The sequence below is a fragment of the Muscardinus avellanarius genome (assembly GCF_963383645.1).
Source record: "Muscardinus avellanarius genome assembly, chromosome: 2".
Lineage (NCBI taxonomy): Eukaryota > Metazoa > Chordata > Mammalia > Rodentia > Gliridae > Muscardinus > Muscardinus avellanarius.
Window position 1 is genome coordinate 57,477,804 of NC_137787.1, and position 502,451 is coordinate 57,980,254.

At 39.2% G+C, this 502,451-nt stretch overlaps 6 protein-coding genes across 6 annotated transcripts in view; 4 read left to right on the plus strand and 2 right to left on the minus strand.

The window, feature by feature from the left end:
* CCDC141 (coiled-coil domain containing 141) overlaps nt 1-40,932 on the plus strand; it is a gene marked incomplete at both ends in the record, with an annotated part of 200,424 nt that extends 159,492 nt beyond the window's left edge. Inside the window, 9 exons of the mRNA XM_080689625.1 lie at nt 612-791; nt 3,386-3,535; nt 11,969-12,109; nt 13,965-14,159; nt 16,191-16,374; nt 19,971-20,083; nt 24,928-25,044; nt 37,725-38,566; nt 40,665-40,932. Of these exons, the coding sequence (XP_080545751.1) occupies nt 612-791; nt 3,386-3,535; nt 11,969-12,109; nt 13,965-14,159; nt 16,191-16,374; nt 19,971-20,083; nt 24,928-25,044; nt 37,725-38,566; nt 40,665-40,932 (2,190 nt within the window). The remainder of the gene's footprint in view (nt 1-611; nt 792-3,385; nt 3,536-11,968; nt 12,110-13,964; nt 14,160-16,190; nt 16,375-19,970; nt 20,084-24,927; nt 25,045-37,724; nt 38,567-40,664) is intronic.
* A 32,441-nt stretch (nt 40,933-73,373) lies between these two features.
* TTN (titin) lies at nt 73,374-356,177 on the plus strand (the record flags this gene model as incomplete). Its single annotated transcript, XM_080689373.1, is given in 322 exon segments — nt 73,374-73,464; nt 75,763-75,966; nt 78,770-79,057; nt 79,493-79,578; nt 79,671-79,915; nt 85,258-85,588; nt 85,943-86,095; nt 86,769-86,906; nt 88,255-88,386; nt 89,549-89,683; nt 90,272-90,409; nt 90,882-91,019; nt 94,492-94,785; nt 94,891-95,013; nt 96,209-96,490; nt 96,955-97,020; nt 97,752-98,010; nt 98,227-98,290; nt 98,405-98,620; nt 99,542-99,684; nt 100,616-100,821; nt 101,380-101,613; nt 101,726-101,970; nt 103,365-103,636; nt 103,755-103,919; nt 104,023-104,191; nt 104,296-105,989; nt 106,132-106,413; nt 106,832-107,098; nt 107,193-107,465; nt 107,704-107,967; nt 108,056-108,316; nt 109,905-110,165; nt 110,687-110,950; nt 111,043-111,303; nt 111,418-111,678; nt 112,155-112,415; nt 112,830-112,971; nt 113,060-113,225; nt 114,359-114,590; nt 116,318-116,602; nt 116,822-116,947; nt 122,029-122,217; nt 127,334-127,390; nt 138,982-141,555; nt 142,321-142,599; nt 145,032-145,595; nt 146,125-146,406; nt 146,507-146,785; nt 147,197-147,475; nt 147,573-147,851; nt 147,965-148,252; nt 148,366-148,644; nt 148,739-149,020; nt 149,112-149,390; nt 149,508-149,786; nt 149,888-150,166; nt 150,290-150,577; nt 150,698-150,976; nt 151,108-151,389; nt 151,490-151,768; nt 151,886-152,164; nt 152,277-152,555; nt 152,652-152,939; nt 153,188-153,466; nt 153,660-153,941; nt 154,988-155,266; nt 155,399-155,677; nt 156,438-156,716; nt 156,832-157,119; nt 157,278-157,556; nt 157,664-157,942; nt 158,051-158,329; nt 158,439-158,726; nt 158,849-159,136; nt 159,699-159,980; nt 160,273-160,551; nt 160,671-160,952; nt 161,068-161,346; nt 161,441-161,728; nt 161,911-162,189; nt 162,285-162,563; nt 162,662-162,940; nt 163,084-163,371; nt 163,515-163,802; nt 165,575-165,856; nt 166,061-166,339; nt 167,138-167,419; nt 167,532-167,810; nt 168,318-168,605; nt 168,714-168,992; nt 169,101-169,379; nt 169,469-169,747; nt 170,556-170,843; nt 170,981-171,268; nt 171,685-171,975; nt 173,905-174,192; nt 174,954-175,046; nt 175,164-175,449; nt 176,826-177,009; nt 177,230-177,319; nt 177,412-177,679; nt 177,775-178,035; nt 179,898-180,107; nt 180,315-180,392; nt 180,494-180,520; nt 180,904-180,963; nt 181,278-181,361; nt 183,780-183,854; nt 184,750-184,803; nt 185,940-186,347; nt 187,556-187,618; nt 188,011-188,088; nt 188,253-188,330; nt 188,918-189,004; nt 189,237-189,317; nt 191,397-191,480; nt 191,869-191,955; nt 194,735-194,818; nt 195,033-195,113; nt 195,260-195,340; nt 195,512-195,595; nt 195,849-195,964; nt 196,434-196,539; nt 199,180-199,260; nt 199,450-199,527; nt 199,758-199,835; nt 199,994-200,077; nt 200,366-200,449; nt 200,636-200,719; nt 201,408-201,488; nt 201,785-202,003; nt 202,729-202,805; nt 204,939-205,014; nt 205,192-205,269; nt 205,772-205,855; nt 206,498-206,581; nt 206,784-206,867; nt 207,673-207,759; nt 215,133-215,216; nt 215,374-215,448; nt 216,933-217,016; nt 217,115-217,402; nt 217,833-217,934; nt 219,428-219,511; nt 220,275-220,349; nt 220,461-220,544; nt 220,657-220,734; nt 220,889-220,972; nt 221,300-221,392; nt 221,499-221,582; nt 221,694-221,777; nt 221,861-221,944; nt 222,143-222,229; nt 222,386-222,463; nt 222,568-222,651; nt 222,765-222,848; nt 222,963-223,043; nt 223,159-223,239; nt 223,351-223,434; nt 223,548-223,631; nt 223,745-223,828; nt 223,936-224,019; nt 224,131-224,214; nt 224,298-224,381; nt 224,923-225,006; nt 225,150-225,227; nt 225,604-225,714; nt 226,161-226,253; nt 226,524-226,601; nt 226,803-226,877; nt 228,861-228,944; nt 229,972-230,052; nt 230,458-230,571; nt 231,901-231,969; nt 234,560-234,640; nt 235,487-235,561; nt 236,185-236,271; nt 236,667-236,729; nt 237,442-237,531; nt 240,996-241,046; nt 241,544-241,945; nt 242,098-242,376; nt 242,720-242,995; nt 243,131-243,270; nt 243,540-243,666; nt 243,759-244,022; nt 244,340-244,606; nt 244,744-245,007; nt 245,095-245,234; nt 245,380-245,506; nt 245,632-245,898; nt 246,030-246,296; nt 247,359-247,625; nt 247,718-247,857; nt 248,389-248,515; nt 249,277-249,419; nt 253,339-253,462; nt 254,526-254,792; nt 256,813-256,910; nt 257,549-257,717; nt 257,816-258,082; nt 258,173-258,439; nt 258,527-258,805; nt 258,901-259,309; nt 259,422-259,546; nt 259,656-259,922; nt 260,942-261,211; nt 261,304-261,606; nt 261,703-262,005; nt 262,266-262,453; nt 262,635-262,749; nt 262,854-263,138; nt 263,250-263,401; nt 264,133-264,280; nt 264,553-264,730; nt 265,043-265,164; nt 265,484-265,771; nt 265,870-266,166; nt 266,290-266,476; nt 266,931-267,046; nt 267,132-267,431; nt 267,629-267,928; nt 268,014-268,119; nt 268,404-268,600; nt 268,688-268,993; nt 269,088-269,366; nt 269,939-270,238; nt 270,329-270,631; nt 270,745-271,110; nt 271,660-271,962; nt 272,099-272,398; nt 272,498-272,794; nt 272,903-273,187; nt 273,277-273,570; nt 275,101-275,400; nt 275,499-275,807; nt 275,902-276,092; nt 276,498-276,927; nt 278,716-279,024; nt 279,157-279,305; nt 279,389-279,421; nt 279,525-279,654; nt 279,748-280,047; nt 280,173-280,490; nt 281,408-281,704; nt 281,814-282,113; nt 282,200-282,514; nt 282,609-282,757; nt 284,457-284,607; nt 284,696-284,977; nt 286,129-286,431; nt 287,167-287,469; nt 287,563-287,844; nt 287,940-288,239; nt 288,333-288,635; nt 288,739-289,047; nt 289,156-289,437; nt 289,540-289,839; nt 289,928-290,221; nt 290,311-293,277; nt 293,588-293,908; nt 294,009-294,293; nt 294,395-294,694; nt 294,986-295,288; nt 296,151-296,426; nt 296,518-296,817; nt 296,913-297,215; nt 297,508-297,807; nt 298,834-299,121; nt 299,885-300,181; nt 300,270-300,572; nt 300,673-300,978; nt 301,845-302,132; nt 302,228-302,518; nt 302,605-302,892; nt 303,056-303,643; nt 303,735-303,839; nt 304,517-304,714; nt 304,800-305,096; nt 305,187-305,774; nt 305,866-306,168; nt 306,274-323,379; nt 323,941-324,237; nt 324,333-324,920; nt 325,016-325,318; nt 325,432-325,728; nt 326,556-326,843; nt 326,979-327,278; nt 327,513-327,815; nt 327,910-328,215; nt 328,326-330,092; nt 331,594-331,887; nt 332,582-332,869; nt 332,987-333,286; nt 333,377-335,443; nt 335,541-335,843; nt 336,151-336,456; nt 336,551-336,841; nt 336,935-337,231; nt 337,362-337,667; nt 338,860-339,165; nt 339,253-339,534; nt 339,703-340,296; nt 340,415-340,702; nt 340,796-341,095; nt 341,836-342,138; nt 342,417-342,719; nt 342,832-343,416; nt 343,545-343,850; nt 343,972-344,271; nt 344,882-345,457; nt 345,554-345,859; nt 346,637-347,230; nt 347,345-347,516; nt 347,518-352,798; nt 352,988-353,143; nt 353,269-353,425; nt 354,009-354,700; nt 354,793-354,946; nt 355,445-355,747; nt 355,879-356,177. Coding segments are annotated over 322 exon segments (103,281 nt in total).
* Nucleotides 356,178-379,220: 23,043 nt separating this feature from the next.
* Nucleotides 379,221-399,026, minus strand: PLEKHA3 (pleckstrin homology domain containing A3; the record flags this gene model as incomplete). The annotated part of the gene is made up of 8 exons (XM_080689374.1): nt 379,221-379,348; nt 382,377-382,489; nt 382,946-382,989; nt 385,706-385,870; nt 387,779-387,915; nt 391,922-392,077; nt 393,400-393,516; nt 398,987-399,026. 8 exons carry the CDS (start codon nt 399,024-399,026, stop codon nt 379,221-379,223), a joined length of 900 nt encoding a protein of 299 aa, XP_080545500.1.
* Nucleotides 399,027-401,105: 2,079 nt separating this feature from the next.
* On the plus strand, nt 401,106-414,665 carry FKBP7 (FKBP prolyl isomerase 7; the record flags this gene model as incomplete). The annotated part of the gene is made up of 4 exons (XM_080688999.1): nt 401,106-401,347; nt 402,789-402,940; nt 408,875-409,008; nt 414,504-414,665. The coding sequence occupies exons 1-4, from the start codon at nt 401,142-401,144 to the stop codon at nt 414,663-414,665; spliced, it is 654 nt and encodes a 217-aa protein (XP_080545125.1). The 5' UTR covers nt 401,106-401,141.
* A 9,843-nt stretch (nt 414,666-424,508) lies between these two features.
* PJVK (pejvakin) lies at nt 424,509-430,089 on the minus strand (the record flags this gene model as incomplete). Its single annotated transcript, XM_080690359.1, has 6 exons — nt 424,509-424,801; nt 425,024-425,122; nt 426,702-426,819; nt 428,228-428,369; nt 428,905-429,100; nt 429,879-430,089. The coding sequence occupies 6 exons, from the start codon at nt 430,087-430,089 to the stop codon at nt 424,509-424,511; spliced, it is 1,059 nt and encodes a 352-aa protein (XP_080546485.1).
* Nucleotides 430,090-434,156: 4,067 nt separating this feature from the next.
* Nucleotides 434,157-457,109, plus strand: PRKRA (protein activator of interferon induced protein kinase EIF2AK2; the record flags this gene model as incomplete). Its single annotated transcript, XM_080688992.1, has 8 exons — nt 434,157-434,221; nt 434,740-434,909; nt 438,040-438,121; nt 442,197-442,275; nt 443,727-443,844; nt 445,311-445,405; nt 453,075-453,249; nt 456,952-457,109. 8 exons carry the CDS (start codon nt 434,157-434,159, stop codon nt 457,107-457,109), a joined length of 942 nt encoding a protein of 313 aa, XP_080545118.1.
* Nucleotides 457,110-502,451: the final 45,342 nt, after the last annotated feature.

The window sequence follows — 502,451 nt, forward strand, 5'->3', positions numbered from 1 at the left end:
CTGAATTATCAGAAATCATAGAGTTCTCAGCCGGGCTTGGTGGTGCAGGTTTGTAATCCCTGCGCTTGGGAGGCGGAAACAGGAGATCGCGCGGTTCGAAGTCAGCCTCACTGGCTTAAGAGACCCTGTTTCCACATTTAAAAAAATATAAAAAATAGGTCTGGGAGTGTAGCCCAAAGGTAGAAGGGTTTCCAGGAACCCTAGTACTGCCAAAAAAAAAAAAAATCATGGACTTCTCAGTAAATATTAGTTTGGTTCCTTTTTTCATAAGAACGTCATAGTTACTAACCCCCATTAATGCAAAATGGAGGGGTATTAGTATTCCTTTAATGTAGTCTCAGAGTTTACTCAGATCATAGGCCTAGATCTGGCAAAGATTTTAGGTTAAAACCAAAATGGGTGTTTCCTTCTTGTATAGGACTGACAAAGCTAGCTGCTCAAGTTTGCCTGGTTGATTTGAAGCACTGTAACATATATTTGGACATATAACGAAGAATATTTGATAGCTTGGCATCATTTAAACAAGCTAGTAAAATTTGTTATAAAAATGGGCTTGAAAAAATCTGTCTTCATATCAATTCCAAGTTAATTGTTAATGCCCTAAATTCTAGCTGGTCCATCTTATCAAATCAAGGAAACTGGAGTTTCTGGAACAGCCTAAGGACCTGGGTGATGCTCATGAGGCCCAGATGCACCTCAGTCGCTCTCAGGAAGAGCAAGCACATGAAGAACATCTTCAGAAACTGGCCCTTTCCTTGGGTGTGGACATCATCTCATCAGTGCAGCGACCCGTAAGCATTTTAGAACACCTTCATTTCTACCTGTGTCTCTCTAGGGCTTGGGCCATAAGTTGAAGGAAACCAGGCAGATTGTTTAGTATACATTAAATTTAAAAGTACATTAAATTACTGAAGTAGTTATTTGTGAGGAGTTTTTCACCACCTGTGACAAGAGAAAAAATTTTAAGAAGAAAATCCAAATATAAAAATTTTGTTTAATATGTGTATTCTCATGTTAATTTAAAAGAGTACATTCTAAAGCTGTGTAGTCCCAGATGGCAGTTAGGTTTTCTTGCATTTGAAATGTGTTTAATACAACTAAGGAGCTAAACTTCCAATTTTATTTAATGCAAATTAATTTAAATTTAAACTTAAAAGCTAATCTGTAATATAGCTGTTGGAAAACTTTTAAGTATGTTGGGAATAACTTGGGCATGTGAATCTCCTTTTGCAACTCTTAAGTTTTATGAAATTTAAGTATAGACCAAATATTTCTGATAGAAATTTAGCAACAATTAAGATATGCTCAAAGTATGAAATGTATATGATTTCAAAGAAAATATAAAAAGGTATTACATATGTGTTATGTGTTATAGAATGAGAATATCTAGACATATTTACAAAGTAAACTATACTCTAAAAAATAATTTCACTTTTGTTTTTACTTTTGATGTGACCACTGGAAATTTTCAAATGGTTTATATAGCTCATGTTGTATTTCTACTGGACAATGGGGCTTTGGCATCTAGAATATCATTAGATCCTAAAGCTTATCTAGACTAGCACCCTCATTTTATAGAGGAAGAATTTGAGGCCCAGAGATCCTAGTTACTTTATCTGTAGAAGCCCAGAATGGAGAAGTCCAAGCCCTCTGGCTCCGGCCGGGTCTCTGGGACCAGCTGTTGGGTCTGCTTTCTTCAACTGGTCAGATTTCAACAGCAACGTCTAAGAGAAGAAGAAGTATTTCCAGATAAAAATTTCATAAATAATACACTGGTCCCTGGTGTTTATTTTTTAAACATTTTTATTAATGCATTACAGTCTCACATCATAATGGAGCTAATAGCGATAGTGATATGCATGCTCAGGGCACTGGGTGAGCTTCCTCCTGGCTCCCTTCCCGCTCCCCTCTTCTCTGTACACGATGATGAGATTGGTGCGGGTATTCTCACATAGGTATATATTATCAGTGGAAGTGTTTCCGCCATTGATTCTCCCTCTCCCCTACTTCCCTTCCCATAACCACCTCTTTCCCTCCACTGGAGTTTCTCCTTCATAATTTAAAGTCCCTTTTATAGCCCAGCTATCCCCTACCTTCCATATATGACAGAAAACATATGAGCCTTCAGTTTCTGTGACTGGCTAATCTCACTTAACATTGTTTCTCCAGGACCATCCATCTTCCTGAAAATTACATGATTTTATTGTTCTTTAGGCCTTCTTGTCCTAATGTGAGAACAAATTATGCTTATTTCATTAAAATGTGTTGCATTAAAAATCTTACTGGCCAATTTTATTTTAAAGTTTACTTAAAATAATTTACTAAATTATATGTAATGCAATGAACCAAAATTACAACTTTCTAATCTGAAAGACAGAAATATAAGTATTTATAGCTGCCAATAGACTATATTTTGGTCAAAAAAGATATCTATTTTTATTTATTTTTTTTAATTTTTATTGGTGCATTGTAGTGATCTTAATGGAGGACAAGATGGTAGAGACATACATGCACACGTCACTCATCTAGCCCTTCCCCAATTCCCACCCTAATCCCTCCCCCCTCCCTCTTTCTCATGTTTGTGAATGTACATCATATACATTAGGGAAAGATATTTCTTTGTGGGGAATTTTATTAGTACTTTTATTTTAAAAAAAGAAAGTAAGAGTCAGGCATGTTGGTGCTCGCCTATAGTCCTAGTACTTGAGAGGCTGAGACTGGTGGATTGCAGTTTTGAGGCTAGCCTCAGCTATTTAGTGAGGCCCTCCACAAATTAATTAAACCCTGTTTCAAAATAAAGAATAAAAAACAGGGTTGGAGGTGTAGCTGGTGGTAGAATGGCCCTAGGTTCAATCCTTAGTACCACAAAAAAAAAGAAAAGAAAAAAAAGGAAAAAAAAAGAAAAAAAGAAGTCTTGCTTTGCATAAATAATGTAAATTGTTCTCCAAACCTCTTCTGGCCTTGGCTCCAGCAGCTCCTTTGTGCTAAGGAGAGACTGGAGCACTTGCATAATGAACCCAAGGTTAAACTGAAGTTGACAGGAAAATTATAGTGCAGGAACGGAATTTTCTAATGCATATTTTATGTCTTTTGAAGTAAAAATTATACCTTATAATGAATGGTGTCTCTGAGGAATTGTGTGTGATGAGCAAATCTTTCAAACTTGAGATTTGGGACTGGAAATATCTTCCCGTACTGCTGAGTGTCTGGCTTCTTTCTGAAATAAAAATGTTCAAGTATGTTTAAGGTAAAGTAAATTAGGATCTTACAATCGCTTTGGGAAAAGTGCCATTCATGAGCTTCACAATGCAGGTAAATAGCACCTTCATCTAGTGGCGGTTTCATCCATTCCCTCTGTTACTTCCACCTGTTTTTGCATTTTTAGAGTTTCTCTAATGTTTCTGCAAAGAACCTGCAGCAGCAGCTGGAGGTCCTGGAGGCTGAGAGCACGAGCTGGCGTGCCAAAGCCAAGGAGCAGGAGAGGGCGCTGTGCCATGGCTTGGAGTACTGCACCGCCAGAGAGGAGATCAACGAGGTGAGGGCAGCGGGGACTCCTTCTCCTTCTCTGCTTTGAGCCCAAATCACAGGTCTCCATGTCTCCACATGTGCCCACTTCGTTCACTAACACACACACACACACACACACACACACACACACACACACACACACACAGAGTGAATCAGGAGACTTTACCCATGCCCTTTCATTCATAACAGTGCCCTGGAGCCCAGAAAGTTTGAGTAAACTTCCAAGTCCCCAAATTTGCTGGTATGAGTATGTCATCGATGCACAGAAAATCATAGAGTGCATTACTGCCCTGCACACTGCCAGGGGTTTTGGGGTCACTTTTGTCTATTTGACTTGTTTGCTTTTCTTCCCCATTCAACCCTCCAGTCATCATTTACTCAGTGGCTGCAGCTTCTTTGTAGGGCACAGAGGAGACGGTGATGCTGCCTGGTGGCAGCCAGCTCCAGCTGCCTGAGGTTCAGTGAAGTACCCTTGACTCACAGTGAAGAGGTGCTAAAGGCACCAGCAGGCTCTTGGCTCCAGAGGCCACAAAGTATTTTTATCACAGTCAAGTGGTTGGTTCTGTATTTTCTCAAACTGAGTGGCTATTCCGGCAATAAAACAAAATATACAACAACAAAAACCTAGGTGAAAAAGAAAAAAACAGATAAAATGGTCCTCTGTGTCCATGTGCCCCTTCATGCATAATTCTTCCTCTCCATCAACTGTGGCCAACCTCCAGCACCAGACACTTACTGAGCCCTTTCCCATGGCTAAGTTGTCCATTCCTGGGCTTACTCACTCTGACAAAACAAAACAGAAAACAGATCATAACAGTAAGATCCTAACTCTTGACAGGGGTTTAGTAGCAGAACACGAAGAGACTAGTAAATACCAGACTTATGTCCATTTAGAGCAAAATGTTTCTGAGCCCTTTAATCCATGAGTCCACTAGGCAAAGGGGAGGAGAAGAGGAGGTAGTTAATCTTCTTGGACTTTTGGGTTATGCCCAGTCTGCACAGCCTGGCCCAGCAAATATCAGTATGTTCAAGCAACATTAAACATGGACTCAAGTCTGAGAAACTAACATGGACAGTGTATAGCTCTGAAACGCCCCTCCTGCAGTCCACACTTTTGCAGACCACAGGCAGGTGCAGGAAGGATAGTGAGAGTGCAGCAGCCAGGAGCAGCCATGCCGATCTCTTTCAAGGGGAAGGAAGGAAGCAGGAACCAACATCTAACAGTGATTTTCATTTCAGCCGTGAGCCACAGGACTGTAGCGTCACTGCTTGGTCTGTGTTCTAGTGAGTCACTTTGGGTCAGAGCCTTGAGGTTTAACTCATTCCAAGTCAAACCCAACATGTAGCCTGCTCTGTACTGAGGAGAGTGACCTCTTCCAGCCCTTGTCCTGCAGCTTACAATCCCGTCTGGACTTGTTACAGAAGCAATCAGAGCACAGTGATCTCCTCAAGTCTGTAATATTTGGACTGTGGCCATGGAAACAAGTTTTTAACAATCTTTCCCCAAATTTATCTTTTTCCTCCTCCCATCTTCCTTCCCTCCTTGTCTCCCTTCCCCTCCTCCTGCTCTTTTCCTCATTTTTCTTCCTCCTTCTCTTTCTTACTTTGGCATATCTTTGTCTCCCTCCCAGTAGTGATAGCCTGACTACTTTCTGAGAGTACAAGTGGAGCAGGTTAGGGTATCCCCAGCCCACTCTGGCTCCGTTTCTATCTTTGTGAACAGCTGTGGCATTTATGGAGCTGGGTCTCCCTGTTCAGGCCCTTCCAGCAGGCCTTCTATTTACAGGGACTGCCTTGTGATGGACTTGCACTTGGAGCCAGCTGGCTGTGATGACAAATGACCCTTCCAGTTGTAGTGGGGACGCCCCAGGATTGTTTGTACCATATTGGGAACAAGCAACCAGATACATGTGGGTTTGATTTGGGAATCAGATATCACTTCAACATACTCTTAAATATTATGAGAGATCTCCTTCCCATTTGCTTCTGCTTCTGCTTCAAATCCGACCAATGTTTGATGTAAGTTATAGTTTCACACTTAAAGGACCTTTGTAAACCTTGGGACTTTTCACCTTTCTCCTTGCTGTGGAGACATAGTAAGGCATATCAGAGTGTAGCCACTGCAGCCTGAATTTTCCAAACACAAGCCTAAGGGAAAATAACCAGAAGGACTGTTTTCAGTGCCCTTAATAAAATAAATATATGTGTGTTCTAGTTTATATTGTGAATATTAAAGTATAAGCAAATGATGAGTCTTCACAGTGATAATATTTAACAACTAACATTATTATTATTATTTAGATTTAGATATTTAGAATAACATGCAATCACACAAAATTATGTTCTTCTTTAAAAAATAAATCCAGATATGTCACTAAGGAACTAGACTATTCATAGCATTTGATTTTTATGTTAATCTTAAAGCACATTGTTTTGCTTCCAGTGTGCTTACAGTACAACTGAAAGTTCACAAACCCTGAGTTGCAATAGATTTTGGAGAATGTCTAGTTCAATGTCTACATTTTTCAGATGAGAAAACTAAGGCATGTGTATATGATTTTCATTTTAGCAATGAGCTGGAGAACTATAGAATGTCTGCTCATTTCTGCTCCTACTATTACAGGGGGTTTACTTTGAGCCAAATGAGAGTCTCATTTGTTGGGCACTAACACATTTGTCTTTGGCAAATTCAGAATTTACTGCTTAGATAATGTTTATGTCCCATTCAACGACCACATGGTCTGATGTTAAATGTATCTTTTTTTATGCTTTTCTCTGTTATCTCTATTTTCTGGTATATCTATTATAAGAAATTTTATGATCTAAAAGCACAGTTCATTTAGTTATTTCAACAAAAAATTTCTTTCTTGTCTATGCTGTGGTAAGTTTATGTGGTCTTAACTGCACTAACAGCCCTTAAAACATGACTTGGTACTTCAAGGAAAAAATATCTAAGGTACTTTAAAAATGTTCCTTAATGACAAAACAATGATTTTGTGCTTTGCTTATCTCTGAATATTTTTTTCTAATTTTATACCAAGACATAGGAAATCATAAAACCTCATTTTCTTTGTTTTTACCAATTAGAAAACACAAGTGTCAAACTGCCAGATTTTGTGGTGTTTTTTTTTTCATTCATGTGAAAGATACATTTGTATGCATGAGTGTTGAATATCTTTCTATATTTTCTTGCCTGATTACATGAATAAGCGGTTAATATACAAAGCATAGACATATTCTCTGCTGTATTACATGACAGAGGAGTGTGAGTTACTCATTCTTTACCCATCTACACTTAAGAATGTAATAAGTTAATATATCAAGTATGTTTTCTCCTTGCAACTTTACCAAAAAAAATTACTTTTCTATTTCCACAACATTAATGGAAATTTATATCTAGAGGCTTATATCAGGGGCACAAACCACTACTTTCCTGAAAAGAATAGTAATGACAGAATTGGGTTGGTATTTGTTTTTTCAAAATAAGAATTCTACATAGAAGCTTTCAGATGATTATATTACCTCTCCCCGAAGCGTTTCCACGGTAGTAACACCTTGCCTCTAAGGAAGTCAGCACAAAAGGACTCAGCATATACATTCTGTGTGTCATGCTTCAGTGGCACAAAGTCTTTTCAATGAATTTGTCACCTGAGTTCCAAAGATTACAAGATGGATTAGAATCAGTAAATTAGGACAGAGGAAGGTGCTGCTAGAAAACCATACATGACTAATAAAATTAAAACCACTGGACATAGCCAGATGTGGTAGCACATGCTTGTAATCCCAGTACTTGGGAAGCGAAGACAGGAGGATTGTAGGTTTGAGGCCAGTGTGTGGGTAACTTAGTAAGACCGTGTTTCAAAATAAAAAAAAATAAGCTGAGTGTGGCAGCATATGTTTATAATCCCATTACTTGAGAGGCTGAGACAGAAGGATTGCAGGTTCACAGCTAGTCTTAGCAACTCTGTGAGAACTTGTTTCAAAATAAAAAAAAATAGGGTTGGGTGTGTAGCTAAGAGGTAGAGTGTCCCTGGGTTCTATGGTTCTATCCCCAGTACTTCACATACAATATACATATATACAAGGAAGGAAGGAAGGAAGGAAGGGAGGAAAAAAATAGGGATGGGAGGATAGCTCTGGGGTAGAATGCTCCTGGGTTCAATCCCCAGTACCATAAGCACACACACCCATAGATGCACATACACACACACACACACACACACACACACACACACACTACACTCCTGGCATGGTATGATGCTTTGCCACTGACAAAATGACTAAGAATAGTCACTCATTTTTGGAAAAAATACAGACTAAGTTTGTTTAGAAAGCAAAACACTCAGTGAGGTAGCTCTATGATACAGCACAGACAACAATTACTTTCTAGATTTATAATCTTATCTCATTACTTTAAAGAAGATGACATTATCTTCATTCAACAAATATCTTTAACATGGCTACTGTGTGCAAGGCCATAAGAATATAAATGTCCACAGGAAGCTGAGAGTCAAAGGAGATGAATCCCCTGAGGCCTCACAGTCACCTCCATTTGTTAACCAGGCCCCCGCGATCTAATTAGATGGTATGTGTGAGTAGATAGAGAAGACTCCAAGTTGTGCAGAATATAGCTCTCTAGTAGGGTTAAGACATTTTAAGTTGTAGTGTTTAATATATATGAAATGACTGTTGAAAATTTCCAGAAGAATATGGAGCTGATGTTGAAAATTATCATGATCAGATCCAAAAAATAAAACAACTAAAACTTAATATGAGTAAACAAAACATGAAGAGTAGATAAAATACTTGTTACTGATGACTGCTGCCACCCAGAATTTGAAGTAGATCAATTGTCTTCTCTTTCTCAGTTGCTCTACCTTCTTTTCCTACAAGACTGATCCTAAGCTCAGGAAGACCTGGTATGGTTGCTAAATGGAAAGAGGCCAAAAAAAAATCTTGTCCTGAAACTTCTCCAGTACTAAGGCTGAATATACTACCATTAATATTTGTAGCCAATCATTTGAGTTCAATATAGAGTGCTTGGGTGTCTTCATTTCAAATGCAAGTATCCTTGGATAGTGAAAATATTACAGCTTTCTGTTACTGAAAATGAGCTCAGAAAAATTTTATGTTTTTAGAATAGGCAAAATGATGGGCAAGAAATGAAGCTTGTAAGGTAGACACTAAAAGAAATGAAAATTAAGTATTCTATTTGTATTTTTGCTCCTGGCCAAATGTGTGCCATAATTTCAATGAAAGATTTTTTTAAAGGCATTTTCTTGGTTTTAAGATGTGCCATATTCCTCACACCAATTGGCCTTGGTAGCTAGATTTACAAATAATACAGTCTTGTGCCAAAGCTGCCTCAACCAGCTTAGTCTAGTCTAAGAATAGAGAGCTATGCCTGTGAGTCAGGAGCCATTTCCCTGATTCCCAAAGACACTTTCTTAATTTCTAACCCTGAAAGGGGGCTTACACCTCTCTGGGAAATTTGTGATGACACTCATTTTCCAAGTTAAAAAAATACAATTTTTAAATCTTAATAATTTTTTAACCTATTGGTAACTTAGTCTGCATATTCCATGGCAAATATGCAGGAACTGAGCAAATAAAAAATAGGAATATAAAATTATTTTCTGAAAATAAATCCTATTACCTAACTTTATAACTTTTTGAAATTTTATTAATATGAATTTTAACAACAGTTCAAAATTTCAAATAAGGGAATTTTTTTTTATCTTGTACCAAGTGTCGGTAGTTTTTTTCTGCTTATGTACACAAGTCGAGCAGTTGTCTTAGCCAACTCCACCATTCCCCATTGTTGACAAGTAACTAAAGTTAGAAACAGCTGCTTGGACAATGATACCACAGCCAAGCAACCAAGGCACTCAGTTCCTTTAAAAATATGAGCCCAAGTTATGTGGGGATTAGCTGGGAAGTTAAATTTTCATATCGGAATGTGCAGGTAAGAAAAATTAGGTATGGCTAGATAGTTTACTTGTTGGAGGTGGTTCCATACTGCCTTATACTTGTATCTGCAGTAGTCCTGAATTTGAGTTGGGAAAGGCACAAGGGTTGAGATTTTGGATGGATTCCTGTGAGACCTAAAGAGAAAAGTGCTAGCCACTTTGTCCGGAAGCTCATGTGTCAAAAAGAAGCTGATCCCATTTCGCATACCCATAGCGTCATGAACATTCTTCAGCCTTACAAATCATCCTCTGTGGAAGTGCACACATTCTGAAGCACACAGAAATAAAATCACACTCATCAGTCATTGGTCTTAAATTTCTCAATTCAAAGAAGACTTGAAATCTGACTTGAAACAGCTTAGGATAAAAAGCTCTTTTTCTCTATTATCCACAAAGTTTTCCAGTAGATGTTAAACCTTTCCACTTAAATAAACAAATAAACCCAGTTGTTCTCCAATTGAGGAAGAAGAAGGAGCCCCTCTTCCTCCAGACTAAAGTTTATAATAATGTCATGACTCAGTAAAGAATAAGATAGAAAATTTTATTTTTCAATGGATAAATGTCAGTGAGAGACCATGTTTTCCACTTCATTTTATTTTAAATTATGGTGAAGTATACATGCTATAAAACTTATCATCTAAACCATTTCGTGTGTACAGTTCAGTGGTATTTAATACATTCACACTGCTGCACTATGGTCACCACTATTGATCTGCAGAACTTTTTTTTTTATCACTTCAACCAGAAACTCTGTATTTGTTAAACAGTTACTTGCTGTTGAAGACTTGTTTTTTTTTTAAATAACAATTTCTGGTTTGCTAAGATGTGGTACTTATTATATTGATAGTTGCATATTACAACTTTGGGGGAAATAGTTTCTACCCAAGTTTTATGTGAACAACTCCGGATATAGTTCCTTTATATCTCAGGTTTATAAAAATTGAACTTATTTATCTTTTCATACTAAAATCAAGCACATTAAGACATTGAATGTCATATAATATAAATACTTTTTGGTTATTTTGTAAGTATAGCAACTGAATATGATCTTTAAAACTTTTTTTGAATTCTAATAGGGAAAATTTTTTGCTCCTTCTATATATTACTGATTTGTCAGTTAAATGGTTATGGGTTCTCTGTTCTTGATTTAGTTTGTAACTTAAAACCAATATTTAACTATTCTATTTGCTGTATAAGATAAGAAGTACTGATTAAGCATAGGTGTGTCGATGCAAAAATTGCATGAGTTTAATCATTTCTACATATGCAACTTTGCTAAGGCTTTATAGATGATTGTCTGCAAGAAATATTAAAGATAAGGCCAAGGCTTTATTTTTCACAATATGCAGAGTTTGAGACAAGCATTTTGAGATTGCATGCATTTTCCAGAGGAGATATATTTTTCTGCATTATGAATCTAAAATCTGGTATGTGCACAGATTTTATTTCCTTCCAAATAATTTGTTTGCTGTCACTTGAAAAGAATGTTAATGGTTTTCTGATATTTCTTATCATAGCTCAAATTTATCAACTATAACATTGTTCACTCTTTTTGTTAAATACCTCTGTATAATCTGAGGTTTACATTTTCTCGGTATATCTCCTTGCTGATAATACGAAGAGAGAATTGCTTGTCAGTATGCTTATCTCCTTGAATACAGAGAAGGAACAGAAAGTGGTATGTTTAATGGAACTGAACTTCTTAGAATTTCAGTGCAATGGTCAAGTTGAACTGTTTGCAAGAATTACAATCTGTGCCCTATTCTCTAAGTATGAACGTATACTCTGTTTTTATATAATCTAGCATTGCCATCCTTGGCAGTGACTCTCATTTTTTTTTTCTTGGCTATTGTTTCTGAAGTACCTCTGAAGTTGATGACTAGTAAAGCTGATCTGAAAATTTCTTATGAAAAATAACTTTTAGTTGGGCAAATAAAGCTCTTTCCCTATGACATCTCTTAATCGGTCTTCTCTCCCACACCACTAATAGCCTTAATGTTGGTCTAAATATCAACACTTCACTGACCTCCTTAATACAAAGTTCCTTGGAGCCTTAGTACATTCATATCATGACTGTGAGTGTCCAGAGATAGAAGGATCTAGGACAAATTCAATATACAGAGTGAATGGGAAAATGGCTCTAAATAACTGCAAATAAAAAATTAAAGTCACTTAAAGTCTACGTACAATAGGCTAGAAATTTTCTTGTTGAGAGGCAAAGGAACATTCTATACTTTAAAATTAGAAATAAAAAAGTATTAAAACAATTTGTAATTACTAGTATTGGGGATATATTTAAATTTGCATTATATATCCATTTAGCAGATTTGGTAGATTTCTATTGAAAATCACTCTGAATACATTTTCAGTATTATAAGTATTTTGAAGCATTTAGGTATCTTGATTTATTATAAATAAATATTGAGTTTTCACTTTAAGGCTATTGTCTATTTCTTTTTATTTAAATTCAGCTCAAGGAATCTTTCAAAGATATCAAGAAGAAGTTCAACAATTTAAAGTTTAATTACACTAAGAAAAATGAAAAAGCTCGAAATCTGAAGGCTCTTAAGTATCAAATCCAACAAGTTGATATGTATGCTGAAAAAATGCAGGTAACCAGAGTATTCTGTGTACATATATGTTCACTACCATAAATATTGAAAAATCATTTTGCATTTCAAATCTAGATGGTCAACTATTGACTTTTTGTAGCATTGATATTGAAAGGTAGTTTTGCACTTTTGTAACAACTGGGTTTCAGCTGGGCGTGGTGGCGCGCTTGTAATCCCCGCACTTGGGAGGCGGAGACAGGAGGATTGCGCAGGTTCCAAGCCAGCCCTCACTGGCTTAAGAGACCCTGTTTCAAAAAAAAAAGTATAAAATAGGTCTGAGTATAGCCCGGAGGTAGTAGGGTTTGCAGGAACCCCAGTACCACCCCCCAAAAATGGGTTTCTTGTGTAAAATAAATAATAAATTGATTTACCTTTTTTCTTTTCATATAATAACCTCATTTCCTATAGTCCAGAGTCTACTTTCTTTTTTTTTCTATTTTTGTTGTGTGGTGGTACTGGGGGCAGGACCCAGGAGCTTTCTACCTCCGGGCTATACTCCCAGACCTATTTTTTAATATTTTATTTGGAAATAGGGTCTCACTAAGTTGCTCAGAACCTCACTAAATAGCTGAGGCTGGCTTCGAACCTGTGCAATCCTCCTGTCTCAGCTTCCCAAGTGCAGGGATTACAAGTGTGCACCGCCACGCATGGCCAGAGTCTACTTTCTTATCATTGTTTTTGTTTACTTTTTTGGCATTCAGCAAGATGAAGCCAATTTTAAATGGACTAATCTCCAATTACAATTTCGTACAGTATTCTCTTAACAGATTCTACTCAGAGTACAATTTCTATCATCTGAGATCAAGTTTATCTTTTATTGCTTTTTAAATGATTGGTTCTGAGAGCTATTTTTTAAAAAAAAATTAGTTTTTTTAAATTTAAAGTTGTTTGCACTGATATATGGAACATAAAAATTATACATATTTCTAGTGGGCTACATGATATTTCAATCCACATATCCATTGTATAATGTTTAAATCAAGTTAAATATATATCTATCTCCTCAAGCATTTATCACTTTATTATGATGAAAATACTCAAAATCTTTTTTTCTAGTTTTACAAACTACGCATTACATTATCACAGTCTGTAGTTATTCTACCTGAAATACCCACTTATCGACTTTGAGATTTATCTCTTGAGGCAGCTCCAAAATGTTGCTATATACCAAAACCACGCAGACTGTCAATCTCCATTCTTCCCCACAAGACAAAGATACACAATCATACACACACACCTGCACCTCTTGTCCCTGCACCTTTGTTTGCTTTCACCATTGTATGTCAACAGCTTCCTCCATGGGTCCTAAAGCCCCTTGATTATCTAATTCTTTTAATGCCCTTAACAGGAGGCAGTAGTTTATTAAGAGCAAGTATTTAGTCAGGTATAGTGATGCATACCTGTAATCCCAGCACTTGGGAGGTGGAGACAGGAGAATCACAGGTTTGAGACTAGCCTCAGCAACCTAGCAAGAACTTGGGTCAAATTTATTTTATAAAGGGCTTGTGTGTAACTCAGAGGTGCAATGCCCCTGACTTCAATCCCCAGTAACACAAGAAAAACAAAAAAGGACAAGGTTTTGATTTTTTTAATGATCATTGTATATTTCTAATATTTGTATTAATAGCCTCAAAGTTTGGAATAGACCCTAGTATATAGTAAACTGTATACCTCTTAAATACTGAATCAGCAGAATATCTGGAATAAAACCTATTTTTCCAAAATACTTTTGTGATAATTATTTTAACATATCAAAATGGTGCAAGCTACACGTTTCTTTCAAGTTATTCTCTCACTACTTTATTATTACCGTCATAAATAAAAATTGATATTATTTTGAAACTCTTTTGCACAGGCTTTGAGAAAGAAAATGGAAAAAGTTAATAATAAAACGTGTGATTCTTTCATAAATTATCCAAGTAATAAAGTTAATGTCCTTTTGGAAGCCATGAAGGACTTGCAGAAACATATGGATGACTTTGACAAGGTTGTGACAGATTACAAGAGGAATTTGGACTTGACTGAGCATCTCCAAGAAATAATAGAAGAGGTATCTTTGTATTGAATTGGTATCCTTTTTGTATAATGTTTTTCTTTTGTTTTGTTTATGGTACTGGGGATTAACCCAGAGGCATTATACTTCTGATGTATACCCCCAGCCCTTTTTATTTTTTATTTTGAAACAGGATTTTACTATATTACTAAGAGTCTTGCTACATTGCTGAGGCTATCCTCAAACCCGTGCTCCTCCTGTCAGTCTCCCAAGTCCCAGGATTATAAGTGTGCACCACTGTTCCTTGCTGTGAGTTTTTTTTTTTAAATCATTATTATCATTATTTTGCTAGCTAGGCATGGTAGCTACTATAATCCCAGTACTTGGAAGACTGGTATAAGAGGAGTGCAGGTTCAAAACCAGCCTCAGCAACTTAGCAAGACAGTCAGCAATCTGGCGAGGTTCTATTTACAAAACACTTTTTTTTTTGCTACTTTAAAATGATGCTTCATTAACTATTATTGACATTAAGTCCCTGAATCATTACTTTTCATAAGTATTTCTTAGGATAATGTCTTTAAGTGGAATTGCTGGACCAAGGGGGATGAATGTTATGAGGTTTTGGATTATACTGTCTGAAATTGCTCTTCAGAAAGCTTTTACTAAATTATTTACTAAATTACTCGTCACAGCAACACAAGAATTCCCAGTTTTTCATAACCTCACCAACTCAAGATGTTTGAACATTGTGAAATTATGTTTACTGCTGGATAGCTATTTAAAATACTCATAATGGCTTATTTATTTCACAGAATTTGAAAATATTTAGAGAAAAAGTGATGTTGAGATTTTTCAGGTGCAATATTTTGTTATTGGTGTAATTTTCATTATTGTCAAGAGGATAAATGGTGGTCTACATAAAAGAGAAGAAATTTGACAAGCTAGTTATTATTTCACACTTCACATTGAAGAAACTACACTCAAAGTCCTTGAGTGTTCTTCATTCCCCTATATTCTGAGATAAAAAGTATCTTTCTTTACCACTAATGCAGTTGAGTTTTTAGATTTAACACCACATTAAGGGGGATCAGGATGATTCTTCTTCTCTATCTGATGGATGGGTTTGCTGCAGCTCCATAGCACTTATTTAAACCAGCTCATAACAGAGCCATGTGGTGCTATTTCTCACAGAGCTTAAGTGCCTCTGGCTTGGGTCAGACCACAGTTCCATCACAATTATTCATTTTTAGTGAGAAACTGGTTCAGTTCTCCACTGCAATTTGAAAATATGAATATCTTTTCTTTTAAGGAGTAAAAATGCTATTCTTTGGATGGTATTTTTTCCATTCTCTCTTTAAGAACGAGTGCCATTCTTAAGAGAATTACCTTGTAGAGTATCATTCAGGCAATATTTTACAGATGATTGCTAATGATAACAGGTTATTATGCTGGATATTGAGTATCTGGGCTAGTTCCTTTCTGTTTAGCTGATGTTTGGACTCTTTAATGCCAACCCCCACACACACATTGGAACTGGGGATTACACCTAGGGTATTGTAACTCTGAGTTATACCCCCAACCCTATTTTTATTTTTTATTTTGAAACAGGGTCTCAATACATTGTTGATGGCCTCAGGAAGTTGCTGAGGCTGGCCTCAAACCTGCAATCTTCCTGTCTCAGGCTTTCAAGTACTGATATACAGGTAGGTATGCACCACCACACCCAGGTATGCACCACCACACCCGGCTAGTCACTTAATGCTGCTTGCATGTGAAATATTCCCCTTAGAAGTTATTTTTTAGTCAAACCTAAGAAGTCAGGAGAATAAAAAATATTTATATATTTTTGTTTTTTAATTTTATTTATGCATATTTATTTCCATACTTATGCTTTCATATTTCTGCCATTAGCATCTAAGTGCAGAAGTATATGGCCATGTTTCATTTTTTTTAATATGACTTGGAAAATTCAAGCCCATGTGAATGCAAAGTTTGAGGAAATTAAAATTTAATGCTCCACTGGCCAAAATTAAGAACTTCAGGAGGATGACATCTCTTTAATCTGTGCTTTCACCCCTTTTAATTTAGTGTCACTTTTGGTATGAAGATGCCAGTGCCACAGTCGTAAGAGTGGGGAAATATTCCATGGAGTGCAAAACAAAGGAAGCTGTGGAAATTCTCCGCCAGCAATTCAATAAGTATCTAGCACCATCAGTACCTCCGCAAGAAGAAAGGATCCGGGAGGTCACTGAACTTGCTCAGCACTTATATGGTGAGATGTGTGTGTGTGTGTGTGTGTGTGTGTGTGTGTGTGTGTGTGTGTGTGTGTTATTGGGAATTAAACCCAGAGATGTTCTACCCCTGAGCTATACCCTCCAGGCCTATTTATTTATTTATTTATTTATTTATTTATTTATTTATGGTACAGGGAATGGAATCCAGAGTCATTCTACCTCTGAACTACACCCCTAGCCTGATTTTTTATTCTTTATTTTGAAACAGGGTCTCACTGAGTGGCAAGAGGCCTCATTAAATATGTAGCTGAGGCTGTCCGTGAACCATGACCTTCCTGTCTCACCCTTTCAAATGCTGGGATTACAAGTGTGCACCACCACGCCCGGCTCCCAGTCCTATTTTAAATTTTGAAACAGGGTCTCACTAAATTGCTAAGGGCCTCACTAAATTGCTTAGACTAGCTTTGAACCTAAAATCTATCTGTCTCAGCCTCCCAAGTACTAGAGTCACAGGCATGTGTCACCATGTCCGGCTGAGATCACTCTGCAGATGGCCAGTGATTTACCACTAACCAAATATGTATTGAGTCTAATGCAGCAGAAAAGAGAGCACAGCAAGCCTTTGGGGCCCTCACTGTCTCAACCTATTCAGAGAAATGGCTCACAGTCAGAGCCCACATCCAACAAAAGAAACCAATAGGAAACAGAGCAAGCAATTTCTTTTTCTTTTTCTTTCTTTTTTTTTCTTATTTATTTATTTATTTGTTTGTTTGTTTGTTTGTTTATTTGGTGGTACTGGGGTTCCTGAAAGCCCTTCTACCTCACTCCCAGACCTATTTTTATATTTTTATTTGGAAACAGGGTCTCTTAAGCCAGCACAGCTGGCTTCGAACCTGCACGGTCCTCCTGTCTCCACCTCCCAAGCGCAGGGATTACAAGCGTGCGCCACCATGCCCGGCTTTATTTTTGGTTTTTAATTGATAAAATTATACACCTTTATAGGGTAATAGTTATAATTTCTTTGTGATATAAACATTTACTATCCTTTCCCCTAGCTTTTTCAAATACATAGTACATTATTATCTATAGTGATCCTACTATGTAATAGAATACCAGAACATATTTCTCCTACCTAATTGTAACTATCACACATTAACCAACCCTTTTCTATCCCTCCTTCTTCTCAGCCTCTGTTAACTACTATTCTACTCTCAACTTCAATGAGATCACTTTTTCTTTTTTTTTTTTTTTTGCAGGTCTGGGGATGAAACCTAGGGGCATTCAACCTCCGAGCTACACCCCCTGCCCTACTTTTTATTCTTTATTTTGAAACCGGGTCTCACTGAGTTGTAGAGGGCCTCACTAAGTAGCTGAGGCTGTTTGCGAGCCGCGACCCTCAGGTCTCAGCCTCCCAAATGCTGGGATTACAAGCGTGCGCCACCACGCCTGGCTGAGATCACATTTTTAGATTCTATATATGGATGTCATCAGATGGTATTTGTCTTCCTGTGTCTGACTTTATTTACCACAGAGTCTTCCAGTTCCATCCAAGTTGACAATGTCGGATTTCTTCATTCTTGTGGCTAAATAGTACTCTATTATATATATGCAGTATATCTTCCTGATCCATTCTTTAGTTGATGAACATTTAGGTAGTTTCCACCTCTTTGCTGCTGTGAATAATGCTGCAGTAAACAGAGGGTTTAGGAACCTTCTCTAGTACTAATGTCATCTTCATTGGATGTATACTGTGTTAGTCAGCTTTTCATTGCTGTGACAAAATACCAGAGAAAAACAATTTAAAGGAGGAAAGATTCATTTTGGCTCTTGTTTCGGAAGTTTCGGTCTATGATTGGCTGGCTCCATTGCCTTGGGCCTGAAGTGAGGCAAAACATCATGGTAAAAGGGCACAACAGAAGAAATCTTCTCACCTTAGAGTAGTCAGGAAGCAAAGAGAGAAGACGGGGCCAGAGAGAGGAGGGGGCCGAGGATGACGGAAAGTCCCGAAGGACCCATTCCTATCAAACTCCTACAGTTTATACCATCTCCTAATGGTCTTTTCAGCTGTGAAGGCTTCAGTTAATCTGTTAATGAGGTCAGAGCCCTTACGGTTCAATCACTTTCCCAAATTCCCTCCTCTGAACATCTCTGCTTTGGAGACCCGCCTTTAATGCATGTGTCTTTAGGGGACGCTTCACAAATGAACCATAACAGATGCCCAGTAGTGGAATGACTGAATTTGGTAGTTCTATTTTCAATGCTTTGAAGAATCCATAATTTTTTGTAATAGCTGTACTTTTAACATTCCCACAAACAATGTGTAAGGGTTTTCTTTTCTATGCATGCTTGCCAGCACTCGTCATGTTTGTCTTTTTGATAGTAGCCATTCTAACTCTAGTGAAGTGATATCTCATTGCAGTTTTGATTCACATTTCCCTGAGGACTAAATATATTGGGCATTTGTTCATCTACCTATTGGTCATTTGTATATTTTCCTTTGAAAAATATATATATTGCCAAATTTTAAGTTGATTATTTGCATTTTTATTGAGCTCTTTGTATTTTCTTTTGTTTGAGCTCTTTGTATAGTCTGAATATTAATTATTTACCAGATGTAAGTAAGGCTTAACAAATATTTTCTCCCATTCTATACACTGTCTTTTCACTCTGTTGATTGTTTCCTTTGTTCTGCAGATTTTTTTTTTTTTTTGGTTAAACGTGTCCTATTTGTTTATGTTTGCTTTTGCTTCCCGTGTCTTTGGGATCTTATCCAAAAAATCCTTGTCCATTCAAATGTCCTGAAGCATTTCTGTTATTTTCCCTTCTAGTAGTTTTAAAGTTTCAGAACTTACCTGGAAGTCTTTAATTCATTTTGAGTTGATTTTTGTAACTGGTGAGAAATAAGAGTCTAATTACAATTTTTGTTTGTGGGATTTTTCATTTTTTCTTTCTTTTTTTTATTTTATTTATTTATTTATTTATTTATTTATTTATTTATTTATTTTGGTGGTACTGGGGTTCCTGGAAGCCCTTCTACCTCCGGGCTACACTCCCAGACCTATTTTTATATTTTTATTTGGAAACAGGGTCTCTTAAGCCAGCAAGGCTGGCTTCGAACCTGCACAATCCTCCTGTCTCCGCCTCCCAAGGGCGGGAATTACAAGCGTGCGCCACCACGCCCGGCTGGATGTGGGATTTTTGAGGGAAGACTTGTTGACTCAGTTTGGTCAGCGATTATGTGAGGGACTTAGAGTGACATACATTTGAGGGAAGCAGGAAGAAACCATATTCTGGAGGGTCTTAAATGCCATTCTGTGGAACTTACACTTCCCTAAGTAGTAAAAAAAAAATCACTGAATGTTCTGAACAGGAGATACTGATTATAATTGAATTTTAAGAATATGAATACAGCAACCTTATTTAAGTTTCATAAAAGTGACATGGTACAACAAACATAATACTTGGATTTTCAAAAATGCCATCAATCTTTTATTTGTTTATGTCAGCAAGTATTTAACAACATACTATTTGCCAGGTCTTACAATAGACACTTGGTAAATAAATTGATGTCTGGAATTTTTTTTCTGCTAAGAATTTGACCTTTGAAAATAGTTTTATTCCTTCTTCTTTCTAGGTTTAGAGGAAGGGCAGAAATATGCTGAGAAAATAGTGGCAAAACATAATGAGGTTCTTGAATCTGTTACTGAATTATGTGGGTCTCTCACAGAGCTTGAAGAAAAACTAAAGGTAATTTCTTCTCCACAGAATATGTATTTTCAAATGATATAAATAAAAATGTGTTGATCAAATGTCTTCTGGCGTGAAGATGTTCTAACTAAAATTCTAGAGACATAATGTGCACATTTGTTTCATAGCATCCTAACATAATTATCAGGATGATTCTGATAATTAATTCTGTTTCTTTCCCATCACTGCAGAGAAAAAAATTATGGGAATGAGGGCTAATTACAACTAAGGTGTCTCGTTTACATTTTCATGGATCATATCCTGAAGGATAAATGTGTTCCACTAAACCACAGGAAAGTCTGTGTTAAATAGCCTTACATTTGGGCTTATGAATAATTGATGTAAGAGGTTTTTTTCTCTACATTGTGGCATCAGAGAAAATAAAACTAATATTCAGGTATTATATTCATTAAATGTAACTTCATAGAAATATTCAACTAATCATTTTCACCTTTCATGGGATAAAAATATTAATGGTAATAGTATAGGGAAAATGTGTATGTATATGTATAACAAAAACCCAGTTAAAATAAAAACACGTGTCGTTTTGTCTATGCCATGTCAAAACTGGTTTGATTAATATTGTTTATAAAAAACTAACTGAAGGAATTGGCTGTTTAGAATGGTGAGAAGAGCAGGGTAACTAAGACCATAGGCTCCAGAGTAAAACACAGCTACCTTGAAATACCAACTCTTTAAATTATTGACTAAGCTGGGCATGGTGGCGCACGCTTGTAATCCCAGGACTTAGGAGGCTGAGACAGGAAGATCGCAGGTTCCCTATCAATGTCAGCTATTTAGTGAGGCCCTCTGCAACTTAATGAGACTCTGTTTCAAAATAAAGAATAAAAATTAGTAGTAGGGATGGAGCTCAGGGGCAGAGTGCCCTGGGTTCAATTCCCAGTACCACAATAACAACAACAAAAAGTAAATGAATTAATGACTAGATACTGGGTAGACTCAATGAGTCTCAGTTTCCTGATGTACTAAGTGGATCATTGGGTGCTCCAAAGGATTGAATGTGAAGATGTCCAATATTATTGTTGTGATCACTGTTGTTACTGAGGCCTGCAGTTTTGTAGAATTGTCTTTATTTTGAAGCAACCAACATTTTTCTGTATGATTTTCATGTCAAAAATTTGAGTGTCTCTTCCATTCAAATAATCTGTGAAGCCAGGCATGGTAGCACACACTTATAATCCCAGTAAGTGGCAGGCTGAGACAGGAGAATCACAGGTTCACCGCCAGCCTCAGCAACTTAGTGAGACCCTATTTCAAAATAAAAAGAATAAAATAGGGCTGGCATTGTAGCTCAGAGGTAGAATTCCTCTGGGTTCCATCCTCAGTACCACACACACACATCATTGACCATTGGGTCAATGGAAATTGAACTAGATTTTTCTACTTTTTCATCATTTAAATAGCACTACAATAAACATATTTATGTATAAAGCTTTCTTTCTTTTGTATTATCACCTACACATAAGTTCCCCAAAGCAGATTTGGGAACATGGGTATAAAATTGTTGTTTCTAACATATGTGTCAAATTGCTGTTCTGAAATGTTTTACATTTATGGTGCCACCAGTAATGAGGGAATGAGCCATATATCTTATGTTATCCTTTCCACATTAATCATTTCCTCCCACCTCTCCCTCACCCCCAAGGGTCTGTTGCTTCTTGTGTCTTCCCAAACTACTGCTTCCTCTGACTCTGCTTTCTCTCATCTATCACATCTTTTTCATTTATGATCTATACCTTCAACGTATGGAAATTGACTCTTGAAATTATAACCTATCCAGAATTTCTTCCTCCTGGCTATTCTGCCTGAAAGAGCTCTCCCCACAGCCTGCCCCACTCCTTGTTCCCCACTCCTTCCCTGCTCCCTTGTAGGCAGGTTCAGACCCTCTCTTTCGCATGCCACAACATCACTTAGATTCTTCCCTGGTCAGAAATCCCCCAAATATATACCCAGCTAGATCACCCTTCCCAAGTACACTGCATCTCATGTTACTTCACTTCACTCCGAATTATGCATTGCTTTCCATACAAAGTTGAGACATAAGGCTCCCTAGTGACCTGAGACTGATAGCCTTTCCAACTGCTGGGCTTCTACACTCATTCGGTTCCTGTCCTGCTTGTCTATGCCTCGCAGTCCTTGACTTTTCTTACTTCTAAACCTTTTTATTTCTGAGGTGGGTCTGGAGATGGAACCCAGAGACATTTGACCTTTGAGCTACACCCCCTGCCCTATTTTTTATTCTTTATTTTGAAACAAGGTCTCACTAAGTTGTGGAGGGTCTCACTAAGTAGCTGAGGCTGTCTGTGAACCATGATCCTCAGCCTCCCGAATGCTGAAATTACAAGCATGTGCCACCATGCCCAGCTACTTCTAAACCTTTTTTTATTTCAAGCACATGGCCTTATGTCTGTGCTAAGCAAAATCATACCATCTCTTAAAGCCAAATCCAAATACCACCCCTCCACAAATCCTTCTCTATGTTTTCTTCTCTTCCCAAACACGTTTGTTCTTTTCTACCTGACCTAGTCTATTCCAGCTGATAAAGTATCATAGACCATGTGGCTTAGAAACAACAGAGGTTTATTTCTCACATTTCTGGAGATTTTAAGTCCAAAATCAAGGCATTAGCAGACTTAGTGCCTAGCGAGGGCCTACTTCCTCTTGGACAGTCATCTTCTCATCCAATGGCACATGGTAGAGAGGGCAAGGAGTCTCTCTCAAGGTCCCCTTTGTGAGGGCACTAATTCTATTAATGAAAGCTCTCGCCCCTATTACCTAAGCACACTCCTAAAGGCTCTACCTCCTAATACCATCGCCTGGAGGTAAAGATGCAGCACAAAATTTTAAGGGATATAAACACTTAGGCCTAGCTGTGCCACAATCATCACATATCAATACTATTACCATCTCAACTACCCTGATTGATTATGCTTAAAAAAATCTGGCTCTGCTCAATTTAGTGTCCCATGGGATATTTAGCACTATGCTTTGCCTTTTTTTTTTTTTTTAAACATGGCCTCATTAAGTTGCTGGGGGCCTCAGGAAGTTTCTGTAGCTGGCCTTAAACCTACAGTTTGAACCTTCCAAGTACTACAATGATAAGCATGCACCACCAAGCCCCACTTATATTTTGCCTTTTAAAGCAAGATTTCAGAAAGACTTTTGTATTTGTAGTAAATATCCAAAGGACTGGTACTGAGAAGAATCATTCAGGAGCTCAAAAAGGGTTGGCTTGGGTAAATGCATACAGAATGAGGAAGGGTTTCCCTGGCAAAAGAGAGGTACATTAGCATCATTCTTGGGTGTTTCAGTCTCAACAAAAGCTGGCCAAAGAGTACTTACTAATACTTTAAAGATGCTCATATAGAAAGTATAAATGTCTAGTTTCCATATCTTTTAGTTTGATGTCACGGCTCTCTTTGTCAGAGGTATTGTTATCAAGTGAACCCAGAAATTCCTGTTAAGGCTAATTTAATCTTAAAAATAATTTCTGATTGTATAGCAATCTGAGATTTACAAGAGACTTTGAATATTATCTCTAGTTATTTACAAGTAACCTTGAGACATATATAAGGCAAATATTGCTTCCCTTGTTTTAGAAGTAAAAAGACAGGACCAGAGAAGGTACAAGTGCTTTCCTTAGGCCTCACAGTTGACATTGGTAGATCTGGAATTTGAGCTTTAATCAAAATCACAACCTTGCATTCTTTCCACAACAGCTGCCATTGTGGGATTAGATACCAAATGTGCACTAAGGCAGAGTGACTCATCCAGTAATACAAACCAGTTTAGTTTTAGGGTTAAGATGGAAAGCCAAACGCCGGGCGTGATGGCGCATGCTTGTAATCCCCACGCTTGGGAGGTGGAGACAGGAGGATCACGCAGGTTCGAAGCCAGCCTCGCTGGCTTAAGAGACACTGTTTCCAAATAAAAATAATATAAAAAATAGGTCTGGGAGTGTAGCCTGGAGGTAGAAGGGTTTCCAGGAACCCCAGTACCACCAAAAAAATAAATAAATAAATAAAGATGGAAAGCCAAATAGCAGTGTCTCCCCAAATCCTCTGAGCAGTATAGCATGTGCCCTTTGGTGAGAAAGACTCATCCAATGGCCATGATCCATGCGAAATAAAGGCTCTCTGTTGCAATATAACCATCAACCCAAGTGGGATTTGTTCTATCACTTGGGTACCAGTGGCTCCATTCACGTTATCAAAATATTCTCGGCCTTCATGTGGCTTCATAGCAGATTGCAAACTCCCAGTACCTCCATGAGTAAAACCAACAAAATGTAGGAACAAGTTATCCCCACCCACAGGAAGCATCCTGTGTTCTTCTGTGCCATTTTTCTTCGCTATATTCAGTGATAGTTCCTTTCTCTTTTGAAGAGTCTCCCAGATTACTTTTGCAGATTCTCTGGATTTCCTGCTTTTCTCTCCACCAGAGACCTTTAATCACGTCTACCTCTTCTCTGCTCCCCAGTATCTCCTAATGATTTAAACTGTCATACACAGTGATCCCAGTCTCTAGAGAATGCCTCCGCATGAGCATCCTATTGTAAAAATTTCTTCTTTTCCTACTGAGATTTTGAGCAATCGGTTTTTTTTACTGGCATTGGGCTTTATCAAAAAAGTGAGGCAGGAGGAAAACTGTGAACTTTGAGGGATAATTTTGTAAATGACATCGTGGGAGTACATTGGCCTCTTGGGGAACACATTCACTGACAGATTTCAAGTGGCTTATGTTTTTCTTCCAAGTCATTAGTGTGTGACATTGTTCCTTCAACTGTCCTGGCCCAGGGTCTCACTAACCTTTGCTTTGTATAGCAGGGAGATATTCTAAAGGTTAATTCAGATTTGGAGGACTTCCATGACAATTGTATTGACCTACTAAAGGAACCAGCAAGAAACAATCAGACAGCATTCAACGAAGAAAAGAATAAGGTAAAGAAAACTATTTAACCACAGATATTAATTACTTTTGTTTTGAAAATAGTCATCATGCATTGAAAACAAGGAAATTAAAGCCTTCCTATCTATCCAAATTTAAATTCAATCTCCTAATATTAAATTCAGTGTGAGTTTCCTTATCCCTGACATCCTGTTTGCCCCTTAACTAGGACTTCTCTCTCCTGCTATTTCCTTCTGAATCTCTCCTACTGAATACTAGAACCATAGCATTTAACAATGGCATTAGGAACAGCCAGGAAAACACAATAACATTGCCCTGGACCACGTTTTTTTCTTCCATCTCTAGCTATTGTTATTTTACATTCTCTCCTTTATCATGCTGCCAAAGGGTTTTTCAGTCTTGGTCTTTTCTTAATATACTTCTATTGGTACATGGTAATTATATATCATACTGAATATTTGTGTGACAGAAATATACATGGGCAGAGCACTCTGCATTTCCCCCCAGACTCTGCCCCACTCCCTCCTCCTCCCTGTTGATGATATTTAAATTGGTTTTGATAGCTTCACAAATATACATAGGATTGTTTTAACTGATTCCTTCATCAGATTTCCTCTCTCCCTATTACTACTCCCTCACCAAAACCCCTTTCTGCTAATCTACTGGTATTTCTATCTCTTCTCATTTATCTGAAGTCTTTTGGTTTTCTTCTTTCACATAGGAGAGAAAAACACATGACCTTCACTTTCTGGGATTGGCTCTAATCTCAGAATAATATTCTCTAGTTCCACCAATTTTTCTGAAAATTATATAATTTTGTTCTATATGGCTGAGTAAAATTTAATTTGTGTATATACCACCATTTTATAAAACATTAATCTGTTAACAGATACCTAGGCTAGTTCCATAGTTTAGTTATTGTGAATTGTGCTGCTGTAAACATTGATATGTATGTATTACTATAAGATTCTGACTTTAATTACTTCGGAAAGATATCCAGAAGTTATATAGCTAGGTCAAATGGAGGAATGATTTGTGTGTAGGGTGGGAAGAGTACTAAGGATTAAATCCAGGCGCATTCTCTATCCTAGTTACATTTGCTTTTTTCAAAACAGGGTCTTGCTAAGTTTCTGAGGGTTTCACTAAGTTGCTAAGGCTGGCCTCAAACCTGTGTTCCTTCTGTCTCAGCCTTCCAAGTACTAGGATTGCAGGCGTGTGCCCCCTGCCCCATTTGGAAGGGTTCTTCTTATATGCTTTTATTGGTGCATTATAGTCTCATATCATAATGTAAATCATGTTGACAGTGACATGTATCCACATAGCACTTGGTGTGCCCTCCCCCACTGCCTCCCTATCGCCCCCTTCCACATACAGAGGTACTGAGATTCACATTGGTGTTTTCACATATGTACACATAGCTAATAGTAGTAATTCCTTGAATGGACTTCACTCTTCCCCTTCCCCTTCCCTTAGACCACCTTGCTGGCTCCACTGAGGCTGCTCCTCCATTATCTGGATTCCCTCTGCTGTCCCCATTACTCCCTAGCTTCCACATACGACCCTTCACTTTACATGATTGGCTAATCTCACCTAATGTTCCCCAGATCCTTCCATTTTCCTACAAAAATGACATAATTTTGTTCTTTTTTATTGTGGAGTAGAATTCTGTTGTGTGGATATTCCACAATGTTGTAATCTATTCATATGTTGATGGCCACCTAGATTGGTTCCATAATTTGGCTTTTGTGAAGTGTGCTGCTATGAACATGGGTATACATATATTACTGTAGTTCTCTGGTTTCAACTCCTTTGGAAAGATGCCCAGTAGTGGCATAGTCGAATCATATGGTAGATCCATTCCAAGTTCTCTGAGGAATCTCCATACTGATTTCCATAGCAGCTGCACTAATTTGCAATCCTACCAACAGTGTAGAAGAGTTCCAATTTCCCTACACCCTCACCAACATTTATTATTTTTTGACTTATTATGATTGCCATTCTGATTGGAGTTAGATGAAATCTCAGTGAAGTTTTGTTTTGCGTCTCCCTTATTGCTAATGATGGTGAGCATTTTTTTCATGTATTTGTTGGCCATTTATATTTCTTCTTTTGTGAAATATTTATTGAATTCAATTGCCTACTTCTTGACTGGGGTTTCTTTTAGTGTAAAAGTCTTTTAAGTTATTTGTATATTCTATATATTAGTCTTCTGTTAGAGGGATAGCTGGTAAAGATCTCTTATTCTATAGGCTTTCTCTTTAGATTCTTGACAGTTTTCTTTGATGAGCAGAAACTTTTTAACTTAATACCATCTTATTTATTAGTTCTTGTCTTAATTTCCTGAACATTGGGGGTTTCTACCTGTGCCTATATGTTGGAATCTTTTTTTTTTTTTTTTTTTTTTGGTGGTACTGGGGTTCCTGGAAGCCCGTCTATCTCCGGACTACACTCCCAGACCTATTTTATTTTTGGAAACAGGGTCTCCTAAGCCAGCACGGCTGGCTTCGAACCTGCGCGATCCTCCTGTCTCTGCCTCCCAAGCGCAGGGATTACAAGCGTGCGCCACCACGCCCGGCTATATGTTGGAATCTTGGACCTGTGTCTTCTCTAGTAGCTTCAAAGTCTCTGGTCTAACTTCTAGGGTTTGTTTGTTTGTTTGTTTTATATTACTCTTTGGAAAATCTTAGTGCAGGCAATTAGATTTTATTTTGCTCCCATAGAATCAACTCTCGATGATATTTCCAGGCATTGTGCTAAAAGGTTAAAAAATTCAACTGAAATAAAAACAGTAAAGTATTTAGTAAAATGTTTAAATTATTTTAAAACCTAGACATTTATAGGTTTTAGAGTAATTTACATTTTACTAAATCATGTAGCAAAAATTACAAATACTAACAAAATGTAAATGTATTGTAGCTTTAAAAGTATTTAAATCTCAGCATCCTTATAGATTTTTGGCATTGTGCTCACTCTCTATTCATAGCTGCCAGACTATAATTAGCACTTGACTTTTTGCTTTGCAAATTTGCCTGTGCCCCATGTTTCTTTCCTGAAGGAACAGCAGATTCAGCATGCTTTTCAACAGCCCTCAAATTAATAAAATACCCTTCTAAAATGTAAAACTCAGACATACACACAAACCCACAAAACAAGCAAGAACAGCAAAGACCCTTCTCCCTTCTCGTTGCAATTACTTCATGGAAAATTCTTTGTCTTTCCTTGTACTCAGTTTAGTTTTTGCAGCTTCTCTATAGGTTCTTTCTCACAGTAAGCGAGATCAAGGTCCAGTGCAACTAAACAACCATCAGGCAGCAGGGACATTAAGCAAGGTGCCTTCCTGTGATAGAGCCTTGAGCCACTTAAACCTTGGTTCCTCATCAAGTCAGAAGAAAGCTGTCCAACCTTGCTCATCTTCTTGGACCTTAGTCTTGTATTAGGTGGTTTCTGGTTACTCTGGTCTAAATCAAGGTTTCTCAACTTTAGCTCTATTGATATGTTGGTTAGAGAATTCTCTGCTATGAGGGCTGTCCTGTGGATAGTAGAATATTTAGAATCATCTATGGCTACTGCCCAAGAATGCCAAAACCACCACTCCCCCCTCCCAAGTTGTGGCAGTAAAATAAAATGTCTATGTTTATAGACATGGCCAAATTTACCCTAGGGAGCAAAACTAAGAGCTTGAACTTTGTGTGATGACACACACCTATAATCACAGTACTTAGGCGGCTGAGACAGGAGAATCAAAAGTTTGAGGCCAGCCTCAGCAACTTAGTGAGAGTATATATATATATATATATATATATATATATATATATACACACACACACATATACATACATATACATACATATATACACGCATATATACATATATATATATAGCCTGGCGTGGTGGCGCACAGTTGTAATCCTAGAATTTGGGAAGCTGAGACAGGAGGATCGTGGTTCTCAGACAGCTTCAACTACTTTAGTGAGGCCCATTGCAACTCAGCAAGACCCTGTTTCAAAATAAATAATTAAAAAATAGGGCTGGGGTGTATCTCAGAGGTAGAATGCCCCTGGGTTCCATCCCCATACCACACACCCACACACACACACAAAAAAAATAGGGGCAGGGTGTGGCTTACAAATAGAATGCTTATGGATTCAACCCCTAGTAGCACATTCACAAATAGAATAAATGGTTGAAATAATAAAGAATTGTATTAAAGATACCACTTTGTCTTAAGAAAGTTTCTAAGAATTCTAAACCCAACATCATATTATTAATTGTATTTAATTCTGTACATTTTCCTACATTATGAATCAGGCAACAACTTAAAAACACAGAAGGTCCCGTGTGGTGGCTCACCCTTGTAATCCCAGCATTTGGGAGGCTGAGACAGGAGAATTGCAGTTGTGGACAGCCTCAGCTGCTTAGTGAGGCCCTTGGCAACTTAGTGAGACCCTGTCTAAAAATAAAAGAATTGAAAAAATTCTTTTTCAATTCTCTCCAAGGAACTTAGGGGTGTAACTCAGAGGTAGAATGTCCCTGGGTTCCATCCCCAATACTACAAACAAACAAACAAACAAAAAAAAAAAAACCTCAGAAACACAAGTTTCTGCTGTCAAAGCAAACATACTCATTTATAGTTAGTAAAAAAAAAATGCTTTTCCTTGCTTTTATTTATTTTATCAGAATAAAAAGTCTCTTTAAATAAAAAGACAAGATTTACTTTCACTGAAGAATAACTTTTATTTTAACATAAATTAAAAGACATGATTGATCATCAGTCATTTAAAATGAAAGTGAAGGTCCACAATTATGGCTGTCAAGAATTCTTGCTGGCATCATTTCATGTACACTTTCTGGTGCCATTGGTACAGACAGCATAATGAAAGGGTAGCAGTAATCTTCATTCTCAAGCAGCTCAATCACACTTACCCTCTTATTGTCTCTATTATTTATATATAGGTCAAACATAATGATTCTCCAAAACACCATGTGGGCAGATAACAAGAAACACCAAGTAAAAAGCTTGTCTGGGAATTACTACATTCAATTTTGATACTCTTAAAGGGTATTAATCTTCCTCAGGAAATTATTTGAGTCAGAAAGAACAGTTGCACTAAACTACTTAAAGAATATATTCATCACAGAAAATTTCTCCCGGAGATAGCAAAGTGATTCTCATTTTTCTGACCACAAAACACAGCAGGTAGAATTGGACAATTCAGTTGATGCAATGCAGGGAGCTCTGCTAGCAGATTAGTGATGGTGTTTTATCCCCAAGGTGGGTGCTGATGCTAAATCCACAGTAATATCTGAAAACTCCCAAGGTTAAATGGAAGCATGGATTATTAAGAGACTTGCCTGAAGTCATGGAACTATTTGATGGAAGATGAAGGCTTTCGATGCCAGCATTTAGGGTTATAGAGTTCTAGTGCTCAAAGGGATTTAACAATCATCTGATCAAATCTCATTTTACAGTTGAGGAAACTGAGGCCAAAAGAGATTAAATATCTTGCCCTCTGAAAATCACAGAAAATAGTGTCAGAACTGGGCAGGCAGCCTATTTTTTCTGACTTCTGGCCAGGTACCTTTTCCACAAGACCAGGGGAACTCTCCAAGGAACTGCTACACATAAATGAACTGCTCTGTAGATGATACTGTAGATGTCTGTGCCAAAGCTTCCCCTCTGTCTATTCATCTGTTTGTATAAGGATTAATGAAGTAATAGCATGAGAGTGCTATTTGTTATATATATACAGATACTAAGCAATTCAGTAGAATGCTCTTATCAGATTTGGAGGACAGTCCTGGCCCCTCCTTCACTGATCCTGACCACCTGGAATGTGGGGGAAGATGTCCTAGACACGCTTACCTTGGAAAAATTAGGAGGAAGCAAAGTATTTTTTCTTTTCCACCTTTTTATTTCCTTCTCTTCTACCTTGTCCCCTCCAAGTGCCCAAAAGTCTCATGTCATGTCTTGGCTGCTTAAAGCTCCTTAAAGGACCTTCTCTCCAAACCCCTTTTATTAACCACACTGTAGGATTAAGATCTTTATTTATTTTTCTATTTAGCTTTATTAAATCGTATTTATCCCAAGGTAAGACTATTTATTGTGGAGATCTGGGGGAAAGGGGAGGTCTTGTGGAATTTCTTTAAATTCACTACATTGGTTGCTCCCAACTCAATGTAATTTGAAGATTAATCCTGCCCACTTTGTTGAATAGGTAAAGGATATCCTTAGGATCTTCCTTCCAGATACTTTGCACTTGTCGATTATTGAAAACCAAGTGATTATGTCCACCAGTGGAAATACAAGTTCAGAAACCATGATGGACATAAGACCTGAGACTATGGATTTATGATTAATTAAAAGACAATTGAACCAGGCACTGTGGGCCACACCCATAATCCCAGTATTTAGGAGGCCAAAACAGGAAGGCAGCAGGTTCAAAGCCAGCCTTGGCAACTCAGTGAGACTCTGTTTCCAAATAAAAAATAAAATAGGTCTGGAGGTATAGTCCGGAAGTAGAAGGCCCTGGTTTCCATCCCCAGTACACCTCTCACACAAAGACAGTTGAACATTAGATATGAAAGTAGGCAAGGTCTTTAAGGTGAAAAATCTATAAAGATTAGAGAAAGCCAAGACCATTGGTCATTCACATTGGAATTTGGGATGCAAATCAAAACTACCCTGAGATTTCACCTTACCCCAACTAGAATGGCAACCATTCAAAACACAAACAACAAATGCTGGTGAGGATGTGGAGAAGTGGGAACTCTAAGACATTATTGGTGGGATTGCAAATTAGTGCAACTATTTTGGAAAACAGTATGGGGAATTCTCAGAAGAATGGGAACAAATTTACCATTCGATCCAGCAATACCACTTCTGGGTATCTACCCAAAAGAAAGGAAACCAAACTACCAAACTAATGCATGTGTATCTATGTTCATAGCTGCACAATTCACCATAGCCAAACTATGGTACCAGCCAAGATATTCATCAACAGATGAATGGATTACAAAACTGTGGGATATGTATACAATGGAATTTTACCCAGCCATAAAAAATCACAATTGCAGCATTTACAGGGAAATGGATGGAGCTGGAGGATATTATGCAAAGCGAGATTAGTCAGTCATAAAAAGTTAGAAATTCGATGCTTTCCCTAATATGTGAAAGGTAAGGTGAAATGGGTCATAGGAGGAATTCCAGGTTAAAAAGGAGATCCTAAAGAGGAGCAAATAAGGCAACCTAACTGTGGGAATGGGAGGGGGGAAGAAGGAAACTCTTTAAAGCACATGATGTATTTGTTCATATCATAGTCAACCAATAAGCCAAGCATGGGAGAGAGGGATGGGGAAGAAGTATGGTGGGGACTCAGTGGAAGCTGGCTGGGTGATGTGTGCATTTATGTCTACACAAGTTTTTTACCCCATTATGATGTATAAATACAATGCACCAATAAAAAAAAAAACTTTAAAAAAACAGAAAATGACAAAACCCACAAAGAACAGTGAAAGATATTTGAGAAACAAATTTAGAGCTGAATTATATTTGAGAAAATTAGATCAGAGTTTCCTGGATATTTTGCCAGAACTTATCAAGCTGATGCAAATATGTCCTGTCTATACTAACACATACAAAGTTATTTACCTCTTTCTGGAAATATACACACATGCATAGATTTTTCTAATAGCAAAGATGATGATTTTGTGGTGGGAAAATTAGAAAAAGTAGCTGGAATATATGAATGTTTAGAGACCTTTTTCATAAATAAAAATTACATAAAGCTAAGAAACTATCTGTCAGTGAGTTTTTAGCTTATTTTTTTAAGGGGTTCTTTTTTTGTGCCATAGGTACAGCTCATCATGATTTCAGAAAGTCATTTGGTAAAAAGAGTTGTGATAATACTCTTAAGATAACTGGAGAAATATAAGAGTTTGCCTGGGTAATAATTGTACCCAAAAGTATTACATAGTACATGAATGTCAGCCTAGTGAACACTCTGCCTTGGCTTTGTTCTAATCTCTTCAGATAGCTGGCTTTGTTCTAATCTCTTCAGTGTCCAACATTTTTAACAGTGGTATTAACCAACAAAGAAGATGGGAAATTTTAGTTGACTAAATATTTAGTATAACTCAATGGACCCATGTGGTTCTGATAAAATCATGAAAAGAACCAATACAATCACTTTAATAAAATACATGGATCACGGAGATGTTGATTTCACTATTACCCATCTGGAAAGTAAATAAACCCTAGAAACAAACATTTAGAGAAGAACATTAATTAATAAACTGAGATGTTTCCAGAAAAATATTTGAGAAAATTCTCACCTTCTTACTGTTAGTAGAAATTACACGGTAGCTTTATTTTCTGTGAAAAGAGCTTTCTTGCTTTAGGAATTATAAGATGTAAAATAATAATATCTTTGGATTCCCTTCCTGCATTCGGCATCTACTGAAAGTAAAAGCAGGAGTCAGGAGTAACCAGGAAAAGCTGGGTTCGAGGATGTGGACTTTCTGGCAGGTTTTCCCAAACTTCACACTTGATGCAGATAGACTTACCTACCCAGCCAGTTTGGAGCACAAGGACAACCTAAGGCTTCCTCTATAGGGCTTCTCATGCCTTCAAGCCCTCCTGAACACATCTCTTTAGGGAGAGACAATCTAAAACAGAGGACCCAAGAGGCAGAGCAGAGCACGCACAGTTCCATCTCCCCAGCACTCCATTAGGAAAGGCAGTTCCTCTCCAGTAGGGGGTGATGAGGAGTGAGGAGACTGGTTTGGACTTTTATCCAAGTTTCTCCTAAACTTGTTGTAAATTTTCAGAAAACTTTAAAGAAATTTTCCTGTATGGAAAGGCACAGGTTACCTGAAGAAGTCATTAAAAGTCATCTGCCCCTGGCCGGCTTGGTCAACAAATGTCCCTGCTCCCCTCTGAAGGAGCTGGTAGCTCATGGGAGTCAGACCAAATGATGAAATTTGTAGAAGTTGAGGCAGGAGAAGAGAATCTGGGGATTTTTAGTTTAAGAAAGAGGTTTAGAGGCTCTAGGATCAATTTTCCAAGTGGCAAAGTCCTGTTAAAATAGGAGGCAGTCGCGCTTTCTCTGGTAGCTCATGGAGACCAAGTCGGAACCACTGGTGAAACTTGCAAGAAGGCAGGTCTTTGCTAAATATGGGAAGATAGCCTTAACACAGTGTTAAGCGAATCATAGAGTTCTTAGTCAAAGCACCCTTTCAGGAAATGTGTTCTGAAAATGTCGCAATGCTGTAGAGGAGATTCTTAGATTGACTAGGCAGTTGAATCAAAGTTGGTATGAGAGAAAAATAAACATTCTATTTTTAAGAAGAGGTAAGTCTTGCTAAGCCATGGTGGGACAAACAAAATAAGGAAGGGTATTTCCTACCAGATATGGGTTTGTTTAGAAATTTGAGTATTCCATGTGTGTGTAGGGATGGGGGCTTTCTAGGGATTGAACCTAGATACATTCTACCTCTAAGCTACACCCTCAGCGCTATTTTATTTTTTATTTTGAAACAGGGTCTCACTAAGTTACAAATGGCCTTGGGAGGTTGCTGAAGCTGATCTTGAATACTCCTGTCTCAGCCTTCCAAGTACTGAGATTTGAAGCAGACCCTAGCACACTCGGCTATTTTGGTTTTTTAAAATGGGATCTCACAATGTTGCCCAGGCTGGCCTTAGACTTGTGATCCTCTCACTTGAGCCTCCCTAGTGGCTAGAATTGTAGCTGTGAGCCACACACCTGGCTGCAATGTGTGTGTGTTTGTGTGTGTGTGTGTGTGTGTGTGTGTGTGTGTGTAATGAGAAGGACATTTAGGAACTTCTGGGTATTATGAGACTGACTTGCTATTCACTGTGCTAATGAGGCTCTTAACCTCTGAGTTTTAGACCCAGAATTTAAATTTCTGATAAAAGACTAAAGGATGCCATATTGAAAAATCAGATTTCTGCTTTTCTCTGAGTTGAGCTCATCTCTGTGGGGCAGTAGAAGGAACATTGTTTTGCTTCTACTATTTAACTGAAAATAATGCATTTATTTTCTCAGAAAACACTTATAAAGTACATGTCAAAAGCAGGGCTGTATGAGAAAATGAAGAACTGCAAGTCAAGGCAAGCTATGGCTTTCTCAAGTTCATGTGCAGCTACAGGACAAAAAACATACATGCTAATGAAGTAAAAACACACCCCAAAACTGGCTGTGGTGGCGCACGCTTGTAATCCCAACAATGGGGAGGCTAAGACAGGAGAACCACGGTTCACTGACAGCCTCAGCTACTACTGAGACCCTGTTTCAAAATAAACAATAAAAAATAGGGCTGGGGGTATAGCTTGGAGGTAGAATGTCCCTGGGTTCCATCCCTAGTACCAAATAATAATAATAATAATAATAATCTTAAAAAATACCCCAAAAGCCAGGCATGGTGGCACACGCTTGTAATTCCCGCACTTGGAAGGCAGATACAGGAGTATTACGCAGGTTTGAAGCCAGCCACGCTGGCTTAAGAGAGCCTATTTTCAAATATAAAGTAGGTCTGGGAGTGTAGCCCGGAGGCACAAGGGTTCCCAGGAACCCCAGTACCACCAAAAAAAAAAAAAAACAAAAAACAAAAAACAAAAACCCAAAAGCTGAGAAATGTACAGAAAGTAGATATAAAACAATCAGGTTGGAGTAGATGAGATCACTTTCAGTTTTTGTGTACTTTGAGTCTATGACAAAAGGGGCATTTGAGCCTCTTCTTAAGCCAGAAATAGACATGGCTTAGTAGAGAGAAAGACCAGGACATTGTCCACTGGAGAAGAGCAGAGAGGGAAGTGGATGGAGTTCCCCCTGTACTTGGTGCACTCTCCTGTGAAGCCCAGAACATGTGATTGCTCCATGAATGCCACCCTTGCCCAGCAGGCTATCAAATCCACAAGAACAGAGACTGTATCTACACTTTCTCACCATATTATCCCTCGAGTGCTTAGCATGGCACATAGCATATAGTAAGTGTTCACTAGAAATTGTTTTTCAATGTAAGAATAAAACTAAAGGCTTTTAAAAAATAAAACCAGTCATTAAGGATGTTTTTTTTTTCTACCTGAGGTGCCTAGAGTAGTCAAACTCAAAGAGACAGAAAATAGAATGCTGCTTGTCAGGGGCTGAAATGAAATGTAGCAAATTTTTGTTTACTGGTATCAAGTTAGATTTGGGAAGATAAAAACATTCTGGAAATGGATAATGACGATGGTCACTTAGCAATGTGAATGCTTTTAATGCCACTAAACTGAATGCTTAAAAATGGTTAAGGTAGCCAGGCGTGGTAGCGCACGCTTGTAATCCCCATGCCTGAGAGGCTGAGACAGGAGGATCGCACAGGTTCAAAGCCAGCCTCAGATACTTAGTGAGGCTCTTAGCAACTTAGTGAGATGGCTGTTTCCAAATAAAGTATAAAATAGGTCTGGGAGTATAGCTCAGAGGTAGAAAGCCCCTGGGTTCCACCCCCAGTACTGCAAAAAAAAAAAATGGTTAAGGTAGTGAATGTTATGTTACAAATATCTTATCACACTTTAAAGATAAGAAATTACTTTCTTGAGAAAAAAAGAAGGGTTAGTCTGGGAGATTTTGATGGGTCATTTAATAAGAGGAAGTATGTTTGGGAACTATGTGTCCATGAGAAATGTTGACAAATAAGCCAGATCAAAGCAGAATTTGCTGTTTGAAGAGACTACTCGAATGATGTTGGAGAACAATGGCACATTGTAAAAAAATGTTTTTGATAACCTTTTATTGGTGCATTATAATTATACGTCATAATGCGATTCAGGGTGATAGAAACACATGCACAAAACATGGTGCATTTCCCTCTGGGTCCCACCCTTGGCATGTCTGTCTGTCTGTCTGTCTGTATATATGTATGTATGTTTTTTGCAGTACTGGGGATGGAACCCAGGGGCATTCTACCTTTCAGCTACACCTCCAGCCTCATTTTTTATTCTTTATTTTGAAACAAGGTCTCACTAAGTTGCAGAGGGCCTCACTAAGTAGCTGAGGCTGGACACGAACCTGCGATCCTCCTGTCTCAGCCTCCTACATACTAGGATTATGAGCGTTCAACACCATGCCCAGTTTATTTCTGTATCTTCTATAACGTGGATTGATGTATCTGTTATTGTGCCAAAGCATGCTGTTGTAACTAGAGCTTTTTAGTATAATTCAAAATCAGGCATTGTGATGTTTCCAGCATAGCTCTTATTGCTAAGAATTGATTTGGCTTGTTCTGGATCTTCTGATTTTCCATATGAACTTTAGGACTTTTTTTCTATCCCTGTGAAAGACACTGATATTTTATTAGGGATTGCATTGAATCCAGAGTTAGCTATTGATAATAGGGCCAACTTTGCTCAACAAACAACTGACAAACTATCCCATCTAACTCCTTCAGTGCAGATAAAACTGGACTTTCTCTCTCCTGTTTCACAAGGCCTATCACATTTCCCTTCAATTGAGGTCAGGTTGGCCACTGTTAGTCATGGGAAGGGACTGTTCCCAGGTTAGATAAATGGTTTCAAGTTCTGTATCCCAGTGCCAGCCCCTAAGTTTTAACTGTAGGCTTCCTCAAGTTGTATCTCTCAAGATAAATTTCCCTCTAATTGAAAGCTGGATAAAGACAAGCACACAACTAATGGAGTTCTGGCTTTCCTCTTTCCAAGGCGGCAGATATCTTGGCTGTTGACTTAACAGGGGAAGATGGGCTTCCACAGAACCCAAGGCAGCTGTCCTCTGCCAAAGAGAGCGAGGTCCAGGGCCTGCTCCTGCATGAAGACGTGCCATCAGAAGAATACGAGTGCATCTCGCCTGATGACATCTCCTTGCCCCCACTCCCGGGCAGCCCTGAGTCCCCCCTGACCCCGTCAGACATGGAGGTTGAAGAGTTTCCCAGCTCCTCTACCCTCCACCTTCACATCAGCAGCTGCCAAATGCAGACAGGGGCCAGCAGTCCAGGGGAGGCCCAGAAATCTGTTCTTCCACCACCTGTTGCTTTTGCTGATGCATGCAATGACAAGAGAGAAACATTTTCAAGCCACTTTGAGAGGCCTTCCCCCCGATTCCAAGCTGAGCCCCCACTAACCTCTGGAAGATGTCTGGAAGCGAGTTCTGCCTTACACAAAATCAGTGCTACGCATGCAGAGAGCATGCTAAGTGAAGTGCACGCAAGAGCTTTGCCACATCACCCTCAGGCTCAGGGAAGTTTGCTAGGAATTCAGGAGAAAATGCATGCTGATCATATTGCCACTAAAACCCCAGGTAGACTGCATGGTTCCCCTGATGCCTTCCCGGGCCTCGGCTCTCAATCGGGCGCCAGCAGGGGCTGCCAGAGGCAAACTGTCCCCCAAGAAGAGACGGAAAGCACATCAGCAAAGAACCGCGTGGTCAGCCTAGCTAGCCAGGCGCCTAATTTCTCCCGGCTCCTGTCCAATGTAACTGTCATGGAAGGTTCTCCGGTGACTTTGGAAGTTGAAGTAACAGGATTTCCAGAGCCTACACTGACATGGTGGGTAGCCTATAATGACAAGCCGTAAGTAAAAACAAGTAACCCCTGAGGGTGTCGTGTGTGTGTGAGCTAACTTAAAGCCGTAGGGCCAGCTGGCTTACTTTCTATGACCCGGCCACTCTGCATGACCCAATTGCATGTCCCACCCTCAATGCACACGTTAGTAATAGCATGGTTAGTACCCTTAAGGAAAAAAAGTAACCATCTATGATAAAAATTTATCAAATCCCCAAAGCATTATAAGTTGGTTGTGCTTGCTTTTATTTTCTTATACTCTCCTCATTTCTAAAGAGTATGTGTTGAAATAAATTACCCATTGTTTTTCTACAGCAGCATAAAATTTTCCTGATTTAAAACCCTATATGCAATTAACAAACATACGAATTTGGGTCTTCCCCTATTTCATTTACCTATCTCGTCTTTTCTTCTTTCCAGTGGTCTCACATGCCACTTCTGTAATAATTTGTTTTACTAAGATTTATTTTTGTACATTTTTTTTCAACATGTGAGGTAGAATAAGAACATTTTCTGAGTTGCTCCAGGTGACAGGTAACCAACTCATTTTTTAAAAGTGGCAAAATAACTGAGCTGTGAGCAATATGATTTCACTCTGGGGATACCATAATTTTTAGCCTGTTTGTTTTAGAAAAGGCAAACTGTGTATTAGAGGTTTTGAACCACTACTGTTGTTAATAGCAAAAACAACTCTAACATTCTCAATATGGGGGTTACCTTTAAACTTATAAAAACATTCATCCTTAAATAGATTTATTTGATGACAAAAGCAATTATGTTACAGCAAGTTTATACTTAGAAATGAGAAGATAAACTCACTTTTATTTATTAGAATATTTCAATAGACATTAAAGTAATAGTTTCAGTTATTGTGGGTACACATCTGACAGTACTTGACATGTGAACCAGATCTAAAGAACTTATAAGAAAACAAGTTTCTTGAAATCCTAAGAGAATGTGCGTTTGTGTTCAGTATAGTCATTTATGTATTTTTGCCTTATTATGTTATTTTTACATTTGCATGCTTTTTAAAAATCAAAAATTTTGTATTTTTGAATTTAAAAGATATTTAATTCATTATTAAATATCAGTTCACCCCAAAGAAAGATGTTGTCTGAAGTGATTTTTGGTTTTGTCCACATGAATAAATAGTTTAGTTAGTATATATGTCTGAAGAACCATTGATATGTATTTGTGGCCATCAGATTTAAAAATTATGTTCAGTGAACAACTGACAAGCTATCGGGAACTTGTACATTATTAGAATACTCAGAATAATTCAAAATTATCATTTAGATAATCGGAACAAAACATGATTCAGGTTTTCCATCTGTTCTTACGTGAGAGAGTATGGATATAAATAAATAAACAGTAATCTATAATATGGAAAATAGAAAAAATGTTTGCTTTATAAAAAGATCCATGTAAGTGCTTATTCTCATAGGAAACTTTCAGAAATATGTCATTAACAGTCAAAATCCAATTGCATAAATGGCTTTTATAATGACAAGTCATATTCTAATGAAATTATTTTACAAAAATTAAATGAACTCATTTTACCAGGAAATGATATGTAAGTCCCTTCCCCTAACACAACACATTTGCATTGTTCTGTGGATGTGAAGGGAAGGGCAAGTAAGACTCATTCCAATAGAGATTCCAAGATGGAGTCACAGCTGCTATTCCTCAGCTACAGAAAGAATGAAGCAGACTGAATATAAGGGTGACATTTCACACTCTCGATAATTATTGCCACGAGCAAATGGTGACCCAGTGTGACCAGATGGTCTGACTTTTTTAAGAGTAGCTGGATATCTGAGTTTTTATGTAAGTTCCAATTACTAAATGTTTCCCAAAATTTAATTTTTCAAAAACATGATCAAAGCCAACTAAAGCAACCCTCTGGTCGCCAGCTGCCAACCTCTGCTTGAAAATAAACAATCTCTCTGAAATAGCTATGTAAGCCTCTGATAATACCACAGAACAGTGCCGTGGTCATGAGGCTATTCGCGGTATTGTTAGAACTTGGAACTAACGTGAATTAACAGTGATCCTGACTTTAAAAACTGACTCTTTGCTTTAGGTACAAGAAGGGCCAGAGATTGTGTGCAGATGGGCACTTACAGGTGTTACACAAGGAGACAAAGCATTCGGTGTTCATTCCGAAGGTGTGCAAGGCAGACGAGGGCCTCTATGTGGCTCAGGCCCAAAACTCTAGTGGCATTCTTTCTTCCAATGTCATCCTCCATGTGACAGGTAACCACAGGCCACCAATCACAAGAATTAACTGGGTAATGCTTTGTGTCCTCTATGTTAGTGTGTCACTGATGTACTGGCTACTCACACAGTAGCTATGTTGTTTACAGTGATGGACATCATTCTTCTGAGCCTAAAGGACAGTACAGTTGTTTGTTTTCCAGCACCTACCATGAAGCCTCCGCCACCAAATGGACCTCCATTCTGGCCACCTTGCCTGTTTAGCTGATACCACTGCTGGGTGAAATAATTGTATCTTATTTAATATTTAATGTATTTGAGAAGCTTGGTAAACCATGTGAAGTGAATAAGGATATATTTTTAACTCTAATATGAGATGTGTTTAATATAATATGCAGCAAAAGTATACCATGCACATTTCTTGCTAATTTAAGGAATGCTAAAGAAGGCTTATATCAGCATAGAGACAGGAACTAATTTTCAAATCCAGTTGTTTGATAATTTATTTTTAATTGTACTCATAAACATCTCCTTATGGGGCACAGCAGTAGAAATACTGAAGTTATGATTTTTAGTATGCATTATTTTTTAGCTGTCCTTTAATTTTGTTTTCCATGCCTTGTTTTCACTTACCGAAATGCGTAGACTACATTCCTGGGGCCGTGTCACGATAAATAATCATCCTTCATGTTAATCTCATGGTTTTGACACTGGTGAATAGATGTGCTGTCAACTCTAAATGGAGTTGCAATCTTCCGTCAGCTCTGCGTGTCATATAGCAGGCTGAAACTGCAGGAATGGACAGACATTATACCTGTCATTCCATTGATGTACTTTGGATACCCATGCATACAAGTGGGATCAGGTCCTGCTTCTAATCTTGATTCCTATGCTCAGGTCTTTTACAGTTTGTGGCAAGGCACTTCATTGCCTCAGTTTTCACCTAGAAAATAGATTCATTGTCTACCTCTTGGACAATTGAGAATTTTTCATATTTGTGTCTAGTAAAAGTATAAAAAATAGAAAACACTCTGTAAAGGCTAAAAGTTATTATATTATTTAATGTAATTTGCCATCATGCTGGCCTTCTGTCTGCTATTTTTTTTTTCTTTCAGATGCTGGTTCTTTAGAATAATATATTAAAAGAGGGCTGTTGATATGTAACTTCAGATTATTCTCATGGGGGAAAATGGTATTTTATGAGTTGCAGCTTAAAGTCTTTTCTAATTTCTTAAGACTACATTATTTTTTAATACTTGAAATTAAACTCAGGAGGATTTATTTAGCATGTTCTAGGGGGAAGTATGTAATAGATGTTCTAAGATAAATTCTAGCCTGATTTTTTTTACAATTTTCACTATAATATTAAAGAATTTTTATGCTTTTCTGAAATACATTATTCAGAAAAGAATATAATCTTTTAATTTCCTTTGAAAACTAAGAGAGGCATTTTTATTTTATATATTTTAAATGTAATCTGTCATGCTAGTGCAAAATCTTTAGTTGAAAGAATAATTCGTTACAGATTTTTGATGAAGGGATGGAATTAATTATATTGCTGGAAGACTCCAAATAATCAAAATATTTAAGTAATATATTCAGGTTGGTATTAAAAATTACTGAATGTTATCTGAAGATGAGAAATGTCTAGTCAAGTAAAAAGTTGGCATGTTCTTTCTTGTGCTGCATATTCAAATTAATTAAAAATTAAAACTCTTAATTTCTTCCAGATTTTTAAAGAAGCCTACTAAAAGCATATTTGCATAGTATCCTAGGGATTTTATAGTTTTCTAACTCTCCTATCATTTCTGTCCAATTTTAAGTATTTTGCACGTCTTACCTCACTGGTATTGTCCATATGGGAGCTAAAGAGTAAAACTTACTCATGTCTAAAGGAGGCAAGCAGAACAAGAGGACAAGTTCTCTTCACACTTTCTGGATCTTTCTTTTTCATTTGGTGATATCTCCTTTCCAATTTCACCAACATAGTTATATTTGTGTTTGTGGATTTTTAGGGTGGGGGAATTGCTGCTTTGCTTTACCTGTTACTTTCCATTAATGTTAATCTTTTGGGGAGCAGAATGGGATATACATCCATCCATGATGTATTACTAAATAAAACATAAGAATTCCTCAATTTATACATAAGTACACATATATAAATTAAGCTCAAATATTGGTGGTAAAGTACTGTGATGATATTCAAGATATACTTCAAATAGTTTCCGTGTATCTCTGGGCCATTGATTGACTATTTATACAATTGAAGAATGATAAGCTAAAAGGTTCTTCTTCTGATTATATTTTAATTTCAAAACTTGAGAATGATTTTCCTTTATGATGGTATTTCTATCTTGATTAAATAATTCTTATGAAAGTATGTGTTCAAATTACTCATTAAAAATGTAAGACCTAGGAAGTTTAAATGATGTTTGCATTTTAAGATGTTATTTATACTCATCTACTTCTAGAGAAAACTTTGGACAAGCAGTAATATAAAAATATTTTCAACAAGAAAATTGTAATGTAAAGAAACACTTAAAGGTAACATATACTTAGCAGTTTGAATAAATGCAAAAAACAAAACAAAACACATTTCGAGCTTGTTAAAAGGCAAAATCATTGTTTCCAGTTCTGTTTTTGTAATAAAACAATGTATAAACATTTGGTGATAGTTTTTCACACTCAATTATAGGAAAAAATTTATAGTGGGAATCCTTACATTTGAGTTGCTGAATGCCTTGCAATATCTAAAATCTTTGAAGAAAAGCTGAAAATAATTTAACTATATTTTATTCAACAATGGCAGCTGTCACATATAAAACTTCAAATAGAGCACTGTGACTTTAAATTCCCTCAGGTAGTACACAAAGCCCATCACTACCTGGCCTTACTTCCCAGTCTCCGTTCCATTCCTTCCCAGCCCCTTCCTCTTATCAAAACAATATTTAACTTCAGATTTTTAACCTATTATGCTCTTCTTTTCTTCAGCCCTTCCTTCCTGGAATTCCCATACTGTAGTCTGCCCTGCCATCCTAGAACACAACTCCTACTTATCTGGTTCCATTTGAGACACACCAGGAAGCCTGCTGATCCACCAGGTGCAGTGTAGGTACTCCTGCTAGCCCATGCCACGTCTCTTAATATGCAGCACGGGAACCACATGTCTGAGCATCTGTCTAGACTAAGACATTCTTGTCAACAGGATTCTTATCAGCTCTGTTCATTATATCCCCAGTTCCTAGGACATGGCCATGCCCAACAAGTATATTTTTAGTCGATTGTTGTCAGAAGTAAACAAAAATAAACATAGTTTTAAATCTCTTTTTAGAAGTATTGGGAAGGAAGTGCAAAAAATATTCTTTCTTCTATTTTTTTTTTTTTTTTTTTTTTTTTTTTTTTTTTTTTTTTTTTTTTTTAATTAATTTATTTTTTAAATTGGTGCATTGTAGTCATATATCAATCACATTGGAGTACAAGACTTGAGAGGATATACAAGCACACATCATCCAATTAGCCCTCCTCCAGCCACCGTCCCATTCCCTCCCCCTCCCTCCATCCCACACTTCTTTGGTGATTTACTTTGATATATTTGTTTATGTACCTCCTGCATTTTAAAGAGGCTCCGTCCTCCAGTATTACATACCCTCTGATTGATCACATTAGTTGCTTCACTATAGGGCCCTTTCTATAGCTCAACCTCTTCCTGTTGCCCTTTTCCTCCTAGTTATTGCTGATTAAGAGAAGCGTCTGATTTATATTTTCTGCGATATTTCTCTGTGCATGCTGCGTTGCAAGTACCAATCCCACTCTTGATGGTCCCAGTAGTGGCCTGGCTACTCAGTGGACTGATCCAGACCTCGCTGGCTCACGCAGCGGCCTTGCCTCATGGGAGGACCCAGTTCTGGTCTCGCTGGCCCCTGAACCGGTCAAACCCCTAAGCTGGCTTTGGTCCCAACCTTGGAGGCCGCAGGAGTGAACTTGCCTCACGCCAGGCTCCGATGCTGGCCATTGGCCCCTGCACCGGTCTAACCCCTTGGCAGGATTCCAATCCCGGCCTCGGAGGCCCCAACACTGGTAATGCCTCACGGCAGGCTCCGATGCCGGCCTCACTGGCCCCAGCACCGGCCTAACCCCTTGACAGGCTCTTAAACTGGCCTCAGAGGCCCCAGTACCGGCCTTGCCTCACGGCAGGCTCCGATGCCGGCCTCGCTGGCCCCAGCAGCGGCCTAACCCCTCGGCAGGCTCCGATCCCAGCCTCGGAGGCCCCAGCACTGGTCATGCCTCAAGGCAGGCTCCGATGCCGGCCTCGCTGGCCCCAGCACCGGCCTAACCCCTTGGCAGGCTCTTATCCTGGCCTCGGAGGCCCCAGTACTGGCCTTGCCTCACGGCAGGCTCCGATGCCGGCCTCGCTGGCCCCAGCACCGGCCTAACCCCTCGGCATGCTCCGAACCCGGCCTCGGAGGCCCCAGCACTGGTCATGCCTCACGGCAGGCTCCGATGCCGGCCTCGTTGGCCCCAGCACCGGACTAACCCCTCGGCAAGCTCTTATCCTGGCCTCGGAGGCCCCAGTACCGGCCTTGCCTCAAGGCAGGCTCCGATGCCGGCCTCGCTGGCCCCAGCAGCGGCCTAACCCCTCGGCAGGCTCCGATCCCGGCCTCGGAGGCCCCAGCACTGGTCATGCCTCAAGGAAGGCTCCGATGCCGGCCTCGCTGGCCCCAGCACCGGCCTAACCCCTTGGCAGGCTCTTATCCTGGCCTCGGAGGCCCCAGTACTGGCCTTGCCTCACGGCAGGCTCCGATGCCGGCCTCGCTGGCCCCAGCACCGGCCTAACCCCTCGGCATGCTCTTGTCCTGGCCTCGGAGGCCCCAGTACCGGCCTTGCCTCAAGGCAGGCTCCGATGCCGGCCTCGCTGGCCCCAGCAGCGGCCTAACCCCTCGGCAGGCTCCGATCCCGGCCTCGGAGGCCCCAGCACTGGTCATGCCTCAAGGAAGGCTCCGATGCCGGCCTCGCTGGCCCCAGCACCGGCCTAACCCCTTGGCAGGCTCTTATCCTGGCCTCGGAGGCCCCAGTACTGGCCTTGCCTCACGGCAGGCTCCGATGCCGGCCTCGCTGGCCCCAGCACCGGCCTAGCCCCTTGGCAGGCTCTTATCCTGGCCTCGGAGGCCCCAGTACCAGCCCTGCCTCACGGCAGGCTCCGATGCCGGCCTCGCTGGCCCCAGCACCGGCCTAACCCCTCGGCATGCTCCGATCCCGGCCTCGGAGGCCCCAGCACTGGTCATGCCTCACGGCAGGCTCCGCTGCCGGCCTCGTTGGCCCCAGCACCGGCCTAACCCCTCGGCAAGCTCTTATCCTGGCCTCGGAGGCCCCAGTACCGGCCTTGCCTCACGGCAGGCTCCGATGCCGGCCTCGCTGGCCCCAGCACCGACCTAACCCCTCGGCAGGCTCTTATCCTGGCCTCGAGGCCCCAGTACCGGCCTTGCCTCAAGGCAGGCTCCAATGCCGGCCTCGCTGGCCCCAGCACCGGCCTAACCCCTTGGCAGGCTCTTATCCTGGCCTCGGAGGCCCCAGTACTGGCCTTGCCTCACGGCAGGCTCCGATGCCGGCCTCGCTGGCCCCAGCACCGGCCTAACCCCTCGGCATGCTCCGATCCCGGCCTCGGAGGCCCCAGCACTGGTCATGCCTCACGGCAGGCTCCGATGCCGGCTTCGTTGGCCCCAGCACCGGCCTAACCCCTCGGCAAGCTCTTATCCTGGCCTCGGAGGCCCCAGTACTGGCCTTGCCTCACGGCAGGCTCCGATGCCGGCCTCGCTGGCCCCAGCACCGGCCTAACCCCTCGGCAGGCTCTTGTCCTGGCCTCGGAGGCCCCAGTACCGGCCTTGCCTCACGGCAGGCTCCGATGCAGGCCTCGCTGGCCCCAGCAGCGGCCTAACCCCTCGGCAGGCTCTGATCCCGGCCTCGGAGGCCCCAGCACTGGTCATGCCTCAAGGCAGGCTCCGATGCCGGCCTCGCTGGCCCCAGCACCGGCCTAGCCCCTTGGCAGGCTCTTATCCTGGCCTCGGAGGCCCCAGTACCGGCCTTGCCTCACGGCAGGCTCCGATGCCGGCCTCGCTGGCCCCAGCACCGGCCTAACCCCTCGGCATGCTCCGATCCCGGCCTCGGAGGCCCCAGCACTGGTCATGCCTCACGGCAGGCTCCGCTGCCGGCCTCGTTGGCCCCAGCACCGGCCTAACCCCTCGGCAAGCTCTTATCCTGGCCTCGGAGGCCCCAGTACCGGCCTTGCCTCACGGCAGGCTCCGATGCCGGCCTCGCTGGCCCCAGCACCGGCCTAACCCCTCAGCAGGCTCTTATCCTGGCCTAGAGGCCCCAGTACCGGCCTTGCCTCAAGGCAGGCTCCGATGCCGGCCTCACTGGCCCCAGCACTGGCCTAACCCCTCGGCAGGCTCTTATCCAGGCCTCGGAGGCCCCAGTACCGGCCTTGCCTCACGGCAGGCTCCGATGCCGGCCTCGCTGGCCCCAGCAGCGGCCTAACCCCTCGGCAGGCTCCGATCCCAGCCTCGGAGGCCCCAGCACTGGTCATGCCTCAAGGCAGGCTCCGATGCCGGCCTCGCTGGCCCCAGCACCGGCCTAGCCCCTTGGCAGGCTCTTATCCTGGCCTCGGAGGCCCCAGTACCGGCCTTGCCTCACGGCAGGCTCCGATGCCGGCCTCGCTGGCCCCAGCACCGGCCTAACCCCTCGGCATGCTCCGATCCCGGCCTCGGAGGCCCCAGCACTGGTCATGCCTCACGGCAGGCTCTGCTGCCGGCCTCGTTGGCCCCAGCACCGGCCTAACCCCTCGGCAAGCTCTTATCCTGGCCTCGGAGGCCCCAGTACCGGCCGTGCCTCACGGCAGGCTCCGATGCCGGCCTCGCTGGCCCCAGCACCGGCCTAACCCCTCGGCAGGCTCTTATCCTGGCCTCGAGGCCCCAGTACCGGCCTTGCCTCAAGGCAGGCTCCGATGCCGGCCTCGCTGGCCCCAGCACCGGCCTAACCCCTCAGCAGGCTCTTATCCTGGCCTCGGAGGCCCCAGTACCGGCCTTGCCTCACGGCAGGCTCCGATGCCAGCCTCACTGGCCCCAGCAGCGGCCTAACCCCTCGGCAGGCTCCGATCCCGGCCTCAGAGGCCCCAGTACCGGCCTTGCCTCAAGGCAGGCTCCGATGCCGGCCTCGCTGGCCCCAGCAGCGGCCTAACCCCTCGGCAGGCTCCGATCCCGGCCTCGGAGGCCCCAGCACTGGTCATGCCTCAAGGCAGGCTCCAATGCCGGCCTCGCTGGCCCCAGCACCGGCCTAACCCCTCAGCAGGCTCTTATCCTGGCCTCGGAGGCCCCAGCACCGGCCTAACCCCTCGGCAGGCTCTTATCCTGGCCTCGGAGGCCCAAGTACCGGCCTTGCCTCATGGCAGGCTCTGATGCCAGCCTCGCTGGCCCCAGCACCGGCCTAACCCCTCAGCAGGCTCCGGTCCCATCCTCAGGGGCCCCAACACTGGCCTTGCCTCACGGCAGGCTCCGATGCCGGCCTCGCTGACCCCAGCATCGGCCTAACCCCTCAGCATGTTCCGGACCCGACCTCGGAGGCCCTAGCACAAGCCTTGCATCATGGCAGGCTCCAATGCCGGCCTCGCTGGCCCCAGCATCGGTCTAACCCCTCTGCAGGTTACTATCCCGCCACGGAGGCCTCAGTAGTGACCCTGCCTCACAGCAAGCTCCGATGTCGGTCACTGGCCCCGGCGCCCGCCTAACCCCTCAGCAGGTTCCGATCACTGTCTCTGTGGTTAGTATTTCAAAGGTTCCAGTTGTAATGTATCAGATCTCTGCCTCCCCCGAATATTGGCCACTGGCATTGCCACTGCCTCCACCGTTTCAAATCCTTCCCAGGCTTTTTTCCACTCTGAATGTTGTCCAGTGTTCCTAAGCATGCGTGATGGTAGCATTCGACATTTGGTGTAATTTCTCCAAAAAAATAAAGTTGGTAAGATCCGGTTTCTGCTTCTCCTGAATACAAGTCTCTACCACCATTGCGAAGAACTCTTTCAACACCGCATTTCTCCTTGGTCTCCGCTAAACTCTCTCCTTATATGTGATGTCTGAGATTCTTAACAATATAGAGAAATAGCAGTCCTCTTTCACGGCGAATTTTTCCATAAGTTCCAGTGCATTTAGATAAGTTTTGTCTGCATCTCCAGTGTCCTGGCATCCATAACGGCTTTCTTACCACCTCTCAGATATTTTTCTTTATCTTTTTCTGTTCTGGGCCCGGTTTCTCCAGGGGTCTGGCGTGCTACTTGCAGTTCGGCTGGGACCCAGAGTCCCGCGATCCGGGCCCCAGCTGCCATGCCCTGTGCTCGACCCCCGCCCAGAACCCAGCGTCTTACTGGGCCTTGTTTCTCCAGGGGTCTGGCGTGCTACTCGCAGTTCGGCCTGGGGCCCAGAGTCCTGCGACCCGGGCCCCATCTGGCGTGCCCAGCCCGCGACCCCTGCCCAGAACCCAGCGTCTTACTGGGCCTTGTTTCTCCAGGGGTCTGGCGTGCTACGCGCAGTTCGGCAGGGGCCCAGAGTCCCGCGACCCGGGCCCCATCTGGCGTGCCCAGCCCGCGACCCCCGCCCAGAACCCAGCGTCTTACTGGGTCCGGTTTCTCCAGGGGTCTGGCGTGCTACGCGCAGTTCGGCAGGCCTTCTTTCTTCTATTGACATAAGCAAGGGGTATTGATGAAACACTCCCACCTAATATACAAAACTGCTGTGTGAACCTTCTGGATCCTCTGGACTAGACCCTGATTGGAAATTTAAGCTTAAAAATAGCTTCTGGCTCTTGGAGTTAAAATAAGAGTAGGAAAGATGAGAAAGAATCATTTATTTCAATTGTTATGCAGATGTGATAAGGCATAAGCCATTATCAAGTGTAAGTGGGAAAGAGTAGGTGTCTCCACTCTCAGTGACTAAACCTAGACAGTCCAAGCCAGAATTTTTGTACTTCTTTAGAATACTTTGCAAATTACCATCATCTATTTTTAGCCGAGGTGGTTGTGAACATATCATATTTGAGACCAGCGTTTCATAGATACTTGTAAATATAAAAGAAGCCATATCCAGGATCTCAGAGTGTTCAAATTCTAAATGGAGGAAGGAAGAGCACTGGATCTTGGTCTGCTTTCGGTGTGTCTCTATCACAGTTCCTTACTAAAAATGACCATCTGAAGCTTTTAGCAGTCCTATTATTCATGCGGTATTTTAAGTGTGGCCACGAAACAAGTTAAAACAAAATAAAATATCTCTTCCCTGTGCACTTTAATATTGCGTGTAGATGGAAAATGCCAAAGCATAACAGACGGCTTTCCATTTATAATAAATAGAATCTCAAGCTGCATCAGGAAGCCAAAAGATTCACACTCACTAAGTGAAACAGGGTCCCGCTTAAAACAATAGCAAATCATTTTCTTTGCTTTCATCACAGGCGATGAGGTTTGAATGCTCTCTACAGTGCATGAAATCAGCCTCAAAAGAGAAAGTACAAAGCTACTAATTGGCCTTTTCCCATGACTCTCCACACCACAGTTCTTGGGCTGGTAAGAGTTTATCTAACACCATACACCACCCAAGCATCAGCAAGGAAGGCCAGATGCATGGCATTCCTCCCAGTGAATAAGTATTTATTTGGAGACCATTTGATCACCCAGCTCTTCCTTTTGTTCAGTAACAGTTGTATTTGTATAAGCCAGCTCATGGCAAATCAGATTCTTCTGACTCTCCTTTTTGTACTGTAAAATTAACCCTATCGTCTTTAAGAACAATGGAGCAGAAAATGATATGGATACGAATGTTTGCATGCATATATTTCCAGTTAGCAAAATAAAAGCTGGGTAAAATAAAAGTATTTTTTAGCCATAGAAGAAGCTGGAAAATATTGATCAAATTTGATTTTTCTTTGAGCCAGAACAATCACAATTATAAAATTTGAAGTTTTCAATTTGTATTCAGATGGCTCCCAGCTATGGCTCTTTTTCCATTTAGAACCCACTTAAATATCAATACCTGTAAAATAACAGCTCAGAGTGAGAGAATAAAATGAAATAATCTTTTTCCTTTGTCATTCAACAACTGTTCTTTTTCCAAGAACTTCATTGATCCAGACAACTACAAAACAGTGTTCTTTTATCTTATGTTAGCATGAATGATCATAAAATGAAACCTCTGAAGAAAAAAGTCAAAGGATGAAATGCAAAGGAACACACTTTATGTGCAGTCTGGAGCACATCGTATTCTAAGGTTGCTAGAGAGTCGCCATCTTTTTTTGTAACAAGTATTATGCTCACCCACACACAAACAAGTTGATGGCAAATAGGGTCAACTGGAGAGTCAGACAAGGAAGGAAGTGCTTACCTGGCAGGATAGATAGCTAACTAGCATGCCCATCTGCTCCAAAACATCATCTGTAACAGCCACTGCTCTGCTACCCTGAGGGCGGCCTTTGATTCACGCTATGCAGCTCCAGGAGGTGCCTCTTAAAATGCATATTTATTCATTTCTACTGCTTTTAAAAGAGCAATAGAATTTTTATCACATTCTGGTTATCAGATTAAATGAGTGTATTCCCTCCACCCCCCAAAAGCAACTCAGTACATTCTGCTGAGAAAGTGGGATGTACGGGAACCTAAAAGATTTGTATACATATTACACTTAGGGTGGTGGCTAGAGAAATGTAGCACAGGAAACAAGGTAAGAACACTGTCAGCCATGGGTTTTATCTTCTCTTTGGGAATGTTCTACAGATTCGGAAGTATGTGGGGAATGCCCTGGGAGGAAGTTAGAGGCCGCAATGCACCGGACCTGCATGACAATTTTGTTACCTAATTAGAGGAATGTCTAGGTTGAACAATGTCAGGATGGATCCTAAATCCAGTGACTGGTGTCCTTATAAGGAGGTTATGACAAGAACAAAGACATAAAGGAGATACGCAAAGGTAAAAGCCGTGTGATTACAGAGACAGAGACTGCTGCCACGTGGCTGCTACAAGCCCAGGAACATGAGAGAATGCAGCCATGAAGAATACTATGAAGCAAGAAGAGGACGGATTCTTCCCTAGAAACTTCTGAGAGAACTTGATTAACCTTGTACTTTTGAATTTCTAGCCTTGAGAATTATGAAAAAATAAACTTCTGTTGTTTTAAGCCACCTGGTTTGTGGTGTTTCGTTGCCGTAGCTTCAAGACATTAATTTTAAAAAAAAGACTTTGTTTAAGAAGAGTCAATATATCTTTATCTGACAATAAAATTTCCTGAGACATTCATCATTAGCCTTTCAGGCGGATGTATGTGGAAATGCCTTAGTTCTCTTCCTGATTTTTGGAGAGTCATCTTGGTCCATTTTAGTCAATCAACAGCTGTTCATTTCCTTTGCAAACATTACCCCCTATGTGCACCATGGTGCGAGGAGTTCTGGAGAAACAAAAGACCTTTAAGATATGAATTTACTTCTTGCTTGATGATGACACACATTCAGGAACAAGTAAATAAGCCAGGCGTGGTGACGCACGCTTATAATCCCCGCACTTGGGAGGCTGAGACAGGAGGATCACGCAGGTTCGAAGCCAGCCTCAGCTACTTAGTGAGGCTCTCAGCAACTTAGACCCTGTCTCCGAATAAAATATAAAATAGGTCTGGGAGTATAGCCCAGAGGTAGAAAGCCCCTGGGTTCCACCCACCCCCCCCCAGTATCACCCAAAAGAAAAAATAATATAGCTAGTATAGTGAAAGAAAATTATAAACTTAGAGTATAATCAATGATACTGAAAATTAAAAAAAAACATAGAAAATTAATGAACTCAGAAAGCTGTTTTATGAGAAGATCAAGAAAACTGATGTACTCTAGCCAGGCTAACCAAACATAGAAAACAAACAAAGAAGAGTTATCACTACTGGCCCATAGACATTAAAAAATAATGGGCCAAGCACGGTGGTGCGTGCTTGTAATCCCAGCTTTCTGGAGGAGGAGACCATAGGATCACAGTTCACAGACAGCCTCAGCTACTTAGCAAGGCCCGTTGCAACTCAATGAGACCCTGTTTCAAAAAGTAAAAAAAAAAGACTAAAAAAATAGGGCTAGGGGTGTAACTTGAAGGTACATCCCTAGTACCGCAAAAAAAAAAAAAAAAAGGGACACCACAAACAACTCTATACTCACAAATTTTGTATTTAAAATGAATAGATAGCCGGGTGTGGTAGTGAATGCTTGTAATCCCCATGCTTGGGAGGCTGAGACAGGAGGATCGCACAGGTTCAAAGCCAGCCTCAGCTGGTTTAAGAGACCCTGTTTCTAAATAAAAATATAAAATAGAAGCTGGGCATGGTGGTGCACACTTGTAATCCCCACACTTGGGAGGTGGAGACAGGAGGATCACAAAGGTTCAAAGCCAGTCTTGCTGGCTTAAGAGACACTTGTTTCCAAATAAAAATATAAAAATAGGTCTGGGAGTGTAGCCCGGAGGTAGAAGAGTTTCCAGGAACCCCAGTACCACACACACAAAAAAAATAGATAAATTCTACGAAAAACTACCAAAACTAACACAAGCAGAAATGGACAACCTGAATAGCTTTATATCTATTAGAGATGTTAAATCAATAATTAATCTCACAAAAATGAAACAAGGTCCAGATAGCTTCATTTGTAAGTCTACCAAAAATTTAAGAAAAAATTAAAACCAATTTTCCATAATCTTTTCCAGGAAAGAGAAACAGAGAAATCTTCTAAACTCATCCTATGAGGTCAAAATTATCCTACCATTAAAACCAGATAAGGTATTACAAAAAAGGAAAACTACAGACCAATATCTTTCATGAATAAAAGCGGCAATTCATCAACATAGTACTAAGAAGTCAAATCCAACAATAAATATAAAGAACTATACATAAGTGGAATTTGTTCTAGGTTTATAAAATATTCAAAAGTAAAAAAATTAAATATCAATGAGTCTACTCTATCCACACGCCAAAGAAGAAAAAAAATCACATGTTGATGTGAATTAATGCAGAAATAACATTTAACAAAATCCAATGTGTGATCATGATTTTTTAAAACTCTTAGAAAACTATTACTAGAGAAAACTTATTCAGCTTGTAAAATGCATCTATCAAAGGCCTGCAGGTAAGTTCATATTGAGCAGTGAGGGGTTGGACATCTTCCCTTAAGATTGAAAACTAAGCAAAGATATCCATCTCATCACTACTTTTTAACATCAGACTGGAAGCCTTAACTAGTGAATATGACAAGAAACAGGAGTAAGCATTGTAGATATTGGAAAAGAAAAAATAAAGCTTGACTTTAGTCACAGGAGTCATGGTTTTCTATGTAAAAATTTCTAAAGAATCTACCAAATAACCTCTTGAAACTGGTAAGTATAGCAAGGCCACCAAAAGCAGAGGGCCTGTAACACTGACTTCCAGGAGGAAGGCAGAAGCCAGGGGCTGTTGGTTAATGCATCACAGTGGATCACGCATCCTCAGAGCTCATGGCAGAACATTAAACAAGCTTGAAACTGTCCCCTTTCCATAAATCAGTTACAGGCATTAAAGATATTTGAAATCAGGTTGCAACATTTCACACTCTTTTCTCCTTGCAGCTTCTGGTGATATTTGTGGGGGCTTTGAGAGAGGTACATTATTTAAAGTAGACAAGCTTTATCAGAACAAGGGAATTCTTGATGTGAAACATAAATGAAATTTGATCATTTGCTGGCCAGACCAAGGGAGGAAAATTAGAAATTGTAATTATAGCACTATAGAAATCAGCTATCTCTAGCAATTAACAGGCTAACAAAGAAAGCATTTGGCCTCTGACTTCATTTCTGGAGTGGATGAATTGTCCATAGGTGAGTTGCAGCACCCTGGGAATGAATGGAGCTCCTGTGGGTAACTATGCTTTCCTAGCAGCAAGGATGGCCCTATGAAGCTCATTTTATTTTCAAGATTTTTTTTTTTTGTTAGAAACCTATGCTCAAATATGTTACCTATTTTATGATACTTTAAAAAGTAATGTTTCATAAAGTCAAATATTTGTCTGTTGATTACGATAGACTACAAGCTGGGTGTGGTGGTGCTTGCTTGTAATCCCAGTATTTAGGAGGCTAAGACAGGAGGATCACAGGTTCCTGACTAGCCTTAACAACTTAGTGAGACCTGTTTCAAAGTAAAAAATATATAAATAAAAAAAGCAGGGCTTAGGTTGTAGCTCATAGGTACCAGGGGAAAAAATAGACTACGAATATCTGCTTTGGTAATTAGAGTTAACGATAAAAGTCTTTTAATGAAACTTTTTGAATTATCTAAATATTAAACATAAGTACTATTTTTACTTCTGTTAAACATGTTCTTGAAGGTAGTTTTTGACAACATTTGCCCAAAGTAGGATAGCATGTATTTTACCACTTAAAAGAAAACTCACTGATAAAGTTTATTTTATCAAAGCCTTTGTAAGCACAATCATGGAAGACTGCAAATTCACCGTCAGAACTTATAAATGAATAAGCAAACAAAGTACTTATGCCAAATAAGTAAGGCTGAGGGGTGGCTCAGAGGCAGAACCCCCTAGGTTCAATTCCAACTTCCACAAAATTATATATATGTGGAAATACTATTGGTTGGCTTAATTACGATTATGTGGCAAATATGTCAGACACTATGAGTATCATTGTGAATTAATTAACTGTTTTGAACCAAGAGTTTGGGCTCTTGATGAAATATGTGTTGATGTGCCCATTTTTTAGTATGAGTACTTATCTGTGTGTATTCAGTAATACATCCAATGCCCAGATGATGTATAACGTAATCGGGTAAGAAAGACACTTCATGCGGATGGCACCAGTGCCAAGAACAACTGATGGCTAAGAGTAACTGAAGAATAGGCTTTTCTTAATTTAACAGTGCTAGCATACAGTTATTTATATGCATGCTACAGATAAAATACTCGACACCACTCTGGTTTTTTAAATAGGTGATTAAAAAACCAGTTTATTTCAAAAAGATTTCCAGACAGCTGTTGCAAGAAGAAAATTCCTTTAAGCTATGTGTCCACATACATCAACTCCAAATATAAATCCATTTAAATTCCTTATGGATAGCAATCCCAAAAGGGTTATTTCTAAATAGAACTTGGAGGTTACTTTTATTTTAATGTAATAACAACAACATAAATCTTGGTTGAGAAGCAGCTGCTGGTTTTTATTTTATCCATTGACTATTGTGTTTGAATTTTTTATAAGTACTGAGTCAAAGCCTTAATGATAGTTTTTTCCCAGGTCATTTTTCAAAGTTATTAAAGTACATATGATTACCATAGAAACAAAAGTTTTATGTGTTCTTCTTCTCTTGTTTATTGCTAATGGTTTGTATGCTAATAATAAAATGTATATAGTATCTATTAAGAACCTAGAAACAACCAGGGCCTGGTGGCGCATGTTTGTAATCCCATCATTGGGAGGCTGAGGCAGGAGGATTGCAGTTTGTGGACAGCCTCAGCTTCTTAGTGAGGCCCTTTGTAACTCAGTGAGACCCTGTTTCAAAATAAAGAATTTTAAAAAATAGGGCTGGGGAATGCTCCTGGGTTCCATTCCTAGTACAAAAATAAACAAAAAGAAAACAAAAACAGAAACAACAGATTCTTTCTTTTTTTTCTTTTAGCTTTAGAAGTTTCTTAAATGTTAAGTTTCTTAAAATGTTAAGTTTCTGTAAACTTAAAACATTAAGTTCCTGTAAAGATAATAACTCTAACCTGATTCTCTCATTCAACGTTATGCAGATGGAGATGCTTATTCTTATATGAATATTGATTCACAGACATCCTTAATAAATGTAATTGCTCCAATTCAAGAGGAAAAATCATCATGGATCATCATGGTGACTGGCATTTGCTGCTGTTAAACATCTGCAGCTGTTTTTTGCCAGGACAGTAATCAAGACATGTGAAGACAGTTTTCTGAAGTCCAGGGTATTAGCCTCTCACTGTAGTATTTTCATTCCTGTGGGCACAGGAAGAAAGGGTCCTTCTTTGATCATTCTGAAACTTTGCAGGTTGATTCAGACAGAATCTATACACAGTGCAAAATTCATATGGCTCTTTTAACACTGATGCACATATTTGAAATAAGAATATAGTTGATATTCAAGTTATATGACATTGGCTGCATACATTGTTGGAAATGTTATAACTGTGTTTTGCTTTTACTTTTATTTTCTTATGATTTATATGCCTTCACATGTCCCATGTAGAACTGCCATATAGCTATAGAGTGGTTGATGACATGGCACCTTTACTGCTGTTGCTCTGGGAAATCTGGCCACCGAAGCATCTTTTTTAATCAGGTAAACACAGGCCATTTGCTGAGGCTGTCACCTACCTGTTAACAAGTTAACTGGGTACTCGTAAATAAAACTCATCTAAATGGAACACTAATTTTACAAAATCTAATGGGCTTTTAAGCTTTTTCAATCTTGTAATTATCTAGAAAGAAGCATTTTACTTAAAGAAATGGACTATTTTAGACTTTTGAAAAATGTTACTATTTGGAAGAGCTAAAGACCTGAGTTTGACTCCTAGGTCTGCTATGGTTGAGCTCTGAGGATTTAGGCACCCAGAATCTCTGACCTCCGGGTTCCTTGCTGTGAACAGTGGTAATTAGGCCATTTCTGTGAGTGCTTCTAAGTATCATGGATCTCTCGGAACATTAAACACGTAGTGTATTCTTAGTTTTTGTCACTGGTAAAGGGTGGATGATATTTTCAAGGACTTGGTGTTTGAGCTAAAAGATCAAGAGACCAGCCAACTGTTGAATAAAATGTAATGGGAAACAGAAGGTAGTTAAGAGAACTTGCTTTCCAGAACTAGTGTACTCTTTTGAGAGGAACAATATACTCCTTGGAAGCCATATTTTTTATTCAATAGAATAAATAGAATAATAAATAGAATATATATATATATATATATATATATATATATACACACACACACACACTAGGGAACTCCAAATAGTCAGATAAAAATGCAGTTTATACAAACACAATTGGGCTCTTATTCAACCCATAAAAGTCTCAACCTCAAAACATTTTAATGTAATAATGCTGTTAACAGCCTATGATTCCACTGAATGATGAAACAACTGAGAATCTAACACATAATAGTTGATTAAAATTTATCCCTTTGTTAGAAAAGAAAAATTTAATTAGCATAGATCTTGTCATTCTCTAGAGAAATACAATTCTGCTTAAACATTCTTTTTTCATGCAATGAGTAATTATAAAAATGCACAGTGGTGTAATAGAATGCAGAACATAAAAGGTTATTTTGATGTGTTTATCATGTGGAATTCTGAAGGATTTCATAGACAGGGAGACTCTATGAGACTGTGATACTCTAAACAGAGCCATCAACATGTCCACCCACACAATACTTGCCTTAAAGAAAAGCTCAAGACCAGTTTCAGGCAATTTAAAAATCTTAATTATATTGAAATGAAGTCAAATTATTTTTCTATTATGATCTCTTTTGAAAGAAGCTTTTACACATTTCCAATGCTTTCCTCTGAATGGTCCGTATAAATTACTGCTTCTTCAAAAATATTTCTTTGATTTTCTTTTGATCTGCTTTAGATCTCTTTCTTAAGAAGAAAAATCTGTGTTTAAATAATTTTTAAAAATGGTATCTCTATTGTAACTAGAATAATGACAAATAGAACAAAGTTCATAATTTTCTTCCAAAGTTAAACTTGGATAAAAAATATTAAATGCCTAACATATCAGATATTATTGGCCATGTTTAATTTTTTTCTATAGGAAGAGATAATATGTCTAATTTAGAACACCTATCTAAAAGGAAAATCTGATTGGTTTTTAGAATCAAGACAACCCTGAAAGTGAAATAATCAGAATCTTGTGTCAGTGATCACACAAACACACACACACATACACACACACACACACACACACACACACACACTCAGACCAGTGTAGCCAAATCAAAGGAAACGAGGAGCAGGAACTCAGTCACCCAGTCCAGGGCCAAATAAGAAGGGTAAAAATAGAATCATCAGCTTTCAGAACTATCACTTCTCAAAGTGAGCCAGAGGACAGACAGAGGAATAGCTTTTAAACAGAAGCAACTGCATCCTCCCAGTCAGCTACCCTGGTATGGGACATACACTGCAGCAAAGGATGACTTAATGTCCATTTGTTTAGCAGAGGAGAATAACAAAGTGTCATTGGTGCGGTTTATTTGTAAATGGTGCTTCTTAAATGCATGCAATTGAATATTCTACTTGTGCGTAGGAGGGCCAGAGAAAAAATATTCTACATGAAAATTGTGCTTGGGCTTTGAGATGAGTGTTCTATAGGATACCTATATACTTAAAGTTAGTTAAAGCTGAGGAAATGTAGACTTCATCTTTATGTTCCTCTAAGGCAGGGTTTCTAAACCTTGGTGCTATTAGTAATGGGTCTGGACCGTCCTTGGTTGGGTGGTGGGGTATGTCCTGTGTGTTGTAGGACATGCAGAAGTATCCAGGCCTTAGGCATTCCTATCCTTAGTTGCAACAACCCCAATAATCTCCAGAGGCTACCAAATACCACCTGACAAAAAATCATCCTAGTCGAGAGCCACTATTTTAAGGACATAGGTATCACAGGCTGGTCTGGTTCCACACTGGTATTTTGCCTGATAAATATTTAGAAAATAAAATCCAGCAGTAAATGTGGCTTTCACAAAGTGATTTTACTTTCTCTTCATTATTTAGCTGCTTTCTTTGCTTCTCTACTTTTCTTCCTCTCTATGATAAATGGATTATTACTCTCCTAGATAGATTGGTTGCAGTTGAACGAATTTGTCATGATAAAATTCCTTACATAGCACCCCCCAAAAATGATAATGATGGTTTCATTTAAACATCAAAATAAAGGCAACAAAATTGTCATATTGAATCTACATTGTATTGTTTTGGAATTTGACAGAAAAAAATGTAGACAAAACCATTTTCCCCTCTCAAGAAGTGGCTCCTAAATACATATACAACAAATGGCCACTATCGTTTATCTATATTATTTCTGTTTAAATCTATGCTTATACTATGATCTCCAGGAACACATCCTTAGACTAATCCCCAACAAAGCACAGTAGCTTAAAAGATTAAGAATAAGTTCTGCTGGGTGTGGTGGTATATGGAATCTCTTAGTATTTAGGAGGCTGAGATAGGAGAATCACTGATTTGATGCCAGCCTTGACAATTTAGCAAGACCCTGTTTCAAAATAAAAAATAAGACTATGGGTATAGCTCAGAGGTAGGAAACCGTAGGTTCAATCTTCAATAACACACACACACACACACACACACACACACACACACACACACACGACAAATTCTTCTCCTATTGGGCCCTTTCTTCCTAATGTATAAGAAAATTAGAATTTAACAAAATGACAATACTTTCAAGTCTTGATATACAGTCACCTTGACATGTTTTGTTTTTTAGCCAAGATATGAGGCACTGGTAAGATTTTAGGAAAAAGAAAATTGACATTATTTAAAAATACTTCTGTAAATATATTTAAAATATTGCTTGTGTGTGTGTGTGTTATATCAGCAATTTAAAATATCTTTTGCTTATAGTACAAGGCAAAATCCCAACATTCTAAGAAAGTGTCAGGCCTGCCCACATGCAGGCTGGAAGGCCACTGCTACTGGTAGTATGTTTCAAAGATCACTTCTAAATGGTTCCTGAGATGTTAAAGGACATTCTGTGGTTTTTGCCTTTGTTGTCAGAAGGATACATCATGTGTTTTTTCTTTCTTTCTTTTTTTTTTTTTGTGGTACTGGGGTTCCTGGAAGCCCTTCTACCTCTGGGCTACACTCCCAGACCTATTTTTATTTTTGGAAACAGGGTCTCTTAAGCCAGCGCGGCTGGCTTCGAACCTGCGCGATCCTCCTGCCTCTGCCTCCCAGGCGCGGGGATTACAAGCGTGCGCCACCACACCCGGCTACATCATGTTTTCTAGAACTGCATTTGTCTATAATCGTTTTTCCTGCTGAGTATTCAGAGGGTAGGTGATACTATTCACAGAAAAAGAGCCTTCTGAATCTAGAAGCTCTGCTGTCTTGAGAGTAAAGAAGTCTGTTATACAAACAGTTCCAATTGAATTCTTCTGTTTCATACCATCTTCTTGGGTATGAGACACATGAATGAATGCTTATCCACAAAGTCCCAAGGAAAGCAAGTAGGGGCATGTTTCAGACAGGTGCCAAATACAAACAAGAGTTTTTGCCCCTAAAGCCCAAAAGTTAACGAATGTGACAGAGTAAGGACCAGTTGTCCACTTAGGTGAAAAGGCAGGGACTGAAATATATTTTAGGAGCTGACCATATTTGTACATATACATTTTCATAAGTGAAACTACCCACAGACCATATGATTACTGTGTGCCTTATAGCCTTTTTACTTTTGTAGCTATTATTCTGAAATCATAATTGCAGTGTGTGTGTGTGCGCGCACGCGCACGTGCGTGTGCGCACCTAGGTTGAATATGAAGGCATTTTATCTCTGAGCTATACCCCCAGCCCTACTTTATTTATTTATTTTGAAACATGGTCTTGCTAGGTTGCTTGAGGCTGACCTTAAAACTGCAATTCTCCTGTCTCACTAGTACCAGGACTACAGGCATGCACCATCACGCCTGGTTTAGGGGTGTGTGTGTGTGTGTGTGTGTGTGTGTTGTGTGTGTGTGTGTGTTACTGGGAATTGAAACAAGGGCCTGGGTCTTTCTACATCCAAGCTCCACTCTGAGCATTATTTTATTTTTTGTTTTCAAACAAGACCTCACTAGGCTACGGAGAGTCTCACTACATTGCTGAAGCTTTTTTGAACCTGTGATCCTCCTATCTCAGTTCTCAAATACTGGGATTACAGGCATCTGCCACCATGCCTGGCTTACATTAGACATTATTAATGTACAGATATAACATTAATGGATAACTAAAAGTTCCCACCTTCTGTTTTCTCATAGGTGCATAATTTAATCTTATCCTAGGAGGCTACTATTTACTTAGGGAATAAGTCTGGTCTGCTACTCAGGAGCCACATCGAAATTTGTTGTTGTTGTTTTTTTCTCATTCTCTCCTCATGGTGGCATATAAACTAATTATACCAAAGTAAAAAATGGCTCTGAATGCCTGCCTGCTAGAATAGCTGAAATCCACAGCACTGAATATATCAGATAACAAGAAAGATGCAGAATGATGTTCAGCCATTTTGCAAGACAGTTTGGCAGCTTCTCACAAGACTAAACATACTCCTGCCTTAGGCTCCAACAAGCACACTCCTTCTATTTGCCCAAATGAACAGAAAACTTTTGTCTACACAAAAACCTGCTGATAGCCAGGCGTGGTGGCACAGGCTTGTAATCCCCGCGCTTGGGAGAAAGAGACAGGAGTACTGCTGAGATTCGAAGCCAGCCTCACTGGCTTAAGAGACCGTTTCCAAATATAAAATGGGTCTGGGAGTGTAGCCCAGAAGTAGAAGAGTTTCCATGAACCCCAGTACCACCGGAAAAATAAAAATCCTGCTTAGAGCAGCTGTATTTATTATAATTGTCAAAGCAAAGAAGCAACCAAGAAGACCTTCAATAGGTGGATGAAAAACAAACAAGCATACGTGGAATATTAGGAATGAGCTATCAAGCCACACAAATACTTAGAGGATTCTTAAGTGCATATTGATAAGTGGAGAAAGCTAATTCAAAAAGGCTGTAGCTATAAGACTTCAACTAGATTATAATCTGAAAAATGCAAAAATATGGAGCAATTAAAAGATCATGGTTGGCAGGCATGGGAGAGAAAAAAGGGGAGACAGGTTAGTGGGCCACAGAAAATTTTAGGGCAGTGAATTTAACATGTATAAGACTCTAATGGTGGCTATCTATCTATCTATCTATCATCTATCTATCTAATCTGTCAAAACTTATAAAATGTATAACATTAAGAGTGAATCCTAATGTAAACTATGGACTTTAATGCTGTATTTATATTAGGTCACCAATTATAACAAATGCTCTACACTAATTAAATAGTTAATACTGCTGGGCGTGGTGATGCACGCTTGTAATCCCCACACTTGGGAGGCGGAGACAGGAGGATCTCGCAGGTTCGAAGCCGGCCTCACTGGCTTAAGAGACCCTGTTTCCAAATAAAAATATAAAAAATAGGTGGTCTGGGAGTGTAGCCCGGAGGTAGAAGGGTTTGGTGGTACTGGGGTTCCAGGAACCCCAGTACCACCAAAATAAATAAATAAATAATAAGTACAGTTAATACAATGATAGAGGAAACTTTATTTGAATGAGAGGAGAGGAGAGGAGAGGAAAGGAGAAGAGAGGAGAGGAGAGAAGGGGAGGGGAGTGGAGGGGAGGGGAGGAGAGGAGAGGAGAGGAGAGGAGAGGAGAGAAGAATTTCTTGGAAGAGAATCATGAGCTGCCATCCCATACCACTTCATGGAAATCGATCCCCCTAATGTGAACAGAGGCACATGTAGGAGCTCTTGGCTCCTTAGGCCCCTAAAGTGTTCGGAGTGAGTGGCCTGTCCTCAAAGAGGGGAGGCCTAGAGACAAGAGCGCTAGGATGGAAGAGCAACAATTCAAGTAAGGGAGCCAAAGGGAATGAACCCCTCAAGAACAAGGGAGTGGTGGTTTCAAGTGCAACTGCAATGTGTCCTTTAGACTCAGTGTCACTGTTCACATGGTGAGAGGTGCTCCTTCTAAATAAATATCCAATTATGTCAGCATCTTGTGAACTAAATCAGATTTTCATAAATCTACTTCTGAACTCAGTTTTCGTTTGTTTTTGTTTTTTCAGTACTGAGGATGGAACCCATGGGCATTCTACCTCCAAGCCACCCCAAGCCCTATGTTTTTAATCATTATTTTGAAACGGGGTCTCACTGAGTTGTAAAGGGCCTCACTAAGTAGCTGAGGCTGTCTGCGAATCACTAATCACGATCCTTCTGTCTCAGCCTCTAGAATGCTGGGATTACAAGCCTGCACCACCACGGCCAGGTTTAATTTGTTTTTATATTACTATGCTGATACCTAGCAGTTTGATTGCTGCCATTTTATGGTAGTTCTAGTAATATAAGTTATTATTTTTCTTTTGATACTAGGGATTGAACTCAGGAACATCCTAACTCTGAGCTATACTCAAAGCCCTTTTTAATTTTTTTTTTAAACAGTCTTACTAAGTTGCTGAGGCTGCCTCAAACCTGCAATTCTCTGTCTCAACCTCCCAAGTATTGGGATTACAGGCATACACCACCATACCCAGCTGCTATTTTTAAACAGTTTCCCCAAACTCTTTTGTTCCCATTCATAATACCTTCTATTGGTAGACATTTAGATTATTTCCCATTTAAATTTATTATCACAAATTCCTACAGCAATTTTTAAATAATTTAATGTAATTCTATGTGGTACAAGTTGAGAATAAAAGTTACACATTAATGTGTCCCCGATCCACTATAAGCTTACTTCGCAGGTAGGGGCTAGTTCCAGTACATAGCTGTATTGTAACATAATTCAAATTCATTCTTTCTCAAAATTCACTGCCAGATCTCTACATTGGTATTCACAATGTGTCAAACCCACAAATATTTCAAGTCAAGGACTCACTACATAAACAATTTGCATCCTACTGTTTTATTTTATTGACATTCAGACTTTTGACCTTTAGAACATTAAAGATCAAATGCTTTAACTAATCCCATAAATTTCTTTTATCCAATGGTAATTACTGTGCAAACTCACTGTCAAATATTACCCCCTAAAGTCTTTAAATATAAGTCTTAGAGCATTGACGCACTCTACTTGGCAAACTGGTTCTGATATGGAGGACGTGGCTTCCTTTTCAAAGACCGTTTGCACCATGAACTCTCTAAGTGCAGTGTGTAGCTGGTGGCTTCAGCCTTCTCACGGAGCAGTAGGTTCAACATGCAGGGGGACAGACTCAAACTCCATTTCCAAGGACCATTCTAATTACATGTTCTATAATCTAAGAACATAATCCTTGAACTAGAATTGAATTTCTTTTCAAAACCATAAATGACTTCCTAAGTGTAAGGTTGTGATTGTTGTTGTTAAGATCTGTGAGAAAATAAGAAAACCTTTATATTACAACAGGAAGTATAAACTTTTTTAAAAACCAAGATAATGCTCATCACATCTCAGTCAATGGCACAGAGCACCAGGATCCTAGGCAGAGTATAATCTTGGCTTTCGGTTTTCATGCCCATTAAAACAAACAAACAAACAAACAAACAAATGAAAAAAAACATAAGGGAGTCAGTAGTAACGAAAGAACATTTGTTTTTCCAAATCCTATCCATGGATCAGGAGGGAACCCCACTCCCAATCTTAATTTTCTTAACATGGAGTTTATTTCCTTAACCCTTTATTCAGATGTACTCAGTAAATTGCCATTCAGCTATACCCTTGGAGTTTTGTTAAAAACGTCTGCCAGTAATATCAACATATTGATCAGGTCACTCTGTCTGTCATACATACACTGTAACAGTCTCTGAACAATCTTCACTGTCCATTCTAAAATGTAGTACATGATATATTTTTTAAATTTAGCAGGAGAAAAATTATACTTCCTCCAAAGTTGATATGTTTTACCTTGTTTATTGAAAATTGTTCCATTTTATTCTCCTTCTAACTTCCAGAAAGCTCACTATCAAATCTGAACATCAACTCTAGAAAATCTAGTGGACTTTTTGGTTTGTGAACTTAAGTTGTCACTGACATGATTTTGGTTTTCTACTTTGTTTCTCTTTTCCCCAAAACCTTACTTTTATGTCTCTTTTATCATATTAGTAAATGCATTAGTTCTTTGAATCAAATGAAAACACCTGACCCCAGTCATCTTTTCCATGAGCTCAGCTTTTATGTCATCCTGCGCTGCTCTCCTGCGTCTCTACGTTCCTGAGCATTTGTCTCTTATCATTGTAGCTCTTACTTTTTATTTTCTCTCCCTGTGTTGTTATCCACTCTCTTGTTTTTCTAACTAACATTTAAATGAAGGACACTACATTTTCTGTGTCCTCCATAATTTTTGGTACGTGGAAGACATTTAAAAATTATAAATTAAAAAAGGTCATGCTCAACTATAGTCAGGCAGGAGGGAGTTAAAGGAATAGATATTCTAAAGTCTCTCCCACTAGCACTTCTGTTGGCTGAGCCTTATCAGAAGGCAGAGGACAAATGGGCACAGAATTAGATGGAGAGGTTGGGTAGTGAACTGGGTGGGGCAACCACGGAATATGGTAACACCTGCATTTTTCATTCAAACATTTCTATGTTTATGATTATTAGGTGAAGAGATGGGGGAAGAAGGGAGCTTCAACTAAGACCTTGAAATAAAACAGAGGTAAAAAGGCCTAAATGTTTCCCACACAGGTTCTATTACTTTTGAAGGATCCACCCCTAAGCATATCAATCATAACAACATATACTCGTCTTAAATGTGGTTGACTAGTTGACACGTCTACATCTGTAGGCATTTGATAAACGCCCATACTTTTATCTTTGCAGGTTTTTTTTTTTTTTTGCATTTTAGAGTAGAACTTATTTTTAGCTCCTAACCATTTTTAGCTCTGGAAGAGCCCTTAATCCTGGCTGCTGCTGCTTTCAGTGATTACTGGATAAAATGAGCCTGGCTGCCTCCCTTCTGCAAGTGCAAAGCCCAGTCCTTCACAGCAATATTACCTCCAATGAGCATCTGCTGGTGGTTGGATCTGGTCTGACCTATGGTTCCCTGCTCTGGGCTTCCAGAAACCCAGTTTCTATCTTACCGAAGATTCCAGTCTTTCTTGAGCTTTGCTTTAATCTACCTATAAGTGTCCTGTCACTTTCTGAGGTCCTTCAAAGGTGCACAGTGAGCTCACTTTTGGAATTTCCAAAGATTTCTCAGAAAACACGCTCCCAGGCATGCAATCAGATAGGTAGTTAATGGCCCAATCGGTATTACTAAGCATATAAATTATTTTTTTGTGCCATGATTGACAGCATCAAACAAACAAAATGCCATCAAGCCTCAGAGTCTTACTGTCCTGGCACTATCATGTTCATCTATTATTTAATCTTCCCTTGAAGTGGATATTATGATCCTCAGTAATCAACTGACAACTTTGAAACAAGCAATTTGCCTAAAACCCACTTAGGATAGGGGAGAGTTTTGTGTATCCCCAGAGTCGGTGCTTCTGAGGAATTCAGAACCTTAACTTTTGATCTTTTTTATTTTGGTAAGTGCCATGCATGTCTCACATCACCATTTTTGTATTTTGTGTGGCATTAAATGTGTCAGTGGTCGTTAGTGCACTGGGAAATACTTGTGGAAATCAACTGGACCTTGCAACTAAAGCAATTCCAACTGGAGGTAGAAAAATGGAACTAATAGTCTTCTGACTTTCTTGCAGCCCTTCCTTGCATCACGGGCTGCCTGAGTGGCTTTTCCTGCCTTCATAATTCAAGGGGTACAGACTCCATCCATTAGCACAAGTTGTTTAGGTCAGTGCCTTATTCCCAGTACATTTAATTTGCTTTGCTCTTCCTTGCATAAAAATAACTAGGCAGCTGTGTGTGGTGGTGCATGCTTGTAATCCCAGTACTTGGGAGGCTGAGACAGGAGGATTGCAGTTCAAAGCCAGCCTCAGCTACTTAATGAGGCTCTCCGCAACTTAGTGAGCCCCTGTTTCAAAATAAAGGAAGACACTATGCTAAGCGAGATTAGTCAGTCACAAAAAATAAAAAATCAGATGCTTTCCCTAATATGTGAAAGCTAAGGAGAAAGGGGTCATAGGAGGAGCTCTAGATGAAAAAGGAAATCCTATAGAGGAGCAAATAAGACAACCTGAGGGGAGGAAACTCTCTAAAGTACAGGATGTACTTAAACATATTGACGTCAACCACTAAGCCAAGCATGGGAAGGAAGGATGGGGAGAGAGTGGGATGAGGATTGGGTAGGGGCTAACTGGGTGATGTGTGTATGTATGTCTACACAAGTTTTTTAACCCCATTATGATGTATGAATACAATGCACCGATCAAAAAAATTAAAAAAAAAAATAAGGCTGTGGGAATAACTCAGAGGTTAAACACCCTGGACTCAATCCCCAGTACCGCAGAAACAAAAACAAGCAAACAACCAAAAAACAATATTTGTGCAGTAATCCTACATTTCAGCTTTAAAAGTGGAAAGGACTATGTAGACATCATATGAATACACATTACTGTGCTTACTAAAATGTAAACTTCCAGAGGCTTCTTCCCCATACATTACTATAATTCCAGCATCTAAACTATGTTTAACACAGTAGCAACACATAAATTTTAATTATGAGATATTAATTTTGTTCTTTTCCTCTCTAAAAGTACTCTAACACTGACCTTAAAAACTTTTCCCATTTCTTAAATGACTCCCAGTATGTCCTTATTTGGGCAACTGGTTCCATGTATTGTAAACCAAGTCTGACATCGATAGTAGTGTAGAAGGAATTCCCACCTGTGTCCAGCACATTTCCTAGAGTCCATCTCAGTGGCTGATTAATGAGAGTTTAGTAGGAATTTCTGCAGATCATAATCCATCAAAGTATAACTGTCTGTCTTCTCTAGGTCTAGTCATCGTCTAGCACAATGCCTAGAACTCAGTAGACATCTGTGAGTCAATAAACAATGACAAAATCCATAATTATAATAATTTAGCAATGGTCAGCACTAAGCTTTTGGTTAATACCTACTTATTGAATTACATTGAATGTAATGTTCAAAGAGAATCAGAGCATGCATTCCCAAACTAAGGAGGCATAATATATGTGAGTCAGCTGTTTTGGATTATGAGGCTCCTTCCCACTGTTAAGCTGGTAAATGGAGATCTTACTGCATCAGCAAACCCCTCAAATCTGAGTAGTGTTTGGTTTCCATTAGGCTAGCTCACTATATTTCCAACTATGGGATATTTCATTTCAAAATGAATGCTTATCATGATATCATATATTAATACTGTTCACTAATCTAATAGCAAGGCCTCTTCTCAGTGAGTACTTTAATACTTACAAACCATCTTTCTTAATCTTTTTTCTTTCTTCCTTCTTTTCTTAACTCTGAATATTACATGAGGATGAAAATGCAAAAGCAAGAGTCTTAACAATATTAAAAGATTTTTAGAAAAGTCCAAGACTAGTGAATAGACAACTTAGAAGAACAGGTGATGACTTCTGTTATAAAATATGGTCTATTTTCCTGGCTCCTAAAACTGCTGAATTGTGTCGTGCCTACGTGACATAAGCTTTAGGACTTTATTATTCCCTCTATACTTAAAGTGGTTTACCTTAGTTCCAACAAACAGAACACAACACTAACACGCTTTACATTAGGCCAAAGAAGCCTAAAAATATACATAAATGTGTGCACTACACACATGCACACGCACCACAAAATGCATTTTAGGTAGATAGCCAATCTACAAACAGAAAGATCACATAACATTTCTAGTCTTGCTATGCCTCATGATTGGCAGGTTGCCTGGAACATGAGGCTCTTATTGAGAGTAATTTCTGAAGTATTTAACATGAAACCATTTTTTTTCTGAATATAGCAATAAAACAATTATGGCAGATGCAGTCTATGAGTGTGGGGTGGGGAGGGATGATGCTACCAATACACGGATAGTGACACTAAAGTAAAAACAGAAGTTTAAATAAGTATATGGTGTCAACCGGTCAGTGTAACTGCACGAATCCATTGTTGGTATAAGGAATTTAATGTTAATGACTTTAACATTACTGTAAAATAAGTATAAGATATAAAGTGCTCAGAGTTGAAATGTAATGCAAGTTCAGTTTGCTCATGCATTTTAACAGAGAACACTTTTATTACAAAGAAATTTAACTTAAAGTTTTAAAAATTTGTCTATTTTATTGATAAACGTCTCTTTATGTTATCAACAAAACGCTTTTCTTCCCTGTAAGTAGAGCTTTACAAATCCCTCAGTTTAGTCCTTATAAAGGTCTTTTGGTATGCTCTTTTGTATTTAAAATATCTCTTGCTTGAAATTAAATTCATTCCTAAAATAGCAACTATATCATCCCTTAACCACTTCCCATTAGTAACAGCAAACTCCAGAGATTAGTAGAGCAGCTTTCATGTGCCAGGAAGAAGAGGCCTATGGATGATTTAAAGAGAGAACCGGACTGCTCACTAAGGAGCAATCCATGCATATTTGTAAATACTAATGCCAGACAAAAATGAAATCTGACAAAAGTTGAAGTGATCGTCCTATAGAGACTGATTCTACGCCGAGTTCAGATTTTGCTGTTTAACATTAATTCTTGCCTGGCTGTGAATACAATTAACTCATTAACACTGGTTTCACTCTCCCCAAAGTAGAGGTGGACTCTGGAGAAAGCAGATAGTACAAATGAGTCCCTCCAATTCTAAGGTTTATAACAACAGATTCTTCAGAGAAGATGAAGCCTTGTGCATAAGATCAGTTTCTCCTGGGCTGTCGTGATTGACAGGTCCATTTGGTTGGTTGGTTGGGGGTGGGGCTGGAGCTGTGTCTGCCTTGCAGGGCAGAGCCCTCAGGTGTACCCTGTTGTATGCAGCTGTCTACAGGTGCCACATTTTTATTTCAGACCCACATTGACAGATTTTTCACATTGGCAACACACGCTCTTCTCTTGAGCCTCAATGAGGTTATTTTTTTAACACAGTGCTATTCCCCTGGTAAAGCCTCGGGTGGAGGGGCTAAATTTAGCCCTGCCAATCCAAAGAACAGGTGGTATGTGATGCTACCAAATAGGTCCTCTCCCACCATGCTTTCCCAAGAGAGCCAATCACAGTCCTCACTGGCGCCGTGGGGCTGTCAGCAGATCTGGAGAATAAAAGGGCAGGCCAGAGCCGGGCTCTGGAGCAGTCGTGCATTCCCGCCTCGCCTCGGGTGTAGGGATTGCATAGAAAAGCAAAACTACACAGTCTTAACTGTGTAGTTTTGTTTTTAGGTTTAGAGGCTCACCGATTCATGTCGGAGATGGTCGGAAAAACCAACTCTACGTAGGACGTCGTTTCAGAAGCAACCTGGGGCTTAGTCCCACCCTTTTTGGGCACTCCTGAGAAATCAGGTGAGCAGCATTTTATTTTAGCAGTAAAGTTACTGTCTTAGCTGATTTCTAGCTCCTGATTACTTTTGTGTGCTGAATGCCTAAGAAGAAGGGTTTGTGCAACTACTTGTTGCTGAGGCTGACCCCATGATTGAATTGTTAAATTCTGATTTAGAATGTGTAAGTTTTTTTTTAATTGAAAGCTTTAGCATATCCATTCAGTCAACTCACATTGATTAAATGTTCCTGATCTTCTACAATAGAAATGTTTGCTTCTTTTAAAAGGCTCTTTGTGTGTGTTGAGACTTTCAAGGTTATATTACTCAGTGATAAAGCAAGACACACCAAGAATAGCTCTGATAAAATGCATGTGGTATCAGCAGCACCCTGATGACTTTTTAAGGGAATCAACTGCTGAGGTATCAGTTGCAGGACAGAGACTGAACACTTGCCTGCTGTCAATCAATGCTGCAGAGTTTATTTTTGGAGCATGACATTTTAAATGCATTCCTTCAGCCCTAATTAGACAAAGGCCTCTGAAAAGCAAGAGCTAAAGCTACAGAATTCACCTAGACAATAGGAATATAAGGTCAATTTAGGACAGTTTATTGCAGCTTGTTCGAAATTTGGAATAAAGCTATATAATTGTTTTCTAACATATTCTGAATCTCATTACTCTTTTTTAACTCAACTCACAATCCAAGTACGTGATTTGAGATAAAGGTTAATGCTAAGAAGATTACAAAATAATGTTTAAAGGCTTCTACTGTCTAAATACACTTTGATTCCTCATCTTTCTGGAATTATATGACAAATTTTAAATTCCTGTTGATACATAGAAACAGTTGTGTATTATATATCTGAGAAAGCAGCTATTTTTAGACGATGTATCAGCTTGTAAAAAGGGAAAATTTAGAAACAGAAATTTATTCATCATAAAGATCATATGCTATCAAAAGGAGTTCTTGACAAAAGTTTTATGAAAAATTTTTGGATATTATCTGAATCTTCCAAACATGAGTTTTGTCCCAGAAAAATGCTGGCTTTATTTTCAACTTAGTAAAGAGATAGACTAAGACACCGCATTATCAATAAGATTAATGCTCCATAAAGTTTTAGTGAACAAAGAATTTGTATGAAAAAGAATGCAGCAATTGACAATTTTCATATTGCCTGTTTATTTCAGAACAGTGGAGAAGTCATCCTGAATAGGTATTTAGGCATCAGAAAACTTCCCCCCACCCCACTACTGGGGATAGAGCCCCGGGGGCATTTTACCTCTGAGCTACACCCCCATCCCTATTTTTTATTCATTTTATTTTGAAACAGAGTCTCACTGAGTTGCAAAGGGCCTCACTAAGTAGTTGCTGGGGCTGCCCTCAAACTGCGATCCTCTGGTATCAGCCTCCCAAATGCTGGGATTACAAATGTGCACCACCACGCCCAGTATCAGAACACTTTTACATCATCTCTGAAACTGATAGACAAAGTATTTCTTCCACTTAAGAAAGAACCTAACTGCCAATTTTACCTTTCTTTGAAAGTTTTAAGTAATAAGAATGTGGTCCTTCTCCACCCCACACTTCCCACCAGCCTTCCATTACCCAGAGCTGCACATTGTTGTGTATTAAGAACTCAACCCAGCATTTTCCCTTTCAGATCTATAAAAAATATCTCGGGCCTAAAAAAAAATTGGTCTTGACAATTTAATATTTCTAACTATCTACTTCAGTAGTAAAAACATTCATTGCACAGTTAACACTATGAAAAATATGTTTATAAAGCACCTTGTACTGTCTACAAAAAGTTTGTGTATTGGTTAAGGCTTGCCAAAACTTATCAAGTCAGGAAAGGAACTGCAAAGTTCTAATTTTTTTTTTCTTGGTTGACTATTTTAAGTAATTGATAATGCCTGGATAGATGTCACATTATAAATATTGATTCAATGATTGAAAAATGTTGGATGGAAAGAAATAGGGTTTTTTTTGTCTCTTTCACATTAAGTTTATCAGAGATTCATTTCCCATTTTTTACATCACCTCTCTAATTACTCTGCATGACTCCTACATTTTTCCAGTATTCCCTTTCTTCTTTCACTCAAATCCTGATTTTCCACCATTGCTGAGACTGAATAGTCCCTTGATCTGTCTAGGTAAGTTTTTCCCATTTTCCCCCTACTTTGTGTTAGACTGCAAATCAGCTCAGAGGTCAACTCTTCAAGTCCAAGCCACCCATCACTCTAAGCACATGACCTAGACACTATCCATTTGGAGAAACATGTGTCTCCATCACCTCCAGATTAGCTCCAGAGTGGCCTTTGGCCATGACATGCTCACTTATTTTCTCTTCCTTTCTAGAGTGCCTGGAAAGATGACGACTCAAGCGCCGACGTTCACGCAGCCGTTACAAAGCGTTGTGGCACTGGAGGGTAGTGCCGCAACCTTTGAGGCTCACGTTAGTGGTAAGCCCACACTTGCTGCTCGTTTCCTTCCTCCCCGCCACGACGTTAGCTGTGTTGTGGGGCCTGACACCAAGCTTTAGCCCTTCGTTCTTTTGCTTTGTAAAATTGGCAGCTGTGCTCTAGAAGGATCATTTTCAGGGTGCACCACTCACAGAGTCCTGACAAAACCTGACAATGTAATGACTAGAAAATGTTTTATTCATGTTTATAATTCCACAAAGCAAAAATAATTAACATTAAAATTGCTGTCAGAATCTAGCAATTGGTAAGTAGAACCAAATTTGGTCATTCTATATTTGAGTTCAGCTGTGGAGCCAGACTGGCAGCCAAGAACTCCGGTGCAGTGGGGGCCAGCTACCAAGCTGTGGAAGGTGATCGGGGCTGACTGCTCCACACACCTGAACTCTAGCTGTTTTATATGGAAAAAAATAATGCATCGGCCTTTCTTAGAGGCAGAGCTGGTCAGTGATGAGCTAAGTCCTTGTTACTTTTTTTCTTTCATGTTCAAGCTTTAAGAGATTTTAGTGAATTAAAGATTTTCCAATCATTTTGAAATAACAGGAAATACTATATGCCACTATGCTCTTCATATTAAAGGGAAGCAGCTCCTTAAGAATTTTATTGAAAAGGAAGTTATGTGGTCTTTTGCCTATTTTTTTATAACTCACTTTAAGGATAATTCCAAAATATGCATGGTTTCTGGGACCTATCATGTGAAAAACTAAGAATCATCTACAAACTATATTGTAAATAGTTTAAAAACTATTACTGTCTCTTTCTCTAATAATTGGCCATGTAATATCTTATGGACTAATTGAAAATTATGCTTGATTCTTAATTCAGTACGTTTCCATGGTGCAGTGTCCCTCTTTGTCTCATAATTGTATGGCTTGCAATGAAGATAAAAAAAGATTTCCCTTTTATTTCCATTCAATTTTATGTACCTTTCTTATTCATAACTGAATAATACTTTATTTAACATGACATAAGTATATCATTCAGTTTTCTGTTGTATGAAGATGGATTCTCTTCCTGCATCATGGATTCTTACTTCCAAATAATTTCCTTATCTTGGAATGCCCAGTAACTTCTAAACTGAGCGGAACACACAGGCACCAGTGGGAACATTCCTCTTGGTGCTGGCTTCCTCCTAGCTTCCTGTTCCTTCATACTGTGTGCTAATGAGCTCTTATAAATACCCCACTGAAAATATTTGATACCTCTGAATTAATCTGAAAGGACTCACTGGGGCATAGTGGGAGATTGGCTAATGTCAGGACAACAAAGTAAACTTACTCTCAGTGATGTACCCTCCCAAGGAGATAGATACCTAGTGTTTATGCCAAACGCAAAGTAAACCATTCCTTGAACTGTCCTTATACCTTCTGATTATACAGAGATCAGTAGATTAACACACCACATGATGGACAGATAGTCCTTTAGTGCACAATTTATGGGTGATAATCTGGCCTTTCTCTAACTCTTCTGAAAGATAAGGTTTAGCTTAGGGACTTACATGAGAAAGTACCATGTTATGGCATTTTTTACTGCAGGAACCTTTAAAAGCCAGATATATCCAGAGGGAGGGGAGGCAGTGTCCCTGTAGCTTCAGAAGAGGGACATGAGGACACCGCCTGTCCTAGCCAGGCAGAACTGTTATATCCTTCTGTCCCTCATTTTTTTTCAAAGAAGAAACTGCTCACTTTTTAATTTCAAAGTTTAAGTTCTTTACGTTTATAAATCTTTTTTTTTTAAAAAAATTGGGGATTGAAACCAGGGGCATTTAACCTCTGAGCTACACTTCCAGCCCCATTTTTTTTTCTTATTTTAAAACGGGGTCTCGCTAAGTTGCTGAGGCTGGTCTCAAACCTGCAATCCTCCTGTCTCAGCCTCCCAAGCACTGGGTTACAGGTGTACATCACCAAGCCCAGCTCTTTTCATGGTTTTAATGATGTCTACTAAATTGCATCAGATGGAGCCCAGGGAAAATGAGTGGGGAATGAAGATTCTAGTCTTCCACATACGAGCACTGGCTGAGGGGAACTTGGAAAAAACCATCAAGCCTATTTTGGCCTCAGTTTTCTGCCTTACATAATAAAGGTGCTGACCTTTGCTAAACTGGCCTTCCAAGTGACTGGCATATCTGTTCTATCAGATAACTGTCAGGCTTACCATCACTAAGCAGTGTTCTACTCTGCGTAGCTTTTACAGTTTGTAGCAACAGAGTTGGCACAATGGGACAGCGGAGCGGACTTGCAGGAGCCACTAAACCTAAAGCTCAACTCTGCTTCTCCCCAGGTTTCCCAGTTCCTGAGGTGAGCTGGTTCAGGGATGGCCAGGTGATTTCTACTTCCACTCTGCCCGGCGTGCAGATCTCATTTAGCGATGGCCGCGCTAAACTGATGATCCCTGCCGTGACTAAAGCCAACAGTGGACGATACTCCCTGAGAGCCACCAATGGATCTGGACAAGCGACTAGTACTGCTGAGCTTCTCGTGACAGGTAGGCTGGCGAGGCCCTGCCTGTCCACTGCTGCCCCGAAGGGCATTTCCGGCAAGTGGGGGACAGGATCCAGATGAAGCTGTGAACAAGGAGATGCAGCTCCCAGCCCAAGGAGGGGCTGCTGGAGGCTGAGTATATAGCAGAGTTGTTGCCTTATGGAACTGAATAGTCATGTTACTTCGCAAGTACAAAGGCCCGGAACCTTGTTCATTAGCCTAGTAAAGAATATGAGCCGAGCCGGGTGTGGTGGCGCACACTTGTAATCCCAGCATTTGGGAGGCTGAAACGGGAGGATCCTCAAGGTTTGCGGACAGCATCAGCTACTTAGTGATGCCCTTTGCAATTCAGTGAGACCCTGTTTCAAAATAAAGAATTAAGAAAATAGGGCTGGGGGTGTAGTTCAGAGGTAGAATGCCCCTGGGTTCCATCCCCAGTACTGCAAAAAATACGAGGTGTGGTGGCACATGCCTGTAGTCTGTAGTCCCAGTACTTGGGAGGCTGTGACAAGAGGATCATAGTTTTGAGACCAACCTGAGCAACCCTCAATAACCTAGCAAGACCTTACTTCAGAAGTAAAAAAAAAAAAAAAAAAAGAGGGGGTTCTAGGGCTATAGCTGCAAGGTAGAATGCCCATAGGTTCAATCTCCATTACCACCACCAGCACCACCATCAAAAAAACAAAAAAGCACTGGGCGTGGTGGCGCAGGCTTGTAACCCCCGCGCTTGGGAGGCTGAGACAGGAGGATCGTGCGGGTTCAAAGCCAGCTTCAGCTACTTAGTGAGACCCTGTTTCCCAATAAAATATAAAACAGGTCTGGGAGTATAGCCCGGAGGTAGAAAGCCTCTGGGTTCCACCCCCAGTACCAACAAACAAACAAACAATAAATAAAAAATAAAAAAGCATATGAGATATTTCAAGAATCTCCAGGAGTTCCCATTTTAATAAGCACTCAGATCATTCTAATTCTTATGCAAATGAGTGTTCCATGCACTAATCACTTAAGAAACATTAAAAGTACTATAAGAAATGTTACGCAGTAAACATGCTCAGGAAAAGGCAAGCGTTCATTAGTTGAATGTATGACATCATTTCCCCCAGAAAAGTTATCACCAATCTTAGTGACCTCGTCTTCTCTATCCTTTACTACCCGGTAAAACTCAAGATGGATTATTTTACATGTTACATAACAACATCTTACACGAACTGTATAATGTTACATATGTTAGTCCAGTAAGCCATACCTTCAAAAATATAGAATTATAGGGCTACCATTGACCTAAACAGAAAGCACATTAGGTAACATTAAGTATGAACTTTAACATATATATGGAAAAATTCAGAAATGGGAAAAGCAACATTGGCAGAATCTATTGTTTATGACTCAAGCACATCAAAGCTAATCCCATTCACCCTTCACATTTACCTTATAAAGTTTTCTTGCAATGTAATTCTCCCCAAATTCCCTTTATATAGCATATTTGGCATGAAATAATGTCATTATTGCAATTAACATTTGAGTACAAGTAAATGTTGGGGTCATCTGAATATCAATCAAGTTGGAGAAGATATGGGGTTTTTAAAATTAAATTAAAATGTAATAATATTTGTAAGTTATAGGTACACCCATTCTACCAACCACTGGATTTCCTTTCTTCTTCTTTTTCTTTTCTTTTCTTTTCTTTTTTTTTTTTGAGGAGAGAAGACTAGGTGTATTCTATTTCTGAGCTATATCTTCAGCTGTATTTTATTTTGAAACAGGGTCTCACTAAGTTATCAATGATCTAAGTTACTGAGGCTGGCCTCAGACTTTTTATCCTCCTGTTTCAGCCTCCCAAATACTTGAATTAAAGCATACACCGCCATGCCCAGATTGAAATTCCTTTTGCTGTGTCTCACTGCAGTATGCAAAGTTGCCTTAAGATGTTAACATAGCACAGGCAATGAGGTTGGGAAGCTGGGAAGGTTCTCTAGAAATGCTATAAAAAGTTGTTGGGCTGGGCATGGTGGTGTGCGCTTGTAATCCCAGCATTTGAGAAGCTGAGACAGGAGGATCGCAGTTCGCTGACAGCCTTAGCTACCTAGACCCTTTGCAACTCAGTGAGACCCTGTTTCAAAATAAAGAATAAAAAATAGGGTAAGGGTGTATCTCAGAGGTAGAATGCCCCTGGGTTCCATCCCCGGTATCACAAAATAATAATAACTAAGAAGAACAAACATGGTGGCCTACAACTACTCAGTAAAAGGATGTGGTCAGTGAGTATCATATGAGAACATGACATTCCAGAGGTACACTTAACCTACACAATGGCAAGGTCTTTCCACCTAGAAGAGTTAACCATCTTAAAACAAATTTTGTTCCTTTCTCAATGGAGACTTTAAAAATAATGATAACAGTATTTGTAGCTAGTAGTTGTTAAAGCAACTAAAGTTTTCTCTGTATTTATTAACTGTTACATCTATTTAGCCCCTTTATAGAAACTCTGAGCCTGTTACTTTTTATAAACAGCCAGATTTCCACTGGTAACCAAAGAGTATCTAAGTAGTTTTTCAGTATTTTAAATTGAACTTGAATAAAGATTCATAAAATAAGAAAAAAAATGAAATAAAAATGGGGGTGTCATAGCCTTCTGAGTTAGTCTGTTCTTGATGTCCTCTGCTGCCTGGGCTCAAGGACAGTCAAGGATATTGGATTGTCAAGTCACCACGTAGCTTTAGAGTCAGAGCTGTGTTTATTTAAAAATACCCTGTTGGCAGGGCTCTGGCTTCCAGGTCTGATTTTTCTCCCCCCTCCACCACCCGCAGCGGAGACAGCGCCACCCAACTTTGCGCAACGACTGCAGAGCATGACCGTGAGACAAGGAAGCCAAGTGCGACTCCAAGTGCGAGTGACTGGAATCCCTACACCTGTAGTGAAGTTCTATCGGGATGGAGCCGAAATTCAGAGCTCCCTTGATTTCCAAATTTCCCAAGAAGGCGACCTCTACAGCTTACTGATTGCGGAAGCATACCCCGAAGACTCCGGAACCTATTCAGTGAATGCAACCAATAGCGTTGGAAGAGCTACTTCGACTGCCGAGTTACTGGTTCAAGGTATGTTCATCAGGGAGAAGGAGTGAGGCACGATCAATATCAAGTTGAGTAGGGGTCCACCTGCCTTCCCTCCAGGCCCTAGGAATGCTGTGGACTGAAATTAACCTGCCTTTTCAACTCCCATGAAAAGTCTGAGTCTAGGCAGAAGCGCAGTATTGAAGCAGCCTGCAGTTATTCACCCCATTATAATAAATGGGAAAGGTTTTCAGTTAAGCAATGCATATTCTCAAAATACTAGCAAGTAATGAAAAAAATTTTAAATGGTTCCAAGTAGATTATTATCTAAAAATGAACATTTTCTGTTTTTCAAACTGATGAATTTTCCTCATTGAGATGTCCAGAAAATGTTATGACTTTGTAGTCACAAGTAGTGAAATCTCTTTGAAAGTGGATCATTGTTTCCCTCTCCAAATGCTCTTCTTTCCCTTTCTACAGGTGAAGAAGTAGTACCCGCTAAAAAGACAAAGACAATTGTTTCGACTGCTCAGATTTCAGAAACAAGACAAACCCGAATTGAAAAGGTATGTTTCTATGCTCTTGTGTTCCAGTCTTTCAGATCATTGCTTCCTCAAATACTTCTCATCAACATGGCCTTTGTTTTCATCTTTTACAGAAGATTGAAGCCCACTTTGATGCCAGATCACTCACAACAGTTGAGATGGTCATAGATGGTGCCACTGGGCAACAGCTGCCACATAAGACACCTCCCAGGATACCTCCAAAGCCCAAGTCAAGGTCTCCAACACCACCGTCCATCACTTCCAAAGCACAGCTAACCAGACAGCAGTCCCCATCACCGATAAGACACTCTCCTTCCCCGGTCAGACACGTGCGGGCACCAACCCCTTCTCCAGTCAGGTAAAGCTTTTTAAAAGAGATCAGGTTATTATGCATTTTTAATTAGGTTATATGCAATAAAAATACATGCAGATTATGGAGCCAACATAGAGGTCCATCAATAGATGAGTGAATTATAAAATTATGGGATATATGTATATGATGGAATACTCAGCAATAAAGAACAAAATTATGTCATTTTTAAGAAAGCAGATAGACCTGTAGAATATTGAGATTAGCCAGTTACAGAAAGTGAAGGACCATGTATTCTCCCATACAGAGAAGCTAGGGAGTAATTGAGATACTAGAAGGACTTGAGCTAACAGAGGAGAAACTCCAGCGAAGGGAGGAATGTGGTGGGGTAGAGATAATTAACAAAGGAGGCACTTCCATTAATATCATGGGCCTATATGAGGGTTCCAATGCCAATCTCAATGAGAATTCCAATGCCAATCTCAGTATCCTACTTGGGGAAGGGGAGGTGGGAGGAGGAGGTTCACCAAGTGCTGTGTGCAAGGGTGTCCATTATCACTCTGAACTACATTATAATATGAGACTACAGTGTACCAATAAAAGTGTATGTAAAAATTTACAATATATGATAAAGGGGGTAAATCAAGCACTTGCTGAATATAATTTCACAAATCTTCATTGTTCACAGGTAAATTGAACTTTATAAACTCTAATTCTAAATTTTTATTTGTATTGTATTTAATAAGTATAAGCGTTAGGGACCAAAAAAGGGAAGGGGACTGAGTGAAGAATTTAGGATTTAAAAGCCCTAAATTCAATCAGCTGGGTCACTGGCTAATAGTTTGACTTAGGGCAATAATTATAATAGTAAAATACTCACTGCCATATATTTATTACGACCTCTGTCAGATATTTGATTGCCACTCTGCATATATATTCTCATTAAGTATTCACAGCCCGTAAGAATCATTATCCCAAATATTGTTGATAAGTAGCTAGAGCTGAAGAAGTTTAGGGGTTTGCTCAAGATCTTAGTTGTGTCATCTGCAAACAGAAGCCCCACAGCAATGATGATCTCGGTGTGCTGCGAAGACTCACGAGGTCATTGGTCTAATGTCTTGTAAGCATAAATGATGACATAAATGGTCTTGTACTCAACTAGTAAGTGAAGCCCACATCCATATGTTTTGTCTAGAAACTGGATTTCTATGCTTAGTTAAGATGCAGGGCTCTGAAATTATATAATCAAGTAGAAATTATCCACAGCAGACTTGCAACTTTGAGATTTGGTTGAACATGATGAGGTTTTTAAGAACCAAAAAAAAAATGTGCAAAATTTGAGCAAATGAAAACACATTTCTTGATCGATATAAATGAAGTAAAAACAAAATGTAGACAAAGTTCCCCTGCCAAAAAAAATTTTAAAGCAGAATAGTAAGGAGATATTTGACATAAAATATATACAATTTTACTGTGAAGTTACTGTAATTAAAACAGGATGATGGAGCTGGGGCTGTAGTATAGTGGTAAAGCATTTGTCTAGCACATATGAGGTCCTGTATTCCATCCCCAGCACGGTAAAATAAAAGGTACTAAATGAATAAAAATTTTATGAGGGAAGGAGAGCCTAGAAATTAAGTATGTAGGGAATTTATTTTTTGTCAAAATGCTTTTATTATGTTTTTGTATATATACTTTTATGGTGCATTGTAATCTCACATTATAATGTAGTTCAGAGTAATAGAAACACACAAAAATGGCTTTTTATTTTTAAAAGGGAGATATTTAATAAAGAATACTGTCCCAATTTGCTATCTATCTGGAAGAAAACTAGCATAATCCTTAATTTTATACCATTTGCAAAATAAACCCCAGCTTGATTAAAGAGTTAAATTTACAAAAGAAACCACGGGAAAAAGAGAAGAAAAATTGAAAGAACATTTATGAGAGAGGGTAGTTTAAAATATATTTACAGATTCAACAATATGAAAATAAAAATGTATGACAAAACCAAGGTTATGGGTAGACCAGAAAGTGCTCTTTGAAAACAATTTAAGCGTACCCCATCCTCATGACCCTTTTTACCACTGTTGGAAAAGTATCATAGTAAGCATATAATAGCTAAAATATGAAAAGCACCAGCCTAGAAACAATCTATAACTTGTACAACTGCATGTATTAATGCTGGTTAAGATGCTCTAAATAAAATACAAGCAGATCTGGAAGGATTTATGATGAAGAACCAATAAACCAAATACATTAATGTATTACAAATTCGTTTTCAAAGGGAAAAATTCAACATATATAAGAAATATAAAAAGATACAAATATACATGAGACAATAAAAATATCCACTAAATATATTTAAGATGCTAGATACCTTCCAACCATTATTGTTGTGACCACTTAAAAGGGTTAAGACATTGGCAGAAATGAACATGAAACCGTGAACAAAAAGTTCAATCTCAAAAACATGTTTAAAAGTCAAAAAATGTTCAGTCTCGGCTAACTCCAAGTTTGCACACCATGAAATCACAAAACGGGCAAAATGTGATTTCTGGGGGAGATAACAACCTTACTACATTTTAAATTCAAGCCCAAGGGTCATTGAGAATCAAAGTTCCGCTGATCCCATGGCACATTTTGACCATCTTGGCACTTAGAGTTTATTAATGACCACCTAAATTACTTAGTCCCCCAAATTTGCTTTAAAATAATTGGGAAATAAAAATGCCAATTTGTGGAGAAAATAATGCTTATCCAGATAGGCTCCTTCCTAAAATGTTTCATAATTTAATCTTGATTTTGTTGTAGAGCAAGGCAAACATATTTCATTGAATAAGGTGCATTGCACCCAGCTGTGACTAGGTGATTATTTTTTATTGTATGTGCAGAAATAAGCACTTTCCTATAATGACTCAAATTACATTGATTTTCACAGTTATGGGCTTATCTGATGCCTGCTGCTAATCACTTATGTCATGCTAATCATGTCTTTAACTCTTTTGAATAAAACCCACTTTACTAGGTACAGCAAGAACAAGGCACAAGTTGAAAATTGGAAGTGCATATCTCTTTGCTTTTCTTCAATCGGTGTAGACCCTACATTATTGTAATCTGGGCTTTGTTACATTTTTCAAGACAATAATTTTCAGAATGGAAGCATGTTCCTTAGATCTCCCTTTAGTTTGATTACAACTTCATTTATAAAATATAAATTGATTTTCACAAAAAAGTCTTTCAAGAAAATAATTTAAACCTTTCTTCAGGAAACTGTTATAATGTACTGTTAAATTACTCTAACTTAGAGCAAATATCAATTGTACTTTGAGGTTAATTAGGATAATTGCTTCATTTATGATCAATGTAAACTAAATATCCTATATAATGTCAGAATACATTTATAAACATTTTCCCAGGTGCAGAATTTGTACAATGCAATGATGAGGCGATGCTGCCACCTAGAGTGAGAAACATATAAGTTTTATTGATTAAAAATTAAATGTTTTGAAAATTTCTTAAAATTGCTAACCAAACTGGGTGTGGTGGCACATGCCTACAATCCAGTACTGGGGAGGCTGACAGGAGGATCTTGGGTTCAAGGTCAGCCTCAGCAATTTAGTGGGCCCTTCAGCATTTTAGAAAGACCCTGTTTCCAAATAAAAATAGAAAGCTCAACAGAAAATGGGACACAAAAAGGGACTCCAGACAAAGAAGAAGAAACCTTAAATGAGTAAAGAAGACAAGCTAAGAGGGGGGTGGGAGGGGGAAGAGGAAAACACCTTAATGTACCTGATGTACTTTCACAAACTATCAAAGTCAATCACTATGCTGAGCAGGAGATGGAGGAGGGCATGGGGTGGGAATTGGGGAAGGGCTAAATGAGTGATGTGTGCATGTATGCCCCTACCACGCTGGGCCTCGTCAAGATGTATGATTACAGTGCACCAGTAACTTCTGAAACATAGGGCTGGGAGTATAGCTTAGAGTCAAGTACCTCGGGTTCAATCCTCAATAACATATACACATACAGAGTTAACCAATCCCCAGAATATTTCCATAGATCAGAAACTGTGGGAGGCTGTCATTGCCAAGACCTAGCACCCATAACCTTCAGCTGATGTTACTTTAATTTTTTTATTGGTACATTGTAGTCATACATCTTAATGGGATAAAAGACTTGTGTAGACATACATGCACACATCACCCAATTAACCCTTATCCAATCCCCACCCCATTCCCTCCCCATCCCTCCTTCCCATGCTTGGCTTAGTGATGGACTTCAAAATGTTTAAGTACATCATGTGCTCTAAAGAGTTTCCCTCTTCCCTCCTCCCATCCCCTCAGTTAGGTCGCCTTATTTGCTCCTCTGTAGGAGATCCTATTTGTACTTTAGATACACCTAAAAAAAACTATTTTGAAAGAAACTATCTTATCACTTTCATAAAAAGAGAATCATTAGGTTTCAAATTAGCCAATGCCCACAGCAATTCTGTTTCTTTAAAGGAAGTCCTCAGTATGATACAATGAAGGTAAAAGTAAATAAATATAAAGGGATTAAAAACAGAAGCCCAAGCCAGGCTTGGTGGTGCACCCTTGTAATCCCAGCATTTGGGAGACTGAGATAGGAGGATCATAGTTCGTGAACAGCCTCAGCTACTTAGTGAGGCCCTCTGCAACTCAGTGAGACACTGTTTCAAAATCAAGAATAAAAAATAGGGCTGGAGGTATAGCTTGGAGGTAGAATGCCCCTGGGTTTATCCCTAGTACTGCCAAAAACAAAACAACACACAAAAAACAGAGAAGGCCACACTTTGACTAGAGCAGCAGTTTTTGAACTGCATTGCACAGCTTATACCAAAAGCTCTCTCTCAGCCGGGAAATTCACAGGACATGTAAGACACGGCGAAGACTGGGGAGTCCTTTGGGAAAGGAAGGAAGAAAGAAGAAAAAGTTTACTTATTTAGTCTAGAGTGGCACAAGAATTTTGACTACAGAGTCCTTTCCTCATCTAATACCTATTTGGCATCTGCCCAGTCTGAGCCAGAATTTGGAAAAAAGAGAAACTTGGAGATGATTACTGGATTTGCACGCCCTACCTTTCTTTGTTAGTGAAACACTTTCCTCTTCCTCTGAGACAAGGTACAAAACTCTTTAGCTTAATTGGAAATAAGTTTTATTCCCTTATAGAGTTGCAGCAGGTAGAAATGGGCTTATTGAGATTTAACACAAATTACTTTCAAGTAAGTTATTTACCCTCTGAATAGGTTGTGGGGCGCACTCTGACACTCTGCCTTAAAGCACTTCTAGGTTTTCATCTGTTATCCACATCCAGTCACCGCCTTCTGATCCTCACCGGGGTGTTCTGACCTCCACCATTTGGCTTTCAGGTCCGTGTCCCCGGCGGGGAGGATCTCCACGTCCCCCATCAGATCTGTCAAGTCACCATTGCTCATCCGTAAGTCTCAGACACCTACCATGGCCACGGGCCCCGAAGTACCTCCCCCGTGGAAGCAAGAGGGCTACTCGGCCTCGTCGATGGAGGCTGAGATGAGAGAGACGACGGTGACGAGCTCCACTCAGATCCGGAGAGAAGAGAGATGGGAGGGGAGATACGGTGTCCAGGAGCAAGTGACCATCAGTGGAGCCGGGGGCGCTGCAGCCAGTGTGGTAGCCGGCGCCTCCTTGGCTGCGGGAGCCGTCACTGCTGGCGCTAAGGAGGTACCCTCGCCACTCCTTTGTTTAATTGTTGCTTGTCTCTGACCAGATTCCTGACATGAAACTCAGTTTGTGTAGTCTGTACAGAAAATGCCTAGGAACTAAGAGCATTACAGAAATGGAAGACTGGATTTGGTTGCTGTGCTATGTAAAAGCATCTTTAGTTGGGACAAAAAGTCTGTGAGCTTTACATAAAATGTGGGTTGAAGTGACTCAGACCCTTGATCTTTTGGCCATGTTAAGCGTTTACACCAGACTCTATTTTATGTAGATGGCTCCATTTCCATTGTGCTTTTGCATTTTTCTACCAGGCATGCCATATTTAAAAAGTATTGTACTTCTTATTCTCCAAACCAGGTGAAAAAGGAGACTGATAAAAGTGCAGCTGTTGCAACTGTTGTTGCTGCTGTTGATATGGCCAGAGTGAGAGAACCAGTTATCAGTGCTGTAGAGCAGACTGCTCAGAGGACAACCACGACTGCTGTGCACGTCCAACCTGCTCGAGAACAAGTACGCGTGAGGCCACCAGGGGGCGCACACGAGGCCCTGTCCTGTCCGCAGATGCAGTTTTACCCCAGTGCCTTCTATGGCTTTAAGCTTTGTGTGCTCAGTTCCCATGATGGACCAATGTCAAATCATTCTGAAGGCAGCACTGGGCCCAGCTAAGCCCAGGCTTAGAACTTTCTGGTCTGAGATACCCAAGGTGTTTAAGATGTAAATATCACAAGAGCACACCAGGCCAAAAAAAGTACCTGGGCCATTTCAGGCATGCAAAAGTTAACTATGGTTTTAAAGACACCAAAAGACTCCTGATGGAGGAGAAGGGTGGCTGGAAAGAATCAGCTAAGTAAGAGACCAGACAAATCCAGTCTCCACTGTTTCTTGAGCCAGGCATGGAACCACTGTTTTAGGGCAGACATGAAATTTCTCTAAACTTCCACAAAAGACCTTTGCTTTTACTCTCTTCAAAACAAACATGCCATTTGATTCATGACTGACAAGCATTGTAAATGCAGGATCATTTCCCACCTCATATTTGAATGCTCTTGTTATAGTTTAAAATCTCTCTAGCTTTCCTCCTTTACCTCTTTTCGGTGACATTTATGCCCTAACCTTGATATATCACTGTAAACTTTTATACAAAGTGCATTGAAGTGTTTCCTTCTTTTTCTCTGAAAATCAGGTAAGAAAGGAGGCAGAGAAGAGTGCCGTGACTAAGGCGGTGATGGCCGCCGATAAAGCCAAAGAGCAAGAACTGAGGTCAAGAACCAGAGAAGTGATTACAACCAAGCAAGAGCAGACGCACATAACTCATGAGCAGGTGCAAATGGGTTTTGATTTGAGATGTGCCGGTGCTATTATGTGCATCAACACAGATGATGATTTTTACTATGAAGGGTGTTTTGTTTTTTGGGTTTTTTTTGTTTTGACAACATGGTTGCTATCATACTAATAAACCCCTCTTGTCATGTGTATATCTTCCTGAGTACTGGATGCCAAAGTCCTATAGAGCCACCAGATGCTCTCCTTTTGTAGCTAAAGGGACCTCTGGAGACACATACTGGGAATAGAAACGGGGGGGGGGGTCTCCCCTATATTTTTATGTTCCATCTACATTGATTATAATTAAATATGTAACTGTAGGGAAGGGATAGAAGAATGTAAAGCTAAGAGAAATGCCGAGGTAAAAATGGGGAAGAGTGGAACCCATTTTACTTTAGAAGCTTAGCAACTGCTTCCTGACTTCTTAGGCAGACAGATGTTTGCACGTGGCTTTGATGTGGGATAAGCAGCATGGCCTTAGTGAGCCACATGATCAGAAAAGGTGAAAGGGACGGTCCTGCAATTGGAGAGAATTGGGACAGATGTGGGTAAGGCGGAGTGGTAAAGCTGTTGCAGTCGAGCCAATTTGTCAACTGGGTACTTTGAGAAGAAAAAACTTCAAGTCCCTTTAAACCCTGAAATCCTGTGTTTCAATGATGAACTAGCTGAGAATGGGAAAGAAGGAGAGGGGAGGACTTCTCCCAACATACACATGCTTCTTAGGCATTCAGATGAGATACAGCATCCCACAGAGTATTCAGGATTTAGATAACATTTATATGCAAATATTTTCTTCCCATAATGATTTGATTTTAGAAAAGTAAGTCTTGATACTCCAAAGTATCACTGTATTTAGGAAAAAAGTCAAACCCAAATATTGTAGAAATTCAGATTATAAATTATCCATGCTTGATTATATATATATATATATATATATATATATATATATATATCTCATATAACAAAAAAGGATCAGAGAAAATTACATCTCAGGCCTTTTGTTTGAATCTTCTATGTTTTAAGACTACCTTTATAAGACAGAGTTAGCATAGATATATATCACCACATATCCATTTGTAAAAATTTCAAGTCTTTTTAAAGAAAACTATTTAAAACAAACAGTGCTAAATACAAGTTGTTTTTTTTTTTCTCTAAACAGCCTAATTTATATTTTAGGTAGGGAAAGATCCTGGTTATGTTAATGAACATAAAATTATTTAGTGGCATCTCTATAAAAGGGACTTTTACTTCTTCAAATTCCCATTTTGTTATATTTGATAAGCACTATGTCATATCCATTAGAGATCAGGAAACAATAAGGTTCTTTTTTTTACCTTTGATTGCAGATAAGAAAAGAAACTGAAAAAGCATTTGTACCAAAGGTAGTAATTTCAGCAACTAAAGCCAAAGAACAAGAAACTAGAATTACTGGAGAGATTACTACAAAACAAGAACAAAAGCAAATAACTCAGGAAACAGTAAGTGCAATTTTGTAAATATCTTATATTTATTGATAAAAAGCACAGTCTAGCCAGCTGCACATACTTTAGAACCAAAATTTCAAAACAGTCTTTATTATGTGTTTATTTTTATTGTTTCTCTAATATGGAAGCTCTTCCATGATGGGAATTCTGTTCTCAGTTCACGGTTTCACTTAACTGGTCAGATTTGGAAGACTACTAGCACAGTTTGGGGCGCATCTATGAATTTCGAGCACACATAAACAGAAGAGAGGTCTCGCCTTTTTCCAGGGACCCACTGGGACAGTCATTTTTATCAGGCATAGCCTGAACCCTCAGTCACCCAGACTGTAGCACATGACCTTCACAGAGCTGCAAGCCACAGGCACAGAACTTAGCCACTAATTGGCAAGGGCTAAAGAGGAAATGCTGGACATCAGAGAAGACCAGAGCTTCTCCAAGAAGGTGCCCCGTATCCCTGGCTAGTAAACACATTTTGACTCCTTTTGTGCTCTGTGAGGACAGCTGCAGAGTCACCAAAAATCCACTTCTCTCCCATGTGTGAAAGTGAGACTGAGAGTATCAGGACAGAAGCATCAATTTCAATTTTTTTTCCTGTTTGTGGGGCCTCCATGCTCAGCCCTCTTAACCTCAAGCCCTTGGCTGATCCCAGAGTTACGTTTTCTTTTAAAGGTGCAAGTGAGAACCCTGTGTACTTATCAGGCTAGCCAGAGACAGCTGCTTGATTCCCCGCACCTGGGATGTTTCCCTAGTTCCAAGTGAGAGGCTGAGTGCAACAACAACCCCACTTGATACAAGCAAGGGTGTAGAAAGCGTTCCTCCCCTGGCCTCGCTGGTTCCAGGACGACCAGCCAGCCTGCAGTCCTCTGGCCATCTTCCTGCAGCCACTCAACTATTTCCTAAGGTGTCAACATGTCTCAGAGATGAGACCTTTCAGTTCTAGGACAATTTGCTTAGGGGCCAGTGTATAGAGAAGAAGCCCATTCTCAGGAACATAACAGTCTGCATCAAAAGCACAAACATAGACCCCCTAACATGGGAATATGGCATTTCCAGTCTCCCCACTAAGCCTCCACATTCTACTGGATGTGGCAAGGCCATCTTGCCATTTCTTTTGTGTCTCCTGAAACTCAAATCTTCATTTTACTCTAAAAATCAGATAAGACAGGAAACTGAAAAAACTGCTGCATCCATGCTGGTAGTTGCTGCTGCAAAGTCCACAAAACTAGAAACAGGCCTGGAAGCTCAAGAAGAAATTGCCGTGCAAGACCAAATGCACATCATTCAAGAGCAGGTGACGTCTTCCTGCCAGTGTGAAAATCACTCTTGCATCATCCTATTTGCAGGCCACCTCACTTTCATTCTGGGTCCTAATCATCACTTCATCCTTCTCACAATGCAAATAGTTCTTCCAAAATATTTCACAAGTCTTTCCACCCCTCTGGCTTTCATCATCACCTTCCATTCCTAACTTTCAGACTTTCTTTGGGTTGTTACTAATATGATGTTATAATTCACTTTAACATCTTCAGGGTGAAGTAGACCTCAGTATACAAGGCAACTGATAATAATCAAAATGAGATGCTATTTATGGCTCTACTGGAATTTTCCCATAGGTTATAACAAAAAACGTGAAATGGTAGAAGTTTCCTATTGCTAATTTTATTTTTCTTTTAAATTATCTTACTATTTTGATATTTTTATCAGTGAAATTGTATGGCTGATCAGAGCGACCCACATTATAGACTTAAGTGTAATTTAAATGCCCTTGAATAGGAAGAAATTTTGCCTCCTTTCTTGGTTGATTTGGTTTTTTTTAATCAGAGGCTCATGAAACTTAATGACTATTTTCTCACCTTATTTTTTTTAACCATATGACCAGATAATGAAAGAAACTAGGAAAACAGTGGTACCTAAAGTCATAGTTGCCACGCCCAAAGTCAAAGAACAAGATTTAGTATCAAAAACTAGAGAAGGCATCACTACCAAAAGAGATCAAATCCAAATAACTCAGGAAAAGGTGAATACAGATATTTGAGATGTGAAAAGTTCATCTGTAAACTAATTTCTGGCAAACCATTAACTACTATGTGGTATGAATTATTGAGCTGTATTTTCCTTTTTAAAAATCTGTAACTAAAAACAAAATAGTAAATAGTTGAGCGATTACCATTGTTTTTCTGCACATCTAAATTTTCACTCATCTGTAACATTTGTAATTCATTTTGTTCATTATTTTTTGCATGAGGATTAGCATTTTAGCTTAATTTATAAAAAATACAGGAAAGGCATCTAGAGTTTTTTTTAAAGCTAACATTTCTAAGTGTTGTGATTCTCATTCATCATATGGAACCATTGCCAAGTGAAAATTAATTTCTTTTCAGCATTTAACCCTGAATAACCTTGCATCCCCACTAGAAGGAGGGAAGGGTCATATAATGTGTGTCTGAAGCCCCATACAACTTAAACCTTGATTTTACTGTAATGATTAGATGAGAAAGGAAGCCGAGAAAACTGCCTTGTCTACAATAGCAGTTGCGACTGCTAAAGCCAAAGAACAAGAAACAATACTGAGAACTAAAGAAGGAATGGCTACTAGACAAGAACAAATTCAAGTTACTCATGGAAAGGTGACTATGGCTATTGCAAGTGTGACATCCCCATCATAATATATTAATACCAAATCTCATGTGAAATTCCTTATTAAAATACGTTAATACCAAATCTCAGTTTTCTTATGTATGAGACACTATTAACCAAATTTATTTTGCAATAATCAAGCAATTGAAAACTAAGAAGTCAAATTATTTATTATTGTTAATGTTACTACATATTCCTTTTCCCACTTACTTTTTCACTATTTTTCAACCTTTTATTAACATCTATCAATCCTCCAGAAGTTGATGATTGAAACTGCATGAAGATTAATTTTAAGAGACTCCATTAACAGTAAAAAAAAATTGTATAAATAAGTGATGAATCATAATGTCAAGAAATGTGTTTTGAGAAGTTTAAGTTCTGTATATTACATTATAGAGTATAGATTTTAGTAAATTGCCTATAATTTTTCAAATAAAACTTTCTTTTTGCCCCTGTAAATTTCAGATGAGAATGGAAATTGAACAAAAATTATAATACCTGCTGTAGCCACTCCTACTAAAGCAAAATACAATGCAGTATTAAAATCTAGAGAAGGAACTAAACTAGCTAGAACAATTGTACATAAACCGTGTAAGGGTTACTGCATCTATTTGTAGCTATGAGATTTCCATAAACTACTCCTCATTTTTACATTTGGCTTGAAATAAGCCATTTACCTAAGTTTATTCTTTATTACTAATATAGTATTTAAAAATTGGTAGCTGAAGTTTTTCAATTTCATAACAATCATGGCCTGAGTCCTGTTTGTATTTCTCTCAAAGTCACATCCTATCTTAACTCTTTTTACTTTCTCTTTTCTAAGACATGATTCAAGATAAGCCTTAATCCAACTTTAATATTTAATGGCATTTTAGCCTTCAATCTCATAGATGGCAAAATTTTTTTAAATATATTTCAAGAGTGATTAATTTTTGTTTCTGTCCTGAATCACAAAAATCTGAGTATCTTGTCTTTGTTGTTAAATGTTAGTTGAAGTTGGAAATCGAGAAAATCTCCCTAAGTTAATAGTTACCACTGCAAGGTCTACTGAGCCAGCCACACTGCCAAGGACTAGACAGGGATTTGCTATTAAGCAAGAGCAAATGCATCTTTTCCACAAGGAGAGAAAACTGATGCTGTGGAGGAGAGGGCACTGTATCATCCCATTTTGTCATGAGCTCTCATAACTTACCATCCATCGTGAGGCCGCATGCTCCTAGTGCTCCTTGTAATTGCTTTCCTGATGAACAAAACTTCAGAGATGATTAGGTTCAGCCCAAGTCCTCCAGCAGAGCCGTGGCATTTCTAGTTGTGAGCCAGATTAAATATCACTTTTCTTTGTGTCTCCCAAATTAATTCTCAGCATTTAACTGGTATGAATTGGGGTCTCCTAATCCGATTCATCTCCCTGCTTATCTGGGTTCCAAAAGTATAAAGCATATTTTAGTCTACTAAGGACAGCAGCTACCAACATAAAGTACTTGTTTGTGGTTGTCCACCAAACAGCATGTGATATGTGTTTGATATACATTTATTTAAGAAAAATGCAATACAACCATGCTTTCTTAGTTTAAAATATTCTACCATAATTAAGATTTAAAACACTACCATAATAAGTGTTATTTATTTATTTATTTATTTATTTATTTGCGATACTGGGGGTGCAACCCAGAGGCATTCTACCTCTGAGCTATACCCCCAGGCCTATTATTTTATTCCTTATTTTGAAACAGGGTCTCACTGAGTTGCACAGGACCTCACTAAGTAGCTGAGGCTGGCTGCATACATGATCCTCCTGTCTTAGCCTCCCAAATGCTGGGATTACAAGCGTGTGCCACCACAACCAGCTAACAATAAGTTTTAAGCTAAGAACAAGATTTATATAGTTTAGTTGTGTGATTTTTAGTCACATGATGGTTTCTTCAAGCCCAAGCTTTTCTCTCTTTTAAAATAAATAAATAAAACTTAATCTGATTACCTTGTATCATATTCTGGTTGAAAAGTACAAATGAGATATAGTTCAAATGCAATCTCTCTACAACCAAAATAATATATGTGCGCGCACACACACACACACACACACACACACACACACACACACATATATATATGCACATTAGTGTTATCTGTCAAAGATATATATCTTAAAACATCTATAAAATTAGTCAGTTGTCTTTATTTTTAAAAAAGAAGAAAATAAACTTAGCTAAGCTTTGTGTATAATTTATAGTTTCTTCTAAAACACAATCTGAAATGAAGATGGTATTTGTAATCCTTTAAGGTAGATTATATTGTTTGTGGCTTTCAAGAAGAAAAATGTAGAGGAAGCTGATGATAACTAAAGGCCCAATTCTATCTTTGAAAAGCCCTCATTTGTATCTTAAATGGTTCAGAGAATAATTTTTAAAGTTATGTGGGTAGCATGCTTCAAACAAATTTTAAATGCATACTAGATCACACTCACTGCAGCAAAGAAAGCTGAATATTAATAAAATATTTACAACCTTACTTTTAAAGTTCATTAGATGGATGTGGCTATTGGATTTCTGAGGTATGCTATTCCAAGTATCTCATCGAATCACAACATACAGGCCACATCAACTGATTTTTTTTTTAAAAGAAACTTCTTTGTAAAGTATGTTCTTGTTTCTGTTAATCAGATGCATAGAAATGAGAAAATAATATTTTGGTTTCCTTCTTTGCTTTAACTCCCACCAAAAATGAAAATAAATTGAACTTCAATGTAAGCGGTTATTTTCTTGAATGCAAACATGATAGTACTTTCATTTTAATCACAATATTTTCATTTACTTATTTTAAGAGAGATGTTTTTCTTATAGATTAAACAAGCTCATCCCTAGAGAATCACAAGTAAACTCATGTGCTCACTCTGTGGTCATGAGCTTTTGGCTATCTCAAATTGACATGCAACTGTATAAATCTGTAGAAACTGATCTTTCTGGGTAGGATGATGATAGCATTTGAATGTGCTTTTATCATTACCATCACTGTGTCAGTACCAGACTTAGTGATTGACAAGATAATAAAAATAATGACGATAACCAGCTCCAGAGTTCTGATCTCCCAATTGCTAATTGACTGTCTTCCTAGATAAATTACCAGAAAACTTCCCAAGCCCTTGAATTTTATATCCATATTTTATTGTCCTTGTTGTGCCTGTGTGGTTTAAAGTTTAGTATAGTTAAGCAAATAGAGAATATCTAAATAGATATCTGTTCAATATAATAATAAAATAGTAAGTTCATAGATGCATTTGTGAGTTAACATTGCTCAACACATTAACATTGTTATCTTGAATGGATGCCATCTACCTATCATTCCTTCAGGCATTTGTCTGTTCTGAATGTCTAGGAGGAGCTGTCCCAGGAGGATGACCCCCAGGAGGTATTCCAGCCTGACTTTGACATCATCATGTATTAATTCTTGAAATCTTGTTTTCAGGTGGGCGCTGGGAAAAAGGCTGAAGCTGTAGCAACTGTTGTTGCTGCAGTAGACCAGGCCCGTGTGAGAGAGCCCAGAGAGCCAGGGCATCTGGAAGAAACATATGCTCAGCAGACCACTTTGGAATATGGATATAAGGAACATGTTTCCACCACAAAGGTACCTGAGCAACCCCAGCGTCCAGCCTCGGAACCCCACATTGTCCCTAAAGCAGTCAAGCCTGTAGTGATTCAGGCTCCTTCTGAGACTCATATCAAAACTACTGATCAAATGGGAATGCACATATCATCACAGGTGAGTGTGCTCCTGCTGAGTTTCCACCCTCTTCACAAGAAATCAGCCTTAACCACAGTGGTCTTCTGGTGAACAGTGGTATCACTGAGTTTTATTTTAACGCAGATCAAGAAAACTACAGATCTAACAACAGAAAGATTAGTCCATGTGGATAAACGCCCCCGCACAGCAAGTCCTCACTTTACTGTTTCAAAAATTTCTGTTCCTAAGACAGAACATGGATATGAGGTAAGAAGTTACAGAGTGGCACAGAAATAATTATCATGAAGGAAATAAGCATCTTGATGTAGACATAGGGTATTTTGGGTATAGGTCAGTGTGTGTCTCGTTTTGACAATGTCTGTCTGTGTTCATGGTTGACTCAGATGCCCCTTGGTTTAGTTTTTAAAGCTATCTGAGTAGCAGGTGGTTATCTAAACATCTGAGAGAAGCCTGTTTCAAATTATAGGGCTAGCTCAAATGTGATTGTTTTGATTACTATTGTTCTATTGACTTTATAAATGGTAATACAAAGTGTAGTGTTCCTTATGCTGTGCGATATTTCAGTGTATCCTAATTGTGAATATATTTTACTTATAAAGAAAGACATTGAGAAATCATATACTCATATACTCAGTATAGCAAAATAAAATGAAGACGACCTATTGTGTAGTAGTTGTGCTAGATTATGAATCAAACAGTCTTGGATTAGTGACCTATTTCTATATCTTATCAGGGGAAAAGAAATGAATGAAAGTAAAAATATAAGACAAAATACAAATTAAAATACAAGTAAAATACACAAAAACTTTAGAAAGTTCACAACATATGATAATCCTCAATATTAGTTACTAATTTATTATTCTAAAAGCTTAAAAATAGAATTGAAACATTCTATATCTTCGAAGAATGCCTACATTTGGAATAGTCTCAAATTACTGTTAAAACTAAATAATCATAGACAACAGAATAAAAATAGGAAGGCTTCCTTTAAAATATTTTTCTGAATATCTTCGGCTTTACCTTTCAAATAATTTGTGATTGAAACCCAACATGCAATGACAAGGTACTTCTTAGGATTTACCAAATATTTTAATAATTTTCTGAATTTGAATTTTCTACTACAGTATTTTCAAGTGCAACACTCATTAGGAGGGTTAAGTGAGGAATATTTATGAGTGAGCTTTGGCAGATAATTGGTTCTTTTATAAGAGCTATGAAATAAAGAGTTCTTAATACAACTCTTTAAAAAGGATGTTTCTATATCTACTTTACAAACTAACAGGAATGGTAAAAAGCTTTATAATTGGATTGGCTCTGTGGGAATGTTAATGAGAGCATTAAAAATGGACGGCAGAGAAAATAGACTGAGACTCAATACAGGGATGTTCATGGAATTGATGTCAACTGAATGACTTCATTTGCGGACTCTCTTTCCATTTAGGCATCCATAGCCGGTAGCGCTATTGCTACATTACAAAAAGAGTTGTCAACCACATCTTCTACTCAGAAGATCACCAAATCCGTGAAGGCTCCCACCGTGAAGCCTGGAGAGACTAGAGTAAGGGCAGAGCCCACCCCTTCACCACAGTTTCCCTTCGCTGACATGCCAGATACTTACAAGAGTCAAGCTGGCATCGAAGTGAAAAAGGAAGTCGGAGTGAGCATCACTGGCAGAACAGTCCGTGAGGAGCGCTTTGAGGTGCTGCACGGGCGAGAAGCCAAGGTTGGTCTTTGTGGTGCACACTGTTGGTTTCTCCATCACTCCAATGATTCCATGACCGCAGAGTGGCCAGCCAGGGCTCTTGCCTGCCTCTTTTACCTGCTTGAACTTAATTTTATCAAGTATGGCATGGACCAGAGATATATCTCTGAAAAAATTAAAAGATTATTATTTTGTACCAGGCATGGTGGCGCATGCTTGTAATCCCAGTTCTTGGGAGGCTGAGACAGGAGGATCACAGGTTCACAGCCAGCCTCAGCTACTTACTGAGGCCCTCTGCAACTTAGTGAGACCCTGTTTCAAAATAAAGAAAAAAAAATAGGACTGGGATTGTAGCTCAAAGGTAGAAGAATGCTTTTGGATTCAATCCCCAGTTCTGCAACAAAAAATAAGTTTATAATTTTGCATGTGCTAAGGGTTTATGGGGTTTCCCTGGCATTTTGTAATGTTCTTTGTAAAACTTATAGGTAACAGAAACAGCCAGAGTGCCTGCGCCTGTTGAGATTCCTGTTACTCCACCAACTTTAGTCTCAGTGAGTATAGAAGTTGGTTGAGTTGGGCCCTATTCATCGCTATTCCCTTTAACACATAAATGCATCATCAATTGCAAAGATCAGTTTTCAAACTTCTAGGGAGTTGGCATTCATGAATTTACAAATGTTCATTTCCATATCGTACTCTATTTGGCAAAAAATTGGATAATTCTGTATGGCATCCATCATTTATGTATTTGACAGATTTGGTGAACTTCTGATATGTGTAAGTTGCTGTTTAGGAGATGGGAAGACCAATCCAATTCTTTTTTAAAATATTTGTCTTGCCATTAGAGACAATATCTATAAACAAACAAAATAAAATAATAGAAAGTGGTAAATCCCTTAACAAAAAAAGAAGCCATTGGAGGGATGGATTAGTTCTAATTAGAAATAACATAGCAAAGCTTTTCTGAGTAGGTAGAATGTGCTATTGTGCCTTTCATCTTTGTAAGGATTTTAATATGTGAGAATAACAGAAGTACAGAGTTTTACAATGACATATTATTAATGCAATCTGCCACAGGCACTTGAAAGTTCCTTGCATTAATTTCTAATTGGAAATATTCCAATTTCCAAGAGAGACACTTTGCTAATATTTTTGGAGTCCTGATTGAAAGGCCATATGGTGGCAATTGAAATGTATACATAACCCCACTTTTGTTATAACATGTAGAGATGGACAAAGAGTAGGCACATATGTCATGATTTCCTTTCTCTTCTCTCTTTAGGGCTTAAAGAATGTGACTGTCATAGAAGGTGAATCTGTCACCTTGGAATGCCACATCTCTGGATACCCATCCCCTAAAGTGACATGGTACAGAGAAGACTACCAAATCGAAAGTTCCATTGATTTCCAGATAACCTTCCAAGGTGGAATCGCTCGTCTGATGATTCGCGAGGCCTTTGCAGAAGACAGCGGGCGATTTACCTGCAGTGCTGTGAATGAGGCCGGAACCGTCAGCACATCCTGCTACCTAGCTGTGCAGGGTTAGTGGCCCCCCTCCCCCAGTCCTGATGCATGTGTCAACATGCTCAGTGGCACCCCTTTCACCATATGGTGTCTGTACTTTCGGTAATTCTGTGCCTGTATGGAATTGGTGGATAAATCATGGTTCACTTAGCTGCTCATGCAAAGCAGGGGTCATTAATGGAGCAGACTAGATAGTTCACTTCAGTGAGAAAGTTTTATCTTCTTCCTTCTAGTGGCAGAAGACTTTGAAAAGGAAACAACAACCGTGACTGAGAAATTTACCACAGAAGAGAAACGGTAAGACTTTCTTTCATCAATTAGCTACTGTTCTAGTATAATTTTCATGTTTGGTTCCTTTAGTGTCTGCCACTTGCAACACAGAAGATAATATGAAGGGAATTTTCTTTTCAGCTTTGTTGAGTCAAGAGATGTGGTGATGGCAGATACCAGCATCACAGAGGAACCAGCAGGGCCTGGAGAACCCGCTGCACCTTTCTTCATTACAAAACCAGTGGTCCAGAAACTAGTGGAGGGTGGGAGCATTGTGTTTGAATGCCAGATTGGAGGCAACCCAAAGCCCCATGTCTACTGGAAGAAATCTGGTGTTCCTCTAACCACTGGATACAGGTATTTTTATCGATGTTGATTGAGTTGTCTGTGATTTGTGTGAAATGGGCATGTAGTCTAAGGAGAAGCAGAATTTATTTATCTCACCAATCCCTGAATTGAGTCTTTTATTATGGCACCTTCAGAGTTTTTCTGAGGTATTTTCACATTTTATAGAGAGTTTTATTAAGAAATAAAACTTTGTGGCAAGAGTAGATGACAAATACATTTTTTATATTCTAGTTTAATTCATTGATGGTGCTAGAGAAATAGAATATTTTATACATACACACATTCTCTTTCAGAAATGATTTGTGATCTTTTGGTAAAAACTCATAATAATGAAGTCACTAAAAGATTTTAAAAGGTTATATAATGAAGAAAAGGCTAGTTATGCATGCAGATCTATGCTAATATATTTTCTGCAACTGAATATAAAATTTAGCATGAATTTCCTGAAATTCCCTTTAAGTCTAAAAAGGGAAACCCGATAACCTAAAAATGTGGGTGTCATATCTTAGAATAGTGCTACAGAGGATTAATACTAAAATTTTAAAGGAATTTATCATTTTTATTACTCATTTGATCTTCAAATGAAATAATGAACAAAGGAATATACTAACTATTTAAATGACCTCCTTATTTGCTGATATAAACAGTGAAGGTGCTATTTCCATTAGTAGTATGAGAGTCTGTTGTTCTATTTTCTATTTTAAAGAATATCTGGATAGTCTTTAAAAATGTTAACTTGTTTCATTCTCATTATTTGTTTCGATGTTTCCCCCCAATTTTCAGCAATTTTATAATTTTAAGTACAGCTTAGTCACATGTTTATGATCATTGAATTTTATATCACAAGTTCATTTTCAAATAAGTTCAATCTTTTGTACTCTTATAAAGGTTATTTATAACTGGTATTTTTATTTGTTCATTTCCATAAAGATACAAAGTGAGTTACAACAAACAAACTGGTGAATGCAGACTGGTGATTTCTATGACTTTTGCTGATGATGCTGGAGAATATACCATTGTCATTCGAAATAAGCATGGAGAAACCTCTGCGTCTGCTTCCTTGCTTGAAGAAAGTAAGTGCATCCCTAAACATTAGTTCCTATGTGCATGATAAAAATGGAAGTACAGTGATCTGTTGCAATGTGGGGTTCTGAGACTCTGCCTCCCTCTTTTGGCCCCAGCTACATTGGAAATGATTTAGTCTACATGGCCTCAATGCCATACTAGGGATGACCTCTTGAGGTTCTATGGTACTTTCTACTTGGTGACGAATAGTTTCTATCCCTACCTCTTAAGATGTAAGTGCTCTAAGTCCAGTTGCCCTTCAGGTGAGGCTGGTGACATGCCTGAGCTCAATGAAGGCAGCAGCACATGGGAGACCATGCCTTGCCTTAAGGAGCAGCAGCTCCCACCACCAGTCCATTGTTGCCAGGCAAGCATGTGCCAAGTTCCATGTTGCTAGAACTCCCCAAGTTCCATGCTGCTAGAAATCAGTATTTTCAGTGTTCATAATTTGAAAAAAAATGGAAATAGCAATGTCACATCAAATACAACATCTCAATAGGTCACCATCAGCTCTGCTAGCTGTTCACGTTTACTGTGGACCAGCCCCACATTGTCTCATTTGATCTGCTCAACATCCCTTAGAGCAAGTTACCTTATTATCCCCATGTAACAGCAAAAGCAGATAAAACTCAGGAAGGGAAATGAATCACTAAAAGCCACATAGGAAATTAGGAAGACCTCTAGGCTAGCTCCTTGTAGACCGACTGCTAATAGAAAATTGTTTCTATAACTGTTATTTCTTAAACTTGTTAGTTTGATTTTGAAATTCAATCTCATGAATATTTATTGAAGAATTTGATAGTAGAAATTTGGAAAATCTGATTTTTTTGTTATTAAGCTTTCCCGTGAATGAATGAATAGTGGAATTAACTGAATGAAGAGTGGAATGAATGCATTTTAATAAGAATATAAAAATTAATTTGTGCTTTTAACTCCTAGCTGAGTATGAGTCACTGATGAAGTCCCAGCAAGAAATGCTTTACCAGACACAAATGACTGCATTTGTTCAGGAACCCAGAGTTGGAGAAATAGCACCTGGATTTGCATATTCAGAATATGAAAAAGAATATGAAAAAGAACAGGCCTTAATCAGAAAAAAGATGGCCAAAGATACTGTAATGGTCAGAACTTTTGTAGAAGACCAGGTAAGTAAACAACAACCACCATGCAAGCCACTTAATAATTACATTTTCTTCCCACAATACCTGATTTTTGTTTGATGTTTTCACATTTAAGTGATGGGGCAGGAGACAACTGTTTGTAGGTCCAGGTTCACTGCTAACAAGCTTCTTTGGTCTTTATGCTGTTTTTGAAACTGAAACTTGAGAAACAGGGATTGTATCTAAGCAACAAAATATAGCTTTAGAAATAAGAGTTATATATATTAGGGAAAAGATAAATATTAGTACAACTAAGTCCATTAATGCCAAGATTCCTTCATCTACATGATGAACTTCCCAAATATAACCCATACTCTAGGAATATCCATAATGCCACAGCATTTTACCCACAATGCCATAGCATTCACTGACAAGTGATGACTTTTATGTAAATTCAAAATCAAACCAAACACAAAGAACCTTCGAGATTCTTCTCTCAGTTAAAAACTGTGATTAATCCTTAACTCTAAAACTAGTACATATCTTTAAAGAAGTTCTGTGAATGATAATGTCTTTTTAACAAATCATCTTTTTATTGCCTAGGAATTCCATATTTCTTCTTTTGAAGAGAGACTTATTAAAGAAATAGAATATAGAATTATAAAAACTACATTAGAAGAACTTCTTGAAGAAGATGGAGAAGAAAAGATGGCAGTTGATATTTCTGAATCTGAAGCTATTGAATCAGGATTTGAAATAAGAATCAAGAATTACAGAATTCTCGAGGGGATGGGTGTCACTTTTCATTGCAAGATGTCTGGATATCCATTACCCAAGGTAAAAATATAAACATGCATTATACCTTTGTGCCACAGTAAAGAGACAAATAAAGCTACACTATTAACTATCTTATCTGAATTTTACTCACGTATGTTTGGTATTTTTGCAGATTGCATGGTACAAAGATGGCAAGCGAATCAAACATGGAGAAAGATACCAAATGGACTTTCTACAAGATGGCAGAGCTAGTCTTCGTATACCTGTTGTTCTTCCAGAAGATGAAGGAATCTATACTGCATTTGCCAGCAATATTAAAGGAAATGCAATTTGCTCAGGAAAGTTGTATGTGGAGCCTGCTGCACCATTTACAGCTCCAACTTACATCCCCACACCAGAATCTGTGAGCAGAATCAGGTAGGACTTGTAATAATTTGTGTCATTTAATATTTAAATTGTTGTAAAATGCCAAACATCCTTGTAACAAATTTTTATTTTCTGACAAAAAATTAATAAAAAAGAGGGCTAAGTTGAAACTTACCAGTGACAATACTGACAATTGCCTGGACTTCGTTTTTTGCCCCTATATGGGATAAACAAAGAATTTCATCAGTGTACCATACTATTAATTTTCCTTGTGCTATATTTATTTATTTATTTATTTATTTATTATTTATTTATTTGTTTTTGTGCTACTGGGGGTAGAGACCAGGGGTATTCTACCTCTGAGGGAAACTCCCAGCCCTATTCTTTTTTATTTTGAAACAAGGTCTCACTGAGTTGCAAAGGGCCTCACTAAGTAGCTTAGGCTGTCTTTGAACTGTGATTTTCCTGTCTCAGACTCCCAAATGCCGGGATTACAAGCCTGCACCACCACACCTGGCTTCCTAGTGCTATATTTAATATAATAGCTCATTTATTTAACATGTACTTTTAATTTATATAATAGCCCCAGAATATAGATATCATTTGTGCTTATTTATTATTATTATTTGTGATTATTTACTTTGAGGACAGCCTCAGGTACTACTTAGGCCCTTTGCAGCTCAGTGAGTCCCTGTTTCAAAATAAAGAATAAAAATTCGGAGTTGGGGTGTAGCTCCTGGGTTCCATCATCCCCAGTACCACACACAAAAATATGCCTTTATTCATCTACCCTGTAAGTGGTAGCTGCAATATGTGGATAAGGTTTTGTTTTGCTTTTTTACAAATATAATTTCTATGTTTTTCTTTCTCTTTGATAAAAAATACTTCTCTTTCATAAATGTATCCATTGGTTTATTAATCAATCAACATTAAAATGTTAGTAGTTGCCGGGCGTGGTGGCGCATGCTTGTAATCCCCGCACTTGGGAGGTAGAGACAGGAGGGTCGTGCAGGTTCGAAGCCAGCCGCACTGGCTTAAGAGACACTGTTTCCAAAAATAAAATAGGTCTGGGAGTGTAGCCCAGATGTAGAAGGCTTCCAGGAACCCCAGTACCAACAAAAAAAAAAAAAAAATGTTAGTAGTTGATTTGAAATGGTATGGTAACTAGTTAAATTCAAGTGGTGAGGAAAAAATAGCACTAAAAATTATTTCAGGATTTTGAGCCTGAATACCAAGACATGTTGATTAACAACTGACCAGGATTTGAGGATATAGAACAAACTAAGTTTCGGGACAGTAATAATGTTTTGGATCCCAGTGAGTTTGAGGTGCTTTCTAAAACGTGCAATATGTGAATTTTAAAATAACGGTAAATAAGAAAAAAATATTTTGCTGAGTTTTTTACATGCCTCCTGAAAATAATCTGTTTTGTCTTGCTTTCTCAGGTCTGTTTCTCCACGTTCAGTGAGCAGGTCTCCTATACGCATGTCCCCTGCACGGATGTCCCCTGCCCGGATGTCTCCTGCCCGGATGTCCCCTGCACGGATGTCCCCTGGACGTAGACTGGAAGAAACAGATGAATCACAACTTGAGAGACTATATAAGCCAGTCTTTGTGTTAAAACCTACCTCTTTCAAGTGCTTAGAAGGACAAACTGCCAGATTTGACTTAAAGGTTGTGGGTAGACCTATGCCTGAGACATTCTGGTTTCATAATGGTAAGTACAATAACCTTTGCTCATGAATCATTCCCATGAAAATAAATTATACATGTGTCCAACAAGTGAGAAGCACTATTTTAAAATGTGTTTTATTTTTACTTCTTTTGTGTGACAGGCCAGCAAATTGTCAATGACTATACCCATAAAGTGGTCATTAAAGAAGATGGTACTCAGTCACTGATTATTGTCCCTGCAACACCCAGTGATTCTGGGGAATGGACTGTGGTCGCCCAAAATAGGGCAGGGAAATCTTCAATTTCAGTGATTTTAACTGTGGAAGGTAAAATGAAATAAAATAAAAAAGGAATAAATTATCTTATTGCTCGGCTCACAAACAGGTGTTTCAGCCCTTCACATTCTAAATTGTGACCTTTCTCTTTCAGCTGTGGAACATCAAGTAAGACCAGCATTTGTGGAAAAACTGAAAAATCTCAACATAAAGGAAGGTTCCCGACTTGAAATGAAAGTCAGAGCTACGGGTAACCCCAACCCTGACATTGTATGGTTGAAAAACAGTGATATCATTGTACCTCATAAATATCCAAGAATCAGGTAAGTTTGTTTGGACATAATAAAATTAAGCTTATCATACAAACCAAATAACCAAGAAATCAGTACTATTTCTATACTGATGATTCTTTTTCACTTTTTTTCAGGATTGAAGGAACCAAGGGAGAAGCCGCCCTTAAAATCGATTCCACCATTGGCCAAGATTCTGCCTGGTATACTGCAACTGCTATTAATAAGGCTGGCCGAGACACCACAAGGTGCAAAGTAAATGTTGAAGTTGAGTTTGCAGAGCCTGAACCAGAGAGAAAATTAATCATCCCACGAGGGACATACAGAGCAAAGGAGATTGCAGCTCCAGAACTGGAGCCCCTCCATTTGCGATATGGTCAAGAACAATGGGAAGAGGGTGACCTCTATGACAAAGAGAAACAACAGAAACCATTTTTTAAGAAAAAACTCACTTCCTTAAGACTTAAGCGCTTTGGGCCTGCCCACTTTGAATGCAGATTAACACCAATTGGTGACCCAACAATGGTTGTGGAATGGCTCCATGATGGAAAGCCACTAGAAGCAGCCAACAGGCTCCGTATGATTAATGAATTTGGATACTGCAGCCTGGATTATGGAGTAGCATATTCTAGAGACAGTGGTGTCATTACTTGCAGAGCCACTAACAAATACGGAACAGATCATACATCTGCTACCCTCATTGTCAAAGATGAGAAGAGTCTGGTGGAAGAATCTCAGCTGCCAGAGGGAAAGAAAGGCTTACAGAGAATTGAAGAACTGGAGAGAATGGCCCACGAAGGAGCACTCACCGGAGTGACAACAGACCAAAAAGAAAAGCAAAAGCCAGACATTGTCTTGTTCCCAGAGCCAGTGAGAGTACTTGAAGGGGAGACAGCAAGATTCCGCTGCCGGGTAACAGGCTACCCTCAGCCCAAGGTCAACTGGTACCTCAATGGACAGCTCATCCGCAAAAGCAAAAGGTTCAGAGTTCGCTATGATGGCATTTATTATCTAGACATAGTGGACTGCAAGTCTTATGATACAGGTGAAGTCAAGGTCACTGCTGAAAATCCTGAAGGTGTGATGGAGCATAAGGTCAAACTCGAGATACAACAGAGAGAAGATTTCAGGTCTGTCCTTAGACGAGCTCCTGAGCCAAAGCCCGAGTTTCATGTACATGAACCCGGAAAACTTCAGTTCGAAGTACAGAAGGTAGATAGACCTGTGGACAGCAGTGAAACCAAAGAAATTGTGAAATTGAAAAGGGCTGAAAGGATTACCCATGAAAAGGTATCCGAAGAGTCGGAAGAGCTGCGCAGTAAATTCAAGCGCAGAACAGAGGAGGGATATTATGAAGCTATTACCGCTGTGGAGCTCAAGTCTCGAAAAAAGGATGAATCCTATGAGGAGCTCCTGAAGAAGACAAAAGATGAACTTCTCCACTGGACCAAAGAGTTAACTGAAGAGGAGAAGAAAGCCCTAGCTGAAGAAGGCAAAATCACTATTCCAACGTTTAAACCTGATAGGATTGAACTTAGCCCTAGTATGGAGGCACCCAAAATTTTTGAAAGAATTCAAAGCCAAACAGTTGGCCAAGGCTCTGATGCTCACTTCAGGGTTCGCGTGGTAGGGAAACCAGACCCTGAATGTGAATGGTATAAAAATGGTGTCAAAATTGAGCGGTCCGACCGAATCTACTGGTACTGGCCAGAAGACAATGTTTGTGAATTGGTCATAAGAGATGTGACTGCCGAGGACTCTGCCAGCATCATGGTAAAAGCCATCAACATCGCTGGAGAAACTTCAAGTCATGCCTTCTTACTTGTCCAAGGTAATTTGAAAGTCTTTTCCTGGATAAACCTGTCCCTCTAAGTTCATGAATATTCATGAGTGTATTTAAATTTTTCTTTTCCCATTACTCATATTGTGAATTTAACTTAATATAACGTGCTTTGTTTTTCTTTCTCTTGTAGCCAAGCAATTGATCACTTTCACACAGGAATTACAAGATGTCGTTGCTAAGGAAAAGGACACCATGGCAACCTTTGAATGCGAAACTTCAGAGCCATTTGTCAAAGTAAAATGGTACAAAGATGGTGTGGAGGTTCATGCAGGAGACAAATACAGAATGCACTCTGATAGAAAGGTTCATTTCCTCTCTGTACTGACCATTGACTCATCTGATGCGGAGGACTACAGCTGTGTACTCGTGGAGGATGAAAATATCAAAACAACAGCTAAACTTATTGTTGAAGGTAGAAAATGATTACTTCATCATTTACTTAAGTGTTAAAGTCAGCTTTAGTCTATAATAAAATTAGCATGCAATTTTTGCATAAAAATAATTTTTTAAGGAATTAACTATAAGCTTCAGAGCAAGAATCATGAACTTATATCCATAATTAAGAATATCAACAATTTGGATTTTTGAAAAAACAATATTTTGATGTCTTGCTTTAATTTTTTATTAAGCTATAACTCTACTTTCAAAAAATGATATAAAAATTTAAATAACTACTTTTTACTGAAAATTTATCAGTCCACTGATAGGTAAATATTAAAAATATTCCTGATAGTATGGGGAAATAAGAGCTATAGAAGGCATTGTCTCTGTCCTGAATCGAGATGTATAACTCTCCCAAGAATTTAATTTATCCTTACCAAATGTTCCAGGTGCAGTTGTTGAATTTGTGAAAGAACTTCAGGACATAGAAGTTCCAGAATCATTTTCAGGAGAATTAGAGTGTATTATATCCCCAGAAAATATAGAAGGCAAATGGTATCATAATGATGTGGAGCTTAAGTCCAATGGCAAATACACAATTACATCTCGCCGTGGACGCCAGAACCTCACAGTCAAAGATGTGAACAAAGAGGATCAGGGAGAATACAGCTTTGTTGTTGATGGGAAAAAGACAACCTGTAACCTTAAGATGAAACGTAAGTCTTCCCATGCCTGTCAGCCTGTAGTGAGCATCATTATGGTTTATTGATAAACATGATGATGACATTCTTTTTCTTGGCTATTTCACAGCCCGCCCCATCGCTATTCTTCAAGGACTTAGTGATCAAAAGGTCTGCGAGGGTGACATTGTCCAGCTTGAAGTGAAAGTCTCCTTAGAAAATGTGGAAGGTGTCTGGATGAAAGATGGCCAGGAAGTGCAGCACAGTGACAGGGTTCACATCGTGATAGACAAGCAGTCCCACATGCTGCTCATTGAGGACATGACCAAGGAAGATGCTGGAAACTACTCCTTCACCATTCCTTCCCTTGGACTCTCCACCAGTGGCCATGTCTCTGTCTACAGTGAGTGTTACTTACATAATTTTATATTATTTCTTTTTATTTCATTCTTGCAATGCTGAAGTTTGAACGCAAGGGCCTTGTACATGCTAGGCAAGTGCTCTACAACTCGGCTATACCCCCAGCTCTAGTTTTTTTTTTTTTTTGTCTACATTGGTAGGTCAGATAAAGAGCATTAAAGAACACATATTTGGAACAGAATTTATATTCATAATTCTTTTACTTGTATCCACTTTTGCAGGTGTTGATGTGATAACACCTCTAAAAGATGTCAACGTGATTGAGGGTACCAAGGCTGTGCTTGAATGTAAGGTCTCGGTCCCTGATGTGACTTCTGTTAAATGGTACTTAAATGATGAACAAATCAAGCCTGATGACCGTGTACAAGCCATTGTCAAAGGCACTAAGCAGAGACTCGTGATTAACCGAACTCATGCTTCAGATGAAGGACCTTATAAGCTCATGGTTGGCAGAGTTGAAACCAGCTGTAATCTTTCTGTGGAAAGTGAGGAATATTCCATTTAGTCATAATTTAAAACATTTTACTTTCCCAGTGTAATAGCAACCAATCAATTATTTTATTTTTTCTTCAGAAATTAAAATCATCAGAGGTCTTCGAGACCTTACCTGTACAGAAACCCAAAATGTGGTCTTTGAGGTTGAGCTGTCTCACTCAGGAATTGATGTCTTGTGGAATTTTAAGGACAAAGAAATCAAACCCAGTTCTAAATATAAAATTGAAGCTCATGGGAAAATATATAAATTGACAGTTCTTAATATGATGAAAGATGATGAAGGAGAATATACATTTTATGCTGGAGAAAATAGGACAGCTGGAAGACTTACTGTGGCAGGTTGGTACACATTATTGTTCAACTTAATTTCTTATAATGGGCAGTCATTTCAATTTAAGAAATCCTTGCCTATTTCCCCCCACATTTCTATCCATTTCCCACTTCTATGCTTCTGTTTATGCTCATCCTTAGAGCAAGAGTATCCTCAACACTTTTCCCACCCACCTATATTCCAAATGTTGGCCCAGATGGCCTACCTGAAATGCCATCTCCTCTGTGAGATATCACTCCCTACTTGTATAGAATCTCTGCTTCCTCCAACCCCAAGATAATTGTATGTGTAATTCTTTCATGGCCTCATTATAAAATAGTCTTATTCCCTGTTTAGTTTTCCCATATCTAAAAGTAAACCCCTTAAGTCTAGAATTGTTTCTTTCTCTTCTCTGTACTCCACACGATAGATGATTAATAAGTTTGCTGAACTGAGCTTTATTTAAATTTTTCTATTGTAATGATTTCTTATTAAACACTCTTCTTTAAACTTTGTTTTCTTATTTACTTCATACATTTTTAGGAACCCAGTGCATATTTTTAAAATACAACTCAATGTATCTATGTATTTCTTTCTTATGACATGAAATCATAAGAAAAAAAGACTTTCTTCTCCCAATAAAATCATTCCCAATCAGCAGATATCCTTGGTTTTAAAACAAAGAATCAAAAATATAAAACAATGATCAACAACAAATTAGAAATCTTCATTAACATTTTAATTATAATCTAAGCATTTAGGAATCAAGATATTACACTCAGATTGAATTATGCTGTTCATGACCTGGAATATAAGCAAATTATATTGTAAAAATATGTTTTATTTGGAATAAATTTTCATGGTTTATGCTTATAAGATTTCCTCAGAAATTTGACCATAAACAGACTTATACACAATCTCAGGTCTTGCACTTAGGTCACTTTAATGTTAGTTACATGTTTTTAAATGTGTGAAAACAAACAAATCTGTGAGCCCCTATGTGATTTTAATCAATATTTTGAAAGAACATGCTATAGGCCAGATACTATTAGAAATTCAGAACACAAAAAGAAATTAGATACAATCCTTTTTTTTTAGAAACTCAAAATTTGTAGAGGAACAGGTACATAAAGAAATTGTAAAAAAAAAAAATAGTTATTTCTTGCAGGAACCTTGTGGAAGAGTTGACATTTGGTCAACAAAGAGACTTCAGTATATAGGAACCCTTAGTCTTACAAAAACATGGATGACTTGGACATTTTGTTTTGTAAAATTTTCTCAACTAGATATTAGACATATACCCAGGAAATAATAATTAAAAAAACCAAACACAGTGCTTTAAGGAAGAAGACATTGAATCAAAGACCATCCATTTAGCATGTTGTGTATTGCAGTTCTTGGGATTCTGTATTTAAGTACTGTTAAATACTGTTTTCCTTGTAAAACTTTCCTGAATCTAGGTTCTTTCCTATATCTTGCATATTTAGAAAAAGGGACTTCTTAGGTACCTTCTAAGTATGGATAAAAATAATTTCATCAGACATTTCACCATGTTCAAAATCATGTTTTTAAGTTTGATATTTAACTGTGTAAAACTTTCTTCATTCCATTCCAAAGGGGGAGCCATCTCCACGCCACTCACAGATCAGACTGTCGCTGAATCCCAGGAAGCCATGTTTGAATGTGAAGTTGCCAACCCTGATTCGGAAGGCGAATGGTTGAAGGATGGCAAACACCTTGCACTCAGTAACAACATCAGAAGTGAATCTGATGGCCACAAAAGGAGACTTATCATTGCCGCCACCAAGTTAGATGACATTGGAGAATACACGTATAAGGTGGCTACCTCCAAAACATCTGCCAAACTCAAAGTTGAAGGTCAGTGATATATCTCCTTTCCAAGTCATTATTCTCTTAATTGTAATCATTTTAAGTCAAATGGTATGACAATCTTGGATGATATGAATCCTAAGGATATCACTATAAATTCTCTAAACTGTACTTTTGAGCTATATACCACACAGTGAAAAATTGCTCATCAGAACTATGTATGTGATGACGCTACCTCTTGAGCTCCGAGAAAGAGATAAATCAGACATTCTGATTCTTCTTTCCTCTTTCACTTTCTCCTGTCGGCTTATCAAGCTATTAGTATGTGACTATATAAACTTCATCCCAATCAAATATAGAAAAATCCATTACATGATGTCATGTCCAACTAGATCCCAGGTTTTCCTAAAGAATCTTAATGGTGTCTTTTAAAATGAGACAATATATTATTACAACAATTTTGATTACCTTTCCTTTGCAAGATGGCTAAGCAATCACCTTGTTCATGACCTCTTTTACTTGCTGGTTATCACCAATGTTTTCTAAGCCAAACATTAATCCATCCTCAGCTGTCAAAATTAAGAAGACTCTGAAGAACCTCACAGTGACAGAGACACAGGATGCTGTTTTCACTGTTGAGCTCACACACCCTAACGTCAAAGGCGTCCAGTGGATCAAAAATGGAGTCGTGCTGCAGTCCAATGACAAGTATGAGATCTCAGTCAAAGGAACAACTTACTCCTTGACAGTTAAAAACTGTGCCATTGTGGATGAATCTGTTTATGGCTTCAAGCTTGGAAGGCTAGGAGCCAGTGCCAGGCTACATGTTGAGAGTAAGTCGACATAGAAACATTTTACAAGTAGCCAACCCATGATTCCTATTCAGTTAAACATATTACTGAATTTCTCCAACTTTGCTCACTAGCTGTCAAGATCATTAAAAAGCCCAAGGATGTGACTGCCTTGGAAAATGCCACTGTTGCCTTTGAAGTCAGTGTTTCCCATGACACTGTTCCAGTAAAATGGTTCCATAAGAATGTGGAGATTAAGCCAAGTGACAAGCACAGGCTGGTCTCAGAGAGGAAGGTCCACAAGCTGATGCTGCAGAACATCGCCCCCTCGGATGCTGGGGAGTATACCGCTGTGGTGGGCCAGCTGGAGTGCAAAGCAAAATTGTTTGTGGAAAGTAAGTAAGGGGCAGCCCCGAAGGCAGGTGTGTGATGGTTCCTATGCATAATGTATTTCATTTTTTTCTATTTTTAAAAGTATATTAACTGAAGTCTTATCTGATTTTCCCAAGCATTACATATTACAAAAACCATGAAAAATATTGAGGTACCTGAGACCAAAACTGCTTCTTTTGAGTGTGAGGTATCCCATTTCAACGTACCTTCCATGTGGCTGAAGAATGGTGTGGAAATTGAGATGAGTGAAAAGTTCAAGATTGTTGTGCAGGGGAAACTACACCAGCTGATCATCATGAACACCAGCACAGAGGACTCAGCAGAATACACGTTTGTCTGTGGCAATGACCAAGTCAGCGCCACCCTGACAGTGACCCGTAAGTACAAAAATGAAGAATACATATTATATATTTAGCATATATAACATATATCATTATATTATATATTATATTATATATTATTATATAATAAATTAATATATATTCAGTAGACTCATTATTCCATATTCTATTGAACATTCAATTTTCTCAAAAATCTTGATTGAAACATCTACTGTGTATTCACACTCTGAGATGTTAGCATCTCTTCCAGTGGATAAAATTTCCCAATTATAGTAGCATCAAAACTCTACCTAGAAAGATACTTCATTGTCTACCACTTAATCATTTTGTTCCTCTCTTGGTTTGCATTACTATACAGGTGTACATGAAGTTGTCAAAGCCCACATCTCTGAATTGTCATTACCTCAGCAGACACACCAAAAACATGCCAAGCTTTCACTCTGAACCTGTTAAAACTCACAGAATATGTAATTAAAGTCTCCTTGGGTATTTTTTCTTTTCCTCCTCTGCAGCGATTATGATTACATCCATGCTGAAGGACATCAATGCTGAAGAAAAAGACACCATTACTTTTGAGGTGACAGTAAACTATGAAGGCATCTCTTACAAATGGTTAAAGAATGGTGTGGAAATCAAATCAACTGACAGGTGCCAGATGAGAACTAAAAAGCTCACACACTCACTAAACATCAGAAATGTTCACTTTGGAGATGCTGCTGACTACACATTTGTGGCTGGAAAAGCCACTTCAACAGCCACCCTTTTTGTGGAAGGTATGGTATCATAAGCATTGTGTCCATAGAAAGAATGTTAAACATATCTAAATGTGATATATATATATATATATATATCAACAATAAAAATGTACTAATACAAGCTACAATATAAATGAACATTAAAAACTTCATGCTAAGTAAAAGAAGCTATGCTTAGACCCAAATCTCTTGAGACATAGATTGGTAGTTGCCTGTCTAAGGAGAGATGATGGGAAGAGTCTGGTGGGTGATGGTTAAGGGACATCGATTTCTTTTTGGGGAAATGAGAATGTTCTAAAATTATGGAGATAGTTACAGGATTCTGAATATACTGGGAGCCATTGAATTATGTACTCTAAGTGAGTAAATTTTATGTGAAATATATCTCAATAAAGCCACTAAAATGTTAATTGTTTATGTGCTATTTTCTAGCCCGTCATATAGAATTTAGAAAACACATTAAGGACATTAAGGTTCTAGAGAAAAAGCGAGCTGTGTTTGAGTGTGAAGTTTCTGAACCTGACATTACTGTACAGTGGATGAAAGACGGCCAAGAGCTGCAGATTGAAGACAGGTCAGTTATTTTGTCTTGCTGTATTCCAGTAATTCTCAGTTTCATTTGAACCATATACATTAAGCTTCAATTTCCATTTCATCCCTAGGATTAAGATTCAGAAGGAGAAATACGTCCACCGCCTTCTGATACCAACCACGCGAATGTCTGATGCTGGGCAGTACACGGTGGTGGCCGGAGGCAACATGTCAACTGCTAACCTCTTTGTAGAGGGCAGGGATGTTCGCATCCGGAGTGTTAAAAAGGAGGTCCAGGTATTGCTGCATACTGGATTTTATGAAAATTCACCAGTAGCCCTTAATTCATGGTTTTATATCTTAATTTCTGACATGAATTTTCTAACCACAGTCTTTTAACGATTGAAATGAGCTTGTCCCTTTTGGCTTAATTTCTTACGCTGACATCAATTTAGTCACAGTTCCTACTTGCTCAGGGAATATGTGTGTCCTTAGCAGCTGTCTAAACACTTTGATTAAAACATCTGTAGAAACCTCACTGTCTAACAAGTGGTCACTTGCCAAGCAGCACCAACCAGAACAGAACTAAAATTTAAATTGTGATGTTCAGACATCAGTTAGAATTAAGGCAATTTAGAATGAGGTCACATAGTCTCGGGTTTCTTTCTACAGAGAGACAGGTGTGCAAGGATTTAGTGTCTGGGAACATTTCCTATGAGGTCTAATAAGAATCCTAGCCTGAGCAATGGGGGATTCCTAGCAGGAATGCTGAGCAAACACCTTTGCTTTCTATGACATTTGCAGAGCTTGCTTTGTGAGTACCAGACTTCCCAAAAGATGCAACAGAGGAAATGTGTTCAGAGAAATAATTTTGAGTTCAGCTTCATTATGCTGCTCATCCAAATAGAATCATGCTTTAGAGACCTCGGGCCATAGTGGAAAGGCCTTTAATAGGACTCAGATAGCATAGATGTGTCTTCTATCATTTATCTTCCAATTCTGCATCTTCATTTTCTCATCTTTAAAGAAAATATAATAATTATGGTCTATCCTACAAAGTTATTGTTCATGGGATATGAAATGAAGTTGAATAACTTCAAAGAGCTTTGTAAATAATTGGGAGCTCCCCAGATGTTAAAGGCCATTATCTCAGTTATTATTAATTAATAAGCAAACATAGAAAGATGAAATAATTATCTGTTTGAGCAGCCTCTCTCATTACTGCAGGAATAAGCATGATTCTCTAGAAAAGATGTTTGGGTGATGCTTGTCAAAGACTAAGCAGGAAAAATTAGAATATGCTATAATCAGCCAACTTATTATAATATGTAGATTTTGTGTGCTCGTCAGGTAAATAGTTTTAGACATGGATTTGATGAGAGGAAAGCAGATTCATTTTTAGTTTACTTTTTGTGTTGCTGTATCAACAGGTCATTGAGAAACAGCGTGCTGTTGTTGAGTTCGAGGTCAATGAAGATGATGTAGATGCCCACTGGTATAAAGATGGCATTGAAATTAATTTCCAAATTCAAGAACGACACCAATATGTGGTAGAGAGAAGAATCCACAGGATGTTTATCTCTGAGACCAGACTGAGTGACGCCGGCGAATACACCTTTGTGGCCGGAAGGAACCGCAGTTCTGTGACTCTTTATGTCAATGGTATGTAGGTAGAAACTTTAGTTTATTTTGTGTATCCATCTGGAATGGATACGCTCTCTTTCAAGTAACCAAATATACTCTCTTTCAAGTAACCAAAGCTTTGGTAGTTTCTGAAGTTAGTTTCTGAAGAATCCATGGCATTCATGTGGATACGGATACATTTATTTTCACATTATACATGTAAATGGGAGGGCAGCTATTACAAAAACTGTAAGATGTCATTTCCAGGAAGCACCTAAAGCACCACCTAATGGTTGATCAACACCATTTATCATCTACCCTGTGACAATTATACCCAAAATGGCTTTCTAGACACCACAGTGAGCTGTTTTAACTCTCCGCCCTCCACCCTAAGTACTGAAGTGCTAACAGCACTACTATACAACCTACAGGGATATTTCTAGCCTCTGATATGAAGAGCCTGGGAGAACCCATAGATCCCCTTTGGGTTCTGACTCCAGGAAGGAGTTAGAAAGCCTTACCTAATGTGAAAGTAGATCCTCTCTGCCTGAAGTTCTAAGATCAGAGGCTGTGACTTGGAGGAGAAGAGCCACATGCTACCAAGCACTCCAAGGAGCCTTAGAACAGTCCTCAGGAGGGGGCCATGAGACTTTGGCTTTCCTCATTAGAAATTTTAGTGCTGAATTTGAGGCTAATCTATAAACACAGAGAAAAATGGAATCTCCTCCTCTGCCCCATCTTGGCCTCTATCTCTGAATAAATACCTGTAAGGCAGAAGCAGTAATACCAGGAACACATGATTCACAACGATGAACAATTTGCCAACATCCCCTGGGTTCCTGGCAACTTGTAGTTGCATTTAGTTAATTTTATATTCTCTGCATTAGTGGTGGAGAAATTGAAGCACAGAGAAGTAAAAGGTCTTTTCTATAATATTGTCAAGAATTAACCTTCCAAAAGTCCTCTGTTTCTCTTTCTGGGTTTTATGAACTACCCAGGTCTCCTTACTTATCCAACACTAAGAATATGCTTTAATTAACATCACCAGAAAGCTAAACTTTGTTAAATATACTTAATTGAATTTAGCTAGATCTGAAACAATTCTTTCAATTACTCATTCAATACTTATTACATTTCACTGACACTTAGATGTAATTAAATGACAATAACATACACCATTGCTTACAAAACAAGTGCACCAAAATGAGATATGCCTCCTCACCATGTGATTTATGCAAATGACTTTTAAAAATAGTATGTGAAAGTTTTCTAGAATATTTGAGGTATCCATTGCTATGCCCCAACCAGTTACCAGAGTGATTATGTTATACTGTTAAACTAAATACTCTCAGCAATGCTCCCCCATAAAAAATCTTCCTGAAGTGATTGATCCTTTTGGACTTGAGGAAAAAATTCCTGCTTAGAAGAAATAATGTGCTCTTTGGAGGCAAGTAAAGATACCACAATTCTGCCAGGCCTAGTGGTGCACACCTGTAATCTCAAGACTAAGACAAGAGGGTTGCAGGTTCAAGCAAGCCCTCAGCAACATAGTAAGACCCTGTTTCAAAATTTATAAAAAAGGACTAAAGAGTAGCTCAGAGGTAGAGTGCCCCGAGGTTCAATCCCTAGTACTACTAATAATAAAAAAGATATCACAAGTCCAAGGTTTTACTTGTATACATGTAACTACCCAGCAAAAAATTAGTGTAGAGCCTTGCATGCTCTTTATACCTTTTCATGAGCTAATTTCTGTCCTTTATCTCTAGCTCCAGAACCACCCCAAATTCTGCAAGAGCTCCAGCCTGTTACTGTGCAGTCTGGCAAGCCTGCCCGCTTCTGTGCCGTGATATCTGGCAGACCACAGCCCAAAATTTCCTGGTACAAAGAGGAACAGCTGCTTTCCACTGGCTTCAAGTGCAAATTTCTTCACGACGGGCAAGAGTACACGCTTTTGTTAATTGAAGCCTTCCCAGAAGACGCAGCGGTCTATACCTGCGAAGCCAAGAATGACTACGGAGTTGCCACGACCTCAGCTTCACTTTCAGTGGAAGGTAGGGATGCCCTGCAACCTCCAAGCTCAAAATGAAGACTCACAAGCCAGGTTCTATGCTCTTCCAGGGCATTTAAATTACAATCTGGAACGCGTCAAAGGAGATTGCTGTACAACTTTAAAAGCACTCCTTTGTAGAATAAATTAAGATAAATCTGCATGCTCCCTTCTGTGAGGTTTATGTCCTGACTTAATTATGACAAATTATTCATCTCTTTAGTTCCAGAAGTTGTGTCTCCAGATCAGGAAATGCCAGTTTATCCTCCTGCCATTATCACCCCACTTCAGGACACTGTCACTTCTGAGGGCCGGCCGGCCCGTTTTCAATGCAGAGTTTCTGGAACAGGTAGGTTTATGGACACAAGGTATTGCTAATATTGACTCTGATGTAAGAAAAAGATTCTCTCATCTTTTGCTTGATCACAAGCATATCTGATGCATAATTTAAACCTTAACTGGCATACAGCAGAGATTTTACTTGAATTATTGAAATAAACATTAGATCAATGTTTTCCACTATTTTCCCTTAAAAATGTTGAGATTGGTAAATTTTATGTCTTCTACCACATTAAACTAGATCAGTGTTTTCCGCTAATCTTCAAAAGAGATGTGATGCTCCCTTAGGCACATAGGTGTACTTTTATCTCTTGTTTGAGAAATTACAATGACAAAACTACAATTATTATTAAATTAACTATAATTATATCTAAATGTGTTTCAAAAGAAGAGTCCATTTATATACAAGTCCATTGCTTCAGTCTGTGAGCAATGCTGTGTGAAAGATATATTCCTTTGAGAGGCAATATCTTATAATGGCCAAGAGTGGAAGCTTTATGAGCAACAAGGCTGGATTCCAACCTCGACTGCAAAGTGTAACTTTAGCAAATGTATGATTTATCTGGTTCTTTTCATGAATAAAGTGAAGATACTATTGCATTCAGTCTTAGAATGTACATTACATGAGGGCATGGATTCTAAAACTTAGAGGCATGAAAAATAGTATCTATATAGCCAGGACTTGGTGTATGAAAAATAGTACCTACTAAGCACCATGAGAGCCAGGCTGAATCCTTGCCCTAAAGCAACACTTGGAGCCTAGAGGTACTCAAAAAGTAATTGTTGATTGGATAAATGAAAGAATTTAATGAATAACATCAATCTCTGAAGATTATTACCAGGACTGAGTTGGGCAACTCCGGTTAGCATAGAGAACAGTGCCTATATATAGTCACTGCTCAGAGTTAGCTGTTTCTGCTTTTAATTGGGGCGTGCTTCCCAAACATTACCCCAGGAATCTGACCTTGGAAAAGTAAAACATGTCAAGCCAATTATGACTGTACACCAACCACATATAGAGATTGCACAAGTCAAAGGAATATGTTTTTTGGGTTTATCCCAAATGAAAATCACTCCCCCATGTTCTTGGCTTTTGTGTACCAACACCAAAGGGAAATTCTCAAAGCCTAGGTATCACACAGCACTCTTACTCAGTTTACTATTTTGCTTATTATGCTTTTCCTGTTAGTTTATAATCCAATCTACTTTTCTGAGAGCTATTTTCCTAAATGAGTCAGTATTAGGATAGATCTTTTGACCTAGTGGTTTCTTCTTCTGGGATGGAAATGGGCAATCTAGAAACCAAATGAACCTGTTTGATTGTATGAGCATCATTAAAGTATAATGTATATAGAATACCGCATAGACATAGTTGTTAAGTGACTGTGCTCAATACATCCTTTTATCATAGCCATAGAGAGGTAACATAAACATACAAGTCTAGTACTAAATAAGCGGTATTGACAAATACCATAGACTTTCCTTCTTTCTAGCATATTAAGAAATACTAGATACCAATAAATGACTGATTTCATAAAATCCTACTGATACAATAAAGTTTATTTTAAAATCAAATTCGCTGGAGTTATATTGAATACCTATTCATTGAAATTTAGAAGAGCCGGGCGTGGTGGTGCACGCTTGTAATTTCCGTGCTTGGGAGGCTGAGACAGGAGGATTGTGCAGGTTCGAAGCCAGCCTCAGCTACTTAGTGAGGCTCTCAGCAACTTAGTGAGACCCTGTTTCTAAATAAAGTATAAAATAGGTCTGGGAGTGTAGCCCGGAGGTAGAAAGCCTCTGGGTTCCACCCCCAGTACCACCAAAAAAAAGAAATTTAGAGGAAACTTTTCATATAAACATATATATGGGTCATCCAAAATAGTAATGATTATCTTAAATATATTTAGAAAGATTTTTAGTCAGTAGATAATATAATTTTGCTTGAAGGCATTGTAAAAATATATTGAGAGTCTCCTACAGGAGTCTAATTAGGATATAAAGGGTAAAATTATTTTTCTACATAACTACAAAAATGTTTGAATAGACCTTATAAATTCATGAGATATTTTCAGAGACTGGCGATGCTTTTAACCTAGAAAATGTTATCTGTTGAAGATCTCTGGTGCCGCCTACTGGTAGATGAGAATATTGGAAAAGTAGAATTTTTAAAAGTTGCTTTGAAGCTAGTTTTAGTGTTTATTCTACATGGATTACTCAGTATCTTCTGGAGCCTTCCAGAGTGACAATTGGATAAATAAAATAATAAATAACAAGTCTATCAATGAATGAAGTCGATTATTTATTTGAGTATCTATTCCATTTTTACCAGCATGTGTTTCACCCCTGCTGTTGAAATACTAAGCTAGGTGCTGGGTTGGGGGCAGACTGGGCTCATGCCTTCCAGGAGCTCAACACACAGGTGAGGGAGGCATGGGCACAGCTAGGTCCCAGGGCTGTAAGCACTGCAACATGTGTGGGTACTCTGAGAGACAAAGAAAGATGTCTGAACTGAGCATTGAAGTAGCATCACCAGGCATAATGGCATTCCAGGCAGAGAGAACAGTAGTTATAAAGTCAGAAAAGTTTTTGTTTCATGTGCTGGGAACCAAATTTAAAGTGATGTTATGACTGGGTGAGAAAGCTAGGAAGGATGGCGCAGGCCAGATACGCAAGTGTTTGGTACCCTACGCTTGGGATTTGGGAGTTTATCTTGTTTACACGGAGGAGCACTGAAGAACATTTAAGCCCCTCAGGGGCAGGATCATGTTTGTTTTTGAGAAGCAATATTGTGATAAGAAAAGGAGTGAGCAGATGAAGGATGAGACTGGAAGTGAAGGACCCAGGAAGAGGATACTCTTGGGCTTGGGAGTGCTGCTGATGAGTCATTTGGGGGAGGCAGAAGGGAGAGGGGTGTGTTTAGGAGGAAGGAGAACATGATTTAGGGGCCTAGCACAATAAGATAGTTAAGGTACTAAGGTGAGAAGTAGGGTGGCCTTCCAGAAGATGAAAAAGGCCAGTGGCTAACATGGATAATGGCAGCCCAGCCAGAAGCACCAAGTGCATTACCAAGAGAGGTTTTGCCTTTTAGCTTATTTGGTGTTGGCAATTCATGTCTTTTAGCTCATTTGTTGTTGGCAATGTGTGTCCAGTGGTACAGTTTGTGCATCCTTGTGCCTCAGTCAGTTCACCAATGGAAAAAGTGTAAGCAGTAATAGCAGAGAAACTTGGAAGGGGGAATCCACCAAAATCTTCATCTTCTATCTGTGTTGAAAACACATACAGCACAAAGTAGTTGTAGGATGACAAATTCCATGTGGCAGTGTTGTCTATTATATTACTGGCCCCGTCTTTTATTCTTGCTTAAATGAACCACATGCCTGTGGTTTATAAAGCCTTTAGTGTATACGTCATTTAATTCTCATAGTAATTTTATGCCATGAATTGTGCATGAATTATTATGCATCCCATTTTACAAATGAAAAGGGCGTTTCCAAGAGATTAACTGCCCTGTCTAAGGTCACACAGCTGGCAAATTATGGTATCAAAATTCTCTTTGGAGCCCGGCATGGTGGTGCACGCTTATAATCCCCGCACTTGGGAGGTGGAGACAGGAGGATCACGCAGGTTTGAAGCCAGCCACTCTGGCTTAAGAGACCCTGTTTCCAAATAAAATGTATAAAATAGCCAGGCGTGGTGGCACATGATTGTAATCCCCACGCTTTGGAGGCAGAAACAGGAGGATCACACTAGTTTGAAGCCAGCCTTGCTGGCTTAAGAGACCCTTTTTCCAAATTAAAAAAAATATATATATATACACACATACATATATGTGTATATATATACATGTATACATATATACATATACACATATACACTATACACACACACACACACACACACACATATATATATATATCTGGGAGTGTAGCCTGGAGGTAGAAGGTAAAAGGATTTCCAGGAACCCCAGTACTACCAAAAAAAAAAAGTATAAAATAGGTCTGGGAGTGTAGCCTGGAGGTAGAAAGGTTTCCAGGAACCCCAGTACCACACACACACACACACACTCACACACACACTTCAATTTGGTAACTTACCTGGATATCTAAGGAATAAAAAATTATTTCTTTAAGAGGAGAACCTGTAGTTTATACACGACTCCTAGGAAGGAGAGTAAACTTGGTAGATCCAACTGGTACCCAAATGCTAAGTGACTAGGCTCTTAGAAGATTCCCAAAGGATAATACTTAGAAGGGGAAGTGGCATAATGTCTGCTCTCAAAGAACAAAAGATGGCTTGTGGCTTTGATTCTGGCAATTAAAACAATCAACTAAATTTAAAGTACATATTTCCTTAAATTATGACAACATAATTATTTTATTCTTGATTTGAAATTTTGCTTTCTATTAAGATGGCTCGGATTCTTGTATGGAAATAGTTTTATTTTCACTTATAAATGCTACTTTGAAAAAGAGTCGAAGTGTCTAAGTAAAAAAATCCCATTAGTATTTTTCTATATTTAAAATTATCTTATGCTCAAATATCTGTGCTATATCTACTGCTCTGCTAAAGCCTTCTCACACCTGCTCATTTGTAGCAAAACACAGAGATTTTTGTCTCCAGCCTTCAGAGAGGTCTATTTTAGATGTATAGCTTATTGATTTTCTCAGCTCTTTGTGACTGAGCTTTCCCTCACTTCCTGCCCCAGAACACAGCAACAGCCCCAGACCCAGCCCTTCCTGATGACTGCTTCTTAGGGCCATCTTCTCAAGGACACTGTATAAGTCAAAACGTGTCCCTGCTCTCACCACTGACATGCAAATGCCTTGAAAGAACATAACTAAAATCCTGCAATTTTGAACCTTCTATACCAACCAGTTCAACAAATAGAACAAGCTGGATTTATTTCTACAATCTGGTTTACCTTCAAAATGAAATCACATAAGAGCAGATGTCAAAAAACAAAGCATAACATCCTTTAGATAAACATGAAATGTAGTCCCTACTCTAGTGAATATTGTATTTTTAGGTAAATTTTTAAATCCATGCATTTAAATGGCTTCAATTCCCTCTTGTTTTTCTTTTATGGTACAGATCTGAAGGTGTCTTGGTACAGTAAAGACAAGAAAATCAAGCCATCTCGGTTCTTTAGGATGACTCAATTTGAAGATACTTACCAACTGGAAATTGCTGAAGCTTATCCAGAAGATGAAGGAACTTACACTTTTGTTGCTAGTAATGGCGTAGGCCAAGTGTCAAGCACAGCCAACCTGAGACTAGAAGGTAGAGTAAAACAGCTTTAAGAACCATATTTAAATACAGATTTAATCTCACAATGCCAGTAACAATTACTAAGTATTTCATGTAAATCATTGTTGGTCCTACCATTCTCTTTTAATTCAACTAATTATTTCCATGTTATATGCAATGCTCTTGCGCCTCATTGACCCCTCTGTTTTTGAATTAGAGACCATCATTTTTTATTTGCCCTGCTTTTTTCCCATAAAGTCTTGTGATGTATTACTGTCATCACTAGCTCCCATGTCTCCTGACCACCATGTATCAGAATGGAAAGAAATGCTCTCAAGAAATAGGTATATTTGCTTTCTTTTTTATCTAGGATAAAAATCACATTTTACAAAACCTAGAAGTGTTAATATCTTCCCCTTGTGTTGACACAATTATGATTTCACAGGAGCTACAGTAGACAATTCCAGATCTTTTCAGGAGTTGATTATTTTCACTATCATTCAAAGAATGCCTACGTGTTTGGGGACCCCATATTAAGGTGGTTTAAAATTTCTGTTAGTTGGAGTTCTTAAACTGTGATCAGAAGTACTTCCTTCACCACAGGAGCCTCTTTAATTCCAAAACAAAGAAATATTTTTATGTGGTCACACTATTTTTCTTCTGGATGAATATACTCTATGTAATAGTAAATATACACAAATCATAATATAAGAAAACCTGTGCTTTTTAAAAATTTTAAACACATATAATTATTTGTTTTCCTAATGAACTTAGTGTTTCATAAAATAGAAGAATTTGTTTTTCACAGATGAATGAAAAAAGAATTCCTAAACCCAGTTGCATATCCCACTGTAGGCTTCATGATCAGTATAGTGAAGTTTCGTAGCCCTTTTGTGACTCGGCTTGGCTCTCTGGGAAGTAGAAGTGAACTTGTGTGTCTTTGTTTCAACTGTGACATCAGTGACAAAGCACTAATATTGGGCTGGATTCTAGTTTATCACCAAAGTCTGTTACAGATAAAGAACTCCAAATGAGTTTTTATTTCCATGCAGAAAAAGACATTAAATACCGGCATGCTTCTTTTCAGGATTTAGCAAATTTGAAGAAGTTACATCCAACTCCCAATGGCATGTCTCTGCATCAGTTTCATTTAAGAAGGAGGCCGTTGGCCAAAAACCCATCTTCATCCAGCCTCTGTCAAGCCTCAGGGTGCACAGCGGGGAGACAGTCAGATTTCATGCCAGGGTCTCTGGCGTTCCCAAGCCAGAAATACGGTGGTTTCATAACCAGCAGCCGATTCCACCAACAAAAGATGTAGTTTTCCATTTTGAGGAGTCCACAGGCATGGCTTTACTGCTTATAGTTGACGCTTACTCAGAGCATGCTGGGCAGTACTCTTGCAAAGCAGCCAATAGTGCTGGGGAAGCCACTTGTGCAGCCACACTCACAGTGACTCCAAAAGGTAACGCCCCTCTTGCCGCAAGGACTTGGATTCGCTGCATACCTTCTTGTCACACTGTTACTAATGAGAATCTCTGCTGTTTGTCTCATTGCCTACTGTGGTCAGTCCATAATTTACTAATAAAGTAACACACAGCAAGTATCCCCAAATCCCCAATTTAACCTATGTACTTTAAATCTCACTTAAGTATGTGTTCTGTGCATTCAAGAACTAGTAATTATTTTATCAGGCACCAGCTTGGCTTGGCCTTTTCCACTTTTTTAAACAACACTGCATATTTGCACCATAGAATGCTGTATTTTCTGTCTATTGTTTATAAAATATGTGGAGGGAGGGCAAGTGGTATTCTAAATATGGCCAGCTAAAAAATAAATGAAGATGGCTGGGAGAGGGGATGGTGAGGATGGCATCTGCTCAAGCCTTTATCAACCACTCACCACTGGATTGTTGGGAGTGAATTTTCTTTTGTGCAATTCTGACATCCTAGAGCATCCTGCATCTGGCATACTGCTTCCACCATCAAAACATTCTTTGCTTTTTCTTGTTACTTGTGCAAGCTCTAGATAGGCGAACTTCTGGAAAAGATGTAAGAGAGTCCACCAAGTCCCAGGCAGTGGACGATTCCTCTTTCACGAGGATGGAGAGAAAAATATCTCAAATGAAAATTAAGTCATTTCCAGGCTCATCATATGAATAGGAAGTACGAGTCTTTGAAAGTGTATCAAAGTTCCATCCACACAGCTGCATCTGGTCAAGGTGTAGAGTTGCACCACATTGCATCCCTTTCACAAATTGCAGAAGGCACTGAGTTACCTGAGAAAAGTGTTCAAATCAATGGGTGAGGTGCCAACATTTCTCCTGCATCTTCAAGATCTCACTGCAATAGCACTCATTTTCACTATGTTTTAGAAGATGAATCTTCTGTTGCTGTGACCTGGACCCATGAGGGGGTCAAAAGAGAGGAATTTGAGAGAGTACAACTATCACAGGATGTAAACTCTCTGTTTCTGATGATATGCAATGTTCAGCTGGTAGGCCAAGGGCTATACAGCTACACTGCGCACAATGATTGTGGAGAGAAGACGACGACAGCAGCACTAAGCGTAGAAAGTAATTTGATTTTTAGCTGTGACTTGCTTCATTTCATCTTCATTGCTTTATGCGGCTTTACAGAGCCTTTTCTTTTTACAGCCATACAAATTGTATCAATGAATATATTAATTAGAATATCTCAAGTATTCTCTTCATAAATGACTTAAGAAAGTAAACCAAGTCATTGGCCAAACTTTTCATGAAAATGTAACTCTTTGGGCTCCATTGAAGAAGTTTAACTTTCAGGAAGTCGAGGTTTATTTCATATGTATGCTGCTTCTAAATTTTACAAATGTGTCACCTAGAAAGTGCACCAAAGAAAGAAAAATGCCATAATTTTCTAAGTACTTATAGGGTATTATTGTGCCAACACTGCTAAATATAAAATTATTTTAATACCTGCTCAATAGTTACTATCTACCCTTTTCCAATCTGGAGGTTCTCACTGTTTATAGAGAGGCCATAAAAATAGAAAATGGGGTGCTGAAAATAATAAGGTTCTGTCTGGACCAAAATTAATGGTCTGTAGATATTTATAAATAAATACTACTTTTACAAGCTTTGATTTTCTAGAATTGTAGGATTTTTTCATGCAAAATCTTTTTTTATGATTGTGCTTGATTCTCCACTATATCTGGAGGAGCACAAATAAAGTTATTTGAGATAAAGAGAAATATCTTCTCCCTCTTATTCATAGCCTTTCTTCTTAAATACTAATAGAATGATAAAAGCATTTTTTAAGAACTGGGAGCCTCTGTTGTATGTCTGCAAGCAAAGGAGCTTCACTAAGTCCCATGGAAAGAAGCTAGTGAAAGAAGGTCCGGCATCTCCAGGGGTCTGTGGAAAGCTGTAGCCTCCAGTTCCTCTCCGATCCTGGTTCTATTATTCTTGAGTTGTTAAAGTTGAGAAAGGGACAGTATAATGCTCTTTATGTGCATAGGCATCTCTGCACTGAATTTTGAAACTGTAGTCATCCTTCCTTCCCAGTATGGAGAGCCAGGTTCATTAATTGATTTTCTATATTCCCACACACTGATAAATTAGATAGAAAGCACCACCATGCCATGGTCCAGAGCACAGACCCTCAATTTCAGTGTAGCTGTTGGCTAGTATGGTAACCATACAGCAGGGCTGTTCATCTGGAGATGTTATTTACAAGTCACATAGATGTCAGCTGTGACAATTTCTGCAGCAATGCAAAAGTGGGAATTGGCTGTGTCATGGAAGTGGGAGAAATATAGACCTTTCAATCTGTTTCCTGGAGAATCTAGTGCCATACATAGTATAATACTTGAATGTCATGTTCACAGAGTGGATTTGAGCTAAACCTTTTTGTCCCAGGTTCTTGGGGTCACTCCGTTCCAAATAATTATATTATTAAAGTGTTCTTGAAGTAAGGGCATGTTTTTGAAAGTCCATTACTGCCATACTTGTCCATAGGAAAATTAAAAGATAAGACACTTATAGGTGTTTGAAGAGTGAAGGATCAGATGCAGTTGCTTAGTTATTTAACAAAAGGCCAGTATTTATACGCTCTACTTTTATTTTGGCCTGATAAGTTCATAGAAGTCCCCCATAAGCCTGTTTGAACAGAGTTCTTATGTGTGTAATAAACACAGATGTATCACATTTCTTTGGAGACTAACATGCTGCCTTTCCCTCTCAGTGACATCCCATCCTCTCTCCATCAACATGTGTTTTCTTCCGATAAGCACAGCTCATTGGTACCTTTTCCTAACTTTATTCTTGCCTAGCAAAAGAATGGCAAACCAGAGCAGTTAAAAAAGTTAATCTTGGTTCAGACACTAATAATATTAAAACACTCAGAGTCCCAAATTAAAACAACCCAAGAAGTAAAAACAAATCATCAAGGAAAACATCAGTTCTGTCATTAACTTCATGCCAGAGACCACACGGAACTGAGGAGAAGTGGAGTCTAGTCTGCTGACTCAACACTGGGTGGACTGAAGAGCACCAGCCTTTGCCAACAAGTTGCCCCGGAGACAACTTGTCTAAAAGCCATGCCTGTTCCTTAAGTAATAAAAGTAGTTTTGAGTTGCGTAGTCTTTGTTTTGCTCCTTGCTGTATAATGAGACTTTGTGAAGTTTATTTTGAATAGTGGTTCAAATCAAAGGAGTGTTTACTATCAAAAATGTTTAATTCTTCAGGAAACACTGAGAATAGCCCTCAACTAAACACAGCAAGCTATAAAGTGCATGTTTCTAATGAATGAGATTTCATCTCTTAGTAAGTGTTCAGTCAGTAGGGCAATTAAAAAAATGTTTTACATGTGAATTGTTTTTTCTGAATGCATGTAAAGGCATGGGAATTATGGGACTAAAGTGGAAATTTCCTAGGAAAGCTAAAATAAAAAACATCTTTAATTTTTCTGTCAACATTGCCATGCACTTCATCGACTCACTGATTTGTTTGGCATGGACTTTTATGGTGAATTTGGGGGATGTGGTGAATTTGGGGGATGTGGTGTTATGTTTTTTATAGCAAAGGGAAAATTTTAATTACATAAGTTATTATGGATCGATGCAGAAAGGTTATGCAGTAAATCACTAAAATCTTTTTGTTTTTCCATTCTAGCCCATGAATCAATTTTACATGAGAGGATTGAACAGCAGATTGAAATGGAGATGAAAGGTATTGTTACAATGAATGTGAGATTAAAGTAGAAATTCCAAAGGATTAATAGAATCCTTGAACTGCCTTCTTTCTCTTTGTATTATTTAGAAAAATGACATAGGTGGACCAATATATCTCTTAGAGCATATATTACTATGTCGCATGCCTGGTTTAGTATGCTGATGGTTACATGCATTTTATGGTAATTTTGTCATATGGTAATTGAAAATCTTATATTTAAACTTTATCAGCTGTATTCAACCTCATGTTTGCAGCCATTTTCAAATGTGTCTATTGTAAAGAGTCCTCATCTTAATGCATGAAATCATGAAGTAGAAATTTGTTTTCAAAATCATAGTGAATTAAATGGAACAATAGACAATAACCCAACTGTCATCCTCAGAATGCAATGTCATGAATGAATTATGATTGAAATGCTACTTTACTTAGGATGTGTGACAATATTACATTCCCACTTTCAGTTTACACTTCATGCACATACATCATTTTAACACTGATATGTCTCTTACACTGGCTTGCAGATAGCTGTCTCATGTGATCCTCATTGCCTGCTTTTCTTTGCATAACATTGTGACTCTATGGCTGTATTAGTTCGAATAAACGCCTTCTCGTTTTTTTATTTATGGTTATATTTCTTGTATATATATTTTAAATAGTTAATCCTAAAATATATAATAATTTAACCTACAACCAAAAGGATCAGAAAGGGCGTTTATTCCACTCTCTGCAAGTCAGGTAAGATTTTCCTCTTAGCCATCAAAACAACAAAGTCTTCCTGCTCTCAAAACAAATATGCACAGGAATATGTTATTTTGAAATGCATTTTTGCTTGTTCAAGAAGAAATTTCAGCAGTTTGAAGAAAAGACCAGACAACGAACGATTTTCGTGTCAGAATCTTTTAAACAGAGCATGGTGTTGCGTTTATTCGAACAAATATGGTGAGTGACATTTTTTATGGATTTGTGAGAATCTGTAGCATGCACTTTATTTCCTATTTTACAATTTATTTTCAGTTTTTCAAGCACTATGGAAAATAGTAAAATGCTTTATAATTTAATTTTTCTCCAGAATTATTCAGCGAGGAGGAAGATGAACATTCAGAAGGAGATACACGTGAGGCTTTTTCGGATTCTGAAGACATAGACCACCGTTCCATGACTGCTAAAAGATATGCAAGTAGAATATCATCCACGAGCTCCTGGCCTGAATATTTCAAGCCTTCTTTTACCCAAAAACTTACATTTAAATATGTTTTGGAGGGTGAACCTGTTGTTTTTGCATGTAGGTTAATTGCCTGTCCAACACCAGAAATGACTTGGTTTCATAACAATCAACCTATTGCAACAGGTCTTCGTAGGGTTATAAAAACTGAGAGTGACTTACATCATCACTCTTCCAGCTTAGAGGTTAAAAGGGTCCAAGACAGGGATTCTGGGAATTATAGGTTATTGGCCACGAATAGTGAGGGATCTGCTGAATGTTCTGCATCATTGCTTGTTATCCAGAAAGGGCACGATGAGAGATACTTAACTTTTCTGAAAAGGACAGAAAACATGGAGGCTTTAGCTGAAAGGAAAGGAGATAGGATTAAGGTGGACCTAAGGTTTACCGGCTCTCCCTTTAACAAAAAGCAAGATGTGGAACAAAAGGGAATGATGAGAACTATCCACTTTAACACAGTAAGTCCTGGCAAGAAAACAGATTTCATGTATGATGAAGAATATTTAGAAAGTAAGTCTGACATCAGAGGATGGCTTAATGTCGGTGAAAGTTTTCTAGATGAGGAGACCAAACTGAAATTGCAACGCTTACGGGAGGCTAGAAAAATGTTAATAGAGAAAAAGAAATTATCTCTTTTGGATATGCCATCTGAAATAAGCTCAAAGACTCTAAGAAGTGAAGTTAGTGATGAAGACATTCTGTTCTATAGCAAGGAAGTGAAAAGCAGACCTGTGTCTCATCTTGCTGGAAATAGGAATAAAATAAATATTTCACCTGAGGGTGTCATCCCAAATCCATATGCCCTTCCTAATCAAATGGGCCACAATGTAGAAACCAAAGAAGCTCCCACAAGCTTTCAAACTACTATTGATGAAGACATTCTCCAGACTGAAATTAGACTGAGTCAAAAGGCATTTGTAGAAAAAAGTCCACCGAAAGACTATTTATATGATAGGACTCTAGTCAGTGAAAATACACAAGCGAGGGGACAGTTTGAAGAAATTATGAGCAGCACTGCAATTGAAGAGTCATCTAAATCTGTCACTAATGTATGTAAGAATGAAGAAATATATGAGACTCCTGAAACGGTGTCTCGAGTCTTCATGCCATATGCCAGTGAATCTTTTGACACACTTGTAAATATTAAGGAAGGTGAAGAAATAGATAGTGAAAGAATAAGACAGAGTGATTTGAAAGAATTCCAGCACTCTGCTTCCACAAAAGTTGATGAGTTCAAAAGTGAACAGGAGGAAAGGACAAGATTGTTTGAAATTCCTTTCCAAAAACGTCCACAACGTTGTCCACCTGTGTTTCTACAAGAAATTGAATCTCAAGAAGTTTACGAAGGCGAAAGTTGTAAATTTGTGTGTCACTTTCAAGGATATCCTCAACCCATAGTGACATGGTATAGCAATGATATACCAATTCCACGTGATCGGGGCTTTATCACTCAGACGTTAGAAAACTATTCCACATTAACGTTTCCATCTGTTCATCCTCAAAATGAAGGTTCAGTTACCTGTGTGCTGTTTAACCAGTATGGAACAGTAAAAACAACTGGTCTACTTAGCGTGAGAGCAAAACAAACGTATGATGTTCGACCACATAAAATCCCAGTGTTCCGTGACTATGCCGATGAGGAGGAGGAGCTGGCCTTGGTGTTTGACCAAGCAAAAGGCACCCATCCACCTTTCAGTGAAGAGGGCCAAGCTAATCTCCATATATTAAAAACTGACCCACCAGGTCCTCCCTCTGCAGACACAGAACTGCTTTCCTTCCCTGTAGAAATTCAGATAACAGCTGCCACTCCAACCCCAGAGCAGGATAAAGAGTCAAGAGAAATGTTCCAGCTAGAACCTGAAGCAATGCCTCGAGATGAGGCTACTCAGTCACCTAAACACAGATTTATATTCTCATCTGACATTACTAATGAGCCACCAAAAATGTTACAAGAAATGCCAACACATGCCAGGTGTAGAGAAGGGGATTCTGTAATTCTGGAATGCATAGTATCTGGTGAGCCCCAGCCAATTGTCATGTGGTTTCAGAATGGAGTACTTTTACAGCAGAACCAAAAGTTCCAATTTGAAGAAGTTAATTGTACCTACAGATTATATATTAATAATATTGATTCACAAAACTCTGGAAAATATAAATGTGTTGCCGAAAATAATTCAGGTACAGTTGAGAGTGTTTTAGATCTAACTGTGGAACCTATCACTTACAGGGAATATAGTCAGTTCAAAAATATTGGAATTTATGAACAGTATTCCCAAGATCAACAAGTACAAAGTCAGGAAGAATCTGTAAAGGCACAATTTTATGAATACCCAGCTGGCCCTTTTATTTCCCAGTCAAATGTAAAAGAGTATTCTGTAAGGGAATATTTTCAAAGCCTTGAAACCATTGAGCAGGTAGACCAGAAAGATCATGTGTATGGTACAACTTCTCAAGAAAAACTGCCAAGATTTATGCAGGGTGCATCTAGAGCCACAAATATCAATATCCCTAACCAGGCTGAAATCATACATTGTCAAGATGAAGGAAAAGAGGAACAAATCAGTGAAAAATCAAAGCTGTATCAGGCAAAGGAAAGTGTTTATCCATTTGTTGATGATTCCTGTGAAGTTGATATTAGGAAAGAGGGAAGAAGTGATTTTGGAAAACTTGGTGAATCTGAATGGGAAAATATTCAAGAAGATGCCCAAAGTGACTATTTATGGAACATTCACTCTGAGAGAACTTCTGACAAAGTTCAAAATACAAAAGAGTCATCTAACATTGTATATGAAGAATCCCTTGGTGAAGAAAGATACTATCCAGGGAAAAAGGTGAGGCATAGAGTCATTGCTTTTGAAAAATTACAACGTGTAGAGAAAGGAGTCCTGGAAAAAAGACCTACCAAGAAATCATTTGTCAATTCTCCCCAAAGAAGGCTTGATGATGCAGACTCCTCATTAAAGCAAAGAGAATTAAGATCAAGTGATCTGAATGCAAATATGCATCTGGCAGAGAAGATGTCTTCAAACACTGAACCAGACTCATCTAACATTGTAATGAACTTGAAGCTCTTCTCCCCTCAGACTCATAAAATACAAGAAACAGAACATGAGAAAGAAATAGGCTCTATACCTCAATCCACAGTTTCTGAAAGGGCTGACCTGGAAGCACCTATTACATTTGACCTAAAGCAGTTTCACTCACAAATTGAAAATGCAGATGTAAAATTTCGAGTATTAGATAGTAGTCAACCAGAAGAAGCTTATATTAAAAATCAACATCCTAATTCAGAAACAACAGACTACATTGTGTTTGATCTAAAACAAATGTATTCACATGTAGGAGATTCAGGTGAAGAGTTCCAGGGGCTAGAAACTAGACAACAGCAGGAAACACATTATAAAGAAGAAATTCCTAGCCCTGAGACATTACAGTCCAGCAGACAGAGCACCTCTCAAAATGTGCAAAATAACACATTTACTGATCAAGAAATGTTTCCCAGCCAAGAGTTTTCAAATCAAACTCTGGTGGAGAAAAGCAGTATTGAAGAAAATACCTTTTATTTAGAAAAAGAATTCCAACCTATACGGGGACAAAATGCAGCAACTTTAAATATTCATCATTCTCTTATGTCTTTTACTGAAGCAATCCATAATGAACCATGTGCCCTACATCCAAACCCATCTGCTGATGGAGAAGAAACTTCTGTTTCCAAGGAAAACAGTTCTCCAGAAAACGGAGGCCAAAGTTTCATCTCACATTTGAAAAAAGCAGCAAGTGAGGAAAAGCTTTTAGAGGTTTGTGAAATGGAAGAAGAGCACACCTTTGAGCCACAATTGGCCTCACTCCAAAGGCAGGATGGTGGGGCACAGGGATCTACAAATGGTACTTTGGAAGAGCAGGGAGGTTATGGTCAGGCAGCAGATGCCTTCCGCAGGCAGCTTTCTCTGAGTCAGTACTTACCGTTCTTGACAACTGGAGAACAGACTCCAAATGTGCAAGAAAGTGAAAAAATCAGTGCCTCGGGAGAAGTAAAACACCATGAAGAAGTTCAAGTTCAAATTGAAACTTCTTTCTCCACCACAGAAGGAAAAAAGATAGGAACGGATTTTTCTGAAAGTCCTCCTAAATCGGATGAGGTACATGCCACAGAAGTAACAGAGTCTGAGACTTCTCTGACACGGTATTTACTTGCTGCTGGAAAGCATGAGGTGCCTAAAACTAAAGACAGGGTCAGCCTGGCCCAAAGTGGACCAGTCACTTCCATGGAGGTAGAAGAGGTAACTTTCAACACTGTGTATGAATATTATAACCAGAAACAGGAATCACTAGGTCGCCCGTATTCTCCTGAATCTGATATTTCAATCGACATGGGCAGTACCAGCAGCGAAGACCTTTCTGAGTTAGATCAGTTTTATACCCCACCATCATCTGTGGAACATTTGGAATCTCCAAAGTCTCCTGATTTATATTTTAATGCTTTAGATACAACAAAACAATTGTCAGCAAATTCAGGAGGCGATACTGTTGAAAGATATTGTACACCTTTAGAGGAAGTGGCTGAAGGATACTCAACACCTTCTGAAGGTGAGAGATATTCTACACCCCCTGGAGAAGCTCTAGAGAGATATTCTACACCCCCAGGGGAGGCTCTAGAGAGGTACTCTACTCCTCCAGGGGAGGCTCTAGAGAGATATTCTACACCCCCAGGGGAGGCTCTAGAGAGGTACTCTACTCCTCCAGGGGAGGCTCTAGAGAGATATTCTACACCCTCAGGGGAGGCTCTAGAGAGATATTTTGTTCCTAGTGGAGGACCAAACCCCACTAGAAATATAAAAACATACCCATCAAAAATAGAAAGGGAAGACAGTACACCAAATGAGCATTTCCATACACCTACAGAAGAGAGAAGCTCGGCTCATGAACTGTGGCGTTCTGATTCATTTGGCACACCTAATGAATCCATCGAGCCCAAAGACAATGAAATGCCTCCATCTTTCATTGAACCTCTGACCAAAAGGAAGCTATATGAAAACACAACATTAGGTTTCATTGTTGAAGTTGAGGGCCTTCCAGTTCCCGGTGTGAAGTGGTACCGAAATAAATCTTTGTTGGAGCCAGATGAAAGGATCAAAATGGAAAGGGTCGGTAACGTGTGTTCTCTGGAAATTTCGAACGTTCAAAAAGGGGATGGAGGAGAGTACATGTGCCATGCTGTAAACATCATAGGAGAAGCAAAGAGCTTTGCAAAAGTGGACATAATACCTCAGGGAGAAAGAGCAGTGGCACTCCCACCTCCAGTAACACATCAGCACATCATGGAGTTTGATTTGGAAAACACCACCTCCTCAAGAACACCTTCTCCTCAAGAAATTGTCCTGGAAGTTGAACTAAGTGAAAAAGATGTCAAAGAATTTGAAAAGCAAGTGAAAATAGTCACAGTTCCCGAATTTACTCCTGATCATAAAAGCATGATTGTGAACCTAGATGTCCTTCCAATGAATTTTGTAAGTCCAAATGCAGATTCTCGGGAGGAAGGAGACAAAGATTTAAAAATTGACCTAGAAGTATTTGACATGCCTCCTCGCTTTATAACACCTATTTGTGATTTTAAAGTTCCAGAAAATTCAGATGCTATATTCAAATGCTCAGTCATAGGCATCCCTACACCCGAGGTTAAGTGGTATAAGGAATATATGTGTATTGAGGCTGATAATGATAAATATGTGATCAGTGAGGAGAAGGGAAGTCATACCCTTAAAATTCGAAACATCTGTGCTTCTGATAGTGCGACGTACAGATGCAGAGCTGTCAATAGTGTAGGAGAGGCTATCTGTAGGGGCTTTCTCACCATGGGAGATTCTGAAGCATTTGCTATGACAACAAGGAAAAGTAAAGTGATGCTAAGCAGTTTGAAGGAAGAACTAGTCTTAAGGAGCAAATACTCAGGCAGCTTTTTCGAGTTTCAGGTGGTGGACGGGCCTCCCAGGTTTATCAAAGGCATCTCTGACTGTCTGGCACCTGTCGGCACTGCAGCGTATTTCCAGTGTTTAGTTCGTGGCTCTCCAAGACCCACAGTAAACTGGTTCAAAGATGGAAAGTTGGTCCAAGGAATAAGATTCAGTGCTGAGGAAAGTGGCATAGGGTTCCACAACCTATTTATAACAAGTTTAGTGAAAAGCGATGAAGGTGAGTACAGGTGTGTAGCTACCAACAATTCAGGGATGGCTGAGACCCGTGCAACCCTCACCCTAACTTAAAGTGAAGTGTTTAGTGCCTCAGTAATGACTTGAGTACTTTCATATTTTCCAAAGTATATGGATCTAATAAACTTCCAAATAAATCTACTATAGTCAAATGCATGACACAGAAGATCCTGGGGACATTGTCTCTGTGTAGAAATCTCCTTTCTGTAATACATGTAAATATTCTCTTACCTTAAACTGTGCAGTCATTACTTGTGTCAAATATGCTGTGTATCATCAAGCATGATTAAAGTCTCCTTGGCTACCTACCTGCTTGTACTTCTACTTTAACTCTTCCTCCACAAACTGTTCGGCAGCCTGAGTTCTCTTTTAGTGGACCTCATCAGATGACCACGCAGACAAATCAGTAAGAGAAAATCTCTTTACTCACATCATGTTCAGTTTTGGAATTGTTAGCTCTTTTGCATTGAAACCTGTGTTTCTTTATTGAACTTAGAGTAGGCAAAATGAGCAATACAAGCTAGCCCCATCCAAGCAGTCACCAACTATAATGTTTTCCATTATAATCTTAATGTTATTCATCTTGTCTCTTTTTATAGATGCTTTAATTTGTAATATTGCTCCTCTTAAATGTTTTCATTCTCACTGGGTTTGAAGGGATCATTTGTGGTCACTTTGTAAACTGTAGTCATCTAGGCATTTGAGGAATATATAAGTAATAATCTTTCCATATTTTGAAATATTTATTTTCTCAATTTTTAAGATAGCATCAAGCATACAGCACAATATTAATTTAGTATTTACCAGAAGGCAAAAAAGAAAATTACCATATTGCATTTATATAGAGATTTTAAACTATATTCCAATTTCAAAATTTCTAATATTGGGGGAAAATGGTGGGATATTTTTATAGTTTAGATAATATGGTAATTTGTTTTTCATATTATATACAAATAAGATAATAAGGTTTTTATTATTTTTATTGAACATTAAGACTACCTAGAAATTAGCATTTATAATTTCATTAGAATTTTTATATGTATTTTTAAAGTGAGCTTTAATTTTATTTTTCAAAATTGAAATTATAATAAATTCTCAAACTCTTCACCATTTTATCTGTAAACCAATATGGAACTAAATCTTCTCATATAAGTTTTAATAAATATAAAGAAATTTACCTTTCTGATATAAAAATTAGAGGTTGGACAAAACAACCTCAAATATTCAACAGTAAAATTCTGTGTCATACTAGTTATTACTACTCAATATAATTTAGAATTAATTTTAGTTTTACAAAATATAACGAGAGGTGATAGACTATTGTAATAAAATTATGATTTTAACCTCTAATTCTTTTCAATTTTTAATTTTTAATTTTTATTTTTGGTCCTCGGGATTAAATTCAGGAACATTCTACCTCTAAGCTACACCTCCAGTCATTTTTTATTTTTTTATTGTAAAACAGGATCTCACTAAGTTGCTGATGCTGGCCTTGAACCTATAATCCTACTATCTCAGCCTCCCAATTACTGAGATTATAGGCTTGTGCCACCACACATAGCCATTACCCAGTGGCTATATTTTCCATCTATATTAAGCAATATTTAAGTATCATGGATGTATTAAATACAGTAATTTAACTTAAACATAAAACATTTAATTTAAATTTAATTTTCAAAATAATTTACATATCCAATTATGTGTATGATGTTTCTTTCATCTATTAATTTTTTATTTCCATAATCATAATTCCCTAACAGCCATCCAAAATAAAAGCAATTGGGAGTATATGCAGAAAATAGGCAGAGAAAGTCAGCACGATACCAATTTTTTATTTCATTTGTTTTGGGTTATAGTAACTTCTCAAGAGATAAATACACCATTATGGAATAATCACTTTATTTTTTGTGTGTGTGTACTGGGGTTCCTGGAAACCCTTCTACCTCTGGGCTACACTCCCAGACACCTATTTTTTATATTTTTATTTGGAAACAAGGTCTCTTAAGCCAGCATGGCTGGCTTCAAAACTGTGCGATCCTCCTGTCTCCGCCTCCCAAGTTGCAGGGATTACAAGAGTGCGCCACCACACCTGGCTTCACTTTTTCTTTAACCAGTGAGCATACAATATCTTTGATAATAATTACAGATATGAAATATATCACATCATCAATCCCTGGAATAAAACTAATTCTATAGTTTAGGAATTTAAGGTTAGATTCTACATTTAGCTCCATAGTGTGTTCAAATTCATTAGAAATTCAAGCCATAACAAATATGACAAGTACCCTTTGCCAAACTCTTATTTCTTAAAAAGAGGAAGGAAGGATCTGGATGTGGTGGCACTTGCTTGTAATCCCAGAATTCAGGAAGCTAAGACAGGAGGATCACAGTTAGCAGAAAGCCTGAGCTACTAGCTTTGCAACTCAGTGAGAACCTGTTTCAAAATAAAGAATAAAAAAAAGGCCTGGGGTGTAGCTCAGAGATAGAATGTTCCTGGGTTCAATCTCCAGTACCACAAAAAAGGATTTTCAGAAAGGACTGAAAAATACTTTTATTCACATAAGAAAGAAGGATTTATTTGATTTTGCTCATTAGAATTATTAGTGTCAAATGCATCGAACTTGAGAATATGAAGAATAACAATGAGTAAATAAAGAAAAATAAGCCTTGCCCACACTTGGCTTACTTATTATTATAGATAATTAAATGAAATTTTTATTTTCTGACTCAATGACATATACCCTAAAAGCCTGAGATATTAAATTTCCCTGGTATTGGAAAAAGAATTCATTGTACTACACAGTCAAATTTAGACATAATTACTAGCTTACTGCTTCGTGGGCTTTTATCTATACTTTTCACATTTCAGTGCATTTAAATTTCATTTACTATCACTTAGGTTTAATATATCATATTTTGAAGTAAGGAAGAGCCTTACTTTGAAAATATTTGAAATGTTTATGATTCCGAGTATTTTAACTAGATTCACACTGATTCCCTTTCTAGATATTTTGGAATTTCAAGTATAGGGAAAGTTAACATAAATAATATAGATTACATGTAAAGTTAAGTGGTCACCCTTAGTATATGTAATTAATTAATAGTTTTATGGCTTACTAGCTGCAATAAGAAGCGAGAATGTCCTTGACACACTACCGACATTTTACCAGTGTATATAAAGCCAGCACACAAGCCCTGTCTTCCAATGCTTATGTACTAGAATAGAAAGGAGTTAAGGCATAAGGTGTGACATAAATGAACTGAACTAATGAAATAATAACACTGTGTTTCAATAAGGCAATAACACTGCTAGTAACAGGGCTGTTCTAAGTACCTAACAGATTTGATGAAAAATTGAATTTCTTGTTTTCAAATTACATGTCTTTTATCCTGTCATTCATTATACTGTTTAAAGAATGTCTGTTAGTCACTGCTTATTCCTGTTCAATAATGCTTTACAGGGTTTCCTTACACAATAAACTACAATCAAATTTTAACATTGGAGTCATTCTCTCTTCTTTCTGATTTCTCTATTTTCTTGACTAATGTCTTAGTATAAAAGCTTTTTTGAAGTGATATAGCAATTTACACAAGTGAATGAAGGCTTTTGCCTTACTTTCTGGTAACTAACAGTAGCACTTCCCTTAGAAATCCAAATTAAATATTTGCTGTAATCCCTTATTTTTAATAATGGCTTTATTTTGGAAGGACTATCTAAAATTAAATATTTTCTTTGAAAATAATGTATTGAGGATCATTTTTAATTTCAAGAAAATCCTACATCTAAATAACAATTCTGAATTTTTTTAGAAGTTGATTTAAATAACCCTGAATTCTTTTATTATAAATATTTAGCTAATAATTTTTTAAACTTCAGAACTAGAAACATATTACCAGGAGAACTCATGAGAGCATTTCTCAGTGCCCTTATGAGCATCTAAAAAATGAAGTGGATCAAATCTTGTATTTGTATAGTATCTGTACTTGTATAATTTTATGTAATAAGCTAAAAAAAACTTGAGAAATGTGAATTTTAAAATAATTCCAGGATAATCTATTGATTCCAGGAAAATAGCAGAAGACCATCAAATGGTGCCTAATTCTTTGACATTTTTTGCTAAAATTGTATAGTAAAGTATTAATTGCTTTTCTCCATACAGAATATTCTAGCTTTCTATCTGCTGAGGAAGGACTTCACACCTACAGTTCTGACCTCCAGTTATTCAATGTAAAAGAAACACTTGAACTTTTGTCTGAACCTCCAGTGCATTCAAGTAAATTTGATTTTAAAACAGAAGGCAGTGCACCAATTTTTATCAAAGAAGTATCGAATGCTGAAGTCAGCATTGGGGATGTGGCCAAACTGTCTGTTACTGCCTTTGGCATTCCCAAACCTAAAATTCAGTGGTTCTTCAATGGAGTGTTGTTAACCCCTTCTGCTGACTACAAATTTGTTTTTGACGGTGATGATCATAGCCTGATCATTCTGTTCACCAAATTTGAGGATGAGGGAGAGTACACATGTATGGCCAGTAATGAATATGGAAAGATAACATGCAGTGCCTACCTGAAAATAAATCCCAGAGGAGAAAGGTTCAAGGAGACAGAAATAGAATCCACAGTGGAGACTTCTCTGAAAAAGCTTGAAGGTCCCTGTCCTCCCTACTTTCTCAAGGAGTTAAAACCAATTCACTGTGCTGCAGGGCTTCCTGCCATTTTTGATTACATGGTGTGTGGAGAGCCTGCTCCCACTGTTTTGTGGTTCAGAGAAGACAAGCAGCTTTGCACCAATGTGTATTATACCATCATTCATAATCCTGATGGGTCTGGGAAATTCATTGTCAATGACCCTCAGAGAGAAGACAGTGGCCTCTACATCTGTAAAGCAGAGAATGTTTGGGGTGAATGCACCTGTGCTGCTGAGCTGCTGGTGCTTCTGGAGGACACGGACATGACGGATGCTCCCTACAAAGCACAGTCCACACCAGAGATTCCGGACAATTTTGCAGAGATGACTTTAAAGGGCCCTGCAGTTGAAGAATTCGGCTCAGAGCAGAAAATTGAAGCTTCTGTAAAGGGTACCATTTTGAAAGCTGCATTAGTTGCAGAAGAAAAGCAGCAGCCAATCAAGGAAACACTTCCCAGTGTACAGCTGCAGATTGTCCAGTCCCAGGAAACCCTCCACAAAGAAGATAGGCTAACCTTTCAAGAACCTGAAAAAATCTTCCCCAGTGCTTTTCCCCTGCAACAAATTGGTTCACTAACAGTCAAGCCTCTGACAACCTTATTAGGTAGACCTGAAAGGAGTTATCCACAGTCTTCAACAGAACCACCAGCACACTTGCACCCGTCCTCTGTGGCCAATGAAGTAATTTTACTGAAAGAAACGACAGTATCTGAAGTGGACAATGACCAAAGAGCAGCTCTTCAAAAGCAAGAGGCACAAAGCGCTCTCATCCTGAGTCAGAGTCTAGCTGAGGAATGTGTGGAAAGTCTTGAGGGTCCTGACCTTTCGATCTCCAGGGTTGGTTATGAGCCCCAGGTCCCTTCAGAGCACGCATGCACAGAGGAAGGCAAGATCCTGATGGAAATCGAAGATCAACTAGAAAGTGCAGGGCAAGATTTCGCAGCCAGGACAGAGGAAGGCAAGTCCTTAAGGTTTCCACTAGCACTGGAGGAAAAGCAAGTCTTGCTCAAGGAAGAACATCCTGACAACTCAGCAATGCCCCTGCACAAAACCACTGAGCATAAAAAAGAGCCTGAGGCAATCAAGGGTGTACAGGAGGTGCAAGGACATGCCATTCTTTCTAAGGAAATTTTGCTTTCTGGTCTTCCAGAAGAACAACGATTAAACCTGAAAACTCAGATACGCAGGGCTTTGCAAGCAGCCGTGGCCAAAGAGCAACCGAGTCTCTTCTCTGAGTGGTTAAGAAGCATTGAAAAGGTAGAGGTTGGGGCCATAAGCTTCACCCAAGAACCCAAACGCATCGTGTGTACCTACCTTATTACTTCAGTGAAGTCTCTAACAGAAGAAATAACTGTGGCTATCGAAGGCATTGATCCACAGATGGCTGACCTGAAAACTGAACTTCAGGAGGCTTTGTGCTCTATTATATGTGAAGAAATAAACATCTTGACAGCTGAGAATCCCAGAATTCAGGAAAGAACCTTGACAGGTTCACAGGAAGATACAGCTTCTCTTTCAGATCCACAGAAGGTTGAAGCAGTCACTGAACCTGAAGTTGAACCAAAACACCTTGTCTCCACGGAAGAAATCAGTTGTGTCAAGGTGGAAATCCAGGTCAAAGAGTTGGACGTCACAGTGGGCACTGATGAAACACAAGAGCAGGTTCTGAAACCCCCAGAGGAAAAAGAGAAAATGTTTGTCAGTGGTCCCGAGGAGGCTGGGATAGGAAAGATACAAGAAGCCGAGGGTAGCTTAACTAAACAGCAATGCCCTGTTATACAGACACCATTAGCAGACACCGTGTCAGAGGAAGGTGACACCGTGTACCTCACATCATCCATAACAAATGCTAAAGAGGTGATCTGGTATTTTGAGGGTAAACTGGTGGCTTCAGACAAAAAGTTCAGGTGTTTACAAGATCAAAATACATACACACTCGTGATCGACACAGTGAATTCAGAAGACCATCATGGGGAGTATGTCTGCGAGGCTGTGAATGACAACGGAAAAACCACAACTTCAGCCAAACTCACAGTAGTGAAAAGAGGTTGGAGTTGAAAGATTCACTGGGTCACGTTCTAATACCCACTGGATTGTCACAATTGAGGTCTCATCACTGAATTTTCACTCTCACTTTTAGAATACATTTTCTTTTTTAGAGAAAGGATAAAATGGCAGACATAATCATGGTTATTCACTCATGGGTCCCTTGCTGCCTTATTAGGTAATATACCTATACTACTACTTATATTTCAAACAAAACATATTTCAAACAGACCATATTCTTATGTTTTATAATACCAATGAATATGCTCTATAATTGATTTTATAAAAATACTTTAATAATGTGTAACAAAAAGATATAAGTTAACAACCATCCATTCTGAAATCAGCCTCAAAATAACCATGATTAGTTGTCTATTTGTGTTTAATTTCTATTTCTTTTAGTTTTGCTATTTTTGCTTCATCACTTAATATATCATGTTTTTTCACCTTATTTTCAGTGTTCTGAGTAAACATGGTGTATTTAAAGAATATACCATGTTGTTATGCATGTAAGCCAATAGCATCACATTTTAGTACATTTTTCCAAGTCACTGCAAAGTAATGATTAGATTTGTTGAGAGCTGCTTGTCTTCCTTTGCCTTCGATGATCTTTCTCATTTTCCTGTCACTTGTCTTAAACTGCCACAACCTGTCTCACCAGTTTCAACTGTTTTCCTTCATTAACAGCCACAAAAAGTTAAAAGCAAAAGAAACACATGATACTCCTGACAGGGAGGTGACTAATGGACTTTGCTTCCCTTTGCAGCTGCCCCCGTGATCAAGAGAAGAATTGAGCCCCTCGAAGTAGCTTTGGGCCACCTCGCCAAATTCACCTGCGAGATACAAAGCGCCCCCAACGTCCGGTTCCAGTGGTTCAAGGCTGGCAGGGAAATTTACGAGAGTGACAAGTGTTCTATTCGGTCTTCAAATTATGTCTCCAGCCTGGAAATCCTGAGGACCCAGGTTGTTGACTGTGGCGAGTACACCTGCAAAGCTTCCAACGAGTACGGCAGCGCCAGCTGCACAGCCACACTCACCGTGACAGGTAAATGCCCCACACTGATGTGGACGCTGTCACCTCATTTCACACTCTTGCTTATGTTGCTTCCCACACAGGTGCAGGAAATGCTGCCAGCTGCAGTCGCCAATACCCAGGATGGTAACGTGGTGGCTAGATACCGCACAACTTCTGTGGAACAATTCGTCTTTACTTGGGGTCTTATTTCTATCCATAGCTAAAGAAAAAATGGCTTATTATTTGAGAACAATGTTAAATAATTAAATGAACCTAGCTCAGCCTTAGTATCAAACATTTGGGGATACTTTAGTGCTACTCAAAAAAAGAATGGTGTCAATGTATTTAATAATTTGGAATCAAATTCCCAATTAAGAAAAAAATCAAAAACTGAAAAACACTAGCTATAGGATTAAAATGAACACATCCTAATGTAAGAAAGAGGCTAATACAGGACTACAAACAAGGATTCTCATCCCAGATGTTACACCTAAACTAAAAACGAAAGCTAGGTGTGGTGGTGTGTGTCTATAATCCCAGTACTTGGTAGGCTGAGCAGGAGGATCACAGGTTCAAGGACAGCCTCAGCAACCTAGTGAAAGACTGTTGAAAATATAAATAAATAAATAAATAAATAAATAAATAATCAAGCCATGTGTAGTGGTGCACACTTGTAATCCCAGTACTTGGAAGGCTTAGGTAGGAGAATCACAGGTTCATGGCTAGCCTCAGCAACTTAGACCCTTCTTCAAAATAAAGAATAAAAAATAGGGCTGGGGATGTAGCTTGGAGGTAAAATGCTCCTGGGTTCAATCTCCAGTACCACAAAAATTAATTAAGACTGGGAGTGTAGGTCAGAAGTAGAATGTCCTGGGTTTAATCCCCAGTACAAAGTAGTAAATAAAAGAACAACTACACAAACATTTTGTTCTCAATTTCCTAACTTACACATAGGGTTAATTTCAAGTGTCAACACTCATGAAATGTCTGCATCCACTCATTAGAAAAAATAAATAAAAGCCAGGCATGATGGTGTACATTTGTAATCCCAGAATTTGGGAGCATTTGGGAGGTACAGACTGGAGGATTGTAGTTTGCGGACAGCCTCAGCCAGCTAATGAGGCCCTTTGCAACTCAGTGAGGCCTGGTTTCAAAATAAAGAATAAAATGTAGGGCATGGGGTATAGCTCAGAAGTTGAATGCCCCTGGGTTCCATCCCCAGATCCACCGGAAGAAAGAAAGAAAGAAAGAAAGAAAGAAAGAAAGAAAGAAAGAAAGAAAGAAAGAAAGAAAGAAAGAAAGAAAGAAAGAAAGAAAGAAGAAGTAAAGAAAAAAATAAAGGAAGGAAGGAAGGAAGGAAAAAAGAAAGGGAGGAAGGAAGGAAGGAAAGAAAGAAAAGAAAAGAAAGTAGCTTGCCTTTTTTCTTTCTCTTCCGCTTTCTTCCTGTCAAGAGAAAGTGAATTATGGTTTGAGGGCAGGGTCAACATCACTGTCAAGTATTGCACTTACTGTCAGAGGAGAATACTGTCCTTGGGTCTTTTTCATTGAGAAAATCAGGAGGAAGGACAAATGCAGCACATCCTTTTGCTATGAAAGAGTCAGGGTTCTCTGAAGCTTCTTCTCTGCAGCCTGTTTACATGTCAGAATATCTCTGAAATCCTGACACTCAGCCCACAGTGATCAGCCAGTGACTTTTACTCTGTGTTCAAATGTCTCCACACCACCAAGTATGTGGCATTATTATGAAAGATACGTTTGACTGTCCCTTCACCCAGATTAGGCTAGTTCAGTAATGAGACTAAATTAGTCCTGCACAACAGTAAGAGGAAAGGACGAAGAAGAGAAGGGGTTTTTCTCTTAATCAGAGAGGTTCCTAAAGGCTTATTTCAGAATGCAAAGTGGGAAATTACTTCTATTAAATATTTTTACAACTTGAACATGGCTTAGGGGATATATTCAAAGTTAAGCCACTTAAGAATTTTCTGGCATTTAGTAGAGGGTTTAAAGACTTTACACAACTACTTCAGTATTCTTATCTCTTAATAGTCCTACTCTTCAGGAAAGTCAAGTACATTTTATCTTCTTACATAGTCTTCTAATTTGCAAATTTAAAGCATCAGATAAATTGCTTATCAAATCATTCAAGCTATTAATAAAGCCACTATAATGGACAAAGTTTTAGCAATGTTGCTTCATAAAGGAATATTGTTTTGTTTTTTATTTTCCTTTGGTAGAGACAAAGTAACATCTCACTCTTCTATGAAGAACATGCGTTTCTCATCCCTTATTTCTCATCCCTTTCTTTTGACAAATCTTTTGGTCTTAATGTGTTACCCTGCCATTAAGAATGTCTCATGTCCCTCTAAAGATTTAGCTTGTATCTCTTCTCTGTCTCAGAACATATCATTACAGTAAGAGCCTTGGTGAGGACTACATGTAATGCCGGAAATTTTCTTTTTCAGAGGCCTATCCACCGACCTTTCTCTCCAGACCTAAGTCCATTACCACTTTTGTGGGTAAGGCAGCCAAGTTCCTCTGCACAGTGGCAGGAACTCCTGTGATCGAAACCATTTGGCAGAAAGATGGGGCTGCTCTCTCACCATCACCCAACTGCAAGATTTCAGATGTAGAAAACAAACACAGTTTAGAACTCTTAAATCTTACCATTCAAGACAGGGGAGTCTACTCTTGTAAGGCTTCTAACAAGTTCGGGGCAGACATCTGCCAAGCAGAGTTGATCATAATCGACAAACCGCATTTCATTAAGGAATTAGAGCCCGTGCAATCGGCTATCAATAAGAAGGTTCACCTGGAGTGCCAAGTAGACGAAGATAGGAAAGTCACAGTTACGTGGAACAAAGATGGGCAAAAACTCCCCCCTGGGAAAGATTATAAGATCTATTTTGAAGATAAAATAGCCTCACTCGAGATTCCTCTAGCCAAACTCAAAGATTCTGGAACCTATGCGTGTACAGCTTCCAATGAGGCAGGGAGCAGCTCCTCTTCAGCAGCTGTCATCGTCAGAGGTAAGACTCTAAACATTCATTGGTCACTTCCTCCTCTAAATAAACAAATAAATAAAAAAGGCCTCCGTAGAAAAATGGTGGTCAAACAATGCAGTCTGCTCAATTTGTATTAAGATAATTCCATTCAGCAAATATTTGGGTCTGGGAAAGTTCTAGCATTGTTTGGCTTTATTTTTTTAATCTTCTTCAGAATTTACCTACTCTTGTTCTTTTAAAATTGTCTGCCACTAACAAAAAATGCTTACATTTCTTCTAAGAACTTGGTGTCTCAGCAGTTCTTAACTTTTTTATATAAAATTTCTCTTGGTATAGATAATGCTTTGCTTGTTTTTTTTTTTTTTTAATCCAGAGAGTAGGGAAATGTGTGGGAATGATGGAAAGCTATTGATTGTACCTTTTTTTTTTTTTAGAAATTTCACAAAGATATTTTCTGTGTGCTCTGTGCTTGTGTAGTGTGTGTCTGCTTTTCTTCGCTGAAGTGTATGCTTCAGGTCTCTCTTCCTTTTTCTTTTTTGTAAACTTCATGTAGAGCCACCGTCCTTTGTGAAGAAGGTGGATCCCTCTTATTTAATGCTCCCGGGTGAATCAGCGCGTCTCCATTGCAAACTGAAGGGTTCACCTGTGATCCAGGTGACTTGGTTTAAAAACAACAAAGAACTTAGTGAGAGTAACACAGTCCGAATGTCTCTTGTGAACTCCGAGGCTGTCCTCGACATCACAGATGTCAAAGTGGAAGACAGCGGCACTTACTCGTGCGAAGCAACGAACGACGTGGGCAGCGATAGCTGCAGTACTGAAATAGTTATAAAAGGTTTGTTTACTGAGTTACAGTCCCTCATTTTTCTGGAAACATGTATTCTTCTCACCTGCTTGTAGCACATGACTTATACGATGCTTTCCTGCTTTTGTAGAACCTCCTTCTTTCATCAAAGCTCTTGAGCCCGCAGACATAGTGAGAGGAACAAATGCTCTGCTTCAGTGTGAAATCTCGGGCACAGGACCATTTGAAATTAGCTGGTTTAAGGATAAGAAGCAAATTCGAAGCAGTAAAAAATACAGGCTGTTTTCTCAGAAGTCTTTTGTGTCTCTGGAGATCTTTTCTTTCAATAGTGCAGATGTTGGTGAATATGAGTGTGTCGTTGCTAATGAAGTTGGGAAGTGCGGCTGCAGCGCGACACACTTATTAAAAGGTTAGTGTGTGAAAACCTGGTCTCTACCCGATGAGTTGTCCAAAGAGCTTTCTTAACCCATGGAAGGAAAACTGGCGCCTTTTTCTCTTACTTATCCTTTAAATTTTGTCTTATTTTGGTTTGACCTGGGGCCTGGGAAACTAAGTCATAAGCTTTCACCCAATCTTTATCTAAATAGTTTGTGACAACAAAAAGGAATTGCATAATTGGCCAAATAATAATATTTATCTTCTGTCTCTTGGATGCAATTGTTAGTCCTTGTTGAATTTTCTTTCTTCTTCTAATTAGCCAGCACTATGAAATAGTAGCACTAGACAAGATAACTATAACCTAGATAAAACTCTTACGTAGAGCTGATGCTGAGTGTGTTTGGAAATTGATAAGTTTTGTACGCTCTCTTTCTTTAACTAGAACCACCAACTTTTGTCAAGAAAGTAGATGATTTTACTGCCCTAGCAGGACAAACTGTTACCTTGCAAGCTGCCGTGAGGGGGTCAGAACCCATTTCTGTCACATGGATGAAAGGACAAGAGGTCATTAAAGAAGATGGAAAAATCAAAATGAGTTTTTCCAGTGGTGTGGCAGTCTTAATAATCCCTGATGTTCAGATTAGTTTTGGTGGCAAATACACATGCCTGGCTGAAAATGAAGCTGGAAGCCAAACATCTGTGGGAGAACTCATAGTTAAAGGTTCGTGTAGGGAGATGTTAACTCTTTTTTACCTGTTCCGTTTAAAGTAAAACCCTAACTCATACTTGGGAGCCCTAACTGTGTAATACCGTTGTAGAACCTGCCAAAATCATTGAGCGAGCAGAACTGATCCAGGTGACAGCAGGAGACCCAGCCACCCTGGAGTACACAGTCACAGGCACCCCAGAACTCAAGCCCAAATGGTACAAAGATGGGAGACCTTTGGTTGCCAGTAAAAAGTATCGAATAAGTTTTAAAAACAATGTTGCCCAACTCAAGTTTTATTCGGCTGAACTGCATGACAGTGGCCAATACACATTTGAGATTTCCAACGAAGTGGGTAGCAGTTCCTGCGAGACAACATTCACAGTATTAGGTCAGTATTTTTAGGAAATTATGTGTCTCTTTAAAAGCCCAACAAATGGCTGAAAATCAAGTACTAAGTGCTTTCCTATATTGATTCCATTTTCCTTCTTATGCCACAAACAGATCGTGACATTGCTCCGTTTTTTACCAAACCCTTACGCAACGTGGATAGTGTGGTTAGTGGTTCCTGCAGGCTGGACTGCAAAATCGCTGGCTCGCTCCCCATGAGGGTGTCCTGGTTTAAGGACGGTAAAGAGATAGCCTCTTCTGAAAAATACAGAATAGCATTTGTGGAAGGCACAGCCTCCTTGGAGATCAGCAGAGTAGACCTGAACGATGCAGGAAATTTCACTTGTCGAGCTACAAATTCCGTGGGAAGCAAAGACAGCAGCGGAGCCCTGATTGTGCAAGGTTCGCTAGAGTCTTTACATTTCACTCAACCCTACAGACTATGTGCAATTTCAGTCTTCTTCCCTTAGATCCCACCTCTTAACTCTTTGAAATTCTTTCTTATACCTCTTCAGAACCACCCAGTTTTGTAACTAAACCAGGATCCAGGGATGTGCTGCCTGGCACAGCAGTTTGCCTGAAGAGTACTTTCCAAGGGTCTACTCCTCTCACTATCAGATGGTTTAAGGGTGACAAAGAGCTGGTTTCTGGTGGAAGTTGCTATATCACCAAAGAAGCTTTAGAGAGTTCCCTGGAACTCTATGCAGTAAAAACCTCCGATTCAGGCACATACACCTGCAAAGTCAACAATGTGGCCGGAAGCGTGGAGTGCAGTGCAAACTTGTTTGTAAAAGGTTTGCATCACATTCTCTGCATCTTTGTGTTTCTTTGTTATATAAGCTCCTTCCTCTTTCTTGCATTTCTTAATAAATTCCTTGCCTTCCACAGAACCTGCCACCTTCACTGAAAAGTTAGAGCCATCCCAGCTGTTAAAGAAGGGCGATGCCACCCAGCTAGCCTGCAAAGTAACTGGCACACCACCAATTAAAATAACGTGGTTTGCAAATGATAGAGAAATTAAGGAGAGCAGCAAACACAAAATGTCTTTCGTGGAGTCCACCGCAGTTCTGAGGCTCACAGATATTGCCATTGAAGACAGTGGTGAATATATGTGTGAAGCTCAAAATGAGGCTGGCAGCGACCACTGCAGTAGCATTGTGATAGTCAAAGGTTCGTGTTCCCTTGGTCCCTGTGTTGCCAGAGTGTGTCCCGTAGCACGAATCCCTCCCCATTAACTCACACCGTGCCTTTTCTACTGTAGAGTCACCTTACTTTACCAAGGAATTTAAGCCGATTGAAGTGTTGAAGGAGTATGATGTCATGCTGCTGGCTGAGGTGGCAGGCACACCTCCCTTCGAGATCACTTGGTTCAAAGACAACACAACCCTGCGAAGTGGCAGGAAATACAAAACTTTCATTCAGGATCAGCTGGTTAGCCTGCAGGTCCTCAAGTTTGTAGCTGCCGATGCTGGTGAATACCAGTGTCGGGTGACCAACGAGGTGGGCAGCAGCACCTGCAGCGCCAGGGTGACTCTGAGAGGTTAGTGTCAGTTCACACGATGGACTGGCTCTTATATAGAGTCAGCCCTTAAAAGAAAAATCAAAGAGCCAGGTTAGTCCTGAAGCTGGTATTGATTGAGAATTCTTCTTCTATTAGAACCCCCGTCTTTTGTAAAGAAGATTGAGAGCACCAGCTCCCTCCGAGGAGGCACTGCTGCCTTCCAAGCCACTCTGAAGGGCTCCTTGCCGATCACGGTGACTTGGCTAAAAGACAACGATGAAATCACTGAAGATGATAACATAAGGATGACCTTTGAGAACAACGTGGCCAGTCTGTACCTCAGTGGCATTGAAGTCAAGCATGATGGGAAATATGTCTGTCAGGCCAAAAATGATGCAGGGATACAAAGGTGTTCTGGCTTACTCTCAGTGAAAGGTTGGTGCAGAACATTTTCCCTGGGTTTGAGGAAGCAAGGCAGATGCCAGCCTTTTAGCAGACCTGCTCACAACCCGCACCTATCACTTTGTTTTCTACAGAACCTGCAACAATTACAGAGGAGGCTGTGTCCATCGATGTCACCCAAGGAGACCCAGCCACATTGCAAGTTAAATTTTCAGGGACTAAGGAGATTACAGCCAGATGGTTTAAAGATGGTCAAGAGCTGACCCTGGGCCCAAAATATAAAATCAGTGTCACTGATACGGTCTCCATACTGAAGATCATTTCTACAGAAAAGAAAGATAGCGGGCAATATACATTTGAGGTCCAGAATGATGTTGGGAGAAGCAGTTGCAAAGCTAACATTAATGTTTTAGGTTGGTATTGCTTTTCCATAGAGCAGAACTAGCTCATTTTGTGATCTTTCCTCTTTTACAAATTACAAGAAAAAAACAAATCAACAGATTAACCTCTTTTTTTTTTCCTTTTGTATTGGATAGATCTTATTATTCCTCCTTCCTTCACGAAAAAGCTGAAGAAAATGGACAGCATTAAAGGGTCTTTCATTGACTTAGAATGCATAGTGGCTGGGTCACATCCCATCAGCATCCAGTGGTTCAAAGATGACCAAGAAATATCAGCTAGTGACAAGTACAAATTCTCTTTTCATGACAACACTGCCTTCTTGGAAATCAGCCAGCTGGAAGGTCCAGATAGTGGGACGTACACTTGTACTGCCACCAATAAGGCAGGACACAATCAGTGCAGTGGCCATCTGACAGTCAAAGGTTGGCAACTTTTACCTCCACCTGTGGAGAATGTACTGCTCTTTTGGTTCGTAATTCTTTATTGCTTTGTTCTAAAATAAATCTTGCTCTCTCCTTTTGCTTCTTTCTCTTTCACCCCAGAACCCCCTTACTTTGTGGAAAAGCCACAGTCACAAGATGTCAATCCCAGTACAAGGGTTCAATTAAAGGCACTTGTGGGTGGCACCACACCCATGACAATCAAATGGTTTAAAGATAACAAAGAGTTGCACCCGGGGGCAGCTCGCTCGGTCTGGAAGGATGACACCTCCACCATTCTAGAGCTCTTCTCAGCCAAGGCTGCCGACTCTGGGACCTACATCTGCCAGCTAAGCAATGATGTTGGCATAGCAACCAGTAAAGCCACCCTTTTTGTAAAAGGTCTGGTCTCTATATCTCTTCATTTTATTACTTGTCTAGATTTTCTTGGGGGGAGGGAAGGAAGCCGTTTTGCTTGTTAGACTTTGTTTTTAAAAATGTTCAACATCATACTTTTTCCCTGACATCTTTAGAACCTCCTCAGTTCATTAAGAAGCCCAGTCCAGTGTTGGTGCTGAGGAATGGACAATCGACGACGTTTGAATGCCAGATAACAGGCACTCCAGAAATCAGAGTTTCTTGGTATCTCGATGGGAATGAAGTAACCGATGTTAGGAAACATGGTATTTCCTTCTCGGATGGTTTAGCCACTTTCCAGATTTCTGATGCCAGAGTAGAAAATAGCGGGACTTACGTCTGCGAGGCTCGAAATGACGCGGGCACCTCTAGCTGCAGCATTGAACTAAAAGTGAAAGGTTCGTTACTGGAATCTGCTTTCCATTTTGGCTGTGCCTCCTGGTGGGCCCAGGGCTTCCCTTGAGTAAGCTACTCTCTGTCTTCCTTTTGAATCTGTAGAACCTCCCACCTTTATCAGGGAGCTGAAGCCCATGGAAGTAGTGAAAGACAGTGACGTGGAGCTGGAGTGTGAAGTTACGGGAACAGCTCCCTTCAAAGTCACTTGGCTGAAGAATAACAAGGAGATTCGAAGCGGCAAGAAATATACTCTGACTGACAAAGTGTCCGTGTTTGGCCTCCATATAACCAGGTGTGACCCTTCAGACACTGGTGAATACCAGTGCATTATCACCAATGAAGGTGGCAGCTGCTCCTGCAGTACCAGGGTCGCCCTGAAAGGTCAGTTTTCCATGAGAAGCAGACTGCCGAATAGAACCTCTGAATGCTCTTTAATTCTCTCATGATGAGTAGGAGTTAAAACCTACCTCTTCTCTCCACTCTCTCATTTAATCACAGAACCACCATCGTTCACCAAGAAGATAGAAAATGTGACCACTGTCTTGAAGAGTTCCGCCACTTTTCAGGGTACCGTGGCAGGCTCTCCCCCGATTTCTATAACCTGGCTAAAGGATGACCAGATTCTGGATGAAGATGATAACATTCACATTTCATTCATGAACAGTGTGGCCACGCTTCAAATCAGAAGTGTGGATAATGGACACAGTGGTAGATACACATGTCAAGCAAAGAACGAGTCAGGAGTTGAGAAGTGTTATGCTTTCCTGTTAGTGCAAGGTTTGTGAGCTGTTCTTTTTCAACAGTTGTACGTGGAGACAAGTTCATAAGCACACCTTAGTTCTAGTGCAATTATCAATGTAACACATCCGTATTTCTATTCTTACTGCAGAACCTGCTCAAATCATAGAGAAAGCTAAATCAGTGGATGTTACTGAGAAAGACCCAGTGACCTTGGAGTGTGTTGTGGCCGGGACACCAGAACTCAAAGTGAAGTGGCTTAAAGATGGGAAACAAATTGTACCCAGCAGATACTTTTCAATGAGTTTTGAAAATAATGTGGCCAGTTTTAGGATTCAGTCAGTAATGAAGCAAGACAGTGGTCAGTATACTTTCAAGGTGGAGAATGACTTTGGAAGCAGTAGCTGTGATGCCTACCTTAGAGTCCTAGGTGTGTACCTTAGCTTGTCATCTTTCCTTATATTATGTCCTTTGTAAACAAAGAGCAGTAGATTAATGGATATATTTTGCTGTTTGCATTGGACAGATCAAGATATTCCTCCATCCTTCACCAAAAAATTAACCAAAATGGATAAAGTTCTGGGCTCTTCTATTCACATGGAGTGCAAGGTTTCTGGCTCACTTCCTATTAGTGCTCAGTGGTTCAAAGATGGAAAAGAAATATCTACAAGTGCAAAATACAGACTTGTATGTCACGAGAACACAGTGTCACTGGAAGTTAATAATCTGGAATTAGAAGATACTGCAAATTATACGTGCAAGGTGTCGAACGTAGCAGGGGATGATGCCTGTAGTGGTATCTTAACTGTGAAAGGTTAGAATCTCTTAACTTCTTCTTGATTCTTCTTTGCAAATGCCTTTCAAATGTATTACTCTTCTTACTCTTTTATTTAAAGGTAAAAATTTCAATAAGTCTGTTTCTTTATAGACATATCCATTGAATTCAAAAAAGTATTCAGCCATTACCTCTTTTCAGAAGTGTTTTCTTATATAACCATTCAATTGCCAAAATAATCTAACTGCAGTAAATATAATTGAATGTGTCTCTCTTAAAACCTATAGAACCACCAAGCTTCCTAGTGAAACCTGAGCGACAACAAGCCATACCTGATTCTACGGTGGAATTTAAAGCAGTACTAAAAGGAACACCACCATTTAAAATAAAATGGTTTAAGGATGATGTGGAACTTGCCTCTGGACCGAAATGTTTCATTGGCTTGGAAGGGTCAACTAGCTTCTTAAATCTCTACTCAGTGGATTCTTCCAAGACTGGACAGTATACTTGCCAAGTTACCAATGATGTTGGTAGCGACTCTTGTACTACAGTGTTGCTTGTGACAGGTGTGCAAGTTTCTCTTATGTTTCTGTCTGACCCATGGCTCTGTCTCTTTCTGCGCTGTGTTACAATGCACTCTAACCCAGTAGCCTGGATTCGCCACATGTTCATCATATTTCTCTTCCCCACATACTTCCTAACTTAACTTTTGCTGTTCATTTCTGTTCCTTCATAATCTTCTCTTTCCTAACTCTCTAGAACCACCAAAGTTTGTAAAGAAATTAGAAGCATCCAAAATAGTGAAAGCAGGTGACTCTGCCAGACTTGAATGCAAGATAACTGGATCCCCAGAAATCCGTGTTGTGTGGTACAGAAACGAACATGAACTGCCAGCCAGTGATAAATACCAAATGACTTTCATCGATTCAGTGGCCGTTATTCAGATGAACAACCTGGGTACTGAGGACAGTGGAGATTTCATTTGTGAGGCTCAGAATCCTGCTGGCAGCACAAGCTGCAGTACTAAGGTCATAGTAAAAGGTAGAAATCTCATCCTTACACTCATATTCGTTGAAACTCATCTTCTCCCCTACATATCACAGCTCTTCATTCTTTATTGCTATTTAAGTTTTTACTTCTGATTATGAACTATTTTCCTATGCAACTATTATCTTCCTTAATAGTTATAACTTCTTCTTAAGTTTGTCTACATGTAATTAGTCATTTTGAGATTTTTTTCTTGTTGTTCTAATGCTGGAATTCTGATCACCTCAACACATTAGCCAAGCACCAAATTTCACATTTCAGAAATGCACAAAAATTTTAAATAGGCACTTAAAATTAGTCTACTGACTTTAATCATTACATGCAAATGCATTACATACAAATACATTACATGCTCACCATAGTGTATATCATCATAATAAGAAAAATGTGCTACTATATGCAATGAGTAAGCACTATAGTTTTTAACATTAAGTTTTTAACAAAGGATATGTTTCCTTTTTCTCAAGAAGCAATTTCTATTTTTAAAAATACAACTAAACCTTGATGCAAACAATGCTGGTATTTTCTGCTTCTATTTTCCAATACTTTTTGTCACAAAGCCTAAATTTTTCATCTTTATGGCAATTCTTGTAGTAACCATTTGCTGAAATGGAAGACTAGATTGCAGCTGTTGTAGTGACTTCCAGATATCTCAGGTGTAAAGCATGTGCACAACACAATTTGTTCCCAAAGTCAGAATTCCAGACTTTACCAAATCACATTTATTAGTATACTTATTTGCAATTTTTGTATCAATCTTTGTAGCCCAGGATTATTAGTAAGGCAGAGTAGACAGGATGCTGAACGGCTCCCTCATAACGTCTATGATCTTTATGGATCTGTACCCATTAGTTGATTATCTTATAAGGTTAGTTGCTTCTCTGATGTTTTTATTCCTCAGAATAAAATAGATAAAAGTAAAAAAGATACTACTTCCCCATTATAGTATTTTAAGCCTTCCTTCTAATTTAAAACAAAGAACTAAAAGCTTTTTAGTCTACAAAACAGCCTCATTCATGAGCTATTCTTATTTTTTACAGAACCACCCGTTTTTAGCAGCTTCCCTCCTGTAGTAGAAACCCTTAAAAATACTGAAGTTAGTCTTGAATGTGAACTTTCGGGGACACCACCCTTTGAGGTGGTGTGGTACAAAGACAAGCGGCAACTCCGAAGCAGCAAGAAGTATAAGATTGCATCTAAAAACTTCCATGCAAGTATTCATGTTCTTAACGTTGAGTCCTCAGACATCGGTGAATACCACTGCAAAGCACAGAATGAAGTGGGCAGTGATACTTGCATTTGTACTATAAAATTAAAAGGTAAGGGTATTTCCTGCAAATGGCAGAAATATCAGGAATGTGCAGATTACTCTTAATTTCTGTCTCTGTCGTCTCTCTTCCATTATTTGGACAAATCTTTTCAACAATCTCCACCCATCTCTTTCTGTTCAGAACCTCCAAGATTTATTTCCAAACTGACCAGCCTCACCGTGGTAGCTGGTGAGCCCGCCGAGTTACAGGCATCCATAGAAGGTGCCCAGCCAATTTCTGTCCAGTGGCTTAAAGAGAAAGAAGTGATTCGAGAAAGTGAAAACATCAGAATCACATTTGTGGACAATGTTGCCACTCTGCAGTTGGCCAAAGCAGAGCCAGCTGATGCTGGAAAGTACATCTGCCAGATCAAGAACGATGGTGGGATGAGGGAGAATATGGCCACACTGACTGTCCTAGGTTGGTACAGCCATCCCCCCAGGGAAACTGGTACCAAATGCTGGAATGACTTGCAATCAAAGTCTCTTTTTCTGACTTTCTTCTAGAATTATCTTGGTCCTGACCTAGTTGGAAGGCTTAGGGAAAGAACTAATTGATCTTTCAAATATTCTATTTATATGATTCCAACAAAACTATCTATCTGTTTTATTACATATATACTACTTTTCGTGATGGATTATCAAATATAATCTTAACTACCTTTTGTTGAAGCATGAGACCATTTGGAGCCTAGAATTGTGTTGTAAGAAAATTTGGCTCAAAAGTACTAGTCGTTAAATCTAACAAGAACTTCAAAGATCAACATTGTATAATAGGAAATATTTATACTTTTATCTTTGGGTGTGTTAAATTTCGGTTTAGGTATTATTTGGATAATTTTTTCAAAATATTGCCTTTAGTGCCTTAATATAGAACAAAAGTATCTAGCAACTCATAAAAACAGGTAACACCTGCTCTAAAAAAAAGAGTCAAGTGCAAATCAATGCACATTGTTTAATGTACGTTGCCTAAATGGTTTTGGAGTCAACTAGCACACAAACATATATTGCCTAACAATAATTTCACAATTGCGTGTAATTATGGAATATCATTCGAAAGTCAAGGGAAAGGGAAACCTAACATAACCATTTCCTTGGGAGAGAGGATCTTAGTGAATGTGATAGCAGAGGTATAGTAAAGATCCCAGACTTTGACAGATGGGTGTCACGTTGTATTTCAGAGCCTGCAGTCATTGTGGAGAAGGCAGGACCGATGACAGTGACTGTGGGAGAGACATGTACTCTGGAGTGTAAGGTGGCTGGTACACCTGAACTCTCGGTTGAATGGTATAAGGATGGAAAGCTGTTGACCAGCAGCCAAAAGCACAAATTTAGCTTCTACAACAAAATCTCTTCCTTAAAGATCCTCTCTGTTGAAAGGCAAGATGCAGGCACATACACTTTCCAGGTTCAAAACAATGTTGGAAAAAGCAGCTGCACCGCTGTGGTCGATGTTTCAGGTTAGTTCTGGTATTTTCTTCTGGTTGCTTACGCAAATTCCCTTTACTGGTTTTTCTTCTTGAAAGTCTCCAATTCTTTCAAATCATGACAACTGTCTTGCCTTTCCTCATGCAGACCGAATGGTTCCTCCATCCTTCACACGCAGACTGAAAGACACTGGTGGGGTCCTGGGTACCTCTTGCATCTTGGAATGCAAAGTAGCTGGATCATCGCCTATCTCTGTTGCCTGGTTTCATGAGAAAACTAAGATTGTCAGTGGAGCAAAGTATCAAACCACATTTTCAGATAACGTCTGCACGTTGCAGTTGAATTCTCTGGACTCATCGGACATGGGCAATTACACATGTGTGGCTGCTAATGTCGCTGGTTCTGATGAATGTCGTGCAGTGTTGACTGTCCAAGGTCAGTGTTAGACAGTCAACTTTGTATGAAATTTCTTACATATTCCTCTTTGGGTCCACATCCAGATTGATGTACATTCAGGAGTTTTTTTAATTTTGACCCAAAATTTCAACTAAAGCTGAAGCTTACAGGATCTTTTGTCTTCCATGCCTATGTAGAGCCACCCTCTTTTGTGAAAGAACCTGAACCTGTGGAAATACTACCAGGCAAAAATGTAACCTTCACGAGTGTTATTAGAGGAACCCCCCCATTCAAGGTCGGCTGGTTCAGAGGTGCCAGGGAACTGGTGAAAGGAGACAGGTGCAACATCTATTTTGAAGATACTGTGGCAGAACTGGAATTGTTCAGTATTGACACATCTCAGAGCGGGGAGTACACCTGTGTGGTTTCTAACAATGCTGGCCAGGCATCCTGCACTACACGCCTCTTTGTAAAAGGTTTGCTCAAATACATTCACTCTTCTTGCTTTCTGTATACTGACATTTTTGTGGGTTTTTTTTAAAACATTTGTTTTGTTTAACTTCTATGTTTTGTTACTTATCAGAGCCAGCCACCTTTGTGAAAAAGTTAAGTGATCACTCTGTAGAACCGGGGCAGTCTATAATTCTGGAGAGCACCTACACAGGAACACTTCCAATTTCAGTCACCTGGAAAAAAGATGGTGTTAGCATAGCGCCATCTGAAAGATGCAACGTAGTCACAACAGAGAAAACTTGCATCCTGGAAATCGTGAGCAGCACAAAAAAAGATGCAGGACAGTATTCTTGTGTGATCGAAAATGAGGCAGGAAGGGATGTTTGTGAAGCTCTGGTTTCCACGTTAGGTGCGTTGTCTTATTCGTTCTTAAGTGGTTTACATTCATCTAACATGAAACATGGCTTATTTGGCTTTCTTTTATTGCATTTGCTGATTGTGATCCTTTCTTCTTTAGAACCACCTTATTTTGTAACGGAACTGGAACCTCTGGAGGCATCAGTGGGAGATTCGGTTTCTTTGCAATGTCAAGTTGCCGGAACTCCAGAAATTACAGTGTCTTGGTACAAAGGAGATACCAAGTTACGGTCAACTCCTGAATATAGGACCTACTTCACAAACAATGTAGCCACACTCGTCTTTAATAAAGTAAATATCAATGACAGTGGGGAGTACACATGTAAAGCAGAAAATAGTATAGGAACTGCTTCTTCTACAACCGTCTTCAGAATTCAAGGTGATGATATTTTAGAGATTCAGAAATGTCTATCCTTTTTTAACTCATCTTTATAAGAAAATTTTCATTTCAACTACTCATGCCTCAAGTATTACTTGTCTTCCTACAGAGCGCCAGCTCCCACCTTCCTTTGCAAGACAGTTAAAGGACAATGAACAAACAGTTGGGCTGCCTGTTACACTCACTTGTCGTCTAAATGGCTCCGCACCCATCCAAGTGTGCTGGTATAGAGATGGGGTGCTTTTAAGAGATGATGAAAATCTACAGACATCATTTGTAGATAATGTGGCAACTTTAAAAATTTTGCAAACTGACTTGAGTCACTCTGGCCAGTATTCTTGCTCAGCTTCCAATCCGCTTGGTACAGCATCTTCAAGTGCTAGACTGACAGTCAGAGGTTTGTTTCCAAGTCAATCTTTCTCTTTGAAACCCATGACTCACTCTTTCATATTTCAATCTAGAAATTTCCAACAGAAAAAAAGCACAAAAATACATGTTGCTTTTCTTCTCATCTTCTAGAACCTAAGAAATCTCCCTTCTTTGACATCAAGCCTGTGTCAATAGATGTTATTGCTGGAGAAAGTGCTGATTTTGAGTGTCATGTTACTGGGGCTCAACCAATGCGAATCACATGGTCAAAGGATAACAAGGAGATCCGTCCCGGGGGAAACTACACAATCACATGTGTAGGCAACACCCCCCATCTGAGAATTCTTAAAGTAGGCAAAGGAGACTCTGGTCAGTACACTTGCCAAGCAACCAATGATGTTGGCAAAGACATGTGTTCAGCTCAACTCAGTGTAAAAGGTATCATTACAGGGAATTCGCCAATATTTGTTCTTTATGTTTATGTAATTGTGTTTTTAAAGTTCTCTTAGTTTTAAATGTTTGAGATAAACTAACTGGGTCATGTTGGAATTTCTGTATTAGTGTTAGCTGCATCATTAACCAAAGTTCTGTTTACTTTTTATATTGTTCTTTAAGTGAGTGTATTTCTAAGTATAGCTCTACCAATGAGTATTATTCATCTGACCTGTTGTTTCAAACATCCACCCCCCTTTTCACTCCTTCCTATTATATGACATTTAGATTTATGATTACTAAATTTTGATCAAATGCAGCTATTAATATATTAACCAGTATGCTTTAGCTTATCTATCTAGACTACGATGTGTCAACTAAATTCTCTATTAAAATATTAAAAGATGATTTAATAAAAAGATTAACTTATTTCACCACAAAATGATTAGAGAGTATCTTCTTAATATGAAAGCCGGCTTAAATATAAACTTAAGGCATCTTCAACTACAAAGATAAGCTATTTTCACACATACATATTTCTTCCTAACTTTCCCTTTTGATTTAATAGAACCTCCAAAGTTTGTTAAGAAATTAGAAGCATCAAAAGTTGCAAAGCAGGGAGAATCCATCCAACTGGAATGTAAAATAAGTGGTTCCCCAGAAATCAAAGTTATGTGGTTCCGAAATGACAGTGAACTTCATGAGAGTTGGAAATACAACATGTCATTCATTAACTCCGTGGCACTGCTCACCATCAATGAAGCCAGTGCTGAGGACAGCGGGGACTACATCTGCGAGGCCCATAATGGTGTAGGTGACGCAAGCTGCAGCACAGCGCTGACAGTCAAAGGTTAGACATACCCCAGCCCTTCCTCCCTACCTTCTTTCCTCCTCTGCTTTGGGTTCCTTCTCAGCAGTGTTCTGAGATCCCAAATTAAAAGGGTGCTTGCTATCCTGCAACTCTTCAACTAGTTTTTATGAATTGCCATTTCTTATCTCAGCCTGTCTTGTCATTTGGTCAGACCAATCACTCTTAATAATCCTATCTTCATAGGAAATATTTCTAGATTCTAGAAACCAGGGATGTCTTTTAATTTTGGCAAGCAGACGTTCTCAATGCTCATCCTTCTGTCTTCTGGTAGCACCTCCTGTCTTCGTCCAGAAGCCTTCTCCAGTAGGAGCCCTTCAGGGTTCAGATGTGATCCTCCAATGTGAAATTTCTGGAACACCCCCATTTGAAGTAGTGTGGGTTAAAGATCGAAAACAAGTTCGAAGCAGCAAGAAATTTAAAATTACTTCGAAAAACTTTGATGCAAGTCTTCACATCCTTCATCTGGAAGCCTCTGACGTCGGGGAGTATCACTGCAAAGCTACTAACGAGGTGGGAAGTGACACCTGTGTCTGCACCGTCAAGTTCAAAGGTGTGTATCCCTGGGTACAAGACCTAGGCTTCGCCCTTTCATATCTTCTTGCCTGACTGATAATTCGTTTGATGCGATGCTCATTTTATTCTCCCCCATCCACAAATTTCTTTCATCAGAACCTCCACGATTTGTGAAAAAGCTAAGTGACACGTCAACCCTCATTGGGGAAGCTGTTGAGTTGCGTGCTGTGGTGGAAGGCTTCCAGCCAATTTCTGTTGTCTGGCTGAGAGATAAAGGTGAAGTCATCAGAGAGAGCGAAAACGTCAGGATCTCGTTCACTGACAACATTGCAACTCTTCAGCTGGGGAGCCCAGAAGCATCTAATTCTGGGAAATATGTGTGCCAAATCAAGAACGATGCTGGAATGAGAGAATGTTCTGCAGTCTTGACCGTACTAGGTTAGTAGCAAAGTCCAGCCTGAAAAAAGCATTAATTGACCTGTCATCATATTCTGCAAATATTTCTCTTATCTCGTGTGACTTCACTTTCAGTGCAATATGCTTCTTTTTATAGAACCAGCCAGAATCGTAGAGAAGCCAGAACCCATGACCGTCACCACTGGAAATCCTTTTGCTTTAGAGTGTGTAGTGGCTGGAACGCCAGAACTTTCAGCCAAGTGGTTCAAAGATGGAAGAGAATTATCTGCAGACAGCAAACATCACATTACATTTGTCAGGAAAGTGGCTTCCCTTAAAATCCCCTGTGCAGAAATGAGTGACAAGGGGTTATACAGCTTCGAAGTGAAAAACAGTGTTGGCAAAAGCAACTGTACTGTGTCTGTCCATGTTTCAGGTGAGTAAATAAGCTGCTTATAAATGTACCAGTTTTTCCTGGAGAAGAAAAACAAAGTGCCCCTCTAAATGGGACACTATCTTTCTTCATACAGATCGCATTGTGCCTCCTTCCTTCATCCGCAAGCTGAAAGACACCAACGCCGCCCTGGGTTCCTCGGTGGTTTTGGAGTGCAGAGTCTCTGGCTCTGCCCCCATTTCAGTTGGCTGGTTTCAGGATGGAAATGAGATTGTTAGTGGGCCCAAATGTCAGTCCAGCTTTTCAGAAAACGTCTGCACTTTGAATCTGAGCTTGCTGGAGCCCTCCGATACTGGCACATACACATGTGTCGCTGCCAATGTAGCTGGTTCTGATGAGTGCTCCGCCTTTTTGACTGTCCAAGGTCAGTGTGAAGGACGAGTGCTGCTTCTCCGTCTCCTGCCTCTATCCTCAGCTTAATACCTGCCTTGGGAATCTCTTTAGCTATCTTCACTTTTAGTTCCCTTTTCTTTAAGGAGCAAACACACTTCTGACTTGGATTTTTTTCTCTTCCTCTCCCTCTCCCTCATCTCCTGGGATATCTAGAACCGCCTTCCTTTGAGCAAACCCCTGACTCTGCAGAAGTTTTGCCTGGGACGAGCCTCACATTCACCAGCATCATTAGAGGCACACCTCCATTCAAGGTGAAGTGGTTTAAAGGCAGTAGGGAACTGGTGTCTGGGGAGTCCTGCACCATCTCTCTGGAAGATTTCATCACAGAGCTGGAGTTGTTAGAGGTGGAGCCCTCCCAGAGCGGAGACTATTCCTGCCTGGTTACTAATGATGCAGGCAGTGCTTCCTGCACTACCCATCTTTTTGTGAAAGGTTTGCTCTTTTCTCCAATTCTTGTGTCTTTCTGCAAATTTTCCAAGTTTTCGTTTGAAGCTGTAATATTACCTTCCACGTTTTTCTCCTTCTAGAACCAGCCACGTTTGTGAAAAGATTGGCTGATTTCAGTGTGGAGACAGGAAACCCCATTGTTTTGGAGGCCACATTCACTGGCACACCGCCCATCTCAGTGAGCTGGATGAAGAACGAATACCCTCTTGCACAGTCTAAGAATTGCAGTGTTACCATGACAGAAAAATCTACAATACTGGAAATCCTTGAGAGCACAGTAGAGGATTATGCACAATACAGTTGCCTCATAGAAAATGAGGCCGGACAAGATATTTGTGATGCCTTAGTTTCTGTCCTGGGTGTGTTGAAAGTTACCTCTTTTTGTTCTTTCCTCTTTCTTTTATAACATCTTCTTTAGCATGATTGGGTTGATTGATTACCATTCTTTGTACCTTAGAACCACCTTATTTTATTGAACCTCTGGAACATGTGGAAGCAACCATTGGCGAGCCTACAACTCTACAGTGTAAAGTGGAGGGAACCCCGGAAATTAGAATTTCTTGGTATAAAGAACATACAAAACTACGGTCCGCTCCTGCATATAAAATGCATTTCAAGAATAATGTTGCTTCCCTGGTCATCAACAAAGTGGATCAGAGTGATGTGGGAGAATATACTTGCAAGGCAGAAAACAGTGTGGGGGCAGTTGCTTCTTCAGCTGTGCTTGTTATCAAAGGTGATGATGGTTTTGTTTTACAGTCTTGCTATGTGTTGACAGATGTGTTCCCTTAAGAATATCAGAATGTCAATGGATTGAGATATGTTGGTGATGACGTTTTTCTCTCTTGTAAATAAGGATTATCTGTAACTTCTTTACAGAGCGCAAACTTCCACCTTCCTTTGCGAGAAAACTAAAAGACGTTCAGGAGACTCTTGGCTTCCCTGTTGCATTCGAATGTCGCATCAATGGCTCAGAACCTCTCCAGGTGTCTTGGTACAAGGATGGGGTACTTTTGAAAGATGATTCTAACTTGCAAACATCTTTTGTTCATAACGTAGCAACTCTCCAGATTTTGCAAACTGACCTGAGCCATGTTGGTCAGTACAATTGCTCAGCTTCTAATCCTCTAGGAACTGCCTCTTCTAGTGCCAAGCTCATTCTATTAGGTGAGTAGTGCATCACATCACCTTCTTCATTACAAAGCAACTTCACTGCTTCTGGCCACCAGGTGACTGGTGCCGCTTAGTTTCTGCTCCAAGTCTAGGAGCAAGGAAACTAAAACCATCATGTGGATCTTCATTCTTTTCAGAGCATGAAGTGCCTCCTTTCTTTGATCTGAAACCTGTATCAGTTGACCTTGCTCTTGGAGAAAGTGGTTCTTTTAAATGTCATGTTACTGGTACTGCACCGATCAAAATCACCTGGGCCAAAGATAACCGAGAGATTCGCCCTGGAGGCAACTACAAGATGACTTTGGTGGAAAATACTGCCACTCTGACTGTTCTCAAAGTAGCCAAAGGTGATGCTGGACAATACACTTGCTACGCAAGCAACGTCGCTGGAAAAGACTCTTGCTCTGCTCAGCTGGGTGTGCAAGGTACTTGCTAGAGTGAAGGACCAAGATCGATTTCACATTTCAATGTCTAAAAATATAGGAGGGTAATGTGCTAGAAAACTATTATTAGGACCATGGTCTAGTGATTACAAATGATTAAATGGGGCCTGGAAGAGTGCTCAGTGGTAGAGTGCTTTCCTAACATGCGTGAGGTTCTGGGTTTGATCTCTAACAGAGAAGAAGAGAGGGAGAAGGAAGGGGAGAGGGAGAGAGAGAAAGATAGACATAGAAATGGAGAGAGGAAGAGAAAGAGAAGAGTAGGGCAGAGGGAGGAGAGAGAGATCAGAGAACAAAAGGAAGAGATTGAGGGAGGAGGGAAAGAAAAAAGGGAGAGATAAAAAAAAAAGAAATGACCAAATGGGAGGGAAGGGTCAAACGGATCAAGAGCCTTTTAAATTGGATATTTTTTTCATACTTTTATTGGTACATTATAGTTTCACATCATAATGAAATTGAAAACATTTTAAAAATTTATTTTAAAAATATAAAACTGATAAAACATGGACCTAAAATATCTTTTCAAAGTCTACAAATTGAAACTAGGAAGAGAATAAACCAAAAAAAAAAAATTTTTTTTTTTTGCAGTACTGGAGATGGAACCCAGGGACATTCTACCTCCAAGCTACACCCCCAGCCTAATTTTTTATTCTTTATCTTGAAACAGGGTCTCACTGAGTTGCAAAGGACCTCACTAAGTAACTGAGGCTGTCTGCAAACCATGATCTTCCTTTCTCAGCCTCCCAAATGCTGGGATTACAAGCATGTGCCACCGTGCCCAGCTAAACAAAAATTTTTTATAAAATTGCAAGAAAATTCTAGTCAAATTATCAAGCCCTTCAAAAGGAATCCAGATTAACTTCTGAAAGAAGGAAAGATTAACTTCTGAAAGAAGGAGAGATTAACTTCTGAAAGAAGGTCAACTTCTTTCTTTCTGCTGTAGCCTTGCTTAATTCACAGTGGCAGTCTTGAGGCTGAGGAGGGAAAACATCAATATCTGAAATCATGGGGGACAGCCATGCTGCCATTGTCAGAAATTAAATACTTAGTGAATCCTGGTCTGACTCATTAGAGGATATTTAAGGTTTTTTTGTGGTAGTAATTTACAAATACCTTGAAAGTTAAATAGAATTAGCTTTAGCAGCGCATTTATGCTATGACACATAAAGCTAATTATTTTTTACCTCACTAAGCTTGAATATCTTGCTTCAGTTAGTGATGGAAGCATTGTTCTCACCTACTTTAAAAGGAAGTTATGAAGGCCAAGGAAATGTCTATGTATAAGAGGTGATGGTACTTTAAAAATGTTAAGATACTGAACCCCTGTTGCTCTGGCTCTTATTGGTGCCTAACTGACATCTTTGTGGCCTTGGAAAGTAGACAGTCTTCCTTTGGTTCACACACAGGAGATGCTCAAGCTCCCTTCTCCCCTGTGCACCTCAGAGGGCTTCCATGCCGTTGCCTCTGATCTGAGCACTAGATCACCTCTTCTTTTGCTGGGAAGAGGATTACACAATAGACAGTGATGTCTTCTTCTCCGTCCTTTAGCCATACGTGACATGGGTACTCCAAAGTGTAAACACTTACTTTCTAGACATTCTCTTTGGTCTTTACTTAATTCTTCTTCTTTGAACTGCAGTGAGTTCATTTTCTGGAACGAGAGGCTTCTCTGACAGAGAATCTTTTTTCACCTCATCTTTAATTATTATTGTGTCATTCCCATCCCTTACCTTGGGTTTTTTCTTTTGGTTCCATAGAACCACCCAGGTTCATTAAGAAGCTAGAACCTTCGAGAATCGTGAAGCAGGACGAATCCACAAGATATGAATGCAAAATAGGTGGCTCTCCAGAAATCAAGGTCTTATGGTACAAAGACGAGACTGAAATTCAAGAGAGTAGCAAGTTCAGAATGTCCTTTGCTGACTCGGTGGCCGTGTTGGAAATTCACGGGCTCAGTGTGGAAGACAGCGGAGACTACACTTGTGAGGCCCACAACGCGGCCGGCAGCGCCAGCAGTAGCACTTCCCTGAAAGTCAAAGGTCAGACCTTCCTCCACCTTCAATCCCAGCCTTCCTCATTCTGCTCAACTCTCCATCGATGTAGTAAAGTTGTTCTGGGATACCATAAAAAGTCAGAGGGGATGTTTTCTCTCTTCTGATAGAGTGAAAGACTGAGTCTCACCTTTAACTCTATACTCACCTAATCCCTCCTAATTTTCCTTTTTTTTTTTTCTTCAATTTTAGAACCACCCATTTTCCGCAAAAAGCCTCATCCTGTGGAGACACTAAAAGGGACGGACGTTCACCTTGAATGTGAGCTTCAGGGTACTCCCCCATTTCTAGTGTCTTGGCATAAAGACAAGAGAGAGCTTAGGAGTGGCAAGAAGTACAAGATTATGTCTGAGAACTTCCTGACGAGCATCCACATCCTGAACGTGGACACCGCAGACACTGGGGAGTATCAGTGTAAAGCCACAAACGACGTGGGGAGTGACACTTGCACTGGTTCTATCACTCTGAAAGGTTAGATAAACTTCCTTCTCTCTGCTTCCCATCTTCTTTCTAGTTTTAATACCCCCTTCACTAGCTTTTTGTGGTCTTAGGACTAGCAGTCTATTCTACTTTCCCCTGTATACACTCTTATTTAGTATGCTTCCTTTTTATTATTTTATTGGGGGGGGAGAGTACTGGGTATCAAACTCAGTGGCATTCTACTTCCAAGCTTTATCCTAAGTCTTTGTTTGCTTTTGTTTTTGAAACAGGGTCTTGCTAGGCTGATAAAAGTCTCACTAAATTGCTGAGGCTGGGCTCAAATTCGCAATCCTGCTGTCACAGCCTCTCAAGTACTGGGATTACAGTGTGTGCCAATTTTGCCAATCAATTTCAACTGGATTTAGAAAGCTAGATAAGACATTCAACTTTTTTTCAACTTGATATAAACTCTTGGTATTTCTTAGTCCCAACCACCCAAAATGCCTTTTATTTAAGGAATGAAAGTAACATATCACCACTAGTTTGATTCCTAGAATTCATAATTTGGAGAAAATACTATCAGCCAGGCATGGTGGCGTACGCTTGTAATCCCAGTAGGAAAGGCTGAGACAGGAGGATCGCACAGGTTCAAGGCCAGCCTCAGCTACTGAGTGAGGCTCTCAGCAACTTAGTGAGACCCTGTTTCCAGAGTATAAATATGCCTGGGAGCATAGCCCAAAGGTAGAAAAGCCCCTGGGTTACACCCCCAGTACCACCAAAAAAAAAAAAAATACTATCAGTCTCATGCATTTTAAGACCCTGGATTGCCTCTTTCTTTTTTTTAATCAGCACCACCAAGATTTGTGAAGAAGCTCAGTGATACATCTACTATTGCTGGTAAAGAAGTCCAGCTGCAGACAACTATTGAAGGCGCTGAGCCAATTTCAGTGGCGTGGTTCAAAGATAAGGGGGAAATGGTCCGAGAAGGTGACAACATATGGATTTCATATTCAGAAAATATTGCAACTCTACAGTTTTCAAGAACAGAACCAGCGAATGCTGGGAAATACACCTGTCAGATCAAAAATGACGCTGGGATGCAAGAGTGTTCCGCCACGCTGTCTGTTCTTGGTTAGTACAAACAGGATGCTATCATGAACAACAGGCACACACTTACCTGGATCTGTGTTTTATTTCATTTTTCAATTTTTTAAAATGTAGTATAATTTCCATCTCATTTCAGAGCCTGCAGCAATCGTGGAAAAGCCAGAATCCATCAAAGTCACCGCAGGCGACACCTGTACCTTGGAGTGTACCGTCACTGGCACACCTGAACTCAACACTAAGTGGTTTAAGGATGGAAAAGAGCTGACAAGTGACAGCAAATACAAAATAAGCTTCTTCAACAAAGTATCTGGCCTTAAGATTATCAACGTGGCCCCCAGTGACAGCGGGGTATACAGTTTTGAGGTACAAAATTCTGTTGGCAAAGATAGCTGCACAGCCTCAGTTCAAGTCTCAGGTAGGTTTGTTGGTTGGGCTTTCATTCGTCATTTTAGTAACGCGGCTCCTGATTTGCATACATCTACATGTGGAAATAGTGTCATCTTCTACAACATAACATGAGTCTGACATCTTCTAACTCAGTGAGACCAGAAGTAGCATACCTACAGATTTAGAACAAAATTGACTTTAAAGTTATATCCCTTTCCTTTAGAGGGATTTCTAAGAGGGTGGTAGGGAGCAACACCTAATCCCTGGATAAGATCAAAGTGTTTTTTTACTACCACTGATGCTGTAATAATTCGCCTTGTAATGATTCGAAACAACAAAAAATACGTAAACACCCAGTAAATCAACTAATACATACTGCTGATTAATTCTCTAGGTCCTCGATTGTGTGAATTTATAGGGAATTGTTTGCTATTCTTACAAAAGAGCTAAATTGGATCTAGGGGTATCAATTTTTTCTTTAAGCCATTTTATATCTGATGTCTCTTGTCATATTTTTTTTTCTGATCACATTCAGATCGAATTATTCCTCCTTCATTCACAAGAAAACTGAAGGAGACAAATGGTCTGTCAGGCTCCTCTGTTGTAATGGAGTGCAAAGTGTATGGATCACCCCCCATCGCTGTCTCCTGGTTCCATGAAGGAAATGAGATCAGCAGTGGCAGGAAGTACCAGACCACCCTGACAGACAACACTTGTGCTTTAACTGTGAACATGCTAGAAGAATCCGACGCTGGCGACTACACGTGCATTGCCACAAATGTGGCTGGTTCTGATGAATGCAGTGCTCCTTTGACTGTGAGAGGTCTGTTTGGAATACAGTAAAACAGAGCACTTTCCTACTTTATTGGGCATTTTTATCTTCCCGATTCACAAATATTAAACTTTTTCTGATATGTGCTTTTGTGTTTAGAACCACCATCTTTTGTTCAGAAACCTGATCCCATGGATGTCTTAACTGGCACCAATGTAACTTTCACAAGCATCATCAAAGGAACACCTCCTTTCAACGTTAGCTGGTTCAAGGGTAGCAGCGAGCTACTCCCAGGGGCCAAGTGCAATGTGTCTTTGGAGGATTCGGTGGCCGAACTGGAGTTGTTTGATGTAGACACATCCCAGAGTGGAGAATACACTTGCATAGTTACTAATGAAGCTGGCAGGGCTTCTTGTACCACTCAACTGTTCATAAAAGGTTTGTCTGTTCTTATACAACAAGCATGCGTATGGTAACTGGATGTGTGTATATATGTTTATTTCATAATTTCATTTTATTTCATAATTTTCAATTTGCTTACTCTAGCACCAGCCAAATTTGTAAAGAGGCTCAATGATTACAGCATAGAAAAAGGAAAGCCCCTAATCCTAGAGGGAACATTCACTGGAACGCCTCCCATTTCTGTTACATGGAAGAAAAATGGTATAAATATAACTCCTTCTCAGAGGTGTAATATAACCACAACTGAAAAATCAGCAATTCTGGAAATTCCAAGTAGCACAGTAGAGGACTCGGGACAATATAACTGCTACATTGAAAATGCTTCTGGAAAAGACTCCTGCTCAGCACAAATTTTGATTCTAGGTTTGTCCTGCTTATGCATTCACATCTTTGTGTGCATGCGCCTATCCCAATGTGTCGCCTTCATGACCTATTCTCTCTCTTGGCTACAGAACCACCGTATTTTGTCAAACAGCTGGAGCCTGTTAAGGTGACTGTGGGAGATTCTGCCTCTCTACAATGCCAGCTTGCCGGAACCCCTGAAATCGGGGTATCCTGGTATAAAGGAGATACAAAACTGAGACCCACCGCTACCTACAAAATGCATTTTAGGAACAACGTTGCCACACTGGTTTTCAACCAGGTTGACAGTCAAGACAGCGGAGAATATATCTGCAGAGCTGAAAACAGTGTTGGGGAAGTTTCGTCATCAACTTTCCTCACTGTTCAAGGTGCTTACAGTACTTTACAAGTGAATAAGTTCATGCTCCTTTTAACAAGATTTAAAGTATCTGGTGAGGTCCTTTTGTGTAGGATAATCTTCCCAATTTCTGCTTACATAATTCCATCTTTAATTATCAGCTTATCCTTTTTCTATATCTTCTGCAGAAAAAGATCATGAAATCTGCAGTTGGAAGAGTCATGCAATCATTTGCCACTATAATTAAACATTTAAGAGATTAAGTGACCCTGTGTTTTAAAAGCCAAACCCACGAGTGTCTCGTTCAAATTGCTAGAAGGCCGTCTTTAACTGTAGGAGGATCTAACCAGGCTCATTAGTACACACCTGTAATTCCAGTACTTGGGAGGCTGAGACAGGAGGATCGCAAGTTTGCGGTCAGCCTCAGCAACGTAGTGAGGCCCTCTGCATCTTAGTGAGATCCTGTTTCAAAATAACAAATAAAATAGGGCTGGGAGTGTAGCTCAGAGGTAGAATGCCCCTGTGTTCACATACACACACAAACACACACACACACACACACACACACACACACACACACATGAAGTATATGCTGCGTGTCCATAGACATATCTTTAACCAGTCAATTTCTCTACTAGATTAAAGACTCTTTTCCCCCTCTTGCTGTAAAAACTTTTGCTCCAAAAGTCTTAATGCTTTTTCTCTAAGTAATTCAAGGACTGGTAATACTAATACTTTCTGATATATTTATAGAAGTCCCATATATGTTTGTGAGAAGACTATGTGGTAAATGAAAAATGTCCAGAGGTGTTCATTGCTTTTAAATCCTGTTTCCACAGAGCAAAAACTCCCACCATCCTTTGCTCGCCAATTGAGAGACGTGCAAGAAACAGTTGGGTTGCCAGTTGTTTTTGAATGTGCCATCAATGGATCAGAACCTATCTCAGTGTCTTGGTATAAAGATGGCAAGCCGTTGAAAGACAGCTCAAATGTGCAAACATCATTTTTAGATAATATAGCCACTCTCAACATTTTTAAAACAGACAGAAGCCTTGCAGGCCAGTACACTTGCACAGCTACAAATCCTATAGGATCTGCTTCTTCCAGTGCCAAACTCATCCTCACAGGTTTGTGAATTTTTAAACTTCTATTATTGAAATTTTGGTAATCAAATACAACATTAGGGCTATGATTTTGTGAGTTCTGTCCTCTGAGACGGGCTAGCTCTGAAGCCTGAAACCTTGTTTTTGTGCTCTGTACATAGAGGGGAAGAACCCACCCTTCTTTGACATCCCTGTGGCACCTGTGGATGCCGTGGTGGGAGAAAGTGCTGACTTTGAGTGCCACGTCACGGGAACACAGCCCATAAAGGTCAGCTGGGCCAAGGACAACAGAGAGATACGAAGTGGTGGGAACTACCAGATTAGTTATCTGGAAAACAGCGCCCACCTGACGATCCTCAAAGTGGACAAAGGAGACTCTGGCCAGTATACCTGCCATGCTGTGAATGAAGTGGGGAAAGACTCCTGCACAGCTCAGCTTAATATAAAAGGTATCGCATGGGGTCCACCAAAGGGTACTCATTTTGGAGTATAACCAATATTGCAATATTTGTACTATGATGGATGAAAAGTAGGACAACATTTTTAAGCAAATGAAGAGGAAAATGTCTAAAAGGAAATTTTTTTAGAGAAAAAAGTGATCATTTTTAAACTTTATTTTTCTAAAACTTTGTATGTCCTTCCTAAACCTAAGACTATCCTTTCTTTATACAAATTTCTGGTTCTGTAAGTGACTATGAATTATTCTCATCATACAAACACAGAAATATTTAGGAGCCTACACTGATATACTGTATTTTATTGGTTAGTCTTAATTTTAACTAAATAGGACTTCTTTTCTTGAAAAGCCTTATATTAATAACCTGTTTCTGGATTCTATTTCATATCTCATTGTAACTTTTTACAGAGCGGCTGATCCCACCAAGTTTCACTAAGAAACTCTCAGAGACAATAGAAGAAACAGAAGGGAATTCATTCAAACTTGAGGGGCGTGTGGCTGGTTCCCAGCCTATCACTGTTGCTTGGTATAAAAACAATGTAGAGATACATCCAACTTCTAACTGTGAGATCACTTTCAAGAACAATGCACTACTTCTACAAGTCAAGAAAGCAGGTATGGCCGACGCTGGCTTGTACACATGCAAAGTGTCAAATGATGCAGGCTCTGCTCTGTGTACTTCTTCAATTGTCATCAAAGGTGAGTTATCCTGGCCCCAGCCAGTTGTACTTTACTTCACTGTCTATTAGATATCCATGTGCATTGCATGTGATATCTTGACAAGATTGTCATATTGGATAAAATATACATTATTTAACTGGGGTTCATCATTCCATATATCTTTAATAAAACATTGTTTATAATTTGATTATGCAGCTCCCCAAATTAGATGCCATTTAATAAATGTATTAAATTCTTAAACTTTCTAAATTATATCCTAAGGTTCTCAAAAGTAGTTAGAAGTCAAAGCCTACTTTGAAATGTGGGCTCAAATGATATATATATACATATATGTTTATATTAATCAAGCTCATTTACTTTGAAAGTTTTTAAAACTTTGCATCACATAATAATATGCTAGCTTTGCTTACCATGAACTGTATTTGAAAACATTCTCTTTCTAAGTTTATTTCTAAAGAGTTATTGTTTAACATATGTTTTCGCTTTTGGGTTATAAGTGAATATTAATCCCAGATAAAATTTGCTCAAAAAGATGAGTGGGAAAATACTACTTATCATTATAGAAGATGTATTTAAATAGTCATCATTTGAGACAAAGAAATATGCTATGTTGTTTAATGAAATATTTATCTGATTCTCTGACCATATGGTTCTATCCAGATTGACGAATAGTATAGATTCACCAGAATCACTTCTCAAGCTCACTTCCTAGAGCAGCTTGGGATTAATCAATCAACTCTGATGCTTTGGTCAGTCATCTCAGAATATACAAATAATGTATATTATTATTTATCAATATCATTAGTAGGCTGAAATCACTAATAGGTTAAAATTACTGAACTGTCATAAAATTCAAATTTTATCACTCATGATAGCATTACACAATATGTTTTATAAAATGTCTTCTTAGCAGTAGTTTATATTCATGATGGTTCTGCTCTTGAGTAGATAAGTACTTTCTATAAGATTCCAAAGCTTAGAGTGTTTTAAAAGCATAGATAGAGTTGTAACTTTCACAATCATGAATACTGGCCTTATTCTTTTGATATGTAGAAACGTCTAATAAACCACATAGCACTGAGTTGCACTGATTTCTGTCATGTTGTTCATGTTTTCATCGTTGATTTGCAGTTGATCCCTAGCTTCAGCTCTTAACTCCTTTGGGTTGGAATTGGATTTCAAATGCAACTATAGCTGCACTAGGTAGCTAAAAGTGAACCGAGAAAATGATATATTAAGATCCGGACTCCCAATTCACTAAAGTGTTGGCTTTCTTTCCAAGAATGTAGCAATTATTACTGCTCTAGACAAGCAGAATTCCCCAATAAGCTCTTAGTTTTTAGGACTCAGTGAAAATGCAGGCCTATGCAGGTTTGAGAGAATCAAAACCATGCTATGTGATAGCAGCTGCCCCAGCGATGTCTGCAGTGCTTAATCAGGGCACAGATGCTCAGGGGACTTGTGACAACATGGCCTCTGTTCTTTACTTTTCTATATTTATTTATTTATTTATTTATTTATTTATCTATTTATTTATTTATTTGTGGTACTGGGATTTGAGCCCAAGGGCATTCTACCTCTAGGCTATACCTCCAACTCTTTTTTTGAAAGATATTTTATTTTAAAATAGGGTGTTTGTTGCTGAGAGTTTCACTATGTTGCTGAGACTATCCTGGAACCTGTGATTCTCCTGTCTCAGCCTCCCAAGTACTGGGATTGCAGGCATGTGCCACCATGCTTGGCTCTTTGTTTTAAGCCTTTATTTTTAAAAAAAATCTATCAAATGTTAACTATTGTCTCACAGAAGAATAACCCATGACACATATTCCATTCCGACCACTACTGCTGCTGGAGGGAAAACTGTTGTGTCCTTGGCTTGTTTGTTTTGTAGAATTTCACATGTTTTTTGCCTTCATGGTCTTCATGAAAATCCCTTTTCAATTCCAGAACCTAAGAAGCCCCCTGTGTTTGACCAGCACCTCTCCCCAGTAACAGCGAGTGAAGGGGAATTCGTGCAGCTCAGCTGCCATGTCCAGGGATCGGAGCCAATTCGCATCCAGTGGCTGAGAGCTGGCAGGGAGATAAAACCTTCAGACAGATGCAGCTTCAGCTTTGCTAGTGGGACCGCTGTGCTGGAACTGAAGGATGTCACCAAAGCAGATTCGGGAGACTATGTGTGCAAAGCTTCAAATGTAGCTGGAAGTGACACTTCCAAATCAAAAGTGACTATTAAAGGTACGGATGCTCAAATCTGCATGCAAATTAAGCCAACCATTGCTCACCTTTATTTGCTTATTGTAATTTAAGAATGGAATTGGACTTTTAGAAATACCAGTTATTAATAGTATGGTGTGTGTGTGTGTGTGTGTGTGTGTGTGTGTGTGTGTGTGTGTGTGTCAGGAATTGAACCCAAGAGCATTCTTCCTCCAAGCCATACCCCCAGGCCCATTTTTTTTTTTTTAACTTGGAAATGAAGCCTCACTAAATTGCTGAGACGGGCTTTGAACCTATGATCCTCCTGTCTCAGTCTCCCGAGTACTGGGATTAGCGGTGTGTGCCACAGTGCCTGGCCTATAGTCTTCTTATTATAATTGATGTATTAGGTAATTTAATAGAAATAATTTCAATACAAATTACTTTAAATTACTCCAGGTTCTTGAACTTCTTTTCAGTATATCCAAGAATGTATAATTAGTGCAGTTCCAAAAATGGTGCTGTACTAATGTACCGTAAAGTAGCTTAATGATATTACTCTACAGGAAATCTATAAAATAAAGTCAAGCCTAGAAATGTAAAGCTTTCTTATTGTTCAGTGTACAGTAGCTGTTACTGGAATAGACCTCTGTGAAGCTAACTCTTCTATTACTTGTTCTCATATATGTAGTGAGTCTTAGAGTACATAATATGACACTGCCAAACCTAAAGCCTGTTTTACATGGGGAAATATTTACTACAATTTAAGATGTAAAAGCAAAATATGTAAATGTGTATTTCAGAAAAACCAACTGCAGCTCCAGCAGCTAAGAAGGCAGCAGTAGATGGAAAACTATTCTTCGTCTCTGAACCACAGAGTATCAGAGTTGTAGAAAGTAAGTGCTTCGTGAAAAGTGTGTATTTCTCTATCTTACTACTGATTTCAATTTAGAAAAAAAAAAACAACCTTGGAAAATAATTTTTAAAATAAATTTGTTTTCATTGTTCCTTAGAAACCACTGCGACGTTCATTGCAAAAGTTGGAGGTGATCCAATCCCAAATGTCAAATGGACAAAAGGGAAGTGGAGACAGCTGAACCAAGGGGGTCGCATTTTTATCCATCAAAAAGGCGATGAAGCAAAACTGGAGATTAGAGATACCACAAAAACCGATTCTGGGTTATACCGATGTGTGGCATTTAACAAACATGGTGAAATTGAAAGTAATGTTAATCTACAGGTGGATGAAAGGAAGAAACAGGAAAAAATTGAAGGTGATCTTAGGGCAATGCTGAAAAAGTAAGTTCAGCAAAAATCATGCATTGTAGCAATTTATTCATAAAGAAATCTCAAGAAGGGTGGACTACCCCCCCTAAACAGATATTTTAACAGAAATACATAGGCAAATATGAGTGAGAGTTGGAGTCAATGGTTCATTACAATTTGTCTCTGAATGATCATAAGGAATTTTTTGTGTGTGTGTGGCACTGGGGTTCCTGGAAGCCCTTCTACCTCTGGGCTACACTCCCAGACCTATTTTATACCTCTTATTTGGAAACAGGGTCTCTTAAGCCAGCGAGGCTGGCTCCAAACCAGCGCGATCCTCCTGTATCTGCCTCCCAAGCGCGGGGATTACAAGCGTGCGCCACCACGCCCGGCTATAAGGAAGCTTTAAGACTGTACATTTTAAAGCTTTTAAACAAAAGGAAATGATGTATAGAAAAGCCCAATAATTGTACATGTCTAAGTATAAAATTTTTGTTTTCATTTATGATTTATTATGCTACTAATGATTTTTCTCAATTTTAAATATTTTTCATAATTGCCAATCATTTCAATATAATTTGTATTTGAAAATAATTAATTAGCACTTAATTTCTATACATATTTTGTGGGGGGGGGGTTACTGGGGATGGAACCCAGGGGCATTCTACCTCCAAGTTATACCCCCAGCCCTATTTTTTATTCTTCATTTTGAAACAAGGTCTCACTGAGTTGCAAAGGGTCTCACTAAGTAGCTGAGGCTGCTCTTGAACTATGATCCTCCTGTCTCAGCCTCCCAAATGCTGGGATTACAAGTGTGGGCCTCCACACCCAGCACATCTTTTTCATGGCATGTTTTATTAACTCCTTTAAAAAAATTTCCAAGCCCAGGTGGCCCATGCTTGTAATCCCAGTATTTGGGAGCTGAGACAGGAAGAATTACAGGTTTGTGGCCAGCCTCAGCTACTTAGTAAAGCCCTCTGCAACTTAGTGAGACCCTCTTTCAAAATAAAAGAATAAAGAAAAGGGCTGGGGATATAGCTCAGAGGTAGAATTCCTCTGGGTTCAATCCCCAATACCACAGAAAATCCCATTGGTGTTATAATTTTTATATTATAATTCTTTAAACAGGCTCTCTGGTTGGAAAGTTTACAGAAAATACTCCTATTATTCTTTCCTTTCTTAAACTCTTTGGGTCAAATTTTTATACTTCATAGCAACAGTCTCATCTTAAGCCACCTCTTCTCTAAACCACATTTTTTATCATTTATTATTATGATAAAATTAACATTTCTTGAATGAATAACATAGAACTATGAAAAAAACGTAATGACATTCATACTCTTTGAGTGACAGGCAGTTCAAAATAAATAGGAGACAAATTATTTCTATTTATTTCTTACTTCATTCAGGACTCCAGCCTTAAAGAAAGGATCTGGGGAAGAAGAAGAGATTGATATCATGGAACTTCTCAAAAATGTTGATCCTAAAGAATATGAAAAATATGCCCGCATGTACGGAATCACTGACTTCCGGGGTCTCCTTCAAGCATTTGAACTGCTGAAGCAAAGTCAAGAAGAAGAGACACATAGATTGGTATGATTCTTTGTGTACATCATCATCCTAAAACAATCCACACTCGAAACATCGTGTGTGTGTGTGTGTGTGTGTGTGTGTGTGTGTGTGTGTGTGTGTAACCTACATTGATAGGATATCACTTAATGTAACCTAAAAGAGCAGCAGTGGAAGTTGGAGAGAGGCATGCACTCCATAGTTCTAATTTTGTTTCACATAATAATTACTTTTTTCTTCTTAGGAAATTGAGGAAATAGAGAAGTCCGAAAAGGATGAAAAGGAATTTGAGGAACTTGTGTCATTTATTCAACAAAGGCTGACCCAGACAGAGGTAAAATGCACTATGCTAATAATAAAGTATACAAATTACTATTGGGAATTACAAGAAGAATAACTAATACGTTTTCATCCTTTATTCCCTAGCCTATCACTCTGATCAAGGATATTGAAAATCAGACGGTCTTGAAAGATAATGATGCTATCTTTGAAATTGACATTAAGATCAATTATCCAGAAATCAAGCTCTCATGGTACAAAGGGACTGAAAAACTGGAGCCCAGCGATAAATTTGAAATAACCATTGATGGAGACAGACATATACTCAGGGTCAAAAACTGTCAGCTTAAAGATCAGGGCAATTACAGACTGGTTTGTGGTCCACATATTGCAAGCGCCAAACTGACTGTAATTGGTGAGTTAAAAATGAATTATAAAGAACTTGTGAGATTAACTTACTTTTGAGCACATCTGCATATGATATTGAACAACATGTGTATTATATCACAGAGCCTGCCTGGGAACGACATCTCCAGGATGTTACTTTAAAAGAAGGCCAGACTTGTACCATGACCTGCCAATTTTCCGTGCCAAATGTGAAATCTGAGTGGTTCAGAAATGGCAGAATCCTTAAACCCCAAGGTCGAGTTAAAACAGAAGTGGAACACAAAGTTCACAAACTGACCATTGCAGGCGTTCGAGCGGAAGACCAGGGTCAGTACACTTGCAAACATGGAGACCTGGAAACATCAGCAGAGCTCAGAATCGAAGGTGGGTGAAAGGCTTGGACAGAGCTATGGTAGATTGCACAGGGCAGCAGCACAGGTTGTGCAGAACACAAGGTTGTTTGATGCCATCAGACACATCTCAAAGGCTCCTGTGTTCTCAGTTCCCAACACACAGATCCATAGCGTTCATTCCACCTCAAAATTCACACAAACCAAAAGGGAGATATGCCAATAAGTGGCAGTTCTTTTCCATATTTCTTTTAGAGCAGAAGCACATTTTAATCTAAACTGGGGCATGGCTCTTAATGATTATTTCTACTTAAAGTCTAAATTCTCTAATTCTCGTATAAGTCATATGATGTTTACAGGAATATGTTTAGAGGTGGTTATCATTGATAACAACATAAGTGATACTGTTTATTAGCTAGCAATTGTTTTTTTAATGCTGATTTCATGTGAGGATTATATTCCTACATTCTGACTCTCTGAAATTGAATGAAATATCAGAATTTAAGAGCAACATATTCATTTTTAAATTATTTAATTGTAGGCATTTCCCAAAAATACCCTTAAACTATACTGAAAAAAATTGGCTGTAATCATAGCATCTATACCCGATTATCAATGCTCATTTTTAGTTCTTGAAATACAATTATATGACATCTTATTTACATAAGCACTTCAACTTTTCTGACTTACTCTACCATAATTATCCATGCCTGGTTATATTTTGAAGTAAAAACAATTTTTATGGTACTGAGTCTAGGGAATTCTACCTCTGAGCTACACTCTCAGCCCTATTTTATTTTTTATTTTGAAACATGATCTAAGTTGTCAAGGCTGAGCTAAAATCTATGATTTTCCTATCTCAGCCTCCCAAATACTGGAATTATAGGCATGTGCCACCACACCCAGCTAAGTTAAAAAATTTTTAATTATTTTAAAATTAAGGATCCAGTTTAATGTGCCAATCATTTTTTTAAATAATTGAATATTAACTAAAATTCTTCAGTGAAAACAGCTCATTAGGGTACCATGTATTTTTCAGTACTCATGATATTATTATATACAGAATTCCAGATTTCTAGATACAAATTTAGAGGGCCCTCCCTCTGGGTCATTCTCCTAGAAGATACCTCTGCCATTCACATTGGATCAGTTCCTGTGTCTGCCCATATGTGCTTAAATAGTAGATTTCCAAACTCTAAAATGAGTCCTCTGAATTTTTGAAGTACACAGTTCCTATTGAGTTTGAAATTATGTCACATGGAAAATTACATATATGAGATAATTCTACTGGGGCAAGAATTTCATAGAAAGGAATAAATTATAAAATCAAATATGTCTTCTATTATGAACCTACCATTTTAAAAAATTTTTATTGGTGCATTGTAGTCATCCATCTTAATGGAGTACAAAATGGTAGAGGCATACGTGCACACATCACTCATTTAGCCCTTCCCCAATTCCCACCCCATTCCTTCCCCCTCCCTTTTTCTCATGTTTGGCTTAGTGATTGCCCTTGATATACTTGTGAATGCACATCACATACATTAAGGAATTTTCCTTTTTTCTTCCATCTCTCAGGTCACCTAACTCAAAAATAATAGGCATAGCACCTACCATTTCATTGAGATTTTTGAAGTTTAACTTTTGTGTTATACTCTTCCTCTAACATTTCCCTCATAAAGATGTTTTAAGGACTCTTAGGAATTTTTTTACACTTTCCCACATTGATCCTGCAGAAATACTTACAAACTAAGAAAATGTTTTTTGCCGATAAGAACATTTTGTTCTTGTTTTGCATTTTTTGTTTTCTTTGGCTATTTTACAACTGGATAAAATAATGAAGATTTTAGATATTTCTCTGCAACCTAACAGAGAACTCCTTTTGTATTTAAATAGCTGAACCAATTCAGTTCACAAAGCGCATCCAGAACATTGTGGTGAGTGAGCATCAGTCGGCCACCTTCGAGTGTGAGGTGTCCTTTGATGATGCCATCGTCACGTGGTACAAAGGACCAACAGAGCTGACCGAGAGCCAGAAATACAACTTTAGGAATGATGGTCGCTGCCACTACATGACCATCCACAATGTGACCCCAGATGATGAAGGTAATTTCATTGACAGTTTTCCTTCCAGTGAATACATAATTTGAACTTCATCTGTTTTTATATATTTCCACCCTCATATACACTTGTACTCTATATATGTAGAATACTGGTTTTGGAAAAGACAAATAAAAATAAACATTTATGTGTATGTAACTAAAGAGGCATTATTTGCAGAAAACTAAAAGTTTTGCTCATTCTTTGCTTTAGGTGTCTATTCGGTCATCGCTCGGCTGGAGCCGAGAGGTGAAGCAAGAAGTACAGCAGAGCTCTACTTAACAACGAAAGGTGAGGAGACATGATTAATATCACGCTGCAGTCTGCAAGACGAAGAGCCTGCTCAGGCAACTCTAAACACAAAAATATCTTTTATTCCCCCTCTTTTGCAGAAATCAAACTTGAGATGAAACCTCCCGGTAAGTTTTCATATTATCTTTAAATCCATCTTCACTGACAATGATTTCAGCGTTAGCCAAATTAAAATGCATAAAATATCATTCTCCTTTTTAGTAAAATATTAGTTGGTAAAATAATTTTTGATAAAACGTTAAACGTTGTGAATCTGGGAAATTAGAGATAATGACGTCCCATTTAGCCGATAGCCAAGATCACGTCAAATGATATGTTTGCCGAATGAAACTATGTTCACAGGGACTAAACTTGCCTACATGGCTGCATACAAAAGAATACTTGTGTTTGTATATTTATGCTTTTGGAAATGCCTGACAATGGAACCCATCCTTGGTATCTGATAGACATGTGTTCTCAGTTTCTCTATGCTTATTACATTTCTTTCCAGACATTCCTGACTCCAGAGTCCCAATCCCAACCATGCCTATCAGAGCAGTGCCGCCAGAAGGTAAGACCCAGCACCTCGACATTGGGCTTGGACAGCAGTGCTCCATCACTAAGACAGGACAAATGCCCGTACTGCAACGAAGTCAGGACACACACTTCTGTGTCATGGTCTTCACTGTGCAATTAAAAAATCAAAGCAAGACTGTAATCACAACTATAAATATATGCTGGCTGTATTTGTTGTGATTGATGAATTGGGACTGCAACACCCTTGCAGTACTGAAAGAAATGCATAAGACTTTTTATAATTCTTTACACAGAGCAGTAAACTAAAATATACTATTGATGACTGATGATGACATTTATTTCCTTCAGAAATCCCTCCTGTCGTTGTTCCTCCTATCCCTCTTCTGCTACCATCACCTGAAGAAAAGAAGCCACCAGCAAAACGTATTGAAGGTATTGCACCTAAATGTCAAAATATAGGGCTGGGCTTGGTGGCACACGCCTTTAATGCCAGTACATGGGAGGCTGAGACAGGAAGTATTTACAGGTTTGAAACCAGCCTCAGCAATTTAATGAGGCTCTCAGCAACCTAGAGAAACCTTGTTTCCAAATGAAAAATAAAATAGGGCTGGGGTATAGCTTAAAGTTAGAATGCCCTGGAGTTCAATCCCTGTTAAAAATATGCATACACACACACACACACACACACACACACACACACACACACACACACACAAGGTTTCACAATGGCTGACAGGGAAAATAGTGCCTAATAGAACATGTTCTCCCTCTAGTGGTTGAGAAGTTGTATTGTCTTCAAAATGTTTATTCCATGTATCAACTAAATGTGTATTTGCTTACAAGTCTGAAAATCATTAAACTAAATACTATGCTTAGCATTAAAATACTTTATTTTAATGGAATCACTTAAACATTAATGGAACATTAAACTTGTTTCATATTTTCGCAATTACTATGCATAACAAAAAAATTAATGGGACCAAATTCTTGTGTGGCTTATGGAAATTAACCATACAAGTTCATAATCAAATTGCAACTGTGGTTTGTTTCGTCCTCAGTTTTCATTTTAACTGTTTTTTGAAATTTATTATTTATTACAAAAATACAGTTTAAGGGTTGAAGATGTAACTCAGTGGTAGAGCATTCTCTTAACATGTGAGAGGCCCTGGGTTAAAACCACAGCATTGAATATATATACATATACATATATGTACATATATATATATGTATGTATATGCACATGTTTACATATAAGTATACACTCACATATATGTATATATACTATGCATTATTATTTAGAATGTCTTTGACATATTTGACCCAGATTTATTTTGGGTACCTAAGGCACAAGCTCACCAATAAAGAGCTCATAAGTATGCCAGAGAGTTGCCTATCTCAAATATTTAATATTGAACACCAAAAATGTTGAACTGAGACAATAGATTGCCTGGTACTGTCTAGAGTTATACATTCAGAATTGCTACCAGAATTCTCTTAGCATGGTCAGAAAAAAATATCTATATGTCGGAGTCACACTTTTTTGCCATAACCAAGCCATTACTACTGTAATAGTTCCAAGGGTTTGACATATTTGTCTCATAATACCCACTAAAATAAATATCTAAAGCTTTAGCTATTTTTCACCCAGTTTCAAAAAAAAATTCTTTAAAAAATATCTAGCTTCAGCCGGACATGGTGGCACACGCTCGTAATCCCCGTGCTTGGGAGACAGGAGAAACCAGCCTCGCTGGCGTAAGAGACCCTGTTTCCAAATACAAATATAAAAAAATAGGTCTGTGAGTGTATCCCGGAGGTAGAAGAGTTTCTAGGAAGCCCAGTACCACACACACACAAAAAAATCTAGCTTCAGCCAGGCATTGTAGCGCATGCTTGTAATCCCAGCATTTGGGAGGCTGAAATAGGAAAATTATGGTTCGAGGACAGCCACAGCTACTTAGGCCCTTTGCAATCAGTGAGATTGTTTCAAAATAAATAATAAAAAATAGGACTGGGAGTCTATCTCAGAGTTAGAATGTCCCTGGGTTCCATCTCCAGTATCACACACAAAAAAAAACCTAGCTTGGCCACTAATACAATTTCTTAAGAGAAACATTTTCATAACTCATATTTAAACATATCTCATTTATATACAAAGGAGAAACAAGAACCAAAAATCATAAAAATTAGGTTCCTTTTATATTTGTGTTGTCAGAAATAATCACATATCTTAACAAATGATTTATTCTTTGAATGGTAATAACAACATAACTAAGTTGAGTACCCCTGTGAAACCTGAGAAATTAAGTCATATTTTTAAATTAAAGGAATTATTGATTCATGAATACGAGAGATCATAGTCATAGTCGTAACCATAATCAAGACATAATAATAGCAATGACAAGATATATATCACACAAAAATCATGAAGAGGACACAATATATTAATATTAAGATGCACAATTTTTATCATGAATGATTTTAACTTTATTAATCCTCTTGCTTTTCTTCCTCTTGACAAATTTGGCATTTATATCTAAGAAAAACAAAGATTAAAATGTGTACCTCTTCTATTTACAATATCTCTTAGAGTTATTACCCGTGTTTTACATGCTTTGAGACCTTTAACTCTTAGCAGCCAAAAAAAAAAAAAAATCAGTGAAGATGTAAGATCACAATACACATTTTTTTCCCTCCAAAACATTTTTTTTTTTGCATTCTAGTTCAAAACTTTCTGAAGTACTTTGCAATACTGTTCAGACTATCTGCTTATCATCAACATGTGAAAAATAAAATGTTTTGATTCATTTCCTATTTTTCTGAAAAAATTCAACTTATTTATTTTTCTTTTAGTGACCAAAAAAGCTGTGAAGAAAGATACCAAAAAAGTTGTTGCAAAGCCCAAGGAAGAAGCACCACCACCTAAAGGTATTGCAATTCATTAGTCAAAAAGTACTCCTAATGTTTTTCTCTTGGCTCAAAAATTTAAATCCTAAATAGTGGAGGGTCAGCATTTGAAATCACAAAATAGTGCTTCATCCTTACACCCACCTGTCCATAGCATCACTGGAGAATCCTTGTTATCGCTGGCTGGTGACCTAAAGGAGATCTTGTGCTTTAGTCCCTAAGATGGTCTTGACCAAGTCATTGGCAAAGGTCCAGGGTTGGTGCTAATTTCAACAGTCTACCCCTACCCAACTCAGTCCTCCCGGGCTTCTCCGATCTGTCAGTTAGTGTAGGAAAAATACTTTCTAAAGGATAATCACATCAAATCATTTGAATTTTTAATGCATTCTAGAAGATCTTGGGGAGAACATTTAGACAACTAAATTTCAACAAATAGTTTAACTCATTTGACTAAGGTGAATTCAGCCACTTCCTAATAGAAGGAGAAGATAGGAGCACAATGGTCCTTTTATCACTTTGACTTTTTCTGAGTGGTCATGTGTGAAAGGTGGAGCAAGAAGAAGCTCAGAAAGCACAGATATCTGGAAACTTGATAGTCACTGAAAAACATAAATGCATTATTCTTTAGCAGGGGACATACTGAATATTCTCTTTACATTTTGTGTAAATTTGAATGATTTTAAATCAACTTAAGCTATAATCAAGCTTCAGGCTTTGTGCATTTTGTGAATCTGGCATGGCGTAGCATTTCTAATGAGCTAGATTTAGAAACTATAAAGACATTGTGATGATCCCTGGAGGGGGTCTCATATTCGTAGTAATCATACATCATACAAATGACTAATGATAATGCACCAGATTGGTAAGCATTAAACAATGCATAATCTAAAAATAAACATGTGCTTTGCTTTTGAAGTTCCTGAGGTTGCCAAGAAGCCCCTACCTCCTACTACCTTAATACCAGCAGAAGGTAAACAAATTATTAAATATTTTTATTCTGTTTATTCCTGAGATTTTTATTTCTGCTATTCTTATTTTTAAGTATTGGGCCTCAAGTTTATTGTAAGGTTGTTCAGTCCTCTGCCGTATTAAAATTAGTGTTAGAAAAAATGGCTACTTGTTACTGCTCCTCCCCTGGACAAGGAGACTCAGGCAGAGGGCCAAACTCCTCTGTGCAGGGGACAAACGGAGAAGCAGCAGTGGCTGCAAAGGGAAGGGTAACTTCTTGCTTTTGAATTGTAGTTAGCACAGATATTAAGGACTATATAATTAATATTTGCCTTAAAGGTATTTTTTTTAAGTCTGCTGCATAAAAACAACCAATTGAATTGGGCACAGTGGCCCCCGCCTCTGATCACAACACTTTGGAAGCTGAGAAAGAAAGATCACAGGTTCAAGGCCAGCCTCAGCAGCTTAGTGAAACCTTTAGAAACTTAGAGAAACTCTGTTTCAAAATAAAAAAATAAAAAGGGCTGGGGGTATAACTTGGAGGTAGAATGCCCTTGGGCTCAATCCCCAGTAGCATCTACCTTTTAGGTGATTTGAGTTTTTAAAAAACTCAAATAATTGATTTAGCTGCATAATTTTAAATGTTGTCTTTATTAAATTGACCAACAGGCCATATTTAATAGTCCAAAGTGCAGGTTCAAAAAGAAATGGGTTGAAGAAATAATTGGACTTTTAAATAAGATTTAACAATGAAATAAAGCTAAATATAAATAACATTAAATATAATTAAATAAATATGTTAAATATAAATTTGATAAAATCATCAAAAATTAAAACATTCTGTGGGAAGTAACTAGGGGTTCTCTAAACTAGAGAGAGCTCACATAGCACAATGTAGAGACATTCATTTAATACCATTTATTGAATCTATATCTTTGACATTGGAAAAACCTACAAATAAAAAGTCGAGTATATCTAAGTACTCTTTGTTTTGTATCATAGTAAAATAAAACTTACATTGATACAAAAAATCATAACATATCAGTAAAATAATGAGATGGGAGATACCTGATACTGTTTGACTGTGTATATTTTCACTTAAGCGGATGGATGTAACTAATATGCTAATATTATTTTTATTTTCTAATTTTCTTTTAGCTCCTGAAATTATTGATGTATCCTCAAAGGCTGAAGAAGTCAAAATAATGACCATAACCAGAAAGAAAGAGGTTCAGAAAGAAAAGGAAGCTGTGTACGAGAGAAAGCAAGCAGTCTACGAGGAGAAGAAGGTTTTCATCCAGTCTCTGGAGGACGAGCCCTATGATGAGCTAGAAGTGGAGCCGTACACGGAGCCTTATGAAGAGCCCTATTATGAGGAACCCGAGGAAGACTACGAAGAGATCAAGGTCGAAGCTAAGAGGGAAGTTCACGAGGAATGGGAAGAAGACTTTGAGGAAGGGCAGGAGTATTATGAAAGAGAGGAAGGTTACGACGAAGGGGAGGAGGACTGGGGAGAGTCTTACCAAGAAAGAGAAGTCATCCAAGTTCAAAAGGAGGTCTATGAAGGTAGGAGGAGACTCAGTGGCTCTTTTTCCCTCGTTTTCTCATTTTTGCTTAGCTCAGTTTTCAGTGCTGTTAACTTGATTTGCAGCGGATATAAAAGAGATGAAATGATCATTTAGATTTAAGGCCAAGAATCTTTAAATCTTAATCTTTAAGAGTCCTTTTCTTCAAAGTTATTATCCTGCTTTAACAGTATAAGTGCAATCATTTCATTCTATTACTGAAACTGAATTCCAAGTGTTCTTTTCCAATGCAGAACTTCAAACTTTCACTACCTGTTGCATCTCTTCCTATAAAATAATAATTTTTATTGGAGCATTGTAACTATACATGATAGTGAGATTCTCAGTGATACCCTTCCATATGCATTTACCATTATTTGGTCTGTCTCCTACCCGTCTCTCTCCCTTTCCTCTCTTCCTCTCTACCATAGTCCCCTCCACCACTCTACTGGTTTCTCCCCTAATTTACGTGATAGCCCTCTTTTTTCAAAACCAGAACTAGGAGATGCATTAGTAATATGCTACCCAATACAATTATTCACAAAAGTATATATTATTATTTTTTAAAATACACTTTTTAATTTTCTTTCACGTGAATTTTTTTCTTCGTGTTGTGAATTTCGATCAGATAGAACCACTTTGGATTGTTTATACTGTATCACTGATCACTTTGACTAGTAAAGACAAATTGACAGGCATCATTTTAAATACTCTGTGACTAATTTGCATAGTTTTAATAATTAGGCTGTGTGTTGTCCCTGTTGCATTTTTAGGAATATTCAGGACAATTTATGAAACAAGCTTCTGACCTAAAAGTCTTACTCTGAGCCCTGTTCCCCCCTCACTAGCAGGTGGGCTTGGGAGAGCCAGTGCATCAGGACCTGGGTTCATATCCGTAAAGCAGAGACATCACAACCTGTCCTACCTACCCAACCAGATCCCATATAATGGATTATCTCAATATTTATAAAGCTCTTTAACAACTATAAAATACTATAAAGTGACAATTACAGACAAGTCAGTGAAGTTAGTCACCAAAATAATTTTCATCCCTATAACCTAGAGCTTTTAAATGAAACAGCTTAATATAAAGTGGTCAGCTAAGCAATTAAAGATTATATTATATTCTTAACTTCTCGCTTGCAATTAATGCAACCTATCCAAACTTACTGACTTAGCATCCATACTTATCCTGTGTTTTTATTAAAGAATCACGTGAGAGAAAAATCCCAGCCAAAGTACCTGAAAAGAAAGCAGCACCACCTCCCAAAGGTATGTAATTGGAATTATTGGAGTAGAACAAAGCATCCCCAGCATTACCATGGCTTGTTTGGAAAGGATGTATGAGTCAACAATTCAATCCAATAGGCACAACTTCTTCTCTAAACAAAATGTATCAGCAAATTTTTTTCTTAAGGATTTCTATCTCATTCATTTAATAAAATTTAAAAGATGATTAAAAAGAATGTTATGGTAAATTTAAAATAAATATGACCAAGTTAATTTAAGCACAGAAATTTGTATGTAAAGCTCAAAGCACCAATGCTGTCTCTCTCAAAAAGTATACATATATGCATATATACATATATATGTGTGTGTACAAAATTAGAGAGAGTTTTAGTAGAAATTCTAAAAGTACTGCAATTTCTTTAAAATGCTTGCAGTTATAAAGAAGCCAGTAGTTGAAAAAGTTGAAAAGCCTTCCCGAAGAGTGGAGGAAGAAAAAGTTCAAGTCACCAAAGGTATTATTGTTTAAAACATTCCTAGTACCACGTACACAAGTAATCTGTTTACCGACATATACCCCCATGTTAGTTTTTAATATAATCATCTAAACTAATATTTTAGAATTTTGTGCAAAAAAATATCCTTCACAATACAAATATATTTGTACATATTTTTAAAGTACCTGAAGTTTCAAAGAAGATTGTTCCACAAAAACCTTCCCGGACTCCAGTACAGGAAGAAATTATTGAAGTCAAAGGTATACATCTTTGTCTTTCAGCTAAAAGTTTTAAGTATTTTTATTTATGCATATGAATATATATACATATATTTCTAAATAATTCAAAAATCACCACCAAAAAAATCACATTTTATATAATTCACTTTTTATGTTGAGTTGTATGTATATATAATTTAAGCAAATAACATTCTCTACTCCTGCTTTTAATTTTGCTTTAAAATTACATTATTTTAATTTCAAGGAAGGTTTTCTATGTAACGAGTAGTCCTCTAACTTGGCCATGCAGAGTACACCATTCCATAGTATATTCCCCACCCTCTCATTTATATGAATAGCCCCTGACAGATTTGGAAAAGCATTGTGTTGTGTGTGAAGAAGTTGTGTCTATCTGATTCTTATTTAATAATGTCCAGTTAGGCATAATGGATTGTTTGTTCTCTAGACCAAAGCATGACTTGTTTCCTTGTCAATACTGAATGTGTTCTCAGACCATGATATTAACTCACTCAAACTATGTCTAAAGACTTAGAGTGTCCAATCCATGTATGTCATCTGATGTCCTGTCCTAGAAAAAGAAACACTAATGTGAAGTACTCTCTTTCAAGTGCCGGCCGTGCATACAAAGAAGATGGTTATTTCAGAAGAAAAGATGTTCTTTGCCTCTCACACAGAGGAGGAGGTGTCAGTCACAGGTACTAGGCAAATTTGAATTTGGGGACTCAAATACAAGAGCTCCAGGTGGATTTTGGTCCCTCTTCTCGTCTCGTGTGTGATCATCCAGGCGTTTCTGTCTCCTTGCACTTCTCTGTCATCCTCTTCACTTTACCTTTGTCTGTTTTAATTTTATTTGTGTATTCTTTGTAAATTACAAGTGACGCTCTCAACCTGGCACATCAGTAATTTAGACGTACATTTTTTTTTAAGTTCCTGAGGTACAAAAGAAAACTGTTACTGAGGAGAAAATCCATGTTGCTGTTTCCAAAAAGATTGAGCCACCTCCTAAAGGTATTCATAATGCATGTTAAGCTTCAAAACTTGGTATAAGTTCCATAGTAAACACCTGAATGTGTTAACATTAAATAATAGCTTTAGTCACACAGTCAGCAAACCTGCAGCCACTGCATACAAAGGACAAGGAGGTGGATGGAAAGACCCTGTGGAAGGCACAGGAGAGAGGAATGAAAATATGAGGCCCAATTCCCTGCTTCGCGGAGCTTACAATCTAGAGACCAGCTATTTGGAGACACAGTGTCCTTGAGTTAGCTCACCCCAGCTCAGGGGAGCCTAGAGCTAAATATTTAGAAATTTTGCCCAGCCATGGTATGATACCACTATTAGTAAAAATTGCTATATGCATTTACAATTTAAAAAATTAAAACATGTTAATAAATACTCAAAAGTCCCTACTTCCTCTTTTACTGCATTTTACTATTAAAGTTTCTGAGGTTGTTTGCATCTATTGTCTGTATGGTAGAAATACTACCCTGTCCTTAAATAAAGAATAAAAAGTAGGGTGGGGTGTAGCTCAGAGGTGAAGAAAAGAAAGAAAGAAAGAAAGAAAGAAAGAAAGAAAGAAAGAAAGAAAGAAAGAAAGAAAGAACGAACCTAAAATCTTAGCCAGGCGTGGTGGCAAACGCTTGTAATCCCAGCACTTAGGAGGCTGAGACAGGAGGATCACACAGTTTCAAGGCCAGCCTCAGCTACTTAGTGAGGCTCTCAGCAAATTAGTGAGACTCTGTTTCCAAATATAATATAAAAAAAAATAGATCAGGCTGTGTAGCCCAGAGGTAGAAAGCCTCTGGGTTCCAACCCCAACACCAAAACAAACAAACAAACAAACAAAAAAAAGAAATACTGTATAATGGTGTGCCACTGCACCTCCCTTCCCAGCTCCAAGACAGTGATGCCATACTGGTATCTAGGGTGGTAGTATTTGTTTTTTATTTAATTAATTAATTAATTTATTTATTTTTGGTGGCACTGGGAGTGGAACCCATGGGCTTTTCTACCTCCGGGCTATACTTCCAGACCTATTTTATACTTTATTTGGAAACTGGGTCTCACTAAGTTGCTGAGAGCCTCACTGAGTATGTGAGGCTGGCTTTGAAATTGTGTGATCCTCCTGTCTCAGCCTCCCACGCTGGTTTTACAAGCATGCGCCACCACGCCCAGCTTAGGGTGGTAGTATTTATAAAGAACTCAGAAGACAGTAACTGCTCCACTCCCTCCCTCCCTGTAAAATTGTTAAATACTTAAGATAGAAAAACTGAGATAAGCTAATGCTGTTGTTCTGATATAACTGCCATGTAAAGTTGCTAGAAAAAAAAAATTCCTCTAAGTTATTGATGTTCATCAAAAAAAAAAAATCTCCCAGAGAGTCGTAGATTTCCGTGACCCAGGATAGTGACAGAGATGACATTAGAACTGAGGGATCACATCTGGATTTCAAGCTTATTGTTCTTCCCCCTAATTATGACCCCCTCTCCTTGTTCATTTTTTTATTATTTAGTTTTGCATCTTACTTTGAATGTTATCTATGACAATATTACTGCTTTTAGCTTTCTAAATATGAAATACATATGTTTATAATTTTTTTTTAAAAAGTCTCCCAGAGCCAGACGTGGTGGCTCACGCTTGTAATCCCCGCGCTTGGGAGGCGGAGACAGGAGGATCGCGCAGGTTCGAAGCCAGCCGCGCTGCCTTAAGAGACCCTGTTTCAAAAATATAAAATAGGTCTGGGAGTATAGCCCGGAGGTAGAAGGGTTTCCAGGAACCCCAATACCACCAAAAAATAAAAAATAAAAATAAATAAAAAATAAAAAGTCTCCCAGAAGTAGGTCCAGGCATCTGTGAGACAGGGTGTTCCTATCTGTTTCTAAGAAAGTAGAGGCTCCCACAGTTAGGGGCAACAAAAATCACATTTTCTAACTAGCCCTTTAGCCACCTCCCTTTACCCTGGTTTCTAATGCATAATTTTCTTGCATTCGATTGATATAAAAGGGGCATGTCTATTCTTTAAATCTTAAAAGAATGTATGCCTTGTCAAAATGAACAATTTCTCAAGAACGGCCTATCTCTTAAAAGTTCCTGAGCCACCTAAGAAAGCTGTTCCAGAGGAAGTGGTTCCTGTTCCCATGCCTAAAAAGGTTGAGCCCCCAGCAGCTAAAGGTACAATCGGGTTTTTGAAGGATTAGCTCTTAGCTTCTGTCTTCTTGCATCTCTTTTTCTGTGAAGCCTGTGTATTAACAAAATAGCATCTGTAAACCGTCTGTAATGTATTTAATTCTGTGTATATTGATTTTATTAATCTGTGAGAGTGTGTTTTGTGAGTAACCATGGCATTTTTAGATGGCAGACCCTCCTAAATGGGTCTTTGTCTGATTCATGTAACAAATGTAATGTCTACATGGGATTTGTACAGTTAGCATTCCTTTCTATCACATATAGAATGTATTAAATTACTTTTTAATTCTTATACTCTTACTGAGGATTTATGCTTTCATGTAATGTCTCAGAAGGAGACCAGAATATTGTTTCAACAATGCTTTCTTTAAAGTTCCTGAGGTTCCCAAGAAACCTGTGCCAGAGGAGAAAAAGCCAGTTCCTGTACCCAAGAAGAAGGAACCTGCTGCTCCCCCAAAAGGTACACAGATCTGACAGAGGGGAGGACATTTGCTCCAGATACCAGCTCTCCACTTTGCACAGACTCCTTCAGCACTACGCTCTTTCAGTTTTGTCTCTTGTACACGCTCCTCGCTCCTCGGGTTTCAGTGTTTGTTGGCCTTAGGGCTCTATCTCCTCACACACATTATTATGATACAGAACATTCTTAAGACACCATCAAAAAGAAGCAACTGTGTCAAAACAGCTATCTTAAATTTCCAGTATCTTCCATCTCTTGGAGAAAGAAGATTGATTTGTGAAACCTACAGACACATTTCTAGGAAACAATCACTTGTGTCTCTCAAATCATTACCTTTATCTTAAGAAAAAAATACTTTAACAAGGTATAGGGAGCCGAAGGCTGGCAAGGACACTGGAGAATGTGTGGCAGGAGTGCCGCTGGGTAAAGATGAACACGGTGCTACTAGTCATAGTCACTCCTCTAAAAAGTTAGCAATAGCGAGTCTTCAGTAATGGGAAACATAGAAACCATTTTTCTTGAGATATTAATTGAATTTTATTATGTCTGTAAATGTTGCCATGACCTACCTAGCCTGGGCACCTTTCAGATAGGAATGTTTGAGTTAAAAAAATGTGCTGCTGTGGTATATCACTAATTCCTTCCTTTTTGGGAGGGAGGGTTAAAAGACAGTGCTTTATTGAGGCAGTGAAGATACAGTTACACACATCTGCTCAGTTATTGAGAAATCCAGCAAGAATTTAACATCATCCGATTTAGGAAAAGCTATACTTACGGAAAGCTTACACTTTGAATAGTAGCCCCTTTTGCCTGACCTCCCAAAGTTAATGTTTTCTCTTTTTATTTATTTTCATTTATTTTTATTGGTGCATTGTCGCACATTTTAATGGAGTACAAGATGGCAGAGGCATATATGCACACATCATTAGCCCTTACCCAATTCCCACCCAGTCCCTCCCCTCTCCCTTGTTCTCATGTTTGGCTTAGTGATCAACTTTGATATATTTGTGAATGTACATCATGTACATTATAGGATTTCCCTCTTTTCCCCTCCCATCCCCTTCGTTGGGTCACCGTATTTATTTCTCTGTGGTTTCTCCTCCTTCATCTAGTTCCTCCTATGACCCTTTTTTCCCCTAGCTTCTGCATATTAGGGAGAGCATCTAATTTCTTACTTTTTGTGGCTGACTGATCTCACTTAGCATAATGTTCTCCAGTTCCATCCATTTCCTGCAGATGACATAATTCTGTTCTTCTTTACGGCTGAGTAAAATCCCATTTTGTACATATCCATAGTTTTGTCCATCTGTTGATGGACATCTTGGCTGGTACCATAGTTTGGCAATTGTGAATTGTGTGGCTATGAAGATGGATATGCATGCATTAGTTTGGTAGTTTGGTTTCCATTCATTTTTTTTTTGTTTTCTTACTGACTCAAATCTGCTTCTCTCTAAAGCTTTCAAAATTCTGGTATGTTTTCAACCAAATGACTCAAAGATTTTTTTTTATTATTTAACCCTTAAATACAAAGGTTATCTTAGTGAAACCATTAAAAAACAAAGGTTATCTTAGTAAAACCATTACCAATACCAAAATTACTTGATCACACTCAAAAGGAACACAGAAATATCTCTCACTTATCTATAAAAACAAATACTCATGGTAACATGTATGTATGTATAAAAGCTGGTTGTTTATATATGTCATATACATATGCATATATATATATGCATACCTATATAAGGCTACCAAGATATTACAAAAATAAGCACATAGGAGCAGGAGTTTACAAAGCTGCCAATATCTTATTTAAAGTGAGCATAATTATTGCCAATAATTCATATGCTGTTAAGTTCATTTTTCAATTAAAAGTAAACATCCTCAGTAGATTAGATTAATTAAACCCACTGAAAACATTTTAGTAAGAGATTTTAAGACTATAAAGCCTCTCAGGGAAAAGCATATATGCACATAGCCACAAAATTTTACATATAGAATTGCCCAAAACCATCGTCACCTGAGTGTCAGATTGAAAAACCTAGAATAAGTGATTCCTAAGCTTTGTATATACACATACACATAAAATATCATGAGAGAGCTGGGCGTGGTGGTGCACACTTGTAATCCCTGTGCTTGGGAGGCTGAGACAGGAGGATCGAAGCCAGCCTCACTGGCTTAAGAGACCCTGTTTCCAAATAAAAAATATAAAAATAGGTCTGGGAGTGTAGTCCGGAAGTAGAAGGGTTTCCAGGAACCCCAGTACCACCAGAAAAAAAAAATATGTATATCATGAGAGAGGTGTCGGGGGGTGAGTTATATAGATGTAACTATTATATTACTTCTTAGTTTTAGTCAAAACTAAAACTACTTTAGTTTAAAGTCATCAAATTGAACCCAAAGAGCATTATGAGCTCTATTTCTCAAAAGAAGTATAGTTTTTCTATCTATTATAGCTATATACCATATATGTTCAATATATGTACATATGTATATGTAACATGTATTCTTTGCATGTTCACCTACTGCTTTCTTTTTAGCAAAAGTATATTAATATATAAGTAAAGGGTGAATTTTATAGATCCATTTCTGTTACATAACCCATTTATTATCTAAATGCCTCTAAGACAAAATTTGTGACATCAAGTTGTGTCCTTTATGACATAGTTAAATTGTCTGCATTACTTTGCTTATGAACTACATAAAGATTCATGGGCATGCCTGTGTCCACTGTAGTAGTGATGTCTCCAATTCAGCATTCATTCTGTTTTAAAATTTTAAGTTCCAGAAGTGCCAAAGAAACCTGTCCCTGAGGAAAAGATTCCTATTCCTGTGGCAAAGAAAAGGGAAGAGCCTCCTGCTAAAGGTAGGGTGATTGCTTAAGAAAGATCCATTTTTATGTCCTGAGTGCAAAAAGCTTGTGTTTATTTGTTAATTGAATTAGTTTAATTGAAAATGAATGTTTCATGGAGAGTGAGAATTCAAGAAAAGTGTCTGTCCACCTGTTCTACTATCTTACAAAATAACTGCATCAGATACTTTGGGAAATGTAAAGTCAATTCTACAAATGTCTTTTCAAGTTCCTGAAGTACAGAAGAGAGTTGTCACAGAAGAAAAAATAACCATCATTACTCAAAGAGAGGAGTCTCCACCACCAGCAGGTACTTAATCACACTTCCATGAAATAACCTAGTCTTTCTTTCAAGCTTCTTTAATTGCATGTCTTCTTTAATGGGCCTGCCAGTTCTATGTTGCTCGTTTGTCTTGCCTTTGTAAGCATTTTAAAAATTAAATACTATTCTTTAAGTGCCAGAGATACCAAAGAAGAAGGTTCCAGAAGAAAGAAGACCTATTCCTCCGAAAGAGGAAGAAGCTCCACGACCAAAAGGTATCTGTCTCTCTATCTTTCCAGGAACCTTCTATATATAATATTATGCTCCAAGGCAAACAATGACTTTTAGTCTTGTGATATGGACGCATTGTGGGTGTTTACCTGTGTTTTGTGTTGGGCTTCAGTGAGATGGCACTGAAGTTCTAAACTTGTATAATGTTTCTAAAGTTCGAGCTCCACCTAAGAAACCTGTCCCAGAGGAGAAAGTTCCCGTGCCAGTTCCTGTTGCTAAGAAACCTCCTCCTCCTCGAGGTAGGATTTGTCTCAGTCTTCTGATAGAAATCTTCTAGCATGTGAATTGGTGTTTAATATGTCTGGTCTCATTCTGTGCCCACCCTTTGTCTTGCTTCTTAGAGATACCTGTGGGTATATCTTCAAGCTATGTAACTTGTTTTCCCATCTTGCTAGTGAAAGTGGTGCACTGTGCGAGCCTTCCCAAACTCTAGGAAGAGAGAATTGTTAAAATTCTTGCATTTTAAATGTCAACTTCAATGCTTTTTTAAAGCTGAAGTTTCTAAGAAAATGGTTGTAGAAGAAAAAAGATTTGTTGGTGAAGAAAAACTATCCGTTGCAGTTCCTCAAAGAGTGGAAATCATGCACCATGAAGGTATTTCCTCAGAAGTGAGGGGAGGAATGTGTCTGTGTGTGGTTCCTCCAAGTCTTTTCATGTTTCCAGATGTGTTTGTTACTTGTCTTTATCAGTTACTTCCTCTTATGTCGATATTGAAGTGTGTCTACCTGTTCTTGCCTTTGGAATCCATCCTTTCATGTCTGCCTTGATCTTGAACCATTCTAAGAAAATGAACAGAATCCTGAAAATGTGACCATTCTGAAAGTGGCCACACCCAAACATAATTAGAATATCCCTTTCATTCTTGGGCTTTACTGAGTCCTCATCTTAAATCATCTCTTTTCTTCTTGTGATGAAGAAACACAATGAAGTACTTGTCAAGAAGTACTACATGGTTCTTGTGGTGAAGACCTATGAAACAGAGAGAATCATTACCCATTTTTAGTGAACAGTGGCCATCATTGGTATTTGGACATGTTTAATTTAAATTTAATCTTATCTTTTGACGTATTTGCAGAGGAGGAATGGAGTTACTCTGAAGAAGAGGAACGAGTGTCTGTTTCCATTTATAGAGAAGAGGAAAGAGAGGAGGAGGAGGAGGAAGTGGAGATTACTGAATATGAAGGTAAACAACACAAATAAGCTAGAGGTGACCTGGAGTCTTAATAGATATTTCCTTGCACAGATTATTTATCAGATTAATGAAAAGCCACAAAAAAGTGACGCATTTGGTAAACATCTACCGGCCTCATTAGCCAAACAAAAGGTTCAGGAGCATTAGACAAGATTAGCATAAACATACAGTGCGATTCTTAAACATCTCTTCTTACTTAGTTATAGAGGGGGGAAAGGGCTTCCTACTTAAAAGTAACTAATAAAGGCAGGTAGTGCCACACACGTATATCCTTTCATGAGATGGAACTTGGCTTTAACAGTCTGTGTTTGTGGTATATACTTCGCCATCATAGTCTAATATCTGAATAGTGTTTCTCAGATATTTTTTAACCACAGTCTGCAGACTAAAATATATTTTATATTATAATCCTGCACACATGTATGTCTCCACACATACATATATCTGAAACAAAAGTTTTATGAGACAATATTACCATTATACTATGTGATAAACTTTGATATATTCTATTTTTTAAAAGATACAAGTGACAGTGCTTGAGAGGCTGAGAAAAGAGAATTACAGGCGTGAGGCCAACCTCTGCAACTTAGCAAGACCCTATTTCAAAATAAGAAATGAAAAGGACTGGGGGTGTAGCTGAAATATAGAATGCCCCCTAGAAGCCAGGCATGGTGGCACACACTTGTAATCCCAGCATTCAGGAGGCAGGGAGCAGAGAATGTTGGTTTGCAGACAGCCTCAGCTACTTAGCAAGGCCCTTCTCAACTCAGTTAGACCCTGTTTCAAAAAATAAAAGACCAAAAAATAGAAGTGGGGTGTTAGCTCAGAGGTAGAATTCCCCTGGGCTTAATCCTCAGCACCACCAAAAAAAAAAAAAAAAAAAAAAGAATGCTCCCTAGATTTAATCCCCAGTACTAAAAAATAAACAATTAAATGCAAGTTACAAATTAAGTTGATTGCACAAGTTACTAATGTGTTAGTGCAAGCTACAAGCTACAATCTGTTAAATTGCATAAGTTATTAAACCTATCACAGTTTAATAATAAACAAGAAAATGCACTTCCCCTGCTGGCTGTGGTGGCATACGCATGTAATCCCAGTACTTGGGAAACTGAGACAAGAGGATAAGGAGTTCAAGACCAGAATGTGGTAACTTAGCAAGGATCTATTCAAAATTAAAAAAGGTTTGGGAGTATATCTCAGAGATAGAATACTCCTGACTTTAATCCCCAGCACAGGAGAGAGGGAAGGAGAGAAAGGAAGGAAGGAGGGAGGGAGGGAGAGGGAAAAATATATATTTTCTCAACACTTTCCAGAAGTCAAGGCCATATTTGTGAATCTAAAAATTACTGATCCAAAAGGCTTCCCTATATTTCACATATGCGAAAAAATTAAGTAATATATATGATTGGATTAACTTATTCAGATGTTTCCATATCCATACTGCTCCTTCTCTTTCATTTAAGGGTTAAAAGAACAAACTTTATTTCAATGGAAACCATTTCCATTAATTAAGACACCATTATGTTCATGACTAAAAATCCAACATTCTAAATAAAGCTATATCCAAAAGAATGTTCCTAACAAAATTCTAATATAACTGTCTTAAAGTGGAATTAGTAAGTTCTTAAACAAATTATCTTCCTGGTAAAAATAAAAATAGGAGTAGAATTATGCCATACTTAGAGGCATCTGTGGGTAATATAAAGTGGTAAAACACACCCCCTTTCCATTTGGGATAAAACTCCAGGTGATATTCGAGATGCACAGTCTTATAGGCGTGGCTTGGAACAGGACAGGCTGGGTATGGTGTCCAAGAGGAAGCCTGCAGCTCTTGTGCTTCCTGAAAGAGGCTATGATGTGGGCATAGCCAGGTATCTGGTGGGTTTGAACAGGGCCCCATCCTTTCCAGAAATGTCTGGAAAACCAATCATGACACATACTCAAGGGAAGTTATCATTTCATGGGTTTGATTTCAGGTTTTGACTGTATCAATGACAAATGTCCTTTAGTAAAAGAGAGATACTCTGTGATAGTCTTGTGTCTTCATAAACTAAAAATATGAATAGCCTATAAAGTTTACTTTCATTGTAAAGAGCAAATGTGTCTTTAACTAGACATTTCTATTCTATAATTAACTTCACATATATGGGTTCAAAAGTCATATGAAGTATCCTAACTCTTCTACCATTCCTACCGGTAAAACAGGTGTAAAAACATAAAATACTTTGTAATTCACTTTCATATCATCAAGTATATGTTTTTGCCCTGCCATCTTTAAATCTAGAGTGTTGAGTTACTTAGTAAACTAATCTTCAAATTCTTGTATTCTTGTTCCTTTGGTCACTAGAATTGTTCTTGTTTTGTATGTGTCCTGTTACTCCTCTTATTGTAAACATTATTATCTTTATATATTTAAACATTAAATTAATAAAAATATATCCTACACTCTTTATTAAGGCATATGCTTTGATTAGAATATTTCTTGGGCACTTAAAATGGGAGCAATGAGGGATTCCAAAAGTGTTCAACTTTGGCAGTTTTAATTTACTCTTTGAAGTGATAAATTATAGGTAAAATTAAACATGAAAATGCTACAATTTTTCTTCTTTAAAATTAATGTCTTTAAAGTGATGGAAGAGCCTGAGGAATATGTTGTGGAAGAAAAGCTCCACTTTATCTCCAAGAGAGTAGAAGCTGAACCAGCCAAAGGTATATGGAAATCTTAAATTAATTTTTCCTTATGTTGGTCTATCCCATTCCTTATATTCTCTTTTAGCTCATTTATCAGCTGCATAGCAGATATTGATTAATAGCGTAACTAAGTAAAAGATTTCCTACATTATTAATTAAAATGAAATCTGGACATTTTCTACAAGTGTATTTTGTAATCTTTTCAAGTGACTGAGAAGCATGAGAAGAAAATTATACTGAAACCTAAAGTTCCTGCTAAAACTGAGGAGCCTCCACCAGCTAAAGGTATAATGTCTTTCAAAGAAAAGTAATACTATTTGTTGATAGATATAATAATGTGTCTAGTTTGCATACCTGTCTAAGTTTTTGTCAGCATATGTGTCTGAACATTTCTGTTCAGTATAGTAATTAGTGCTTGTATGTATGTGATCTTTTTAAAAAGTGAGTTCTAAGACCCAAATCTATGTCACTTCATGTAATGCAAACTAATATTCTTAAACCTAATCTTTCTAAAGTTCCTGAAGTACCTAAGAAAATTGTGCCAGAAAAGAAGGTTCCTGCTCCGGTTCCTAAAAAGGTGCCACCACCTAAAGGTACATTGGGCTTTGCTTTATTCTTGAATAATGTGTGTCTGTCTATCTCATAAATTGATATATTCTTCAAACTTTTATAACATTAGCAAAAATAAATGTGCCTGTCTTTAGTCCTTTTCATAATGTGTGTTTGACCATGTTGCCTGATGTCTTTTAAGTGCCAGAAGAACCAAAGAAACCAGTTCCAGAAAAAAGGGTTCCTCCAAAGGTGGTTGAGCTAGAAGAACCTCCTGCTACCAAAGGTAAACAAAATCTCAAGCACAGGGGAAAAAAAAAATAATGAGAAAGTGAAAAGTCTTGTCTTTCTTTCTCTGGCTCTGTCCTTTGGGTCACACTTTGTATCTGTAGATTGCTGGTGTCTGCTGGTGGCAGTGGTGTACTTCTGTCTTGGGTGGAGTATTACTTGTTGTGATGTTTAGTTGTTGTGCCTTGTGAATTCTTCTAAATTCCCAGTACTTTCTGGCTAACAAATATTTTTTGAATTCCACTCGAAGTAATACAACTCCCTAATCCTAAAATTATCTTTTAAGTGACCGAAAGGCGCATGCAAATTACCCAGGAAGAAAAGGTTCTTGTTGCTGTAACTAAAAAAGAGGAGCCTCCAAGAGCGAGAGGTACATCAGCCCTCAATATGCAGTGCTACCCTTGCCCCGCCCTCCTTACCGAGCACACTGGTCATGGGTGTGGGGTTTTATGGTCTTGTTGTTTTATGTTTTTATGTTTTGGTTGCTACTATATGATTGCCTTTTTGTGGTTTGAGTGAGGGAAACAATTCTTTAAAGTGAAATCTGTCTTTAAAGTGCCAGAGGAACCCAAGAGAGCTGCCCCAGAAGAAAAGTTTCCAAAACTCAAACCTAGAAGAGAGGTGGAGCCACCAGCTAAAGGTATACTGACCCTTTAAAGAAATCAAGATATGCAGGATTGGGATTCTCAGAGAAAATAAATACACATTACAATGAAATAATGAAATAAGTATGCTATTTCATATCACTTCAAAATTAAGCATTCTGATACCAGAAAGTACTTTTTTTCTAAAGCAATGCAAATGTCTCCCCAACATGTATTTTTCTTTAAAATGTATTTTGTCTTCTAATATGTCTTTTTGTCCATATACTAAACTCGTCTGCCTAAATGCTTGTTTTAGGTGGCAACCTTTAATGAAATTTTAATTGTTTTAAGTCTTGATTTTTTTTTTATGCTGTACCAGTAGAGCTTATGAAAATACCTCAGAACTAAGGTGAAGAAACTGTTGATGTAACATGAGCTTCTCTCTACTGCATGCACTTAGTTTGGTGGTCACTGTTTCTGTTGTCTTTTTAACTCTCTTGTGAATACTACTTCATCTTTCAAAAGTTATTCAGTATCTTTGAAGCATTAAGTAGACTTATAAAACATATTCACAGGTATATTAGAACATATTTAGTTCAAAGCCTGTTGGGTTTTCTTGCCATTTAAATGAAAAGTTTAAATGAGCACCATTGATTGTCTTTGTCTTCGGATTGCTCATACAAAATTTCTCTTACATACATTTTGGGGTCTTGCAACTGACTTGTAATAATTACTCTTTTCAAGTGACTGAAATCAGAAAAAGAGCTATTAAAGAAGAAAAGGTATCCATTGAAATTCCAAAGAGAGAACCTCGTCCCACTAAAGGTACATTGTGCTTTGATTAAATAACATAAAGCATGAGACTCTATTACTCTTTTCCAGTAGTTTCCATTTGACTCATACTTTATTTGCTTATCGTTGACTGAAGTCAAGGACTGAAGCGTTTGAAATCACAATTAGTAAATGTACATTTTATGATGCCTTGACCAGCAGAGGAATGCCAGGGGCTCCTATGCCTGGTGCATGAGACTGTCACAAAGTAATAAAAACAAAACACATGCTCTCTCTCATCCTTAAATGGGCTTCAAATAAAATGCTGCCTGTTGTCAATATTATTCTAGAAGTCACTGTGACCGAAGAGAAAAAATGGTCTTACACTCAAGAAGAGGAAACTATTTCAGAACAACGGGAAGAAGCGTATGAGGAGTATGAGGACTATGAGGAGTATAAGGAATATGAGGAATATGAACCAACAGAAGAATATGACCAGTACGAAGAATACGCAGAGCGCGAGTTAGAACGCCATGAAGAGTACAAAGAGCGAGAGGAGTATATCACAGGTATGAACAAAACTTCAGACCACGTGGATTCCATTACAACAGGATAAAATGTGGATGCTCAAAAAGATTTTGAAGGAACTTTGTTTCATTTGGCAAATTCCAAATATTTTTTCTTGTATACTGTCTGGAAAAAATTCTCTATAAATCTTAAGGTTATTGTTAGGCATTACCACTCTTAGTGTTCTCAGCCTCAAAACTTGACAGCAACTGAATGTTTTCAAAGTAAAGACAAAGTGCTGTGCTTACTAAGATCAAATTTATTAGCATATGGTTTTGGTTCTAAATAATTTATTTACTCAAAAAATAAATTTCTATCAGGATTTTTAAATGAATCAGTGTTATTACACTTACTCGCTTTCTGATGATTCACAGCCTAGCTTCGAGAGCATTTTGCATAGTTTGGCAGAGTAGCATTAAAAGCCAATATTATAAACTGATAAATTTTAGTCACAATTTTGTCGATTTGAAGTACAATGAGAATTTAACATATGAGAGACTTACAACTATTTAATCAAATTAAATAGCAAAGACAAAGACATAACATGCACTTGTTTAGGTCTTTTAGATCTTGTTTGGCTTGGACCTCTAATTCTTACATATCAAAGCTATAGATGCACTATCTGTAAAAGATCTAATATTTTAACTCATCGATTCCACTTAAGTTTTTTTTTAATCTATGTCCTAAAGTCTAACATTAAATACCTTGTATGTATGTACTTTTAAAGAACCTGAGAAGCCTGTTCCAGTGAAACGTGTCCAAGAAGAACCAGCTCCCCCAAAACCAAAGGCCCCACCAGCTAAAGGTAGAGTGAGAAAAACATCAGTGGTGACACCTTCTGATTCCTACTTGTCTGTCCACAATAAATATATGTTAAAATGGCAGTGTGCAGATCATGTGCGTTTAGTATATTATGTCTTATACTGTTTTTATCTTGGCTTTTTATTCATTTAGTCACTCTATATTTCATATATATGTATATATATATATGTATGTATGTATGCTTTTATTGTGTGTATACTGTATTTCTTAACTTTTTGTTCTTACTAACTCTTGAGAAATCTGGTTCAGGTCTTAAATCTCTTAACATTGATATTTTAAAGTGCTGAAGAAAGCTGTCCCTGAGGAAAAAGTACCTGTACCCATTACTAAGAAACTCAAACCTCCACCGCCCAAAGGTATATTTCAGCATAATAACTACCCAACACAATTTTGTTACCTCTGTTTTGTATTCATGTTTTAGTATCTTATCTGTCGTTCTGTTTTACTGAGTATGTTTGTTCTGGTCCCGAGTCTAACATTTCAGTTTTTCATGTATATGTTTTCCATGGTATTCAAGAGGTTGGTTTTAATACTCTTTAAAAATTAATATCTTTAAAGTGCCTGAAGAACCAAAGAAAGTTGTTGAAGAAAAAATACAAATTTCTATTACCAAACGTGAAAAACAGCAGGTGACTGAACCAGCTGCTAAAGGTATAATAATTTCCTTCCTAAATTATGTTCTTTTCTAATGCCCACCTTTACATTAATGTAGCTATATTTTTGCTTTATCTTGTGGTTTTTGTGTCTTTAATATCAATTGTTAGGAGGATGTTGGATATAAAAATATAGACAGGATAAAGAGATAATGTTACCTTTAAAAAGAAAAATCATTTCAAAATATATCAATAGCCTCATATATAATGTCTGTGTCCTTCCATGTGTCTATAAATATAAAAATAATGATTAGATCTGAAATCAGTGACATTTCTGGTATATGTAAATTGGTGTAATGATATAATAGTATTACTAAAGTTTGGTAACTATCCAATCTAAAATTATTTTGAAGATTTGGAAAATTAGAGCTAATTCAATATCCAGTTATTCTATACTGCTTAGTATAAAACAAACAAAGTAACTTCCTTACAATTTTAAGGAGTATAGTTATACAGAAGTAAATTTATCATTTCAATAAAGGGTGTTTTTATAAGCAGAAACACTTGAGCACTAAACATCATTTCACACTCAGCCTCCACTTCCTCATATGAGTATTTATGTAGATTTTCATTTTCATGAAGTTCAGAATCCTTTCTATAAAATCTATAGTTTCTAAAAGATGAACAATTATATATCTATGATATTAGAGATGACTACAAAATCACTGTCAGCTTAAAGTAGAACGAAGTTAGCATTGTCTGGGTGGCCTGATCCTGACAATAAAATTTCCCTATACTTAATATTTCAAGTGCCCATGAAGCCCAAGAGGGTTGTCCCAGAAGCAAAAGTGCCTGTCCCTAAAAAAGAAGTAGCCCCTCCTGTCAGAGGTACCCACTACTGCTCGTTTCCATGTGATGTCCATTGTCTTTGCTGTCACCTTCATGTTTAATTCTTTGTGTGTGAAATTCCTATGTGAGAAACATAAAAACCTAGTCTTTCTTTTGTTATAAATGTCCCTGTTTTCCTAAAAATGTCTTTATTTTGTTAAGCAATTTTGGAAAATATCCAACATAATGATAATATCTTTAAAGTGCCAGAAGTACCTAAAAAACGAGAACAAGTAGAGGTTGCCTTTGAAGAGGAGGTCGAAACCCATGAAGAGGAATACGTTATAGAAGAGGAGGAAGAGTACATCCATGAAGAAGAGTACATCCATGAAGAAGAGTACATCCATGAAGAAGAGTACGTTCATGAAGAAGAAGAGTACCTTCATGAAGAAGAAGAGGTCATAGCTGAGGAAGAAGTGCCAGCAATACCAGCCAAAGGTAGATGATACCTTCTTTGGAGTTTGGGTGTCTGACTTGATCAGATTCTGGGGGTTATTAGCACTGATATCTAATTCTGCTTATTTTATAAGCAGACATTTATATACGCCAAAGTGTGATAACTGTGGGTGCTGTTCACATTTTCTATCTTTTCTGCAACATTTCCAAAATTCTTAATATCTTTAAAGTGCCTGAGGTACCTAAGAAACCTGTACCAGAAGAGAAGAAGCCTGTTCCTGTTCCTAAAAAGAAGGAAGCCCCACCAGCAAAAGGTATACCATCACTCACATGATGGGTATATAGGAGACTTAATTTGCTTTAAAGTTAACCCTCTTCTGAGTACCAGACCTTGTGTGTCTTGCTATCTGTTGCTGAAAATATTAAATGTGCTTTATATGGATGCGTTGTTACTCGTAGTTAGAACTTAACAATAAACAATGTCTTTAAAGTGCCTGAGATCCCCAAGAAGCCAGAGGAGAAAGTTCCTGTGCCCATTCCTAAAAAAGAGAAGGCTCCACCAGCTAAAGGTACATGCCTTTATAATCCACCTGTGAAATAATGTAGTCATTTACCCAAATTGTTTAACTTGGCGACCCATCCCAGTCCTTTCCCCATGATAATATTAATAATATTAATGCCACGTCGAGGACCACTCCACTGTTCACAGGAGCACGTTACCTTGTATTTGTCTGAATTTTGCCATTGGACCATGTTTGTGCTTAATGCTTTTTTCCTTCTCTTTAGTGGAAAGTTCTTAGTGTAAACTAAATTCTTTGCAATGCTGAAATTGGCCAAACCATCACTTACCAAGTATTGTGTGTTGTCTTTACCACCAGTCCATGTTTTTCAGGTTTTGTTTTTTATTTTGCCTTTTGAACATTTCCTACCCCTTGTCTTGTGGCTGACATTATTTTCAATCTTAAACTGGAATGTTTATGGGATCTCTGATACTTCAATTAAGGCCTTAAATTGCTTGATTCTTATCTTGGATGAAAAATGTCACATTAACCTTATTTCATATCTTTAAAGTTCCTGAAGTACCCAAGAAACCTGTACCAGAGGAGAAAGTACCAGTACCAGTGCCTAAAAAGGTGGAAGCTCCGCCAGCCAAAGGTACAGAAACTTGCAATGTGGCAAAATTGCTTTTTATTTCATATTTGCATAGGATTAAATACTAATCGGTTCAATTTTATGCTCTTTAGGGCCACAACTTTTAATGTTATTTCTTTATCAACAACAGGATTTTACTTTTTAGATGCTTCTTGGAATTTTTGCCATACTTTTATTATCATATCTTGATTTTATTATATATTTTATTAGTGCATTATAATTGTACATCACAATGAAATTGAGAGTGACACAAATATACATCACACATCACTTGGTGCATTCCTTCCCTATCTCACCCTGCTCCTCCCTTCCCATACACTTAGTGAGATTTGTAGTGATACTTTCATATATTGTCATAACATTACTTGAATTGCTCCCTTCTTCAGTTCTCTGTGCCCCTCCAGTCCCATTCCACTATTCTACTGATCAATCTCCATGTTAATCTGGTCATTTATGTTTCCTGTTTTCTAACTGCCCCATCAAATTCCAATGTCATTCTTCACAGTGCTGGGGTGGGGGGAGTCCTAAAATTCATATGGAAAAACAACCCAGAAGAGCCAAAGCAAATCTTACTCTTATTGAAATTATGCTCCCCTCAATATTTTTACCTTCTATAAATATTGTCTCTAAATCATTTCTCTAAAGTGCCAGAGGTACCCAAGAAGCCTGTGCCTGAAAAGAAGGTGCCGGCTCCTGCTGCGAAGAAAGTTGAGGCTCCACCTACCAAAGGTACAGCATTTCATCCTTTGCAGTACATGGGGAAGAAACCTTATGTTTATGTATACTCATATGCAAATATACCCATCTTATTATGTTTTTTAAAGTGCTTGTCTTGTTAAGTATATGTCAGATATTTTGTGAGTCATTTTTACCTATGGCTGTCAAAAATTTTAAAGGAACATATTCTTAAAGATAAATAATATCTTTAAAGTGCCAGAGGTGCCCAAGAAGCTCATCCCAGAAGAAAAGAAACCAACACCTGTTCTGAAGAAAATGGAAGCTCCGCCACCCAAAGGTACATTAATCTCTAACAAAACCACAGCAAAAATAAAAAGAATAACTGGTGTTATAACTGCTCCACTAATCACAATCAATGCTTGATAATAATGTGCGATGATAACTGATGCTTTATGGTCACAGTGTATTCGCTTCCATGTTGTCCCATTGTCACAAATATCGCACATAAAAGGGATGCTTATGCAATTGAATAAATATCTTTAAAGTGACGAAGACACGTGAAGTGGTCCCAGTTCCCGTAGCTCTACCTCAGGAAGAGGAATTTCCAGTTGAAGAGGAAGTTCCTCCTGAAGAAGAAACTCTCCCTGAGGAAGAGGAAGTTCCTCCTGAGGAAGAGGAAGTTCCTCCTGAGGAAGAGGAAGCTCTCCCTGAGGAAGAGGAAGTTTCTCCTGAGGAAGAAGAAGTGGTACCTGAGGAAAAAGTGGTACCTAAAGAAGAGGAAGTTCTTCCAGCAATTAAACCTAAGAAGCCAATACCGACACCAGGTATCACAGGTCTTCTTGGAATCAAAACTTCTTTTGTGCTGCATTACGCTGTCCCTCTTTTTGCTCGTCTGTAATTTTATCTATAATGCTTTACTCTCCAAGTTGTCTGCCATCTACATCTTAGAAAACATCCCAGACCTGTTCTCTCATGACCATGTCTGCTTTCTCTGTCCATTGTAAATTATTTGAGTGTCCTTTTAAACTTCATGCTCTTGAATGTTATTTAGATGTTTGTGGTCTTATTTGCATGTGTCTTTTTGTTACATATGCAACGTTGTACATGTGGTCTTTAATGTCTCCAAATGCAATGTTTTTAAGTGCCTGAAGTACCAAAGAAAACTGTACCAGTGAAGAAAGTCCCTGTTCCTGCTCCTAAAAAAGTGGAACCTCCACCACCTCCCAAAGGTACACCTTCCCCAAAATGAATACATGTCCTTCACCAACACCTTTACCAGATAAGTTATGGTGGAACAGAGTTTCAGGAAAAATTACATGTATAAAATGGGAAGCTACATTTTCACATCTAAAAATGTTCAAGATACTCAGATCCATTTCTTTTCATTGGATGCTTTGCATACAGTGTTTATGCAAGAACAAAGGTAAAGGTAATATTGTCCCAAAACTAATCAAAATTCTACCTAATTTCCTGTAATTTTATTAAATGTCATGATTTTTCAGGTATTTTGCAAAACTGAATCATCTAGGAAAATCTTACCTGAAAAATATAATGAATAAATATTCTTAAATTTCATCCTTCACTCATTTATATTAGGCACCTTTGAAGATGAAAAGAAAAACATGAATGTATTAAAACACCAAGCAGTAGTTTATGTCCTGTGACATACATGTACAAGAAGTAGCCCAATAGGTTTTGATATTAGCCTTATCTTTGTACCCTGCTATACTACTCCTAGCAAGTTCTTTAACCAGCCTGAACTTCAGCTTCCTCTGCCATAATATAGGTATACTGGTGTGAGTTCTCGTGGGCTCAGAAATTACTATGAGAATAAAATAAGGTGTAAAAGTACCCCATCATTGAATAAATAGGGTACAGATTTAACATGTTAAATTATGTCATAGTGCAGTAAATTCTTATCATTAAAGTACATAATAAATATATTAATGCCTCATAGCACAATAATATCTACTGTGTAAGGTCATGACATTGCTACTTAAAGTAAGTATAATACCTCCACCAGGCTATATACTTATAATTAAGAAAATGGAAAGGCTGGTTCTTTTTTATATTTCAAAACTTCTGAAATATTTTATAGATAGTAATTTAATAAATTATTAGTTAAATTTAAATGGATGAGCCAGGCACGGTGGCTCACGCTTGTGATCCCCGCACTTGGGAGGCGGAGACAGGAGGATCGCGCAGGCTGGAAGCCAGCCCCGCTGGCTTAAGAGACCCTGTTTCCAAATAAAAATATAAAAATAGGTCTGGGAGTGTAGCCCGGAGGTAGAAGGGCTTCCAGGAACCCCAGTACCACCAAAAAAAAAAAATTTAATGGATGAAATGATAGCATCTGTTCTCAGATAACCAAACAAGTTTTGGATCCCTTGCTCTACAAATCTTAATCACATCACATCATCCTCGTTCGGACCCCAGCCTGCATCACTTCCCTATCCTACGTGACAGCTGCATGTCAGTCTTTCTGTGTGTGGTCTTGGTCTCTCTTTCTTGTCTCTCAAATTCTTATCATGAAATAATGTCTTTAAAGTGCCTGAGGTCAAGAAGAAAGTGCCAGAGAAGAAAGTGGTCATTCCCAAGAAAGAGGAGGTACCTGCTGCCACAGGTACTGCTATTCCCATGAACATTAGACATTTCTTTCTTCCCTTCACCTGTAAAAGTCAAAACATCCTATTCAGTATTTATTAACTTAACTTACATTATTGCTGTGTCTGTTGTCTTTGTATTTGTGAAACTGAAATTACAAAATAATATGTTTAAAGTGCCTGTGGTACCTAAGAAACCCGAACCAGAAAAGAAGGTGCCTCCTCCTGGTCTTAAGAAAGCAGTGGCTCCTCCTGCCAAAGGTACAGCATCCCAGCGGGATGTGTTTCCCGCACCAGTGTTAAACTGTGGTGCTACCCACACAGGATGTTCAATTCTGTGGTCTGTCACTGTCATTTGTTACTTGTGACACTGTTGCACTCCGGTTGGGATGTCATTCATCCACCGTGCTTGTTATATTTTATGTTGTTTCTCTTTGAGTGTTGTTACTCAAAACTAAGAATACTAAATTCTTTAAAAGGCCAGAAATGACTAGGAAACCAGTCCCTGAAGTCTCATTGCCCCAACAATAAAATACTATCTCTTCAATGGGATCTATATCTTAAACCTCAAACCTCTTCATATTTCTCTTATTAACTAGTTCTGTGAAAAATCATTGTTTTTTTCTTGTGCATGTGTGTTGTGTTATAAACTTCTTTGTGTTGAAAACTGGAAGCTTGGTCTTTATATGTTCTTTGGGGGCTCTTGGATTTTAAGTGCTTAAAACAATCAATATCTTTTAAGTTCCTGAGGTACCTAAGAAAGTGGAAGAAAAACGAATCATTCTTCCTAAAGAAGAAGAAGTTCCACCAGTTGAAGGTAGATAGATGACTTTCTAAGCATTTCAAAGTCATCATTGTCTTATCATTGTCTAATATTTGAAGGAGGTATATGGACATTTCATCCTAGAAAATAAACATATGCAGACTTTAAAATAAATTATTATTCACCTTATAGAAATAAGGCAGGAAAACTAATGCAGTTTGAAATTCCCTGCATTAGTTTAGCCCATCTGTCTGTTTTGTTTTATTTCAATGAAAATTCTTCAAACTATTTGTGTGAGAAAATTTTTATTAAATGACTTAATTGGCAATTAGGAAATAAGCTTATCCAACTGAAATTCCAGATAAGCCAGTAATTAGAAAAGTAAATTTGAGTTCAACTCCTAAGTGACCATTTGATACCAATGGAATCCACTTTCATTAAATAATAATGATTTAATATATTATTGCTTTTATTATATAAATTATAATTTTATTCATAATTATAAGTTATTATTCTCTGAGTTCTTTTTCAGTTTTAAATGCTGGGAAGGACCTAACCTATTTTGAAGACTTTTTATAAGGACTAATGAGTTTTTACTAGCATTTAGAAGGCTGAATGGTTTTCAAATATATCATGCTAGTGTAATATTCAAAACGAATATAAACATAATTCACAAAATAATCTTTTTAAAGTATTTGAGGAGCCTGAAGAACCAGAAGAAATCCCAGAAGAACCTCCTCGTGTGGAGGAGGTGGAGGAGGTGGAGGAGGTAGAAGAGGTGGAGGAGGAGGTGGAAGAGGTGGAGGAGGTGGAGGAAGTGGCGCCACCTAGAGGTACAGCCACTTTTATCAGTTGGATGTTTAAAATACTTGGCATTCCAAATCTTTCTCAAGATGTGTCTAAATCTAATATTCACCAGCATACTTTTCTTATATCATCACATCAATGAAAACTTGAGAATAATTATTCCTGGTACCAAAAATTATGTGTTCTTTTCCTTTTTTTCCCTAATTCATCTGCAGTGCAACTAAGAATGAGAGATGACTTTTCTGTTATTGGCACTTTAATACTTTCCTCTTAGATTGCTATTCATATTTTTGTCTTCAGTATAAACGTGGAGAAGCAGTCTGTGTGGTGAAAGTGTTCACTTTTTAGAATAATTTTTAACCATTTATTCTTGAGGACTGTGTCAATCTTTTGCATAATTTATGTTATGTTTGTTTATAGGGCTTCTAAGTAATATTATTCAATACATCTATAGCCACTATTTTGTATAGATTATTGCCATTTGGCTTGCCAATATATTTTTTTAAATAAACCTGTGTTTTGTGTTGTCTATCTTTTTGGTATATGTGTGCTATCCCGTTCATTGTGTGTCATTTCTAAAAATGTCCATCCATAAAATATCTTTTAAGTGCCTGAAGTGGTTAAGAAAACAGTACCTGAAGCACCTACTCCTGCTCCTAAAAAAGTGGAGACACCACCAGCTAAAGGTATCTCAAATCCTGATTAATATCTTTAAATTCTCATTCTTTTTCTTTCTAAAAACAACTATGTCTTCATTTACTTTTTCCATATAGAAATTTAAATAGCAAACTAATTAATGACCAGCAAAAACATAACTCTTTTGCCCTAACCTTTTCTGGAATGTTAATGAGTATGCATGTGTGTATGTGCATGCATGTGTATAAATTATTCAAGAAGTTTGTTTTAAATAACTGAGAATTTTAATATGAACCATCTCTCTTTAGTAATATATGTAACAATATTTTCCTCATCCCTGTCTTCTATTCCTAGATTTGGATTTCATTTTATTAGTAGAATTTTATATATTTTACAACAATTTTCAATACATTATTATTTCAGAGAAAATAATCTGTCCTATTGCTTGAGTAATATCAATTTTAAAGAGCCTCGTGTGTTTTTATAATATTTAAACATTCAGGTTGAAGATTACAAATGTGAGGCCAGCACAGTAATTTAGCAAGAACCTATGTCAAAATAAAAAATTTAAAAAGCTGAAGTGTAGCACAGTAACAGAACACTCCTGGCTTTTATCCCTTTTAGCACAAAAAATAGTAATAATAATAATAATAGCTCAGGTTCATTGGGGACTTAATCTTGGCTTCTAAGAGTTTGGTTAGCACAAATGACTAGTATGAGAAAGTATCTTTGTTGCCTGTAAAATAGATGCCCAACAATACAGAATGACTTCTTATATTTTTTATTGTAATGTCCATGTTGTTCCTGATGCTTTTTCCATGTGTATTATTGAGTAATGTCATCTAACTAAAATATCTAATATCTTTAAAGTGCCTAAGAAAATTCCAGAGAAAAAAGTACCTGTTCCTGCTCAGAAAAAAGAGGCACCCCCAGCCAAAGGTACATCTTCTGTAAACCCTAAACTTTCTTTTTTATCTTTCTTCATTAAGGCTTTTATGTTTTATGTCTGTGTATCTTGATTGTTCTTGATGTCCGTTGTCTATGAAAGCTTACTCTTGACAGTCTTGAACATTAAAACTATATCTTTAAAGTGCCCGAAGCACCAAAGAAAGTTCCAGAAAAGAAAGTTCCAGAAAAGAAAATCACAGAAAAGAAAGTCCTTGTGCCTAAAAAGGAAGCTGTTCCCCCAATAAAAGGTATTTTTGGAAAGATCTTTCATCTTCTTGTATTGTTGCATGCCAGCCTTTTTTTATTTCATTTTTTTAACATTTTTAATTTACATCTTTGTTTCTTTTATTCTTAAAAAATGAAGTTCTTAAAGTAGATACTCTTTCAGGGAGAACTGTTTATGAAGAAAAAATATCAGTTGCTTACGAGCAAGAGGAAATAGTAAAACAAAGGCTAGAATTAGAAGTAGTGGAAGCCAAAGTGGAGGAAGTTCTTGAAGAAGAAGAGTTCCATGAAGTTAAGGAATACTTCGAGGAAGAGGAATTCCATGAGGTAGAGGAATTCATCAAAATCGAAGAACACAGGTTTGAAGAAGAACACAGAGTTGAAAAAGTCCATAGAGTAATAGAATTTTTAGAGGCTGAAGAAGTGGACGTATATGAAAAACCCAAAGCTCCACCTAAAGGTATAAGGAATTCTGCAGATATTACAATGTCTTATGTCTTGTACTTTCTTTAAAATATACACATTCACTTTGGAACATTAGAAACCTATAAGATACTTTAAGCATTAGTTTAAAATATTTGATACAAAGGTTGGTGTTGAATATAGATTAACCACACAGAATATAAGTTTTATGGATAAGAGAGTAATATTTGATGCCTACTTATCTACAGAGGTCACTCTCTGATTTGTGGGTTCTTTTTAAAGCTTCACAAAGAATGTTACATGATTATTACAGATACCAAAATAACTGGCTAGTATCCTCAGTTCACTGGGGAATTAATATGTTCAAACAAAACAACCATTGCCTTCTTAGTATTTTAGTCAACAGTGCACAAACTAATAATTACTTTTCAAAAGCTTTTGCCATTTTATGACCACTTCTTTAGAGAAATAAATTCTGGGGTAAACCATAATGCAAATATATTCTCTGCAATACTACTCCAGATTTTTCACAAATTAATAGTATGTTTGTATATGAAGAAATATGTTTGTAAACAGTAAATGTATAATATACATAACACTTAATAAAATATTTTTGAAATAAACATATCATAAATTTTAAAAATAGAAGTAGATAAAGCATTTTGAAAGCCCTCATTGTACGAACTTTAGTAACAGTGCTTCATAAAACTTCATGAGTTTTTTTCTAAACCAAAACACGAATATCTTTGAAGGGCCTGAGGTATCTGAGAAAATCATCCCTCCAAAAAAACCACCCACCAAAGTTGTTCCTCGAAAAGAGCCACCAGCCAAAGGTATTTGATTGGTGAAAAATTCTTTATCTAACAATATGTTTAGTCTCACCTTGCATGCTTTATAAATTTGCTTTTTATTTGATGTTGTTCTTCTGTGTTTTGTGTTTTGTAAATTTTCTAAAATAAATTAACATCTTTAAAGTAGGTGGGCCTTCAAAGGAAGTTCTACCACAAAAAAAGAAAAAATAATCATTGATTTTATACCTAAAACAACTAAAGTAAATATACTTATTAACCAAAGAGTGAATTCCATTATCTTTCTGTGGTAGTGTTGATTGTATATTTACTGATGGACTTATTGATGAATACCTGTTTTCTTATTTATTATGCCTTAACACCAACAAATATAATTCATAGTAAATACTTAATATCATTGCTTTATTTTTGTTAACTTACGAAATTTCACAATAGAAAAAAATTATAACATCTAATAAATAATATAAACTTATATCTTAAAAGTCCCTGAAGTATATAAGGAAGTTATCACTGGAGAGAAAGAATCAACTAAAAAAGCAGAAATAGTATCAGATGAAAGGGCATTGTTCATTTTTCTTGTCAAGTTCTTACCATACTAACACAGGAAACTCCCCTGGATTTGGTGTCATATTTGTTATCAAAATTTGACTCATTTTAAGTGCTGTATCATGTATATGATAAAGTGATGTCTGTATATTATATTGTGGCTATATTCTTCTTTGCTTATAAATTTCTTTTGCTATGTTTGCTAAAAATCTTTATCAATTTTTAAAAGTAAATAAAATTATCACTGCTATATTTAAAGTACCTGAAGTGACCAAGAAAATTGTAGTAGAAGAAAAAGTACGTGTTCCTGAAGAACCCAAAGTTCCACCAGCTAAAGGTACTTGCCATTACTAATTCACCACTAGTATTGAATCTCTTTTTATTAATTTTCTAAGAGAGAGACTATTCTCCCCTCAATGCCACAGGATGGCTGTAAATGCACTAAATTTCAATTTATGTTTTATAATAGGACTTCCCTTTTGTGTGGTACTTTCTTGGAACAAAGACATGCCTAAAAGTTGTTGTTTGAATTGGTCTTCTTATGCAATAATTAAGCTTCTCTTCCAAATACATTCATTTTGGAAATGCTTGTCAAGTAGCTCTGCAAACACCACCACCAACAACAACAACAACAAAAATGTTCTAAATGATACTCCAGAGCGCAAAGTATCTCTATTATCCTAAATCAGAAATCTGTCAACAAAGCAATCTAAAAAATGCACTGACTGTGTTCACTTGAGATTTTAGTCTTTTTGCTGCTCTTCTTGTTAAAGATCCCTTTTTGTCTTGATATTTTATACACCAATACTATCTTCTTTAAAATAAAATAAATATCTTTAAAGCACCTGAAGTACCCAAGAAAACTATTCCAGAAGAAAAAGTTCATGAAGCTCCTCCTAAAAAGCCTGAAGTTCCACCAGCTAAAGGTACACACTGATACTAATCACAACATGAAATAACTCTTTGGTGTTCCATTGTGTAGAATGAATGAATGTGATATTTAATCTTTGTATTTCATTTCTTTATATTTGTAATTTCTTATGTTTATAATTACTAACAGTTAATGTACTAATATCTTTAAAGTTCCTGAAGTGCCTAAGAAAAGTCTTCAAGAAGAAATACCACCTATTATTCTCCCTGAAGACACAGAGATATACAGTGAGTGTAGAAAAAATTGGTAGTTCTCTGTGGTCTTATCTGTGCTCTTAAATTCACTATGTTTGTCTGCATTGCTTTCAAAAGTAGATATACTGATATTTTGTAAAAGTATAACATGGTAGCCAGGCGTGGTGGCGCACGCTTGTAATCCCGGCTCTTGGGAGGTGGAGACAGGAGGACCGCACAGGTTCAAAGCCAGCCGCGCTGGCTTAAGAGACCCTGTTTCCAAACAAAAATATAAAAGATAGGTATCTGGGAGTGTAGCCCAGAGGTAGAAGGGTTTCCAGGAACCCTAGTACCACCCCCCCAAAAAAAGTATAACATACCAAAAATATTTCGCTCAAAATATGTGATCTGAATAACTATTAGCCTTAGACAAGATATAGTTCCTCACCAATTTAAAAAACAATCCTGTACTTTTATTACCCAATTTTAGAAAAAAAATCATTTGTCTAAATTTTCCTAACTTCCTGTATATATAAATCTGTTTGAAGCAATTTATTTTCTTAGACCCTGAAATAACATTTTTAGCTCCATAATAAATCAAAATGTTCCACCATTATTTTCTTTACTGTCCACAATAAGCATTAACATTTTGCCAATGCTGCACAAATGTTCATAAATTTAGAAGACCATAAGAACACGAAAAGACTTAATACTTTTTTCACTTTCATACAAGATTATAATTAAATAATTTGAACAGTAAAATAATCTAAATAGTCAAATATTCTGAAAAGAATACAGTTTAATACTCTCAATAGTCAAAATGCTAATAGTCAAGTTAGTCTTTCTTTTTTTAATCTAAAAACTTCTTGGTTAAAACTCATTACTTGCTTACCTTGTTATACTAGTTTGAGATAAAAGTATATAGTCACGCTCTCCTTTGAATACCTTTTCTATACTTAAATTTGATCATTCTGCCAACCAGTCTTTCTAAAGGCTGAAGAATTTCTTTATTGTATTCATTTGCTTTATTTTCCAAATATTTATTTTTATTTTCTTTTCTGTTTCCAATCCCTAAATGATTTTCATATTCTTATTAAACTGTGAAGTCATGAGTTAGACAGGATTTTAAAGTATAGATAACTATGCTCCTAGAAAAGAACTTATATAAATTTTTAGTAGGTGAAATGTAGAAAAAGAATTCTCCAAGTACAGTTCAACATCCTCTCTGGTCTTTATGTATAAATCCATTAAAAAGAATAATAAGACAATTTTACTAATAACTATCTACAGTCAAAATTGAAGAATAGTCCCTGCCCAGTGAATTCCTAACTTTTATTATCATAATCATAAAGAAATGCTGAGATCATAAGATTGGGTATGAAACTTGACCATATCTTATGCATTCTTGTCACTAATTTGTGTATATGTTCTACTGTTAATTTGGTCAATGAATGTGTATCATGTGATTCTTTTTCTTAGTATTATTCTTAATCCACCTTGAAACACTTTTAATAATATAATTACTAATATCTTTAAAGTTTATGAAGCATCTGAAGAAACAGTCATAGAAGAAAAAGTGCTTGTGACTCGTCCTCAGAAGACAAAAATCAGACTAGCTAAAGGTATTTAACACTGATCATCCAATCTGAGTAAAATTCATTTAGGGGCTCAATATTTTTCTTCACCATTCATAAATATTACTGTGCTCATATCTTTTAAGTGCCTGAGCCATCTAAGAAAGTTGCTCCAGAAGACAAAACATATGTGACTATTCCTAAAAAGAGAGAAACAGCAGCCATCAAAGGTATATTTCAACTATATCAAATTCAGATGAATATCTTTAGCTTTAAGATAAAAGAATTACATGTTATAGAATTTACTGCTTTTACAACTTCTAAGTGCAAACCTACTAATATCTTCAAAGCACCCGACACAACCAGAGAAGTTTTTCCAGAGGTGGAATCACCTGAAGCTGTTCCTGAAATTTCAGAACATCCCCCACCTGAAGGTATAATTGTTTAATTATAGAAAACCTTTCTTTTTCATTCTACAAAATATGCTTTATGTTTTACGTACTTTCTCATAAATCCTAATGCTAAATTACTAATATCTTTAAAGCATCTGACAAGGATGCTCAAGAAAAGATACTATGTACGACTTGCCCCTAAAACACCAAGACCCACTCAGATAATGTGCAAAGAAAAATTATCAAAGCGAATATAAAAATTCTAGTTTAAAGTTACTAGATTTGTAACTTTCTGTGTCTTGTCTTTGTCTTTGCCTTTTCTCAATTAAAATATACTAATATCTTTAAAGAGTTTGAGATCTTCAAGGAAGTGGTTCCAGAGAAACAAACTCTTATAATCAAAAGAAGAAAACCAACAACAGTAGCAGGTACAAGTCCAGAGAAAGTCACATTTCTTATCTCATGTTTGTAGTTGTAACTAACTTGTGTGAAAATACTAATATCTTTAAGGCTCCAATGATTGACAAGGAAATCATTTCAGAGAAATGGGTCCCCAAAGCAGAAGCTGAACCAGGTATAGATATGTCCCAATAAGCCATTCAAAAGGAAATAGGAAAAATCTTTATACACATGAAAGACAGTTTCTCTATGAGGAATGTAAAGCAAACATGTATACACATTATGTCCAAATATGATGCAAGTGTATTCTTTAATAGGAGATAGCTATTGCTTTCCTTTATAAAATAATAAAAATCAGACTAGCTAGAAAAAATGGACATGAGACCATTTAGAATACTGAAATTTGATTGAATTGGTTTAAGACACATTTAAAGCAGAAATCAGTACCACCAAATGACAGTGGCTCTTAGTGGTATATCATATGGCAATAATTCAACCTTTCAAAGGATTGGGAATCTAAGATACATTAGTTTGTCCAAATTGCTTTCTATAAATAAATGTACTGCTAAACAAGCATAGACATGAAATAGTTGATTTCTAATAAGATTTAAATGTCACATAAATATTTTTAGAAAATCACAGCTTAAACTAAAATATATAACTTGTTGTGAAGTTGTCCTATCTATAATATCTCTCCCCCATTAGACATCTGAGTGTCTTCTAAAGCCAAGGCAAAATAATTCCAATTAAGCTGGACCTTGTTTTCTAAAAATATTTCTGTTATTTAAATCTTATTAGAAATCAGCTATTTCATATGCTTGTTTTTAATCAAGAAGTTTATTTTAATAGGAAAGCAATTCTAACAAGTTGATAAATTCTGGAGTTCCAGTCCCATATAGGGTTGAATTATTGCCGTCTGGTGTACAACCAAACAACTCTATCATTTGGTGGCACCAATTCCTACTTAAAGTAAATTTAAAGAGAGTGTTAGGCTAGTTCAGTCTACTCTCAATCCTGAACATCCTCCTGAATGTTTCTTCCTTTTATAATCTATATTTTATTTTTCAAGCACCATACTCTTTGCATTGTGAACAGTTTTAGATAAATAAAAATCTGAGGTTATTTTAAAACTTCCAGAATAACAATTTCTTCCTAATACCCATGATATTCTGTAATTTCAAGAATATCCAAGTACTTGACCTTTCCTTCTTAGTCTTTTGGTTGTTTTCCTCTGGTAGCTACCAGAGAAGGAGTCTGATCCCAATCCAGAGCATCCCTGGATGTGCAGTTATGACTGAAACTCTTCACTGCCCCTCATGACTCTGAAGTACAGTGCATTCATGTCTTTAAAGTACCTGAATCACCTCTAAAAGTTGTCTCTGTAGTAGCAAACCCATGACTTCTCCTTCTGAAATTGAAACACCTCCCCAAAAGACACCATGCATACTATCATTACTTCACTTATTCAGTAAGTGCCTATTATGGGTAAGAGGCTAGGGAGCCAGGGAATAAGAAAAATAAGATTAGATGCTTCTGAAGATTTTTGTAACTCATCAGATCTTATATGAAGCACTCTTGTACCCATACAAAGCACTTTGGTTCAGTTCATGTGATTAATGTCTCCACTGATCTGTTTAACCTCTGAGTATAATACTAATATCTTAAAAGCACCAGAAGCCACAAAAGAAGTCGTTCCTGAAATGGAATTGATTGAGGATGTTCCAGAAGAGCCAGAAATGCCTCCTATGAAAGGTACATGTCACTCTGAAGAAGAAGAAATTATCCATCTTCTGTTTATAGAACTAACACCCTTTTTTCTAACACTCCTTATAACTCCTAAATGTAAACAGTATTCTACTACTATCTTTAAAGCACCTAAAGCTCCACAGTAAGTTCCCCCTAGGAAAAAAGTATTGGTGACTATTCCTGCAACAATTCCAAATCCTTCTACTGTAAAATGATTCATTCAGTAAATTCAGTCCTCCCTTGGTCTCCATAAGGGATTGTTCTAGTCCCTCTGTGGATACCAAAATCCATGGATATTCAAGTTCCTTACATAAAATGAGATGTATTTTCAGATAATCAATGCAAGGTGTCCTATATTATAAATCATCTTTAGACCACTTATAATAACTAATAAATAAAAATATTATATAAATAGTTGTAATACTATATTGCTTTGGGGATAATGACAAGAAAAATGTCTGTGCTTACTGAGTCCAGATACATTTTTCCATCCATGGTTAGTTGAATGGAGGACACAAGCCGTGTGGATACTGAGGCTTGACTATACAGTGAGGACATGGGTGTCACAAAATCTCTGCCGGATTACTAGAGGAGGGTGAGCCCTTCTTTTCAAGGAACCCATGAACCTCTAGATTAGTTTATTATGGAGCAAAGGAATGAGAGAGGGGAAGCAAAAAATTTTCTAGAAAGCTACCCTGACTACCTTATTGTGGTTACTGTTTTCATTAATATTTTAACTCTTAAATGTGGAATACTAATATCTTTCAAGTGCCTGAAGCACCTCAAGAAGTTACTCATGCAAAGAGAGCTCCTTCCAAAAGAAGAGAAGCTCCCTCAGCTAAAGGTACCAGTCACCAAGCCCTTAGGCTCAAGAACTAATTCTAGAAGTTTTGAAAATAATTTTCCCTTCCTAGTGATCTTCGTAACACTAAATATAAAAATACTAATTTCTTAGTGTCCGAAGCTCCCCAAGAAAATGTACCTGAAAAAAAAGCATTTGGGGTTCCTCACACAAAGCCTGAAGTTTCTGAAGATGAAGGTATATCTTGCTAAAAGTTTTCAAGGATGGGGAAATCTCTCTTCCTGTCTAAATGTGTTTTCCGTTTGTACTCATTTAACTTCTAAATATAAAAATACTAATATCTTTAAAGTGCCTGAGGCTCCCAGAGAAGTGGTGCCCAAAAAGAAAGTGCATCTACAGCAAGTGCCTGAAGCTGTGCCTGTCAAAGGTACATACATAACTGTCCTTTCTTATGGAAGAGGGAGGTGGGGAGACTGAAAGGACCATCTTTCTATCCTTAAAAATCCTTGTGATGTATAAATGTAACTCATGTCTGTGTTGATGACTTTGACTCAACTGTAAATTTACTAATAACTTCAAAGTGCCTGAAGCTTCCAAAGAAGTGGTCCCCAAAAAGAAAGTATTAGAATTTCCCACCCCAAAGCCAAAAGCACCACCTGTTACAGGTACATGTTACCACTGTTGCAGGCTTGAGGGGGAAACAAAGGAGATCTTTTGCTCTTGAAAATATTTCAGCATGTGTTGTGGTCTTTGTATGTTCTAAGTGTAAAAAAAAAAAAAAAATACTAATATCTTTTAAGCGCCTGAGGCTCCCAGGGAGGTTGTCCCTGAAAAGAAAGTACCTGTGGCTCCGCATAAAAAGCCCGAAGTCCCTCCTGTCCCAGGTACTCATCACTGATCCCAGTTCTCACAATGTGGAACTCTTCTCTTGAAAATATTTTATTTTTGTGGTCTTCAAAATCCTTAATGTAATGTCACTAATCTCTTTTAAGTACCTGAGGTGCCCAAAGAGGTTGAAGAGGTTGCCCCTGAAAAGAAAGTGCCTGTGGCTCCACCTAAAAAGCCAGAAATCTCTCCTGCCCCAGGTACATGTCACTGACCTGAGGCTTCATAAGATCTTCAGCTCTTGAAAGTATTTCATCCCTGTGGTCTTTATAAGTCCTAAATGTAATCTCACTAATCTCTTTGAAGTGCCCGAGGCTCCCAGAGAGGTGGTCCCAGAAAAGAAGGTGCCCAGGTTGCCTCCTAAAACGCCGGAAGTCCCTCCTGTCCCAGGTACTTGTCCTTGACCTGAAGCTTCATGAGCTGTAACTCTGTTCCTCTTGAAAATATGTCTTCCTCTGGTCTTCACAAGTCCTAAGTGTAACCTCACTAATCTCTTTGAAGCGCCTGAGGCTCCCAAAGAAGTTGTCCCTGAAAAGAAATTGCCCGTGGTGCCTCCTAAAAAGCCAGAAGTCCCTCCTGCTAAAGGTAGCCACCTTGGTGTCACTGTGCTTGGTACTGTCCATTTGTCCTCACTCTTTCTAATCATGGAAATACTAATATCTTTAAAGTGCCTGCGGTGCCAAAGGCAGCTGCCCCAGAAAAGAAGGTGCCAGAAGCTATTCCCCCCAAACCGGAAAGTCCTCCTCCTGAAGGTAAAACTCTGCAGACTAGGGAGATAAACAACTGCTATTTTAGTTGAAAAGGATATAAATAAATCCTATTACATGCAGGTTACATAATTCTAAATAAAAATACCAGCAGCGATTGATTCATAGTATCTTGGTGTGTGATTATATAGGTATCAATTATTTTCACCTTTTCTAAACACAAATTACCAATTATCTTTGAAGTGCCTGAAGAACCACCAAAGGAAGCCGTCCCTGAAAAGAAGGTACCAGTGGCTCCTCCCAAAAAGCCAGAAGTTCCACCACCCAAAGGTATGAACCCTTACATGTTGTCAGTCACCTGCTGAGGGGCCTGGGGGAAACATGTAGACACATCTGCTAGTCTCATAAATTGTATTCTCTTGGGTAAATGTATTGTCAATATTATAGTTATAGTTATTTAACTAAAAGATACTAATATCTTCAAAGTTCCTGAAATTCCTAAAGAAGTTGTGCCTGAAAAGAAAGTCTCTGCGCCCAAAAAACCAGAAGTTCCACCTGCAAAAGGTATTTCCTTCAACTGTTCTATTAAAACATCTTAAACTCCTCAAGAGCATTGTAATACGTATCTTCACAATTAATAAATTCTAAAACTACTAATATCTTCCAAGTGCCTGAAGCTGCTCAAGAAGTTGTCCCAGAAAAGAAAATTCCCAAGACACTGCCCCCAAAGCCAGAAGCCCCACCTGTCACAGGTATTGGTCACCGAGTCCTTATTGTGCAGAAGAAATATCTCTTCCATTCTTGAAGACAAATATAGTTATTGTGCTTCATTAACCTAAGTGTCAATCTACTAATATCTTTCAAGTGTCTGAAGTTCCCCAAGAAATTGTCCCTGAAAAGAAAAGAGCGGTGTCCACTCGTAAAAAGCCAGAAGCCCCACCTGTCACAGGTACGGGCCACCTGGTCTTTATTCTGCAGACAAAATAACTTTTTCATTCTTGAAAGCACTTTTCACCCATCGTTCCTCACTCACCTAAATGTAAAACTACTAATATCTTTCAAGCACCTGATGTACCTCAAGAAGTCCCAGAAGAGGAAGTTCCTGTGACCTTGCCCCCCAAGCCAGCAGTCCCAATTGTCACAGGTATTTTTAATCCCTCCTTCTTCTTCAGAAGAAACAGCCTTTTATTCTTCAGAAGAAACATTTTTAGTCCATTTACCTCACTGACCAAAGTTAAAAACTACTAATATCTTTTAAGTGCCTGAAGTTCCTCAAGAAACTGTCCCTGAAAAGAAAACAGTGACGCCTCCTAAAAAGCCAGAAGCCCCTCCTGCCTCAGGTACTTGTCACGGACCTCAGGTTTCACATGAAACTCTTCTGCTCTTGAAAGCATTTCGTCCTCCTTGGTCTTTGGAAGTCCTAAATGTAACTTCACTAATCTCTTTTTAAGTACCTGAGGCTCCCAAGGAGGTTGTCCCTGAAAGGAAAGTGCCTGTGGCCCCACCCAAAACGCCGGAAGTGCCTCCTGCCACAGGTACTCACCGCTAACCTCCGGTTTTATAACATAAAACTCTTTCTGATCCTGAAACCGTTTCATCCTCGTGGTCTTCATAAGTCCTAAACATAATGTCACTCATCTCTTTGAAGTGCCCGAGGAGCCCAAAAAGGTTGTCCCTGAGAAGAAGGTGCCTGTGGCCCCACCCAAAAAGCCAGAAGTCCCGCCTGTCGCAGGTATTTGTCACTGCCTGAGGCTTCCTAAGATAGAATGCTTCTGCTCTTGAAAATATTTATTTATCCTCACTGCCTTCATAAGTCCTACATGTAACTTCATAATCTCTTTGAAGTGCCTGAGGCTCCCAAAGAAGCTTTTCCTCAAAAGAAAGTGCCTGTGGCCCCACCTAAAAAGCCGGAAGTCCCGCCTGTCTCAGGTACTTGTCATTGACTCCAGGTCTCTCAACATGAAACTCTTCTCTTGAAAATATTTCATCCCTGTGGTCTCTGAGTCATCAATGTAACTTCACTAATATCTTTTAAGTGCCTGAGGTGCCCAAAGAGGTGGTCTCTGAAAAGAAGCTACCTGTGGCTCCACCTAAAACGCCGGAAGTCCCTCCTGTCCCAGGTACTTGTCCTTGACCTGAAGCTTCATGAGCTGTAACTCTGTTCCTCTTGAAAATATGTCTTCCTCTGGTCTTCACAAGTCCTAAGTGTAACCTCACTAATCTCTTTGAAGCGCCTGAGGCTCCCAAAGAAGTTGTCCCTGAAAAGAAATTGCCCGTGGTGCCTCCTAAAAAGCCAGAAGTCCCTCCTGCTAAAGGTAGCCACCTTGGTGTCACTGTGCTTGGTACTGTCCATTTGTCCTCACTCTTTCTAATCATGGAAATACTAATATCTTTAAAGTGCCTGCGGTGCCAAAGGCAGCTGCCCCAGAAAAGAAGGTGCCAGAAGCTATTCCCCCCAAACCGGAAAGTCCTCCTCCTGAAGGTAATAATGAAGCTATTCAAACTAGCCGTCTTGAGAGATTAAAACCACTTCTTAGTTTTGTGAAAATCTTTTTGCAAAATATGTCCTATCTGTTAGTTAACCTAGCATTAAAATTAGCTGGTGTCTTTAAAGTGTACAAGGAGGAGCCTGAGGAAATCGCCCCAGAAGAGCCTCCTGAGGAAGAAGTGGTAGAAGAGCCTGAACCTCCTCCACCTCCAAAAGGTACTTTGGAGGCTGCTGGGTAGTGCAGTCCATCTCTCCCTTCTCGCCCGTACAGTCCTAGGTACCATGAGCTTGTGTCTTTTCCCATCTTCATGGCTCCTAAAACATCAATTCTAATATCTTTAGTGACTGTACCACCTAAGAAGCCCGTTCCTGAAAAGAAAGCACCGGCTGTCGTTCCCAAGAAACCTGAGCCACCCCCCACGAAAGGTACTTCTCACGGCCACCCACTTTCTACAGATAAATGTCTGTCTTTAAAGTGTGATTCCACCACTGTACTTCATGATTTCCATATGTCAACTACTAATATCTTTTCAAGTGCCTGAGGTGCCCAAGGAAGTCATTCCTGAGAAGAAAGTGCCTCCCGTCGTTCCCAAAAAACAAGAGGCTCCACCTGCCAAAGGTACATGTGGCTTCCCACTCTCTGATGAAGGTGGGAAGATCCTCCAACTCTTAAAAAAGTGTTTTGTTCTTTGTAAGTGTAATGAGTGTTTTCCGGTGGTTGGTAATATTGTTTATAATGTTGAAACACTAATATCTTTTAAGTGCCTGAAGTTCCCAAAGAAGTTGTTCCAGAAAAGAAAGTAGCTGTTCCCAAAAAGCCAGAAGTCCCACCAGCTAAAGGTATATGTCACTAAGAAGATTCTACAGAAAAGTACTATTTCTGGGTCCTCAAAGTCACCTATTACCCTATTCTGTTTGCTAATTCTCTTAAATTCACAACTGCAAAACATTATTCTGGGTTTTTAGGGTGTATCTGGTTTTTTTTCAAAAATCACTTTTTTTTTTAAACCAATGCATTTATTACAAGCATTGAGAGAGTTTACTTACCCTGGTTTTGTGATTCTTGAAAGGTCTTCTTCTTCCTGCTGGGTGGTGGGGAATCCAAGGGCATTGTTAGACAAATTTTTGTTAGGAATTTTATTCTTGAGTGTGCCCAATTTATTTAAATAAATGTAAAGTATATGAGGTTAAATATCATGTTTTTTCAACTACTCAGAAGTAAAACTAACTAATATCTTTAAAGTGCCAGAGGTGCCAAAGAAACCTGTCATAGAAGAGAAACCTGCTATTCCTGTCCCCACCAAAGTTGAGTCTCCTCCCCCAGAAGGTAGGCATGAGGCCTTTTATAAGCTGACCACTTGTGACTCTTCCTAACTTTTGTTCCTCTTCTTTTCTAACTCATTATTTCTTGGTCATTTTCTTTATTTGTTTTCCTTAAAATTAACTCTAATCTCAACTATATTTTGAGGCTATTGGTTAGGCAAATCTCCATAGATTACAGTATATTTCATTAAAGCTTTTGGAACATACAAGATTAAGATGAGAAGACTGATGAATATAATGTTAAATGCCAAAGTCTTTCCAAGTATGCAAATGGATAGATACCCAAGTCAGTGCAAATAGCATCACATAGGTTTTATTTTAATAAAGATAAGAGAAGATGTTGATTGCAACAAGGAAAGAAATCAAGATTGTTATTTATTGTTTTGCTGCTTCATGCATTTTAGAATTTTGTTGCACATGTTGAAATAAAATTAACCAATATCTTTCAAGTCTATGAAGAGCCTGAGGAAATTGCTCCTGAAGAGGAAGAGCCTGTTCCTGTTGAAGAAGAGGAGGAACCAGAAGCCCCACCACCACCACCAGGTACAAGACAGAACTTACTACATGGGAAATACAGTCATCTGAATTTTTTTATTCATTATTATATCTTATTGAAGATAAAATATTAGTCTCGAATCTCCTTGATTAAAATTTGAGTTAATTGACAAGAACGAGTTATTTTCACTTTGGCCCTGCAGAATTTTATAATGAGTACACCAAAGAAATATGTGTGGTCTTTTAAAAAAATTCATTTGTCATTGTTTAACTTGTCCTTGTTATCATCTAACTCTAAAACAATTCCCATTCTTCAAGTGCCTGAAGAACCCAAGAAGATTGTCCCAGAAAAGAAAGTTCCTGTCATCAAAAAACCAGAAGCTCCACCTCCTAAAGGTACTTATGTTAAAATACATATTTACGGCCTCTTTGTGTGCTGTCTGAATTTTACACTTTTCCCCTGTCAGATGTCATGCTGTCTTCTATGTGTCTTAACTGTTATCCATATGTCTTGGTGTTGAACAGACTTGTAAAAGTAATGTGGTTATGTTACATCTTGTAGTTCTATATTACTAAATGCTACTAATATCTTTAAAGAACCTGAGGTGTCAAAGAAAGTTGTTGCAGTGAAGAAGGCCCCTATTAAGAAGCCAGAAGTACCAGAAGCTAAAGGTATTCATGTCAACACTGACATCATATTGTTTTTAAAAGTACTCTGCTCTCTTAAAGTGGATTCTGTTCAATTGTCCTTACTGTTGTTGCAAGTTAGGGACAAAGCTGTCCTTATTCTGTTCTCACTAATTTTAATGCTGCTCCATTAACTATAGATTATTTTATTCATAATGTTTTTAAATGTTCTTAAATACTCTTCCTAAAACAAAACTAATATCTTCAAAGTGTCGGAGATGCCCAAGAAACTTGTTCCAGTAAAGAAAGAACCTGAGCCTATTACCAAAAAACCAGAAGTCCGGAGAGAAAAAGGTATCTACCAAGAAGAAATATATTTCTCTGACCACTATTTAAACATTTTAGTAATAGGTCTTAGAGCAGAAAATACTGAATATGAGATTGTACAAAACCACATTTCAAAGAAACAAGGGACAATTACTAGGGGCAGAGAGAGTAAATTAAACAGATGGGCAGTAGCGGGGAAGTATGAGCCAGTTCTGTAGCGATGTATTACATGGTTAGGTGGAAGAACAGGGCCATCTCTCAGTGTGCAGAACAGCTCCATTCAGCATATTTTGATGAATGTTACTACTAACAGAACACTATTGTAGAAAATATAAAATATAATACTGCCTTCAAGCAACTTAAATCTGGTGAGAGAACAGAAAGATAACACAACTCCCAAAAAGGCAAGGGATGATAACACTTTCCAACTGAGTACTAAGGGACACTGAAACATGGGCAAACGAAGCCAAAGAGATTCGTTTCAAGAAGAGGCATCTCAGAAAGTTGCATGAAAAATTTGTGTGGATTTTTCATTGGGTAAATTTGGGGGGGGGGCAAGAAAAGAGCATCTGAAAGGCACAGAGGTAGAAGGGTCTAGAAAGGTCAAGGGCTGTCAAATTATGTAATTTGAGTGAGTTGGTTGTGAAACATCCTAAAAGATAATGCTAGATATAAAGGTGTGGGAGTCATATTTTGAAGTTTTTTTATTTTTTTATTTTTTTTTGCTTCTATGGTACTGGAGATGGAAGCCAGGGTTATGCACATACTAGGAAAGTGCTCTACCATGGAGCTATACCCTAACCCTTTTTATTTTGAGATGTTTTCCTAAGTTTCTCAGGCTAGCCTTGAACTTACTATCCTCCTTTCTCACACTCCAAAGTGGCTAGGATTGAGGTGTGTGCCACAGCACATGGCTTGAAGTTCTTTAAATAGCCAGCATAAGATTTGTACTTTAGAGAGGGGGTCATGGATATATATATATATATATATATATGACTTATTCTGCAAACAGAGTCAATAGAAAAATTAAAAGGCTTTGAAACTGTCAAAATAATAGGCTTTAGAAAGATAACTAGAAATAGCTTAAACTATTAAAAATCAGTAATAAGAGTAGAGAGCCATAATAATTATTTAAGGTTGTTGGACAGAGCCAGGGGTGATATGAATAGAAAAAGGGAGGTGGAAATGAAAGCTACAGAGATGGAACTGGCCCTCTGATGGTTATCTATGTCATTAGGGAAATTGAGGAACTCAAGATAGTTGTAGAAGTTGAAGCTTAATGGCCAGGCGAATCTCTCACTGGCTTCCGCAACTGAATTAGAAAAAAAATAGTGAATATATTTTTCATTTTCAAGTGTGGAAATTGGCAGTGAGCATTAGAAGCATGAGAAAGATAACAGATCTTAAAAGTCATCTGCATGGAAATAAAAGTTGAGCGTTCAGAAGCAGTTTTTCAAAAAATGTAGAGTCATATTTTTAAAGTATTAAAGATAGTCCACAGAAAGTGAAGAGTAAATGAAGAAGGCTGAGAATTTTCACTTAAAAATTAGAATGTCCAACAGTGTGTCAAGCCTCAGAAGCTGTCTTCCCTGTGAATTCTTATAAGATGAAGTTTTTTCTCCTCTATTCTTTATGTGCTCTTTGCAAAGTATTGCACATCTTCTAAATTCTTAATAGTAAACAAAATTAATATCTTTAAAGTGCCTGAAGTGCCCAAGGAAGTTATTCCAGAAAGGAAAGTGTCTGTTCCCAAGCCCGAAGAGCCAGAAGCTCCACCCGCCCCAGGTACATGGCTGCCCTATAAATCTTGGAAAGACAACATGTTCTTCATCATCTTGCTTTGACTGTAGATGAGTCTTATGTATTTATCTGTTGCCTGTCTCATGCATTGACATTATTGCTATCTTGGAGACATCTGAATGAATCATATTAAGTGTGAGCTGGTTTATTGCAACTTAGCAACTCTGAATAGACTCTAAAATAAAATACTGTGTTTTTTAAGTTGAAGAGACTCCAGAGGAAATAATATATGAAGAAAAAGCATCTATAACCATTGGTAGAAAAGAGACTCCCCCTGTTGAAGGTATATGTATAAATATGTAAATATACTTCTGTTCATCTCTTGGAAATTCTTATTAGAAATACAAAAGTATTTATAGGGTGACATTTCTACTTGACATTTTTTTGGTTTTTTGTTTTGTTTTGGTTTTTTTTTTGTTTTTTGGTGGTACTGGGGTTCCTGGAAGCCCTTCTACATCCGGGCTACACTACCCGACCTATTATTTATACTTTTTATTTGGAAACAAGGTCTCTTAAACCATCTCGGCTGGCTTCAAACGATTCTCCTGTCTCCACCTCCCAAGCGTGGGGATTACAAGCGTGTGCCACCACGCCCGGCTCTACTTAACTTTTATATATATTTCATCCCATGTTTGACTGCTTTGTTTTTCAAATAGTTAAACTTTCTTTGAACTGGAATCTCTAATTTGGTTATTCTTGATGGTAATTGACAATTCCGAAAGGTACAGTTCAATGAAAATTGGAATAACTGCATGGGATCTTCAAAGGATTACCCAACATCAGAAATTTAAGTCATTTTTATCTACTATTGACATACATGAAATAAATTAGTTATCAGTGGAAAGTTCAAGTATAACAAAGTGGAAGTCTTGCCTCTCTTTCCATACAAAATTCTTTGTATGAACTGTGTACTTTTGTTTTGGGGCCTATAATCTTTGCATTCGTGTAAAATGTGTATGAGTCTGTGTGAAGAACATTACAATCTTACATCCTTTGCCAACATTCTTTAAAGACCGGGAAACTGAAAAATATATTGAGCCTGAAGAACCTGCACCTGAACCTGAACCAGAGCCAGAAGAAATACCAGTCCAAGGTATTCAATTAGGCAGACTTTGATCTTCATAACCCTGTTTTTCACCTTGAGCTGTGTACGCTTTGTGTTGTTCTGTGTGTATAGCAGGTCTCTCTGCAGCTATGTGTGAGATAGTCTTGTTTTAAGTGTGCATCTTATTCTTATGTTTCCATGTAATTTGTGTCATCTCATGTCAAATGTAGCTTATCTGGATGCTTCCTTTGTTGTGTTTATTAGTGTCTTCTCTGTATTTCTTATCTCCTGTGAACAGTGTTGATATTTTTATGTTTTATGTTAGACAATGTTTTATGGTCAAAAAAGCAAACTTTTTACTGTGTGTGTATTTAAATTTCTGCCAGATATACTGTTCACGCACATGCCAACAAACATATGCATATATTAACACTTCTGAAATACTCTTTTAAGAACCTGAACCTGAAAAGAAGGTTATTGAGAAACCGAAACTCAAGCCAAGACCCCCAGCTCCTGCTCCTGCTCCACCTAAGGAAGATGTAAAGGAGAAAATGTTCCAACTTAAAGGTACAGAACATCATTTCCAACACCGTATTTACCTGCTTCAAACTTGTATTGAGCCATTTGAAATGGAGCTTGCAGTAAATGTCTTGCTTTTGGCAGCATACTCTCAGACATGATCATGCTTGGAAAATTACATAGAAATGCATATTTCTATGGCCCCGGGGCTGCTGGTTTGCCTTGTCAAGCTCTGCCTGCCACCCTAAATACCAGGCAGTTCACCATTATAATCTTTGACTTTTGGATTCTAGGCCTACCCAACTAACTCTCTTACATGGAGTGGGAAGGAACATCTTTTTTATTTCAAAGCCTGATTGCTATGCATACCCTCAAGTCTTATGCATGTGGAGTGTCTAAGAAATCTTTACAAGATGCTTTTAATATTGCAGTAACACATTTATGTAAAAGCAAAAACTTTTTTCTTAAAGAATGACATGTTCTTTTAGATATGAGTAATATATCTGTGTGTCCAGTGACTGCTGTGTGTTCATATTATCATGAACAGAAAACATGTGAATGCCGCTGCTGCTCCTCTAATTTTTTGGGGGGTGGGAAACTTAATAGAAACCCAGTTGTAGATTCTATGGTGGTTCTTGGGATAGCCAGAAAGATTGGTTATTCACATATTTGATACCAGCATATCTTCACATTTAAACTTCCCTTTATTCTTTGTTTTAACTTTTTAATTGATGCAGTATTACTTAATTTTTACAATAATATCTACAAGAGATTTGAAATAAACTAAAAAAATTATTACAATTTTTATAAGATTGTGTCTTATTTGCCATGTTATGAGATTTCTCAATCTAAAATAATCTAGATAAAATCTTAGATATCACTTTCTTGCATGTTTACAAAGCCAGAATCTTCACAAATAAGACATTGCGTATAGTGATTCTTGCCATTCTACAACCCTCCAGGGTTTTAGGTCTGACATAGGGAAGGTGAGCACCTCCTAAGACGTTACACATCTACATTGATACTTTATCCAGCAACACACTGAAATACATTTCCTCTAGTGTAAAACTTACAAAGGAAAGTTTCTTCCTCCTCTAACAAATAAAAATTCTTTCTCAGCCAGTCTTAACTTAGAATTCGACTTTGGAGCAAAACTACAGTCTATCTTCATGGTTTCATTTCTTCTGTGTGTTCTTTGATGGCTGTTCTTGGCTGTAATTAATGCTTTCTGGTTATAAGCAAAGCTTGGTTTTGATTCTTGGAGTAATTAATGCTTTCTGGTTATAAGCAAAGCTTGGTTTTGATTCTTGGAGTAAGAAGATTATTTACTTTAGATTAAATATACAAATAATAAAAGTAAGATCCTATTCTTTAAAGCTGTTTCAAGGAAGAAAGTTCCTGAAAAACCTGAAGTTCCAGAAAAAGTGGAGCTTACACCTCTGAAAGGTATTTCATAGGATGGACAATCCATTCATATACAATATCCCTTCATATACCTCCTGACTTTGGTTCTGTCTTTATAGAATGTTCTCCCTCTTCTTTCTTTTTTTTAATGATCCCAGTAGTAGAGTAGTCTCATTCATTGTGTTTTTTGTGGCTTTTATGGTCCTGGCTCATATGCATTGCTTCCTTTGTCTCTCATCAATTTCATGCAGTATATGAATTGATATTTATCCTTGTCTTATCTCCATCTGTCTACTTGCATTTATCTAAGCTTAAAAATATCACATTTTACTGGCTAGATGAAATTGATATCAAGAGACATCTTAGGTTAAAATGCTAAGTGGTAGTAAGCGTTGGGGTTTCACCTGGACATCATCATTTTAGTCAGTATGCAAAGCACTACAAATCTTATCAGCCATATCCTCTTCCTGTACTCTGTTAAATGACTCACAGAGGTTTCCTTGTGACTTCCCTGTCACTTTCTTCTCGCCAATTCAAAGAGATTCTCTTAGATGTACAAATTTCACACTTTAGGAAAATTTCATTGTCACTATAGGTCATTCATTTTTTCAGAAGTTGTTTTTCTTTAAATAGTTTTTTTCCCACCTAAAATTAAACTTTAAAGACAAATGAAAGTCTCAAAAACATCCACTAAAAATGAACTTTGCCAGGCATCGTGGCACATGCTTATAATCCCTGCACTTGGGAGGCTGAAACAGGAGGATCACACAGGTTCAAAGCCAGTCTCAGCTATTTAGTGAGGCTCTCAACAACTTAGTAAGACCCTGTTTGCAAATAAAGTATAAAATAGGTCTGGGAGTGTAGCCCAGAGGTAGAAAGCCTCTGGGTTGCACTCCCAGTACCACAAAGATAAATAAATAAATAAATAAATAAATAAATAAATAAATAAATAAATAAACAAACTTCATATTTCTACTAAGTTAAATCACTAGCAATGTTCTGTCATCAACACATCCAGACCCAGCATTTGAGTCTATTTTAGATTACTTTAGAATTTAGAAAAATCATTCATATAAGTTCATATTTCCTGATTCATAAAATGGACATTACAAAATAATTGTATCATGTACATTAAATAGTAAACATTAAAATGGCATTTAATGGCTTATCATGACTTGAAAAACAGTAGGACAACAATGTATTCTGCACCTGGGTCTCAAACATCAATAAGTTCTTAAATAATCATATGGATAAAGAAATGCACAAATATCTTTTTACCATGTCCTTTGTATAAGTAGAAGAAATGTATATTTTTCCACCAATTTACATTAATTAGAGATGTGGGTTCAATTAATGAAAATAGTTACACATTAAGAATATTGAAAGCCGGAAGTGGTGGCGCACACTTGTAATCCCAGTACTTGGGAGGCTGAGACAGGAGGATCTCGGTTCTTGGACAACTTCAGCTACTTAATGAGGCCTTCTGAAATTTAGTGAGACCTTGTTTCAAAACAAAGAATTTAAAAAAAAATAGGGGTAGGGTGTAGCTCAGAGGTAAAATGCCCTTGGGTTCCATCCCCAGTACCCCCCCCACACACACACACATAAACACACACCAAAAAAATAGTGGTAACTCACAAAGAATATTAAAGAACAGCACAGTTTGTCATGGATTAAAATTTAATCTATAACTGTAAAGTTTTTACTGAAAATATTTGACATTATAAGACATAAAATATATTTTGCTTTTTTATGTTTTAATTTTTGAAGTAAGATTTAAGCAAGTTTATCTTCATCATATAAAAATGATCTAATAAATTATGTCTTTCTTCAAGTACCAAATAGAAACTTTTATACAAATATCTAAGAAATTCAGATTTCATATGAGTAAACAAATATGTTACATGGTACAAATAAATGTTTTTAATTAGGTTTTAATATCAGTAGAGACGTAAAGTGTCTCATAATCACTAAGAGTTTTGTTTTTGTTTCCTTATGGGGAAGGGTGGATATTACAGAAACAAGAGGCTGCTCTAAAAAATATCTTTCATGCTTGATTTTCACTGTAGATCCAAAGAGAAATTAATTCATAACTTCCTGTGTGTGGAATTTTAATTTCAATTCAAGAAATACTTGTTTATGAAAAATGAGCTTCTAACACTAGAGTTGTAATTCTATAGTCTCCAAATAGGAGACCTTAAGACACTTCTGAGAAAGTGATATATGGCCTTTCTCCAACATTAAGGCTTTCTCTGCCCATCAATGGAGAGGAATGAATGATGGCACTAACTCCTGCCAATATTATCTCAGGGATTTTACAGTCAGGGAGGTAACAGCATGCAGATTAGAGGAAAGATGCTGTCGATAATCCTCAGACTTTATAAAACCATTATAAAAATATCTTTTGTACTCATTAAGATGAATATATTAACCTGTAACTAAGGTAATTGAATTTTTGTAAAGATGTTTGCAGAGGCAATAATTTATATCATTTGGTTTTAAAGTGAATTTATATGCAACACAAATTTGACTTGATACAATATAGTTCAGCTATTTAACAGAGACACTTTTCTTGCTAAAATTTCATTTTTATATGAATTCACTTCAAAATTTGAATTCATATTCTTTTAAGTGCCTGGAGCTGAAAAGAAAGTTCGCAAAATACTTCCTGAGCCTAAACCTGAGCCAAAGGAAGAAGTTGTTCTGAAAAGCGGTATAGTATTTTTTAACTATGGTATCTAAGTGTCTAAAAATGTTGACTTGAAAGCTTACAAAATATTTGTCTCTTAATTTCTTTGAGTTAAATTTCTTATGTACCAAAATTTGGTTATAGTTTTATTGAAAATTAAGGAGACTATCATTTCTGAATCTTTTTAAAAATAAGATAAAAATTTTGTGAGCATTCACAGTACTTTGAAATTTGTAATGTTAACAGACATAACTAAATTGATACTTTAAACTAACAACAATGATCATGCAGGTCAATTTTGATAACTAAATTTATGTAGTAAAATACACTAAACCTATTAAATACCCAAAACTATTTAATACTGAAGCTAGCATTCAATTTTAAAGTATGACACAGGATCACCACAACTAATAAATGATATTTTTTTAAAAAATTGAATCTCTTTCCTACAAAATATTGAATGATTAGGAACAAGATATTTAAATGAAGAATCAAGTTTTAACATTATCTTCTCCTAAAATTATTGATGTCCTAATAATTTGCAACATTGAATTATTGTTGCAATTTGTTGCTATTCCAGTTATTCATTTTAAACTTTGAGCCATTTCTGCCATATAGTTATCTCTGAATAGACTCTCTAAAAGAAATAAAGTGACTCAGTGTACTATGTGAACGAAAATAACAAACTTTGGAGATTTGGAGGGCGCGGAGGGAGGAAAGCATTTTTAATGAAAATGTGAACTCCCCAGGGCACTAGCTTGCATGTTTTTCAATTTCTTTGCTTTACACATTATTTGCATTTGTCAAGCTTAATTCATCATCCTCATTACTTTGTCTTGGTTTACATATAAACCTTTTTGTCTTTTTAAGTTCTGAGAAAGAGACCTGAAGAAGAAGAACCTAAAGTAGAACCTAAAAAATTAGAAAAAGTTAAAAAACCAGAAGGTAGGAATCTCAGTGACCATTTGTGAAATTACCCTTTAATAAAATGGACATTTAACGAAAGGTTTATCTTGTAAACAAGAACAAAATTAAGTGTAAACATAGCTCCATATTTCATCTGTATGTAATGTATGTTTTCCATTGTCTGCTTTGTTTAAATATTTTTGTAGTAATCCCCAAACCCATTCATGTATTTCACTGTACCTCAGTATTATTATTCCTTTGTCACTTAAGTCCCTCTTGTATAAATGACTGAAATAATCAAGTTGGCTTTAGAATAACTTCATGGGAGGGTGGATTAAAATATTTCAGGATATTTGGGGGCATGTAAGTGGGTTGATTGTTATCATTAGCCCATTCTCAAAGTGTGTAATCATCGAGAACGATTATAGCAGTGATTTAGAAGGGGAAAACTAATGGGGATGGGAAGCAAGTAGATTGAATGAAAAAAAATTAATTGAGGCACAGTCAAGAAAAAACAAAGAAAAATTAGTTAAGAAAAACGTAGGATGTTTGTAAAAGCCATCAGCTTTTTGAAAATGTTCAATTTCAGTCTGATATTGCAGATAAATTGATTTCTAAGCATTCAAATCCTAACACTATAAAATAATCTTATTATATTAAAGTACCACAACCACCTCCAAAAGCTGTTGAAGAGGTTGAAGCACCTCCAGCTACTGTTGCAAAAAGAGAAAGACCTGAACCAACAAAAGGTATAAAGCTGCTGGCACTTTCTTAGCTGTCTCTAAATATGTAACTATGGAATATTTAAAACTGTTTCACTGACATCTAGATTTGAACACATGACCTTAACACCTACATCTTATTTTTCGCTCTCTGGCACAATTTGCTAATGATGACTCATGTGTGAAATATATTGCTAGGAAAAAGTATATTCATGGGCATAATAACATTAAAACCAATAAAAATGTCTTCCTATATTTTTTAATATTTTGTTTAAAATGAAAAATTAGCTTAGATCAAAGACTTGTATAAATTCTCATATTCTGAGATATGTTAAGTCTAAGTCTACTTAATTTTACTTTTGACTTTGTGAGAAACTTCAAAAATATTGTGATAACCTGTTCATTACTATGCATTATTTCAGTGCCTGAAATTAAGCCAGCAATCCCTCTTCCTGGACCTGAGCCAAAACAAAAGCCTGAGCCAGGTGAGAAAGTTGATTCTTGGGGTCAGCCTTATATCCCTTCCAGCTGCAACCCACAAAGTAGTTAGCAAGGAAAGGGAAGGGAAGTCAGTCCACATCAAAAAAGATTGTCTCAGCCAGGCATGGTGGTGCACGCTGCACGCTTGTAATCCCCGCGCTTGGGAGACAGAGACAGGAGAATCGCACAGGTTGGGAGCCAGCCTCGCTGGCTTAAAAGACCCTGCTTCCAAATAAAATATATAAAAAATAGGTGTCTGGGAGTGTAGCCCAGAGGCAGAAGGGTTTCCAGGAACCCCAGTACCACCAAAAAAAAAAAAAAAAGATACTGTCTCAGGATGCTCACTGTATTATTCCCTGGAACACTAGTTATTTGAGGATTATAAAGCTATATCAAAAAAGGCAAATAGAGCCAGGTGTGGTGACACACGCTTGTAATCTCAGCATTTGGGAGGCTGAGACAGGAGAATTACAGTTCGAGGATAGCCTCAGCTACTACTTAGTGAGGCCCTCTGCAACTCAGTGAGACCCTGTTTCAAAATAAAGAATAAGAAATTGGGCTGGGATGTAGCTTGGAGTTAGAATGTCCCTGGGTTCCATCCCCAGTACCACAAAAAAAAAAAAGGAAAAAAAAGAAAAAAGAAAGAAAAAGAAAGGCAAATAGGGTTGCAGGAAGTGAAAAATGGATGGAATTAATTCAGTGGACATCTCTCCACAGAAGTGAAAACTATCAAGGCGCCTCCTGTGGAGCCGGCACCAACCCCCATTGCTGCCCCAGTGACTGTGCCTGTTGTGGGAAAGAAAGCAGGTATTTATCCCATTGTTCTCATTTTGCCAGCTTGCTTTCATCAAGCCCCTTAAACAATCACACACCATTAAAATTAAAGCCCTCTTTACATCAAAATATAGGCATAATTTCAATATACGAGGTATATGATAAAATTTTTATGCTTTCTGTATCTAGCATACCTTACACATCTTATCTCCTCCAATGGGTACATATTGTGTTTTCACTGGAAAGTACATACCTGCAATTCATCATTTCTTTTTCTTTTTAATTTTTATTGGTACATTGTAGTCATACATCTTAATGGAGTACAAGATGGTGAGGTATACATGCACACATCACCCAGTTTAGCCCTTACCCAATTCCTGCCCCATTCCCTCCCCCTCCAATCATTTACAAAGCCAAATTGAACTTTTGTTTTTCTGTTTTATTACCTTTTTAATTTTTTGTTAGTTTCTGTCTTCATCTTGCTTTTGGTTTTGTTCTCTCCTTTTAAATGCTAGCTTCTTAAGGTGTAAGCTTTCTTTTTGCTCCAATAAAACATTTTTTTAACTTTTTATTGGTGCATTGTAGTCATACATCTTAATGGAGAACAAGATGGTGGAGACATACATGCACACATTGCCCAATTAGCCTTTACCTAATTCCCGCCCCATTCTCTCCCCCTCCCTCCTTCTCATGCTTGGTTAAGTGATTGACTTTAATATGTTTGTTAATGTACATCATAAACATTAGAGAATTTCCCTCTTCCCCCTCCCATCCCCTCAGGTTGCCATATTTGCTCATCTATAGAATCCCCTTCTTTGTCATCCTTTCTTTCATACAGTTTTGGGATTAAGTATTTAATACATTTAAGGCTGATTAAAAACTAAGGGGACAGGTACTCTTTAGGAACACACATATAGAAATCCATGACACTTCAAATTTCCTTTGTGTCCTACAGAAATTATTGCTTTTTTTCTTTTTCTTTTTTTAAAGACTTTGTATTGGAGATAATAAAAAATTTGTAAATGGATAATGTTGACAGTCGCACAACATAGTAAACCTAATTGTACCTAATGCAATTGAGTGCACTCTTAAAAATAGCTAAGATAGTAAAATTTTGTTAGGTGTGTTTTACCACAATTTTTAAAACCCACATGGTTCAGCCTTTAAAGAGGACTAATATCACCAGGCGTGGTGGCACACACTTGTAATCCCTGTGCTTGGGAGGCAGAGACAGGAGGATCATGCAGGTTCAAAGCCAGCCGTGCTGGTTTAAAAGACCCTGTTTCCAAATAAAATATATAATAGGTCTGGGAGTGTAGCCCAGAAGTAGAAGGGTTCCATCCCCAGTACCACCAAAAATAAATAAATAAAGAGGACTAATATCTAGAATATACAGAGAACTCAAGAAATTCAACACTAGAAAAACAATACAATCAAAAATGGGCACGTGAACTAAATAGACAATTCACAAAAGAAGAAATTTGAATGCCCAATAAATAAATGAAAAAATGTTCAACATCATTGGCAATCAGAGAGATGCAAATCAAAACTACCTTGAGATTTCACCTTACCCCAACTAGAATGGCAATCATTCAAAACACAGACAACAACAAATGCTGGTGAGGATGTGGAGAAGTGAGAACTCTAAAATATTGTTGGTGGGATTGCAAATTAGTGCAACCACTTTGGAAAACAGTATGGAGAATCCTCAGAAGAATGGGAACAAATTTATCATTTGATCCAGCAAAACCACTTCTGGGTATCTACCCAAAAGAGAGGAAACCAAACTACCAAACTAATACATGTGTATCTATGTTCATAGCTGCACAATTCACCATTTCCAAACTATGGAACCAGCCAAGATGTCCATCAACAGATGAATGGATTACAAAACTGTGGGATATGTACACAATGAAATTTGACTCAGGCATAAAAAAACACAATTGCATCATTTATAGGGAAATGATGGAACTGGAGGACATTATGCTAAGTGAGATTAGTCAGTCACAAAAAGTAAGAAAATCGGATACTTTCCCTGATATGTGAAATGGGTCATAGGAGGAACTCTAGATGAAAAAGGATTTTGCTCCTCTGTAGGCAGAGGAGCAAATAAGAAAACCTAACTGAGGGAGTGGTAGTGGGGAAGAAGGAAACTCTCTAAAGCACTCGATGTACTTATTCGTATCGTAGTCAACCACTAAGCCAAGCATGGGAAGGAGGGATGGAGAAGGAGTGGGGTGAGGATTGGGGAGGGGCTAACTGGGTGATGTGTTCATGTATGTCTACACAAGTTTTTTTTTTTACCCCATGATGATGGATGAATACAACGCACCAATAAAAAATTTTTTAAATGTAAAAAAATTCTATGTAAGGCTTTAGAAGGATAACATTTTTTTCTTTTCTTTTCTTTTTGTGGTACTGGGGATGAAACCTAGGGGCATTCTACCTCTGAGCTATATCCTCAGCCCTATTTTTTATTCTTTACTTTGAAATAAAGTGTCACTAAATTGCAGAGCCTCACTAAGTAGCTGAGGCTGTCCCCAAACCTGTGATCCTCCTGTCTCAGCCTCCCAAGTACTGCAATTACAAGTGTGTGCCCTCATGCCCGGTGGATATACTGGGCAGCAAACTTGTTTGAAAGTTTTTTAAAATAGTAACTTTTTTAAAAATACTAGCTTAATGGTATACCCTATTCACGTTCAAACAAAGTACTTAATTATTTTCATATGAACTATTTAGTAGTTATCACTTGGGTAATCATTTCAAAACCAAAACTGATTTGGCATAGAATTATTAATCATTGATATATAAAATCCCTCAGCAAGTTACTTAACCTTTTTAAATTTTTATTTAAAATCATCTCAAAATATTTGGGGCTTATTGTGTTTAATGACATAAAATATATTATTTTGATTGTGGTTTAACTTTTAATAATTATGCTTCATTCTATCATTTGCATCAATGATTTTGGGCATTATTCTTACTTTTTTAGTTCACAAAAAGGTAATAGACTGAGATAATTTCCTTTGTTTTCCCTGGATTTGTTTGTCTGCTCTGCTTAAACACAAAGAAAAAGGCTTTTAGTAACTAACCCTTTTTCCTACAATGATTTCTTGCTAACAAAAAATTAATTTCTTGGTTCACATAACCAGCACAACACAAAAATATGTAAAACACATTGCATAGCAAGGCAAAAGTAAAAACTCTTCCTCAGAGTCAGCAGTAAGCCTTCCAGAAATGGAAAGACACTAAAAGCACTTGCTGAAACAACTTTTTAATCCTAAATATGTTGGCAATTTAGCCTGGTTACAGCAACCACAGAATATGCCTTTTGGAAGTATCAGTGTATTCTCCATGGAAGTCATGTGCTTGAAATAAATTTCTCCTTATGCATTAACATTTAGGATAAAAAGTTTGGATAACCTCTCCTGGTTAACTGCTAAGCATGAAAAAGCTTGAAAATTGTTTAAATAATGGGTCTTCTTTTTTTATTTCAGAAGCCAAAGCACCAAAGGAGGAAGCCGCCAAGCCCAAAGGTCCCATCAAAGGTGAGATTGACAGCCCTCATACCTGCACTGTAACCTTTCACTCTTTGAGTTCCTGAACTTTACCTTCAAAGGGAAAACATTTCTAAATTTAAAATAAGCTTTATTATTTCTAATTGATTCTGCTAAAACCAGTATGCCTTCCGATATTTCAAATAATCTCCCTCTAATATTATTCAAGTAGGTATTGTGTATATCACCAACTGAATTTCAGCATAGTGAACGCTATAAGTTATTAACTTCATTCTTTATTTATACATGAGAGATAAACTTGGGAAAATGAAGTGTGCTTATGATTCATGGGTTTCTTCTGTCATCTCATTTTCCTGTCTGGAACAAGGCAATCGAAGTTCAGTTGACCTTTCGCTTGCCTGGTATTCACCTGTCTGTTTTTGTCTTCTCATTGCTTTACGGCTGGTGTCAGCCATCAAGCAGCCCAATATGCACTTGGTGACTCCTCTGGAGATGCCAAATCAACTTTTCACTTTACTTTCAATTAGGTGTAGCCAAAAAGACTCCTTCACCAATTGAAGCTGAAAGGAAAAAGTTAAGGCCAGGAAGTGGTGGGGAAAAACCCCCCGACGAAGCCCCATTCACCTACCAGCTAAAGGCTGTGCCACTGAAGTTCGTGAAAGAAATCAAAGACATCGTCTTGACAGAAGCAGAGTCCGTGGGCTCTTCTGCAATCTTTGAATGTTTGGTCTCCCCATCCACTGCAATTACAACCTGGATGAAAGATGGGAGCAATATTCGTGAGAGCCCAAAACACAGGTTCATTGCCGATGGCAAAGACAGAAAGCTGCATATCATTGATGTTCAACTTTCCGATGCCGGGGAGTACACCTGCGTGTTACGTTTGGGAAATAAAGAAAAGACATCCACAGCTAAACTTATTGTAGAAGGTAATTTCCAGTCTTTTGAACAGGACCTTTATGCAGCTTTACAGAGTAAACCTTAGCAGTAACTTTTATTAGAGAGTTTTAGGGAAAAAAAAACTCTTAGTTCCCAGTTATATTTCACTGGCAAATTTTGATTATGTTGAAATTCTCCACAGAACTTCCCGTGCGTTTTGTGAAAACGCTGGAGGAGGAGGTCACAGTGGTCAAAGGACAGCCATTGTACCTGAGCTGTGAGCTGAACAAAGAGCGCGATGTGGTCTGGAGGAAGGATGGGAAGATCGTGGTGGAGAAACCCGGCCGAATTGTGCCTGGCGTTATTGGCTTGATGCGGGCCCTGACCATCAACGATGCGGATGACACTGATGCTGGGACATACACAGTGATGGTGGAAAACGCCAACAACCTGGAATGTTCATCTTGCGTCAAAGTAGTCGGTTAGTATTTGGGAGGCAGAGGGAGGAAGATCACTTGGGTTCTGGGGCAACATAATAAGATCCTATCTCAAAAACAAACAAACAAAAAATAGTAGTAGGTTAGCACTTTGTAAGCAATTTTGCTCTGCTTATTATTACACTAAGAAAAAGAAGAACTTGAGTTCCCAGTATTGAATATCAGAAGTCTTGTACCTTATGAAAGAGGAGGAACACCAATAGACCACGGCATATTTGTGATGTCCACTTTTGTGTAATTTTTTTTCTCTTTCTGAAATTTACAAAGGAAGCTATTTATATTCCTTATTCAAATTATAATCATTTTTCTGACCACATTTTCATACAGAAATCATTAGAGAGTGGCTGGTGAAACCCATACGAGATCAGCACGTGAAGCCCAAAGGGACGGCTGTTTTCACCTGCGACATAGCAAAGGACACTCCAAATGTGAAGTGGTTCAAAGGATATGATGAAATCCCCATGGAACCAACAGAAAAGACAGAGATCCTGAAAGAGGGGAAAACTCTATTCCTCAAAATTAAGAATGCTATGCCAGAAGATATTGATGAATACGCAGTGGAAATTGAAGGAAAAAGATACCCTGCAAAGCTGACACTTGGAGGTATGAAAATCTTACCTGTTGCTCTGAAAGCTAAGCTCTGTGTATGCACAAGGCTAAATAACATACCCACCAACACCAACATGAACCATTTTTAGTGTTTAAAGCATGATGGTATTTCAACTTTGTCCAATACAGAGCGTGAAGTTGAGCTACTCAAACCAATAGAGGATGTCACCATTTATGAGAAAGAGAGTGCCAGCTTTGAAGCAGAAATCTCCGAGGAAGACATTCCCGGACAGTGGAAGCTAAAGGGAGAACTTCTACGGCCCTCACCTGTGAGTGATTGTCCATTTTGTCAGTCCTATGGAATAACATTCTATACTTGGAGTTGGTTTAATAATAACAGGATCACTTGGGGATCCTTAAGTTGCAAGGGGAAAAAATGGATGTGTTGTTTGTGTATAACTTGGACAAATTTTGTACAATGTTAAGGCAGGAGATATTTGGTCTACCTTTATGAGTAGTATTTATTAATCTCTACAGAAATCTGTGTCTGTAACATCTCTATGTTGTGCAAATGCTAACTAAAATGATTGTTTTTCAGACATGTGAGATCAAAGCAGAAGGTGGAAAGCGCTTCTTAACTTTGCACAAAGTCAAACTGGACCAAGCTGGTGAAGTCCTCTACCAGGCATTGAATGCATTCACAACTGCCATTCTAACAGTGAAAGGTAGGGGGCTTTCAAACTCACTGAGGGAACTCAACCTCATTTCCTGTCCCTTGGCACTTTGAAACTCCTCATTCTTAACATTTGATTTGCAGAAATCGAACTTGACTTTGCTATACCCCTGAAGGATGTCACTGTTCCAGAAAGGAGACAGGCTCGATTTGAATGTGTCCTTACCCGAGAGGCAAATGTTATCTGGTCTAAAGGGCCTGATATAATTAAGGCATCTGACAAATTTGACATCATTGCCGATGGAAAGAAGCATATTCTTGTTATCAATGATTCTCAGTTTGAAGATGAAGGGGTTTATACTGCCGAAGTGGAGGGCAAGAAGTCCTCAGCACAGTTATTTGTTACAGGTAAGAGCTGACAAGATTTGACAGGGATATCCCATACATAGGATATCCCACACACATATATAACTTTTAAGATAAGACACCAAGTTTTGAAAGTGACAGAACCTATACTTTAATAATAAAGTCAGAATAACACACACACACACACACACACACACACACACACACACACACACACTCTCTCTCTCACTCTGAAATTTGTAAATGAAGAACATGTAAACACCATGTGAAACAGGTCCTTTTAACCCAGGCATATTTGAGTAGAATTTTTCTGTATGTAAACTTTGTTTCTAAACATAGGATCCATGCTTGCATTGCAGGTATAAGACTGAAATTCATATCACCTCTTGAAGATCAAACAGTAAAAGAAGGTGAAACAGCAACTTTTGTTTGTGAACTTTCTCACGAAAAAATGCACGTAGTCTGGTTCAAAAATGATGTTAAGCTCCACACAACCAGGACAATACTCATGTCTTCTGAAGGCAAGACTCACAAATTGGAAATGAGAGAAGTGACACTGGATGATATATCTCAGATAAGAGCTCAAGTCAAGAACCTAAGTTCCACGGCAAACCTGAAAGTCTTAGGTAAATTTTCTGGCCCCAACTAGAGGGCCAGTTTCTGAACAATGGGGGTGGGTAGTAAGAAGCAGCCTAGACCTGCTATTCTTTAACAACTTATAGCTTTCACATTCTTCTGATCATTTGCCAAATGTTTTTGACAGAGGCCGATCCCTACTTTACTGTGAAATTGCATGACAAAACCGGAGTCGAGAAGGACGAGATCATCCTGAAGTGTGAAGTGAGCAAAGATGTGCCAGTGAAATGGTTCAAAGACGGGGAAGAGATAGTACCTTCACCCAAACACTCCATCAAGGTGGACGGCCTGCGCCGCATCTTAAAGATTAAAAAGGCGGAACTCAAGGACAAAGGCGAATACGTGTGTGACTGCGGCACAGACACGACCAAGGCAAACGTTAACGTCGAGGGTAAGTTGCCCCAAATCTAAGCTTCACTGCTTCCAAAGCTGCCGCTGACTCCTTCATTCACACTAATGGAGCTCTGTGTATTTTTAGCTCGACTCATAAAAGTGGAAAAGCCTCTGTATGGAGTGGAAGTGTTTGTTGGCGAGACAGCCCGCTTTGAAATCGAACTTTCTGAGCCAGATGTTCATGGCCAGTGGAAGTTGAAAGGAGAGCCTTTGACTGCTTCCCCTGTAAGTCAAGATAAGCTGGTCAGGCAGGAGGGGGTTCCTGGTCGTTTAGGTGTGGATGGGAGAGAACATATAAAATCTCTGATGATTTTCAGGAATAACCGCCTATGTAAACAATATACTCTCTTCTAACCCTTACTCTAACCAGGACTGTGAAATCATTGAAGATGGGAAGAAGCATGTTTTGGTTCTCTATAACTGTCAGCTGGATATGACTGGGGAGGTTTCCTTCCAGGCCGCCAATGCCAAATCTGCAGCCAACTTGAAAGTAAAAGGTATGCTCAGCTGCCAGGCACATCTTTGTATTTTCTTTGCAAAACTTCCTTGTAGACCCTGAGTTGATCGGGGGTCCTGGGAGAAAGCATGTTCTGACTTGGTCCCCACTGTCCCCTTCTTTCAGAATTGCCACTCATCTTCATCACACCTCTCAGTGATGTCAAAGTCTTCGAGAAGGATGAGGCTAAGTTTGAGTGTGAAGTATCCAGGGAGCCCAAGACATTCCGCTGGCTGAAAGGAACCCAGGAAATCGCGAGTGATGACAAGTTTGAACTTATAAAGGATGGCACGAGGCATTCGATGATCATCAAGTCGGCGGCTTTTGAAGATGAAGCAAAATACATGTTTGAAGCTGAAGACAAACGCACAAGTGGCAAACTGATCATTGAAGGTAGAACTTTGTATCAAATAGGCCGAAAATGATTTTTCAGTTGTTTTTATTTTCATATTTTCTTGTTATAGTGCTAGAATTAATGAAGTGGTTTTTTTAATTTTTTAACTTTTTGTTTTTGTTGTTGCTAGGAATTCGGCTCAAATTCCTTACTCCTCTCAAGGATGTAACGGCAAAGGAGAGGGAAAGTGCCGTGTTTACTGTGGAGCTGTCCCATGACAACATCCCAGTGAGCTGGTTCAAGAATGACCAGCGCCTGCACACCAGCAAGTTGGTCTCCATGCACGATGAGGGGAAAACACACTCCATCACATTCAAAGACCTGTCTCTTGATGACACTTCCCAAATAAAAGTAGAAGCTATGGGGATAAGTTCAGAAGCTAAACTCACTGTGCTTGGTAGGTGCTTTTTAAAAATTAATTGCATTGCATTAAATCCATCAGGAACTTTTGGAATATCCTTTATATACGAAATAGTCTTCTAAGTGTAATATTGCATGAAAGTAGTCCTAGTCATTAAGAAACTATCACAAATGTTATCAGACACATTTCTTTGGTACTTTTACCTTAAAAATATGAGGACTTTAAAGTAATGAAGGTTTTATCTTACTCCCACAAAAGAGCCAGAGTCATAATTAAAACTCTTAATTAGTTATTGATCTTTTTATCTCCTCACTTTATCAAAATTGTTTCAGAAGAATGTTTTTCAAGTTTCTAATAAGACAGAATAAAAATTTATAACTTAATCATTATTTGTTCTGGCTTTTTAATAGCAAAATTAAATATAGCCAGGTATAGTCATGCTTGCCTCTAATACCATTACTTTGGAGGCTGAGACAGGTGGATTGCAGGTTTGAGGCCAGCCTCATTAACTTAGTAAGATATGCAGCAATTCAGCAAGACCATGTTTCAAAATAAAAAACAAAATAGGGCTAGAAATATGGCTCAAAGGTAGAACTCCCCTGAGTTCAATCCCCAGAACCACAAGCACACACACACACACACACACACACACACACACACACACACATACACACACACACACACTCACAAATTAAATACAAAGTTTAATATAAAGAGACACTATTAAAGACTATTAATAGACTAAGAAAAATAATGTGGCTCTGAAAGCTTAAAAGTAAATGATACATAATAGGATTATTTAAAAATTAGAAATTTAGATGAAAATAAAGGAATACATAATTATATAGAATTTGAAACACAGATCTTTTAATCTACTGTTAAACTTTTTCAAAATATAATACAGATAGTATCAATCTTGAAAAATCCCATGTAACAATTATTTCTGATATTTAGAGCGCTTTTAAACATGAACATGCTATTCAATTTTTAAATATACTCAAAACTCTGTGAGCTGCCTCTTCAGCTTTCTAAGAGATTGTTGTTTTTCTAGATGGTTAATCGAGGTTTGTTTTTTGTTTTTTTTAACTTGACTTGCAGAGGGAGATCCATACTTTACAGGAAAACTTCAAGATTACACAGGGGTCGAGAAGGATGAAGTCATTCTTCAGTGTGAAATCAGCAAAGCAGATGCACCAGTAAAGTGGTTTAAGGATGGGAAAGAAATAAAGCCATCTAAAAATGTTGCTATTAAGGCAGATGGCAAGAAGCGCATGCTAATTCTAAAGAAAGCCTTGAAATCCGACATTGGTCAGTATACTTGTGACTGTGGGACAGATCAGACCTCTGGAAAGCTTGACATTGAAGGTAAGGAAATTCCATGAGTTTCACTCTTGACGCCACTGGGTTTATTTCTGCCAGAGGCTAACAGCACATGCTGATACTCTTCACCTTTCCAGATCGGGAAATTAAACTGGTGCGACCCCTGTACAGTGTGGAGGTGATGGAGACTGAGACGGCCCGCTTTGAAACCGAAATCTCTGAAGATGATATCCATGCCAACTGGAAGCTCAAGGGAGAGGCGCTGCTCCAAACACCTGTAAGGCTATTTCTGGACTTGTCAACACCATGAGGAGTTGTAGGAAATAAAAAAGGACAGGCGAAAAGTCAGAGTGCATGAAGGGCATTTAAAACATGGTATCAGATTCTCTGTCAGACCCTTAGCCAATGACAGAATGGCTCAGATGGTCAACTTTAAGTTAGTTCTATTCCAGCACAGTATGTTGTGTTTTGTGAAGCAGCTACCTGGTTCAGAATTATACAGCTAGAGAAATGTTGTTTCCCAATAGGACTCATAAACTTATTTCTCTCTCTCTTTCTCTCTCTGTCTCTCTTTGTGTCTGTCTGTCTGTCTGTCTGTCTGTCTCTCTCTCTCTCTCTCTCTCTCTCTCTCTGTCTCTCTCTCTCACACACACACACACACAATAAATAAGTAAATATATTTAACAAATGTAATATGTGTAATCTCCTTACCAGCTGTCTGTAGCATTTCTTTAATTATGATATTTTATCCTTATAAAATAATCTCAAAATTATTTATTACAAGACTGTTTTCTCTTTTTTGGTACAGGAGTGCGAAATTAAGGAAGAAGGCAAAATACATGTCCTTATTTTACATAACTGTCGCCTAGACCAGACTGGTGGGGTGGATTTCCAAGCTGCCAATGTTAAATCTAGTGCCCACCTTCGAGTTAAGCGTAAGTGTTGTGTATTTTTGTTAAAAATTAAATACTCACATTTGTGGGAAAAGAACACAAATGAAATGAATTGGAATTACTACAAAATATTATTAAAGTACAAAACCCAGCTTTCTTATATTTATTTACTGGACATCCTAATATCAAAGTGGTTCAAATTCTAAAGTCTTGAAATTGTCATTGACCTTGCCATTGGAATAAAAGTTAGCAAGTCAGATTGCCCTTTCGTTATAATCCTTTCATTCAAATGAACATATATATAGTAAGACTCTACCTCAGAACCTCCATCCCTCAAGGGTTGTATGACAGTACCACCAAAAAGAAAAATTTTGCGGTATAGGCCTTTCAGACTTGAGAAGGGAGAAGAGCTTCAGGCTAACATTTTTGGAAGGTGTGAAGTAGCTGATGGATACAGACAGGCTGTGTGACTGGGGCCCCTTGGCGTCTCCCAATCAGAGTCTTAGTTATTTTGGAAGCCACATACCTTATGTAGAAAGAGGAACTTGATGCCTGGCAGAGAGACAGATGCAGTGTGGGTTTCTTGCTGACCTGTACATCCAAAGAAAGGGCCCTACAAATACCCACTCTCCGGGCCTCAGCTCTCCCCTTCTCTGCACCATTAAGCCCTGTTCACATGGGAGCTAAAGCACTGCCTTTTTTCTTCTTGAAGAAAGCAACAATGGAGATTAATAGCTAACTCTATTTATTCTTCTGGAACCACAAGATGAGTAATGCGAAGCTTTTCCTTTCCTCCCGCAAAGCGCGAGTGATTGGTCTCCTGCGGCCTCTGAAGGACGTCACAGTCACTGCAGGGGAGACAGCCACCTTTGACTGCGAGCTCTCTTATGAGGATATCCCCGTGGAATGGTATCTCAAAGGGAAGAAACTAGAGCCCAGCGATAAGGTAAAAAGCAGGCGTATGGGTGCCTGGTCCTACCTACCCTTGCTTTTCCTCTTGGGCTCTTCTGTCTTTACTTGTGCCTTCCTTATTCTTTTCTCTTCCTAATAACTTCTCCACCACCCTTCCCTTTTGCCCTCCCTGGCCTGATTACTGCTGACACTGTAACACATAAATACGAATTTAAGATATGATTGGTGTTTAATTTTTCTGAAGAAAGGCAAACACTCACTTGCCACCAATGCTAGCTTGTTTGACTACCTAGAAGACAGGAAGGATAAAAAAGTCTTCCTAGCTGGATGGTTTGGAACAACTGTGCACACGAAGTTTTAAGACTCTCTTTGTGATATCTAGTGTTCTGTATATGAGGGGATTAAGGGGAGACGACTAGAATTCCATTTCAGGCAGTTGATCAAGTAATTGAGATAACTTCTGAGCCAGTTTGCTCTTCAAGCATGTTTTTCCAAAGCTATTTTTAACCCTCAAGTGCTTTGGGCTGTGCAAATTCTGGAATGCAAGTGGACTATTTAAAGTGCAGCTGGGGGCATTGACAAGAAAGAAGGGTGTTGCGATTCCACATGCATAAATGAGTATACTTTAAGAAGTCTGGGCAAATGACCAGCTCCTGAGGTTAGCTTTTACTAAAGTTCTCTAGGCCTAAGATTATTTTGCCTATAAGGAAAAAAAAAAAAACCTCAGGCAATTACTTAAATAGGACTGAAATAAAATTTGCCTAAATTGACCTATAAATTTTGTATTCCTCCCAAGAAAAACAAATGGATGTGGTTACATTATCTTGATAATCATCATTAATTGTAAAGTCTTGAATAAAATATGTAGAAGATGTCCAGTGTGGGTTGGAAAGAAATCACAGGACAGTACATTGTTCTATGGCATTTTCCTCAGTATTTCAGAAATAATATTGAGTGTGTATCGAGGCTTCAATGCAAATAAAACTTTGAAGACTTAAAGAAATATAATTAAAAGGGGATTCAGTTTAACAAAACCCCACAAAGTTTGCTGAAGTATTAGAAGATAGTTCCAATGAACAGATGTCTGAAAACAATAGTCTATAGAAATAAATAGAGGGTGATCAATAGAAGTTATCTGATAGGTAATTTCTGCCTATCATTCAGACAAGAATAGGCAGGTGGTCTCCATTTTTTATTAGCTAACAAAAAGCAGCCGTGCATTCCAATTGTAGCATGAGAATTAATTTGTATCTCAGAAAACTTCCCTTATAGCAAAGTCCTCTAAATACTAAACTAAGTGATGAGGGCATCTCCACCTTCAAGCTTGTTTTAAAATTACATTTTTTCTATTACGTGTGGTTTAATTAGTTTCATGTGTAAAGGCAGAGACTCAGTTGATTTTTCAAGGTATTTTCTAGCTTTGTAAATTCTTTTTTTTTTTTTTTTTTGGCAGTATTGGGGATGGAACCCTTCTACCTCTGTCTGGGCTACACTCCCAGACCTATTTTATATTTTTATTTGGAAACAGGGCCTCTTAAGCCAGCCAGCAAAGCTGGCTTCGAACCTGCACAATCCTCCTGTTTCTGCCTCCCAAGCGCGGAGATTACAAGCATGAACGCCATCACGCCTGGTGCTTTGTAACTTCTTGACATTGCTTAAGGATAAATAATATTCTTGTGTTACTAGATATTTTTATTAAATTAAGAGCTTTTTACTAAAAGATCAGTCTCAAAAATAGTTTCTATTCTAATGTAAAAACTGTATTATTTAACTTTAAAATGTAGGTTGCTAATAAACTTTAGTCACATTTCTTTTACTAAAACAAAAACAAAATAAAACTCTTACTGTCACTGAAGTTTTTTCTAGAGTTGGAAAGGATCCATGTACCAAAATTCTAGAGGTCTTCTCTCCCTCCTAAACTCGAGCTAAATCTACTTAATCCTTAACTCTGGCTTCCCAAAATTTGTCATCTTGTAGTGAACTTATTCTTACATACTTAAATATTTTTAAAAAGCAACTTAAATATAAACTGAATAATGTCATTTTATTACATTTTCCAGGTTTTGTTTGGATTTTGTCTATTAAAATAAATTTGTACTTATCAATTTAATTCAGGCCTTTTAATCTTCACTTTTTTGCATAATCTTTAGCTTTCAACAAATAAACAAAAATGTTATAGAAATAGGCAATAGAAAGGGAAAATTTTAGAAATAAGCTATGTTTTAGTTTTGGTTTGTGTGTGTGCTTATTTTTGGCCATCAATCCAAGAAAGAATTGCTAAGTCTTAAGTGATTTTGATATTTTCTGCTTAAACTTAAATAGTTTGGTCAGTTATAATGCCTATAGTGTTAAAGCAGTATGCTTTTACTGTAAGTTAATATTTTAAAAGGATAGCCTTTAATATCATCCTTACATAAGCTACAATAAAATCTCTGACATTTGTTTTATTGATTATTTCATATCTATTACTTTTCCTCTTTTTTCTTTTAATATAGTCAAGATAATAACTATATTTTATGCCTGCTATTTATTGAGAACCACTGCATTCTAAGCAATATACTTGGTGGAAGAAAATATTCTAGCCTAGCCTCAGGAGAATTTAAATGATGAAGCAATTTTCAAATATATACAATGACCTGAAAGTGGGTTATTACTAAGATACTGTTTTAAATAGCCACAGGTTGTAGTTCAAAAATTATATTGAAGCATCACTAAATAGCTTTATCTTCATTCACCTTAAATGAGTAGCCTTTTTGCTAAAATATATGTTAATTACCCTCTCTTGTTTATTGTTCATTATTATATCTTTGGTTGTTCTCAATTATTAAGGAAATTATGTAATAATTATGGCTTGCTCTTAATTAAGAAAAACATCTTTTAGTGAAACTTTATTCAGATTTTGTTTTTCCTTTTTGGCAGCTATTAATAAATATTCCCACTGGCAGAAACTTTTAGCTAAGTTTTAATTTTAGATAAATTGTTAAGCAGTGCAAAATCAGTCTTGATTACGGGTGCAGCTTTTTAGGAATTTTGAATTATAGAACTAGATCCAGTCCTCTTGTCTTATTGTCAGAGTGGCCTTATCTATAGCAATACTGATACCTGATTTTCCTAGTACAAAAGCTCAAACACAGTACAAGGGAGAAAGAGCCAACATCTTCATTGCAGTCTTGAATAAAACTGAAAAATTGTAAAAATTATTTCATTTGAAGGTTTGATTTTCAAAATAAATTTGATTATTAAAATGAATAGAAAAAAGAGTTCTGGTACACTGTTGTAGATCATAAATACCATGAACATAAGAACTGCTTTCAGAAACAGAAAATAGAAAGAAAATCAACTTTCAACTTGACATATACAATCATTTTTTTCTTCCTTCTCTAGCTTTTCTCAATTCTTCCTTTACATATACAAACCCAGTAGAAGAGTAGAGGCACATATACAGATATAAATACATATATATTGAAAAGATCTCAAATATAAAGAGAAATTGTTCTTGGCAAGTTCATGGAAAACCAACTATGAAAGCCTAAAATGTTTATAAGTCTTCAAAACTATTTAAATTATTTTAAGTACATATGTGCCATATATGTAACTTTAAAAAAAAAAAAGAGCTGGCCATGTTGGTGCACATTTGTAATCCCATGACTTGGGAGGCTGAGACAGGAGGACCACAGGTTTACGACCAGCTTCAGCTACTTAGTGAGGCCTTCCACAACTTAGTTGAGACCTGTTTCAAAATAACGACTAAAAAGTAGGGTTGGGAGTGTAGCTCAGAGATAGAATGCCTTTGTGTTCAACCCCCCAGCACCAAAAATAAATAAATAAATAAATAAATAAATAAACAAACAAACAAACTTAGCAATATTTTCAACTGTTTATCTAAATGAATTAAATGAGGCTATATTATGATTAACAAATTCTTAAACTGCGCTTTTCTGAAAATCACCTAGGTGGTCACACGTTCAGAAGGAAGAGTTCATACTCTTACCCTGAGGGATGTAAAGTTAGAAGATGCTGGTGAAGTCCAACTAACAGCAAAGGATTTCAAAACTCAAGCCAATCTCTTTGTAAAAGGTAATTACAAGTCTTACTTTTAAGTGCATATACAATGCAGAGGTTTGTAAATAATGCCAACTCTCATTTATCTTTATATGATGAGTACCGTAAATCACTAAAATCAATCAAATTTCCAGAAGTCTAGTTTCACCTTTTGACCTTACAAAATCCTTCACAGACTATATGTTTGTTTGTTTGTTTGTTTGTTTGTTTGTTTGTTTGTTGTTAAGTCAGAATTGCCTAGCTTAGCTGGGCAGGTGGTTCACACCTATAATCCCATCTACTCAGGAAGCTGAGCTAGAAAGATTGCAAATTCAAGGCCAGCCTGGGCAAGTTAGTTAGACCCTGTCTTGAAATTTTAAAAGTAAAATAAAATGGCTGGGGATGTTTCTTAGTGGTCATTGCTTCATGCAAGAGTTCCTGGCTTCAATCCCTAGTTCAATAAATGAATGAATGAACAAATGAATGAATGAATGAAAAAATGACTAGCAAAGATTTTACTTCCTTTTTCTGATTCCACTTTTTTAATTGTATGTTTGAGTAGTTAAAAGAAACAGCTGGAGGAAGATTTATCAAACTAGATTTCTGTGTGTGTGTGTGTGTGTGTGTGTGTGTGTGTGTGTGTGTGTGTGTGTGTTTTTACCCGGAACTGAACTCTAGGCAATCTGCTTCTGAGCTACATCCCCAGCGCTTTTAATTTTTGTTATGTTACAGAGTCTCACTATGTTACTAAGAGTCTTGCTAAGCTTCTGAAGCTGGCCTTGAACCTGTGATCTTCTTGTCTCAGTCTCCCAAATACTGTGATTATAGGGCATGCACTACCACACTTGACTTATCTATCACTTTATTACCAAGAGTTGGCTATTATTTCCTTGATGTTTCCTAGTTTCTAAAACTGGTTTTCCTCTGTATACACAAATAATGATAAAACATCATTATTAGAGGAAAATATGAGTGAAATCAAAACTTACAAATGAAAAAAATTTGAAAAAGCCCTGTAAATGCCAGAGGAAAACTGAGGTAATTAAATTCTTGGAGAAGGAATGATAAATTCTCTGGCTAATGAGTATAATTCTTTCAGAACCCCCAGTTGAATTCACTAAACCTCTTGAGGACCAGACGGTCGAAGAGGAAGCCACTGCAGTACTGGAGTGTGAAGTATCCAGAGAGAATGCTAAAGTAAAATGGTTCAAAAATGGGACAGAAATCCTCAAAAACAAGAAGTATGACATTGTTGCTGATGGCAGGGTCAGAAAACTTATTATACATGGCTGTACCCCAGAGGATATCAAAAAATATACTTGTGATGCTAAGGATTTTAAGACCTCTTGTAACCTGAATGTCGTGCGTAAGTATTCTTACATGGGACTTTACATTTGCAACTCTTTATATGGACATCAACAGCAACAACAATGAAACACTTTTTGGGCATGCTCTTCTTGACCTGGTCACATTTCTTGGCAACTTATATTATCAATACTGACCTCGCCTGATGCTTTGTGTGTTTGTTTTTGGTTTTGTTTTGTTTTTTTACAAAACTCTTTATTGTGCATCTGGTCTGATAGAAGACATTGATCATTTTTCCCTATGGGTCTTTTCAGTCTCGCCAAGTATTGAGCAGAGATGCTCTTCCTAAGCCCTCTGTAGGAATATCCTGATATGGATGAGGAGAAACTGAATAAATAGGGGAAACCAGGGGCCCTGATTTTAAAAAAGAAAGTAAATGAAATTTCCATATGAAGGAAAATGAATTTTCAGGCATGAGAAATGCATTAGAAAATGAGCATGAAATCTCAGTTTGAGTAGGAGCAGGCTTGGACTGCTGTCATAGGAAAAAGCCCATTCACAACATTCAGTCTCTGAGAATAAGAATGGATGAGAAGATGGAGCAGGCCTGGATTCTTTGAGTCCTGGATTCTTTGGAGTTTTCTAATGGTTTTTAGCATTACTCCTTACCTTGGCAAAAATAACATCTTAATCCAAAATGCTGCATGCTAGCTCAGTTGTCTCATTCATTTGTCTAGGAATTACGGTTTTCATTTTTTTGTGCAGTTTTGTTGGTTCAACTTAGTTGCCTCTCATCTATCGACGTGACCTAGCGGCTCTGATTGTGCTTCATGCATGTTGTACTGCGTTATTCTCATTTTGTGGTTTCTCTGCTTTTGCTCAAGTCAGAGTAGTTTCTTGGGTCTCCTTCTCCCCCTTGTCATCGACTCCACTCCCAGAAGACCCAGCTGCAATGGCGTATCTTCAAGCCTGTCAGCCAGCATTTGTCCCAGAATCTCACTGACCAGGAAGGGTCATCTTGGAAAGGACTCTTAAGGAGCTCTTTAAAAAAAAAAAAAAAAAAAAAAGGGGGGGGGCAGCAGGAGGCAACTCCCCAGTTCTAGACAGCAGCTGAATGAATTCTGGAGATAAAAGAAACAACTGATATAAAATGCCAAGTCACCTTGCCATCCATGCAAGACACATTGCTTGTTGCACTATAGATTTTATGCCTGACACCTTTGAAGCTTAGTTTTTAAAAAGCTGAATGTATGTTCTTTTCTTTTTAAAAAAAAAATATGCTTTTTGGTGCATTGTACTTATCCATCACAATGAAATTCAGAGTGACAGAAACACATGTACACGGTACTTGGTGTGTTTCCCTCTGGACCCCACCTTGACCCCTCCCACTTTCTGCACATGTCATTGAGGCTGCTATTGATAACTTTATAAATGAACATAGCATTATTTAAGCTGTTTCCTTCATCAGGTCTCCTTTTCCCCCTACCCTCCCTCTCTCCCCAAATCCCTTTCCACTATTCTACTGGTATCTCTCCTCATTGATCTAAAGTTACTTTTGTTTCCCAATTTCTCTCTAGCCTTTACGTATGAGAGAGAACATATGTCCCTTCACTTTCTGTGACTGGCTAATCTCACTTAGCATAATAATTGTGTGATTTCAATAACTCGTGCTTCTTAACCACAGACAGTGTGGTCATGTAGCTGCAAGCTGTATTATCATTGAATCTACTAATTTCTCAAAGACTGCTGACTGCCTTAAATAAGACATGTTTCTTTTTCTACTGGTGTTTCCTTTGACAAATGATAGCTTTTAACTCTGGAGCAGCATCAATGAAGTTGTTTTTTTTTTTTTAGTTATTCAAAAAAAAGATGGACATATAATATGCTGCATAATTTTTGTAAGATACAAAAAGCAAAGCTTCATGCCCAAAAGGCAGCTCCAAGTGATTTCAAAGTCAGTTATGGCCTATTAACATGGAAAGGGCCTTCCAAAGACTTCACTTTTCTCAATATGTACCATAAAAATGTCAGAACATATTTCCAGAAACCTCATTTTAAATTGTAATGACCTTCTCTTACAGCTCCTCATGTGGAATTCTTAAGACCACTCACCGATCTTCAAGTTAAAGAAAAAGAAATGGCTCGGTTTGAGTGTGAAATTTCCCGAGAAAATGCTAAGGTCAGTGATTATATACCTGTTATCTTGTGAAACAATTTTGGTTTTGATTGAGCTAAAATTAAAAAAGAAAGAAATTAGCCAGAGTTTTCTCTGATTACTTTTTAGGTTAAAGATTTTTTGCATAAAATTTGTACTTTTTTTGTTCTCTTTTTAGTATTATTTAGTATTGCTTAAAAACACTGAACTCACAAGAGATTTCAGTATTATTATTTTGAACCATATGAAATTTCTGTTTTCTTAGATCAAAAACAATTTCATATGTCTCAACTTGAATGTACTTCTTTCTGATGTTAACTACCATTGGCGAGTTCCTTTAGCTTTGCATTTTAGTTATATATACATCAAAGGAGTTGGTTTGTGTGATTGTCCAAGACCCTCTGTGGCAAAACTTATATGATCCTATTATTTTAATAACTAATGTTAGCATCACAGAAGCTTCCTTAGCAGTAATTGGTAATTTATTTGTCTTTTGAATTTACTTATATATACATTTACTACCTTGGTCCTTCTTTATTATATAAAATCTCATCAGTTCTTTCAGAAGAACTTGGGGGTGGGGCTCATAGTCCCTCTTAAGGACATCCATGTGAAGGAACAACATGATAACTGAAAAAGAAATTGATTTTTCTTGAATATAGGTTCAGTGGTTTAAAGATGGTGCTGAAATTAAGAAGGGCAAAAAATACGATATCATATCTAAAGGAGCCGTGCGCATTCTTGTCATCAATAAATGTCTACTGAATGATGAAGCAGAATATTCCTGTGAAGTAAGGACAGCAAGAACTTCTGGCATGCTGACAGTCCTAGGTAAGAGTGAAGGCTGCCTGTGCTGTCATGTATGTGTTAGGAAAAGATAAGGCTCTCCCATTTAACTTGATCTTTTATTTTTTCCTTCTCTCCTGCAGAAGAAGAAGCTGTCTTTACAAAAAATCTTGCCAACCTTGAAGTTAATGAAACAGACACTATAAAACTGGTTTGTGAAGTCTCCAAGCCCGGAGCAGAAGTAATTTGGTACAAAGGGGATGAAGAGATTATCGAAACAGGAAGATTTGAAATACTTACAGATGGAAGGAAGAGAATCCTGATCATTCAGAATGCTCAGCTGGAAGATGCTGGTGCCTACAACTGTCGACTGCCAAGTTCTCGAACTGATAGCAAAGTCAAAGTTCATGGTATGAAAATGACAATGAGTAACGTTTTGTTTTCAACAACTCAAACTTGTTGTCCATAAGATACAAATATTTTGCAAATTTTTTTTCCAGAACTTGCTGCTGAATTTCTATCAAAGCCTCAAAATCTTGAAATCCTTGAAGGAGAAAAGGCTGAATTTGTCTGCACTATATCAAAGGAAAGCTTCGAAGTCCAGTGGAAGAGAGATGATCAGACGCTTGAGTCTGGAGATAAATATGACGTTATTGTCGATGGCAAAAAGAGGATCCTGGTGGTGAAAGATGCCACATTACAAGATATGGGCACTTACGTTGTCATGGTTGGGGCTGCCAGAGCAGCAGCTCACTTGACAGTAATTGGTAAGTTCTTGAAATTTGGTGTGTTTGCGTTTTTGTCTCTCTCTCTGATCCTTTTTTATACTATAAAGTCTTACTGATTGCTTTCAGAAAAACTCAAGATCATAGTTCCTCTTAAGGACACCCGCGTGAAGGAACAACAAGAAGTTGTCTTCAACTGTGAAGTCAATACTGAAGGTGCCAAAGCCAAATGGTTCAGAAATGAAGAAGCCATATTTGATAGTTCAAAATACATTATTCTCCAGAAAGACCTGGTCTACACCCTCAGAATAAGAGATGCACGATTAGATGACCAGGCCAACTATACTGTGTCCCTGACCAACCATAGAGGTGAAAATGTTAAAAGTGCAGCCAATCTAATTGTAGAAGGTAAGCGATTTCTGTGGTACTATGGATTTTTTTTGCCCATCAGTTTCTGTTATGAAAACAATTAAAATCAACACTGTCCTTCTCCCTTACAACAGAGGAAGATCTCAGAATTATTGAGCCTCTTAAAGACATTGAAACGATGGAGAAGAAAACGGTCACATTCTGGTGCAAGGTGAATCGTCTCAACGTTACACTGAAGTGGACCAAAAATGGAGAAGAAGTGGCTTTTGACAACCGTATATCATACCGAATTGATAAGTACAAGCACTCTCTGATCATTAAAGACTGTGGCTTCCCAGATGAAGGTGAATACATTGTCACTGCTGGACAAGATAAGTCTGTCGCAGAACTGCTCATTATCGAAGCCCCGACAGAATTTGTGGAGCACTTGGAAGACCAGACCGTCACTGAGTTCGATGATGCTGTCTTTTCCTGCCAGCTCTCCAGAGAAAAAGCAAATGTAAAATGGTACCGAAATGGGAGAGAAATCAAGGAAGGCAAAAAGTACGCAAAAAGAAAAAATCTTATTTTTTTTAATTTCTGAAGCTATATATTCACTTTTGACTATTTTAGTGATCCCCGTGTAAGCTAACCAATAACTCAATTTCTTCCTTAGATACAAATTTGAAAAAGAAGGAAGCACCCATAGGCTCATTATAAAGGACTGCAGGCTGGACGATGAGTGTGAATATGCCTGTGGAGTGGAGGACCGGAAGTCTCGAGCTAGACTTTTTGTGGAAGGTATGCCTTAAGGCATCCTCCTAATACAAGCAGCCAATTTTAAAACTCTATTTAGCAAAATTATAAACACATTTGTATTTATTGTATTTATTGTACATCTTCTTTTCAGAAATTCCTGTGGAGATCATCAGGCCTCCCCAAGACATTCTCGAAGCCCCTGGTGCTGATGTTGTCTTTTTGGCTGAGCTCAACAAAGATAAGGTGGAAGTCCAATGGCTAAGAAATAACATGGTCGTTGTCCAGGGTGACAAATACCAGATGATGAGTGAAGGAAAGATACACAGGCTACAGGTCTGTGATATTAAGCCCCGTGACCAGGGTGAATACAGGTTTATAGCCAAAGACAAAGAAGCCAGAGCTAAGCTGGAACTGGCAGGTAAGTCTCTTCCTTTAATTTTAAAATAGCCTCATGATATTACAGATTTCAGGTACTAAAAGAAGTGATGCTTGTGAGAGCCTTTAATTTCTAGTAAGTCCTAACCACATGTTAAGTGGGGGAAGGGTTACTGGGGATGGAATTCAGGGTTTTAGGCACAGGAGGCCTGCACTCTACCACTGAGTGGCATCCCTAGTCCCACATGTTAACCATTTTTATTGCTCTAATTACAAAACAATTGTCCTGAGAAAGAGGAAATCCATGGCATTCACCTTTATGTGCCAGAACTTTGGGCACTTTCTGACACATACTGGCTACTCACTAATTTCTAGAATTAAATTCTCATCATGAGAGTCTTCCCAGACTTAAAGACAACCCCACAATCTTCTACTTTCCAACTCCTGTAGACTTTGCATATCTGTTCTCATCCTGACCTAAGATATCCTTGTATCTATCATTATGAAAAAGCCATTAGTGTATCTCTTGTATATAAGGAAAAGTTTGTCTGGTTTATCTTGAACTAAGTATGCAGTGCTTACTCTAAAAAACATACACACATTCCACACTATTCTATGTCCTCTGTTGTTTTTTATGAAGAATGAATGTTTTACTATTTTATACCTTCAACAACCTTATATCCCCAGAGGCTTATGATCTGAAATAAAGAGAAAAATGCTATTAGAACTCTACGGGCTATGTTGATTAATATTTGTTAATAAATACATCATAAAAAAGCTGTGTTCACCTAGCATGGTGGCACATGCCTGAAATTCCAGAACTTGGGAGGCTGAGATAGGAGGATTGCAGATTTGATGCCATCCTCAATAACTTAATGAGACCCTCTGCAACTTATCAAGACTCTGTTTCAAAATAAATAATAAAATAGGGCTGGATATATATCTTGGAGGTAGTGTGTTCCTGGGTTCAATCACCAATACCAAAAAAAAAAAAAGAAGCTATGCTCTAGTTTGACTACAATGCATAACTCTAATGCATTCATATTGTATCTTTCTCACTAGCTGCACCTAAAATCAAGACAGCTGATCAAGACCTTGTGGTTGATGTTGGCCAGCCTCTGACAATGGTGGTGCCATATGATGCCTACCCCAAAGCAGAAGCTGAATGGTTTAAAGAAAATGAGGCTCTATCTTCAAAAACTGTTGATACTACAGCTGAGCAAACTTCTTTCAGAATTTTAGAAGCCAAGAAAGGAGACATGGGAAGGTATAAAATTGTGCTTCAGAACAAACATGGAAAAGCAGAAGGATTCATCAATTTACAAGTTATTGGTAAGCCCTCAGGTCACTCAGATTTGATTGGTGCAGCACAACTTTAAGGCATGATAACACACAAAAAAAACTATTTTATATGTGCATTTCAGATGTTCCTGGGCCAGTACGTAACTTAGAAGTGACAGAGACATTTGATGGAGAGGTGAGCCTTGCTTGGGAAGAGCCGTTAACTGATGGTGGAAGCAAAATCATTGGTTATGTTGTTGAAAGACGGGACATCAAGAGGAAGACCTGGGTTCTGGCCACTGACCGTGCGGACAGCTGTGAGTTTACTGTCACTGGACTACAAAAAGGAGGAGTTGAGTACCTGTTCCGTGTGAGTGCAAGAAACAGAGTTGGCACTGGTGAGCCAGTTGAAACTGACAATCCTGTAGAGGCAAGGAGTAAATACGGTAAGGAGCGCTTAAGAAAACTGCAAACTAGCTGGCCTTTGACTTCTCCTCATCACAACCCTAACTTACATTTGCTTCTTCTTTGGTGAAATCCAGATGTTCCAGGCCCTCCTCTGAATGTAGCCATCACAGATGTGAATAGATTTGGTGTCTCACTGACGTGGGAACCACCAGAGTATGATGGGGGTGCTGAGATCACAAACTACATCATTGAATTAAGGGACAAGACTTCGATCAGGTGGGACACTGCCATGACTGTCAGAGCTGAAGATCTGTCTGCAACTGTTACTGACGTGGTGGAAGGACAGGAGTACAGTTTCCGTGTTAGAGCCCAAAACCGCATTGGAGTTGGGAAACCAAGTGCAGCCACACCCTTCGTCAAAGTTGCTGATCCAATCGGTAATACCATCCGAAAGATGAAATATATATTGCATGAAATCAAGAAATGAAGGCTGTTGATTAAAATAATTCATATGAGATAAGATCTAATGAAAAGAAGAAAATAAACAAAATTGTAAAAACCCAGACAGTATATATTGTTATTTCAGTGAATTTAGCAAAACTCTTATTTTAATGAGGTTGATAGAATTGATTGCATACTGTCTTAATAGATTATCACTAAATTACATTATATGCCCAATTCTATTTTTCCATTCTAGAGAGACCAAGTCCTCCTGTGAACCTGAATTCCTCAGATCAAACTCAGTCCTCTGTTCAGCTCACCTGGGAACCTCCTCTGAAAGATGGAGGAAGCCCAATACTAGGCTATATCATCGAGAGATGTGAAGAAGGAAAAGATGATTGGATTCGTTGCAATAAGAAACTCGTCCCTGAACTAACTTACAAGGTAAAGAATTTGCATCTAAAAAATATTCAGAGGGGGATGTAGCTCAGAGGTAGAGCACTCACTAACATGCGCAAAAGCCTGGGCTTAATCACCAGTACCACCACCAAGAAACATTTTTTTCAGTATATATTAATGGACTTAAATTAGTATATTTTCAAAAATTATTAATCCTTAATTTTAGGTCACTGGATTGCAGAAAGGAAATAAATACTTATATAGAGTATCTGCAGAAAATGAAGCTGGTGTTTCAGATCCCTCTGAAATTCTTGGTCCTCTAACTGCTGATGATGCATTTGGTAAATAGATAATTTATCTTTAGATTGGGGGATAGTATTTCTCCTTTGGGGTACTAGTAACTTAAATATAGTACTGGAAGCTCACTAGTTTTTCTTTTTGGTAGCTGAACCAACAATGGATTTAAGTGCATTCAAAGATGGTCTGGAAGTTATAGTCCCGAATCCTATCAAGATTCTGGTTCCAAGTACAGGCTATCCAAGGCCAACCGCAGCCTGGTCTTTTGGAGACACCGTCCTAGAAGAAGGAGACCGTGTGAAAATGAAGACCATATCTGCCTATGCCGAACTCGTCATTTCTCCAAGTGAACGTCCCGACAAGGGCATTTATACACTAAAATTAGAAAATCCTGTGAAATCAATTTCTGGGGAAATTGATGTCAACGTAATTGGTAAGGAACTAAATTTTTTGTTATCTAAAGTGATTTTGCAGTATTAGCAAATATTGATTCAAACTATCAGTGATACTGACTTTTCACTGCTGTTTTTTGTTTGTTTTTTAGCTCGACCAAGTGCACCCAAAGAACTGAAATTTAGTGACATAACTAAGGATTCAGTACATTTGACTTGGGAACCACCAGATGATGATGGAGGAAGTCCTTTAACAGGATATGTTATTGAAAAGCGGGAAGTTAGCCGGAAAACATGGACTAAAGTGAGTTTTGAGTAGTGATGCATCAACTCTACAAGAGAGCTGGGAAAAAATTCCAAAAGACTAGATTGCCACACAAATTCACATGTGCCACATCTTTCTACCTTTCCCTCACGAATAAGTATCAAAACCTTTTTTAAAAAAAATACATAGCTTCTAATGTTTCCTGGGGTAGTTTGACTGAGGTTTTGTACAATTACCTCATCTTTTGAACCTTATCAAATTTTTATCTAGGTTTGTTAAGACATAAAACAAAACTAACATATTCACCTGGTACCATCCAATATAGTAAATACCCAATGTGCCCCCATTAAGCCTTTAGCCATTCTACGGAAAGTATTTATCACCCTGCTGATCACATTTTTTTCTCACTGCACTGAATTATCTTAGTTGGTCTTATCTTCCATTGTTTTATCCCTTCATTTACACTAGTAATTATACTTTACCTTGATTTAAAGTCATATTTCTAATAACCAAGCTAGCAGAGAAAGAAACTGTCATCTTATTTGCCATCATTTTGATGTATATAAATTATGAACCAGTCTTTTCTTTTTATTGAGGGCAAAATATTATTATATATCCTACCTTGTAGTTTTTCCCTAACACAATATTAATATCAGAATAATCCTTAATAGTCAAAACAACCTCCATTTTGTATCCCTGCTCATTTTTAAAATCTTTTGGCTTAGGACAATGGTTTTGGGTAAATGACTAACTATATTTCTGTGCCTCAGGTTACGGACTTGGTGACCGATCAAGAATTCACAGTTCCTGATCTTGTTCAAGGAAAAGAATATTTATTCAAAGTCTGTGCTTGTAACAAATGTGGCCCTGGAGAACCTGCATATACTGATGAACCTGTAAATATGTCAGCTCCTGCAAGTAAGTGTGCCTGGTCTCTTTTTTTTTCTTAAACAGTCTCACTGAGTTGCAAAGGGCCTTGCTACGTAGATAAGGCTGTCTGGGAACCGAGATCCTCCGATCTCTGCCTCCCAAATGCTGGGATTACAAGTGTGCACTACCATGCCCAGCCCTTATCTGCTCTTTATTTTAGACCTGTAGTTGAAGTTATGGGGGAAGGCAGAGTTTGGCAATATGAAGATAACTTTGTAGGTGGGCTTTCTAAGACTAACTCATTCTTTAAAATATTACAGCGGTACCTGACCCACCAGAAAACCTTAAATGGAGAGACCGGACAGCCAAGAGCATCTTTCTGACATGGGACCCACCCAAATACGATGGTGGTTCACGCATCAAAGGATATATAGTTGAGAAGTGTCCACGTGGATCTGATAAATGGGTCGCCTGTGGAGAACCTGTTGCAGAAACAAAGTAGGTTTCTTCATTACTGGGCACAGGAGTAAATGTCTACTCCTACTCACTAAAATGAGTTTTTCTTGGGAGATGTTAAATATTAGTCTTTTTAACGGAGAATTCTCCTAATTTGCCTGTGTGATTTTAAGAGTGCTATTGAATGTACCCGCAGCTCAAGGCTTTCATTAACTATAGTATTTATTGAATCCAGATTTAATTTAAAGCCAGCCTTATACAGGTATTATGAATTGTGAAAAGATTATGACAACTGTTTACAATGGAGCAGGTTATCTACGGGACAATTAAATATTCTACTTTGTTTTCTGACAGAATGGAAGTGACAGGTCTTGAAGAGGGCAAATGGTATTCCTACCGTGTAAAGGCTTTGAACAGGCAAGGCGCCAGCAAGCCAAGCAAACCCACAGATGAGATCCAGGCTGTGGACACACAGGGTATTTATTTTTTTTTTTTATCTTATTAATAAGACCTCTTACTTTTTTTTTCTTTTTTGCGGGTCTGGGGACGGAACCCAGGGGCATTCTACCTCCGAGCTACAGCCCCTGCTCTATTTTTTATTCTTTATTTTGAAACCGGGTCTCACTGAGTTGCAGAGGGCCTCACTAAGGAGCTGAGGCTGTCCACGAACTGCGATCCTCTGGTCTCAGCCTCCCAAATGCTGGGATTACAAATGTGCGCCCCCACGCCCAGTTTAAGACCTCTTACTTTTAAACTTGATTTTGCTAACAACATAAACAATCTTTTCCAATTCAGAGGCCCCAGAGATTTTCCTGGATGTGAAGCTCCTCGCTGGCCTCACTGTAAAAGCTGGAACAAAGATTGAACTTCCAGCCACTGTAACTGGAAAACCTGAACCTCAGATCACTTGGACAAAGGCTGATGTGCTCCTGAAACCAGACAAAAGAATCACCATTGAAAATGTTCCCAAAAAATCCACAGTGACTATCATGGATAGTAAGAGAAGCGACACTGGCACATACATCATAGAGGCTGTGAATGTTTGCGGCCGGGCCACTGCTGTGGTAGAAGTGAATGTCTTAGGTAAGGGAGGCACTCCCAGTAAAAAGAGACAAACTCATCTCAGCTACACTCTTGACTAAAATATGGTTATTTTTTTCTCTGTGTAATGCAATTCACAGATAAGCCTGGACCACCAGCTGCTTTTGATATCACAGATGTAACCAATGAGTCATGTTTCCTAACATGGAACCCACCACGAGATGATGGTGGCTCTAAGGTCACAAACTACGTTGTGGAGAGAAGAGCAACTGATAGTGATGTGTGGCATAAGCTCTCATCAACTGTCAAGGACACAAACTTTAAGGCAACCAAATTAACACCCAATAAGGAGTACATCTTCAGAGTTGCTGCAGAAAACATGTATGGCGTTGGGGAGCCAGTTGAGGCCACTCCAATAATAGCCAAATATCCATTTGGTAAGTTTCTCAGTCAGCTGACAAAAAGAAAAGAAAAGGAGGATGTTTGTGTCAAACTTGCATCTAGGTGGCATATTTATATGTAGGAAATATAACTTCTTACTACCGTTATCTTGTCTATAGATCCACCTGGACCTCCAACTCGCCTAGAACCCTCAGACATTACTAAAGATGCAGTGACTCTCACATGGTGTGAGCCAGACGATGATGGTGGCAGTCCTATCACTGGATACTGGGTTGAAAGATTAGACCCTGATTCTGATAAGTGGGTTAGATGCAATAAGATGCCAGTAAAGGATACAACATACAGGTATACCCAGAATCTCTATCAAGTATTAAAACAGTAGTACATTCAATTTTTCACTCTTTGGCATTTCTTTTGATCATATATGATTACATATTACTAATAAATTTTAATCATTTTTACTTTTCTATTTTTACATAATTTCAAAAATTAGAAAATTCTGCTCAAAGATGCAATTGCAAATTTACCATAGGATGTTAAATTTCGGGAAATTTCCAGTTGGTTCTCTAATACGCATCTCTAATATATATCATTAGTATAGCTATCATGATTATATTAGTGCACCTGGCCAAATCTAAAGTATGCAGCAGTTAAACAATTTTTAATTTATATTGATATATTTTCCATTAAATTTTCACGTTAGTTTTCCACAATTTAAATAAAATTGTCTCTTCTATGTAAAATTCCTAGGGTACTGCTTCTTACTATGATGTTGCATATGCTCTTTTTTCCTAATCAGAGTGAAAGGTCTCAGCAATAAGAAAAAATACAGATTCCGTGTGCTGGCTGAAAATCTTGCCGGACCTGGAAAGCCAAGTCGATCAACTGAGCCAATATTAATAAAAGATCCCATAGGTATTATTTATATAATTTTCTGTGGTTATTTTGAGCCTAATATTAACTTTTAACAAACTTAAATAATGATTTCATTGGCTTTCAGATCCTCCATGGCCCCCTGGAAAACCAACTGTCAAAGATGTAGGCAAAACTTCATTAATACTGAATTGGACAAAGCCAGAACATGACGGAGGGGCAAAGATTGAGTCTTATGTCATTGAAATGCTAAAAACTGGAACAGAAGACTGGGTCAGAGTAGCAGAAGGGGTTCCTACCACTGAGCATTTGCTCACAGGACTCATGGAAGGGCAGGAATACTCCTTCCGAGTCAGAGCTGTGAACAAGGCTGGGGAAAGCGAACCCAGTGAACCCAGCGACCCTGTGCTCTGCCGAGAGAAACTCTGTAAGTCACTCTGAATGTCTGGGGTCTATAACTTCTTTTCACACCTGTCCAAGAACTATAACATGAAAAAATATAAAAAACTCATTACTCTTATTGGCTTCTTGCTTTATTACTTCCTATAGACTTCCAAAACATTCAGTGTAGACTGAATTTTGAACAAGAGAAAAAAATTGAGTATTTTTTTCTCTCTTATTTAGATCCTCCATCACCGCCTCGTTGGCTTGAAGTTATTAATATCACAAAAAATACAGCAGACCTCAAATGGACAGTTCCTGAGAAAGATGGTGGCTCGCCCATCACCAACTACATCGTGGAAAAGAGAGACGTGAGGCGCAAAGGCTGGCAAACAGTGGACACCACTGTCAAAGACACCAAGTGCACAGTAACCCCGCTCACCGAGGGCTCATTGTATGTGTTCCGAGTCGCTGCCGAAAATGCCATTGGACAAAGTGACTACACGGAAATTAAGGATTCTGTCCTGGCCAAAGACACCTTTAGTATGCTATCCAACTTAATCTTTATACCATCTGTCATTTTCACTTACCCCTCTGGTTTTTCTAATCATTGGTTATTTGCTTTCAGCCACACCTGGGCCACCCTATGCCCTGACAGTGGTTGATGTGACGAAACGACATGTTGACCTGAAGTGGGAGCCTCCTAAAAATGACGGTGGAAGACCAATACAGAGGTAGAATTTGAATTTATTTATTTTTAAAAAACACACATTTTGCTCAAATTTTGTTTTGGTTTTGGTACCTGGAGATTAAACCTGGAGACACTTTGTCACTGAGACTATACCCTCTGCCCTTTTTATTTTGAGATTAGATCTCACTAAATTGTCCAGGATGGTCTCAAACTTGACCTTGAGATCCTCCTGCCTCGGCCTTCAGCATGCCCAGATAAATTCTTAACTTATTAAAGAAAGTTAAATTCTTTTTTTCATTAGTGCTAATAAAATGCTTATTTCAATAGATATATCATTGAGAAGAAAGAAAAGTTAGGCACTCGTTGGGTGAAAGCTGGAAAGACTTCAGGACCTGACTGTAACTTCAGAGTAACTGATGTCATTGAAGGAACAGAGGTCCAGTTTCAGGTTCGGGCAGAAAATGAAGCTGGAGTTGGTCACCCAAGTGAACCCACAGAAATCCTATGCATTGAAGATCCAACAAGTAAGTACTGCTGATTATATGAAGGATATTTTCTAGACACAACTTAATGATGAGACAGCTTATATGACTATTTAACTCTGTTCTCAGGTCCTCCTTCACCTCCCCTCGACCTACACGTGACTGATGCGGGGAGAAAGCACATTGCCATTGCCTGGAAGCCTCCAGAGAAAAATGGTGGAAGTCCTATTATAGGATATCATGTTGAAATGTGTCCTGTAGGCACTGAGAAGTGGATGCGAGTTAATTCTCGCCCGATAAAAGACTTGAAATTTAAGGTGGAAGAGGGTATTGTTCCCGACAAAGAGTACGTCCTCAGAGTGAGAGCTGTCAATGCCATTGGTGTCAGTGAGCCATCTGAAATCTCTGAAAACGTAGTTGCCAAAGACCCAGACTGTAAGTACACTGTCTTTTATACATCACAAGAAATTCTTCATTCATGCATTGCATTTTGAAATATTTCCCCCTTCTTTTGGATTATATTTTACAGGCAAGCCAACAATTGATTTGGAAACACATGACATTATTGTTATTGAAGGTGAAAAGCTAAGCATTCCTGTTCCCTTCAGAGCTGTCCCAGTTCCAACTGTTAGCTGGCATAAAGATGGTAAAGAAGTTAAAGAAAGTGATAGATTAACAATGAAGAATGATCACATCTCTGCACACCTGGAAGTTCCCAAGAGTGTCCATGCAGACGCTGGAGTTTACACCATTACACTGGAGAATAAGCTTGGCTCAGCAACTGCCTCAATCAACGTCAAAGTCATAGGTAATCATTCTTCAATGAAACAGACACCAGATAGTATTCACATGTTGGGGAAACAAGTTAAGGTTAAAGTGCTAGTGCAAATGGCTTCATGACTTGGCTATTTTGTAAAGTAAACATCCCTTTATGTTATTTCCATATAAAAAATAAAACCATTCTAAGGAGATAAAATTGCTAGCTAAACTCTGATTAGGCTAATGTACACCTATTTTAATTATTTGCATGCGAAATAATAATTCAAATATATAGGATGCACAAAGAATGTTTAAACGGTAATTATTTATTGTGTAAATTCATATTTTTAATAATGAAAAATGGGGTAGGAACATTATCTGTCCTCTACTTCACCCCTGATGGTACTTAGAAATTTCCAGGGACACTTTCATTTGGCACAAAGATTCAAAGGCTGCTACTAACATTTAAGAGTAGAGGGCTAAATTTCCTGCAATATGAGGGGCCCTCTAGCACCTGAAAGATTATCTGATTCAACATAGCCCCACTTAAAAAACAGTGCACTATTAAAATGCTGATATTTTCAGGATTATAATATTAATTACCAATTGTATTTACAATAGGCCTACCTGGTCCATGCAAAGATATTAAAGCAAGTGATGTGACCAAGAGCTCTTGTAAGTTAACCTGGGAGCCTCCAGAATTTGATGGTGGAAGCCCAATTCTTCATTATGTCCTGGAACGCAGAGAAGCTGGGAGGAGGACATACATACCTGTTATGTCTGGTGAGAACAAACTGTCTTGGACTGTAAAGGATCTCATTCCAAATGGTGAATACTTCTTCCGTGTTAAAGCAGTCAACAAGATTGGTGGAGGCGAATATATTGAACTGAAAAATCCAGTCATTGCTCAAGATCCAAAGCGTAAGTTTGAGCATGAAAGTGGCTAGAGATTAGTATGCGAAGTTTCTTTTTGTTTTGAGATGAATGACACTGTTTTTTCTTGCTCTTCAGAACCCCCTGATCCCCCTGTAGATGTTGAGGTTCATAATCCCACAGCTAAGGCAATGACTATTACATGGAAGCCACCTTTGTATGATGGAGGGAGCAAGATAATGGGTTACATCATAGAGAAGATTGCCAAGGGTGAAGACAGATGGAAGAGATGCAATGAACACCTGGTGCCGGTCCTAACCTATACAGCAAAAGGACTCGAAGAGGGAAAGGAGTACCAGTTCCGGGTCAGAGCAGAGAATGCTGCTGGTATTGGTGAACCTTCTCGGGCCACTCCTCCAACCAAAGCTGTAGATCCCATTGGTAAGTTTTGTTTAATGAAATTGCCACCTTCCCATTGTAGAATAAATGAGAATAATTCTCTGTCAGATATCTTAATCAGAATCGAAAACAATTATTGTTTTTATTCATTACAGATGCCCCAAAAGTCATTCTGAAGACAAGCCTAGAAGTCAAACGAGGTGATGACATAGTGCTCGATGCAACCATTTCTGGATCACCTTACCCAACTATTACATGGCTAAAGGATGAAAACGTTATTGTACCAGAGGAAATTAAGAAGCGACCAGCAGCACCTGTAGTTAGGAAGAAGAAGGGAGAAGTTCAAGAAGAAGAGCCATTTGTCCTGCCTCTGACAGAGCGTCTGAGTATCGACAATAGTAAACAAGGAGAGTCTCAAATACGTGTCCGAGACTCTGTCCGACCTGACCATGGCTTATATATGATCAAAGCTGAAAATGATCATGGTACCGCAAAAGCTCCCTGCAGCGTCAGTGTGTTAGGTAAATAGTTTAAAATACACTTTCTGCTGAGGCTACATCGGAGTTTTCACAAAATATACAAATAAAGAGTTTGGGGGTACAATTAAAACAAGCGTGCTGGGCATAGTGGCTCATGCTTGTAATCCCCGCGCTTGGGAGGTGGAGACAGGAGGATCGCGCAGGTTTGAAGCCATCCGCACTGGCTTAAGAGACCCTGTTTCCAAATAAAAAATATAAAATAAGTCTGGGAGTGTAGCCCGGAGGTAGAAGGGCTTCCAGGAACCCCAGTGTCACCAATAAAATAAATAAATAAATAAATAAATAAATAAATATATAAACAAGTGTAAAATAGTCTAAGCAAATAATGCGCAGTCACATTTTATCTCCTGGCCATGTTTAAAAAAAGAAGAAATAAAAATCAACTAACTTTGTTATTCATACGCTAATATGATATAAAAATAGATGTGAGAAAAACAAATTTTTGCGTCAAAGAAGCATACTAACATTTGCATTTTCTATTGCAACCAATTTTTTACAAATTTTTAATCACTGTTCTCTTTTGAAATATAGATACACCAGGACCACCAATCAACTTTGTATTTGAAGATATTAGAAAAACCTCAGTCCTTTGTAAATGGGAACCACCCCTTGATGATGGTGGCAGTGAAATCATAAACTATGTTTTGGAAAAGAAAGACAAGACAAAACCTGACTCAGAATGGATTGCTATCACTTCAACTCTTAGACACTGCAAATATTCAGTAACAAAACTGATTGAAGGAAAAGAGTACCTCTTCCGTGTAAGAGCTGAAAACAGGTTTGGACCTGGACCACCATGTGTTTCAAAGCCACTTGTAGCTAAAGATCCATTTGGTAAGGCTCTTTTGACATCAAAAGTTTGCCTTTTTATCATGAATTTTGGTATATATATATACATTATCACAGTTTGTCAAATAGAATTTTTATGCCATATTAGGGAATTAATTTAAATATCTCATGCTTTTACCAGAACCACCTGATGCGCCTGATAAGCCCATTGTGGAAGATGTTACTAGCAACAGTATGCTAGTGAAATGGAATGAACCAAATGATAATGGAAGCCCCATCTTGGGTTACTGGCTTGAAAAACGCGAAGTTAATAGTACACATTGGTCTCGTGTCAACAAAAGCCTTCTAAGTTCTTTAAAAACCAAGGTAGAAGGCTTATTAGAAGGACTCACCTATGTCTTCAGAGTATGTGCTGAAAATGCAGCTGGGCCTGGAAAGTTCAGTCCACCTTCAGATCCCAAAACAGCACGTGATCCAATCTGTAAGTAATTCCTCCAAATGATAGTGTGAGAGAGTCAGCTACTGTACATTTAAAACCCACCAGTGAGTTTGACAACTTGTATATCTGCATTCCTTCTAGCTCCACCTGGGCCACCAGTCCCAAGAGTGGCTGACACAAGCTCTACAACTATTGAACTGGAATGGGAACCCCCAGCTTTCAATGGTGGCGGGGAGATCATGGGCTACTTTGTCGACAAGCAGTTGGTAGGCACAAATGAATGGTCACGTTGCACAGAGAAGATGATCAAAGTCCGTCAGTACACCGTCAAAGAGATCCGAGAGGGTGCTGATTACAAACTTCGGGTGAGTGCCGTCAACGCTGCAGGCGAAGGCCCACCTGGAGAAACAGGACCTGTTACTGTGGCTGAACCACAAGGTATTTAACAGTGTTTTTTTTTTTTTAATAAAATTATGGGTATGTTCCCAATGTGAGACCCATTTTTCATCCTTCTTGGGCTAATGGGTGACTGATCTGTTTCAACAGAGCCTCCTACTGTGGAACTGGATGTTTCTGTCAAGGGTGGAATACAAATAATGGCTGGAAAGACCCTTAAGATTCCAGCTATAGTGACTGGCCGTCCTGAACCTACCAAAGTATGGACCAAAGAAGAAGGGGAGCTGGATAAAGACCGTGTTGTAATAGAGAATGTTGGAACCAAATCTGAGCTAGTTATCAAGAATGCATTGAGAAAAGATCATGGCAGATATGTGATTACTGCTACTAATAGCTGTGGTTCCAAATTTGCAGCCGTCCGGGTAGAAGTTTTTGGTAAGGAATGTTGCATAGATTTTCATTAGATTTTCCTAAGTGGTACTATCTTATTACATTGATGGTTTTTGTTTTGTTTTGCTTTTTAGATGTCCCTGGTCCAGTTCTTGACTTAAAACCTGTTGTAACAAACAGAAAGATGTGTCTTCTTAACTGGTCTGATCCAGCTGATGATGGAGGAAGTGAAATCACAGGTTTTATTATTGAAAGAAAGGAGGCAAAGATGCATACCTGGAGACAACCAATTGAGACTGACAGATCTAAATGTGACATCACGGGTCTCATCGAGGGACAAGAATATATGTTCCGTGTTCTTGCCAAGAACAAGTTTGGCTGTGGCCCTCCTGTTGAAATAGGACCAATTCTTGCAGTTGATCCACTAGGTAAAATAAAAGCTTTTCATTGTGTTTAAAAAATAAAAATAAAAACTAAATTAAAAAAAGAATTTGAAAAAGTATATATGTAATTGACATCTCATAAAAAATAAATACTGTATTGCTTCCAGTTATGCCATTTATTTACTGAGTTTATGGCTTCAAACTCCCAACAGTCTCAAGATCTAATTACTGTAGAGAGTAATTAGAAAGTAAATAAAATATTAACAAACAACTTCAAAGATACTATATTTGCTGTGTCTCCAATGTAATTTCTGGTTCTAAGTATGTTAAGCAAGCATAGTTTTGTGTACTGAAAATTTTGGATTTGCTGGGGCTTAGTAATAACCTATAAATAATTTAAAAGTATTAAATCTTTCCAGTAAGATATACTATAGTAGTTTTTCTTTTAAATTTATTATTTGAATAGTTTAATAGAGTCTACCGTTATTTCTAAAATATTATGGGATAGATAAATGCTGTAGGTTTACTCTACTATCAAGAATCCCTCCATTCTAGAATAACAGAGAGGTCCCAAACCAGAAAGAGATACCAAAGGATAGAAAACAGAGGAAATCTCCCAGAAACTAACATGAAATATTAAAATTGCACATGCTGGTAATGCACAGTGACATCCCATTGAAAAAAGCAAGGCCAATTCACAAAAGACAGAAGGAGTTATTTCTATACTACCATTCCCTGGAAGGAAAAAAAAATTATATTCTATACCACTGTTACAGCTATCTCAAAAGGTCCACTAGTTTCAGGTTGTGCAGAGAGTATAACGGAGTTGGGATTCCACTACTTCTAGTTGCAATAACTAAGTCAGCTAGCATGGATTTTATCTAGTTTTGCCATTTGAAGCTTACTCTTAGTTCTGGCGTTTAGGAAACTAAATTGCAACAGCATTACATAAATTCTCCACTACACTTTCAGCAAATTTGGTGGAGCTGGGGTTCCTGGAAACCCTTCTACCTCTGGGCTACACTCCCAGACCTATTTTTTATACATATTTTTACTTGGAAACAGGGTCTCTTAAACCAGTGTGACTGGCTTCGAACCTGCGTGATCCTCCTCTCTTCACCTCCCAAGCGCAGGGATTACAAGCGTGGCCACCACGCCCAGCCACTTTAAGTAAATTTGAAGCAACTGGACTCCAAGTATCTTCATTAGCCATATCCACTGTCTTATAATTAAAGACACACTTGCTCTCAGCAAAATTTCACCTGTTTTTCTAGTTCATTAGGAGTAGAAACTTTCCCAACAACAAAAATAAACAATTTAAAATACTAAATATAAAAAGCATTTTTATCCCTGGAATTAATTTTAACTAATACTCTTGATGGAAAGTTTGCTGAAAAAAATTTTATCTATAAAAATGTCTATATTTTAGTAACTAGATATGGTTCAGGTAGAATTTTAAAGGTAGATATAACGTAATGCCAAACAGAAGGCCTATTTTTCACATAAGTTGAAGTGAAATGTTTTTTCTTAAATGATTATCTCTTCCTCATCGTTTTAATGTGCTTCTGGTTATAGGTCCTCCAACATCACCTGAAAGGCTGACATACACAGAAAGGACCAAGTCTACCATCACCCTAGATTGGAAAGAGCCCCGCAGCGATGGTGGCAGTCCCATCCAAGGATATATCATTGAAAAACGGCGTCATGACAAACCTGACTTTGAGAGAGTTAACAAGAGACTCTGTCCAACCACATCTTTCCTGGTTGAAAACCTTGATGAACACCAAATGTATGAGTTCCGCGTCAAAGCTGTTAATGCTATTGGTGAAAGTGAACCATCCCTGCCTCTGAATGTAGTCATACAAGATGATGAAGGTGTGGATTCTAATGTAACAGCTGTAACATGGATGCTTCAGTGTTGCCTTTATCCTATATGTGCTCATTTTCCCCCTTTCCTTCCCTCCTCTTTGCAGTGCCGCCAACTATTAAGCTGCGTCTGACTGTTAGGGGTGACACCATCAAAGTCAAGGCAGGCGAGCCTGTTAACATCCCTGCAGACGTGACAGGCCTTCCCATGCCTAAGATTGAGTGGTCCAAGAATGACACTGTGATTGAAAAACCCACCGATGCACTTCAGATAACCAAGGAAGAAGTATCCCGAAGTGAAGCAAAGACTGAGCTCATCATTCCCAAAGCCGTACGGGAAGACAAGGGCACTTATACAATTACTGCTTCCAATCGCCTTGGCTCAGTGTTCCGAAATGTCCATGTGGAAGTATATGGTAGGTGACTATCTATTGCTTTCTTCTACCTAAAAGAAATACACTGTGTGCTGAGGAATTGCCTTCTCAATTTCCTCTGCTGGTTTCTCTCCAGACCGCCCATCCCCACCAAGAAATCTTGCTGTTACTGACATTAAAGCCGAGTCTTGCTACTTGACATGGGATGCCCCTCTGGATAATGGTGGTAGTGAAATCACCCATTATATTATTGACAAACGTGATGCAAGTAGGAAGAAAAGTGAATGGGAAGAAGTCACCAACACAGCTGTAGAGAGAAGATATGGGGTAAACTCTGCTAAATAATTTTTAAATACTTTAAAAAGACCTGTCTTTGATTGGACAGGTTTTTATATATTCTATATAACCATGGAATTATAACAATCAAACTCAAAACCCTACACAAGAAGCAGTGATTTCATTATTGTAGTGTTTAGTGCTATGCATATCAGGCTACTTAGTGCTATTTGATCTATAGTTAGTCTCTTACTGGAGAGAGCCATTATGAGGTAAAACAAATTTGTATATTCATATTTTAAGAGTTTTCTCTTTTACTCTGTCTTCCCCCCTGTATTGAGTCTATATATTAATTTTTTCTTATACTAATATTTCCCCAAATAAGTTGAGTTTTGAATGAGGGAAAATCAACATAAGTGTATTTTTTAAAGACATTTCTATTCATCTACTTTCTAGATCTGGAAACTTATCCCCAATGGTCAGTATGAGTTCCGAGTCAGAGCAGTGAATAAATATGGAACCAGCGATGAGTGCAAATCAGATAAAGTGGTCATTCAAGATCCTTATCGCCTTCCTGGACCACCAGGAAAACCAAAAGTCTTGGAGCGCACCAAAGGATCAATGCTAGTGAGCTGGTCTCCTCCTCTGGACAATGGTGGCTCTCCAATCACAGGCTACTGGCTGGAGAAGAGAGAAGAGGGAGGTGCCTACTGGTCACGTGTTAGCCGAGCACCAATAACCAAAGTGGGATTGAAGGGTGTGGAATTTAATGTGCCCCGTTTGATTGAAGGCGTTAAATACCAGTTCAGAGCCATGGCAATAAATGCTGCAGGAATTGGCCCACCTGGTGAACCATCAGATCCAGCTCTTGCCGGAGACCCCATATGTAAGTATGGTTCCATTTCTGGGATGCATCTCTCTCTCTCTCTCTCTCTCTCTCTCTCTCTCTCTCTCTCTCTCTCTCTCTCTCTCTCTCTCCCTCCCTCCCTCCCTCCCTCCCTCCCTCCCTCCCTCCCTCCCGCTCTCCCTCTCCCTCTCCCTCTCCCTCTCCCTCTCCCTCTCCCTCTCCCTCTCCCTCTCCCTCTCCCTCTCTCTCTCTCTCTCTCTCTCTCTCTCTCTCTCTCTCTCTCTCTCTTTTTAAACAGGGTCTCTTAAGCCAGTGCGGCTGGCTTCAAAACTGTGCGCCACCACACCTGCCCCCCCTCTCTCTCTCTTTTATACTGGGGATTGAACCCAGAGGCATTCTACCTCTGAGATACACCCTCTGGGACTCATTTCTAAATGGAAAAATTACTAAATAGATAATTCAGCTCTTAAATTTCTCATAATTTTTCTTTGGCAATTTATTTTATTTGTTAAAGTAAATGTTTGATATTTACATAGGCTGTCATAAGTATATGTATATACACAAAAATTATATATATATATACAAAAATCATACAGTTTTTAAACTCTTAGATTAAACCTAATATTTTAGGAGGAACCACAATAATAAAGACTGAGACTATGAGTTCCTCTCTGCTCTCATGCTTTAAGTAAACTTCTATCTTATTATATAATATGGAATTCATTTCTCCCACTAAACAATCAGACCCTCCTGTAGAAATTCAACAAAAAAGAAAATATTATTAGCTTTTCAGTAATATTTATTGAACAAAGATATCAAAATTTTAGGCATAGTCTACATGAGGTTAGGTAAAAGAAAAAAAATTCTTAGAAAGCTCTATGACCCAATTAATTAAAAAATTAAAATTCTATAAACTTAAAGGTTAACTATTTGCTATATATCTAACTAGATATATCAGATATACTACAAAGTAAATATATCTGTAGAAATATTGACTGTCATTTTAAAGTATTTAAAATTCTCTCATGTTTCATATGGAGTATGTGTGTGTATACATATACATATACATAGTGGTCATGTATTCACTCAGCAAACTGGTATTGAACATGAGCTATACTGAAATTTCTATACTAATCACTAGAGGAATTTTTATAATTATAAAATATTCTCATAAATGTAAAACACTGTTATATGATTATTGTAGATATTGATCCTGACCCTAAAGAGTAGTAAGATTAGTTTGGCTGGGCATGGTGGCACATGCTTATAATCTCAGCATTTGGGAGGCTGAGACAGGAGGATCCTGGTTCAAGGACAGCCTCAGCTACTTAGACCCTTTGCAACTCAGTGAGACTTTGTTTCAAAATAAAGAATAAAAAATAGGGCTAAGGGTATAGCTTGGAGGTAGAATGCCCCTAGGTTCCATTCCCAGTACTGCCCAAAAAAATGATTATGTTCAAAAATTTACTAGTGGTAACAAAAATAATTTTTAAAATTTTAAACTGTGGTAAATTAAATATGTTTTCAGTAAAAAATACTATGGAATCTCTTCAAAGGGATCTCAGTACTAAAATAGGTCTTACCATTCATGTGCAAATAAAGTGGAGACCTAGCTAGAGATCATAAGTAGTCTTTCTTAGTTATTTGCTTTCTGTCTTCACATTAGTGCAAAAGGCAAATAGACTGTTTCCCATTTTTCTTATTCCCTTTAGCATTCTCATTTTAATATGTTAAAATACATAATTTTGTATAGCAAAGTATCCTTGTGGTACAAAAATATAGCATTCCATTACTTTCAAAATTTGATGGCTTTTTTCCCCTCAACAGACCCACCTGGGCCACCCTCTTGCCCAGAAGTTAAAGATAAAACAAAGTCAAGTATCTCCTTAGCATGGAAACCTCCAGCCAAAGATGGAGGCAGTCCAATCAAAGGCTACATCGTAGAAATGCAAGAAGAAGGTACTTCCGACTGGAAGAGAGTCAATGAACCAGACAAACTTCTAACTGCATGTGAATGTGTGGTGCCTAATCTGAAAGAGCTCCGGAAGTACAGGTTCAGAGTGAAGGCTGTCAATGACGCCGGTGAATCTGAACCAAGTGATACAACTGGAGAGATCCCCGCCACCGATATTCAAGGTACAAGTCCTTATCCGACCTAGGCTCCATCTTTTGGTTGTATTAGGAGGTTAATTCATCTACTGAAGATAGGAGAATTACTTTTTTGAGAAATGTCAGTGAAATAATCTTCTATTATTCATGTTATTACAGAGGTACCAGAGGTTTTCATTGACATTGGAGCACAAGACTGTTTGGTTTGCCAAGCTGGCTCACAGATCAGAATCCCTGCTGTCATCAAGGGGCGCCCAACACCAAAATCATCTTGGGAGTTTGATGGAAAGGCAAAGAAGGCAGTGAAGGTATATAAGTTACAATCCCATTGTGTCTTCTGCTGAATTACTGGTAGAAGTATTTATACTCTGACTATCTTCTTTTCTAACAGGATGGAGTCCATGACATACCTGAAGATGCACAGGTAAAAAAGAAAAAAAAAGAATAATTAAAATAATTCTGGCTCCGGTTGAGTTCAATACTGCCATTATTTCATTCAATGTATGACCACTGTTTTCTTTGTACAGTTGGAGTCTGCTGAAAACTCATCAGTAATCATTATCCCGGAGTGTAAAAGATCTCATTCAGGCAAATATAGCATCACCGCCAAGAATAAAGCAGGACAGAAGACTGCACATTGCAGAGTTAAAGTCATGGGTAAGAGAGACTTTGAAAGTTGCTGCCGAATGAGAGCAAATTATTTTTAAACATCTAAGGAGCACTGTTTACATTGTGATTTGTATCCCACAGATGTCCCAGGCCCACCCAAAGATTTGAAAGTCAGTGACATCACAAGGGGTAGTTGCAGACTTTCTTGGAAGATGCCGGATGACGATGGGGGCGATCGGATCAAAGGCTATGTTATTGAGAAGAAGACAATTGATGGAAAAGCTTGGACCAAAGTCAATCCAAACTGTGGAAGCACCTCATTTGTAGTGCCCGATCTCATCTCTGAACAGCAATACTTCTTCCGTGTGCGAGCAGAAAACCGTTTCGGTATTGGCCCTCCTGTGGAAACCATTCAGAGGACCACGGCCAGGGATCCGATATGTGAGTTGTAAAATCTAAGTTTCATCCTGTGAGACCATAATGCACCAGCAAAAGTACTTTGAGTTTCAAAATTGTACTGCACTGCTGTAAACGGTGCTTGATGCTTCCTTTAACTCTTTTTACAGATCCTCCTGATCCCCCTATTAAACTCAAGATTGGCCTTATAACAAAGAACACAGTACACCTGTCATGGAAACCTCCAAAGAATGATGGGGGCTCCCCTGTCACCCACTATATTGTTGAGTGCCTTGCATGGGATCCTACTGGGACAAAGAAAGAAGCGTGGAGACAGTGCAACAGGCGCGATGTGGAAGATCTGCAGTTTACTGTGGAAGACCTCGTAGAAGGCGGGGAATACGAATTCAGGGTCAAAGCTGTGAACGCCGCGGGAGTCAGCAAGCCTTCCGCCACTGTTGGCCCTGTGATTGTCAAAGACCAGACCTGTATGTACCCATATACTGATAGAGTGCTTCATCTTTATGACGGTCTTCCTAGATATTTAATAAAAGTATATCTGTACATTAGTAGGCTTCCCTGGGCCAAGTGTAGACATGGGCACATTCCTTGATAACTCATTTGCTCAGCTTCAACAGAATTATCATGTTTCCTCATATGTTACTTTTTTTCCTATTTAAAGGAGATGATATTTTTAATTTCCTTACTGTAATTTTCTACATTGCAAGCTGTTTAGTTAAAGCCATTCCTCCCCATGCTCCCTAAATGGGGCAGAAAGTAAACACTCATTTGCTTAGCAACTGCTGCTGTGTTTATCTTCATGAATAAGTTTCTTTTTTTCTATTTGAAGAAAAATAATTCCTATTTTAATAGATAAAATATGCATACAAATATGGAAACAGTGATTCTTCTAATTATTGCTACCATTACTACTTCTTTTTTAAGTTGAAGACTATAGCTATTACCTTTTCACTTTCTTATACTAACTCTGTGGAAAATGTAAAATTCCCTTGCCTCTACTCACAGATATATTTCTTATGTGGGTGAATCACCTCAGAGTGTACATTGTGAATCCCTTCATAACTATGCATAAATATTTAAGAAAAGATCATGGCAGAACTTTATAGTAGCCTAAGCTATTATGATCTTTGCCCTTTTATCAGAATATGCATGTGCATAACAAGAGGAAATAGCTAATATATAGCCACACATAGATCCAGAAAAACTATATGTACCTGTTCCTTAAACAGCATAACAGTGTTACAGACAGACTGTCCAGATCATGGACCAGTCTACAAAATCTGCCCATAGTAGATCCAAACACCTTAGTAGTCTCTGTGAACTCTACCTTCTATTCTTTAGTGCCTTTTGCTCCTGACAGTAACTTTTTTTTTTAATAATCTAGGCCCACCATCAATTGAGCTCAAAGAATTCATGGAGGTTGAAGAAGGAACTGATGTTAACATAGTGGCCAAAATTAAAGGTGTGCCATTCCCAACACTCACTTGGTTTAAAGCTCCTCCAAAGAAGCCGGATAGCAAAGAACCTGTCGTCTATGATGCCCATGTCAACAAACTGGTGGTGGATGATACTTGTACTTTAGTTATTCCACAGTCTCGTCGGAGTGACACTGGCTTATATACAATCACAGCTGTAAATAACCTGGGGACAGCATCAAAGGAGATGAGACTCAATGTCCTTGGTAAAGATTGCATGGTTTGGTTAAAACTCCATGTTTTTATATCCATAAATATCATTAGGCTTTAAAATCACTTGTCCAATAAAATGTTCTTTCCTTAAACCATTTTTAGGTCGTCCTGGCCCTCCAGTGGGACCCATAAAGTTTGAATCGATTTCAGCAGATCAAATGACATTATCTTGGCTTCCACCTAAAGATGATGGTGGGTCTAAGATTACAAACTATGTAATTGAGAAAAGAGAAGCTAACAGAAAGACCTGGGTACGTGTCTCCAGTGAACCTAAAGAGTGCATGTACACAATTCCCAAATTGCTAGAAGGCCATGAATATGTTTTCCGAATCATGGCCCAGAATAAATATGGCATCGGAGAACCACTGGACAGTGAGCCTGAAACAGCACGGAACCTCTTCTGTAAGTATGACAACATTTCACATACAAAGCCATTCTGACCTGTGTGTTTTATAATTTCTTATATATAAATGTGGTCTTATTCACAGCTGTCCCTGGAGCACCAGATAAACCAACTGTTAGTAGTGTGACTCGTAATTCTATGACTGTGAACTGGGAAGAGCCAGAATATGATGGAGGCTCTCCTGTCACTGGATACTGGCTAGAAATGAAAGACACCACTTCAAAGAGATGGAAGAGGGTGAACCGGGATCCTATCAAAGCCATGACTTTGGGTGTTTCTTATAAAGTGACTGGTCTTATTGAAGGTTCTGACTATCAATTCCGGGTGTACGCAATTAATGCCGCTGGTGTGGGTCCAGCAAGTCCACCGTCAGATCCAGTGACTGCTAGAGATCCAGTTGGTAAGCTTGGAAACCAGTTCCTCTTTTAAAAATCTTATCTTCCAAAAGTGCTATGGAAAACTCAAGAATACTAATGTATACTGGTTCTTTCCAGCTCCTCCTGGACCTCCATTCCCCAAGGTAACAGATTGGACTAAGTCATCCGTGGACCTAGAGTGGTCTCCCCCATTAAAAGATGGTGGATCCAAAATTACTGGGTACATTGTGGAATACAAGGAAGAAGGAAAAGAAGAATGGGAAAAGGTAACTAACACTTGGCTTTAAAAAAATGTTCTATGAATAAGCTAAAATGTTATTCTCAATCCCATTGATTTCTATTTTTCATTTAAAATCAGAAAAATTGGCCAGAAATGGTGGTATATGTCTGTAATTCCAGTACTTGGGAAGCTAAGAGAAGGATCTCAGGTTCAAGGCCAGCCTCAGCAACTTAGGCCCTCAGCAACCTAGTGAGACCCTGAATAGAAAAATGGGGATGTATGCTCAGAGGTAGAATGCCCCTGGGTTTAATACCCAGTACCACACGTGCATGTGTGTGTGCACACACAAACACACACACACACACACACACACACACACACACAAATGAGGCATAAAAATAGCATAATGGGTAATGATAATCCAAATATAAATATTAATGTCAAAATTTTAATCGGGTTAGAAGCTAGTCATAGTGGCACACACTTGTAATCCCAGCATTTGGGAGGTGGAGACAGAAAGATCGCAGTTCAAGGACAGCCTCAGCTACTTAGGGAGGCCCTCCACAACTCAGTGAGACCCTGTTTCAAAAAATAAAAAGAAAAGCCGGGCGTGGTGCACACACACTTATAATCCCCGCACTTGGGAGGTGGAGACAGAAGGATTGTGCAGGTTCAAAGCCAACCTCACTGGCTTAAGAGACCCTGTTTTCAAATAAAATATAAAAAATAGATCTGTGAGCATAGCCCAGAGGTAGAAGGGTTCCGTCTTTAGTACTACCAAAAATAAAAAATAAAAATAAATAAAAAGACTAAAAAATAGGGCTGGGGGTGGAGCTCGGAGGTACAATGCCCGTTCCATCCCCAGTACCACAAAAAACAAAAACAAAAACAGAAAAATTTAATCAAGTTAGAGGTAGGGGAATAGAGAAATAGATACTATCTGGTCTTTTATTGAATTATATTACAAGTGACTATTTTTTCATATATAAAACATGCAAAGAATAAATTTTAAGTAAATTAAATTATTATTTTCATATATTGATAGAGAAGCAGAGTATGGGGCAAATGGAACCAATTTTCTAAAAATAAAAAATAGGAAGAATAAGTTCTAGTGTTCCATAGAATAGTAAACTATAGTTTACAACAATTTTTTATGTATTTTATTTTACACATAGCTAGAAGAGTTTGAAGTTTCCCAGCAAGAAGGAATGATAATAAATATTTAAGGAGATGGAAATATGTATTACTCTGACTTAATCATTATATATTACATACATAGTATTATCACACTGTACCCCATAGATGTGTACAATTATAAAGTATCAATTAAAAATAATACCTAACCAGAAATTAAATCATGTTATTAATGTACCTTTTATAAATCATGCAAAGGTAGAACAAGTGACTAGTACAATTTTTTCAATTGCTTGACAATAATTTTAAAACAAAATTTTTTGCAGGTTATTACATTCAGTGTTTCCTATAATATCTGATTCCTAAAACCTATACTGGCAACAATTTTTCCAAAGAGAGCTAATGGGGTCCAATATGGTAGAGGCATAAATGCACACACCACTCATTTAGCCCTTCCTGTTCCCTCTCCCCTTTTCATGTTTGGCAATGGGCTGCTGGTTATTCCTTAGAAAGTGATCATCACACTAAAGTGATAATAATGTTGACAAAGCTATTATCAACAAATGGCAAAGAACTATTTTAATTATAAAATGTTCATGGTTTTTCCCCAGGGTAAAGACAAAGAAGTGAGAGGAACAAAACTTGTTGTAACGGGATTAAAAGAAGGGGCATTCTACAAATTTAGAGTGAGAGCAGTTAACATTGCTGGCATTGGAGAACCTGGAGAAGTGACAGATATCATTGAAATGAAGGACAGAATTGGTAATTATCAATACTTCTGTTGCTCTATCAGAATTATGTTTCAGACTGAAAGTGGAAATCACATTTGCAACTTTTATTTGTTCCCCAGTTTCACCTGACCTTCAGCTCGATGCCAGCGTCAGAGACAGAATTGTGGTCCATGCAGGAGGGGTGATCCGGATCATCGCCTATGTGTCCGGGAAGCCGCCTCCAACCGTCACCTGGAGCATGAATGAGAGAGCTTTGCCTCAAGAAGCCAACATCGAAACTACAGCCATTAGCTCATCCATGGTCATCAAGAACTGCCAGAGAAGCCACCAAGGCATCTATTCTCTTCTTGCCAAAAACGAGGGGGGAGAAAGAAAGAAGACAATTATTGTTGATGTGTTAGGTAAATGTTCACTTTGTCTGTGAAACTTTAAACATTTTTATTATGTCTACAACAAGGCTCTTTTATGATATAGCTATGTTGTAAACATTATTGGAAAAGAAGAAAAATTATCCACAAATCTACTATCCATTATTAGAATTTTTAGCATTTTTGCATTTTTATTCCTTATGTTTGTGCTCCTATTATCTATAAAGGGTCATATACTTCCATTTTTCCCCATGTGCCATCATAAGTACCTACAACGCTTTTATGTTTTGTAAAAGCAACTTCCTACAAATGTACGGAGATGTTTAACAGTTTACCCATTATGACTATTTTCCCATCATGAGACTCTCTCCTTATTTGCTAATTCTTAATACAAAAACTCTCTGAGGGTTTTAGTATTCTAAATGAAGAGAAGCATCATGTTTTGGTTATCAACATTGCATTTCTAGTCACTGAGCCTGAAGTTGAATTCTGCAAGCCTTTTTCATGCCTCTTGTTGACTGCTTGGTCCATTTGCTCAGAAAGTGAAGCCCTCCCACTCAGAGTTCATGAGTACAGGAGCAGCCATACTCCAAACAGCCACAGTTTCCATGTGAAAATAGCTAGACCTCTATTAACATAATGAATATTGAAACAGCACAAGGAAAAATATTGCAATCAGCAACAGTCCTAGACGCTTTGGGTTTAGTTTCAAGCTCCTAAGCCCTTTTGCTTCTAAACAAATATTACCTCAGTTGGAGAAGTGGTGTGCTTCCACATTAAAATTCCAACCCTTCCTGTTCTGCTCATTGATTCACTGGTCACACAGAAAGAAAAAAAATCTCTCCCTCTTCCCCCCTCAGTGAGAACACTGGCCCCATAATGTGATCCTGCCACTCTTCGCCCATCTCCTGCAGCCCCTCCCCCATCTGACTCACAAATTTTGCTTTTTAAAATCATTTTATTCTTCCATCAGCTTCAACTAAGAGACTGGGGCAGCTAATAACTGTGGCAAACTTAATTCACTTAAAATTATGCTTGACTATAGCTAGAAGGAAGGAAACAACACATAGATAAAAAATCCTTATTTTTTCCATAACCACATGTTTGTCTCCCTTTTAAAAGCATGTTGAGCATTGTAGTTCATTGAAGACAAAGGTCTTGAAATCTTTTCCTCTTCTCTCCAGACGTACCAGGTCCTGTCGGAACACCATTCCTCTCTGACAACCTAACCAACGACTCCTGCAAACTCACATGGTTTTCTCCAGAAGATGATGGTGGCTCTCCAATCACTAACTATGTCATTCAGAAGCGGGAAGCTGACCGCAAAGCATGGACACCAGTGACGTACACAGTCACCCGACAAAATGCTACCGTCCAAGGTCTCATTCAAGGAAAAGCCTACTTTTTCCGAATTGCAGCTGAAAATAGTATTGGCATGGGCCCATTTGTTGAGACTCCAACTGCACTTGTCATCAGAGATCCAATAAGTAAGTACCATTTAAAACAGGTTTATGCTTAATCATTCTGTACTCATGTAATAAAAGACTGCAGTAACAAAATTTATATATAAATACCATACGCTTGACAAGCATTTACTAGGCAACTAACTACCCAGTGTCTGATTTGATAGTATTTTAACAGTACTTGAAAAAAGAAATAAAAGAAATATATTACATATGTACATACATATACATACGTATGATTTATCAAATTCTGTCCATGCATACTATACTTTTTTGTTTGTTTGTTTATGGTGCTGTAGATTGAACCCAGGGAAATCTACCTCTGAGCTACACCTCCAGGCCTATTTTATTTTTTATTTTGAAACGGTCTCATTTAGTTGTTGGGGGTCTCATTGAAGGAAATGAGACTTGCAATCCTCCTGTGTCACTTTCCAAATAGTGGGATTATAGGCATTTACCACAGTGCCTGGCTCATACTACACTATTTTAAAAGAATTTCCACATTCAATGGCATGAGTAAAAACTGAGTTATTTTCCCACCGCTAAAACTAACAACTCTATAGACCCTTCCTAATTAAGTCTCAAAGAACTTCCCTCATTTATTTTTCAATGAAATGAGATTATTATTATTGTTAACTTGTGTAGTTGTATGAGTCATTTTTGTTATTGACGCAGAGAGTTTAATGTTTAAATGCTATCCTCAAAAAGAAGTGTTTACTACATTCTTAATGACATTTTTCACTACATTTATACTTGCAGCTGTACCAGAACGTCCTGAAGACTTGGAAGTCAAAGAAGTTACTAAAGAGTCTGTATCTTTGACTTGGAATCCTCCTAAGTATGATGGCGGATCTGAAATTATTAACTATGTTCTGGAAAGCCGGCTCATTGGAACTGAGAAGTTCCACAAAGTTACAAATGACAACTTGCTTAGCAGAAAATACACTGTGAAAGGCTTAAAAGAAGGTGATACCTATGAATACCGTGTTAGTGCGGTCAATATTGTTGGAAAAGGCAAACCATCATTTTGCACCAAACCAATCACTTGCAAAGATGAGCTGGGTATGTTTGCACTGGTTTACACTTTGAAAACATTTGTAGAGTTTCCATAAGACATCAGTAGAAATGACTTGTCTTTATAATTTTACATTTCAGCTCCCCCAACACTTGAACTGGACTTCAGAGATAAGCTCACAGTTCGTGTTGGTGAAGCTTTTGCCCTCACTGGCCGTTACTCAGGCAAACCAAAGCCCAAGGTTAGTTGGTTCAAAGATGAAGCTGATGTGCTAGAAGATGATCGCACTCACATAAAGACCACTCCAACAACACTCACTCTAGAGAAGACCAAGGCCAAACGTTCAGATTCTGGCAAGTACTGTGTAGTTGTGGAGAACAGTACCGGCTCCAGGAAAGGTTTCTGTCAAGTTAATGTTGTTGGTAAGTATTATTTGGCAAAGGCAAATAGATCTTCTGTTTAACCCAAAGCAGAAGTGGAAACAACACTTCGTGCTGTGATTTTTTTTTTTCTACAGACCGTCCTGGACCACCAGTAGGACCTGTCACCTTTGATGAGGTGACCAAAGATTACATGGTTATATCTTGGAAACCACCTTTAGATGATGGAGGAAGTGAAATCACTAATTACATCATTGAGAAAAAGGAGTTGGGTAAAGATGTTTGGATGCCTGTGACATCTGCAAGTGCTAAAACAACATGCAAAGTTTCTAAACTACTTGAAGGGAAAGACTATATTTTCCGTATATATGCTGAAAATCTGTATGGAATAAGTGACCCTCTGGTGTCTGACTCGATGAAAGCCAAGGATCGGTTCAGTATGTGTTGCATTTCTTTCTGGGGATTCATTGCTTAGCGTAGTTAATAGAAAGAATTAAACTTTTAACACATTTTTCTGACACTTGTTATAGGGGTTCCTGATGCACCTGATCAGCCAATTGTTACAGAAGTCACCAAAGACTCTGCCTTAGTAACCTGGAACAAGCCACATGATGGAGGAAAGCCCATCACCAACTACATCCTGGAAAAGAGGGAAACGATGTCCAAACGATGGGCTAGAGTTACCAAAGAGCCTATCCACCCATACACTAAATTTAGGGTTCCTGATCTTCTGGAGGGATGTCAGTATGAATTCCGTGTTTCTGCAGAAAATGAAATTGGCATTGGAGATCCAAGCCCGCCATCCAAACCAATCTTTGCTAGAGATCCAATTGGTATAGTATTGAAGCATTCATTCAGTTTTTGTATTATCCAACTTTTTTTTCAGGAATATTCTAACACCTTTTGGGGTTTTCTTTTTCTGTTACTATTATACAGCTAAGCCAAGTCCACCTATTAACCCTGAAGCAATTGATACAACATGTAATTCAGTTGATCTAACTTGGCAACCACCACGTCATGATGGTGGGAGCAAGATACTGGGTTATATTGTTGAATACCAGAAAGTTGGAGATGAAGAGTGGAGAAGAGCCAATCACACTCCTGAGTCATGTCCTGAAACTAAATATAAAGTCACTGGTCTTCGGGATGGCCAAACCTATAAGTTCAGAGTTCTGGCTGTTAATGAAGCTGGAGAATCAGATCCAGCTCACGTTCCTGAGCCAGTCCTTGTAAAAGACAGACTTGGTGAGTAAAACATTTTATTTGCAAGAAAAACAGGTGTCTGATCATATGTGCTTGGTTGTAGTATGCATTAATTAATCAAATTTGAATGTGTTGTTCTCTCTCTTCTAGAACCTCCTGAGTTGATTCTTGATGCCAACATGGCAAGAGAACAGCACATTAAAGTTGGTGATACTCTGCGACTTAGTGCCATCATCAAAGGAGTTCCATTCCCAAAAGTAACTTGGAAAAAAGGTGACAGAGAGGCTCCAACCAAAGCACGAATTGATGTTACTCCAGTTGGTAGTAAGCTTGAAATTCGTGATGCTGTCCATGAAGATGGTGGAATTTATTCCTTGACGGTGGAGAATCCAGCTGGGTCAAAAACCGTCTCAGTAAAAGTCCTTGTATTAGGTAAGAATTTTAACACTTATGCCATTAAAAATAAGTGTGTATACAAATTTTGCTTTCATCTGAATTATGTCACTTATACAACTATCACTTAACACTTTTCAGATAAGCCTGGGCCACCAAGAGATCTGGAAGTCAGTGAAATTAGGAAAGATTCTTGTTACCTTACCTGGAAGGAACCACTGGATGATGGTGGTTCTGTTGTGACAAATTATGTGGTGGAGAGGAAAGATGTTGCTGCTGCCCAGTGGTCACCTCTTTCAACTACATCAAAGAAAAAGAGTCACTTGGCTAAACATCTTACTGAAGGCAATCAGTATCTCTTCAGAGTAGCTGCTGAGAACCAATATGGGCGTGGTCCTTTTGTTGAAACACCTAAACCAATCAAGGCTCTAGATCCTCTTCGTGAGTTGCTTTCTCTAGACACCAAAGTATTATTTGGCTGTCTTTGACAATACTGCTTATTTATCATGACTTTCTTTTTTTTTTAAAGATCCCCCAGGTCCACCCAAGGACCTACACCATGTAGATGTTGACAAGACCGAAGTCTCCCTTGTTTGGAATAAGCCAGATCGGGATGGTGGCTCTCCAATCACTGGCTACTTGGTAGAATATCAAGAAGAAGGTGCCCAGGACTGGATCAAGTTCAAGACTGTGAAGAACTTAGAGTGTGTTGTTACTGGACTACAACAAGGAAAGACCTACAGATTCCGTGTAAAAGCAGAAAATATTGTGGGTCTTGGTCTCCCTGATACAACTATCCCAATAGAATGCCAAGAAAAACTGGGTAATTTCTGGATTTAATTGTTATTTACTCTTCTTTAAATTACTTATTTTGTGAGAATCAAAAGCTAATTTCTCCTGTTTACTTTCCAGTGCCTCCATCTGTGGAACTAGATGTGAAATTAATTGAAGGACTCGTGGTAAAAGCTGGAACTACAGTCAGATTCCCTGCTATCATAAGGGGTGTGCCTGTTCCCACTGTAAAGTGGACCACTGATGGGAGTGAGATTAAAACAGATGAACACTATACAGTTGAATCTGATGGCTTCTCATCAGTACTCACCATCAAGAACTGCTTAAGGAAAGACACTGGGGAATACCAAATCACAGTTTCCAATGCCGCTGGTAGCAAAACAGTAGCCGTGCATCTAACTGTTCTTGATGTTCCTGGGCCACCAACCGGTCCTATTAATATTCTGGATGTTACCCCTGAATACATGACTATCTCCTGGCATCCACCTAAAGATGATGGAGGAACCCCTGTGATCAATTATATTGTTGAGAAACAAGATACAAGGAAAGACACATGGGGTGTTGTCTCTTCTGGAAGCAGTAAACTGAAGCTAAAAGTTCCACATCTGCAAAAGGGCTGTGAATATGTTTTCCGAGTTAAAGCAGAAAATAAGATGGGAGTCGGTCCTCCCCTTGACTCCACACCTACTGTTGCTAAACACAAGTTTAATCCTCCATCTCCTCCTGGCAAACCAGTGGTTACCGATATTACTGAAAATGCTGCAACTGTCTCTTGGACGCTGCCCAAATCTGATGGAGGCAGTCCAATAACTGGTTACTATGTGGAACGTCGAGAAATAACTGGCAAATGGGTGAGAGTCAACAAGTCACCTATAGCTGACCTGAAGTTCAGAGTGACTGGACTGTATGAGGGAAACACATACGAGTTTAGAGTTTTTGCTGAAAACCTTGCAGGACTAAGCAATCCGTCTCCAAGTTCTGACCCAATAAAAGCTTGTCGGCCGATAAAACCACCTGGGCCACCTATTAATCCCAAATTGAAAGACAAGAGCAAAGAATCAGCTGACCTGGTGTGGACAAAGCCCCTCAGTGACGGTGGTAGCCCTATTCTAGGATATGTAGTAGAGTGTCAGAAACCTGGCACCGCACAGTGGAGCAGGATTAACAAAGATGAACTCATTAGGCAGTGTGCTTTTAGGGTACCTGGACTAATTGAAGGGAACGAGTACAGATTCCGTATAAAGGCAGCTAATATAGTGGGTGAGGGAGAGCCAAGAGAGCTAGCAGAATCTGTGATTGCAAAAGACATCCTTCATCCTCCCGAAGTAGAGCTCGATGTCACCTGTCGTGATGTTATTACCGTCAGAGTGGGCCAAACTATCCGCATTCTTGCCAGAGTCAAAGGCAGACCTGAACCTGACATAACTTGGTCTAAGGAAGGCAAAGTATTGGTCCGAGAGAAGCGGGTTGACCTAATTCATGATCTCCCTCGGGTTGAGTTACAAATTAAAGATGCTGTTCGAGCTGATCATGGCAAGTATATCATCTCAGCTAAGAATAGCAGCGGACATGCCCAGGGCTCAGCCATTGTTAATGTCCTAGACAGACCTGGGCCTTGCCAGAATTTGAAGGTTACCAACGTAACCAAAGAGAACTGTACAGTTTCTTGGGAAAACCCACTAGACAATGGTGGTTCTGAAATAACAAATTTCATAGTAGAATATCGTAAACCCAACCAGAAAGGCTGGTCAATAGTTGCTTCAGATGTCACCAAGAGATTAGTTAAGGCCAACCTTTTAGCCAACAATGAATACTATTTCCGAGTTTGTGCAGAGAATAAAGTAGGCGTTGGGCCAACCATTGAAACAAAAACTCCAATTCTGGCTATTAACCCTATTGACAGACCAGGTGAGCCTGAAAACCTTCACATTGCAGATAAAGGAAAGACATTTGTCTATCTAAAGTGGCGGCGGCCTGATTATGATGGTGGCAGCCCCAATCTATCGTATCATGTCGAGAGGAGGCTGAAGGGCTCTACTGACTGGGAAAGAGTGCACAAAGGAAGCATTAAAGAAACCCACTATATGGTTGACAAATGTGTTGAGAACCAGATTTATGAGTTCAGAGTGCAAACAAAGAATGAAGGTGGGGAAAGTGATTGGGTAAAGACAGAGGAAGTTGTTGTGAAGGAAGACTTACAGAAACCAGTACTTGATCTGAAATTAAGCGGGGTGCTAACCGTCAAAGCAGGGGACACCATTAGACTTGAGGCAGGAGTGAGAGGCAAACCATTTCCAGAAGTTGCATGGACCAAGGACAAAGATGCTACAGATTTAACAAGATCACCAAGGGTCAAGATTGATACCAGTGCTGAATCATCTAAATTCTCTCTCACTAAAGCAAAGCGAAGTGATGGTGGTAAATATGTAGTTACAGCAACTAATGCAGCTGGCAGTTTTGTGGCCTATGCCACTGTCAATGTTCTAGATAAGCCTGGTCCTGTAAGAAATCTGAAAATTACTGACGTGTCCAGTGATAGGTGTACTGTTCGCTGGGATCCACCAGAAGATGATGGCGGCTGTGAAATCCAAAATTATATTATAGAAAAATGTGAGAGCAAGCGAATGGTTTGGTCTACCTATTCTGCTAATGTCTTGATACCCAGTGCCACAGTAACGCGTCTCATAGAAGGAAATGAATACATTTTCAGAGTCCGTGCAGAAAACAAAATAGGCACAGGGCCTCCAACTGAAAGTAAACCAGTCATAGCGAAAACCAAGTATGACAGACCTGGTCGTCCTGATGCCCCAGAAGTCACTAAAGTAAGCAAAGAAGAGATGACTGTGGTTTGGACTCCACCTGAATATGATGGTGGAAAGTCTATCACAGGATACTACTTGGAGAAAAAGGAGAAACATGGAGTACGATGGGTCCCTGTTAACAAAAGTGCAATTCCTGAGAGACGTTTGAAAGTACAGAATCTCCTTCCAGGACATGAATATCAGTTCCGTGTCAAGGCAGAAAATGAAATTGGAATTGGGGAACCCAGCTTACCATCAAGACCAGTGGTGGCAAAAGACCCCATCGGTAAGATGTTCTTGATTTTTCTCATGTTACACAAATTTTTAATCTCAAGCACAGAGGTATTAGATAAATGAATTCACCTGTGCTATCAAAATTTTATTTTAATCAACATTTTCCAAAGACCTTTTATCAAATCCCATAAAATGTACAATCAATGGTAGATTCTAATTTTATAAAGTAAAATAAGGAGAACTTGGTAATTGAGGAGTCAAATGACCTATGTTTGATTGAGAGTCACATAGAACTGCACATTAAAATACCACTAGTAGTAATTAACCATGCGTACACTTATTTTTATATAATTTATTTCCAGAACCACCTGGACCACCAACCAATCTCAAAGTGGTTGATACAACCAAAAATTCCATAACCCTCGGATGGGGAAAACCAGTCTACGATGGTGGTGCACCAATAATTGGATATGTTGTGGAAATGAGACCAAAAATAGCAGATGCATCACCTGATGAGGGCTGGAAGAGGTGCAACGCTGCAGCACAACTTGTTCGCATGGAATTCACTGCTACTAGCTTGGATGAAAACCAGGAATATGAGTTCAGGGTGTGTGCCCAAAACCAGGTGGGCATCGGACGCCCTGCAGAACTAAAGGAAGCTATCAAACCTAAAGAAATCCTAGGTGAGGCCCTCCTTTAACATTTGATGGGTTAATACCTCATTTCTCATATGATTTCCTCATTTTCTGTAAATTCAACTAATGAGCTGAATGTCATTTTCAGAACCTCCGGAGATCGATTTGGATGCCAGCATGAGAAAACTAGTCATAGTGAGAGCAGGATGCCCTATTCGGCTCTTTGCAATAGTGAGAGGGCGACCGGCTCCCAAAGTCACTTGGCGGAAAGTGGGTATTGATAATGTGGTCAGAAAAGGACAAGTTGATCTGGTTGACACTATGGCCTTCCTCGTCATCCCCAATTCTACCCGTGATGACTCAGGGAAATATTCCTTGACGCTTGTGAACCCAGCAGGAGAAAAAGCTGTGTTTGTCAATGTCAGAGTATTAGGTGAGTCCATAAAAATCTTCCACCATTTTCTCCTTCAAAAACAAATTAGCTAACAAGGATACTGACGAGGCATGCGTATCTGATTCTGTGGTTCTTTACAGATACTCCTGGACCTGTATCTAATTTAAAAGTTTCAGATGTCACTAAAACATCGTGCCATGTGTCCTGGGCCCCTCCTGAAAATGATGGTGGGAGCCAAGTGACGCATTATATTGTGGAGAAACGTGAGGCCGAGAGAAAGACGTGGTCCACAGTTACCCCAGAAGTTAAGAAAACAAGCTTCCATGTAACCAATCTTGTCCCTGGGAATGAGTATTTCTTCAGAGTGACTGCAGTCAATGAGTATGGCCCTGGAGTCCCAACAGACATCCCTAAACCAGTGCTGGCATCAGATCCTCTCAGTAAGTAATCTCCTTCCCTCTCCAACTCCATCTGTTGTAGCAAGGTCACAACACAATTTGAATCCGCTACTAAGAGGGATTTAGTTTGTAGAAACCCTTACATCAATAAACATCTAACCTGCTCAGGAAGGTCTTTTGTGATCTTCATCTTGTCCTTTTAACTTTCAATGTACTGAACTACAGATTTCATATACTTTGAGATAAATGATATACTACAATGCTTATGTACCTTAGGAAAGGGGGTGTGATTAGGTTACCTAGATAATTGTCTAAATGGTGTTTTTCTTCTAGGTGAGCCAGATCCCCCAAGAAAACTTGAAGTGACTGAAATGACAAAGAACAGCGCTGCATTAGCCTGGCTACCTCCCCTGCGAGACGGAGGTGCGAAAATTGATGGCTATATCATTAGCTATAGAGAAGAAGACCAGCCTGCAGATCGCTGGACAGAGTACTCAGTGGTAAAAGACCTCAGCCTTGTTGTCACTGGCTTAAAGGAAGGAAAGAAATATAAATTTAGAGTAGCGGCCAGAAATGCTGTTGGAGTCAGCCTGCCAAAAGAAGCTGAAGGAGTATATGAAGCCAAAGAACAACTGCGTAAGTAGTCATTGCTTCCCTTATATCAGGTGATAAAGGTTCATCATATATATATATATATATATATATATATATATTTTTTTTTTTGGGCTATGTAGACATTTCTCCCTGAGGAATCTAGCTCCAGAAATACTTTAAAACATAGTAAATAGAGCCAGGTGTGGTGGCGCACGCTTGTAATCCCCGTGCTTGGGAGGCAGAGACAGGAGGATTGCGCAGGTTCGAAGCCAGCCGTGCTGGTTTAAGAGACCCTGTTTCCAAATAAAAAGTGCCAAGTGTGGTGGCGCACGCTTGTAATCCCTGCGCTTGGGAGGCAGAGACAGGAGGATTGCGTCAGTTCAAATCCAGCCACGCTGGCCTAAGAGACCCTGTTTCCAAATAAAAAAGTATAAAATAGGTCTGGGAGTATAGCCCGGAAGTAGAAGGGCTTCCAAGAACCCCGTTACCACCAAAAAAAAAAAAAGTAAATAACAGTATTTTTTAAATATTTGGGCCCATAACAATAATAAAATAATAAATTTTGAATCAATATATACATAATGATATATCTCTATATGTCAATAAAGATATAATTGAAAGAAATTTCTTGAAACAATATCCTTAGGTATGTTGCATCTTATATGTTCTATTATATCTAATTCCTTTTGAAAATATTGGCAAATTAGTTTAAATTAAATTCATATATATAATATAAATAATTATATAAATTAATATTTAATTATTAATTGCTAATTAAATTATTGCCAAATTAAAATTTGTAAACTAATAGGTTACAGCCCACGATTTGCAAAACACCAGCACAGTTCCCCACCAGAAGAAATTTAACCACTCAAAAATCAATATATTTTCATTTTTCTTTCAGTGCCACCAAAGATCCTTATGCCAGAGCAAATTACCATTAAAGCTGGGAAGAAACTCCGAATCGAAGCCTATGTATATGGAAAGCCTCATCCCATCTGTAAATGGAAGAAAGGAGAAGATGAAGTTGTCACATCCAGCCACCTGGCAGTGCACAAATCAGACAATTCCTCAATTCTGATCATAAAAGACGTCACTAGGAAGGACAGTGGTTACTATAGCCTCACAGCAGAGAATAGCTCTGGAACAGATACTCAGAAAATCAAAGTTATAGTCATGGGTAGGTGACGCATGAAACATAATATGAAGAGCAGAAACATCCTTCCTATCAGATCCCTGTTCTTATCTTTCTTTCCTTTTGGTTCATACAGATGCACCTGGACCCCCTCAGCCTCCATTTGACATTGCTGATATAGATGCCGACGCTTGCTCCCTGTCATGGCACATTCCTCTGGAAGATGGAGGCAGTAACATCACCAATTACATAGTGGAGAAGTGTGATGTGAGCCGAGGGGATTGGGTCACAGCTCTAGCTTCAGTCACAAAAACTTCCTGCAGGGTTGGAAAACTCATCCCTGGCCAGGAGTATATCTTCCGGGTTCGTGCTGAAAACCGATTTGGCATTTCAGAGCCTCTCACATCTCCAAAGATGCTTGCTAAATACCCATTTGGTATGTATTTTCCAAGGAGAAGAAAAACCCTCTGTCTTTTTCCCTAGTCTGTTACTTAAAGCAGAAACTGACATCTCTCTTGTCTTTATCTCCAGGTGTTCCCAGTGAACCAAAGAATGCACGAGTAACTAAAGTCAACAAAGACTGCATTTTTGTCGCGTGGGACAGACCAGACAGTGATGGAGGAAGCCCCATCACTGGTTACCTGATTGAACGCAAAGAAAGAAACAGTTTGCTCTGGGTGAAGGCCAATGATACTCTTGTCCGGTCAACAGAATATCCTTGTGCTGGCCTTGTAGAAGGCCTTGAGTATTCATTCAGAATCTATGCCCTAAACAAAGCTGGATCCAGCCCACCCAGCAAACCCACAGAATATGTCACTGCAAGAATGCCAGTTGGTAAGCATTTTTTTTTTCTGTTAATATTGTGCCGGCACATTTAAATCTTGGAGCCTCTGAAGATTGTCATTCAGAAATAGGTTCTGTTCTCCTACCATGAAAGTACACTACTATATATAATTTTTAAAAGCATGTAGCAAGGACTCAAAAATGCATACTGGTTGAATGATTATTGAAAGGGCACTATTATCCTGTTGAGCTTGTTACTCAGCAACAGGGATGATAATGGAAAATATGGTGTTTGAACTTATGCTTGGAAGATGTATGCTGAGAATATCTCTTTTGGTTTTAGATCCTCCTGGGAAACCTGAAGTTATCGATGTTAGCAAGAATACTGCATCCCTCATTTGGGCCCGCCCCAAGCATGATGGAGGAAGCAAAATTATTGGCTATTTCATAGAAGCTTGCAAACTTCCTGGTGATAAGTGGGTACGGTGCAATACAACACCCCACCAGATTCCCCAGGAAGAGTACACAGCCACTGGCTTAGAAGAGAACGCGCAGTATCAATTTAGAGCAATTGCCAAGACTGCAGTAAACATCAGCCCACCTTCTGAACCTTCTGACCCAGTGACTATCCTTGCAGAAAATGGTAAGACTGTGCTTAATCTTTTAGGCAAAGATGTATAGTATTCAAAATGTTTGTATTTCTTAACAAAAAGTAAATCCACACCTAGGAAAATTAATGATAGGTACTTTGTATATGATACTAAAAAAATACTATTATAAAGAATCATTACAAATCTAAAAAGCAAGATGCCAAACTGTGATGGCTATGTAATTTCAACAGCACACATTTACAGAAAGATAACAAAGAAATGCATTTAAATGATAGTAGTGAAATTTTAAGGGTATCAATATTATGAGAATTTACCTTTTTATATTTTCAGCATTGTCAAATTTCTACATTAAATTTGTATTACTTTTATAATGAGTAAATTACTTCTAAAAATTCTATTATTGAGGATAGAAAGGTAGGGAAACAGAAGATGTTGATCAAAGAATTAAAAGTTTCAGTTAGGAGGAATAAATTTTAGTGATCTACTGCATAGTACAATGGTCATAGTTAATAATAACATCTCAAATTTCTAAATAGACTAGTAGGTTTTAAATGTCCTCAACATGCCGGGCGTGGTGGCACATGCTTGTAATCCCAGAGCTTGGGAGGCTGAAACAGGAAGATTGCACAGGTTCGAAACGAGCCTCAGCTACTGAGTGAGGCTCTCAGCAACTTAGTGAGACCCTGTTTCCAAATAAAGTATAAAATAGGTCTGGGAGTATAGCCTGGAGGTAGAAAGCCCCTGGGTTCCACCCCCAGTACCATAAATAAATAAATAAATAAATAAATAAATAAATAAATAAATAAATATTTCCTCAACACAAATAAGTAGTTAAGGTGATAGACATTAAATTAGCTTGATTCAATCATTCCACATGCATACATATGCCAAAACATCACATTGTACCCCGTAAATATACATAATTAGTATTGTCTATACAAATGAAAAATGAATAGAATAAAATCTCATTCTTGAAAGAAAAGGAGTATGAATTTCTCATTATTAGTTAGAATTATATAATAGTTTTTCATGTACTAAGTCCTTTTATTTCTTTCCAGTTCCTCCCAGGATAGACCTGAGCGTGGCTATGAAATCTTTGCTTACTGTGAAAGCTGGGACTAATGTTTGCTTGGATGCTACTGTTTTTGGTAAACCAATGCCAACAGTTTCTTGGAGTAAAGATGGCACACCATTAAAACCAGCAGAATTCATAAAGATGGCCATGAACCGAAACCTGTGCACACTGGAGCTATTCAGCGTAAACCGAAAGGACTCAGGAGATTATACTATTACTGCAGAAAACCCAAGCGGTTCCAAATCAGCCACCATTAAGCTTAAAGTATTAGGTAAATAAAGGCATTTAACAAGGATCCTATTTTTTACTTTAGTTAATGATATGTAGAGAATATTGGCAAAGTAATATATGAGAAAAACACTTATCTTAATGTGCATTTCCTAGACACAAAATTAATCTTATCACAGAACAATAGCATTTTAGAGCTGAGAAGAGTATTAGAGATCATATATTCTTGTTACCTAATTTTACACACAAAGAAACAAAGATTCTGAAAAATTAAGTAATTCCAAGGTTATATGGGAAGCTAATAGTGATATGAAGACCTCAGCCCTATGTCAGGTGTGGTGGCATATGCCTGTAATCCCAGTACATGGGAGGCTGAGACGGACCACAGGTTTGCCGCCATCCTCACCTACTTAGTGAGACATTTTCACAATAATGAATAAAAACAGGGCTGAAACCGGGCGTGGTGGTGCACGCTTGTAATCCCCACGCTTGGGAGGCTGAGACAGGAAGATCACGCAGGTTTGAAGCCAGCCTCACTGGCTTAAGAGACCCTGTTTCCAAGTAAAAAATATAAAAAATAGGTGTCTGGGAGTATAACCCGGAGGTAGAAGGGTTTCCAGGAACCCCAGTACCACCAAAAAAAAAAGAAAAAAAACAGGGCTGAAGGCATAGCTTGGAGGTTGAATGCCCTTGGATTCAACCCCTAATACAGAAAAAAAAAGACCTCAGCCCAAATATCCCAATTTCTACTCCATACTCAGTCCCTGCTTGTGCAAAGGCTTCACTTTTCTTCCTTATTCTTTTAGATAAACCAGGTCCTCCAGCATCTGTAAAAATCAACAAAATGTATTCCGATCGTGCAATGCTTTCTTGGGAACCTCCTCTTGAAGACGGAGGCTCAGAAATCACCAACTATATTGTTGACAAACGTGAAACAAGCAGGCCCAACTGGGCTCAAGTCTCCGCTACCGTGCCCATCACCAGCTGCAGCGTGGAGAAACTTATTGAGGGCCATGAGTATCAGTTCCGTATCTGTGCTGAAAATAAATACGGAGTAGGTGATCCAATCTTCACTGAACCAGCAATTGCTAAAAACCCATATGGTAGGAACATTTCCCTGTGATTTTCCCTTTTACTTTATAAGTATTACCTTTTAGCTTGGGAAAATAACTTTTCAATCATTCCCTACAGATCCACCTGGACGCTGTGATCCTCCTATTATCAGCAATATAACCAAAGATCACATGACAGTTAGCTGGAAACCACCAGCCGATGACGGCGGTTCTCCAATCACTGGCTACTTGGTTGAAAAGCGAGAGACTCAGGCAGTTAACTGGACTAAGGTCAACAGAAAGCCTGTTATAGAGAGAACAATCAAAGCAACAGGTCTCCAAGAAGGTACCGAATATGAGTTCCGAGTTACAGCTATAAACAAAGCTGGACCAGGCAAGCCCAGTGACGCATCTAAAGCTGCTTATGCTCAGGATCCTCTGTGTAAGTTTCATCAACGAGCTCCATAACCTGCATTAGAATCAGCATTCAACAACTAGGAAGGAAGTTTCAACTGAATTTTTCTATTTTTGTGTACCCTCAGATCCTCCTGGCCCACCAGCTTTCCCTAAAGTATATGACACAACCCGGAGTTCTGTAAGTCTATCCTGGGGCAAGCCAGCCTATGATGGTGGCAGCCCGATCATCGGTTATCTTGTTGAAGTAAAACGAGCTGACTCTGATAACTGGGTGAGGTGCAATTTGCCAGACAAACTACAGAAAACCCGCTTTGAGGTTACTGGCCTGATGGAAAACACAGAATATCAGTTCCGTGTGTACGCTGTTAATAAAATTGGATACAGTGACCCCAGTGATGTGCCGGATAAGCACTATCCCAAGGACATCTTGAGTAAGTATTATCAGGTGACATATATAAGGCTTTTCTCACCCATCAGACTCTCGAACTGAGACTAGAACTTTGTAATGTAGATCTACTTATTTATAAGCTTTAGAGTTGGTAAATGTACTCCAGTAGTGGTGCATTTTAGCAGAACTGGGTCACTACTTCATGCTATTTTATTAACAGGCCAAATGGAATGCAAGGCACTCTTTAATTTTAAAAAACATTTTATACATGCATGATAACTTCATGTTTTCAAAATAAAGAAATGTTGAAATTTTATTCTGAGAATAAAGAGGTTCTTTTTAATCTAAGTCATGAACTAATATCCTCATCGTTTTATTTATTCTCCTAATCAGCCCTCGCCATAAGTATGTAATTGGCAGGCTCTCTATCTTAAATTCCCTTCTCCCTATTTTTATACTTATTCTCTATAACAATCTCCCCTTTTAAAATATTTGGTTTTGTATTTCACCCACTCTGGTTTTCTTCCTACAATGAAAAAAGCCAGAGTATATGGCAGAGTGCTTTCATTGAATATAAGAGAAGAAAAAACAAAAATGGAGTAGAAGTGAGGTTGGATCACCTACTTTCTTTTAATATATGTAGAGTTTGAGAGTATGTAGGGTTCATGAGAAGGGAAGTATGGATCCTCCAAGGAAAACTTTTTTGAGCCTAAAGCATATTGGAAAATAGAAGGATCAATAATTGATAGACTATCAAAATAATTTGAGATCATACTAGTGATGTTTTAAGGAGTAAGAAATTAATTTTAGAAAAGAAAATATATTTTAGAAGTGTTAAGGTGAGTCCTTGAAAATAATTTGACCATTATCTTTTTTTACTTAAATTTTCTTCACCCCCAAATTAAATAGTTCCACCTGAGGGAGAACTTGATGCTGATTTAAGGAAGACACTCATATTACGTGCTGGAGTTACAATGAGACTCTATGTGCCAGTTAAAGGACGCCCACCTCCAAAAATTACTTGGTCTAAACCAAATGTCAATCTAAGAGAAAGGATTGGACTGGACATAAAATCAACTGATTTTGACACTTTCTTGCGCTGTGAAAATGTGAACAAATATGATGCAGGAAAATATATCTTGACTCTGGAGAACAGCTGTGGTAAAAAGGAGTACACCATTGTAGTAAAAGTTCTTGGTAAGTCTATTTTTTAAAGAAGAATCACATGTGTTAAAACCACAGTTGTATATATTTTTACATGTTCATTTCTCATTTAACCATTACTTTTCCAGATACCCCTGGACCACCTGTCAATGTGACTGTTAAGGAAGTATCCAAAGACTCCGCTTATGTTACCTGGGATCCTCCCATTATTGATGGTGGAAGTCCTATCATAAACTATGTGGTAGAAAAACGAGATGCAGAGAGGAAGTCCTGGTCAACGGTGACAACTGAGTGCTCAAAAACAAGCTTCAGAGTATCCAACCTGGAGGAGGGGAAATCCTACTTCTTCAGGGTGTTTGCTGAAAATGAGTATGGCATCGGGGATCCTGGTGAAACTCGTGACGCTGTCAAAGCTTCTGGTGAGCAAATGAACTGCCCCATCCAATTTAACAACATCCTATCATGATAACCTGGGGCTCCAACTCGTCATTTCTCCTTTCTTTAGAAACCCCTGGACCAGTGGTAGACCTGAAAGTGTTGTCTGTAACTAAGTCGTCTTGCACCATTGGTTGGAAAAAGCCGCGGAGCGATGGCGGAAGTCGAATTACTGGATATGTGGTCGATTTCCTGACTGAAGGAAATAAGTGGCAACGAGTTATGAAATCATTAAACCTACAGTACTCCACGAAAGATCTGCATGAAGGGAAGGAGTATACCTTCCGAGTGAGCGCTGAGAATGAAAATGGAGAAGGAACCCCAAGCGAAATCACTGTCCTAGCAAAGGATGATGTCGGTAAGCCTCTGCTCATACAGCTTCTTTTTCCTAGTTGTCAGAAAAAGTGCAATTAGCAGCCCTACTCACTGGCTTATTAAAATATCTTTTAAAAATTATAATAATATGAAAGTTAATTGCCTGGTCTTAAAAGTAATGATAATTTATCTCTGCTGTTTTACAGTGGCTCCTGATCTTGACTTAAAGGACCTACCTGATCTGTGTTATTTGGCCAAAGAGAACAGCAACTTCCGCCTTAAGATCCCCATCAAGGGCAAGCCAGCACCCTCAGTATCTTGGAAGAAAGGGGAAGATCCTCTAGCAACTGACACAAGAGTCAGTGTTGAGTCAACTGCAGTTAACACGACTCTTGTAGTATACGATTGCCAAAAATCTGATGCTGGAAAGTACACTATCACACTCAAGAATGCTGCTGGCACCAAGGAAGGAACTCTCTCCATAAAAGTGGTGGGCAAGCCTGGCATTCCTACTGGACCAATCAAATTTGATGAAGTCACTGCAGAAGCCATGACCTTAAAGTGGGGTCCTCCAAAGGATGATGGAGGTTCTGAAATCACCAACTATATCCTGGAGAAGAGAGATTCTGTAAACAACAAGTGGGTGACATGTGCCTCAGCTGTCCAGAAAACTACCTTCAGAGTAACCAGACTTCATGAAGGTGTGGAGTATACCTTCAGGGTCAGTGCAGAAAATAAGTATGGTGTAGGAGAAGGCCTGAAATCAGATCCAATTGTTGCCAAACATCCATTTGGTAAGTGTCTCAAAGCCAGAAACCATAAAGCAAAACACAATTTTGAGGAGGTTCCCTATTTACAAATTTTGCATTATCCACTTTTTCCTAGATGTGCCCGATGCTCCCCCACCTCCCAATATTGTGGACGTCAGACATGATTCAGTATCTCTAACTTGGACTGATCCTAGAAAAACTGGTGGCTCTCCAATTACAGGTATATAGTTTGCTCTTATTCTACAGCCTTTATATCAGTGTTTCTTCCAGATATTTTCCTGAAACCAAGGTGAATGCATGCTCCTTATTTATAGCACCATAATATATATATATATATACACACATATATACACACACATATATATATAAAATACAATAATGTATTTTAGTACATATGGCTAATGTTTAATTTCATTAAAAATCTAATATATTGCTGGGCATGGTGGTGAACGGATGTAATCCCTGGGCTTGTGAGATGGAGACAGGAGGATTGCGCAGATTCAAAGCCAGCCTCACTGGCTTAAGAGATCCTGTTTCCAAATCAAAAAAATATATAAAATACATCTGGGAGTGTCGCCCAGAGGTAGAAGGGTTCCATCCCCAGTACCACCAAAAAAAATCTAATGTATCAGTTAATAAGGTCTTTCATAGTGATAATACATAACATAAGTTAAAAATTATTCAGTAGAAGAGGCAATAACTATGCGTATTCCAAGGGGGGGAAATGATACTATGCCTGGGTAATGAAAATTTAGATAGAAAGAAAATTATCTGTTCTATATATTTTCTATATAAAGAAAAATATCTCTAATGCAACAATTTGGACAAAAATGCATATATATACATATTTAAATCAGCCTATGTTTACGCTATCTGAATTGATACACTCATTTGTAGGGTATCATATCGAGTTCAAGGAAAGAAACAGCCTTTTGTGGAAGAGAGCTAACAAGACTCCTATAAAGATGAAAGAATATAAAGTGACAGGATTAACTGAAGGTCTTGAGTATGAATTCCGAGTTATGGCAATCAATTTAGCAGGAGTGGGCAAGCCAAGCCTGCCATCAGAGCCTGTTGTGGCACTTGATCCAATTGGTAAGTCATTATGCAGAGAAAAATCCCAAAGTACTTACTAGCTGAAGCAAATGTAGACATTTGTTTGACTTTTTTTATGTTTCAGATCCTCCTGGAAAACCTGAGGTTATTAATGTAACAAGGAATTCAGTGACTCTCATATGGACTGAACCAAAGTATGATGGTGGCCATAAGTTAACTGGATATATAGTGGAGAAGAGGGATATACCTTCTAAGTCTTGGATGAAAGCCAACCATGTTAACGTCCCAGACTGTGCCTTTACTGTAACTGACCTCGTTGAGGGTGGAAAATATGAATTCAGAATTAGAGCAAAGAATACAGCAGGTGCTATTAGTGCTCCATCAGAAAGTACAGGAACCATTATTTGCAAGGATGAATACGGTAGGTCAATTTTACTTTTAAACTTTATTTGAAAACAACAAAGTAACCTCCTTCCTTTTCTGATTCAAATGTATATATTTTTCTTTGCAGAGGCACCAACCATTGTCCTTGATCCCGCAATAAAAGATGGGCTTACAGTTAAAGCAGGGGAAAACATTGTTTTGAGTGCTATTAGCATTCTCGGCAAACCTCTTCCAAAGTCAAGTTGGTCCAGGGCAGGAAAAGACATAAGACCATCAGACATCTCTCAGATAACTTCAACCCCAACATCGTCCATGCTTACAGTCAAGTATGCCACTAGAAAAGATGCTGGTGAATACACTATCACTGCTACCAACCCTTTTGGCACAAAGGAAGAACATGTGAAGGTAACAGTCCTTGATGTGCCTGGTCCCCCTGGTCCTATTGAAATCAGTAATGTCTCTGCTGAGAAAGCAACACTTACATGGACACCTCCACTGGAAGATGGTGGATCACCAATTAAGTCCTATGTTCTCGAAAAGAGAGAAACTAGCCGACTTTTGTGGACAGTGGTTTCTGAAGACATCCAGACTTGCAGGCATGTGGTAACCAAACTCATCCAAGGAAATGAGTACCTCTTCCGCGTCTCAGCTGTAAACCATTATGGCAAAGGAGAACCTGTACAGTCTGAACCCGTCAAAATGGTAGACAGATTTGGTAAGTAGAGCACGTGAGCGAAGATACATGTGAGCATTTACAGCAAGATTTGGGTAATCATGGATTTCTCACAAATTTTCTTCCTTTATAGGTCCACCTGGCCCTCCTGGAAAACCAGAGATATCAAATGTCACTAAGAACTCTGCTACTGTCAGTTGGAAAAGACCAATTGATGATGGTGGCAGTGAAATCACAGGCTATTATGTAGAAAGGAGAGAAAAGAAAGGCCTGCGATGGGTGAGAGCAACAAAGACGCCAGTTTCTGATCTCAGATGCAAAGTTACAGGACTGCAAGAAGGAAACACCTATGAATTCCGCGTCAGCGCAGAAAACAGAGCGGGAATTGGTCCACCTAGTGAAGCTTCAAATTCTGTTCTAATGAAAGATGCAGCATGTTAGTATTTCTCTTTCTTCAACCCTGTTTGTCTTGGAGTTCCAATAGTTTGCATAAATTAACAAAAAGCCAAACTTTCAACATACCCTTTTTAATCTTTTTCAGATCCTCCAGGACCACCTTCAAATGCACAAGTCACTGATACCACCAAGAAATCTGCTTCTTTATCATGGGGCAAGCCTCATTATGATGGTGGACTTGAAATCACCGGCTATATGGTAGAGCATCAAAAAGTAGGAGATGCAGACTGGATAAAAGATACAACAGGAACTGCCCTCCGAATCACTCAGTTTGTTGTCCCTGATCTTCAGACTAAAGAAAAATATAATTTTAGAATCAGTGCCATCAATGATGCTGGTGTTGGAGAGCCGGCAGTGATTCCCAATGTTGAAATTGTAGAGCGGGAAATGGCTCCTGATTTTGAACTGGATGCTGAGCTTCGAAGAACACTTGTGGTCAGAGCAGGACTCAGTATTAGAATTTTTGTGCCAATTAAAGGTCGTCCTGCTCCCGAAGTGACATGGACCAAAGATGATATCAACCTGAAAACCCGAGCTAACATCGAAAATACAGAATCATTTACTCTTCTGATTATCCCAGAATGTAACAGATATGATACCGGAAAATTTGTAATGACCATTGAAAACCCTGCTGGGAAGAAAAGTGGCTTTGTTAATGTCAGAGTCTTGGATACACCAGGCCCTGTCCTTAACCTGAGGCCTACAGACATTACAAAAGACAGTGTCACCCTGCACTGGGATCTGCCTCTAATAGATGGGGGCTCACGGATAACAAATTATATCGTCGAGAAACGTGAAGCAACCCGGAAATCTTACTCCACAGTCACCACCAAGTGCCATAAATGCACATACAAAGTTACTGGCTTGTCTGAAGGATGTGAGTACTTCTTCCGAGTGATGGCAGAAAATGAATATGGGATTGGTGAGCCAACAGAAACTACAGAGCCTGTAAGAGCATCTGAAGCACCATCACCCCCAGATAGCCTTAATGTTATGGACATAACCAAGAGCACAGTCAGCCTGGCATGGCCCAAACCCAGACATGACGGTGGTAGCAAGATCACTGGCTATGTGATCGAAGCCCAAAGAAAAGGCTCAGACCAGTGGACCCACATTACAACCGTGAAAGGGTTAGAATGTGTTGTGAAGAATCTAACCGAGGGGGAGGAATACACTTTCCAAGTGATGGCAGTGAACAGTGCAGGGAGAAGTGCCCCCCGAGAAAGCAGACCCGTCATTGTGAAGGAACAAACAATGCTTCCAGAGTTGGACCTCCGTGGCATCTATCAGAAACTTGTCATTGCCAGAGCTGGTGACAACATCAAAGTCGAAATTCCAGTGCTTGGTCGACCAAAGCCCACAGTTACATGGAAAAAAGGAGACCAACTTCTTAAGCAGACACAGAGGGTTAACTTTGAAAACACAGCAACTTCAACTATCTTAAACATCAATGAGTGTGTCAGAAGTGACAGTGGGCCCTATCCCTTAACAGCAAAGAACATTGTAGGAGAGGTTGGTGACATCATCACCATTCAAGTCCATGATATCCCAGGGCCACCTACAGGGCCAATCAAATTTGATGAAATTTCATCTGACTTTGTAACCTTCTCTTGGGATCCGCCTGAGAATGATGGAGGTGTACCAATAAGCAACTATGTTGTGGAAATGCGACAGACTGATAGTACTACGTGGGTGGAATTAGCAACCACAGTTATCCGCACTACTTATAAAGCCACTCGCCTTACTACTGGAGTGGAGTATCAATTCCGTGTCAAAGCTCAAAATAGATATGGAGTTGGACCAGGCATCACATCCGCATCCATAGTTGCCAACTATCCATTTAAGGTCCCTGGGCCTCCTGGTACCCCTCAGGTAACTGCCGTTACCAAGGATTCAATGACAATTAGCTGGCATGAGCCACTTTCTGATGGTGGAAGCCCGATTTTAGGCTATCACATCGAAAGGAAAGAACGAAATGGTATTCTCTGGCAGACAGTGAGCAAAGCATTAGTACCAGGCAACATCTTCAAATCAAGTGGACTTACAGATGGTGTTGCTTATGAATTCCGAGTAATTGCAGAAAATATGGCAGGCAAAAGCAAGCCAAGCAAGCCATCTGAGCCAATGTTTGCCTTGGATCCCATTGACCCACCTGGGAAACCAATACCTCTAAATATTACTAGGCATGCAGTGACACTTAAATGGGCTAAGCCTGAATATACTGGAGGCTTTAAAATAACTAGTTATATAGTTGAAAAGAGAGACCTTCCTAATGGACGGTGGCTGAAGGCCAACTTCAGCAATATTTTGGAGAATGAATTTACAGTCAGTGGCCTGACAGAAGATGCTGCATACGAATTCCGTGTGATTGCCAAAAACTCTGCAGGTGCCATTAGTCCCCCATCTGAGCCATCAGATGCCATCACATGCAGGGATGACATTGAAGCACCAAGGATAATGGTGGATGTTAGATTTAAGGACACAGTTATATTAAAAGCAGGGGAAGCATTCAAGCTGGAAGCTGATGTTTCAGGGCGCCCACCTCCAACGATGGAATGGACCAAAGATGGAAAGGAGCTGGAAGGCACAGGGAAGTCAGAAATAAAAATTGCAGATTTCTCTACTCATCTGATAAACAAGGATTCATCAAGAAAGGATAGCGGTGCCTATATCCTCACTGCAACTAATCCTGGAGGCTTTGCCAAACACATTTTCAATGTCAAAGTTCTTGATAGACCAGGCCCACCTGAAGGACCTTTAGCTGTATCTGATGTGACATCAGAAAAGTGTGTATTGTCATGGTTGCCTCCACTGGATGATGGAGGTGCCAAAATTGATCATTACATAATTCAGAAGCGTGAAACCAGCAGATTGGCATGGACAAATGTAGCCTCAGAAGTTCAAGTAACAAAACTAAAGGTCACCAAGCTTTTGAAAGGCAATGAATACATATTCCGTGTCATGGCTGTAAATAAATATGGAGTTGGAGAGCCACTTGAATCAGAGCCAGTACTTGCAGTCAATCCTTATGGGCCCCCTGATCCACCCAAAAACCCTGAAGTTACAACCATTACTAAAGATTCTATGGTTGTCTGCTGGGGACATCCTGACTCTGATGGTGGAAGTGAAATCACAAATTATATTGTGGAACGGCGTGACAAAGCTGGGCAGCGCTGGGTGAAATGCAACAAGAAAACTCTTACTGATTTAAGATATAAAGTGACTGGATTGACAGAAGGACATGAATATGAGTTCAGGATTATGGCTGAAAACGCTGCTGGGATCAGTGCTCCAAGTTCTACCAGTCCACTTTACAAAGCTTGTGACACTGTGTTTAAACCTGGCCCCCCAGGTAACCCACGTGTTCTAGATACGAGCAGATCATCCATTTCAATTGCATGGAACAAACCTATCTACGATGGTGGTTCAGAAATCACGGGGTATATGGTTGAGATTGCCTTGCCAGAAGAAGATGAATGGCAGATTGTCACACCACCAGCTGGGCTCAAGGCAACTTCTTACACCATCACCAGCCTCATAGAGAACCAGGAATATAAAATCCGCATTTATGCCATGAATTCTGAAGGACTTGGGGAACCAGCCCTTGTTCCTGGAACTCCAAAAGCTGAAGAAAGAATGCTGCCTCCAGAGATCGAGCTGGATGCTGACCTGCGCAAAGTTGTCACCATCAGAGCCTGTTGCACTCTCAGACTTTTTGTTCCAATTAAAGGAAGACCTGCGCCTGAGGTGAAGTGGGCCCGGGAACATGGAGAGTCCTTGGATAAAGCCAGCATTGAATCCACGAGCTCTTACACCCTACTTATCGTTGGGAATGTTAACAGATTTGACAGTGGCAAATACATACTAACTGTAGAAAATAGCTCAGGCAGTAAGTCTGCATTTGTCAATGTGAGAGTGCTAGATACACCAGGCCCTCCACAGGACCTGAAGGTAAAGGAGGTCACCAAGACATCTGTGACATTGACTTGGGAACCTCCGCTCATTGATGGAGGCTCCAAAATAAAGAACTATATTGTCGAAAAGCGAGAATCAACAAGAAAAGCATATTCAACCGTTGCAACCAACTGCCATAAGACTTCCTGGAAGGTAGACCAGCTTCAAGAAGGCTGCAGTTACTATTTCAGGGTTCTTGCTGAAAATGAATATGGCATTGGACTGCCTGCTGAAACCACAGAATCTGTGAAAGCATCTGAACGACCTCTTCCTCCAGGAAAAATCACTTTGGTGGATGTTACAAGGAATAGCGTGTCGCTCTCCTGGGAGAAACCAGAGCATGACGGAGGCAGCCGCATCCTAGGGTACATCGTAGAGATGCAAAGCAAGGGCAGTGACAAATGGGCCACATGTGCCACAGTCAAAGTCACCGAAGCCACTATAACTGGATTGATTCAGGGCGAAGAATATTCTTTCCGCGTTTCAGCTCAGAATGAAAAGGGCATCAGTGATCCCAGACAACTGAGTGTGCCAGTGATTGCCAAAGACCTCGTCATCCCACCAGCCTTCAAACTCCTGTTCAATACCTTCACTGTACTGGCAGGCGAAGACCTCAAAATTGATGTTCCCTTCATCGGACGCCCAACACCAGCTGTAACCTGGCATAAAGATGATGTACCACTGAGGCAGACAACTAGAGTAAATGCTGAGAGCACAGAAAATAACACGCTACTGACAATAAAAGAAGCCTGCAGAGATGATGTTGGACATTATGTAGTAAAACTGACTAACTCAGCTGGTGAGGCCACTGAGACCCTTAATGTTATTGTTCTTGACAAACCAGGGCCTCCAACAGGACCAGTTAAAATGGATGAAGTGACAGCTGATAGCATTACTCTCTCCTGGCAACCACCAAAGTATGATGGTGGAAGCTCTATCAATAATTACATCGTAGAGAAACGAGACACTTCCACAACCACCTGGCAAATTGTGTCAGCTACAGTTGCCAGAACAACAATAAAGGCTTGCAGATTAAAGACTGGATGTGAATATCAGTTTAGAATTGCAGCTGAAAACAGATATGGAAAGAGCACCTACCTCAATTCGGAGCCCATCATAGCCCAGTATCCATTCAAAGTCCCTGGTCCTCCTGGCACACCATTTGTCACACTGTCTTCCAAGGACAGCATGGAAGTACAATGGAACGAGCCCGTCAGTGATGGAGGAAGCAGAGTCATTGGCTATCATCTAGAACGCAAGGAAAGGAACAGCATCCTTTGGGTCAAGTTGAATAAAACACCTATTCCTCAAACCAAGTTTAAGACCACTGGCCTCGAAGAAGGCATCGAATATGAATTTAGAGTTTCCGCAGAAAACATTGTGGGCATCGGCAAGCCAAGTAAATCATCTGAATGCTACGTAGCCCGGGACCCATGTGATCCACCTGGACGGCCAGAGGCCATCATTGTCACAAGGAATTCTGTGACTCTTCAGTGGAAGAAACCCACCTATGATGGTGGAAGCAAGATCACTGGCTACGTTGTTGAGAAGAAAGAATTACCTGATGGCCGCTGGATGAAAGCCAGCTTTACAAATATCATTGACACCCAATTTGAAGTAACTGGTCTAATCGAAGATCATAGATATGAGTTCCGGGTTATAGCTCGAAATGCTGCAGGTGTGTTCAGTGAGCCTTCAGAAAGCACAGGAGCAATAACAGCAAGAGATGAGGTAGATCCACCAAGAATAAGTATGGACCCCAAATACAAAGACACAGTTGTGGTTCATGCTGGTGAGTCATTCAAGGTTGATGCCGATATATACGGCAAACCAATACCAACCACTCAGTGGATAAAAGGTGACCAGGAGCTTTCAAGCACAGCTCGATTAGAGATAAAGAGCACCGACTTTGCCACTAGTCTCAGCGTAAAAGATGCAGTACGTGTTGACAGTGGCAATTACATTTTGAAAGCCAAAAACGTGGCAGGAGAGAGGTCAGTTATTGTGAATGTCAAAGTTCTCGATAGACCAGGGCCACCTGAAGGACCTGTGGCTATATCAGGGGTGACAGCAGAAAAATGCACACTAGCTTGGAAACCCCCACTTCAGGATGGTGGGAGTGATATCATAAATTATATCGTGGAAAGGAGAGAGACTAGCCGCCTGGTCTGGACTGTGGTTGATGCCAATGTGCAAACTCTCAGCTGCAAGGTTACTAAGCTTCTTGAAGGCAATGAATATATTTTCCGCATAATGGCAGTAAACAAATATGGTGTTGGTGAACCTCTTGAATCTGAGCCATTAATTGCCAAGAATCCATTTGTAGTGCCAGATGCACCAAAAGCTCCAGAAGTCACAACAGTCACCAAAGACTCCATGATCGTTGTTTGGGAAAGGCCAGCATCTGATGGTGGCAGTGAAATTCTTGGCTATGTTCTTGAGAAACGGGATAAAGAAGGCATTCGGTGGACACGGTGCCACAAGCGTCTGATTGGGGAGCTGCGCCTGAGAGTAACTGGACTCATAGAAAACCACAATTATGAGTTCAGAGTCTCAGCGGAGAATGCTGCTGGGCTCAGTGAACCGAGCCCTCCTTCAGCCTACCAAAAAGCTTGTGATCCTATTTACAAACCAGGCCCTCCAAACAACCCCAAAGTCATGGATGTTACCAGATCTTCAGTTTTCCTTTCTTGGAGCAAACCAATCTATGATGGTGGCTGTGAAATCCAAGGATACATTGTTGAAAAATGTGATGTGAGTGTTGGGGAATGGACAATGTGCACTCCACCAACTGGAATCAACAAAACAAATATAGAAGTGGAGAAGCTATTGGAAAAGCATGAATACAACTTCCGTATCTGTGCCATTAATAAAGCTGGAGTAGGCGAACATGCAGATGTCCCTGGGCCTGTCATCGTTGAAGAAAAACTGGAAGCACCAGATATAGATCTTGACCTAGAGCTAAGGAAAGTTATAAATATAAGGGCAGGTGGCTCCTTACGGTTATTTGTTCCTATCAAAGGTCGTCCGACACCAGAAGTTAAATGGGGGAAGGTGGATGGTGAAATCCGAGATGCAGCTATAATCGATGTCACTAGCAGTTTCACCTCACTTGTTCTTGACAACGTCAATCGATATGATAGTGGAAAATACACTCTCACATTAGAAAATAGCAGTGGAACAAAATCTGCTTTTGTGACCGTGAGAGTCTTAGACACACCAAGTCCACCTGTAAACCTGAAAGTCACAGAAATCACCAAAGACTCAGTGTCAATAACATGGGAACCTCCTTTGTTGGATGGAGGATCCAAAATCAAAAATTACATTGTTGAGAAACGTGAAGCAACAAGAAAATCATATGCTGCTGTTGTGACAAACTGCCATAAGAATTCTTGGAAAATCGACCAACTCCAGGAAGGTTGCAGTTACTACTTCAGAGTCACAGCAGAGAACGAGTATGGTATCGGCCTTCCTGCCCGCACTGCTGATCCAATTAAAGTTGCAGAAGTCCCGCAACCTCCAGGAAAAATCACTGTGGATGATGTTACCAGGAACAGTGTCTCTCTGAGTTGGACAAAACCTGAACATGATGGCGGCAGTAAAATCATTCAGTATATTGTGGAAATGCAAGCCAAGCATAGTGAGAAATGGTCAGAGTGTGCTAGGGTCAAGTCCCTTGAAGCAGTAATTACCAACCTAACTCAGGGAGAAGAATATCTTTTTAGAGTTGTTGCTGTAAATGAAAAGGGGAGAAGTGATCCTCGGTCCCTTGCAGTCCCAATAGTTGCCAAAGATCTGGTCATCGAGCCTGATGTAAGGCCTGAATTCAGCACTTACAGTGTACAGGTTGGCCAAGATTTGAAAATAGAAGTACCAATTGCTGGACGTCCTAAGCCAACTATTACCTGGACTAAAGATGGTCTTCCACTGAAGCAGACCACAAGAATCAATGTTACTGATTCGCTTGACCTCACTACACTCAGTATTAAAGAAACTCATAAGGATGACAGTGGACAATATGGAATCACAGTTGCCAATGTGGTTGGTCAGAAAACAGCATCCATTGAAATTATAACTCTAGATAAACCTGATCCCCCCAAAGGACCTGTTAAATTTGATGAAGTCAGTGCTGAGAGTATTACCTTATCCTGGAACCCTCCAGTATATACAGGGGGCTGCCAAATCACCAACTACATCGTTCAGAAAAGAGATACAACCACCACAATATGGGATGTTGTTTCTGCTACTGTTGCTAGAACTACACTCAAAGTAACCAAACTGAAAACTGGCACAGAATACCAATTCAGAATATTTGCTGAAAACAGATACGGACAAAGCTTTGCCTTGGAATCTGATCCAGTTGTAGCTCAGTATCCCTACAAAGAACCAGGTCCTCCAGGCACACCATTTGTCACAGCCATTTCCAAAGACTCTATGGTCATACAGTGGCATGAGCCAATTAATAATGGTGGAAGCCCAGTCATAGGTTACCACCTTGAGAAAAAGGAGAGGAATAGTATTCTATGGTCAAAAGTCAACAAAACTATTATTCATGACACCCAGTTTAAAGCACTGAATCTTGAAGAAGGTATTGAATATGAATTCAGAGTTTATGCTGAAAACATTGTTGGTGTAGGCAAAGCAAGCAAGAATTCGGAATGCTATGTGGCTCGAGATCCCTGTGACCCACCAGGAACTCCAGAAGCGATAATAGTTAAAAGGAATGAAATTACTTTACAGTGGACCAAACCTGTGTATGATGGTGGAAGTATGATTACAGGCTATATTGTAGAGAAACGTGATTTACCTGAGGGTCGCTGGATGAAAGCCAGCTTCACAAATGTCATTGAAACTCAATTTACTGTATCAGGTCTTACTGAAGATCAAAGATATGAATTCAGAGTCATTGCAAAGAATGCAGCTGGTGCGATAAGCAAACCTTCTGACAGTACTGGACCGATAACCGCCAAGGATGAGGTAGAACTCCCAAGAATTTCAATGGATCCAAAATTCAGAGATACAATAGTGGTAAATGCTGGAGAAACATTCCGGCTCGAGGCCGATGTTCATGGAAAGCCCCTGCCTACCATTGAGTGGTTAAGAGGAGACAAGGAAGTTGAAGAATCTGCTCGATGTGAAATAAAGAACACAGATTTCAAGGCTCTGCTTATTATAAAGGACGCCATTAGAATTGATGGTGGACAGTATATTCTAAGAGCATCCAATGTTGCAGGTTCTAAGTCATTCCCAGTAAATGTAAAAGTATTAGATAGACCAGGACCTCCAGAAGGGCCAGTTCAAGTTACTGGAGTCACTTCTGAAAAATGCACTTTAACATGGTCACCACCACTTCAAGATGGTGGTAGTGACATTTCTCACTATGTTGTTGAAAAACGAGAAACCAGTCGACTTGCGTGGACTGTTGTTGCTACAGAGGTTGTGACTAATTCTTTAAAAGTTACCAAACTCTTAGAAGGGAATGAATATATTTTCCGTATAATGGCTGTCAACAAGTACGGTGTTGGAGAACCATTGGAATCCGCACCAGTACTAATGAAAAATCCATTTGTGCTTCCTGGACCACCAAAAAGCTTGGAAGTTACAAACATTGCCAAGGACTCCATGACTGTCTGTTGGAACCGACCAGATAGTGATGGTGGAAGTGAGATCATTGGTTACATTGTAGAAAAAAGAGACAGAAGTGGCATTCGGTGGATAAAATGCAATAAGCGCCGAATCACAGATTTGCGTCTGAGAGTAACAGGATTAACAGAAGACCATGAATATGAATTCAGAGTCTCTGCAGAAAATGCTGCTGGGGTTGGAGAACCAAGTCCAGCTACGGTTTACTATAAGGCTTGTGATCCTGTGTTCAAACCTGGCCCACCCACCAATGCACATGTTGTAGACACCACTAAAAACTCCATTACACTTGCCTGGGGTAAACCCATCTATGACGGTGGCAGTGAGGTCCTTGGATATGTCGTAGAGATCTGTAAAGCAGATGAAGAAGATTGGCAAATCGTCACTCCACAGACTGGTCTGAGGGTTACGCGATTTGAAATTTCAAAACTTGTCGAACACCAAGAATATAAAATACGAGTCTGTGCCCTCAACAAAGTTGGTTTAGGTGAGGCTGCATCCATTCCTGGTACCGTGAAACCTGAAGATAAACTTGAAGCCCCTGAACTTGACCTGGACTCTGAGTTAAGGAAAGGAATCGTGGTAAGAGCTGGTGGATCTGCCAGAATTCACATTCCATTCAAAGGTCGTCCAACACCAGAGATCACCTGGTCTCGAGAGGAAGGTGACTTCACAGAAAAGGTCCAAATAGAAAAGGGGTTAAACTATACCCAACTATCAATAGATAACTGTGATAGAAATGATGCCGGGAAATATATTCTTAAGTTGGAAAACAGCAGTGGATCCAAGTCTGCTTTTGTGACTGTGAAAGTCCTTGACACCCCAGGACCACCACAGAATTTGACAGTCAAAGAAGTGAAAAAGGACTCTGTCCTTCTGGTATGGGAACCACCCATCATCGATGGGGGAGCAAAGGTCAAAAACTATGTAATTGACAAACGGGAGTCAACCCGAAAAGCATATGCTAATGTGAGCAGTAAATGCAACAAAACAAGCTTTAAAGTTGAGAATCTTACAGAAGGAGCCATTTATTACTTTAGAGTCATGGCTGAAAATGAATTTGGAGTTGGTGTGCCAGTGGAGACCGTAGATGCCGTGAAAGCTTCTGAACCTCCTTCCCCACCAGGAAAGGTTACCCTCACTGATGTGTCCCAGACCAGTGCGTCCCTTATGTGGGAGAAACCTGAACATGATGGTGGTAGCAGAATCCTGGGATATGTTGTTGAAATGCAGCCCAAAGGAACTGAAAAATGGAGTGTTGTGGCTGAATCCAAAGTCTGTAATGCAGTTGTTACTGGTCTGAGTTCTGGACAAGAATATCAGTTCCGTGTCAAGGCTTACAACGAGAAAGGAAAAAGTGACCCAAGAGTGCTTGGTGTTCCTGTCATAGCCAAGGACTTGACTATCCAGCCCAGTTTTAAGTTACCATTTAATACATATAGTGTCCAAGCTGGAGAAGATCTTAAAATAGAAATTCCAGTTATAGGCCGACCAAGACCTAAAATCTCTTGGGTCAAGGATGGCGAGCCTCTCAAGCAGACGACAAGAGTAAATGTTGAAGAAACAGCTACTTCAACTATTTTGCACATTAAAGAGAGTAGCAAGGATGACTTTGGAAAGTATGACATAACAGCAACAAATAGTGCAGGCACAGCAACAGAAAATCTCAGCATTATCGTTTTAGAAAAGCCTGGGCCACCAGTTGGACCAGTAAGGTTTGATGAGGTCAGTGCAGACTTCGTGGTCATATCTTGGGAACCCCCAGCCTACACTGGAGGCTGCCAAATAAGTAATTACATTGTAGAAAAGCGAGACACAACCACCACCACCTGGCACATCGTATCAGCAACGGTTGCACGAACAACAATTAAAGTGACCAAACTGAAAACAGGCACTGAGTACCAGTTTAGAATTTTTGCTGAAAACAGGTATGGAAAAAGTGCTCCCCTAGATTCCAAACCAGTTGTTGTACAATATCCATTTAAAGAACCTGGACCACCTGGGACTCCTTTTGTGACATCAATTTCAAAAGATCAAATGATGGTACAATGGCATGAGCCAGTTAATGACGGAGGCAGCAAAGTGATTGGCTACCATCTTGAACAGAAGGAAAAGAACAGCATTTTATGGGTCAAGTTAAATAAGACCCCCATTCAAGACACCAAGTTCAAAACAACTGGGCTCGATGAAGGACTCGAGTACGAGTTCAAAGTTTCTGCTGAGAATATTGTTGGCATCGGCAAGCCTAGCAAAGTGTCAGAATGCTTTGTTGCTCGTGATCCCTGTGACCCACCTGGTCGCCCTGAAGCCATTGTTATTACAAGAAACAATGTCACACTAAAATGGAAGAAACCTGCCTATGATGGTGGCAGCAAAATAACAGGTTATATTGTAGAAAAGAAAGATCTACCCGATGGCCGGTGGATGAAAGCCAGCTTTACCAATGTGTTAGAAACTGAATTTACAGTGAGTGGGCTTGTAGAAGATCAAAGATATGAATTTAGAGTAATTGCAAGAAATGCTGCTGGCAACTTCAGCGAACCATCTGAAAGTAGTGGTGCCATTACCGCGAGGGATGAAATTGATGCACCAAATGCCTCACTGGATCCAAAATATAAAGATGTCATTGTTGTTCACGCAGGAGAGACTTTTGTTCTTGAAGCTGATATTCGTGGCAAACCTATACCTGATATTGTTTGGTTAAAAGATGGAAAAGAACTTGAAGAAACAACTGCTAGGATGGAAATCAAATCTACTATTCAGAAAACAACTCTGGTTGTCAAAGATTGCATACGAACTGATGGAGGACAATATATTCTGAAACTCAGCAATGTTGGTGGTACAAAGTCTATACCAATCACTGTAAAGGTACTTGACAGGCCAGGACCTCCCGAAGGGCCTCTGAAAGTTTCTGGAGTTACTGCAGAAAAATGTTATCTAGCATGGAATCCACCTTTGCAAGATGGTGGTGCCAATATTTCACATTACATCATTGAAAAGAGAGAGACGAGCAGACTCTCCTGGACCCAGGTTTCAACTGAGGTACAGGCCCTTAACTACAAAGTCACTAAACTTCTTCCTGGCAACGAGTACATTTTCCGTGTCATGGCTGTGAACAAATATGGAATTGGAGAGCCCCTGGAATCGGAGCCTGTTATAGCCTGTAATCCTTATAAGCTACCAGGTCCTCCATCAACACCAGAAGTCTCAGCAATCACCAAGGATTCTATGGTAGTAACATGGGCACGCCCAGTAGATGATGGAGGTGCTGAGATTGAAGGTTACATCCTTGAAAAACGAGATAAGGAAGGCATTAGATGGACCAAGTGCAACAAGAAAACACTAACGGATCTCCGGTTCAGGGTGACTGGCCTTACTGAAGGCCATTCCTATGAGTTCAGAGTTGCTGCTGAAAATGCAGCTGGTGTTGGTGAACCTAGTGAGCCCTCTGTTTTCTACCGTGCATGTGATGTCTTGTATCCACCAGGTCCACCAAGCAATCCAAAAGTGACAGACACTTCCAGGTCTTCTGTGTCCCTGGCTTGGAATAAGCCAATTTACGATGGTGGCGCACCTGTTAAAGGTTATGTTATTGAGGTCAAAGAAGCCACTGCTGATGAATGGACAACTTGTACTCCTCCAACAGGATTACAAGGAAAGCAGTTCACAGTGACGAAGCTTAAAGAAAACACTGAATATAATTTCCGCATCTGTGCCTTCAATTCTGAAGGTGTAGGAGAACCTGCAACCATACCTGGTTCAGTTGTTGCTCAAGAGAGGACAGAGCCACCAGAAATAGAACTTGATGCTGACCTCAGAAAGGTGGTTGTTCTGCGTGCAAGTACTACTTTACGCTTGTTCGTCACTATCAAAGGTCGACCAGAACCTGAAGTTAAATGGGAGAAAGCTGAAGGCATTCTCACTGAGAGGGCCCAGATTGAGGTGACCAGCTCCTACACAATGCTGGTGATCGACAATGTTACCAGATTTGACAGTGGTCGGTATAACCTGACCTTAGAAAATAACAGTGGCTCCAAAACAGCTTTTGTTAACGTTAGAGTTCTTGACTCACCCAGTGCCCCTGTAAATCTGACTGTAAGAGAAGTGAAGAAAGACTCGGTAACTCTGTCCTGGGAACCACCACTTATTGATGGTGGTGCTAAGATTACAAATTACATTGTTGAAAAGCGAGAAACCACAAGAAAAGCCTATGCTACTATTACAAACAATTGCACCAAGAATACTTTTAAAATTGAAAATCTACAAGAAGGATGTTCTTATTACTTCCGAGTCTTGGCTTCCAATGAATATGGGATTGGTTTGCCAGCAGAAACAACTGAGCCCGTGAAAGTATCTGAGCCACCTCTCCCACCCGGAAGAGTAACTCTTGTCGATGTGACCCGTAATACAGCTACAATTAAGTGGGAGAAACCAGAAAGTGATGGTGGCAGCAAAATCACTGGTTATGTAGTTGAGATGCAGTCTAAAGGCAGTGAAAAATGGAGCACTTGTACACAAGTTAAGACTCTGGAAGCAACTATATCTGGCCTAACTGCAGGAGAAGAGTATGTCTTCAGGGTAGCTGCAGTTAATGAAAAAGGAAGAAGTGATCCAAGACAGCTGGGAGTGCCAGTAATTGCAAGGGACATTGAAATAAAGCCTTCAGTTGAGCTTCCTTTCCATACTTTCAATGTAAAGGCTAATGACCAACTCAAAATAGATGTGCCATTCAAAGGAAGACCTCAAGCTACTGTAAGCTGGAAGAAAGATGGTCAGACTCTTAGAGAGACAACTAGAGTCAATGTTTCATCCTCAAAGACTGTAACTACTCTGTCTATTAAGGAAGCTTCCAGGGAAGATGTTGGAACTTATGAATTGTGTGTTTCCAATAGTGCTGGATCCATAACAGTTCCTATTACTGTAATTGTCCTTGACAAACCAGGACCTCCAGGACCCATACGTATTGATGAGGTTAGTTGTGACAACGTAACCATTTCTTGGACTCCTCCAGAATATGATGGTGGGTGCCAAATTAGCAATTACACCGTTGAAAAGAGAGAAACCACGTCTACAACATGGCAGGTAGTTTCACAAGCAGTCGCAAGAACATCCATTAAAATTGTTCGTTTGACAACAGGAAGTGAATATCAGTTCCGTGTTTGTGCAGAAAACCGGTATGGAAAGAGCTCCTACAGCGAATCTTCAGCTGTTGTTGCAGAGTATCCATTCAGCCCCCCAGGGCCTCCTGGTACTCCAAAAGTTGTGCATGCCACAAAATCTACCATGATTGTAAGCTGGCAAGTGCCAGTTAATGATGGAGGAAGTCAAGTGATTGGCTATCACCTGGAGTATAAAGAAAGAAGCAGCATTCTTTGGTCAAAAGCAAATAAAACCCTCATTGCGGATACTCAGATGAAGGTCTCTGGTCTCGATGAAGGACTGATGTATGAGTATCGTGTATATGCTGAGAATATTGCCGGTATTGGTAAATGCAGTAAATCTTGTGAACCAGTTGCTGCAAGAGATCCTTGTGACCCTCCTGGACAACCTGAAGTCACAAACATCACCAGAAAATCAGTGTCACTTAAATGGTCTAAGCCACACTATGACGGTGGAGCTATGATCACAGGATACATTGTTGAACGTAGAGAACTACCAGATGGCCGGTGGCTGAAGTGCAATTTTACTAATGTGCAAGAAACATACTTTGAAGTAACAGAGCTTACTGAAGATCAGCGTTATGAATTCCGGGTTTTTGCAAGGAATGCTGCTGACTCAGTTAGTGAACCATCTGAATCCACTGGACCTATTACAGTTAAAGACGATGTTGAGGCTCCAAGAATTATGATGGATGTCAGGTTCCGAGATGTTATCGTTGTCAAAGCTGGAGAAGTCCTTAAGATTAATGCAGACATTGCAGGGCGACCTCTGCCAGTAGTGTCCTGGGCGAAGGATGGTGTAGAAATTGAAGAAAGAGCAAGAACGGAAATTGTCTCAACAGACTGTAGTACCCTGTTAACAGTTAAGGACTGTGTAAGACGAGACACTGGGCAGTATGTACTAACACTAAAGAATGTTGCAGGAACTCGGTCTATGGCCGTTAATTGCAAAGTACTAGATAAGCCTGGTCCACCAGCAGGACCACTTGAAATAAGTGGCCTCACTGCTGAAAAATGCTCTCTCTCCTGGGGACATCCCCAAGAAGATGGTGGGGCAGATATTGACTATTACATTGTAGAAAAGCGTGAAACAAGCCGCCTTGCATGGACAATATGTGAAGGAGAGTTAAGAACAACATCCTGTAAGGTGACCAAGTTACTCAAAGGCAATGAGTACATATTTAGAGTAACTGGCGTTAATAAATATGGTGTTGGAGAACCCCTAGAGAGTGTAGCTGTAAGGGCACTAGACCCATTTACAATTCCAAGTCCACCTACATCTTTGGAAATTACATCTGTGACCAAAGATTCCATGACACTTTGCTGGTCAAGACCTGAGACTGATGGAGGCAGTGAAATCTCTGGTTACGTCATTGAGAGGCGAGAGAAAAATAGCCTACGATGGGTGCGTGTAAACAAAAAACCAGTTTATGATCTGAGAGTGAAATCATCAGGACTTCGGGAAGGATGTGAATATGAATATCGGGTTTATGCAGAAAATGCTGCTGGCCTAAGTCTCCCAAGTGAAACTTCCCCCTTAGTTCGAGCAGAAGATCCAGTGTTCTTACCATCTCCTCCATCTAAACCCAAAATTGTGGACTCCGGCAAGACAACCATAACTATTGGTTGGGTTAAGCCCTTGTTTGATGGTGGGGCCCCAATAACTGGATACACTGTAGAATACAAAACAACAGATGAAACTGACTGGAGAACTGCTATTCAGAGCTTAAGAGGTACCGAATACACAATGAGTGGACTAACAACAGGAGCTGAATATGTTTTCAGAGTAAGATCTATCAATAAGGCTGGAGCTAGTGATCCCAGTGACAGCTCTGACCCCCAAATAGCAAAGGAAAGAGAAGAAGAACCTGTGTTTGATCTTGACAGTGAAATGAGGAAGACCTTGATTGTCAAGGCTGGGTCCTCATTCACCATGACTGTGCCTTTCCGAGGACGACCAATACCCAACGTCTTATGGAATAAGCCAGACACTGACCTCCGTACCAGAGCGTACATCGACTCCACAGACTCTCGTACATCACTTACTATTGAAAATGCCAACAGAAATGACTCTGGGAAATATACATTAACAATTCAGAATGTTTTGAGCGCTGCTTCACTAACCTTTGTGGTCAAAGTTTTAGATTCTCCAGGTCCTCCAGCCAATATTACTGTACATGAAGTCACCAAAGAGTCTGCAGTGTTGTCCTGGGATGTTCCTGAAAATGACGGGGGAGCACCAGTAAAGAACTACCACATAGAGAAACGTGAGGCCAGCAAGAAAGCATGGGTCTCTGTCACCAACAACTGTAGCCGCCTTTCCTACAAGGTTACCAACTTACAAGAAGGAGCTATTTACTATTTCAGAGTCTCTGGAGAAAATGAGTTTGGTATTGGTGCACCAGCCGAAACAAAGGAAGGAGTCAAAATAACAGGTACATCTTAAGAACAAGGAAAATCTATATATCCAAATTAATTTTGCTAAAACAGTGTGAACCATTCTAATTGTTCATTGTTTAATCTTAAATGTTTTTGCTTTACACCTCAAACTAACTATAGCAGAATTAACAATTGGTCAATTAAAAACAAATTTAAATAGCTAGAAATTCAAAAGGTATGTTGAACTTAAGTAAAATTGACTATAACTGTATACAAAATTATATATACATATATATATGTGTGTGTGTGTATGTGTGTGCAGAAACTGAAGTTTCTTAAAAGATTTGTCATCTTGGTTCTACCTATGATGAATCTGGGATAAATTTTATCATTTTATCTAATCACATGACATTTAACTTAAATTTTAATAATATGACATGTAATGACATAGCTCAGGGGAGCTTTGGTTGGCTGAAAGCCAAATTGGTCATGTAAAAAAAAAACTCCAAGCAAATATATGGCCTTCATATAAAAGATTTTTTTGACTATGCATGAAGGATGTACACTGGAAAAAATGCAATAATTATTCCCTTTCTTTCAACACTTTATTTTCTTAGAAAAACCAAGCCCACCTGAAAAACTTGGAGTAACAAGTATATCCAAAGATAGTGTTTCTCTGATCTGGTTGAAGCCTGAACATGATGGTGGAAGCAGAATTTTACATTATGTGGTAGAAGCGTTAGAAAAAGGACAGAAAAACTGGGTTAAATGTGCCGTGGTAAAGTCAACCAGTCATGTTGTTTCTGGTCTGAGGGAGAATCATGAATACTTTTTCCGGGTCTTTGCTGAAAATCAAGCTGGCCTAAGTGACCCAAGAGAGCTCCTGCTTCCTGTTTTGGTAAAGGAGCAACTAGGTATGTCTAATTTTATGTAAATTAAAAATTTTACATTTGCATTTATTTAATATTTTTAAATATTAAATCACCTTTTCTATGCTTTTCTTTTCCAGAACCACCTGAGATTGATATGAAGAATTTCCCAAGTCACACTGTATATGTGAGATCTGGTTCAAACCTTAAAGTTGACATTCCAATTTCTGGAAAACCACTGCCCAAAGTTACTTTATCAAGAGATGGTGTCCCCCTGAAAGCAACCATGAGATTCAATACTGAAATTACAGCCGAGAACTTGACCATCAACCTTAAAGACAGTGTTACTGCTGATGCTGGGAGATACGAGATCACTGCAGCCAACGCCAGTGGAACAACCAAAACTTTCATTAACATCATCGTGCTGGACAGGCCCGGTCCTCCAACTGGCCCTGTTGTTATTAGTGACATAACAGAAGAAAGTGTGACCCTCAAATGGGAGCCACCTAAGTATGATGGTGGAAGTCAAGTTACCAATTACATCGTACTCAAGAGAGAAACAAGTACTGCGGTGTGGACAGAAGTATCTACAACAGTGGCAAGAACCATGATCAAAGTCATGAAACTGACCACAGGAGAAGAATATCAATTCCGCATCAAGGCAGAGAATCGCTTTGGCATCAGTGATCACATAGATTCATCTTGCGTGGTTGTCAAACTACCATACAGTAAGTTGTCAGGCTTTTCAAATTCAAGGTTTTCGTTTACCATAAATGTGTCAAATATTTGTATTAACCTACGGGACTTTTTCTCTCCTTTGTAGCAACACCTGGACCACCATCTACTCCGTGGATCACTAATGCTACTAGAGAAAGCATCACTGTGGCCTGGCATGAACCAGTGTCCAATGGAGGCAGTGCAGTCATGGGCTATCACTTAGAAATGAAAGACAGAAATAGTATCTTATGGCAAAAGGCCAACAAAATGATCATCCGTACAACTCACTTCAAAGTCACAACAATCAGTGCTGGACTTATTTATGAATTTAGAGTATATGCAGAAAATGCTGCTGGGGTTGGAAAACCCAGTCATCCTTCGGAACCAGTCTTAGCCATTGATGCCTGTGGTATGTATTGGCCATGAAAAGAACAGTTCTGATGACTGAAAAATGCAAATATTATTTCTGCAAAGCAAAATAAATTGGCTGAAGGGCCACTAATCTTTCTCTTATTACCACAGAACCCCCAAGAAATGTTCGTATCACTGATATTTCAAAGAATTCTGTCAACCTTTCATGGCAACAGCCAACTTTTGATGGTGGAAGCAAGATTACAGGCTACATTGTTGAGAGACGTGACCTTCCAGATGGGAGATGGACCAAGGCCAGCTTCACCAATGTTATTGAGACTCAATTCACTGTCTCTGGCTTGACTCAGAACTCCCAGTATGAATTCCGTGTCTTTGCTAGGAATGCTGTTGGTTCCGTCAGCAATCCATCTGAGGTTGTAGGCCCCATTACATGCATTGATTCTTATGGTAAGCCTTTTTAGGACTTTTAATCCCAATAGCTACTTAACTCAATGTTTTCTGACTTTAATAATTTTTACCATGCATTTTAATTAGGTTTTTTTTAATAAATTATGAATGAGCTGGAATAGTTGGGAAAATTCTTTAACCTCTCCAGATCTCTTGGTTTTATAATAAAATGAAAAATTGAGACTATAAGATATTTAAGGGTCTTTCCAACTTCAGCTTTGTATGCTTCTTTATATGAGTTGGTGCTTTCATTGTGTGTTTAAATGATCAGGGTTAATAATTAACTCCATGGGTGCATCTCCACAGAATAATTCCATTAAATAAGTGAGAGATTAAACACAATTTTGATCATGTTAGAATTAGCAGCAGCTAACATTGATTGGGTAATAATCATGAATTCTCTCCCTTAGTTCTAATAGCCCTAAGATTATCCATTTTGCAGAAAAGAAAATTAGAGTTTCTTAGAGTCCTTCCACAACTTCCCCAAAATCAAGCAGCTCATTAGTGATGGATTGGGGCTCTGCAGAGCCCTCTCTAACATCAGTGTAAGTCTAAAATACATATACATATTTTACACACTTGACCATTCTGGAAAATAAGTGGCAGTGTTGGTGGGATTATGAGCTCATTCATAGTCTTTCTTCTCCATCAGAACTAGAAGAGTAACATAAAATTTTAAAGTTTAAAAATAATAGATGAAATGGATTCAAACATCAGTGTGTATGTATAATTTATGAAAGACCAGTGACATTAATTTTTGAGGATATTACAGCTATTTCTTGATCTTCTCAGTGGTTTAAATATTTCTCGTCTTTTTTTTTTAACAGGTGGACCTGTAATTGACTTGCCTCTAGAATACACAGAAGTTGTCAAATACAGAGCAGGTACATCTGTGAAGCTCAGGGCTGGCATCTCTGGCAAACCTGAGCCTACAATTGAGTGGTATAAAGATGATAAAGAATTACAAACCAATGCACTGGTGTGTGTTGAAAATTCCACTGACCTTGCATCTATACTCATCAAAGATGCCAATCGCCTTAATAGTGGAACCTATGAATTAAAACTAAGGAATGCCATGGGCTCAGCCTCAGCCACCATCAAAGTACAAATCCTTGGTAGGTACTCAGTACAAGCCAATGTCATTTTGTGTTTGCCTCAAGCTTAGTAATTTAAAATTAGTAGATATATATATATAGATATATAGATATATAGATAGATATATATATATTGTTTTGATCTTTCATTGACAGACAAACCAGGACCTCCAGGTGGACCCATTGAATTTAAAACTGTGACTGCTGAAAAGATAACATTTCTCTGGCGGCCTCCACCTGATGATGGGGGCGCAAAAATCACTCACTACATTGTGGAAAAACGTGAGACAAGCCGTGTTGTGTGGTCTATGGTGGATGAAAATTTGGAAGAGTGCATCATTACAACCACCAAAATTATCAAAGGAAATGAATACATATTCCGGGTCCGAGCTGTGAACAAATATGGAATTGGCGAGCCTCTTGAATCTGATCCAGTTGTAGCCAAGAATCCATTTGGTGAGATATGAATTTATTAAAAAACCAAACCACATGAAAAATTTTAAATTTAAAAATCAGTGTTCTGCTAGCTTGTGGATCTCTTTAAATAATTTTCTTTGGTATCACATCTTATCCTTTTCACAAGGTAGAAAATAAAATAAATGCAACTAATGTTCTTAGAATTCAAAGATCAAAAAGTAGAACTTAAAATGTTGATCCTTTAAACTCATTAGCCTTTTTCTTTCTAAATAGTTACACCTGGGCCACCAAGTGTACCAGAAGTGACAAAGATCACCAAAAATACAATGACCATTGTCTGGAACAGGCCAGTTGCAGATGGTGGTAGTGAAATAAGTGGCTATTTCCTGGAAAAACGAGACAAGAAGAGTCTAGCATGGTTTAAAGTGCTAAAAGAGACTATTCGTGACACCAGACAGAAGGTGACAGGACTCACGGAAAACAGCGATTATCAGTACCGAGTTTGTGCCGTGAATGCCGCTGGACTGGGTCCATTTTCTGAACCATCTGACTTCTACAAAGCTGCCGATCCTATTGGTAAGTGCTCAGAGATGCATTGCTTTTCGCCTTTCTTTGTGTGGCTAACCTTTACATGATTGTGTAATCACCATTTTGTGAATCGCCATTCCAGATCCCCCAGGCCCACCTGCCAAGATAAGAATTGCAGATTCAACTAAGTCATCCATCACTCTTGGCTGGAGTAAACCTGTCTACGATGGAGGTAGTACTGTTACTGGATACGTTGTGGAGATGAGACAAGGAGAGGAAGACGAGTGGACTGTTGTCTCTACCCGAGGAGAAGTCAGAACTACAGAATATGTGGTATCCAACCTGAAGCCTGGAGTCAATTACTACTTCCAGGTATCTGCAGTAAACTGTGCTGGACAAGGAGAACCTATAACCATGACTGAGCCTGTACAAGCTAAAGATATACTTGGTATGTACAACTGGTGTGATTATGTTTTTACTGTTTTATCAGAGTACTTCCAGAAAGACTCATTGTCATGCTTTTAAAATGTACCGTGTATGTCTATTTTGTATCTACAGAGGAACCAGAGATCGACCTAGATGTAGCTCTCAGAACCTCTGTTATAGCGAAAGCTGGTGAAGATGTACAAGTATTGATCCCCTTTAAAGGCAGACCTCCACCTACTGTTACCTGGAGAAAAGATGAGAAGAATCTTGGCAGTGATGCCAGATACGGCATTCAAAACACTGACTCATCTTCGCTACTCATTATTCCTCAAGTTACTCGCAATGATACAGGAAAATATACTCTGACGATAGAAAATGGAGTTGGTCAACCAAAGTCTTCAACCGTGAATATTAAAGTGCTTGATACACCAGCTGCCTGCCAGAAACTACAGATTAAACACGTCTCTAGAGGCACAGTCACTCTGCTCTGGGATCCTCCCCTCATTGATGGGGGATCTCCCATAATTAACTATGTCATTGAAAAGAGAGATGCCACAAAGAGAACATGGTCTGCTGTGTCACACAAATGTTCCAGTACATCCTTTAAGGTAACAGATTTGTCAGAGAAAATCCCATACTTCTTCAGAGTTCTTGCAGAAAATGAAATTGGAATTGGGGAACCCTGCGATACCACAGAACCAGTGAAGGCTGCTGAAGTACCTGCTCCTATACGTGATCTCTCAATGAAGGATTCCACAAAGACATCTGTCACCCTGAGCTGGACCAAACCTGACTTTGATGGTGGTAGCATCATCACAGAATATATTGTGGAAAGGAAAGGCAAGGGCGAACAAGCATGGTCACATGCTGGCATAAGTAAGACGTGTGAAATTGAAATTGGCCAACTTAAAGAACAGTCAGTCCTGGAATTCAGAGTGTCTGCTAAAAATGAGAAAGGACTGAGTGATCCTGTCACTATTGGGCCACTTACGGTGAAAGAACATGTAATTACACCTGAAGTAGACCTGTCAGAAATCCCTGGGGCACAAATCTCAGTGAGAATTGGGCATAATGTTCACCTTGAATTACCTTATAAAGGGAAACCCAAACCATCTATCAGTTGGCTGAAAGATGGTTTGCCATTGAAAGAAAGTGAATATGTTCGTTTCAGTAAAACTGAAAACAAAATCACCCTGAATATTAAGAATGTCAAGAAGGAGAATGGAGGGAAATACACTGTTATTCTTGATAATGCAGTGTGTAGAAACTCATTCCCCATTACAATCATCACCCTCGGCCCGCCATCAAAGCCCAAAGGACCCATTCGATTTGATGAAATCAAGGCTGACAGCGTCATCATGTCTTGGGATATACCTGAAGATGATGGAGGAGGAGAAATCACTTGTTACAGCATTGAGAAGCGAGAAGCTTCACAAACAAATTGGAAGATGGTATGTTCAAGTGTTGCCAGGACGACTTTCAAAGTTCCTAATTTGGTCAAAGATGCTGAATACCAGTTTAGAGTTAGGGCAGAAAATAGATTCGGAATCAGTGAACCACTTGTTTCAAACATTATTGTGGCAAAACACCAGTTCAGGATTCCAGGCCCTCCAGGAAAGCCAGTTATATACAATGTGACTTCTGATGGCATGTCACTAACTTGGGATGCACCAGTTTATGATGGTGGCTCAGAAGTGACTGGATTCCATGTTGAAAAGAAAGAAAGAAATAGCATTCTCTGGCAAAGAGTTAACACGTCACCAATATCTGGAAGAGAATATAGAGCTACTGGGCTGATAGAAGGACTGGACTACCAATTCCGTGTATATGCTGAAAATTCTGCTGGCCTAAGCTCACCAAGTGATCCAAGCAAGTTTACCTTAGCTGTTTCCCCAGTAGGTAAGTGACTATTATTCATATATATATATAATTTTTTTGTGTGTGAGTGCGGGGATGGAACCCAGAGGCATTCAACCTCCGAGCTACAACCCCTGCCCTATTTTTTTTTTATTCTTTATTTTGAAACAGGGTCTCACCAAGTTTCAGAGGGCCTCACTAAGTAGCTGAGGCTGTCCGTGAACCACAATCCTCCAGTCTCAGCCTCCCGAATGCTGGAATTACAAGCGTGCACCACCACGCCCAGCTAAATATATTAAATTAAGCAAACAAATATGTTAGTAACAAGTAAATACTGTTTTTTGTCCATGTATCATCTTCTTACCTATCTTCTTGTCACTCAACAACTGGCCCCACAAAGGAAGAAAAACAGTTTTAAAACAGTCTATTAGCCAGGCGTGGTGCCACACGCTTGTAATCCCAGTACTTTGAAGGCTGAGACAGGAGGATTGCAGGTTCACCGCCAGCCTCAGCTATTAGGCTCTCTGCAACTTAGTAAGAACTTGTTTCAAAATAAAGAATAAAAAAATAGGGTGTAGCTCAAAAGTAGAGTACCCCTGGGCTGCAAACTAAATAAAAGTAATTTAAAGTTCTCTTTAAAAACTATGAAAAAGCCAGGTGTGGTGGCACACGCTTGTAATCCCCATGCTTGGGAGGTGGAGATAGGAGGATAACGCAGGTTTGAAGCCAGCCTTGCTGTCTTAAGAGACCCTGTTTCCAAATAAAAATATAAAAAATAGGTCTTGGAGTGTAGCCCAGAGGTAGAAGGGTTTCCAAGGAACCCCAGTACCACCAAAAAAGATTCTATGAAAAAGAGCTGGGCATGGTGGCGCATGCTTGTAATCCTGCACTTGGGAGGTGGAGACAGGAGTATCGCACAGGTTTGATGCCAGCCTCACTGTATTAAGAGACCCTGTTTCCAAAAAATATATATATATATATATATATATATATATATATATATATATATATATATATAGCCGGGCGTGGTGGCTCACGCTTGTAATCCCCGCGCTTGGGAGGCGGAGACAGGAGGATCGCACTGGTTCGGAGCCAGCCTCGCTGGCTTAAGAGACTCTGTTTCCACATAAAAGTGTTAAAAAATAGGTCTGGGAGTGTAGCCCGTGGGAGTGTATACCGGAGGTAGAAGGGCTTCGGGCTTCCAGGAACCCCAGTACCACCAAAAAAAAAAAAAAATATATATATATATATATATATATAGTGTGTGTGTGTGTGTGTGTGTGTGTGTGTGTGTGTATGTATACATATATATATATATATGTATATGTATATATGTAGGTCTGGGAATGTAGCCCAGAGGTAGAAGGGTTCCATCCCCAGTACCACCAAAAAAAATAAAAATAATATGAAAAAGAAAGCTGAAATTAATGAGTAAAATGTGTTTGTGTGAATTTGTGAATTAGCAAGGCTATTTTTCTTCCATTGATGATTAAGAGCTAGTTACAGACATAATGATTCATTTAGCTTCCTTATAATTTTTCAGACCCACCTGGCACCCCTGACTACATCGATGTCACCAGGGAAACCATCACTCTTAAGTGGAACCCACCATTGCGTGACGGTGGCAGTAAGATTGTGGCCTACAGCATTGAGAAACGGCAAGGGAACGATCGCTGGGTTAGATGCAACTTTACCGACGTCAGTGAATGTCAATACACGGTTACAGGGCTTAGTCCTGGGGATCGATTTGAGTTTAGAATAATTGCAAGAAATGCTGTTGGAACTATAAGCCCACCTTCACAGTCTTCTGGCCTAATTATGACAAGAGATGAAAATGGTAAGCACTTACAACTGATTTTCAATGTCACCAAGCGCATTCGCTTTTTAAAAAAAAATACTTTGGGCCCCTGATCTATAAAAGAACAGAAACATCATTTCATAAGGATTACTCAAGGTTGTTATATGGATAACAAAGTATTTTCTGCCTTTCAAATGAAGAAAGGAAAAAAATGAATTATTTATTCCACATTTATTCTTTCACTCCATTTCCTTACAAAAAGCATGCAAGTGGGAGAGTGTTTAGCTTTGTAATTTAAACCATTAATATTAAATAAAGAGGTCCCCAAGAAAAGCTATCCACCTGTACTGAAGTTATTAAAATACAATGCATACCCAACCATACAATCGTCACCATGCTTAAGAATAGCTGATTGGCCCTGGTGGGAACTTAATTGAATATGGAGAACCATCAGGAAGTAAATGTCCTATAAAGCTTTTACTGTTTCTTTTTACAAATGGCAGTGTAAAATTAATAACATGACAGATGTAATCGAGGGAATAGCCTAATGGTAGACAAATGTTTAATTTCATAACCTAAATGCAATTACCAATTCTACTTTCAAAACAGCCTTTAGTAGCACAGAAGTCATTATTTTGCCACTCTTTATGACATGGTACTCACGAAAACACGTGTTTACATATGTCTTTATTAAACCAAACTAATACACAGTTATTTCTATTTCTTTTAATAGTTCCACCAACAGTGGAGTTTGGCCCGGAGTACTTTGATGGTCTCGTGATTAAGTCTGGAGAAAGCCTTAGAATTAAAGCTTTGGTACAAGGACGACCAGTACCTCGAGTAACTTGGTTCAAAGATGGAGTTGAAATCGAAAAGAAGATGAATATGGAAATAACTGATGTCCTTGGATCCACCAGCCTCTTTGTTAGAGATGCTACTCGGGACCATCGTGGTGTATATACAGTGGAAGCCAAAAATGTGTCTGGTTCCACAAAGGCAGAAATTACAGTAAAAGTACAAGGTACATTTAAAATAACTTCTTAATATTACTATTTAAAGGACTTAAATTAAGGACATGCTAAATTATCTTTCAATGGACAAGGAAAAGGAAACTAACTCTGAAAATGTCTTCTCATAGATACACCAGGGAAAGTAGTTGGGCCAATCAGATTTACCAATATTACTGGTGAGAAGATGACCCTGTGGTGGGATGCACCACTCAATGACGGCTGCTCTCCCATCACCCACTACATCATTGAAAAGCGGGAAACAAGCAGACTTGCTTGGGCATTAATTGAGGATAAATGTGAAGCTCACAGCTACACTGCCATTAAACTCATCAATGGCAATGAATACCAATTCCGTGTTTCTGCAGTTAACAAGTTCGGTGTTGGCAGGCCCCTGGATTCTGACCCGGTGGTTGCTCAAATTCAGTACAGTAAGTTTCCATTTTTACTAAGTGGTACCCTGTCATAAGATCAACTTTCCAAGCAAATGTATCTAACTGGTTTGATATCTTGTTTTACAGCTGTTCCTGATGCCCCTGGCACTCCAGAACCTAGCAATGTAACAGGCAATAGCATTACACTGACATGGGCTAGGCCAGAATCAGATGGTGGCAATGAGATTCAACACTATATCCTTGAAAGGAGAGAAAAGAAAAGCACAAGGTGGGTCAAAGTGATCAGCAAACGGCCCATCTCTGAGACAAGATTCAAAGTCACTGGTCTGACAGAAGGCAATGAGTATGAATTCCACGTCATGGCTGAAAATGCTGCGGGAGTAGGACCTGCAAGCGGCATCTCAAGGCTGATTAAATGCAGAGAGCCTGTTAATCCACCCAGTGCTCCCACTGTGGTCAAAGTGACAGACACATCGAAGACAACTGTGAGCTTAGAATGGTCCAAGCCAGTCTTTGATGGTGGCATGGAAATAATTGGGTACATTATAGAAATGTGCAAAGCTGACCTAGGAGACTGGCACAAGGTGAATACTGAGGCGTGTGTGAAAACAAGATATACAGTCACGGATCTCCAAGCAGGTGAAGAATACAAATTCCGGGTCAGTGCTATCAATGGTGCTGGGAAAGGAGACAGCTGTGAAGTGACGGGCACTATTAAAGCAGTTGACCGTTTAACAGCCCCTGAGTTAGACATAGACGCGAACTTCAAGCAGACTCATATCGTTAGAGCTGGGGCTAGTATTCGCCTCTTCATTGCCTACCAGGGTAGACCTACTCCTACAGCCGTGTGGAGCAAGCCGGACTCTAACCTTAGCATTCGAGCTGATATCCATACAACAGACTCCTTCAGTACTCTCACCATAGAAAACTGCAACAGAAATGATGCAGGGAAATACACCTTTACTGTGGAAAACAACAGTGGCAAGAAGTCGATCACATTCACCGTAAAAGTGCTGGACTCTCCAGGACCACCTGGTCCAATTACCTTCAAGGATGTGACCCGGGGATCTGTTACATTGATGTGGGATGCTCCTCTCCTTGATGGTGGTGCCCGAATCCATCACTATGTGATAGAGAAACGGGAAGCAAGCCGCCGTAGCTGGCAGGTTATCAGTGAAAAATGTTCTCGTCAGATCCTCAAAGTCAGTGACCTGGCAGAAGGTGTCCCGTACTATTTCCGTGTTTCTGCAGAAAATGAATATGGTGTTGGTGAACCCTATGAAATGCCAGAACCAATTGTAGCCACAGAACAGCCTGCTCCACCTAGGCGACTTGACGTTGTTGACACTAGCAAATCCTCTGCGGTCTTAGCTTGGCTTAAACCTGACCACGATGGGGGAAGTCGGATCACTGGTTACCTACTCGAAATGAGACAAAAGGGATCTGACTTCTGGGTCGAAGCTGGTCACACCAAACAGATGACTTTCACAGTTGAGCGCCTTGTTGAGAACACTGAATATGAATTCCGTGTGAAGGCCAAGAATGATGCTGGCTATAGTGAACCCAGGGAAGCCTTCTCATCTGTCATTATCAAGGAGCCTCAGATTGAGCCCACTGCTGATCTCACTGGAATTACCAATCAGCTCATAACTTGCAAAGCAGGAAGCACATTTACCATTGATGTGCCAATCAGCGGTCGCCCTGCCCCCAAAGTAACATGGAAACTGGAAGAAATGAGACTCAAGGAGACTGATCGAATGAGTATCACAACAACAAAAGACAGGACCACCTTGTCTGTAAAGGACAGCATGAGAGGCGACTCTGGAAGATACTTCTTGACCCTGGAAAATACAGCCGGAGTTAAAACATTCACCATCACAGTTGTGGTCATTGGAAGGCCAGGTCCAGTAACTGGCCCCATCGAGGTCTCATCTGTCTCAACCGAATCATGTGTCCTGTCATGGGCTGAACCTAAAGATGATGGTGGCACCGAAATTACCAATTACATAGTTGAAAAGCGTGAGTCAGGTACAACAGCTTGGCAGCTTGTCAATTCCAGCGTCAAGCGCACTCAGATAAAGGTCACTCACCTCACAAAGTATATGGAATATTCTTTCCGCGTCAGTTCAGAGAACAGGTTTGGTGTCAGCAAGCCTCTAGAATCAGCACCGGTTGTTGCTGAGCATCCATTTGGTAAGAAAAATTAAAACCATATTTAATTGCCTCAATTATTGTTTCCACTGAATTTTATAAAACTGTATTGATTCTTGATACCTTTTTGTACATTTAGTACCACCAAGTGCTCCAACCAGACCTGAAGTCTACTATGTGTCTGCCAACGCCATGTCAATTCGTTGGGAAGAACCCTACCATGATGGTGGCAGTAAAATCATCGGCTACTGGGTTGAGAAGAAAGAGCGTAACACCATTCTCTGGGTGAAGGAAAACAAAGTGCCATGTTTAGAATGCAACTATAAAGTGACTGGTCTAGTAGAAGGACTGGAATATCAGTTCAGAACTTACGCACTCAATTCTGCGGGGGTTAGCAAGGCCAGTGAAGCTTCAAGACCTAAAATGGCTCAAAACCCAGTTGGTAGGTATTAAAACTTAAAGGTACCTTTGTTCACTACTATTTGTAGTATTAGTAGAACTCAAGAGTTGTGTTTCTCAACTTCATTTTTTTTTTTTTTGGTGGTACTGGGGTTCCTAGAAGCCCTTCTACCTCCAGGCTACACTCCCAGACCTATTTTTACATTTTTATTTGGAAACAGGGTCTCCTAAGCCAGCGCGCGCGGCTGGCTTCGAACCTGCGCGACCCTCCTGTCTCTGCCTCCCAAGCGCGGGGATTACAAGCGTGCGCCACCACACCCGGCTCAACTTCATTTTTGTATCCCTTCTAGATGCACCAGGAAGACCGGAAGTGACAGATGTCACAAGATCAACAGTATCACTGATTTGGTCTGCCCCAGTGTATGATGGAGGCAGCAAGGTCGTGGGCTACATCATAGAGCGGAAGCCAGTCAGTGAGGTTGGAGATGGTCGCTGGCTCAAGTGCAACTATACCATCGTATCTGACAATTTCTTCACTGTGACTGCTCTCAGCGAAGGAGACACTTATGAATTCCGCGTGTTAGCCAAGAATGCAGCAGGTGTAATCAGCAAAGGGTCAGAATCCACAGGCCCTGTCACTTGCCACGATGAATATGGTAAGAAACAGTCAATGTTCTCCTTTTAAATTATCACATTCCTGTGAAAATAAGCCATCAGATATTCATTCACATGTGCTTTGCTTCTGAACAGCTCCACCCAAAGCTGAGCTGGATGCCAGATTACAGGGTGACCTGGTGACCATTAGAGCAGGTTCGGATCTTGTTCTTGATGCTGCCGTTGGCGGCAAGCCTGAACCCAAAATTATCTGGACCAAAGGAGACAAGGAACTAGATTTCTGTGAGAAAGTCTCTTTGCAGTATACTGGCAAACGAGCAACTGCCGTGATCAAGTTCTGTGACAGAAGCGACAGTGGGAAATACACATTAACAGTGAAGAATGCCAGTGGAACCAAGGCCGTGTCTGTCATGGTCAAAGTACTTGGTAAGCATGTCCAATGTTCTGGCACTGTTAGAGCTTTTTCAGATGTGAGCAGGAAGGAGTATTCATCACGGCTTGTCATGAAAACTGTTTCAGATTCCCCCGGTCCATGTGGAAAACTCACCATCAGCAGAGTCACAGAGGAGAAGTGCACTTTAACCTGGAGCCTTCCTCAGGAAGATGGAGGAGCAGAAATAACTCACTACATTGTAGAACGACGTGAGACTAGCAGACTCAACTGGGTGATTGTTGAAGGCGAATGCCCAACCCTATCCTATGTAGTTACCAGACTCATCAAGAACAATGAGTACACCTTCCGAGTGAGAGCAGTAAACAAATATGGCCCTGGTGTGCCTGCTGAGTCAGAGCCAGTCGTAGCCCGAAACTCATTCAGTGAGTATAACATGTTTAAACAATTTGGTGATTGAAATGTAATAGGGTTGGAGAGACAAGTAAAGGGCTGTCATGTAAATAGTGATTTTGTGCAATTCTGATCATCCTAATTTTCATAAAATACAAACAGCTATTCCATCACAACCTGGCATACCTGAAGAAGTTGGGGCTGGCAAAGAGCATATTATTATTCAGTGGACAAAACCCGAATCTGATGGTGGCAACGAGATCAGCAACTACCTAGTAGACAAACGTGAGAAGAAGAGCCTGCGCTGGACACGTGTCAACAAAGACTATGTAGTGTATGATACCAGGCTGAAGGTGACAAGTCTGATGGAAGGCTGTGACTACCAGTTCCGGGTGACAGCAGTGAATGCTGCTGGAAACAGCGAACCCAGTGAGGCTTCCAACTTCATCTCATGCAGAGAACCATCCTGTGAGTCCTAAGAATCACACATGACCACAATACCCACCAAAACCACCAAAACCACATGACAGTTTTCTAGCATGCTATTTCCAAGAACTCATAGAATTTATGAAATCTATATGTCTGCAAAAGTACATGTCAATTAGTGTGAGCTTTAAAACCGCCTAAGTCAGCGAACATTTTAACTGTTACTTCTCTTGGTAAGTTAGCATTAGAATTGCTTAAAAATGATTGCAGCATTTTTCTGACCTATGAAAAATCAATTATTTTACTAGCAATATGAAAGATACATTTTGTTGCTTGGTACAGTGGCGTCTCAGTATATGGAAGCCGAGATAGGAAGATTGCAGATTCAAGGCCAGCCTTGGTGATTTAGAAAGACCCCATTTGAAAGTTAGGAAGATAGAGCTGGTGGTGGAACTCAGTACCACACACACATACACACAAAGAAATATTTTGTAATCTTCCTAAGAATAGATAAAAAATAAAGCCGGGCATGGTGGTGTACACTTGTAATCCCAGTACTTGGGAGGCTGAGACAGGAAAATCGCAGGTTCACTGCCAGCCTCAGCTACTTAATGAGACCCTCCACAACTTAGTTCAAAAGAAAGAATAAAAAAGAGCTGGGGGTGTAGCTTGGAGGTTGAATGTTCCTGGGTTTAATCCCCAGTATTGCAAAAAGAAAATTGTACTGATGATAATAACTACTGAAAAGGAAAAAAAATGTTTTTTTGAGAAGAGGCTCAGCAGGAATATTCTAAAGTTACTAACAAAATAATTGTGTAAGAGCTTCAAAATTAAGAGGCAAATCCTTCTATAAAGTTTGAGCCCAAGAAACGAGTCAATGGGACTAAACATAAAGATGATGAGCTGATCCTTATAAGTTTCATTAGAAATAGAGGTGACCAGGGAAAAATGAACAACTAAAGAAAAGTCTCTGAGAATGAGTTAAGCAATGAGATTATCTAACAGGGAGTACAGCCTACTTAGGTGAAGTAATAGTTAAGAAACAATAATGATGATAGTAATAATGCAGCACACAGCACTGTCCTATAATATTAGGAAAGGTCAGTCACAAAGATGGCCTTGGTGAGTGTGAGCCAAGAGCAGTAATGCTTTGTGAGTCTTGAAAACTAAAATTACAACTCTCATAGTTCTCTTATTTGTGTAATATCTATGTCCTACTTTTACAACTTCACAGACACCCCTGGACCACCTTCTGCTCCAAGAATTGTGGATACCACCAAGCGCAGCATTAGTTTGGCATGGACCAAGCCCATGTATGATGGTGGTGCTGACATCATAGGATATGTTCTTGAAATGCAAGAGAAGGACACTGATCAGTGGTACAAAGTACATACCAATGCCACAATCAGAAATACTGAATTCACTGTGCCAGACCTTAAAATGGGCCAGAAATATTCTTTCAGAGTTGCAGCTGTGAACGTGAAGGGTATGAGTGAATACAGCGAAACAATTGCCGAAATTGAACCCGTGGAAAGACTAGGTATTTATAGTATAAGCTTTCAAGTGGATTGATTTCTCAACCACCCCACATTCATGAAATAATTGCATTTTGATATTTACTTTCCAGAAATACCAGATCTTGAACTTGCAGATGATCTAAAAAAGACTGTTACCATCAGGGCTGGGGCCTCATTGCGTCTGATGGTGTCTGTATCTGGAAGACCACCGCCTGTCATCACATGGAGCAAAAAGGGCATTGACCTTTCACACCGAGCAATTATTGACAACACTGAGAGCTATTCTTTACTTATTGTGGACAAAGTTAATCGATATGATGCTGGAAAATACACCATTGAAGCGGAAAATCAATCTGGCAAAAAATCAGCAACTGTCCTTGTTAAAGTATATGGTAAATATTCTTCTTAAAATTGACTATGCTGTGCATAGATTCTTTAAAATGGTATACCTGGATATATGGTTCATCATCTCTCTAAAGAGGAGTTAAGTAGATTATATTATCCCGCCTCTTCGTCTATCAAATAAAGAGAACATATGAATTTTTCATTCTGTTTTTTAGATACTCCTGGCCCCTGTCCTTCAGTGAAAGTTAAGGAAGTTTCAAGAGATTCTGTGACTATTACTTGGGAAATTCCCACGATTGATGGTGGAGCACCAGTCAACAACTACATCATTGAGAAACGTGAAGCAGCCATGAGAGCATTCAAGACAGTGACTACCAAGTGCAGCAAGACACTTTACCGAATTTCTGGACTTGTAGAAGGAACCATGTACTATTTCAGAGTTCTGCCCGAAAACATTTATGGTATTGGAGAACCTTGTGAAACATCTGATGCAGTTCTAGTCTCAGAAGTGCCTCTCGTGCCTACAAAGCTAGAAGTGGTTGACGTCACCAAGTCCACTGTGACTCTTGCCTGGGAAAAACCACTCTACGATGGTGGCAGCAGACTCACTGGGTATGTTCTGGAGGCCTGCAAAGCTGGCACAGAGAGATGGATGAAGGTCGTCACCTTAAAACCCACGGTCCTAGAACACACTGTGATTTCCTTAAACGAAGGCGAACAGTATTTATTTAGAGTGAGAGCACAAAATGAGAAAGGCGTTTCAGAGCCAAGAGAGATTGTCACAGCTGTGACAGTACAAGATCTCAGAGGTATGTACCAAAGAGCCAAAAAATAACTGTAGTAAGGTAAAATGAAAACATTCTGAATTCATGACACTTTGTCATTGGAAATCATGCTCAACATAAATGCCTAATTTCTTCCTTGTAGTGTTACCAACAATCGATCTTTCTACAATGCCTCAAAAGACCATCCATGTCCCAGCTGGCCGACCAATAGAGCTAGTGATACCTATAGCGGGTCGTCCGCCTCCTACTGCTTCCTGGTTCTTTGCTGGTTCTAAACTAAAAGAATCAGAGCGTATCACAGTTGAAACTCATACTAAAGTAACTAAGTTAACCATCCGTGAAACCACCATAAGAGATACTGGAGAATATACCCTTGAATTAAAGAATGTTACTGGAACTACTTCAGAGACTATTAAAGTTATTATTCTTGGTAAGGATGTGTGACAAATATACAAGAAACTTGTTCAGGGTTCAGTTACCCAATCTGGATTTTTAATCTCCTGGATTTCTTTTTATTTCACAGACAAGCCTTGTCCACCAACTGGGCCCATTAAGATTGATGAAATTGATGCTACATCAGTGACAATTTCTTGGGAACCACCTGAATTGGATGGCGGTGCCCCACTGAGTGGTTACGTGGTAGAACAACGTGATGCTCATCGTCCAGGATGGCTGCCAGTTTCTGAGTCAGTAACCAGACCAACATTTAAGTTTACTAGACTCACTGAAGGAAACGAGTACGTGTTCCGTGTGGCTGCAACAAACCGCTTCGGGATTGGCTCTTACCTGCAGTCTGAGGTCATCGAATGTCGCAGCAGCATCAGTAAGTGCTCAGACCCTTTCACCACTCTCCCTACCTCAAATTCTGAATGTTAACAGAATGGAATTTGTTTTAACTATACCTTGATATGAAAAGAAATAGCTCACAAAATTAACTCCAGGATCTTCCTAAAGTGTCTAAACTCCTTTCTGTGGAAGTTTTCAACACGGTTAGTTTTTTTTAATGTCTTCATTCTCATGAAGGAGAGAAGGAAGCTATGAAAAGAGGATAGAAAGATGGAAGGAAAGAAGTAAAATGGGAGAAAGGGAAGAGAGACGAGTTATATTAAAGTGAGAAAAATACAGAGTGTATGCTTAATAAACAAAAAAATAACAGCAAAAAGCATGAAAATGAAGTGCTGGGAAAATAGTCACAAGTTTCATATAGCATTTAAAAAATCAACTGAGCTGGGCATGGTGGCACATGCTTGTAATCCCAGCATTTGGAAGGCTGAGAATGGAGGACCATGGTTCATGGACAGCCTCTGCTACTTAGGCTTTCTGCAACTCACTGAGACCCTGTTTCTAAATAAAGAATAAAAAATAGGGCTTGGAATATAGCTCAGAGGTAGAATACCCCTGGACTCCATCCCCAGTACCGCAAAAAAAAAAAAAAAAAAAAAATATATATATATATATATATATATATATATATATATATATCAACTGAAATCTAAGATGCACACACTGAGTATTTTAATTTATTCATACTGCCATATCATGTTTATCTCTGTCTTGTCACAGGTATTCCTGGACCTCCAGAAACATTACAGATATTTGATGTCTCCCGTGATGGCATGACACTTACTTGGTATCCACCTGAAGATGATGGTGGCTCCCAGGTGACTGGATATATCGTGGAACGCAAAGAAGTGAGAGCAGATCGATGGGTCCGCGTGAATAAAGTACCAGTGACAATGACACGGTACCGCTCCACTGGCCTTATTGAAGGCTTAGAATATGAACACCGCATCACAGCCATTAATGCAAGAGGGACTGGAAAACCAAGTCGTCCTTCCAAACCCGTTGTTGCCATGGATCCAATTGGTAAATATATTCTGTATAAGTTTACTGAGATATAATTCACATGTAGTAAAATTCATACTTCTCAAATATATAGTTCTATGAGTTTAGAAAAATGTATATTTTTGGAATCACCACCACAGTCGAACCAGAGGATGGAGAATAGAAAGATACAGAAAACAAATAACAGTCTAATGGGAGTAGTGTATATCTCAGCAACTCGCTGAATTTGTTAGATGGCACAGCTGATTTTCAGCTCTGCAACAACTTGAGCAAGTATGTTTTTGTCTCATTCTATCCAGCTCCACCAGGAAAGCCACAAAATCCAAGAGTTACCGATACAACAAGGACATCGGTCTCACTAGCCTGGAGTGTTCCTGAAGATGAAGGAGGATCTAAAGTCACAGGCTACTTGATTGAAATGCAAAAAGTAGATCAACATGAATGGACCAAATGTAACACTACCCCAACCAAGATTCGGGAGTATACTTTGACACACCTACCTCAGGGCGCTGAATACAGATTCCGTGTCCGAGCTTGTAATGCTGGTGGACCTGGGGAGCCTGCTGAGGTTCCAGGAACAGTCAAAGTCACCGAAATGCTTGGTAAGATACTCGATCATTTACTTTCTTCTAGGCTTATCTTAAGACTTATTTCTTACTCCTCTCTCAAAAAAGAAAAATTCTAAATTTTAACACTATCTTCCCCCACCCCCAGAATATCCTGACTATGAACTTGATGAAAGATACCAGGAAGGTGTCTTTGTACGACAAGGTGGCGTTATCAGACTTTCCATACCAATCAAAGGAAAACCATTCCCAATATGTAAATGGACCAAGGAAGGCCTTGATATTAGTAAGCGTGCCATGATTGCAACATCTGAAACACACACTGAGCTTGTGATCAAAGAAGCAGACAGAGAAGATTCTGGAACTTATGACTTGGTTCTTGAAAACAAATGCGGCAAGAAGACTGTTTACATCAAGGTCAAGGTGATAGGAAGTCCCAATACCCCAGAAGGGCCACTTGAATATGATGACATCCAAGCCCGCTCTGTAAGGGTGAGCTGGAGACCGCCAGCTGATGATGGTGGTGCCGACATCTTAGGCTACATCCTTGAGAGAAGAGAAGTGCCTAAGGCTGCCTGGTATACCATTGATTCCAGGGTCCGTGGTACATCTCTAGTGGTAAAAGGCCTCAAAGAAAATGTGGAATACCATTTTCGTGTTTCAGCAGAAAACCAGTTTGGCATAAGCAAGCCCTTGAAATCTGAGGAACCAGTCATACCAAAAACACCACTGAGTAAGTGTTCCCTCAACTCCAAAATTATAAAAAATTATTTCAGTATTCTTTTGTTCTTAACTGAAAGCCACCAGCTCAAAGGATTTGGGGCTGTACTCTGACCTGTGTGCTTTCCACTTTGTTTATAGATCCTCCAGAGCCTCCAAGCAATCCTCCAGAAGTACTCGATGTGACCAAGAGTTCTGTTAGCTTGTCCTGGTCCCGACCCAAAGATGACGGTGGCTCTCGAGTCACAGGCTATTACATTGAACGCAAGGAAACATCAACCGACAAGTGGGTCAGACACAACAAGACTCAGATAACCACCACGATGTACACCGTCACCGGGCTTGTCCCTGATGCTGAATATCAGTTCCGTATCATCGCACAGAATGATGTTGGCCTAAGTGAGACCAGCCCTGCATCTGAACCAGTTGTTTGCAAAGATCCATTTGGTAAGTAAAGAGTTTCCCAATGGGTTAAAAGAAAAGCAGCAAGACATATTTAGAGTCTTTTCCTCATATTCCTCATGTCAGTAAATCTAATTCTCTTTTCAATTGTCTTAAAATATTCCAGATAAACCAAGTCAACCAGGAGAACTTGAGATTCTTTCAATATCCAGAGACAGTGTCACTTTACAATGGGAGAAACCCGAATGTGATGGTGGCAAGGAAATCCTTGGGTACTGGGTTGAATATAGACAGTCCGGAGACAGTGCTTGGAAGAAGAGCAATAAAGATCGTATCAAGGACAAGCAATTCACAATAGGGGGGTTGCTGGAAGCTACTGAATATGAATTCAGGGTTTTTGCTGAAAATGAAACTGGCCTTAGCAGACCTCGAAGAACAGCAATGTCTATAAAGACTAAATTGACATGTAAGTTGTCTTTAGTTTTCTGCTTATGATTGACAAACTAAACATGTTAAGACTAATTCCTCCTCTATACCAAGCAGAACTCTGGCAAGCTTTCTTAGAGAGCAAGTGTTTTGAAAAACAATCATTCACTTTGGCATGTGCACACATTGGGGATAACTGATAAGTTCAATAGGAAGCCATTCTAGGCATGTATAAAAGCCGATGTCAGGTGCAGTGAACAAAGCATATTCCTAGAGCAGTTTCTTCTTCTAATGCATTGAGGCTTTCTTTTATCTCTTCTAGCAAAATTTGAAGCATTAATAAATGTTCCCAACTTCAATGAACCTAAGACTAAGAATACTGTAGGTTCATAGAGAGAACTCATTTCATCAAAATCTTATATTACATTGTTAATGCCTTCCCAATCATAAGGAGAAAAGTCACACTACATTAGGTGTTCAATTATTCTATTCTCCACATGGCCACAATAAGTCTATAAGAATTAGACTTATATGTACCTCATAGTATCTAGTAGTGTTAGTCAATAGGCTAAATTCATTCCTCATAGACAAGGGCAGAAGATTATAGATTCAGTCATAATGATGCATTTAAAATCTTTCATCCTCTTCAGCTGGAGAGGCCCCGGGAGTACGTCAAGAAATGAAGGATGTTACCACCAAATTGGGTGAACCTGCCCGGCTCTCATGCCAGATTGTTGGAAGGCCTCTTCCTGACATTAAATGGTACCGATTTGGTAAGGAACTCACACAAAGCCGGAAATATAAAATGTCTTCAGATGGCCGCACACATACTCTGACAGTAATGACAGATGAACAAGAAGATGAAGGTGTTTACACCTGCATAGCTACCAATGAAGTTGGAGAAGCAGAAACCAGTAGCAAACTCCTCCTGCAAGCAGCACCGCAGTTCCATCCTGGTTACCCACTGAAAGAGAAATATTATGGTGCTGTGGGTTCTACACTTCGACTTCATGTGATGTACATTGGTCGCCCAGTACCTTCCATGACTTGGTTCCATGGCCAAAAACTTTTGCAAAACTCAGAAAACATTACTATTGAGAACACTGAGCATTACACTCATCTTGTGATGAAGAATGTCCAGCGTAAGACTCATGCTGGGAAATATAAAGTTCAGCTGAGCAATGCTTTAGGAACAGTTGATGCCACTCTTGACGTGGAAATACAAGGTATGTGGTTTCTGCTTTCAACGATTTTATTTTAAAAAATGAAAATCTTAAGGAAAATGCTCTGAAAACCACTACAATTGTATTTTCTCCCAACAGATAAACCAGACAAACCTACAGGACCAATCGTGATTGAAGCTCTACTGAAGAACTCTGTGGTGATCAGCTGGAAACCACCTGCTGATGATGGTGGCTCCTGGATCACCAATTATGTGGTGGAGAAGTGTGAGGCCAAGGAGGGGGCTGAATGGCAATTGGTGTCTTCAGCCATCTCAGTGACAACCTGTAGAATTGTGAACCTCACAGAAAATGCTGGCTATTATTTCCGAGTTTCAGCTCAGAACACCATGGGCATCAGTGATCCCCTAGAGGTCTCCTCAGTTGTGATCATTAAGAGTCCCTTTGGTGAGTACAACCTCATTCGTATCTCTCTCTATTTATATATATATATTTTTTTAATTTGTGTGTGTGTGGTACTGAGGGTGGAACCCAGGGGCTTTTCTACCTCCGGGCTATACTCCCAGACCTAAACTTTATTTGGAAACAGGGTCTCACTAAGTTGCTGAGAGCCTCACTAAGTAGCTGAGGCTGGCTTCGAACCCGTGGGATACTCCTGTCTCAGCCTCCCAAGTGCTGGGATTACAAGTGTGCACCACCCCGCCTGACCCTGTATTCCTATTTCTATCTCTCTTATCTTATATGCTAAGATCCTAGTTTTACACAAAACTCTTGAACAGAAATAAATTTGGAAAGAAAATGATAAAGTTCAGTGCATTGGCTCATAAACTCTATTCCCTTCTTCCTAAACTCTATTCCCTTCTTCCTTATAAAGAAATTTTTTGTTTGATAAGTTTCTTAGCATAAAGTAAGCCGTTTCATCTGTCTAGAATAGGTGTGTGTGTGTGTGTGTGTGTGTGTGTTTCATCTGTCTAGAATAGGTGTGTGTGTGTGTGTGTGTGTTGCTCTGGATTGAACCCAGGGGCATTCTACCTCCAAGCTATACACCCAGCCTATTTTTTTTTTAATTTGGAAACAGTACTAGGATTATAGGCATGTACCACCATGCCCAGCTGGAATATCGCTATTTTAAATAGAACTTTGGAATCATTCAGTTTTTAAAAATTAGCTTTTAATAGTGATGCCTGTTTCACCTCATGACACAGTTTTGTTTTCTTTTAATAGAAAAGCCAAATGCTCCTGGCAAACCAACTATTTCTGCTGTCACAAAAGATTCTTGTGTTGTGGCTTGGAAGCCACCTACCAGTGATGGAGGCGCAAAGATTAGAAATTACTACCTGGAGAAGCGTGAAAAGAAGCAGAATAAATGGATTGCTGTGACAACAGAAGAAATTCGAGAAACTGTTTTTTCGGTGCAAAACCTTATTGAAGGTCTTGAATACGAGTTCCGTGTGAAATGTGAAAACCTAGGTGGGGAAAGTGAATGGAGTGAAATATCAGAGCCTGTCACTCCCAAATCTGATGTCCCAATTCAGGCACCCCACTTTAAAGAGGAACTAAGAAATCTAAATGTGAGATACCAGAGCAATGCTACTTTGGTCTGTAAAGTGACTGGTCATCCAAAACCCATTGTGAAATGGTACAGACAAGGCAAAGAAATTATTGCAGATGGATTAAAGTACAGGATTCAGGAATTTAAGGGTGGTTACCACCAGCTCATCATTGCGACCGTCACTGATGATGATGCCACAGTTTACCAAGTCAGAGCTACCAACCAAGGGGGATCTGTATCTGGCACTGCCTCCCTGGAAGTAGAAGGTAAACAATCAGTAACCATTAGTCTGGTGTTAAAAGATCTATCATTCATTTGAGGGGGTGCATTTAAATAGTCAGATGTTGCTAAGTCATATTCTTTCTTTTATTCTGATACAGTTCCAGCTAAGATACACTTGCCTAAGAATCTTGAAGGCATGGGAGCAGTTCATGCTCTCCGAGGCGAGGTTGTCAGCATCAAGATCCCATTCAGCGGCAAACCAGACCCCGTGATCACCTGGCAGAAAGGTCAAGATCTCATTGACAATAATGGCCACTACCAAGTTATCGTCAAGATCCTTTACATCGCTTGTTTTCCCCAATGGAGTGGAGAGAAAAGATGCTGGCTTCTATGTGGTCTGTGCCAAAAACAGATTTGGAATTGATCAAAAGACAGTTGAACTGGATGTGGCTGATGTGCCTGACCCACCCCGAGGCGTCAAAGTTAGTGATGTCTCCCGAGATTCTGTTAATTTAACATGGACAGAACCAGCTTCTGACGGTGGCAGCAAAATCATCAACTATATTGTTGAAAAATGTGCAACTACTGCAGAAAGATGGCTCCGGGTCGGACAGGCCCGAGAAACGCGTTATACCGTGATCAACTTATTTGGAAAAACAAGTTACCAGTTCCGAGTAATAGCTGAAAATAAGTTTGGCCTGAGCAAGCCTTCCGAGCCTTCAGAACCAACTATAACCAAGGAAGATAAGACCAGAGCTTTGAACTATGATGAAGAGGTAGATGAAACAAGAGAGGTTTCTATGACTAAAGCATCTCATTCTAAAACCAAGGAACTCTATGAGAAATATATGATTGCTGAAGATCTTGGACGTGGAGAGTTTGGAATTGTCCACCGTTGTGTTGAAACAGCCTCAAAGAAGACATTCATGGCCAAATTTGTTAAAGTCAAAGGGACTGATCAGGTTTTGGTAAAGAAGGAGATTTCCATCCTAAACATTGCAAGGCACAGAAACATCTTATACCTCCATGAGTCATTTGAAAGCATGGAAGAATTAGTTATGATCTTTGAGTTCATATCAGGACTTGACATATTTGAACGCATTAATACAAGTGCATTTGAACTTAATGAAAGAGAAATTGTAAGCTATGTGCGCCAAGTCTGTGACGCACTTGAGTTCTTACATAGTCATAATATTGGACATTTTGACATTAGACCAGAAAATATCATTTACCAAACAAGAAGAAGTTCCATTATCAAAATAATAGAATTTGGTCAGGCCCGTCAGCTGAAGCCAGGAGACAACTTCAGGCTTCAGTTCACTGCCCCTGAATACTATGCACCCGAAGTCCACCACCATGATGTTGTCAGCACAGCCACAGATATGTGGTCACTTGGTACACTGGTGTATGTGCTGCTAAGTGGTATCAACCCATTCCTGGCTGAAACTAACCAACAGATAATTGAGAATATCATGAATGCCGAATATACTTTTGATGAAGAAGCATTCAAAGACATTAGCCTTGAAGCCATGGATTTTGTTGATCGGCTATTAGTGAAAGAGAGAAAGTCTCGCATGACAGCATCTGAGGCACTCCAACACCCATGGCTGAAGCAGAGGCTAGAAACAGTCAGTACTAAAGTCATCCGCACATTAAAACACCGGCGTTACTACCATACCCTGATCAAGAAGGACCTCAACATGGTTGTGTCAGCCGCCAGGATCTCCTGTGGTGGTGCAATTCGATCTCAGAGGGGAGTGAGCGTCGCTAAAGTTAAAGTAGCATCCATCGAAATTGGCCCAGTTTCTGGACAGATAATGCACGCAGTTGGTGAAGAAGGAGGATATGTCAAATATGTATGCAAAATTGAAAATTACGATGAGTCTACCCAAGTGAGCTGGTATTTTGGTGTTAGACAACTGGAGAACAGTGAAAAATACGAAATCACCTATGAAGATGGACTGGCCACTATGTTTGTCAAAGACATTACCAAATTCGATGACGGTACCTACAGATGCAAAGTCGTCAATGACTACGGTGAAGACAGTTCTTATGCAGAGCTGTTTGTTAAAGGTGTGAGAGAAGTCTATGACTATTACTGCCGTAGAACCATGAAGAAAATCAAGCGCAGAACAGATACAATGAGACTCCTGGAGCGGCCACCAGAATTTACCCTGCCACTCTATAACAAGACAGCTTATGTGGGTGAAAATGTGCGGTTTGGAGTAACTATAACAGTCCACCCAGAACCCCGTGTAACATGGTATAAATCAGGCCAGAAAATCAAACCAGATGATGATGACAAGAAGTACACATTTGAGTCTGACAAGGGTCTTTACCAGTTAACAATCAACAGTGTAACAATGGATGATGATGCTGAGTATACTGTTGTGGCAAGGAACAAATATGGTGAAGATAGCTGTAAAGCAAAGCTGACTGTAACCCTTCATCCACCTCCAACAGAAACTACCCTAAGACCCATGTTCAAACGGCTACTGGCAAATGCAGACTGCCAAGAAGGCCAAAGTGTCTGTTTTGAGATCAGAGTGTCTGGCATCCCCCCACCAACATTAAAATGGGAGAAAGATGGACAGCCACTGCCTCTTGGGCCTCACATTGAAATTGTCCATGAAGGCTTAGATTACTATGCTTTGCACATCAGGGATACTTTGCCTGAAGACACAGGATACTACAGAGTCACAGCCACAAACACAGCTGGATCCACAAGCTGCCAGGCTCACTTACAAGTGGAACGCTTGAAATATGTCAAACAGGAATTCCAGAGTAAGGAGGAGCGTGAACGGCATGTCCAAAAACAGATTGACAAGACTCTGAGAATGGCGGAAATCCTTTCTGGAACTGAAACTGTAGCACTGACACAGGTGGCCCAAGAAGCTCTGAGAGAAGCTGCCATCCTTTACAAACCAGCCATAAGCACCAAGACCGTAAAAGGAGAGTTCCGACTTGAAACAGAAGAAAAGAAAGAGGAGAGAAAATTCCGCATGCCTTATGAAGTACCAGAGCCACGCAAGAAAAAACAGACCACCGTAGAAGACCAACGCATCAAGCAGTTTATACCCATGTCTGACATGAAATGGTATAAAAAGATACGTGACCAGTTTGAAATGCCTGGGAAACTTGACCCCCTCATACAGAAAAGACCCAAGCGCATCCGCCTTTCTAGATGGGAACAATTCTACGTGATGCCTCTCCCACGTATTACAGACCAATACCGGCCTAGGTGGCGGATTCCCAAGCTGTCCCAAGATGACCTTGAAATTGTGAGACCAGCCCGCCGGCGTACACCTTCTCCCGAATATGACTTCTATTACAGACGCAGGAGACGTTCTCTGGGTGACATCTCAGACGAAGAATTGCTCCTTCCCATCGACGACTACCTGGCGATGAAAAGGACAGAGGAAGAGAGGCTGCGTCTTGAAGAAGAGCTTGAGTTAGGTTTTTCGGCCTCACCGCCCAGCCGAAGCCCTCCACGTTTTGAGCTTTCTAGCCTACGTTACTCTTCCCCTCAAGCTCACGTAAAGGTGGAGGAAACGAGAAAAGACTTCAGATATTCCACCTATCACATCCCCACGAAGGCCGACATGAGTACGAGCTATGCAGAACTTCAGGAGCGGCACGCCCGGGCCTCGTACAGACAGCCTAAGCAACGGCAGAGGATCATGGCTGAGAAGGAGGACGAAGAGCTGCTTCGGCCTGTCACTACCACCCAGCGTCTCTCAGAATACCACAGTGAGCTCGACCACATGGCCAAGGAAGAGAAGTCTAAAAAGAAATCACGACGACAGAGAGAAGTGACGGAAATAACAGAAATCGAGGAAGAATACGAAATCTCAAGACGGGCCAAAAGAGAATCCTCCTCGTCGGCATCCCGACTGCTAAGGCGTCGGCGCTCTCTGTCTCCCACTTACATTGAGTTAATGAGGCCAGTGTCCGAGTTGATCCGGTCACGTCCACCACCAGCTGAGGAATATGAAGATGACTTAGAAAGAAGATCTCCTACTCCAGAGAGAACTCGCCCACGTTCCCCCAGCCCTGTGTCAAGCGAGCGATCACTCTCAAGATTTGAGAGGTCTGCGAGATTTGATATCTTCTCCAGGTACGAGTCCATGAAAGCTGCTTTAAAGACTCAGAAGACATCAGAAAGGAAGTATGAAGTTTTGAGTCAGCAGCCTTTCACGCTGGACCATGCCCCTCGAATCACTTTGAGAATGCGCTCCCACAGGGTACCATGTGGCCAGAATACACGCTTCATCCTAAATGTTCAGTCTAAGCCAACTGCCGAGGTAAAGTGGTTCCACAATGGTGTGGAACTCCAGGAAAGCAGTAAGATCCACTATACCAACACGAGTGGTGTCCTGACCCTGGAAATCCTGGACTGTCACAGTGAGGACAGTGGAACCTACCGTGCTGTGTGCACCAACTACAAAGGTGAAGCTTCTGACTACGCAACCTTGGATGTAACCGGAGGGGATTATACCACCTATGCATCCCAGCGTAGAGATGAAGAGGTCCCCAGATCAGTTTTCCCTGAGCTGACAAGAACAGAAGCATATGCAGTTTCCTCCTTTAAGAAGACATCTGAGATGGAAGCTGCTTCCTCCGTCAGGGAAGTGAAATCAGAGATGAGAGAGACAAGGGAAAGCCTCTCTTCCTATGAGCACTATGCTTCTGCAGAAAAGAAGAGCATGGCCCGAGAAGAAAAGTTACTGGAAGAAAAGTCCACAAGCAGAAAGATCAAGACGACGCTGGCTGCGAGAATCCTAACAAAGCCACGATCCATCACCGTCTACGAAGGCGAGTCTGCAAGGTTTTCTTGTGATACGGATGGTGAGCCGGTACCAAATGTGACCTGGCTGCGTGGAGGACAAGTGATAAGCACTTCAGCCCGCCACCAAGTGACCACCGCAAAGTACAAGTCGACCTTTGAGATCTCTTCAGTGCAGGCTTCCGACGAGGGCAGCTACAGCGTGGTGGTAGAGAATAGTGAAGGGACCCAGGAAGCACAGTTCACCTTGACTGTTCAGAAGGCCAGGGCTACTGAGAAGGCTGTGACGTCACCACCCAGAGTCAAATCCCCAGAGCCTCGGGTAAAATCCCCCGAAGCAGTCAAGTCTCCCAAACGAGTGAAGTCTCCAGAACCAGTGACTTCTCTTCCAAAAGCTGTATCACCCACAGAGACGAAGCCCACACCAACAGAGAAAGCCCAGGAGCTGCCAATCTCTGCTCCACCAAAGATAGCTCGGCCCCTGAGAGCTGAAGCTTCTAAAGACATCGCAAAGCTGACCTGTGCAGTTGAAAGTAGCGTGCTATGTGCCAAAGAGGTTACCTGGTACAAAGATGGCAAGAAACTGAAGGAAAATGGTCACTTCCAGTTTCATTATGCCGCAGATGGTACCTATGAACTCAAAATTCATAACCTTGTTGAATCTGACTGTGGAGAATATGTTTGTGAGATTTCTGGTGAAGGTGGAACTTCCAAAACTAGCTTCCAATTTACTGGACAGGGCTTTAAGAGTATCCATGAGCAGGTGTCCAGGATATCAGAAACCAAGAAATCTGCTCAGAAAACTGCCGAGTCAACAGAAACCAAGGTATCGGCTCAGAAAACTGCAGAGTCAACAGAAACCAAGCTATCTGCTGAGAAAACTGCAGAGTCAACAGAAACCAAGGTATCTGCTCAGGCTGAGTCAAAAGAAACCAAGGTATCTGCTCAGAAAACTGCAGAGTCAACAGAAACCAAGAAATCTGCCCAGAAAACTACTGAGTCAAAAGAAACCAAGAAAATTGAGCCAAAAGCTCCTGAGCCAATTTCCTCGAAACCAGTAATTGTTACTGGGCTTCAGGATACAACAGTTTCTTCAGGAAGCATTGCTAAATTTACAGTTAAAGCTACTGGAGAACCCCAGCCAACTGTCACCTGGACAAAGGATGGAAAGGTAACCAGTTCTTAAATGTCCCATAACTGTGTCTCCTAAAATATTGACCTCCCCTCATCCCCAACTCCCAAAGAAAATTTAAAAATAAGTCACTTTTATAAATTCACATCACTTGCATTCCACAGGCTATCACACAAGGAGGTAAATATAAACTCTCTGAAGACAAAGGAAGATTCCTCTTAGAAATTCATAAAACTGAAATTTCTGACAGTGGACTTTATACTTGTACAATAACAAATTCAGCTGGATCTGTGTCCTCCAACTGCAAATTAACAATAAAAGGTAGGTCAGCTTTTGTTCTTAAGCAACCTTTTACAGAGAACAGTTTTGAAGAAACTTTTCTTAACATTTTGAAGTCTTTTTTTTTTCTAATTCCAGAATGCCTTTTTTTTTTTTTTTTTTTTGGTAGTAATGAGGGTGGAACCCAGGGGCTTTTCTACTTCTGGGCTATACTCCCAGACCTATTTTATACTTTATTTGTAAACAGGGTCTCACTAAGTTTCTGATAGCCTCACTAAGTAGCTGAGGCTAGCTTCGAACCTGTGCGATCCTCCTGTCTCAGCCTCCCAAGTGCTGGGATTATAAGCGTGCGCCACCATGCCTGGTTTCCAGAATGCCATTTATACACAAATGTAGAAACAAACATAGTTGAAGTTAATGTGTGCTTTCACATGAAGTGTCCTGGTGTCAAGAGTCATGGAAGACAGTTTCCTAGAGAAGAACTGAGACGGAACTGGTCCACTGCATACACAAGCTGACTTTTTTTTTTCTTTGACTCTATATTATGCACATGCAAAATCTACAAGAGTAAAGGGTTAGGTCTCTTTCCAATTATGTTTGCCTTACATAATTTTTTTTTTTTTAGCTGTAAAAGACACCGAGGCACAGAAAGTATCTACACAAAAGACTGCTGAAGTTACATCTCAGAAGAAAGCGGTTATCCAAGAGGAAATTTCCCAAAAAGCCCTATCTTCTGAAGAAATCAAGATGTCAGAGGTGAAATCTCAAGAAAAGTTAGCCATCAAGGAAGAAGGATCCAAGGTTCTGATTTCAGAAGAAGTCAAGAAATCAGCAGCAATGTCCTTGGAAAAGTCCGTTGTCCATGAGGAGATTACTAAAACGTCACAGGCCTCAGAAGAAGTCAAAACTCATGCTGAGATAAAAGCATTTTCCTCTCAAATGAGCATAACTGATGGTCAAAGAGTGACTCTAAAGGCCAACATTGCTGGTGCCACTGATGTAAAATGGGTCCTGAATGGCGTAGAGCTCCCTAACTCAGAGGAGTACAGATATGGCATCTCAGGCAGTGACCACACCCTCACCATCAAGCAAGCCAGTCAGAGAGATGAGGGAATCCTCACCTGCATAGGCAAAACCAGCCAAGGAGTCATCAAGTGTCAGTATGACCTGACTTTGAGTGAGGAACTTTCCGACACTCCAGCCTTCATCTCACAGCCCAGATCTCAAAATATTAATGAAGGACAAAATGTCCTCTTTTCTTGTGAAATCAGTGGGGAGCCATCTCCTGAAATAGAGTGGTTTAAAAACAACTTGCCAGTAAGTTAAATTATGAATATATTATGAAAGAAAATTTAGGTGTTACATCTACTGCTGAGGAATGTAAATACTTTTTCCCCTCTTCATTATAGATTTCTATTTCTTCAAATATCAATGTAAGTCGCTCCAAAAATGTCTATACTCTTGAAATCCGAAATGCATCAGTAAGTGACAGTGGAAAGTATACAATTAAAGCCAAAAACTTCCGTGGCCAATGTTCAGCTACTGCATCCTTATCAGTCCTTCGTAAGTACATCTTCCTATTTCCTTACTCATTTAAGACATTTCTGGGGGAGAGGGAGGACTAAGCACGGAAAACTCAAAATCTCGTTTGAATTTCATGTGTAAGAGGGACAGGTATCCTCTGTGAATTCATCCTTAGAGTCAGCTTCTTTACAGCTAAACAGAAACTTGGATAAGTTAAATTTCCAAGTAAAGCCAATGGCCCTGGGACGCTTTCTTCGAAATGTACAATGTGTCAGTCATTTTCTATATGACTAATCATATTTCTCCTAGCAACTCCTAGCACCTGCATGTAACATAATAATAGGAAACATAAGGATCCATTTCTTGGAGACATTGAGCTAGCTCTTGACAAATGTATGTATTTGCTTATGCTTCAACAGCAAATTGTTTGAGTAAACGTTCCTGTCTGTGTACGTTTCCATTTCTCTACGTCGATGTCAGATGTGACCAATTAACCAGATGTCATTGATGTTCACTGTGTATCTGCTATGCCCACAGCTCTAGTGGAAGAACCTTCCAGAGAGGTAGTATTGAGGACAAGTGGTGACACGGGCTTGCAAGGAAGCTTCTCGTCTCAGTCAGTCCAAATGTCTGCCTCCAAGCAGGAGGCCTCCTTCAGCAGTTTCAGCAGCAGCAGTGCTAGCAGCATGACTGAAATGAAATTTGCAAGCATGTCTGCCCAAAGCATGTCCTCCATGCAAGAGTCCTTTGTAGAAATGAGTTCCAGCAGTTTTATGGGAAAATCTAGCATGACACAACTGGAAAGCTCAACTAGTAGAATGCTTAAAGCAGGCACAAAAGGTGAGCAATCCAATGACTGGTAGAGGTAGACCAGCCAAGTAGCATGGTGTAGTCTTTAGTACATACAATTCAGTAGAGAGCAAATCATTATTGTTTCAGTGATCCTAAAACTTTTTTGTTGTTTGGTAAAGGAATTCCACCTAAAATCGAAGCACTTCCCTCTGATATCAGCATCGATGAAGGCAAAGTTCTAACAGTAGCCTGCGCCTTTACCGGGGAACCTACCCCAGAAATCACGTGGTCCTGTGGTGGAAGAAAGATTCAGAACCAAGAACAACAAGGGCGATTCCACATTGAAAACACAGAGGACCTGACAACCCTGATCATCATGGATGTACAGAAACAAGACGGCGGACTTTACACCCTGAGCCTAGGGAATGAATTCGGATCTGACTCTGCCACTGTGAATATCAATATTCGCTCCATTTGAGAGGGCCTGTGCTCTCACACTCTACATTCATTCTTAACCATTCACAAATGATTCACATGGACTAATCTTTCTGATCTGTAAATATTTTTTACAAGTAGTTTTGTATCCACCGATATGAGTCAAAGTTCAAAAATGTGCATTTCAATCTTTCATAATTGTTGACCTAAGAATATTATACATTCGCTAACAAGATGTACATACTGTATATAGCCGGATTGACGGTTATAAAGTTTTGTACCATTTATTTTATGACATTTTACACTGTAACTTTTGAAACTAACCGTTGGTAGGAGAAAGTTTCTCATGGAACGAATACCCTGCTCAACACTCATCAATCTTTGTGCCTCAGCATTCTGTTGATGTCCAAGTATGCCTCAGTGGGTCGAGAAAGTCCTCACTGAAGATGTCCTATCCACCTCAAAGATGATACTGCTGTGCACGTGACCTGACATGTGCACTGATACCTATTGAATCAGAAATGTAAGGCATTGGTGATGTTTGCATTTACCCTCCTGTAAGCAGCACTTTAATGTCTTACATTTTCTCTGATGATGTCACACTTAAAATTATCATGACAAATACTACCAGAGCAAAGTGTAACGGCCAACACTTTGTTCGCCCATTTTACACTGTCTCTGCCATAGAGAGTGCCTGGGTAACTTGGAAAAGTACCATCTCCTGGCCATCCCCTCATTTAACCAAGCTATCTAGGTATTCCTATGCCAGAGCAGTGCAACTCCTGGAGGTCCCAGGTGCAGCCAACGCCTTCGTGTGGTAGCTCTAAATTTAAATTTCATCTAAAAAAAAACGGGCAACTAAGCAGTGAGCCACAGCAAAAAGGAAAGCACAACAAAGTAAAGCTGTCGTTAAAACAACAATATTACCAATTGCCCAAAATGTCAATTTGATGTAGTTCTTCGTGCAGGTATAAATTCAATTGTTAGTTATAATTGTTGGGCCTCCTTGAGATAGTAATAACAAAATAAAGCAAGCTATCTGCACCTCAAAATGTGTGGCTGGTTGTTGTCTGTGGGATTCTGGGGTGGGGAGGCATGCACCTCCACACAGTACAAAATTCTCATAGGTGAAGCAAAGGTGAATGAGATGATACAGATCCTGTCCATGAAGAAGTACAGCGAACAGAAAACAAGTGCAGGGAAGATGGGCAGCTGGGCAGCTGCGCCCATACCGACGCTCCCAACAAACACAATGAAGGACCACAGGTCTAAAAAACTTACTTTCTAATACCAAATACAGCAATTTATTCAAGACACAGAATATGATCTATTGATTCTCTATTTTAAATAGTGTAGTTCTACCATGACTCTTGAAACTGATACTAGATTTAAAAGAAAAACTAGAACCATAAAAGCCTTTATCTGTCCACTTCATTTAGCTAATAACTTTTTTTTTTTTTTTTTTTGCAGGCCTGGGGGTGGAACCCAGGGGCATTCAACCTCCAAGCTACACCTCCTGCCCTATTTTTTATTCTTTATTTTGAAACCGGGTGTGAGGGCCTCACTAAGTAGCTGAGGCTGTCCGCGAATCACAATCCTCCAGTCTCAGCCTCCCTAACAAGCGTGCGCCACCGCGCCCGGCTAGCTAATAACATTTTTAAACCCACAGTGTTCATTCATTTGCCCAAATTAACCTCCTTAATTAACCTCCTTAACTGCAAGCGGCCAAAGCCAAAGTACTGTGGGGTTTTTTTTTGTTTTTTTTTTGGTTTTTTTTTGGTTTTTTTTTTTGTTTTGTTGGTGGATCTGGGGATGGAACCCAGGGGCATTCGACCTCCAAGCTACACCCCCTGCCCTATTTTTTATTCTTATTTTGAGACAGGTCTCACTAAGTTGCAGAGGGCCTAAGCAGCTGAGGCTGTCCACGAACCACAACCATCCAGTCTCAGCCTCCCAAGGCTGGGATTACAAGTGTGCGCCACCACGCCCGGTGTACTGTTGCTTTTTATTTTCCAAAGGAAGATCTTGGATCTTCATTAATTTATTCAACAAGTTTTCTGTCTCAAATCAGATTCCCTAAAATCAGAGACCAGATCAGATTCTTTTCTTTTTTTCTATTTTGGCTTTAAGGGGAAGGGGCATTGAGCCCAGGAACATTCTACCTTTGAGCTACACTCTCAGCCCTTTAATTCATTTTTTGCTTTGAAATAGGGTCTCTTTAGGTTGCTAAGAGCTAATATGCTAAATCTAGTATCCTTCCAAGTACCAGGATTACAGGCCAGCACCCCCCCCCCAGCTCACCTGGATTTTTGTTTGTTTGAACTGGTGATGGAACCCAGGGGCATTCTACCTCCAAGCTACACTATTTTTTATTCTTTATTTCTCTCAGCCCAGATTTTTGAGCTGTGGCTATTTAATTGCCTTCTCAGAGAACCTGACCCAACAGGTGTTTCTGCTCACCTGAAAGGTTAATATTCGCTAATAAAGACAAGGAGGGATTCTTGTCCATTTTTTGAGTGATTACTCCAGAGAGTGGGCTAGGAGGAAACAGGGCTGAGAAGGAAAACTAAGTGAGGACATGGTGCCTGCAGTAGCCTCGACAACACATAGGGCACATTAGTGCTACGATTTCATCAGTCCCAGCTAGGAGCACAGGGAACAAGCTTGGGGAGGGAAGGAAGGGTGGCAATGGAGGAAAAACCCTCCCAGGTGAGCCCAGGTGAGCAGGAGAGGAGGCACACCTGCTGGGCAGGCCATTCCCCGCCTGCTAGAGCAGCTAGCACACAAGAGGGAGGGAAGGACCCGGTACACACTCCGGGGGCATCTGGACAGAGCCAAAAGTGACCACACCATCCTACATCGTTAAGTGGCTACTCATACTTCAAAAGGACAGGCAGGTTGGCCAAGGCAATTTTCTGAGGATGGTTTACTCAGCCTTGGTGTGTTCATGTACTCACAATGTCCCCACCGCAGATGACTTTCGTTCTGTTTGGTTAGGTGTTGGTGCCGCAGGCTTGTAATGGGAGCATTTGAGAGGCTGAGACGGGGGATTGAGGTTTGAGGACAGCCTCAGCTACTTAGGCCCTTTGCAACTCAGTGAGACCTTGTTTCAAAATAAAAGATAAAAAATAGGGCTGGGGTGTAGCTTGGAGGTAGAATGCCCCTGGGCTCCATCCCCCGTACTACAAAAAAAAAAAAAAAAGAAAGAAACACAGGACTTTGCCTCTCCGGCATTTGCTGCCACCCATTCCCTGATGGCCAGTGCAAGCTTGGGAGAGAGGAAGGGTGACACATCTTCCGGGCAAGAACTGACTTCCTTTTATACCTCAGCGGAAGCCCACCTCCTCTGAAAGTGGCAGGTGTGGCCACGTGGGCTCCTATGCCGGATCCTGGGGAGGATCCTAGGAAGTCAGGAGCGCTCCAGGTTGAGTGGTGAAGCCCCCATCCTGGATTTCCCCGCCAGCCTCTTAACCCCGAGATAAGGGGATTGGGCTCCTCGAAAACTGCTCCCGTGGAGGTGGCAAAATTCCAGCGCCAGCTGCCCCACTTTCAGCAACCCCCAAAGTAGCTCCTTGGCACGTCGGTGTCATTTCTGAGTCAGACCAGCTCTTCCCTCCTCTTGTCAACAGGGGGCGAGAGCAGCAAGCCGGTGCTCTGGCTCCCTGCTTCAACCCATCCAACCCATAAAACCTGTAAGTAATTCTATCATCCAGCCCTTTTTCCCTATTATATAGACTCCATAATAAGCAGATAATGTTATTGCTACACACCTGCCTTCGGAACCCTGAGTACCAAGCTCAAATCTAGGACCTGATGTTTACTAATTGGTGTGAGCTGGGGCACATTAATAAACTCTATTCCTTGATGTTCTCATCCATTAAATGGGAATAACAACAGCAACCTCATTGGGTTGTTGTGAAGATTAGACAAGTGACTGCACCTAAAACTCTGAGCAGTGCTTAGCAATCATTACATTAGGGACCACTACAGAGAATCTTAAGGACCAGAGAAGCAACATTTCAGATTGAACCCAGCACAGTCTCACTGTACCCCCTGTATGTGTTAGTCTGCAAAGGTCCTGGAATGAAGCACTAGTAACTGGGTGGCTTATACAGCACGAACTAACTCATTCTTCTTCTTTTTTTTTTTTTTTTTTTTTTTTTTGACGGTACTGGGGATGGAACCCAGGGGCCTTCTACCTCCAGGCTACACTCCCAGACCTATTTTTTTTGTTTTTTTAATTTGGAAACAGGGTCTCTTAAGCCTAAGTTGTTACAAGCGTGAGCCACCACACCCGGCTACTAACTCACTCTTCTAGAAGCTAACGCTCGGATATCCTGTCCACAGGATTGGTTCCTTCTGAGGGCAGGGAGGGCAGGGTCTGTCCACCGCCTCTCTCCTTTGCTGTTTTCATGTTCACGTGGCATTTTCCCTGTATTCACATCTGTGCCCAAATTTCCCATTTTTAGAAGGAAGGACACCAGCCATCTTGAACTGGAATCTTTTTTTTTTTTTTTTTTTTTTTTTTTTGGTGGTACTGGGGTTCCTGGAACTGGAAGCCCTTCTACCTCTGGGATACACTCCCAGACCTATTTTATATCTTTTTATTTGGAAACAGGGTCTCTAAAGCCAGCAAGGCTAGCTCTGAACCAGCGCGATCCTCCTGTCTCCGCTTCCCAAGCGCAGGGATTACAAGCGTGCGCCACCATGCCTGGCTGGATTGGAATCCATTTTAACTACCTCACTTTGACTTCATTACCTGTATCCAATAAGGTCACATCCTGTGGTACTGGAGGCTGAGCATCCAATAAATCATGTGTGAAGGGACAAACTAGGACAACACACTTCTATTCAAAGTGTTTTTGATGGAATGTCTCAAAAGGTAAATTTATTCTCTCCAATAATAGCTGATTATATAGATGAACCATGTAGAGGTAGGAAGGTAAATCTGAAATGGTCAGTAAAATAATAGATTAAATCAATAGTTTGCATGGTGACTGATTCAGAAAAATCATATTATGATTGTGCTTCAGGAAAAGTAATTTTGATTACTCTGCCCCAATATAATTTTGATATTTGTGCAAAGAAAGGCCAGCTTCCTTGGATTAGGAAAAAAAACAGTGTCTACTAGATAAACAAGGATTTTGGAAGCCAATTGGCCCAAGGATTTCCATCCTAAGGTTGTTGCTATGGTTTTGATCTGGAATGGCTCCCCAAAAGGCTCATGTGTTGGCAATGTAGCAATGTTCCCAGGTTAACTGAATTGAGGGCTCTAATCTCTTCAGTGAATAAATCCATTTTGAGCAGTTCCTGTTGGTACACACTTGTAATCAATCCCAGTGCTTGGGATATGGAGATAGGATTGCAGGTTTGCAGCCAGTCTCAACAAATTAGTGAAGCCTTCTGCAACTTCGTGACACCCTGTTCCAAAATAAAGAATAAAATAGGGCTGGGGATGTACCTCAGAGGTAGAATGTCCCTTGGTGGTTCAATCATCTCTCTCTCCCTCTCCCTCTCTCTCTCTCTCTCACTTCTCTCTCAATATATATTTGATGGATTAATAATTAATAATTACAAGCAGTGGCTGGAGGAGGTGGGCCACTGGGGTTGTAGCCTTTGGGACTACATCTCTGCTCTCTGCCTCTGCTTCACTACTCCTGGCACCCTGGAGTCTGCTGATCATGAACTGAACCTCTGAAACCATGAGCCAAATAAACCTTTCCCCCTTTAAGTTGTTCTTGTCGGGAATGAAATCAGCTTTTGGTTGGCAGCTGCCAGTAGATACTACCATAATCTACTTTTAGATTTTGGTCAGGTGAGGGAAACAGGTACTCTTCAGTCCCCAACCTGCTGAGAAACTCAGCCTGCCTCTGTAAGGGAGTACAGCTGTCCTCCCTCCACTCCTACTTCCCTGCTTAGAACAACTCAAAGAAGCTGGGGAAAAGAGACACCAGTACAGCTTAGATATGGAATGTTCTCCAAAAAAGGCCATGTGTTGGCAATGCAGCAAGGCTTAGAGGTGGGGCACAGCTGAGAAGGGGTCGACAGGGGCTTAGCCTTGAGAGCCATATCTGCAGGCCACTTCCTGTCTGCTTCCAGCTGCCCTGAGCAAAGGGCAGCTTTCCTGCACTACCCCACTGCCTTGGAGTCTGCTGACCTTGGACCAAACCTCTGAAGCTGTGGGCCAAACAAACCTTCCCACCTCTAAGTTGTTCTCATCAGGTATTTGGATCACAGTGACAAGCACACCCATCCGGATGAGACCAGACAAGAAGTTGATGTGCCCTGTCCTAAAAAACAGATGGAGTACTGAGAGAATGAGACCTCTGATGGAGAAATGTACCAGCAAGAAAGCTCAAAGTGAACAGAGATCCAGAGTCACTGAATAACATACCCAAAGTCACCTGGCTGGCCAGACTTGAAATCAGGAGCCAGGGCTTTGCCTATCAATGTGGCCTTGCCACCACTTCAGAACCACACCCGCTAGGGGAGTGAGAGGGCAAGAGTGGGTGTTTCTTTAGAAATCAGAGAGCTCTGCTCCACTGTAAGGGTCATTACTGTTCCAGGACAGGATCAACAGCAAAACCCCTTCAGGTCATTCCCTGAAGAAGGAAAAAAAGACTCCTCATTTTCAGTAGTGAATTAAATTTGACTTCTCAGAAAAGCTGAGGTCAGAGGCAGGCACAGTGACACATGCCTATAATCTCAGTACTTAGGAGGCTGAGACCGGATCATAGGTTTGAGACTATCCTTGGCAACTTAGTGAGGCCTTGTCTCAAATTAATAGGAGATACAGATGATAGATTAGATAAATAACAGATAAATGAATAGGTAGATATAGAAGATAGGTAGGATAGATGATATATGATAGGGTTGAGAGTACATCTCAGAGGTAAAACAACCCTGGGAGGAGAAAGAGGAAAAGGAAGATGAGAAGGAAGAGGAGAAGCAGGAAGAGGAGCAGAAGCAGGAGAAGAAGGAGGAGGAAGAAGAGGAGGAGGAGGAGGAAGAGGAGGAGGGCGGCAATGGCAACAGTTAAGGTCAGAAATACTGAACCCTTAAGGGCATCTGCAAAAGTAAGGTGCTTACTTGACCCAGCATGTCATCAGAAGGGGAAGCAGGGGGGAGAGCCAGAAGTTTTCCAGAAACAATTAATAGGTCCTAAAATAAGACCAGAAAAATGTCTTTCCATTCTTCAACGAAGGAAGACATAATAAGCCTCGTTCTTGGGGGGGGGGGGTGCGACTTCCTAGGATGTTTACAATATGGTACTATTGTCTTGAGTGGCAGGAGCTGGGCAGACTTTGTTACAGAGAACATAGGCAATTTTGTTCATTTCAGTTTGAGACTACAATGAGTAAATATCTTAAAGGAAAATTTCTTTCTTTCAGAGAATTCTCAAAGTAAAGATGTGTGGATTTGCAGCTGAGAGACTCAAAAGCGCTGTTGTCAGCCTGGCGACTATTCCTTAGCTGCTTTCTCCCCATCTCAGGGAAGAGGGCAATGGTGGTGATGAAGGCCTTTTCCTTATAACAGATCTTGACCAGTAAACTGACTCTAGCTATAAACCTGCTGATGCAAGCACTGGGTGCTAGTTCTATCCTCCAACATTGTATGAAAATGTCCCGAGTTGCTTAAGACACAAAGCCAGAAAGAAGCAAAAGGCAGAGCAGATGAGATCTGCATTTGCCCTAATACCACCTCCAGCTGTGCTTCTCAAACCTGAAACTGCATAGGATAACAAGAGGATCTTGTGAAAATGCACAATCTCCGGCAGTTTACATTTCTTTTTCTGGTACTAGAAGTTGAACACAGGTGTTCTACTTCTGGGCTATACCCCCAGCCCTATTTTATTATTTTGAAACAGGGTCTAAGTTCCTGAGGGTCTTGCTAAATTGCTGAGGCTGGCCTCAAATTTGTGATCCTATCTCAGCCTCCCAAGTACTGGGATTACCAAGCTGCGAAATGAAGCAGATGCTGCTGATACTCGAACTAATACAGCTGGAAAAGCGTTTGGCTTTTCAGGATGTTCAGGGATGGCCCCCCACTTTAATGAGATATAGAGATGAGATAGATCTATCTATACATGTATATATACAGTACATATACACATATACAATCGGGAGTGGAAGTTTCCATTTGGCTCAGTGGTTCTTGACTTTGGCTGCCAAGTGAAGTTTTTCTAGGTTTTTTAACTGGGGAGTTAAAAAAAATACTGATAACTAGATCCCCAGAGGTTCTGCTGTAATTGATTTGAATCAAACTACAGTAGGAAGTTAAATGTGCCCCCATTTAAATGGTTTAAGGATTACCTCATTTATCTAGCCAAAGATAAAGAGAACTGATCTAGACGAATGAGATGATCTACTTTATGTTTTCATTTAAAAGTTGACAATGACTTTTATTATCTTTTCTCACATCGCAGCACTATCAATCAGATTTTACATTTTAAGTGTGCAGCAAACCAGTGTCACCTTTTTGAGAGGGCTACCCTTCCTTAAACTTTCAGAGCAGGCTACACTTAAATTTTTCTTAATGATCTGAAAAACTTATTAAACATTTTCCCCCACACTGTTCACATGGCTCAGTTTTATTGAATTTATAAAATTACCACAATATTTTAAGCAGGCAGAATTGTCATAACAAAAATAGAGAGTATACACCTTTTAGAATTTGGAAGAGGGAAAAAAAAAAGAATACTCACAAAATAAGTATACAAAATTATTTTTAAATGAAGTTTATTCCCAACCCTCTGGAAATAGAAATTTTATTCTGAAGGTGTTTCAAAATTAAAGTGCTTAGTTATATCAATCTAAATCAAATTTGCTAATAGGTTACTAAGTTTATTTAGTGACTAGTTCTTCCAATTCCAATATATCTTCTAAAGTTACAATGTTTTAAAAACCCACAAACTCTTATTGTAAAAACTATTATTACTTACAACTAACCAAAAATAAAGACATTTAGAAGACAAAAAATCCATCTGCTTATGTTTTAAACAATATTTATATACAGAGAAAATATTTTAAAGCTATCAAGACATTTTCTAATGCTTATTTATGTTTGATTTGAAATAATATTGTGCAAATGTGAACAAATACTATCCAACTAGCTACTTAAGGGGGAAACCTAGAAAAACCAATTATAGTTAAGATAGTCAAGTTTGAATTATTCAATAATAAAGCAGTGAATTTTAAGTGCACTTAAGAATTTAAAAAATTAAAAATCAAAGGCAAATAACAACAACATAGCACTTTGTGAGTACACAGTAACTACTGACTGAAAAAAAAAATTTAAGAGGTAAATAAATGCATAAGCTATCCAAAATTAAATGGTTAAGCGCCGCTTTGGGCTGACCATCATAGCCAAGTGTTTATTTTCCTTTCCAATGCAAAAATTAAAGAGATATTGAGAAGGCCACTTTTGAAGACTATAATTATCAGTCAAAACTGGAGAAAAAGATTAAGGTCAAGAAGAAGGAAAAAAGAATGGGAAGAGTTCATATAATTTTCTTTTTGGAAAATTATGAATAATACTGGAAATATTGCTTACAAATTTACTTTTAATTGTCAATTGTGATTTCCTCAGAGCCTGCTCTGAGGGCTCTTCAGAGCAGGTAGATGGGAAAAGTTTATATAATACTCAGAATTTTAAAAAACCAGAAGGCAAAAACTCACATAATTTGGAAAAGCACAAGGCAAGAAACCAGAAGACAAACAAAGAAACAAAACCCAACTTTTTCTCTAGAGCAAGCTACCAATGGACTTGGTATTAAAATATCATCTAAAACTATATCCATTCCTGACATTGTCTCCCAATAAAATAACATCCAAAGTAGGGAGACAAATCCGCTAAAAGTAACAGATGCAAACATTTAGGAGAGGATGATATATGGTCCCCAAATGACTTTTAATGGAAAAAAGGGGGGGGGGGGCAGGTCACAGGTCATCAGTATATTTTACCAGGCTTCAAGACAAGTCACATTCAAGAACACTGTGTGTGTGTGTGGCCAATATGGTCTCATTCACAAAAGCAAGAAAGAAAAGTTGCAATCTGAGCATTTTCCACCCCAAAGTCATGGCCTATATTAATAAAATATAGTAAGGAGAAATAAGAGCAACTTATCTCTGATGAGATTTGCCACATAAGCAAAACCACAAATAAACTACAATTCTTCTTTAAGTGACGATGTAAACAAAGAAGTAGGCTATGCAAAGCCCTCGCATGCTTATAAATTTCACTTACTAGAGTCATACTTTAAAAAAATAGTATTGGCACTTTTTTCTTCCTGAGCATCATGTTAAGATTGCTAAGGTTTTCAAATTCATAAAGGCACTATTAGTAAGTGAATAATAATAATTACTTATATGTAGATATGTATTTGGTCTGAATAGAGATAATGGATCATGTTTAAATATTCATTTATTTATCCAAGACTGGTGACACAGCAGTATCACAGGTTCGAGGCCAGCCTCAGAAAGTAGTGAGACTCATCAACCTACAAAGGCTGTTTCAAAATAAAAAATAAAATAAGGGCTGAGAGTGTAGCTTGGAAGTAGAATGTCTCCAGTTCAGTCCCCAGTAACATAAAAAAGTTAAATTAAATTACAAAAATAATATTTTTGTATTTAAGTCCCTCCTAGTTGTACAGTGAAAACTAAAAATAATCAATTACATGCTGTTCAATTTTACTGTTGAGAGCTTAAAAATATTTAGCAAGTTATGCAAAGTCAAGACCATAATCATTAACCTATATTCTAGATGATAGATATCCTTGCCACTATTCCCCACACCCTATTACTAAGCCCATGCAGGCATCATTAATCAAATAGGTACATCACTCTCTGCTGAGCCTAGCTTCTACCTCAGAATCCCTGAAAGCCATAACTGATCAGTTGTCATACAAAGGGGAAAAAATTTTTTTGCCATACATGGTCACAATGCTGAACCACAGGTATTTATTGTCACAAACTTTTCTCTAGCCAATCACTGCAGAACAAGAGAACAAAAATTAATAAAGCTAAATGAGAGTTATATTGTAAGGCCTCACCCAAGATGGGATCTTGGCAAAGGGCTATGAAAAAATCTTCTGAGTATGCCGATTCTGAAGTATGCCCGTGAAACACTTGGACAACCTAGCAATTACTAGCAACTACAAATACCACAGTAAAAGGCCATGAAATAAAAATTTCCTAATCAATTCAAATACAGAGTCTAACTCTGGTGATAGACTTAAAAGGTATTCAATGTATGCTCATTTACCACGTAAGTTTGTCAAATAAAAGTTTTTAATCACATGGACATGTGACAAAATACTGAATGCCTAACCCTTACTATCTCTAAGCCATACTTTTGATTGTTGCCCAACAAACCAGTCTCCACTTTGGCCAAATGGTGGTAATTTCTATAACAAACTTGTTTTATCCTTTATAACTAAGCTTTTTAAATCAATTGTAATACTAAACATACAGCTATATCTCAAAACAAAAGGATTCCAAGTTGCACTATCCACAAACAAGAAACCCTGACCCCACCCCACGCACAAAGAAAAGCATTAGAAACCCTAGCATTCTCTTTCAAAGGAAAATGGCCTCATTCCAACTCTCTAGAAAAAAGTAATCAATTCATAGTTCCTTGTGCTGAGGTATTAAAAAGAAAATAAATGGCTAGAATACCTGTCTGGCCAACAATGGAAAGGGTCATAATCGCTTAACCGTCACACACAAAAATATACTCAAGTAAAGCTTCAGAGAGCCGCTTTATTTATTTTAAAGGCTACATAATAAAAGTGTGCTGCTGTTTATCTGTCTGCTATTAATGAGTAAACCCAAACTAACGAAATGGACATTTGTACAAAATCAAAGTCAACACACTGATAAAAGGTCTGGAAGAATGTACACCAGAAAAAAGTGGTTACTCCTATGCGAGAGGGTGTCAAGATGGATTTTTGTTTATTCGTGTTGTCTAAATACTTATTTAATAAACAAGATATAATCTAATATTACTTTTAAAAAGTAAGAAGAGCCAGGTATGTTGGAACAAGCCTGTAATCCTAGTACCTGAGAGGATGAGACAGAAGAATCAGATTAGCAGACAGTCTCAGCAATTTATCAAGGCCCTCTGCAATTTAGTGAGACCCTGTTTCCAAATGAAAATAAAAAATGAGGTTGGGGTGTATCAAAGAAGTAGAATGCCCCCAGTTAAATTCCCAGCACCATAAATAAACAAACAAACAAACAAAAAACTTTTAAAGTAAGAAGAGGGGTGAGAAAATACTCAGTTTACTCAATATGTTAAATCCAAGTGCTGAAAAAGAAAAAGGGTGGTGCAGATAAGACTGGATAGGTTTTCCTAGAACACTTCCTTTCATTACGAAGACTAACCATTCTATATTCCTAAACTGCTTCATCTCACCCACGTGACAACTTCTGTCTGTAGTATCAAGAGAGGTTGGGAAAGAAAGAAAAGGTTATAGCTCCTGGTATATCCTTGAGTGACAATGTTCTCTCCTTTGTTCCTAACTGCCCTTTCCTACCAACTTGTGTAATATATGTTATATTGGGATTTAAGGTCCTCCCACTCTGACAGAATAAAATTAAGAAGGAAATTTATTATATACATTTTACTCATCTTTAATATTTGGAATACATTATCCACAGAAATTACCCTTGTTAATGTTAAAGGAATTGCTTAATGTGCCTATACCCCTGGACACAAATTTATTTGGTTTATCTCTAGCACTTAACCAAAACTTAATCTACCCTGCCACTAAATTCTAGGCTTTGTGGATAAGTTCTAGATTATTTATTCAGCTACTGAAAAATATGAAATAAAATACTAAGTAGCTAATTTAAATAGCATTTCAGAATGTAATAAATTATTCATTATTCTAATCAATCAATCATGTGAATTAATGCTTCTGTTTATCTTGGTTGCTCTCATATTCTTGTAATTTGTTTTTTGTTGGTTTCTTTTTTGGTACTAGGAATTCAACCCATGGGCATTCTACCTCTGAGCTACACCCCTAGCCCTATTTCTTTTTTTTAGTGTTATTTTGAAACATGGGCTAAGTTGTGAAGAGCCTAAGCTGCTGACGCTGGCCATGAACCAATAATTTTACTGTTTCAGCCCCCCCCCCAAGTATTAAGACTGTAAGCATGTGTCGCCACTCCTGGCATAATCTTGTACTTTAATATCCCTATTTTGACGCTAAAATTAAGTAAAGCACCTGACCTATAGTAAATTTCTGTAATGTTTTATTAAGACCAAAAAAAAAAAAAAAAAAAAAGGATTGAGAGAGGTGGGGAGAACACATTAAAGGATAGAAAGGGCAAATTCTAGCCTATTAAAATATACTAGATAATTACTATAGATGGAAGAGAGGTACCAGAAGGGCTCCAATATCAAAGTAGACAGTAAAGGGCTGGGCGTGGTGGCGCACACCTGTAATCCCCGCGCTTGGGAGGCTGAGACAGGAGGATCAGGCAGGTTCGAAGCCAGCCCCACCTACTTAGTGAGGCTCTCAGCAACTTAGTGAGACCCTGTTTCCAATTAAATATAATGGGTCTGGGAGTATAGCCCAGAGGTAGAAAGCCCCTGGGTTCCGCCCCCAATACCACCAAAAAAAAAAAAAAAGTAGACAGTAAAGAGAATCAGTAAAGATAATCATAGTGACATCTATGTACATCTACCTGTTTTACTTGTTCAACCAACACTATTCTGATAATTTGCAAAAAATATTTACACTAAGCAACTGGCTAGTTCTTTTACAGAAAAAATTCTAGTCTTTTGTTTTGGTTTTTTTCAGTACTGGGGATGGAACCCAGGGGCATTCTACCTCCAATCTACATTTTTTATTTTTGAAACAGGGCTTAACTGAATTGCAAAGGGCCTAAGTAGCTGAGGCTGTCCGTGAACCACGACCCTAAGGTCTCAGCCTCCCAAATGCTGGGATTATAAGTATGCACCACTTCGCCCAGCTTAGTCTTTAGTAATAATATTTACAGCCATTTTTCACAACATGGGATTCCATTTTAGTGAGCTAGAATACAAATGTCCTTACAGAAACCCCCTCCCCAAAATATGCAGCTCACTATCCATAAAAAAAATTGTCACCAGGCACTATAATTCCAGTATTTGGGAAGCTAAGACAAGATAATTGCAGGTTCAAGGCCAGCACATAGTAACTTTGTAAGACCCTATTTCAAATAAAAAATAAAATAGGGATGAGGGTGTAGCTCAGAGGTAGAATGTCCCTGAGTTCAATCCTCAGTACCAAAATAATAATGATGATGATGATGATGATGATGATGTATTACCTATTCTCATGGTACTTCTAAGAATCAGAATCTTATGCATCTCCCCCACCCTGCCATTTAATCCACAAAAACATACTAAAAGTATCTAAAAAAGCCAGGCATGATGGCAGTGGCAAACAACTATAATCTCAGTACTTGAGACGCTAAGACAGGAAGGATCACAGGTTCAAGGCCAGTCTCAGCAACTTAGTAAGACCCTTTTCAAAGTAAAATAATAAAAAAAGCTAGGGTATAGCTCAGAGGTTAAATGCTTGTGGGTTCAATGAAAAATAAAATGTAGAAGAAACTTAAAAACTAGGCTGAGTAGCTTCTACCTAGAACAAAATAATTTTGTTTTAAAATATTACATAGAAAATAACAATCTGAAATAGAACATTCTCTCTTCCCCTCTCTCTCTCTCTCTCTCCCTCTCTCTCCCTCTCTCTCTCTCTCTCTCTCTCTCTCTCTCTCTCTCTCTCTCTCTCTGAACTATTCTATCTCCATGCTATATCCCCTTTATTTTTATTGTTTTATTCTGAAACAGGATCTTCTTAAGTTGTTGAAAAGTCCCCCTATTGGTGAGGCTAGCCTTAAACCTGTGATCTTCCTGTCTCTATCTCTCAAGTATTGGGATTACAAGCATGTGCCATCATGGCAAGCTATTATCCTCTTTTTAAAACTTTCAAAGTAATAATTACTAATTGCATTTCTTAAGGCTTTAACATTTCCTTGAACATTTCATGTGAAGTCTAGTTAATGTAGGGTAAATATTATCAAACACTAGATTTTTTCAGATACTAATTCTTCTCATGGCAAAACACCTTCAGTCAAGTTGTGGACTACTTAATTAATTAAAAGTTATTGTAGTGATATTAATAAAGACAATAACTATCAATAATAGCAAAGATTCAAACACATACTGTATGCCAGGCACTATTCTAAGTATTTTTATGTATTGAATCTTCAACTCACCACAACCCTATGAGGTTGTATAATACAGTAAAAGGATATGAATTAAAAATCAACACAGTGGAAAGAATGAATTCCAGAATACTACAGACATTTTACTTTATATACACTATTAGAATTTAAATCTAGACTTTCAGCTGGGCATGGTGGTGCACGTTGGTAATCCCAGCATTTGGGAGGCTGAAACCGGAGGATCATGGTTCATGGACAGCCTCAGCTACTTAGTGAGACCCTCCGCAACTTAGTGAGACCCCGTTTCAAAATAAAGAATAAAAATAGGGCAGGGCATGTAGCTCGGTCAAATGCCCCTGGGTTCCATCCCCAGACCAGCAAAAAATAAAATAAAATAAATCTAGACTTTTAGTTAAACATGGTGAACTGACCTCATTAATATATTTCAACCTACAAAACCCCATGAAAAAGACATTAAGGGAATATAAATGGTATTAATTCACAAAAACAACAGGAACAGAATACAAAACCACGAGATCTCAACAGCTTCTAAAGACAGAAACCAGGAGGAGATAATTGACCTGACAGAAAGGAGAAGGCTGAAGCCTACGCACATAGAGAAGCAACAAATATACTCCATCAAGCCCCTAAGAAGGGCAAGAATTGAAAGCACTAGGACTTCCAAGGAAATTAGGACTAGAAGTCTGCATATAAAACAACTAGGCTGGACGTGTAATCCCAGCGCTTGGGAGGCTGAGACAGGAGGATCACACAGGTTCAAAGCCAGCATCAGCTACTGAGTGAGGCTCTCAGCAACTTAGTGAGACCGTTTCCAAATAAAGTATAAAAAAAAAATAGGTCTGGGAGTATAGCCTGGAGGTAGAAAAGCCCCTGGGTTCCATCCCCAGTACCACACACACACACACACACAAAAAGCAACTAGACTCAGGTCCTCTACCATTCACTCCCCAGTCAGCAAAGCGCCATCCCCCAGCCTCTGTCTACAAAAGAAACTGAATCTGAAGGTCAGAAATCAGAGGAGGAAGACTTGGATTGGCGTGAGGGAGGCGAAAAGTAGAGGGATTAAGTAAAGGCCATCATATAAATTGTGGGGTTCTCTGCCATCTTTTCCTAACCTACTGCCAGAACCCAATGTTCTAGAGAAACTGAATGGTTACAAAGAAAAGACCACTGAAATTTAGGGGTCCCAAAAGAAAAGGCCAGCTCTTTGAGAAGTAGTGCATAGCTAACTGACAAACCCAGCTCAAAGAAATTAGCTTTGTCATACATGACCAATAGGAATAGATGATAGCTCCAACTTCCTAAGAAAGGCATCAGAAAGAGCTGAAACCAAATAAATAGAAAAGAAGAACACGGAAAAAAACAATGAAAGGAACAGGAAAGGGTGTCACATAATTTTATCCTCAGAAAGATATGAAAAGACAGTAAATCTATAAAATAAAAACTGGGTTTTATGAAAGAAAAACAGCAAGAATATCTCTTTGCAAGTAAAATATATATAGGTAAAGAAAATTCAACAGAAGAGCAAGAAGATAACAAAAAAATTAAAAATAATAAAACTGAAGCAGCAAATGGAGAGAAAAGATTTTTTAAGTTAAAGGATCAATCTGAGAGGTCCAACCTTTAAACAAGAAGTCTAGAAAGACAGGAGAGAGGAAATTATCAAAAAGATAACAAAAGCTGGGCATGGTGGTGCACACCTATAATCCCAGTACTTGGGAGGCTGAGACAGGAGGATCACAGGCTTGAAACCAACCTTAGCAACCTAGCAAGACCCTGTTTCAAAACAAAAAATAAGGGCTGGGGCGTAGCTCAGAAATAAAATGCCCCGAGTTAAATCCGCAGTACCACACATGCACAAACAAAAAAATTCCAGAAAAAATTTCCCAGAATTAAAATAGACAAGTCCACTAACTGAAAAGCTCCAACAAATCAAGTAAGTATTCATCAAGATGAAAACAGAAACACACCACACAAACACCCCACTGTAAAATAGCAGGGGTAAAGAGAAGTTCCAAAATACTTCTAAGAGAGTAAAAAGAGATCCCATGGAAAGGAAAGGTACAAAATTTGCATAGTAATGCCAACTGCTGTCAGACAATGGAGGATAGCCTTGAAAAATCTGAAGTTTGTTTTTTTTTTTTTTTGGTGGTATGGGGTTCCTGGAAGCCCTTCTACCTCTGGGCTACCCTCCCAGACCTATTTTTATATTTTTATTTGGAAACAGGGTCTCTTAAGCCAGCGAGTCTGGCTTCGAACCTGCGTAATCCTCCTGTCTCCGCCTCCCAAGCACAGGGATTGCAAGCGTGCGCCACCACGCCAGGCGGAAAGTTATTTTTAACAGACTCCAAACCACCAGTCAAACAAGAGTAGAGACATGTTTAATACTGGATAGCTTTAACATCTGTACCTCCAATGCATCTTTTCAGGAAGCTATTGTGGGTAAGTTTTGGCAAAAAGAAAAGGCAGTAATCATGAAAAAAAGTTGTTGGAGGACTGAATAAACGGATGATCCAACATGAAATTAAACACAAAGGGGTCACCGGGCGTGGTGGCACGCGCTTGTAATCCCCACACTTGGGAGGAGGAGACAGGAGGATCACGCAGGTTCAAAGCCAGGCTTGCTGGCTTAAGAGACCCTGTTTCCAAATAAAAAATATAAAAAAGTAGGTGTCTGGGAGTGTAGCCCGGAAGTAGAAGGGTTTCCAGGAACCCGAGTACCACCAAAAAAAAAAAAAAAAAAAACACCAAGGGGTCTAGAAAACAGCCAAGAGACCAACAGTCTGAATAAATGAAAAGGGAATAAGGAAGAGATACTGCCCCTAGAGGATAATGACAAAAAAAGAATTGATAGGTTATCTAAGGTTTTTGGGCATTTGAACTTCTGGATTATCAATATGATAGCCCTTATGTGTACATAAAAAGCTATGCAAATTTAAAAATCAAGCAATTATGAATCCTAAGAAATATAGGATTCTAGTAGAAAGAAAATAATAATTATAATGTGGTTCATCAATGAACAATATTTATTTACTGATCTGACAAAATGTTTTGTGACTATACACCAATATAGGAAAGAAAATAAGGGAGATGTGGATATAAAAAAAGTTCTGCCTATCATAAAAAGAATTCAAGAAATCCTTTCTAAAAATGATATACCAAGAAGAAGTAATATAACACTTATAAATTGAAAGATAAATATTAGAATAAACTACTAAGAATTGAAATTGGTAACCAGGTATGGTGGTACACAACTATAATCTCAGGACTTGGGAGACTAAGAAGATTGCAGGTCTGAGACCAATCTCAGCAATTTACTGAGACACAGTGCAAAACAGAAAATAAAATTTGGCCAGGGATGTAGCTCAGAGGTAGAAAGCTTCTGGGTTCTATCCCCAGCACCAAAAAGCAAAGGTGCTTCTCTCTGAGATGTTAGATTGGGGTGGGAGACACCTTCTCTCTGGGATGTTAGGTTGGGGTGGGGGGATACTGCTTTTATAATTATGTCTTTTAGTTCTACTTCATTTTTAACTTTATACATAAATAAATTTTTAAAAAGCTAATTTTTAAGACAGAATTTAAACTTGCAAATTTAACATAAATTCAAAGAGAGACCTGAGGAACCAGAAAGACATGAAATGGCTGCCCTATCCACTGGCTACCTACCACTTGCTCCCCTACCAGGGCTCCTAAAAAGGCCTCCTTGAAGAATCTCCCACAGCCTAAATGGCTTCCCTCACAAGCCAAGGCCCTAACTTTGCACCAAACTGCAATAGCAAGGCTCAATCGACAGACACAGAGCTGCTTCACTGAATAAAGGGAGAATTGGTAGAGTCCAAACTATTGATATAATCATGTATAAGAAATTAGTATAAATAGCAGACCACTGTCAATATATTATAAAAAGCAGAGCATAGTAGCACATGCTTGTAATCCCAGTACTCGAGAGGCTGAGACAGGAGGATTAAAAGTTTGTAGCCAACCTCAGCTACTTAGTGAGGTGCTCCACAACTTGGTGAGATCCTGTTTCAAAATAAAGAATAAAAAATAGGGCTGGGGTATAGTTTGGAGGTAGAATGCCCCTGGGTTCAACCCCCAGTTACCACAAATAAATAAATAATGTTACAAAGAAATACTTCCTGAGATCTTCTGATGATTTCTAAATTTCTTCCCCCCCCCCTTTTTTTTTTTTTGCAGTACTGGTGATGGAACCCAGGGGCATTCTACCTCCGAGCTACACTGCTGGCCCTATTTTTCACTCTTTATTTTGAAACGTCTCACTGAGTTGCAAAGGGCCGCCCTAAGTAGCTGAGGCTGTCCGCAAACCCGGATCCTCTTTCCTCTTGTCTCAGCCTCCCAAATGCTGGACTTACAAGCATGTGCCACCACACCTGGCTTGATTTGTAAATTTCTAAATGCAATAATGTATAATGAAAAGTAAAATTCAGGGTCATATGTTCCAGGGTACTTAAGTTTAACAATAACATCCATTTCTAGACTTGTTCTGACTGAAGATAACACAATAATCCAATATAAGGTAACAAAATTCAAATTTAGTTCATTTATAAAACAATTCTCATCATGGTCTCTTCAGTCATGGAGGGTTGTCATTCCCACACAACAAGGACCAGGCACTTGAAATGAAAAGAAAGCACTAGTTTTGCTTAGCTAAGAGAGTCTCCAATTTCTCAATAACCCCATGGCCTAAGCAAAGTAAGAGTCAACCAGTAACTTTATATCACAGAAAAATCTGACAAGTTGAAATTCCTATAAAATTATTCTTATTTCATTCATCTTTTTCTTAAAATTTATAAAAGTCAGACATACTTGAAACATAGGGTCCCTCAAATTTCAAGGTTCCTTAAGCTTTATAGATTATATCATGCTAATTCATTCATAAAGATCTAGATAATCTCAGTTGTGGCCTATAGATATGTGGAACCCATACTCTCAGCTAAAGAGCTAATAATAATAATAATAATAATAATAATAATAATAATAATAATAATACAAACCAGAAATGATCTAATTTTATTTTTAAAATATTTACAGAAGCTGGGCGTGGTGGCACACGCTTGTAATCCTAGCCCTTGGGAAGCTGAGATAGGAGGATCGCACAGGTTCGAAGCCAACCTCAGCTATTTAGTGAGGCTCTCAGCAACTTAATAAGACCCTGTTTCCAAAAAACGTAGAAAAATGGTCTGGGAGTATAGCCCAGAGATAGAAAAGCCCATGGGTTCCACCCCGAGTACAACAAAAAAATGAATAAAAAAATTTACAGAAAACTATTCACAAACTCATCTATCTGGGAAAGGCAATAAAAAATGGATTTAACTATTTTCTACAAGTTCAAAAGCTTAGTGTAGTATTTTCATTACAAAACTACTACCTCAAAGGAAAACCACCTTAAAAACTTAATACCAATAGCACCATAACCTTCATTGTCTTTTCACTGTGCAAGTTCCTACTACAAAAAATTAAAACAAAAACAAAATCCAACTATCCATTCACAGAAGCTGGTAATAATAAAATTCACAGAAGCTGGTAGTAATAAAAACTTACTACATTACAGAACTTTCTCTTTACAAATTATATACAAAATACAACTTAATGAGCACTAAAAGTCGGGTGTGGCCAGGCATGGCGGCACATGCTTATAATCCCAACATCTGGGAGGCTGACACAGGAGGATCACAGTTCGAGGACAGCCTCAGCTACTTAGTGAGGCCCTTTGCAACTTAGTGAGACCCTATTTCAAAATAAAGAATTAAAAAATAGCCAGGCGTGGTGGTGCATGCTTGTAATCCCCGCGCTTGGGAGGCAGAGACAGGAGGATCGCGCAGGTTTGAAGCCAGACTCGCTGGCTTAAGAGACCCTGATTCCAAATAAAAATATAAAAAATAGGTCTGGGAGTGTAGCCCAGAGGTAGAAGGGCTTCCAGGAACCCAAGTACCACCAAAAAAAAAAAAAAATGGCTGGGGGGTGTAGCTCAGAGGTAGAATGCCCCTGGGTTCCATCCCCAGCACACACACACACACACACACACACACACACACACACACACACACACACGAGCCGGGTGTAGTGGTGCATGCTTGTAAACCCTGCACTTGGAAGGCTGAGACAGAAAGATCACAGATTCAAAGTCAGCCTCCGCAAGTAGTGAGACTCATCAACCTATAATATAAAGTCCTTGTTTCCAAAGAAATAAATGTGGGCTGGGGGTGTAGCTCAAAGGTAGACGGCCTCTGGGTTCAATACTCAGTGCTATCCACAAACATACACTCAAAAAAAAAGCAGGAAAAAAGGCCACTGAACATAGAGTCATCTAATGGCCTGTATACTACTTTAAAATCACAACGCTTTTAGAAGCAGTTTATCTAAATACATACTAATGTATATAATTTATATCCCTTTTAACAAGGAAGAAAGCCTATTCTTACACATTTTATTTTAGTAAATACCAAACATTAACTCTTTAACAAATTCCCATATAAACTCGTAAGAGAAATTTAAAATAAAATAGGCCACACCATTCTAAGCTCATAGGTAACAAGAACAGTCAGTATTCTTTGTTTTGTATTCACCAGCAGGCCTGAATATACAAACAAAATCAAATAAATAAAGAAAACTATTAATACTTAATAAAGACTAGATAGAGTATCCATGAATATAAAAAATACAATATATTATAATGATGTGTTTGAATGCAAAAAACACATATTTATTAAACATATGATTAACTTAAAAACACCAAGCTGATTTGTTGTAAAGTGCTGCTCATCCAAAACCTTGGACAAAACTATTACCCCAAAGTGAATTAAAGAAAAATTACAAGGCAAACACTGACAACAGTATGAACACACAATTCAAAAAAATGCTATTTTGCTTTTTAAATAATGCCATTCTTAAGTGATACAGAACAGTCACTTTGACAGAATTTTTTCTGTATAAATATTCATAAATTAAAAATGTCTCTAGATATTCTAAAGAGCTGCCAACAATACCTTATAACAGCAGCTTAATGTATATTTTAGGAAAAAAGCACTAAAATCCTCTTCCATTGAAAGTTGTTTTATTTCTCTGGTGTGAGCAAGGTCACTACCACATTAGCCTGTTTTGTAGAACAATATAAGTGAAAATGTATGCACATCTTAAATTTGGTGGGTCACAAAAGTTAGAATGCAATCATCTTCTGATACAAGAAAATAAATAAGTAATAATTAAATACTTTAAACCCAACATTTGGTATAAACAAATCAGTAGTGTCAACTTCACATATGAAGGACAGCATGAACTGGTCTTTTTATATGCTCAGTATGTCATGTTATTTGGACTAAAGATATCTAGAATGTCACGCATTTCCTTTTTTTCTTAAAGGAATACAATACAATCACCATCAAGCTGCTATTGTAACTCATTTTAAGCTGGGGTAAAGTGACCTTTTGGTCCATGGCACAAGTTACATATATCACACTTCTGTCAAATTGAAACCTAAGATTTCATGTTTATAAACTACAATACATACTGACCAAGATGTCAGTCCCTCACAGTTTTTTAGAAAAATATCTACATTTGTCCCTATGGATGTCAAAATGTTACACCATCATTTGTTAAAAAAAAAAAAAGATGCACATTCATACTATGAAGTTATTAGGAAAATACTCTTGCAAATAAACTATATAAAGATAAAATACACTTCAAAAGTATGTAGGTTGTTTTTTTTGTTTTACAATATTCTATAAAGTGCAGAGAAGTACTAAGGGAAAAACTACTCCCTATAACAAGTTTAATTACAGCAGCTTTTGCATAGCAATACTTAGAGGAAGTTGGACACGTGAGTTTCCTCAGCAAGAGAAGGATGAAAGAGGATCTTCCAATTCAGATTGTTTTTTGGCTGTGAGTCTGTTTTCTTCAGGAATGGTTGCTGATGCCAAATCTCCATTAAGTGTGTTTCTTGAACAGTGAACAGGTCCTATTAAGGAATTGATTGAAAGGTTAAGCATCTTATCAATATCAATTCCAAAGCTCTGTGAAAAAAACATTTTATGGTTTTTGTTTAGGGACATAAACTTCCTAAAGTTTTTGTTAAAAGTTTTGTTTAGGGACATTAGCTTCCTGATAACATTTTGTTTGTTTAATAAAGAAAAGTAACTTTTTATTACTGACTCCTATGGAGAAATTTCAGCATTCATGAGGTAAATTATGAAACTATCTAAAAATACAGATTTTTGTGTATTGCTACAATCATGATTGGCATGTAATGTGCAGCCAAATTATATTACTAAATTAAATTTAAGCTTTCTTAGCTTTTTTTTTTTTTAGTCTGTTTTCATGCTGTCAGTATCTTCCTTGTTTGTTTCTAGGCAAAGAAACCAAGACCCAAAAAACATGCTGTACCCCAAATCACACAACTGGCAACAGAGCAGACTAAACTCAGGTCTTTTCCTTCATTAAGTTTATAAGAAAAGGTGACAAAGTATCTAATACTGAAAGTTCCCATCTTTCCAATGGTATCCAACACAGCTGCACTTGGTTGGTCCTGTATCATACCAGGTATAATTTTATACATATTATTTGAATTTACCAAGACCATTTATTACTTTTCTCATTTAAAAAAAAAACCTTTAAAAACAGTAACAGTGTACCTTTAAGAATGTTTATAGATAAAGACTGCCAATTCTAAGACTGCCAATTCAATGTATATACTTTATAAGGAAGTGCTCTGTCAACTAAATGAAACACTAACTTTAGCATGAACAGAAAAATCTAACAGTGAAGCTTCTGACCTTGTCAATTTAGAGACATTCTGGAGAAATTAGATTTTTGTATTTAAGTATATATGTGTTTCTGTATCAGACTAATTTTGTTATAGTCCTAATGACTAAATTGGAGAATGCTAAATATAAGGCATTTACACCTATAGCTTATAAAATTGTTTTAAAAAAATTCATGACCAGGTGCCTACAAAGGAGCACAGGAAAGTGGTTAGCATTTCAAAAAATAATTTATCATGAATGAGTCTCTTTAAAAAGAAAAGAGTAGCATCTAGAGAAAAGCACAAAGCAGCATGTGGGCCTCATTGGGAGCTCTTGATTAAGAGAATCCTGTAAGCCAGGTGTGTGGTACACCCCTGTCATCCCGGTACTCTGAAGACTGAAACAAGAGGATGGCAGGCTGAAGCCAACCTCAGCAACTTAAGACTCTCAGCAACTTAGCGAGACCCATTTTCAAAGATTAAAATAGGGCTGGGGTATAGCTCGGACATAGGATGCCCCTGGGTTCAATCCCAGTATGCCTCTCACACACATAAGTCCTGTATAAGATATAAATAAAAAGAGGAATCCAAATCTCTATTACCTGCTTTAGGCAATACCTTTTCCACATACCCAATCTCCTCAATTTCTTCTCCTTTTACCTTTTTTTTCTAGGCTTTGCTCAATTAGCCAGGAAAGTTTTTACTTCCCTCCTCTCCCTAATCTGACTCCTTTCCTTTCTTCGTATTTCTACCCATTGTTCCAACTTAAATTCAGAATGGTAGTGAACATAGAGTAATGTTTTGTATCCATAAATAGGTCACTAGTTCTACTTAAAAAATGATCATTAAGTCAGGCATGGTGGTGCATGCTTGTAATCCCCACACATGGGAGGCAGAGACAGGAGGATCGCGCAGGTTCGAAGCCAGCTGTGCTGGCTTAAGAGACTCTGTTTCAAAAATATAAAATAGGTCTGGGAGTGTAGCCCAGAGATAGAAGGGGGGAAAAAAACGCATTAAAAAATGTTAGCACCTTCTAAATATATGAAAATGGTCAGCAGTCGCACTTAGATCATCATCTTCTACACAAACTCTACATCTTCCCCCAACAAAACCTGTTAACTTTCTGGTTAAGTAAAACAACTCTGTCTTAATGTTCTCAAACTCAATACTAGGAATGTAGCAACACTTTTTTGTCCCATTTCAACCATTAAGTTGGGTTCTTCTCTAGGCTTACTAAAGAATCTAACCACCACTGAAAGTATCAGTATCATTTCCTAAGAGCAATAAAATTGGTGTTCCTTAGCCGGGCGTGGTGGCGCACGCTTGTAATCCCCGCGCTTGGGAGGCTGAGACAGGAGGATGGCACAGGTTCGAAGCCAGCCTCAGCTACTTAGTGAGGCTCTCAGCAACTTAGTGAGACCCTGTTTCCAAATAAAATATAAAATAGGTCTGGGAGTATAGTCCAGAGGTAGAAAGCCTCTGGGTTCCACCCCCAGTATCACCAAAAAAAAAAAAAAATTAGTGTTCCAAACAACTGATTTACAAATGAACTCCTGAAACACAATCTGTTCCTTAGCTGGCAACTGTATGTAATATCTAAACCACATGCTTCATGGAAAATAGTAAAAATGAAAAAGTAAAAGTGTATTCATGACAATTTAATAATAAAACCACATATGTGACCACCTATGTGTTCACTATTGTCAAATTGGTAATTCTAATATACTTTCAAAGATTTCTCTTCAGAGACAATAATAATCTTAGCACAATCACAAAACCTTTCCTAAAATCATAGTATGAAACATCTTCAATAGGGGAGAAAAAGAAAGAATAAATGCTACTATAATTGATACTACAAGACAAAATTATTATCCTTAGCCATTTCAAGGTATATTTGCCTTTATTTTACCCCCAAACAATTCATGTTTTCTTCTAAAATGTTTTTAATGCAAATATAGTGGGAGTAAAAAGATTATGTTTTTTTATATATGTGGCATTCACAAAGCAATCCTCAGCACTTTTTACATTAGTAACAGAGCTACTAGAGAGGATACATGAGTACCTGTTGATTGTATGGCATTTACTTAGCTCTAAGTTAAGAAATTAATCCAAGCAAAGTACAGAGCTCCATGTCAGTATCCAACGAGGCAAGAAATTACCAAGTCACACAACAATACTGCTTTTGTTTAAAAAAAAAAAAAAAGGGGCGGGGGGCAAAGAAAAAGACAAAACCCATCTAACTTACTATCTGGATCTTCGAGGGGAATATCATTACCAGAGTCTGTATCTGAGTAAGTTCTTCTGCGTCGCTGGGATCTGTGAAGCATAGACACTGGTTCTTTTATAGAGTAGCTACTTCTGCAAATCAAATAAAAAGCATTAAACTGTAAAGTATTAAACAAAGCAAAATACCCATGACTTAATTGGAATTTTACATGACTTCCTTTAAAGTGAAAGAACTATTTTTATGCCCAAATTCCAACATTAGCAACATTCTACTCAGTCAACCTGAATGAGTAAGCAATCTATTTAAAGTCCAGCCAGTGCCCTATAGAAAATGACCTCTGAGCTGAACTAAATGGAAAAGGAGAACAATGAGGAAATGACTTCTAGAGCAGAGGGAGGGTCTAGTGACATGTCAGATGGTTTACAAACATTTGAAAACTAAAAGTTATGAGTTACGCAAAGGCAAGTATCTGATCAAAAACAATAGAATGAAGATGATGGGCAAAAATTTAGAGAAGATGCCAGAGGAAGACTTACTGCCAGCAGCAAGAGAGAAGATAAAGATGACAAAAGAAAAGGTTATTTTACCTCTCTGAACTGCAAGAACCAGGGTGGCTGACAGAACGTTTCATCTAGAAAAAAGAAAACAGTATAATCCATATGTCAAGAATAATGTAGATCTGATTTATTATTATTACCATAAGTTTCATAAATTTATTTGAAGAAAAATATGCCTGGCAAAAATCCCTTATCTTCAAAGATTTAAGTAACATCATTAGCACAATGTCAAGCTTTCTCCCTAACTGTAAACTTCCTTCATACCAAAACCATGCTACATTCTTTTCTCAATACTAAAAGCCACTTTACATACATACAAGCACACATAGAAGTGCATACAAAAAATATATAAAAACAAATCGGGCATGGTGGCACACACTTGTAATCCCAACATTCGGGAGGCTGAGACCGGAGGATGGTGGTTCGCGGACAGCCTCAGCTACTTAGTGAGGCCCTCTGCAACTCGGTGAGACCCGGTTTCAAAATAAAGAATAAAAATTAGGGCAGAGAGTGTAGCCCGGAGGTTAATGCCCCTGGGTTCCATCCCCAGACCTGCAAAAAAAAAAAAAAATATATATATATATGTATGTATGTATGTATGTATGTATGTATGTGTATATATATATATATATATATATATACACACACACACACACACACACACACACACACACACACACACACACAAAAGTTACACTTTTGTGATAAGAAGAAATATCTACCAAGCTAGAAAATACTTTAATAAACGTCTGTTTAAGGGCAGGAGCCCAGTAGTAGCAAAGCTTCTCTTTACCAACTACTCTATCAAAAAATAAAGGCAGTCTAGCTGGGCGTGGTGGCACATGCTTGTAATCCCAGTGCTTGGGAAACTGAGACAGGAGAATCTCACAGGTTCGAAGCCAGTCTCAGCTACTCAGGCTGTCAGCAACTTAGTGAAATCCTGTTTCCAAAGTATAAAAAATAGGTCTGAGAGTATAGCCCAGAGGTAGAAAAGCCCCTGGGTTCCACCCCCAGTACCACCCCCCCCAACTATACATGTTAACAATTTATAGCAGTTTTACAATTGTTCTAAAAAGCAGTATTGTCAAACCGCATTCAACTAACCCCCACAGAACTATGAGAGGCATTCAAAAATAAGCAAAAGGGTACAACTGTCAAATAAATTTCAGAAACACTGCACACTACCTCCCCATCTCAGAGATTCATAATACACTTCAGTATCAAAAAGGCTCTGAGAAGTCCTAGCAGACTTCCTATCAGACTGGGACAGAAAAACCAATTCATTAAGTCAACTAAAACTTCCCAAACCAAATTGATCATAAAATTAATTTTTATAGCTTATATGTGTCAGAGGACATTATTAGTCCACCATATGCCAATTAGAAAATAATGATCTAAATAAATTTAGGCTATAATCTTTTCTAATCTCACATTACTAAATTTGCTGGGCTAGATAAGAGAACCTAGAAATAAAGTTGATCCTTGTCTTCTAATAACTAAGTCTTCAAATAATTGCTAAAACAATAACCATGTGGCATTCTTTTTCCTACAAATGGGCTCCTAAAAACACTGATGAAGCTGGGTGTGGTGGCGGACGCTTGTAATCCCACTACTTGGGAGGCTAAGACAGGAGAATCTAGGATCAAGGCCAGCCTCAGCTACCCGTGAGGCACTCCGCAACTTCCTAAGACCCTGTTTTAAAATAAAGTAAAGCCCGGAGTGGTGGCGCAGGCTTGTAATTCCCGCGCTTGGGAGGCAGAGACAGGGGATCGTGCAGGTTCAAAGCCAGCCGCGCTGGCTTAAGAGACCCTGTCTCCAAATAAAAAGGTGTAAAAATGGCCTGGGAGTGTAGCCCGGAGGTAGAAGGGTTTCCAGGAACCTCAGTACCACCAAAAAAAAGAAAGAAGGAAAGAAGAAAAGGAAAGGAAAGGAAAGGAAAGGAAAGGAAGGAAGGATGGAAAGAAAAAAAGAAAGAAAGAAAGAAAGAAAGAAAGAAAGAAAGAACGAATGAACAATCGGGGTGTGGGTATAGCTTGGAGGTAGAACGGCCCTGAGTTCAATCCCCAGTACCACAAAAAAAAAACTCACAAAAAAATTAGTCTTATCAAACGTTATCTCACCTACAAGTTTCCACAGTCTGACAGAGCAAGTTTATTACCCTGAAAAGAACAAGGAATCTACTACACCGCCCCCCAGCAGAAAGAGTTCTCGTTGTTCAGAGCAATCAGGCAGTGAGAACCTAGCATCAAGCACTGAGCATCAAGTAAGGCAGATCCTTTGCAATGATCCTCTGATAGAGAATATACTTCCTTTAACAGATGAAGAAACTGAGGGCCAGAGAGATTAAGTAATTTTTCTACTTGAAGGTTTAATCCAAATGCTGACTACAGAATACTGTTCCCACTGTAACAGTTTCAAGTCCCTTCCCATTTTTTTTTAAGATTTGCTTAATTGTAACTCAGTGTAAGTAAAACATTACCCCCACTGTAAAGTTTTTATAAAACAGAAGTGTGTTCTCAGCCATTCCCGTGTCCCAGCACATACAGTGCATTATAATGTTTTCCTGACAATGGAAGTAAATGACTGCAACAGCCTCAACAGCAGACTGCACACAGTCCCTGGGAGGGGAAGGACATTAAGACATCTGCACACATGCTGAGCTCCTTAGAGAAGAAAATCCCATACTGAACACAAGTGCAAACAAAACCCTGAACCTTTTACTGTTTCCTCCCCAATGCCTGTTTCCTCCCTAGACACAGTATCAGTAAAGAAAACACAAAATGTTCCAACCATTTGAACAGGAGAAGGCGACACAGGAGAAACTAAAGGATCCGGATGGGGCAATTGAAACATCTCAGGTTTAAACTTGGCATTCGCTATCTTCACACACTCCTCGAGCGTTGTGATGAATGTATTACACGTGGCACTAAGCAGAGAAGAGGCTTCGTTCATATTCTGTAAAATCACACACACAAAGACTTGAACAGACATACACAGCTATGTGGAATCATACACATCCTTATAATCAAGTTATGAAACATTTTCTCCAGTGGACACATGACTAGGCTATGTTTAAATAACCTAAGAATTTATTTAAAATATACTGAGAAAATTAAAGCAATGCATGAATATGAAATGTCTGTTCCTTAGGTAAATAATATATGAAATTAGATTCCAAGGAAAAACAAATTGTGCATTTAAACCAAATATCAAACTGAAAAATTATGTAGAAAAATTCACCTCAAGCTGGGCATAGTGGCAAATGCTTGTAATCCCAGTAATTGGGAGGATGAGACAGAGGATCAAAGGTTTGTAGCCAGCCTCAGCAACTTAATGAGATCCTCTACAACTTAATGATACCCTTTTTCAATATTAAAAATAAAGTAGGGCTGGGGGAGGGGGTGTAGCTCAGAGGTAGAATGTCCCTGGGTCCAATCTCCTGTACCACACACACACACACAAAAATTCACTTTAGAGAAATCTCATCTAAACTGTAATTTTCTAATTCTCTATCAGAATTCATAGCAGTTGTACACCCCCAGAGTTAGTACCAGCATAATTCATGCCTATCCTATACCTTTGCTCCTACTTCCTCCTTGATAGAATAAAAACTCCAATTTTTTTCAGCAGAGTAAAGTGCCCTGACTTAGAGGGATGAAGAGACTGAACCTAAACCAGACCACTCTTGGCAATGCTATTAGCCCTTTATCAATTGTTTTTTTCCTTCTATTTCTTTTGCACTAGACAAAAAAGAAAAAAAAGAAAAGAAAGACACTATCTGGAGAATTTCTAGGATTTTTTTCCCCCTGATTAAAAACCAAAGATGGAGCCGGGCATGGTGGTGCACACTTATCATCCCAGCATTCTGGAGGCTGAGACAGGAGGATCGCGGTTCGCGGCCAGCCTCAGCTACTTAGTGAGGCCCTTTGCAATTCAGTGAGACCCTGTTTCAAAATAAAGAATAAAAAATAGGGCTGGGGGTGTAGCTCGGAGGTAGAATGCCCCTGAGTTCCATCCCAGTATTGCAAAAAAAAAAAAAAAAAAAGCCAAAGATGGTAAGTTGAGAAGGTCTCTCTAGCATGGCCATCCCACTGCTTCTTGCCTCTGTTGGCCTAGGTACTCACTCACCTTGAAGCCTGGAGCATGAGGAGAAAACCCAGCAAACCACAGCAGAAGAGCCTGGGTCCTGGCCCATGCTGAGCTCTGGAGCAGTATGAGAGCACCTCTCCCAGAGAGCTCTTAGGGAACACTGCAGTGCCCCCAAATCAAGCTCAGCCTTCCTCACATAAGGAAGGTCTTTTCTAACAGGAAAAGACCAAAGGAGAGAAGATTTCTTCTCTCACTCCTGCCACATTAGGGAAAAGAAGACTCGGAACCATGCTGATTTCCACCCAAAGAACAGAGGGTTCACTGGCCCTCTTCCCAGAAAAGATGAGCCAATTTCTTAGCCAGATCCCACTAATCTGGATTTTGAATCCTAGATTACTGTTCTCAAAAGAACATTTTAAAAGTTTTTAACAAGATTAAGTTATCAACTCTCAGTAGTGAAGTTGGGACCTTATTATCAAATAACAGAAAAGCAGCTGTGCAATGCATTCATGCAGTCACCTAAAAGACAAGTCTAGAATGCTCCCTCCCTGCCCTAACCCCAAACTATCAGAATGGCTACAAAGATAGGCTGCAATTCCCCAGAGCAATGCTTGACTCTGGCCATAGACACATAACCTAGAAGGTACTACCAATTCCCAGAGAGTTGGAAAGAACTCGTCATGAAATGCTTCTCTGTCACCCCATGGAATCACTGAGGACACTCCAGTACTGTGCAAAGCACAACCAGACACAAAGGGACCCTCTTTGTTATACCTCTATGCTGGGAGATGAATGATTTTCTTCATGATGAACAAATTCCTGGATTGTATGAACCTGCTGCATTAGGAGGTCACAGTAGAGGCGAAGTTCAGACATTTTGGTTTTCAGAGATTCACTGGTTTCACTTATTTCTGCAAAGAACATATATAAGCATCAATTAGACTATTTTCATAGTCCTTGGATAATACAACAAAATATAATCATTTTAAGTGAGGCAATAAATACAATCACTTACATCTTAAGAGATGTACAATCATGAAAATAGGATCATAAAAGCTCTTAAGAAATCTTTTCTATAGATATTGGGAAAAAATTGACAGTCATACTTTTGCCATGAAGTTTATATACATTAATATCCAGAGACAAAAGGACAAAGGTGATGCGTCAGTGGATGTTTTATATAAGGTATTTCTACCCAATTATTCATCCTCTTTTACTTGAAAAGTATATTTCCCCTTTTGTTATTTAGGGTTTTTTGTTTGTTTTGTTTTTTGGTCTAGCATACAGCTCTGAGGCTTGGTTTTTCCCTTAATAATATAAAAGCTGAAAATCTCTGAATGTTCTTATACATATAGTAATCTTTACCAAGCATAGTGGTATGCATTTATTTATTTATTTGCAGGTCTGAGGATGGAACCCAGGGGAATTCTACCTCTGAGCTACACCCCCTGCCCTACTTTTTATTATTCTTTATTTTGAAACAGGGTCTCACTAAGTTAAAGAGTGCCTCACTAAGTAGCTGAGGCTGTCCGCGAATTGCAATCCTCCAGTCTCAGCCTCCCGAATGCTGGGAATACAAGCATGTACCACCACGCCCCGGCAGTGGCATGCATTTATAATCCGAGTACTTGGAAGGCTAAGAGAGGAGGATCTCAGGTTTGAGACCAGCCTCTGCAACTTAGTGAGACCCTCAACAATTTAGAGAGACCTTGCTTCAAAATAAAAAATAAAAGGGCTGAGGATATAGCTCAAAGGTAGAATACCGCTGGGTTAAATCCCCAGTAGTAACATACACATACACACACACACACACACACACACACACACACACACACACACACACATTTTCTCTCTCTCTCTCTCTCTCTCTCTCTCTTATATATTGCAAATATAATAAAATCTTAGACATTGTGAATGCTTTTCCATTTGTTAGCTCCCTTTCAAGTTTCTTTATTGTTTAGTTTGGCATATGATGCTTAATTTTTATGTAGTTAAGAATTTTGGCCAGGCATGGTGGCACTTGCTTGTAATCCCAGTACTTGGGAGGCTGAGACAGGAGGATCACAGGCTCATGGCTGGCCTCAGCTACTTAGTGAGGCCCTCTGCAACTTAGTGAGACCTTGTTTCAAAATAAAGAATAAAAAAATAGGGCTTGGGGTGTAGTTCAGAGGTAGAAATGCCTCTGGGTTCAATCCCCAATACTGCAAAAATAATTAATTAATTAATTAATTAAGGCCGGGCGTGGTGGCACACACGCTTGTAATCCCTGTGCTTGGGAGGCGGAGACAGGAGGATCGCGCAGGTTCAAAGCTAGCCGCGCTGGCTTAAGAGACCCTGTTTCAAAAAATATAAAATAGGTCTGGGAGTGTAGCCCAGCGGTAGAAGGGCTTCCAGGAAACCTAGTACCACAAAAAATAAAATTAAATAAAGAAGTAAATAAATATAAATAAAAAATAAGACTTTTGTATATACACATTGATTTTCTTCTAATCCTTTCACAGCTTCATTATACTGTTTTCAGAATTTTTAATAAGAGCTTATTTTCTTTTTCCTAATAACTACAAGCAAACTAAGTATCTAGTCATCATCTCCACCACTCACAGGCCAGTACCTTTTGCACTAGAAGTAAAAGCTACATGGCCAGGCATGCAGGCACACACCTATAATCCCAGTACTTGCAAGGCTGAGACAGGAGAATCACAGTTTCAAGATCAGCCTCAACAACTTAGCAAGACTCTCAACAACCTAGCAAGATCCACTTTCAAAATATAAAGTTTGAAAAGAGTTGGCAAGTAGCTTGAAGGCAGAATGCCTCTGGATTTAATTCCTAGTACCACAAAAACAAAAACAAAAAAAGTAAAAGCTTCAGAGGAAGGAAGAATATATACACACAGTAGATTCTGGTGCTTCTCCTTATTCCCTGAACCAGGCCAGTGTTGCCACATTTTGTTGAGTCACAAAGCCACTTCTGCCAGAATGTACCAAAGCACTATTATCTAGACATCTGAGCTAACCTAAATCAATTTTTGCTCCAATGTAAGTTCTTCCCTCCTTTTTAAAAAATTATAATGAAATGTACATAAAACTTATCACTTTAACTTTAAAGTACAAAGTTCAGTGGTAGTAAGTACATTCAAATGTTGTATAATAATTACCATCATCCAGAGCTTTTCTACCTTTCTCAATAGAAATTGTGGACTCATTAAAGACTAACCCCATTCCCTCCTCCTTATGGGCCCAGGTACTACCATTGTACTTTTTGTCTCCATAAATCTCTCTTTTGTAAATAAAACAAGTGTAATCATACAACATTTCTCTTTTTGTGATGAGTCTATTTTACTTAGCATCTCTTTAAGGTTCATCAATGTTGTAGCATATATCAGAAGTTTGTTCTTTTTAAAACTAAGATTTCATTTTGTACGTATACCTCATTTGTTTACCCATTTATCTATGGTTATGTGGGTTGTTTCTGCCCTTTAGCTACTGTGGATATCCAATCCTTATCTTCCCTTAGTCACACAGTATCCATGATATTTTTCATATTTGAATACTTCTATATTCCATCTTCAGCTTCTACTTTTCAACACTCATAATTTAGTTGCTTTCACTAACTTAATATTCTTTTTTTTTTTTTTTTTTTTTTTGGTGGTACTGGAAGTGGAACTCAGAGGCTTTCTACCTCCAGACTACATTCCCAGACCTATTTTATATTTTATTTGGAAACAGGGTCTCACTAAGTTGCTGAGAGCCTCACTGAGTAGCTAAAGCTGGCTTCGAACCTGTATGATCCTCCTGTCTCCGCCTCCCAAGTGCAGAAATTACAAGCGTGCGCCACCACGCCCAGCTTCTTAATATTCTTTTTTAAAATGTGAAAGTAAGTTAGACATGGTGGCACATGCTTGTAATCCCAGCATTTGGTAGGCTGAGAAAGGAGGATCACGGTTCGCGGACAACCTCAGCTGCTTAGTGAGGCCTATTGCAACTCAGTGAGACTCTATTTCAAAATAAAGAATATAAGCCAGGCATGGTGGCGCATGCTTGTAATCCCCGCGCTTGGGAGGTAGAGACAGGAGGATTGCGCTGGCTTAGGAGACCCTGTTTCCAAATAAAAAAATATAAAAAAAAAAGGTCTGGGAGTGTAGCCCAGAGGTAGAAGAGCTTCCAGGAACCCCAGTACCACCACCACCAAAAAAAAAGAACAAAATAAAGAATATAAAATAGGGCTGGGAGTATATCTTGGAGGTAGAATGACCCTGGGTTTCATACCCAGTACTACAAAAATAAAAAATAAAATATGTAAAAGTAATACATATATGTACTCAATAAAAAATTTTAGGAAAGAAAAATCAAATGACTGCTATATTACTACCAAGGTATACTCTGCCACTCATATTATAATCAACATAGTTGAATTAGTACCATAATCATTTGCTTTACTTTTGTCTTATTTAACTTTTTTTGAGTTGACAATACATGTGCGTCACAAAGTCAAAAAGGTACCAAAGATATACAAGTGAAAAATGAATCTCATTCTTATAAATTCTTCTTCCAAAAAGTAACAACCAATTCTTACCTTTCCTAAGTAAGCCAATGAATACTACTATAGATAGATAATTTAAGTCCTGTTTTTTATCAGTTACCATTTACCCTTGGACATTTTCTCACATCATTAAAATTTATTATAAACATTTTACTGGCCACATAAAATACCCACAGATGGAAACATTCATTTATTGAACCATCCTTTAAATGTGTTCCTTTACATTTTTCACCAATTTTTTTATACCATGATCTATGCATGTAAATCTTTTTCTGTATAACTGACTATTCCCTTGGGATTAATTACTAAAAGTGGACAGGGCAATTTATATATGTTTTTAAAAAATACTCTTAGCACAAGGAGAAAATTCTAGTTACCTTTTTCCTTTTTAGTCCTAGTATCAGTCAAACATGCTTTGGAACTCCCCAAAGCAACCAGCCACCTCTGTCTTTCAGCTGCATTTACTGCCTTCATGTAGAAATGCTGCTCTCCTGGAATAATTAATTCCATTCTTGTATTGTCTGCTGAATGGACTATGATAAACAAAGGACAAATATAGTTATGAACTTAAGCAATCTTAGGAGCATTAAATCCTCACTCTTACACAGTATGAAATTCTTCATACACCTAACACAACAAACCACAACTCAATACAGGCACTGCCACTTGTAGTGGCCACTCAGTAGCACCCTAAAATTCACCATTCTCACAAAGGCCCAAGGTAACAATGGTGCCAAGAGATGACAGCACATGAAAAAGAAAATTGGAATGAATTAACTGCTGAGAAATGAGACTTTCCCCTAACTCCACCTATATACTACTTTAAATGCATATACAATGAACTCACACATATCACCCATTTTTCACTGAAAGACCCCTACTAGTATTCAATCTGAAATGAAGGTGAGGAACCAGATATGTAGCTCAGAGGCAGGATGCCCCAGGGTTCAATCCCCAGAATCAAAAGAAAAAGAAAGAATTACCAGGAAATCACGTGAAAGTAGCAATCCCAGCCTGGGAAATATAACACAATTCATTAGCTACTGCTTTGGTTTCTCTAAATAAGAAAATGTTTCTCTAAGTAAGAAAATGCACAGAACAGTAAGATGACTCTGGATTATCTGACAGCTATGAGCAAGAGTTCACCCATGTCAAAATAACTACTCTTCAGCAAGGAAAAGTATTCAAGCTACAGAGGAGAAATGAGAAAGGCCTGGAAGGAACATTCACTCCCCTGATGTTCCAATTTTTCTTTCCATTCTCTTTGGAATTCAATACTTTTCATTGCCATCTAATTTCATAGTGCCTACCTCTGCCCCACACATGCCAACCAAACATACAAATGAATCAATGATCCATGAAAGCTTAGTAAGAATTAGAGCATGACCTGCTTTATGTCTCCCCTTCTAAAAAAAAAGAAACCATCTCCATCATCCAGAAAAGTTTATCTCCAACTGAACAGAGAAACAGACCTTAGGAATTCAACTTTATACTTTATGAAAACCCAACAAAACTAGACCCATCAACTTTAGAGCTCAGTTTCCAATCTTTACAGTCCCTGTCTGAGAATAAAATACTATGCATGGGAATGCAATATAGATACTAAAATGGCACCCACAAGAAACATATCTGTCATATTCAAATTGGAAAACTAACAAAAGTATTTTGAACTTCAAATCCAGGTATATTTATAAAGAATTATCAAACTCTGTGTTTAATGATGCTAAATGTCACTCCTGGTTGCTAAGAAAATAATTATTAGAAAATCCCTGCATGGTTAGAAATGTTGTTGCCTCACTTGGAGAATATTTTATCATCAAACCTCAACTTCCTCTAATTTCCTATTTTCACTTACCTTTAATTTCACAAACTGCCATCTTTATACTTCCTTTGCTACCCTTGCAAACATCATCCTGTGAATCGTAGTAAGACAGGATTCCATTATCTAAAACAAACCACCGAGGCTGCCAACCTACAATGATCATAAATAATAAAAGGTTAATTCAAAATTATTTTCATCACATTGAAAACAATGATTTCAAAGCTTGCCATACACATTCTTTCTTGGCTCTCAAGGAACATTCTGACAATGAAATTTTTAATGGCCAATACTTGCCCAAAGTGTCCTTGGCAAGGAAATCTCTAGATCAGCATAGAGTAATATTTTATTCTAGCTCACAACCTTCTCATTAACAACCCAAAAACCCAACCTCAGTGACGACCCTCCTTTAGGTACAACATAATTGCCCATTTCCTAAAAGAGAACAGAGTTGGGTTATGAGGTACAGACTGAGTATCCCTTATTTAATATGGATCAGAAGTGTCTGGGATTTCAGATTTTGTAATGCTTACATATAAAAAATGAGGTATCTTGTTAAGGGGCCCAAGTTAAACATAGAATTTGCTCTTCTTTTAAGTATACTTTGAACACACAGCCTGGAGATAATTTTTTTCTTTGTTGCAAGGGGGTGGGGGGGACAACTGGGTATGAACCCAAAGGAATTCTACCTGAGCTACAGCCCCATCCCTATTTTATTTTACTTTGGAAACAGAGTCTCCCTAAGCTACTGAGGCTAGCTATGAATCCTCCTATCTCAGCCTCCCAAATACTGGGATTAGAAGCATGTGCTACCACCCCCAGCTACCTGAAAGTAATTTTATACAATATTTTTGGTTCTGGCTGTGACCCATCACATGAAGTAAGCTGTGGAATTTTCCACTGTGGCATCAAGTTGGCACTCAAAGTTTTGGACTTTGGAACAGTTCAGATTTCAGATTACAGATTCTCTACCTACAATGGAAAAAACAGAATGGGGTTTTTAGCCCCATTCTACTATCATTCTTGTTGGATAACCTGGGGCAAATCTTTTAATTTCAATAAACCTCTAAAATATCCAAGTCTCCAAAACAACTGGGTTGAACAAGATGATCTCTCTGGTGCAACCTAGACCTCTAATTCTACAATGTGATCCTTCCCTTGCTAAGAAAACTCTCCTGCACACAATATGTTAAATTAATTCCCATCTTTTACATGGATGATATATACACTGGGGTAAGAATGCAGATTCTTGAGGTCTCTCTTTCTCTTCTCTGCTTCTCTACAGCTCAGGCAGAAATACTAGAAAATCCAATCACTGATTTAATTGATATTTACTAAGCAACTACAGCACATAAATGTCACAGAGTTGACTCTAAAGTAAAGCTGGCAACTAGGATGATGGCTTTCCTTGCTGTCCAATTTCCATTCCTCCTGAAAGCCAAGCCCCATGTACCTTGGGATCTTATCAAGCATGCTACTGATTTACAACAGTTCACTCATGGTGACCATGCTGGAGGCAGTATGACTGTTCTTGTTCTTTCTGTAACTATTAAGCCACAATTCACAAGTTGTCTCAACTAAAATGTACCTCCTTTTAAACTCTGCATCTTATGCCGGGCGTGGTGGCGCACGCTTGTAATCCTCGCGCTTGGGAGGCGGAGACAGGAGGATCGCGCAGGTTCGAAGCCAGCGGCGCGCGCTGGCTTAGGAGACCCTGTTTCCAAATAAAAATGTAAAAATAGGTCTGGGAGTGTAGCCCGGAGGTAGAAGGGCTTCCAGGAACCCCAGTACCACCAAAAAAATAAATAAAATAAACTCTGCATCTTTAAATCCTGCACAATTTGGGCATAAACTACTATATGATTAATAAATTCAGTTTTTCCAAAGTCATACAATAACATTGGACAGATTAGCAAATTACCTAAATCTTGATAAAGACTCAGAACTTTCCTCCCCAAATGCCTTGCCCTGTAAACACTGTGTGTGTGTGTTTGTGAGTACGCGCACGTGTGCGCATGTGTATGTGTGTAAGAGAGATAAACAGACACTACTGGGGATTGAACTTGGGAACATTCTATCTCTAAGCTTAAAATTTTAACTTTTTTTCTGTTTTAAAACAGGGTCTGGCTAGGTTGCTGAGAGTCTCCCTAAGTTGCTGTGGCTGGCCTTGAGCCTGAGATCCTCCTGTCTCAGCCTCCCAAGTACTGGGATTACAGGCAGACATGCATCTCTGGAACATTTTTTTAAATGACAGTGCTGAGTCATCATAAAAGCATAAATTTTTGTGTAAGAAGATAGGGAATACTATACTATAATTCAAAAAGAAAGATATCCATAGTAAATTAAATAAACCAAGCAAGCTTCAGACAACCTGGGCATTTTTATGAACATCCTATTCCCTAATGAGGCCTGCCAAGTTAGAAGGTAAGTTCTCTCCATACATGGGCTTTATCTTGATCATCACTACTTTCCCAGCAATTAGAATAGTGCCTGGCATATAAATGCACTAATAAAATGTATCTCTCAATTGACCTAAAAAAATGAACGAACACCAAAAATGTGAGATACTGCCGCAATACATGAGAGTATAGCCATGACTGTATTGGCCATGTGTAGAAATAATGAATTATCTTTCCAATTATTAATTCACCCTGGCACACAAATTACAAGCAGGGTGTGATGAGAATATACTCCTCTACATATATTCAATGAACATATAGGACAAAGTCTGATTTTAGAAAGCTGGATTACTGCAATCAATCTAATATCTCTTTAAAACAAATATTGAAGCTGGGGTTTGGTGACTCAGGAGGCACAGGTATGAGGATCCCAAGATCACAGCCCTATTTATAACAGCCCTATTCTCAAAATAAAATAAAAAGGGCTGGTAATGTAGCTCAGTGGTAGACCATTTACCTCCATGCTGAAGGCCCTGGTTCAATCCCCAGTACTGCAAAAAAAAAATTTAAAAAGGAAATACACACACACACACACACACACACACACACACTGAGCAAAATGATTCATTTACAATTTGTAGTAACATGAAAGCTAACTATAGCTGAATGTATTGATTTGATCAAATCTATTATCTCTATGCACCTTTTAAGAAATATTTAATGTGAACAATCTCTTGAGTCATATATTTATACAAGAGGATTGTATCTGTGAAAAAGACTCATGGATTATTCTTTTTTTTAATTCCTCTTTTTAAAAAATTCTTTTGATTTCAAACTACCAAATATTACTAAAACCCTTATTCTATAAAAGATTCTCAAATACATTGGTTAATATACTGGAGAGTTCTTATAAAAGAGTATGAACAGCCACTCATCCTTCTGACTCAAGGTGGTCTAAAATTAATAATAAGAATATGGCACACAGCCAAACTTAAATTTTAAAAGTTGAATTGTTCCCAATTAAAGATTTCATTTTAACAAGCTCTATTCTGTTACTAGAAGTTAGCTAAAATGCTCTGCAAAGATTAACATCTAAAGCACATGTGGTTAACAGCTCAACCAAGTGGTACTCAGTACCACAGATGAAGAACCACCAACAAGACCACATTCACCCCAAGTAAAATTTCACCTTAAATTATGACTCATCTCAGCAACTGAAAATTGCTCTGGGCTAGTAAATGGCTCTTCTAATAAAAATAATAATAATAAAACAAATAAATAATAAATAAATGGCTCCTCTAAAATGGCACTTATAAATATTTGTAATAATAGAATCATTTGCATCTCAAAACACAGAAGCTACTGTCTTATGGTTAATGCCTCAACCAAACAGTATAACTGTGCTTCTCACAATCATCTCAATGAAAATGATTAATGAAAAATATTTGCTTTGAGGCTGGGGAGGGGTGTAAATCAGTGATAGTGGGCTTACCGAGCATGCACAAGTCTGGGTTTAGTCCCTAGCATCACCAAAAAAAAAGAAAAGAAAAAGCTTATTTTGCCTTACTTTTCAATGTTTCCTGTTCAAGTATGTATTTATAGAAAGAAATTGTTTCGTTTCAGTTTGAGTAAAACATCAGTGTTACCATAACTATTAAGGCTTTTGCTAATCTACCCACCTTTAGCAATCTAATTTAACAAAAATCACAAACTACAGCTCTGCACTTATATGACTTAAAGTGTTTATATTCAGATTTCATACAAAGTCAGGTGTACACAAGTTGAATGTACCAAACAATTAGTAAGGATTTCAATACTTTTGGTAGAGTACATGGGCAGCAAGTCAATATTTGCCTTATGCCTGATGGTGAAATCTATCTACTATCTGCACTTATTTTAAATCCCATTCCCCTTTGTCTAATTTGTTAAGATAATAGAATTCAGGGTTCAGATAATTTTTATTCAGGAAAAACTGTTGATCACCCTGGAAAAAACTGTTCCTTACCAGACTGAGATCCTGAGAGAATAAGACACTTTAAGTGTTGGTTGGTAGCAAACTGCACTTCCATCAATTAGACTGCACTTCTATGGTGTATGGGGGGCAGGATACCAGAGAGTGAACCCAGGAGAATTCTATTTCAGAGCTACACCCCCATCCTTATTTCATTTTAGTTTATTTTGAAACATGCTCTTACTAAGTTGCAGTGGGCCTCACTAAGTTGCTGAGGCTGGTGGTGAACCCATGATACTCCAGTCTCAGCCTCCCAAGTACAGGATTACAGGTGTGCACCACCACTCCCAGTTTCACTTCCATTCATATTTAAAGTGTTCTTCAAATGCCAGGCAGGCCGCCGGGGTCTTAGAAAGGGCCCCTTCCCCTCAAGGTCTCCGTTCTACTGAAGCTCCTAATTCTCCAGGGCTCTTCCTTCAAACCCACCTCCAGTGAGAACTGACTTGCCAGCAGCTCCCGTTTCCGTGTACTGCACTTCCTTCCACTGCTTCTCACTTTTCCTCCCCAAAAGTGAGGCCATTTCACCGAAAACCAATCCCTAAAATAATGTTACCAGTGCACAGATTCCAAAACCATGTTTGCTAAGCTCAACCTCAACAAGTGAACATTTAAAATAAAAATTTTAAAAACTCTGTTAAGGAAACTAAAAGAAATATAGGAAGCCTGTCTTAAAGTTAAATCTCGAGCAGGACACAGTAACTCACACCTGTAATCTCAGTACTTCGGAAGCTGAGACAAGAGAATCGCAGGTTCGAGGCCAGCTACGGGCATTTAGCGAGACCCTGTTTCAAAATAAAAAGGACTGGGGATGTAGCTCAGGGGTAAAATGCACCTGAGTTCAATTTCGAGTATCAAAAAAATAAATAAATCTTCATCCTAAAGGGTCCAATCCAGTCCAATAACCCCCCCCAAAAAAAAAAACCTCAATTGTTAACAAAATACTATTAAGCGTGAATGAGGACAGAGACTGCAACGCGGTCAGGGTGATGGGGAATTCCTCAGGGGGCTACACCCGAGGACGGGAACTCTGAACCCACACGATGTAGTGGTCGGGTGCACTTTCCATCCTGGGGAGGGTGCGCAGCCTCGAACTCGCCCCTCAGAGGCCGGAAGGGCTCGGCCAGAGGCGCAGCGGGAGCGAGCCCGGGTCGCGCTGGGGAGCGGCCAGGGAGGGCGCGGGGCCGGCCCGTCCTCCCCTCGGGGCCCGCGGTACCTGTGAGATAGTTGGTCCACTTGTACAGAACCCCCTCCATGCTTCAGGGCCCGGCCGCGCGCATCCTCCCGGCCCGGCGCCGGCGCGGAGGGCTGCGCGGCCTCAGAGGCCGGGCCGGCGGGCGCCGCGGGCGGCGGGCGAGCGCATGTCGGGCGGCTGGGCGGCGACCTGGCGGCGGCCCGAACGCGCCGCGCCGCGCTCCCCTCGCACTTCCGCGCCCGGCGCTGCGGCCTCCGCGCCCGCCCGCCCGCCTTCCTTCCCCCGGGCTCCCGGTTTGTTTTCATTGACCCCGACGTCGCTTTCACTTCCTGGATGAAAGGGGCCGGCCCGTCCCGAGAAACCCCTCCCCGGCGGCGGGGCTGGCGGAGCGGGCGCGGCCTAGCGTCCCGCCATCGCGCCCACGCCGGCCTCGCGGCCTCCGCAGCCCCGCCGGCCGCCCGGGGCTCCCGCGTCTCCGCTCCCCCGGCTGCGCGGTCCCCGCGGCGCGCGGCCCCGGTGCGCCCGGCTAACTGGTCCGGGCAGGCGTAGGGCTCGCGGCAGGGGCGGCCCGCCAGGAAGCTCAGCCCCCGGCGGCGGTCGGGTTTGGTTTCTTTAAGAAAATTAAAGGCTTCCAGTTTTCTTTCTGGTTTTGTTCCTGTCCTTTGGTACCGGGGTTTGCATCCAGGGGCGTTTTACCTCCAAGCTACACCACCCCCCAGCCCAGTTTTATTTACTTTGAAACAAGGCCTAAGTTTGGGAGGGTGTTGCTAAATTGCTGAGACTGGTGGTGAAACTGCCATCCTTGGGTCTCAGCCTCCCAAGTACTAAGATTGCAGGCATGCGCCGCCACGCCCAGCCAAGCTTTCAAATTCTGTGTGTTTTTTGGTATTTTCACACTCCGGGGGTCTGAAAATTTATCTTTTAGGAAGGCAATGTGCAGCCGGATGATGGTCCTCCGACAAGGAATTGCCACCAGGTGAATAAACGTCAATGCGCTTGGAGACCCACAATTGTAATTAGAATACAAAACATGGAACTTAAACTTTGGAATTTTACTGGAGAAGTAGTTTGTATGGGTATAGTGCCAAGGATAGGACCCTGGCCTCATGCTTGACAGGCAGTTTTACTTGGATGTGATAGTCACTTTACATAATTGGTACTCATTTTCAGATTTACAGCATTTTGCAAATTAAGCAATCACCAAGTTTAGTTTCCATCGAGGTAAACTCACACCTGTCTTCTCAGATTCAAATCCAGGCCTTTCTTTGAAGGCTTTCTGGTTTGGATTGGCGGTATATTCACTTGAAAATAAGGCGAAATGATAGATGGATAGGTGAATATGTAACAAATCAAAAACAGTTAAATGGTGTTCACTGTGAAATTTTACTGTTCTTTATGTTTGAAAGGTTTCTATACTGAAATGGGGGGAAGAGAGTCGCATCGAACAGACTTGGCCCAACCTCTGCTGCTTATCAGCTGTTAGATTGGAACAGGAGGATCTCATGGCCATTAGCAAGAAAAAACTTGGTTTTTCGCTGACCTCCACCCCGCCCCAGCACTACTAGAGGCCCTAGGTGGCCTCCAGGGGTGGGGGCAGAAACGCGAGCCTGCAGAGGGTCTGGGGGCTCCAGAGTCCAGAGGCAGGGCTGTCTCCAGGCCAGGTGTAACTGAAGTCCTAATCGTAAAACTCCAAACCCGAGAAAGCACTTCAGGGACACCCAGAAGCCCTGGAGAGCAACCGCGAGTCTATTTTCACTCTCTTCTACCAGAATGCCCCCCTCTGAGATCCCTAGTGACTTTTAAGCCTTGTGACCCCAGAAATGACAACTGCATCCTCTGACCCTAGGACATTCGGGCGCTGGCCGTTTATCTCTTTTGTCAGTTTTATTTTAGGAAACCTAAGTGGGAGGAAAGCGGCTATAAAAGATGGGGTCTTAGAGAGGAGAAGCGGTGGGAGCAAGGGCCCTGTAAGGCAAAGCTGCCATCCAGGGCCCCACATCTGCAAAACACCCTCCAGCAGCTGGCGGGGAGGTGGAGCCTGAGCGGCCGGCCCGTCCCTTTCTGACGTGCACGACGCCTGCACAATGCCTGCCACGCGTCGGGGAGAGCCCGGGCCACTGTGACGCACCCGCACGGTGGGCAGCGCGGTGGTCGTGAGGGGCCTGCTCCAGGAACTATGCATTTCTTATCCAGATTAGTCGTTTTCTTTTACCTGTGGGGCTTTTTTACTACTCAGGGGCAGAAGAAAGAGGAGAGCACAGAAGTGAAAATAGAAGTTTTGCATCGTCCAGAAAACTGTTCTAAAACCAGCAAGAAAGGAGACCTGCTAAATGCTCATTATGATGGCTACCTGGCTAAAGATGGCTCTAAATTCTACTGCAGGTAGGAGATGCTACGACCTGCTCCCCTCCCCCACCCCCGCGTCCAGCTGTTCACCAATCTTGCCTCCCTCCGCCAACCAGAAGCCTGATTGGCTGGTGGTTCTTACGTTTTTATTTGGTTAACAATAAGTTGAACCATTTCGCCATGTTGTTAAAAATTAAGATTAAACGGCAATAGTTCCCTGGCTGAGTATTTTTTACATTATTAAAAATGATGGCTCAACTGCAGCCCTGTCAAATTCCGTGCCTGCCGCGCTGGTGGGAGGCACTGGCCTAAAAGGCTGCCACAGAAACACTGTGACTCATGAGCCCTGCCCCCTGCTCAAGCTCAGGGATAAATTTGGCCACACACACACACACACACACACACACAAAAAAAAAAAAAAAAAAAAAAAACATGGCTCAAGAAATGCTATAAAATACACTACAGGCGCACACACACATCCTGCCCCCTACCACTAACTTTGGTTGTAGTAAATCAAAGGGCGGCTGCCTGTAAGGATATTCATGCTTTCTTTTTGCATGAACTGAAGTAGGGTCTCTGGAGAACTGGGGTCTCATAGGCTAGCTAAGGAGATTTTATTCTGGTGTTCAAGCCAGGAGGTCATTTTCTAACCACTGTAACAGTTACTGGCCTGGTGATTTGTGCTGAGCCCATGTCTTCCTCCTCCTCTTATTCCACGAGCTACCTACTCAAATTTAATAAGTTGTTTATTACTCTGACTCAGAATGTCCTCTCCTCATCTGCACTATAATAGGTAGGATGGGGGAAAATAAGTTCTTCTCATTTAGAAGAAAATATAGGAATTTGAAAAGAAAAATATGCAATAATAGATTACCATTAAAATGACATTTTGAGACTAAATCTGCCTAATCATTTTTTAGAACAAATTCAGAGAAGTTAAGTGAGTTATTTGTAAAAAGCTATATAGCTAGATAGAGGCTGGAGACCCAGGAAAATTTAGCTGTTGAATAGTTTCTGTAACAATAACACTAAAAAAGAAAAACTAGCCGGGTGTGGTGGCGCACACTTGTAATCCCAGCATTCAGGAGGCTGACACCAGAGCTTTGCAGACAGCCTCAGCTACTTAGTGAGGCCCCCGCAACTTAGTGAGATCCTGTTTCAAAATAAAGAAAAAAATAGGGCACAGGGTGTAGCTCAGAGGTCGAATGATCCTAGGTTTCATCCCCAGACCCTCAAAAAAAAGGAAAAAGCTAGAAAATGACTAGCTTTGGACAAATCATACTCCTTTCTGACAATTATAGGCAAGTTTGAGCCAAATACCCCACCAGAATATTAGAAATCATGCTAAAATGTGAAAAGAGATGAGTGCTGAAATAGGAAAGGAAACTCTTGTTTTAAATTATAACTAAATATCCAACTGTGTTTTAAAGTTTGGCTTCTTGAAATCAACTTACCTAAGTACCGTTTTTCATTATAGCCGGACACAAAATGAAGGCCACCCCAAATGGTTTGTTCTTGGTGTTGGACAAGTTATAAAGGGCTTAGACATTGCTATGATGGATATGTGCCCTGGAGAGAAGAGAAAAGTGATTATACCCCCCTCATTTGCATATGGAAAGGAAGGCTATGGTAAGGTGTTTAATACTTATTTCTTTTTAGTTATGTTTAAAAATAAATCATAGACTTCCGTCCAAAAGAACTAAAAGCAGGATCTCAAAGAAGTATCTGTATGCTCATGTTCATAGCAACATTATTCACAGTAGCCAAAAGATGTACATAACCCAGTGTTCATAGAAGAGTAGGTAAACAAAATGTGGTGTATACATGCAATAAAATATTGTTCGGCCTCAGGAAGGGCATTCCGACACATGCTGCAACATAAATGAGAACATTATGCTAAGTAAAATAAGCCAGACACAAAAAGATAAATACTATGATTTCATTTCTGAGACACACAAAAAGTACTCAAATATGTCATAGAGGCAGAAAGTAGCAGGGGTGTTCGCCAGGGACTGGAGGAAGAGAGGAGAAGGGAGAGGTGTTGTTCAATGGGTACAGAGTTTCAATTTTGCAAGAAGAGTTCTGGAACTTGGTTGTGCAGAATTTGGTTTTACACAATTGTGATTGCACTTGACTAAACAACACACTTTAAAAAATGGCTAAGAAGTTAACTCTAGGTTACGTGTATTTTAAAACCATTAAAAACAAAAATAAAATTTAAAATTAGAGGAAATACTCACTAACCCATAGGGTCCAACAAACTCTAGCTATATATATAGTTCAGCCTAGTCCCTTCTTTTTACTTATAAAGAAAATAAGAGATCAGCGGGACATTTTTATTGTCTGTTCCATTTTTATTTGTATAACCTGAGAGAGGAAGAAAATTGAAGATAAATGCAATACTGTCTTAAGACTGTTTTCATTAAGGTCACATTCTGGGTAGAATGATGTAGGCAAAGTTTGTTGTTCTGCCTTTTTAATCTCCCTTTTGGCGTTTCCCTCTCTTTCCTGCGGTTTCATCAGCTGCCTCCACTGTCTGCAACCACCAGAGTTTCTACTTAAATCAGCATTCTCACCCCTGGGATCCAGACACCTGACATGCAGAATTTAAAAGAAGGGAGGCTTATTTGTTTACTCATCTCGAGATTTCAGCCCACAGATATATAGTCCATTTTATGCCAACTGCCAAGCAGGAGCCAGGGCTACAGGTCCTTAGGGCATGATGGCAGGGAAGGAGAGAGAGAGAGAGAGAGAGAGAGAGAGAGAGAGAGAGAGAGAGAGAGAGAGAGAGGGAGGGGGAGAGGGAGAGGGAGAGGGAGAGGGAGAGGGAGAGGGAGAGGGAGAGGGAGAGGGAGAGGGAGAGAGAGGTGAAATCTGGGGAACAATTTAAATCCTTCTATCTGTCTAGAACATCTATGTCCCTCATCAATAGGAACCCATCCTATATCCATGACCCTATGTCAAATGACTAAAAAAAAATACCTTTGCTTAAGCAGGGCGTGGTGGCACTCACTTGTAATCTCAGCATTCAGGAAGCTGAGACAAGTATCTGGATTCACAGCCAGCCTCAGCTACTTAGTGAGGCCCCCCGCAACTTAGTAAGACCACGTTTCAAAATAAAGAATAAATAATAGAAAATAAAGCTGGGGGTGTAGCTCAGAGGTAGAATGCCCCTGGGTTCAATCCCCAGTACCAGAAAGAAAAAAAAAGAAACTATGCTTAAATGAAAGATGCCCCAGGCTGTCTAAGCGATTAATGAACCAGACCCCTGCTGCAGAGATCTTATAGAAATTTGACTTGAAGACGTTAGTTCATATTCAATTTATAATGTGCCAAATAAACATAAAAATGATGACTCTCGCTAGCATCTTCATTTTACACATAAGGAAACTGAAGCCCAAGAAAAGTATGTTCATAGGAATGTAGTTAACATCTAGCTTTATCTGCATTTCAATAGTTCGATTAAATTATTTTAAAAGTTTCAGTGTAGATCATAAGTAACTATGTAACAAACAACTTCTTGATTTCTTTATTAAATAAAGTTTTATAAAGTAAGTTGCCCATTAAAAACTAACATTTGCTATAACTTTATTTTAGGTAATACTTGAAGAAGTCTTTCTTCTGAAATGCCCTTGCCTCCTGTCACAGAGCACCCTTGCATGTCTTGAAATGCATGTGACTTATTAGTGCTTTAATTAATGATGTATGTGGTATGTATAGATTCCTTACATTAACTCCCACTTCTTTGCTCTGCTTCTCTAAATATACACAATTCTATAGCAAATGCATATTTTTCTTTTTCATGCTTTAATTTTTTTAAAAAGTATCTAAAAGATAATATTTTCAATTTTTTACAATAGTATTGTTCGTAATTGCATAAGTACCTGTGTTTTTTTTTTCTTAAGAAATTTTAATTGGGGCTGAGGAGTTTGCTCAGTAGTAGAGAATTTGCCTAACGTGTGTGAAGCCCTGAGTTCCATTCCTAGCACCAAAAAAAAAAAAACCCAGAAATTATTGTTTTGAGTTTGTCATTATCATCAGAAGTTATTTTTCTCTCTTACGGTGATTTTAACTGAATAGAAATAGGCTTTTATTTTATTTGTTAATTTATTTGTTTTTTGTAAGTATTGGACATTTTACCTCCAAGATACATCCCCAATACCTTTTATTTTTTTGTTTTGAGACCAGGTTGCTGTAAGTCTCACTGTGTTGCTGAGGCTGTCCTTCTAAATACGTGCCAGGACACCAAGCTAGCAATAGGTTTTGTTTTTGTTTTGTTTGTTTTGTTGTTTATGATGCCAAGGATTTAACACAGAAGCTTTCTAAATGTAAGTTATTCCCCAGCCCTAGTTTTTTGTTTTTTGTTTTTTGTTTTCATTTGGAAATAGGGTCTCACTAAGTTGCTGAGGGAATCACTAAATTGCTGAGGCTGTCTTCGAACCTGTGATCCTCCTGTCTTAACCTTCCAAGTACTTGGATTACAGATATGTGTCACCATGCTTGCCTAACAATGGGTTTTACAAAAAAAAGAAGAGCAGTGGCCTGATATGGTACTGCACACCCATAATCCCAATACTTTGGAGGCTGAGACAAGAGGATCCTAAGTCAGGCATGGGGCGCACGCTTATAATCCTAGCATTTGGGAGGCTGAGACAAGAGTTTTTAGGTTCACAGACACTCTTCAGCTACATTGTGAGGCCCTCTGGAACCCAGTGAGACCCTGTTTCAAAATAAAGAATAAAAAATAGGGCTGGGAGTATATCGCGGAGGTAGAATGCCCCTGGGTTTTATCCCCAGTACTGCAAAAAAAAAAAAAAAGAAAAGAAAAGAAAAAGAAAAAGAGGATCATATGTTTGAGACCAGCCTCAGCAACTAACAAGAACCTGTTTTTTAAAAAAATAATAATAGTAGCCAGGCGTGGTGGCACACACTTGTAATCCCAGTGCTTGGGAGGCAGAGACAGAAGGATCGCTCAGGTTTGTAGCCAGCCTCAGCTACTTAGTGAGGCTCTCAGCAACTTAGTGAGACCCTATTTCCAAATAAAGTATAAAATAGGTCTGGGAGTATAGCCTGGAGGTAGAAAAGCCCCTGGGTTCCACCCCTAGTACCACACACACACACACACACACACTAATAATAATAATAATAATAATAATAATAATAGCAATGGGTTTTGTAAGAAAGGTCTTTAAAGTCAGGTAATAGGACTTTCACATATGTCACATGATGCTCGAGTAGATTTTTTTCTCTACTGGCTTTGGAAGTTACTAACCCACTTCTCCTTTTGACTATAACTTACAAACTCTCTTCTACTTAGATTATAGAAATATTTTAACAAGAATTCTCCACTTTTTTGTTAAAGAATTTCTTTCAAAGGACAAACTAAGCCACTTTTTAAATAATAATATGGGTCATTCATTCAGCAGATATTTGAGTGCCTGTAATAGATCAGACTCGGTGGGAAACCCTGGGCATAAACTGGCGACGCAACCTACCTGCTGCCTCTTAGCAAGTCATTTCTATAGGTCATTTTTATGAAAAGCTTATCTGAAAGGGACCACAATTTTCTGCGACATCAGCTAACAGAAGACTATTAAATTTTATACTTCTGAATTTTTCTAGGGGTTTTTTGCTTGTTTGTTTTTTGTTTTGTTTTATTTGTTGCACCAGGAATCAAACCCAGGGGCATTCTACATCTGAGCTATTTTCTTTTATTTTGAAACAGGGTCTCACTAAACCTGCAATCTTTCTGTCCCAGCCTATCAATTGCCATGATTACAGACCTGTACCACAGCACCTGGCTACATTTTTTTATGTCTATAAACAATTTTAAAAAGATATAATGAACGCCGGGCATGGTGGCGCACGCTTGTAATCCCCGCACTTGGGAGGCAGAGACAGGAGGATCACGCAGGTTCGAAGCCAGCCGCACTGGTGTAAGAGACCCTGTTTCAAAAATATAAAATAGGTCTGGGAGTGTAGCCCGGAGGTAGAAGGGCTTCCAGGAACCCCAGTACCACCAAAAATATATATATATAGATATAGATATAGATGTAGATATAGATATATATGTATCAAAATATATAAATATAATGATATTTATGACTTATTCTTCTAAATAACTATTCAGAATCATTTTCTGAGAGATTACTCATCTATACTTTTAAATTGAAATTTTTCTGCTCATAAATTTGTTCACTATACCATCTCTCTCTTGGTAGGGCTAAATTAATAAAAATTATACAATTTGTGCTTTGATTTAATCAGAAAACAGTGAGTCTTGTAGGTCTTATGACTTGACCTGTTTTCTAAATACTTAAAAATATTAAAAAAAATTTTTTTTGAAGCCTGGTGTGGTGGTGCATGACAGTAACCCCAGTATTTGGGAGGCTGAGATAGGAGGAGACAGGTTCATAGCCAGCCTCAGCTAGCACTCTGCAACTTATGTTTAAAAACATGAAAAGCCAGGCGTAGTGGCGCACGCTTGTAATCCCAGCACTTGGGAGGCTGAGACAGGAGGATCACACAGGTTCAAAGCCAGCCTCAGCTTCTTAGTGAGGCTGTCAGCAACTTAATGAGACCGTTTCCAAATAAAGTATAAAAGTTCTGGGAGTATAGCCAGGAGGTTGAAAAGCCCCTGGGTTCCAACCCCAGTACCAACAATGTGCGTGTGTGTGTGTGTGTGTGTGTGTGTGTGTGTGTGTGTGTAAAGCCAGGCATAGTGGTGCACACTTGTTTGTAAATCCCAGCATTTGGGAGGCTGAGACCAGAGGATCACAGTTCATGGCCAGCCTCAGCTACTTAGTGAGGCCATTTGCAACTCAGTGAGACCCTGTTTCAAAATAAAGAATAAAAAAAAATAATAAGGCTGGGGGTGTCACTTGGAGATAGAACGTCCCTGAGTTCCATTCCCAGTAACCAAAATTAAAAAAAAAAAAAATGCAAGCCAGGCATAATGGCATGCACGTATAATCCAAGTACTTGGGAGGCTGAGACAGGAGGATTGCAGGTTGAAGACCAGTCAGCATCTTAGAGGTACACCCCAGCCCAATATTTCTCATTCTCTTATTTTGAAACAGTCGCACTAAGTTGCAGAGGGCACACTAAGTTAACTGAGGCGAGCTACAAACCCGGATCCTGCTATCTCAGCTTTCTAAGAACTGGGATTACTTACAAGCATTCTCCACCACACCTGGCTCAAAGTTTTTTTTTATGTATTTGTTTATATATTTTGTGATACTGGGGAATGAACCCAGAAGCTACCTCTGAGCTACACCCCGGTCCTATTTTTTATTCTTTATTTTGAAATAGGGTCTCACTAACTTGCAGAGTGCTAGCTGAGGCTGGCTATGAACCTGTCTCCTCCTATCTCAGCCTCCCAAATACTGGGGTTACCATCGTGCACCACCACATCAGACTTCAAAAGAAGTTCTTAAAAATATTTTTAAGTATTTAGAAAACAGTTTTTATAAATATAATCATGATACTACTATTATAGCTTTTCATGAATAAATATTGGAAGCATTTTCATGTAAGTCAAATTGTTAAAATGTATACCCTTAGCTGAAAGCAAGATTCCACCTGATGCAACATTGATTTTTGAAATTGAACTTTATGCTGTGACCAAAGGACCACGGAGCATTGAAACATTTAAACAGATAGACACAGACAGTGACAGACAACTTTCTAAAACTGAGGTAAGTTAAACAAATTTGTTAAAAGTCTAATTTTTTATTATAATTAAATAAATCTGTGTTACAACTATTATTTTTTTAGTACTACCTAGCACAGACTCTAATCTATAGAACTGGTTACTAAAAAAACAAACTCAGATAAAAAAAAAAATATATATATATATATATGTACTTTTCCAATATAAAACTTAAGAGGCATCTTGTTCAAATACCTTTCTCCCTGTAAGAGGGTCAGTAAAATCCCAAACTACTCATTTTTACAGTATTCTTCTAGTTTGGAAGTAGGCCTCTTTTTCAGGCAGTATTATCAAAATTTATAGCAAAATCTCACCTCAGAGGATTGTGAAGATTACATGAATTTAGGAAAAGAGCTAGCGAGAATTTGATTTGAGTGGACTAGGAAGTTGGCATGATGCCAGGAGTTTTACTCAGTCTTGTATATGAATCGAGGGATTGAGATCTTGTAATAAAGAATAACACTTCTCACGCTTTCTCAGTATCAGGTACTATGTGCTTGTCTAGTCTTCATGATGACTTAAGAGGTAGAGACTGTTGTCATCATTTCTACCTTATATATGAGGAAAATAATACTCAGACAGGTTAAAGGGCAAAAAAACAATCCCACAGCTTTAGATGGCAAAACCAGGATTGCAATGTGGGCTCTTAACCTGGGCACTTGCTCCCTCTTTCGGGAAATCTCCATGTAAGTCAAACTGTTAAAATGTATACCCTTAGCACCGGGCATGGTGGCGCACGCTTGTAATCCCTGTGCTTGGGAGGCTGAGACAGGAGGATGACATAGGTTCGGAGCCAGCCTCAGCTACTTAGTGAGGCCCTGTGCAACCTAGTGAGACTCTGTTTCAAAATGAATAAAAAACAGGGCAGGGGGTATAGTTCGGAGATCAAATACCCCTGGGTTCCATCCCCACACCCGCCAAAAAAATAAAATAAAATAAAATAAAATAAATGTATACCCTTAGCTGAAAGCAAGATTCCACCTGATGCAACATTGATTTTTGAAATTGAACTTTATGCTGTGACCAAAGGACCACGGAGCATTGAAACATTTAAACAGACAGACACAGACAGTGACAGGCAACCCTATGCTCTTAACTTGGGCACTTATCCCCTCTTCAGGAAATTTTTATCATTAATGTTTTGTTTTTGTGGTACTAGGAATTGAACCCAGGGGTATTCTACCTCTGAGCTACACTTTCAGTCCTTTTTATTTTTTGTTTTGAAGCAGGATCTTGCTAAGTTTCTGAGGCTGGCCTCGAACCTGTGATCCTTGTGTCTCAGCCTCCCAAGTACTGGAATTACAGTTGTGCACCATTATGCCTGGCCATCATGACTATTTTAGGGCTAATGCTTGTTTTATTGAAATTTAATGCCTTACCTAGTCTCGCAGTCTGTACTCTTGGGCTTTACTTGTTTGGAGGAAGTTCAAAATGCTTATTTTTATTTATTTATTTATTTATTTATTTGGTGGTACTGGGGTTCCTGTAAACCTTCTACCTCCGGGCTACACTCCTAGACCTATTTTATACTTTTTTTTTTTTTTTTTTTTTTTTTGGAAACAGGGTCTCTTAAGCCAGCGTGGCTGGCTTCAAACCTGCGCGATCCTCCTGTCTCCGCCTCCCAAGCGCGGGGATTACAAGCGTGCGCCACCACGCCCGGCAAAATGCTTATTAATTTTACCACCCACTTAAGTAAGAAAAGACAGCTTGGGTCATTGGTTTCAAATGATGAGTAAACCCTTTTTTTCTCCCCTCTGTTTTCTCCTTCCACTCCTTTTCTGGCCCAATTCTACTTTCTCCTCTAGAAGCTTAGTAAGGACCTTCACCTGCATGCCCAACAGTAGAAGAGAGAGAAGGGAAAATCCCCTGTGCCTTCAGAATAAGGATCCTCAGGGGGGAACTGTTCCCAGCATTTACTTCACAGTCGACTCCGCCTCATTCTTTCTAGATCAAACAGCAACTGCATATGGATCCACATAGTCCTCAGAAGCGCAGCCCACTCACAGAGCCCACTCATTATCACAGGCACACCCAGAGGTGTGTTCTGCAGATGAGTACTCCTACTCATTAGGGGATCTTCAGTCCTTTTCTGGAAGAGAAAAGTAGAGAAAATCCAAAATACTGACCTACTTAGCTAATTTCCCCAGGTGTCTATTGAGTGTCAGTTGTATTATCATCAAATGGACAAGAATGACTTCCACACACTTTAACTTACTTCCCCAGGATAAATAAGAGGGGGCAGTTTGCAGTACTATATTAAATTTTAAAATAGAAATAGTGTGGAACTTGTTCCTAGCAAAGTTATTTACACCTGTAAATTACTCTAATCCTCATATTGATCCTATAGTATAGATATTCTCCTTTGTGTGTGTGTGTGTGTGTGTGTGTGTGTGTGTGTGTGTGGTACTGAGGGTGGAACCCAGGGGCTTTTCTACCTCTGGACTATACTCTCAGACCTATTTATTTGGAAACGGGGTCTCCCTAAGTTGCTGAGAACCTCACTGAGTAGCTGAGGCTGGCTTCGAACCTTTGTGATCCTCCTGTCTCAGCCTCCCAAGGAGGGAGGGATTTTTGTGTTACTTAGTGAGACCCTGTTTCAAAATAAAATAGGGTTGGAGGTATAGCTCAGAGGTAGAATGCCCCTGGGTTCAGTCTCCACTAACACAAAAATCCCATGCTGGGATTACAAGCATGCACCACCACACCCAGCTCTTATTTTCCTCCTTTTACAAGTGACATAACTGTGGTCCAGGAAAGTTATTTGTCCAAGACCACATAGCTAGTACATGACAAAGTGTGGATTTGAAACATAAATTAATAGGAACTTCTTTCTTAATCATCAGAAAGGCCTAGTAAATTACTTCCCCAGGATAAATAAGAGGGGGTGGGATGTAGTACTATATTAAATTTTAAAATAGAAATAGTGTGGAACTTGTTCCTAGCAAAGTTAAGGTCATGTTCTTACTCTCTTCCTTTCTGAATCTCTGTAGTACAGTGTACTAGAAAAGGAAGAAATTTTGAGTGTCATTATATTGGTTATAAAAACTATTTAAAATTTTTAATACCTACATATGACTACTAAATATCTGTTGGGAAAAAATGTGTTTTCCTTCACATATAGGACCAAAGTCACATTTAAGAACAGTTGAAATAAAACAACTTGCAACCAAAAATTTCCTACCTAGCAAAACTATCCCTTAAATTCGACAGAAAAGAAGAGTTGGTATATCCAATATTCATGTCCATGGATACTTCTAAAATCTATTTAGAGTGTCACCTATATTGGTTATAAAAATAAATGGGCTGCCGAGCATGGTGGTGCATGTCTGTAATCCTAGTATTGAGGAGGCTGAGACAAGATGATGTGTCTGAACTGACAGGTTACAGGCCAATCTCAGCAATTTAGCAATTCCCTCAGCAACTCAGTGAGACCCTGTTTCAAAATAAAAAACAAAATAGGACTGGGAGTATAGCTCAGAGGCAGAATGCCCTGTGTTCAATCTCCAGTACAAAGAAGAAAGAAGGAAGGAAGGAAGGAAAGACTTCTTTAGAAAAGGTGTAATATTTGATACTGTTTAAAATTTTTAGCACCTCTATAGGATTGCTGAGTTTCAATTGGGAAAAAACATATATATCTTCCTTCATATATGGTATCAAAATCACATTTGGAAAAACTTAATATAATCAACATTAAGGTCCACTGATGATTTTAAAGTCTATTTGCAATAAGTTGAGCTTGAGATAGTTTTTCTGAAAAACCTTTTGAGGCTCAATTCTAGCTTTAAAAATTGCTCTTATGTCTTAATGGCACTGCCTTGCAAAACATTATCTTTAGATTATTATGCTTTGCTTTATTTCGTGATTATATAGACTGATACTTCCTAATGAAAATGTAATTGAGCCACACACATAATTTCAAATTTTTTAGTAGCCACATTTTAAAAAGTAAAAAGAAAGTTGGTCATAATGGTGCACAAATCTTATCCAGCTACTCAGGAGATTGAGGCAAAAGGATCACCTGAGCCCACAAATTCAAAACCAGCCTGGACAAGGTAGCAATATTCCATCTCAAAAGTAAAGAAATATGGGTGAAATTGTATTAATTTTTCTTAACTCAGTATATGTAAAATAGTATCATTTCAACAAGAAATCTATGAAAATTATCAAGATATACCTTATTATTAAGTCTCCAAAAATTGTGTGTTTTACAATAACAGTGACATATCTCAATTTGATATAGTCAATTTGCAAATGATCAGTCACATATGGCTACTGACTACCTATTGGACAGTGGGTTTTTTGTTTTTTTGTTTTTTTTGGTGGTACTGGGGGTGGAACCCAGAGGCTTCCTACCTCCAGGCTATACTCCCAGACCTTTTTATACTTTATTTGAAAACAGGGTCTCACTAAGTTGCTGAGGGCCTCACTAAGTGTCTGAGGCTGGATTCGAACCTGTGCGATCCTCTTGTCTAAGCCTCCCAAGTGCGGGGATTACAAGTGTGCGCCACCACGCCCAGCTTGGACAATGTTTTATTGTGTGTTTTCATGGAGACATTTTATGTGTTACATAGAGAAACAGGGAATACTTCCAAAAACCTATTTTCTTTTTTTCTTACATCATAAAATTGTCATAGTTATGTAGATTTGGGGGGGAGAGCTATAAAAGCACACACACACACACACACACACACACACACATACACACACAGAAAATTTTATTTCAAAATACATGGTTGGATTTTATTGATTATACAACATACTCTTTAGTTTTAATATTGTAGAACTGCTAATAATGATTGTATTCACTAATGGAAATCCATAATGATTTTTCTTAGAAAACATGAAAAGTGGCCGGGTGTTTGTAATCCCAGTACTTGGGAGGCTGAAACAGGAGGATCACAGGTTCACAGCCAGCCTCACTTAGTAGTGAGGCCCTCTGCAACTTAGTGAGTGAGACCCTGTTTCAAAATTTAAAAAAATAGAGTTGGAGGTACAGCTCAGAGGTAGAATGCCCCTGGGTTCAATCTCCAGTAACAGAAAGAAAGAAAGAAAGAAAGAAAGAAAGAAAGAAAGAGAGAGAGAGAGAGAGAGAGAGAGAGAGAGAGAGAAAGGAAGGAAGGAAGGAAGGAAGGAAGGAAGGAAGGAAGGAAGGAAGGAAGGAAGGAAGGGAGGGGAAGGAAGGGAGGAAGGAAAGAAGGAAGGAAGGAAAACATGAACAGTGTAAATTACTTGAAAACAGTGTTGCAATAAAATGTATATGCTGCTATGTATAGCTATCTATATGTCAGGAAAAGCTAACTGGGCAACTGTTTCTCTTAAGAAACTGCTTCAGAGGTTATAAAATTTAAACTTCAAATAGTTTTTGAAAATGTTTTTAACATTATAAGTGTTGGATATGAGTTTTATTATTGTAAACACACCTCAAAGTTACTGGAAATTTGTCATTATTTTTTTAAAGAAACATTATTTTGGGTCCTCTAGATAAACCATTACTTGAAAAGGGAAATTGAAAAAGATGGGAAGCCACGTGATGAGTCCTATCAGAATGCAGTTTTAGAAGATATTTTTAAGAGGAATGACCATGATGGAGATGGCTTCGTTTCTCTCAAGGAATACAACATATACCAACATGATGAACTATAGCATATATATTTTTTTTTATTTCTGTTTGTTAGCTACTTACTGTATTTCATAAATAAAGTCACTTTTCTCCAAGTTGTGTTTTTAATTCTTAACCCTGAGGAGATATTTTGTTCTTCTTAATACATGTATAATAAATAAGAGGTGGTTTTGCGAATTTAACTCTCAGGAAAGTGTGATTGTGTCTGTTACTTTATTCTGTGAACATGAATTCTAGCACCACAAAATGGACATGTGTCCCACTGGCAACATCTTCCATTCAGTATAGTTGGGGATTGGGCCATAGCACAGCAATATAGCCTTTGCCTTACATGTACAAGGCCTGTGTTCAATCTCCAGTACTGCAAAGAAAACCAAAAACTCCTTAAAGTATAGAATGTAGCTCAGAGATAGAATACCCCTGGGTCCAGTCCCCAGTACTACCAAAAAAAATAAAAAAAATCTGCAAGCTCTTTCTAACTCTACCTTAACGACATGCATAAATATATAAAAATTCAAAATTTTATATGTTAGAATTTCCCATATTTTAAAAATATACAGAAGGAACCAGGAACTAAAGTTTAATTTACTTATGCATTCTATAATTATATAGGTAGTAGAATATTAAAATCAGGACTAAGGAGTTGTCCTCTGATATGCATACAAGATGATTTTGGTTGTCCCACCAGAAACCTTAACAGTACTTTTTTGATGCAAACTTCTGGCCTTGGCTATGTGTTCCAATGGGGAATGTTTAAAAATATATATTTGACCAGACTAGAACATAGATTTTTCACCTCTTATAGCAGGTATAAAGTCTATACCTCTTTAGACATTATAAATGTGCTACTTTTCTCACAATTTTATATCTACTGCCCTCTTTTGTCTTCAGAGTTTTCAATTGATATCACAGGGTTTCTTTGTTTCCAATCCTTTCTCTAGATACATCTTTCCTCATGTTAATTCACTTCACAAAATTCTTATAATAGTGGATGATGGTTTTATACTGGGATGCTATTGAATTTTAATTAATGTAAAAAATTATTTTTACTACAAATGAAGATATACAGTGCTGTAGCAACTTTGTGTCATAGTCCAATCAGGATGTGGTCCACCTTGTTGATCACATCAACGAGCATAGAGGTAACGGGTGTTGAAAGTAGTTAACGAATGTTGTAGAAGGCCATAGTGCCAAAGAAAGGGTACATATTGAAGCGTCTAAAATTGTGTATACCATAGATGTGAAATATATATATAAAGTCAGGAAGTAAATGAGTTAAAAACAAAGCTGTTTTCTGAAACTCTTAAACAATTACTCATTTTTAACTTTTTAGATATATTACCAGAAATTCTATTTAAAAGTATAGGAATAACTCAGAAACCACCAGATTATTAAATACCATACATACATATGCACAGTTTGATATTTTTTGCTTCCATTCTAAATTTTCTAGTACTTTTTTCATTTGCTTAATCATCAATTCCTTCATTATTTCCCTCAGAAAAACCTGCTCAGTTGAAATAAACTAAGATAATTCTATTCTTACCATTGTTTTGAAAACTGCCCCCAATTTCTATATCCATAATTTAAAAACTCACCATGGTTTGTTTTTGTTTTGTTTTGTACTGGGGATTGAACAAAAGAGGGCTACATTCTATCTCTGAGCTACACCTCTAGCTCTAATTCTTATTTTGGAACAGGATCTCACTAAGTTGCTGAGGCTGGCTGTGAAACTGCAATCCTCATCGCTAAGCCTCCGAAGTACTAGTACACTCCTAAGAATGTGCCGCCACACCCTGCTTAACCATAGTCCTTGATCTGTGTATTTATACTTTATTGAATAATATACTCTGCAAACTATATATATATATATATATATATATATATATATATATATGACCTCTAAGCTACATCCTCTACCCTATTTTTTTTATTCTTTATTTTGAAACAGGGTCTCACTAAGTTGCGGGGGGCCTAAGTAGCTGAGGCTGTCCATGAACCGCGATTCTCCAGTCTCAGCCTCCCAAATGCTGGGGTTACAAGCATGTGCCACCATGCCCGGCTCTTAATTCTGTCCTTTCTGATGTATTATTGTTTATACAGAGAACTTTTGTGTGTGTGGAAGTTACTGGAGATTGAACTTGGATGCATTATACTTCTGAGCTATATTCCCAGCCCTTTTTATTTTGAAACACTGTCTCTTAGTTATCATGCACTGTCCTTGAATCTCTGGTCTTCCTATCTTAGTCTCCAAGTACTGAGAGTACAGGCATATTCATAACAAAATACTTTTAAACTTGTCTTTTTGAAAAAAAAAGCAAACCTAAAGTTAAATGAATAGAAGATGCAATTTAAAACTTTTGTACATTTAAATAATTTAAAAGTAGCTGGGCGTGGTGGTGCACCTTTGTAATCCCAGCATTTGGGAGGCTGAGACAGGATGGTCGTGGTTCACAGATAGCCTCAGCTACTTAGGCCATTTGCAACTTTCAAAATAAAGAATGAAAAATAGGGCTGGGAGTGTTGCTCAGAGGTAGAATGCCCCTGGGTTCCATTCCCATTACAGCAAGATAAATAATTTAAAAATAAATTGGCAATCATACAATATGCATAGTATAAAGATATTTTGTATCTATATTATTGCCTTTGCCTTCATATACATATACCTAGCAGTCAGTGCTGTGATTACATTTTGAGTTCTAGAATTTTAACATGTTATGTCCAAATTTTTATTTTCTTGGTGGTATTGGGGTTTGAATCCACAGGTGCTCTACCTCTGTGGTACACTTCCAGCCCTATTTTATTTATGTATTTATTTTTACTATTAAAATGGGGTCTTACTAACTTGCAGAGGACCTCACTAAATTGCTGAGACTGGCTGTGAATCCGTGATCCTCCTGTGTCAGCCTCCCAAGTACTGGGATTATAGATGTGTGCCACTATACCTGACTTTGAAATTCTTTTAGTAAAGGTGGCCTGGTTATATATACCTGTAATTCCAGATATTCAGGAAGCCGAGGTAGAAGGATCACTTGTTCAAGACCAGCCTGGGCAACTAAGCAAAATCTAGTCTTTTTTGTGTGTGTATGTGTGTATTATTGAGGATGGAACCTGATAGGTCGGGTCCCTCCCTTCCCCCATGAGGCCCTGCAGCGGGGACCAAAGGCAGAACCCCAGAAGCCAGAAGCAGAGATGTCACAAGACCCCAGACATCACAAGACTCCAGACATTGGGAGACAAACTCCAAATGCTGCGAGACCCTGGATGTCGCAAGAAAATTGACATTCCCACACTGCTAGCTCCACCCCAAAGCCCTGGCTACATAATTTCCCTCACTTCCTTTCTGCCACATGACTCTGCCGACCTTGCAACTCTGCTGACCATGTGACTTTGCCCCCCATGTTGTCAGACCTCGCCCAAATGTGCCAGTTAATTAAAGAAGCCTTTAATAGCTTGGCTGGTGTTTGCCTCCCTTGCGACCCCCAACTCAATTTCAACCTTACATCTGGTGATGAAACCCTCTGAACCCAAGAGGACTTTTTTTTCTCTCTTTTTTTACCCCTCCCTGAGCCCCTGTGACTTCCGGGAGCCCTCCTCTTTACTCCTTCAGCCCCAGACTCTCCGACCCAACCTTCAATTGGACCAACCACTTTCTTTTAGACCGGGTGCGCCCCTGAGATCCCACCCTGGGCTTACTGGGCAGTGCATACCCACTGCCACTGCCGCTGCCACTGCTCCAGCTCCACTCTCCTGTGCACTACAGGGTAATTTCCTTCCCTTCCTCTGGTCAGCGGGTTCTGGCTTCTTGTCTCCTCTATGGACAAGGGTCCTCCCTTTCTGCTGGTCCACTGGGATCTAAAACCCAAGCACTTGGTGACCCATTGCCCTCTGATCCACTGGGATCACTCGCCCATTAGACCCCGGTGAGGACTGGGCTCTTCTTGTTGAGATCCCCCGAAAGACCAGGTCATACTCCGGTCTTAAGAATGGAGACATCTTTCCTGCCCTAATAACCCCCATTTCCGAATGTTGATCAGGATAATCTCCCACCTGTTTCCTGTTCTTCGTTCTCAACCGCTGACCAGACATGGGAAGCCAGAATTCCAAAATAATTGGTCACTGCAGCCCCAAAACAGAACTCTGGATTTTAATACCCTGACCGGGATCAGCAACTTTTGTAAGCGATCTGGTAAGTGGTAGGAAGTCCTTTATGTCCAGGCTTTCTTTCTCCTGCACTCCTGTCCCTCCGACGCCTCTCGCCTGTCAGCTGCCATTTTCCTGTCAGCCGTCATTTTGTGATGGCATGTAGTCGCTATCTGGTGACGTCGCAGTCACCATCTTGGTCACCCCATTGTGGTTGCCAGCTTGTATCAGCCAGCCCCAAATGGTGAGGGGTGAGGGATTAAAAATGAGAGACCATATGATACTATGCCTTCTTGATAGCATGCGGGCGGCTTCCCATAAGGCAGTTAATTACAATAAACTTAAGGAAATCACCCAAGGTCCAGATGAAAACCCAGCTGTTTTTCTTAACAGGCTTTTCAAAAAATTAAAAAAGGCTGAGGACGGCCCTTAGACCCTATCTGAGATATGGTGAACATGGAATTTAAAGTCTTTAATTCTCAAGAGGAACAGACTTGAATGGAGTGTACACTCCAACTTTGCCAAAAGGCAGATCTGTGGTAGCTTCCCTAAGGCTGGCAGTGGCAGCTCAGCCCTCTGGACTGCCACCTAGGGGTGAAGGACAGCAACAACCTCCAGGAGCCTGCCTCAAGTATGGCAAGGCCATGCCCACCAACCAGCACATGCCTAGCATGCTGCCAGGAGGGACACTGAAACAGTGCCCTTGGAAAAGCGGTGAGCCCCATGGGGACCACCCTTCCAGACCAGGCCCCATCGCTGGCCCTACTCAGCCAGGCCAAAGACTGACAGCTCCTAGACTCCTTAACCTCGATAATTCTTGCCAGGCCCAGGGTAACTCTCAGTAGCGGGTAAGCCAATCTCCTTTTTGGTTGCCTACTCAGTCCTTCCATCCTTTTTGGGTCCTAGTTTTTCTTTTCCAATCTCGGATCAGGGGACTGATGGTAAGCCCTCCTGCCTACACACTACAGGCCCTTTTTTACAGGACAAAATTGCCCTGTCTGAGGCTCAGGCTGAAGCAATCGTTAACCTAATACATAATTCCCTACACATTGGGCCTACGGCACTTAAACATTTCCTAAACCCCTTGTTTTATTCTCCCCTCCTGCAACAGCTGATTAGTAAATCCAGTGCCTCCTGTTTTACTTGTGCTGCTGTTTCTCCCCAAGGAGGCCTTTGCCACTCTTTTCCTACCCACCAAATGAGAGGTGACACCCTAACAGGTTGGGTAAAGGCTTTTCCCGCAAAGGATGAAACAACCAGCATGGTGGCCAATGTTCTATGCTCAAACATCATCCCTTGGTTTGGACTCCCTAATTCCTTACAGTCTGATAACAGACCAGCTTTTATTTCTAAGGTTACTCAACAGGTGGCACAAGCCCTTGGCATTTCTTGGAAGCTCCACATCCCATATCGACCGCAATCATCAGAAAAGGTAAAATAAATAAAGAAAGAAAGAAATGGGATTCTTGCCAGGTGTGGTGGTGCACACTTGTAATCCCTGTGCTTGGAAGGCAGAGAGACAGGAGGATCACGCAGGTTCGAAGCCAGCCGCGCGCACTGGCTTAGGAGACCCTTGTTTCCAAATAAAAATGTAAAAATAGGTCTGGGAGTATAGCCCGTAGGTAGATGGGCTTCCAGAGACCCTAGTACAACCAAAATAAATAAATAAATAAATGGGATTCTTAACTATCTAGCAAAACTTTCCCTGGAGCTGCAGGTGTGATGGCCTGAACCCCTACCACTGGCTCTGGCCCGCGTACAGGCCACCCCTCAGAGCCCTACCCTTCATGAGCCCCTTTGAATTGCTGTATGGCATTTTTTGCTTAGTCACTCTCTCCCTTTGGATCCCCCTCCCTTGCCTTCCTGTCTCCCTTACTTGTCTTTTCTCAGGTACCTCCTTAGGAACATGCTGATTTCCCCAACCTGGGACTAAATAAGGAGCTTCACACCCAGCAGCCAAGGCCCTTAAGCTGTGAGACCAAGTCCTCAAGTCTCTCCAACTATGGTGGACTGGGCCTTTTACAGTGATCCTCACCACACCTACTGCAGCCAAACTGCTGGGGGATCCCAACTGGCATCACCTTACTCAGCTAAAAAGGACTCCATTACAACAGCCTCATGACAAATTCTCCTGTACAGTGTTGGGGCCCACTAAGCTCCGTTTTTCTCGACGTAATTCTCTTTAATGCTTTTATTTCAGCAGGTCCACTTGTTTATATAGTACGGTGCTCTCCCTCTCTGGATGCCAGACAGCCATAGTATTAAACTCTCTAAAATCTGTTACCGATGCTCCTGACCCAATAGCATGTTTTCCATTTCACCAGAATGACCCACACTTACTAACTGCTGAAAAGAGTGGTGTATATCTTTTTCTCAGGAAAAATGCTGCTATTGTATTAATAAATCTGGTCTAACGGAAGAAAATGTCTAAACTCTGACCAGGTTAAGTGAGAATCTAAAAACACGATATTGACCATCTAGCTCATATCTGGAAGGGTTCAAAAGGCCAATAGCTGGTGGGCTCCTACCCTTCCTGGCAATGGCCTGTAGCTGCTGGGCTCCTTCCCCTCCTGGTAAGGGCCAATAGCTGGTGGGCTCCTTCCTTTCCCGGGACCTGTTCTCACAATTTGCCTTTTGTTTTAATAGCCCTTGTCTGCTAAAGTTCATTCAAACGTACATTACTGAGCTGTCTAGGGTAACCTCCAGTTAACTCCCGCTGCAGCCATACCCCCACCTGCCAGCTTCCGAAGGACCCGACCTCTCCTGGCCAAGGGGCCCCCTAAGACGTCCCCTGAGAGCAGGAAGTCATTATGGACTCGGTCATCGCCCAATATCACCAAAAGGTCAGATGATAGGTCAGGTCCTTCCTTTCCCTTCCCCTATGAAACCCCACGCCATTGACAAAAGGCAGAACCCTGGAAGCCAGAAGCGGAGATGTCATGAGACTCCAGATGTCACAAGATGCCAGACATTGCAAGACAGACTCCAGGTGCCACGAGACTCCGGATGTCATGAGAGAATAGGCATTCCCATGCCGCTAGCTCCACTCCAAAACCCCAGCTACATAAATCCCCACACTTCCTCTCTGCTGCATGACTCTGCTAACCGTGCAACTGCTGACTGTGACTCTGCCTCGTCATGGCAGACCTCGCCCAAAGGTGCTGATTAATTAAAAAAGCCTTTAATAGCTTAGCTGGTGTTTGCCTCATTTGAAACCCCCAACTCAACCCAGTGGCTTTCTACCTCTGGGCTACACTCTCAGACCTATTTTATATTTTATTTGGAAGCAGGGTCTCATTAAGTTCCTGAGAGCCTCACTAAATAGCTGAACCATCCTCCTGTCTCAGCCTCCCAAGTACTGGGATTACAAAGGAGCACCACCACACCCAGTTTAAACCTAGTCTTAAAAAGCCAGGTATGGTGGCCTGAGTTTATAATCCCAATACTTGGGAGGTTGAGACAGGAGGATTACAGGTTCATGGCTAGCCTCAGTTACTTAGTGAGACCCTCAGAAACTTAGTAAGATCCCTTTTCTTTTCTTTTCTTTTCTTTCTTTTTTTGGTGGTACTGGGGATGGAACCCTTCTACCTCCGGGCTACACTCCCAGATCTGTTTTATATTTTACTTGGAAACAGGGTCCCTTAAGCCAGTGAGGCTGGCTTTGAACCTGTGCAATCCTCCTGTCTCCACCTCCCAAGCGCAAGGATTAAAAGCGTGCGCCAGCCAAGCGTGCGCCAGCCGGGCGTGGTGGCACACGCTTGTAATCCCCGTGCTTGGGAGGCAGAGACAGGAGGATCCCGCAGGTTCGAAGCCAGCCACGCTGGCTTAAGAGACCCTGTTTCAAAAATATAAAATAGGTCTGGGAGTGTAGCCCAGAGGTAGAAGGGCTTCCAGGAACCCCAGGACCACCAAAAAAAAAAAAAAAAAAAAAAAAAAAAAAAAAAAAAAGCGTGCGCTACCACTCCCAGCTATAGAAAGATCCTTTTTCAAAATAAAGAGTTAAACATAGGGCTGGGAAGCTGGGCGTGGTGGTGTATGCTTGTAATCCCAGCATTTGGGAGGCTAAGACAGAAAGATCGTAGTTCACAGACAGCCTCAGCTACTTAACACCCTTTGTAACTTAGACCCTGTTTAAAAAAAATAAAAATAAAAAATAGGGCTGGGGGTATACCTAGGAGATAGAATGCCCCTGAGTTCCTCTCTGAGGACCCCCCCCCCCAAAAAAAAATAGGGCTGGGATGTAGCTTGGAGGTAGATTGCTCCTTAGTTCAATCCCTGGTACTACTACTACTACTACTACTACTAATGATAATAATAATAATAGAGCTAGGGAGGCTGGGCAGGGTGGTACAAGCCTATACCCTCAATGCTTGAAAGTCTGAAACAGAAGGATTACAGGTTCAAGGCCAGCCTCAGCAAGGCCCTTCCACAACTTAGTGAGACTCTGTTTCAAAATAAAATAGGGCAGCTGGGCCTGGTGGCACACACTTGTTATCCCCGCACTTGGGAGGCTGAGACAGGAGGATCACACAGGTTTGAAGCCAGCCTCAGCTACTTAGTGAGGCTCTCAGCAACTTAGTGAGACCCTGTTTCCAAATAAAGTATAAAATAGGTCTGGGAGTATAGCCCAGAGGTAGAAGGCCCCTGGGTTCCACCCCCAGTACCACCAATGATAAATAAATAAATAAATAAATAAATAATGATAATAAATAAAATAAAACAGGGCCAGGTGTGGTGGCACATGCTCGCAATCCCAGCATTTAGGAGGCTGAGACAGAAGGATTGCAGTGGCCAGCCTCATCAGTTACTTAGTGAAGCCCTTTGTAACTCAGTGACACCGTTTCAAAATAAAGACTAAAAAAAAAAAAAAAAAAAAAAAAAATAGGGCTGGGGCATAGCTTGGAGGTAGAATGCCCCTGGGTTCCATCCCAAGTACTGAAAAAAAAAAAAAAAAAAAAGTCATGGCATATAGCTTGAAGGTAGAAATGCCCCAGGTTTGATCTCCAGTAACACACACACACACACACACACACACACACACACACACACAGGAGCTAGGAATGTAACTTGGTGGTAGGGCACACTTGGGTTCAAATCTAGTACCACAAAAAAAAAATGACAAAATTAGTGAACGTAGGTAGATCATACGGAATGCAGCCATTATTACTATCAGTCACCCTGTACTGTGTATACAAAACCCCATGCTGAGCTCTGTGTTTTTAATTTGATACTGCAATTAAAAATTTAGAATTATTTTAAATTATTAACACATTTTTCTCCTTTTACCAGACCTGGGACACTAGTTAAAGGACCATAAAGTAGCTACTTGTATACTTTTGTCATCCTTAAATGTTGAATTAAAATTTGATGGAAAATAAAATTGCTATTTAGAAAAGCCTCTTAATTACATAAAAAATTATCTAAAATGATAGACTAAGTCCCAAAAATGATTCTAAAGTAACTGGAAAAATTATACAGAAACATCTATATTCTGAATTTGTATTTAAACATTTGTGATATAACTAATGTTATTAATCTTTATGACAATTTATGTGGTAGACAGTCATGTCATCAACTCTACTTAAAGGCGGGGAAAATAAAATCCACACAGGTTTTCTGTTTCTTCTCTCTTTTTAACTTAATTCATTAAAAAAAAACCTAGATAAGTAGAGGTTTATTGTAAAATTGCATTTAAAACACCAACAAAATATATCAACTTTTTTTTATTTCATTCTCTTGTGCCAAATATCAAAACAAGGGACTGCATGGAGTCTCACATACTTCTGACCATCCACAGAACACTGAAAGCACCCATAGACTGTCTCTCTTTTGAAGTTCCCCATTCCACAGAGTATGCAAGGCCCTTTGGGGATGTTGTGATTAAGTAGGTTAACTCGGATATGAGTCCCTTCCTTGAGTGAAATGTCAGTCATGCTGAGAGGTTTGTCATAATAGTCTGAAAACAGATCATCCAAGTAAAGCTGTGAACGAGAAATGGCATCCATCACTCGTCTATCTAAAAGGACAAAAGCAGAGATGTATTATAAGTCAAAATGAAAATAAATAATAAACAAGCCAAGCTGCATTTATAAGTATATGAATCTAAATCATCAGTCATGAAATGATTTTGCATTTAAGTTTAAATTTTCTTTAATACATGAGATTATTAAATAGATAAGCTTAAGTATTAATCCCAGAAAGGAAAAAAGTCATTAGAAAGACTCTTCAATGGACATACTTCTTTCGAATAGTATATTTCTCAGTCGATAGAACAGTGCAAATGTTGCCGTTTCTTCCCTTTCAAATCCTCCTTTTGTCACTGAAGTGACACAAAGGTCTACAAAACAATTTAGAGAAGATGTTATAACTTGAACAACTTACATTTTATTGGATATTTTGTAGAGGCAAGAAATTCTGGTACATACCACTCATTGTATTTTTTAAAGATAAATGTTCTACTTGTGTGTGTGTGTGTGTGTGTGTGTGTGTGTGTGTGTGTGTGGTACTGGGGTTCCTGGAAGCCCTTCTACCTCCGGGCTACACCCCCAGACCTATTTTATACTTTTTATTTTGAAATAGGGTCTCTTAAGCCAGCGAGGCTGGCTTCGTCGAACCTGCGCCATCCTCCTGTCTCCGCCTCCCAAGCACGGGGATTACAAGCGTGCACCACCATGCCGGGCAATGTTCTACATTAACATGGTACAGATTTCAAACAGTACAAAAAGAAGATACAGTGACAATCAAGTCCCTAGCCCACCATACTCCTAGCCAGTCTTTTACCCCAAAAGACATTGTCTTTTTTGTGTGCTTCCAAAAATATTCTATATATTTTACAAGCATAAAGGAATATGTATGTGCATAAAATTTTTAAGCCCCAATACTTATATGTAAGATACACTTCTTTAAAATATCTCTTAGAGGTTACTCCATGGCGGGGTCTATGGAGCTACCTCACTCTTAATGGCTTCATAGTAATCTGTTGTATGGATGGACCTTTCTTTGACAAGCCCTCTTAAGGTTGTTTCTAATCTTCTATTATTAGGAACTGAATATTCTCATACACTTGTCATTTCATATACATTTAAGTATACCTGTAGGACAAGTTCCTGGAAATGCAAGGCCAAAGCATACACACATTTTACATTTTGATGAACATCAGTTCATACTCCTCCCAAAATCAATAATAAAAACCTACACCTAAAGGGTTCCAAACAGAATTTGCTTAGGATGTAGTTTTGTTTCCATATTTCCCATTCCCTCCTCACACGGAATTGCAGAAATGAACAATCACGTCTAAATGTATTTATAAATCACCGTAACAGTTCCCTGGCTTAGTTCTTTGAACTATGCCTGGACTTGTGCTAGCTGAGGGCCACTAACCTTAAAGACCTGTGAACGGAGAAAGCCAAAGTGAGCTGCACTGAGCTTTGACAAAAGATGACAATTTTGGAGGACATATGTGTACTTCTAAAGTTATTTTTTAGGGGAAATGTAGGGGAAAAGTTGGTTTTAGTACGGGCAAAACTGAAGAAAAGCTGTCTTAAGATGCCCTGATGTGGGAACCCTGATACTTCAGACGTCTTCCTGTCTAACTGCCCCTATTTGCCCCTATCAAAAACTTATTAGGTCTCTATCTCTTCAAATAAGTTAAGAAACACTTTGTCAGTAGATTACATTTTGTCTCTTATCGATAATTTTAAGTGGGCTGATGGGGAGTCTACATACAGCCTTCACCAAGAAGCAGAAGAGAGGTACTGGGAAGTAGGGAAGAGAGAGCCTTTCCAAGCTCTTTCACCCCAATATAAGATTGATAGTGCTGAAAGCATCGCTCTTCTATAATTATTTGGAAGAGACTTTCCTATTAAATTTTCCTCAAAAATATAATCATTCATGTTTCAAGCAAATCATTCACTCACCAAAGGCACCATCTAGGTAAATGAAGAGCTCAGAAACACTGAAAGCTATGGTTGTATGTGCTGGAAAAACAATAGCTTTGTCTCTTCCTTTGGGATTCTGTTCATCCATAAAATGAAACTGTATCAAATGAAAAAATAAAATAATATTATTAAAAAGCTTAACATGTCATGATACTTTTTAAGAAGCAAAACATCTTGTACAATACTTTCCAAACAAACAAACAAAGAACAACAACAGGAAAAATAATCTTTAAGTAAGAATTACTTCACTCGAATTAAATTGTTTGTAGTAGAGATTCAAGTGGTCCCCTGGGAACTGGTGATCTGAATTAGGGAAGACCTCTCCACTTTTCCACTTGGTACTGGAGCCAAATGATTAGTGCCACCAAAGCAGTAATGCTCTTTGCAATAGAGGCCTTTCTCTTTCAACTGCAAGTCTTAGAAAGCAGTTATGTTTAAGTGCTAGTGTTGTTTTCAGCCTAGTCTACCTACTGTTCCAAAGTCCTCAGAGCTTTCAGGAGCGTTCCAAAGCAATCGCCAACAATCAAGTAAATGCTTCAGTACGTGCCTCCCAAATCATGCAGTGTTAATCAGAATTTGGTGGACAGCTGAATGTCAGTACTAAACAGAACTTTTATTTGCAAAGACTTAAAAAGATTTTCATTTAAGCATATCTTTTTAACAACTGGCTTGAATTCTACCTAGTCCTTACTAGGTGGTCTTGAATGACAAAGATAAATAATATCATAATTGAGCTCAAAATAGTTTTCTAATTTTTAAAGATTATTAAACATCAAATGAAGTTTGCTTGGCCATTGATAATATTAATTCAGGAATTTTAATGTAAAATATAAAATTTCAAAAATTCAAAATATGAACTATGTTAACTTAAAAATAAAGTCAAAGAATCCAATGCCAGCATTCAATTTTATCCTATAAATAGCACTTAAATAGCAAAAGGAGGAACCAGGCATGGTGGTGCATGCCTGTATTCCCAGTACTTGGGTGAGACAAGAATATCGCAAGTTCAAGATTAGTCTCAGCAACTTAGTGGGATTCTCAACAACCTAGTGAGACAAAAAATATAAAAATGTTTCAAAACAAAAAATATAAGAATGGCTGGGGGTGTAGCCTTTAGGTTCAATCTGTGGCTTCACACATTAAAAATTATTTATGTACATACATACACACACATATATATATTATACATTATATATACATATATATGTGTGTGTATATGTGTATATATACACATGCAACAGGAGGGACTCTCATAAGCACATCATTTCAAAAGGATTAGTGTTTTATTTGCAGGACATTACACATGATTAGAATCCAAATTTTCTTGGGCTTTCTTTTCCTATTTTGAAACATAGCCATTATCTTGCAAAATCCTCTACCACTGCAGCTCTTCCATCTCAACATTTGACAACATATCTAAGGCTCAATATTAACAGTACTTTAAAAAAAAAAATCACCACGACAACTTTGTAGTTAGTGAAAGAAGTCTGAAGAGTGTGTTTTACCCGCATCGCTTCCCCTCGAATGCCAGCATGCACAGACAGTGAGCACTGTCGCGTGGTTCGAATGCTTTCCATGACCACGCACAAAACTGCCTTCCTGCTGCTCCTTGACTGACGTATCAAGCTGTGGTCAAAGTTAATTTTTCTAAAGTAAAAAAGATAAATTCCTGAGATTCTTGACTATCTAATTGCATATCATTGAGTACATATCTTGTTATCATGTATTACCCATTCATGGTTCCTTGTAACTAAAAGAAACTGAAAGAAGACCTAAAATAAATCAGAAGATACACCATAAAAATGTTAATTACCTGTCACTCTATTCCAGTTTCCTAAAACATGCTCATAGAGAATGTTTTATCCTGTTAACAGTCTGTTGGAGGGAACTCAGCATATTTATTATAGAGTCTTAGGTTATTTCAATTTAATAATTTAATCAATGTATACACAGCCAGAGATTTTGTAGAACATCTGAAAATTCCTTTAAACCAAATGACTCTTGGATACCTACCCTTACCCAAAATGTGGTTATACCACTAATTTGTAGTATTTCAAACAAATCACACAAATAAATTATGCTAGTAAAATGTAAGCTGAATGTCTTAAGCATTCTTTGCAATGTTTATATGATTAAGACACTTAATGAAAACTCTGAACTGCATTAGGATTATTATACTGACCGTGTAGTAATTTCCTTAAGTAGCGTTGATACTTCCACTTCATGTTTGGTTACCACACCAAACGAAGCTTTTACTGCAATGGAATCTGATCCAGTAACATTAATCCCAACATCATTTACAATATGGTTGCCTCGCCTTCCATAAAGTGAAACATCCGACTCATCTTCATAATTCAGTAATTGATAAGATGAAATACCTTTAGGAGAAGGAACTTAGTATCTTTAAATGTCTCCACTTCATCTCATGTAGATTATATACAGTAGCACATTAATTTACAGTCGAAGACTCAGTTACCCAAGTGTAGTATTAAGGAGAAACCAAGATTTAAAATACCAATTCAATCAATTTTACAACAAAAATTCAACGTACTTAAAATGAACTCAAGTTGTCTGCTCGGCCAACAGAACTTCTGAAGCATCAAGAGCCAGTGGGTGGTTGAAAGAAAAATGAGAGTTTATAAGCAACGACTTGTCAAAATGTCAATTTTATAATCTAGTGTTAAAAACACATTTCAGGCTGGCTGAGACGGCACATGCTTGTGGTTCCATCTACTTGGGAGGCTAAGACAAGGTGATCATGAGTTTGAAGCCAGAGTGGGCATATTATCAAGATCTTGACTCAAAGAAAAAACACAAAAGAGGCTGAGCATACAGTCCACTGGCAGAAATACCCCTGAGCTCAATCCCCAGTACTACAAAAAAGTTCGGCGTATCAATAAATATATTATAATGACATTTTCCAAGTCAATTAAAAAATAAACTTACAATGGGAGACTTTAAAAGTATTCGACCAATAAGAAATTTGATGCTATATAAGCTTTCAGCCTTGTTAATTTTAATAATATTACTACTTTCATAATAAAAGTTGCTTTCATCAATTAACATGTGGTTAATAATACAACTAGTATATACCACCTGTTTAGGTAACTAAGAATACAGCTCCATGAGTAATCACTCCCAAACATTTAAACTTACCAGCTGAAATTTCTCTGTCTCCTAGGAGAATATCTTTCAGTGTAAAAGGTGTTGAGGTAAATTTATATCTAGGAAACAGAAAGCATCGCTTCTTTTTTACCACCAGACTTAGAGGTTGATATTTGTCAGCTTCACTGAGGCTCGGAACGGGAACTAATCTCCCTCCATCTCCAACTTGCTTGACAAAGCTTTTGGTAGCTGCAGCAAACATATTAATATCAAAACGCCATCAACTGCAAACCCCAGGTAACAAATCCATTTTCAAAGAAGAAAATCAAGCACAAAACTAAAGTCTTGATTGATCATAAAATATAATTACACATGCTAAAAATACAAAGCATGGTTTCACCACGTAGTTTACCAGGATACACTTCACAACACTGCCTCCTTTCAAGCACCAAGGGAATGAATAATAGATCAAGGGTGTAAAATGATATCCTGAAAGCAAGTCTAATTTGGAATGACAATCTATAGCACTAAAACATACACAGAAAATGCGTTCAAACATACTATCCATGTCCTTGATAAAGATCACAGTTGACAGTGACTTGTTAGCAAAGGGACAATTTTGATAGAACCATAAAGCCCTATGGGAAACAGTGCAATACTGGCATCCACCATAGTCCTGGATACGATCTACAATGGACCTAGTCCAGAGGGAATTCCTTCTCAAGCCCACGAGGAAATGTTGGCAACAGAAAGGGCTGTTTTTAAATCCTTGTGGTACAGTTCATTGACAGAAGGAGCATTTTGATCATTTTTTTATCTTGTATGTTTACAACACCAAGAATTAAACTCAAAGAATATAGGGAGACAATTGTAGGTAGATCTGTACAAAAAACTAAATTAACACATTATGCCTGGGCCGGAGCTTGGGAGGCGGAGGTTCAAAGCCAGTGTGCTGGCTTAAGAGACCCTGTTTCCAAATTTTAAAAAGTATAAAAATAGGTCTGGGAGTGTAGCTCTGAGGTAGAAGGGTTTCCAAGAACCCCAGCACCCCCCCACACACAAAATAATAATAAAATAAATTAACACATTATATATTTTAAAATTATGAATTAGCTGGGCGTGGTGGCGCACACTTGTTATCTAAGTACTTGGGAGGCTGAGACAAAAGGACCCCAGTTCAAGGACAGCCTCAGCTACTTGCCTTCTGCAAGTTAGGTAGACCTTGTTTCAAAATAAAGAATAAAAGCCGGGCATGGTGGCACATGCTTGTAATCCCCAGCGCTTGGGAGGCGGAGACAGGAGGATCGCGCAGGTTTGAAGTCAGCCGTGCAGACATAAGAGACCCTGTTTCCAAATAAAAAGTATAAAATAGGTCTGGGAGTGTAGCCCGGAAGTAGAAGGGCTTCCAGGAACCCCAGCATCACAAAAAAATAAAATTAAAATACAAATAAAAAATAGGGCTAGAATGTAGCTCTGAGGTAGAATGCCCCTGGGTTCCCTCTCAGTACTGAAAAGAAAATTCTAAATTAATGTGCAGTAGTTTCTTACTCAGAAGCTGGGCTGGGTATAGTGACACATGCTTTTTTTTTTTTTTTTTTTTTTTTTTTTGGTGGTACTGGGAGTGGAACCCAGAGGCTTTCTACCTCTGGGCTATACTCCCGGACCCATTTTATATTTTTTTTATTTGGAAACAGGGTCTCACTAAGTTGCTGAGAGCCTCACTAAGTAGCTGAGGCTGGCTTCAAACCTGTGCGATCCTCCTGTCTCAGCCTCCCAAGCGCTACCATGCCCGGCTGACACACATGCTTTTAATCTCAGTACTTGAGAGGCCTAGACAAGAGGATGAAAGGCTTTTGGCCTGCTTCATCTACTTCTTGAAGTCCCCTGCAACTTCATTTATTCTTTTGAAACCTTGTTTCAAAATAACGAATAAAAAATAGGACTGGGGTGTAGCATGGAAGTAGAATGCCCCTGGGCTTTATCCCCAGTACCGCAAAAATAAATAAATAATAAAGAAGGAAAGATTTAAAAATAGTGTACTGGTATTGGGAAGAGAGTTAAAAAAATGTATTAATGTGTCAATACTGGGAAAGATGTCCAATCTTGAAATATGTCTTCTTTACTAAGAAAGCCAGGGTTAAGCTAACATGTCCTTGCATTCCTAAGAACAATTTAACACATTTTGGGGGAGAAGACGAAAGGTAAAAGCCTGTGTCTGGAGACAGAGATGCCTCCCTCTCAGGCCATAAATCTGGGCCTGTGTTTGGAGACAGAGATGTCTCCCCCTTTCAGGCCATAAACCCAGCTGGAGAGATAACAGAAGCAGAGCCAGGGCAGGCGATAAGGTGTAACATGATCTCCAAAAATCAACGGGACCTGCTGGACTTAGACAATATAAAAATTCAGGAAACTGGAATTTGTTGGCATTTTCGTTCGAATTGCCCCCCTGTGTCTGCTCTGGCACAGGGCTGTGACTATCTCTATATTTCTATCTTTTAATAAACTTCTTTAAATCTGCAGCAGCTGTCCAAGCGATGAATACTTATTCTTAGCTTAGGACAAGAATCCACGGTTTTTCTGTTTGTCTCTGTGTGTCTGGTGGTAGGGGGGGATTATTTCACACCACACACCTTTCCCCCCAACCTATCACCTGCAACAAATAGGGCTGGAGATATAGCTTGGAGGTTGAATGCTCAATCCTCAGTTACACATACACACACAAGCTGGGCACTTGGTTTATACCACCAGAAAGAGTCCTACAGTGTTTATCTTCTTTTTGTTTCATCATTACTTTCCTGGTTACCCAACCTGTAAAGAGAGCTATATACGGTTTCGGCTTGGTTTTAAGGAATTTTTTGTTTGAAAATACATTTTTAGAAAAAATCTGTATTGAAACATTGTATTGCCATCATTGTTATGTAGACATAATTATATTTTGAAAGCGTCTCTGTAGGCCTTAAACATGATTATTAAAAATAACGCTACTGGGTATATACATATACAAACACTCGAACGCAGGGCGGTGCGTGGTGGCTCAAGCTTGTAAACCTGGCATTCCATAGGCCGAGACTAGAGACCTGAGGATACCAGAGTGTCGTGGTTGACAGGCAGCCTCAGCTACTTAGGCCCTCCGCAACTTAGTAAGATCCTGTTTCAAAAATAAAGAATAAAAAATAGGGCTGGGGGGTGTAGCTAGGAGGTAGCATGCTCCTGGGTTCATTTCCTAGTACCACAAAATAAGTAAATAAAGACTCGAATAATAGAAATCAATTTGATTAGTTGGAGTCTATTTTTTTTTTACTTTATTTCAAGCATCCAGGGCTCATATGCAACCAAAAGTATAAATTACTTTTAATAACGTCTCTTGGAGAAAAATAGCATTTTGCAAAACAGTCTTTCAGAACACCGAGTAAGCACAGGAAGCCATTTCTGGAAGAGGCTGGCACACTTCTTAGAAAGGGGACACAATTAATGTTGCTGTCCGACCCCCGCTAAAAGTGGTGCATCCCAGGCATACGCCATTACAACTAGCAACGCAGCTCTGAAGAAAGGGCCTTTGACTGGAACCCGGTCTACAAAAAAGCCTTCGTTTACACCTAAAGTGACTCGCTGAGCTCCACAGGCTCATCGTTCAATTCCCGACGGAAGCCTGCAAGACAAAGGAGCCCGCCCAGCGGGAGAGGCGGGTCTCCGGGCACCCTGGCGTGCTCTAAAAGGCAGGACTCCAAGGCCAGAAAAGCACGACGCAGTCTCCTAGAGCGGATAAACCGAGGGTCTCAAGTTTCTGGCCAGGAGCGGAGATGGTCCCTAGCAATTTTGCATACGCAACTTTGACATCTTTCTTGAAGCCACCCAGCCCCCCGTCTGTCCTCCCGCCCCTTAAACGTGCTGGGCTTCAGGCCTCGGAGATCCTGAGCCCAACCCGGATAAGGTTTCTTTCTGGGGTTGAAGCAGCATCCTGGAGACGGAGGACTGAGCGTAGCTACAATGTGCAGCCAAGGCCGGCCCGGAAGTCCCAGAAGCGGAAGGGGGTGGGGCGGAGGGACCCGGCCTGGGGGCGGGGCCGGGGGCGGGGCCGGTGGGCGTGACGGGCCCGGCCTGAAACAGGACTGGGAGTTGAGGCGGAGAGGGGCGTGAACATGCGCCTAGGCCCCGCCCCTGCCCAGCCCGCCCCGCTGGTCCGCTCCACCAGGGGGACGCAAGCAGAGTGGAGGGGAGCTGGAGCGGCCGCAGTGCTGGAGAGCTCCTCTCTGGGGCCCGCCGACGCGGGAAGCGAGGACCTCGCTCCGCACTGTTCCTTCTCGCGCTGCCCAACCGCCCCTTCCCGCCATGTCCCAGAGCAGGCATCGCGCCGAGGGCCCGCCGCTGGAGCTCGAGGACAGCGGGACCTTCAGGTCTGTCGGGGCCGCAGAGCCGACAGGGGTGGGCAGCAGGGGCGGGGGCGGGAGCGGCTCCCCGGCGGCATTCTGGGTAAAGCCCCTTCCTGGCGCCCCTTCCTGCGGCGGTCCCGCCCTCCCGGCGGCGCGGGGCTGGGGTCTGCGGTCGCGCCCCGCCCCTCTGGGGCCCGCGACGGCGCGCGCGGTGGGTGGAGGTGGCAGGAGTTACAGCGCGAGGACTGGGTGTTAGTGGGCTTGTTCTCGAGATACGACGCGCTGCCCACCCAGTTCCCCCGGGAGCTCCTTCCACCCGCATTCAAGTTCTCTCTCCAAAACCTTCCCTTCACCCTGCTGGCCCCTGCTGGGTGACTAGCGTAGCTGAACTGGGAGACAGGTGCTCCCAGGCCCTGCCTGGCCCTGGCCGCCTGGGAGCCACCGTGCCTCCCCTGTCAGCAGGGGTGGCAGACAAAACTGGCTGATGTATGCTTCCCTCTCCTCTTTGACATGCAAAGCACACCTGTTTTTGGCTTTGACAGTTTGGGGAAGATGATAACAGCTAAGCCAGGGAAAACGCCGATTCAGGTATTACATGAATACGGCATGAAGACCAAGAACATCCCAGTTTATGAATGTGAAAGATCCGATGTGCAAGTACACGTGCCCACTTTCACCTTTAGAGTGACTGTTGGTGACATAACCTGCACAGGTATGTATACACAACCCCCTCGCATATCAGGTCGTTAGGGCTTTTCATCTTCAACGGATTCGTTCCTTCGCCCTAATTTTCTCTTCCCTAGATTCAAGGAAGCTCAGATACTAAAAAGTTACCCAGGCATCCTGTAGGGCGCATACCCTAGGGTCCTCCTAAAGCTTCTCAGAATTAGAACAGGAGCCCTCATAGCTGTATCAGTAGGTGTTGCCAGCTTTCATCGTTTTCTAGATTAATACAGATACCCAGAGGCAGGACCCCAGAATTTTTTGAGCTTCTCCCCTCTCTTTATGGAATCATTTGGAACTTTGGGGTCCAGTGTACCACTCTTGACTCTGTGTCCACCAAAAATGAGGAAAGGCAAAAGACTTCCATATAAGGTACTGCATAGTAGCTTCTGGTTCCTGAAACTACAGGTAGTATCCCTTTTCATACATGAAGAAACAGGTTCAGAGACATTATAAGTAACATGCCCAAGGTTACAAAGCAGTGAACTTTCAAAATTCAGAACCATGCCCATCTATAAATATGGACGTTCTTCTTTCATAGCTATTTAATCGAAAAACATGTAAAGAATTGTGAATGCCAAGCTTAATTGAGAAGTTCCACCATTTGGTAATCTGATTCATTTGTGATTTCCCCTGTTTTCAATGAAGCCACTTTAAGAAAGTCTTGAAACTTTATTTCTGTGAGAGACAAGTGGGTTGTAGGTACGGGCTAAAATGTTCCTCATGTAAACGATAGGGTCAACATTTCATTGCTACTTTAGCTGATTTTAAAAAACATATATATAGTGGATAGTCAAGAAAAAATAGCCTTTTTCTCCACTGAATGAGTTTGAGACCATGGATAAACAACCTATTTCACGATTATGCCCTGGATCTCTTCTCACACTGTCTTGTTTTCCCATGCTAGCTTCTCTGTCTCCATGACTCAAAGACTACATAAATACTAATAATCATAAAATATCTTCTATGGGCTTATATGCTTGTTGAGCATCCCTAATTGGATGATGCACAGACACCTTAGTCCTGTTATCCCAAAATGAATCTTTTTTTTTTTTTTTTTTTTTTTTTGGTGGTACTGGGGTTCCTGGAAACCCTTCTACCTCCGGGCTACACTCCCAGACCTATTTGATACTTTTTTATTTGGAAACAGGGTCTCCTAAGCCAGCGTGCGCAGCTGGCTTCGAACCTGCGTGATCCTGTCTCCGCCTCCCAAGCGCGGGGATTACAAGCGTGCGCCACCACGCCCGGCTGAATCTATCTTTTTCTTCATACCCATTTAACTTGCATTCCTTTTCTTTGTAAAGGCATCATAGTCACCCAGTAGAAATTTGGGGTGTTTCTTCATGCTTCGTTCCCCTCGCCCTGCTTGTCTAGTCTGCCATTAAACTCAGTCTTCTAAGTAGCTGCCGATTCTTTCTCTCTTCATCCTGTTAGCCCCTTCCAGGCCAGTGCTCTCTCTCACTTGCATCATGGCTCCAGTCTCATAATTGCTCTTCCATCTTCTAGTTATGTGATGTCCATTCTCTGCATGACTGTGTTCTTTCTTTTTTGCATTCAAATTTGTCTTCCTCTTATTAAAACCCACTCACTGGTTTCTCCGTCTCCCTCAGGATAAATACAGAATTTTTAACATGACTTACTACCTTGCTTCCTAAAATGTAGTCAATAGCAGCATTGATATCTCTTGAGTACTTGTTGGAAATGCAGAATAACAGGCCCATCTCAGATAGATGGGATCAGACTATGTGCTTTGATTGTTTGTTGTGGTACTAGGGATTGAATTTACCTCTGAGCTACACCTCCAGTGCTATTTTATTTTATATTGTGAAGCAGGGTTTCATTAAGTTTCTGAGGCTGGCCTCAAGCTTGGGATCCTCCTGTCTCAGACTCCCAAGTACTGGGATTACAAGAATGCACCACCATGCCCATTTGAGTATGTGTTTTAACAAAATTCCTTGACAATTTCTATGCACATTAAAGTTTGGAAAGCACAAACTTATAATACCCTTCTTTGACTTCACCAAGCCCTAAGATCTCTAGCCTTTTATCTCAAAATTCATTCCATTATCCTTTTATCCTTTAGCCATGCTCAGTGGCTTGGGACCTTGTGTGCTTTGTGCTCTCTGTTGCTTTGAGCCTTTGCAGGTGCCTTTTCTCTACCTAGAATGTTCTTCCTAATTTCCCAGCTCTCCCTGCTTTACTCATCTTTCAACTGTCCATTTAGTGTTACGTCTTATTCATGAAAACATTCTGAATCCTTAACAAGAGTAGGGGCGCCGCTGCTTTGGTGTGCTCCGCTACAGCCTGCACATGGGATTGTTATTAGCAATACTACTATTTGTCCTTGAGGGCAGGGACTCTGTTTAGTTCTATGCTACGTTCTTAATGTCTATGTTATAAGATAAACAGAGTATGGTTTGTGTGTCTTCCAACACCTGAAACTTAATTCACACTGCAAATTTAATTCACAAGATTGAGAGTTTGAACTCAGAAGGGAAAAAAGATTAAATTTACCAAATATAGCTGCTTACTGAAATTTAGATATCAGTCTTTTTCCCCTTCCTCTTATCTACCTAGATAAGGGGTACAAATTGTATGGAAGATATATAACATAAGTTGTCATATTATGTATGTAAACCCTTGCCCACTGTACCAAACATGTAACACAACTGCTTCGCCCAGCATAGAGCTTTGATCCAGAATCTGACCAGGCTGTCAGAGTAAAATTGTACACATTTTGCTGTCCCAACAGTTTTACTGAGTTTTCTTTAAAAGAAACTTCGTGCACTAGAAGAATTTCTCCTCTGTCCAAGAATAAGGGAAGAATGAAATGCTAAATTGCATTTCTTCAGGAGGTGTGACATGATCTACATAGTTACTATTTCTATTAATACTCACATGTAATATAGAAATAGTAAGCATTTTTGTACAGGTATGCATAAACTCAAATACATAGAACTTTTAAAATTGTGGCTTACTTAATGTATCAGTATTTTATTATATTGTGTAACTGCATGTACTGTATTTTTAATTGTCAAGAGTGTATAGATAAAGCCTGTATTGACTTTGTTCTATAGTATGACAGGAAATAAAGACTTGCGTTTTACCCTTTAATTCAGGCGAAGGTACAAGTAAGAAGCTGGCGAAACACCGAGCTGCAGAGGCGGCCATCCACATTCTGAAAGCCAATGCAAGTATTTGGTGAGCTAAATTTCTTTGTATTCTGCAGCTCAAAATGATCGTGGCTGAGGTAAGATTAAACATTTGAACATGCTCTCAAAGGCAACGTAGTGAATAGTCATTTCATTAAAGATAGTTTTACCCAGTTAAGTCTACCAGTTAACTCTTTTTTTTTTTTTTTTTTTTTGTAGTGCTGGGGATGCAACCCAGAGGCTTTCTACCCCTGGGCCATACTCCCAGACCTGTTTTCTATTTTATTTGAAAACAGGGTCTCACTAAGTTGCTGAGAGCCTCACTAAGTAGCTGAGGCTGGCTTCGAATCTGCGCGATCTTCCTAAGTACTGGGATTACAAGTGTGCGCCACCACACCCGGCTCACCAGTTAACTCTTAATTGCAGGCTCTCACAGACTAGACTTCTTTTAGTTGTCTTAGATGCAGTGCAACAGTAGGAAGCAAGACTGTTTCTGGCAAGTGTTAATATTCTCTATTAGTACTGCGACTATTTCAACACTGATGAAAGGTGTAAGATGGAAAAAGATCAGCTAACAATATTCTTAAAGGAAGGCCTGTAATCCCAGTACTTGGGAGGGGAAGACATGAGAATTGGAGATTCGGGGTCAGGCTCAGCAACTTGGTGACAGGCCCAAACAATTTAGTGAGACCCTGTTTCAACTAAAAAGTGAAATAGTGCTGGGGGTGTAGCTCAGAGGTAGAATGCCCCTGGGTTCCATCCCCAGTACTACACACACACACACACACACACACACACACACACACACATTCATATTTTCTCTCTCTCTCTCTCTCTCTCTCTCTCTCTCTCTCTCTCTCTCTCTCTTTTAGAAATTCCTGGAAAGGAGGCAAAGATTTTCTTTTTTTTTTATAGAATGTATACCAAATACATGAGAATGTTAAGTGGGATGTTAATTTTTGCTGTGTCTTTCCAAATAAAAACCTTTTACCACCCTAGGTATTTTCAGAAAGAGTATTGGTTCTGGAATATCTCAGGTATCATTATGCAGCCGTATCCCCTAGTTTCAGCTTGGCATACTGTGGAGCATGTTGTGCCTTCACATTCTCCTGTTATGCATACTTAAAAATGCCTGGAGTTCAGTCGATATAATCTGCTCATAGCTGACTGCAGGAAACCATAGAATTTGGGATTTTTTTTTATTCCTAAACCACATAGCAAGACATAGATGAAGAGTATATTTAGGTTCTCATGCAATATTCCTTTCTCTTTCTCAGTTATTCTAAATCTTTGCATAGTTTAGAATTTACCAGTGACATAGCAAACCAATAGACAAGCACTTGCCCCAGACAAGCCTGGGATCTCACAAGACAATGCTTGCTTCTCTGGGGTCACACATCATAGTTGACTTATGCCAACTTTCAAGACATGCCAAATGGCATGGCAGGTTTTGAGCTCTGCCTTCATTGGTGATGGCCATGTTATTTCTGTGTTATTTCTTGGTCAACCCCAAGTGTTGAGTGCATTTGTATAAGTGAGTGTACAGAGTGTCCGTCCTTCCTTCTTTTCTTTTCTTTTCTGTGGTACTGGGGTGGAACCCAGGGGCTTTTCTACCTCCAGGCTATACTCCCAGACCTATTTTATACAGTATTTAGAAATAGGGTCTCACTAAGCTGCTGAGAGCCTCACTCAGTAGCTGAGGCTGGCTTTGAACCTGTGCGATCCTCCTGTCTCAGCCTCCCAAGCACAGGGATTACAAGAGTGCGCCACCACGCCCAGACAGAGTGTCCTTTCTGCACATGGGCACTTGACTTTGTCAGCAGAAAGGCTAGCAAACTTTACTATATATTTGAGCTTCTTGACAGATAAGATAGGAATTACTAAGCTGTAATCAGGCCTAAGTGGCCTGATTGAATACAGAGACTTTCTCACTTCTCCACCACAATTATTTGGGTAGCTTTGGCATACAGCATTATAAGAGAATACTCATCTCTCATGAGCCTATGTAAAGCGTGAAATTTTGGCAGTTGGAAGGAAACTTGATGAAGTGACAATAGTTAAATCTCACTTGTCATGGAAGAAAGTATTCCTCTGTTGCTTAGTAACCTTGGAATGCAGCTAATTCAGCATTAGGTAGTAATCTCCTGTATAACTAGTCATTTCAAACTACCTAGAAGAAACTTCTCTTTTCTCTTAATCGTAATTCCACATGCTGAAACCAGATTTATGTAGGCATTCTATTTTATGCAGGATACTTATAAATCTTATAGGATTATCCTAGCACTGAGCAGGCCATAGAACAAAGACATCTCTCTTCCATAGTGATCTGGGTGAAAATCATGTACAATCTATTTTATCTATATTATTAGACTAAATATTATTAGACTAAATTTTCTAGCTAATCTTTCTTTTCTGTGGAGCAGTAATAATAGTATACTTTGAATATAATTTTGTTGTTAAGCACCTATTATGTATAAAACCCTACAAAGTTTATGTAGGTAAGTAAAACATAGGCTCTACCTTTAGAGAGTTTAAAGTGTGAATGGGAGCCAGGCGTGGTGGCGCACGCTTGTAATCCCGGCACTTGGGAGGCAGAGACAGGAGGATTGTGCAGGTTTGAAGCGAGCCGCGCGCGCTGGCTTAGGAGACTCTGTTTCCAAATAAAAATGTAAAACTAGGTCTGGGAGCATAGCCCGGAGGTAGAAGGGCTTCCAGGAACCCCAGTACCATCAAAAAAATAAAAAAATAAAGTGTGAATGGGAGAGGGTTGGTGAAGGATGGACAAAGTACATGTATCTGTAAGAGTGTATAATTTATGGTCAAACAATTTCCTCAAGAAAAGGGAGTCAGTGTGGTGGTGCACACTTGTAATACCAGCATTCAGGAGGCTGAGGCCGGAGGATCGCGGTTCACAGACAACCTCAGCTACTTAGCGAGGCTTTTCGCAACTTAGTGAGACCCTGTTTCAAAAATAAAAAGACTAAAAACTAGGACAGAAGGTGTAGGTCGGAGGTACAAGGCCCCTGGGTTCCATCCCCAGAGAAAGAAAGAAGAGAAAAGAAAAGAAAAGAAAAGGAAAGAAAGAAAGAAGGAAAAAAAGAAAGAGAGAGAGAGAGAAAGAGTCAAACTATTCCAGAGACTGAGGCAGGAGGAGGATCACAATTCGAGGCCTGAGCAACTTAGCAAGAACCTGTCTCAAAAAAGAGAGCTGGCCGGTCGTGGTAAAAAAAAAAGAGACCAAACTTGTAATCCAGCATTTGGGATTACATCGTGGTAAAAAAAAAAAGAGACCTCACACTTGTAATCCAGCATTTGGGAGGCCGAGACAGGAGGATTGCAGTTCATGGACAGCCTCAGCTACTTGGTGAGGCCCTTTGTAACTCAGTGGGACCCTGCTTCAAAATAAAGAATAAAAATAGGGCTGGGGTGTATCTTGGAGGCAGAATGTCCATGGGTTCCATCCTCAGTACTAAAAAAAAAAAAAAAGAGCTGGGTGTGGTCACAGAGGTTTGTAATTCTGTACGTGGGAGTCTGAAACAGGAATAGCAACAGGTTTGTGGCCAGCTTCAGCAATTTAGTGAGACCCTGTTTCAAAATAAATAAGGCTGAAGGTATAGCTTAGAGGTAGAATGCCCCTGGGTGTCTGTCTGTCTGTCTGTCTGTCTGTCTGTCTCTGTCTCTGTCTCTGTCTCTCTCTCTCTCTCTCTCTCTCTCTCTCTCTCTCTCTCTCTCCTTCTCTCTCTCTCTCATACACAACATACACACACACCTAATAATAATAATAATAGTAATAATAAAATAAAAATAAAAAGGACTGGCTGCAGATATAGCTCAGTGGTAGCGTGATACTGAATTAAGTCCCCAGCACCACCAAGAAACAGATTCAAGCCAGATGTTACAATGGTGCAAAGGATCCATTGGGGTAAAAGGATAGGCTTAGAGGAAGTGACATTTGAGATGTAGGGATAGATGACAGATCAGATTCCCAGAGAAGAGGTTGGGAGAGAAGGCGGACGCATGTAGAAAGGATGGCAAGAACTTAGGCATAGTTAAGTAGAAAATGCTTGTTACTTGTTGAATAATTTTAGGGAAATATTGTAATTAATAATACTTAAAATGTTTAGCTTTGCAGTTCCGGACCCATCAATGCCTGACCCTTCCAAGCAACCAAAGAACCAACTTAATCCTATTGGTTCATTACAAGTAAGTTTTATAGTTTTTCTATAATTAACATTTTGTTATTGATTATAAGTAAATTGGTAATACCACAGGGGCTAAGGCAAGTAATTAATACTTGAAAGCAAAATATTTCACCATTTATTAGAGCTAACTTGAAGTTATTTTTTCATTTATATTTTGAGGTTTTTTCCATATATAATATCTGCCTTTGATTTGTGGAATTATGAGATCAACAGGATCTTTGTGCATATGGGTAGAGTATTTTATACTTTAAGAAAATTTCTTTCTACTCTGTGACAAAACTCTTTCTACTGTTGAGACAGAAGACTTTATAAAGAACTGAAACTGGGAAACAATTCAAGAAAAATTAATCCACTTACTTGCTTATTACACAAAAAATTAATATTTAAACACACATACACATATATTCAGCTTTTTTTTTTTTTTTCAGTACTGGGGATGGAACCCAGGGGCATTCTACCTCTGAGCTATACCCCCAGCCCTATTTTTTTATTCTTATTTTGAAACAGGGTTTCACTGAGTTACAAAGGGCCTCACAAAGTAGTAGCTGAGGCTGTTCGCGAATCATGATCCTCCTAGTCAGCCTCCCAAATGCTGGGATCACAAGCGTGCGCCACCACACCCGGCTATATTCAGCTTTGAATTGATGCATGCGGTACTTTTTTTTTTTTTGTGGTACTTGGGGTGGAACCCAGGGGCTTTCTATCTCTGGGCTATACTACCAGACCTATTTTATATTTTATTTGGAAACAGGGTCTTACTAAGTTGCTAAGTGCCTCACTAAGTAGCTGAGGCTGGCTTCGAACCTGCGCAATCTTCCTGTCTCAGCCTCCCAAGTGCGGGGATTACAAGCATGCACCACCACTCCCGGCTACGGCATATTCTTGTAAATTATCCATGTGCTCTGTTGGAACTACTACTTTCCCATCCTTCAACCAGTCCTTTGGTCTCTTTTTCTTGCTCTATAAATTTTTCTGTAGTTTTCTTCACTTTCTGTGCATTATGTAGTCTGTTTGCTATGTCTGCTACTCATGTTCTTGACTGAATGCAGCACTTAGCAGCTGTGGGTCCAGATGCCCTTAGCTAGGAGGAGAGAGGTTTTAGGACGTGAGGGCAGGGGCCCCGTCGGTATCTTCTCTGATGTTCCCAAAGAGGCCAGTACTGGCCTGTCTAGTTGAGTTCTAATATCATTTCACTGTGTCTTCATAGCATAGAAGAACACAATTCATAGCACAGAACTACTTCAATTTAGGTGTTATAGTATAAAGATATAAAATGTGGGAATATCTATGGGAAATACAGGGTCTTTCATCTTTTTTTTCCATTTTAGCATATGATTATTTTTTTCAAACATAAGTCTAGAAGTAGGATTGAAATGGAGAAGGAATATCATTTATGTGATTGAGTCATTGCAGGGTTGAAACTACTATTAAAGCCTCTTTTCAATTTTATAGGAATTGGCTATTCATCACGGCTGGAGGCTTCCTGAATACACCCTTTCCCAGGAGGGAGGCCCTGCTCATAAGAGAGAATATACCACAATTTGCAGGCTAGAGTCATTTATGGAAACTGGTAATTATTTCTTGAAATTAAAGACATGTGAAATATTTTCATATGATGAATGGCCATAGACATTTCTCTTATAATATCTTTTCAAATGTTTCTGTGTGGAAAAAATTGATATTTTTTTTCTACTGTCTCTGTTTCTAGGTTTGAATTTAAGGGTAAATATTTGGCGTAAGAATACTAACTTTTTTTTAATTTGATGCTTCTGAAAATCATAGGTTGTTAATAGTCAAATTATTGGGTCTATGCCTTCATCTTCATTGATATACTATCACCTTTGAAAAAACAACTCATCTGGGGAAAAAAGCAATAGCAAATCTCAGAGTTTCTACAGATATTTTAGAAAATAGGACAAGAAGGAGGATTACACTTGAAAATAAGGTGATTAATAGGAGACTAGATAGTCAAATTGCAGTGAGGTAAAGATAAAGTAGAGGTTGTCTTTTTTGACTTGGAGTAGCTTCTATGTTTTAAAGACATAAGCTATTGGGAAAAGCAGTCACTTAGAAAGTACTAGTAAGAAAGTAAGAATTTCTGTGTTAACTTCCTGGAAGCCCTTCTACCTCTGGGCTATACTCCCAGACCTTTTTTTTTATATTTTTATTTGGAAACAGGGTTTCTTAAGCCAGTGCGGCTAGTTTATGAACCTGCGCGATCCTCCTGTCTCCGCCTCCCAAGCGCGGGGATTACAAGCGTGCGCCACCACGCCTAGCCTATTTTTGTCATTTTTAAAGTGACTTAAAATGAGATTTTACTGTAGCTAGTTATTAGTTTCAACTACTAAGCAACTGCTTACCCTTGAGGTAGTGTGGGCCAGTACTAAAACCACTGGGCCTCAGTGACTTTTGTTCTTGATGGCATCATGGTCTCAGAGGTTGAGCAAATGACTTGGTCTCCCTGGGCCTCAGTTAAATCTGTAAAACAGAAGCATGGAAGTTGATATTTATAGTGGCTTCGAATTCCTGCATCTCTCATGCCCTTCTCATTCATGTTAAAGAAATTCTATATAGTTGTCAGTTTATAGAAGATTTGAGCCAGAAGACATTGAGAGACAGGTGTTGTGATTCAAATGTATTTTGATAAATCTGAATAATTGATCAGAATTAAGTCAAATATGGTTCTTTAGAGCTAGTATAGGGAAGTATAACTGTTAAAGAAATAACAAAAGTTATTAAAGTAAAACTGTTAAAGAAATGCCTTAAAAATGGGAATTAATAGTTATTTGAAGACTAGCTTAGTGGTAGAGCACTTTCCTAGCATGTGTATATATATGTATATATATATATATATATATATATATATATATATATATATATATTAAATACAGCAAATAAAACCATCAAGGTGGTAAGAAAATAGACTAGAATATAAAAACTATAAAGTGTTCACTAATTAAACACAGTACATATTTGATCATCCTCTGTGGACACTAATTTCTTTTCTAAATCTACCATTTCTTTTTCCTTATATAGGAAAGGGGGCATCAAAAAAACAAGCCAAGAGAAATGCTGCTGAGAAATTTCTTGCCAAATTTAGTAATATTTCTCCAGAGAACCACATTTCTCTAGTGAGTAATGATCAGACAGTTATGCTGTTTATGTGATTAAGCATCTCTTGCTGTAGGAAGCTTTCCTTGGTTTTATGTTGTATAGATACTTTAAAGTTGCAAGTTTAAAAATCTTTTATTTTTCTCCTATACACTACCCAATTTTAGCTTCTTTCTAATTTTGAGCCATGGACAGAAAATGACTAGGTAGAGAGGCTTTGGAGACACAGAAAATTCATGATAATAGTGTGGGATCTAAACATGAGAGCCCAGCTGGGGGTGTAGCTCAGTGGTAGAGTGTGTGGTGAGCATGTGTGAGGCTCTGCGCTCAATTCCCCACACCCTAAATAAGTAAACAAATAAAAATGATGGGCCAGTAGCTCCATTTTTGCCTTCAACAGTGATAGCACATTTCCATTCCTTTGTTCATACACTCAGCAGTTATTTAGTGAGCTCATACAGTGTGCCAGGGCTATGCCAGGTACTGGGCGGCTGTGAACAGTCTCTGCCACCATGGAGTTTCTATTCTGCTGAATAAAGAAGGAACACTGCAGACTGGTCCTTACAAGGGTGGTCTGGGAACATAGATGAAAACATCCAACCAAAAATAGCATTTCAGGATGTCCAGAAGGAAGTAATATCTAAGTTGAGAATGGGGGAAAGGATTCCAAAGAGAAGAAAAGGCCTCTAGGTGCAAAGACCCAGGAGTGGATGGACCATCATATGCAGTCTAGGAACCCTGAGTGACGTCTATAGCTTACTGTTGGAAAGAGGAAGTCTCAGTGAGGCTAGAAAGGTAAAGAGAGATTACTTTTTTTTTTTTCTTTTGTGGCACTAGAGATTGAACCCAGAGGCATTCAACCTCTGAGCTACACCCCTAGCCCTATTTTATTTCTTACTTGGAAACAAGGTCTTACTATGTTGCAGAGGGCCTCACTAAGTTGTGGAGTCTGACATCAAACCTGCTATCCTCCTGTCTCAGCCACCTGAGTACTGGGTTTACAAGCATGCTCCACCACACCTGGCTTATTTTTTAATTTTGAAACCTGGTTTCACTAAGTTGCTGAGGAACTCACTGAGATGCTGAGACTAGTCTTAATCTGCAGTCCTCCTCTCTCAACCTCCCAAGTACAAGGATTACATGCATGCACCACTATTCTGGCTAAGGGATTACATCTTAATGGGGCTACTCTATTAAGGAGATTGCACTTTATCCTGAGTTTAGTACAAAGTCATTAAAGAATTTTAATCTGAGATAGGATTTAATTTGTATGTTAGAAAGGAAGTTACTTGTCTGGATTGTGATAAGTAAATGAATATTAGGACCAGAGAGACCTGCTAGAGTGTTGTCATAGGAAGTAGATGAGAAACAGTGACCTAAACTAAGGTAGTGGTAGAGGAAATGGATAGAAATCAGTGTATTTAAAATTTATCTAGAAAGCTGAAGTGAAGGGGCATGGTAATTAATTGGATGAGGGGAGTGAAGAAAAAGGGGGAAATATGTAATTTTAGCTTGGCAGCTGAGTAGATGGTAGCACTGTTCTGTAATGTGAACACAATTAGAGGGGCAGGGGGGCATATTGAGATTGAAATGTGTGTGGAATATCTCGATGGAGACACTGAATAGGCAGCTGGGCAGCCACAGCGTAAGAGCTTGGGCTACTTCTGATGCCAACCTTGAAGTTCCGATATTCATAGATGGGTGTGTCTGTGGTGCATAATCTATGAGGAGGAGGGAGATGAGAAGATGCAGCTCTAGCTGTCTCCTCGTGGAACTTAGGAAAAAATGATGGCTCATTTTGTTGAAGAAAGTCAAAGACCATATATAAGTAAGTTATATAATTTTTGGTTTGCTTTTTTTAAGAGAAAAATATAAAACACTGCATTTACTTTTTAAAATTTGCATTAGTGATAACACAAATATCATAAAACACAAATAGGTTTACGGGTAGAGCCTGTCAAATCTTCAAGGAAGAGATCATTTTAATGCTATTTAAACTCTCCAGGCAATACATATAACAAAAGGGAAACTTCTAAGTTTATTCCCTAAAATCAGTTATGATTCAAACCCCAAAACCTAATGATAGCAAACCCCAACAGAAAATCAAATTGTGGCTTGATCTTTCTTATGGTGAAATACCTTCATAAAGTATTCAGTAGAAGCTGGGCATGGTGGCACACACTTGTAATCCCAGTACTTGGGAGACTGATTCAAGAGGATTGCAAATTCGAGGACAGCCTCAGCAAATAGTGAGACTCTCATTAATCTATTGAGACCTTGTTTAAAAATAAAAATAAAAATAGGACTGGAAGTGTAAGTTAGAGGTAGAATGTCCCTGGATTCAATTCACACACACACACACAACAGTATTCAATCTCTATTGAATTAAAAGAATAATATAACATAGACAAGAAGGGTTTATTTCACAGATGTAAGAATATGTCAGTGATAGTAAATGTGTTGCTATAATTAACCACTTTAGTGGTTCAAAGGAGAAGAAAGATGTTATCCTCCAAATAGATGCCAAAAAGATATTTGCCAAAACCCATGTATCATTATTGAAAAAAACATTCAAAGAAATAAAAATCATGATGATTATATGTTTATGTATCACAGTTATTCCTATTAACATAAAAAATGAGACTGAAGATACCCACTAACACTATTTTTTATTTGACCTAGAAATACCAACCAATATAGACAAGAAAAGAATAAGAAGTTGGAAATAAGAGGAGATATAAATGATTATTAACTGCAAATTATACAGTTGTATCACTATAAAACCTTAGATAAAAATACTATAGAGAATTCATTAAAGTAACTGATCATAGGCCGGGCGTGGTGGCGCACACTTGTAATCCCCGCGCTTGGGAGGCTGAGACAAGAGGATCGCACGGGTTCGAAGCCAGCCTCAGCAACTTAGTGAGACCCTGTTTCCAAATAAAATATAAAAAAGGTTTGGGAGTATAGCCCGGAGGTAGAAAGCCTCTGGGTTCCACCCCTAGTACCACCAAAAAATAAAAAATAAAAAAAATAAAGTAACTGATCATAAAGTTAATTTTGGCAAAGTTAGTAGCTTTTACTTGTATTTAGAGTTATGAAGATAACCAGAATAATTAAAAACAGACAGTTAAAAATTATTGCTTCTGCTGGGCATGGTGCTGCACACTTGTAATCCCAGTATTTGGGAGGATTGCGGTTCGCAGACGGCCTCAGCTACGTAGTGAGGCCCCCTGCGACTTAGTGAGACCCTCTTTCAAAATAAAGAATGAAAAATAGGGCAGGGGGTATAGCTCGGAGGTCACATGCCCCTGGGTTCTATCACCAGACTCACCAAAAAAAAAAAACCCCAAAAAACAAAAAAAAAAACTATTGCTTCTGTAAAGCATGGTTATACACACTTATAATCCCCATACTTGAGAGGCTGAAACAGGAGGATCACAGGTTTGAGGCCAGCCTCAGCAATTTAGCAAGAGCCTCAGCAACTTAGTGAAACCCCATGTCAATGCTGAAAAAATAAGAGCTAGGGTGTAGCTTGAAGGTATAATACCCCTGGGTTTAATTCCCATCATGTTAAAAAAAAAAAAATGACTGTTTCTGGCAAGGGGTCTGAAGGGGAGGAGTAAGTTCAGGGGTTATCGCTTGCATACTTCTCTACTAGTTGATTTCTTGCTATATGTGGCTATCATTTTAATTAACAAAATGAATACTTGCTAACATTGGTTGCTTTAAGAACAGTAGATAATTATCTTGAAAAAGTACACTAGAAAAAATTAATAGCTTTCTTATTTATAAACAGTAAGAGCTAGAATATAAAGTTTCTGTTTTTAATGTAAAAGAGGGGGTAGTATTCTGGGAATATACTTAATAGAAATATGTAAGGACACTAAACCTCTACTGAAGGATATAGTTGAAATTGAATAAATGTAACACTATTTTTTAGGAGACTCAATATATAAATATATAAAAATATAATGTTTCGCTCAAAATACCAGATTTAGTTTCGACCTTGATATAACTTTACTAAGTTTATCTGGAAAATTAACCACTCAAGAATAGCGGAAAGGGCTGGAGATGTTGGTGGTAGGATGATTGCCTGACATGATTGAGGCCCTAATCACACACACACACACACACACACACACACACACACACACACACACGGACAGCCAAGAAAACTGAAAAGGAAGACTATGCGTGAGGTACGGCCTTACCAGAGAAGGAAACTATAGTTATTACAACAAGTTACGGATGCAGGCGTAGGCAGAGGATAGAATGGAGAATCTAGGCATAAACACTAATGCATAGAAGAACATGACGTGTGGAACAGTGAGATTTGATGAGTTATTAAATAATGATGCAGGAGCTGGACATGGTAGCGCACGCTCATAATCCCAGGACTTGGGAGGCTGAGACAGTAGGATCGATTTGTGGCCAGCCTCAACTACTTAGGCCCTCTGCAACTTAGTGAGACCCTGTTTCAAAATAAAGAATGAAAAATAGGGCTGGAGATAGAATACCCCTGGGTTCAACCCCTAGTTCTGCAAAATAATAATAATAATAATAATAATAATAATAATAATAATAATAATAATGATGCAGATACAATTTACAGTTAGGTTTGGGTGTGTGTGTGTGACATACTTAGGTTGCTATCTTATTTTTTTACAACAAAATAAATTTTAGGTGGACCAAAGATTTAAATAGAAGAATTAGATTAAATATTAGAAAACATGGAGGGCTAAAAATTTTTTTAATTAAAAATTTTTTAAATTTAAAAATCTGTGGTACCGGGGGCGGGGGGGTGTGGAATCCAGGGGCATTCTACCTTCAAGCTACACCCCTAGCCTTATTTTTTATTCTTTATTTTGAAGCAGGTTCTCACTGAGTTGCAAAGGGCCTCACTAAGTAGTAGCTGAGGCTGGCCGCGAACCCAGATCCTCCTGTCTCAGCCTCCCAAATGCTGGGATTACAAGTGTGCGCCACCATGCCCAGCTAAAATATTAAAAATTTAAAAAAATTAACATGAGAGCCTTTCCAGCTAAAATATTAAAAATTTAAAAAAATTAACATGAGAGCCTTTTTAAACAAAAGCTAGAAGCTTAGAGTAAAAGATTGATACATTTGACTACATAAAACTGTGCACACAGTCAAAAAATCTATAAAATCAAGAGAATAAAAAACAGTGGTAGGAAATCATCTTCAACACATAACTAGAGACTAAATACTATAAAGCTCTTCCACACCAATAAAAAAAGACAACCTAGTAGAAGAAATATAAATGATTAAAGAAAAAAAGATTCAGCTTCATTCATGCAAGATAGTTTTACCTTTTACATAAACAAGAACTACAGTTTGATAATACCCGGCATTGGTAAAGGTATGAGAAAATAAGCACCCTCTAAGATGATTGGTGAGAGTATAAATTGGTTCAGAAACCAATTTGGAAGTCTTAAAACTAAAAACATTCATGTTGTTTTAGCAGTTCCTCTATTAAAAATAACTCTACAGAGAAACTTATCCAAGTGTAAAAGAAAGCAAAAGATGATTAGCCAGGTCTAGCATACACCTGTAATTCAAATAGGCTGAGGCAGGAAGATTGAAGGTTCGAAGCCAGCCTCAAAATTGAGCCCGACTCTCAGCAATTTAGCAAGACCCTGTGTCAAAATAAAAGGACTGGGGGCATAGGTTGAAGTAGAATGCCCCTGGATTATTCAGTTGCGCAAACGTGTGTGTGTGTGTGTGTGTGTGTGTGTGTGTGTGCGCGCGTGTGTGTGTGTGTGCGCATGCATGTGTGATTGAATATACATGTTATTTATTTATCGTTCCATTGTTAGTAAAAGCAAAAAGCCAGAAACAACCTCAAACCCATAGTTCGAGTCTGATAAGACAGATGTAGTACATATAACGTGCTGGCTGATGTGAGAACAAATGAGCAAGATTTAGAAGAGTAAGTTAGGTTTTGTTTACAAAGATCATGTGTTCTGTGTGTGCATGCTTACACATGTATAGAACATGTATGAAAAGATACTGAAGAAATGTCTAATGGTGAATACCTCTGGGGAATAGAACAAAAGTCTTTGGGGAAGGAGTGGTAAGGAAGGAGACTTTACTCTTCATTATGTTTGCTTGTGTTGCATGTATTAACCATGTGAATAAATTAAGATTAAAAAAAATTTTTTTTGGTGCTATTGGTTAAAACCCAGGATCTTGCTAATCAAGTACCCTACCACTGAGCTGCACCCATGGCCCCTAAACGCAATATTTTTAACAGTTCTAATCAAGGAATATACATTTGTCTTTAGTAATTTTTTTTTTTCAGTACTGGGGATGGAACCCAGGGGCATTCTACCTCCAAACTATACCTCCAGCCCTATTTTTTATTCTTTATTTTGAAACCAGGTCTCACTGAGTTGCAGAGGGCTTCACTAAGTAGCTGAGCCTGGCCTCCAGAATGCTGGGATTACAAGCATATGCCACCACCATGCCTGGCCCTCCTTTAGTAATTTAAGAAGTTACTTTGTATCATGATCATCCCTATAGTCTTCTAAAAATTCCTTCACCTCTGCCATGGTGATTAATAAAATAAAACTTAATATAGTTACTCTACTTACTTCAGAAAGTAGTTGTGTTTATTAATGGTGTTTGAAAGCACCCTTGGAGCCATAAGCTAATAAGGAAATGTAAAGCATCTAAGGACACAGGTGGGAAGGGAAAGATATAAGGGAGAATAAGGAAAAGAGAAAAAGGAAAAAATATACCTCGGCCAAGTCGTGGGAAGTAAGTCTGATGAGAACGTCTCCACGTCCTTCGTTCTCCTGAGCAGCTTGTCCTTCTCGAGCCCACTCACACTACACCTTTTCTACAGTTTTTGTTTTCTGCATTACAGGGGTCAGTTGTAGTGATTGGTGCTTAATACCAAAAGCCATAACACTGTAAAAATTACTTCATATTTTAGTTTATTAATTGCTTCCTTACGCAGTCAGTTATTTGCAGATTTGTTTCTGATATTTTCAAGTATCTTAAACATCTTAATGTGATCATCAGAAATTTTGTTTTATGATTTTTGTTTCTCTAATGCTATGGGGCCCCTCTAGATCTCCAAAGATGCCTCTTGGATAAAAGGCTGCATCATTTGGGTCAAAAGAGAATGAGAGAAAATAATGCATTAATGGTCTCAACACGTCCAACAACTCTGATGCTTTTATACAAAACTATTTTAAATGCTTGCAGTATATTTTACTTATTTTGTACTTTTTATTTTTTAATACCATGATGTTTGTTAAATATGTGTAATTTATTAGTATTGTCTAGTTTAAATTGTAAAGATAACAAAATGATACCAATTTAAATACTCTTTTTGAATTATTAAATGTGAGTGCTTCTTAAGTACTTTTATTATTTATTTATTTATATACTTTTTTATTTTTGCGGTACAGTGGATGGAACCCAGGGATGTTCTACCACTGAGCTCCATGCCCAACCCTATTTTTTATTCTTTATTTTGGAACAGGGTCTCAGTACTCAGGTATCTGAGGCGTCCACGAACTTTTATCCTTCTGTCTCGGCCTCCCAAATGCTGGGATTACATGCATGCACCACCATGCCCAGCTCCGTAAGTACCTTTAATTGTACGGTACTCATGTTGGAACACAGTCCTGAGTCTAAATCTTCATTTCTGTTTTCCAGACAAATGTAGTAGGCCATTCTTTAGGCTGCACTTGGCATTCCTTGAGGAATTCTCCTGGAGAGAAGATCAACTTACTGAAAAGAAGTCTGCTTAGTATTCCAAACACAGATTACATCCAGCTGCTCAGTGAAATTGCCAAGGAACAAGGTTTTAACATAACATATTTGGATATCGGTATGATTTTTTCACTTTGACTTATTCCAACACATTTTTCTTTTTAACATGTGTTTGAGAAACAACGTTTTTATTATAACTTATTTCATTATTTCATGGATCAAAGATTTTAGCTATATATAAATGCCAGGGCAATAATGTATATAATCACTCTGTCCCATTCTTGTGGATAATAATTAATGGCTAACATACAGTTTTATTTATAAAGTCAACAATAACTAAAAGTTATAGTTTTACCATGTCCCAGAAAATATACTAAGAATATTATATATATCAACTTATTGAATCCTCAAACTAACTCTGTGAAGTGAGTTGTTACCCATATTTACAAATGAAAAAGTTAAGGCACAGAGGGGTTGAAAAATGAACCTGAGATCACACAGCTAGTCAGTGGTAGGTCGAGATTAGGAGAAGACTCCCAACAGACACATCGGCTGGCCTCTTGGGTGGCACCTCATTTTTAGCACAAGTACCAAGTTTGTGTGGGCCGGACTGCCGCCCTCCACTTAGTCATAGAGCGTCAGTTCTGGATAGTGGATGGAGAAAAGTCAGCTTAGAGCTTTTCCTACCCCAGCTCTCGTCGTCAGTGTTTTCCCTAGCCCTTGGCCATTTATCTAGATGAACATTTACGTGGGGAAAACAAGTCAGTGTGGCCTTCTTTTAATGCATTTTATAAATATATTTAATTATGTGTGTGTATGTATATACCTGTATGCATTTGGTGTCTTGTGACTAACTTGATAACTCTCCTCCAACTCAAGATAGGACCTTGCTTGTCAGAGCTACCAGTAGTGGGAAAGCAGAGTGGGTAGAGTCTGGTGGAATAGAAATGATTCAGCTACATACTTCAGTTACTCAAATTATCAGCAGTTTCATTCCTTAGATATATATGCAAAAGAACTGAAAACTGATATTTGAACAAATAGCAGCACACACATATTCAGCAGCATAAGAGCCAAAAACTGGAAACAGCCCAAATGTCTAAGCAAATGAGTGGATAAACAAGTGGTGGCATGTAAATACAATAGAATATTTTTGATGGGTAAACAAATTACGGATATAAATACAATAGAATACTATCTGCCATAGAAAGGAATGAAGTTTGCCGAGCGTGGTGGCACACGCCTAGTACTTGGGAAGCTGAGTCAGGACTTGCATGTTCGAGGCCAGCCTCAAGCAATTTAGCAAGACTCTGTTTCAAAATTTAAAAAAAGGGCTGGGGATATAGCTTAGAGGATTCAATCCCCAGTACCAAAAAAAAAAGGGGGGGGGGAATTAAATTCAAATAGTTGCAACAAGATAATGTAGAGTTTGAGATTTGCCCACCAACCCAAGTAACGAAGGACACACAAGAGATGTAATACCAAGCAGGGTTTATTATGCTGCAGCTCTTTCCTGGCTAGCCAGGGTCCGGGAACCTGACATCACTCACCAGTCATGGAAGTTCAGTCAAGTGCCAGGCCCCTTTGTCTCTGGCTCGCTCTGACTTTATAGCCGGAATAGGGAGCGGGCATACACGTCAGAGCCCACCAAAGAGAAGCCCGCGAAAGATACAGTCAATCAAATAAACTGGTAAACAGGTACAACCACTAAGTTTAAAGTGATCACACATACATTTGAATTATAGCAAATGGTTTCACAGTGCTGCCTCCCTACGTCATTGCCCGCCACGGGTCTCCTTTGTCTTCCCTATGGGGCAGGTGAGCTCATGCTTCAGGAGCTGCCCCTAGCTGGCAAACGTTTTCCCAACAGCTAACTTTTACAAGCTCCCAACATTCTCTACATACCACCCCTATCTAAGGTGACCGGCTATCTCTGATCACCATCTTCGGTGCCCATGCTGGGACTTTAAACAAATTATAACAGAAGTAAGAGGCTTGCCCGTTTACTCAATTCATTGTAAAATGTTTGCCCGTTTACTTAATTCATCGCTTACACAAACTGCTACATTTCTATCCTAACCTTATATGCTAACATCCTACATTATGTTCTATTTTTATATAATATTCCCTTAACTCTAATATTGGAAAGGGCTTCCTTAACTAAAATCTCAGGCTGGGGAAGACTTTTCTTCCTGCATTCCTACAATAAGTGATTTTGAAAATATGTTTAGTTAAAGAAGCCAGACACAACAAGGCTACATATTGTATTATTCCAATTACATGAAATATCCAAAAAAGGTTAATCCATAGAGATCAAACACAGGTGTTGGTTGCCGGGGTGGGGGAGGAGAGAGTGGAGAGTAACTGCTGAATGGGCATCGGGGATTCTCCTGAGGTGATGAAAATGTTTTAGAACTGGATAGAGGGGATAATTATACAGCACTGGGAATGTATTAAGCCACGGAATTGTTCAGATTAAAACAGTTAATTTTATGTGAATTTTACTTAAACTGAACACAAAAAGAACAACTTAGAGGCTAGAACTAGAAAGCCTCTTCACTCGCTAAATAATCCTATTGTGTCTGAATATTTTTTGCTAAATCAACTACTTAAAATCATTCAATCATGACCATTTAAAATATATCATACTTCACATTAAATTGTACTTCTTTCCCATGATTCATTTCACTCTCCAGAACATTTGTTTCCTGGGATTAAGTGTTATTTTAAACCACCATTTCTCAGACTCTGCACAGATTTAAAACCTAAGAATATAAAGGCACAAAGGAGGTCTTTTTCTTTTCTTTTTTTTTGTGTGGGGGGGCTCTGGGGATGGAACCCAGGGCCATTTGACCATTGAGCTACACCTCCCTGCCCTATTTTTATTCTTTATTTTGAAATAGGGTCTCACTGAGTTGCCAAAGGCCTCATTAAGTAGCTGAGGCTGTCCACAAACCGCCATCATCCTGTCTCAGCCTCCCGAATGCTGGGATTACAAGCGTGCGCCACCATGCCCAGCTAGGTCTTTTTCTGAACTAGGTCATTTCCTGTTTCAAATGCTTACTCAAAATTACTTCCTTTTGGAAAATAGTCTTTTAGTCTGCCTGTCAGTGGTTCTTTCCCTTTTAAGAAAGTTTCTGTGGTTCAGTGTTTTTGCAAACCTTCAGTAAGAGTTGCCTTGGGAGTTCCTTTGAATGTAGGAAGCAGGCTCCTGCAGCCCCAACCCAGCATTTCTGATTGCGTGGCTAGTGTGAGTCCTAGACATCTGCACTTCCTTAAAATACCCTCAGGTTATTATGAAGCAGTATGTTTGAGAACTACTGTGGCTGAATAGTCGTTGCTGTTTTGGGGATACTGGAGACTGAACCCAGGGCCAATTGCTTTACTTCTAAGCTACATCGCCAACCTCTTATTATAAAATTGAAGAAGATGCTTTAATTTTTTTATGCATAATATAATGTTACCACCTTTTTTATTTTTCCCAGTGCTGGGGATTGAATCCAGGAATATTTTATCATTGAGCTATACCTTAAGCCCCTTTTATTTTTATTTTGAGATAGATTGTCACTAAGTTGCGCAGGCTGGCCTTGAACTTGCAATCTCCTGTCTCGGCCTCCTGAATAACTTGGAGTACAGGTGCAAACCATGGTGCCCAGCTCATTTTGATTTTTGTTAGTATAATCATGACAAAAATGATGGGTGAGTGGAGTTATGTACCGTGGATGCTCAGAGAGAGAGACGAAAATAAAAATCTTTTTTATAAAGAATCTGCTTCGTTTATACTTGGTCTTAACCATCCTTTTTTGCATGTGTATTACAGAAGAACTGAGTGCCAACGGCCAGTACCAGTGTCTTGCCGAACTGTCAACCAGTCCGATCACAGTCTGTCACGGCTCAGGCATCTCGTGTGGTAACGCACAGAGTGATGCAGCTCACAATGCTTTGCAGTATTTAAAGATAATAGCAGAAAGAAAGTAAGCTGGGGCAACTTAGAAAAGCCTTCAGTAGCACATAAAGCGTTTCCCTGTCACTCTTTCCCAAGTAAAACTGACGTAATGTTTGCGTTTGTGTGTTATTTCCAAATCTTTTCACATTCCAGCAGTACTCCAGACTATGTTGTTTCAACCGGCAGTTGTTATTAAGCTCTTTTTAATGGCTTCAACTTTGTATTGGCATATTGTCTTTATAAATTTGTACCACAAGGCAGAGTGTAGCACCCATTTTACAGAGCCAGGCACATAGGAGGAAGAAACTGCATGTTTGATGATGGTGATAATGATGGAGAAGAAATCAGACTACTGCTAGCAACAGCCTACTGGTGCTTAAACTCTTTTTTTTGCGCAAGTCTTTGTAAAGGGAACAGAAACCTTTTAGAACTAGTGTTGAACCACAACATTAACTGGCTTTATTATTGAATGTGATTGTTAAATTTCAGATTTCAGGGAACATGACTGGTCTGCTGTGTATTTGAAACCATGTAATAAAGAGCTGTTGTTATATGGAGTTCTGCTTATTTTATTAAAGAGCTACTGACTTGACTGTGTCCCTTTCTTATCAGTATTTTAATGTGGGAAGTCTGTTATTTACATAACTCATATTTACTTCTGAAAGCCAAAAGGAAAAGACCAAATGGCCTAAGCAAGATTTATGAACATATATGTAATGAATGACTACCTTATCTTCTCTAAGCATATATAACATTGTATTTTTTGACATAACTTTGTAGATGGAGTAATAGTTGAAAAAAATCACTAGTGGAATTAGCAAAAAAAAAATAATAATAATAATAATAATAATGACAACAACAAAAGATCCCTAAAGCCTTTCCAGTTCACTCAGTTCTGTTACAAGAATGTTCCAAAGCAATGAGTGATTAAAAGGTTAGAAAGTAAAGCCGGACATGGTGACGCATTCTTGTAATCCTAGTACTTAGAGGCTGAGACAGGTGGATCGCAGGTTCAAGGACGGCCTCAGCAAGTAATGAGACTCTCATCAACCTAGCAAAATCCTGTTTCCAAATATGAAATAAAATCGGTCTGGGAGTATAGGTCAGAGATAGAATGCCTCTGGGTTCAATTCTCAGTGCCACAAAAATAAAAAATAAAAGAAAATTTTTTTAAAGTTAGAAAGTCCCACATTTTTATTTTACCCTTCATATTTCCATATATCAACTTGTAATAGCTCACATCTTTGTCAGTGCCAGCTAGTACCAGCTTTGTGGATGAGATGTGTTCAGAGCTCAGGAAAGCCTCATAGAGCACACTGTGGATGATAATGATGAAGGTAAGTTTTGCCTGCCTCGAGTGTGAATCCTAAAAGAGGTAGTTCTGTCTGGAAAATAAAAGAAGATACCTGATTGGACTCCTTTGAGAATAATGAAACTATATAAGAAAGGAAAACCAACAGGTGTAGCTTACTTAAAACTCTATAAAGGCTGGATGTGGTGGCGCACACTTGTAATCCCAGCATTTGGGAGGCTGAGACTGGAGGATTGCAGTTTGTGAACAGCCTCAGCTACTTAGGCCCTTTGCAACTCAGTGAGACCCGGTTTCAAAATAAAAGAATAAAGCTGGGCATGGTGGCGCACACTTGTAATCCCTGCGCTTGGGAGGCAGAGACAGGAGGATCGCGCAGGATCGAAGCTAGCTGCACTGGCTTAAGAGACCCTGTTTCCAAATAAAAATATAAAATAGGTCTAGGAGTGTATAGCCAGGAAGTAGAAGGGCTTCCAGGAACCCCAATACCACCAAAATAAGTAAATAAAATAAAAGAATAAAAAAAAACAGGGCAGTAGGGCAGGGAGTGTAGCTCAGAGGTCAAATGCTCCTGGGTTCCATCCCCAGACCCTGAAAAAAAAAAAAAAAAAAAAAACTATAAAGAGCACTTAACACAGTTCCACATTGTAAGCTGTGTGTGTGTCAGTTAAATCATGGAAATTTAGGTACTTTTTGGTTGTTAAGGAATAGACATAAAAACTGGTGACAAATCATTGGCACACACAGAATCTTGTGAGTAATTAGAAAAGGATTAACCTGAGGTTTTGGGGAGTGCTCTTAGACACTGTTCAAGTGTGACCTGCCAAAGAGAATTTTCTAGGACTGTCAAGTATTCTGTTATATCAATTTGTAAAGCCCTCTGTTAAGGCTCTTAAGCAATCTCATTGGTCCTACCTGTTAAACATGAGCTTCCTAAACATACTGAACAGGCGCCTATGCCACAGTCTTCCTATGGCATCAGTTGTAACACATGATAGGCCTCTAGTAAGTGGTAAGTGAATTAGGCTCAAGACAGCAATGGCCCAATATGTTACTAAGACTAATAGAAAAAATTGTTGAGTCTAATGTGCCCAGCACTATAACAGTCTTTAGGGATAAAATGTTGATCCACCTTACCTTATTTAATGAAGAAACACTCTCCTGCTCTCGGGGAGATCTGTGATATGCCACTCCAATTCTCATTCAGTGCTAGAGAATTTAGTTCACTTATTTCTGGGAGCACTGCTGGCAGATAGACCTCTACTGTCAAAACTCTATAATTGCTAAACTGAAGAGAGCCACCTAACAAGCTCAGATGCTTTTGGGGGCAGCCTGAAAGGACTTTAAGGAATTTAAGGACTCACCCCATCGCCCCACGTTGGGGCAGTTTGAAAGCCCATCCTACTTCAGCGTTGCCCGTAGGGTCGGGTGAGACTACAGTTGAGATGTGTCATAACCCATTTGCTTCCTCTGCCCAGTGGAGCTTCCTGTCTTAGCATAGGTGGCAACCCCTAATCTATTCACTAATTTCTATTTGTCAGCTTCCCAAGGAGCCCAGCCCTTGGTGCTAGAAGCTGTCTAAGAAAACCAAGAAAACAGATTCTCCACCCAAATTTTGCACCTGTTTTTCCTGCCACCTGTTTTACAGGATGCCCCTACCCCCTTGATGGTGGTAGATAAAACAATATAACCCTTATAACGCTATGACAATAGTTGTTAAAACCTACCAGTAGTGAACTAGGATGGCATGCCAGCAGAGGAGAATACGCTGGTAAGTAGAATGTATCCGGTGGTTGAGAAATAAAGAGGGGAACAATAAGGACAGTGAAATCGAGCTGTTGCTAAACTTAACTGATGCCTTGGGAAAAGGCAAAAGAATGAGAGTGATTACTTGGTGATTAAAAGCTAAACGTGGCAGCCAGAAATCCTTGATGGTAGCATATAATGAGAATGTCACCTCTTGAAGCCAGTGGCGAGATAGCTGAAGACCATGCCCAGTACTGAACTATGAGAAGAATAAATGTCCTAAGAAGTGAGAACTCAACTGAGGCAGCTCTGATATGCTGAGGTCAGGGCATGGGATGATCTGGGTTAATGCACCCAGAAATCTTGAATCTTCAGGTTTCCTGAACCTTATATAAGACTATATAGAAGGGCTCCACTCTTCTCTAAGGAGGACTAGCATGCCCCTTCCTTTGCTTGAAGACTGTGGTGAGATCTGTCCCTCAGGACAACATACACAGTCCTCAACATCCACACCCACTTCCCCTCTTGGCAGCCAAGTCAATAAAAGGTCCACTCAGAGACAAGTGGCCCTGACAAGGGAGGAAAAATGATGTGCCCCAAAGAGCAGAACCCAGCCGACACATGCAAACAGGAACTGGGAGAACAGGAGGGTCTGAATACTGAGGCGGCTTCGGCTTTGCAGTGAGGGTGAATGCTCAGGGAGAGATCCAAATAAAAAGTGGAAAAGAGTCTTTGCCCCCAGGATATGAGGGTTCATATCCTTTCAAGGCCTGGGGTGGTGATGCAGATGTAGTTAGGATGGCTCCTAGGAGCATGGGAAGAAAAGTCCACATAAAGAAATCCCAAAATTGCCCTGGTGGATATGACCATGCTAGAGTGGATACACTAAGGCTGGGAAAACCACCAATGGCTGCATTCCATAGGAGGGTCCAGAAGATAGTGCATTCACCAAAGCAAAGAGCAATGTACTAGTAAGAAGGGTTCTGTGAACTGCTGAGAAATTCAGTGTTTCTTCTTAGGTCAAGAATGAAGGTAGAAAGATGTCATTACAGACCTGGGCTCACTGACAGCAATGGTCACAATGAAACCCCAAAACAACAGAGGGTCTTGGCATTGGCAATTGTCAAAAGCCAGCTGGATACAACTAAAACAAGTGTAAAGCCCAGGATGCCCAGGCAGAAGGATGAGGCAGTCAATAGATCATGGACAAACAGCAGGGTACTGCTCAGTCTGTACAATCAAAATATATCAAGATGACCAGGAGGCCAAGGACAATCACCCACTAAAAAGATCGTGTTCTCTTGTCTAGTTCCAGACATGAGCCATTCCAGAAAGATTCCTATAATACCACATGTGTGCACAATAATGATTCCCCCTGTCCTTCTCCAAAAGGAACTGTAGCCATTATTCAGGTAAACAGATCGATGAGAGGGAATAGTTAACCTTTTGATGCCTTTGGACACAGGGTCTGAGTTATCAGATCCAGTTAAAATGATGGCTAAGGAGGGCTAGTGACACAAGAGTGCCAGCCGGAGTCCAGCTCAGAATAAATCCACAGACCCACCCAGTCCCTGAGTATAATTGCAATAAGTATATGTGGTTGTGTAACTCTCATGTTAATTCCTTAGCCTGTATGGTAAGAATTATGATGATGATGATGATGATGATGATTTTGTGGCACTGGGGATGGAAGAGAAGGGCCTTCTACCTTCAGGATACACTCCCAGACCTATTTTCTATTTTATTTGGAAACAGGGTCTCACTAAGTAGCTGCCCTGTCTTCAAACCTGCAGGATCCTCCTGTCTCAGCCTCCTAAGTACTGGGACTACAAGTGTGCACTACCACACCTGGCTTAAGAATTATTTTTAAAATTTAAGAATTAAATTCTAGATCTGGGGGCTGCAGTACACTCCTGTAATCCCAGGATGCTGAGGCAGGAGGATTGCAAGTTCAGGGCCAGCCTTGCAACTTAATGAGATCCTGTCTTAGAAAAATAAAAAAGGCTAGTAGTGTGTCCCTGGGTTAAATTCCCAATACTGGAAAAAAAAAAAAAAAGTGAAATCTGATGGGGTGTGTCTATACAGCGCCTAAGGAGATTCGGTCTGAGCAGCTTACAGCCTAAGGCAAAACTTTAAGTAAAGTGATTTAGTAAAAAAGGGGCAAAGATGGCGCCTGGAGGAAGCTAGGAAGGCCTGGTTTCCCCATTCATTATGGGTGGGGAGACTGAGCGGTTTTTCCCTTTCTACCTTTAAAGGAGCTTTCCGCACACATGAATGGCTCATGTACTGGCCTGGGATTGGCTGTAAACTACGTGCTAGTGATCTTTATCCCGGATAGGCTAGGCTATTTCTCATGGAAATTCCCCTCGTGGCTTGGTACTATATAAAGAACTGCTTGGAGAGAAATAAATGAGATCTCGCTTGACTTGACTCCCGGCTCGTGGGTTTGTGTTCGAGTCGTCGGTACTCATCATCTCGCCAAGCCCCGTCAGCTGTCAGGCTGGATTCCCGACAAAATCACAGGACAGAATAAGCAGTGGATTCTCTTACAGATATTCGACTGTGCCTTCATTCTAGTGTCATCTCTTCCTTGGCCAGATGGGTGTGTGATTGCACAGTATTTTTTATTTGAAACTCGGAAATGGATGGCATGAATGCCTGATTGCTTAGATTATTTTATTCACTTTGTCTTATATTTCTAATTAAGTTAGTTTTAATGATAAGGCTTTTGCATAGAAACCTTGAAAGGGAGGCACCTGGGCTAGGGAAGCAGATGTCTGTAAGCAAGGCTGGCCAGGGAGCTGGGACTTGACTACAACTCATCATAGAGACTATGGGGCGAGGGCACTGGCAGCAGGAGTCTGGTGTGTGTGTGTGTGTGTGTGGGGGGCAACTCTCTCACATGACACCTGCCAGGAAAACCCTTGTGATGGCCTGTAATGGGGCCTCAAAATGTACACATAGGCTGTGTGTGTGTGTGTGTGTGTGTGTGTGTGTGTGTGTGTGTGTGTGGTACTGGGGGTGGGATCCAGACACTTTTCTACCTCCAGGCTATACTCCCAGACCTATTTTATACTTTATTTGGAAACAGGGTCTCACTATGTTGCTGAGAGCCTCGCTAAGTAGCTGAGTCTGGCTTCCTCCTGTGTGATCCTCCTGTCTCAGCCTCCCAAGCGCGGGAATTACAAACTTGCACCACCACACCCTGCTACACATAGGCTTTTGAGCTGGAGCTAGACTTATTACTAATTCCAGCTAAAAGATCTTATTTTGCAAATTTTATAAAAGCTATGCCAGCTCCCTGCTAGGACCCCACTAAAGAGGAGCCCTGAAGCTCACTGAAGTTTCTTTCTGGATGAGCCAAGCTGGGAAGTTATGTTTCTGGTCACACAGGCCACGGAGTGAATATCTAACAGTAAGCAGGACACGAAGCTAACAACGGAATGGTATACATGACCCTGAAGGCTCTGAGAAAATGGTGGTCAGCCAAGACTTCTGCCCCAGTGACAATCCACCAAGCCTGGCTGCTTTGAAACTGTGGAATTCTTTTCTTTCTTTTTTTTTTTTTTAGTGTATTGTAAATTTACAGTATATTGTGGTATAGAGTGCCAGACAAATGCATGCCTACAGCTCTTGGTGCCCTCCCCACTAGGTCCCCTCCCCTTTCCTCCCTCTCCTTCCAAATGTCTCTAATATTAGAATTGGTAGTTGTATACATTCATAGCCTTATTTCAACTATTCTACTCTTTTTTTTTTTTTTTTTTGCCGTACTGGGGATGGAACTCAGGGTCATTGTACCTCCGAGCTATACCCCTATTCCTAGTTTTTATTCTTTATTTGAAACAGGGTCTCACTGAGTTGCAAAGGGCCTCACTAAGTAGCTGAGGCTGTCTGCGAACCACAATCCTTCTGTCTCAGCCTCGCAAATGCTGGGATTATAAGCGTGCACCACCAAGCCTAGTGTATGTTTTCTTTTTTATGTGGAATCTAGAGAAATTGTGGAATTCTTGATGTATATTTTTCAATTTTATAAGCATCTGCATTATGTCAAATACTGTGTATCAGTTACATTATATTATTTGAAATTCATCTATCCCAATTTGCATAAAATGTGACCATACTCTTCACTGAACTAATGGCTGATGAAGACCCCACCTCATGGCCAGAAACAGCAGTTACTTCTTTTTTAAAAAAATTTTAATTGGTGCATTGTACTCGTACACCTTAATGGGGTACAAGATGGTATAGGCATACATGCACACATCACTTATTTAATCCTTCCCAAACTCCCTCTTCATATAGCAGTTGCTTATTAAATAATGAGATGTTTTAAACGGTGTGACCATGATATGACCCCTTATCATGGAGTTACTCATTAGAAATCTATATTCTTTTGGGTATAGCAAAAACCTGGAGTCACTTTAAAGGTTGTGTCTTCAGTATATCATTACTGTATGAATGGACAACCACACAAGGTACTCGATGGAGCTAGAAGCTAGATAGAGTCCTGGGTTGGGAGCCAAGAACTCTGATCTCTAGGTATCTGCTCAAAATTATTAAGAGTAATAATGGGAAAAAAACGGGGAAGATGGCGACCGAGAAAAGTGGGGCTTAAGAGCCCCGCTAACAACAAATCTCCATTACCACAAAATCAGCGCCTTTCATAGCCAGAAAACACCATCACCAGTGAAACAAAAAATCACCAGGCTCCAGAGAGAAAGCAGACTGAGAACAGAGCCACAGAGGAGATAACCAGCCTCATGCCCGAGGACAAGGCAGACGCGGCAGCAGCGCCATACTGCCTGCGGCACCGGCGAATTCACGGGACGGCTACAGCAAGCCGAGGTGAGCCACTGTGGAACAGCCAGGCGGGATTTCTTCGCGCAGAGAGCATCTAAAGCTGCCAGTGGCAAAGCTCAGCACACGCTGCAGGGATTCAGAGTGGAAATCAAAACCAAGAAGAAAAACACCAGCCCCACAGCTGAGGGCGTAGCAGCGGCGCCATATTGCCACTGGCGGCAGCAGCACCGAATTCACCGAATCCAGTACAGCTACATCTGCGTACTCAAGAACAGTGAGTCAAATTGCGGGCCACAGAGGAGAAATCCCAGTACTGTACTCCCTGGGACTTGACCCAGCGGGGGAGGGGTGGTGGCAGAGATATCACACCATAGGAGAACGTGCAACCTGGCACCCCCCACAGTCTAAAGCGGCCTCTATCGACTCTCTGGGTCAGAGACTCTGTGATACAACCCAGTAAAGGAGTAGTGGGGTCTGAGATACTACTGACTCGAGATCCAGAACACCTTAAGTGAAGTCATAGTGACCCAAGGGAAGAACCCAGAGAAGGCACAAACTTCCGAAATCATGGGAAAGAGGAATAACACTGGAGCAATAAATGCCCACAACCCCACAACATCAGAACCCAATAAAACAGAAAATCAGAGATTTCTAGAAGATCAAATCAGGAAAATAACTGTAGAAATAATAGAGGTGCTTCGAAAAGAACTCAGAGAGAGCCAAAAAGAGATAAAGGATGCAATTAATGAAGTAAAGGCCTCAATTCAAAGCACAAACAACCGATTAGAACACATGGAGAACAGAATCTCACTCTTAGAAGATGAGCAATCCAAAAATGAACGCATAGTTTCTAATCTAGAAAAAAATATCCGACAGCAGGAATCTGACATTGAAGAAATATGGGCCCATTTTAAGAGAGCTAACCTAAGAATAATTGGAATAGAGGAGGGAAAAGAAAGTGAAACCAAAGGGATCAACAATCTCTTCAAGGAAGTAATAGCAGAAAATTTTCCAGACATAGAGCAAGAGGTCGATACACAGGTCCAGGAAACTTATAGAACTCCCTTTAGACAGGATCCGAGAAGAGGATCCCCACGCCACATAATTGTCAAAATGACCAATGTGGAAGCCAAGCAGAGAATCTTAAAGGCAACAAAAGCAAAGGGTCAAGTGACATTCAAAGGCAAACCAATTAGAATCACTCCAGACTTCCCAAACCAAGTCATGAGAGCCAGAAGGGCTTGGAGTAACATATTCCAAACTCTGAAAGAAAACAACTTCCAGCCAAAAATTTCCTACCCAGCAAAACTTTCTATCAAATTAGATGGAGAAATAAGAAGCTTCCATGACAAACAGAAACTGAAGGAATTTATATCTTCAAAACCAGCACTAGAGAAAATACTCAAAGAGATTAACTACAAAGAAGAAATAGGTAACACACTCCAGAACTAGAGAAACAAGATTTTCCATCCAACAGACAACTAAGATTGGTTATCTGTGGAGATTCATTATTTATGTTAGTCTTTTACCTATCTCTAAAGGGTATTGTTTGCCTTTATTGTTGTTAATTTTTAGGATTTCTAGTTGGAATATTAATATACCTTCAGATATAGCAATTGGAAATATTTTATCCCATTCTATTAGTAACTGTTAACTCTGTTTACATTGTCTTTGGATATACAATTTTTTTTATTTTTTAGGGAGTTTGTATACTCCTCTGTTGCCTGTGCCATTGAAATCATAACCAAGAAATCACTGCCAATTTCAATGTTGTGAGGTTTTATGACCCAGATTTTCTCCTAAAAGTTTATAGTCTTAAGATTTATATTTAGGTCTTTTATCTATTTTGAGTTAATATTTGTATATGGGATTAGGTAAGGGTCCAGTTTTATTCTTTTCCATGTAATTATTATTTTTTTAACAATATTTAGTTAAAAGATTAATATTTCCCCCACCAAATGTTTGTGGAAACCTTGTCAAAAATAACTTGACAATATAGGGAAGAATTTAGCTCTAGGCTTTTATTTAACTCCAATGGCTTATATATCTGCCTTCAGAATAGTACTACACTGTTTCAATTATTGTAGCTTTATATGGTTTGAAATCAGAAAATATATATCTTCTAGCTTTGTTCTTTTTCAAGATCGTTTTGGGTATATAGAATCCATATTCCACATTAGGATAGATTTTTTTCTGAAAAATAAATATATAAATATATGATAGTTTCACCTAAAAAATAGAAAAAAATATTCTCTGGTAAGAAAGAGCAAAAAGAAATATTGAAATGTTATCTTTAAGTCATCAAAAGCTTGGTATCAGACAAATGAAACTGTTATGTGAGATTATCATTTTTAATTTTAGATAAATTGCCATAATACTAGATGTCAACTACTAAGCCAAGCATGGGAGGGAGGGATAGGGAGAGAATGGGGTGGGGATTGGGTGGGGGCTGACTGGGAAAAGTGTGCATGTATGTCTACAAAAGTATGTATCCTACTATGATGTATGAATACAGTGCACCAATAAAAAAAATTAAAGCAAAAAAAAAGAAAGATAAAAACATGAAAAAAAGAGTAATAATGGTGAGAAGGATAATAACTATAATAATGATAGCACTTATCAAACACTAAGTGCTGTGTGTCTTAAGATGTGCATAGGTTTTGTTGCATCTCTACAAATAGGTAATATTCTTTTCTCTTATAAATAAGAAATATATAATTCAGAAAGGTTATGTGATGTATCCAGGAGTAATGCCTACTGAGTGCCGTGGCTCGAAGGCAAAGCCAGCTCACAGCCCGTGTCCTCACTGTGCTGTCCCAGCAGCCGAGCCACTCTGCCCCTCTGGGCTCTGTGAAAGGGAAGTCTTAATTCAGGCCAAATAACAGGAGCATGTGTCAATGATCTTATTCCGTGTGTGTGTGTGTGTGTGTGTGTGTGTGTGTGTGTGTGTATACGGGTGTGTGTATTACTGGAATACCCAAGATCATTCTACCTCCAAGGTATACCCCCATCCCTATTTTATTTTTTATTTGAAAACGGCCTCACTAAATTTGCAGAAAGCTTCAATAAGTTGCTAGGATTGGATTAGAACCTGCAATCCTTCTGTCACAGTCTCCCAACTACTGAGATTATAGTACTTGGTTTATTCTACTTATTAAATAATAAATAGCCAGTAAGATGTCATGCTTTGCCCCATTCAAAGAGTTTTTGTGGAGCTGGAATATTTATTTATAAAAGAAAGATATTGCTAAGTGAGATACAGAAGTAAACTATCTACTTGATACTCTACCAGAAAAAAGTCTATTAGTAGCCAGTTGTGGTGGCTCTTCCCTATAATCTTAGTACTTTAGAAGCTGGGACAGGCGGATCAAAGGTTTGTGGCCAGCTTTGGCAACTTAGCAAGGCCAAAGTCTCTCTGCAATTTAGTGAGACCCTGTTTCAAAAATTAAAAAATAAGCCAGGTGTGGTGGCGCACGCTTGTAACCCCAGCATTGGGAAGCTGAGACATGAGGATTGTGGTTCATGGCCAGCCTCAGCTACTTAGTGAGGCCCTTTGCAACTCAGGGAGACCCTGTTTCAAAATAAAGAATAAAAAATAGGGCTGGGGGTGTAGCTTGGAGGTAGAAAGCCCTGGGTTCCATCTCCAGTACCGCAAAAATAAATTAATTAAAAAAATAGAGCTAGGGGTACAGTTCAGAGGTTTAATGGCCCTGGGATCAATCCCCAGTACCATAAAATAGTCTACAAATTAACATGCATCACCGTGAAGTCTAGAACCTTTATATTTTAATTTTAATTTAATATTTTTTACAATACAGGGAATGGACCCCAGGGGCATTCTACCTCCAATCTACACCTCTAGCTCTATTTTTTATTCTTTATTTTGAAACAGGGTCTCACAGAGTTGCAAAGGGCCTCACTAAGTAGCAGAGGCCGTCTGCGAACCTGAATTCTCCCGTCTCAGCCTACAGAATGCTGGGATTACAAGCGTGTGCCACTACGCCCATCTTCTTTTAGAACCTTTAATCAAGAATAAATGGCTAGGTCTGGGGGTGTAGCTCAGTGCAAGGCCCTGGGTTTGCTCCCCAACACACCACACACACACACACACACACACACACACACACACACACACACGCACATAAAAGCAGCAAGTTGAAGTATATCATCCTGGATAATCTTTTGGTGTATGTGTATGGTACTGAGAATTAAACTGAAGGGCATTTTGCCTCTGAGCTACACCCCTCGCCTTATTTGATTTTTATTTTAAAACAGGGTCTCACCATGTTGATGAGAGTGTCACTACTTGCTGAGGTTATACTCAAACCTGTGATCTTACTGTCTTAACCTCCCAAGTACTGGGATTACAAGTGTGCGCCACCACGCCTGGCTTCCTCCTAGCTTGGTGGAACCTTTCCACCATATACTATTGAAAGGTCGTGCCATTCACCTTTTTGTCTTATTTCAATGTATTACATAATTTATCTTAACAGCCTCCATTTACTTGTTTAGAAAAGAAGGCATATTCATTTATAATTCTCTGAATCCTGTCATCATGCCTGCAAAGTAATTCTGAAGGAACCTCTCTTAACTGTGAAGGGGATCCTGGGCAGTGGTGTTTTAGGAAGGACTAACCCCTGGGCTGGAATACTAAAAAATAGTACTAGAACTTTTTACAACTATGTGTCTACCCTTAATTTGAATGATATTAAAATAAAATTTCAGCCGGGCGTGGTGGCGCACGCTTGTAATCCCCGCGCTTGGGAGGCGGAGACAGGAGGATCGCGCAGGTTCGAAGCCAGCCGCGCTGGCTAAGGGACCCAGTTTCCAAAAATAAAAAAGTATAAAATAGGTCCGGGAGTGTAGCCCAGAGGTAGAAGGGCTTCCAGGAACCCCAGTACCACCAACATCATCATCATCATCATCATCTAATAATAATAATAATAATAATAATAATAATAATAAATAAAATTTCACACTATGTATTTAGTTTGTGGTGCTGGGGATTGAACACAGGGCCTCTCACATGTCAGGCAAGTACAGGACAACTGAGCTACACCCCAGCCCTAAAATAAAATTACATACTACTAACCAACGCTAAATGTTTCTAGGATTTAGGTACTGTGTCAAGGGTTTCCATGGATTATCTCAATACTCACCTCAAGCCTCTGTACTCTGATTGCCCTTTTTAGCGTTGTATAAATAAGAGCAAGGTAAACAGATAAATCCATCTGGAAAGTATGGCTCTCCTCACTCTAAGGCCAGTGTTTTCTCCAGGACCCGTAATGATTTGGTTTCTCTGAGTCATTTCTGTAGCATTCCTTTTTTTCTTATACTGGAGATTGAACCCAGAGGCATTTTATCTCTGAGCCACAAACCCAGCCCTTTATATTACTATTTTTGTTCCTGAGTCTTGATGGGATGCTGAGGGTCTTACTAAGTTGCTGAGGCTGGCCTTGAACCTGTGATCTTCCTGTCTCAGCCTCCCAAGTATGTGGGATTACAGGCATGTGCCACCATGGCCAGCTGGTAGCATTCCAGATTTCTTACCAATAATATGAGGAAAATCTGCTCTACCTTCCTCCCAGGTTATTAGGAAGATGCCATGAGAGAAGGAATGTGCAAGGACTTTGAAGACAGATCTAAGACATTCTCCTTACAGAGTTATGACTCATTCTAATATAAATTCCTCATTTCCTGAGGTAGGCAGAGCAGCATTTTCCAAAGTGTGTTCCACTGAGCTAATCCTACAAAGACTGACACTCGTTGTATATACCCTTACACTTTCATTTTTTCCTAGTATATGTGTCTAGTCTTACTCCTTCTGACATAGAAGATTATCTTTCCACATGGCAAGCTTCCAGAATGGTGCCATACACACAGGAGGTACACATTTTCATTTACCGTGTGTGTGTGTGTGTGTGTGTGTGTGTGTGTGTGTGTGTGTCTGGTACCAGGGATTGAACCCAGGGGCATTCTATCTCTGAGCTGTATCCCCACCCCCTTTTTAAAATGTTTGTTTTGAAGCAGGGTTTTGCTAGGTTGTTGAGAGTCTCACTAAGTTGCTGAGGCCATCCTTGAACCTGCAATCCTTCTGTCTCAGCCTCCCAAATGCTGGGATTACTACAGGAGTGTGCCACCGTGTCAGGCTTTACTGAGCCTAAATTTAAAATAACATTGCAATTAGTAATTGCCTCTAGCCTTACAAACTTCAGCTCATTAGTCACTAGGGGAGAGACAGACATGCCTGTGGGTCTAATCCCCAGCTCCTTAAATCATCTCACAAGAGCTACTACAAATGTGTCCACCAAACCATACCAGTCTTAGGTAGAAGGTACTGGCTCCTGTCCATTTCATGCCAGGGGGCCAGTGAGTCGAGAGTGGAATCTTTTGCAGAGCAGCTTTTTAGAGACTGACAAAGCCATGATCTAGCAGATGAATCACTGATTGGCCTTAGAGTAAAATTTGATAGAATGAAACTCCCCTAAGCCTGTCTATCTGACCTGGGTTTGCAGAAGCAATGTGTTCCCTTATCATCTAATTTTAGGGCCTGTAAATATAACTGCTTTTTACATATATCACATAATTCTAAATCAATTTACTATGGTAATAAAGATAATTAGGTTAATATAAACTGCTCCAAGGGGTTTCTTATCAAGGACTAAATTTTATTTCATTTGAAATGAGGTCAGTGTTTAATTTTGCAAGTTAAATAATCTTGACTTTACTCTTGAAGGAGCTTGAGATAAATGAAGGAAAATTTTCTTTTCGTACAATTGAGAAGTAAACTTTCTTACATCCGTGCTCATTAGTTTGACAGCCCAATCTGAGGCAGTTAATATCTTTATGTACATAGAATCTTCCTCATGGTAGGATTTTACTAGGCCTTTCATACAGTTTTTAAAAATCTATGGAGAAGCCCTATCAACACCACTTCATAGCAATTGCTATAGGACAATATTCAATACTTGCTGTGCTGAGTGGGCACTTGTTTACTTATTTCACAGTGAAGATAATCTTTTCTGGAAAATTCCTTGTGAGAAAACTGCAAGTCAAGCTCCTGCACATTTCAGCCATCACCTTGCCATCCTGTCTCGTTATGCGTGTGACCTCCATTGGCATTTTTTTTTTTTTTTTAAACAGGGATGTAAATGGCTAGGGCAGCCTCAACTTCAAGGAGCAGGGGACCATGTTCACAGTGACCAAAGGCGCGGGTCAAGCCTCCCTGGGCCGGGGCCTTCGGCTGCGGCTGCACTGGGGGACTCAGCTCTGAGGCAGAGGCGTGGGACCCTGCAGAGGGCAAGCGAGGGCAGGCGGCGGCCAGGGCAGAGGGTGCCTGCGCTTCCGGAGGCGCCGAGCCTGGACACCACCTGTGAAAAGAGGACTGCTGCAGAGGAGGTGCACGGGGCTGATGGGCCGAGTCTGCCGGGTCCACCTGAAGTCCTAATCCCAGGGGCAACCCCAAAGGGCCCACTGGAGTGCTAGGGCACAGGACTGGGAGGCCAGTAGGGGAGAGTGGGATGGGTTTGAACCTGACCCAGAGGCTCAGTCCAGAAAATTGAGAGGGAAGTGTGTAACCCAAGTACCGAGCAGCTTAGAGACAGAAATACTTAACCTGTATTAAATGGGGGATGAGGGAAGGGATGGACTAAGGAGACAGAAACATTTTAGAAATGGGGAAATCATATGGGAAGGTGGCTCACAGGTGAAATCCAGAATTTGGGAGGCTGAGACCAGAGAATTGAGGTCAACATGGTGGTAATATAGCTAGAGCCTGTCTCAGAATGAAAACTAACCCCACCTGGATAGAACAAACAATTAAAAAAAAATGTATGTTGGATAAAGAAGTAAGTTCTAAGAACTGTTTTATTTATTAAATTTTGCAGGGCCAGGGGTTCAACCCAGGCTTTCATGTATGCTGCGCAAGTGTTCTACCACTGAGTTGCAGCCCCAGCTCCCAATAGCTATTTAAAAAATTAAACGGAAGCTGGGCGTGGTGACACAAACTTGTAATCCCAGCATTTGGGAGGATGAGACTGGAGGATCGCAATTCGTGGACAGCCTCAGCTACTTAGTGAGGCCCTCTGCAACTCAGTGAGACTCTGTTTCAAAAAATAAAGAATAAAAAATAGGGCAGGGGGTGTAGCTCGGAGGTCAAATGCCTCTAGGTTCTATCCCCAGACCCCTGCCCCCCAAAAAAATTTAAACGGAAGCCAGATGTGCTGACACATTCTTGTAATTCTAGTACTTGGGAGGCTGAGATAGAATATTGCAGGTTCAAAGATAGCCTCAGCAAGTAGTGAGACTCTCATTAACCTAGAACAACCCTGCTTCAAAAAAAAGAGTAAAATAGGCCTGGGGGTATAGCTTAGAGGTAAAATGCCTCTGAATTTAGTCCCCAGTAAAACACACACACACACACACACACACACACACACACACACACACAAAGTGGATAATGGAGGGGGCATTCCTATAATGAGACAGGTAGATTATAGGTTCAAGGCCAACCTCAGCAACTCAGGGAGACCCTGTTTCAAAATAAAAAATAAAAAGGACTAGGGTATAGCTCAGAAGTAAAATGTCTCTAGCTTCAATCCCTAGTACCAAAAATGAAAGAAAGAGAAGGAAGAAAGGAAGGAAAGAAGGAAGGAAGGTCACTAAAAGACTTATCATATTCAGTTCAGCAAAGTATATCTACAGAAGGTACATTTAAAATCATAAAATACAAAAAGGAAGGAAATAGCAATATAGGGAAAGATATAGCAGAAACCAGATGTGGTTGGTATACGCTTGTAGTCTCAGTACTTGGGAGGCTGAGACAGGAGGACCACAGGTTCAAGGCCAGCCTCTGCAACTTGGTGAGACCCTGTTTAAAACAAACAAACAAAAAAGGACAAGGAATGTATCTCAGAGGTAGAATGCCCCCAGGTTCAATCCCCAGTAACACACACACACACACGCATGCGCACACACACACACACATTTAGAGAAGCAATTTCAATACTTGATGTAACTTAATTCAACATGAAAAGTATCAGAAGGGACAAAGAGAAGCATAGGAAACAAGTAAAAAGGAATAACTGATCAAGATACAATGATCATGAAATGCATGTATGTAATAAGAAGCAGCAACTGAAAAGTCAGTGGGAAGGAATTGATAAGTTAATTCTGTTTGTAGATAATTTTTTGGTACTGGGTGTATTCTACCCCTGAGCTACCAACCCCCTCAGCATTATTTCAATTTTCAAACAGAGTCTCATCTCACTAAGTTGCTGAGGGACCTCACTGAAGTGCTGAGGCTGGCCTTGAACCGTTGATCCTCCTGTCTCAGCCTCCCAAGTACTAGGATTACAGGCATGCACCATTCCTGACTCTCTTCGTACATTTAACACAAATTCCCAGAACTTCAAAATAAAAGCTATTCATAATTGATAATATTAATAATCACGATTAATGAGTTCAAACTAAGAAAAATGTATAGGACTTTCAAGCCAACCAAGAATATATATCTTTCTAATTATATGTGGAATATTAACAAAAAATTCTATATTCTGGCCATAAAGAAATGTACATATCCAAGTACATTTCTAAGAATTAACATTGTACAAATTGCTTCCTAACCCAAAATGAAATGAAACTAGAAATCAATAGCAAGGTCAGATCTAAATCCCATCAAGTTTGTAAAATACTTGAGTAAAAGATAAAATTATAGGAAAAAAATCTCAATACTTACAAATAAATAACATGAAAGTACTATATGTGCAATATAACAGCAGTACCTATAGGGAAATATAAAACCTTAAGTATCTCTCAGGGAAAACACATGAAAAACAAGCTAAGGAACAAGATGCTATCAATGTATCAAATGAAACAAAGAGGGAAATGAGCAGAGGGGTTAAAAGGAAGCATAAGGGCAAATAAATGGAAAAATAAAAAGTATTGGAAATTATTAATGAAATTGAAGACAGTTTTGCTAGAGAAACTTCTGGGAGAATTCATATAAAGAAATACCACCAACTGTAATCCTAGTGCTTGGGAGGCTGAGACAGGAGGTTCATAGGTTTGAGACCAATTTCAACTTAAGGAAACTCTCAGCAGCACAGCAAGACCCTGTTTCAAAAAAAAAAAAAAAAATAGGAGCTGGGCGTGGTGGCGCACGCTTGTAATCCCAGCATTTGGGAGGCTGAGATTGGAGGATTGTGGTTCGCAGACAGCCTCAGCTACTTAGTAAGGCCCTCTGTTTAAAAAAAAAAGAATAAAAAAAACTGGGCAGGGGGTGTAGCTCGGAGGTCAAATGCCTCTGGGTTCCATCCCCAGATCTGCCAAAAATAAATAAATAAATAAAAATTTTAAAAAATTTTGATTTTTTTAATTTTTAAAATTATATATAATTTATATATAGCTGAGAGATAGAATTCCCCTGGGTTTAATCCTAATGACACACACACATGTGTACACATACACATGCATGCATGCACACATGCATGTATTCACGCACACATATACACATAAAAGAAAGAAATGAAAGGGAGTGATGGAAAAAGGGAAGGGAAGAGGGAGGAAAGAAGAAAGAAAGGAAGGTAGGAAGGAAGGAAGGAAGGAGGGAAGGAAGGAAAGAAAATTGTAGGTGATTTTATGAATCCAGTGAGTCTGAACATTTTGGCAAAAGTCAATTATGTTGTCATGGGCTGAGAATGTAACTCAGTGGTAGAGTGGTTGCCTCACATGCACAGGCCTTGGTTTCAATCCCTAGGACTGCAAAATAAATAAATAAATATTAAACATATGTATTATAAGCCGGGCGTGGTGGTGCACGCTTGTAATCCCTGCGCTTGGGAGGCTGAGACAGGAGAATCGCATGGGTTCGAAGCCAGCCTCAGCTACTTAGAGAGGCTCTCAGCAACCTAGTGAGACCCTGTTTTCAAATAAAATATAAAAAAGGTCTGGGAGTATAGCCCGGAGGTAGAAAGCCTCTGGGTTCCACCCCCAGTACCACCAAAAAAAACCCCCATATATTATATATAGAGAAATATCTATATCATTATGGTTTCATTCTCATAAAAGCATTATATTAAACATATTATAGTATATATGTTATATTAAACATATTATAACCATACAGAAACTAGCTAACTCAATCAGACGAGCCTGCCTTGATTTCCGTTGTATCTCTGTCACTTACCACAGTCTCTAACATCTGTAAGCACCCCACGAATACTGAATGAAATAGCAGATTCCAGTTCTCTATTTGCCATAAGTCTATTCAGTAGTCTTTAAATTTCTCTAGTAGACAGAATAAGAGCCCCTCGAAGATGTCATTAGTCTATAAATACGTTAGGCTATAAGGCAAAGGGAGGATTAAGATTGTAGATAGAATCAAGGGTATTAATTAGTTGATTAACAAATGAACGAAGAGAAGATTACCCTGAATTATCAAGTAGACCTGATGTAATCATGGGGCCCTTAAAAGTGGAAGAGGGAGGCAAAAGAGAGAGCCAGAGTGATGGCGGCGTGAAGGGGGTTTAGTTTAACGTTGCTGCCTTTGAAGATGGAGGGAAGGAGCCACCAGCCAGGAGAGTGGATCACGTCGGAATCTGGACGCAGAGCATCTCTGGAACTAATGAAAGGAATGCGCTCTGCTGGCACCTTGATCTTAGCCCAGGTCTGTGTTAGGCTTCCAACCTACAGAGCTGTTGGATAATAAGTTTGCATTGTGTTAAGCCCACTTACTCTGTAGTAATTTGTTATAAGCAGAAATAAAAAAAACTGTACTTTCCTAATTGCCATTGTTTACATTTAAGATTTTAGGCTTGTATAACTGCAACTTACTTCACGTACTAGGGAGATGAGTATGTAGGCTCCTGAAAAGACTAGGAATAGAATCACCGTATGAGCCTTCTATACTACTCCCCAGTATCTTTCCAAAAGAACTAAAGTCAGAACACTAAAGTGACCCACGCATATATATATATATTTATAGCAGCACAATCCACAATAGCCAAACTATGGAATCAACTTAAGGATCTGACAACAGATGAATAGATAAAGAAAATGTGGTATATATACACAGTATAATTTTATTCAACCATAAAGAACAACAAAATTATGTCATTTGCAGGAAGTTGGATGGAATTAGAGAACGTTATGCTGAGAGAGTAACCAGCCTCAGGATGTCAAGGGCTGGTCTTACATAGGTTTTTTCTCATATGTGGAAGCTAGAGAGAAAATAGAAAACAAAGGAAACTTTAGATAATTGAAGAGATGAGTAGAATAGTGGAAGGAGATAGAGGGAGAGAGGGAGTGGGGAAGGAAGAACTGAAGAAGTAAACAGTTCAAATATTACTCTGTCCATATAGGAAGGTTTCGCTACAATCCCAGTAACATGTGGGGGTCGGATACTGGGGTGAGATCCAGAGGGCACACCCCGGCCTGTGAGCGCACATGTTTGGATCACTCTGAATCTCACTATGATATAGAATTACAGTGCACCAGTCAGCGTATTTTAAAACAAATAAATAATGAAAGAGGAGGTCTCAAAGTATCAAAAACAAAAAAGGTTTCAAAAATATCTGATTTTCTTGCTTGTTCTTTCAACCAAATTCGTGTGTGTGTGTGTGTGTGTGTGTGTGTGTGTGTGTGTGTGTGTGTGCGCGCGCGCGCACGCACATTATTGAGGAAAGAACCCAGGGGCATTCTACCTTTGAGCCACATCCCTAGCCCTATTTTATTTTATATTTTGAAACAGGGTCTAAGTTCATGCATATCAATTTTTTTGCAGCTTTAACAAGTCTTTATTACAAAATCAGTAGGAAATAGAAAAAGAAGAAAAGGCAGTGCTGTGTAGGCATGCTGAAGAGCCCCCAAATGGAACTCTCTACACATATTATTTTTAAAAATATGTTTTTCTTCTACTTTTCATATTTGTTTTCTTGTTGAGTTTTTCTGCTCGTGATGTGGACAAATTATTTAATTCTCCTGTGCCTAAAGTTTTAATAACATGAGGTTAATATGTTGTATATTATAGATGATGTCTATGTTTGCATGTTGCTTAAGTATTAGGAATAATGTTTTGAGCAAATGAAAAATGGTACACAAGTTTTCAATAAATCATCGTTATTATTGTATAAATATTGGATGCTCTTAATTGGGAAGAGCTACTTAGCAAATGGAAAGGACAAAGCTGGGCATGGTGACACGTTTGTAATCCCAGCATCTGGGAGGCTCACACAGGAGGATCACCGTTCGCAGGCAGCCTCAGCTACTTAGTGAGACCTTTTGCAGCTCAGTGAGATTCTGTTTCAAAATAAAGAATAAAGCCGGGCGTGGTGGTGCACGCTTGTAATCCCCGCGCTTGGGAGGCGGAGAAAGGAGGATCGCGCTGGTTCAGAGACAGCCTTGCTGGCTTAAGAGACCCTGTTTCAAAAAAATATATATAAAAAAATAGGTCTGGGAGTGTAGCCCGGAGGTAGAAGGGCTTCCAGGAACCCCAGTAACAAAAAACAAAAACAAAAAACAAAATAAAGAATAAAAAAATGGGGCTGGGGGTGTAGCTCAGAGGTAGAACACCATGCCCCTGGGTTCCATCCCCAGTACGGCAGGAAAGAAAAAAAGAAAATGGAAAGGGTAGAAAGCCTAATTTTCATTACTGTGGTAGGCCCTAAATGACTTTGTAAGAATTTCATGATTTTAGTTTTTAAACACTTATCTAAGTGTATATATATATATATATATAATTTCTTGACCAGAGTCTAGATGTTATTGAATAATTTTTAAATGACCTGTAAACCTAGTACTTGGGAGGCTGAGACAGGAGGATAGCAGGTTTGAAGCCGCTTCAGCAACTTAGTGAGGTCCTCAGCAATTTAGTAAGACTGTTTCAAATTAAAGAATAGAACAGAGCTGAGGATGTGGCTTCGAGGAAGTAGAACTTCTGGTGGGTTAAATTTCCAGTACCATTAAAAAAATTTTTAAATGAAGATTACAAAGGACATAAAAGACATAAAATCTGTTGGACTTTATTAAGGGATGTTTATGTAGGAATCTTTTTCATGGTGACTGAGGAAATATATCTCTTCTTTGGTAACAATCCTGGTTACTTGTCCTTGAAAGAAGAGATCTTCCATTAGTTTCCTCATAACTAGCCTTATGGGAGAACCCTTTTCAGAGACAGTCAATCAGGAACATTTCTTCCAGAAGCAATCATTTTAGTGAAGAATTTGGGAACTGAACGATAAATTATAGAACTAGATAAAATCCTAACATCTCTCCAAACCCTTCATTTAAAAATTGGGGCTGAGTCGGGCGTGGTGGCGCATGCTTATAATCCCAGCATTTGGGAGGCTGAGACCAGAGGATCGTGGTTTGTGGACAGCCTCAGCTACTTAGTGAGGCCCTTCGCAACTCATTGATATCCTGTTTCAAAATAAAGAACAACAACAACAAAAAAAATGGGCAGGGGGTGTAGCTCAGAGGTCAAATGCCTCTGGGTTCCATCCCCAGACCCTGAAAAAAAAAAAAAAATTGGGGGCTGGGCATGGTAACACACTCTTGTAATCCCAGTACTTGGAAGGCTGAGACAGGAGGATTGCAGGTTTGTGACTAGCCTCAGCAATTTAGGGAGGCCTTCTGCAACTTAATGAGACCCTGTTTCAAAATGAAAAATAAAAAATAGGGTTGGGGGCATAGTTCAGAGGTAGAATGCCCCTGGGTTCAATCCCTAGTGCCACAAAAATAAATATATAAATAAATAATGGGGGGGCTACCCAAATTAAGAGAGTTGGTAGTTGAGACAGTTTGGAATCCATAACTTTTACACTTGTAGACCTTAATTCTTGAGGGTGCTGAAGGCTAACATTTTTCTCATGCCTGAATTTGGAAGGAAAATTTGCACTGCTGTTGGCATCAGCCAGAGGAGATACCATCAGGCCTTCACAGTGTGATATTGAGCATGTTCTTGGAGAGTCTAGGTTCTATTGTATGGCTTACTGTTTTGGCAAAATGAGGCATTTGACATACAGGGGAATTATCATTGGGGCCTCTGCTCAATAGGAAACCATTACCAAGGCCCCATGCCAAAGAGAAAGCTTGTTCATTCAACTTCCCTTGAAGGCTAATAACTTGTAATAATCATTACATGGATTACTTGGTCCTGCTGGGTCCCAGCTTGTGAGATTCTTTCTGATCAAAGTTACCCTCTTGGACAGGCTGTGGATAAACACGCTTTAATCTCTGTGTTCTTAAAATTCTGTTATCTTGGTCCAATAAATTGCTTCCTTTTTAAAGCATAAGTACAATTTTTTCTAAACTCTTTATTTTGAAGTAGTTACAGATTCACATGAAGTGCATCGGTGGGATGGAGAGGTCCCCTGTACCTTCCACTCAGTGTCCCTCGAAAGCTGTCACACATAAATATAGAACAAGTGAGGTGTAGTGGTGCATTTAATCCCAGCACTTGGGAGGCTGAGACAGAAGGATCCCAGGCTCAAAGCCAGTGTCAGCAACTTAGCAAGGCCCTCAGCAATTTAATGAGACCCTGTCTCTAAAAGAAAAAATAAAATAGGTCTGGATGTGTAGCTTAGAGATAAAAATTCCCTGTGTTCAATTCCCAAGCATCAATAAATATGTAGAACAATAGGAAAACAAAATTAACAATGGTACAATGTATAAACAATATATATATTTGCAATTTTTAAAGGAATTTATTTTTGTGGTACTGGAGGTAGAAGCCAGGGGCATTTCTATCTCCAGGCTTTACTCCCAGGCCTACTTTATACTTTTTTTGGAACAGGGTCTCTCTAAGTTGCTGAGAGCCTCACTAAGTAGCTGAGGCTGGCTTCAAACCTATGTGGTCCTCCTGTCTCAGCCTCCCAAGCGCTGGGATTACAAGCGTGTGCCACCACGCCCGGCTTAAAGAAAAAATTTTAATCATCTTGGTAAAATATACATAACATAAAATTCCCCATCCTACTTTTAAAGTGTATGTAGTTCAGTAGCATTAAGTATATTCGCCTTATTGTGCGGCTAATCTCCAGAACTCTTTTTCTCTTGCAAAATTGCAACCCTATTCTCATCAAACACTCTCCCAACTTCCTTCTACCCAGCTTCTGGAAACCACCCTCTGCTTTTTGTCTCTATGAACTTAACCACTGTAAGATACCTCATGTTAGTGTAAATGTATAGTTTTTGTCATTTTGTAACTGATTTATTTCACTTAGTATAATGTCTCCCAGCTTCATCCATGTGTAACATGTCAGAACGTCTATCTCTTTAAAGGCTGAATCATCTTCCATTTCATGTACATATTCCACTTTATTCATTCATCCGTCAATGGACACTTGGATGGCATCCATCTTCTGGCTATTGTAAAAATATGGGTTGTATAATGTCTCTTCAAGCCCTTGATTTAAACTTTGGATATTGTTAGGGGCTGACCTGTGTCCCCACAAAATTTAGATGTTGAAACCTTAATCCCCAGTACCTCAGAATGCGGTGTATTTGGAGTAGGGTCTGTGCAGAGGGAACAAAGTTAAAAATACAATTCCTAAGGTGGACTCTAATCCAATCGGACTGGCGTCCTTATATGGAGTGGGGACTTACACACATCGAGAGACACCAAGTGCTTGTGCACAGAGAGCTGAGCTTGTGAAGAGGCAGCAAAAAACAAGTCATCGCCAGCCAGGGGGAGGCCTTGGTAGAAACCTGGCCTGCAGACACCTTATAGTGGATTTCTAGACTCCAGAGCTACGAAAAATGAATTTCTGTTGTTAAGTAACCAAATATGTGGTATTTTATTGTGACATCCCTTGAAAACCTCTATAGGTTTGCTAAAAATCTCACCTGGAAGTGAGATTACTGTATCATACAGTAATTTGATTTTAATTTTTTGACAAACCGTCATTCTCTTTTTTTGTAGCAGTTGCATGAAAATATGTTTCAACAAAAAGTGCACAAGTGCACAATGATTCCGATTTCTACACATCTTTATCAACATTTACTTTCTTATTTTCTGGTTTTAAATTTTAAAAAATATTTTATTTTAAATATACATTTTATTGGTGCATTGTAATCGTTCATCTTAATTTGTGACTCTACAAGATGGTAGAGGCATACATGCACACATCACTCATTTACGCTTTCCGTGTTTCCACCTCATTCTCTCCCCCTCCCTCCTTTTCATGTTTGGCTTAGCGATCGGCTTTGATAAGTTTTTGAATGTACATCATGTACATTAGGGAAATTTTCTCTTTCCCCCTTCCATCCCCCCTCAGTAGGTCACCATATTTGCTCATCTATGGTTTATTCTTCCTCTAGAGTTCCTCCTATGACCCATTCCTCCCTAGCTTTCACATATTAGGGAGAGTATCTGATTTCTTATTTTTGGTGACTGACTAATCTCACTTAGCATAATGTCCTCCAGTTCCATCCATTTCCCTGCAAATGATGTAATTGTGTTCTTCTTTATGGCTGAGTATAAAATTCCATTGTGTCATATCCCATAATTTGGTAATCAATTTATCTGTTGATGGACATCTTGATTGGTTCCATAGTTTGGCATTTTGAATTGTGCAACCTTGAAAATAGATACGCATGTGTTAGTTTGGTAGATTGGTTTCTATTCTTTTGTGTTGATTCCCAGAAGTGGTATTGCTGGATCATATGGTAAGTTCATTCCTGTTGTCCAAAGTGGTTGCACTAATTTGCAATCCCACCAATAATGTATTAGAGTTCCCACTTCTCTACATCCTCACCAGCATTTGTCATTGTTTATATTTTTAATGACTGCCATTCTAATTGGAGTTAGGTGAAATCTCAGGGTAGTTTTGACTTGCATCTCTCTGACTTGCATCAACTTGCTAATGATGTTGAGCATTTTTTCATACATGTATTGGCCATTTGAATTTCTTCTTTTGTGAAGTGTCTCTTTAATTCACCTGCCCATTTCTTGATTGGGTTATTTGTTTTCTTAGTGTTCAGTGTCTTGAATTCTCTTTATATTCTAGACATTAGTCATCTATTGGAGGAATAGTTGACAAAAATTTTCTTCCATTTAGCCGGCTGTTCTGTGTGTGTGTGTGTGTGTGTGTGTGTGTGTGTGTGTGTGTGTGTGATACTGGGGTTCCTAGAAACCCTTCTACCTCTGGACTACATTCCCAGACCTATTTTATACTTTTTATTTGGAAACAGGGTCTCTTAAGCCAGCGTGGCTGGCTTCAAACCTGCACGATCCTCATGTCTCTGCCTCTCAAGCGCAGGGATTACAAGCGCTGGGCTGGCTCTCTGTTCTTGATAGTTAACTTTGTTGCACAGAAGCTCTCCAATTTAGTGCAATCCCACATATTAATCCTTTTAACTTCGTGTGCCTTTGGGTCTTGTTGAGAAAGTTTTTATCTGTGTCTATGTGTTGAAATGTTGGACCTATGCCCTCTTCAGACAGGAGGATCGTGGTTCACAGACAGCCTCAGCTACTTAGTGAGGCCCTCTGCAACTCAGTGAGATCCTGTTTCAAAAATAAACAATAAAAAATTGGGCAGGGGGTGTAGCTTGGAGGTCAAATGCCTCTGGGTTCCATTCCCAGACCCGCAAAAAAAAAAAAAAAAAAAAAAAAAAAAAAAAAAAAAAGTAGGGCTGGGGGTGTAGCTTGGAGGTAGAATGCCCTGGGTTTCATCCCCAGTACCTCAAAATAAAAAAGAGAACCAACACTACCATATAGTCCAGTTGTCCCACTTCTGGGTATATATACAAAGGAAATGAAGTCAGGGTACCAAAGAGAAAGCAGGCCTATGTTTATTGCAGCACTACGCATAATAGCTAAGATATGGAATCACCTAGGTGCCCACCAACAGATGAACAAATGCAGAAAATATGGGATATATCCACAACAGAGTATTATTCAGCCAGAAAGAAAAATGAATCTTGTCATTTGCAGCAAAATGAATGGAACTGGATGGAACTGGACATTGCATTAAATTAAATAAGTCAGACATAGAACAAGTATTGTATGTGGAAACTTAAAAAAAAACAGTCAATCTAGACTTCCGGGAAGATGGCGACCGAGAAAAGCGGGGCTTAAGAGCCCCGCTAACAACCAATCTCCATTACCACAAAATCAGCGCCTTTCATAGCCAGAAAACACCATCACCAGAGAAATAAAAAAATCACCAGGCTTCAGAGAGAAAGCAGACTGAGAACAGAGCTCAGAGCCACAGAGGAGATACACCGGCTTCACGCCTGAGGATGCGGCAGCAGCGCCATACTGCCGGTGGCAGCAGCGAGGACGGCTACAGCAAGCCGAGGTGAGCCGCTGCGGAAGAGCTAGGCAGGATCTTTCGGCGCAGGGAGCATCTAAAGCTGCCAGTGGCTGAGCTCAGCACACGCTGCAGGGACTCAGAGTGGATCTCAAAACCAGAGAAGAAAAATTACGCCAGCCTCATGGCCGAGGGCATGGCAGTGGCGCCATATTGCCACTGGCGGCAGCAGCATTTAATTCACTGAGTCCAGTACAGCTACATCTGCGTACTCAAGAACAGTGAGTCAAATTGCGGGCCACAGAGGAGAAATCCCAGTACTGTACTCCCTGGGACTTGACCCAGTGGGGGAGTGGCGGTGGCAGAGATAGCACACCATAGGAGAATGTGCAACATGGCACCCCCCCACAGTCTAAAGCAGCCTCTATCGACTCTCTGGGTCAGAGACTCTGTGATACAACCCAGTAAAGGAGTAGTGGGGTCAGAGATACTACAGACTCGAGATCCAGAGCACCTTAAGCGAAGTCATAGTGACCCAAGGGAAGAACCCAGAGAAGGCACAAACTTCCGAAATCATGGGAAAGAGGAATAACACTGGAGTAATGAATGCCCACAACCCCACAACATCAGAACCCGATAAAACAGAAAATCAGAGATTTCTAGAAGATCAAATCAGGAAAATAACTATAGAAATAATAGAGGTGCTTCGAAAAGAATTCAGAGAGAGCCAAAAAGAGCTAAAGGATGCAATTAATGAAGTAAAGGCCTCAATTCAAAGCATGAACAACCAAATAGACCACATGGAGAACAGAATCTCGCTCTTAGAAGATGATCATTCCAAAACTGAACGCATAGTTTCTAATCTAGAAAAAAATATCTGACAGCAGGAATCTGACATTGAAGAAATATGGGCCCATTTTAAGAGAGCTAACCTAAGAATAATTGGAATAGAGGAGGGAAAAGAAAGTGAAACCAAAGGGATCAACAATCTCTTCAAGGAAGTAATAGCAGAAAATTTTCCAGACATAGAGCAAGAGGTCGATACACAGGTCCAGGAAACTTATAGAACTCCCTTTAGACAGGATCGGAGAAGAGGATCCCCACGCCACGTAATTGTCAAAATGACCAATGTGGAAGCCAAGCAAAGAATCTTAAAGGCAACAAAAGCAAAGGGTCAAGTGACATTCAGAGGCAAACCAATTAGAATCACTCCAGACTTCCCAAACCAAGTCATGAGAGCCAGAAGGGCTTGGAGTAACATATTCCAAACTCTGAAAGAAAACAACTTCCAGCCAAAAATTTCCTACCCAGCAAAACTTTCTATCAAATTAAATGGAAAAATAAGAAGCTTCCATGACAAACAGAAACTGAAGGAATTTATGTCTTCAAAACCAGTGCTAGAGAAAATACTCAAAGAGATTAACTACAAAGAAGAAATAGGTAACACACACCAGAACCAGAGAAACAAGATTTTCCATCCAACACACAACTTAGACTGGTTATCTGTGGAGATTCATTATTTATGTTAGTCTTTTACCTATCTCTAAATTGTATTGTTTGCTTTTATTGTTGCTAATTTTTAGGATTTCTAGTTGGAATATTAATATACCTTCAGATATAGCATTTGGAAATATTTTATCCCATTCTATTAGTAACTTTTAACTCTGTTTACAGTGTCTTTGGATATACAATATTTTTTTATTTTTTAGGGAGTTTGTATACTCTTCTGTTGCCTGTGCCATTGAAATCATATCCAAGAAATCACTGCCAATTTCAATGTTGTGAGGTTTTATGACCCAGATTTTCTTCTAAAAGTTTATAGTCTTAAGATTTATATTTAGGTCTTTTATCTATTTTGAGTTAATATTTGTATATGGGATTAGGTAAGGGTCCAATTTTATTCTTTTCCATGTAAGTATTATTTTTCAACAATATTTAGTTAAAAGATTATTATTTCCACCACCAAATGTTCGTGGAAACCTTGTCAAAAATAACTTGACAATATAGGGAAGAATTTAGGTCTAGGCTTTTATTTAACTCCAATGGTTTATATATCTGCCTTTAGAACAGTACTACACTGTTTCAATTATTATAGTTTTATATGGTTTGAAATAAGAAAATACATATCTTCTAGCTTTGTTCTTTTTCAAGATCGTTTTGGGTATATAGAATCCATATTCCATATTAGGATAGATTTTTTTTCTGAAAAATAAATATATAAATATATGATAGTTTCACCTAAAAAAATAGAAAAAAATATTCTCTGGTAAGAAAGAAAGCAAAAAGAAATATTGAAATGTTATCTTTAAGTCATCAAAAGCTTGGTATCAGACAAATGAAACTGTTATGTGAGATTATCATTTTTAATTTTGGATAAATTGCTATAATACTAGATGTCAACCACTAAGCCAAGCATGGGAAGGAGGGATGGGGAGAGAATGGGGTGGGGATCGGGTGGGGGCTGACTGGGCGATGTGTGCATGTATGTCTACAAAAGTTTGTATCCCACTATGATGTATGAATACAGTGCACCAATAAAAAAAAAACAGTCAATCTAAACATAGAGTAGTAGCTGGGCATGGTGGTGCATGCTTGTAATCCCGGCATTTGGGAGGCTGAGACCTGAGGATCGTGTTTTTCGGACAGCCTCAGCTACTAAGTGAGGCCCTCTGCAACTTAGTGAGACCCTGTTTCAAAATAAATAATAAAAAATTGGGCAGGGGTATAGCTCAGAGCTCGTATGCCTCTGGGTTCCTATCTCTAGACCTGCAACAAAACAAAACAAAAAAACATAGAGTAGTGATCACCAGGGTTTGGGAAGGATGCTGGGGTGGGTGGCAAGGGTGGAGGAAGGGTGAATGGACATTATCAATGCACATCATATGCATGTAGAGAAATATCGCACTGAATCCCATTAATATATATATTAATATGTATTGTTAAAATAAAGAAGACCTTTATCTACACTTTGGCAGGACTGCTCAGTATCTATCCAACTTTCTACATTTTTCTCCCCATTGACCTTGCTTCACACACCGTAGAAGCCAAAGCTGAGGCCACAGTTTAGTGGACAGTTGTATGGAGTAATTGTCAAGGGAAGCCGCATCAGACACTTTTCCCACCCACACAGCAGTGGCAGGAGCTATCAGTTCCTAGCTCCCAGATCTGAGCACAGTTTGTTTTATCAGCAAGCACCCTGCCTGTTCTTCATGAAAGGGAGGCATGCAGTTATATTGAATCTGGCAAGAATCTGGGAAAGAGACAGGTTATTACAAAGAATTTCTCTGATTGCCTTTTTGGATTTAATTATGTGGTAAGTGAGAATCTTGTTCACCGTATGTACCTACCTGTAGACTGCTGAGACCATGGTTCTATGCAAGAAATATAAAATAGAACTCTAATGACCCCATGCTGGCTTATTTCCATTTAATTATTGGTAATAAGGATTTATTGAAAATGAAAAACTCAGGGACAAATGTTGTATCCAGCAGAATTCTGGGACAATAGGTGTAAAACAGAACTGCCCTAGGTGATCTGTATATGTGGTCACACTAGGACACCTGGAGGGATGGGTAGTTTCCCAATGGGAGTGTGCACTGCTCTCGTTGTTCAAAATCCTGTGGCATGCTCCAGCTGCTGCCCCTGTCAGTGTGGGCTCCCCAGGGCCGAGAAATGATAGAGTTGGATGATGCTTCTTGTTCAATCCCCAGAGAACACTCCAAGGAAATTGGAAAAGCACACCTTTGCATGTGTCAGCGGGGGTGTTTTCAGAGATTATTGATACATGTAAGAGCAAACTGAGAACTGAGACCCAGGATCCAACAGGCTGGGACCCAGGAGGAATGAAAGTGGATGGAAGAGGAAGCCAGCCAGTGTGTGCAAACTTGACTCTTCTAGAGCAGGCGTGTCTAGGGCTGTCCTATTGCCAGCAAACACGAGACTGCACCTTCTTCAGTAGTTCAACGTGGACTACCCCAGCAGCTCCCCAGGGAGCTCCCAGGATTTCAGCTTCTGAATGAATGGGTATGCATCATTGGGCCCTCTAGCTTGGACTGAGTAGAAGATATTGGCTCTCCAGCTTACAGAAAGACATTGTGGGACTATCCAGCCTTGGATCCTTTATAAGCCAATCTCATAAATGCCCCTTTATAAATAAATGCCTCAGCCTTTTTGTTATTATTTTTCGAAACAGGGGCTCTAGGTTGTTGAGAATATATATATTCTCTGTAGAACTCTGAAATTTTACATCTAAAAAATTGTGTGTCAGCCAGGTGTGGTGGTGCATGCTTGGAATCCCTGCACTTGGGAGGCTGAGACAGGAGGATCGCACGGGTTCGAAGCCAGCCTCAGCTACTCAGTGAAACTTCCAGCAACTTAGCGAGACCCTGTTTCCAAATAAAATATAAAAAAGGTCTTGGAGTATAGCCCGGAGGTAGAAAGCCTCTAGGTTCCACCCCCCAGTACCATAAAAAAAAAAAATTGTGTGTCTGTGTATGTTGTGTATGTCTTTGTATGTGTGTGTGCATGTGTGTACACACATATTTTCTAGATATTGATTTTGAAGTACTGTAGTTCAAATGGTATAGAAAGAAGATAAAAGGAGATAAAGGTAAATGAGCTTAGGTAAAACTATATTATTGATTCGAATTGAAGCATCCACATGAACTTATAATGTATGGTATCATTTAGAAAACTATTATCCAGCTTTCAAAGCTCTCAACGGCCTAAGAACAGTGCCATTTCAAGTAGCAGTAAACAACCATACATGGTCAGGTTTTGTCTCCAGATGCCATTTCCATGCCGGGAAACATTTCCTTGGGGAAATGGTAAGTCCAGATCTGGGAAAGGAAATGTAGAAAGTGAGTCATATGAGAAAGTAAGGAAGCTTCGTAGACTACTGGGCACAGGGTCAAGATGCCCAGCAACCAGCCTGAAGAGACTCCCACCAGGCCAAGAGGAGACAACTGAAATGTCAGTAAGAGTCATAACGGCAGTGAATTAAACGCAACTAAATGGACTAAAACACATTTAAAGGATTACTACTATTTATCAGATTATCAAAGGGTTAATGAGGGGCATTCTGTTTTTAAATAAATATTCCAATAATGAATGAAAAATTAAAAATTAATTTAATGAAAATTAAAATATCATTGTTTTGCAACCCCTAATGAACCTATGGCTCTAGGCAATGATCATCAATATAATAACAGCTTTTTTGCTTCTGCATGTGCTTTGTGCAACTCAGTTCCTCCTGTTTTGTGAACACCACTGGGGTAGGCTGAAAAAATGAAATCTCAAAAATGTCCTCAAGCAATCCAGAATGTATGAATGTTACCTTATACAGCCAAAAGAACTTTGGTGGGTCTGGGGATTGGAACCCAGGGGCATTCGACCTCCGAGCCACACCCCCCCCCCTATTTTTTATTCTTTATTTTGAAACCGGGTCTCACTGAGTTGCAGAGGGCCTCACTAAGTAGCTGAGGCTATCCGTGAACCGCGATCCTCCAGGTCTCAGCCTCCCGAATGCTGGGATTACAAGCGTGCACCACCACGCTCGGCTTGGCCAAAAGAACTTTGCAGATGTTCTTAAGAATTTTGAGATGGGGCCAGGCGTGGTGGCGCACGCTTGTAATCCCCGCGCTTGGGAGGCAGAGACAGGAGGATCACGCAGGTAGCCGTGCGCTGGTTTAGGAGACCCTGTTTCCAAATAAAAATGTAAAAATAGGTCTGGGAGTGTAGCCCGGAGGCAGAAGGGCTTCCAGGAACCCCAATACCAACAACAAAAAAAATAAATAAATAAAAAGAGATAGAATTTTGAAATGGGGAGATTATACTGGATTATTTGAGTGGGCCCAATGTAATCACAAGTGTTCTTACAAAAGGAAGGCAAGAGAAATTCAAGTACTATAAAAGAAAGAGAGAAGGCAATTGACTACAGAAGCAGAGATTTGAGTGATATGGTCACAGGCCAAGGAATACAGGCAGTCACCAGAATCTGGAAGAGGCAAAGAACAGGGCTTGCCTTCCAGTTTACAAAGAGATCAACCCTATTGACACCTTAGTTTTACAACTGTAAGGCTTGCTTTGGACCTCTGGCCTTTACAACTACAACAAAATTAAAGATCTGGCTCTTTAAGCCATTACATTTGTGGTATTTTGTTGCAGTGCCTATAGGAAACAAATACAACTATAGATCTGTGATTCCACCAGTATTCTCACTGCTGTAATCCAAAATACCTGGCCTCAGCCGGGCGTGGTGGCACACGTGTAATCCCAGCATTCGGGAGGCTGAGACTGAAGGATCGCAGTTTGCAGACAGCTTCAGTTACTTAGTGAGGCCCTCTGCAACTTAGTGTGACCCTGTTTCAAAAATAAAAAATAAAGCCGGGTGTGGTGGCGCACATTGTAATCCCCGCGCTTGGGAGGCAGAGACAGGAGGATCGTGCAGCTTCGAAGCCAGCCGCGCTGGCGTAAGAGACCCTGTTTCCAAAAATAAAATAGGTCTGGGAGTGTAGCCCGGAGGTAGAAGGGCTTCCAGGAACCCCAGTACCACAAAATAAATAAATAAATAAATAAATAAATAAATAAATAAATAAATAAATAAAAGCTGGGCATGGTGGCTCATGCTTGTAATCCCCACGCTTGGGAGGCTGAGACAGGAGGATCACACAGGTTCAAAGCCAGCTTCAGTGAGGCTTTCAGCAACTTAGTGAGACCCTATTTCCAAGTAAAATATGAAATAGGTCTGGGAGTATATCCCAGAGGTAGAAATCCCATTGGTTCCACCCCCAGTACCACCACCAAAAAAAATGAAGATTAAAAAAAAAACCAGGGCAGGGGTGTAGCTTGGAGGTCGAATGCCCCTGGGTTCCATCCCCAGACACGCAAAAAAAAAAAAAATAAAAATAAAAATAAAATAAAATAAAATAAAATAAAATAATAAAACAGACAAATAAACCTGGACCCTACGACTTAGAGGAAAGATTTATTTGCTCATGGTTCTGGATATACCAGGGTTCAGCTCATGTTAGACCAGGTGAAGTCTGTGGAGCTCAGGGAATAGCAGTGAGAAGGAGGGAGGGAGGAAGAGAGGAAGGGGAACTGCACAGGTGCACACAGGGGAGGAGGGACCACAAATAAAAAATGAATTTGAAATTCACAGGGCTGATACTATAAGCCTGAACATTACTGATTATAAAAGTCTTGATGGGAGGACTGTGTAATTTAGCCACAACAAATGCTGTATAGGTGCCTATTTAGTCCTGCCTATCCAGGTACCACTTAAAAGTAAATGTATAAAATATAGAGACTGGGCAGTCCTATGCCATGGACACAAGTGATGAAATTTAAAGGGTCATGGAAATCTAGTATTAGTTGAAAAATGGCATTTGCCCAGAAGTGCAGAGAGGTTAATGAAGAGACTTCCTCTGCCACTTTTCTTTACTCTGTATGTAAAGAAAAATGCCTTTGGAGTACTTTGGAGAATCAACTTGCAGAGCACTCACAAAATGACTGGAGCATTTTGATAGAGAACATATTAATTACATAAATTTAAAGAAACTTTATTCTATATGGGGAAAAGAACAGAGGAACAGTAACTGAGAGGACTGAAAATATAATTTTGTTTTGGGGGTATTGGGGATTGAAACTAGGGTTATTCTATTTCTGGGCTATACCCCCCACCATTTTTGTTTGTTTGTTGGTACTGGGGATGGAACCCAGGGGCCTTCTACCTCCGGGCTACACTCCCGGACCTATTTATATATTTTTATATTTTATTTGGAAACAGGGTCTCTTAAACCAGCTGAGGCTGGCTTCGAACCTGCGCGATCCTTCTGTCTCAGCCTCCCAAATGCGGGGATTACAAGCATGCGCCACCATGCCCCCCCCCCTTTATTATTATTTTTTTAAGCAGAGTCTCTCTAGGTTGCTGAGGGGCTCACTAAGTTATTAAGGCTGGCCTTGAACCCACAATCCTCTTGTCTCAGCCTCCTAAATACTGGGATTACAGGCCTGAGCCACCACAGCTGGCTTAAAATACAATTTTGAAAAAGACTTGACAGGGAAATATTGTGCTAAATAAGATTAGTCAGTAACAGAAAAGTAAGAAATCAGGCCGGGTGTGGTGGCGCACGCTTGGGAGGCAGAGACAGGAGGATCGCGCAGGTTTGAAGCCAGCCGCGCGCGTTGGCTTTAGAGACCCTGTTTCCAAATAAAAACGTATAAAATAGGTCTGGGAGTGTAGCCCGGAGGTAGAAGGGCTTCCAGGAACCCCAGTACCACCAAAAAAAAAAAAAAAGTAAGAAATCAGATCCTTTCCTTAATATGCTGAAGCTACGGAGAAAATGGGTCATAGGAGGAACTCTAGAAAGAGACACCATAGAGGAGCAAATAAGGTGGCCTAACTGAGGGGATGAGAGGAGGAAGAGGGAAATTCCCTAATGTACAGATGTACATTCACAAACATATCAAAGTCAATCACTAAGCCAAGCATGAGAAAGAGGGAGGGGGAAGGAATGGAGTGGGAATTGGGGAAGGGCTAATTGGAATGGAGTGGGAATTGGGGAAGGGCTAATTGGGTGATGTGTGCATGTATGCCTCTGCCATCTTGTACTCCATTAAGATGTATGACAACAATGCACCAATATAAAAAAAGGAAGATGTGATTGCTTATATGTACCCTGCTAAGGGTACGTATAGCATATAGAACATTCAGGGAGATGCAGTAGAGAACTGAGCATCTAGAAGGCGAACCTTGAGGAAGAATTGTTGAATATAAGGTACTCTGATTTTCTTGAGATAAAAATTCTCATTCTCATATTTCTCTCTAAAATCTATAAATAATGACCTGAGTTTGAAGAGTGATTTAAAATACTGAGGAATTATTGTTGGTAAGTTTGCTTTTTATTTACTTTCAAAATAATGGGCAATTTCAGGAGCAATGGGGGAAATGTGAAGTATCATAGTTTTTAGCTTAGAGTACTCATTCTCTAGATAGTCGTGCTAAGGATTTGAGAACTTCCTAGAAGGAATTTTGTAGTTTTCCCATTTTTTTAAAAAATTGAAGAAACTCACTTAGAAGGCCAAGACAGGAGGTTTGCAGGCTCAAGGTCAGCCCCAGTGACTTAGTGAGACCCTATTTTCAAATGAAAAATAAAAAAGGGCTTGGGCATAGCTCAGAGGTAAAATGCCTCTGAGTTTAATCCCCAGTATAAAAAAAGAAAATTAAGAAACACATCATACTGTTTAAAGAAGACAGCTCTGTTAGCTTATGTTCTGAGTAGACTTAAATCATAATAAACAACCAAAACAGTCTAGTCATTTCAAGAACAATCCTGACTAAGAAAGGTTCTTTACTTAATACTCTGTGCAAACTTCTCTCTCTCTCTCTCTGGAGAGAGAGAGAGAGAGAGAGAGAGAGAGAGAGAGAGAGAGAGAGAGAGAGAGAGAGAGAGAGAGAGAAGATAAATAGATGGCCAGATAGATGATAGATATAGAGAGATTGATTAGTGAGAATTATGCCTGTGCACTGCACCTCATTGTGTGAGCTCCACCCAGGTGTGCTTTGGGAGTCCCTCTTTAGCTTTGATGGATGCCTCTTTTTAAATATGTGTTCCAGACAACTGAACACAAAAGGAAAAACAGGCTGGCCTTCAGTCAAACAGCTATTCACATTACAACCCACAACCATTTAACCCTTGTCATCTGATGGCTTTCCCTCCGAGCAGATGAACTGTTGTCACAAATTCAATTGTGTTTATCCTGGTGTGTCATTCAATTTCGTACCCAGTAAGTTAAAATTAAACCAAGAAATCACTACCTACAAATCAATGATGGTTCATTGTAATGAATTGATAGTTCATTTACAAAAGGTTAATTCTCTGGGATGATTTTATAATCGGATAAGGGAATTGACTTATGGTAACAGTAGTTATATAATCACAAACTATGCAAATAAAAGTTTCATCTATTGTGTCTGCTATTTATTTTTAGTTTGCTTCCAGTTACTTTATTACATACAGCAAGAAAAGGGGCATTTCTTTGTAATTTCAATTTTTTTTTTTGGTGGTACTAGGGGTGGAACCCAGAGGCTTTCTCCCTCCGGGCTATACTCCCAGACCTTTCTTATATTTTATTTGGAAACAGGGTCTCACTAAGTTGCTGAAAGCCTCATTAAGTAGCTGAGGCTGGCTTCGCACCTGTGCGATCCTCCTGTCTCAGCCTCCCAAGCGCGGGGATTACAAGCGTGCACCACCATGCCCGGCTGTAATTTCAAATTCTTAATATATCTTTCTCTCCTTCTTTCCCCCTCTTTCCATCCCTCTAAGCTAAGAACTTCCGGTGCACATCAAGAAAAGGATGCAAGAAAGAAAGGCTGCTTTGTGTGCTTTTAGCACACTACTCATGTCAAAGCTTCTGCCCAGCAGTCCTAGAAACTTATCCCCAGGAAGTGATATTACAAGGTCTTCACATCTAGGACATCAGGATGAGGCTGGGGACCACTTCAAAATGTGCACAGTGGACCCAGATGCTGACAGGCCCCAGGGCATATGTGTTCATTGCTGATGGAAATATATTGGCTAGCAGTGTTTGTTTGAAAATAAACTGATTTAGGGAGTCCAGAGACGCAAATTGAACGTTTATTGCTTCTTCGAAACTTTGAAAGTATGTCTTTCTTCATCTCTTTTGAAGAAATTAGAGACTTGGTGGACAAGGCGGATAATATCTACATTTAATGCATGTACAGACTAAAAACAGGATACGCTGTCACTTTTTATTGGAAATGGTCTCACCAGTGACAGAAATATTTCCCATGAAAAGTCTGTTTTGGAAGGAAGAGCTGCTGGATGAGTGTGAACTAATCCCTAGAGCTTTCCTAAGAGAGCAGCAGAAGCTGAAGAAACACTTTTTTTTTTTTCAGTACTGGGATGGAACCCAGGGGCATTCTACCTTTGAGCTACACCCACAGCCCCATTTTTTATTCAGGGTCTCACTGAGTTGCAAAGGGCCTCATTAAGTAGCTGAGGCTGAGCACGAACCGCGATCCTCCTATCTCAGCCTCCAGAGTACTGAGCTTGGAAGAAACTCAAATCTGAGTGATTTTGGGTTTTCCACAAGAAAACTGAAGCCACCTTTTTCTGTGTGGGAGGCGGTACTGGGGATGGAACCCAGGAGCATTCTACCTCCAAGCTAGACCCTCATCCTTATTTTTTTATTCTTTATTTTGAAACAAGGTCTCACTAAGTTGTGGAAGGCCTCACTAAGTAGCTGACGTTGGCTGCAAACTTGCAATCTTCCTTTCTCAGCCTCCCAAGTACTGGAATTACAAGCATGTCCTACCATGCTTCTTTAAAAAAATTATTGGTGCATTGTAGTTGTACATCTTAATGGAGTACAAGTTGGTAGCGGCATACATGCACACATCACCCAGTTAGCCCTTATCCAATTCCCACCTCATTTCCTCCCCCTCCCTCCTTCTCATGTTTGGCTTAGTGATTGACTTTGATGTTTGTGAACGTACATCATGTACATTAGGGAATTTCCCTCTCCTCCCCATCCTCCTCAGTCAGGTCACCTTATTTACTCATCTATAGATTCTCCTTCTTTGTCGAGAGTTCCTCCTATGGCCCATTTTCTCCCTAGCTTCCGCATATTAAGGAGGGCATCCGATTTCTTACTTTTTGTGATTGACTAATCTTATTTAGCATAATATTCTCCAGTTCCATCCATTTCCCTGTAAATGACATAATTTTGGTTTTTTTTATTGGAAGAAACTCTTAATTGAGTGATTTTGGGTTTCTTGCAGTCTATAAAGTATAGCTTTACTCCCATAGAAAACTGAAGCCAGCTTTTTTTTTTTTTTTTTCAGGTACTGGGGATTGAAACCAGGGCAGCACTGCGTCTCTGAGCTACACACCTAGCCCTATTTTTTATTCTTGATTTTGAAACAGGGTCTCACTAAGGAGCTGAGGCTGGCTGCAAACTTGTGATTCTCCTGTCTTGAAGCCAGCTTTCTATGTCTTTTAACATAAACAAGTTTAAAACTCAGGTAAAAGTCATCTTGTAGCATTTGATTTGAAAACATAGCTAGTACATGAAAAAAGGCCTGGAAATATGGTAAGAATAAGTACCCAGTCTAGTCTCTTACTAGAGATGAAAATATTTAGTAAATTTGGTAATTTTATGGAAAAAAACTATTAGAACATAGCTATGCCAAAAAAAAACAAATCCAGATCTTTTTATAAAACTTGTTTAAAATTTATTGAGTTTCCTATTCTCTACTGATGTAACATTTTATATCAGTATTCATTTAGGAGGCACAATTCCTATTTTTTTTTTTTTTGGTGGTACTGGGGTTCCTGGAAGCCCTTCTACCTTCAGGCTCCACTCCCAGACCTATTTTATATTTTTGAAACAGGGTCTCTTACACCAGCGTGGCTGGCTTCGAACCTGCGCAATCCTCCTGTCTCCGCCTCCCAAGCGCAGGGATTACAAGCGTGCGCCACCATGCCCTGCCACAATTCCTATTTTGAGATGACATCAATTAAACATTTTTTTTCAGGGAATAATTATTCTTCATTAGGAAATTTAACTATGAGCTGTTTTTCTATAGAAAATTGCTTGACATTCTACTCCTAAGATGAAATTTAATTTTTCTACCTTAAAATGATTTTTTTTTTGGTGGTACTGGGGTTCCTGGAAACCCTTCTACCTCAGGGCTACACTCCCAGACCTATTTTATACATTTTTATTTGGAAACAGGGTCTCTTAAGCCAGGGAGGCTGGCTTTGAACCTGCGCGATCCTCCTGTCTCCGCCTTCCAAGTGCGGGGATTACAAGCATGTGCTACCACGCCGGCAAAATGATTACCACACACACAGTATATGACCACTGTGTTTACATTTTCAGTTATAAGAAGAGTAATTTCACAGTGGGTTTTTTCAAACACAATATTTAAAAACATGTCACTTTTAGCCAGTCATGGTGGTGCACGCTTGTAAATCCCAGTACTTGGGAGGCTGAAACAGGAGGATCACAGGTTCAAAGCCAGCCTCAGCAACTTAAGGAGACCCTGTTTCCAAATAAAATAAAATAAAAAAATAGGGCCAGGGGTATAGCCTGTAGTAGAAGGCTCCTGTGTTCTATCCCCAGTACCAACACCCACACACCCACACCCAAAATATATATAATCTTTTAAGGAAGAAGTTGACCTGGGTAAAGAATGTGCTGCTGGACCTCTTCATGAAACGTGGCTCAGGAGATTAAGAGTGGGTACCAGTCAGTACCCCAGCAGTCTTGAAAACTCTCAGAGGCATAGAGGCAGCCTCTGTGGGTGTGCAGGGTGAGGCAGGGATTGACCTCTACTTTGACAGGTGAACTTCTGCCCACCCGGCTGGCTAGAATGCCTCAGGGATGCAGGCTGATGCTCTCTGGAGTACCACCACTCTTGTCTTAGGTTTCAGAGCTCTGCTCTCCCGCTCTTTATCTCCATAAGCGCTAGGATTGGAAAGGAAGGCAAAGAAGTGATAAGGGGCAAATTACGTTACAGGTCACTGAGCTCTAGTTCGTTTTTGGTCTTTTTTTTTTTTTTTTTTTTTTTTGCAGTACTGGGATGGAACCCAGGGACATTCTACCTCCAAGCTACACCCCCTGCCCTATTTTTTATACTTTATTTTGAAACAGGGTCTAAGTTGTGGAGGGCCTCACCAGGAAGCTGAGGCTGTCCTTGAACTGCAATCCTCCGGTCTCAGCCTCCCGAATGCTGGGATTACAAGTGTGTACCACCACGCCTGGCTTAGTTTTTGGTCTTTGAACTAGACTTTTTTTTTCTGACACCCGAATGTCACTATCAGAAAAACAACACAGAAGGCTAGGTTGGCAACGGGGTGGGTGGCCAGTGATGCGCACTCACCTCACCTCCCCACACGCCTCCGAGCGCCAGGGGACAAGGATGCTTATTACAGTGTATATTCTTGGTCCAGGTCCTAGATGTACTGACTTGGAATCTTTGGAGGCGAAACTCAGGAACCTGTAAACATCCAAGATGACTCCATGGCCTACCTGGGATCCATACATGTCCCCAACGAGTAACACCTCTGTTGCATTTAGGGAACCTTCTTTTCTTTCCCAGATCCCACTTTTCTTCATTTTTGCCTTCCTTCTTTGCCACCAATGAATGCTAATCGTGCTATAGGTGATCACCTCTGAAAAGTCTTCTGCTTTCAAGTAAGAGGGCTTGAGGCTCAGGGTGTAAGGAATCAGCTTTTGAATTGCACAGCATCAAGTTCATTGCACTCTGGCACCTCTTTTCTATTTCCTTTTCAAAATTAGGTTTATCAAATTAGTTTTTAATGAGGAATGAAGCCATTTGAAAACATAGAAAAGCAGGCTTCTTAGGCACTGGAAATTCCAAATGTTTGTGACTGTAGCAGGATGAATATAGATAGCAATGAAGCGTTAAAGATTTCAAAACGCCAGAAGAGTTTTGGAGGTTTCCACCAGAAATTACAAGTGTTTGAGGAGATAGTGCTTTGAACATCACACAGTGTATACATGTATTAAAACACCACACGATCACATTAATAAGTATAATTGTTATGTTTTTATATATCAGTTAAAATGAGTCTAGTTAAAATTATGATACAAAAGTGGGGCCAGGAAAGCATAAACGACTTCTCTACACCAGCATCATCAGAACATCATCTCCAGAGCTCTCTCTGGAGCATCATCTCTGGATCCCACAGCTCAGTAACTCTCATTACACAGAGAAAAACACTTCCCAGGGCTTCCTTGGCACTCCCAGACATTTGGATGTTAACATTATTTTGGACTTCCAAAACATGTGAATTAATCCGTTAATTACATCAAGTAATTTAATTACATCAAGTAATTAAATTACTTGATATGAAAGAAAACTTGGTTTTCTAAGAAAATTAAAACTTTACTGGACTACCAGATCTAGACTCTTAATGAGATTTTCTTTTATAACACTTTATGGTAGATGTAGGTAGGGATGATGGTATGAGAGGAGTTGGCAGCCATGTATCTATCTATCCATGTGCCCACAGCCTTCCAGGAAAATAGCATATGAAATAAATATAATACATATAATAAAAGCTGGGCGCAATGGAGCATGCGTGTAATCCCAGCATTTGGGAGGCTAAGACAGGAGGATCGTGGTTCGTGGACAGCCTCAGCTACTTAGTAAGGTCCTTTGCAACTCAGTAAGACCTTGTTTCAAAATAAATAAAAAATCTGGCTGGGAGTATAGCTCGGAGGTAGAATGCCCCTGGGCTCCATCCCCACTACTGCAAAAATAAATAAATAAATAAAAATAAATATCTGATTGATAAAGTTTCAGAGTGAATGGGAAAAGTACACCTCGAGCTTAAAAGAAATTTAACCACCACTTTAATTCCCAAAGAACTAACTGGATGAGAATTAAAGGGGAGTAGGTGCCTAAGATAAAGAGGTAGCAGTTTTAGCATGATTTGTTCTTTAATAGTATTAAGTTCAGTTATTTAGTACATTAACTGAAAGTGTTGAAAAAAAACAGGTGTCACTCAAATAGGATTATAAAACATTTAACCAGGCATGGTGGTGCATGCCTGTAATCTCAATACTCGGCTGAAATAGGAGAGTCGCAGGTTCCAGGAACCTCAGCAACCTGAGAGACTCTGTTTCAAAACAAAAATTAAAATAGGACTGGAGTTCTAGCTCAGAAGTAGAATGTTCCTGGTTCAATGAACCTCAATATTAAAAACAAAACAAAAACATAATGTTCTTCCTTTTACAAATAACCTATATTTAAAAGGAAGGCATGACTAGAAACAAAATTTACAGAAAACAAGAACATTTTGTTTTATCATTTTCCCTACCAATCTGGGGATATCAAAGTAACTAATAATATGCATCTATGGATCATTTTTAAGTGTTCAACAGGAGACTGAAGGAAGTGGCTTCCAATACTGGGTGACTGAAATTATGCACGAATACTGCCTATTCACAAACACTGACACTTGCAAAGGAACAGACGTTTCTAGACCCTTTACCATGCTGGGACCAAAGGCTAGGGAAAATGAATCAAATGAGATAGCTTTGGAAAACAGAAGGATGTGCATGGCAGGTAAAAGCTTTTCCCATTGAGACCTGTGAGCAGATGCAGGCACGAAGCCTCAGGGTTTTGGGTATGTTGGTTCATCATGATATTTATTTTTATTTTTTATTTTTTTGTGGTACTGGGGATTGGAACCATGGGTATTCTACCTCTAAGCTATTTTTTATTCTTTATTTTAAAACAGGGTCTCACTGAGTTGGAAAGGGCTGCTTAACTAAGTAGTAGCTGAGGCTGTCCAAGAACCGCGATCCTCCTCTCAGCCTCACAAATGCTGGGATTACAATCACGCACCACCACATATCCCCGGCTCATCATGGTAGTTTTTAACCAATTCATTCTTTAGCTCTCGGTTTGGAAGAATTAAAACTAAACCTGTTTTACAAGATTTGCCATTTTCTCTAAAAGCAGAGGCTGCAAAGAAGGTCTTGAAAATCAGTAACTAATTTATGCTCTTAAAATTATGTATTAAGGTCAGGTTATACTTGAGAAAGATTCATGCAATGTACAGTTTAAAAGTATAAGTCTTATGAACAGATTCAATTTGTATAGAGGATCCAATCCTGGTTTGATATGCAGTATTTCTTAATAACTGGGAAACTTTAAGGAGAAAATATTCCCCAAACTTTAATCTTAGCTTTACTGACCCTGGCCCATATTTCCCCTAAAAGAATATTTCTAGAGCGCAAAATAGATTCATAATGATTTAATTAGATACATTTTATATATCCTGAACATAATGGCTCCCATAGACATAAGACAATATTTTGTACACAAACTTTATTTACGGTGCCACATTCATAATATACTGAGCAGCCAAGTGCAAACATTTATTACACCTCCTGGTGTGTATGGAGCTCGGCTCCCACAAACTCTTCATTATCTAGGATGTCAGAAGACAAGATGAGACAAGATGGAAAATTAAAATCCACACAACAATAACAAAAATGCATTTTAGATTATGATTAGAAACTCTTCTCCAGCTGCAGCTGTAAACCAGTATCAGGCAAAACAGTTTAGTCAGGTTTTGTTCAACTCCCTTTTCCCCCACTGCTTCTTGGGACAGGATCAAATCTAGTAATTGACTACAGGAGCTGCTGAGAAGCACGGGGCCATAATAATCAAGAGGAGCAAACAGTTTGGAAAATTGACAACTTATAGTAGCATCCTTATAGTGAAAGTCCCTTGGTTTCTTTTACACAGAAATTTACATCTGCCACCTCCTCGCCACATATAAGTCATATGGACCGCCAAAGGTGTCATAAGTGAGGTTAATTTTTGTAATTGCCTGGAAATTATGGGGAAGGTTGATTTAAAGTAATCCATGAAAAGTAACGACTTAATTTTACAAAATATAAAATAACTAACTCTGGGGAGTAAGTTTGCACCTTGGGTGGCAGCATCTAGCGACAAAGTGATTAGTTTCTGGCCGGCTTCTCCAAGAGCTGTGGCGGGACGCTCCTCTGTTCACGCTGGCCAGGACCACAGGATCATTTTCCCTTACTGCCGCCTTCCTTAATGGCTATTCCAAATGAGAGGAAGGAGCGTATATGGGAGAGGTATGCAGACAGAGCGAGTCTTCCTCTCTCTTAAATTGTTTTAGGAAAAAATAAATAAAAAGTGCCCTTGAAATTAAAAAGCTTTATATAAAATTCCAAGGAATACATCAGGTTTTATTGAGAATGAGCTAATATTTTACCCCTCTTCTGTTTAGTCTAAAAAGCTGAAATAGTATGTAAATGAAAATTCCAGCAGGGCAAGTGTCATAATTCTATAACCATCAGGTTAATAAAAAGTAAAAAAGAGTCAGGCGTGGTGGTGCACGCTTATAATCCCAGCATTCGAGAGGTGGAGACTGGAGGACTGTAGTTCTAGGACAGCCTCGGTTACTTAGTGAGGCCCCTTGCAACCCAGTGAGACCCTGTTTCAAAAATAAAGAATAAAAAAAAAAATTAGGGCGGGGTGTCTGTCAGAGGTAGAATGACCCTGAGTTCTATCCCCAGTACCACAAAAAAAAAAAAAAAGAAAGAAAGAAAAGAAAAGGGGTAAATAAGGCCATTCCATGGAGGTTAGTGAATCAGTTGTCATCAGAGTATTATCCAAGACTCAATTGGTCACTTGAACAGAAATAAGTATGGTAGCTGGGCATGGTGGCACA